Source organism: Neovison vison, chromosome 3, assembly GCF_020171115.1.
Source record: "Neovison vison isolate M4711 chromosome 3, ASM_NN_V1, whole genome shotgun sequence".
Taxonomy (NCBI): domain Eukaryota; kingdom Metazoa; phylum Chordata; class Mammalia; order Carnivora; family Mustelidae; genus Neogale; species Neogale vison.
This window is the reverse complement of record NC_058093.1, coordinates 74325296-74902011: the sequence shown is the minus strand read 5'-3', so window position 1 is coordinate 74902011 and position 576716 is coordinate 74325296. Positions and strand designations below refer to the sequence as shown.

General features: G+C 39.2%; 6 protein-coding genes across 22 annotated transcripts in view; 4 read left to right on the top strand and 2 right to left on the bottom strand.

Annotated features, from left to right (window-relative positions):
• Positions 1 to 184928, top strand: part of CCDC141 (coiled-coil domain containing 141) — a 226410-nt gene extending 41482 nt beyond the window's left edge. For 3 of the 8 annotated variants that reach the window (XM_044242437.1, XM_044242436.1, XM_044242434.1), the window contains 22 exons: positions 29299 to 29490; positions 32930 to 33038; positions 37082 to 37335; positions 69994 to 70110; positions 97986 to 98180; positions 108594 to 108766; positions 121754 to 121895; positions 123632 to 123751; positions 125435 to 125626; positions 131181 to 131360; positions 136804 to 136983; positions 137545 to 137670; positions 139731 to 139919; positions 140962 to 141171; positions 142929 to 143078; positions 151459 to 151599; positions 152394 to 152588; positions 153954 to 154137; positions 157511 to 157623; positions 161409 to 161525; positions 172286 to 173133; positions 175575 to 177201. In XM_044242437.1, coding sequence (XP_044098372.1) covers positions 29299 to 29490; positions 32930 to 33038; positions 37082 to 37335; positions 69994 to 70110; positions 97986 to 98180; positions 108594 to 108766; positions 121754 to 121895; positions 123632 to 123751; positions 125435 to 125626; positions 131181 to 131360; positions 136804 to 136983; positions 137545 to 137670; positions 139731 to 139919; positions 140962 to 141171; positions 142929 to 143078; positions 151459 to 151599; positions 152394 to 152588; positions 153954 to 154137; positions 157511 to 157623; positions 161409 to 161525; positions 172286 to 173133; positions 175575 to 175842 — 4395 coding nt within the window. In that variant the 3' untranslated portion in view covers positions 175843 to 177201. Of the gene's footprint in view, positions 1 to 8631; positions 8812 to 29298; positions 29491 to 32929; positions 33039 to 37081; positions 37336 to 69993; positions 70111 to 97985; positions 98181 to 108593; positions 108767 to 121753; positions 121896 to 123631; positions 123752 to 125434; positions 125627 to 131180; positions 131361 to 136803; positions 136984 to 137544; positions 137671 to 139730; positions 139920 to 140961; positions 141172 to 142928; positions 143079 to 151458; positions 151600 to 152393; positions 152589 to 153953; positions 154138 to 157510; positions 157624 to 161408; positions 161526 to 172285; positions 173134 to 175574; positions 177202 to 184604 lie in introns of those variants that run through there. The other 5 variants (XM_044242441.1, XM_044242440.1, XM_044242442.1 and 2 more) reach the window with 5 other exon arrangements.
• A 25917-nt stretch (positions 184929 to 210845) lies between these two features.
• On the top strand, positions 210846 to 485301 carry TTN (titin). 6 transcript variants are annotated; one of them, XM_044242428.1, is made up of 314 exons: positions 210846 to 210936; positions 213285 to 213488; positions 214929 to 215216; positions 215709 to 215794; positions 215883 to 216127; positions 220016 to 220343; positions 220889 to 221041; positions 221714 to 221854; positions 223329 to 223460; positions 224628 to 224765; positions 225352 to 225489; positions 225979 to 226116; positions 229478 to 229771; positions 229877 to 229999; positions 231163 to 231444; positions 231708 to 231773; positions 232467 to 232725; positions 232933 to 232993; positions 233104 to 233319; positions 234236 to 234378; positions 235883 to 236088; positions 236627 to 236860; positions 236965 to 237209; positions 238114 to 238385; positions 238509 to 238673; positions 238769 to 238937; positions 239039 to 240732; positions 240877 to 241158; positions 241787 to 242053; positions 242152 to 242424; positions 242549 to 242812; positions 242901 to 243161; positions 245178 to 245438; positions 245984 to 246247; positions 246340 to 246600; positions 246763 to 247023; positions 247439 to 247699; positions 248119 to 248260; positions 248350 to 248515; positions 249659 to 249890; positions 251399 to 251683; positions 251881 to 252006; positions 257380 to 257568; positions 262987 to 263043; positions 274173 to 276947; positions 277733 to 278011; positions 279811 to 280374; positions 280942 to 281223; positions 281321 to 281599; positions 282044 to 282322; positions 282421 to 282699; positions 282819 to 283106; positions 283221 to 283499; positions 283592 to 283873; positions 283969 to 284247; positions 284361 to 284639; positions 284741 to 285019; positions 285139 to 285426; positions 285553 to 285831; positions 285963 to 286244; positions 286345 to 286623; positions 286746 to 287024; positions 287138 to 287416; positions 287523 to 287810; positions 288058 to 288336; positions 288549 to 288830; positions 290305 to 290583; positions 290705 to 290983; positions 291887 to 292165; positions 292285 to 292572; positions 292735 to 293013; positions 293107 to 293385; positions 293497 to 293775; positions 293889 to 294176; positions 294300 to 294587; positions 295093 to 295374; positions 295633 to 295911; positions 296025 to 296306; positions 296457 to 296735; positions 296843 to 297130; positions 297322 to 297600; positions 297696 to 297974; positions 298076 to 298354; positions 298494 to 298781; positions 298923 to 299210; positions 300531 to 300812; positions 301053 to 301331; positions 301764 to 302045; positions 302335 to 302613; positions 303060 to 303347; positions 303458 to 303736; positions 303851 to 304129; positions 304220 to 304498; positions 305308 to 305595; positions 305732 to 306019; positions 306749 to 307039; positions 309034 to 309321; positions 310118 to 310210; positions 310337 to 310622; positions 311722 to 311905; positions 312111 to 312200; positions 312297 to 312564; positions 312680 to 312940; positions 314760 to 314969; positions 315173 to 315250; positions 315346 to 315372; positions 315811 to 315870; positions 316166 to 316249; positions 317882 to 317947; positions 318620 to 318622; positions 319306 to 319353; positions 320202 to 320606; positions 321039 to 321098; positions 321536 to 321613; positions 321779 to 321853; positions 322546 to 322632; positions 322868 to 322948; positions 323916 to 323999; positions 324396 to 324479; positions 326536 to 326619; positions 326844 to 326924; positions 327068 to 327148; positions 327314 to 327400; positions 327678 to 327779; positions 328178 to 328300; positions 330154 to 330234; positions 330428 to 330505; positions 330738 to 330815; positions 330974 to 331057; positions 331310 to 331393; positions 331622 to 331705; positions 332454 to 332534; positions 332826 to 333041; positions 334580 to 334657; positions 334861 to 334935; positions 335148 to 335240; positions 336001 to 336078; positions 336274 to 336432; positions 336647 to 336730; positions 336898 to 336975; positions 337451 to 337534; positions 337784 to 337867; positions 338077 to 338151; positions 338362 to 338658; positions 340149 to 340223; positions 341006 to 341080; positions 341727 to 341819; positions 342384 to 342461; positions 343547 to 343615; positions 343948 to 344031; positions 344156 to 344449; positions 345310 to 345390; positions 346173 to 346250; positions 353658 to 353744; positions 353857 to 353940; positions 354024 to 354107; positions 355338 to 355421; positions 356120 to 356203; positions 356287 to 356370; positions 356502 to 356585; positions 356712 to 356795; positions 356925 to 357008; positions 357139 to 357216; positions 357622 to 357705; positions 358159 to 358245; positions 358503 to 358580; positions 361938 to 362057; positions 363577 to 363645; positions 365616 to 365696; positions 366630 to 366701; positions 367309 to 367401; positions 367881 to 367943; positions 368754 to 368843; positions 369670 to 369720; positions 370260 to 370661; positions 370838 to 371116; positions 371372 to 371647; positions 371798 to 371937; positions 372247 to 372373; positions 372469 to 372732; positions 375430 to 375696; positions 375833 to 376096; positions 376185 to 376324; positions 376503 to 376629; positions 376753 to 377019; positions 377130 to 377396; positions 378240 to 378506; positions 378598 to 378737; positions 379169 to 379295; positions 380093 to 380235; positions 385273 to 385396; positions 385913 to 386179; positions 387962 to 388059; positions 388789 to 388957; positions 389071 to 389337; positions 389438 to 389704; positions 389793 to 390071; positions 390162 to 390570; positions 390678 to 390802; positions 390904 to 391170; positions 391907 to 392176; positions 392266 to 392568; positions 392652 to 392954; positions 393214 to 393401; positions 393490 to 393604; positions 393711 to 393995; positions 394095 to 394246; positions 395419 to 395566; positions 395727 to 395904; positions 396276 to 396397; positions 396489 to 396776; positions 396890 to 397186; positions 397314 to 397500; positions 397968 to 398083; positions 398179 to 398478; positions 398671 to 398970; positions 399064 to 399169; positions 399269 to 399465; positions 399549 to 399854; positions 399950 to 400228; positions 400854 to 401153; positions 401268 to 401570; positions 401684 to 402046; positions 402367 to 402669; positions 402802 to 403101; positions 403725 to 404021; positions 404124 to 404408; positions 404508 to 404801; positions 406135 to 406434; positions 406537 to 406845; positions 406934 to 407124; positions 408022 to 408451; positions 409704 to 410012; positions 410141 to 410289; positions 410372 to 410404; positions 410497 to 410626; positions 410716 to 411015; positions 411117 to 411434; positions 412612 to 412908; positions 413021 to 413320; positions 413412 to 413726; positions 413821 to 413969; positions 414336 to 414486; positions 414576 to 414857; positions 416350 to 416652; positions 417161 to 417463; positions 417564 to 417845; positions 417935 to 418234; positions 418328 to 418630; positions 418728 to 419036; positions 419148 to 419429; positions 419549 to 419848; positions 419935 to 420228; positions 420311 to 423277; positions 423600 to 423920; positions 424021 to 424305; positions 424403 to 424702; positions 424997 to 425299; positions 425544 to 425819; positions 425923 to 426222; positions 426320 to 426622; positions 426842 to 427141; positions 427822 to 428109; positions 428470 to 428766; positions 428855 to 429157; positions 429257 to 429562; positions 430428 to 430715; positions 430808 to 431098; positions 431189 to 431476; positions 431645 to 432232; positions 432324 to 432428; positions 432875 to 433072; positions 433161 to 433457; positions 433550 to 434137; positions 434229 to 434531; positions 434641 to 451746; positions 452330 to 452626; positions 452729 to 453316; positions 453401 to 453703; positions 453821 to 454117; positions 455481 to 455768; positions 455885 to 456184; positions 456457 to 456759; positions 456859 to 457164; positions 457281 to 459047; positions 459349 to 459642; positions 460337 to 460624; positions 460737 to 461036; positions 461121 to 463187; positions 463284 to 463586; positions 463687 to 463992; positions 464105 to 464395; positions 464494 to 464790; positions 464918 to 465223; positions 466392 to 466697; positions 466779 to 467060; positions 467255 to 467848; positions 467968 to 468255; positions 468360 to 468659; positions 469103 to 469405; positions 470268 to 470570; positions 470690 to 471274; positions 471403 to 471708; positions 471824 to 472123; positions 472812 to 473387; positions 473494 to 473799; positions 474379 to 474972; positions 475113 to 480760; positions 480873 to 481029; positions 481943 to 482010; positions 482173 to 482796; positions 482898 to 483051; positions 483578 to 483880; positions 484012 to 485301. In XM_044242428.1, the coding sequence occupies exons 1-314, from the start codon at positions 210846 to 210848 to the stop codon at positions 484308 to 484310; spliced, it is 103068 nt and encodes a 34355-aa protein (XP_044098363.1). In that variant the 3' UTR covers positions 484311 to 485301. The 6 variants fall into 6 exon arrangements, with proteins under 6 accessions (XP_044098363.1, XP_044098364.1, XP_044098365.1 ...); XM_044242429.1 differs by lacking the exon at positions 274173 to 276947; XM_044242430.1 differs by lacking the exons at positions 224628 to 224765; positions 279811 to 280374; positions 280942 to 281223; ... (118 more) ...; positions 361938 to 362057; positions 363577 to 363645 and adding an exon at positions 259708 to 260301.
• Positions 485302 to 507025: 21724 nt separating this feature from the next.
• PLEKHA3 (pleckstrin homology domain containing A3) lies at positions 507026 to 533613 on the bottom strand. Of its 2 annotated transcripts, none has more exons than XM_044242427.1 (8): positions 533338 to 533613; positions 528833 to 528949; positions 522331 to 522444; positions 519607 to 519743; positions 517917 to 518081; positions 514001 to 514044; positions 511832 to 511947; positions 507026 to 509085 (listed from the first exon to the last, which is right to left on the bottom strand). In XM_044242427.1, the coding sequence occupies exons 1-8, from the start codon at positions 533375 to 533377 to the stop codon at positions 508958 to 508960; spliced, it is 861 nt and encodes a 286-aa protein (XP_044098362.1). In that variant the 5' UTR covers positions 533378 to 533613; the 3' UTR covers positions 507026 to 508957. The 2 variants fall into 2 exon arrangements, with proteins under 2 accessions (XP_044098362.1, XP_044098361.1); XM_044242426.1 differs by having other exon boundaries at positions 522331 to 522486; positions 533338 to 533612.
• A 1856-nt stretch (positions 533614 to 535469) lies between these two features.
• FKBP7 (FKBP prolyl isomerase 7) lies at positions 535470 to 546283 on the top strand. Of its 3 annotated transcripts, XM_044242425.1 has the most exons (5): positions 535471 to 535920; positions 537397 to 537548; positions 542466 to 542599; positions 544477 to 544528; positions 545953 to 546074. In XM_044242425.1, exons 1-5 carry the CDS (start codon positions 535724 to 535726, stop codon positions 545979 to 545981), a joined length of 564 nt encoding a protein of 187 aa, XP_044098360.1. In that variant the 5' UTR covers positions 535471 to 535723; the 3' UTR covers positions 545982 to 546074. The 3 variants fall into 3 exon arrangements, with proteins under 3 accessions (XP_044098359.1, XP_044098360.1, XP_044098358.1); XM_044242424.1 differs by lacking the exon at positions 544477 to 544528 and having other exon boundaries at positions 535470 to 535920; positions 542469 to 542599; positions 545953 to 546283; XM_044242423.1 differs by lacking the exon at positions 544477 to 544528 and having other exon boundaries at positions 535478 to 535920; positions 545953 to 546283.
• A 2540-nt stretch (positions 546284 to 548823) lies between these two features.
• Positions 548824 to 555157, bottom strand: PJVK (pejvakin). The gene is made up of 6 exons (XM_044240943.1): positions 554947 to 555157; positions 553466 to 553661; positions 552565 to 552706; positions 550879 to 550996; positions 549332 to 549430; positions 548824 to 549116 (listed from the first exon to the last, which is right to left on the bottom strand). The coding sequence occupies exons 1-6, from the start codon at positions 555155 to 555157 to the stop codon at positions 548824 to 548826; spliced, it is 1059 nt and encodes a 352-aa protein (XP_044096878.1).
• Positions 555158 to 557247: 2090 nt separating this feature from the next.
• Positions 557248 to 576409, top strand: PRKRA (protein activator of interferon induced protein kinase EIF2AK2). Of its 2 annotated transcripts, XM_044242420.1 has the most exons (8): positions 557248 to 557438; positions 557971 to 558140; positions 561468 to 561549; positions 563684 to 563762; positions 564800 to 564917; positions 566528 to 566622; positions 572876 to 573050; positions 576173 to 576409. In XM_044242420.1, the coding sequence occupies exons 1-8, from the start codon at positions 557374 to 557376 to the stop codon at positions 576328 to 576330; spliced, it is 942 nt and encodes a 313-aa protein (XP_044098355.1). In that variant the 5' UTR covers positions 557248 to 557373; the 3' UTR covers positions 576331 to 576409. The 2 variants fall into 2 exon arrangements, with proteins under 2 accessions (XP_044098355.1, XP_044098357.1); XM_044242422.1 differs by lacking the exons at positions 561468 to 561549; positions 563684 to 563762 and adding an exon at positions 563978 to 564036.
• Positions 576410 to 576716: the final 307 nt, after the last annotated feature.

The window sequence follows — 576716 nt, the reverse complement described above, 5'->3', positions numbered from 1 at the left end:
CAAGTGTGGCGGGAGAGGACGAGGGGTAAGGAGACTCCCCACTGAGCAGGGGCCCTGATGCCAATGCCGGGTTCTATCCCAGGACCCTGGGATCATGACCTGAGCTGAACGCAGATGCTTAACTGACTGAGCCACCCAGGTACCCCTGGTTTCAAATTTTTGATAATTATTTTAAAATATTTATGTAAGCTGCCAAATTTCAATGCTTACACTTTGGTTGTGTTTTTCATTTCATTGGTTCCAATGGAGCAGCGGTTTGACTTCTTCTGGTGTTTTCTCAAGTTGGGAGTCCACAGAATTGTTCTCTGAGTTCTTGAATTCTTGAGATTGAGAAACACTGCTTTACTGTGCTGAAATGGGCCTGGACAAAAGAGCAACCACTCGGGCTGAGCTACTCATTCCTCATACATCTATTGTGTGTGTAATCCTTATGAGCCTCACTGGGAATGTAAAAAGTTCCTGTCTTCAAGGCTTGGTGGAGAAGTCAGATACATAAAAAGATAATTTTAATATATTGTGATAATACTTGTCAGTTGGTACTAACTTTCAGGAGAACAATTTAGCTGTTGCCTCAAGAGCCTTGAAAATGTAGGATAATTCTTGACCTAATCATTCTATTCTTCAGAATTTGTCTTATGGAGAGAACCACAAAGATTTATATGAAAGGATCAGAAAGTCAATTGAATGAGAATTGTTGGAATTAGCTCAGCCCAATATTACTTATTACAGTTAAAAATGGAGACGAGAATTAATATTTATAAGAGGTGAATACGTTAATAAAGTATGGCCTAATTGATGGGATATTAAATAACCACTACAAGTAACATTTCTATAAAATATTGAAAAAGAAAGGATTCATAATATAATGTGAATTAGAAAAACAGCATAGCTGTAACACCAGAGGTCACCAAACTTTCTAGTAAGGGGCCAGATAGTAAATACTTTAAGCTTTGTGGGTCATATTACTATGTGAGTTTCAACTATTCAAACTCTGCAACTGTAGTGTGAAAACAGCCATAGACAATCCTTAAACAAATGGGTTTTGTTCTAATAAACATGGTTGTATCCCAATAAAAATATATGGAAACTGAAATTTGAATTTTATATAATTTCCACGTATCATGAAATAGTATTTTTTAAAATTTTGTTATGAAACCACCTAATGTAAATATAAAATGTAAAACATATAACAATGTAGAAATGGTTCTTGACTTGTGGACCATACAAAAAAATATTACAGCCTGGATTTGGATGATGGCCAGTTTGCTGCTCCCTGAACTATACCATATGATTCTAGTTATGGGTGTGTGTGTGTATGTGTATATGTGTGTATGTATATGAATATTAATGGTGGTTATCTCTGGAGTGGATTTATAAAGAATTTATGTGTTTTTTTAAAATTTTTTCTATTTTCCCCATTTTTAATATGAGATTACATTATTTTCATAATCAGAAAAATAAAAAATAATTTGCTATACAATTTTATACTAGTAGAAAGCACTTTTATTTATTTATTTTAGAGAGAGAGAATGAGTGGGGAGAAGGGCAGAATGGCATGGAAAGGGATAAGCTGACTCTGGGCTGAGCAAAAGCTTGACTTCACAACCCTGAGATCATGACCTGAGCTTAACTGACTTAGCCACCCAGTCACCCCAGTGGAAAGCACTTTATTGGGGCAAATACAGGTGCTAGGTGGTTCAGTCGGTTGAGCAACCAACTCTTAATTTGGGCTGGGGTCGTGATTTGAGGGTCATGAGATTGAGCTCCATGTTGGGTTCCATGCTCAGCATGAAGTCTTCTTTTTTTTTTTTTTAATTTTATTTATTTAACAGACAGAGATCACAAGTAGGCAGAGAGGCAGGCAGAGAGAGGAGGAAGCAGGCTCCCCACTTAGCAGAGAGCCCGATGCGGGGCTTGATCCCAGGACCCTGGGATCGTGACCTGAGCTGAAGGCAGAGGCTTTAACCCACTGAGCCACCCAGGTGCCCCAGCATGAAGTCTTCTTGTCCCTCTCCCTCTGCTCCTCTCCCAACTCACTCTCTCTTTCAAATAAATTGGTAAAATCTTTAAACCTGCAGTATTTTTTCTGCCCATAAAGAGCTGGGAACAATTTGTACACCAATAAAAGCCAGTGGTACATCATCTTCTGGAATCCTATGTTGCCACTAAAATAATATCAATCTAAATACTAAAAATAAGATCAGTCTAACTACTAAAAATGGCAGATCTCCTACTATTAGTATGAAAAGCAAGTTTCAGAACTGTTTGTATCATCTATGTAGACAGTGCATGGTGTGCCTCCCAGGTCCTCTTTTGAGGATCAGTGTGCTCATTTCACCAGCTGCCAGGAGCACGGGCTGCTGAGGGATCACAATAAATTTCCTCCTTAAGAATATCCCTCAGCTGAAGAGAGTCATGCTTTCTAAAGTACATGCCCTGCTCAGAGACACCTCTCATTTTGTATACATACATGAGGGGACATAGCACCTCCATGGGCATCAACTCCAAAGGCCTATCCCAGTTCCAGAGTGACTGGCTGAGACATCAGTTGTATCTGTAACACAGTTCAACTTGTCCTTCTGCCCACCCCTGCTTTCTCCCTCCCTACAGGTGTTATTTCAATGATTCATTCCCCCTGTTAAATCTCCTGCATGGGGAAAAAAATTAAAAAAAAATAATAAAGGGGCAAATACCCTAGACCCATGGACATTGGGGTTGAGGGAAAGCTTGCTGAAAGAGTCAACACTTGAGAAGTTGTTTTGAAGGATGATGAAGAATTACTCAGGTATAGATGTCACAGAGAGGGCAGGGAAAGTGGTGGCAGTAAGGGAGAGCATTCTAGAGTGAAACATGTAGATTAGAACATGGGAGAATCAGGGAACCACAGAAAATTCAGAGAACTGGAAAGCAGTGTGAGAGAATGAACAGAAACAAGATTAAATAGAGACTCAAACACTGAAGGTCTTAAATGCTGCACTTACACTTTAAATTTTATCTTAAAATCAATTGGAAGCCACTGAAAAGTTCACGAGTTGCTGAGTGCCATCATATTTCTGATACAGAAAGATCTGTATGACCTAAGGGCAGAGAATGGATCGGCTAAGAGTGAACTTGGAGACAGAAGGACAAGCTGAGAGATTATTGTAGAAATTCAGGTGAGAAGTGAAGAGAGACTAAACAGAGGTGAGGGGTAGAAGTAGAGGGAGGAGAAGATTTGAATGATATGTATGAGGTTGACTCAATAGGTCTTTGGAACTGATCCCATCTTGGAACTGAAGGACATGTGGGGGAAACAAGAATAAGTAACAGATGTCTTCCCTTTTTTTGCTCCTGAAAGCCAGGGGAGTAGGAGATTTGGTGGATAAGATGACATGGTCAGTTTTAGGTTTTCCTTTTTTTTTTTTTAAGTGCCCCTGGCTGACACAATGTGGGCAAGATTGATTCATTACTTGTTTTTTTTTTTTTTTTCCCAAGTAAGATATAGTTGACATATAATAGTATGTTAGTTTCAGGTATACAACATAGTGATTTGCCAATTATATACATTATGAAATGCTCACCATGAGAAGTGTAGTTACCATATGTCACCACACAAACTTATTACAATATTATTGACGACATTCTCTATCCTGTACTTTGCATCCTTGTGGCTTATTCATTTTATTACTGGAAGTTTGTACCTCTTAATTCCTGTCACCTATTTTGCCCATCCTCCCACCCCACCCTCTTCCTTGTTTACAATCACTAGTTTGTTTTCTGAATTTATGACTGTTTCTCTTTTGTTTGTTCATTTAAAAAATATTTTTAATGGATTTTTCTTATTTATTTGAGAGAGAGAGAGATGGAGATAGTGACAGAGATAGCAAGAGAGAGCACAGGTGGGGAGGAGAGGGAAAAGCAGGCTCCTCGCTGAGTAGGGAGCCCAACGTGGGGTTTGATTCCAGGACTCTGGGATCATGACCTGAGCCAAAGGCAGATGCTTAACCAACTTTTTAGATTCTACATCTAAAGAAATCACATGGCATTTGTCTTTGGCTTATTTCACTTAGCATAATACCCTTTAATCCCATCCATATTGTTGTGAAGGGTGGGATTCCATTCTTTCTTATGGTTGAGTAATGTTCCATTTTGTATACATACCACATCTTTATCCATTCATCTATTGGTGGACACTTAGGTTCCTTCCATATCTTGGTTATTGTAAATAATGCTGCAGTAAACACGGGAGTGCATGTATTTTTTTCAAATTGTGTTTTCATTTTTCTCAGGTAAATACCAAGAAGTAGAATTATTCATATTGCTGGTATTTCTGTTTTTAGTTTCTTGAGGAACCTACATACTGTTTTCCATAGTGGCTGCACCAATTTACATTCCCACCAGCAGTGTGTGAGAGTTCCCTTTCTTTTGCATCCTCACCAGACACATTATTTCTTGTCTTCTTGAAACTAGCCATTCTGACTGGTATAAAGTGGTATCTTATTGTGATGTTGATTTGCATTTATCTGGTGAATGATGCTGTTGAGCATCTTTTCATGTGTCTGGTGACCATCTGTATGTCTTCTTTGGAAAAATGTCTATTTAGGTCATCTGCCTATTTTTTAATTGGATTATTTGTATTTTTGGTGTTGAGTTTTAGATGTTTTGAGTTTGAGGTAGTTATTGAATATTTGTGGAGACTTTCCATAGAGTTTAAAAGTCAGGAGAAATAAATTATATAAAACAGTGGTTTTTGTTATAAGAGCTTATGCATTCACATGTGAAGAGGTATTTTTTCCTCCACCTTCTACCCATGGATTATATGGAAACGCAATCTAATAAGTACTTGTGGCTCGTTGTAATAGTCCATCCAGACTTTGGAATAACTTGCCTTCTGTCCACAGGACCACATCTAAAGTTCTGGAAGAAGTTAAGTATTGTTTGAAAAAGTCACACAAATAATTTCTATATAATCTCCCCAGCTCAGTCCTGACACCTACTTGCTGAGTGAGAAGGAAAGAGTAAAGACCACAGTCTTCTGAAACACCTAGACATTTAAAATTAGTAGAGAAAATGGACTTGTATGATAGAAACAAAGCACAGAAGGCAAATCTGAGTGCAGTAGTAACACATGGAAGAAAAAAAATTTTAAGGAGCATTTAACAGTATTAATCACAAAAAAATAAATGAGGATTGTTGGCATTAACAAATATGAAGTCACTGGGGAACTATACGAGAATATTTCAGTAAGTTAGCAGGGATGAAAGCTATTCAGAGGTGAGTTGAGAAGTGGGTGGGTATTAATAAAAAGCTGAAGTATCAAAGAAAAGAAAACAATACAATCATAACTGGATGTCCCCTCCCCAATCTTTCATATCTCCTACCACAGTTTGTATGACTTGATTAAGAGATGCTTGGAAAATTCTTGCTGAATGGATGAGAGTATAGATGAGTGAATACATTCTTGAATAACTTCAGGTTCCATTAGGTATTATCTTCTGTGAACCATAAGAGTCACTGAGAGTATTATTGTATCGTTGTTGAACAAGTGACAGTTTTGTTTTAGGTTTAATGGAGAATAAAGAGCACTCTTTCCATTCAAGGGAAATACTTGGTATAGCACCCTGTTGACTAAGGATGTTATAAGTACTTTAGGGATAATATGTAAATCTTGAAACTATAAAGCACTATATAAACATTATGTATATTGCAGTATTGACAAATAAGATAAGCAAAAATGAGTTTCTCCCATTTTAGGTATGTTTTCAGGTACTAATTTATCTTTTTACCTAATGGTTTTTGATAGTATTCAACATGGAAGAGTTGTTTCTCTCTTTAGACAAGAAGTCCATCTATAGCCAGTAGCAACAGAGAGAGGCAGTTGAAGAGATGTGGTGAAGGTGGGAGCAGCACCGACTTACTTCAGGTGTCAGAATTGTATCCTCAGGGTTGCCTGGGTTTCACTTGCATAGTAAATAAATCTGGGACATTTTTACAGGAACTCTTTAGGTCTAAATAAGAAGTAAGAGATGAAGAAGGCCTGCAGGGTGTTGTCGGGGGTTTTCCTACCGTTGGAAATGCTGGGGGTGTGGCATTCGAGGGAATAAGGGAATAAATTAATTTTGGTCCAGTTTAAGAAAAGTTTTAAAATAACTGTGGAAGGATTTGCTCCAAAAGTAACAGAGAACTGCTGCCCTCAAAAGGGTGCTGTGTGACAGTTTTGCTAGAGAGGCTTCCTAAACTTAATGTCAGATGGGAACAATGGCCTCTAAACTCCAACAGCCTGTGAAATAAGGTGAAATTATTATTTTTAAAAAATTATCTATCTATCTATCTATCTATCCATCTATCTGAGATCGAGAGGGAGAGAGAGAAACAGAACATGAAAGAGAAAGAACAAGTGGAGAGGGGAAGAAGCAGTTTCCCCAATGAGCAAGGAGCCCAGTGGGGGCCTGCATTCCAGGACCCTGAGATCATGACCTGAGCTGAAGGCAGATGCTTAACCTACTGAGCCAGCTGAAGGCAGATGCTTAACCTACTGAGCCACCCAGGTGCCCCAACTAGAAGGAATAGGGTGAAATGATTTTCAAGAGAGAGTGAAAGAAAACTCTTCAGTCTCTCCCACACATTCTACTGCAAATATTTATTAGGCCCCCACTATGTGTAGGACCTTCAGTGTTTCTTAGTATGGTTTCTGTTTGGTGGCATAATACTTCATCAAACCACTCTCCACCACACAAACATTGTGACAACTATAAATGCTTCATCATGTTTCCAGACACTCCTTTGGGGCATTCTAGTTAAGAACCAATGGGAAGGAAAAAAAAAAAAAAGAACCAATGATAGGTGCTCGAGTTTTAAATATGAGTGAGACCACACAAGATCTCTTGTGTTTCCTTTACAGAGACAAAAGAGGTGGTCTCCATAGGGGCTTGGCAACCCACATTAAAAATAGAACAGTATTTCCTGAGTGCCAGCAACATATGAGATAACACCAGATTCAGAAGAGAAGGCTGGTTAGTAGGGTGTCATGTACATGGGCAACCATGGAAAGTTGGAGAACACTAGAAGAATCTCATGGCATTCCTAAGACCTTCAAGACAGAAGAAGACAGAGACCAAGTGTTAAACATCAAATACCTGGATGGTGGATTTGGGGCTTTAGATTTAGATCATGATCCATTCAGGAATCTCACAGAAATATACTTCAACTGATCATTATGTTGAGATCTTAAATTGGCTGAGAAATATCCCTGTTCCATAAATCCTGCCTATTTCACTGTCTGGGTCCCTCTCTCTCCTCCAGTATTTTAGATGGTGTTTGATAGGCCCTGGGGAGCATTGAACCTTACCTGGCCTCTGAACCCAGCACCCCAAGAGTGATCTAAATTCCAAGAGAATTTGGAGCAGATAGTTATTTGCCAGTCCTCAAAGCAGACTGTCTGTCTATGGGATTTTTTGGAGAAAATCCCAAGTGCAACTTGTACTAAATTAAACCCATAGGGTTCTGCAAGAATGTTCTGGTCTTTGGATTTCAGTGAATAGAACATTTTTTGTGGTTCACACTGGAGGTCATGGGAGAGTCCAAAGGAAGTATTGGAAGCCAGAATTATAGTCCTTCAAACTGTTTGTCCCCAAAACCTCTGGATCACTGATTTACGATCTTTAGCTTCAGTGGAAAAAGAACAGTATTAAGAGGAACTGTTGTATATGTAATTAACAAAGCTGAAAACACACCTCTAAAGACAAACCTATTTATTAGATGTAGAAATAGCTAACTTTCAGATTTATCTCATCACCCTTCTATCAAATCTGAGAAATATCACTGAAAGATTGTATCCACTTGCTTTGCTCTAGAATGAATTCATTGCCCATTTCACATTCTCCCCTGAATTTCTGCCTTGGAATGATCAAGTTTTCCTATGTTCAGTTCTGAATACAGTCTGTCATCCAACGAGGTATCTTGAATTTAAAATTCCTGATATTATCTCTTTTTTCTCCTTACATCCTCTTGAGCTAACACCCATTATAAGTAGAAATTAAGGCCAAGTCATTCCCTTTTAATGACAAAAAATACAAAATGAAAAAACATGACAGTACAAAACTAACCATCCCTCAAGATAATCTAAAACTTTTCATGTAGGAAAAAAATGGGGTACAGGTCTGTGAATCACCAGATACAGTGCTTTCCAAATAGCTAGACAAGAAGTATGCACATTTCATCTAATTCTTATGGAAATTTAAACAAGCATTTGTCTGGTTTAGCTAAACACCAAGAAGATCAGAGCTGGTACATAATTCAGTTCATGTCTCTGAAGAGGTCACTGGCATGTTCAACCCAGTCTGCCCGAGACTTTTAGTTAATGATGACAGTGTCAGGCTCTGGTCTAGTTTTTTTCTTTTCTTGCATTATGAATTCTATTTTCCTTCTTTATTAAGCATGAGAGAAACTTGGATGTATAATACAAGATTTTACCTTTTTGAGTGTATCTGGGGTGCTAGGGTATAAACAACCTCCCAAACAGCAGTGGCTCAGAGTAATTGATTTTATTTCTTACATGAGTAAGAAACTCATGTAAGAAACATGAGTAATTACATCTTGCCTTCATGGTGATTACAGTTCAGTTTTGTTTGTCTTCCTTATTTTGGGATCCAGGGTGAAGAAGCATTCCCTTCAATGAAGAGAGAAATGGTGGAGTCTCTTGTTGGTTCTTAAAAGTTCTGCTCAGGAATGACACACAAAACTCCTGTTCACATTTCATGAGTTCAAGCAAATCACATGGAAAAGACTGATGTTAGGAGACATGAGAATATAATCCTCTTACAGGGAGAAATGGCAAGTAACTGGGAACAGTAATACAATTAAAGTGTATAATGTGTCTTAGGCTATAATCTGAAAGTATAAGGAAGAGAAGAACTGCTCTAGAATTCTAACTGGAGGTAACTCAGATCCCCTGTTTCCAGTAAAACCATGGCAGAGCTACTTTGTTTGCTTTTTTCAGAATAGTTCTATTTTATATAATTGTAAAAATGAACATCACATTTTCCCCAATGATAAAAATAACATTCTCATAAAAAATCAAAAACATACAAGATGGCATAAATAAGAAAGTAAAATTCAGTAGGAAAAATCTAAGTAAATACCTAGAAAATGAAAATATCTATCTATCTATCTATCTATATACACATATATATGTACTTATACATAAATTTTCATAATAGGCATACACATTGTACCTTAAAATTGGAAATATCCAAATGTCAACAGATAACCAGATAAATTATGGTATATTCATTCAGTGGAATACTTCTCCATAATGAAAAGAACACATGCAAGAGCATGAAGGAATCTCATAAACTTCATGCCGATTGAAAGATGCCAGATAAGAAAGATTACATGCTCTGTGATATCATTTATATGAAACTCCAGAAAAGAAAAATCTAATCTAAGGTGGCAGAAAGTATATCAGTGTCATCTTGGGGCATGATGTGGGCAGGATTGGTTGAGAAGGGCTATAACAAACTTTCTGGGGTAATAAAATTATTATGGTGATGGTAACTTACATATATACATTTGTCAAAATTCATTTTATTACATGCAAACTATAACTTCAATAAATTTAATTTTTGAATTATGGACTAGTATCAGATATCCTTCATTGTCTTGTATTCAGTCTACTTCTGGAAATTTAGGGAAATTTAAAATTTGTTATATGATTATTTAGTTTATTTTCTTAGGTGTGCTTAGATAAACAATCATATTGCACATTTTTTTAAACTTAATTACATGGACTGATGATTTCAAAGCAAAGTTAGTAAGCAGGAATTGATTCTTGACTGTACTCTTTTTTTTTTTTTTTTGACTGTACTCTTGATTGCTTCAAATTTTTCCAGAGAGAAAGATTCTTGATCTTGGAATCAAATAAATATTCTTTTTTAAAAAGATTTTATTTATTTATTTGACAGAGAGAGATCACAAGTGGGCAGAGAGGCAGGAAGAGAGAGAGAGAGGAGGAAGCAGGCCCCCCACTGAGCAGAGAGCCCAATGCAGGACTCGATCCCAGGACCCTGAGATCATGACCTGAGCTGAAGGCAGAGGCTTAACCCACTGAGCCACCCAGGCACCCTAAATATTCTTTTTAATTAAGCAAATATTCTTTTTCTTCTCTCAAGTTGAATTTTGATTAGAAATGAATGCTGTACTTTTCCCAACTCTTTCAGTGTAATCTTTCTTTCTTTTATTTTATCAACATATAATGTATTATTTGCCCCAGGGGTACAGGTCTGTGAATCATCAGGCTTACACATTTCACAGCACTCATAATAGCACATACCCTCCCCAGTGTCCATAACCCAGTCACACTATCCCTATCCCTCCACCCCCTAGCAACCCTCAGTCTGTTTCATTAGATCGAGCCTCTTATGGTTTGTCTCCCTCCTGATCCCATCTTGTTTCATTTTTTCTGTCCCTATCCCCCATGACCCCCTGCCTCTCAAATTCCTCATATCAGATAGATCATATGATAATAGTCTTTCTCTGATTGACTTATTTTGCTCACCATAATACCCTTTAGTTCCAAACACATTGTTGCAAATGGCAAGATTGCCTTTCTTTTGATGGCTGCATAGTATTCCATTGTGTGTGTGTGTGTGTGTGTGTGTGTGTGTGTATAGAACTCATATATATATATATACTGTACCTCTTTATCAATTCATCTGCTGAAGGACATCTAGTTTCTTTCCATTATTTGGCTATTGTGGACATTGCTGCTATAAACATTAGGGTGCACATGCCCCATTGGATCACTACATTTATATCTTTAGGGTAAATACCCAGTAGTGCAATTGCTGGGTTGTAGTGTAGCTCTATTTTCAACTATTTGAGGAAATTCCATGCTGTTTTCCAGAGAGGCTACACCACCTTGCATTCCCTCCAACAGTGTAGGAGGGTTTCCCCTTTCTCTGCATCCTTACCAGCATTTGTCGTTTCCTGACTTGTTAATTTTAGCCATTCTGACTGGTGTGAGATGGTATCTCATTGCGGTTTTGATTTGTATTTCCCTGATGCCGAGTGATGTAGAGCACTTTTTCATGTGTCTGTTGGCCATTTGGATGTCTTTCTTTGCCAAAATGTCTGTCCGTGTCTTCTGCCCATTTCTCGATTGGATTATTTTTTCTTTGGGTGTTGAGTTTGATAAGTTCTTTATAGATTTTGGATCCTAGCTCTTTATCTGATATTTCATGTGCAAATATCTTATCCCATTCTGTCAGTTGTCTTTTGGTTTTGTTGCTGTTGCCTTTGCTGTGCAAAAGCTTTTGATCTCGATGAAGTCCCAATAGTTCATTTTTGCCCTTGCTTCCCTTGCCTTTGGTGATGTTCCTAGGAAGAAGTTGCTGTGACTGAGGTTGAAGAGGTTTCTGTCTGTGTCCTCCTTAAGCATTTTGATGGATTCCTGTCTTACGTTGAGGTCTTTCATCCATTTTGAGTCTATTTTTGTGTGTGGTGTAAGGAAATGGTCCAGTTTCATTCTTCTGCATGAGACTGTCCAATTTTCCCAACAATATTTGTTGAAGAGACTGTCTTTTTTCCATTGGACATTCTTTCCTGCTTTGTTGAAGATTAGTTGACCACAGAGTTGAGGGTCTATTTCTGGGCTCTCTGTTCTATTCCATTGATCTATGTGTCTGTTCTCAAGCCAGTGCCATACTGTCTTGATGACGACAGCTTTGTAATAGAGCTTGATGTCTGGAATTGTGATTCCACCTGCTTTGACTCTCTTTCACAACATTCCTCTGGCCATTTGAGGTCTTTTCTGATTCCATACAAATTTTAGGATTATTTGTTCCATTTCTTTGAAAAAAATTGATGGTATTTTGATAGGGATTGCATTAAATGTGTAGATTGCTTTAGGTAGCATAGACATTTTCACAATATTTGTTCTTCCAATGCATGAGCATGGAACATTTTTCCATTTCTTTGTGTCTTCCTCCATTTCTTTCATGAGTACTTTATAGTTTTCTGGGTACAGATTCTTTGCGTCTTTGGTTAGGTTTATTCCTAGGTATCTTATGGTTTTGGGTGCAATTGTAAGTGGGATGGATCCATAATTTCTCTTTCTTCTGTCTTGCTGTTGGTGTATAGAAACACAATTGATTTCTGGGCATTGATTTTATATCCTGGCACTTGACTAAATTCTTGTATGAGTTCTAGAAGTTTTGGAGTGAAGTCTTTTGGGTTTTCCAATATAGTATCATATCATCTGCAAAGAGTGAGAGTTTGAGTTCTTTGCCAATTTGGATGCCTTTAATTTCTTTTTGTTGTCTGATTGCTAGGACTTCTAGTAGGACATTAAATAGCAGTGGCAATAGTGGACATCCCTACCGTTTTCCTGGCCTTAGTGGAAAAGCTCTCAGTTTTTCCTCATTGAGCATGATATTTGCTGTGGGTTTTTCATAGATGTCTTTGATGATATTGAGGTATGTACCCTCTGTCCCTACACTTTGAAGAGTTTTGATCAAGAAAGGATGCTGTATTTTGTCAAATGATTTTTTCAGCATCTATTGAGAGTATCATATGATTCTTGTTCTTTCTTTTATTAATGTATTGTATCACATTGATTGATTTGTGGATGTTGAACCAACCTTGCAGCCCTGGAATAAATCCCACTGAGTCACGATGAATACTCCTATTGGCTAGTATTTTGTTGAGAATTTTTGCATGTGTGTTCATCAAAGATATTGGTCTATGATTCTCTTTTTTAATGGGGTCTTTGACTGATTTTGGGATCAAGGTAATTCTGGCTTCATAAAAAGAGTTTGGAAGTATTCCTTCCATTTCTATTTTTTGAAACAGTTTCAGGAGAATAGGCATTAATTCTTCTTTAAATGTTCGTAGAATTTCCCTGGGAAGACTTCTGGTCCTGGGATCTTTTGTGTTAGGAGATTTTTGATGACTGCTTCAATCTCCTTATTTGTTGTGGGTCTCTTCAGGTTTTCTGTTTCTTCCTGGTTCAGTGTTGGTAGTTTATATGTCTCTAGGAATGCATCCATTTCTTCCAGATTGTCAAATTTGCTGGCATGGAGTTTTTCATAATATGTTCTTATAAGTGTTTGTATTTCTTTGGTGTTGGTTTTGATCTCTCCTCTTTCATTCATGATTTTATTTATTTGTATCCTTTCTCTTTTCTTTTTGAAAAGTCTGGCCAGGGGTTTATCAATTAGTAATTAGTAATACAATTTAGTAATTTTTAGTAAATAGTAATTAGTAATTACTAATACAAATTAGTAATTCAAAAAGAATTAGTAATAATTCTTTCAAAGAAGCAGCTCCTTGTTCCGTTGATTTGTTCTACTGGTTTTTTTGATGTCTATTTCATTGATTTCTGCTCTGATCTTTATTATTTCTCTTCTCCTGCTCGGTTTAGGCTTTCTTTACTCTTCTTTCTTCAGCTCCTTTAGATGTAGGGTTAGGTTGTGTATTTGAGACCTTTATTATTTCTTAAAAAAGGCTTGTATCAACAACTATCATATGATCTCCCTGATATGAGGAAGTGGAGATGCAACGTGGGGGATTGGGGGGTAGGAAAAGAATAAATGAAACAAGATGGGATCAGGATGGAGACAACCATAAATGACTCTTAATCTCACATAAAAAATTGAGGGTTGCTGGAGGAGGGGGGTCAGGAGAAGAGGGTGGAGTTATGGACATTGGGGAGGGTATGTGCTATGGTGAGTGCTGTGAAGTGTGTAAATCTGGCGATTCACAGACCTGTACCCCTGGGATAAAAATACATTATATGTTTATAAAAAAATAAAAAATAAAATTTAAATTAAAAAAAAAAGGCTTGTATCACTATATATTTTCCTCTCAGGACTGCCTTTGCTGTGTCCCACAGATTTTCAACAGTTGTATTTTCATTATCATTTATTTCCATAATTTTTAAAATTCTTCTTTAATTTCCTGGTTGACCCATTCATTCTTTAGTAGGATCCTCTTTAGCCTCCACATATTTGGGTTCTTTCCAACTTTCTTCTTGTGATTGAGTTCTAGTTTCAGAGCATTGTGGTCTGAAAATATGCAGGGAATAATCCCAATCTTTTGATACTAGTTGAGACCTGATTTGTGACCAAGGATGTGATCTATTCTGAAGACTGTTCCATGTGCACTTGAGAAGAATGTGTATTCTGTTTTTTGGGGATAGAATGTTCTGAATATATCTGTGATGTCTATCTGGTCCAATGTGTCATTTAAGGCCTTTATTTCCTTGTTGATCTTTTGCTTAGATGATGTGTCCATTTCAGTGAGAGGGGATGTTAAGTCCCCTACTATTATTGTATTATTGTTGATGCCTTTCTTTGATTTTGTTATTAATTGGTTTATATAGTTGGTTGCTCCCATGTTAGGTGCCTAGATTTTTAAAATTATTAGATCTTTAAAATTATTAGATCTGGTGAATAGAACAGAGCCACACACTTGATTTTGGGTCTATTTTGGTCTGTTAGAAGAAACTGCCTCCCAAAATTTTAAAGAAAGAGAAATATATATATATATATGTATTTATTATACATATACATATTATACATATGTATATATGTATACATATTAAATATATGTATACATATATTTATGTATATATATACATATATATATATACACACACATATATATATATATACACAAAAATAAGGAAAAATACGATGAAGGGATGGACTATGACTGTAAAGATGAAAATTTTAAAAGATTCTAAAAAAGGAATTGATAAGACAAGAAGTTGGTTAAAAAAAAAAAGAAAGAAAAAGAGTAAAGAATGTGACAGGCTGGAGACTAGAACAAAGCCAGACACTAGAATGAGGGTGTATTTTGATCTATTAGAAGAAGTTGTATCTCGGGGCACCTGGGTGGCTCAGTGGGTTAGACCGCTGCCTTCAGCTCAGGTCATGATCTCAGGGTCCTGGGACCGAGTCCTGCATCAGGCTCTCTGCTCAGCAGGGAGCCTGCTTCCCTCTCTCTCTCTCTGCCTGCCTCTCCGTCTACTTGTGATTTCTCTCTGCCAAATAAATAAATAAAATCTTTAAAAAAAAAAAAAGAAGAAGTTGTATCTCAAAAGTTTCAAGAAAAAACAACCTATATGTATACAAGAAATAATGTTAAATGCAATGAAGGGATAAAATATGACTATAATAATGAAAAATTGAAAAGATTTTTAAAAAGGTATTGGTAAGATAGAATAGTTCAAAAAACGTTAAAATACGAAAGAGGAAAAATTTTTAAAAATAGAATAAGAAAAAAATAAAATTGAAAAAATTTAATTTGAAAGACTAAAGGATCATGGGGAAAAAAGCTATGAATTCTATGGGTTGCCTTCCCCTAGCTCTGGAGTTCTGCAGTTCTCATTGATTGGTATATTTTGTCTTGGCTGGCTGTTCCTGCTGATCTTTTGGGGAGGGGTTTATTGCAGTGATTCTCAAATGTTTTTGCCTGAGTCGGAATCGCACCACCCTTGCCAGGGGCCAGGCTAAGTAATCTATGTGGTTTTGGTCTCAGGAGGTTTTGTTTCCTGAACGCTTTCCATATAGTTTTTAGGAGTAAAATGAAGATGGCGCTTCCCACTCTCCAGCCTAGAGGTGCTGAGAGCTCAGGGCCCCACTCCTCAATGCACCCTCAGAGAAAAGCAGTCAGTCTCTCCCATCTTCCTAGTCTCTGGCCACACTCCAAAGTCACCCAGCCTGTAACTGAGCATTTCTATCTCTTGCCCATGGCCCTGTTTGGAGTCTCCAATCTCAGCAGATTCCTGCCATGGCTCCCATGCTGCTCCTCACAGAGGAGGAAGGAAGGGTCTCTCTGGATCTGTCACTTGTGGCGTCCCTGCTCTAAGTGCAGGCCCAACTGTGCCTTGGATCACAGTTTAAGGTAATCCCAAGCTGAGAGCCTTCTCCTTGGCTCCATCTTTGTAGCCAGCTTTCCTGCTCCAATACCTTGGAGCTCTGCCACATTCAGACACCCCTGGCCTTTATGTGACCTTGTGGGTCCTGTCACCACAGTGTCCCCACATGGGCTACACCCCTGCTTAGCCTCTGGAGTAAGGTCCCTCAGTGGAGCAGACTTCTAAAAGTTCTATTTTTTTTTAATGATTTTTTTATAGGTTATTTATTTGACAGAGAGAGATCACAAGTAGGCAGAGAGGCAGGCAGAGAGAAGGGGGAAGCAGGCTCCCCGCTGAGCAGAGAGCCCGACACGGGGCTTGATCCCAGGACCCCGAGATCATGACCTGAGCCGAAGACAGAGGCCCAAACCACTGAGCCACCCAGGCGCCCCTAAAAGTTCTATTTTTGTGCTGTGCTACTCTATCACTTGCTGGGAGCCAGCCCTTCCCACCATGGTCTATCTTCCCGAATGTTGCCTTGGATTCACTTCTCTGCATGTCCTACCTTCTACAGAATGGTCAGTTTTCTGTTCCTAGTGTTGCTGCTCTTCTCCTCTTCTTTTTTTTTTTTTAAGATTTTATTTATTTGACAGAGATCACAAATAGGCAGAGAGGCAGGCAGAGAGAGAGAGAGAGAGAGAGGAGGAGGAAGCAGGCTCCCTGCCAAGCAGAGAGCCCAATGCGGGCCTCGATCCCAGGACCCTGGGATCATGACCTGAGCTGAAGGCAGAGGCTTTAACCCACTGAGCCACCCAGGCGTCCTCCTCTTCTATCTCCTTTTGAGTTTGTAGCTGTTCAGAATAGTTTGATAACTATCTACCTGAACTCCTGGGACCTGATCATATTTAGGTCTCCTCCTCTGCCATCTTTCTCCTCCTCCTCTTATTTTTATTAAAATATTATATTACTAATTTAATTTACAAATATTAAACTATCCTTGTTATTTTGGACTAAACCCTACTTGGTCATGGTGAATTCTTTTTTTTTAAGCCCATTTTATTGAGGTATTACTTATGTAAAGTAAAATTCACTCTTTTTTAAGTGCAAGCCTTGTTGAGTTTTAACAAATGCATACAATTGTGTGTTTATTATACTTTAATATACTGCAGGATTTAATCTGCTTATATTGCATTTACAAAAATATCACAAGTAAGCTTGACCTATAATTTTGGTACTATCTTGTTAAGTTTTGATATTTGAATCATGCTAACATTTTAAAATGAATGAGAATGCTTCTTATGTCTAAAGAAGATTAAGTAGCATAGAATATGTCTCTGTTTCTTGAAGGTAGCTGGGACCTTGCCTTAAAATAAAACAAGACCAAACAAAAACAAAACAAAACACTCCCACCCTTGAATTCTCTGGGACTGGTACCTGTTGGGGACATACTTTCTTGAGAAATTATTCAATATATTCCTTGGTGATGGTAGTAATGATAGTGATGATGAGGGCATTAGTGATAAGATTTTCTTAGGACAGTTTTCTTAATATTTTTTTAAGGAAACTTCCCATTTTATTCCAGTTTGACATTTATTAACAAAAATATTCCTTTTACACCTAAAAATAAATCCAAAACTTACTATATGCAGTTATATCTCTTAATCTTAATATTATGTAATTTTTTGTCATTTTGTTCCCTTTTAAATCTGTTAGTTTTATAATTTTTTCTTATTGAGGTGAATTTCATAGAATATAAAATTGTTTTAAAGTGTTAAATTTAGTACTATTTACTACATTCAGAATTCTGTGCAACCACCACCTCTATCTAATTCTGAAATATTTCCATCATTCTAAAATGAAACCCCATGCCCATTAAGCAGTGACTTCTTATTCTTACCTCTCAAGCCTCTCTACTATTTATCTGTCTACATGTTTTCTAACTGCACTATTTTACATTCCCACCAGGAATGTATGAGGATTCCAATTCCTCCACACATTTGCTGACACTTACCATTTTCTGTTTGTGAAAAACATTTGTGGTCATTCTAGTGGGCACGAAGTGTCATCTCATTGTGGTTTTGGTTTACGTTTTCATAATGATTAATGATGTTGAGGTATTTTTCATTAATTGTTAAGTTGGAAGAATTCTTTATTCTGTATACTTGACCCTTTTAGAGAAATGATTATCATATATTTTCTTCCATTCTATAAGTTTTCTTTTCACTTCTTTGATAATGTCCTTGATACATAAAAGTTCTTAATTTTGAAGCAGTCCAATTTCTCTTTTTGTTGTTGTTGTTGTTGCTTATGCTTCCAGGGTCATATCTAAGAAAACATTGTAAAATTCAAAATGAGGAAGGTTTACCCCTGTTTTCTTCTCAGAATTTTATAGTTTTAGCTCTTACCTTTAAATCATTGATCCATTTTAATTTTTTATGTAGTGTAAGTTAAGGGTCCAACTTCATTCTTAAAATTGTGTATATCCAGTGCTTTCAGTACTATTTATTAAAGGAACTGTTTTTACCTCATCGAATGGTCATGGATCCATTGTTGAAAATCAGTTGTCCATAGATGTATGGGTATATTTCTAAACTCTCAATTCTAGTCCATTGATCTATCTATATGTACATCTTTGTGACAGTATAGCTCTGTTTTGATTACTGTCACTTTGTATTAAGTTTTGAAATCCTTCAGCTTTTTTCTCCTTTCTCAAGATTGTTTTGGCTATAGGGATCTTACAATTAAATATGAATTTAAGGATTAGCTTTTTGATTTCTGCAAAAAAAGGGCTATTGGATTTTTGATAATGATTACATTGAATCTGTTGAATCTCTAGTTAGCTTTGAGTGGTATTGTAATTTTAATAACATTAAGTTTTCTAATCAATGAACATGGGATGTCTTTTCATTTATTTAGGCCTTTAAATTTTTTTAAAGATTTTATTTACTTATTTTTTGACCGACAAAGATCACAAGTAGGCAGAGAGGCAGGCAGAGAGAGAGGAGGAAGCAGGCTCCTTGCTGAGCAGAGAGCTCAATGCGGGGCTTGATCCCAGGACCCTGAGATCATGACCCAAGCTGAAGGCAGAGGCTTTAACTCACTGAGCCACCCAGGTGCACCTAGGCCTTTAATTTTTTTTATGATGATTCTGTTTTTGTTCTCTGTATAGAAGTCTTTGACCTCCTTGGTTAAACTTATTCCTAGATATTTTATTCTTTTGGTTGATATTATAATGGAATTGTTTTCTTAATTTACTATTTAGATTATTTATTTCTGGTGTATAAAATGAACACAATTTATTTTGTGTATTAATTTTGTGTACTGCAACCTTGCTGAATTTATTAGCTCTCGTATAACTTCTTCTTTAAATTTTAGTAGAATTCACCAGTGGAACCATTGAGACTAATGCCTTCTTGTTTAAAAGGTTATAAGTTATTGGGGCAGCTGGGTAGCTCAGATGGTTAAGTATCTGCCTTCAGCTCAGGTCATGATCTTCAGGTCCTGGGATAGAGCCCTGCCTCAATCCCTACACTGGGCTCCTATCTCAGCAGAGAGTCGTCTTCTCTCTCTGACTTACCCCCTGCTTGTCCTCTCTCTGTTTCTCTCTCAAGTGAATAAATAATTTTTTTAAAAGGTTACAAATTATTGATTCAGTTTGTTTATCTATTTCTTCTTGTGTAAGTTTTGGTAGATTATGTCTTTTAAGGGATTTGTCTACTTGATCTAAGTTATAGAAGTTTTAATATTCCTTTGTTATCCTTTTAATGTTTATAGTATTGTAGTTATGACCCCTCTTTCATTTCTGCTGTTAGTAATTAGTTTTTTCTCCCTTTTTTCTTGTTTATTATGGCTAGAAGTTTAACAATTTTATTGATTTTAGAACTAGATTTTGATTTCATTGATTTTCTTTATTGATTTCATTAATTTTATTATAATTTTTATTACTTTTTTATCCTGCTTATCTTATATTTAATTTACTCTTTTTTTTCTCAAGTTTTCTGGGATAGAAGCTCAGAGTATTGATTTTAGATCTTTCTTCTTTTCATATATATGTATTCAGTGTTATAAATTTTCTTCTCAGCACTGCTTTTGCTGCATCCCACAAATTTTGAGAGGTTGTATTTTATTTTTATATACTTAGAAATATTTTTACATTTTTTTCGAGACTTTTTATTTGACCTAGGTGTTATTTAAAGTGTGTTGTTTAAACTACTAGTGTTTTGGAATTTTCCAACTTTCTTTCTGTTATTGATTTCTACCTCAATTCTATTAGGTATGAAAGCATACTTTGACTTCTATTCTTTTAAACTTTTTCAGATATGTTTGATGTCCCAGGATATGGTCTATCTTTGTAAATAAGCAATTTCTCTCTTTTTTCTTTATTTTTTTTTAATTTAATTTTTTTCATACATCAACTTGATGAATGTTCTATGTTAGCTTGAGAAGATTATGTATTCAGCTGTTGTTGGGTATAGTAGTCTGTACATGTTAATTATATCTGGTTGATTGATAGTGCTATTCAATTAAACTGTATCCTTAATAATTTTTTATCTGCTAGGTATGTCAATTAGTGATAGAGGTATTGAAGTCTCCAACAATAATAGTAGAATTGTCTATTTGTCCTTATAGTTCTACCAGTTTTTGCCTGACATATTTTGATTCTCTATTTTTAGGCACATACACATTTAACACTAGAATATCTTCTAGGAGACTGATCCCTTTATCATTATGGAATGCCCATCTTAATCTCTCATAATATTTCTTGCTCTGAAATCTGCTTTTCTGAAATTAATATAGCTACTCTAGTTTTCTTTAGATTAATACCCTCGTGGTATATTTTCTCCATCTATTTGCTTTTAATCTCTCTATTGTAAGTGGGATTCTTGTAGATGACATATAGTCTTGTTTTGGTTCTACTCTGATACTTTCTGCTGAACCCAGCAGGTAGGTAAGGGCAAACAAAAAATGTCTCAAAATTCTCTTACCATATTTAAGTTGCCTTTTTGGTGTCAGTGTTCATTTGGTTGCTGTAAACCATTTTCTTTTTAAGCTTTTATTAATTTATCTTAGAGATGGATGGGAAAGGGGTGAGGGAGAGAGAAACCCCCAGCAGACTCCATACTGAGCACAGATCCCAATGAGGGGCTGAATCTCACAATCCTAAAATCAGACCTGAGCTGAAGCCAAGCATTGGATGCTTAACTAACTGTGCCACCCAACTGCTATATATCTTTGACTGCTTTCCAGAGTTCCAATAATGTTGATTAAGACAGTTTTTGCTTGCTTTTTCAATGTTTTTGTAGAGAGATAAAACATTGGGGCCATCCATTCTGCTATTTTTATGTACATCTGTTAGATATTTTTATATTTCATTTGGCTTTCCAATGAACCAACTTCTTTTTAATTAATTCTTATATTTTTCTCTGATTTATTAATGCATAATTTTGTGCTTATGTTATTATTCTTTTTCTACAATTTAGACTTTAATGCTTATTTTTTTCTTTAAAAACAAAGTTGTTCAATGCTGTGAATTTTATATGAACCCAAAGTTAGCTAGTTATCTTAGGTTATTAAGCATAATAGCCTCATTATTTTCTCAAAACAGCCTGCCATAGTAGTTCTTATTCTCCATTTGATCTAAGAATTATTCTTTAAAGTATTATCTTAAGATTTCTAAGAGATTTGTTTTATTACCTGGACTTCTTATTATTTCTACCTATTACGTTGTGACTAAATATATCTATTTTAAATATTTTGATGTCATAAGTATAAAGACTCATAAGAACCTTATATCTACTATAGATTGTACCATTTATCAAAATAAAATGTCATTTTAAATCCCAATTTTTTTGTTTATTTTATCTGCCATTAATGCTGTTAGTACTTTTTAAATTTTGTCTTTGCCTGATACATCACATCTTTTTATTTTCAAAAGTTATGTCTTTAGGAATGTCTCTAGCAAACACATAAATTAATTAACGTTTTTTTAAAGCTTAACCTGATTTATAGGTTAAGCAGGCTCCCCACTGAGCAGAGAGCCCAATGTGGGGCTTGATTCCAGAACCCTGAGATCATGACCCAAGCTGAAGGCAGAGGCTTAACCCACTGAGCCACCTAGGCGCCCCCTTATTTATTTATTTAATTTTTAAATTAAAAAAAAATATTTGTATTTTAATTGAGAAAGCTAATCCATCCACTTTTTTGGTGCTAACTGGTATTTAATCATATTCCTATCATTATGTATTTTTTTGTTTTTATACCAGTAAATATGCTTTTTATGTCTTTTATTTTCTTTGTTTTATTTTGCATTATCACATTTTAGTCCTCTTTTCTGCTGATATTTTAGAATTTATTCATATTATTTTTAATCGATTACATTTATTGTTTTTATTTATTTTATTTTTTATTTTTTTAATTTATTTTTAAATTATTTTTATAAACATATCATGTATTTTTATCCCCAGGGATACAGGTCTGTGAATCGCCAGGTTTACACACTTCACAGCACTCACCAAAGCACATACCATGTCCATAACCCCACCCCCCTCTCCCGACCTCCCTCCCCTAGTAACCGTCAGTTTGTTTTGTGAGATTAAGAGTCACTTATGTTTTGTCTCCCTCCCGATCCCATCTTGTTTCATTTATTCTTCTCCTACCCATCTAACCCCCCATGTTGCATCTCCACTTCCTCATATCAGGGAGATCATATGATAGTTATCTTTCTCCGATTGGCTTATTTCGCTAAGCATGATACCCTCTAGTTCCATCCACGTCGTTGCAAATGGCAAGATTTCATTTCTTTTGATGGCTGCATAGTATTCCATTGTGTATATATACCACATCTTTGTTATCCATTCATCTGTTGATGGACATCTAGATTCTTTCCATAGTTTGGCTATTGTAGACATTGCTGCTATAAACATTCGGGTGCACGTGCCCCTTTGGATCACTACATTTGTATCTTTAGGGTAAATACCCAGTAGTGCAATTGCTGGGTCATAGGGTAGTTCTATTTTCATCTTTTTGAGGAAGTTCCATGCTGTTTTCCAGAGTGGTTGCACGAGCATGCATTCCCACAAACAGCATAGGAGGGTGCCCCTTTCTCCGCATCCTCGCCAGCATCTGTCTTTTCCTGACTTGTTAATTTTAGCCATTCTGACTGGTGTGAGGTGATATCTCATTGTGGTTTTGATTTGTATTTCCCTGATGCCGAGTGATGAGGAGCACTTTTTCATGTGTCTGTTGGCCATCTGGATATCTTCTTTGCAGAAATGTCTGTTCATGTCTTCTGCCCATTTCTTGATTGGATTATTTGTTCTTTGGGTGTTGAGTTTGCTAAGCTCTTTATAGATTTTGGACACTAACCTTTTATCTGATATGTCGTTTGCAAATATCTTCTCCCATTCTGTCAGTTGTCTTTTGGTTTTGGTAACTGTTCCCTTTGCTGTGCGAAAGCTTTTGATCTTGATGAAATCCCAAAAGTTCATTTTTACCCTTGCTTCCCTTGCCTTTGGTGATGTTCCTAGGAAGATGTTGCTGTGGCTGAGGTCAAAGAGGTTGCTGCCTGTGTTCTCCTCAAGGATTTTGATGGATTCCTTTCTCACATTGAGGTCCTTAATCCATTTTGAGTCTATTTTCATGTCTGGTGTAAGGAAATGGTCCAATTTCATTTTTTTGCATGTGGCTGTCCAATTTTCCCAACACCATTTGTTGAAGAGGCTGTCTTTTTTCCATTGGACATTCTTTCCTGCTTTGTTGAAAATTAGTTGACCATAGAGTTGAGGGTCTATATCTGGGCTCTCTATTCTGTTCCATTGATCTATGTGTCTGTTTTTGTGCCAGTACCAGGCTGTCTTGATGATGACAGCTTTGTAATAGAGCTTGAAGTCCGGAATTGTGATGCCACCAACTTTGGCTTTTTTTTTTCAATATTCCTTTGGCTATTCGAGGTCTTTTCTGGTTCCATATAAATTTTAGAATTATTTGTTCCATTTCTTTGAAAAAATTGATGGTATTTTGATAGGGATTACATTAAATGTGTAGATTGCTTTGGGTAGCATGGACATTTTCACAATGTTTGTTCTTCCAATGCATGAGCATGGAACATTTTTCCATTTCTTTGTGTCTTCCTCAATTTCTTTCATGAGTACTTTATTTTTCTGTGAGTATAGATTCTTAGCTTCTTTGGTAGGTTTATTCCTAGGTATCTTATAGTTTTGGGTGCAATTGTAAATGGGATTGACTCCTTAATTTCTCTTCTGTCTTGTCGTTGGTGTAGAGAAATGCAACTGATTTCTGTGTATTGATTTTATATCCTGTCATTTTACTGAATTCCTGTACAAGTTCTAGTGTTTTGGAGTGGAGTCTTTGGGGTTTTCCAATATAGTATAATGTCATCTGCAGAGAGTGATAGTTTGACTTCTTCTTTGCAGATTTGGATGCCTTTAATTTCTTTTTGTTGTCTGATTGCTGAGGCTAGGACTTCTAGTACTATGTTGAATAGCAGTAGTGATAATGGACATCCCTGCCATGTTCATGACCTTAGCGGAAAAGCTTTCAGTTTTTCTGTATTCAGAATGATATTTGCAGTGCATTTTTCATAGATGGCTTTGATGATATTGAGGTATGTGCCCTCTATCCCTGTACTTTGAAGAGTTTTTATCAGGAAGGGATGCTGTACTTTGCTGAAAAAGCATCTATTGAGAGTATCATATGGTTCTTTTTTTTTTTTTTGAGAGTATCATATGGTTCTTGTTCTTTCTTTTATTAATGTGTTGTATCACATTGATTGATTTGTGGATGTTGAACCAACCTTGCAGCCCTGGAATAAATCCCACTTGGTCATGGTGAATAATCCTTTTAATGTACTGTTGAGTCCTATTGGCTAGTATTTTGGTGAGCATTTTCGCATCTGTGTTCATCAAGGGTATTGGTCTATAGCTCTCTTTTTTGATGGGATCCTTGTCTGGTTTTGGGATCAAGGTGATGCTGGCCTCATAAAATGAGTTTGGAAGTTTTCCTTCCATTTCTATTTTTTGGAACAGTTTCAGGAGAATAGGAATTAGTTCTTCTTTAAATGTTTGGTAGAATTCCCCTGGGAAGCTGTCTGGCTCTGGGCTTTTGTTTGTTTGGAGATTTTTGATGACTGTTTCAATCTCCTTACTGGTTATGGGTCTGTTCAGGCTTTCTATTTCTTCCTGGTTCAGTTGTGGTAGTTTATATGTTTCTAGGAATGCATCCATTTCTTCCAGATTGTCAGATTTGTTGGCATAGAGTTGCTCATAGTATGTTCTTAAATTGTTTGTATTTCTTTGGAGTTAGTTGTGATCTCTCCTCGTTCATTCATGATTTTATTTATTTGGGTCCTTTCTCTTTTTGATAAGTCTGGCCAGGGGTTTATCAATCTTATTAATTCTTTCAAAGAACCAGCTCCTAGTTTCATTGATTTGTTCTATTGTTTTTTTTTGGTGTCTATTTCATTGATTTCTGCTCTGATCTTTATTATTTCTTTTCTCCTGCTGAGTTTAGGCTTTTTTTCTTGTTCTTTCTCCAGCCCCTTTAGATATAGGCTTAGGTTGTGTATTTGAGAACTTTCTTGTTTCTTGAGAAACGCTTGTACTGCTATATATTTTCCTCTCAGGACTGCCTTTGTTGTGTCCCACAGATTTTGAACTGTTGTGTTTTCATTATAATTTGTTTCCATTAATTTTTTCAATTCTTCTTTAATTTCCTGGTTGACCCATTCATTCTTTAGAAGGATGCTGTTTAGTCTCCATGTATTTGGGTTCTTTCCAACTTTCTTCTTGTGATTGAGTTCTAGCTTCAGAGCATTGTGGTCTGAAAATATGCAGGGAATGATCCAGTCTTTTGATACTGGTTGAGACCTGATTTAGGACCGAGGATGTGATCTATTCTGGAGAATGTTCCATGTGTACTACAGAAGAATGTGTATTCTCTTGCTTTGGGATGAAATATTCTGAATAGATTTGTGATGTCCATCTGGTCCAGTGTGTCATTTAAGGCCTTTATTTCCTTGTTGATCTTTTGCTTGAATGATCTGTCCATTTCAGTGAGGGGAGTGTTAAAGTCCCCTACTATTATTGTCAATGTGTTTTTTTTTCCCAATTTATTTATTTTCAGAAAAACATTATTCATTATTTTTTCACCACACCCAGTGCTCCATGTGTTTTTTTGATTTTGTTATTAATTGGTTTATATAGTTGGCTGCTCCCACTTCAGGGGCATAGGTATTTAAAATTGTTAGCTCTTCTTGTTGGATAGACCATTTGAGTATGATATAGTGTCCTTCCTCATCTCTTATTATAGTCTTTGGCTTAAAATCTAATTGATTTGATATAAGGATTCCCACTCCAGCTTTCTTCTGATGTCCATTAGCATGGTACATTGTTTTCCATTCCCTCACTTTAAATCTGGAGGTGTCTTCAGGTCTAAAATAAGTTTCTTGTAGGCAACATTTTGATGGGTTTTGTTTTTTTATCTATTCTGATACCCTGTGTCTTTTGATTGGGGCATTTAGCCCGTTAACATTCAGGGTAACTATTGAGAGATATGAATTTAGTGCCATTGTATGGGCTGTAAGGTGACTGTTACTGTATATTTTCTCTGTTCCTTTCTGATCTACTACTTTTAGGCTCTCTCTTTGCCTAGAGGACCCCTTTCAATATTTCCTATAGAGCTGGTTTGGTGTTTACAAATTCTTTCAGTTTTTGTTTGTCCTGGAAGCTTTTTATCTTTCCTTCTATTTTCAATAATAGCCTAGCTGGATAGAGTATTCTTGGCTGCATGTTTTTCTTGTTTAGTGCTCTGAATATATCATGCCAGTTCTTTCTGACCTGCCAGGTCTCTGTGGATAAGTCTGCTGCCAATCTATTGACCTGCCAGGTCTCAATCTAATATTTTTACCATTGTATGTTAAAGACTTCTTGTCCCGGGCTGCTTTCAGGATTTTCTCTTTGTCGCTAAGACTTGTAAATTTTACTATTAGGTGACGGGGTTTGGACCTATTCTTGTTGATTTTGAGGGGGGTTCTCTGCAACTCCTGGATTTTGATGCTTGTTCCCTTTGCCATATTAGGGAAATTCTCTCCAATATACCTTCTGCTCCTCTATCTCTTTCTTCTTCTTCTGGAATCCTTATTATTCTAATGTTGTTTCATCTTATGGTGTCACTTATCTCTTGAATTCTCCCCTCGTGGTCCAGTAGCTGTTTGTCACTCTTGCTCAGCTTTTTTATTCTATGTCATTTGGTCTTCTATATCACTAATTTTTTCTTCTGCCTCATTTATCCTAGCAGTAAGAGCCTCCATTTTTTTATTGCACCTCATTAATACCTTTTTTGATTTCAACTTGGTTAGATTTTAGCTATTTTATTTCTCCAGAAAGGTCTTTTATCTCTCCAGAGAGGGTTTCTCTAATCTTCCATACCTTTTTCAAGCCTGGCTAGAACCTTGAGAATCATCATTCCTAACTCTAGATCTGACATATTATCAATGTCTGTATTGATTAGGTCCCTACCCTTTGGTATTGCCTCTTGTTCTTTTTTTTTTTTTTTTTTTTTTTGTGGTGAGTTTTTCTGCCTTGTCATTTTGTCCAGTTAAGAGTATATGAAGGAGCAAATAAAATACTAAAAGGATGGCAAAGACCCCAGGAAAATGCGCTTTAACCAAATCAGAAGGGACCCCAAATCTTGGGGGGAGAAAGGGGATAAAAAGAAGTTCAGAAAAGAAAAAAAAAATTAAAAAAAATAAAGAAAAATATATAAAAGAAATATACATATATATATATATATTAGATAAACTAGTTAAAAAACGTTAAAGAAGAAAAGGGCAAAAGTTTAAAAATTTAGCAGAAGAAAAAAAAATAAAATTAAAAATAAATTAAATTAACAGCAAGACTAAAGAATCATAGGGAGAAAGCCATGAGTTCTGTGCTTTGCTTTCTCCTCCTCTGGAATTCTGCTGCTTTCCTTGATAGGTGAACTTGGTCTTGGCTGGATTTCTTGTTGAACTTCTGGGGAAGGGGCCTGTTGTAGTGATTCTCAAGCGCCTTTGCCCAAGGCAGAATTGCACCCCAGGGGCTGGGCTAAGTAATCTGCTCAGGTTCTCTTTTGGGAGCTTTTTTTCCCTGAATGCTTTCCATAGAGGTCGGGAGGTCGGGAATGAAAATGGCAACCTCCCAATCTCTGACCTGGAGGAGCCAAGAGCTCGGGGCCCCACTCCTCATTGCGCCCTCAGAGAAGAGCGCCCAATCACTCCCGTCTCCCTGGACTTTGTCCCGCTCTGAGCTCACCAGAGCCTGCGACCAGTTGAAGGTAACCCCGAGCTGAGAGCTCACTCCTTGGTTCTGTCTCTGTAGCCAGCTTCCCTGGTCTAATATCTGTGAGCTCTGCAACACTCAGATTCCCCCAATCCTTCTGTGACCCTATGGGACCTGGGGCCACGCTGACCCCACGTGGGCTTCACCCCAGATTAGCCTCTGGAATGATGTCCCTCAGTGGAGCAGACTTTTGAAAGTTCCGATTTTGTTCACCACTGCTCTGTCGCTTGCCAGGAGCCGGCCCCTTCCCCCCGCGGTCTGTCTTCCTGTGGCTTTGGATTCACTTCTCCGCTGGTTCTACCTTTCAGAAAGTGGTTGATTTTCTGTTTCTAGAATTGCTGTTCTTTTCTTCGATCTCCTGTTGGATTTGTAGGTGTTTGCCATGGTTTGATAAGCTATGTAGCTGATCTTCTGCTACCTGATGTCGTCTCAGCCTGCTACTTCTCCGCCATCTTGACTCCCCTCCCAATCTATTACATATTTTTAAAGCTTTTCCCATTATTTTGGTGCCAACTTTAAGAATCAAACAGAATCTGTGAGATCCTCCTCCTATCCCTAAATGAAACAATTACATAAACACATGGTCTCCTTTATCTTCTGTGTTTTCTTCAATATGTATTACCAGTTCTAGAAACTCAAATTTTTATATTATGAATATTCTCTTTTAAGAATTTATTTTTGGCATTTATATTAAGCTTCACAAGCATATTAACAATAATAATTATTTAGAATAAAGTGAGTTTTACTAGCTTCATTTCTCATAATTATTTTTTTTCTTTATCACTCTCTTCTGGATGTGTTCCAATTAATTTTCCATTTTGTTGACATGTAAGGTCAACATAATATTCTGGACCTCTGGGAATATAAATGTGTTCCTTTGATAAATCTCTACAGTGTTTAAACGGTATTTAAATGTGAGTGCCTTTAGCCCAGACATGCTTTCTAGCTTATTGCAATTTCCTTTCCTCCCATCTGTCTACTTGATCTATCTGCTTGCATTGTAGTTTTTGTTTATAAATTCTTTCTAAACCTTCTTAAACCACATGCAGTTTAAAACAGCCAAATGTTTTAAATATGATTCTAGGTTCTTACATTGAATGACACTTTTTCCTTTCCTGTATGTAGGCTTTGGAAGATCAGGTATGGGAACTCTTGCAGGAGGCAGACAAGACAGCTGAAGAGAACAAGGATCGGAGTCAGGTGTACGATGCCATGGCCAACACCTTGGGTGAAGCATGGGCAGCCCTTGTCTCTATGCTTGAAAGAAGAAGGGAGCTCCTCAGGTTGACCTCAGAGTTTTTTGAAAATGCCTTGGAGGTTTGTGTTTAAAAAAAAACTACTTTCACACTAGAGCAAATAGATAGCACTTTCAAAAATGTTTAATTTTCACAAATAGACATTGCAATCTGTTTTTAAAATGGTAGAATGACCAAGTTATATACAATACATTTAATTTCCGATTGCAAAAACATTAAATTGTTAATGTTTTAGATGTAGCCTTTCAAAAAACAAACAAACAAACAAACAAACAAAGAAAACCCTAAGTGGGCACCTGTGTGGCTCAGTCTGTTTAGTGTCTAACTTAGGTTCAGGTCCTGCTCCTGGGATCCTGGGATAGAATCCAGTGTCGTCGGACTCCCTGCTCAGTGGAGAGTCTGCTTGCTTCTCCCTCTGCCTCTTCCCCCTGCTTATGCTTTCTCTATCTTAAATAAATAAATAAAATATTTTTTAAAAAACCCTAAGTACAGCTAATTAAAATTAAATAAAATATTAAGTAAAAATAGAAACTATTATCCATAAGTCACTATGATTTCTTTCTTTCTTTAGGAGATGGTAGTACAGTTATTAAATCAAACAATTATCCCCGATTTTATGATTATTAGGAAATGTTCTAAAGTGTTCTTGTTGATTTAAAAGTGGAGGATAGAACTTATGCTTTTTATGAAAAAGGCAACTGCAGAATATTCCATAGAATATTTGACTTGTAAACATAATATTTTATAGAATACTTTCCAAAGGCATACAGTTGGATTCATAGTTTGTACTCATTAAAAATTTAAGGAAAGAAAAGTCTGGACCTAAGAAGGTCATTTCCTCCTGCGACTTCTCTTGAATTCTGAGATGTTTTCACAGTTCTCAATTTCAAAATGTGAGACCAAAGAACATTATCAAAAGAGCTGTTATATTTGGTGTAAGGCACTCACTGGAAATTTCACTTTCAACTTTTCTGTCAAGTGGCAGTACATTCATTTTGATGTGAGAGAACTGCTTCATTATGATAAAGCACTAGCTTTGAAAAATATAACATTTCCAAACTCAAAGTTCAGGTCTTAAATTCAAAATAATGAAGGAAGGAAGATTAGTAATAGAACCTAAAAATTGGGGTAGACAATTTCATGAATCATGAACTCGTTTAAAAGTAAAAAGAAGGAGCAAAAACCTTATTGTAACCTATAAGTTTGTTTTTCACAGTTTGAATACAGAACCCCAACTATAATTCATTTTACAGATCATCTTGGGGAAAAGTTTCATATGTAGTTTTCTTTCCTGAGAAGGAAGCAGGTGAAAGGCACCTACAGGATCAAATTGTAGATACATCTGAATCATTCCATCTTAGTAAATGGGGTATAGATGTCAACTTCCCTTGAAATTTAACTCATTTGAGCAGAAGAAATTATCTTTCTTCAGTCATTAGGCCCAATACTTGTTTCTCATGGGGTAGTAGCATTAATGTCAGCTGATTTTCTCTCTGATGAGAAATTATTTCCAGATATTGCATAAAGTAAAAGGATATACTAAGTCAACTCATAATTCAGCCCACCACTCTGATTTGTAGTAAAAAGATACTGTTTCTTATATTTTCCTGCTTCCAATTTTGTGGGTCACTTAGTAATAAGCTGAAGGCAAACTCTTTTCCTGCCCCTTGTGTTGCCAAACTATTTTAATCACTGATTAATAATAATATTAAAAAAAGATGAGTCCAACCATTGCCACTTTTGTCCAGTGCAAGATGCAAAAAGAAAAGTGGGTGATAGAAAATATCTGTAAGGTAAAAGTTAACAGAACTTTAGGGAAAACTTTTCTGCATACACATTCCTTGCTTATTTATTTATTTAAATTTCAAATAACAGTTGAAATATGTTTTAAGTTATACAGTGACTCTAGAACTTTTTATAATGTTCTATAGAGAAAAGCTAAATCACCTTCTAGGGTTGGGTTTTTGTTGTGGTTGTTTGCTTGTTTGTTTTGAAACTTCTCTTTGAAGAATACCTGTAAAATAAGCTATCAGAAATGGAATGAATTAGAGATGCAAATGATGTATGTATAGAGTTCCCTTATTGAACTATGATGCATACAGTTCCATAAAAATATGAAATGATTTCTTATTGCATGGTTGATAATTACTACAGGACTGTTTTAGACCTGCAGACTTAACCATCAGACAGATTATTCTCTTATTAGACACCATGCAGCAATTTAGGAACACTGTCCCTAAGTGATGGTGACTAATATCCACCAGATTGTTCTAACATGATTGTTGAGGCCTTCTCCATATTTCCAAAGAGGACGTGCTTATTAGTCTCTCATCATTCCATGCAATTTATAACTAGATTTTATGTGACTATTGTAATAATCAAAATATAGTAGATATTGTTAATCAAATAGTTATATAAAAATATTAAAAAATCACTGAATTCGTAGATGATAGTTTGGAGAAAATTTGAAAAAAAATATAAGCATGTGGTAAACTTTTGTGTCTTTCTTACTGATACTTTACCTTTATGAGTTTATTCAATATCTGATACAAAGGTAAACATGTTGATTAAGATTATTGATTAAACTTTTGAATCTGAGTGCTGAAACAAAACAGTTATTGTCTAGCTAGACTATGTAGACTATGTGTACTATCATGGATGTACTGTACTGGAAGAACCAAACATGTTTTGCCATCTTCTAAAATTTGTTTCTAAGATTATTCCCCTGTGAATTTTACCATCACTTCAAATACCTCTCCTTCATATTTCCTTGAAGGAGAAACAGAGAGATGGGTCATATTCCTCACCATTTAGGATGCAAAATTTCTCTCTCTCTTTTTTGAAACAGAGGAAAAATCTTCCATGTTTCATTTTTGTTGTATCTCATCTCATTTTTATATCAAGAATGCATAAGTTCATTGATAAAAATTCAAACAAAATTACAAATTATAGATCTGTTAAAAGTTTACCCCCCATCCTTAATCTCATTCCTTCTCATAAAGATAATCGTTTGGTGTGTTTCTCTTCATTTCACTTTCTTATTTTGTATAAGAAATGGGATTAGATATTACTTCTTAGGCTTTTGTTGTTTGTTTTGGGAGACTTTTTGGATATTCCTTGACAAACTGCTTTATATGTTGCAAGTGGCTTCTTTGTTACATAGACAGTAATTTTAGTTGAAAATTTCAATAGACACTTATCAGTAAAAAAATAAAATTACTTCAACATATTTGACATATATGCATGTATGAAAGGAATACAAAGGAAGGAGAAGAAATTTCTTTGGCACTTTGTAAATTGACCATATGTAAACACACAACCTCATACAAACACCCTCAGCCCACACATACTCACACAAGCACACACATCATCATATAAACACACAAACACATATACAGTCAGCTAGGTCATGAATTACTGAAAAACATCTACAAATCACCCAAAGTGGCACACTGATTTTTATTTTTTCAAATGTCTTTTCCCTTGTATTTGTGTTGTAGTTTGCTATTAAAATAGACCAAGCTGAAGATTTCCTCCAGAACACCCAGGAGTTTGAGAGTGCTGAGTCCTTAAAATCACTTCTTCAGCTTCATGAACATCATACGAAAGGCAAGAAATGTGTTTATTCTTCCCATAAGCTTTTAGAGGTTTTATAAACTTCATGTTCATGTGAGAATGCTCATGTGTAACAATGCATTTTAAATTCATCTGTTTATACCTCAAATTGTTCCAAGAAAGTTGAAATAAATCTTTATTTTTGGTCATCTGTTTCAAAAAAGGCATAGTTGTAAATTATTCTGAGGGGATGTTAATGGAAGAGCCTCCAGAGATTCTTGGTTCTTCACTTCCTTCTCAGAGTCAGGAAGTGAAGATCAGGCTTTAAATAACAGCTCTAGATAAGGAAAATCCTCTTTCACTATTAGAGCTATTAAAAAAAGGTGGGGATTGTTAGTGGACTTTTTCTTCAGGAAGCCTATAGTTTGGTTGGGGCATGTACACATTTATTGGCAGGTTACCTGTGGGACTCCGTTACACCACCCAGCACAATACGTAGTAACATTTCATTTCCATATTTGTCTCCGTCACCAGATTGTGAGACTCTGGAGGACAGGGATTAGTATATATCTGAATCTCACAAGGTAAAATAGCATCCAACCCAAAGTATATTTATTGAGTGTTAATTGTATTTAATTCCAACGTAAGACAGAGTACAGTGACATAAACTGGAGCAATAAACAAGGCACTACAGGGACATTAAGGAGATAAAAATTGATTCTAAGCTCTGAAGGATCACAACTGAACCCTCCAGTTTTCCAATGTCTTTTTAAAATGAACATAATACCTAAGAAGCTTCCCCTCAGGAACAATCATATTATTGCTTCCTTGTTCTTAAATGTATATTTTAAATGTGGCTAAGATACAGATTCATTGGAGTCCATTATACTATTTTCTCTACTTTTGTGTATATTTTAAAGTGCCCATTGAATGAGTTTAGGAAACCCTATCCCACTGAGGAACATTTGGAATATTTAAAAATGTTTTAGGAAGAAATATCATCCATGATCTCAATGCCAAGACTATGACTTTTATATTTTTAAAAAATTATTCTTTTGGAAAGATGACTTAGCAAGCTATAATTTCACTCAAGTTATGGACATCCTCATTTATTCATCTTGAATTTGTAATTTATACTTGAGTATGGAAAACTATATAGGTATCAGTATAAAATCCTCTTTAATATAATCTTTTTTAATATATAATGACAATCAAAACAAATAATAAAAATTTATTAAATATCTACTTGCCACACATCATAAGGCATTGTGTCAGAAAGTAGGGTTTTATGTATGCAAAAATATGATCTTTAAAATAAACACACCATAGAGATTTTGTATTTCTTGAAGTTCATGATATTCTACTTTGTTTACTCTTGAGGAAAAATGTATCACTTTGTATGATCAACTGATGGAATAAATTGCTGGGAAAGCATAAAGAATAAAACAGTTAAGATATAAGAAACCAACAGAGGAAGAACCAAAGGACTGACAGGAAACTGAGGGAAAAATGTGTCCATTTTAATGACTATCATGGTAGCAGTAACAGACTGATTTTAGGCTGGGTACAGTTTACAAGCAGCCTTGGCCAGAGACTCCATTCCTGGAGATACTATGGTAGTCATTATATTATTCTGGCAGATGTGAAACAGAGAATGGAAGTTCTGGCTAATTATATGTTTTCTGTAGGAAGGAGAACAGGTTGGTCTGTTCCACTGTCAGTCTACAATGCCCTAGCACTTAGAGCTGTGCTTCCCTCTCTCATCTGAAAAGTCTAGTGTGTAAGACCTAGTTGTGGAAAGGGAGAAACAAAATGTTATGTGGAAACCCTGCCACTTGCCCATATTTCCTGTGTGTGTGTGTAACTTTTCACAGTATCATAACAAACTCTTCAATGCAGAGGAATTATGTATATGTACATACGGAGAATCAGTCGTATTATTGTATAGGCTATACAAATTAAAACTTTTCAGTTTCCTATACAAGGCCCTCTATAATCTGTCTTCACCTTGTTTTCAAGTTCTTTCTTTCCCTTCCACATAAGAACTTGCTCTAGATGGGTAAGTTTTTTCTGCCCCTTCCTCTCCCATCTTGTTCATGTTCACTTCCATTTCTTTGAGAGATTTGTTCTAATATTCTCCCTGCCTTATCTTACTCTATTTGATTGATCTCATCCTCTTTTTGGTCCGAGTTGTTTTCGTTGTTTGTTTCTTTGCATTGTTAACTCCTAATCAAATTGCCCAGTGCACATAATCACACCTTCCTCACTCTGAGCAGTAAGACCGTCTAATCCTTTATTTGACAGATCTAGGTCATGTGACATAAAATACTTCAAATTCTTTCTTTTTCATGTCAAACTCTCTCTCACACAATATCTTCACTTATCTCATTCTCTCTTCCAGCTCTACCCCCCTCAAAAAAAAAAAAGTCAAGTTAAAAGAGACAACTGGCCCAACTACCACAGCCTCTTTAGTGCTGTGCTGTTAACTGCCGAATGTTAGAAAGCTAATGCGGAGTGCCATGGGAGACTGCAAAGAACACTGAGCTTCTAATCAGAACATGTGGCTTTTAACACTCCTTAGCCCAGTTCTAGTTGTGTGATGCTTGTTAAGGTACTTAGTCTCTGAGTATTCTTCATAGTTCTCCCTGTCCTAAAAATAAAAAATAGTATATTCAACCCTGTCGATACTCTCTTCTTTTTTTCTTACTTCTAACAGAAAATGTCTCAAATATTGCCCTGTCTTGTTGACTTCACTTCATAACAATATCCCCACTTCTCAACCTCATAATTTGTCTTCCATTTTCATTACTTTCCCATCACAAAAATCTCATGCCTTCTCACTGTCTTTTTACATCTCTAGAGAACCCCTGATCTCTAGCACTTTTAGCTCTCTTAAATCTTACATCTCTCTTAATACATTTGATCTCATTCAAGTATTCTACAAAAATTTCTGAACATCTCTCCTATGCCAATCACTGTGCTAAGTTCTGAGGATATTATCATGGTCACTATCTTCATATTGCCTTGGATCCTGGTGGCACAGGAGACATTAATCAACTAACCCAATACAAAACTATAAAACTATAGTTGTGATAAGAACTGTTAATGAGAACAATTAATAGTATTTGATTTGGTGTAGGATTTTATATAGGACTTGATTCAGTCACATTTTTCTTTTGAAGAATTGGCAGTTAAATAAGACCTGAAGTATGAATAGAATAAAGGTGGAGAAAGAAGGGGTTGAGAATGATGTCCCTGGCAGAGGACACAGTGAAAAGTTCTGGTGCAGAAGGGAATGTCAGGTTTGTGATGTAGTTAAAAAGAGAAGGATAAAGAGTAGAGAGATTGAGATAATCTGAAAGGGAAGATAGGGACCAGACCACGCCAGACTTAAAATCATGTCAAGGGGTCTGTCCTTAATTCTAAGGCAATTGGAACCCATTGTGCGCACGTGCACGCGTGCGTGCGTGCGTGTGTGTGTGAGTGACATAGTATATTTAGAAAACCTCTGTCTGGCTAACACCTTCTCCCTATCAATAGATGAATGGATTAGAGAAGGATGAAATTAAGAGGTAGCTGCACAAGTCCAGGCAACAAATAATGTTTTCTGTAGCAGGGATGGAGTGCAGTAAATGCACACAGGAGATTGAGGGTGGAATTGATAGGTATTGATAATGAGGGAGAAGAATGTGTCATGGATGACTCCTGGGTGCTAGTCTTTAAACTTCAGAATTACTTCATTCACTTCAGAATGCAGAGCACATCAAGAAGTACAGGCACTGTAAGTAGCATCACACCACTAAAAACCAACTGAAACAGTGCCCAAGTCCCATGATTTTTCTCCTCCTTGTATTGAATTACACTGTCATTGAGCTGCAGCATCCTGTCATTTGGCAGTTAGTGCTACAGAAATTGTTAGGTCATGTTATCTGACTAGTTGTATCAGACATTTTCTATTTACACATTTGGATTCCTTACAGTATAATTTATTGTTAACATAAAGGTTATATACATTTTAAATTATACCAAGAGTTTGAATGTTACTATAGAAAAGCTTCCTCATATCACCAGTATGTTTTTTTCTAATTTTCTTCTAGAACTCTTAGAACGATCTCTAGCCCTTCTAAACAAAAGTCAACAGCTCACTGACTTCATAGAAAAATTCAAGTGTGATGGACCTAATGTGAATCCTGAGTTGATTCAGGGAGCTCATAACAGCTGTTTGAAGATTGACAGCCTTCTTGAGCTTCTCCAAGACAGGAGACGGCAAATCGACAAGGCCCTGAAGCAACAACAACAAGAACTGCGTCAGGTTCTGCAGATATGTCAGTGGGACCAGCAAGAAAATCAGGTAACCCAAAGGGGAATTAATGATCTCTTGACCTCAGCTATTGAAGTTTGATTATTATGTGGACTGTTTCCTGGGATAGTTCCTCATTTGTTACGGTCAAATTCTGTGGGTTTTAGTCCAAACTAACATGTTGTTTTCCACATAAGTTAAATGAAAAACAAATATTTTATTTTCTATTGTTGGACTCTCTTTCTCACCTCTTTCCAGATTACTACTTATATACATATTTCCTTGAAATATTGAAATATAAATTTTTGAAGTTTTCTTGAAAGTTGAAGAGGCATGATGGTGCTGAACTGTACTACATTGCTGCTAATGCCAGTGAAAGTCTGTCAGCTCCAAGGAGTGGTTTTAGAAGAATAGTCTGGTGCCAGGTGCCTCAGTGGCTCAGTTGGTTAAGTGACTACCTTCAGCTCAGGTCATGATCCTGGAGCCCTGGAATCGAGTCCCACATTGGGTTCCCTGCTTGGCAGGGAGTCTGCTTCTTCCACTGACATCTCTCCTCTCATGCTCTCTCTCTCTCTCTCTCTCAGATAAATAAATAAAATCTTAAAAAAAAAAAAGGCCTGGTGCCAAGTAAGAAATATGACCTTGGCCTGTGGTTGGATGCTGAATAGTTAGAGGGCTTTGGGGCTAGAGGTTCATGAGTTTGCAGACTTGCTAGAACTAATCACCCTAGCTGTAGGCACACTTTGTTCAGTTGTCAATATGCTTGCTGTGTACTTTTTTTGTCCTAACTACTTAAGGGTAAGCACAGATAGAATTCTTTCTTTAGAGCAGTTTCAGATTCATAGTAAAACTGAGTGGAAAGTACAGAGTACCCTCTCTTCCCATACATGTATAATCTCTCCCACTATCCCTATCCTGCACCAGAGTGGTATGGTTGTTACAGTCAGTGAGCTACTTTGATGATCATTATCATCCCGAATCCATAGTATACATTAGGGTTCACTCTTGGTGCAATATATTCTGTGGCTTTAGTCAAATGTAAATGACATATATCCATGATTGTAGCATACAGAATAATTTCACTGCCCTAAGAATCCTGTGTGTTTTGACTCTTCATCCCTCCTTCACCTTAATCCTTGGTAACCACCCATCTTTTTACTGTCTCCATAGTTTTGCCTTTTCCAGAATGTCATATAGTTGGAATCAGTAGGTAGCCTTTTTGGATTGAGTGCTTTCACTTAGTAATGTGCATTTAAGATTCTGCCGTATCTTTTCATGACTTGATAGCTCATTTCTTTTCAGTGCTGAATAACAGTCTGTTGTCTGAATTTGCCACAGTTTATTTATCCATTCACCTACTGAAAGGGATTTTTGTTGTTTCTAGGTTTGGGCAATTATAAATAAAGCTGCTATAAGGATTCATGTACAGATATTTGTGTGGGCATAAATTTTAATTCATCTAAGCAAATACCAAGGAATACACTGCTGACTCACATATAGTAAGACTATGTTTATAAGAAACTGCCAAATCATCTTCCAAACTGGCTGTACCACTTTGTATTTCCATCAGCAATGAAAATTCCTGTTGCTCCACATCCTGCCCAGCATTATCAGTGTTATCTCTGTCTTGGACATTGGCCATTCTGATAGGCATATAGTACTATCTCATTGTTTTAATGAGTCTCTTATTTATTTATAAATGGCAGGTATTCATCCTTTCTTGTGGCTGAGTAATATTCCATTGTGTATATGACCACATCTTCTTTATCCATTTATCTTTTGAAGGGCATCTCAGCTCTTTCCACAGTTTCATTATTGTGGACATTGCTTCTAGGAACATCAGGGTGCATGTGCCCCTTGTTTTCACTACATCTGTATCTGTAGGATAAATGCCCAGTAGTGCAATTGCTGGGTCACAGGGTAGCTCTACTTTAACTTATTGAGGAAACTCCACACTATTTTCCAAAGTGACTGCATCAACTTGCATCCCCACCAACAGTGTACGAGGGTTCCCCTTTCTCCACACCCTCTCTAAAATTTGTTGTTTCCTGCCTTGTTAATTTTTGTATTCTAACTGGTATAAGGTGGTATTTCAATTTGGTTTTGATTTGAATTTCCCTGAGAACTGATGTTGAACATTTTTTCATGTGTCTGTTAGCCATTCATATGTGTTGGAGAAGTGTCTGTTCATGTCTTCTGCCCATTTTCTCGACATGATTATTCATTTTTTTGGTGTTGAGTTTGAGAAGTTCCTTATAGATCTTGGATATCAGCCCTTTATCTGTAGTGGTATTTATAAATATCTTTTCCCATTCCATGGGTTTCCTCTTTGTTTTTTTGACTGTTTCCTTTGCTGTGCAGCTTTTTATCTTGATGAAGTCCCCAAATTTCATTTTCGCTTTTGCTTCCCTTGCCTTTGGAGACATATATTGAATGAAGTTGCTGTGACTGATGTCCAAGAGGTTAATGCCTATGTTCTCCTCTAGGATTTTGATGGATTCCTGTCTCACACTGAGGTCTTTTCATCCATTTTCTTTGTGAAAGGTGTAAGAAAATGGTCAAGTTTCATTCTTCTGTATATAGCTGTCCCATATTCCCAGCACCATTTATTGAAGAGACTGTCTTTTTTCCATTGGATATTTTTCCTGCTTTTTCCATTGGATATTTTTCCTGCTTTGTTGAAGATTAGTTGATCATAAAGTTGAGGCTCTATCTCTCAGTTCTTTATTCTTTCCACTGATGTATGTGTCTGTTTTTGTGAGAGTACCAAGCTGTCTTGGTGATCACAGCTTTGTAATATAGCTTAAAATCAAGCATTGTGATCCCCCCAGCTTTGTTATTCTTTTTCAACAATTGCTTGGCAATTTAGTGTCTTTTCTGGTTCCATATGAATTTTAGAATTGTTTGTTCTAGCTCTTTTAAAAATGCCATTGGTATTTTGATTGAGATGGTGTTGAAAGTATAGATTGCTCTGGGTAGCACAGACATTTTAACAATGTTTATTTTCCAATCAATGAGCATGAAATGTTTTTCCATCTTTTTGTGTCTTAATTTCATTTGTAAGTGTTCTCTAGTTTCTAGAGTATAGATCCTTTACCTCTTTAGTTAGGTTTATTCTAAGGTAGCTTATGGTTTTTAGTGCTATTGTAAATGGAATATATTCCCTAATTTCTCTTTCTACAGTTGCATTGTTAATGTATAGAAAAGTAACCAACTTCTTTGTGTTAATTTTTTATCCTCCTACATTACTGAATGCTCTATGAGTTCTAGTAATTTGGGGGTGGAGTCTTTTAAGTTTTCCATGTAAAGTATTATGTCATGTGCAAAGAGGGAGAGTTTGACTTCTTTGCAAATTTGAAGACATTTTATTTCTTTTTATTGTCTGATTGCTGTTGCTAGGACTTCTAGTACTACGTTGAACAATAGTTGCAAGAGTGGATGTCCTGGTCATGTTCATGATCTTAAGGGGAAAGCTCTCAGCTTTTCTCCATTGAGAATAATATTCGCTGTGGGCTTTTCATAGATAGTTTTTATGAATTTGAGGAATATTCCCTCTATTCTTACAGTCTGAAGAGTTTTAATCAGGAGAGGATGCTGTATTTTGTCAAATGCTTTTTCTGCATCAATTGAGAGGATTGTATGGTTCTTGTCTCTCTTTTTTTAAATATTTTTTAATTTTTTATAAACATATATTTTTATCCCCAGGGGTACAGGTCTGTGAATCGCCAGGTTTATACACTTCACAGCACTCACCGAAGCACCTACCCTCCCCAATGTCCATAACCCCACCCCCCTTCTCCCAACCCCCCTCCCCCCAGCAACCCACAGTTTGTTTTGTGAGATTAAGAGTCACTTATGGTTTGTCTCCCTCCCAATCTCATCTTGTTTCATTGATTCTTCTCCTACCCACTTAAGCCCCCATGTTGCATCACCACTTCCTCATATCAGGGAGATCATATGATAGTTGTTTTTCTCTGCTTGACTTATTTCGCTAAGCATGATATGCTCTAGTTCCATCCATGTTGTCGCAAATGGCAAGATTTCATTTCTTTTGATGGCTGCATAGTATTCCATACCACATCTTCTTGATCCATTCATCTGTTGATGGACATCTAGGTTCTTTCCATAGTTTGGCTATTGTGGACATTGCTATAAACATTCGGGTGCACGTGCCCCTTTGGATCACTACGTTTGTATCTTTAGGGTAAAGTGTGCAATTGCTGGGTCATAGGGCAGTTCTATTTTCAACATTTTGAGGAAGCTCCATGCTGTTTTCCAGAGTGGTTGCGCCAGCTTGCATTCCCACCAACAGTGTAGGAGGGTTCCCCTTTCTCCGCATCCTCGCCAGCATCTGTCATTTCCTGACTTGTTGATTTTAGCCATTCTAACTGGTGTGAGGTGATATCTCATTATGGCTTTGATTTGTATTTCCCTGATGCCGAGTGATATGGAGCACTTTTTCATGTGTCTGTTGGCCATCTGGATATCTTCTTTGCAGAAACGTCTGTTCATGTCCTCTGCCCATTTCTTGATTGGATTATTTGTTCTTTGGGTGTTGAGTTTGCTAAGCTCTTTATAGATTTTGGACACTAGTCCTTTATCTGATATGTCGTTTGCAAATATCTTCTCCCATTCTGTCAGTTGTCTTTTGATTTTGTTAACTGTTTCCTTTGCTGTGCAAAGCTTTTCATCTTGATGAAATCCCAATAGTTCATTTTTGCCCTTGCTTTCCTTGCCTTTGGTGATGTTCCTAGGAAGATGTTGCTGTGGCTGAGGTCAAAGAGGTTGCTGCCTGTGTTCTCCTCAAGGATTTTGATGGATTCCTTTCTCACTAGGATTATTTGTTCCATTTCTTTGAAAAAGATGGATGGTACTTTGATAGGAATTGCATTAAATGTGTAGATTGCTTTAGGTAGCATAGACATTTTCACAATATTTATTCTTCCAATCCAGGAGCATGGAACATTTTTCCATTTCTTTGTGTCTTCCTCAATTTCTTTCATGAGTACTTTATAGTTTTCTGAGTATAGATTCTGTGCCTCTTTGGTTAGGTTTATTCCTAGGTATCTTATGGTTTGGGGTGCAATTGTAAATGGGATTGACTCCTTAATTTCTCTTTCTTCTGTCTTGTTGTTGGTGTAGAGAAATGCAACTGATTTCTGTGCATTGATTTTATATCCTGACACTTTACTGAATTCCTGTACAAGTTCTAGCAGTTTTGGAGTGGAGTCTTTTGGGTTTTCCACATATATAGTATCATGTCATCTGCGAAGAGTGATAGTTTGACTTCTTCTTTGCCGATTTGGATGCTTTTAATTTCCTTTTGTTGTCTTATTGCTGAGGCTAGGACTTCTAATACTATGTTGAATAGCAGTGGTGATAATGGACATCCCTGCCATGTTCCTGACCTTAGCGGAAAAGCTTTCAGTTTTTCTGCATTGAGAATGATATTTGCAGTGGGTTTTTCATAGATGGCTTTGATGATATTGAGGTATGTGCCCTCTATCCCTACACTTTGAAGAGTTTTGATCAGGAAGGGATGCTGTACTTTGTCAAATGCTTTTTCAGCATCTATTGAGAGTATCATATGGTTCTTGTTCTTTCTTTTATTGATGTGTTGTATCACATTGACTGATTTGCAGAAGTTGAACCAACCTTGCAGCCCTGGAATAAATCCCACTTGGTCGTGGTGAATAATTCTTTTAATGTACTGTTGAATCCTATTGGCTAGTATTTTGGTGAGCATTTTCGGCATCTGTGTTCATCAAGGGTATTGGTCTATAGCTCTCTTTTTTGATGGGATCCTTGTCTGGTTTTGGGATCAAGGTGATGCTGGCCTCATAAAATGAGTTTGGAAGCTTTCCTTCCATTTCTATTTTTTGGAACAGTTTCAGGAGAATAGGAATTAGTTCTTCTTTAAATGTTTGGTAGAATTCCCCTGGGAAGCCGTCTGGCCCTGGGCTTTTGTTTGTTTGGAGATTTTTGATGACTGTTTCAATCTCCTTACTGGTTATGGGTCTGTTCAGGCTTTCTATTTCTTCCTGGTTCAGTTGTGGTAGTTTATATGTTTCTAGGAATGCATCCATTTCTTCCAAATTGTCAAATTTGTTGGCGTAGAGTTGCTCGTAGTATGTTCTTATAATAGTTTGTATTTCTTTGGTGTTAGTTGTGAACTCTCCTCTTTCATTCATGATTTTATTTATTTGGGTCCTTTCTCTTTACTTTTTTTTTTCCAATTTATTTATTTTCAGAAAAACAGTATTCATTATTTTTTCACCACACCCAGTGCTCCATGCAAGCTGTGCCCTCTATAATACCCACGACCTGGTACCCCAACCTCCCACCCCCCCACCACTTCAAACCCCTCAGATTGTTTTTCAGAGTCCATAGTCTCTCATGGTTCATCTCCCCTTCCAATTTACCCAAAAGCACATACCCTCCCCAATGTCCATAACCCTACCCCCTTCTCCCAATCCCCCTCCCCCCAGCAACCCACAGTTTGTTTTGTGAGATTAAGAGTCACTTATGGTTTGTCTCCCTCCCTATCCCATCTTGTTTCATGGATTCTTCTCCTACCCACTTAAGCCCCCATGTTGCATCACCACTTCCTCATATCAGGGAGATCATATGATAGTTGTCTTTCTCTGCTTGACTTATTTCGCTAAGCATGATACGCTCTAGTTCCATCCATATTGTCGCAAATGGCAAGATTCCGTTTCTTTTGATGGCTGCATAGTATTCCATTGTGTATATATACCACATCTTCTTGATCCATTCATCTGTTGATGGACATCTAGGTTCTTTCCATAGTTTGGCTATTGTGGACATTGCTGATATAAACATTCGGGTGCACGTGCCCCTTTGGATCACTACGTTTGTATCTTTAGGGTAAATTCCCAGTAGTGCAATTGCTGGGTCATAGGGCAGTTCTATTTTCAACATTTTGAGGAACCTCCATACTGTTTTCCAGAGTGGTTTCACCAGCTTGCATTCCCACCAACAGTGTAGGAGGGTTCCCCTTTCTCCGCATCCTCGCCAGCATCTGTCATTTCCTGACTTGTTGATTTTAGCCATTCTGACTGGTGTGAGGTGATATCTCATTGTGGTTTTGATTTGTATTTCCCTGATGCCGAGTGATATGGAGCACTTTTTCATGTGTCTGTTGGCCATCTGGATGTCTTCTTTGCAGAAACGTCTGTTCATGTCCTCTGCCCATTTCTTGATTGGATTATTTGTTCTTTGGGTGTTGAGTTTGCTAAGCTCTTTATAGATTTTGGACACTAGTCCTTTATCTGATATGTCGTTTGCAAATATCTTCTCCCATTCTGTCAGTTGTCTTTTGGTTTTGTTAACTGTTTCCTTTGTTGTGCAAAAGCTTTTGATTTTGATGAAATCCCAAAAGTTCATTTTTGTCTTTGCCTCCCTTGCCTTTGGCGATGTTCCTAGGAAGATGTTGCTGCGGCTGAGGTCGAAGAGGTTGCTGCCTGTGTTCTCCTCAAGGATTTTGATGGATTCCTTTCTCACATTGAGGTCCTTAATCCATTTTGAATCTATTTTTGTGTGTGGTGTAAGGAAATGGTCCAATTTCATTTTTCTGCACGTGGCTGTCCAATTTTCCCAACACCATTTATTGAAGAGGCTGTCTTTTTTCCATTGGTCATTCTTTCCTGCTTTGTCGAAGATTAGTTGACCATAGAGTTGAGGGTCTATTTCTGGGCTCTCTATTCTGTTCCATTGGTCTATGTGTCTGTTTTTGTGCCAGTACCATGCTGTCTTGATGATGACAGCTTTTTTGATAAGTCTGGCCAGGGGTTTATCAATTATTAATTCTTTCAAAGAACCAGCTCCTACTTTCGTTGATTTGTTCTATTGTTTTTTTTTGGTTTCTATTTCATTGATTTCTGCTCTGATCTTTATGATTTCTCTTCTCCTGCTGGGCTTAGGGTTTCTTTCTTGTTCTTTCTACAGCTCCTTTAGGTGTAGGGTTAGGTTGTGTACCTGAGACCTTTCTTGTTTCTTGAGAAAAGCTTGTACTGCTATATATATTCCTCTCAGGACTGCCTTTGTTGTGTCCCACAGATTTTGAACCATTGTGTTTTCATTATCATTTGTTTCCATGATTTTTTTCAATTCTTCTTTAATTTCCTGGTTGACCCATTCATTCTTTAGAAGGATGCTGTTTAGTCTCCATGTATTTGGGTTCTTTCCAAACTTCCTCTTGTGGTTGAATTCTAGCTTCAGAGCATTGTGGTCTGAAAATATGCAGGGAATGATCCCAATCTTTTGATATCAGTTGAGTCCTGATTTAGGACCGAGGATGTGATCTATTCTGGAGAATGTTCCATGTGCACTAGAGAAGAATGTATATTCTGTTGCTTTGGGATGAAATGTTCTGAATATATCTGTGATGTCCATCTGGTCCAGTATGTCATTTAAGGCCTTTATTTCCTTGTTGATCTTTTGCTTGGATGATCTGTCCATTTCAGTGAGGGGAGTGTTAAAGTCCCCTACTATTATTGTATTTTTGTTGATGTGTTTCTTTGATTTTGTTATTAATTGGTTTATATAGTTGGCTGCTCCCACGTTGGGGGCATAGATATTTAAAATTGTTAGATCTTCTTGTTGGACAGACCCTTTGAGTATGATATAGTGTCCTTCCTCATCTCTTATTATAGTCTTTGGCTTAAAATCTAATTGATCTGATATAAGGATTGCCACTCCTGCTTTCTTCTGATGTCCATTAGCATGGTAAATTCTTTTCCACCCCCTCTCTTTAAATCTGGAGGTGTCTTCAGGCTTAAATTGAGTTTCTTGGAGGCAACATATAGATGGGTTTTGTTTTTTTATCCATTCTGATACCCTGTGTCTTTTGATTGGGGCATTTATCCCATTAACATTCAGGGTAACTATTGAGAGATATGATTTTAGGGCCATTGTATTGCCTATAAGGTGACTGTTACTGTATATTGTCTCTGTTCCTTTCTGATCTACCACTTGTAGGCTCTCTCTTTGCTTAGAGGACCCCTTTCAATATTTCTTGTAGAGCTGGTTTGGTGTTTACAAATTCTTTCAGTTTTTGTTTGTCCTGGAAGCTTTTAATCTCTCCTTCTATTTTCAATGATAGCCTAGCTGGATAGAGTATTCTTGGCTGCATGTTTTTCTTGTTTAGTGCTCTGAAAATATCATGCCAGCTCTTTCTGGCCTGCCAGGTCTCTGTGGATAAGTCAGCTGCCAATCTAATATTTTTACCATTGTATGTTACAGACTTCTTTTCCCGGGCCGCTTTCAGGATTTTCTCTTTGTCACTAAGACTTATAAATTTTACTATTAGGTGATGGGGTGTGGGCCTATTCTTATTGATTTTGAGGGGTGTTCTCTGAACCTCCTGAATTTTGATGCTCGTTCCCTTTGCCATATTGGGGAAATTCTCCCCAATAATTCTCTCCAGTATACCTTCTGCTCCCCTCTCTCTTTTTCTTCTTCTGGAATCCCAATTATTCTAATGTTGTTTCGTCTTATGGTGTCACTTATCTCTCAAATTCTCCCCTTGTGGTCCAGTAGCTGTTTGTCCTTCTTTTGCTCAGCTTCTTTATTCTCTGTCATTTAGTCTTCTATATCACTAATTCTTTCTTCTGCCTCATTTATCCTAGCAGTAAGAGCCTCCATTTTTGATTGCACCTCATTAATAGCTTTTTTGATTTCAACTTGGTTAGATTTTAGTTCTTTTATTTCTCCAGAAAGGGCTTTTATATCTCCCGAGAGGGTTTCTCTAATATCTTCCATGCCTTTTTCAAGCCCGGCTAGAACCTTGAGAATTGTCATTCTGAATTCTAGATCTGACATATTACCAATTTCTGTATTGATTAGGTCTCTAGCCTTTGGTACTGCCTCTTGTTCTTTTTTTTGTGGTGAATTTTTCCGCCTTGTCATTTTGTCCAGATAAGAGTATATGAAGGAGCAAGTAAAATACTAAACGGGTGGCAACAACCCCAGGAAAATATGCTTTAACCAAATCAGAAGAGATCCCAAATCGTGAGGGGGGAGAAAGGGGGTAAAAAGAGGTTCAAAAAGAAAGAAAGGAAAAAAAAAGAATTAAAAAAAGAAAATGAATAAAGAAAAGTATAAAAAAGAAAAATATATATATATTAGATAAACTAGTTAAAAAACGTTAAAAAGGAATAGGGTAAAAGTTAAAAAAAATTTTAGCAAAAGAAGAGAAAAAAATGCAAAAGAAAAAAATTAACTGCAAGACTAAAAAAATCACAGGGAGAAAGCCATGAGTTCCGTGCTTTGCTTTCTCCTCTTCTGGAATTCTGTTGCTCTCCTTGGTATTGAAACTGCACTCCTTGGTAGGTGAACTTGGTCTTGGCTGGATTTCTTGTTGATCTTCTGGAGGAGGGGCCTGTTGTATTGATTCTCAAGTGTCTCTGCCCCAGGCGGAATTGCACGCCCTTATCAGGGGCCGGGCTGAGTAATCCGCTCAGGTTTGCTTTCAGGAGCTTTTGTTCCCTGAGCGCTTTCCGTAGAGTTCTGGAGGATGGGAATACAAATGGCGGCCTCCTGGTCTCCGGCCCAGAGGAGCCGAGAGCCCAGGGCCCCACTCTTCACTGCGCCCTCAGAGAACAGCGCCAGTATCTCCCATCTGCCTGACCTCCAGCCGCGCTCTGAGCTCACCGAGCCTGCGACCGGTTCAAGGTAACCCCGAGCTGCGAGTTTACTGTCGGCTCTGTCTCTGTAGCTGGCTTTCCCGTTCCAATACCCGCAAGCTCTGTGACACTCAGACACCCCCGATCCTTCTGTGACCCTGCGGGATCTGAGGCCACGCTGACCCCGCGTGGGCTTTGCCCCGGTTTAGCCTCTGGAGTGATGTCCCTCAGCGGAACAGACTTTTAAAAGTCCTGATTTTTTGCTCCGTTGCTCCGACGCTTGCCGGGAGCCGGCCCCTCCCCCCGGGGTCTATCTTCCCGTTGCTTTGGATTCCCTTCTCCGCCAGTCCTACCTTTCAGAAAGTGGTTGTTTTTCTGTTTCTAGAATTGCTATTCTTCTCTTTGATCTGCCGATGGATTTGCAGGTGTTTGCAATCTTTAGATAAGCTTTCTAGCTGATCTCCTGCTAGCTGAAATAGTCTCAGCCTGCTACTTCTCCGCCATCTTGACTCCTCCTCTCTTGTCTCTTTTTTTATTAATGTGTTCTGTCACACCAAAGGATGTTGAATACCCTTTCATCCCAGGAATGAATCCCACCTGGTTGTGATGGATAATCCTTTTAAGGTACTGTTGGATCCTACTCGCCAGGATCTTGTTGAGAATCTTGGCACCCATATTCATCAGGGATATTGGTCTGTAATTCTCCCTTTTTAAAAAATGTCTTTTTAGTGTTTCAGAATTCATTGTTTATGCACCACACCCAGTGCTCCATGCAATACATGCCCTATATAATGCCCACCACAAGGCTCACCCAACCTTCCACTCCCCCTCCAAAACCGTCAGTTTGTTTCTCAGAGTCCACAGTCTTTCATGGTTCGTCTCCCCCTCTGATTTCCCCCAACTCACTTCTCCTCTCCATCTCCCCATGTCCTCCATGTTATTCCTTATGCTCCACAAAAAAAGTGAAACCATATGATAATTGACTCTCTCTGCTTGACTTATTTCACTCAGTATAATCTCTTCCAGTCCCTTTCATGTTGATACTAAAGTTGGGTATTCATCCCTTCTGATGGAGGCATAACACTCCATAGTATATATGGACCATATCTTCTTTATCCATTCGTCTGTTGAAGGGTATCATGGTTCTTTCCACAGTTTGGTGACTGTGGCCATTGCTACTATGAACATTGGGGTACAAATGGCCCTTCTTTTATTACATCTGTATCTTTCAGGTAAATACCCAATGGTGCAATTGTAGGGTCATACAAAAGCTCTACTTTTAATTTCATAAGGAATCTCCACTCTGTTTTCCAAAGTGGCTGCACCAGCTTGCATTCCCAAAAGTGTAAGAGGGTTCCCTTTACTCCACATCCTCTCCAACACAAGTTGCTTACTGTCTTGTTAATTTTGGCCATTCTAACTGGTGTAAGGTGGTATCTCAGTGTAGTTTTGATTTGAATCTCCCTGATGGCTAGTGATGATGAACATTTTTCATGTGTCTGTTAGCCCATTTTTATGTCTTCTTTTTAAAAAATTAACATATGATATATTATTAGCCCCAGGGGTACAAGTCTGTGAAGCATCAGGCTTACACACTTCACAGCACTCACCATAGCACATACCCTCCCCAATGTCCATATCCCAGCCACCCTCTCCCTAACCCTCTCCCCCTGGCAACCCTCAGTTTGTTTTGTGAGATTAAGAGTCTCTTAAAATTTGTCTCCCTCCCAAACCCAACACGTTTCATTTTTTTCCTACCCTACCCCTAAAACCCCCACTTTGCCTCTCAAATTCTTCATATCAGGGAGATCATATGATAATTGTATTTCTCTAATTGACTTATTTCCCTCACCATAATACCCTCTAGTTCCATCCACGTCATTGAAAATGTCAAGATTTCATTTCTTTTGATGGTTGCATAGTATTCCATTGTGTGTGTGTGTGTGTGTGTGTGTGTATATATATATACCACATCTTCTTTATCCATTCATCTGTTGATGGACATCTAGGCTCTTTCCATTGTTTGGCTATTGTAAACATTGCTGCTATAAACATTAGGGTGCACATGCCCCATTGGATCACTACATTTGTATCTTTAGGGTAAATACCAGGAGTGTGATTGCTGGGTTGTAGGTTAGCTCTATTTTCAACTTTTGAGGAAACTCCATGCTGTTTTCCATAGTGGCTACACCACCTTGCATTCCCACCAAAAGTGTAGGATGGTTCCCCTTTCTCCGCATCCTCACCAGCATCTGTCGTTTCATGACTTGTTAATTTTAGCCATTCTGAGTGGTGTGAGGTGGTATCTCATTGTGGTTTTGATTTGTATTTCCCTGATGCCGAGTGATATGGAGTACTTTTTCATGTGTCTGTTGGCCATCTGGATGTCTTCTTTGCCAAAATATTTGTTCTTGTCCCCTGCCCATTTCTTGATTGGATTATTTTTTCTTTCCGTGTTGAGTTTGCTAAGTTCTTTATAGATTTTGGATCCTAGCAGTTTATCTGATATGTCATTTGCAAATATCTTCTCCCATTCCTGTCAGTTGTCTTTTGGTTTTGTTGACTGTTTAGTTTGCTATGCAAAAGCTTTTGATCTTGATGAAGTGTCCCAATAGTTCATTTTTGCCCTTGTTTCCCTTGCCTTTGGCAATGTTTTTATGAAGAAGTTTCTGTGGTTGAGGTCAAAGAGGTTGTTGCCTATGTTCTTCTTAAGAATTTTGATGAATTCCTTTCTCACATTGAGGTCTTTCATCCATTTTGAGTCTATTTTTGTGTGTGGTGTAAGGAAATGGTCCAGTTTCATTCTTCTGCATGTGACTGTCCAATTTTCCCAACAATATTTGTTGAAGAGACTGTCTTTTTTCCATTGGACAACCTTTCCTGCTTTGTCGAAGATTAGTTGACCATAGAGTTGAGGGTCTATTTCTGGGCTCTCTAGTCTGTTCCATTGATCTATGTGTCTGTTCTCGTGCCAGTACCATACTGTCTTCATGATGACAGCTTTGTAATAGAGCTTGAAGTCTGGAATTGTGATGCCACCAACTTTGACTTTCTTTTACAACATTCCTCTGGCCATTTGAGGTCTTTTCTGATTCCCTACAAATTTTGGGATTATTTGTTCCATTTCTTTGAAAAAATTGATGGTATTTTGAGAGGGATTGCATTAAATGTGTAGATTAAATGGACGTTTTCACAATATTTGTTCTTCCAATCCATGAGCATGGAACATTTTTCCATTTCTTTGTGTCTTCCTCAGTTTCTTTAATGAGTACTTTATAGTTTTCTGGGTACAGATTCTTTGCATCTTTGGTTAGGTGTATTCCTGGGTATCTTATGGTTTTGGGTGCAATTATAAGTGGGATGGACTCCATAATATCTCTTTCTTCTGTCTTGCTGTTGGTGTATAGAAACACAACTGATTTCTGGGCATTGGTTTTTATATTCTGACACTTTACTGAATTCCTGTATGAGTCTAGCAGTTTTGGAGTGGAGTCCTTTGGGTTTTCCACATAAAGTATCATATCATTTGCAAAGAGTGAGAGTTTGAGTTCTTTGCCAATTTGGATGCCTTTTATTTCTTTTTGTTGTCTGATTGCTGAAAGTAGGACTTCTAGTATGATGTTAAATAGCAGTGGTGATAGTGGACATCCCTGCCATGTTCCTGACCTTAGTGGAAAAGCTCTCAGTTTTTCTCCATTGGGAATGATAATTGCTGTGGGTTTTTCATAGATGGCTTTGATGATATTAAGGTATGTACCCGCTATCCCTACACTTTGAAGAGTTTTGATCAAGAAAGGATGCTGTACTTTGCCAAATGCTTTTTCAGCATCTGTTGAGAGTATCATATGGTTCTTTTTCTTTCTTTTATTAATGTATTGTATCACATTGCCTGATTTGCAGGTGTTGAACCAACCTTGCAGCCCTGGAATAAATCCCACTGAATCGTGGTGAATAATCATATTGGCTAGTATTTTGGTGAGAATTTTCACATCTGTGTTCATCAAGGATATTGGTCTGTAATTCTCTTTTTTGATGGGCTCTTTGGTTTTGGGATCAACGTAATGCTGGCCTCATAAAATGAGTTTGGAAATTTTCCTTCCATTTCTATTTTTTGGAACAGTTTCAGAAAAATAGTATTAATTCTTCTTTGAGTATTTGGTAGAATTCCCCTAAGAAGCTGTCTGACCCTGGGCTCTTGTTTGTTGGGAGATTTTTTTTTTTAAAGATTTTATTTATTTATTTGACACACAGAGAGAGATCACAAGTAGGCAGAGAGGCAGGCAGAGAGAGAAGAGGGAGGCTCCTCGCTGAGCAGAGAGCCTGATGCGGGACCGGATCCCAGGACATTGAGACCATGACCCAAGCTGAAAGTAGAGGCCCAACCCACTGAGCCACCCAGGCACCCCCATTGGGAGACTTTTGATGACTGCTTCAATCTTCTTACTGATTATGGGTCTGTTCAGGTTTTCTGTTTCTTCCTGGTTCAGTATTGGTAGTTTATATATCTCTAGGAATGCATCCATTTCTTCCAGATTGTCAAATTTGCTGGTGTGTAGTTGTTCGTAGTATGTTCTTATAATTGTTTGTATTTCTTTGGTGTTGGTTGTGATCTCTCCTCTTTCATTCATGATTTTATTTATTTTGGTCCTTTCTCTTTTCTTTTTGATAAGTCTGGCCAGGGGTTTATCAATCTTATTAATTTTTTCAAGGAACCAGCTCCTAGTTTCATTGATTTGCTCTTTTTTTTTTTTTTTTGGTGTCTATTTCATTGATTTATGCTCTGATATTTATGATTTCTCTTCTTCTACTGGGTTTAGGCTTTCTTTGCTCTTCTTTCTTCAGCTCTTTAGGTGGAGGGTTAGGTTGTGTATTTGAGACCTTTCTTGTTTCTTAAGAAAGGCTTGTATTGCTATATATTTTCCTCTCAGGACTGCCTTTGCTGTGTTCCACAGATTTTGAACAGTTGTATTTTCATTATCATTTATTTCCATAAATTTTTTCCATTCTTCTTTAATTTCCTGATAGACCCATTCATTCTTTAGTAGGATCCTCTTTAGCCTCCCTGTATTTGGGTTCTTTCCAACATTCTTCTTGTGATTGAGTTCTAGTTTCAGAGCATTGTGATCTGAAAATATCCAGGGAATAATCCCAATCTTTTGGTACTCGTTGAGACCTGATTTGTGACCCAGGATGTGATTTATTCTGGAGAATGTTCCATGTACACTAGAGAAGAATTTGTATTCTTTTGGTTTGGGATGGAATGTTCTGAATATATCTGGACGTCTATCTGGTCCAATGTGTCATTTAAGGCCTTTATTTCCTTGTTGATCTTTTGCTTAGATGATGTGTCCATTTCAGTGAGAGGGGATGTTAAGTCCCCTACTATTATTGTATTATTGTTGATGCCTTTCTTTGATTTTGTTATTAATTGGTTTATATAGTTGGTTACTCCCATGTTAGGGGTCTAGATTTTTAAAATTATTAGATCTTCTTGTTGGACAGACCCTTTGAGTATGATATAGTGTCCTTCCTCATCTCTTTGGCTTAAAATCGAATTTATCTGATAACAGGATTGCCACCCCAGTTTTCTTTTGATGTCCATTAGCATGGTAAATTGTTTCCCATTTCCTCACTTTAAATATGGAGGTGTCTTTGGGTCTAAAATGAGTTTCTTGTAGACAGCATATTGATGGGTTTTGTTTTTTTTTATCCATTCTGATACCCTGTGTGTTTTGGTTGAGGCATTTAGCCTGAGCTAAACCCGGCCTGTGACTGAGCATTTCTGTCTCTGATGCAGAACTCTGTTTGAAATCTCCAAACCCAGCAGATTCCTGCTGCACTGCTCTTCTAGCAGATGAAGGTGGGTCTCCCTGGATCTGCCACTTTTGGGGTCCCTGCTCAAAGAGCAGTGGTCTGACAGTGCTGCGGATCACAACTTAAGGTAACCCCAAGTTGAGAGCTCACTCCTCAGCTCCGTCTCTGTAGCCGGCTTCTCGCTCTGATACCTGTGAGCTCTGCTACACTCAGACACCCCCGATCCTTCTGTGATCCCACAGGACCTGAGACCATACTATCCCCGTGAGGACTCCACCCCAGCTTAGCCTCTGGAACAATGTCCCTAAGTGGAGCAGACTTAAAAAGTTCGAATTTTGTGCTCCATTGCTCCACCACTTTGCTTTGAGCCTGCTCCTCTCCCGTGCGGTCTATCTTACCATTGCTTCGGATTCACTTCTCCGCACATCCTACCTTTCAGAAAGTGGCTGATTTTCTGTTTCTAGAATTGCTGCTCTTCTTCTTTTTGGTCTCTGGTTGGGTTTGTAGGTATTCAGAATGATTTGATAACTATCTAGCTGAACTGCTGCAACCTGATGTCATCTCAGCCTGCTACTTCTCCGCCATCTTGACTCCTCCAGCATGTCTTCTTTGGAGAAGTGTCTGTAATTCTCCTTTTTGATAAGGTCTCTGCCTTGTTTTGTGATCAAGGTAATGCTAACCTCATAGAATGAGTTTGGAAGTTTTCCTTTTGTTTCTATTTTTTTGAAACAGCTTCAGGAGTATAAATATTATTTCTTTGAATGTTTCATAGAATTCCCCTGGGAATCCATCAGGCCCTGGACTCTTGTTTTTTGGGAGGTTTTTAAATCACTGCTTCAATTTTGTTACTAGTTATTGGTCTACTCAGATTGTCAATTTCTTCCTGTTTCAAAACAATCTTGGTAGTTTATAGGTTTCCTGGAAGGCATCCATTTTTTTTCCAGGTTGCTTAATTTATTGCCACATAGTTGTTGATAATAATTTCTAATTTTTCTATTTCCTTGGTGTTAGTCATGATCTCTCCCCTTTCATTTATAATTTTATTAATTTGGGTCCTTTCTCTTTTCTTTTGGATAAGTCTGGCCAGTGGTTTATTGATCTTATTAATTATTTCAGAGAACCAGGTTCTAGTTTTGTTGATCTGCTCTACTGTATTTCTGGTTTCTAATTCATGGATCTCTGCTCTAATCTTAATTATTTCTCTTCTCCTGCATGGCTTAGGCTTTATTTGTTGTTCTTTCACTAGTTCTTTAAGGTATAAAGTTATCTTGTGTATTCAGGATTTTTCTATTTTTTGAGTAAGGCTTGGATGGCTATGTATTTCACTCTTAGGACCGCTTTTGCAGTATCCCATAGGTTTTCGATGGATGTGTTATCATTCTCATTGGTTTCCATGAATTGTTTAATTTCTTCTTTAATTTCCTGGTTGACCCAAACATTCTTAAGCAGGATGGTTTATAGTTTCCAAGTGTTTGAATTCCTTCCAATTTTTTCTTATGATTGAGTTCCAGTTTCAAAATGTTGTGGTCTGAGAATATGCAGGGAATAATCTCAGTCTTTTGGTATCAGTTGAGACCTGATTTATGACAAAGTATTTGGTCTATTCTGGAGGAAGTTTCATGTGCACTAGAGAAGAATGAGCATTCTGTTGTTTTAGGGTGGAATGTTCTGTATATATCTATGAGGTCCATCCCATCCAGTGTGTCACTGAAAGCTATTGTTTCTTTGTTGATCTTCTGCTTAGATGATCTGTCTATTGCTGAGAGCGTTGAGGTCACCTGTTATTAAAATGTTATTAACAATACATTTCTTTAGGGTGTTATTAACAATACATTTCTTTGGGTGGTTCAGTTGGTTAAGTGTCTGCCTTCTGCTTAGGTCATGAGCTCAGGGTCCTGGGATTAAGCCCATCAGACTCTCTGCCGAGCAGGGGGATGGCTTCCCCCTCTCCCTCTCTGTCTCTTTCAAATAAACAAAATCTTTAAAAAAAATGTTCCTTGGGGCGCCTGGGTGGCTCAGTGGGTTAAGCCTCTGCCTTCAGCTCAGGTCATGATCCCAGAGTCCTGGGATTGAGCCCTGCATTGGGGCTCTCTGCTCAGTGGGAGGCCTGATTCGCCCCCGCCCCCGCCTGCCTCTTTGCCTACTTCTGATCTCAGTCTGTCAAATAAATAAATAAAATCTTTAAAAAAAATGTTCCTTTATTTTGGTTAACAATTGGCTTATGTAGTTGGCTGCTTCCATGTTGGAGGCATAGATACTTACAATTGTTAGATCTTTTTGTTGGGTAGACCCTTTAAGAATGATATAGTGTCCTTCTGTGTCTCTTACTACAGTCTTTAGTTTAAGATCTAATTTGTCTGATACAAGAAGTGCTACTGCAGCTTTCTTTTGAGGTCTGTTGGTACGAAAAATTGTTCTCCATGCTCTCGCTTTCCATCTGGATATATCTTTAGGTTCAAAATGAGTCTCTTGTAAGTAGCATATGGATGTCTTTTTATCCAGTCTACAACCCTGTGCCATTTCATGGGAGCATTTAGGCCATTCATGTTGAGTGTGATTATTGAAAGATATGATTTTATTGCCATAATGTTTCCTGTGAAGTCCTTGTTTATGTAGATTATCTCTGTAAATTTCTGGTCTATGTTACTCTTGGGGTCCTTCTTTTACAGAACCCTCCTTAATATTTCTTGCAGGGTCAGCTTGGTAGTCACATATTCTTTCTGTTTCTGCCAATCTTGGAAGCTCCTTGTCTCTCCATCCATTCTCAATGACAGCCTTGCTGGATAAAGTATCCTTGGCTGCATGTCCTCCTCATTTAGTACCCTGCATATGTCTTTCCAGCCCTTTCTGACTTGCCTGGTCTCTGTGGACAGGTTTGACATTACTCTGAAGTTCCTCTCTCTGTATGTAAGTAATCTCTCCCCCCGCCCAGCTGCTTTCAAGATTGTTCCCTAGGATCCAAGATTTTCAAATTGTTGACTAATATATTGACTAATATATGTCATCAGTCTGTTCTCATTGATCTTGGGAGGGGTCGTCTCTGTCTCTTGGGCATAAGTACTTATTTCCTTCCCCAGATTAGGGAAGTCCTCAGCTACAATTTGCTCAAATATATCTTCTAGACCTCTCTCTGTCTCTCTGTCTCTCTCACTCTCCATTCCCTCAGAGATCCTAATAATTCTGACATTGGAAAGTTTCATGGCATCATTAATCTCTCTCAGTCTGATCTTTTCAGCTTTCAGGAGTTTATCCCAGGCTTCCTTGGCTTCCTTCTATCACCTTATTTTCTAGCCCACTAATTCATTCTCTACCCTGGCTTTCGGAGTATCCAGTTTAGACTGCATTTCATTCTTAGCTTTTTAAAGTTCAGTTCAATTAGGTCTCATTTCTGCCCTTAGAGATTCTATATTGTTGCTAATATTTTTCTCAAGCCTAGATATCAACTTTACAATTGTTACTTTGAAGTCTATTTCTGACATCTTGCTTGTATCCATATCCATTAGGTCTATGACAGAGGCCACAGTCTATGATTCTTGTCTTGTTGGGGGTTTCTCCTCTTAGTCATTCTGTTGAGGGGTGGTTGAGGGAATGTATGGAGTCCAAAGTATTAACTACGACCCAAGTAAGATGCACCTGTTTTATAGGGAAATTAGGGTTGTCATCCTCTTGTTCTTCCAGAATGTCTTCTGGAGGAGGGGCCTGCTGCATTGTTACTCAGGCAACCCTGCTTGGGCAGAGTTGCCCTGCCCCCAGTGTGGGGAGATGGTCTCAGTGAAAACTGTTTTTTTGTGGCTTTTGTTCTCTGGTGGCTTTCCCTAGTGGCTTTCTGAGTCTCTTCCAAGAGTCAGAGCAGAAGTGATTGCATCCAAACCCCTGTCTCAGAATAGAGAGATCACAGTAGAGGAATAGAGGAAAGCTCTTCACTGAGCTTTCCAGGCCACACTGTTTCTATTTCTGTCTGAGGTAAAAGTCTAAAAACCTAAAAACTTCAGCCTCCCCGGTTTTGTGCCCCACAGCAACAATCCCAGAGGAGTGTTTTATAGGGAACCCAGGGCTGGGCACATCTCTGCCCTTTGTGCTTCTAAAACCATGAGCCTCCCCTGAATCCTGTCTGTAGGCTTCACACTAAAGTCCTTTCCCTGTCACTACCAGTCTACAAGTTTGTGCCTGGTCCCAGGGGAGGATGCTTTTGTTCTCTGGTATTATCTCGTTTTCTTGGCACCAGCTTATGGTGGCTCTCACTCCTTTCTCTTTATCTTCCAATATCTACACATAGAATCACAGGCCCCTGCTTCATACCTCGAGACCTCTGGAGATACTCTGTAGAGATTGAAATATATCTTCTTACATTTCAGGCTAATTTTATGGGTGTTGAGAATGGTTTGGTAGGGGGCGCCCGGGTGGCTCAGTGGGTTAAAGCCTCAGCCTTCAGCTCAGGTCATGATCCCAGGGTACTGGGATTGAGCCCTGCATCAGGCTCTCTGCTCAGCAGGGAGCCTGCTTTCCTTCCTCTCTATCTACCTGCTTCTCTGCCTACTTGTGATGTCTGTCAAATAAATAAAGAAAAACTTAAAAAAAAAAAAAAGAATGGCTTGATAGATATCCAGCTAAATCCAGGGGACCAGTTGAAATAGGGTTCCCTATTATCTTCCACCATCTTTTCCTGTTTCTGAGTTCCACATTTAAATTGGGAATAATAACTCTCAATTCACAGTGTTGTTCTAATGATAAAATGAAATAACGTGTATAAAACATGTAGCACAATGCCTAGCATTCTAAGAGGAGCTTACAAAATATTAGTTTCCTAGTCTTCCTTCTCTTTGGTTAAGCCTTATAACCTATGAATTCTTTCTCATCTGGTCTATATTCTTTTCCCTGGGCTTGGCATTACTGTTGGTATATATGTCAAAATTTCTTAATATCATTTGGTTCTCAGTGGCTGCTCTAGGTAAAGCAAAGCTTTAAGAATGTATATTTGTGGTTAAGAGAACTAGGCTTTCAATTAGACTCCATTCCTAACAGTCACAAATGAAAATCAATTTTAAAATAATAATACAAATAAATGTAAATTTTTTATAAAATTGGCAAATAAATAAGTTAGTCATTTCCATAAATACAGAATTTAGGCTCTTAATCTTAAAATATTCCATGTTATATCCTCTCTTGTTAACACCAGAGATAACAGCTGGAATAATTAATAATTAATAAAGTAACTGTTGCTTCTGTGTGCTCGCTTGTAAGAGCAAAGGTACTGGGTCCAGACTATTGGCTAAGTTAAAGTCTTGGCTCTATCACTTAGTAGCTGAGTAACTGAGCAATTACTTAACCTCTCTCTGACTCAGTTTTCTGTAAAATATAGATATAATAGTACTTACTTCAAAATGTTGTTACGATCATCAAACAAGTTATTATAATGCCAAGTGCTTAGAAGAGAATCTGCCCCATAGAACGGCTATACTGGTATTAGCAATTTTTGTTATCCTCTCTGAATAGGACAGTGAAGACCCAGCATATTACATACTCCTATACTCCTACCTATCTCTACCACCATACTCAAGTAAAGACTATTTCTGCATTAAAGGATAATCTCATTATTTGTCTTGAGTTCAATAGCATGATTAAATAAAGCTTACTTTGAGCATCTCAAGAGCCATACTTGTTCAATGGGCATTTAATTACTAGTTTAAAACAAAAAAGGGGGCACCTATGTGGCTTAGTTGGTTAAGCGTCCAACTCTTGATTTCGGCTCAGGTCAGTGGTCTCAGGGTTATGAGATGGATGCTTGCATCAGGCTCTGTGCTGGATGTGGAGCCTGCTTAAGATTCTCTTTCTCCCTTTCTCCCCACCGTCTCTCCCCTGTCCACCCCCTGCCTCTCTCTGTTGAAGGAAAAAAAAAAAAAAAAAGATAGTTGTATTTTTTTTTCTGCTTGTGACTTAATAATGCTCATTTGTTAGAAATGTAGGTGAGATCACTATCCATATAGAAAATTGCTATTAGCACTTGGTATACCGCCACCTTCTAGACCTTTATATAAACATGAGCACAGTCACAGGCACATAGACACCTGGTTTTTGTTTTGTTTTGTTTTTTTAGATTTTTTGTTTATTTATTTGACAGAGACAGAGAAATCACAAGTAGGCAGAGAGGCAGGCAGAGAGAGAGGGGAAAGCACCTCCCCTCTGAGCATAGAACCGGATGTGCGCCTTGATCTTAGGACCCTGAGATCATGACCTGAGCTGAAGGGAGAGGCTTAACACACTGAGCCACCCAGGCCCCTGCCTCCAACACATTTATCAAAGAAACACCTAACCAAACACAAAAATAATGGAATTAACCTATACATGCTATCTTATTACCTGATTTTTTAAAAAGATTTTATTTATTTATTTGACAGAGACAGATCACAAGTAGGCAGAGAAGCAGGCAGAGGGGGAAGGGGAAGCAGGGCTCCCTGCTGAGCAGAGAGCCCAATGCTGGGCTCTCCCAGGACCCTGAGATCATGACCCGAGCCGAAGGCAGAGGCTTAACCCACTGAGCCACCCAGGCACCCCAAACCAGGAAGTATTTTAAAATTCAGGTAAATACAAACATATTTATCTTACCTAAGCCTTTAAGTTTTTTGGAATGTTCTATTTTAAAGTTTTATTGAGAGGTGTTTGGGTGGCTCAATTGGTTAAGTGTCTGCCTTCAGCTCAGGTTGTGATCCCACAGTCCTGGGATGGCGTCTACACATTGGGCTCCTTGCACAGCAGGGAACCTGCTTTTCTCTCTCCTCCCTCCTTGTGCTCTCTTTCACTATCTCCATCTTTCTCCCTCAAATAAGTAAATAAATAAAATCTTTTAAAAAATAAAGTTTTGTTGATGCAGTGGTGAAGGGTAGTAACCGCAACAACACCAAGTCAGATGTCCTAACACGATGCGACTCTGTTAGATAGTAATCTGGACTCCATGACTATCATGTTCCTGGATGGTCTGCCTATAAGCCTAGAACATTGTGGAACCATGAGTTGATACAGAGGCACATGTACCATTGGAAGGCAAAGACTTTTTTGTCAGTTCTGTACTTATTTTAGAGGAACATAAGATCTGTCAAATCTTACAGTGATAAAATACCAGCATTGTCTATCATTATAACCACTTAAGAAAAAGGAAAATTAAGTAGAGAATTAGAGCAAAGATTACTGATGAATAATAATGTGGTTGTCTGAGTATCTGACACATCTTCTCTCATAAGGGCCTTTTAAAAGATGCATTTAGTGCTTCTCTGTTTCTAAGGGCTTATGGCCCAGTACTTTGAACTATATAGTTCAGCTAATTTTCCTTTGGAAAAGAAATTGACCAGAGTGATGGTGACATAGGATTTATTTCAATAACAGGGAAAAAAACAAATGAAAACCACATACTTTCTTCTCTTAACTGGGATATGATAATCTGATAAACATAATCATAGCATGTTCTCTCTTTATCATTGTTTTTCAGATGTAAAAATGTGCACTTGCTTTACACTTAAAGATGAACGGCTAGCTGACCTTTCTTTCCAACTCCAGCAGCATTTTGTTTTGCAGATAATCTGCTTCATTAATGAAAATCAGAAGCAGCTTGGAATATTTCGTGCATAATTAATTATCTTGGCAAGAAGATTTATGAATGTAATTTTTCTCAATTGCTCCAATCAGGCATAAGTGAGACAAACAAATAAATTAAAACTAAGTTATTCATGGTCTCTTTGTACAAGACAGTGTCAAGGACATCTAAGAGAATTAAGTAAGACATAAAGGCAGATAATTTCTTTTTACTACCCAGATTGTACATACTTTTAAGATACAAATCTTTGCAGGGGGGACAAAGGGTAATAGAATTCACATTTGGAAGGTTTTATAATTTGAGTACCATGTTTATCATAATGGTATAACCATACATAATCATATTCCTTGTCAATAGGCAATTAAAATGACATCAAAATGGCACATATAAGCACAGCCTCAGGATACCAGTCTTGTACCTACTTGGTGGGCAGCTATAAAACGTGTGTGTGTGCATGCACACGTGTACATACACACATACGTGCAAGTATATTCTCCTTTATATGATACAATCTTCTAAATACAACTTAGAGCTTGAATGGTTGACCTGCTTAAATTAATATGAGATAAAATAAAAGTGCCTAGTATAGTGGTAAGTGTTTTGTTTTCTTTTGTTTTAAGTCTCTCTGGGGAGATTAGGTGGTGCAGTAGGTAGGCTTCCAACTCTTGCTTTCGGCTCAGGTCATGATTTCAGGGTCGTGAGATTGAGCCCTGTGTCTGGTTCCACACTCTGTGTGGTGTCAGCTTAAGTTTCTTTCCTTGGCTCCCTCCTGCTCATTTTCTCCTCAAAAATGAATAAATATGTCTTTAAAAACAACCTCTCTGAATGCAGGTTTCTAACATTGACTGGCATAAAACCACAATAAAGGTTGAATTATCTTGCAGATACTGGTATCCAATAGCTCAGCCCAGTAACAGACATACATAACTTTCCAGGCACTCATAGATTAAAATTTATTTCAGAGTTTTAGCACATGGGCTATCTCTATAATTTGCTCTAAGACATACCAGCAGTAGATGCAAAGTATCTGAAAGTACAGGAGAAGCATAGGATTTTGAAAACAATAGAACCTCCTCTAATTAGAATGTACGCTAACCATTATGCCAAAGTGGTTAGCACGCACTCATGCTAAGACACTGATGTCTTAGTGCAGTGCAATGACATTGCATGTCAGAAATCCTGACAGAGCGACTCTGACGCAGATAGTGTGGATATAAATTCTAGCTTTTACATTTATTAGCTACCTCAATGCTTCAGTTTTCTTTTCTGTAAAATGAAAATAATATCTATAGATTTTTATAGATTTTCTATAAAAATAAACAATGTTATATAGGTAAAAATGCTTAGAGCACAACTTTCATATGGTAAGTGCTCAATAAATGTTCATCTGGTCACCATATTGCTCTATACATTGGTGGGTACTTTCTGAGCTTTACTGGATAACCACTGATGCATAAAATCCTGCACATTGGCCAGATCTCACATCAACTCTCTAAATTACAAAAAAATCTTAGCTTTCTAAAACATTATGATGTAGAGGGGAAATAAATGCCATTTAACAGCTTGGTAGTCAGCCAAGTTTCAGAAAGTCAAATTTATTTGTAAGATAAATTTTAAAATTAATTTTTTTCTCTTTAACTTTCTTCACCCTTTAGCTATTTTTTTTTTTAGCTCATTTATACTTCTTACGGTTGATTATGTAATCATGAGCTTAGTCTGTCATTTCTACATACTCTTCAATTGACCTACCAACTTTTAATTAGGCACAATTATTTAAGCTCCCTAATCAGCCGTGAGAGGACTGGGGACACACACTGTGACCAAATAACACTGTCTGCAGTAGTAGGACTGATGACAAAACTGTTTGGTATGGGTGCTCCCTGGGAAGGTTCTGCATTGATACCCGATCCTCAAACCCTCCCATCCCGTGGCAGGGATAGCTGCTGCTACCTGAGCTATCTACTAAGCTCCAGCCTCTCTGTGGATCTCTTCCCACCACCCTGAACTCTGTTTCCTCTCTGCCCCTGGTGCTGGAGATTGTTGGCTTTTTTTTCCTCCTCAAAAATACTACGACCCCAAACTGGCCAGAAAGTGGGACTCATTCCCTCTTTTGCTGTCACTCTCTGGTCCCCAAAGACAAGCAAATGGTATGATTAATTTTTATGCTTTTTAAGATTTATAAGCAAACAAAATAAATAGAATACTTGGAAAGAATGGCAACATCTCTTAACATTTAACAGTTATTTATCCTGTCAATATGATAGGTTCTGACTCTCATTTTTTTCCAACAAACAAGAATCTGGCTAAAGCTTCAGTATGAAACCTGTTTGGCTGCATGGCATAGGAACTGGATGGTAATGTGAAAATGTCAAACTTTCATCCCTCTCCTAAGTAACTCTATAATGTCTATTCCCTCCTTCCTTCCCTTCTCTCCCTTCTCTCCCTCCCCTGCCCTTCTTTCCTTCCTTCCTTCCTTATCTATCTCTCTCTCTCTCTCTCTCACACACACACAATGAATATAATTAGCTTCAGATCACTTATAGTGGAGCCCTAGGTTATATTGAGCAAACTGTTCCTTAGATATTTTTGGCAGAAATGTACATTGCTGGGACACTGGGCTAGTCTCTGTTTCCTTTCTTGAAATAAAGGCTTTCTTCTACTGCTGAGAAGATTTGCCCCAATGAGTCAGAGGTAATACTAGAAATAAAATTTGGGCCCAGACACATCCACCATACTGATTTTAGCTACTGGAGTAAACAGCTTTCTTCCATTAAGTAGCTGAAAGTGAAGTGCCTACATAAACATAAACAAGAGTTGAGGCCAGTCTTGGGAAGGGAGAAAGTCCTTAGTGACATTATTCTTGCTATATAGATGTGAGAAGAAAAATGATATGCCAACACAAATCAGAATAATTAAATACATAAAATTGTGATCCTAGACAGGGAATTAGATTATCTATGAAGCTGTTTATAAAGTAAAAAAAAAAAAAAAAGCTTCACGACAGACAACATATCTTAGCTTTCCCACTACCCATCAACAGAGAACACTAGGATTCCATAATTTGTTGAGGAGATACTAGTACCTTCCAGTTGACTTCCATAATTCCTAGAGACTTTCCAAATTCCAGAAAAGAAATATTGTGAACATTATCCTCCTAGAATCAATGAAATAAAGACCAAATAACTAGTAATTGGCTAATAACTGGTTAGCCAATAACTAGTCCCACAATCTATCTAAAAAGAAACCCAACCACATTTTTGACAGTAATTCTTCTTTCCTCCCTGCTCCCAAGTCCTCACTTATAAACATTAATGACACAGCTTTAGTGCCTCTTTCCCTAATCTACATGATCGCCCAATGGAGCAAATGGATATTTGAAGTTTTGTTATTGCCTAATTAAATACAGAGCACATTTGACCATATGGTCTAATACAAAAAAGAATGTAAAAAATAAAAAAAACATTATGGGAGATAAAATAGTTGTTATAATGCTAACATGCCTTCAAAAACAAAGTAGATGTTAGAAGTGTCACCTGTGGCTATCCACTATGATTGAAGACACTTTGGTATATGTGTGCATTTTTGATACTTGCAAGAGAGATTATCAAAAAATCTTGGGTTAAAGAAGATAAATAACTGATGTCTTTTACTCTCCTTTATCAGTTTTTGTCTCTAGTAGTAACTGGTTATTTGTCAAGAATTGTTCACACATGGAAAAGAAAATAAAAGTAATTTGAAGAGATTTTCATCTTCCCTTAAGCATTTCTGTTAAGGTGGTTTGAATTGCTTATTGCTGGCTCACCTCCTCCAGCATACTTTTAAACAAAGTTCAAAAAACAAGATCTGATCTTGGATTGTAGAATAAATTGCACAAAAAGAGATGGGTAGTTTTTTTGGCAGTCTGATGTATCGCTTTGGGCTGCCGCAGAAGTTCACTTCTTGCCACATGAATTTTTTCTTCTTGACTGTCAGAGTGCATTTTTCTATTGCTGGTGCTCCCATGTATTAGTCCAATCTTTGGAATTCTCAGTTTGCACTTGCTGTTGCCTCTCTGCCCATAGCTGGCGTTTTCTTCTCAGGCAAGTCTACTAATGGGCCTGACCCACACCTGTGCTCTTGAAGGCAATATTTCCACTGAGCCCCAGTGGTAGTCCGCAGAAACTTTTTCTGTGTTAGACTTTCTAACTACGGTGTTGCATTTTGGTTTTTATCTTAAGAATGTTCGTAAAGGGGCACCTGGGTGGCACAGTGGGTTAAAGCCTCTGCCTTCAACTCGGGTCATGATCTCAGTGTTCTGGCATCGAGCCCCACATCGGGTTCCCTGCTCAGCAGGAAGCCTGCTTCCCCCTTTCACTCTGCCTGCCTCTCTGCCTCCTTGTGATCTCTGTCTATCAAATAAATAAAATTTAAAAAAAAAAAAAAAGAATGTTCATAAAATAGCCTGATAAGAACCATTTCTCTCCCCTGGAATCCTCTGGTTCTGCAGATGGAGGTGATGAGAAGAAAAACATTAAACAAGAAAGTGTGAATTCTGACCATGACATTTTTGTCTGTGGGATTTTCCTCTTATTGGTTGTGTGACCTTAAGCAAGTTGCTAAACTCATAACACTCCTGCTGGGTGTGTTTCCTAATCTGCTGAAAAAGAAAATCTCTCCACAGAAGAGGGATATAAAGATTGAATGAGGTAACTTGTAACCTGCCTAAGGTAGTCCCTGAGCTCTTTCTGCCAAAGGGGAGGGGTTCATTTCTCTTCCTTCCTTCATTTTATCTCATAGCAGGGTGTTGAAGTGGGGATGGGTTGTCCAATAAACACAAACTAACCTTTCCTCTTCCTGGTATGTTCCTGGATCCACTCTCCTTCATGTATCTTCAGTCACTGTGCCTGCAAAAAATGCTTAAGTCTCATCTAATAAATAAAGAAAAAAGTGTCAAGAGGCCCTGTTGTTGCCTCTGCCTCCTTAAAGCTGTCATCGGATCTCTCCTTTACTAAACTATTGGGTTTCTTTGGAAGTGTCATTAGTTCTACTTCCTTATCCTCCCCTCAGTGGTCCATAAATGCTTACCAATTCAGAACCATTCTTTTGACTCTGCTATTTTAAATTGCCCTTAATTAAAACTCAGTCCTTAGATCTTCACTTAACCAATATGGATAGTCTAAATATCCTTGAATGACAGAACTGTTCAATAAAGATATAACTCAAGTCACATATATGATTTGAAATTTTCTAGTAGCCACATTAAAAAAGTGAAAAGCCATATAAAAAGTAAAAAGCAATAATACATTTTATTTAACCTAATGTATCTAAAATAATACTTCAATATTTAATCAGTACTAATATCCTTAACAAGTATTTGTATTATTTTTTTATACAAAGTCTGTGAAATTTGCTGTGTATTTTATACTTAGAGCACATCTGACTTTGAACTTGGTACAATCCAAGTACTCAATAGTCATGTGTGACTAGTGGCTACCATATAGGATCTTGCAGGTCTACATACAGCGTTTGAGTGAGTTTTCCTGGCAATTCTTTCTCATTTCCAAGGCAGCTCTTGGTTTTCATTAAACATTCCTAATTGCTTCTGCTTTGAATCTTTACTGACTTCCTTTCTCTTTCTATCTTCCTTTATTCTCTGATAGGTGTTCACCTTCTCCCCACAGAGAAAGATCTCCATCCCTTCTCTATCTTTGTTCTATCTCCACTGGGCACTGAGTACCTAGAATGTCATGTCAAACTGGTGGAATGATCATGAACACATTGCTTAGTTGGAGCTGAAAAGTAGGAACTGAGAAGAGAGGAGAAATGTTCTAATTTTCTCCTTAATCTATCACTGCCCAGAATCGATTTCTAGGGCATACTTTGAATGTTTTTTTTCTTCCTTCTTTTCTGCATCCCCTGAACCCTTGGTTTATGTTCCCATCCTTTTGCAAGGATCATGTTCTACAGAATGTCCTGATGCATCATTTACTGTTCTTATCACTCAGGCTTTTGAACAGCAGCAGATTTAATTTAAATACTTATAAAAAGTGCTCTTGGAATATCTGTGCAGCTGTCTGCAGTAGCTACTTGTGGAATGCAATGACTAATTATTAGGTGCCAGAATATTATGGTTGACACACTCTCAGCAACTTAGGGTGTCGTGCTTTTACATCAGAAGGACTCGGAGAACCTATCCTGTGCGTATGCCACAGCACTACACAGTAAATCTGATCTAAAAGACTACTCATGTATGTGATGCCTCATGATGAGAAGTAACACCCTGACGATGAACTACTTACTTCTGAGTTTTATGCCAACTTGTTTTTATGTTTCCTCCCAGGGTGTATTTGGTAGTAAAAATGTGTAGATCTAAAGAGTCAGCATGCTTTATCAGGAAGGTATGTGATCAGAATACACGGAATACCAACATAGATCTTTAACTACATTCTCTTATAAGGAATAGTGTTGCTGTATAGGAATAGTATCCTTTGGGGGTTGAAAAAGTATTTGCCAAATCTAGGGGATGAGGTCAGTAGATGCCTTTTAAAAATCAAAACAACTCACTCCTCGCCAGCTTTCATCACTGCTGGCATGCGCCAGATGACAAGTCTTTGACTCACAAAATTGAACAGGATTATCTGAGGGTTCAGGGTTCTCACCTGTTTTCAGAGATTAGCAAACACCTGTTTGTACTCGTTTTTTTTATTCACTCAGATACTATATTAACTTTCCCTATTAAAGCATTCTTGAGATTTGTGAGTTCCTCCCATGTTAGCTAAGAATAAATAAAACTCACTCCCAGTACTTAGTAAATGCTCTCTTAAACTTAGTTATATTCATGATCCATGTTTCTTTGATGAAACCTTTAAATCATTCCTCTGGATGTGGTTTTAAATAAGTTCACTGCATCTTTTGTGAGAAACTACTTTTATAAAAATTAAATAAATTAGTGAATAAACTTTATAGATCTTGATAAAATACTCTTTTTGTGTTCTAATATGCATATTGTACATAACACCTAGTTCTGATTGGGATAACAGAAAGATTATCTTCAAAAAATTGTTTATACCTATATAATACTTTAGATATAGAGATTGGCAAATGTTTATATTGTGTACAGGTTGCCAAGTATTATTCTAAAAAAATGAAATATACTTCGTATGAAAACTGCTACAGAGTTACCATTATTTTTTAATTGCACTGACGGTAGGTAAAAATGCTGGTTAGCAAAGATTTCCAGTTAGCAGAAAGTTGGAGGAACCCTCTTACCCCAAATTGTACTTCTTATTCCATGCTGAAAAATGCTAAGTGTTAGTATAACCATTTGATCTCATAATCAGCTTGGTGATAACAGCCCTGTGATGATAATGGAATGTTCTATTCTAAGTAACCCCTAACTTGACTGTTGTGTAGTGGGTGTGTGGTGAGAAGGGAGGTGTACATTTACTATGTGGAGCTTCAGGACTAACTAGCTTTCTCTTCGACTACCTGCTTTGCACATTTCTCTATGTTATAAGAGTTCAGAGAAATCCCGAGGTGGTTGGAGGCAAGACAACCTGGGCTGGAAAAAAACATAGTACATTTGTTTGGGCACCACACACCATTTTGAATGGGATGCCAGGATTCATTCTTCAGTCTTGAAGTAGTTCCTCCTGAAGGCCAGGGCTGTAAGACTTTGGGTTACCTAAGATGGCAGCACGGCACAATGAAAAGAGCATGTATTTTGGAATAATGTAGGTTTGGAGACAAACCTGGCTCTGCCACTTACTATATGGCCCTGGATAAGCCGCTTCACCTCTCCTCATCTCTGCAACGATGATATCATACTTGTTAGAGAGTTGTTGAGAGAAATAGAGATGATGCCCAAAAAGCAAGTAGTAGCAAACTGTCTAGTATGTTGTGGGCTCTTAAGGATCAGTACCTGTGATGTGATCATGGAGATAGCACTGTGTAGGATCTGCAAGTAAAACTCTCTTTAATTTAACTGAAATAAAGAATCTGCATCCAGGGGCTTCATGTCCATTTACGTTACCATTTAAAAATGCACAGCTTCTTTCAAGGCCTTTGTTATTTGTTGTTTCAACACTGAGTAAATCATGTATTGTAAATCAAGTCTAAATGAATGTGAGTCATGCCCTTAGCTATTTATAATATCAGTAGAATTTTAATAACTTCTCCACTTATTTTCTGATTACAGATTTTCAACAATTATAGCAATTGTGTTGCTGAAATATTTTTGTATTGTCTTTTTATAGTGGAAATATAATTCTACATATGCTGTCTAATATCTTCATGTATGTTTATATAACTGTACTCAGATTCATATTCTTATCCAGGGAAGATTTATATTCTAAAAGAATGCATGATTTATAGACTGTGGGAATCTATTCTTGTTCTTCATTGTTAGGAGATTTTGAATTATTTCCTTCATTCCATGTAATCTACTGAACTGATAAATCATTTTCATGCTTTGGGGGATTACTTTATTTTTCTCTCTTATGTAGATTGAAATGAAGAAAAAACAAACCTGTCATATTAATTTAATATGTGAGATGAACTTATGTAGAAAGAAGCTGAAATAGCTTAAGTTTTGAAAAAGTTAAGGAAATAGGAAATATTTTTGAATTTTGATTTACTTATTCTAATCACTTGAAATTTGATCTCTCTTTATTGCTTTTTACCTAGGTTACGTGTTGGTTTCAGAAAACCTTAAGAGATTTACAGGAACAAAGTCTAGGCTCATCACTTTCAGACAATGAGGAGCTAATCTGTAAACATGAGGAACTGATAATACAAGCAAAGGTAAGAGACACATTAAAAATAATTTTAAAATGCATGGTCTTTTTTTTTTTAAATATGTTTCTGTAGGTAATGTAGAGAAATACTAAAACTCTCTCTGAATAATTCACTATTTACAAAGAAAAGATTCGCATAGTATTAGCTAATACCACTACCTACTGACTGGGCTTCTAGAGTAATAAGGAACAAAACAGCCTCTACAATAATAATAACTATCTTCTTTTGAGTAGTTATTATCCGTTAAATACCATATTAAATATAAGAGATGCATTATCTAAATTAGCACAAAACCCCTAAGGAGCATGCATTATTTTATAGATCAAAACAAACAAAACACAGAGGCTTGGAAATGGAAAATACTTGACCAATGTAATATATCTTGTTAGTGGCAGAGTTGGAATTTGATTCAGGTCTTATCTAACTCCAGACCCAAAGCTTGTAAATCTATATTCTACCAGCTTTCTAAAAAAAAAAAATTGTTTTTTTCTACACTGAGGTCTCATTGTGCTATTAATTTTATGATTTCCAGGTATAGTTTTCTTGCTGTTCCCATTTACATTTCCCTATTTCCTTAACTTGCTTCACATTTCTTCATTTTGCAAAAAAGTTATGGCTACCAGTCAGTCAACCACTTGTAGGTATGTGGAATGTGCAGAATGGAATCATGAACTACTGAAAGCAAGCTGAGCAGAGGGGCTGTGTGGAGATTCTTCTCTCCCACTGTGTCTTCTTATTTGGCAATTGACTTATTTGTATATGTGGGGTCTATACCAAAGTTCTTTACAAGTGCTCCATTTTGATCTCTAAGGAATCAAAAGTCCATTTGTATTAGATTGAATAGGAACAGTGAAAACTAATCAGTATCAAGACTTAAGAGAAGTTTCTATTATTAGTATCTTGAGTGGTTGATAGTTGCAGGTACAGCCAAGTCTTGAAGCTCTGGAAAACAATGGACCAGCATGACTAGATGAAGGTTGAAAATAAGGAAGACAAATAAATATTTACATATTTGGGAGGATGGGATATGGCAGGGGCTGCGGTACAGGCAGGCAGGGGAAGCAGTAAACTGCATTTATCTGGACAGAAATATCATAGGAATCATGACGCTTTTGTTTGCTTGTTTATGGCCTCTCTCTGAGCAGTGCAGTATACACGGGCATTTTATATGTTTGGTATGAATATTTGCCAGACTGATTAAAGATGCAATTACAGAAGATTGCTATGATTAATGATTTTTTAAAGTTCTTTAAAATTTTTTAACATTTAGTTTATCTGTTTAGGAGATTAATTTTTTTCATTAAGGTTAAACAGCAGCTTATTCTGTGGGTGTCCAACTTGTTTTATCAGTGAAAATTCTATCAAAATCCCTACATGCTAAGCATAAGAGATGACCTGAATTGCACAGGATTGTTGCCTTCTTTAAAACAAACAAAAATGGTTTACTTGCATAATTTAGTTATATTTGGGGTTATATTACCTGTAGCTGGGCATGGTTTCTCATAGCCCTGAGGAAAATCTCATAGTCTGGAGAAATTAGATGTTGACATCTAACCTCAGTTCTAATAGGACTTTGGCGAGTTCTGTTGTATAGATATTAATGTTCTACTTCCTTCATAATTTTAACTGTGTCCTATTTCTTTATTCCTTCTGAAATACTTGACCTTCTAGCTCACTGACTCTCTTGTCACACTTTTTCTGTTATTCAGCTCTCTTGCCAAGTTTCTTCACTTCAGTGGTTCCCCATTTTTCATGCCCAGTACCTCACACTGATTCTGCTTCATAATTGTTTTTACCTGCTTCATTTATCTAATGTTCACCTTGTATCTTAAAGTGTACTTTATTCACACATTAGCTGTTTGAGCTATCCAGTGCCTTAATTCTACTTCCTCTGATTCATGTATTTCAGTGTGTTGCTTATGTTCATCAGATGTTATTTTCCCCTGAGCTAGTATTCCCTTGGGATATCAGAAATTTTAACTGGTAAGGCATGGGAGGTATGACAGCTGGTACTCCAGCTTGTCCTCTTCTGGTGGGAGGCTGTGTGCCCCTGAGTGCAGAGCTTCTATTGTTATAATTAGGGCTCAGCCATTTGTGGTTTTACCTTCCACCCCAGATACATATAAAGGAGGGGATCCCTTGGAGGATTTCCCACTGATTGGACTTTCAGTCCCACTTTGTTCCAAGACCCAATTCCCTGGGGTATGTTCTATCCCATTCGCTTAGTGTGAGTTGGAGAGGGCTCACTAAGAAACAGGTCAGTTTGATTACCTCTCATACATTAGCTATCTATCTGGTAGATTCTTGTGATAGCCTGATGTTGTTTCTTCCCTCTGGATGCTGCTGGACTGCAGCTACTATCTTCTGTCCCGAAAAAGGTACATTCACAAGCACTGACTAAACAGGAAGGGAAAGAAAGCTTCACACCCAGAAAGCTCTCCCCTGGCATATCTCCTGTCATGGTATCTGCCATTATTCTATTCTAAGCCCTATGCCCCTGACACTGAGAGTCAACCATTGTGGTTCCTCAAGAAAAGTTCTCGTATCTATAAAATTTATTCTCACTTTGTTGGCCTTTAAAGGAAGGACCAGCTACCTAATATGTAGGATCCAGTGTAAAATGAAAATATGGAGGATTTTCTTAATAAATTATTGAAATTTCAATACAGCAACAGCAGAGCTTTAAACCAAGCACTCACATCTTCTAAATTCAGGGCCTGGTGTGATGACATGGGTGTTTTGCCCACGAAACCAGTCCTATTTACAGTATTAGGATTTTTGGAAGGACCTTCCAGACGTTGCTGGTTAAATGCTTTCCTTAGCTATCTTTACTAACCTCTTCCCACCTAGATAAGCAAGTTTGCTAAAAATAAATAATAATGTTATAATAGGTTACATCCACATTGGGGGAAAAGAACTGGCTCAAATCCCTACTGTCACTTACTGTGTAAATTTGGGAACATTTGACTTCTCTGAGCCTTACCTTTCTCGCCTATAAGGAGAAGGCATGAAAATTCAATTAAAAAATACTACAAAAACACCCACATTTTAATGGTTGTTCAAAAATGCTGCTTTTCTTTTTCCCTGGATGGGGTAAATGTTCAAATACTTTTCATCCGTGCTTTTTCAACCATCTCGTCCCTTGTTCTTACAGACAGATTCAACTTTTATACGACCTTAAACAGGAAACAGCATATTACATTCTGGAGTTTTGTTTGGGTGTGAGTATGAGGAGAGGAAGAGGGAGTGTGTCTTTCAAAGGAGATTTTACACATGAATAAGGCCTCAAGCTGGCGATTCATTAGTGAAACACATATAAATAATCTGGTAACACTGGCAAGTAGGTGTTTCTGCTCCCCCCAGCTAAACTGAACAGCAGGGAGCTGTTCTGTATTGTCTCATTTTTTAAGCAGTAAGATTTTTAAAATACATTTTGAAAATGCCTCTATTATTTCTTACTGGAATTTACTCAAATAAGAAATATGGAAAACTTTTTTTAAAAAAGATTTTATTTATTTATTTATTTGACAGAAAGAGAGAGAGCGATCACATGCAGGCAGAAAGGGGTGGGGGGAAGCAGGCTCCCTGCTGAGCAGAGAGCCAGATGCAGGGCTCTGTCCCAGGACCCTGGGATCATGACCTGAGCTGAAGGCAGAGGCTTAACCCACTAAACCACCCAGGCGCCCCTAGAAAACTTTTTACCTTTTAATAAATGTAATGCCTTTTTCAGAATGTGTTGAAAAAATGAACTAAAAGAATTTTTGTTATAACCTTTGACTAGGAATAAATTATGTTAAATCATTATATTTTCTTTACTAAATATGAAAAATATTTTCCTTTTACATATGTAGCAGATAAAGAAATAGCAGATATTGATGATTATAAACCATCCTTTGCTTAAAACCTTAAATGCCATTAGATTTTATCATGTATTAATTTGATTCTCCAAGGCTTGAATTCAAACTTTGAAGCTCAAAATTGATTTTATTTTTTTTTAAGATTTTATTTATTTACTTGACAGAAATCACAAGTAGGCAGAGAGGCAAGCAGAGAGAGAGGGGGAAGCAGGCTTCCCGCCTAGCAGAGAGCCCTATATGGGGCTCCATCCCAGGACCTTGGGAATCATGATCTGAGCCCAAGGCAGAGGCTTTGACCCACTGAGCCACCCAAGTGCCCCTCAAAGTTAGTTTTAGGATGTATTAAAATAATATATAAACAAACACTTCCTTATTATCTATTTGGAGAAGGTGTAATCATTCCTTCTTCCACACATCAGAAATAATGTTCATATAAAAACTGCTTTCAGGAATGAACTTGTACTGGAAGTACAATTGGAACTTTTCCTCTTCCAATTTGTGTCCAGTGATTCAATGCCTGCAAATTAATGGATAACAAACAGAAGTAAAGACAAGGAGTAAAGACAAGGTTTATTTTCATACACGCATGGGAGGTCCCAGTAATGGGAAATTTGTGGAATAGCCAGAAGCTGATGATTATATATATAAATTTAACAAAAAAGGTTTGGGGGGTTTAGGGTCTCAATGAGTATGCAAGGTTCTATTGGGCTTTTTGATGCTAATGAAATGGGCAGTCTGTCTTCTTCCCAGTGTGAAGAGTTAATGGCAGCTGAATTTGTACTTTATGCTGGTGGGGGTCAGTCTTTTTTCAATTAGGAAATTCCCTGAGAAGAGGGCCAATGGTAGTTGTATTTTCAGGAGACTTTGTTTAAGTTTAGGTAATATTTCTGTGACTGCTGGTTGTTCAGATGTTTTTGGTTTGAAGTAATTTTCATACCACTGTGTGGACCTTTAATCCTCTCACTAATATTGCTTCAAACCTTGGTTCACTTTCAGACCCTTTGTAGTTCGTGTGCCCTAGCGTCACCAGGGAGCTTTGAAAAAATACTGAAGTCTGGATCTTGTGCCCAGAGATTCCAGGTAGTCTGGGGCATCAGGATTTTTTTTTTTTCTTTCATTTTTTTGTTAGTGCCCCTGGGTGGTGCAGTGTGTTAAGTGTCAATTCTTGATTTTGGCTCAAGTCATGATCTCAGGGTGATGAGATGGAGCCTCATGTGGGCCCTGAGCTCAGGGAAGAGTCTGCTAAAGTTTCTCTCTCTTTTTGTTCCTCCCTGAACTCATTTTCTCTATAAAATCCATCCATCCATCCATCCATCAATCAATCTTTAAAGGAAATTTATTGTCATTTTTAGAATGGTGATGTTTTTTAATCAAAAAAGCAACCCAGATTTCTTCTCCTTCTAAAAAAACTGGGAGATCTGGCAATATCAGCCTCACCTTTCCATACAGACATAGCAACACTTGTCTGGAGCCCCATAATAGCTATTTCCTTTTAAAAAGACATCTGCACTACAGTTTTCCACAGTCCCTACCATTCCTCCTTACTACCTCTCCTCCCACCTTTGCTTCACTTTATTTATATTATATGCTTGGCTCCTATAAGCATTTGGGTTAGAGGCATGACAGGCAATGAGGTACCATCCAAGTGTAGTAATGGCTTAAGCTGATTTGCATTTTTGTAAATTACCTTGGAAACTGTGAAAAGTAAGAATGAGAGAGAGTGATATTGAAGACAGAAAAGTCACTTAGAAAGTTCTTGCAATTTTGATGAAACTTTAGGTAAAGTGCTATGTTAACTGTTAACCTTTAACTGCCACGTTAAAGGCTTAAGAGAGACTTAAAGCTGTGTTTTTCAATGTGTGGCCCCCAGACAGCAGCAGTGGCATCTGGAAGTTTTAGAAATACAGAATCCCAGACTCTAACCACCAAACTTATTGTGTCAGAGTCTGCATTTTAACAATTTCCCCGCAAGATTTGAACTGACACTAACTTAGAGGTTTTCACCATCTATTTCATGTATGTCCATATTCTCCTTAATTTCCCAAATGACTATATATTGTTTATAAAGTCCTTGATTAACAATAATCTTTGGTATTCTGACGTGTACAGAAACATCATCTTCAATGTTTTAATATAGTAGAATTCACATTCCTCAGCTTCAAGATTAAAACCATCTTCCATGACACATCATATAATCTGATTTTCCAAGTCATTGAAAATATTTTGCAGTTGTTGCTGAATGATTTCATAAATTGGATTTGTGATCTTGGCCTCAGGTTCCTTTAAATAATATTATTTGGAGATCTTAAAAAAATACTACTGCTTAGGTCCCACATAAACTTTATTTAGAGGAAAAGTCAAGTTTAGATTTACAAAATATTTATAACTATTTTAACTATAAGATAAGGAAGTAAAGCAGGATCTCTTGCATGCTTATTTGAATATGATAAATGCATAATTCTCATTAATAGAACCATTACAAGGAAGTAACTCTTTAAATATGTTTAGGTTCGCACCTGGGTGGCTCAGTCAGTTGAACTTTATCCTCTTGGTTTCAGGTCAGGCATTGATCTTAGGGTGGCAGGATTATTCCTGAGCGCTGTGTTCCACCTCTCCCACCAAACTGAGCTCCACTTTGGTCCAACTGGCACAGAATCTGGCTCTGCCCCCTCTCCCTGCTTGTACTCTCACACGTGCATGCTCTCTCTCTCAAATAGATAAATAAAATTTTTTAAAAAAATTTTTAAATAAAAATATGTTTATTTTATTTTTTTGATTACATAGTACATTTTCATTTTGGAAAAGTGAGAAAATACATAAAAGTAAAGAAAGTTAAAATCACCTGTACTGTGTGGATGTGTATGGAAATGGGAAGAAAATATAAAACATACATAAAATTGAGTATCCCCAAACTATGTATGTGTGTATAATATACTCTACGTGTATTTTTATATGTATGTATAATTATATATATTATATACGTATGCATATAATATATATATATAATTGTGTATGTATTGTTTTGCAGTGTGAGTTTTCCAATTAACATTATATCGTAAGCATTTCTCCATTTATTTTTATTTTTTTTTTTAAAGATTTTATTTATTTATTCGTCAGAAAGAAAGTACAACCAGGTGGAACAGCATGCAGAGCAGGTAGAGGGAGAAGCAAGTTCCCCACTGAGCAGGGACCCTGATGTGAGACTCAATCCCAGGACCCTGGGATCATGATCTGAGCTGAAGGCAAATGCTTAACTGGCTGAGCCACCCAGGAATCTCACATTTCTCCATTTAAATGCATATTTTAAACCTGTTTTTTAATGATTGCATGTTATTACACCATGTAAATATTTTATACATCATTTTTCTTCCCATTGTGGCAAATATTAACCTATATAAAGAAGCTGACTACACTGCAATTCGAACTTTCATTACACCCCCAAATTCTTTCACTAAAGGTATGGGAGAAAATGGTAAAACCACTATAAAACATATTGCTTCAGTAAATCAACTTATAGCATCTCTGATGATTATAATGAAAATACATAAAATGAAGCAGAGTTTGTTTCTTTTATGTAATTTAAAAAATAAAGTGGGGTCTGGATCTGAAATGTCTCAAGGCAGAAATTAAGTGAGTCCCCAAACAGTAAAGGCACCTGCATTAGTGCATTTCAATTCCTCTGTCTTCATTTTAGTGAATAATTTGTTTTACTTGTCTGATTTTTTAATGAACTTCCCAATTAAAAGCAGATGTCACTTTTCACAGAACATAAATTAGAAACAATTTCATTACTAACAGGCAAAATCGGTATAAATAGTATTGCATTTGCCTGCAAGCATTGGGAAAATGTGCAATGTGATGGGATCTTCACATTGGTAAACTTACTGTAGCCTTAACTTGTGGGTTAATTTAAAGCTTAGTGAACCATATGCTTTCATTTCCAGGGGAAATTTGATTTAGAAAGTCCCTCAGAAATGTTTATGCCCATCTAAGAAGGGGATGAGTTAAGGAAGCAAATGAAGAACATTGCATTCCATGATCACTAGATTTAAAACTACCTGCTGCCATTTTGTTTACAGAATCTTCACCAGCTCATTAAGTTTAGCCGCTTAGAGAAAGCTTCCTCTCTCTTTTTTACTTATGACTTTTACAGTAATTCTTTGTACATTTTCTTCCACCGCCAGCCCTCTCCCTCCCTCTCTTCCCTTTTTGCCCCTTCCCCCCTCGTCCCTTCCATCTAACCTCCTCCTCTTCCTCTCTTCCTCTGTCTCTTTGTTTTTTTTATCAGCATTTAAATACAAACAAAACATGGATTTCTTAGGGCTCAACATTCTTACGCCTTTAATCTCTACGACTTTTCTGTGCTACTTCAGCATTCTCTTGGAGACTTTCAGTACTGTGGCCACAGATCTCCATGATGTTCATCACTCCAAAGCTTCATCTTCTCAGTCCTGTGACTGCTTTGGTTCCAAAGCATTACTGACCCTGCTCTCCCTGCAACCCCTTTCCTTTTGCCTTTTCCTGGCTTCCCTCCTCGTACTCTGCAGCAGTTGAGTTGTGAGTAATTCAATCACCCGTTTTCTTTATTTCTACTTCAGAAAAAAGATGAGGTACTGGCATAATTTTTCTGATTAGATCTATTTTAAAAGGAAATGATCTATTATCAGTTAGCCTCATGAATTTCTTTATTTATCGTCTCTTAATCCCCTGCTCCATTCCCCATAATCACCAGTCTAAAAATTTTATCCTCTTTTAAAACTCCCAGCCAGGCTTTACTTAACATCGGAGTTATGGGGCCATGAAAGGTGAAATTGCTTGACTCTTTTCTTCCTTGCCCTTGCTTGTCTCCTTCCCACCTTTTCTCCAACTCTTCTCATTTTCAAATCTCAGCCTCCATCCACCATTCCAGGTCCCACCTTTCCCATCTCTTCCATTTGAATCTCTCTTCATTTTTCAGTTACCCCTTCTCACCTTGTTGGGGTTCGTTATCAAAGGAATGGGACTGAGACAAAGTGAAAGTTATGTAGAGCTTTATTCTATGCCAAGCATTAGAAGTCAGACTGACTGGCCAAGGCCGCCTCCGAAGAGAGCGACCCCGTCCCGATCTCACAGACTGGTTTTATAGGGCATAACAGCAGACCCAAGGTATGGTGGCTTCTATCGTTAAGGCGTTTACTCCCGGAATCGATACCCAAAACCATACCAGGAACTACTGGGGCGTTTATTCCTGGAATGAAGTCCGTGGATGTAAAAAACAGTATGGCTGGGGCGCCTGGGTGGCTCAGTGGGTTAAGCCGCTGCCTTCGGCTCAGGTCATGATCTCAGAGTCCTGGGATCGAGTCCCACATTGGGCTCTCTGCTCAGCAGGGAGCCTGCTTCCCTCTCTCTCTCTCTGCCTGCCTCTCTGCCTACTTGTCATTTCTCTCTGTCAAATAAATAAATAAAATCTTTAAAAAAAACAAAAACAAAAACAAAAAAAAAACCAGTATGGCTACCTAGACAATATGGAGTTGCTCTGGCTAAGCAGGCCCTAATAGTTAAACAGGTTTTAACATTAAATTGGCCCTAACAGCCTTCCCTCAGTTACATTTTAGTCTCACAAAATTGAAAACAAAAACATTGTGGCTCAACCCTGAAGACGTTATTCCACCTTTTCCTTGGCTATTGTCATGGCTTGAATTGTCCTTCCTAACATTTTCTGTGTTGAAGGCGTAACATCCCGAATCTCAGAATGTGAACCCTTTTGGAAACAAGATATAAATAGTGAAGATGAGGTCACGCGGGTAGACGCTAGTTCTAGGTGGCTTTTTAAAAGGGGCATTTGAACTCAGAGGCAGATGCACACAGAGGAAAGATATTGTGAAGACACATGGAGGGTGGTGGTGGTGGCAGGAAATGGCCATTGACAAAGCCAGGAGAGGGGCTGGGAGCAGGTGCTTCCCTCATAGCTTTCAGGATGAACCAATTCTGCCTACACCTTGACTTCTGACTCCCAGATTTCAAAAGTGTGGAAGAGTACATTTCTTTTGTTCAGGCCACCCCGTTTGTGGTACCTTGTTATACCAGCCCCAGGATACTAATGCAACTACTTCGTTTTCTGCCTCCTGCCTTCTCTGCTCCTCCACTAATCCTTTACTTGCATTATGAGAAACTGCTCTTTCTCAAGTAACTAAGGAATGGACTCTCTCTATGCAGTTGATTCTGAGACACTGTTTTCTTTAGTTCTTCCATCTCTGGAATGGTTTCTTCTAAATCTTGCTCAATGCCACTTCTTCCTCCAGTCCCCCTTTGCTTATCCTGCTTAATCTGTGGCTCTTCTCTTGTTTCCTGCATTCTTCATGTGATCTTATCTAATCCCATGATGACAACGTCACTTTTATCTTGGTGATTTCTAGACTTTAAAAAAAATTTCCAACTCATATATTATTTCTCAGCTCCAGTCTTCTTTTTACAAATTCCTGTTGAAGATTTACATATACACCTCATACTAGCTCTTCTAACTCAGCTAGGATCATTACTTTCTCCTTCAAACCCTTTCATTTTCTTTCTTGGCTAAAGATGCTGCAGCCATCACATTAGAAACTTCAGGGTCATGTTAGAGCCTCATTCTCTTCCTCTCTCCCTTCAGGTCAGATGACTTCTTGGTGTGAGTCCATTCTTACCTCCTATCTCCCTTTTCCTCTTCTCATCCCAGTTTGGGTGCCTGGAATCTTTGACGAAAATTATTACAATTATGTTGAGTAATGTATGAATCTGAGCCTACAAACTACAATACATTCACATTAAGCATGGCTTGTTTGCTTTTACTTTTTTTTTTTCTTTTTAATCAACATAAGCCTGATTCTGAGCTCCCATCCTCTGACTGGTGGGACACCCAGTCTCTGTGGTAATTGAATTTACCTTTCCTCAGGGTTTTGCAAGTGTCCTTGGGGTCTTGCAGTGCCATGGTATCGGGAGGTCCCTCTATTCATCAGTCTAGTCTGACTCCCTATGAAACAATCATTGTCTCAGGCTTTGTGGAGACTGCAGTTTCAGTGGCTCTGCTGCTTCTGTTTCTCTTTGGGCACTGGAGGTTGGGATGGCCCAGCTTGCAGTCTCCTGGGAGGGAATTCACAGCCATGCCTGGGGAAGCCTGGGACTTCCACATGGCACTGCCCTAGGAGGACCAACCATCTCCTCATGCTTCCTCTCCCATCCAGCTTTTTCTCTGGTGCTGGCCAGATCTCCCCATCTTTTGATAATCCTCACCTCTATCTCCTCCTTTAGTACATCTATGATAGTGTCTCTAATAGATTTAGAGTTTTTCTGTTTGTTTGTTTTTTGTTTTTTGTGTTTTTTTTTTTTTTTTTTTTTTAACAAAAGGCGGGAGGGGAAATATCTTGCAGGTGACTTCTGTTTTGGGTCTCTGCTGAGCAGAGAGCCTGATGCGGGGCTTGATGAGGGGCTTAATACGGAGCTTGATTCCAGGAGCCTGGGATCGTGACCTGTGCTGAAGGCAGGGGCTTTAACCCACTGAGCCACCCAAACACCCCAATTTGCAATTTGCAGAGTTGCCAAACCCAATGCTGCCTCTAAGTTTTACCTACTATTAAAGATAAAGCAACTATTTTGTTTTGTATTGTTTTGCTTTTTCCTTTATTTCATTGATTTCTTTGGAAGTTTGTACCTCTTAATTCCCTTCACTATTTTGCTCATTCCCCACCCCTATTTCCTCTGGCAATCACCAGTTTGTTTTGTATATTTTCTGAGTCTGTTTCTGTTTTCTGTATTTATAATTTGTTTTTTCCTTTGTTTTGTTTTTTAGATGCCACATGTAAGTGAAATCATGTGGTTTTGTCTTTCTCTGTCTGACCAACTTCACTTAGTGTAATACCCTTTGGTACCAAACACCACTTTGTCTTCTAAAGCTGAAATCTAGCATATCCTATAATGGTAATAGGGCATTGATGGGGAACACAGAAAGAGTGTACAGGGTGAATTTTTCACAAACCTAGTGTTTGCAACACGGAGATTCACTGCATCGTGAATTGAGAGGTTTCAATTCTTTCTTCTTTTTCAGTTTTGTTGAGGTACAATTGATACATAAAGTTGGAAGATATTTAAAGTGTACACCTTGATGATTTGATATACATATATACTTCAAAAAGATTATGCCCATACAATTAACACATCCATCACCTCACATATTTGTCTTTTTGTGTGTGTGATAAAAATTACATTCCACCTTCTTAGCAATTTTCAATTATATGATTGTGTTGTCCACTATAATCATCACATTATACATTAGATCTTCAGTCCTTATTCATCTCATGGCTGAAAGTTTACCGCCTGTTTACCAATCTCTCCCTTTATCCTCCAGCGCCTGGCATCCACTTTTCTACCCTGTTTCTGAATTTGACTTTTTTTTTTTTAAGATTCCATATGCAAGTGATAAAAAACACTTAAAGAAGGATGGCTGTGTGGCTCGGTCGTTTAAGTGTCTGAGTCTTGATTTCAGCTCAGCTCTTGGCCTCAGGGTCATGAGATTGAGCTCTGTATGGGCCTCCACACTGGGTGTGGAGAGTGCTTAAGATTCTTTCTCTCCCTCTCCTTCTGTCCCTCTCCAGCCCCCTAAACCCCCACTTGAGCTCTCTCTCTCTAAAGCAGCAACAACAACACTTAAAGATTTTCATTCACGTGGTAGAGTAAGTCCCTGGGAATCCAGACCAAGAATGATTTAAAGAAACTACTCACAAAGGGGCTCTTAGGGAGTATTGAGATAGGATTAGGCACCTCTCCCTTTGTATGAATTGTCCAAGATGACAAATGATGTTTATATGATCACAGTGATGTTAATATGATCACAAATGATATTAATATGATCACAGTGTCTGATGTCACTGGTATGTATATTTGTTCTACCCAAACCCTCACATTTTGAAAAATACTGTCACATCTTACCTTACTTATCACTGTGCAGTACTTTTGAACACTGAGTGTCCCAGGGCATATGTTAAGGGCTTCAAACCACTGAAGACATTCCTGTACTCTGGGATTGCTGAGCAGCATTACCTTACACAGTAGCTGGCTTGGGCAGTCATTTTGCTTCGCTGCATTCCAGGAACAAGAAGAACCACTGGCTGATAGATTACACACATGCCTGCACATTTTTAAATATATATGAAAAAATCCTGGGTATTTGGTTTCTTCTTGCTACTTTAGTTTATGGTCTTAATTTTTTTACGGGCATCTTTAAGCCTCTTTCCTTCATAGTCCTTTTGAAAAGGTTGTTCTCATTGCAGAGGCTGGGAATGTATTTGGGAGAAATCCATGAGAGCACTTGCTAATGGAGTATTAGTGTGTAAGTGTCTATGTAGATGTGTGAGAGTGCTTGAGTGTGTATAGGAATGTGTGGGTGGGAGAATGTGAGTGTGTGTGTATGTGTGTGCAGGCAAAGGCAGGTGGTGAGTACTGACTTCAGGAGTCCAAGTGCAGCCTTTCCAGAGAGACAGTCAACAAGATCTCATGAACAGAATTTCTCATTTTCCCGCTCAAAATCTCTTCCACCTAGTTTCCCCATCTTGGTAAAGGCATTCAATCCTTGCAGCTATTCAGATCAAAAGAGCTTTTACTTCCTCAGAGGAATTGGCACCTGGGCTGTATCTTCTAAATAGGTCCAGAACCCTATCATTTCTCACCATCTCCAAGATTGTCCTGAGGACTGAGCCACTTGCATGTTTTGCCTGGCTGATATGGTAGACTCCACATGAATCCCTGTGCTCACATCCCTGCCTCTGTAGTCCTCCTCTTCCATGTATTCTCAATGACAGCCCAGTGGTTTTATTTCTTTTGGTTTGTTTTTTATTTTTGTAGCTTTTCATGACTACTTGCTATTTGCCAACAATTTTAAATACATGTTTTTTTGTTTATGCTTTGTTTATGTTTATGTTTCATTTTTTAAAATTTTATGGTTTTTTTTTCCCCATTATGATAAATGTACTCTTTAATCCCCATCCCCTATTTCCCCCATCTGCCTACCCACTCTCCTCTGGTAACCAACAGTTTGTTCTTTGTAGTTAAAAGTCCATTTCTAAGTTTGTCTCTCTCTTTTTTTTTTTCCTTTGCTCATTTGTTTCTTAAATTCTACAGATGAGTGAGATAATATGGTATTTGTTTTTCTCTGACTGGCTTATTTGACTTGCATTATATTCTCTAGCTCCATCCATGTTGTTGAAAATGGTAAGAGTTCATTCTGTTTTATGACTGAATAATACCCTATTGTATATATATACACTACATCTTTATTCATTCATCTACTGATGGACACTTGGGCTGCTTCCATAGTTTGGCTAGTGTGAATAAGGCTGCAATAAACATGCATGTATCCCTTTGAATTTGTGTTTTTATATTTTTTAGGTAGTGTGATTCCTGGATTATAAGGTAGTTCTACTTTTAATTTTTTGAGGAACCTCCATACTGCTTTCCACAATGGCTGCACCAATTTGCATTCCCACTAACAGTGTCAGAGGGTCCCATTTTCTCTACATCCTCACCAAAACTTTTGGTTTCTTGTGGTTTTGATTTTAGCAATTCTGACAGATGTGAGGCGATATCATTATAGTTTTGATTTGTATTTCCATGATGATGAGTGATGTTGAGTACCTTTCATGGCTCTGTTGGTCATCTGTATGTCTTCTTTGGAGAAAGATCTATTCAGGTCTTCTGCCCATTTTTAAATTGGATTATTTGATTTTGGGGTGTTGAGTTGTATCAGTTCTTTATATATTTTTGGTACTAACTCTTTTTCATACATGTCATTTGCAAATATCTTCTCCCACTCCATAGGTTGCCTTTTAGTTTTGTTGATTGTTTCCTTCACTATACAGAAGTTTTATTTTGATGTAGTCTCAATAGTTTATTTTTGCTTATATTTCCGTTGCCTCAGGAGACATTTCTAGAAAAATGTTGCTACAGCTGATGTCAGAGAGATTACTTCCTGTGTTCTCTTCGAGAATTTTTATGGTTTTAGGTCTTTAATCCATTTTGTATTTATTTTTGTGTATGGTGAAAGAAACCCATCCAGTTTCATCCTTCTGCATGTGGCTGTCCAGTTTTTCCTGCACTGTTTGTTGAACAGACTGTCTTTTTCCCATTGGATATTCATTCCTTCTTTGTCAAAATTAACTGACTATTTAATTGGGGGTTTATTTCTGGGTTTTCTGTTCTATTCTGTTGATCTCTGTGTCTATTTCTATGCCAGTACTCTACTGTTTTAATTACTATAGCTTTATAATATAACTTGAAGTCCAGAATTGTGATACCTCCAGTTTTGTTTTCTTTGGTACTTGAGATCTTTTGTGGTTCTGTACAAATTTTAGGATTGTTTGTTTCAGCTCGTGAAAAATACTATTGGTATTTTGATAGGGATTGCATTAAATATGTAGATTGCTTTGGGTAGCATAGACTTTTTTTTTTTTAAAGATTTTATTTATTTGACAGTATTAGAGAGAGTACAAGCAGGGTGAGTGGCAGGGAGAGGGAGAAGCAGGCTCCCCACTAAGCAGGGAGCCCAATGCAGGACTCCATGCCAGGACTTTGTGATGATGGCCTGAGCTGAAGCAGACGCTTAACCAACTGAGCCCACTCAGGCACCCTGGGTAGCATAGACATTTTAACAATATTTGTTCTTCCAACCCATAAACATGGAACATTTTTCCATTTATTTGTGTCATCTTCAATTTCTTTCGTAAGTATTCTGTAGTTTTCAGAGTATAGACCTTTTACATCTTTGGTTAGGTTTATTTCTAAGTATCTTATGGGTTTTTGTGCAATTGAAAATGGAATCGATTCCTATTTTTGTTTTTTTAAGTTAAGTCGGAATATATCACTCCTAGGCTTACCAATTCTCTTAGAATAAACGACTCTGTGATTACAATCACCTCTGCCCTGCTCTGCTCCCACCACACCCCTCTTCTTCTCCTGCTTCCTCCATCCACACTCCACTGTACTGTTTTCCTTGTCCTTCCTACAACCAGGCAGGAAAACTCCTACCTGAGGGCCTTCACTCTAGCTATACTATCTGCCTGGAAAGTTCCTTCACCAGAGACCCATGTGACTCTCTCACTCCCTTTCTTCCTGTCTTTGCTCATACCTCACTGATCAAAGAGGCCTACCCTGACCATCATGTTTCATAGTGCACAGAACTCCCATCCATATGGAAACCTTTAGTTTCTTACCGTGTTCTACTTGTCTTTATTCTTCAATTTCATCACTTTATAACATGCTAGGTAATGTACGGATTTATCATGTGTATTGGTTATAAGCAAAATAAAATAGTGGCACACCACCATCATCACTAATATTGGAACTCCCTTGTTGGTCTACTATTAACTTTACTGATCTAGAAGAAGTGTTTAGGGGAATGCCTGGTATAGAATAGGCCTGCTAAATAAATGTTTGTTGGTTAAATGAGTGAAGAATTATAAATGGGATCTTTATTACAAGATCTGTATCTTTTGATTGATTGTAATAATTGACTATTGTTGCTATATATGAATGTTATTAATTTTCTTATTTGATCTTGTATACAGCAACTTTGATGAACTTTTACTGATTTAAGTTATTTTTCTAGATTCTCTTGGTTTTATATGTAGAAAATCATACATCTGCAAATGATGACAGTAGTGTTCATCCTTTCTAATACATTTATTTATTTATTCATTTGCTTGTTTATTTATTTATTTTCTGTGTTTACACTGGATAAGACTTCCAGTAACATGAAGACTAGCAGCAGTGGTAGAGGACATATTTGTTTTGTTCTGACTTTAAATAGAAAGAAAGATTTCTTTAAATAGAAAGATTTATCATTAAGTATGATGTTTCTTAAGTTTGTAGTTTTTTGGTTTGGTTTTTGCATCTATCATTTGCTACATTTTGGATTCTTAAAAAAATTATAGATGGACACTGAATTTTATTGATGCCTCTTTTTTTTTTTTTTTTTTTTAAAGATTTTATTTATTTATTTATTTGACAGAGAGAAATCACAAGCAGGCAGAGAGGCAAGCAGAGAGAGAGAGGAGGAAGCAGGCTCCCCGCTGAGCAGAGAGCCCGATATGGGACTCGATCCCAGGACCCTGAGATCATGACCCGAGCCGAAGGCAGCGGCTTAACCCACTGAGCCACCCAGGCGCCCCTTGATGCCTCTTTTTGCATTTATTGAGATTATCGTATGATTTTTCTTTATTTATTTCGTGAGTTGCATTTCTTTGCTTTTCAGTGCATTTAATTTACTTTTTGGCCAATATATTTGTATTGTTAAGGGCACCTGGGTGGCTTAGTTGGTTGAGCAACTGCCTTCAGCTCGGGTCATGATCCTGGAGTCCCTGGATCGAGTCCCACATTAAGCTCCCTGCTCAGAGGGGGGGTCTGCTTCTTCTTCTGACCTTCTGCCTCTCATGCTTGCGCTCTCTCATTCTCTCTCTTTCTCAAATAAATAAATAAAATCTCCTAAAAAATATTAAAGGGATTAGAAAAACCTATAAAAACTTCTGTTTTCACCTAGCTAATACTCCTCACTTGTGTAAAAAATAACCACTATTATTAGTTTTTTAACTATCTGCTTAGTTTCTTTATGCCATTTAAACAAATACAGCTATATATTCTTATTTTGTCCCTTCCTTACCTCATTAGTGGCCTACTAAGTTTACCCTTTTGTGTCTTATTTTTATTACTTGGCTATTCTTCTATAGTAGTATATAGGCAGTGTTCTGATACTTTTGCCAGAGAGTGTTCCATTGTATGAGTGTATTTATTTATACTCAATTATTGACTTTTCCTATTGCCTTCAAACATTGAGTTTTTATGGTTTTTTTTTAAGTTTCATAGAATTCCCTTTTATTTTTTCCTTAACTTTTTATTATTAACAGTATTTACTTCTTTTCCTTAACTCTTTAAAAGATTTATTTATTTATGTAAGAGAAGCAGGGGAGGGGCAGGGGAGAGATGAGAAATCCTTAAGCAAATGCCCCACTGACCATGGAACTTGATCCCGGGACCTCAAGATCATGACCCAAGCTGTACTTGAAGAGTTAACCACTTAACCAGCTAAGTCACCCAGGCACCCATCTTCTTCCTTAACTTTTAGTTTGGAAACTCCACATAGCAAATTTGAAAAAATAGTACAAAGAATGTCCAAATAGACTTCATCAATTTTAAAATTTTATGACATTTCCTTTCTCTGTCTCTCATTATGTATTTACATGTATATACTTTTTCTTAAATCATTTCTTTTTTTATGTTATGTTAGTCTCCATATAGTACTTCATTAGTTTTTGATGTAGTGTTCCAACATGCATTGTTTGTGTATAACACCCAGTTCTCCTCCTTAGTATCCATGCCCTCCTTAATATCCATCACCAGGCTCACCTATCTCCCCACCTTCCTGCCCTCTAAAACCCTCAGTTTGTTTCTCAGAGTCCAGAGTCTCTCATGGTTTTTCTCCCCCTCTGATTCCCCACCTCTTCATTTTTCCTTTCCTTCTTCTAATGTCCTCCATGCTATTCCTTATGTTCCACAAATAAGTGAAACCATATCATAGTTGACTTTCTCTGCTTCACTTATTTCAGTTAGCTTAATCCTTTCAAAATAAGTTGTGAACATCATGTATTTTCACCCTAAATATCAACACCTAATGACAAAGATGGTTTCTTCTATAGCCATGTTCCAATTTTATACCCAATGAATTTTACATTGACACAATAGTATTTTTTGCTCTATTGTTCATTTTCTATTTTTTAAAAAAGATCTTATTTATTTATTTGAGAGAGAGATAGCAAAAGAGCACAAGCAGGGGGAGGAGCAGAAGGAGAGGAAGAAGCAGACGCCATGCTGAGCAGGAAGCCTGATGTGGGGCTCGATCCCAGGACCTGATCATGACCTGAGCTGAAGGCAGACGCATAACTGACTGAGTCATCCAGGCGCAGTCATCCAGGCGAAAATGAAAATACTTGTTCATTTTCAAGTATTTTCAAATTGTCTGAAATTGAGGATAATTCATTGCATTTGGCTGTCTTGTACAATTCTAAGGAAGACCCTCCTGGTTTGGCTTGTATAATTTCTTCTCCTATTCCTTTCTCTGTGTGAACTTTTCATTCTCCAGCCATTATAGGAATCCAGGCTCATCCCTCCATTTTTGACCTTAGCTTGCTCCTCTTCTCATTTACCACACTGCTATTTAGTGAATAGTGCTTTGCTTTCAAAAAACCTCTCTGAAGAATCCTATTCATAAATCTATGTCTTTGATTCTGGCCACTCTTCTTTATCTGGTACTGAGCAGCTTTCTTTTGGATGTTTGCCCATGGGCTCACGCTTCACTCCCCACCCCACTTCTACTCCACTTCTGCCAATTAATGCCAACCCTTTTGTTTTAGGCCTTAGCTCAGACATCACTTTCTATGAAAAGTAATTATTAATTTTCCAAATTAGATAGTTCTATCTCCTTATGATCTAGGATCATCTTTTTCATCTCCTTGGTAATATTAACCAACAACCTTGCCTCCATTCTTTTGCTCAGGCTGTCTCTTCTGCTCAAACCAGCATTTTGCCTTCTCCCCGGTCCTACATTACACTCATCAGTTGAAGGTCTCACCCATAATTTAGGTCCTATAAAAGATCTCCCTTGATTACTAAATCAGAATTTATTTTTTATTCCACTGAACACTGTTTAGTTTTCCATTTGTACTTACAATGATCTATTTTGTGTTAGTTAGGTGTTCTTATGATTTGTTACATAATGCTTTTGAGATTACACTGTCTATAGTATAGGAGAGTTATGAAGTATCTATCCAGTATAATTTTTGTTGCTGACTCATAGATTATTGAGTATAGAAAGTATGGAGAGAGAATCCCAATCATATGCATAGTGATTAGCTGAAAATTGAACCTGTGTGAAAGGAGATGAGTTGAAGAAATTCTACCTTTGACTAGATTTTGTAGGAGATAAGTGATTTCTTACACATCGTTAAAGGTAAGGGCTTTTCCTATAATAAAGAATATACATATTATAAATATGGTTATAAAAAGTTTGTAAAGAAAGGTAAAGACAACCATATAAATGTATAGAAAAATTTGGACGGCACCTGTGTGGCTCAGTCAGTTAAACACATCTGTCTTTGGTTTGGGTCATGATCCCAGGGTCCTGGGATCAAACTCCACATTGGGCTCCCAGCTCAATAGGGAGTCTGCTTCTCCCTCTCCCTCTGCCTTTTCCCTTGCTTGTGCTCTCTCTCTCTCTTAAACAAATGAACAAAATATTTAAAAATTTTTCAGGAGAACCTTGGTAGCTCAGTTAGTTAAATGACTGCCTTCGGCTCAGGTCCTGATTCTGGAGTCCTGGGATGAGGCCAACATTTGGCTCCCTGCTCAGCAGGGAGTCTGCTTCTTCCTCTGACACTCCCCCCTTTCCTGCTCTCTCTCTCTCTCTCACACGCTCAAATAAATAAAGAAAAATCTTGAAAAGAAAAAATTTGGGAAAAAAACTGGATGAGTTCTATACTTTCAGGTTTCTCTCCCTCCTGCTAAATTTCTGCTTCCCTTTTCAATCAGTGGCTTATCTCCCTGACACGATAATGTGAAGAAAGTATGAAGTAGAAAGAAATGCCTTAATTTCATCTTTATGAATTAAGACTAATGATATTCAACATTGAAACAGGACAGTTTTAAATTCATGATGGATTGCTGTATTACTCATTTAAGGAGTATAATAGTAAAGACTTTATTTGTCATTGTATCTTTCACAGCCTGACACAATACTCATTGAATGAATGAAGTAATTTGGAAAGTAGAAGTTAAATTTTAGATTTGGGAGGCATTAATACAAAATTTTTAAATTTTTAAATTTAAATATTAATTTTAATTAATTTAAAATTTAATTTTAATATTAATTTAAAATTTTTAATTTTATAGCACTAAGTTTAAAGTTAGAAGGTTAAAATCTTTTATTATATACATTCTTTCTCATTTATTGTTATGATTATGCAGAAACTCTATAGGTCTATTGTTACTTAGTCATTCAATATTTTGGAATATTCTAGTCTAGCTCCAAATTTTTTTTGCTCCTGATTTCAAATAAAATGCTGCCAATTTTTAAAAATACATCTTCTTCCAATAATGATTCAATGAATATAGAGTAGGTGTGAGAAAGCACGTTTTAAATTTTCTACTAGGAAATACTGATAGCCAGATTTAAGGACCATTATTCTAGTTTATATATGATGTTCATTGTGGATGTAATATATATGGATTTTTTTCCCATTTCCCAACTTAATCTATTTCATTTAGGAAAATCCTCACAACAGGTGAACATCTAAACCTAATAATTCTCCCCATAGTTGAATTACATGTTGAGATTCTGAAGGTCTCTCCAACACATGTGCTAGAAAATTAAACAATAAGTCCTCTGAAAACATTAATATAAACTGGGACCACCTCATCAGCTAGTGGCATAATCTGATTGTAGGCAAATTGTGTTAGATGCAAATAATCTGGACAGCAAGACTTTATTCATTTTTATTAAAAATGGAAACACCAGTACACCCAAATCTGGCTCTGCTCCTTACCTATTCAACTCAAAGAAAATGTGATTAAGAGGAACAAGAAATCTAAGAAAAGCAACAAGGACAAGACAGTAAAGAAAAAATAATGATTCTTGGAAAACACAAATCTTCAAAAAAATGTCTCCCTGACTTCCGATGTAATTAAATTTTCATCCCAAAACTATGTTGAACTAAGGATGAAAAAATAAATGTATTTTTGCTCTAATCATTACTTTGAAAATTTGCTCATGAGTGCAATTTGTTAAGATTTTATTTGATTTTAAAAATTTATTCTACCACACATCCATTTGCTTCAGCATTAATAACAAGCACCCTACTCCGAGCAGCTGAATGACAAGCCCTACCTGGTAGCCATGCACTGAGCAGAATAAGGAAAACAAGAAACTTCCAAGCCATAATTTTTACTGTGACTTTTAGAATATTTCAATAGAGAAAAGAGAAAGCAACTATCACTCAAAAATTATTTTGATGATATCTGTCATTTCTACTATAGACTATCAGTCCTAATCCCACTAAGATTAATTATGGAAAATACTACTAAAATCCAAAATTTTAGTAGGGCCTAAAATCTGGGAATTCGAAGCACAGCAATCCATCACTCGATTTATAGGTTCACTAGAGAAGCAGAGGCATATGTGTGTTGATGGTGGCCATTGCATTGCAGGGGAAGTAAGGCTTGGAAAAAAAAAATACCCTGCTTGAGACCACTTACTAAGTTTGGAATAAAAAGTGTATTTCTAGCTCCAGTTCTCTGCTCTTATCCATAAGCTCTCCCTGGTCCAGTAGCAAGGGTTCTCTGCCTAATGGTTGGGAGGTGGAACACCACACTTCTTTTATCTTTAGGTGACACAAAATCACAGTTCTTCCTGTTTGCAATCAAGACCTTTGCCGAAATGCATCACAATGAAGGTCTAGTTCAAATGGCGTGTGGACCCTGACCTCTGTACCATCCAGCTGTGGGATGGGACCCAGTGCTCTAGTAAGATCCTTGATTTTGTGTAGGTCAGTGTGGAAATGCCTGGGAACAGAGCAGGAGATGAAACTCTGGCCCAGTTTGCAGTCCAACGGGGCATAATCAGAGTTTCAGCTTTTCAGTGGCTCATTGCCACTCTTTAAAAGCATAAAAATTTCCTCTAAAAAGAAATTCCTGCTCAAAACAGACTTTCAAATAGTCTCTGATTAAAATTGCCAGGTTATTTTGCTTGTACCAACTATTAATACAATTGTGTACAACTCTATGATTTTGTGTCAATGAGTTAATTCTCCTTGGTGCTGAACCAAATGGGACTGTGGATTTAGAGAATGAACAAGAAATGGGTTGTGTCTAATGAGATGTCCTAGGAAATAGCCATGCTATGCAGACTGTACATGGGCTCCACACATGCTTCAGCCAGATGTGATTTTGGCCTGTCATCTCCACAGTTGGTATTTTCTTAGTGGTTTATAATACGTCCCCTATTCTTTCTTGTCCATCTTCCCCCACTTAAAATTTACATTTTAAGGTCAGGTTTATAATGAAAATAATTTACGACATGCCCTTGGGTCATTAGACCCCTTCACCTACAGTGAAGTTTCCTGTGAATAAAAACTTACTAAACGTATTGTGATGATATTCTTTCTTTCTACTTTCTACTCTTTGAATCTACCTGCTGGGTAATTTTTATGCCAATCCATAACTGCATTTGAAGAGCTAACCTGGGAGTATAGAAAAGGCAGAAGAAATCATTTTCACCTTCTTGTCTATCCGCACTAATCCTCTTAAAAGTACCCTTTCAATCAAGGGATCCAACAGAAGCTCAATTTCCTCAGCAGATGGAACAGTGAAAGGTACAGTGTAAAAGGGTAACCACTGAGAGTGAAAAAGGAAAAAAACGGAGTGACCCGAGGTCTCCTCCGAGCCCAAGAGCACACAGTGCCACATGTCTTTACTCAGGCAGGCATATGCACGTTTCTCTGTCAAGACTAAAAAGTCAAGGAAATGGCAGGCTTTGGCTTTCAGCTGGCAGGGACATGTACTGGAAATATGTTATTGCAGAGTGACTGAAACTCAGTCAGAGGTTTAACACTTAGCAGGCAGGCAGCAAAGGCTAGAGAAAACGGACCATGATTTTCTCCATTGGGTTCCACCGGCCCTGAAAACAATGACAGCTTAAGTTTTTAAAAAATAGTGTGATGGATTCTGATGACTCTGGAACATTTTAGGTTAAAAATAAAATAGTGGACACATCCCCTGAGAAAAATGGCTGGGGAAATACATCATCAAAATGTTACACAAATGCATCAGAAACTGCACGTGGATTGCCCAAAGAAAACAGAACCAATTTTCTGGAAGATTGAGTAGAAATATTGAATGGACCCAACTTCATTTAATACCCATAGAGTTCCTGTGAAATGCAATTAAGAAGACGGGGGATGGAGAATAAGAAAAGATACGAGTCACAAAATGGTCCTTTACTGCTTCCTTAGAAGGTCATAGCCCACTTTTTATAAACGTGATGTGAAGCACAGAGTTGAAGTGTGTTTTCAAAGATTTGGCTCCACTCCAGAGGTCTTTCTTTAATGCTGTTTGCCAAATTTATGCTAAAGGCAGATTTATGAACACTGTTAGAGAACAGGTATTTCCCTTCTTATTCACAGAGAAGAGTTTTATTATTTTGGTCCATGCGCTGAGCAAAATTAAGCATGAGTTTAGGCTGTAAATTCTCATTTCTATATGTAACAGGTGGGTATTAAGGAAGTTTCTGATTCTAAAAAAAAAAAAAAAAAAAATCTTCCCCTTCGAATTTACCCATGAGAGACTATGGATTCTGAAAAACAATCTGAGGGCTTTGAAGTGGCGGGGGGGCGGTGGGAGGTTGGGGTACCAGGTGGTGGGTATTATAGAGGGCACGGCTTGCATGGAGCACTGGGTGTGGTGAAAAAATAATGAATACTGTTTTTCTGAAAATAAATAAATTGGAAAAAAAAAAGAAAAAAAAATCTTAGGGTCTTTTAAGAATTTTCTCATTTCCAAGGCCTTATCTGGGTTTCATGGAACTTTCACCTCTGTAATTCTAAACCAATAGGTTTAACCTTTCTATGCAGTAAAAAACACTTTCCATCACCTCTCCTCTCTGAAATGCTGAGGTCAGCATTGAGATTGAGAAACAGGGTCTAGAGTCAGACTACCTGAATTTGAATTCTGGCTCTTTCACTTACTAGTGTTGAGAATCTAGGCAAGTTCTTAATACCTCTAAACCTCCTTTACCTCATCTGTAAAATGAGGATAAAGCAGTTCCTACCTTGTAGGGATGCGAGGAAGAGTGAACGAGGTGATACGTGTAAATCATTTAGTACAGCGCTTAGCATACAGAAAGAAAAATCAGTACTGCCTTGAAGAGGGTTAAGATACCTACACCTTAGGGCTTCGTGTTGTCCAGGCTGAACACATGAAGACCATGATCTCTTTCTCCATGTCCTAACTCTTTTTCTGTTTCCTTCCTCTTAGCTCTCTAAGCCTTCCCAGGCTCTTCATATTTGTTAAGTGGTCTTCTGCTAATGAACAGGAAGATTCTGGTCAATGACAATTTTTTGAAAGAATTACCTGCTTTGTTCTGTTTTAACACATTAAGCATTTCTTGAGTCCATTGAGGATTCATACCCCACAGATCTTAACAGAAAATAAGAGTATGGGTACAAAAGACAGAAAATGGACTAGTTGGGTAGCTGGATGGAGAGACAACATCAACAAGGAAAGATGCCGACAGATTTATGAAAACAGGTGAAGTTCTAGGTGATTCATCTGCTCTTAGCACAATAACAGAATTTCCCAACATTGTTCCAACTGGAGTATTGGTCCCTAGAGATGATCAGTAAACGTGATTTCATGGTCAAAACAGTTTGTCCAGAATATATATTTTTTTAATTTTATTTATTTGCTAGAGGGAGACACAGTGAGAGAGGGAACACCACCAGAGGGAATGGGAGAGGGAGAAGCAGGTTGCCCCCTGAGCAGGGAGCCTGATGTGGGGCTCGATCCCAGGACCTTGGAATCATGACCTGAGCCGAAGATAGATGCTTAATGATTGAGCCACACAGGCCTCCTTGTCCAGAATATTTCAAACCATATTTTAGGAGTCTCAAAGCACATTAACATATGAAGGATTATTAAGCAGTAAGGAAACCTGTTTAATATTTTGTTTATCCCATAATACTGATCAATATATAACGTGGGTCAGTAACATTTAGAGAATCCTTCCACTATCATTATTTTAGAGCTGAGAAACAAATTCCTGTGAAGAACAAATTTGGGGCAGCTAGTGAACCATGATAAAACTGATGGAATGTAAAGGGGAACTAACGTTTAGAGAATGCCTATTACATGTGCCCAAAATGGTGCTAATTGCTTTAAAAACATTTGCTCTTTCCTGATAAGGTTAAGGTAATAGTTTTTTAAGTGGGAGGGATATTTACAGTGCTTTATGAAAGAATGTCATGGCTCATATTAGCTGTCTTTAAGTGGGAGCTTAATAGCGCTTTAAAAAAGGAAGGATCTTAAGAAATCATGTAGCCCACATTCATGCTTAAGAATATTGATTTTGCACCCACTGAGCAATTTGGAGTGTCAAAAGTTCACAAATAACAGAAGGAGAACCAATGAATCACCAAAGTAATAATTAGTAAAAGTTTATTGTGCACACACCAAAAAGACAGTTGCAAACCAGAGTACTCATCCCAAAACATGGAACAAGGCTCAGGGATACATTATTATAAAGCAGCTTATATAGTGAGGAAGCAGTGACTGCTTCCTCTTCACAATTATTGGTTATAACATTGGAATTTTCTTAAATGATAGGGACTAGGTCAGTGGTTACCTCATATTGACCTTGGGAAAGATTCAAGTTTTGCTTATAATTTTCAGAGGCATAAACAAGAAATGACCCAGGTCAAGTCAGTCTCACAAAATAAGCTAAATTAAGCTTTGTTTGTATGACTAAACTGGTTTTGTCTGCACAAGCTGTTTTTAGGGCTGGTCTCCATTTGTTTTTGATTTAAATAATCCTCTCCCCTCTCTTTCGGTCATTCTCTCCGAAAGGCTGAGAGTATGATCAACCATGATGATACTATTTTCCATTACCATCACTGATGTAGTCAGGCTGGAACCACACATTTGCTATTTCTATTAGTTGAGCCATCAGGACGTGTTTATAGGACCAGCATATATTTCATACAGTTGATAATGTAAGTATATATGAAAGTGAGGTAAAATAGCAGTTTTATATTGTTAAAGAAAAGAATTACATTTTATTCTTTCTTTGTATTCTGCAAGCCATCTATCCTAGCATAGTACCAGGTGCATAACCTTTAGTATGTCTTCTGAAATGGATGAATGAATAAAGTAGTGGTAAATTGCACTAAAATTATACTTATTTTTATTATTATACTGATTTTGCACAGTAAAATGTAACAAATGTAACCTAATAACAGGACATTTTGCCATGGGGAACAAGCCAGGATGGAGTCAGACTGTAATTTTTGAAACCTGGCGCTAAATTTCTGATGTTGTAACAAACAGCTTCTGCATACAGCTCAGTCTCAGCCGAGATGGGTACCAGAAAATTCACTCACAAGACAGCCATGTTAGAGATAAGCATTATTTTATGAAGCTGAATCTGGCTTCAGTTCTTTTGCAAGAAACTTAAATTTACCTTTAAATAAATTGTTAATATGTTCAGTTTACTCCAACTTTAGTTTTCTTTCTTCTCTACTTACTGTTTTCCTTCTTCTTGTAACAGAAAGTAAAAACCTACCTCTTCTTTCCCTGAAATGTTTATATACCACTAAGAATGAAGCATTGAGAGGTGAGACTCAGGTCAGGAAGGAGGGAATACTATGCAATCACAACTATTAATTTTGTGGAGAATAACAGATCTTAATTTCAGTTCTAAGTGCAGGCACATACAAACACAGCGGCCATAAAATATGAGATTTCCTTTCCTTTCTTGTACATATTTGCCCACACTGGCAATGAGACTGAATTGTGAGAGACAGACTTCCTATATTTAAATGAATGAAAACAGGTCACGATGAGTTAGAGACTGAAAAACGCTGTTGACAATTTTGGGGGTTTGTTTTCAGACAGCATTAATGGAAGGGGAAGTGGCCTGTGTTCAGGGCAACCAGACACTCCATCAATCACATACCCCAAATGCCCTGCCCTTTCCTGCTATTATCCCGCTCTCTTTCTAGCCTCTTTCCTTTGTCATTCTCTCTCTCTCTCTTTTTTTTAATCTGCATCTTGGTACTCCAACCTGGAATGTGGCATTTACTCCATCACGATTTGAAAATACAGTGACAGTTTTCTGATACGTTCAATACATTGAAATGTTTTCTGCATCTTGTCAGAGTTTACAAAGAGGAGGATGTGTAAATAAACCGGAGTGATCTCTTGTAGGAATGGAATTCTGCTGCTGAGAAGCTGAGGAGTGATGCCCTTGGGATTCTGCTGTCCAAGGGCTACATGGAGAAAGAGCACCTACGGCTCTCTAACCAGAAACTGCACCAGCTTCAAGGAGAATGTCGTCAGCTCATGGCAGAGAGGGAAACTTGGTTAAAAAAGGCAAATGGTTTTTTTTGCAGTACGAATAAGGTCAGTATGAAGCCACGTTGGTAATTTTAGGTAATCAGGGCAGACCAGTAAGAGACTCATAACTTCAGTAGGCTGGAGCACATCACGGAAGCCTAGATTCCACGTAGAGTTTCAAAATTAATAGCAACAAAATCGAGCTTCTAAAATGTATTCCTATCATAGCCATTATTTGGTTCTCAAAACGAGGAGACTCTTTGCTTTGACATGTAAAAAACATCCCCATGAGAGTTTCATCAAAGAGCTGTCATTGAGCTGTTTGAGGGGGACACTTGTGCTGACACTGCAGGGCTTCTCATGGAGTAAGGGAATTACCATAAAATATATCAAGGTGAAAAGAACACTGTGAAACTTTTACCAAAAAACTATTTCCCTTTGAAAAATTATCTTTTCATTTATCAAGTAAAGATACACCCATACTGCAAACCTTCTGCAGGCAAACCACAAGGCTAGAAGCAGAGCCTTGCCCTAACTGCCCTGCCTTGGTCTTGCCTTTTAAGGTCAGCCAAGGGGAAGTCTTGCTTTGGAGCATCTCCAGGTCTTCTAGACTGGGAGAAGTGCTCTGCTTCTCCTGGTTGACTGTAGCAGGTGGCTCTTAGTGAGTGGTAATGTCTACATGTTCATCTCAATCGTATATCTGAAGCTGGTGATATTATTTGAAAATTTCTTTTACCTTTTCCAATCTAATACACATCTTCAAACTGCCCTGCTGGAATTGTTTACTACCTTAAATATCACTGATGTTTTTCAAACTGGACAATGTGACAGGAAATGAGTGAGTAACCCCTAAAAGGTAGGTATATTGTGATTTAAAGTCATGATATCAACAATCTGAATATACTGTCCTGGTATATATCAAAATAGTTCCTTAATTTTGAGCTTCCTTACTGATAGGAAACTTGAAAAGGATGAATACTAGAATTCTAAAATAGAGTTTCTAGAATTACAGAAAAAAAATAAGGAAATTTTGGCAAATTATTTGTTTGGGATTTTTTTGTTTGAAGAGAAGATACGGAGCATGTTACTGGAGCTGCTGAACTAAGTAAATGGTAGGATGCTAGGTGAGTTCCTCTTCAACATTCCTGTTTTTGAGTAAGAGACTTTCTAACACCCATTACACCCTCATTCTATAAAATAAGTGGGTCATATGTCAGTCAGTTAATGCCGTTTCTAAGGAAGACCATTACAGAACATGTTGCTCTGATAAAACAACACTTCTAGAACAAACCCTCTAGGTTCAGCCCTGCAAAATGTGGTTTCCCTCTCTCCTTACTTCTAACTCTCTTGCTCTTGCTTTCTCCATTCTCATTATCTGATAACTTCCCAGGGAGGCTTTCTTCTTACATTATTTCTGGGCCCTGAGGGAAAAAGAATGACATTTCTTGTAATAGTAACAGTTAAAAAAAAAAAAAAAAAAGAATGGAATGGTTACTTCCTCAAATTCATATAGCAATGGCAATTCAGGTCAAATCCTAAGAAATTACATTTCTTAGGTCTCAACACTTGACTTCTAGATTCCATTTCATCATTTGAAATGCCGTGGCATTTAAATCATAACTAGTTCCATTGGGATTTATCCATTCTATATTATCCATACTATAGCATTCTCTATAGCCAAGTGGCACTTAAAAAAGTACAGAATTTGTTCTCCCTTTTCAAAGCAACAGGAATTAATTTTTAACTCCAAATTTAAGAGTCGATGAGAAAGGTGATAGTTGCTTTTACCTCAGCAAAAATAGAAATCGGAGCATAGAAAGTGGATATTTAATTATGATTTTTAAAATGAAATATTTATCATATTATGAAGAAGCAGTAAGTGATGAAATAAGGTAGTGGGTAAATCCATTTATTTTTTATTTTTTTATTTTTTTAAAGATTTTATTTATTTACCTGACAGAGAGATCACAAGTAGGCAGAGAGGCAGGCAGAGAGAGAGAGAGAGGAGGAAGAAGGCTCCCTGCCGAGCAGAGAGCCCGATGCGGGACTTGATCCCAGGACCCCGAGATCATGACCTGAGCCGAAGGCAGCGGCTTAACCCACTGAGCCACCCAGGCGCCCCAGGTAAATCCATTTAAATTAAAGGAGGAAACTCTTTTTTAAGACTTATAAATGGTATTTTTCTCTTTTATTTATATTGTGGGATCACCACATTTTACAAAATTCTCAGTATTTTAGCCTTTAGCACTTATAAATAACCCTAGTTAAAGTAAAGAGCTGGATTTAAACATTAATATAATGTAAAAGTCCTTAAAAAATTTTTTTTCTAGTCTGAAAATTCCATTTACACTAGGTAAGGGGTATTTTTTACTCACTTTACTATACCTTGGGTGCACTGGGTTTTTTAAATTGTGAACATCCCTATCCCTAGGAGAGGTCATGTTGTCAAGAACTGTGAGATATCTGAAATTTTACCCAAAATTTCAAGCTAACATGCTAACTTGCCCGTTTTGTGGATGTTCACAAAAGACACATGACTTTTGTGTCAGCTTTGAAAGACTTCTATTTTGAAAGATCTTATTACTCACAAAAACAAGAATCTAAATGTCAATGCATCATGTCAGTTTCCCAAGTCGCAATTCCTGGGGGTGGGGGCGATGCAGATGGGTCCCTCTGGGTGACTGCTCATGCAGCTGGTGGTGATCCAGGAGGTGAACCCTAAGCTTGGGGCATCTTCTGTTTGATGGCAAACAGTAATCCAGCCTGCTGTTTGTCTCTGAAGGAGACATTTCCTCAGCCCTGAAGGTTGCTGACTGTAAACCCAACACTGAGAAATGGTCCCAGTAAAGAGGGGTCAGTGGTAGGCATTCTTGGCATACCAATAATGATGGGCAGGAGCACTAGTGACTCTCCCAAAAAAAATACAGCACCGTGAAAGGAAGAGGAAGTCTGTGCTTTAAAAAACGATATTTGCTTTGAAAACCAATTCCATTCTTGATAAGTGAATTATTTGTTCAGCAAACAACCTCTTATTCCACCTTTGTTAAAGCTAGGTCAATATTCTCCTTCAATATTTGTGCCAAATACCACCGTGAGAAAATATGTTAGTGTCATGGGTAATATATGAATGACTGAATGTCACAGCTGGAGTATTTGCTCAGTAAAAAGTGAAGTGTATGATTTTAAAAATACAGCTTTCCCTTTTTAAAACTTTTGTTAAAATAAAAAGGATGTCATGATCTCATCTTCGGAATTAACTATTGTTAATGCTTCCATATCACATATATTTCTTCTTTTAATATGGATTTTTATCATATGTTACTAGTATTTTTTTTGCAAGCAGAAGGAAATTCTCCCTTTCCCCCTTTTCCTTTCATTTTAATTCATTCTCTTCTCTTTATCAATTTTAGATACAGATATTCTTACTTACTAGGAAAAAAGTCATAATAATTTCTTTTAGTGAAGTCTTTAAATAAGTAGTGTGATCAACAATTACCCTTCTTCTTTAAGGATTCATTTCTTTAGTCTATTTTACTGAACAATTACTGTGTGTCAGATACTCTTCTAAATTTGGGGGATACAGCAGAGAACTTTTATACAAAATAATCTAGAATATATTTTCAATCTGTGAAATTCAATAAAATACAGTTATCACCTAATAATCCACATTGACTAGAGTGGCCCACTGCCTTTGCCCTGTGGATTTAGGAGTGAAATTGTTTACCTTTTAATTCCTCTAGAAGTTGATGATTGATTAATATTCAAGACTCAAGAGTGTTTCTTACTCAGTGTCTATAGCCTTTGGCTTGAGGTATGGCGGTTTGTACCTGGAGTGAACAGTAGGTGGCGATTTTAGCACGTAGGACCTCAGAATGTTGCTACTAATGCTGTCATAAACCAGCCACGGTGGATTGAACCATGTCACTTAAGAACCTGAGATGCTTCTTTTCCATTTTAGAGTCATCTCCTGTGCTGGCGAACTTACTGCTGAATCATTTAGCAACAAATATAAGAAGGGTTGATTGTCAATATGGGATGATAGCTGATTGGAGAAGTGTTTCTCTAATGACGAGATGTTGCTAAGAGTTATTAGGACATGGCATGAAATATGAACATAGCACCTATTATAGTAACTCATCGGGATCTCCTGGATTTTCATCTTTCTTGAATGTAGATGATCTTATTTATTATATTTCTATCAAGTTCACAAAAAAAGAGTTGGGTGAGGTGGGTCAATCACCCATAGAGTACTTATCATTGTTTAAAGAATGTGATTCAAATATATATGCTTAAGCATAAATATATATGCTTCAAGAGCAGCGCAATGTGAACCTGAATTTATATGACAGCAATGACTGAACTTGAAGCTGTAAAACATGGCTGATTGGTCATACAGTCTCATCTCCCTTGCTTCCCGTTCTCAGGCACATGATTTCTTTGGCGAAAGCAAGCTGTGAAGACTGAGGCCAAATCTACATGGTGTAGTTCTTGGGTGGTCGGCCTAAAAGCAAAATGGAAAAAAAGCTACGACACCTAGCGCAACACACCAAAAGCAGTTTGAAATAATGATTGTCATAGCTTCTCCTCCTCTGCCATCACTGCCAGAGTGTAATGTCTTTTAAATAGATACCTTGCTTTTACAAGATATGGACAGCAATGCAAACCAGTAATGCCTACAGCAACGTAATTGTTTCAGATGAAAACAAAATAATTAAAGATGGAATTTGGTACAGTTTTTTTTTCCATTTTTATATGTGCTGTTTTCCCATTTTCAAAATAGATACATTTTAGGCCAGATATGGGAAACGATGAAATTAAATGGCCCAGTTGTATAGATTGAAGAATGAAGAAACCTGCCCAAGTAGAGGACCTAAAAAATATTATTCAGAAGGAATTTGTTAGATGATATAAATGAATTCAAGAAATTAAGCTAATTGTCATTGGACATCCCTTTCCTTGATATTTCCAATTTCATAATTCTTAGGCAGCCTGTCTCACATTTCTCCTTGCCAGAACAACTTTTCATTCTTTTACAAAAACCGAAAGCATCTTTTTTTTTTTTTTTAAACTCTCTCCATTCTTCTACATTTCCATTTGGCTAATGTGTTGTATACCTGCTGTTTTCATGAATCATATATATACTTTAACCAAAGCAATTAAAGATACAGTCCTTGTTTTCAAGACTTTCTCAGTCTAGTTTGGAGGAGAGGCAAGGGAACAGAAATGCTGGGCACTTTGGGAAAAGCCCGAAGCTTTTGGAGTGAGCATAGAGCATTAGAGAACACAGAGGAGAGGACCAGGGGGAAAGTGTCAAAGAAGGCTTCTCTAGAGGAGGTGCACATTGAGCTAAATATGAAAAGCTGGGGCAAAATGGGGCTGGGGGGGAATTGAGTAGTAAAGAGCTGTGCCTTGTTTGGAAAACCTAAGGTAATTCATTTTGTTAAGAATGTAGGGTGGAAGCCCAGAACGATGAGAGACAAGTGGTAGAAGCAATCAGGGGGTTAGGAACTTCTTGAATAGCATGCTAAGAAGTTGCTGTCTTGGTTGCCTGGGTGGCTCAGTTGGTCAAGCATCTGATTGTTAATTTCAGTTCAGGTCATATCTCAGGTTATCAGATCAATCCCTGCATCAGGTTCCACACTTGGCACAAATTCTACTTGGAATCCTGTCTCTCCTCTCCCTCTGCCCCTCCCCCGCTCATGCTTTCTTTCTCTCAAATAAAGAAATAAATAAAATTTAAAAATAAAGAAATTTCCATCTTTCGCTGAACATATCCTTAAATATAAAGAGATATTAAGGACTCAAATCATTATGAGGCAAACCTCCTAATATGGAATAAATGATACCTTAATTTTCTTACCTCCTGTATTCCCTCTGAGAGAATGGTTTAGCAATATTTGGTTTTAGAACTCAAGGATGGGCTATTTAAACCACAGCATATATTTGAGAAATATGGCTAAACTATGACCATATTATTATTTGTATATAATAGAAAACTTATCAAAAACAAGAAATACCTTATACATCTTACATTTCTCATGACAGCCCACAACTCAGTCCATATTTAATTAGTCGTATAATAGTTCAGTTTTACTATCAGTCACTCATGAATATCCTTCTCTATAAAACTATCAAGTGACCTCTGAGCAAGTCAAGAGTGGATTTACTGGTTTCCCTTCCACGTACAATTTTAAACTGTTGCATCTCTCCATTGGCATTAAGTATATTCTCCTTTGTATTGTAGGCATTTATGGGTAGATTTCCTTTCTTTTGCTGAATTAAAGCTCCTTGAGGGTAAGAAACGTGTCTATTTTACTTTGCATTCATCAGAACAGAACATCTAGAACAGTGCCTTTCGGGTTGTGGGTGCTCGATAATTGTTTGAATGATTGAAAGCAGTGAAATATGAAATATTACAAAGTTTGGAGTTTGAAGTTTGGAGTTTGAAGGCCAAATTTCATTTTCATAAGAGATTACATTGATCCTGGGTCATTGGAATGAGATCATTTTGAAAGCAGAGAGCTTAATTACTTTATACACGAGGAACACAAATTTCAAGCTCAGTCTCTGTGGCATACTTGAGAAGGGGAGTAATGCTGTACGAAGAGATGTGTCATCACCCGTACCACCTCCTCCAAGAAGTCTCCAGGTAGCAATAATTACTTATTTTTCAGTTTCCCATAGTATTGCTCTGTGCTCCTCAGAGAGAGATTGTCTTAGTCATCTTTGCATGCCACCTAGTGTTCAACAAATTTGGTTGAATGAACGAATAAATGACCATGTGACAAGTCAATTTACAGTTCGAGCCTGAGTTTTCTCCTTTCTGAAATAGGTCTAACAATCCTTATCTTCTTCAGGGGATACCATTCAGTAATAAAAGTCCACTGCAACTGGGGCGCCTGGGTGGCTCAGTGGGTTAAGCCGCTGCCTTCGGCTCAGGTCATGATCTCAGGGTCCTGGGATCGAGTCCCGCATCGGGCTCTCTGCTCGGCAGGGAGCCTGCTTCCTCCTCTCTCTCTCTCTGCCTGCCTCTCTGCCTACTTGTGATTTCTCTCTATCAAATAAATAAATAAAATCTTAAAAAAAAAAGAATAAGCTCTCTTACAGTATCCACTCATCTTATTTGCAAATATATTTGTTGAGCTAATGAAGGAGCGCAACCACTCACCTCTTTCCTTCATGACTCTATCATGTGTGATACACAGAGCAATTCCTAAGTCAGTGCTTTCCAAACACTGTGATCTTTTTGAGAAAAAAAGCTCTAGAAGAAAATTTGGTTATTTTGACATTAAGTTATGTGTTACTTTGGTCCTTGATATACTACCTCCTTCTAGTGACTGTTTAGCCCTTCAATTTATTCCCATATTACTGAGATGTCATACTTCTATGATGACGTTCAGGAAGGGGGAGAGTCAACTCACACATGCACTTTATGCGGCTTTAGAATCTAACTCCTATGAAGATGAGACCAGTGCCCACAGATCAGAGGGTAGCAGCTGTTCCCCGGGCCTCAGGAGGAGAGGTCCAAGCAGGACGAATGACCGGCAGCAGATGGCCTGTTCTTCTCAGGAGCTTTTCAAAGATGTGTCCCATCAAGCTTTAGAGTAATTGCAAGAAAGTATTTTCTGAGTACTTACTCCATGCCCTGTCATATTTTTTTTCTTTCTTTAATTCTCAAAACAACAACAAACATGTATTAAGGTTATAGTGGCTTAATACTAAAACAGAGTGGAGTCAGATGTGTGGAGAAGAAAAAGCACTTTGGAATTCTCTGTTCTTTCAACCATTCCCATGAGGAATTCTGGAGATTATCTTAAGGGAAGAAAGAAATGAATGCCCGGACATCTACGTATATACCCTTTCCTTTTATTTCATCCTTTAGACTAGCTCAGTGGCTCCCATCCTCATTGGGAATAGTATTACTACAGTCACTAGTTCACATACACTAAATTTTAAGCATGATTTAAGGGAGGTCATGATAATTTTGACTACACCAGATTTTTGTTTTCGGCACTAACTTTAAAACTAAACTGGGATTGGGCGCCTGGGTGGCTCAGTGGGTTAAGCCGCTGCCTTCGGCTCAGGTCATGATCTCAGAGTCCTGGGATCGAGTCCCGCATCAGGCTCTCTGCTCAGCAGGGAGCCTGCTTCCTCCTCTCTCTCTCTCTCTCTCTCTGCCTACTTGTAATCTCTCTCTGTCAAATAAATAAATAAAATCTTTAAAAAAAAAAAAAACTAAACTGGGATTAACACGAGACTCCACTTCATTCAAAAGAAGCAATAAAAATTTAAAATATAAAACAAAATCCCAGAAATAGTGACTATTGCCAAGTGGTATTCCAGTGTGTCATGGAAAGATTGAGAAAGTAATTCAAATACTCTTTTCTAGCATCAGCATGTTGACACATTTGGCTCTGTTGCCAAATGCAGAAAAAGAGAGGGGGATCAGATAAGGAAGAATCTTCAGGTTCAAAGTTTCTCTAATAAAACTATCTTCCTTTTCCAGTCCTATATAGTGTAAGAGAAACCACTCAGCCTTTCTCCATATTTTTTCTCGCCTATAAGAAGAAAAGGTAGACACTTAATTATAAAAAGTTAAGTTTTAAAATCTCACTTTTTCCACTGGTGATGAACAGACTTCTTGGAAAAGCTGCTTCTTTCTTAAGCTTCCCCTGGTAATCTTTTGCCACATGGTTCCATGGGCCAGGGTTTAAGAGCCGGGGTCTCAGGACCAGGCAAATTAAGGACAGAGACCAAATCTGCCACTTAGGAGAAGTATTACTCTATGCAATTTATTTAATCTCTCTGAGACTCAGTTTCCCCTGTCATACAATGGAGGTCATTTCTCACTTTCATCTAGGGCCATTAAGGATAATGTGCCTGAAACTCAGCAGATATCCCAAAATGCTTGTTGGCTGAATGGAAGGTAACCATGAAACACAAGAGTACAGACGGAGCACAAGTTAGTTCTCATTAAACTGCAGTTGATATTATTACTTCCTATCATCCAAATAAAGGGGATTGTTTTTGTTTTAAACATTTTTAGTGATCAGAAAGAACAGATTCAGGAGACATGAGGACATTGATGGGACTACAGAATAACATATAAGTAATGGGAAAACATTGGAGAGACTTCATGTGTTAATTCAAATTTTGTCCGGTTCAGATTCTGACATTAAACTAACTCCCTTAGATGGCAGCCAGCTTCCACACAGCTCTACGGCTGTTGCCTCTATCTTTGGCTTAAACTGTGTTCCCTCCCTCTTCAGGTTTCAGTGGTAACTAGACTCATGAGGCCATCCGCTTTCATTTCTCATAAGTCTTCTGTGGACTCTTCTTCCTGTGGGCCCCTAACAGGCTCACTGGCTTCCAACCCAACAGTCCAGGAAGGCTAGACTTCAAGGCTCCTGCTGACTGTGGTGCCGTCAGGCTTGCTGGGATAGGAGTGTTCTCCAGAATGGTATGGAGCATCCCATTGGGTGGCTTCCTCCAGGGGTGCCAAAGGGCAAGATGGCAAGAACTCCCTTGCCATGCAGCTTTTCTTCAACCTAATTCAGCTCCTGCTCTCCAGGCCCAAGTTCTGAAATGTGCTCTCAGGACCTAAGAAGACCACTGTACTTTGCTGTCCTTCTCTTCTCCTCATATTACCACAGTCCTCTTTTACTGCCTTCATATCATAGACTCCTTCATCTTAACGCTAGCTAAGCCTTAATGGACAAGAAGGATAGCTCCTCTCTACTCTCTGTTAACTCCATAAACTTAATCTCCCATGGTTGGTTGTTGATCTGCTAAATAAAGGACAAAAATAAAGGAATTAAAACAAAACAAAACAAAAAAAACTTATCTTAGGACACTATCTTGGTTTGCAAGGCAATATTTTTTCTGCACAATCCATTCTGTGTATCAAAAGCTAAATATTACCTTGGTCTTAGTCTTTGCACAGCTTCAGAACCAAATTATAATCTTTGTAGACAGATGGGTGTCTTGGATGCAACAGCAGAGCGTCTTATACTTGGAAAGACAAGGGGTAATTCTTGAATAGTTCTGTATAATGATTCTGGTTCAAAGTGCAATTTACTGGGCAATTTCCTTTTAAGAGCATCACAGAGACGTTCAGGTTTTGAAAGTCTGCATAATATTTTAAAAATATATCGTCCATTATTTGTATACAGTACAAAATGTGTGAAAAGTAAGCCTGGCTCTTCAAATTCCATGCAGTTGTAACTGTGTTGTATAGACACATTCTCAATGTAAACTCTTTTGGTAACTTCATGGTGTTGACATTTATCTATGCTGAGCTAAACTATGATCAGTTTCCCTAAATGAAGCCTTAAAACTACACAGCTGTTTTCTCAGACTAAGATTGTTGTTTTTGGTTATGATCAAACTAATAGATGGAATAGGCTGGTATTTCATGTACACATTGATGTAGATTTTAAGCTAGAAAAGCAGAAAATGAAAGTATGTTTTCTTTGGCAGGCATTTGATGTACTTGGGAGAGTCGAAGCTTACCTTAAGCTCCTTAAATCAGAGGGTTTAAGTCTGCCTGTCTTGGCAGCGAGGCATGAGGAATTACACAGAGAAATTAAAGACTGCACAGCTGATGCTTTGCAAAAGGGACAAGCCTTAATCAGCCAAGTAGACTCCTGTAGGTGAGTAAGCCTATTTCTTCCTCAGTGTAACCAGCTTTTTCACAGTTTCCACAACCTGTTAAAAAAAAAAATAATAAGTTGCACAATTTTTTTTCTGCTTCTGATGTCTTGCTGCATTATGACATGGCTTAAAAGGATCTATTGAATTTTGGTCACCAGTGATTCTGAACAGCATTGCTCATCCAGAAGTGAGTCCATATTCTGAGTCTGAGGACCCAAAGATGCGAAAGCAAAAGCTTTTTTTTTTTTTTCCTCTATGAGTTTCTGAGGTGGGGGAATGAAAGGACAAAAGAAAAAACAGAGCTTAATTCTCAGTGCTTTTCATAGCCCAGCACCTCAGTGGGGTTTCTTTCTCCCTTTTAATTCATGAGCATTGAGGCTACCTTGTTCTTTTTTCCTTTCTGGAAAAAAAAAAAAACTAAATTCCCTTTCATTTATGACCTTGGTGGCTCACCCAGTAAAAGCCTAAATAAAAGATCCTAATAACAATAGCTCACTTTTTAAAAAATTAGGAGTCCACCATGTCTGAGTCACTGTGCCAGCAGGCTTAGGAACATTCTGTCATTAATCCTCACAGCAACTCTACAAGACACACAAGAGTTGACCCCATTATCCAGGAGGGAGTTTGTCCCCCCAGTGGATGCCTGAACCCACGGATAGGACCCCCCCCCCACACACACACTATGTTTCTTTCCCATACACACACACATGATAAAGTTTATTTTATAAATTAAGCATAGTAAGAGATTGAAGTGATCAGTAAGAATTAAATAGAACAACTGTAACAATACACTGTAATGAAAGTTATGTTAATGTGATTTCTCTCTCATTCTCAAAATATCTTATTATAGTGTATTCACCTTTCTAGTTGCGATGATGTGAGATGATAAATGCCTGCATGGGGAGATGAAGGGAGGTGCATGACGAAGGCATTGTCACATAGTGTTGGGCTGCTCCTGACCTTCTGATGATATGTCAGGAGGAGGATCATCTTCTGGACCATGGTTGATCATGGGTAACTGAAATCACAGAAATAAAAAAAAACCCTGCAGATAAGAAAGGGACCATTGAGCTATGAATGTTCTCCTTTATAAATAACTGAGACACAGAGAGACCAAGTAACTCGCAAAAGGTCACACAGAGTCCAGGTTTGAAAGCAAGTACATGGGCCCTAGACCGCATGTTCTTAACTAGCATGCTAGGACAAGTTGTTTTTATGAGCACATTTGGTGAGTGTATCAGCAGTGGGTTTAGATCTGGGTGGAAATGAGGAGAGAGAAGGACCTTGAGAAACAGAAAGAGGATGCAGTGGATTGGAAGAGAAAAGGGAGATGCTGGGGCAGATGGTAGAACATTTATTATCTAGGAAGAAATGAGAGTGGGACTTACATTTTAACAGAAGGAGCCAAAGAGATTTGTGCAAATAAGATAGATCCATATTTATCCTCCATATCAGCAATCTTCTTGAAACTCAAAAACATTAAATTTGAAGAATAATTAAATAGGTCAAATGTGGTAAAATTACTTTACTTCTCTTTATTTTACTCTTTTAAAAGACTCTGTTTCTCTTTAAATCTTCATCCTGCTCTATTTTAGATGTGTTAAAAAGTGTGGATTTGATAAGTTTGGGTTTAGGGAACTTTCTTTTCAGAAGACAGTCTGCATCTGGACAGAGATATTTAGCCAGGGCTTGTAATGGTTGCTATGGGACTCTAAAGCCAAGATCAGAAATAATCCAGGGTCTTCCAACAGGAGCCAAACAGCTTAAGCTATGAGAAGGGCAAATGATTCTCCCTTTTTGAAAATTAACAACTGTAGCTACTAAGTTTCTTTACTTTCACTGCAAGCCATACATCAGGTAATGGTGTGTTGGCTGCTCCAGAAGCCCCAGCACACCCATGTTGGGCCCCAAAGTGTGGGCACTCTCCTTTCTCCTCTCTCCTGCTTAAAGGTCCATGTGTCTTGCACCATGCAGAGGCTCCTGCCGGTGCCTGGACTCAAAGTACATGTCTGACGCTGAGCTGAGTCATGATGATTGGATTAAGTTGGTGAGGTCTCCAGTTGGAATTTGGGGAGTGGTCCTCTGTCAGTTTTGCAAGTGAGTCTCAAAGCACAGACACTCCACTCAGGATACTTTTGTGGTACTTTCCTTGCCCTTGGGCGGTTTCCTTTCATGCGTGGGTAGATCAGGAGGCAGCCCAAGACCCTTCCCTAGATCCCTGGAAGTCTGTCTTTGGTACACTGCCCCAGAAATTCCAGGTGTCTCAGCCTCCCAAAGCATGAGCCCTGTCTCCTCAACCCAGCAAGATCTCGGGGCTCCCTTTGGTTCCACCTCCCCGAGCTTTGGTCTGGAAACTACCTCTCAGGCAGTAAGCTGATGTTGTCCAGTGTCTGAGAATGATTGTTTCATATACTTTGTCTATTCTTCTAGTCGTTCAGGCATGAGGGTAAATCTAGTCCCTGCTCCTGGCCAGAAACTGAAAAAAGTTCTGAAAGAAACCGAAGTTTGCTATTCAGTGTTGATGCTTAGCTCCCAGAGTTGGAAAGCTGGTCACAGTTTATCATTCTTAAGCTTTATCCTGTTTGATCTAATTGGTAATGTTTCATCTTCAGTACTTAAATATAAGAGGGGAAGTGCTTATATTTTATATTATATTCTATATTCAGGGCTTTCATGACTGCTTTTGGCTACCCACTTGGTCATGGTCGACATGTTTATTTACTTAGCTAATTTCATTCTTTGAGTCTTCTTTCTAGGCTTAATTTATACATATGTATATATGTTGTTTTATGAAAGAGCATCTACAGTTCTTTTCTTTAGGCTGCAGACTATGTCTTAACAGAAGCAATTGTTAGGAATGGTTTCAAGAAACTTGAATTAAAATTGTTAGGTAACTATATTTAAAAAATAATACTTAGTGTCAGTATAGTTTCAGTCAACATCCTAGGTATACGAGCTTTCATAGTAATTCCAAGGTGTTTGGTTGTGCCAAGATTTCACAGTATTTTACAAATCAATACTATTTTTCCATTTTGCGGGAGGAACTGAAGGTAAAGTGAAATTGTTACCTGGCAAAGGACATTTTTGATTCAGAAGGTAGACGTAAAATAGAAATCCATTAAAAACTGAATTGAAATGCATTAGAATCTCGGTGGCAAACTAAAGCCACACATAGCTAAGGACCTCAATCCCACACATTACATTTGAGACTTGCTTCCTTTCCTCATCTAATGACTCATCTGTACAACGGTGTGGGTCACCACCACAGGAGGGAAGCAGAACCTAAGAAGGAGATTTCAAGTTGCTGACACTGCTGGAGTGAAGGTGGAATTTAGAACATTGGCAGCGAGGATAAACATGTCCCTGAACATTGCAGTGGCTTCCTAGGCTTCTGAATGTCAGCCACATTGCGAGGATACAAATGACTAAAGTCCCCATTATCAGACATTTGAAAACTGGTGTGGATAAGAAACTTAAGATTTAGATCCAAAAGAGTTCTATTTCATGCATTCTTAGGACCAAAACAATGCTATGACTTTTAAACTTAATTTTTCTGAACTTGTTTTCTCATCTGTAAAATGGAGGTTTTTTTTTTTTAAATCAAATGAAACCACTACTTTTAGCAATTAGTTTACTTTTTTTTTAACCTTCCCTACAAAGGACTTTAAGAGCAAAATGCAAAGAGTCACATGGTTGTTTCAATTAATAACAATAGAGCTGCACCTCATTCTATTCATTTTCACAAACTAGGGAAGGTTATATTTGAAATAGGGGAGATAAGCATTTATTTTAAGGTAATAAAAGGCAAAATTTAGTATTGGGGCACACGGGAATTTCAGAGGCGTTTAGATCTTTTTTTTCCTTAGTCAACAAAATAGGACTTCAGAAGTTCACATTTATATGAGACAATGCTTCCCAGTAAATCTGAGACCTTCGTTGTTACTTTTCTGTAACTATTGCCTTATTAGGAACAGATCCACACTGTTTTTCTATCCTGGAATCAAAAACTTTTGAAGTTGGAGCAATCTCACAAAATAAATAATGGTTGTTTACATGTTTCCTTGCTTTTCTATTTTCTCCCTGTAAGCAGGGGATAATTCTGAGTCATTGCTAAATAACTCATCATCTTTTCAAAGTATAATATCTGTCATCTAACTTAACTTCACTTTAATTTTAAAGATGTTTTTGGGCATTCATTTGCACTTAATTATGACACAAGTTACTCCGTCTGATAATGGTCAAACTTAGACTTATAATGACGTTACAGTTCTTGGCTTCCAGCGCTCCCTCACCACTTCCGAAGCTCCGCTTGGCATCATCCTTGAGCAGCACGTCTGAAGACAGGCCAGTGTATTCCTTCAACCACAGGAAGCTGTGGTGATTGGAAATCCTGGGTTGGAGACTTTGTATGAGGGTGAAGTTTTCCATAATTGGGACAAAATCAAGGAACCTCCTCATTTCTCTCTGGGTAGCTAAAAATACAGAACTAAAAAACATACAATGCCATCTTGTGCAATATGAATTCACCTTTTTCTGTTTACTAAAATTAATTTAAGATTTATAAGTAAACTTGCTTCAGTGTTGACTCAATTTCTATCTTTGCATCAGAGACTGGACTAGTTTTCATTTTACCTTGTTTTGGTGAATTTAAGCTAACAAACCTCATCCTGACTGATAGTTGGCTGTCGTTTAACCTTAAGTATTGTCTGTTTTGATCTAGTACTTATTATTACTTACTTAATGTCAATCTTTATATTTTTATGTTTTATAAAGAAATAAAATCAGAGTTAATTGGGATTCTTGTATTCTCTTTTCACAATTTTCATTTATGTTGGCTACCACTACTTCTGTTGTTTGATATGGTGAATGGTAATGTACTTTAGACAGAACATGTTCATTTATTTATTCATTTATGTAGTCCAAAAAATATTATTGAGCATCTTTTATAAATCAGGTGTTCCCATGCATCTGATGTAGTAGGGGAAGCATCTGCCCTCACGCTGTTTATATCCTAGTGGAGAGAAACAGGCACCCAACAGCTAAATCAGGAAATGAGATGCTTGTGCGCAGCAATGAGTACTATAAATTGAAGTGGGGCAGAGAGTCACTGTGGGGAGGGGGCCACTGTGGACGATGTAGTCAGCGAAAGATTCTTCAAGGAGAAGGAGGTACCATGCACATAGCTGGGAGATGAGTAGTCCCAGAACAACAGCAAAGATGTAACAGAAAGGAGTGCAGGGTGGCTGGAGGAGAAGGTGACAGGAGAGAGGAGCAGAAGACAAGATCGAGTAGGTGCAGGTTGGACTATTTAAACACTCATTGGCAAAAATGGCAAACACGTGTGCTTTACATACATTAAAATACTGTAGTCCTTAAAACGACCCTGTCCTATGGGTACTACTATTATCCTTGCCTCTGTTTTGCAGATGAGGAAGCTAGGGCACAGAGAGGTTCAATCACTTTCCCTGCTACCTGTCACAGGGTAGTAAGAGGTGACGTGAGTCCTGGAATGCAGGTCTGATACACTATGTTAGCTGACTAGCTCTCTGTCTATTCCTTTCATTCCGCTTTAATCAATAACAAGGTCACATGGATTCTCTTTTTTTCTTTTAAACTCTGGCACACTTAAAATGTACTCTATCTGTAAGAGTCACTCAAGTCTCCCCTTCCCTGCAAATTTTTTCTTTCTTTTAGTTTATTTAAAAAGTTAACCTATGAATAAGCCTCACAAGTGACATACCAGCACCAGGCTTCAAAGGTAGTCAAAGATATATAAACCTGGCCCTGAATCTCCAGAACCTTCCTAACGGCTACTCAAGGAATGACAATACAAGGGGGTATGCTCTTGGCATGAGGAAGCCATGGAGGCAGTGGGTGTTGAGGCCACCCCTTCACAGAAGGGAGACACATTCCCTAGCTTCTATGATCAGGAGAGGTCAAATGAAGGACTTAAGAAGGCCATTGTTGAGTTGAATAATCTAAGTTGGATGAAGGCTCTACATCTAGCCAAGATGAATAGAATCAATAACTATTATAGAATAGTTTTGAATTCCTTTGTATTGGTCAGCTCTATCTCATGGATTCACTTTGCATCTGTGGTGTTCTGAATCATTCCCTAGTTGTTTGACTTGTAACAATGTCCCCTCTTCTTCTAACTCATGACATTGTTTTGAGATCAGCCTTCAAGCTCAACCAGGTGGGAAGCCCTTTTTTATATTCCTTATCTTAGTATTTATAAAGTAGCAGCTTCATTTGAAATGAGGTGGTGCTGGTACAATATTAAAAGAAAGCTTTTATCATAGTGAAAATATTTTTAAAAGATCCTATTTGAAAAACAAACAGAAACAATCTCCACCCTCCAACAAAACAAAGAAACGAAGACAGAAGTTTCCTTTGCCTGATCGAGTTATCTATGGTTGCATAATGGAGTTCTGCTGGGCATTTAAGGACTTAAAATAACTTAAAAAAAAAAAAAAGTGGGGTGCCTGGGTGGCTCAGTGGGTTAAAGCCTCAGCCTTCAGCTCAGGTCATAATCCCAGGGTCCTGGGATCGAGCCCCACATCAGGCTCTCTGCTCAGCGGGGAGCCTGCTTCTCCTCTCTCTGCCTGCCTCTCTGCCTACTTGTGCTCTCTGTCTGTCAAATAAATAAATAAATCTTAAAAAAAAAAAAAGTTTGAAGATGCAATTTAGAGGGTAAATGTCAGATACCAAAATTTAGGATATTACAAAGTCAACTCAGCCACTTTCCAAATATTTTCAAGTGTATATTGTTGTTCTTTTTTAGAGATTGAGTAAATGTCCTAACTACAATCTGGGCCTGGTAACATTGTACAGGCTTTTAGAATTCTGAAACTGTTAGTATGGAAAACATGCCAAGTTCAGACTTTCCCTTAAAACTAGGCGTAATCAGATTAGGTTCTTGTGAAATATCCAGGAGTCACGCACGCCAATGTGAATGTATTCATTTATGATGTTGATTATGTGAAGTAGAAAGCATCCCAGAGTAAGAAAGATCTGGAGCTGAGTCTGGAGAGGAAGGCTGACTTTAGGGGTAGAAATCTGTGCGCTGGATGACTCTAGAGGAGTTCTCTCCCATTAGAGAGAAAAACAAACAAAAAACCAGAAAAGAGAGAGAGAGAGAGGAGTGGGCCTATTTATGAATAAAATGCTCATGACAGTGCTGTTTATAATAGTGCAAACCTGAAAACCACCTAAATAGTCCCCCCAAATAGGGAAATGTTTGAATAGTTTCAAGGCAGACACATTGTGGAATATTCTAAGCCAATATGAAAAGGGTGTTTCTGAGGATTCTTTGAAGACACAGCATCCTCACCATATAACGTGAGGATCCAAATTGTATAGATAGCACCCTTCTAACTTTGGAGGAAGAAAAGGACTGCAAAGAGAAAAACTTTTTTGGAAGGAATACATTAAAATGTCATTTTATCTTTTCCATATTATCTTTAAAGAGAATATTGGTCTGTTTAGTTCTTCTGTGTCCCTTTTATCTGAGGATTTCTGTCACCAATCATGGAAGATTTTCAGGGATTTCGTCTTTAAATATTGATTGTCCATTGTTCTCTCTTTTCTCTTCTTCTTTAACTCCTGGTAGAGAATGCTGGAGCGTCTGGGTCTGCCTCCCAGAACTCTGAACTGCCTTCCTGACTTGTCATTCCATCAGCTCTTTGCCCTGTTCCCTCAGGGAGTCCCTCACACTGGTTTTCTCTTTGGTTGATTTTTTTTTTTCCCTAGCTTTCACAACCATATTGATTTCATTTTTGAGATTTCTAACTCATTTTTTATATCTATTTTTGTTTTATTTCTGACTGTCTTTGTTTCAGAGTTTCTTATTCTTTGATGATGGGTGTTGGTTTTTTTCTTTGTCTTTTTAATGATCTCAGGTGTGTTTATGTGAATGTCATTTCAGATTGCTCCACTTGGCTTTCGGCTTTCTTTTGTTTCACGTAGAGGACACTTCTCTCTGGATTGTTGACTTGTCTTTTGTTAAGATTTATATGCCTTGTGTGTTTTGAAATTCTAGGTGGCACTCTCAACTGGAGTGGGAGGTGCTTGTTTTTTGCTTATTTTCTCTGCTTTGTACTCAGCTCTTGCCTCTTTCCTCCTTAACGATTTTGACAGGACTTCCCTCTGAATTCTGTGTTCCATGAACTCCATCCAGTTTGTATTGTCTGGTCAGGGTTACTCATGGAGGTGCTGTGGCTCTCAGAGATGCAGCAGGCGGTGGGGCTGGTTCTCCGCTGATCAGACCCATCTCCCTGATTGGGTCTGATTTCTTGGCCCCTGCACCAGTTGGAGATAGTGTTTTCCAACCTCCTTTTACAAGGAGGGAGAATGCCCTCCCTGTTACTGACTTCAGGTAGAATCCTGGCTATGGTACCCCGTTGCGCAGGACAGATTTTCCTGTGGAGCTTGTAGCTCTCTCTGCCATGCATCTGGACCAGAACCCAGGACACCCGTAGCTTCAGCCCCACTTACTACTTTTTGGTGGTGAGGCATTCACAACATGACTAACTTAAGTCAGAGGGAAAAAATGGTAAAAACATGCATTTCACTTTTACAGTATGAGTGGCACTTTTTTCAAAATAGGGATGAAAACTAGACAGTAGCCATTATTTCCTCTAAAATAAAGATCATAAGCATGAAGGGACACTGTTTGGGTCCCTGTCAAAAGAAGCAGCAAGCTGAAGATAAAAAAAATATTTTTTTTTTCCATTTTCAGAGTCTGATGTGTTCATAGACCAAAAGAAAACTATGATCAGCTGATTCCTTCGGATGAGAGAGTAAGCTGTCAAGTGCTAACCATCTGGTTCAGCTCCTAATCCAGATGGGCTGCCAATAGTAATTTATGAAAGGTTTGAAAGCAACTTGCTGTCCTCCGGAAAGAATCATTAGAACACATTAACATTGGGATTTGCTCCCTTCCCCCAGTCTCAATTTGCAACAGATGCAGAGATGGGGCAACTGCTTCTGTTCAACAAATAGAACCGTCTATTTTTGAGCCAGGAGTCAATATGTCTCTGCTCTTTAGAAAAAAAAAAAAAAAAAGTCAAGCATTTTTCTTCCCCCTTCCCTCTCCTCTAACTGGTTCAGTGAATAGGGGAGAAAATGCTCCATGATGGAGTTTCTAACAAATGTCTGAAGAAGCCCACACAGTCTGTCATTTCTGAGTATCTGTGATGCTTGGGAAAGTCAAAGTCCACATCAGGAATAATCTAGTGTACTTCATGTCCATGCCACAAACAGGTACCCTCTAATCCATTCTTACAGAGAAAACCTAAAGGTCAATCAGTGTATGCAATGCAGATTGTAGAGCCACAGTTTGCTAGACTCAGAAGTCCGCTCTTAGTCCTTCTCCCGCCCAGTGAGGTGGTACGTGAGCAGGTGGCCTCAGAGTGAGCGCGACATGACAGGGCACTTCCAACCAAGTTCTGTTACCTGCCCCCACCCCGTTCTTGCCCTATCATTCAGTACCACTCCTGGGAAGGAATAAGACTCATTCCTGAGTGACTGATGGAATTCTAGTAATTTATTTTCAGTTCATGTAAGAATTGCTGGCAGAGAATGAGATCATATTTTTCCTTTGATCAAACCATCTGCTTTTCAGGCTCTGAGAAAATTGCCAATATGCATGCTATGCATGTTTTAAAATGTTCTGGAATGTTCAAAAGAAAAGTCTAGAATTAGTGTTTAACGTTTCTAACTGAAACTAATCAGAGCTGGTTGTAACCTGCTCATTAGGTTCTTTAGTAAGAAAGAACTGAGGAAGAAGGGAGTGGCCGTGGGGTTAGAGGTGTGACAGATATATGCCCATTGGGAATCAAGGAGAGGAAAGAGACTACTGCCTGCTCAGACACATGATCTAGCTGACAGCAGGAAAGGAAAACCAGAGCTGGCTGTGGTAAGCAAGGTAATTCAGAACTCCTCGTACCTAGGAAGGGGTCTAAGCCACGAGTAAGAGTGTAGAGCATACCCTGGACAGTCAATAACGCACAGGCAAACAAGGCCATTCAGGAAGCCCCCTGAGGCATTAAATAGAGGAAGTCACTCAACCTAATGATAAATATCAAACATCCAATAACAGATCTGTCATTTTGGATAGCTTAAAACTTCTGTAAGTAAGCAAAGAGCAAAGTCACCGTTGTTTAAAAACTATTGGACACTTTACTAGTGATAGATTTTTAAAGATTTTTACTTATTTATTTGACAGATAGAGATCACAAGTAAGCAGAGAGTCAGGCAGAGAGAGGGGGGAAAGCAGACTCCCCGCTGAGCAGAGAGCCCAATGCGGGGCTCAATTCCAGGACCCTGGGATCATGACCTGAGCCAAAGGCAGAGGCTTTAATCCACTGAGTCACCCAGGTGCCCCACTAGTGACATTTTTATACAGTAAGTCTCTGCGTATGTTCTTCTTCTTAAATCTATATCTTCTTTTCCGTTAAATTTTAATTAAAGTATATTTTATTTAGTTTGAAAATGCATTGATCCACTAACAAGTCTATGTGCTTAGGGCTACAGAGGATATATGGATGAAAAGCATGTGGTCCTTTCCCTTAAAGAATTTATGATGTATGGCACTTGGGTGGCTTAGGGGATTAAGCACCTGACTCTTGATTTCGGCTGGGATCATGGTCTCAGGGTTGTGAGATTAAGCCCTGCATTGGGGTCCATTATCCTCTTTTTCTCTCACCCTATGCCTCTCCAGTGCCCCCTAAAACAAAACAAAACAAAACAAACAAAAAAGAATTTACAATGAGATATATATGATAAGGCACAGATCCCCACAAAATGAGACCCAACCTCCTGGGTCACTGAAAAATTGAAAAGGAATCATCCTTCCAAAAACAGAGAGATTGAATTTGCATGGTTGTAATTCATCTAAATTAAAAATTGTATGTTGCTATAAAGCAGTATTTTCACAAAAGGAATGCTTGATTTGGTTTTGTTTCCCGATTACTTTTCTCTGCCTGAAGGGTCCTTTAAAACATGAACTTGGACAAGTATCCCTCTAGTGGCCACTTTGAAAACTACAGGCAGATATTGCTTTAGAGAAGCCAGCCAAAGTCAAAAGAACAGGCCAGGCCCGGTAATCCTGTTCCATTAACAGTCAGCTCCAGTGAAGGTGAAATCTTAGAGGACGAATACCCTCTCATCCCTTCATGTATCAAGAGTATGGACTCTGAGCTGAGATGAACAGGTTCAAATCCCAGGTCTGCTACTTAGTAATAGTGACCCGGGCAAGTTACTGAGCTTTTCCGTTCCTCAGTTTACTCATCTGCAAAATGGAGATAACAATTACACCCAGATGATAGGGTAGTAATGAGAATTAGAAAAGAGACTATTTAAAACATTAAAAATGCTGCCTTGCCACAGTAGCACAGTCATTGTTTTTAGAAAACGTTTACTTTCCCTAACTGCTCTATCTTCTTTCCACATTGCAGCTACTTCACTTTCTTTGTTACTGGACTTTCTCATTCCAGATTTGCATATTCTACAGAGAACTTGGAACTTATAATACATAGGACAACTGGACTTCTAAGTGCTTTTTTAGTATATAATGTCCCAAAGTCTAAAACCTAACCAAAACACGGTTGGTATTACCAGTACACAGTTTTTATTTACAAAATTTGTGAACTTTAGTATCACTAGAATTATTTCTATAAAACCCTCCTGATTTCTTGATTATACTCTTCACTGTCCCTGAGATATTAAAATGCAAAACTAATTGTTTTAAGTGTAGCATCTGTGGAGCATTGTGTGTCAGGAATAAGATTCCTCGCAGTGGTTTCCTTTTCTCTCCCCAGTTAAACTTCTCTGGGGTTCCAGTAGTACCCACAGGACACACACGAATCCCACGCACATCCAACAAGATTATCAAGCTGCCTGATGAACTCTCACCCTTTTGGCAGCTTTATTGTCATTCCTGTGAAGTTACTTTACCTCTCAGTCATATGGGATCTTGCCCTCATTTCATTACTAATTAAATTCATTTTTACAGTCATAAATTAATTATTTGAGGTAAAATTACTGAAATCTATACCTCACTCCAAGATCTTTTTTACCTCTGGGTAATTAAATTTCAGAGTTATCATGTTAATCTTTATTAGTGTTTGAGGAAATGACTGACGTAAAATAAAAGGCTTTAATTTCTTATGTAGTAGGAGAGGCTCTGTCTTAGGGGTAGGTGGACAAATTAAAAGTTGCTCCTTCCACCAGCAGCCTCCCTTCATTGTCTTGCATGGCTGATGGGCCTACATTGGACATGGGTAGGAAACTTGCTAATTTACCTTTAGACCAGAGCAAATGGGATCTGATTCTAAGGTCATTTGTTGTTCTAAAGGCATGTGCATTTTATGAGCTTTCATGTCACTTTTCTCTTTCTCATGACAGGTGAAAAATGACAATGTGAGGCTTGGTCTCTTTTTTTTATGAACAAGTACATTAGATTCCTAATTGTTGGTGATAACTTGGTTTTCACTTAATGAATATAGCCTTGAGCATTCGTCATCATCGAGAACAAGGAACTTAGTGTTACATAAATATTTTGCCCTCTTGGATTAGTAAATGGTTTGTTAATTGGCTGATCCATATTTCTATTCAAAGAGCATCTTTAGATAAATGAAGCTTTTAAATCACACCCCCAGGAAAATGTTTGGCAAACATACTGCGCTTTTTGCCATAGGGTTCTCAAAATATCTTAGAGAAATATTAAAAAGTAAACCTTTAGAGAAGAAGACTAGACCTGTTTGCAAAAACCCGTAACTCATCTTTTCCCTTAGGACTGACTGATTTAGACAAGAGAACATAATTTGGTGCTACTCAACTTCTGTTATCCCAAAGCCTGAAGCTTGATAACTTCTATTGACTCATCCCTATCATGAAAGAGCAGATCCAGTTTGAAATGTTCCCTGTTTCTGGGGCTTCTCTATCAGGGCAGAGTGAACTAACAGCTGACTTGTTCCATTCAGCTCTCGGGTAAGCGGAGTCCACGAGATGATGCGATGCATTCAGAGACGAGTGGACCACCTGACCCAACAGTGTTCAGCGCACAAAGAATTTGCTCTTAAGAAACAGCAGTTAATTGCCTCGGTGGAGGGCCACCTCAAGAAGGTAGTCTCTTAAATGTGTCCTCTGTTGGCTACTACTTAGATGCAACTCCTTGCTTAGTGATACCAGACGGCACAGCACCTGCTGCGCGGGGGATGGTGGGAGAATAGTGGTGTGTCTCCTTTGGCTTCTCTTAGGTTCCACATTAGGGTTTATCATTGAACAGCGGGAGTTATATAGTTCACTCTTGCTCAGCAACCATTCCTGTCCCAGGTTGCTAGAACTTGCTGTGTAATCCTACCCACCCCACCAGCCAGCCCTGAACATGCACACACAGAAACAGTTCTTGCTCTTTATACAGAACTGAACCGTGTGTATACTGGGACGGTGACCTTGTTTTATGTGGATCTATGCCTGGTTCCGGGAGGCACAAATTTCAGTTAACATGGTATCATACATATGAGGATGGCATGTAAATACTGAAAATGATGTTGTAGGGATTTTCAGGGCTAAATTGTCATTATCATACTCTATTAAAGGAAGTTGGCACAAAGGACGTGGTCATTCTGAATAAAAACATACTTATGAAAATCCTCTTTCTGCAAAGTGGATACAATGGCTCGTACGGGAGAAATTTATTTCCTATTTTCAAAGAGGAATAAAATCAAGCAGCTGCTATTTAGCTAAATTAAAAATGGCTTAACTGTAGCTGGGATATATAGCAAAAACTATCTCAGTGACTTTAATGCTAATGAACCTTGATGCCTCTGCTGGGTCTCAGATTTTCAATGATGTCTTCATCTGATACAGTGGGCTCATATGCCTGACTTAGATGACGAGAATTAGCAGACTTCACAGGAGAGGACATGAAATAACCACATCTCTATCCGCATTGCCTTCCCACCTGTTATTGATCCAGAAACTTGGGAATTTGAGCCTTGTTCTGAAGCCTGGGTCCAGGGAGATTCCAAATAAGGCAGCAGCTGCGGTGCCACATTCCCTGGAGCTTGAGACTCAAGCTAATTTGGTGGTGGTGGACAACACAGTAGGAACTCAGACAACTGTTGCTCCTTGTCTGACTGCCAATTCAGACCCAACTTGACTCTGGAAAGTATGGACCCTGGTGAGAGCCAGGAGACGAAGAGCGTAACTTGGATGTTATAGAAACCTTTAGAGATTACTTTTCCATTGATTTGTGTGTACTAAAAATCAAATCATAGTCCCTGACATTCATCAATAGCATGGCCCACGTGTGTCTCCGTGTTTTAATGTCACATGTACAAGGTTTGGTACTGCCCCAGGGTCCCTAAATATAGCAGCCCTGCAGGTGATTTAATACCCAGGCTTTGGACCTTTACTTCATGATGTGCCTGTAAACTGGGCCCCCTTCAACTTACAGTGGGTGGTTGTGAGTTAATTAATTAGATAAATTCATCTCTGCTGATGTGTTAGCAGGTGCATTCTCCTTTCTAGGCAATATAGGTGATAAAGTCTTAGAAGGTATGGGTGATTGTTTATATCTCATTGTTATTAATAAAATATGTGTCTGTTTATAAATATATATCTTTAAACATATACTCTCTCTTCGTGGGTCAGTAGTATTACCTCATATGAAGAGCAACATTATTAATTTAACCATGACATTCCAAAATATTTAAAATTATTTTTAGATGAAAATTGGTATATCCATTTAAAGTACAATGGGAATGGAGAGAGTAGTATTTATCTTTTCTATACATAGGCAAATATGTGTGCAAGTACCTATTACTAAGACTGCAATGTATTCTTTATTGCTAAAGGTGGAAATGTCAATTCAGAAAATCAGTCCAGTACTTTCCAATGCAATGGATGTCGGTTCCAACCTTTCTGAATCGGGGAAGATTTTGAGTAAATACTTGGAGCTAGATATGCAAGTTAAGGTAAATTAAATAGGAATTATTATTGTGGTTATGATTTTATAAATATGCCTTATTTTCTTTATATTCAATGGCAACAGAAATTAATGCTAGCTCTCTTGAAGGTTGCAATTCTACAGTAATATTTGTGGTAAATTATGACTTAAAACTTCCATTATGTGGATCTAAATTATTTATACTTGTATGTGCATTTTTTAGGGTGTTTGAGCTCATTGAAACTTTGTAACCTGGTATTAAACACTCATTTGGCCCCTTTTCCTCACTGGGGAGAAGATGTTAACAACTCCTTTTGGGATGCCACAGGACTCAGAGAGAGTGCTTTTCTAAGACCATTTGTGATTTTCTGCTAGAGTAACTTACAAAAGAAAATTTCCCAGAAGCAACATGCATTAATGCAAGATTCCAGGAAGCAAATAAAAACACAATCTTGTCTCAAGCCCCCTGTTCAGGGATAGAAAATACCCTCCTCTTCTCAGTACCTTCTCTAGCTCCTCTTCACCCCTTTCCCCTGGGACTTAGGTTCGAATATATTCCTGCTAGCTCCATGTCCACACTGAGCCCCAGCCGGCCCCAGAAGATGTTCAGAAAGGTGAGTCTAGCACCTCTCCAGGTTCACCCAAGTCCGTAGGCAACAGCCTTGTTATTCCCTCGGTCCTCAGCCAGAAGACCTCCTTCATGTTTGGGAAATCACAAACTGACTTTTTTAAATGGAATTTTTAAAAACTCATTATTTCAAATGTTTAAAATAAAACATATGTCTGAATTCAATTTCTTTTTTTTTTTTTTAATTTTAAGAATTTTAGAAAGAGGGAGGAAATGGCAAGGGGAGAAACTCCTCTGCTTCCTCCTACCCAGAGTGCTATCTGGAAGCAACACTTGGAAATGAAAATTAGCTTCATTCAGTGGAGTACTTGGGAAGCATATTAAACACAAGCAGGGAAGCAATTCCTTCTTGCTGCAAATGACAAGGAAGCTTTTTTCTTTCATTTTTGCTTGATTCCTAGCTCAGCCTCACATAAAATTCTACATGGCTTTTTCTGTGGCAATTGTAGATGTAATGCCTACCATACCTGCTTATCCATTCTATCCATGAGATTTTACTTGCCAGAAATTGCACTCAAAAGAAAACCCAGAAGAGCAGCCCTGTAGGCTGTTTAGATTTCGTGTGTAACATTTCCCCTACCCTTGTTCAAAAACACTTCTAGACAAAGATTTAAATAAGACTGCAGAAGTGACATGCCATTTTTTAATAAATTAAACAAGGAGTAAATAATTTCTATAAACTTGCCATCTCCTGTATAACAAAATTAGCTTAAGTATTTGCTAGAGCTATTGTTAAATTTCATAAAGCAATCCTCATGTATAACTAACTTACTTAAAACATTTCTGCCATTTTGTTTTATAACTTTTCATACCAAACAGCCTGTCCTCTCTTTGTGACACAAAAAATAGAATGTTCCAAATGAAAAGCAGAGCTGATAGTGACAGAATAATTTGAGATGGTTTTCATTTTAAGATAACTTTTTTTTTTTTTAAGTTTTGAAAGTTGTGCCTTTCTTTCACTGAGGAGAGTTCTGGTACAAGTTCAATTAATAATCGTAATAGATGGATGTACAGAAGGTAATGAAATGTGAATGTTCATGATTCCCCTGTCAGCTTCTGACCTCCTGTGCTTTGCTTTCATAGGAGACAGCACATGAATTAGAAACAGCTGCAAAGCTTATGACAGAGAAAAATGAATTTGAACCTGACGAAGTGGCACTGCTTTCTTCTAAAGCTAAATGGTTAGAGGAAGAATTAAAAATACTTGGCCAAAGGATCAGCTCCAGGTCACAAGTCCTGCAGTCTTATGTGGCATTTCTCAAGTCCTCAGAAGAGGTACGGTGCCTACACGCTGACCTTCTTCAGCAAGGTGACCTCTGCCCTTCTTCCCGCTTTCTCTGGGGATAGAAGCCCTGCTGGATAGTCCCGTATCCTCCACTCCCATGCTTATTCACTGGCCCAAGGCACCACCCAAGGATTCAAAGAGTAGGTTGTTTTCCTAAAAAATAAGGCAACTGTTAGGTGTAGATATATTCACAAATAAGCAAGGTGGTTGTGTTGGAACACTCTTTACTGTGGTCTACAAGCATTTATAATATCCTAAACATAGAACAAAATCATTTAAAAATAAGTCACCTTTTACCATGGATCTCTCTGAATACTCAACAATTACTGTGATTCATTTAAAATACATACACAGAATAAAAAATTACGGGCTTTTGGGTCATCTCAGATCTGTCTTGTTTGATGGCTTTTAACAAATTTACCTCAGAGAGTGTCTTCTGAGGCACTGTCTTGACAGGTTTGTACTAGAGAATCTGTGAAATTCCCTCTCGTAGACTACGATTCATAGACTACAATTCATAGACTACGACCATCTTTCAGAGATCCCAGTCTCTGAGAGAATAACAAAAAGGGCTAGGGCACCACCTAGGAGCAGGCACACTCCCCAGCTCTCAGGGAGGCGGGCACTGGCCTAGCGCAAGGTAGAACCTACACCGTCAACTTCAGGGTAAAGCCAACCAAAGTTAAGGAGCATGCTGGAATTCTGTTTTCTCACCCCGACCCTCCCACTGGCACCCTTCCCACCACCCCTGTCCCCCCGCCAAGTGTCCTGCTTAAGCACAGTCTCCCCTGTCAGCTCTCCTTCCCTCATGTGCTGAATTCTCCCCACTCAGAGGGAAGGCCATGCCCAGTCCCTGCAAATCTCAGGTAACCACTGCCTCCTGTTCCACATCTATACTCCACCTTTAGTCACCTAAACTTTTATTTAGTTTTTCTTAGTCCTGAACCCTCATGGTTTGGGAGTGGTGTTGCAACTGACAGGATTATCTTGTTGAACATTTTTAGTCAGAACTTGAAATGGTGGACGAGGTGCAAAGAAATGCTGTTTTCTGTGTCACCATTGCCAGAAATGCACCTGCTTGGCTTCTAGTTCAGCATCTACTTCCATGCCTGCTCTGGTCTTTGGGACTAAGAGTCTTTCTAGCGCTGGGCCTTAGCTTTGCAAGAAACACTTTTTCAGAATGACCTCATGTCCTTCCGCCCTCCCTGGTCTCACTAAATCTGTTCTCCTCTCTGTAGAGCCTTCTGTCCTTCTCAGCCTGGCGGTGCTCTCAGTCTGTCACCCTCTGACCCCTTCAGGCTTTCCTTCTTTCCTCACCAGGTCCTGGTTATTCATCTCCAGCCCGCTCCCCTTGCCGTCATCTCCTTGCCGTCTACCCTGTTCTCCCTGCCAGTTCCCAATACCAGGCCAATCCAACGCTCTGTTTATTCAGCTTTCAGACACTCCTGCAGAAAATTATGCAGTTGTGCTGACTGACACCGTTACAATGAACGGGTCTCTGCCATTGCTGGGGTTCCAGTATGTTTCCTCCTTGGCGCCCATTCAGTAGCAATTCTCAAACGTCTTACCACAGTTTCCATCCCTAAATCTCAACCAGCACCCTTTCCTCGTATGTGACTGATACATGTGACACAAAAAACCCTTGACCTCCTTCGACTTGCAAAGCTACTGACACGTAGCGTCCCCCAGCTGCCAATAACATGAAGCCTCTATTTGCGCACAACACAAATCAGCAGTCGGTGCCTCCGTGCACACGCCTGTGCCCTTCCGAATCGACTTCAGCTAGCTCCAAACTCCAGTTGTTCCAATCTGCTTTTTCCCTTGCTTCCTTCTCGTGGGTATACAGCCATGGCCGGTGGTGGTACCCTCACCGAGGCTGCCGCTCTGTGGCTGTCCTTCCCTTTGCACCTGCGCTCTCGGAACCGGGAGACGCTGCTTCCGGCTTCTGCTTGCGGGTCCTCCCCACGCCTCGCCCTGCTGCCTCTGGTGCGTTCCCTCTTCAGTCCTGTCATTTGCCACCACCTTCCTTCCATCAAAAGTGTTCTGATAAGCTACTTGCTAGAGGACAAATGAGACGCTTTATTTTTTCAGTCCTCATTCCTGTTAATCTCTCCGCCACATTTATTTAACTGTCTTGCTCTTACCTCCCGTGACTTTTTAAAAGGCAGATTTGTCTCAGTATGATTTATGTAGGATAAAATTCCCCTATTTTAGAGTGTGAGGAGTTTTAGTGTATTTATAGAGCCGTGCAGGCATCACTGCACTCCAGTGTTAGAATATTTCTGTCACCCCAAATAGGGGCTTGCTGCATAGTTTTAGTCAGTCCTGGCTTCCACCCTCCAGCCTCAGGCAAGATCAGAAATGCTTTCTTTTTTTTTAAGATTTTATTTATTTATTTGACAGAGAGAGATGACAAGCAGGCAGAGAGGCAGACAGAGAGAGAGGAGGAAGCAGGCTCCCTGCTGAGCAGAGAGCCCGAGGCGGGGCTCAGTCCCCGGACCTGGAGATCATGACCCAAGCCAAAGGCAGCGGCTTAACCCACTGAGCCACCCAGGCGCCCCCAGAAATGCTTTCTGCCTCTGTAGAGGTACCTTATTTGGATATTCACATAAGTGGCATCATCTTGCCTACTTCTTTATCTGTTCCTTCTCCTTTTCCCTCACTTAGATTTCTGTTTCTGAGGCGTGGTGGGTCTTGGAGCTCTTGCCTGTGCTTTCTTTTGGACATTCTGTACACTTTCTATACAAAATCATACCCCTACGTGTGGTTTTAATTCACCAATAACTCAAATGGCTCCTCAGCCCCCATTCTTCCAAGCCCCAGATCAGTGCTTTCAACTTCCCATCATACTAATTCCCTATATATCCTGGAGATTCCTGAATTTCAACAAAACACCACCAGTTATCTGTTTGTCAAACGTGTTCTTCTGTGTCTTAATGACCCCATCAGTTTTCAGAAGGCCTGTATAGAAGCTTCAGAATCTTTTCCAAGACCTCTCCCAATGAGCACTTACTTTGTACGAGGTCCCGTGCTTTTCATTCCTGATTTTATTTCTTTATTTAAAGATTTTATTCACTTATTCAGAAGTGAGAGAGAGAGAACAAGTAGGGAGGGAGGGGGTAAAAAGGGGAGAGAGAAGCAGACTCCCTGCTGAGTGGGGAGGCTGAGGTGGGGTCAGTCCCAGGACCCTGGGATCATGACCTGAACCAAAGGCATATATGTAACCAACTGAGCCACCCAACTGTCCTCATTCCTGATTTCGTTTAATCCTTATAACACCTCTCTGTTTAGTTACTATTATTGCTCTTTCACAAATGAGGGAAACTGAGACTCTGAGAAGTTAGGTGATCAAGCAGCTAGTAAATGTCAAAGCTGAAGTTTAATCCCCAGTCTCCTCCCTTTTAGCTTTTCCTGTATCAAAGGCCATGCTATCCTTTGTTTATCTATAGGGACAACCTTTAAGATTTCTGAATTCTCCTTCCCCTCCACCTGAACCATCACTTCCTCGGTTCAAGCCCTCACCATCTCTTGTTCAGCTTAAAGAAGTTGTCTTTTGCCTGTTCCGTTTCCTATAATTCTCACTTCACTCCTGACGATAAATGGTCATTCTAAAGCAAATCTTACCATGTTAACTCCTGACATTAGGGTAATATGACAAATGTAACTTATAAAACAAATTATAAATAACTTTTTTTTCAAATTATAAATAACTTTCCTCCAAAATGGATGAAGTATTAAAGTTTATCATTAATTCCCTTTTAGCATAAACCAATACAGATTCAAGGGAATTCCTTTACATGGCGTCCTTCTCACTTGTACTGAAGGCTTCTTCGAGCCGTTGGAGTAGGAGGATGAATTAAAATTTATGTTTTGAGATTTGCACAAAACTGACAGACCATCAGATTGACATCCCAACCCGTAGCATACACTGCCCCCCGAAATGCTGATAGTTGTCATGCTAATTCTGAACTATTGTGACAGCTATCAGTTGTTTCAAACTAATGAGAATCCGTGGCATCCTGTTGGTTAAGGTAGAAAACAAGTTGAAACCTGCCGGCCAGCTTTACCAGGCACTGTGATTCCTCTAGCTTCTTTCTTAACCGCTCAGCTCGGGCAACCTGAACTTCACTCAGACTAAGTATTTTATTGCGCTCTGAACTAGCCAGAGTTTTCACACTTGTTAACCTTTCCGTCTGGGATCCCCTTCTACTGCTTTTCACCCTGGACAATTCTGAAAGACACAGATCAAAGGTCACTTCCTTTCCTAAATTCTTCCCTATTTACTCCATGTAGACGTTGTGGTCCCTTCTCAGCAGGCGTATAACCCTGTGCTTATACTTAGCTTTGTGTTGCGATAATTTGCTTATGGTTATTTTTCCCCCAGAACGGTCTTTGGGAACCCAAGGAAATGAATGCTTAATGCTTAGTGGGGAATCTTAGGAGCCTTCATGGAGGAAGTAGCATTTTCACTAGTTTAGGAAGGATAAGTAGCAACAGAAAATTGTGGAAAGCTCATTTTAGGCTGAGGAAACAAGCATCAGCAAAACAGAACCATGAATAAATGGAAAATGGGAAATGAGGATAGAACTTCTGTTTCTGAGCACCATTTGCAGGTCCATCTATTAGGTTCCTTTAAATGAAGAATGATGTTAATATCTTTAAAATATGGTGACTAACCATTGCCTGAAATTTCTCACCTTGTTTAGATCGCTCTCGGTAGTTATGAGCTCTTTGAGTCTTGTTCTATTAACCATTAAATATTACCCAAAATGCATAAAGGCTTGTGTCAGAATTTTTCTACTATTTTTACATTACCCAATTATATGTTAATCTATAGTTCCATGGGGGCATTTGATTTTATATAAGCTCTAATCAAAGAGAGTGATTTAAAATAATCCAGTACTGCTAGTATTGGTTAGCAAATGAGAAAATATAATTTTAGGCAGGTGAAGTATTATATCTCAGTAAGATAAGCTTAGGGAGGCAGCTTAATATTAATACTTGCAGAGAAAATTAGTAATTGTTTGTGCTTTTTTATTCTGGTTTATCACTGATTAGAAGGAAATTGTGATTAATAATTACAAATAATTTGTACTGGCTTACATTTCCTTCTTTCTGATTTGTATTCCCTGGTTGTGTGTGTGTGTGTGTGTGTGTGTGTATCTTCCTTCTGAATTATAAAACTCAACTTTAAAGGGAACCACACAGGTCTTTGATGCAAATTGTCCCCAGTGCAAAACATGCACATATGTAATACATAAATATGGTTTTGCTTATGGTAATGAGATCTTACAGGTAACAAACTTGTCAGCTTAATTTGCTACTGAGGGGTAGTCCTATATGTCGACAACCTAAACAGATTTTCCTGTTTTTTTTTTTTTTAGTAAATAGACAATATTCAATAAAAACTTAAAGAATTCTGAAATGTGGTTTGTTTAATTTTTATATAGGTTTTTATTAGAATTTACTGCTATTTTTTCTTTAAAAATGTTTTTAAGTGTTCTTAATTTTCATTTATATTCTCCTTTTTTTTTTTCCTTTTAGGTACAGGAGCAGTATCAGAGCCTAAAGGAATTTTACCAAACTGAAATCCTGCAGAAGGAAGAGGATGATGCTGAAGTCAAGCATCGATCAGATTCAGCTGAGAAGCAGTGGCAGCTATTTTTGAAGAGGAGTTTTTTAACTAAAGATCTAGGGCTTGAGTTCCTTAATTTAATAAATATGGTAAGAACGACATTAAATGTTTTACACCTTCTGCAAGGATTCTTTGTCAAAGTCAGAACCAATTCATCTGTCTGCTAATCAGCATTGCTGATGTAAGAAGTTGCTTTTGTTTTTTGTTTTTTGTTTTATTGTTATTATTTATTATTATTATTTTTTTTAGCTTTATTCAACCTAGAACAGTCCTAAAGTCGAGCACTTATACGTTTATCTGGTCTTAGACCTCCTATCCGTTGCTAACAAAGGCTTTTTTAACTATGAAGAAGAAAGAGTGACTATAATTCAAATACAGTATTGTCATTATTACATAGCGACCTCAGTTCCTCAGTTAGAAGTCCATCCAAAAGTTCTGTGTTATTTTGAGAAAGTGCAACAAAGTGTTATAAAATTTCCAGGGGTTAAAGAAAACATCTAGGGTGAATCATCATTTTGAAGAATTTCTTACTATAGCAGATCTTTTCATAGTGAAACTCCATTATATTTAAAAATGTACTCTAAGGCGCCTGGGTGGCTCAGTGGGTTAAGCCTCTGCCTTCAGCTCAGGTCATGATCCCAGGGTGCTGGGATTGAGTCTTGTATCTGCCTCTCTGCTCAGCAGGGAGCCTGCTTCCCCCCTCCCTCTCTGTCTGGTCTCTCTCTCTCTTTCTGTGTCAAATAAATAAATAAAATCTTAAAAAAAAAATAAAAATGTACTCTAAATTTTAGTTGTCAAATTGTATCTGTAAAATACTTGAGAATCTTTATATCAACCTCTGACCCATATAAACTTCTCTACAAAGTTTTAAAAAAATGGCTAATCTACCTCTTCTTTAATACCTCAAGTATCTTTCTAATGAAACTGCTCATTTCGTTATACAAAATGCCTGCTACTAGTTAACTTTTTTTTTTCATTGTTAAGCCAGATCTGTCTTTATATCTGTTTCTAACCCTCTTTAGCTACACAGGGAAAAAAAGTGTTCATATTTCATTCTTCTCACACATGAAAATCCTTCAAACACTGAAAATAGTTGCTATGTCTAAACTGGGTTTTTCTAGTAACTAACCCCATAGAAATCCATTCTATTATTTATGAGATAACTTCACTTCTTTTTCTATCCCAGTTCTCTCTCCCAGAATTTTCTATGGCTTAGAAAAGTCAAAGTTGTTAATAAAATGTAACCAAAAAGTGAGGTCCAATTTCAACACAAAGTACAACAAAGCTGACATCATTCTTCAAGAAGGAGACCTAGGAGTATAAAAACATTTTTAGCAGTAAATGCAGTAAATGCTTTGCTGGTTCATGTTAGGGTTGTGATCAAATAAAACTCCTCTTACATTTTCGGGGCGCCTGGGTGGCTCAGTGGGTTAAGCCTCTGCCTTCGGCTCAGGTCATGATCTCAGGGTCCTGGGATTGAGCCCCGCCCGCATCGGGCTCTCTGCTCAGCAGGGAGTCTGCTTCCCCCCACCCCCTGCCTCTCTGCCTACTTGTGGTCTCTGTCTGTCAAATAAATAGATAAAATCTTAAAACAAACAAACAAACAAAACTCCTCTTACATTTTCATTGCAATTTCTACTGAGTGACTTCTCTCCCATCTTATATTGGTCAGGCATTTATGCAGGACTTTATATTTATTCCTTTTTAATGTTATGTTATTAGTTTTCTCCCATATTCCATTGTCTTAAACTAATTCGGAACCTGCTCTCTACTGCATTAGCCATGTTTTCTGAATTTAATTCTATACATTTGATAAGAAGGTCTTCTGTGACTTTAAGTAGATTTTTAATAAAAGTGTCTAAGGCTAAGTCGATTTCCCAATCCATTAAGCCATCCCTGGATTAACCCGTTTATTAGATAGTCATAGACACCTCCAATAGTACTTCATTTCGACCACTAATTCACAACTTTTTTCCTAAGTCTGTGTTGAGAGAGACAGCTCAAAAGAAGGCCTATCTACTAAGTACCCTATCAATTATGTAAGTATAATCTGGCATAAATCAGTTTGACTCCTTGTGATGAAGGAATTCTTTCCAAAGTGCTCACAAACTACTTAATTCATGATATGCACTGATTTTCAGCGTAAGGCTTACTGATCTGTAAAGGATTTGGCCCATCCTTTTCCCACTTGTGAAAATGAGGGCATTTTCCTTTCTCTAACTTTCTGGCCCTTCTCTTATTTTCTGTCAGTTTGCAAAAATAACTGATATCGGCAATTTTCCCACTACTCTGAACTGTGAGGAATCCCAGTCAGGAGTCTGAGTTCATTTGGAAGAGTTAGGTTCTAAAACTATTCTCATCCACTTGAGCTATGATTTTCTTTTTATCTACTCTATGTCTACCTTTGCTGTTTGAAGGTGACTGTTGACTATTCTTGAATATTGACTATTCTTATTAAATCTGTGTGGAAACAAAGTAAGTGTTAAATAGTGCTAATTTATTGAATGCTATTCTCAAGTATCAGAGAAAACTTGCTAAGCAATTTGAGCATGTTCTTATCTAATATGGGTGCTTTATTGTAAAAACTAATCAAGTTATTTCTTATTTGGAACACATAGAACATGTATTATCTATCATCTTTTCATTTTTACTTTGTCATATAGTCTTCAATCTCTTGATTGTATACTTCTCTAATTTGTAGTCACAAGGAAATCCAAATATTTGCAAACTATATTTTTATGTCTATCCTTTTTATTACTAGCTTCATTTCAGAAATTTATTTTTCAGCCCTGACACTTCCAGGTGGATCTTTTTTTTTTTTACTAGATTTCAATTGCCAGTGAAATTCTCTCTCTTGTCTTCTCTGCATCTCTACTGTACTTTCTTGACCATATTAATCATGGGTATTTTTGAAGTGTTTGTCAGCTAATTCCAACATCTGGGCCTGAAGTTGTTTCTGTTGTCTACGTTTCTCTTGGTTTCCAGTCATGGAGTTCTGCTTTGGCAGGACCTATGAATCAAATCTATCAAATCTCAGACGTTATGTATAAAACACATGCTTTACCCTGAGAGCCTTACCACTTTCATTTAATAAATCCTCTTTGTTGATAAATATTAAGGTGTACATAATAGTTAACTATATTGGTTCAGTGACATTTCGAGATAAGAAAGTGTTGGTAAAGCAAGTAAAACACATTTTTAATTCTTTTCATATTTTTTGGACCATTAGGCTTTTAAGCAAACATTATTGCTGAAATGTGATAACCAGTTCCGTTGTTAAAAAGGAAGAAGGCCAGCTGGCATTTTCCACTGAGTGTTCTGCTCTCAACTGGGTTGCTGTTCAAGCTTGAAACTGAAAAATTTTCAGTTTATTTAAAAAAAATCATTAGGATTAGAGAAATTGATTTAGGTGAGAAATCTGGCAGACATCTTGATGAAAGTGCCATCTTACTAATTTATAACAGCGAATATCAAGGATGATATCCAGGATCCTGCCTTCCTGTTATCAATGTATCTAGAAAACAAAGCACACCATTTCCTGTGCCTGAATTCAAATGGAAAATGGGTAATTTAGTACCCTATTAGATAAGAGCATGGCGAATTTTTCCATGCCCCTACACAGAAGTAGAATGAGTATTGTGTTTACTAACTAGACCTTGGACAAATTATTTAGTCTTCTTGAGTGGTCACAATATTTAAGTGTGCCAAGTACATCATCACTCTTCCTGAATCCTGCTAGCTAGATAGCCACAAACACTGCTGTGTTCTCCCTTTTCCAGACCTCACTTGAATCATGCCCTGAGGGTTGGGCTTGACATTGATATGCTGCAATTTCCAAGTTTACATTAAATTACATATTATATTTTGATTAATAGTTGCTTAATAGTATGTGAAAGATACCCTAACTTTATCCATAGGTTAAAAAAAAATTATTTGGAATGGGTTTTGCTGAAGTTGTCTAATACCTTTTATGATATACTAGACTCTCGTTAACCATAATTACAGCTTATAGCAATTTATTTTTGAAACCGCAAATTCATGGGGGGACATCTCATTTAGGACCTGCACTTAAATTCTTTTGTAATTAATCAGTACTTTATTATGTCTAAATTGATATATAAATATGGGTCATTAATGTCACTTAAAAGAATTTAAAAATAAAATGGTCTTTTGTTTATTTTTTTAAGATTTTATTTATTTATTTGACAGAGATCACAAGTAGGCAGAGAGGCAGGCAGAGAGAGGGAAGAAAGCAGGCTCCCCACTGAGCAGAGAGCCCAATGCGGGGCTCAATCCCAGGACCCCGGGATCATGACCTGAGCTGAAAGCAGGGGCTTTAACCCACTGAGCCACCCAGGCACCCCTAAAAATAAAATGGTCTTTTAAAATATTGTTACATATTTATAACACTATCTCTGACTATGATTTAAAAGATCCCTTGACTTCTAGATACCTAGCTGTAATTGCCATTATAGACATCCATGCATATTTGCTCCTTAGAAATTCAAGGATTTATTGAGAAAGGCTGGCCATCAAAGGAAAAACTAGTGCTTTGTCAACCAAATATTCAAATATACATTTTTTTAATGTGCAAAAAAAACCCCCAAAAACATGGTCTTACTCTTTAGTTCTCTTATCCTTCTGTGTCCAGTTGTTTCTCCCCTTGTTTAAACACACCATTTAAAGGCTTTCCAATTAGTCAGCCAGAGCATATGGAAGTTGGGAAGAGGGCTCTGCATTTAGATATTGTGATTTTGGTGCATAATAGAGATAGAAATATAGAGATTTATAGGCATACATTTCAGTTCTCACAAAAGGGAGTAACATCAAGCACTGCTCACAAGGAAAATTTAAAATAATCATAGTATATACAGTGGGATAATTTGAAGAGAAAAACAGACCCTTTGTATTCCCGATACTGAGACTTTGACACACTCCAGTAAGTGCGTTCAAATAAAAGGTGGACTACACTTCAAAACTTATGCATTAACATAATCTTGACTTCAACTTTTCTGGATCCTGGTGCTCATTCTATCACCCCTTAGGAAGTAACCAGACCCTGGACAGGGGTATGAGGGTGGGGACTCAAACACTACCAGGGTTTTGAAGAACTCGGGACCTGGTATCCAAGCATAAAATAGAGGTTCTGAGAGCCCTGCTGTGCCTTTATTTTATTTTATTTTTTTAAAGATTTTATTTATTTATTTGACAGACAGAGATCACAAGCAGGCAGACAGGCAGGCAGAGAGAGGGAGAGGAGGAAGCAAGCTCCCTGCAGAGCAGAGAGCCCGATGTGGGACTCGATCCCAGGACCCTGAGATCATGACCTGAGCCGAAGGTAGCGGCTCAACCCACTGAGCCACCCAGGCACCCCGCTGCTGTGCCTTTAAACAGGCATTCCAGACTTATCCTCCGATCAGAACCATGCTCTGCATTAGCTATGATCAGGTGTTTGCCTCCTAAAATAATGTATGCAAAAACATTATGTCTCTTGGGAAAGAAAAGCCATTATATGGATTATTAATTTAACAGGCAAAAAGAGATGAAATATTAAATGCGAAAAGTGAAGCACACTTTATGGAGAACACTATGGAAAGCCAGAAGGCAGAAAGAGAAGAACTCGGCCACCTTCGGATAACATGGCAACTTGAGGGCATTGCTACTCAGCCTGTGAAACAGCAGTGGGGAGCATTCAAGGAACGACTTAGAAAGGTACAGGAACATGGAATGGGTATTATTAAGCCTCAAAAACGAATGAAATTCTGATACATGCTGCAACATAGAAGAGACTTTAAAATAGGATGCTAAGTGAAATAAGCCAGTCACAAAAGGATAAATGTTGTATGATCCCATTTACACGAAGTACGGAGGGTCAAGTTCATAAAGAGAGAAAGCAGAAAAGAGGTCAGCTGGGCTGAGAGAAGGTGGGAACCAGGGTTATGCGTAAGTGGGTACAGAGTTTCTGTTGGAGATGATAAAAAGTGTTGGAGGTAGATGGTGGCAGTGGGTTCACACTAATGTGAATGTCCTCCTGCCACCAAACTGCACAGTTAACAATTGGTTAAAATGGTAAATTTTGTCACGTGTATTTTATCACAGTAAAATAAAAAACAAGTAAAGGAAACCCAGGTTTAGAACCAGGAACTCATTTGAGGTAGTGAGCGTTTTCACGGGGATGGAAAGTTCGATGATTGTCATCATGGCAGTGATCATTACGTAGTTGCTGGTGGTGTCAAAGAAAACAAATCCTTGACTATCTAACATTTGTTTCAGACTACTCACAACTTACAAGTTCTTGAGGAAGCACTTACGCCTGTGTCTGCCCTTGACCTTGGAGGGGACCTCCAGACCATTTTAGGTCTACAGAAAAAATGGAACGAAATGAAGCCTCAGCTCCAGGTGAAGAAGCAGACTGATGGACTTGGGTGAACAGGAAAAAAATCAAAAACTGTTTGGTTAAGGTTTACCTAATTTTCACAGACTGGTGAATTACTATGTTTTGTTTTTAAACAAAAGCAGTGCTTATCTAAAACTCCACTTCAAAGAAAAATTTTCTTACTGTTGTTTTGCACTGTTCTCTGTTTGATGATACACAAACATTCAGGCTACAAAATGTCCTTAATATACTCTTATCTTAGATCATTTTAATTTACATTAAATTGTTTCCTTATAAATAACAGTTATCACATAAATTCACCCTAATTATTTCCCTAGGAGGTATAGACACATTTTAGATTACTACATCTCAGAGCAAGGGTGTGCACGCTCTGACACACAGGCTCTGCTGCCCGTTGTCCCTACAATTACCACTATGATGTCATGGTCCCTGCCCACTGGCACCCCAGTTCCCCACCACCCTCCCAGGAATCTTGCTGTACCTTCCGGTTCTCCCTCTCAGAGCCCCCTCAGGATGTAAGAGAGAAAACCCTGAGTCACATTCCCAGGCCCTGACTACAAGTGCCTTTCCTATCCTCTACCTCCTGCTGCTCCTACCCCTGGACGCAGCTGCCAAAAGTGATCGCCAGTCATGCTGTTCTCCTGCCTGGCTTGTTCTTTGCTGCAAAGTCAAGCTCTCTGTGTTTCTGTTGGTCGCAACTTCCTAAGTGTTGGCCTTAAAGAATGCTGAATCTGGGGTGCCTGGGTGGCTCAGCGGATTAAGCCGCTGTCTTTGGCTCAGGTCATGATCTCAGTGTCCTAGAATCAAGCCCCGCATCAAGCCCCGCATTGAGCCCCTCATCGAGCCCCTCATCAGGCTCTCGGCTCAGCGGGGAGCCTACTTCCTCCTCTCTCTCTGCCTGACTCTGCCTACTTGTGATCTCTCTCTCTGTCAAATAAATAAATAAAATCTTTAAAAAAAAAAAAAAGAATGCTGAATCAGAAAGTGGAAGATCCTTTTAAGAAATATCTATTTTAGATTCTTTAAGAGTAAAGCTGATATTGTGGATAACTGGCCCCCTCTCCCCTTCACAAAAGCACGCCATTGTAGCCCATGGTGAACAATTTTCCGTAAAATCTCGGAGAATTCAACTAGCCTCCCTGTCAGGTACTTTGATATACCCTGTGTTATATGCCCCTTTGCCTTTCATGTCTCCATGTGCGCACATGCGCCCGCACGTGCTGAGTGTGTAAATCCCTCGAAGTCAGGCGCCATTCCCAAGCTTTGTTAGTTCTGTCACTGTGCATATATTTGATGCCCCCATGCTTGATTTTGACTTGAAGACCTTTCTGTTACTCATCTGCAAATCATTTCCTTAGCCTAAATCATTTCCGTTACTTCTCTGCTTGATAGAAGAGCCATCCCTGACAGTATAGTGACGTCCTCTTTGAGTTGTCCGCCCTTTGTAAGTTCTGTCCCAGAATCTGGAATCCTATAAGGGATATCTGAGCTGTGCTGGGTTAAAAGGAAGCTGCTCTGTCCCCCCTCTACATGTGGTGGCTATTTGTGGCTTCTGGGATGACCATTTTTAAAGCAGCATATCTACCACGTTGCTCAGCTGGTAGTTCATGCTGATCATTCTGTTATCATAGAGGACAAGTAATTCCCCCATATATTTTTAGACTTGCTATGTCTTGGTGTATTTACCATACTGCCTGATCCTGGTCTGTATTGAATGTCAGAGATAGTCATGGCTTCACAAAAATATCTAAAATACCTTCACTTCCCAGATTACGGGAGTGCTTGGTGCTTCCCAGAAACAGGTGGTTTGTATTTTACCAGCTAGCTCTGAAATGTTCTTTGTGTTGCTAATAATTTTTGTTTTAATTACTGAGAAAATGGGTATAGAATAATGTATCCTGAGCACCAGATAGCACAAAGCCCAGATTTGCAGGGATGGGGTGGGGCCGACAATAAGTAATTGTCAACAGATGAGAGAATAATTGGTGATACGGACCTTCCTGTAGTCAGTTATAGAAAAGGCTCCCTAAAAGTTGGATATCTTTTATTGCTTTTAACTTAGCAACTGAATGATGAAGTTCGGTACCTCCTAAGAGCGTCGGAAGAGCTAAGTGGCAAAGGAGCCCCTGTGAAAGAGAAGTCCCAGCAGCTGAGGGAGCTTATTCATTTCCACCAAACACAGGAGGAGAGAATCCGAGATTACGAGGATATCCTGTACAAGCTGGTCCGGTTCCACCAAGTCAAGGAGAAGGTGAGACTTGTCACAGAGAGCTGGAAGACCCGCAGTTTTAAACTACGAAATTAAAATTAATTATTATGTAATAAAGGCCACATTGTTCATTTTAGTTCTAGAAGCTTTCCACCATCTGGCCTTTAACCTTTTTCTCACTCCCTCCTGATGATCCAGCCCAATGGAGCTCTTCTTTGTCCCTCAAAGATAGTGCACACATTCCTAACTCCAAGCCTGGACTCTCAGGCGCCAGCAAACCTATGTCCCTCAGAATGATGTGTCTCTCTTCTAAATTCCCTGAACTTTCATTATTTATTTTACACATTTGTCATTTTTAGCATCTTGATTCTTTTTTTTAAGATTTTGCTTATTTGAGAGAAAGAATAAGCAAAAGAGAGACAGAGAGAGAGAGAGAGCACGAGCAGGGGGAGAGGGAGAGAGAAAAGCAGACTCCCTGCTGAGCAGGGAGCCCGATGCAGGGCTTGATCCCAGGACCCTGGGATCATGACCTGAGCCAAAGGCAGATGCTTGAATGATTGAGACACGCAGGTGCTTCTACCATCTTGATTCTAAATGACTTTTCCCCTCAACTCAAAAAGTGTAAGCTCTTTGAGGTAAGAAAACAAATTTAGTTCTTAGTTGCGTTAGGCCCTTTTTTTTTTTTTAATGTATCTCAAGTAACTGATATTATGGAGTGCTCAATAGAGCTTTATAGTTATTAGCTTCTCTTAACAGAAAATGGAGATATACCGATATCCCTTTAAAATAGCCTCTGAATGTACTCAGAACACAAGTCTAGATCTTGCAAAAGTTTTAGACTCTGACCAAAAGGAGTGTTTTCTTCTTTAAGAGAACTGACAATGTTAATTCCTCAATTTTACCCTACCTATTTGAAGCACTATAACATTTTTTTTCTTATCTATGACATTAATAATTATAGATAGGCTTGGCAGCATTTTGACCAGGTAGTAAAATTGGTTATGGAAAGTAGGCTTTAAAAAAAAAAATCAGTCTTCAGAAAAATAGGAAATCCATGTTAATTGTTAACTGTCTTAAATTCCAGCTGGGTCATCTCCACAAATCCAGGGAAACAGAGTTTGTAGACCAGCCAGAGGATCTGGAGGATGCCCACGAAGCCCAGGTCCACCTCAGTCGTGCTCAGGAGAAGCAGGCACACATCGATCATCTCCATAAACTGGCCCTTTCCCTGGGAGTGGACATCATCTCATCAGTGCAGCGGCCTGTAAGCAACTTGGAACACCATCATTCCTACGTAATTAAAGTTGAGAGTTGGGGGGTAATATAAAAGAAATCAGCCTGACGGTCTACTATATGTTAAATTTAAAAATACATTAAGCCATTGGGGTAGTTATTTGTGGTGAATTTCTACCACCTAGAACAAAACAAAAAATCTTTAAAGGAGGAAAATTGCTTTATAAAAGTCTTGTTTAGTACATCTATCCTCAAGCTAATTAAAACATAGAATTGTAGAGCTCTGTTGTCTAATACGGCAGTCAGGTTTTTGCATTTGAAATGGGCCTAACGCAACTAAGAACTAAATTTTAATTTTATTTATTTTTAATAATTTAAATTTTAAAACTGACACTCCAATGTAATTATGAGAAAACTTCTAAGTACATTGGGAATATTTTGGATATGTGATTCTACATTTTAAATTATAAACTATGAAATTTGAATATGGATCAATTATTTCTGATAAGTTTAGCAACAATTAAGAAGTGCTTGTAAATGTGAAATACACACTAGATTTCAAAGACTTCGTATAAAAAACTGTGTTAATATTTTTAACATTTGTTAACATGTTAACATGATGATATTTGGTTGAACATTCTTTATTATGAAAAATGAATTGCACCTGTTTCTTTTTTTACTTTTTAATATAGCTACCAGAAAATTTTTAATTATTCTTGTGGCTCAGGTTATATTTTGATTGGACCAATGCTGCTGTAGCATTTTGGATCTGGAAAGGTATAATAGAGATAATCTAGCCCAGGACACTCATTTTATAAAAGAAGGATCTGACGCCCAGAGAAGGGGCTTTATCCATAAGAGCCCATCATGGAGGAGACTTCTGGCTTCACTGAAGGCTTGGGCACTGGTCACTGGATCTGCTTTATGCTACTGGACTGACTTTAACAGAGGAGCCTAAAGAGAAGACAGTATTTTCAGATCAAATTTTTATAAATAACATACAGGACTCTGATTAAAAGGAAAAAATCCTCCAAATTCCTAATTTGAGGGGAGAAAAGATTATATTTATTCTATCTAGTATGTATAACATTAACAAAATCGTAATGGCCAATTTTACTTTAAAGTTTATCTAAAATCTCCTTTAAATGATATGGAATGCAATGAACCTAAAGTTCATTTAAAAAAATTTTTTTTTAATTTTTTAACTGAAAGACATAGAAATACAAAATATCTGTTGCTGTTTATAGAGAGCAATAAAGTTTTTACCAAGAAGGAGTTTTCTTTTTAAAGAGCTTTATTTTATTAATAAATGTATTTTAAAAAGAAAGAAAAAAGTAAGATGTCTCACTTTGTACAAATAATATTATAAATTGTTCTCCAACCTTCATCTGGCCTTGGCCTCAGCAGCCCTCTGTGTTGAGCAGAGATTGGCGCACTTGCATAATGAACCTGAGGTTAAGTTCAAGTTGACAGGAAAATTATAGTGCAGAAGCTGAATGTTTCCAATGCATATTTTATGCCTTTTGAAGTAAAAATTATACGTTATAATAAACGGTGTCTCTGAAGAGTTGGGTGTGATGAGCAAATCTTCAAAATTGAAGTTTCAAGACTGGAAATGCAACGGTTTGCCTTCCCAACATGTTGGTGTCTGGCTCTCCCTTCTGAAATCATTATATTCAAATATGCTTAAGGTAAGGTCAGCCAGGAGCCGGTTTTTTAATGTCCTTTATGAACCTCATAATGCAGGTAAATAGCACATGCATCTCATTGCTGTTTCGCCCAGTCCCTTTGTCACTTCCTTTTCTCTTTCATTTTCAGAACTGCTCTAACGTTTCCGCAAAGAACCTGCAGCAGCAGCTGGAACTCCTCGAGGGGGACAGTGGGAACTGGCGTGCCAGAGCCCAGGAATATGAACGGACCCTGACCTGCAGCCTGGAGTTCTGCAACACAAGGGACAGTATAAACGAGGTAGGGTGACAGGGGTGAGAGCCCACCTTGTGAAAAGCTGCTCTCAACCTAAAGCATGTGTCTCTTGTCTGTACGTGTGCACCCACAATCGGGGACTTTTTTTTTATTCCACCTTGACCTTTCATTTACCAAGCAACGTCTCAGGGCTCTGAAAGTTTGAGTCAATTCCAAGCACCCAAGTCAGTATGTTGTCAATGCCTAGAAAAACCTAGTACGCACTGTTGCAGTGTTCTATTTGCTTTCTTCCCCCCACTCAAGCCTGTACAGCAACTGCTTGCTTGAGTGGATAGAGCCCAGCAGGACAGAAAGGGTGATGCCGTCCCCATGAAGTCAGCTCCGACCTGCTGAGATTCTATTTAAGGACCAATGACTCAAAGCGAGGGGGGTGGCATGGGCCAGGGGAGCATGGCTACAAAGTATTATCACCAAAGTCAACAGGCTGGTTTCATATTTACTCAAATGGAGTGGTTTACTGGAAAAACAACTTCTAGAGAAAAAGGAGCAACAGATAAAAGTTATCCTTGGCGTCCATATAACCGCTCAAACACATAATTCCACCTCCTCTCCCTCAACTCCATCCAAACCCCCAACCCCCAAACATGTAGCGCGCTGAAATAACCCTCCCCTAGTTAAACTTTCCATTTAAATAATTTATTCTGGGGAGAAAACATAGATCAGGATAGCAAAACATAGTTCCTGATTTTTGACTCAAAATTGACAGCGGGATACAGAGTACTATAATTCCAGACTTATCACCATTTAGAGAAAAATGTTTCTGGGTCCATCAGTCACAAGTCCATTGCAAAAGTGGGTAGAGGAAGAGGAAGGGGAAACCTTCTCAAACGTTTTGTTGATGCCCGATTTACACAATCTGGGCCCAGCAAATAACAAATATCAGACATTAGCTCATGAACTCAAGTATGAGTATCTAAACTAGAATGGTGGTCGAGCTTTCACATGCTCCTTCCTATAGGCCACACTTTTATAGACCACCGGCAGGTGCAGGAAGGGAGCAGGGCTGGAAGGAAAGTGAGAGGGGCAGAGAGCAGGAGAGGCCACGCGGACCCCAGCAGAGACACAGGAACACCAATAATGACTTTCATTTTAGCAATGTGCTGCTCAGAGTCCATGTTCCAGGGACTCATTCTGGGCTAGAGATTCATTCGGGGTTAAGCCCAGAGTGTAGCCTACCTGCTATGGCCTCTTGCGGTTTCAGCTAACAATATTTCATTCAAGTCTTGTTAAAGAAAACAATATTAAAGAAAACATTGTTCTCCCCAAGGCTATAACATTTAGATTTACAGGTTTGCAAACAATTTTTTTTCTACCTTTCTCCAAAGTTATATTCTTTCTTCCCTTCCTCCTCCTCTCCCTCTCCAATCTCTCCCCTTCCTTCTCTCCTTCTCCCTTCTTCTTCTTTGGTAAACTTTGTTTTGCCAAAAATCTCTCTCCCTGCAGGGATATACAGCTCTATACTAACAGAAACCACAAGTGAAGGAGGCTAAGGGTTACTCCCAGCTCCCTATAGCTCAGTTTCCATCTTCCTGGATCACTATGGCATGTATGGAGCTGGGTCTCCCCGTGCAGGCCCTTCCCACAGGGGTTCTATTTACAGGCAGCCTCGTGATGAGCCTCTGCTGGGAGCCAGCTTAGCTGAGATGACAGATGTCCCTTGTAGTCACAGTCAGGACGCCCCAGGATTGTCTGTACCATAATGAGCAACCAGACACATGTGGGAATCAGATACCACTTTAACACAACCTCAAACATTAAAAGAACTGGTAGTCTTCCCATTTGTTTATACTTCATATCCATCTAATCTTTGATGTAAGTTTTAATTTCACATTTAAAGGTTCTTTGAAAATCCTTGGTTCTTTCCTTCTTTCCTTCTTGTATAACTATAGCAGGCATGTCACAGTGTGGCATCCACACCCTGGACTTTCCAACCACAAGCCTAATGGGAAGATAATCAGAAGGAATATTTTTAGTGCACTTTAGTTAAATAAATATATGTACATTCTAATTTGTATTGTGAATATCACAGTATAGATGGCTAGATTCCAAGTGGTGATAATATTTATATACCTAGACGTTTTTGTCACATTATCATTATTAATATTTGGCATAGGTACTTAAAACATTATAAAAAATTAAAAGCAATATGTTATTCTATGTTTTTTGTATATTAAAACATTAAAGTCAGACACCCCACCAAGGAACTAGAGCAAACATTGATTTTTTTAAAAAAGATTTTATTTATTTATTTGAGAGAGAGAGCAGCAGAAAGAGGGAGAAGCAGGCTCCCCAGCTGAGCAGGAAATCTAACACGGGGCTTGATCCGAGGACCCTGGGATCATGACCTGAGCTGAAAGCAGTTGCTTAACTGACTGAGCCACCCAGGCACCCCAATGCATTTTATTTTTTAAGTTGAGTTGGAAACACAGTTGTTTTGTTTCCAGTGTGCTTCAAGTGCTTCTTGGAAGTTCACAGACTCTGAGTGGAAATAGATTTTGGGAGATCTCGACTCCGACACTTCTTCCTTTTTAGGGTGAGAAACCTGAGGTGTCTACGATTTGCATCTGAGCAGAGCACTTTAGGACTGCAGAGCTTCTGTTCATGGTGTGTGAAGAGTTGGCTTTGGGCCAAAAGCTCATCTGTTGGTCTTCAGGCTCTATTGGGCACCAATAGGTTGTCAGTTGCTAAACTCAAAGTCCCCACTTGCTCCCATGGCGCAGTCTGATGCACCATGTACACTTTCTCTGCACTTTCCTCTGCCGGCCCGTTTTCTGGCATAGCCATTTCAAGCTGTTTGGATGCTCTGATACAATAGCACGGTTCATTTGGTCATTTCAACCAAAATTAATTGTTGATGATGCCCTAACTAACGTACATGGTTCTAACTGTACTTGAGCTCCCTAGTAGAGGACTCAGTACCTCAGGGCAAAATAAAATGAGGTGTTCTAAAGGTGGTTTTTTTTGGATGTGATGTGATATTCTTTAAAGACAAAGAACCATGGTTCTGTGCCTTGATTATCTTTGAGTAAAGTACTTTTACTTTCTTATTTCATACACTACCTAAGACATAGGATATTGTAAAATCTCATTTTTTCCATGTCTACCTTCACAGTCTTCAGACTGCCAGATTTCGTGGCATTTTTTTTCTCACTCATTTCACACAAAGATATATTGGTATGCATAAATGTTGAGTTTCACCATATATTTTCTTGCCTGGCAGCATGAATAAGCTGTTAATACGCAAAGCATTACAGACATTCTCTGTGGTTAGACGTGACAGAACATCAGTAGTTACTCATTCTTTTACACGTCTTTATTTAGAAACGTAATAAGTTGATATTAAGCATGTTTTCTATCTGCAACCTGACCCCAAAAGTTACTTTTACGTTTACATAATGTTAATGGAAATTTATAACTGGCATCTCATTATGGGTCGCAATTACTTTGCCAGAAAAAAAAAAAGCAAAACAGCAATGACAGAATTGGGTTGGTATCCATTCTTTCAAAATAAGTTTTGCAAACAGAAGCCTTCATGTAATTAGATCACTTTAGCCTGAAATTTTTTCTACTGTAGCAACATCCTACTCATCGGGAAGGAAACAGAAAAGGACTTGGTGTATATATAGGTCTGTTCCATATGTCAGTGTCTCATGTTCCAGTTACACAAATTTTTTTTGTTGATTTGAAGTCGGTCATTTGAGTTCCAGAGACATAAGGCAGATGAGAAGCAGCAAATTAGAATCGAGGAATAGACACATACCCAACTCATGAAATTGAACTTCCTGACATTGTAGAGCACTTTGCTGGTGACAAAATGACCACAGACAGTCCCCCACCGGCAGGAGAAGAAGCAGACAAAGAGTGCCCGGGTGGCTAAAACACGGGGCGGGCAGCACTGTAGTATGGTGCTGGGGTTATTATTTTCTGCATCGATAACCCTACACTCATCATTTTAAGAAAAAACACTAAACTATCATCATTTGACACATATTGCCAATGTGGCCACTGCATACTGGACCATAAGCCCATGAAAGTCCTCTGGGAACATGGAGCCCAGAGTGAATGAAAGCCCGGGGGACTTCACGTCACAGTCACTCGCAACCAGGCCACACCGTGGGTCCATCCAGAGGGTACAGAATAGAAAAGATGTATTTGTTTTGAAAATGTCCATAAAAGTTTGGTGTTTCACGTCTGCAAGGAGACTCTTCTTCCTGAAGAATACAGAAAGCTGAAGTTTAAAATCGTAGTTACCATGTCCAGGAAGTAAAACAAACACATGAACACACAGAGCTTGCAGGGCAGAGACAATAGCTATGATTGAGACATGAGGTCAAACGGAGCCACCGTCCTCTCCCTGCAGGCTGTCCCACTTGCGCTGCCGCAGCGCTGGCCTTGAGCACACGGGGACAGCTGCACCGTTGCCAAGTGAAAGGAGGCCAAGGGAGCCTTGTCCTGAAATCTCTCCAGGACTTAGGCTTGATATTCTAGCCATACTAATTGTAGCAAATCATTCAGGTTGAATTATGAATCTTTGGGTCCTTTCATTTCAAATGCAAGCATCCTGGACAGTGATAACTGTGAAGCCTTCTGTTACTGGAAATGAGCATCAGAAAGCTTTTTTTTCTGGAATGGGCAAAAGGATGAGCAAGAAATGGAGCCTGTGAAGTGGACATGAAGAGAAATGGACTGTTTTGCATTTTTGTGTCTGGCCAAATCTGTGCTATCGCTCCAATGAAGGCTTTATTTTTTATTTTTATTTTTTAGTAGGCTCCATGCCCAGTGTGGAGGCCAACATGGGGCTTGAGCTCAGGACCCTGAGATCAAGACCTGAGCTGAGATCAAGAGTTGGATGCTTAACTGACTGAACCACTCAGGTGCCTGAAAAGGCTTTTGTTTTTAATGTGTTTCCTAAGTTTTAAAATGTCCCATGGCCCTCACATAAATTGGCCTTGCCAGCACCAGACTCCCAATAATACATTCTTATGCCACAGCAATCTCAACCAACTTAGTCAAGACTAAGAATAGCAATCCAGCCTGGTCGTCATCAGCCTCTTTTTGCTTCTGCTTCTTCTCAAGGAAGCTTTGTTCATTCCTAACCCTGAAAGAAGCTCACTGCTCCCTAGGAAATATGGTGAAGATGTTCATTCTGGTTCAAAAGAACCACAATTTTAAAGTCTTCATTTCATTCCCAAGTATGGCTGTATTAACTTAGTCCACTGATTCCATAACAAATATGGAGGAGCTGAACAAGTGGAAACACAGGAAAATCACATTATTCATTAGGAAAAAAAAAATTCCTCCTAAAGTTTTTTTAAAGGTTTTTAGAAATTTTCTTAATAAGGATTATAACAACGTTTAAATTTTTTGAATAGGGTGAACTATCCTGCCCAAGCTTTGGGTGTTTCTTTCTGCTTATGTGTTCCATTTGAGCAGTTGTCTTGCCATTTCCACCATTCCCCATTGTTGACAAGCTAACTAAAGTTAGAAACAGCTGCAGGAACAATGATCCCACAGCCAAGCAACCATGGCACTCAGTCCCTTTAAAAATATGATCACAAGTTATATGGGGATTAGATGGGAAGTTAAGTTTTCATGTTAGAATGTGGAGGTAAGAAATTTAGGCATGATTATGTTTTTCTGAAAATCTACTTGCTAAAGGTAGTTTGTTCATGCTGCCTTCCACTTGTAGCTGCAAAAGTCCTACTAAATTTCAGCTGGGAAAGGTCAAAGATTTAAAATGCATTTCTAGGGGACCCAAAGAGAGAAGTGCCAGTAACTTTGTCAAAGGAGCTCATGTGTCAAAAAGAAGCTGATTCTATTTCACATACTCATAGCACCATGAACACTCTTTGGTCTTATAAATCATCTTCAGTGGAAGTGCATACATTCTGAAGCCGCAGAAATAAGATTGTACTCATCATTTATTGGTCTTAAGTTTTTTGATCCAAAGCAGATTTAAAATTTCATGGTTTAGAATTACAGCATTAAAGCTCAGACTTTCTCTGTTCATAACCTAGTTTTTGAATAGAAGTTGATCTTTCTCATTTAAACAAGCAGACATAACCCAGTGATTATCAGATTGATGACTGAGACCCTCTTCCTTTCTCTAGACTGAAATTTATAATGTGTATCACATTCTAGTACAAGAAAAAAGAATATAAAATTTCCTTTTCCAATGGATACTTATTAGTAACAGGACATATATTTTCCCCTTTCTTTTTTCTTTTATTCTGTTTATTTTTATTAAAATAGAAATTATATGTTTAATTATGGTAAAATACCACATGTAATACATGTAACATAAAATGTACCGTCGTAACCTATTTTAAGGTTAAGGTTAATATTAAGTACATTCATATTGTTCTACTATCATTACCGCTATGCATTTCCAGAACTTTGTCATCATCCCAAAAAGAAATTCTGTACCCATGAAACAATGACTCTTTATTGGGGGCATGTTTTTTGATACAAGAATCTGTGGTTTCCTCAGATGTGGTAGTTATTATACCTACAATCACAGATTATGACTTTGAGGGGAAAGAGTTCCTGCCCAAGTTTCATGTGAATAACTCCGGATGTAGTCCCGATATATTGCAATCCCATTTGTGTTTTTCCACTAAAATTGAACACATGCATGTTAAAACACTGAATGTCAAAGAATTTAAATAGTAATTGGTCATTTTATAAGTATACCAAATGAATATGATCTTCTCCAATATTTGTGTGAGTTCTAATAGAGAAATAGTTTTCAAATTTTGAAACTATAGTTCTTGCCATTTCTTCAGAATGTTACTGATTTATCGGTTTAAATGTTTGGTGTTGTCTCTGTGGCTGGCTTAATTGGTAGCTTAAAACAAGCATTCAACAATTTCATTTACCATATGACATAAACAACAGTATAGGTATGAGAGGCAAAAATTACATCAGTGTAATGATTTCCATGTATGCAAATGTGCTAGGGCCTTTATAGGTAATTGTCTCCAAGAAATGTTAAAGATAAGGTCAGGGTTTGGTTCTTACAATATGCAGGTTTCGAAATAAGCATTTGGAGAAAGCAAATATTTTTAGGGCAGACATGTTTTTTCTGCATTACAGGTCTAAAATCTAGCATGTACACAGCCTTTATTCCCTTCCAAATAATTTATTTGCTGTCATTGAAAAGAATTTTAATGTGTTTCTGACTTTTCTTATCATAGCTCAAATTTATCAACCATGACATTGTTCATTTTTTTGCTGTTAAATGCTTCCATATAATCTGAGAAGGTTTATGTTTTCTCTGTACTTCTCTTTGCTGATAATATAAAGAGAGAGTTGCCTGTCAATATGTTTATCTTTCTTGAATATGGGAAAGGGTACAGAAAGTGTTGTGCTTGATGGAACTGGACTGCTTAGGGCTTCAGTTCACTGGTAAAGTTGAACTGTGTGTTCTTAAGGCTGTTATAATGCATGCTCCGCTCTCTGTTCGTTGCCATATGCTCTGTTTATACACAAGTTAGCATTGCCATCAGTGGTGACGCTGTCCCTTTACTTTCCGGTTTGGAAGGACATCTAAAGTTAGTGGCCTATATCTAAAAAGGAAATCTCTTCTGGAAACTGCTCATGAAAAATAATTTTTTACCTGGATTTAGGCGAGTAAAGTATTTTTCCTACTAAATCTCATATTGGGACTCCTCTTTTATCTCACTAATGTCCTTGGTGGTCTGAATGTCGATCCTTCATTGACCTCTGCAACAGGAACAGCTCATTGGAGCCTAGTATATTTATTCTCGATACTGTAAGAGAGCCTTGGGAGGCAGAAGAATCTGGGGCAAATGCTAAGACACAGAGAACGGAATGTATGGGAAACATAATGTCAAATAAATATGAATAAGAAAATTAGAGTTGTTAAAAATCTGATATGTTCAAAACTCTTATTTGGAAGCCAAGGGATATTCTGTACTTATAAATCTAATTTTAAATTACAAATCAAGGGGCACCTGGTTGACTCAGTTGGTTAAGCATCCGACTCTTGATTTTGGCTCAGGTCATGATCTCAGGGTTGCAAGATCGAGCCCTGCATGGGGGTGTGCACTGGGCTTTGAATCTGCTTAAGATTCTCTCTCTCCCTCTCCCTCTACCCCTCCCCAACACTCTCTAAAAAATTTACACATCAAAAAGTACAAAGAACAATTTATATTTAAATTTAGGAATATGTTTAAATTCTCATGTGTTCACTTAGCACATTTGTTTCCTATTAAAAAAAATCACTGAATACATTTTGAGGATTATGAATATTTTGAAGTGTTAAGATTTTTTTATTTATTACAAGTCAATATTAGTGTCCTCATTTTAAGGAAATCACCTCTTTCTTTTCATTGAACTGCAGCTCAAAGAGTCATTCAAAGATATCAAAAAGAAATTCAACAATTTAAAGTTTAATTACACTAAGAAAAATGAAAAGGCTCGGAATCTGAAGGCTCTTAAATATCAAATTCAACAAGTTGATGTGCATGCTGAAAAAATACAGGTAAAGAGAAAGTGCGGGTGGCATGTCTGTGTGTGTGTCTGTGTGTATGCACATGCATGCACTACTAGGATTATTGCAAAATCAGTTTGCATTTCAATTCTAGATGCCTAGCCCTTGGGCTTTTTTGCAACATCAGGATTCAGATGGTAGTTTTCTGCTTTTGTAACAGTTGAGTTCCTCATGTAAAATGTATAAGTTAATTTATCTTTTGAGGCAGCTCTAGAATGAATTCTACCAAATATACCCAGGCTCTCTGCTTCCATTCTTCCCCAGAGCACACACACACGCACACGCACACGCACACACACACACACACACACACACACACGTGCACACCTCTTATACACCTCATTTCCTTTCCTTGCACATGCTTATGTCAGGAACAACTTTGTGGCCCATTACTCCTAGAACCTCCTACACTACCTCAATTATCGCATGAACTAGCTAGATAACTTGAATATTTTTCCCAGGAGACAGTGGGCTTCTTGAAGATAAGAAAATATTTTATTTTATGATCTTTGTCTTTTTTTTAAATCATACTATCATTCTCAAAATCTGGAATAGGACCTGGTATGTAGTGAATTTTCTATATGATTTTAATGATGGATCAGTAAACTATGTGGGAGAAAACCCATTCTTTCCAAAATACATTTGTGATTATTATGATTTTAATATATCATCAGGGAGAAGGCTGCAAAAGTTTTCCCCAAGTTTTTCTGTCAATAAATTATCACCAGCTAGCCTCATAAATAAAAACTGAATTTTGTTTTAAAAACTGTTTCTTTTTTGCATAGGCTTTGAAAAAGAAAATGGAAAAAGTTGAGAATAGAACTTCTGATTCTTTCTTGAGTTATCCAAATAATAAAGTTAATGTTCTTTTGGAAGCCATGAAGGATTTGCAAGAACATGTGGATGAGTTTGACAAAGTTGTGACAGATTACAAGATGACTTTGGACCTGACAGAGCACCTCCAGGAGATGATAGAAGAGGTATCCTTTTCTTGCTGAAATGGTGTCCATATGTAATGTTCTTTAAATTTCTCTGTAACTTTAAAACAATGCTACCGCAGTTAATTTTGTCATTAAATCTATGCATCTTCCTCCTTTTCATGATTATTGCCTTAGGATAATTTCTTAAAGTAGAATTGCTGGACCAAAGGGGGATGAATGGTGCAAAGTTTGATAGCATTGTCCAATTGTTCTTTAGAGAGATTTTACTAATTTGCTCTTACGGCAACATAGGAGAATTTCTCATTTCTCCATAACGCTATCAACTCAAGATGCTGAACCGTCATGAAATTATGCTCACTGCTGGATATCTGTTTAAAATACTCAAAGTGACTTATTTATTTCACGGAACTTGCAAATGTTTAGAAAGAAATGTGATGGTGGGGTGTTTCACATACACAAATTGTTATTGGTGTTATTTTTGTTTTTGTCGAGAGGATAAATGGTAGAGAATGCATAAGCTATAGGAAATTTGACAAATTACAGTTGTTATTTGCACACCTCATGTTGAAGAAATTCCACACTTGAAGTTCTTTGTGGCCCATTATTCTGTGATACAGAACGTCTCTCTGCCACGGATGCAGCAGATTTTAGATTTGACACGGCACTGAGGAAGATGAGGATAATCATTCCTCTATGTCTGATCCATAGGCTTGCTGTGACCCTGTGGCACTTATTGAGAGCCAGCTCCTAACCGACTCATGTGTTTCTGTTTCTCGCTCATCATAATCATTCTGGCCATGGTCAGACGTATTCCTTCCATCACCGTTATTTAGTATTTTTGGTGAGAAACTGTCTCAATTCTCCACTGTGCTTTGAAAATATGACTTGAGTAACTTCTATTAAAAACAAAACAAAGCAAAAAGGTCAAATGCTGTTCCTCAACCCATAAACTAAGTCTCATTCTTAGAAGAGAATTTATTTATTAAGCAGGCAGTACTTTATCCATGTGTTGTTAATTACTTCAACTATTTTGGCAGTATTCTGTATGTTTGAACTTTTTGTCTTTTCTTTTAGCTGATATTTGAATTCTTTTTCGTGCCGTATGCTTTTTATATTTCCTGTACTTGTAAGTCTGCAATGTTCTTAGCAAGTCTATTTCAGGCAAATCTAAGAAGGCAGGAAAATCAAATAAATTTCCATACCTTTATTTTCTTATCTAACTCTACTACCCAAGTGCAGAAGCCTATGATCATATTTTGACATTTTCCTTATTATGACTTAGAAAGTTCAAACTAATGTGATTATAAAGTTTGCGAAAATTGAAATTTGATACTTCAGTGGTCAAAATGAAGAACTTTAGAACATGGTATCTCTTTAATCTACGCTTATCCCATTTTAATTTAGTGTCACTTTTGGTATGAAGATGCAAGTGCCACAGTTGTAAGAGTTGGAAAATATTCCACAGAATGCAAGACAAAGGAAGCTGTGCAAATTCTCCACCAGCAATTCAATAAATATATCAGGCCCTCCGTGCCTCAGCAAGAAGAAAGGATTCAGGAGATCAGTGACCTAGCTCAGCGCTTATATGGTGAGGTCTCTTTTAAAATAACCAGCAATTTGCCCTTGAACAAATCTATGGTGAACCTAATCCCGCAGAAAGCAGAGCATGACAAGCCCTCAGGGTCCTCACTACAGCAATTATTCAGGCAAGAGACTCAAGATAAGCACCCATATCTACAAAAGTAAACAGCCAGGAATAGAGGAAGGCATTTCTGCCTCCAGGAGAGGAAGTCTTTGGATTTTTTAAAAAAGATTTTATTTATTTATTTGACACGCAGGCACACACACAGATCGCAGGTAGGCAGAGAGGCAGGCAGAGAGAGGGCGGGGGCGGGGGGGGGTGCGGTGGCGAAGAGCGGGGAGCCTGATGCAGGGCTTGATTCCTGGACCCTGAGATCATGACCTGAGCTGAAGGCAGAGGCTCAACCACTGAGCCATCCAGGCACCCCAAGGAAGTCTTTGGATTTTAACTACCTTGTGTAAACCCTCCCTCTCTATTCTCTTTTCTTCCCTATTCCTGTTGGTCATCCACCGGGTTAAAAGCAGACAAAACAACAATAACAACAACAAAAACCAAACTCATTTCCATGAGGGTGATTTCTTAAAAAACATTCAAAACTCCCATAATACTTAAAGTGGGTGTTAAGCTAAAATTGATGTCTCTAGTCCTTATATTTCTATGAGGGGTGTGGTTTGTAGACTTAAGAAACAGATGGTTTGGTTAGTAGATTTAAGGAACAGGTCCCTTGCCTTTTTCTCCCTTATGGAATAAACAGGAGAACTCAAATTATCATCTCACTGGTTCTGCTTTTCTCTTCTCCATGGCCAGGAAAGAGAATACAGTTGTCAGTCTCAAGAGTCTTTCTATCTAAAGGAGGCCCTCATTTCAGAAACCCTCTGGGTGATGATAGCCTTTGGGGGTGCTGAAGAATAAGTTTCATGAATCCCCTGATATTGTTCCTATAGACCAAGGGTAGTTCCCAGTGGCCAGGCAAATCTAGCTTAGAAAGAAGAAAACAATGGGTGGTACAAAATGTTTCAGCTGGCTGTGGATATTTTCTCACGCAACATGAAATGCTATCCATGGATAGCCATAAAAATGTGTAGAAACATATATACTGTACCACCTAATATTAAATTATTAAGAATGAATTGTTAGTACTTTTCCAAAAGGAAAAGGTAGAAACATAAAAATAATAAAATATGGATTGAAAAGTTAATGGAAACGAATGTGATATCTCACTCTTACCATAGTTACTGTGTAAGTGCCTTAAAATGTTGTGAACGCCCTCTGCTTCCCCAGCATTGTATATGGTTCCCTCTATCTTTGTACTTTCCACACTGTAGTGAAATTATTCATCTGTTCATCTGTCTTCTCTATTGACCATAAGCTCCTTGAGGGCAAGGGAAGCACGTTTTGTCACTGTATTTGAGTGCGTATTCAATTTCAGGACCCTGTTAAGTGCTACAGAGACACGACACTAGTTTAATTCCCCTCCCTTCGTGCATATCCTGCGTCCTGCGTTATCTGTGTTCCTGGCCCTTATACCAACTGACAGATTGTATAGTTATTTGTCTATTGTCTGGCTTTTACACCAGCATGCAAACTCCATTAAGAGAAGGGATTTTACCTGTTAGTTTACTTCTTCATGATACATACTAAGTGCTTAACAAATACATAACGAATAAATGAATCATTGACTGAATACCTTGAACAAATAAATAAATGTGAATCTTCATCTGCTCAGTAGAGAAACTATGTAATTTTTTAAAATTTGCAATAAGTAAAAAGCTTTAGGAATATTATTTTAACTCTTACAGGCCTCCCAAACATCATTGGACCCAGAATTGTAAAGCAAATAAATTTATCTCAAAAAAAATTTTTGAGTACCTATTATGTATGAGGAGGTATAATTGATAAAAAGGTAAATAAAACTTAGTTCCTTCATTCAGGAATCCACAGCCTAGACCTAGAAGTCATGTTACAGTAAATGTAGCCAGAAAGGCATGTGTATTGGTTTGCTAGAGTTAACATCATGAAATACTATAGACTGAGCTGCTGAAACAAGAGAAATTCATTTCCTCACAGTTCTGGAAGCTGAAGTCCAGATCACAAGATCACGGTGCTGACAGGGTTGGTGTCGCCTGAGACTTCTCTCCCAGACTGAGGGCTGGCTGCCTTCCTGCTGCCTTTTCACATGGGCATCCCTTGTGCACTTGCTTGTCCTGGTGACCCTCCCTCATCTTACACTGGTGGGATCCACTCACACTGGATTAGGGCCCCAACCTCATGGCCTCATTTTAGTTTAATCACCTCTTTAGACAGCTTATCTCCAATTGTGGTAACATTCTGAGATACTGGGGACTGAGGCTTCAACACGGCAAGTTCTGGAGGAGACACAATGCAGCCCGTAACATTGTCTAAACCGTGGAGTCTGCAATCCTGGTTTCAAATCCCTGCTTCTGCTTCTGTCTGGGTGGCCTGAAGAGGCTCTCTGGGCCTCAATTTCCTCATTTGTAAAATGCAATAGAGCCTAGAAAATCCAAGGAAAAATGCATTAGTGCATATAAAGTGCTTAGCTATAGTCAAATAATGAGCATTCACTGCGTGGTAGCTATTTTTATTATTATTCCAGTAGAGAGAAAATCTACACGGGGAGGATTAAGAACATCTCACAAAGATACTGGTATCTGAAGTAGACAGCAGGGAGTCCGGGGGAAGGGCATTCCTGGTGGAGAGACTACTTGCTGTGGAGAAGAGGCGCACTTTGACCAGAGACTGAGTATGTGAGAGATCTATGGTGACAAATATTCGTCAGAAGCACCTTGAAACTGTTTTTTTTTTTTTTCAATTTATTTATTTTCAGAAAAACAGTATTCATTATTTTTTCACCACACCCAGTGCTCCATGCAAGCCGTGCCCTCTATAATACCCACCATCTGGTACCCCAACCTCCCACCCCCCCGCCACTTCAAACCCCTCAGATTGTTTTTCAGAGTCCATAGTCTCTCATGGTTCACCTCCCCTTCCAATTTACCCAAAAGCACATACCCTCCCCAATGTTGAAACTGTTTTTGAATGCATAAGTGAAGAATTGACCATGTTCTGAACAGGAAACAACTGATTAGAGTGGTGCTTTAAGAATATTAGCATAGCAACATGATTTAGGTTACATAAGAGTGACAAGGTACAGCAAATATAATCATTTTTCTGGGGCACCTGTTTTTTCAAAAAGTGTCTTCATTCATTTATTTTTCTATTCAACAAGTATGTATTAAGCACTTACTATCTATCAGCCTTTACACCAGACACTGGGGAGGTGAATTGATGCCTGGGATTTTTTTTTTCCTGCTAAGGATTTGACCTCAAAAATAGGGTTTTTTGTCCCTTCTCTCCCCAGGTTTTGAAGAAGGGCAGAAATACGCTGAGAAAATAATGGCAAAACACAAAGAGGTTCTTGAATCTATCACTGAATTATGTGTCTCTCTCACAGAGCTTGAAGAAAAGCTGAAGGTAATTTCTTCTTCCCAGAATATGTATTTTCAAGTGATATAAATAAAAATGTGTTGATAAGTGTCTTCTAGTGCAAAGATGTTCTAATAGAAATTCTCAAGGGACATAATGTGCACATTTGTTTCACAGCTTTCTAACATAATTATCTGGGTGTTTCTGATAATTAATTCTGTTTCTTTTCCATCACTGCAGAGAAAAATATTGCTGGGAAGGAGGGCTAAACACAATTAAGGTGTCTCATTTACATTTTCATGGATCACATCCTAAAGGATAAATGTGTGTCATTAAAATCAAAGTAAAGTCTGTATTAAGTAGCCTTATGTTTTCATTCCCAAATAATAAATGGAAGGGCTTTTTTTTTTCCTCTTCCAAATTGTGGCCCCAGAGAAAATAAAATTAAATCCTCAGGTGCTATAGTCATTGAACATTTAGCTTCATAGAAGTATTAAACTAATCATTAGCATCCTTCATGAAATAAAAAGTTGATGGAATAAAGACTAGAGAGGAAATATGTTGATATTTAATGTCTAGGCAAATTCAGTTAAAAGAGAGAAATGCATATATTCTTTTGTCTGTATTTTGTGAAAATTAGCTTCATTAGTACTGTTTTAGTGACTGGCTGAAAGAACTGGTTACTTAAGATGGAGAGAATAATGAGGTAATTAAGAACATAGGCTTTAGAGTAAAACAGCTGCCTAGTAATACCAGTCCTCCAAATTATTAGACTTGTGATTTGGGGTAAATTACCTCATCTCTTTCTGTCTCAGTTTCTTGATCTGTACAGTGGAGTGAATAGGGAAACCTAATCACAGAGTAACCTTGAGAATTGAAATGTGAACACATTTATAATTATTGTGATCATTGTTGATATCGAGACATAAGTAGAATTATATTTCTAGCAACCATTTTTTCTGTATGAATTTCCATGTCATAAATTTGAGTACTCAGTCCATTCAAAATAGTTTGCTAAGCTTTTAATTGAGTGGGTGACCAAATAAATTATCTTTTTTCCTTGAGAAACTAGATCTTAAACTTTTTTACCATTTTATATAACACTGCAATGAACATCTTCACACATAAAGATTTTTTTTTCTCTTGTATCGTTTCCTACACATAAACTCTCCAGAGAAGATTTGGGTAAATGAGCATGAAGTTGTTAATGTTTCTAATATACATATGTTAAATTACATTCCACAAACATTTTACAATTTTAATGTCACCAGTAATGTACGATAGGCCATATGCATATTATCTTTTTAAACAATGATCATTTCTTCTCCACCTTCACCCAACCCTCTGAGGATCTGTTTCTTCTTCTGACTTCCAATACACAGGTTGAAAAGCATGGCTTCATCTGACTCTTTGCTCTCTATTATCTAGAACAGCCCTCCCATTTCTGTTGTACATCTTCAAGTGAGGTCCATTTAAAAAAATTTACTCTCTTATCCCTTCATGGCCATTCTTTCTGAAAGCTCTTGCCACTCCCTCTGCCCACTTCCTCATTCCCCATTCTTTTTACACACCTTAGTTAGGATTGCACCCTCTTTTTCTCATTTTCAACCCATCACCTGGGTTCTCTTTTGTACTAGTCAGGAGCCTCCTAATTATACACTCTAGCTAGATTACCCTTCCTTAAATACAGCTGCTAGTATCGTTTATATACTCAAAGTACTCCACTGTAAATTCTTCATTGCTTACCAAATAAAGTTGAAATTCAAGACCTTTCCAATGTTCCGCGGCTGAGTGTCTTTCCAAATTAGTGTGCTTCTATATTCACTGTAGGTCCCTGTCTTAGTGGCGGGCTATCCCATATTCTTGAGTTTTCTGCTTCTACATCTTCATGTACATGACCTTCTCTCTCTCTTTATCTACATTTTACTATCTCTCAAAGCCAAACCCAAATGTTGCCTCTTTTTCAACTCCTTTGTTAGGCTTTTGCAAGTCCTTTGTCCATTCCTCTCTGATCCCCCAGAACACTTGTATTCTTTCCTACTATAATCACCACATATAACTACCATCACTACCCCAACCCATCTATTTGATTACACCTGAGAAAACCCTGTGGTTCTGTTCAGTTTAAGGTCCCACACAACATTTAATACTGTGCTTTGCCTAAGGTGGGTTTTCTAGAAAGAGTTTTGGCATTTGTAGTAAAAACTCAAAGGATTGGTACAAAGAAGAAGAATCCTTCAATAGCTCAAAAAGGTTTGATTTGGGAAGATATAAAAAATGAGGAAGGGCCTCCCTGGCAAGACTTATGGGTATCAACAAGGCTCTTACAAGTTAGACCCTGAACAAAAACTTGTCAAAGAATGTTTGCTAACACTTTACAGATATTTGCATGAGAGCGTAAATGTCTGGTTTTTATGTTTTTAAGGTTGGTGCTATGGGCATTTTGTAGGGGTTATTAAAGTAGGCCCAGAAATCCCTATCAAAGCTGAAATAATGATAATAACCCTTTCTATTTGTATAAAAATTTGAGATATTCAAAGGCTTTTCATATATATTACTTCAGTGCTTTCCAAATAACCTTATGATGGTGGTAAGGCAAATGTTTTCCTATTTTATTTATTTTAAAGATTTTATTTATGTATTTATTTATTCACTCATTCATTCAAGGAGAGGGAGAGAGAAAGAGCACATGAGCAGAGGCAGGAAGGGTAGGGAGAGAAGCACAAGCAGCCTCCTATGCAGGGCTTCATCTCACATCCCTGAGATCATGGCCTGAGCTGAAACCAAGAGTTGGATGCTTGGTCACCCAGGTTAATGAGCCAGTCAGGGGCCCCATTTTCCTTGTTTTAGAGGTGGAGTTCAAAGAAGGTAAAAGTACTTTGCTTAGAACCTCACGATTAGTAGTGATGAACTCTATAATTAAATACAATTCAAAATCTAGCATTCTTTCCACAACAACTGCCATTTTGACATAGATATCACATGTGTACTAAAGCAGAGTTAACTTATCCACTAATACCAACCAGCTTACGTTTTAGAGTTAGACTAAAATCTGAATCTCCCCTCAAATTCTCTGAGTCCATATAGCACATGCACTTTAAGGAGAGTGCCATTTCTTTAAGGCCCATCTAATGACCATGTTCCAGGTGGAATAGAGAATGTTCTGGTATGGTAAAATCCATCATCCTAAACTTGGTGTACCTGAGGCTCCTTTCACCTTTACAGAGTCTTTTCAGCCCTCACAGGGGCTCCCCAGCAGCTTGCCAGTGCCTGTCCTTCCTTGACTAAAACAGCTCCATGAACTAAAGGAGCGTAATATCATCACCCACAGGAAACATCCTTTGTTCTCAACTTTTTTTCTTTACCATACTCAGTGATGTTTTCTTCCTCTCTTCATGAGTCTCCCAAATATTTGCTTATGCATATTCTCTGGATTTCCTCTTCGTTCTCCACCAAAATCTTCAGACATTTTTTCCTCAGCACTTCTCCCTAAAGCACTCCTAATGGCTTAGATGGCCATGCACAATGATTCCTTTCTCTAGAGAATGCTCCTGTAGGTGCATCCTACTGCAATAATGACTTCATTCTGGCTGGGCCTTTGAACAACCAATTTTTACTGGCAATGAATTGTATCAAAGCAGTGAGGTGGATGGGGGAGCTGTGAGCTTGACAAGATAATTTTGTAAATCACAACATGAGAGTCCTCAGTCTCTTGTGGAATACATTTGTAGAAAGGTTCCAAGTGGCCTATGTTTTCTTCCTAGGGGTTATTTTGTAATGCTGTACTTCCAACTTTCCTGACCCAGGCTCTCACTAACCATTGCTTTGTACAGCAGGGGGACATTTTAAAGAAAAATGTGAATTTGGAAGACCTCCATGACGACTTCATCGACCTGCTAAAAGAACCAGTGAGAAATACGCGGACACTATTCAATGAAGAAAGGAATAAGGTAAAGAAAATTATGTAATCTCAGTTATTCATTCTGTTTTGAGGTTAGAGTCCTTATTCATTGGGAAAAAAAATGAATTAAAGTCTTCTTTTCTATCTGAATCAAATCTTTCAATGCACATGCAATATGAATGTCCTTATCCTGTACTTCCCTTCTATACTTTACTTAGTTATTCTTCTTCCATTTATGCTATTTTCCTCTGAGCATCTCCTGTTTAACAGTGGGACCACAGCATTGCACAGTGGTATTGGGATAGCCCTTCAGTCACCATAATGTCACTCCAAACTACTACTATTTCTCCCACCTTTAGTTGCCTTTCCCATTTTCCTTTTAGTCAATCCCAACTTCAAATCTGACTTCTCTCTATTATACCACCAAGCTATGGTTCTGTTGTTTCACACTATCCACTGGAAAATCTTAATACATGAAATTAGCTTGTGTCTTATTCCACTGAATCTATCTCTAAGTTGATATTAGTATAGGTAATATACTAAAACATAAGATCCAACTGATATATAAATACTAAAGTACTTAAAATATTTAAATAACTTTAAAATCTATATATTACAGATAAATTAAATATGTAGCAAAAACTGCAAATATTCACAAAATGCAAATATTTCATAATTTCAAACACATTATTTAAATCGCATCATTACGGATTTTCAATATAAGTTGCTCTCTCTCTATTTATAGCTGCTGGACTATAATTAGCTCCTATCTTTTTGCTTTGTCAAATTTGCTTCTAGTGTTTCTCTTTCTCCCAAGGAACTGAAGGAATAAACAGAGTCAACATTATTCTCAACTGCCCCAACTTAATAAAGTATTCTTATGACATGAGAATTTAAAATAAATATCTCCCCACTTGTTGTTATCTCATGGATAGATAAAGATAAAGATAAGATAAATCATTATCTTTCCTTCAAGTCAGTACAATTCTTAGATCTTCTATATAACCTTCTATAATCTTTTCCACAGGTTAAATCTATGTCAAGGTCTACTGCAATTATACAATCTCCAGGCAGCAAGTATCATTATACAAACTGTCTTTTTTTGTGGGAAGGTCTTGAAGGATTTAAACCCTGATTCTACTCTGAAGCAAAAGAAAGCTGCCAAACCTTGATCACTCTGTTGAATCTTAGTCTTATATCAGATAGCCTTTGGTTACTGTGATTGGTCTTTGGGATTTCTTAATCCCAGAGATATATTGATATTTTGGCCCAGAGAATTCTTTGTTATGGAGGGCTGTCCTGTGCATTATAGGATATTTAGCAACATTCCAGGCCTCTATCAACTAAATGACAGTGGCATTTCCACTCCTCACCCCATTGTCATAACCAAACAATGTCCGTGGACGTTGCCAGATGTTCCCTGGAGAACAAAATCACCTTTGATTGAGATCATCTCATTGAAATAGTAAAGAATAACATTCAATGCATCACATTTTCTTAACTAGGTAACATTTTTTTTAAGATTTTATTTATTTATTTGAGAGAGTGCAAGTGAGACAGAGGGAGCATGAGCAGAGGGGAGTGGCAGAGGGAGAGGGAGTGGCAGTCTCCCCACTGAGCAGAAAGCCCTATATGGGGCTTGATCCCAGGACCCTGGAATCATAACCTAAGCTGAAGGCAGACACTTAACTGACAGCCACCCAGATGCCCCTTCTTAACTAGGTTTCTAAGAGATACTAAATTCAGCTTATTTTTTGAATTCTGTACATTGTCTACACTGTCAACCACAGCCATTTACTAAGAATTGAAGTGAAACTCATTATTACCAAAGCAAACATACTCATTTATACTTAGTAAATATAGATTTTCTTGTTTTTATTTATTTTTCTTAGAAAAAGAAATGAAAAGATTCCTTTAAATAAAAAAGCAAGGTTTATTTTCACTGTGAAATCAATTTTTTTAATATAAGTTAAAAGGTCATTTGTTATTTAGTACAAAAGTGAAGGCCCACAATTATAGCTGTCAAGAACTCACACTGACATCATTTCACATATACATTCAGGTGCAGTTAGCACAGACAGCAAAATGAAAGGGTGACAGTAATCTTCCCTTTAAACAGCTCAATCACATTTACCATTTTATTATCTCTATCATTTATATTATGGGTCAGATATGATGATTTCCCAAAAAGCCATATGGACAGATAACAAAAATACCAAGTAAAATAAAAGCTTATCTGGGAATCATTGTGTCCAATTCTGATACCCCAAATGGTGTTATCTTCTTTGGAAAGTTATTGGACTCAGAAAGAACAATTCCAGTAGTGTTTGGTCAGAGGAAGATGGCAGCAGAGTAGGAGGGCCCGAGGCTCCTCTTGTCCCACAAACACACCTAGATAACTATCAAATCATCCTAAATATCCCAAAAAACAACGTGAAGACTGACGGAAGAAACTCTACAACTAAAGGGAGAGAAGAGGCCATATCAAAGAAGGTAGAAAGTATGAAGATGCGGTTTAGGGGAGAAACATATCTCCAGTGCTATGGAAGGGAGGGTGCTGTGGGTGCAAAGAAGGGTGAGAGAGGAGCACACAGGAAAATGCACAAGGAGAACATTTTCCCAAAGACATTGGCTTGGAAAACAAGAGGGGCTGAATTTTGTGAGTTCTTGCAACCAGCAGGGCTTAAAGCCTGGAGTGTTAAAGATCATCAGGCTTGACTGCCCTGCTCCTAGAGGGCAAGCAGGCAAACAACCGGGCAACAGACAGTGTGGAAAGAGCAATCTGAAGAATGCCTGGGGCACACAGTGAGGAGATTGTGCACTCTTCTTGGAGTGGAGTGCATCCCTGAGAGGCAGTGTTTACAGAAATGCCTCTCCAGGAACAAAGGAACTAGGTGATACCATTTTCCTCCTCCAACCCTCAATATAAATACAGATCCATCTATGAGAAGCAGTGCAGTGCCAACACTAGCTCCCTGACTTGCTTACAACAATCCCCATACCCCTATACTCTTACAGGACTGCCCCTTTCAATCAAACTTGCTTCAGTCCTAGCACAGCAGCTCCTCCCCTGAACACCAGTACAAATCCCTGCCCACACTATGTTTCCCAACCAGAGTGTTCTGCAGGGCCTCAGTTCTGGTGGAGGTGGTGCCTGATCTCATTTCACAAGCAGATCAGAACATACGTAGGTAAAACTCACTACATAGAGGCAGGGGACCGAACACTGCCCACAGCATGCAAGAAAGCCTTTCCAGATGACTAGCCTGAAGGATAGAGCAGCCAAAATACAACAGGAGAGGACATGTAGCACACACCAGAGACACTCTCTGAAGTACCCCTTTGACATCAGCAATAGCATCTTCTTAAGTTGAAGGATACAAAATCAAGTACAGAAATCTATTGCATTTCTACACACAATAATGAAACAGCAGAAAAAGAAATTAAGGAATCAGTCCCATTTACAATTGCACCAAATACAATAATATACCTAGGAATAATCCTAACCAAAAAGTGAAAGACCTGTACTCTAGAAACTATAAAATACTGATGAAAGAAATTAAAGATGACACATAGAAATAGAAGACATTTCATGATCATGAGTTGGAAGAATAAATATTAAAATGTCTATACGGCCCAGGGCACCTAGTGGCTCAGTCAGTTAAACGTCCAACTCTTGATTTCGGCTCAGGTTTTGATCTCAGGGTTGTGAGTTCAAGCCCTGCAATGGTCTCCACACTGGGCGTGGAGCCTACTTTAAAAAAAAGTTCTATATTACCCAAAGCAATCTACAGATTTTAACGCAATCCATATCAAAATACCAACAACATTTTTCACAAAACTAGAACAAATAATCCTAAAATTTATGTGGAACCACAAAGACCCAAATAACCAAAGCAATCTTGAAAAAGAAAAGCAAAGCTGGGGGCATCACAATGCCAGACTTCGAGCTCTATCACAAAGCTATAGTCATCAAGACAGCATGGTACTGGCACAAAAACAGACCCATAGATCAACAGAACTGAATAGAAAACCCAGAAATGAACTCACAGTTATATGGTCAGTTAATCTTTAACAAAACAGGAAAGAATAACCAATGGAAAAAGACAGTCTCTCCAACAAATGGTGTTGGGAAAACTGGACAGCAACATACAAAAGTGTGAAACTGAACCACTTTCTTACACCATACAAAAAATAAATTCAAAATGGATAAAAAAACCCAAGGAGAACACAGGCAGTAACCTCTTTTGACATCTCCCACAGCATCTTCTTTCTAGATATGTCTCCTGAGGCAAGGGGGGAAAGCAAAAATAAACTGTTGGGACTTCATTAAGATAAAAACTTCTGCACAGCAAAGCTAACAGGCGCCCTACCAAATGGGAGAAAATAATCACAAATGACATACTTGATAAAGGATTAATATCCAAAATATAAAAAGAACGTATCAAACTCAACACCCAAAAAACCAAATAATCCAGTTAAGAAATGGGCAAAAGACATGAATAGACATTTTTCCAAAGAAGACATACAGATGATCAACAGACACATAGAAAGATGTGCAGCATCACTGATCATCAGGGAAATACAAAACAAAACTAGGATGAGATATCACCTCATATGGGTCAGAATGGCCAAAATTAACAACACAGGAAGCAACAGGTGTTGGCAAAGGTGTAGAGAAAGAGAAACCCCCTTGCACTGTTGGTGGAAATGCAAACTGGTGTAGGCACTCTGTAACTGCATTACTAGATATTTACCCAAAGAATAAAAAATACTAATTCAAAGGGATACATGCATCCTCATATTTATAGCAGCATTATCTACAATAACTAAATTACATAAATAGCCCAAGTGTCCATTGACTGATGAATGGACAAAGAAGCTGTGATATGTATATATAAAATATGTATACATACATATACATGCATATACGTGTATATACAGTATATGTGTATACATATGTAAATATAATATATATTATATAATAGAATATTATTCAGCCATAGAAAAAGATTAAATCTTGCCATTTGCAAGAACATGGATGGAGCGAGAGAATTATGCTAACTGAACTAAATCAGTCAGAGGAAGACAAATAGCATATGATTTCACTCATATGTGGAATTTAAGAAGCACAACAAATGAACCTAGGGGGAGAAAAGAGACAGAGAAAGAGGCAAATCACGCCTGGGTGGCTCAGTGGGTTAAAGCCTCTGCCTTCGGCTCAGGTCATGATCCCAGGGTCCTGGGATCGAGCCCCGCATCGGGCTCTCTGCTCCGCGGAGAGCCTGCTTCCTCCTCTCTCTCTCTCTGCCTGCCTCTCTGCCTACTTGTGATCTCTGTCTGTCAAATAAAAAAAAAAAAAAAAAGAAACAGACTCTTAATTATAGAGAACAAACTGATGGTCACCAGAGGGGAAATGGGGCGGGGGATGGTGAAACAGGAGATGGGGATTAACCAGTGCACTTGTGATGAACACCAGGAGGTGTTGAATCACTAAATTTTATCACTGTATTTTATACCTGAAACTAATGCTTAATAAACTAATACTAAATAAATAATAAACTGATAACACTGTATATTAACTAACTGGAATTTAAATAAAAACTTTTAAAAAGGGGACAATTCCCCCAGACTATTACAAGAATATATTCATCACAGGTTTTCTCTTGGACATAATAAAGCGTTTCTCATTTTTCAAACTCCCAAATGCAACAGGTGGCATTAGGCAATTTAGTAAATGCAGTGCCCATTATGCTGTTAACAGATTAGTGATGGTATTTTACTTCCAAGGTGAGCACTGTAGTTAAATCCATAGTAATATCTGAAAACTCCTCGGGTTAAATAAACTCCCAGAATATAAAGAGACTCCCGCAAAATCATAGAACTATTCAGCAGAAGATGACAGCTTACAATGCCCACATTTATGGTTATAGAATTCAAGTGCTAGAAGGGATATAACAATCATCTGATCAAATACCATTATACAGTTGAGGAAACTCAGACTAAAAAAGATTAAATATTTTGCCCTCCACAAATCCCAGAAACCAATGTCTGAACTGGGCGGCCATTCTCCTGAATTTCAGACATACTAACTTTTCCCCCAAGATCGAAGGAAAGCAAGGAACTGCTGCATATAAATGAGTTGCTTTGTAATGACACTGCAGATTCCCATGCCAACAGCATGGAAGTACCTTTTTGATATTAAGGATTTTTAATTCCATGAAGTAAATCTGGAAGTTAAGGGCTTTCCCAGACCACAAAGGAAATCATAGCTGGGAAATGATGTTGCCAGTTTAAGACTCAGATCCAATTCTCATAGGTTGAAGATACTGCCAACAAAAGTAGGTAAGTTGGAAGCATTCTTTGAACTGAGCTCATTTAAACTATACTTATATAGAATCAACTCATTTTTTGCAAGGAGGTATAGCAGCCCAAACTAAAAACTCAGTATGAATCAAAGTCACATCTGGTTCTTATAGAAACAACTCAGAGCCAGGGACACACAGGCAATGAAGGCATCATTCCCCCACCGCACAGTGATATTTCGTTGCTGCATCCCAAGACGAGCAAATTTAAAACAAATTTATGTTTTCAAAGTTCCCCTTAATATACATTATCTGACAGTCCAGTTTGGAGGTAACATATCATAGAAAAGATAATTTAAAAATTTAAGAACCAGTTACTTAACTCCCCCCACAGCCTTAGAACCAAACTAATATGGGGGAGGGGGATCAATTGCTCAGATGGAGTAGAACACAAGACCACGGGTTAATCAATACCCTCTCATCTCCCAGAGAAAGTAGTCTGGATCCACCTGCCTGGATTAAGCATATCTCTACAAAAAAGAAAAAAATAGGGGCGCCTGGGTGGCTCAGTGGGTTAAGCCGCTGCCTTCGGCTCAGGTCATGATCTCAGGGTCCTGGGATCGAGTCCCACATCGGGCTCTCTGCTCAGCAGGGAGCCTGCTTCCTCCTCTCTCTCTCTGCCTGCCTCTCTGCCTACTTGTAATCTCTCTCTGTCCAATAAATAAATAAAATCTTAAAAAAAAAAAAAGAAAAAAATAATGACACACAGTGTTGATGCTTAATTACAGTTGGCAGCATCAAAAATATCTATTGTAGGTACTTTTTTATCATTTGCTTTATAATTTATTGTTTTTTAAATTAAAGTACCATTGTACAGGTGTACATAGTGATTCAGCAAGTCTATATGTTACACTGTGCTCATCTCAAGTGTAGCTACAAACATCTCTCACCATGCAACACATTTAACACTGTATGTTAATTATTCTTGAACTTCAAAAATTAATTAAAATTAAAAAGGAAGTTTTGTAAAATTCCATAATGACCTAAAAACTGAAAGGTTATTTGTCTTTGAGAATAAAGGAAGAAGTGCCAAGGGCCAACATGGATTGACTCAGGAAAAATTGTATTAAATTCACCTTATTTTGCTTTGTGAGATGATTATTTAATGGATAATTCTAGGTTAGTGCCATAGGCAAAATTACTGTGATTTCAAAAAGTCATTTGATAAACACATTCATGATCTCTCTCTTACATTGATATGAACTGAATGAGTTTGGTCAGGTTATAACTGTTCTAAGAATGTTATATAGTTCAACAGTGTCAACCTGGAAGACAGTGTGCCTTGCCTTGGGGAGACATCTGACTTTGTCCTAACTCTGCAGTGTTCAACACTTTTGTTAATGGCATTGATAGAGAAGGTAGAAAATTTTAGCTGATTAAAAACTCAGTATGAATCAAAGTCACATCTGGTTCTTATAGAAACAAAAAAACTAATATCCCTTTAACAAAAATATATCATATAGATCAAGGAGGTGTTGGTCCACTGAGTAGTTCCCATCTGAAAGTAAATAAATCTTGGAAATAAACATATTTAAGGGGAATATTAATTAGTTGAAATGTTTCTAGAAAAAGATTTGATAACTCTCTTATTGTCAGTAGAAATTATCCGATAGTGTTATTTTCTGTGGACAGCATTTTTCTACTTTAGGAATTGTACAGGGTAAAAAAAAATAATGTTCTCGGATTGCCTTCTGAGTTTGGCGCCATCTGAACAAGAGGCACAAGAGTCAGGAATCAATCACTCGTAAAAACTGGCTTAGGAAACATGGCTTGGACTTTTCCAGTGGGTTTCCTAAAACTTCATCGCTGATTTAGATAGACGGCCTACCCAGACACTTGGGTGCACAGCTAGAGAACCACAGGCTTTCTGGACAGGCCCTTTCAGACTTTAGAGTGAGTGTAAATACACACATCTTCTGGAAGGCAGATCAACAGGAAAGGCCTCAGAAAACCAGAGCTGAGCATGCTCAGTCTAAACCTGCGGCTGACTAAGTCATTTCCTCCCCAAGAGGCGAGGAGGAGTGAGGAGACTAGATTGGATTCTTACTCAAGTTTCTCTCCTAAACTTGTTGCAAATTTTCAGACAATTCTTAAACATTATTCTCCTCTGGAAAGACACAGGTTCCCCAAAGAAGTCATTAAGAAGTTGCCTGGCTATGGGTGACCCTCCTATCAACAAATGTCCCTGCTGTGAGGGAGCTTATAGCCCAGTGGGAGTGGGACTTCCCAAAAGGGGAAGACTCTTAGACTTCTTAGACTCTTGTCCTAGAGTCAAGGCAGATGAAGACCTGAGGTTTTAGTTCAATGAGAAGTCATGGCACCAATTTTCCAGTCAAAAAGCTGTTAAAAGAGGAGAGCAGTCAGACATCTGTATTGCTCGGGGAGGCTAGCTCAGATCTGTTGTTGGATACCTAGTGAAGGCATAGCTTTGCTAAATACAGGAAGAGATTCTTTTTTTTTTTTTTTAAGATTTTATTTATTTATTTGACAGACAGAGATCACAAGTAGGCAGAGAGGCAGGTAGAGAGAGAGAAGGGGGGAAGCAGGCTCCCTGCTGAGCAGAGAGCCAGATGCCGGGCTTGATCCCAGGACCCTGAGACCATGACCTGAGCCAAAGGCAGAGGCTTAACCCATTGAGCCACCCAGGTGCCTCCAGGAAGAGATTCTTAACACAAGTAAAGCATAAAATTCTCCTCAAAGAAAGCATCCTTTCGGGAAAAGTGTTCAAACAGAGGTTACCAGAATGTTATGGAGGAGATTTCCTAGACTGAATAGGAAGTTGGATCAAAGTCCCTTTGAAAAAGAAAACAAAAGCAGAGCCAAGCTGAAGAAGGAGGGGCATTTCCTATTGCCTATGTGCTTATTTAGTATTTTTTTTTTTTAATTACAAGAGATTTTAAAAAACTTCTGGCTTATTTTTAAACCTAGAGTTTTAACTTCTACTAAATGGCTGAAGGAAACCATGTTCTCTAAAGCTGCACTTGTGCTTTCTCTGAGGACCATTTGTATCTCTGGGAAAGTAGAAGAAACATTGTTTTGTTTTTGCTTCTGATCTTCAACCTGAAACATATTTATTTCTCAAAAATTATGTATAAAATATATGTCAGGGGGAGGACTATGAGCTAAAATGAAGAACCCAAAGTCAAGGTGAGACCTAACTTTCTTAGGTGCACATAGTAGCAATAGGACAAAACATGGTAATTGTTAAGTAAGTAAAAATGCACCAAGATACTGAGGAAAGGGGGGAAAAATTAAATATAAAACAACACATTGAGATAGATGAGATCCCTTTCAGCTTCAGTGCTCTTTTGAATCTATGCCAGAAAGGATATTTGAGCATCTCCTGAAACCAGAGATAGACACGAATTAGCAGGGAGAAATACTAGATCAGCATAAGCAGGAGGTGAAGGACTGCCTTTCACAGGCTCCTAGCATGACCTGCGCTCCACATGGCACAGAAGGATGAGTGGCAGGCCTTCCCTTCTTATATCTGGTGTTCTTTTGCGGAAGACCATAACATGCGATAGTTCCATTGATATCCACCTCCCCCACTAGGCTCTTACCTCCCTGAAGGCACAGACTTGGTTTACTTTTACTCATTTCATCTCACCAATGTCTGGCATGGTACTTAGTAGGAAACAAGTGCTTAATAGGTACTTTTCAATGGAAGAATAAAAATAAGGGGCTTTAAGAAAATAAAACCAGTCATTAAAAATGGCTTTCTCCATATGAGGTATATGGAGTTATCAAATTCCTAAAGATAGAAAGTAGGAGGGACTGGTGAGAGGAGAGAATGGAGAACTTAGTGTTTAATGGGTACAGAATTTAAGTCTGGAAAGACAGAAAAGTTCTGGAGGGGGATGATGGATGGTTGCGTCAATGTGAATGTACTTAACGGCTTTGAACTACACACTTAAAAATGCTTAAAATGGTAAGTCTCATATTGTGCATAATTCACCACAGTAATAATAATGAGTGGCTTTCCTAAGAAAGAAAGAGGGGTTATTCTTAGGAGGGTCTGAGGGATCGCCTAACAAGGGAGCCTCTGAGATTTAGGAACTATGTGTCCCCATGGAGTATAGACCCATAACACAAAGCAGAATTTGCTGGTGGGAGGAGAGTCCTCAGATCATGATTTGGAAGACATTGATCCAATTCAACCCCCTCATTATAGGTGAAAACTAGGGCGTTCTTGCCTCTGTTTCATAAGGCCGATCACATTTCATTCAGAGACTGGAGGTCAGTTTACCAGCTCCTTAGTCACGGCATGGGACTGGGCCCAGGTTCCACAGACTGATGGTTTCAAGTTCTGTACCACTTGTGCCAGGGCCCCAAGCTTGAACTCACTTGTAGGTTTTCTCAGATTGTTTGCCTGATCGAAGTTGAGGCCTGGAAAAAGAAAACTCAGTGACTAACCCGAAGCTTTGGCTTTTCTGTTTTGAAGGTGCAGGGAGCAGGTGATTTGGCCATCAATGGAACAGGAGAGGGTCAGTATCCCCAGCACCTGAAGCAGCCGCCTTCTGACAGAGAGGCTGCTGTCCAAGGCCAGCTCTTGCCTGCAGACACGCTTTCTGGAGAAGAATATGAATGTGTCTCACCTGATGACATCTCCTTGCCTCCACTCCCGGGAAGCCCCGATCCCCCGCTTGGCCCGGCTGACATGGACGTGGAGGAGCGTGCCAGCCCTTCCCTCAGCATTCACACAAGCAGCTACAAGATGCAGACTGGGGCCAGCAGGCCAGGGGAGGCCCAGGCCTTGGGCATTCCACCCCCTGCTGCTTTTGCTGACACTTACAATGACGAGAGAGAAACTTTCTCAAGTCATTTTGAGAGGCCTTACCCCCAGTTCAAAGCTGAGCTCCCATTAACCTCCAGAGGATTTCTGGAAAAAAGTACTGCCTTCTGCACAATCAGGGCTAAACATCCAGAGAGCATGCCGAGTGACGTGCATGAGAGAGCTTCACAGCAGCACCCTCAGGCTCAGGGTCGTTTGCTAGAAACCCGGGAGAAAGTGCATGTCAGTGATAACATCACTAAACCCCAAGACAGGCTGCATGCTTCCCAGGATGCATTCCCAGGCCTTGGGTTTCTCTCAGACCCCAGACGGGCCTATCAGAGGCAAATGGTCCCCCAAGACGAGATTAAATGCACATCAGCAAAGAACACTATGGTCAGCCTCGCTGGCCAGGCACCTAATTTCTCCAGACTCCTGTCTAATGTAACTGTCACAGAAGGTTCGCCAGTAACTTTGGAAGTTGAAGTAACAGGATTTCCAGAGCCTACTCTGACATGGTGGGTAGCTTATAATGACAAGTCATAAACACATTGAATGACGGAGCAAATCATTCTGTGTGCACTAACTTAAAGGTGTAGGGATAGCTGATTAGTATTCTGCAACCCTGTACCTCGCATGATTCAACCTCACACCAACCCCCAACTCTCCCTTGTAGGCACAGCATGGCTAATCCCCAGAAGAAAGCAAAAGGAACCACATAAAATAATCACGTAACCAACTCCAAAGGCACTGCAACTTAGCCGTGCTCTTTTGTGGGGTTTGGTTTTTTGTTTTGGGGGGTTTTTGTTGTTGTTGTTGTTTGGGGTTTTTTGGTATTAGTCTAACATTCCACGTTTCCGAAGATTGTGAGTTGAAATTCTTTCTTATTGTTTATTTCTACATAAGCATGACATTTAACTTAACATCCTGTATTCGATAAAAAACACAAGAATTTGGGTTTTCTCCTTTTCTTTCATTTACCTATTTCATCTTTTCCCTCTTCCCAACAGAGTCACACATTACTTTTGTAATATTTGTTTGTTTCACTAAGATTTCTTTCTATAAATTTCTTCAGTGTGAGAGAAGGAATAAAAATATTCCTTTCACAGTTGCTCCCAGTGACAGGTAATAAACCCATTTTTGAAAGGTAGTATAATAACTGAGCTGTGAACAATAAGATTTCCCTCTGGAGACATTAATTTTTAGCGTATTTGTTTTAATAGAAAGTAAGCTGCAGAATACAAGTTTTGAATCACTGTTGCTTTAAAAGTAGTTCTCACTTTCTCACTACGTGGGTTACTTCTAAACATTTAGAAATTTTTCATGTGGTTAGATTTCTCTGAGGACAAAGTTACAAATATGTGAGACTGAATTCATATTCGTAAACTAAGATAAGTAAAATAGCATTTATTTATCATAGTATTTCAGTAGACGTTACATCAACAGTTTCAACTATTACGTGTGCCCACTGATGATACTTGAAGTGTGAGTGGGTTACCGAAAGAATCTATGAGAAAACTTGGGTCTCTCAGATGATGAGAAGAGATTACACTTGTGCTACAAGGCGGCCATTCATGCTTTTGTCTTATGGTCTTGTTTTTACAACTGCATGGTTTTTTATAGATCAGGAATTTCATATTTATGAATTTAAAAACTATTTAATTCATTATTAAATATCAGTTCACCCCAAAGAAAAATGTTGTCTGCAGTGTTTCTTGGTTTTGTCCACACAACAAATAACTTGGTTAGTATTTACTGTTGAGGAATTATCACAATGTTGTGAAAAAACATCTTGCTTTTGGATTTACAGTGATTTTGCTCAATTACCAACTAGCAAGCTCTTGGAAATAAACATTCTTAGGACACTCATAAAAATGCAAAATTATCACATAAGCAATGGGAACAGAAAATGATTTTGGTTTGTCACCACTCCTTAGGTGAAGGAACATGAATATAAATAAACAAGAATCTAGAATATACAAAATAAACCGTTTGCTTCCTAAAAAGAGGCAGCTAAGTACTCACGTTCATAGGAAACTTTTAGAAACATATCATTAATGGTAATAATCCAATTACATAAATGCCTTTTATAATTATAAATCATTTTATGCTAATGAAATTAATTCATAAAAATGAAATGAACTTATTTTGCCAGGAAATATTGTATAAGTACCTTCCTCCCAAACAGCACATTTTTGTTCTCACATGGATCTTGTGGGGTGACTATGATGGGATGGACGAGTCTCCCTCCAATACAGACTCCCAGAACTCACAGGCTCTTATTCCATAGCAGCTGAAAGAATGACACAGGCCAAATAGACGAGTCCCATTTCACACTCTAGGTAATTGTTGCCATAAGCAAATGGTGGCCCTCTGTGACCAGATGGGCTTCGTTTTTCTTGTGGGGTGTTGCTGTTGTTGTTGTTTGTTTGTTCGTTTGTTTGTTTGTTTTACAGAGAGAGAGAGAGAGAGAAAGAGTTGGGGCACAGGGAGGGACAGAGGAAGAGAGAGAAAGAGAATCTTGAGCCGGCTCCAGGCCCAGTACAGAGCCCCACACGAAGCTCGATCTCACAACCCTGGGGTCATGACCCGAACCGAAATCAAGAGTCGGACACTCAACCGACTGACCCAGTCAGGCACCCTGTTTGGTGTTTTTGAAAAGAATAGTTAGATATCTGAATTTTCACATGCAATATTTCAACTGTTTAATGTTGTTCAAAAATTCAGTTTTTTGAAAAATATGGTCTGATCTGGTCAAGCACTTCTTAGGCCACAAGTCTCCAATCTCTGCTTCAAGGATGAACAGCCCCATTGGAATCCATAGTAGCTGCAAAATTCCTGCTAATACTAAAAAGAGAGTATTACAATGGTAATGGGCTTGTTTGCAATGGGTTTTAGAGCTTAGAAATGATGTGAATTTACAGTGATCCTGACTTTAAAAACTGACTCTCTGCTTCAGGTACAAGAAGGGCCAGAAATTGTCTGCTGATGGGCACTTGCAGGTTTTACACAAGGAGACAAGACATTCGGTGTTCATTCCGAAGGTATGTGAGGCAGACGCAGGCCTCTATGTGGCTCGGGCCCAAAACTCTAGTGGCATTCTCTCTTCCAATGTCATCCTCCACGTGACAGGTAACCACAGGCCACCAATCACAAGAATAAACTGGGTAACACTGTGTGTCATCTATATTAGTGTGTCCCTCATGTACTGGGTCCTTGCACAGTAACTGCGGGGTTGGCACTCTTGGACGTCATTCTCATGAGCCTAAAGGTGGTTGTTTATTTTTCTGCATCTCCCACATCTTCCTATATCTCTCCTCCAAGTGTACCCCTGTTCTAGCCATATTGTTTGCTCGGCTAATACCAAACTCTGTGAAATAAGCAAATTTTCTTTTGGTGTTTTAGTATATTTGAGGAGCTTGGTAAGTTCTTAGCAGCGGATAAGCATACATTTTTGTATTCTAGAAAGAGATGTGTTCAGTATAAAGACCAGTACAATTACACTATGTTTATTCCCTCCTCACTTAAGAGCATGTATGTCAAGGCTCACATCAACAGAGAGATATGAATTAAATTTCAAATCCAATTGTTTGAGAATTTATTTTTAATTATACTCATAAACATCTCTGTAGAATAACAGGAGAAATATTGAAGAGAAGTTGTAATTTACCTTATCACATCAGCTGTCCTTTCATTGCATTTCATGTCTTAATCTCATTTATTGAAATACATTCTATGTAGTTTCAACCTAGCCTGCCTTCCTAAGTCTGAGGAGGCCACTGTAAATAATCATTCCTCAAGTTGATCTCACCGGTTTCACAATGGCACATAGATGTGCTGTCAACTTTAGATGGAGGCTCAAACTTCCATCCAGCTGTACCTGTCATAGAGTAAAATGGGGCACGGGCTGCAGATGGACCGATGTAATTCCTGTCATGCGGCTGTCAGGATTCGGACAGCCATGCATACACAATGGCAACCTGTTCCTCCTGCATCTTTTCTTCATTCTGCTGCTGATCATTTTTTTTGCAGCCTGTAGAAAAGACATCTCTATGCCTCAGTGTCCCATTTGGAAAATGAGTTTATCATCTACCTCTCGGGCAATTGAGAATTTTCTTTGCATATCTTGTAAAGATTTGGAAAGTGGAAAGCATTCTATGAAGCCTGAAGTTAATTATATTATTAGATGTGACTTATCATCATTTTGCCTCCTGCCCACTATCTCATTCATATATTGTTTCTTTGGAATATGTTTCTTTGGAATATTTCTTTGGAGTAGTATTAGTCTGTGATTTCCAACCTTTCCCATGTGGAAAGGTGATGTTTTATAAATTGGAACTTAAATTCCTTTCTAATTTCTTAAGATTGTATCTTTTTCAAAGACTTGAAATTAACTTATGACGGTGAATTTAGTATGATCTAGGGGAAAAGTATGTAATAAGACTACATAAGGTGAATTCTGTCCTTTTCTTCTGATTATCACTATTAATATTAAAGAGTTTTCTTGTGCATGTCTGAAATATATTATTTAGAAAAGAGGACCTTTTTTTGATTCCCTTTAAAAATAAACATGAATGAGAGAAGTATTTGTTTTTTTTTTTTTTTAAAGAGTTTATTTATGGGACGCCTGGGTGGCTCAGTGGGTTAAAGCCTCTGCCTTCCGCTCAGGTCATGATCCCAGGGTCCTGGGGTGGAGTCCTGCATCGGGCTCTCTGCTCGGCAGAGAGCCTGCTTCCTCTCTCTCTGCCTGCCTCTCTGCCTACTTGTGGTCTCTGTCCATCAAACAAATAAATAAAATCTTTAAAAAAAATAAAATAAAGAGTTTATTTATTTATTTGACAGAGAGATCACAAGTAGGCAGAGAAGCAGTCAGAGAGAAAGAGGGGGAAGCAGGCTCCCCACTGAGAGAGAGCCTGATGTGGGACTTGATCCCAGGACTCTGAGACCATGACTGAACTGAAGGCAGAGGTTTAACCCACTGAGCCACCCAGGAGCCCCTGTTTTAACATTTTAAACATAGTCTTGTCATGGTAGAGCAAAATCTTCAGTTGAAAGAATAATTTCTAATAGATTTTTGATAAAGAGAAGGAACCAATTATGTTACTGCAAGACTTTCTATAATAATAAAAATATTTAAATGTAATATATTCATGTTAATATTAAAAAGCTACTGAATGTTATTTGAAGGTACAAAATCTGTGGTTGAGTAAAGTTGACATATTTTTTTCTGTGCATCAATTTAATTAAACAAATCTCTTAATTTTCTTTCACATTTTGACAGAAATGAGCTAAAAGCTTATATATACAATGTCCTAGGGAACACATAGCCTCTTAAGTCTCCTATCCATTTTGTCCATTTTCACATATTTTATGTAACTTTTTTTATGTAACTTTTTAAAAAAGATTTTATTTATTTATTTGACAGACAGAGATCACAGGTAAGCAGAGAGGCAGGCAGAGAGAGCAAGGGGGAAGCAGGCTCCCTGCTGAGCAGAGAGCCCGATGCGGGGTAAGATCCCAGGACTCTGAGGTCATGACCTGGGCCAAAGGCAGAGGCCTAACCCACTGAGTCACCCAGGTGCCCCCATATATTTTACATATCTTGCCTAACTGCTTTTCCCATGTTGAAGCGAAATAGTAAACTCTAGTCATGTCCAAAGAGGGCAGGCAAGACCAAATGACAAGTTCCTGTCCCACTCTCTGTCTTTTTCTTGTTAATTTAGTAAGAACCCCTTTCCCATTTTGCCGTCTTAGTTGAATTTGTGGCTAGAGGTCGTTAGGGCATAGGACTTGCTTGTTTGCTTTACCTATTGCATGCCAGTTAAAGGCTAATGGAGAGCGTTAGTGGGCAGCAGGTTGGGATATATGTATATCCATCCACCCACGGTGTGTGACTAAATAAGGTATAAACCCCTGATGTATTTGATGCACATACCAAATATAATATATATTTGACATATATCAAATATAAGCATATACACACATATATGCATACAAACATAGAGCTCAAATATTGGGGAGAAGCATTATGCTGAAATTCAAGATATAATTCAGCTAGTTACCTATATATCAGACTATCTGTCCAACCATTCATTCATCTATCCATCCATCCATCCATCCATCCATCCATCTGGTCATCTATCCATCCATCCATTTACATACCTACCTACCTATGTATTCTTTTGTGCTATCAATTGACTATCTAGTAATTCCCACAGCAGTGAAGAATAATAAGCTATTCAGTTATTCTTCCGGTTATATTTTAATTTCAAAGACTTAAGGGTGATTTTCCTTTTGGTAAGATTTCTGTCTTGATCAAAGAATTCTCCTTATGAAATTATGTACTAAAATTACTGATTAAAATTGAAAAACTAGGAAATTCAAATGTTTCCTTTTTGATATATATATATGTGTGTGTATGTGTGTATATATCCATCCATATCCGTTTTCTTCTAGAGAAAATTCCAGACAGTAAGTAATATCAAAATACTTCTCAACAAGAAAATGTAAATGACAAGGAAGAGTAAAAGGAACATGTGGGGTCCCTGGGTGGCTCAGTAGGTTAAGCCTCTGCCTTCAGCTCAGGTCATGGTCTCAGGGTCCTGGGATCGAGCCCTGCATTGGGCTCTCTGCTCAGTGGGTAGCCTGCTTCCCCACTCTCTCTGACTACTCATGATCTCTCTCTGTCTATCAAATAAATAAATAAGTAAAACCTTTAAAAAAAAAAAAAAGAAAAGAAACATGTACTTGACACCTTAAAGGAGTGCAACACAAAATGTGTTTTGAGCTTCCTAAAAGGCAAAAATCATTGAGTTTTCCAGTTCTGATTTTCTAATAAAAAGTGTATAAACATAAACATTTTGTGGTAAAATTTTTTTCACACTTAACTCCCAGAGATATTTTCTGCTGGAATCCTTACATTCAAATCTCTGTGTATTCTAAAATATCTAAAATCTTTGGAAAAAGAAGTAGCAAACAATTAGTTATTTTTTTCAATAATGTTAACCCTCATTTATAATCAAGATGCAGGCTTAAAATAGATTACTGTAAGAACCTTCTGACCACTTCACTCAAGTTTAAATGTCTTCAAGTGTTACACAAGGCCCTTTAGTACCTGCCCTCTCCTTCCTAATCTCTGTTCCATCCCTTCTGATCCTCCCACCAAGTCACAATTTTCATTGGGTTCTTAACCTATCACGCTCTTTCTTCTCTCTAGTCCTTTCTTCCCAGATCTCCCTTACTATATCCTACCCTATCTTTTTGTGGCTTAATCCTACATATCCTTCTTGGTCCATTTGAGACACACCCTTCCCCAGGATGCCTTCTGAGCCATCAAGTCCAGTATAGATGTTCCTGCTGTGTGCACTGTCAGCTCCTGAGCTACCCTTGTCATGTCCCTTGATACACAGCATTGAAATTGCATGTTTGAGCATCAGTCTTCTCAGGCTAGAGTGTGAGATATTTATCAGCAGGATCTGTGACAGCCCTGTTCATCATTATACTCCCAGCACCGAAGCCATAGTCATACTCAATAAATATTTCTTGAATTATTGTTGGAGATAAACCAAGACAAACCTAGTTTTTTTCTTCTTTTTCTGGAGAGAGTTAGTGGGGGAATATAAAAAGAGAGAGATGTATTTGTTACCTTATTATTCTTTCTTATTATGGACACTGGCTGGTCAGAATCAGGTTCTAATCAGGAAGTATGTGGGCACACTACAATGACTATGTCCAAAATGCCAAAAGCAGAATGTATGTACTTCTTTAGAACATTATACAAATCATCAGTATTTTATTGTGGTAATCAATAATCTTGGTAATCTGGTTGTATCTTATTTGAAACCAGCATTTCATTTATATATGTAAATATTTAAAAAGTCAAATTCAAGTATTTTTCAAATGAACAAAGGAAAATGTATAGCATCTTGTTCCACTTGTTTTGTTTTTATTTATGACTGTTCCCTACTAGAAATTGCCATCTGAAGCTTTTGACTTTCCTGTTGTATGTACATTATTTTAAGTGTGACCATGAAATAAGTTATTTGAAACAAAATAAAATATATCCTCCTAGTATTCTCTGATATTGTGCATGTCAGTGAAATGCCAAAGCATGACAGACTGTTTTCCATGAGCAGAATCTTGAGCTGTATCAAAGAGCCAAAAGATTTGCATTCACTTAAATGAAACAGTGTCCTGCTTAAAGCAAAACAATTCATTTTCTCTGCTTTCATTACATGAGATGAGATTTGAATGTTATCAGCTGTGTATGAATTCAGCCTTAAAATGGAAAGCACAAAGCTGCTAATTTGGCCTTTACCCATGAATCCCCACATCACTGTTGCTTGTGTTGGTGAGAGTTTATATAACACCATCAACCAGCCAAACATCAGTGGTGAAGCCTGGATGCATGACGTTCCTCCAGATGAACCATCTTTGATTCTGGAGTTTGAGTGTTTGGCCAGATAGCTCTTTCTTCTGTTCAATGGCAATTTAATCTATATGAGCCAGGACCTGGCAAATCCAATTCTTTGGATTCTCCTTTTTGTATCATATTTTCCTTAAAGGACAATACAGTATTTCCTTAAAAGAAATACAAAGAGTTGTATAGAAGAGAGTGTTTGTGTGTATGTATTTCCAATTAGCACAATAAAGACTGGCTGAAATTGAAACATATTTTAACCATAGGAGTAGCTGGAAAATATTTATCCAACCTGATTTTTCTTTAAAGCAGAGCAATAAGAGTTACATACTTTGACGTTTTCAATCTGTATTCAGAGGGCTCCCTGCTATGGCTTTTTCCATTTAGGACCCACTTAAATATCAATACTAGTGAAATAACAGGTCCAGAGCTAGCTAATGAAATAAACTTTTCCCTTTGACATTCAACAACTGTCCTTTTCCAAAAACTTCATTGATCCAAACAACTACAAAATGGTATTTTTCTTAATCTCATGTTAGCATTAAAAATCATATAATGAAATCTTGTGAGATAAAAATTCAAAGGATAAAATATAGAGAAACATAATTCATTCATAGTGAATAGTCTCCAACCCATATTATTCTCATGATGCCAGAGAGCCTTTCTTTGTAATAAGTATTATGCAAACCCACACACAAACAAGTTGTTGGCAAACAGGGCCACTGGAAATGCAGATAAAGTAGGAAACCAGTTACCTGGCAGGATTGGAAAAGCTAAAATGCCCATCTGCTCCAAAGTGCCTTCCCTAGCAGCCGTTGCCATGTTGACTCTTGGAGGCCTGCCTTTGATTAAAGTTAATGCAGCTCCAGAAGATGCCTCTTAAAATGAATATTTACCATTTCTATTACTCTTAAAGGAACAATAGAATTTCTCATCATATCCTGGTCTCAGTTATCAGATTAAATAAGAATGTTTTCTCCACCAAAATAGATAAATTCTTGTGAGGAAATGGAATATGCAGGAACCTGACAGAGTTGTGTGCTATGTTTCACTAAGTGTTGGGAAATATAGGACAGGAAGGGAAAAATAGCCAAACATCAGGGTGAGGAAACCGAGTGTCTGCTGTGGGTTTCATCCTCCCTTTCACTGTGAATTTCCTCTAGATTCAGGAAATGCATGTGGGGACCCCTGAGAGGGAGTTAGAGGCCACAATAAAAGTGTCTGCATAACATTTTTCATTACCAAGTAGAGGACTGTACTGGCTTGAATAGCATCAGGGTGGCCTTAACCCAAGTGCCTAGTGTTCTTATAAGAAGACTAGAACAGACATGGTGACAAAGGAGATGCACAGGAAAAGGCCATGTGATAAAAGAAGCAGTGGTCAGTGGCATTGTCAGCTTCTGCAAGCTATGGAGCACCAGAGATTGTGACCCCAAGGAACAAGAAGAGGTAATAAACTATTCTTCCTTAGAGGCTTCAGAGAGAGCATGGTTCTACCAATGGTTTGATTTTGGACTTTTAGCCCTCATAACTGAGAAAGAAAAAAAATGCTGTTATTTAAAGCCATCTAGGTTTATGATTCTTTGTCATAGCAGCCAATACAAGGACCGTGTTCTAGAAAAGTTAATTCAAGACTTTCTTTGAAAAATCTCCCAGAGACATTCATTGATAAACACCAAACAGCCTTTCAAACCAGCATTTCCAGGGTATGCTGGAGGGCCTCAGTTCTCTTCTTGATTTGGGGGATCTTGGCACATTCCAATCAGCAGTTATATTCATCTTCTGTGCGAACAGTGTCCCCTATGTGCTAGGAATGCTAGGAATTCTAAAGGAAGCAAGACTCCTAATGAATTGACTACTTGGTTGATGATAATGCACATACAAAAACAAGAAAAAGAAAAAAACAAGGTGGTATGTAATAAAAATGAGAAAAAGAAAGACAAAGGGAAACTGTGGTTAGATATGTGAACCTAAGTACAAAGGTGTGGTATGACAGTGTAAAGAAAAAGAAAGAAATTCAATACATGGGATCACTAACACCTAAATATTAGGATATATATGACCTAAAAGAACACTATCAAGCAATTAGATCCAACTGACATTTGTAGAGTATTTTATTCAGCAACAGCAGAATATAGGTTCTTCTTAGGCTCACATGAAGCATTCACCAAGATAGACCACATTCTTGACCTTAAAATAGACCTTACTTAAATGGAAAAGAATAGTAATCATACAAAGTATGTTCTTACATCACAACAGGATTAAACTAAACATTAGATAGATGGCTGGAAAATCTCCAAATATTTGGAAATTAAACAACACACTTCTAAACAGCACATGGGCCAAAAATAAAGAGAAATTTTTAAATATCTTAGAAAACATAGAAATACATCAGTTCTGATCCTGGGATGTTAAAAGCCTAATAAGGGAATGCTATAAGAAACTCTAAGCCCACAAATTTGATTAACTGAGATGAGATGGATCAATTCTTGAAAGATATAAACTACAATAACTCACAGAAGTAAAAAGAGACAACCAATATCTCTTTAAGATATTGAGGCAATAATAAATAAGCTGTCAAAAAAGAAAGTACTATGCCCAGATAGTTTCACTGGTAAACCTACCAAATATTTAAGGAAGGAATAATAAAGTTCACCACAATCTTCTTCAAGAACCAGAAGTAGAGAGGACACTAAAACTCATTCTATGAGTTCAGAATTACTCTAATATTAAAACCATATAAAGATATTAAAAGAAAGAAAAACTATAGTCAGTATCTCTCATGAATATAGACATGAACATTTCCAACACAATACTAACAAATCAAATACAACAATGAATAAATCAAATTATATACACCAGTGGGATTTGTTCCAGGTATGCAAGGCTAGTCCAGTATTCAAAGATCAATCAATATAATCCACCACATCTACAGGCAAAAGAAGAAAAATCACACACTTATGTCAATTGATTCAGGAATAATATTTGACAATATTCAGCATGTGTTCATGATAATTAAAAAAAAACTCTCAGAAAACTAGTAACAGAAGAAATTCTTCAGCTGGATAAAGATATTCTGTAATTAACATCACACTTAATGGCAAGAGATTGGGCACTTTGCCCCTAAGATTGGGAAGAAGGTAAGAATGTCTTCTCACAGCTCTTACTCATCATTGTACTAGAAGTCCTAGCCAGTGAATAAGACAGGAAAGGAAATAAAAGTTTTGCAGGTTGGAAAAGAGGAAATAAGACTATCTTTATTTGCAGATGGCATGATTTTTTTTACCAATGAATCTACCAAAAACTCTTGGAACCAATTAGTGAACATAGCAAGTTTACCAGAAGCAGGTCTACAACAACTGCACCCAGATGAAAGGAAGGGAGTTAGCAGTAGATGAATCACAGTGAATCAAGCATTTTCAGGGGCAGGGGCAAAGGAAGACCACATGAATTTGTCCCTTTACCATAAATTTGTTTGAGACATCATGAATATTTATCATCTTGCAACACTTCACACTTGCACTTCACACTTTCCCTCTTGCAACATTTCACAAATGGTTTTTCTTGCAGCTTCCTATGATATTTTGGGGATTTTGAAAGAGATAAATTATTTGAAGGAGATGACACTCACCAGAGCAACGGGATACTTGATGTGGAACATAAATCAAATTTGATCATTTGCTGGTCATTGTCATTATCACTGGACCAAGAGAGAAAAATTAGAAAGACATCATAATTAGAGAACTGTAGAGCTGAGCTTTCTCCAACAATAATGATTTTAATATTAGAAGAAAATCAAATCCCAGAGTGGACGATTTATTGGCTGGTACTCTGCTACTCTGCAAGAATGAATGTACCTTTCATGAATTAGTACTTCCTACAAGCATGGATGAACTTATGTTGCTAGTCTAAGATTTTTTGATAGAAACCAGAACTAAAATATGTCAGACATTGTATTGTACTTTCAAAGTAATCAGTGCCATGAAGTCATATCTTGGTCTATTGATTAATTGAAGGGTAGAATACAAATGACTACTTTGACACCTCCATTTAATTGGGAACTTCAATGAAACTAATCATTTTGTATTTTCTAAATGTTAGCTAGAAGTGCTTTCTTTATTTCCCTATTCTTGAAGGTGATTTTTGGTCACATGCATCATTCGTCTAAAATAGAATGGTTTATTCTTTACCACTTAAAAGAAAGCTAACTGATGCACCACAAAGCCAAGTACTGAACATGTATTTTATCAAAAGCTTTGTAAAGATAACTTTTTAAACAGTGAAGTACTCTTAAGACCCCATCCAGGACTTAGAAATACATATGCAAGGAGAGTACTCATTGTAGTTTCTGTTAAAACCTACAGCAACACAATATGAATTTGAACAAATATTAATTTACTATTACAATTAAAAATGCACCATAACAAGTGTACATGAGCAAGTTAGGACCACAATCTCAGGTACAGGACCTAGTTTTCTTGGGGCATGAGTCCCATTCCATGCTTTCACATCTAACCCATCAGCCAGTTAGAGGAACGATGCTATCTCACAGGGAGTCTTAGAATGCGAAAAATCTATACAGTTTCTTTAAATGTGAGAAATTGTCACTAGTTGTTTTAACCATAGTTATATAGTACGGAATATCACCTGTCATTAGAATCATTATGAATTAATAAAAACCATTTCAGGTGTTTGGGATCTTGATGATACAAATGGTGTGTGTGTGTGTGTGTGTGTATACCTGTTTGTTAGTATGAGTTCTTATCTGTACGAATTAGGTAATATATAAAGTGCCCAGGTGATGTATGATGCATTGAGTTTGGAGAAACACTTGATGGGACCAGTTCTATGAGCAACTGATGACCAAGAGTTAATGAAGAAACAGACTTTTCTTATTTTAGCATGGTGTAATACAGACATGTATTTATACTACATCCTACAAGATAAATACTCAGCCAAATTCCAGTTTTATAAATGTATAATTAAAAACCAGTATATTTCAAACAGAATTCCCAAATAGCAGATCAAAACAGGAAAATACAATTCCAATCTATATACACATATATCAACTTCAAATACAAATCCATTTATATTCCTTATAGATAGCAATCCTAAAGGAGTTATTCTAAAATAGAACTTAGAGGTTACTTTTATTTTAATGTAGTATCATAAATCATGATCAAGAAGCTGCTGTTGTTTTTTTTTTAAATCCATTGGCTATTGTATTTGAATTTTCCATATGAAGTACTAAATGTGGTTTTTAAAGGCGAATTTCTCTAGCTCATTTCTTAAAGTTATTAAAGCATATATGATTACTTCAAGAACAAATGTTTTGTGTGTTCATTTCTTTTCTATTGCTAATGGTTTATGCAAGTGGATAATGAAATGTATATTATGTCTACTAAGTACCTAGAAACAGCATAATTTACTTACCTCTTTCTTTGCTCTACTGGGAGCTTCTTAAAATGTAATTCTTTGTACATTAAACATTAAATCTTTATAAAAGTAATACATTTAATCTGATTAGTTCATTCAGCCTCTTGCAGATAAGGGGTGTTTATTCTTGTATAAATATTGACTCACAAATGCTCTTAATAAATGCAACTGCTCAATTCAAGAGGAAAAATCATGGTGTTTAATATTTGATAGGAAATATACTCCTATTTAACATTCCATTGTAGAATAGTGATCTGTCTTATAACTGGACAGTAATCAAAGTAAGTGAAGACAGTTTTCTGATTTCAAATTTACTGATTCCTCACAGGAAACTACTCTGAGAGTGGTAGAGTCCTGTTTGAAAATGAATTCAAGTTTAGGCATCACATGTTTAATCACATAGTTTTGATGATGTGTGAGATTTAGGCAACGCCACCAAAAACTCTGCAAAACAGGTACCTGGAGAATAGCAAACTTGTGTGTTCCAAACCCACTGTGCTGCCCCACTAAATCTCTTAGGGCCACAGCAGGCCACGCATATTATAAAGTGATTTTCTGTTTGAAAATATGCCAAAGGTTTGAAAGGTCCCCCAATAATGGGTCCATGATTAAAGGAGCGAGACTGATACAAAGTGAAGGTCAGGCAAAGCTTTATTTCTCACCAAGCATCGAGAATCAAACCAACTGTTCGGGGCCGTCTCTTGCAAAGAGGTGACCCCTCTCTGCCTTACATACTAGCTTTTAAGGGCAAAGGCCATGTGGTTGGGCCTGGCCATGCACAGGTGGTCAATGAGATTGTATACACACAGAGAAAGCTGCCCAGTCATGCTAGGTCACACACGAGTGACCAATTGAATTACAATTAACCCTATAGTAGATATTTGAACTAGCCTATCACCTTGGTCAGAATTGGTACCCAAAAGGTGGGGCCCATACTCCTAGGTAGCTAGGGAGACAGTATGCGCCCCTACCGATTGGATGTCTCCACCTGGCCTGACCCACCCTTGTATTTGGGTTTTGCTACCTGGGGCTGGTTTCCAGGACTTGCTTTTAAGTAAGTTCCCTGGGGTGGGCAGGGTCAGTTTAAGTTTTACTGCTTAAACAACAAAATCACTGTTTAACCAGATGGCATCGCTCTGGCTAAAAAGACCCTTACAGGTTTATTCAGGATGGGAAAAAAATATTCTCTTTATTTAAACTCCTTTAGAGAAAAAAAATCAGAAATCACTTGCAGTTACACTGGGTGGCTCAGTTGGTTAAGCAGCTGCCTTCGGCTCAGGTCATGGTCCCAGGGTCCTGGGATCGAGCCCCGCATCGGGCTCCTTGCTCAGCAGGGAGCCTGCTTCCCCCTCTGCCTCTGCCTGCCATTCTGTCTGCCTGTGCTCGCTCTCTCTCCCTCTCTCTCTGATAAATAAATAAAATCTTTAAAAAAAAAAAAAAAGAATTATATGCCCACCAGTGAGCATATCCTTTCTCTATGAAAAAAGAACTAGCTATTGAAATCACTTTTTCCTCTATTTTCTTGCCATGTCATTAATTTCAAGGAGAAAATGTCTAGGAGAGATGAAATAATAGCAAACCTATTTTGCTGAGCACTAAGTCACTAATTGTATGCTGCATAGGTCATTTAATCCAAAGGTCACATTAAATATTTTTCAGGTTCATGGAACTGTGCTGGTGAAATTCCCTGAAATAGAATTCCATGTCAGACACAAACAGGAAATATTATCTAAGGCAATAAACAGGTGATATGGTAAAGATGAGATGACAAACAATAGCTATAACAACATTATATAATGACAAATGGGATGAAGCATGGGAACAATTGCGGTGCTGAAGGGGAAAAGCAAACCCAGTTACAATTGTGTGTTATAATGTTTTTCTCTAGGGCATTGGGTTTTATTTTTTATTTTTTTATTTTTTTGTTAAGTATTCTCTTCTTAGTTTCTCTGTTCTGTTTTGAAGTAAACACACACATATACATACACATCCATATATACCTGGAAACTCATACAGGAATGCAACTAATTATATCTATGTCCATAATGGTTGTCATCTGAAAGCTTTACAAGTACTTGATGCAGAAAGTCATCCCAGGCCTCCTCAGAGTCTCCAAGTGACCATTCCACCAGGATGGACCTGAGAATCCTTGGGTTAGCTTCAGGGAAGTTTCCTCCACGTTATGCAGACACTGCAATGAAAACCTCTAAGATTTAGCTTGTGTGAGCCAATCTGCAAAATCTCAGGTTGATAGAAAAGAAGAACATTTCTCCATTGTGTATTTACACTTGGCAGCCCCCCAGCCTTTTATATTGAGATGCCTAAATTATAACCATTACCGCTATTTCTGCTTCTGTACCTTCGCTTGCTAACCCATGAGAAGATGGAAAAATACCAGCAGACTTTCTATAGACACTCTGTAACCACACATCCCCCACCTAGAATTGAACCTGACAGAATGGCTGCTCCCGGACCCCTCCCCCGGCTCTGGGCCAAGAGATAACAGCCATCTGACGCCAGAGAAACCCCCACCCGGAATTGGACATGACAGAATGACTGCTCCCGGACCCCCCATCCGGCTCTAGGCCAAAAGATAACAACCATCTGGCGCCCCGCGGCTTGACAAGAAGACCCCGCTCAATCCTGAGGGGAAACATACCCTAGCGGTGCCAACTCAGCAGTTTGAAGGACAGCCCTTTGACCTAACCAATAATCTGTTCCCAGCCCTTTCCCACTCTGTAGCGCGCCAGTCATATTATAGAGTTCCTTTTTGATTTTCCCGCGGTATGTGGTGATTTGTTACAAGATACTATGATGTATGCTAAATCCCTGCCTCCCCAAAAATAGTGTATAAAAGATGTTGTGATCCTGAGCTCGGGACCTCTTAGCGTCACCAGCAACGAGTGCGCGGAGGTCCGGGTTCGAACTCATAATAAACAACCCTTGCTGTTTGGCTTTGACTCTGGACTCTGGTGGTCGTCTTTGGGGGGGGTCTTGAAATTTGGGCACAACAATATCTGCTCTTTTTTTTTTTTAAAGATTTTATTTATTTATTTGACAGACAGATCACAAGTAGGCAGAGAGGCAGACAGAGAGAGAGGGGGAAGCAGGCTCTCCACTGAGTAGAGAGCCCGATGCTGGGCTCGATCCCAGGACCCTGAGATCATGACCTGAGCTGAAGGCAGAGGCTTAACCCACTGAGCCACCCAGGCGCCCCAATATCTGCTCTTCTTTAAGTGAAGAGTTTACTATAAAATAGGAGAAAAATATTTTTTCACAACTGCTATGGAATTATATATTCTAAAAATAAGTTGCTATGAGTCAACTGCTTGATTTTATCTGGTATCTTTTAAAGTCTTGCTACAAAGGACCAGCAGCATCAACATCACCTGGGAACCTATTGAAAATGAAGAACCTCAGATTCTACCCCAGACCTACTGAATCAGAACCTGCATTTTAGCAAGATTCTTAAGTCATTGTTATGCATACTAAAGTTCAAGAAACACTGTTTTAGAAAATACCTTGGGTTTTAAAGAGTTCAAGCATTGAATGTAATAATTTTATGCTGGTTATATCCATGCTCCAAATTTGTAAGATACAAAATGGAAGAATTCAACATTGGTTTCCATAGAAACACTGAGATACATTGACAGATTTCTATAGAAGAAACACTAAAAGAAGTTAGAGTGATACAGACCACTCAGAGTGGTAGAGTCCTGTTTGAAAATGAATTCAGATTATGCATCACATGTTTAATCAGATAGTTTTGATGATGTGTAGGATTTAGGCAACACCACCAAGAACTCTGCAAAACCAGGAGGTACCAGGACAATAGCAAACTTCTTTATTCCAAACCCATGGTGCTGCCTAACTAAGTCTCGTAGGGCCATCTCAGGTCAGATATATCATAATGAGTATAGTATTTGTCTGTTCAAAAATGTGCCAAAGGTTTATTCAGAATGGGGAAAATATTCTCTATATCTATAACTCCTCTGGGAGGGAAAATCAGAAACTACTTGCAGTTACATTCAGATTTATATGTCTCACCAATGAGGATAAATAGCCAATAAGTCCATGCCAACATCCTATGTTATTTGGAAAGTTTAAGCTGAGTTCCCAGACTATGTTATTTCAAATGACCTAAAATCTTGAGTTATGGTGCGCTCACTTAAACATTGTGCAATAAAAGTAATCAATCTAATTTTTAGAAGATTGTGATCACAATCTTCTGTGATCACAGAAATGCTGCCATTTCTGCAAATAGAGATTACCAAGGAAATTTTGCTATTTTGCTATTCATGTAATTAACACTACATATATTTTTGACTTCATATAGAGTACAAAGTTCATATTCTATTTTAATAACGTAGACATATGTATTAAAATGAGTATCATTGTTATTTAAATTATATGACACTGTGTATGTTATCAGAAAAAAATTATAACCAAAGTTGACTTTCACTTTCATTTTATTTTTTTAATGATAGACATGACTTTACATGTCTAATTTAGAATGGCCATTTGGAGATAAAGTAGATGAGATAAAACTCAGCCTCTCTACTAAGGCTGCTCTGAGAAACCTACAGGCATTTAATCTTTTTTATTTTATTTTATTTTTATTTATTTTTGTTTGAATCTTTTTAAAATTGTATAAACATATGCTTCTTTTGTTGAGGTTGTTATGTACATTTTTACAAGTTAATTGAAATTCTTAAACAATGCTTATTAAAATAGTGAAACACTAAATTGATAAAATACATCATGCATTTGAACCTATTTTAATCACCTTGCCTTCATATAGAAATGAGCACTTGTTTTAAAGATATGGGTTGTTCTGTATTATTCCTTTTAAATGTTACTCTTTTAAAGAGCTAAAGACCTAAATTCTAATGCTAGCTCTATTACAAAAGAGCTCTAAGGGCTTAAGCAACTAAAATCTCTGACCCTCATGCTCTTTGCCTGTGAAAAATGGCATAAATTATACCATCTCTAAAAGTGCTTCCAGCTTTCACTGATCTCCAAGGGGTTTTAGACACACAAGTGCATTCTTGATTTTCTCATTAGTGCAGACAGATAATATTACGAAGGACTTGGTATTTGGGGGCCAAATGATCTAGAGGCCAGCTAAATTTTAGGGTAAAGCTTTAAAAAAACTCCCTAGGAAGCATTAGGCAGATAAGAACTTTCTTTGGTGAGCCTAGTACACTCCTTGGTAGTCATTGAATGTTCTCTTTATTCACCAGAGATTAAAATTTATATGTAGCTGTCAGACTCCACATAGAGTCAACTAAAAACCTGGTATACTAAAACACTGTCAGGCTCTTATTCAACCTCCAAAAGTCCCAGTGTCAAGGTCCTTGAATGCTGAAATGCTGTTGGCAGTGTATGAACCATTTGAATGATAAAATAACTGAAAATATCATACACAGTACTTGATGAAAAATTATTGTTGTATTAGAAGAGGAAGTTAGTAGGCACAGATCTTGTCATTCTATGACACTGTGACATGTTATGACATCTTGGACATTCTTCTTGTGTGGAATGAGTCCAAATATGCACAGTGGCAGAATGGAACCTAAAAATTCATTTCATCATGCTTAGCATGTGGAATCTTGAAACACTTCATACATGGATGACTTCATGGGACTGTAGCACTCTAAACGGGGTTATCAGCATGTCTGTTCCCACAAAACCTGCTTTAAGCTAAAGCCCAGTGACAGTGTCAGAGAAGTTAAAATTTTTATTTTTTTTAAGGTTTTATTTATTTAATATTGAGAGAGCGAGAGAGAGAGAGAGAGCGCACGAGCATGGGGAGGAACAGAGGGAGAAGCAGACTCCCCACTGAATAAGGAGCCTGTTGCAGGACTGGATCCCAGGACCCTGGGATCATGACCTGAGTTGAAGGCAGACTCATAACTGACTGAGTCACCCAGGGGTCTGGCAAATTAAAATATTTAATCTTCATTATATTGAAATGAAGTCAAATTTTTTTCTATTGTGATCTCTTTTGAAATAGGCTTTTATATATTCTAATACTCCCTTCTGAATGGTTCATATAAATTCATGTTTTCTCTAAAATTCTTAATTTTCTTCTAAATTGAACTTAAGCCCAGATATTTTTTTAGTGCCCAACATATTCAAATATTATTATCCTTGTTTTTAAATTAAAGGAAAAGATTGTTTGTTTAATAAAGAATACATATGAAAGGAAAATCTGATTTTCCTGAAACATAAATTCTGGTTTTCCACGTAAAGATAATCCTGAAAGAGAAATTATCTGAGCCTTGTCTGAGGAACTACAACCCCTCCCCTTGTCCTAAACACACACACACACACACACACACACACACACATCCATTCCCAACCAGTGTGACCAAACCAAGGAAAATGAGAAGCAGGAACGTAGTTACACAGGTCACAGCCAAATAAGAAGAGTAAAAATAGTATCTTAAGCTTTCAGAACCACCAATTTTCAAAGTGAGCCAGAGGGCCCAGCAGCAGCTGCAGTTTCAAAGGGAAGTAGTAACTACACTGAATCAGCTACCCTGTGATAGACCATCAGCTGCAGGAATCTTGATTAGTGTCCTGTTATGTACCAAATCAACAAGGGAAGGATCACTGTTGGGCTTTACTTGGGCAATATGCATGCTGATATGCTTAATAAACAGAAGCAATAAATACATTTCTCTTATGCCCTTTAATGTAGTAGAATCCTTTAAGTTTTTCAGCTTTTATGTACATTGACCAGATACTGCATTTTGCTTGGATTTTGAGAAGAGCCTTCCATAAGGTATCTGTGCACTTTAAGCTGAAGTTAGTGAAAAATAAGTCAACTGTGGTTTTCACGGTGTGTTCCTCCCAGGCAGAGCTCCTCAACCCTGGCACTATTAACTCTGGAGGGAGGCTGTCCTGTGCCTCAGAGGATGTTTAGCAGCATTTCTGGCCTCCAGCCACTAGACACCATTAGCAGGCACCCCCCCCCCAGATGTGACAATCAACAATGTCTTCAGATATTGCCAAATATCCCCAGCATAAAATCATCTCTGGTTGGAAATCACTGTTCTAAAGATTCAAGTTAGCATGGGCTTGGTGAGGATCAAACATAGGTGCTTTGTTCAACAAAATTTGGAAAACAAAATCCACCAATTGATGGACTTCATAAAAATGTTGTTTCATTATTTAACCTTATCCTTTATTAGTTTTTTCTTAAATGGATTGTTACTATCCTGGGTAGATTACTGAATGGTTTTAGTTGAAAAAATTTGTTATGTAGAGCTAACATTTCTGACATATCACCTCCCCATTTAATGATAATGATAATGCTTAACCAAATATATCAAATAGAAGCCCACAAAATTCTTCAGTTTGGAGTCTACATTCTCCTGGAATTTGATAAGAAAAAAGATGTAGAAGATGCCTTTTTTTTTTTTTTTTTTTTTTTTGGCCAAGAGGTTAGATCTATTTTGCAATCAAAGGATACTTGCTTGGTTCTAAGTATCACTGATATCAATTCTGTTGAAATCTGTGTCTATAGTGTACTCTCAAAGAATGTGGCTTTTAAAAAAAAGCTTTATTTATTTGAGAGAGAGCGAGTTTGAGAGAGAAAATACAAGCATGGGGGAAGGGCAGAGGGAGAAGCAGACTCCCTACTGAGAAGGGAGCCCGATGCAGGATGCAGGACTGGATCCCAGGACTCTGGAATCATGACCTGAGCCAAAGGCAGACATTTAACCAACTGAGCAATCCAGGCACCCAGGAATGTGGCTTTTTACTCTGGAAACCCTTACTGATCCCCCAGGGAGCATGGAAATTTAGTAGATTAAGAAAAACCTTCCCTTTCCTATCCAGTTTTTCTCTCCCCCTTACATATGAGGAAAGTAGAATATAACAAGATGACTCTATTCTTCAGGTAAAGTCACCTTCATGGGTTTTGGCTTTTTTCTTCCTTTTGTTTTTTTAGTTCAGTAAACTATTGGTGATTGCTAGATGTTAGGAGATGGTTAAGATTGTAGTAAAAGAAAATTGACATTGTTTATGAATACTTCTAAATGTGAACACATGTTTTTTTCAAGATTTTATTTATTTATCTGACAGGGAGATCACAAGTAGGGAGAGAGGCAGGCAGAGAGAGAAGGGAAAGCAGGCTCCCCGCTGAGCAGAGAGCCCGATGCGGGGCTTGATCCCAGACCCTGGGATCATGACCTGAGCTGAAGGCAGAGGCTTAACCCACTGAACCACCCAGGCGCCCCTGTGAACACATTTTAAATATTGCACGTGTGCCTTATATCAGCAATCCCAAGTATCTTTTCTTTTTTTAGTACTAGACAAAATTCCAACATTCCTAGAATGCGTCGGACCTGCCCACCTCCGGGAAAGAGAGATGATTCCAACCTGCAGTATCTGGAATACTGGCTTATTAGCTGTGACAAATGCACTATGCTAATGCGAGATGTTAGTAATAAGGGAAATTGTATGTGTGGGAAAGGGATACATGGGAGCTCTCAAAACTTTCTGCTCAGTGTTTCTGTCAACCTAAAGATTTTCTAAAATATCAAGTCAATTAGTTTTTTTTTTTTATGGCTCTAAAAAGAAAGTGGTAAAAATATGAAGTCTATCAAATTATGGTTCTTACCCATAAATGGAGCCGTTATTTTAAGCATCATTTAGATTTTTCAGTTGTGATCTCGTTTCTCAAAACTTGAGTAATAAAGAAATCTATTTTAAAGGAAAAATATATTGCAGAAAAATAAATCTATTTTAAAGGAAAAAAATATATTGCAGGTCCCAAGAACTGTTTTACATTGCTTTTAATACCTTATTATTTCAGTTTGTGCAAGTACTAAGCTAAATATAAGTCCTTTATGTTTACAAAACTAGGAAACAAAAACCTGCAAACCAAAGAGGAAGCAAAAGCAATAAAATTATATATATTAGCATTCATTAATGTGACAGGTGATATGTTGCTGAAACTAATCACCGCTTAAAATTGAATATGGGTTTTCTTATTTGAATTCAATTAGCCGATATATAGTACGTCCTTGGTTTCAGATGCAGAGTTCAGCCACTCAGCAGTTGCACATATAACAAGCTACCAGCGGAGCCAGATCACCACTCAAAGGGCTGCTCTGTGAGCCTGCAGTTAGAAGGGTATGTTTTGAATTCATTATCATTAGGCTCGGATGGCCTGACGTGCTTCTACTAACACAATGGTGGTTCGGTGGACGTGGGGCTTTCAGAGTATGCCAAGCCTGCCCGCTTTCAGATGGCGCTGGAAGGGACGAAAGCCAACTTTTGCCTCGGGAACTCCTATTTCTGCACTCCATTTCTGAACAAAATGTTCGTGACTTGTTAAAATGGTCTTCTTTCCATTCTACTCTTGCATGTCATTTCTCGAGTTCATATAGCTTTTTTCTTATTAGACATAGCAATAATCTTCATTGTAGAAAACTCAGAGTGTATACAGATAAGCAAAAAATAAGAAAATCAAATTAGCCTATAGCCTATGCCCCCCAGAGACAAGTACTATTCATGTTATGTCATTTATATTTCCAGGCTTTATGTTATATACACATGCACGCATATATCACTATCTATAGACATAAAACATCAATGCCCCCCAGCCACAGGCTGCCAGGAACATTTCCATGGTTAAACATGCTGGGGCTTTCCTTGTTGCAACAAAGCGAACCATGTGGCACCTTGGTAACAGGGGGTTCGAGATAACTACGATCGGACTTTGGCTTTGCTTTAGGTGAAGCTGGAGAATGTCTAGTGTATTGTTGTGGATTGGAGTTAGGGGTGAATCTGTGTTTCAGTATCTTAACTACATTTTATCTCTAGAACAGGAGGACCGGATAGAGGTAAAAGTGATAAACTGGCCAGAAGTCACTCTCCTGAGCCAGGGGAGGGGATGGCTGAATCATTTCTGTGGCTTGGACAATCTTCATGTGTGTGTTCAGACGACGTGATAGGGCAGTTTTGTCCCCGTCTCCATCCATCACAGCTCCCAAGTCGCCTCTTTTATGTTGCTGTTCCGTGAAGTTGTTTACGTTCAATAGAAAGACCCAAGACCCAGCTGTGAGTGCCTGCTGGTTTCCGGATGTCGGGCCTGCTTTTTATTTTCTCAAAGCTCAGAGGGTTTTCAAGCCCACATTAGGCCTTCTACTTGTTTCTTTGCTAACCTCTACTTGAGTGTAGATTCTACAGGGTGAATAAGACTGTTTCCCCCTCTGGGCCTCCATAAGCATTCCCAGCCCACACCACAATCTACTACCACACATGCAGGTGGTAAGTGTTTCTCACTCTAAAGGTGAAAAGAATTTGCTAACGATAGAACTTTACTGCTAATGCTTTAGCTTTTTAAATAGGAAAGTATACGTTTAACACCTAGATGCCAAGTGAGGGCCAAAAGCTGGGCTGTCTTTTGCTACTGAGGTAACGTAATGGGCAGCTGGAAAGGCCCACCTGGTCCAGGCACACTCATTTCCTTAAAGCAAGCTTCAGAGCTTCAGAGGAAGGCAGTCACCAAAGAGTCCTCGATCGTTCTCCCTGGTAGAGTTGTTCGTTTCCTCCAGAAATATTTCATTGAGCACTGTATAAGTTTGTGAGGGCTGCTCTAATGAAGTCCCACAGACTGCGGGGCTTAAACAGCAGCAGTTTATTTTCTCATAGTCTCAGGGGCTATAAATTCAAGATCAAGGTGTCAGCTGGGTTTGGTTTCATCTGAGGCTTCACTCCTTGGCTTGTATATCACCCTCTTCTTCCTGTGGCTTCACCTGGTCTTTCTTCTGTGTATGTCTGTATCCTAATCTCTTCTTCTTGTAAGGACAGCAGTCATATTGGATCAGGGCCCACCTTAATAACCTCATCTTAACTGAATTACCTCTTTAAAGTCTCTATCTCCAAATACACTTACAGTCTGAGGTACTTGCACTTAGGATTTCAGCATATGAACTGCAAAAGGGGGAGGGGGACACAATTCAGCCCATAACAAGCACTTCCCGCTTGTCAAGCATTGTTGTCGGCAATGCTGCACCTGTCCATGAGCTGGGCAAAGTCAAAAGCGGGGGTAGGAACGTCAGAAGTGGAGGAAAATGGATTGTTAGTATCTCAAGTATAGAGTTCCCAAGAGTTGCTGAAGATTTAAATCAGAGAAGTAGTATGAAACTTGTATTGTGGAATGCTTATTTGGGTTTTGGTGTGGCATTTAGATTGGAGGTAGCCAAGGACAGTTAAGAACTAAATCCAATAGCACAAGTGAGAAATAAAGATCTGAGGGTGGCTGTGGGTAACAGAATTGCAAAGATTTGGGATATATTTAAGTGGCAGAATTAAAACCATTTATTGACCTCTCAGAAGCAGACATGAGGGAGAGGGAAGAACAACTCCCCATGCTCTAAGTTGGGTGATGAGATAGATTGTGACATTACTAACTCAGAGAGAAAAATCAAGAAGAGGAACAGATTTATAATGAGTTCAATCTAGGTATTTTGAGTTTAGGATTCTCTTGGAGATACCAAGTAGACAGTGAAAAGCGAACCCAGAGTTCATGGGAATTGAGAGGGTCGGAGACACCATTTTGAAGCCGTTAAGATGTAGTTGAAGCCTTGAAGGTAGATGAGCTAACACGAGGAAAGAGACAGGAAGAGGGATTGCCCAGGAATGAACCAGGAATATATGAAGAGGGCATCTCCAGAGGCCTTGGTCTCATGGGATTCAAGTTTAGAGAAAAGTGTTAGAAGAGGAATTGTAAAAGTTAGTAGTTGTTGGTGGTGCAGTGATGGAATGCAGGAAAATCTAAGTGTTGTTCATAAATAAAATGTTTTATTAAAGAATCTGAACCCAAAGGAAGACATAGTCTAAGGTGTAGTTCAAGTTCTGTGCTCTGAACTCAATGACTTTTTTCATCATTCAATATAGTTTTCCTTTAGTATATTTCATTTTGAAGTTCTCTAGTAATCATATATTATTATGCATTATTAAAAAAATACTCTATTTTTAAAGGTCCCATTTCAACCTGCTGGGGATGCATCAAGAATTAGTAACAAGTGACAACCAAAAATGCTGCAAAAAAGTGGGGGGAAAAATGCCCATTGGTTTATAGATACGAAAGACATTGGAAAACTCAATGTGAGTAGCATGAGAGGAATGAGGAGAAAAGCTAAATTAGGGAATGAAATGAGTAGGAAATGAAGTAATAAATGTGGCAATAAGCTCATTTATAATTTTTTGAAGATTTTATTTATTTATTTGACAGAGAAAGAGAGAGAGCACAAGCAGAGGGAGAGGCAGAGGGGAGAGGGAGAAGCAGACTCACCGCTGAGCAAGGAGCCTAATGCGGGGCTCAATCCCAGGACTCTGGGTCCCTGACCTGAGCTGAAGGCAGATGCTTAACCAATGGAGCCACCCAGGTGCCCCTCAGCTGTAAATTAAATGAGAAAACATATATGGTGTGGCAGCTATGGTGGCTGGCATATAATAGGGACAGACCTTTAGTTAATGCAGATTGCTATCATAGTTGGAGTGGTTATGAGAAGAAAAGAAATGGAATGGCACCCAGAGGGCAGTGCTGACTCATGAGAAAGTTGTATCTTCTATTATTTTTGGCTTTTAAGACAAGACCATGATATATTTAAGAGGTAAGGGGCAGAAGTTTCAGAAAGGGGAGGTTAAATGTATAAATGGAATAGTATAAGTCTGGGCAGGGACAAGAGAAGAAAGATCCAGAATATTGGTCTAACCTCAAAGAGGAACAGACCCATTTCCTGTGAGACTGGAGGAAAAAAGTAAGTGTACATATGGTTATAGAATGCATGTTTAGGCTTTGTCCATGTAAATGTGATTATCGAGTTGTAGCTTCAAAGAGTCTTTTGATGTGAGAAGAAAAGCAACTCTCCAGGGAAGAGATCTGGAGAGGACAAAATGCAAAACATAGTTGGAGTGGGAGAGAAATGAATGTCATTTAAGACCAGCAGGGTAGGAACTGTATGGCTAAGGTATAGAAAAGGCCATGCAAATCACATCTCTCAACAGCTTCCAAATTGAGCATTTACTACATGCTTACTAAGAAAAGGCAAAGGCTAATTATTACATTATGTATTGAAAACAGATGTAAAATACAAAATAAAATGAAAACTTTAATAAAATAAATGTTTATAGCAACATGGAATTTCCAGAGGGCCTGGGGAAGGTAAGGTCATGTTCAAGAGAGGCAGCACCTACAGCAAAAATTTTTCCAGAAGGCTTATTTTCTGCCCTGTCTTACTTATGGTGGTGATGGTCATAACTGCTTTTTGTCAGTGTTTGAATTTTTTTTTTGCTCTTTATAAAAGTATACATACACCCAAATAGCATAACTAATGCTTCAGTATATTAGGCATCTTTCCAGTCATCCTTCCCCTGCATGATTACAATTTCCCTTGTTTGGATTCGGGTTCAGCCTTTAGTCACTTTCAGTCACAGAAGAGCCATCTAAGGCAGTGTCTTTCATGGAGAAAATCTTTTGTTATCTTTTTCTCAGTAGCCAGATTTTTATAAGTTTTAATTTTTTTTAATTTCATAACTTGTTTTGGATATATTACCCTAATACCTAGTCTCTTTAAATTAAAATAATATATGCTTATGGCAAAAAATCAAATGCTTCAGACAGTTATAAGGTAAAAATGAAGAAGTTTTCACCCTTGCCTTGAGACAATAGGCCCAATTCTCTAAAAAAAAAAAAAAAATTGCTCTTAATAATTTTTCTGTGTCATTCCAGAAATTTAGCATGAATTTTCATTAAACATGTATGTGATGATCATCTTCTATCTGGTACAGCACTGTACCAAGAGTCAGGGATTTAAAGGCCAACTAAACAGATTTTGTTGCTTAAGACACTTATAGAATTTACAGCCCAGCGGGAGAATCAGGCAATAATCAAGAAAATAGCAAAACAAACAAACGACAAACAAGTCAGATGACTGCAACTGATTGCTATGATCTGGAATGATAGGCATTGTTTATCACTCTGCAACTTGGTTTTCACCTACTGTCATGGCCATCTTTCTGGGGTAATATGTTGGTCTAACTCATCTTTAACTGGTGGATTGTAGTCATACCATGGTTATAACATAAATCATTCAGTCATTCCCTGTTGACTGACATTTAAATTATTTCCAAAATTTTCCCACTTCAAACAGTGCTAAAAAAAAATTTATTCTTATACCTCTGTGTTTTGAGGCACTCAGCACTTCACTGACATATACATGCAAATATTCCCTCAATCTTTGGAATCTGACTAGGGTAGATTGTGTCATACAAAATTATTTACCTGGTGCACTGGTTAGTCTTTTCCATAAGGCATCTGAGTTTCTAGAGTTGCTTCAGATGATCTCTCCAACCTGTGAGTTTCCACAGATATTTTCCTATAACCTGTTACTATATTTTATTGTGTTCTTTTTACTTTTAGATATTTAATCCATTTGAGATTTATTTTACATGGTGTGAGGTGCTTTCTTCTAAATAAATATCCAGTAATGTCAGCACCATTATGAACAAAACCATCATAGATTAATTATCTCAGATTTGCTTAGATCTATTTCTGGTCACTCTACTTAATAATTTACTTTTATATTACTGTGTCAATATCTTGCAGTTTGGTTTCTGTAGTTTTATAGTATGTTGTAATTTCTGGTAAGGCAAGTTCCCTTCTACCATTATTCTTGTTTTTCAAGAGTTACAAAATGGTCACTTATTATTGGTATAAATACTCCCCACTGACAGATATACAAGTTGTTTTCAGTGAATATTTTCTATTACAAATTCCTAGGACAAGCGTTTTTTTTTTTTTTTTTAATCATGTAATATAATGGTATGTAACGCAAGTAGAGAACTAAAGCCACACATTAATGTGTCTCTCATCCGCTATAGGCTCCCTTCGTAGGAAGTGACACTCTGGTACACAGCCTGTATTATATTCATGATTCAAATTCACTTTTCCCCAAAATTAAGAGCTGTTATCTTGACTCGGCAGGTTCTAACACTGACCCATGGCATGCCTTCATTTTCAAAGCCAAGTTGTGTCATGGACTGCTGTAAAACATATAGCAAGTGCCTTGAGCCATCTGATGGAGCAGTGGGGTCTGACCCTGGGAAGATGCATTTGCATTCCTTCCCGATGGTGTCTGCTTGCCTCCCACACACATTTACAAAGAGGAAATCCACTCGACGTCTCTAAAAACCATTCTAAATTCATATTCTACACTCCAAGACCATAATTATCAAACTGGAAGTGGATTTATTTACAGAAATATAAATTACTTGATAAGTGTAAAGTAGTGATTGTTGATGCCAGTGAGAAAACGTGGAAGCCTTTACATCACAACAGGGAATGTGATCTTTGTTGAACACCCCTAAAAGATAACTTTAATCACTTGTCTGTCAACCACACACAACACCAAGATCCTAGCCAGAGGCCTCTTGGCTTCCAGTTTCAATTCCTATCAGAGGAACACCTGAGAGAGCTGAGGTTACCCGAGATCTTTGGCATGTTAGAAATTCTACCCATGAGTCAGGAGCTGGAGCCCCAATCCCATTCTTATTTTTTTAAAACCTGGAATATATTTCCTTAGTCCCTCACTCAGCTGCATTTAGTGTATTGTATTTTAGTGGTATGCCCTGGACTTTGTTCTAAAAGCTTTCACCAAAAATATCAATATATAAATTAGTTGATTACAGCTGCTCTAAATGTATTGTTAAACACTTACATTCTATATATCATTCAGTGTCCCCTCTTGGAAAGTTGTACATGGTTTATCTTTAAAATTCAGTGTCAGAAAAATTCCACTTCCTCAAGAAATTGGTATGCTTCTTTCTCTGTATTGAGAATTATGCTTTTGTTTTTAATTAATTTCCAGGAAATTCCCCTTCCTACCTGATGATCAACTACAGAAAATATAGTGGCATCTTGGTTTGTGAATTTATGTTGTTCTTTGACATGGTTTTAGTTTTCTACTTCACTCCTCTTTGCTCTGAAAGGTATTCTTTATTTCCATTTCTCTTTTATCTATTTTATGCGGTTTTGCTGCAATACTTCAATTCTTTTGAAATAAAAACACCGGCCCAAGTTACCCTCTCCATGAGAAGTCCTGCTTTTGTCACACCCTGTACTGCCCTCCTCCGTCGCTGTGTTTCTGAGCACTTCAGTGTCTCTAGCAACCATTTTGACCTTTTCCTTTCCTTGTGTCTCCTTGCATTGTTACACAGCTCTCTTGTCTTTCCAACTAATATCTAAGTGAAAGACATTACATTTACTGTATGCACCATAGTTCTTGGAACATGGAGGACCCTTGAAAATCACTTGAGAAGGAAAGAAGGGAGGGAAAGAAGAAATGTGGAAGGGAGAGGGAAAAGAATGGAAATCCAAATTTAATGTTTAAAAATATGAGCTGTGGGGGCGCCTGGGTGGCTCAGTGGGTTGAAGCCTCTGCCTTCGGCTCAGGTCATGATCTCAGTGTCCTGGGATCGAGCCCCACATCGGGCTCTCTGCTCAGCAGGGAGCCTGCTTCCCCCCCTCTCTCTCTCTGCCTGCCTCTCTGCATACTTGTGATCTCTGTCTGTCAAATAAATAAATAAAATCTTAAAAAAAAAATTGAGCTGCCTGGAGGGATAAAGAGATAAGGAAGAAGACTGTTGGGAATTGAGACAATTATCTAGCAATGAGGAAAAATGCTTCAGTTCGTTTACCTTAAGAAGGAGAGAAGTTTTCATTATTGTCTCCATACAAGGTCAGGTCATAGTCAGGGCAGGAAACACATATAATCCAATAGCATAACTGCGGAGGGTTTAGTGAAGGCCTATCACAATGTGTGGCAGGTTTACGAACACTAACAGGAATGGCAAAGAGCTTTGGGAATAGCAACAGTACAAAACCCTAGTTAAAAACTTGGGAAAGGAGAAGTTACTGGAACCCAAAGAAAGTACCTGTAGGAAAGGGGAAAGGGGTCCGTGATGGGAGAATGAATGGCCATGGCAAATGAAGGCTATGTCCAAACTACAGCCAGATGAGGAGAGATCCTAGGGAATTAATATCCTAAACTCTCTCCTGCCAGCATTTCCTGTTGGCTGCTCTCATCCCAGTGCCTTCTAGAAGCCAGAGGCAAAGGAGGATCCTTCTAGGGCAGAGCCCCTTAGGGGCACAGGATAGATGAATGGGGTAAGTAGTATGTAGAAGGGCAACCAGAGAATATCCAGCACTATATTCTATATTTGTAATTAAGGGTGGAAATGGAGTAGGGGTATTTGAAATAGATGGGGTAAAACATAGAAGTAAGGAGGCCTAAATCACTCCAATAGACACACAAAATCTTCAGAATTCCATATGAACACAGGTCATCACTTAAGGCTCAAAGGGTCTTTCCAATATTTCAAAGCTTACGTTTGCTTTTTGTTACAATAGAGCTGCCTTCATTTTTAGGTTTTTGTCTCACACAGGCCCTTTTACTTTTGGAGGACCCACCCCCTAGTAAATCAAGCCTACCCAAGACCCAAGCTGGATCTTGGTATAGATTAAAATATACCCATCATAAATGTAGTTGATTAGTTGACTTGTCTTCTTTTGTAGGCATTTGATAAACATGTGTTCTTTTTCTTTTTTTTATTTGTTTATAATTCTTTTATTTGTTTATTGTGTTATATTAGCCACCATATAGTACATCAATAGTTTTTGATGCAGCGTTCTGAGATTACAGATAAATCTGTAGAGTTTATAGATATAATATTACTGATCCTATTGCTCTTACTCAAATGCAAACTCCTTGAGGGCAGAGATTCTTGTCTGTTGTGCACGTTGCTGTAATCCCAGTTTCTGAACAGTATTTAACAGAGATCACACACAAAAAATCTTTGATGGGGGCGCCTGGGTGGCTCAGTGGGTTAAAGCCTCTGCCTTCAGCTCAGGTTGTGATCCCAGGGTCCTGGGATCGAGCCCTGCATCGGGCTCTCTGCTCAGTGGGGAGCCTGCTTTCCTCTCTCTCTCTCTGCCTGCCTCTCTGCCTACCTGTGATCTCTGTCTGTCAGATAAATAAATAAAATTTTTTAAAAAAATCTTTGATGAATTATAAATATATTAATTTTACTCTTTTCTTTCAGAAAGGACTTTGACACTAGCTTTAAAAACTGTACCCATTTCTGGAGGCCTGGGTGGCTCAGTTGGATAAGTGAATGCCTTTGGTTCAGGTCATGATCCTGTAGTCCCGGGATTGAGTCCTGAATCAGGCTCCCTGCCCAGTGGGGAGTCTGCTTCTCCCTCTTGTGCGCTCTCTCTCTCTCTCTTAAATAAATAAATAAAATCTTAAAACAAAACCAAAACAACCTGTATCCATTTCTCAATCCGCAGTAAGTCCTTCCTTTGGTAAAGGGTTCTAGGTAATATAAATGACATCTGCCACAGGGGCACCTGGTGGATCACTTGGTTGAGTCTCTGACTCTGGTTTCAGCTCAGGTTGTGGTCTCAGTATCCTGAGATTGAGCCCTGCTCAGCATGGAGTCTGCTTGGGATTCTGTCTCCCTCTCCTTTTGCCCCTCCCCCTGACTCTCTCTCTCTCTCTCTCTTTCTCAAAGAAATAAAACCTTTAAATAAAATAGAACCAAATAAAGTCTGCCACCACCAACAACTGTGTAGATGGAGTGACTACCCGAGTTGATTCATATCCTAGTCTAGGTCTCAGTCATAGATACTGAAAATATATTAGAAGTTCTTAGACTGCAATCCCCGGGAGGGCAGGAACCACAACTCTCTTCTTGGTCACAGCTGTCCGGTCATCATCTAGCAAAATGCCTCACACAGAGTCACCACTCAGGGGATATTTGTTGAGTCACTAAGTGATGACAGAATTTAGAATTATAATTTAGCGCACTATTCAGTACTGAGCATACGCTTAATAGATGTTTATCGAATTGCCTTGACTGATGTTCAAAAACAGTCGCACCATGCATTCCAAAACTAAGTAGGCATTATATTTGAATTATCAGCTGTTTTGGATTATCTATGGGACTCTGCCCCACTGTTAGGGTGGTAAATTAAGATCTTACTGCATCAGCAAACTCCCCAAATCTGAAAAGTATTTGGTTTCCACTGGGCTAGCTTACTATATTCCAACTATGGCATACTTAATTTTAAAACTAATGCTTACCATGATATCATGTGCTGTCCAGTACTATTCACTAACCCAATAATATAGCTTCTTTCCAGGGTGTTATTTACTAACTAGTTCTTTCCTTATTCCTTCCTTCCTTTTTCTTTTTTCCTGTCTTTCTGAACTCTGACCTTACATATAAAGATGTAAATGTCAAAAGGCAAGGATTTGTCTGCCTGGGTGTCTTTTTTTTTCTTTTTTTAAATTTTTTTTTTTTATTTGACACAGAGAGAGGGATCACAAGTAGGCAGAGGGGCAGACAGCAAGAGAGAGGGGAAAGCAGGCTTCCCACTGAGCAGAAAGCCTGAATGCGGGGCTCAACCCCAGGACCCTGAGATCTTGACCTGAGCCAAAGGTAGAGGCTTAACCCACTGAGCCACCCAGGCGCCCCTGGCTGCCGGGGTGTCTTAGTCAGTTAAGCATCTACCTTTGGCTCTAGTCATGATCCCGGGGTCCTAGGATTGAGCTCCACATCAGGTTCTCTGTTCAGCAGGGAGTCTGCATCTCCCTCTGCCTCTGCCTGCTGCTTGTGCTCTCTCACACACACAAAAGTAAATACATAAAATCTTTTTTTTTTAAAGAGGCAAGGATCTTGATAATACTGCAAAGTCTGGAAATGTTCAAGAACAATGAAAATACAAGCAGTTTTAGAGGCAGACCTTTGACCTCATGTTTATAATCTGTGGTCCATCTTCCCGGATCTTGAGCTTCCTGTGTTGTACCAGCTTGGACTAGAAGAAACAAGCTTCAAGTTTCTACCCACTCATAAGAAATAAAGTACTTTGTGTGGTTGGAGGATGGACACTGTGGAGGGTATGTGCTATTATGAGTGCTGTGAATTGTGTAAGACTGATGAATCACAGACCTGTACCTCTGAAACAAATAATACATGTTAATTAAAAAAAAAAAAGTACTTTGACTTTGGTTCCAAGAAATGTAACAAGACATTAACATACTTCACATTAAGTCAAATGAATCCAAAAATATACATATATGCACACACTATACACCACACACATCCACAAACACACACACATGCATGTACATACACACACATCCACAAACACATTTTAAATAGCTAACCAATTGGTAAACACCAAAAATAGACCACACATTTCAATCTTACTTTGCCTTATGCCTGGCAGCTTGCCTGTAATAGGCGTCTCTAAATGGAAATATTTTTTAGACATCTGACACGAAACTAGTTGTTTCTGAATAAATCAACCCAACAGGATCACAGAAGATAGAGTCAACAGAGGGGAAAATGATGCCACCAATACAGATATCACCCCTAAGGTAAAGGAAGCAATGTTTAAGTAAAGACAGGGTGTTGTCTTGTCTGTGTTGTGTTACTTCAGTTGTCTTGTATAGCTTTGCTCCGTTCAATGTTAGCAAATTAATCACTACATAAATAAAATATGAGATCTTCAAGAAGCGAAACAGTCTGATGCCCAGCCAAGTTCTTCCACAATCCAGAACATTTTTATTATAGATACAAATAAATTGAACTTAAGTTTTAAAATGTTAGTCCCTTTTATTAAGAAAAGTCAAAAAAAAAGAAAAGAAAAGAAAAGTCTCATCCTCGTATCACCAAGACAATTTTCTTCCCTCTTAGTGAAGTCTCACAAATCTCTCAGCCGAACCATTAGAAAGATCTTTCGGTATGCTCTTTTGTATTTGAAATATCTCTTGCTTGAAATTAAATTCAGTCCTAAAATAGCAACTATATCATCTCCTAACCACTTCCCATTAGTAACAGCGAACTCCAGAGATAAGTAAAGCAGGCTTCGTGTGTCTGGAAAAAAGAACCCTATGGATGATTTAAACCTAAGAGTCGGCCACTTGTTAAGAAACGGTGCATGCACATTTGTCAATATGAATGCCAGAAAGAAATGAAATCTGAAAAAAAGTGAAATCATTATACCGTATAGACTAACTCTAAGCAGAGTTCAGATTTTGTCTTTCACCATTATTTCTTGCCGGGCTGTAGAAACACTGAGCTTATTAACATTGCCTTAATTCTCCCTAAAGTACAAATGGACTCTGGAGAACGTAGGTAGTATAAACGAGCTCTCTCCATGCTGAAGTTTAGAGGCACTCATTCTTCAAAGGAGGTGAAGTCTTATGCCCGAGATAAATGCCCTCCTCTGTCATGATTGACAGGTGCATTTGGTCGGTTGTATGGGGGAAGGGCAGAGACTGGGACCCGAGTGCCGGGGAGCAGGAGAGCCCGCAGGTGAAAGGCTATTTTATACAACCGCCCGCAAACACCTTCTACCGTGGCAAAGCCTCCTCAGATCAGTGCCCGCAGGTGCTAACGACGGGCAACAAATGCTCTTCTCTGAGCCTCCATACAGTTATTCTTTAAATACGGTTCTATTTCCCTGGTAAAGCCTCTTTGGAGGAACTAAATTTAGCCCTGCCAATGGGAAGAACAGGTGGCGTGTGACCCCACCGGGGAGATCCGTCTCCCGTCAGGCCTCCCCACGGCGGCCAATCAGCGGGGGCGCCGCCCGGGGCTGCGGGTCTGTCAGCAGATCTGCCGAATAAAAAGGCCGAGCCCAGCCCTGGCTCTCCAGCAGTCGTGCATTCCCAGCCTCGCCTCGGGTGTAGGGATTGCATAGAAAAGCAAAACTACACAGTCTCGACTGTGTAGTTTTGTTTTTAAGTCTAGAGGCTCACCGATTCATGTCGGAGATGGTCGAAAACACCAGCTCCAGATAGGACGTCGTTTCGGAAGCAACCTGGGGCTTCGTCCCACCCTTTTTGGGCACTCGTGAGCAATCAGGTGAGCGCCATCTTTCTTTCTTTTCTTTTTTCTTCCTTCCTTCCTTCCTTCCTTCCTTTCTTTTTTTTTTTTTTTTAACAGTGGAGCCCCTTCCTTAGTGATTTTCTAGGTTCCAGCTAGAACTTGTCCTTCCAGCGTGTGCGACGTGCCCGCGTGGGGGTGTCTGTCTAACCACTTGTTGCTGTGACCGGACCGTTATTTAAATCTACTTTAAATCAGGTTTCTTTAAAAAGCTCCATGTTTAGGCCTACCAGCCGGGGTTAGTGATTCCAGTGGTGTGAATCCCCCCGCGTGTCCTTCAGAGTGTCGAAGTTGAGGTCGGAAATGGCGAGAGAAATGTGTGCTTCTGTTGTAGACTCTTTGTGTCTGCCGAGAATGTTCAAGGTTATGTTACTCAGTGAAAAAGTGAGACGCCCCAGGAATAGCTCTGATAAAATGCATGTGGTATCAGCTACACCCTGATGACTTTTTAAGGGAATCAACTGCAGAGGGATCAGCTGCGGGACGGTGACAGAACACTTGCCTGCTGTCAGTCAACAGTGGGGAGTTTATTTTGGGAACATGACATTTCAGAGGCATACCTTCAGCCCTAATTACACAAAGGCCTTTCAAGAGCAAGAGCTAAAGCCACTAAGCTGACCTATCTGATAAGAATAAATGACCAATTTAGGTGGGTTAATTGTGACATATTTAGACATGTGGGAGAAAAGCTCTATTATAATTGTTTTATAAAATACTCAGTATCTCATGTATTTTACTTCATAATCAAAAGATATGATATGAGCTAAATGTTGGTCTTAAGGGCAAGAAATAATATTTTAGAAACTTTTAATATTGAAATGCCCTTTGACTTCCCATCTTCCTGGATTTAGGTCACTCATCATAAATGCCTGTAAATGCATTGGTATATAATACATAAATGGTATAAAAGAGTACAGCTATGTTTAGAAGATGCTCTAGGTTGTAAACAGGGAAAGTGGGGCACAAAAAGTTATTTGTCCTACGTGTAACTTGCTACATGGAGTTCTTGACAAAAGATTCACAAAAACTTTTAGATATTATTTGGGTTTTCCAAATATACATTTTATTGTCTTGGAATCCTGGTTTCCTTTTCTTTGCAACGAAGTAAAAACTTAAACTTAGTGACAGAATTGTCACTAGAAAAATTACCATTCCATAAATTTTCAGTGAACAGAATTTTGTGAAAAGCGGTAATGAAGTAACAGACAATTGAGAATCTGCTTTTTATATCAGAATAGTGGAGTACTTGCATTGAATAATAAGGCATTTGTGCATCAGAAAATTCTTCACATCATCTCTCTGGAACTGATGGACAAAGTACTTTCTTCCACTTAAAAGGACTGAACTGCAAATTTCATATTCCTTTCTTTGATTTGGAATATTTGTATTGAAAAAGTATGAGACTTTTAACTTCTTTTACATTTTACAGCAGTGTTCTCTTTGTCAGGTTTGGACCTTGTTCCTCACTAAGTACTCAAGTCAGTAGTTTTCTTTCAGCTCTGTAATTAAAGTTAGCCTACTCACGGAAGTTTAAATTTCTCTGACTACTGACTTGAGCAGTAGCACCATTTATTGAGCAAGTATAATATGAAGAAATATTAGAAATAGAAAGCACAGTGTCCTGTCTATAAAAGGTCTGCATAGTCAGTAAGACTTGCCAGAACTTTCCAAGTAAGGAAAGAAATTGAAAAGCTCAAATTTTTAGTTTTGGTGACTATTTTAAGTAGTTTCCTAAAAGTAATACTAGTAATTACTTAATTAAGGTAATTACTTAAAATGATACTAGTAAGATTTCTTAAACTAATGTTAAAGTAGTACTAGTTTACTTGAAGTAATTACTGGGTTACTTAAAGGACTCAAAGTAATACTAGTTACTTAAAGTGATACTAGTAGTAAGACCCAAATCAATGCTAACCTTAAAAATATAGAGTGAGTGAGTGAAAAATATTGGGAGGAAGGAAATTTTTTTAACAATTATCTCTAAACCACTGAACCGATGCACAGATTCATTCTATTCTTTCCAATTGTTCTTCTCTGCTCCCACGTACTCCAGCTTTCCTCTTGCTGTCACTCAGGTGTCCAATCTTTGGTAAGACGGAATTTCCCTCTTCGACCACTAGGGGGCATTCCTTGCCCTGCTTTCTTTCCACTATCCGCACCCTCCCTTCTCTTTGGTCTTGCAATTTTATTAAGCTCCCAAATCAGTTCAGAGTGCCGTGTTGAAATTGAAACCACGAAGAAGAAGGCCGACCCATTCCTCTAGGGCCCACAGATGATCTCAGGGGCAGTCTGTTTGGAAAACGTGTGCCTCCACTGTCTCCAGAGTAGCTCAAGTGGCCCTTAGCTGGGACCTTCTAACTTACTTTCTTTTTCCTTTTCAGAGTGCCTGAAAAGATGACAACTCAAGCACCGACGTTTAAGCAGCCGTTACAAAGTGTTGTGGTACTGGAGGGTAGTACCGCAACCTTTGAGGCTCACATTAGTGGTAAGCTCACGCGTGCGCACTTGCCTACGCCTCGCCTCCTCGCCGCTCCGTGTGTGAACTTAGCTGTAGGACTTGATGCCAAGTTTAAGCTTGGCTTTCACTTTGTAAAATTGGTCCAGCTGGATGGAAGGGCCATCGTAAGGGTATACCCTTCAGAGTACTGACAAAATCTGACAATATAATGGCTTGGAAATGTTTTATTCATATTTATAATTCCACGAAGCAAAATAATTAGCATTGGATTAAAATTGCTGTCAGAACGCAGCAGCTAAGTATGACCAAATTTGGTCATTCTATATTTGGGTTCAGCTGCAGAGCCAGACTGGAAGCCAGGAACCCAAGCCCAGTAGGGGCAGGTTGCAGAGCTGTGGGACAAGGCAAGGGGGCGGGCGGGTGGGGGTGGGGTTCTCTGGGTGCCCAAGAGTGGGAAATAACAATGTGGTGGACTTTTCTAAGAAGCTGAAAACTTTCAGAGTTGACCTAACTCCTAGTGATCTTATTCTTCTTTTTTTTTTTTTGTAAGATTTTATTTATTTATTTGACAGACAGAGATCATAAGTAGGCAGAGAGGCAGGCGGAGAGAGAGAGGGAAGCAGGCTCCCTGCGGAGCAGAGAGCCCGATGCGGGGCTCAATTCCAGCACCCTGGGATCATGATCCGAGCGAAGGCAGAGGCTTTAACCCACTGAGCCACCCAGGCACCCCCCTAGTGATCTTATTCTTGTATTTTCAATCTGTATTAAGGGATTCTAGTGAATTAAGATTTTCCAATCTTTGGAAACGACAACAAAAATAGTATATGCCACTGAGGTCTATATATTCAAGAGAAATAAACATTGGCCTTAGAATTTATTTAAAGGAAAGTTCTGGGGTTTTCAGCCTTCTTCTTCTTCTTCCTAACTCAGTGTAGAGTTCCAAAAAAATGCATGATTTCTAGGACATACTATTTTCTGGAGAATGAGGGTAATCTACAAACTATATTGTAAATAATCTCAAATTACTTAATAATATTGTCTCCATCTGTAGTATTGTAACTGGTCGTATAAAATGGCATGGATTAATTGAAAATCAAGTTTGTACCTCCACGATGCCCTGTCTCCCCCGCTTTTTTTTCGTGTTTTGACTTGTAATAAAAATATAAAATAAGATCTCTTCCTTCTTCCTTTTGTCTTCTAGTTTATGTGCCAATCTTACTCCTAACTGGATAAGACATTTACATTGCACAAATATCATACAACCATTCTTCATTATCAATTATATGTACATATAGAGACCAATTCCATTCTTCTCACATGTGATAGACTCTGATTTTCCAATAATATGCTTATGTATCTTGTAATACTCAGTAACTTTTGAATAGTGCAGAACACAATTGGCTTCAGCGGGAATTACACCCATTTGTGAAGTAGTGCAAGCTTGCTTCTTCATAGCTGCTTGTTCTTTCACAGTATGTGCTAATAAATTATTAAGAAAACACCACTGAAAATATTTGACATTCATAAATTAGTCAAATAAACTACTCACTTGGCCGTGAGGGGAGATTGGTTAATGTAAGGACAAGAAAATAAATGTTCTCTTGGTTTTCTTCGCTTCCTCATTTTAATATAAAATAAACACTGCTCTGAATTTGCTTTCTGCCTTCCGAATGTACAGAATTTTAATATACTTAAATTATCGAATCATGTACATGTAGTTCATAGCTCCACAATTTATGGTGACTGAAGAGAATCTGGTTTTTCTATCTGCAACTCCTAGAATCCATGTTGTTCTGTAAGACTAGGTTTGGCTTTGTGTCGTCTTCTAGGAGAGCCCACTTCTCTCTCTGCGCTTTGTTTGACTGATTACACATTTGAAAGGCAGGAGAGTTCGAGGAGACAGTGTCCCTGCAACCACAGAGGAGGGACCCAGATGGGTTTGTTCTTTCTGGCTTACTAGACAGCCCTTTTAGATCCTTTGCTGCTTTTGCTCTTGATTTTGAAGAGGACGACAGTCACTTTTTATTTCAAAGTTTCCTTGGCTCTACAATTTTATAAATCCCCTTTATGATTTTAATGATGTCTGTTAAATTGTATAAGGGAGAACCTGGGACAGGAGGGCAGGAGATAGAAATTCTAGTCTTCTGTGTATACCGCTAGCTGAGGGAACTTGGAAAAACCACTGAGCCTTTTTTGGCCTCCTTCCTCTCCTATTAAATGGAGGTACTGACCTCTACACAAACCCACAGACCTCCCTAATTGTGTGCAAGTGGACCCTGGGGTTAGGACAAGGCATAGCGGGACATAGCAGGACAGAGCGGAGGACGTTGCAGGACCCCATTCCAACTTAAAGATGAATTGTGTTTGTGCTCCAGGTTTCCCAGTTCCTGAGGTGAGCTGGTTTAGGGATGGCCAGGCAATTTCCACTTCCACTCTACCCGGCGTGCAGATCTCCTTTAGCGATGGCCGCGCTAGACTGACGATCCCCGCCGTGACTAAAGCCAACAGTGGACGATACTCCCTGAGAGCCACCAATGGATCTGGACAAGCGACTAGTACTGCTGAGCTTCTCGTGACAGGTGGGCTGGAGGGGACCTGCCTGGCCTCTGCCCCACCCCCCAGGGCATCTCCAGCACTTGGGGAAGGAGGTCTGGGAAGAGCTACTGAGGAACAAGTAGATTTAGAGAAGGGCCTGCTGGAGGCTGAATTGATAGCAGAGTTGTTTGTGTAAAATTTAATTCTCTTCTCAAAATACAGCACAAAAGTGGCTGAGAATAATTCCTCTATATACATATTAAAGACTCAAAAGTATGTTAAGGGTGTATTACAAACCATGTTTCTGAGCAAGTGGAAAGGCTTGGAGCCTTGTTTATAAGTCTGTTAAGGAAACAGATACATCACCAGGAATTTGCACGTTAACAAGCTTCTAGATAATTCTGATGTAAGTGCCCCACAGACCACCCATTCAAGAAACACTGCTTTTATCTATAAAGTTCAATAATTCTTTACTTACTTTCCATATCTAAAACTATTACACCATGGACATACACAGAAAAAGGCAGATGCATAATACGGTTTCCTCAGAAAAGTTGCCACCTGTCTTTATAGCCTCTGTCATTTCTCTCCATCCTTCACTTCCTGGTAAGATGTTAACCCACAAAACATTGCACTACTTTATACATGACAAACAGTATCTGTATTACCAGCTACATAATGTTATATGTGATTAGCCAATACACTATACCACCAACACTGTTCAAGTATAGGGCTGTTATCGATGCATCAGGGAACATCATATGTGAACTTTAACATGCATCCAGAAAATTCAGAAATGGAAAATGCACAGGGGCGACAGTTTATTACTCAAAAACATGTCAAAATTGATCCCATTCTCTCTTCACATTTCTAAAAAATTTCTTTCAACATAATGGACCCCCCCAAAAAAAATCCCCTTTCTGTAACATAACTAACATTAAATCATGTCACTATTTGGATTAATGTTTAAATGCAAGTAAATATTTGGGTTATTTGAATACATCAATTTGGAGACAATCTAGGGTTTTTAATGTTAAATTAAGAGTGATTTTTTAGGTCACAGGTCCCCTTATCAAACCAACCATCAGAATTCATTTCAATGCAATTTACTGAAATACACAAAATTACTTTAACAGGTTAAGATAGTGCTAGGTGTGAGGCTGAGAGGAAGTGTCCGATAGAGTCTCTAAAGAAACATTACAATACCGAGGCTTTTTCTTAAAAATCAAAAAACAAACAGTGGTGGCTTACAGCTCCTAAACAAAACAAAGCAAATAAAAATAAGATATGGTGATGGGATTATCTTCTGCCATCTTCTGGCTCCTTTCTTGCTCTCCTATGCACGAACTGGGCTCAAGGACAGTCAAGGGTGATTGGTTCCAGGAGTCATTGCCTCCTTTTGGAAACAGAGCTGGGACCGTTTAAAAATAACCTGTTGGCAGCATCCTGGCTGGAGTCCTGATTTTCCTCGCTTCCCCCTGCAGCAGAGACAGCGCCACCCAACTTTGTTCAACGACTGCAGAGCATGACCGTGAGACAAGGAAGCCAAGTACGACTCCAAGTGAGAGTGACCGGAATCCCTACACCTGTGGTGAAGTTCTATCGGGATGGAGCGGAAATCCAGAGCTCCCTTGATTTTCAAATTTCACAAGAAGGCGACCTCTACAGCTTACTGATTGCGGAAGCGTACCCTGAAGACTCCGGGACCTATTCCGTAAACGCAACCAATAGCGTTGGAAGAGCTACTTCGACTGCCGAATTGCTGGTTCAAGGTATGTGGCAGAGGTAGAGCAATGGGGAGGAGAGAGTACTTACTGATGGAGGATGCAGGAGGGCCAGGGGACCACCCGCCTCCCCTTGGGGGCCTCGGGGATGCTGGGAGCTGAAACAGGAAGCTGGCTTTTCAAGGCCCATGAAAAGAAAAGTCTCTGAGACTCCAGGCGGGAGCTCAGCCTCACTGATGAGCTCTGCACTTATTAAGGCCGTTAGGAACTGGACACTATTTCCATTAAGTCATCTGTGTTTTCAAATTATTGACCAATAGTGGGTTAAAAAAAAATGGTTCTAAGTAAATCCTTATCTAATAATGAACATACTCTATTTTAAAACCTAATTTATACTAATGCAAAATCCAAAACATCCTGCATTTTCCCCCGTTGAGACAACTAGAAAATTCGATGGACTTTGGAGTCAGAATTAACATTGGCTCTTCAGAAATGGTTTGCCATGCCTCCTCCTAAATTTTGGTCTTTCCCTCCCCACAGGTGAAGAAGTAGTACCCGCTAAAAAGACAAAGACAATTGTTTCGACTGCTCAGATTTCAGAAACAAGACAAACCCGGATTGAAAAGGTATTTTTCTATACCGCTGGTTTTCAGACCTTTCGGAAAAGTTGCCAATGTTCCCCCTCAACACAGGCTTTGTTTTCGTCTTTTACAGAAGTTTGAAGCCCACTTTGATGCCAGATCAGTTGCAACAGTTGAGATGGTCATGGATGGAGCCGCTGGGCAACAGCTGCCACATAAAGCTCCCCCTAGGATACCTCCCAAGCCCAAGTCAAGGTCTCCCACACCACCATCCATTGCTGCCAAAGCACAGCTGGCCCGCCAGCAGTCCCCATCGCCGATAAGACACTCCCCGTCCCCTGTCAGACACGTGCGGGCGCCAACCCCATCTCCTGTCAGGTAAAGCCTTTTAAAGGAGAGCAAGTCATTATGCGTTTTTGAATTAGGTTTCATCCAGTAAGATGAGAAATAAGAGAAAAAAGGAAGAGAAGTAGGGGGAAGCAATCAAAACTGCAGCATGTGGTAAAGGAGGTAAGCTGAAAGGTCCTGAAAATGATTTTCACGAATCTTCACCGTCCCCAGGTAAATTGGGCGACTTGATAAACTCTGCTTCTGAATTCCTATTTGTATTCCATTTAACAAAGTTCTGCTTTAGGAGCCAAGAGAAATCTGGGAAATAAAAGGAGCACAGAATTTAGGGGTGGAAGCCCTATGTTCAGTCAGCCTGATCATTTGCTAACAGTGTGACTTAGGGAAATAATTATGACAATAAAATAGTCACTACTATATATCAGCCCCTTTCTCTCTCTCAGACATTTGATTGGCATTCTGTGTATTATTATCTCCTTAAATATTCACAGCAACCTCTAGGAATTATCATTCCTAATTTTATAGATAGGTGAGTGGAGCTGAAGAGGTTAAATAATTCACTTAGAGTCGTAGTCATTATCATGTGTACTCTAAAGAAAATCACATAAGATTGCTCTCAATGTGTGTTGTGAGGATTCAATGAGATAATTAGTTGAAGGTATTTTGTAGGTGGCGCATAAGAACAATTTGTATAATTGTTTTCTGATAAGACGAAAAACCTTCTAAATACTCTGCATTTGCTTATGTCATTTTCCATAGAAAATAAGATGGGGTTCTAAGCTTTGTTACTACGGAGGTATTTCAGAAAGTGAGTGTGTCTCATCAGGGCTCAGAAATTCTATGATCAAGGGTGGATTATCCATAGCAAATTTGACATGTTGGAACTTGGCTTAACCTGCTGAGGTTTTTAATAAGATGAACTGAAAAAAATGTCCAAAGTTTGGAGTAAACAAGAAAATGTTTCCTGATCAATTTATATCATTGTTTTAGTATAGAGGGATTTCCCCTGCCAAGAAAAAATTTAAAGGGAAAATGATAAGCAGGTAGTTGACCTAAAAAATATTCAAGTTTCTTTAAGTTACTGAAATCGAAACACTGTAGTATTGGTAAGTGAATAGAAAACACATCAGAGAAGCAGAACAGAGCGTCTAGAAATATCAGTACATCAAGTATCCAGTCCATTCCAGTTTTAATCAAAGTGACCTCTCAGTTCAGTGGGATAAAGGACATTTTCCTTGATAAAGAATGCTGGCCTGATTAGCTTTCCTTTTGGATGAAAACAAATATAAACCTCTACCTCACACCATTTATTAAATAAATCTCAACCTGACTAAAAAAGCTGAATAAAAACTAAATAAAATAAGAACTAAAAAAAAAAATGAGGCTATTTAGGAAAACATTTGTGAGGGAGAGCTTTAAAAATAGATTTGGAAATTCAGCTACATTAAAATAAAAATGTATGTATGGCAAAACTAAGGTCATTGCTAAACTAAACCGTGCATTTGTGAAAATATTTTAAAAATGTCTCTTCCTCAAGATTTTTGTTTCTGCCTTGAAAGTATTATATTAAATATGCAATGGCTACAGTATGAAATGTATAAGCCTCAAAACCTTGCATAATGTACAAGACTGTATATGTTGATGCTTAATAAGATCCCACAAAGAAGCAAAGTGCAAACAGTAGATCTAGGAGCAAAATGTTTGCAACATTTATGAAATAGCAAATGTATTAAAAAGCATCCACAAATTAATTTTTAAAGGAAAAAAGCAACACACATGGGGAAAAAACGAACAGAAGACAAACATTTCACATAAGAGGCAATGTAAATGTCTGAAAAATATATGAAAAAAGCTAGAGATTTTCCAGTTCTTATTATATTGGCCACAGTGAAAAATTAGAGATACTGGCAAACACTAATGGGAAAGAAGGCTTGAACCAAAACCTCAGTTTTAAAAACATGTCTTGCTATCAAATAAATAAACAGTTTTGTCCCAGGCTCGCTGCAAGTTTGCACACCATGCAACCGCAAGACAGGCCAAATGTAATTTCTGGGGGGAGATAACAGCTTCCTGTGTTTTTAATTCAAGCCTAAGGGTCATTTAAAATTACAGAGCTTCCCTGATTCCATGGAGCGTTCTGACTGTCTTAACAGCGCTGGCAGTTCATTAATAACACTCCCCATTACTCAGTCCCTGAAATTTGCTTTCAAATAAGAAATAAAAATAGCAATTTGTAGAGAAAATAATGGCCATGCCAGATAGACTACTTCCTAAAATGTCTAATGATTTAATCTTGATTTTTGTCATAGAGGAAGGCAAACATATCTTGTTGAATAAGGTACACGTATCTAGCTGTGACCGGGTGATTATGTTTTATTGTAAGAGCAAAAATAAGCACTTTCCTATAATGACTCAAATTACATTGATTTTTTCACAGTTATGGGCTTACCTGTAGCCTGCTGCTAATCACTGCTGTCATGCTAATCATGTCTTTAACTCTTTTGGAGATAAACCCCACTTTATGATGAACAACAAGTGTGAGGCTCAGGTTGAAACTTGGAAGTACATGTCACTTTGCTTTTCTTCATTTGGTTAGACCCTACATTTGGAACAGTGTTAGATGTTTCTGTTATATTTCTAAGGCAGTCACTTTTAAAACAGGGACCTGTTCCCCCAGATATCCCTTTACTCGGTTACGACTTCATATATAAAATGTAAATTGATGTTCACCAAAAAACCCTTCTTTAAGAAAAGGAGTAAACATTTCTTCATGAAACCGGTTAATATTGTAGTGTACCATTAAGTTACTCTGTCATTTAGAGCAGATATCAATGGTGCCTTGCACCTTAATTAGAATAGTTGTTTCACTTATGATCCGTGTGAGTTAATGCCTGAGTATATTTATAAATGTTTTCCTAAAGCCAGTAGTTATAGTCAATGATGAGGCAATACTGCCACCTAGAGGGAAGAGTTGATTAAGAATCAATCAAAAAGTGAATTATGAAAATGTTATCTTAAAATAGTTGGCTAACCCCTAGAATTATTAGTGTAGATCAGGGACTGTCTTTTTAGCCATAAATGTCAGAAGTTAACACCTAGATTCTTCAAGTGATGCTGTCGCACTTGGGATATACACAAAAAGCAATGAAAACTATTTTAGAAGAAGCGCTTTATCAATTTAATAGAAAGATGGTGGAATCCTTGGATTTTCAAATAGCCAGTTACCATAGTAACTATATGGATAGCAAAAGAAGTCCAGAATACAACACAATGAGAGTGAAGGTAAACAAAGAGAAAATTAAAAAGAGCAGTTCACAACACTTTGACCGGTGCACAGCCCATACTCAAAAAAGCTCTGCAGGAAAGGTCCCAGGAAAGTTCCCTCCCTAGCCTGGAGGTTCACAGGCCTGTGGGCATGGTGAAAGCTCCAAGAGGTCTGTAGGGAAAGAAAAGAGCTGAGACTCCTTTAGCCCAGAATTGCACAGGTATTTTCATAATAGAAACCTTACTTTGTTAGACACCTGTCTGATATAGCCTCCCCCACTGAGAGAACAGAGAAATTTAGATTTCTGATTACTGTATTCACCATGTCCTTTCTTTTGCTGTATTTGAAAATCTTCTGCTGCTGTCTTGACTTTTTTAAGTGGTGAGAAGGTGGAGCAGGGCACAACATTCTTTAGCTTAGAATTCAGTCTGGTCCTCTTACAGAGTTGCAGCAGATGAGATTAAGGCTTACCAAGATTTAAAACAAATTACTTTCAGTCAAGTACATTATCTGCCTCTGAATAGGTTATTGGGGCACATGTGTTGAAACTCTGCCTTAAGCACTTTCAGATTTTCCTTCCGTCATTCAAATCTGAGGACCGGGAGAGGAGCCCTGGGTCTTGCCATTCCTGACCTCTGCCATCTGGTTTTCAGATCCGTGTCTCCAGCAGGGAGAATCTCCACATCCCCCATCAGATCCGTTAAGTCTCCGTTACTCGTCCGAAAGACCCAGACCCCTGGCATGGCCCTGGGCCCCGAAGTGCCTCCCCCTTGGAAGCAAGAGGGCTATGTGGCCTCATCTGAAGCCGAGATGAGAGAAACCACGGTGACGAGCGCCACCCAGATCAGGACAGAGGAGAGATGGGAAGGGAGATATGGGATCCAGGAGCAAGTGACTGTCAGCAGAGGAGCGGGCGCTGCAGCCAGCCTGTCGAGCGGTGCTGCCTTCGCGGCAGGGGCTGTGGCTGCTGGTGCTGCGGAGGTATGTCCCAGCGCTCCTGCTTTGTCTTCCTTTCAAGGTGGTGTTTCCAGCTGGAACCCTGCCATGAAGCTGTGTCCATGTGGCTAGGAGGGGAAATGCATATGAACAGACGAACATAACAGAAACTGAAGGCCAAATTTGGCTCATGCTTTGGAAAATATATTTTTTAAAGATTTTGCTTATTTATTTGACAGAGAGAGACACAGTGAGAGAGGAAGTACAAACAGGGAGAGGGAGAGGGAAAAGCAGTCTTCCTGCAGAGCAGGGAGCCCAATGCAGGGCTCGGTCATGACCTGAGCCCAAGGCAGACGCTTAACCGACTGAGACACCCAGGCACCCTGGAAAATCATTTTTAATTGGGATAAAGTCTCTGTTCTATGAGGTTTTCAAAAAATACAGGTTTTAACGATGCATGCCCCCTCTCTCGGCAATGACATACACTTATCCCACATATGTTTTACTCGCGGCTGCTCATTTCCATTGCACTTTTGTACTGTCTGCTGGGCGTGTCATTTGAAAAATGGACTTGGTCATTTCCAATCCAGGCGAGACAAGAAACTGACAAAAGTGCAGCTGTTGCGACTGTTGTTGCTGCTGTTGATATGGCCAGAGTGAGAGAACCAGTCATCAGCGCTGTAGAGCACACTGCTCAGAGGACAACCACGACTGCTGTGCACATCCAGCCTGCTCAAGAACAGGTAGGCACGTGGCCGGCCAGAGTGAGCTGGGCGTGCAGAGATCCTGTGGCAACCCTGCAACCCAAGTGTGTGGAGGGCAGTCCTGAGCCCACTGTGGCCCAGACTTCTAGGACTCTGAGCAAAAGATGGCTTGAGATACCCAGGGTGTTCAAGATAGAAATAACTACAGATCCCGGTCTTTGTTAGGCAGGTAGACAGACAAGAGTGAACTAGCAGAAAATTGGCATGGGAGGTCATAGAAGGAGTTCAAGTGTCAACATGGTCCTGGGTCAAGACAGACAAAGGGTGGCCAGGAAAGCCAGCTAAACAAGAGGAGTGTGTGTGCTTTCATTGCTGTGGTCCCAGATTAGTCAGTCCAGAGCTCAGCTGCTCCAAGAGCCGGGGGTGGGGGGACCATTATTGCATGGCTTTCTCCAAGGTTCCCCAAAAGACCTTTGCTTTTACTTTCCTCAAAACAAATGTGACCCTTGATTCATGGCTGGAAAGTGTTATAAATCCAGGATAATTTCCCAACCTCATATTTGAATAGATGTCTTTTATAGTTTAAAATCACTCCAGCTTCCCCCCTTATCCTCTCTTGTGTGACATTTCTGTCTGAATCCTGATTTATTATTGGAACTTTTATATAAGGTTGCATGAAACTCTTCCCTTCCTCTCCCCTCTGAAATTTAGATTAAAAAAGAGGCAGAGAAGAAGACGGCTGTAACTAAGGTAGTAGTGGCCGCTGATAAAGCCAAGGAACAAGAATTAAAATCAAGAACCAGAGAAGTAATTACGACAAAACAAGAGCAGGTGCACGTAACTCATGAACAGGTGAAAAAAGTGGGTTTTGATGTAAATTATTGTTGTCGTTCCTGTGTCAGCACACATAATAATGTTTACTGTGAAGGGTTTTGTTTCTTGGGCAACATAGCTGTTACCAAACTAATTTTTATTATACCCCTTGTATCTGTGTATTCCTGGTTACCAGATACCAAGGTCCCTTAGAGTCCCCAAATGCTTCATTTGTGTAGACAAAAGAGACTTCTTTGAACACAAACAAGGGGTTTCATCTCTGTCGCTCTGGAGATGCACTAACCAAACACATGACTCCAGTGAGGTCAAACCAGGAACAGTAGATTTTGAGGAAGGAACAGAAAAGGACTCTAGGCACAGACTGCTTTGAAAATAGCTTGGCAACTACTTCCTGACCTCGTAGGAGAACCTTGGAACATGGTTTTGAAGTGGAATGGACAGCATGGGTTTTGTAGGTCAAATGACCCAAAAAAAGTGAAAAGGGTAGTCATGATTGGAAGCATTTAGGGACAAATCAGATTAAGGCCACTTGGTTGGGCTTTTGGCCAGTGGGGCCTGTTGTCAGCTGGGGGCTTGAGAAGATGAACTTTCAAGTCTTTTTAAGCCCTGAGATCTGGAATGTCAGGGATGGTGTCTGAGAGTGGCAAAGAGGAGAGTGGTAAATGGGGAAAACTACTCCCCGCGTCCCCCCTCCACACACCTTAGGCATCCAGATCCAAACAGCCTCCTTCAGAGGCTGAAGGATTTGGAAAACATTTTGCCCGGGATATGTACAAAACTTTTCTGACCATACATCTCAATTTTAGAAAAGTAAGTCTGGATGTTCCAAGCCATCATAATTAGGAAATTTTCCAAAGCAAAAATATCATATAAATATAGATTATAAATTGTCCATACCTGATTTTTCATCTGTAATGGTAAAGTGTCAGACAAATTACTTCTAAGGCCTTCCATTCTAATACCTGATTCTCTAAGATTATCTTTAGATGACAGAAGTGGCATAGAATAGTATTGCCCATATACCCATTTATGAAAAATTGGAAGTCTTTCTAAAGAAGGTGGCAACTCTCCAATTCAGTTAAATGGTATTGAATCCAACTTTTTTTTAACCCCTGAGCAGCATAAATTATGGTTTAGGCAAAAAAAGAGCATGGTTCTGGAAAATGAGATCATGTATTTAGTAATATCTCCAGAAAAAGATTTTACTTCTTTCCTCAAAGAAAGAAAGAAGTTTGTTTGTTATATTGTTTGTATTTAATAAACATCATGTCACTTCCATTAGAGACAGGGAGACAATAAGAGTTTTTTTTTCTTTTTTTTTCCCATTTATTTATTTTCAGAAAAAACATTATTCATTATTTTTTCACCACACCCAGTGCTCCATGCAAGCCATGCCCTCTATAATACCCACCACCTGGTATCCCAACCTCCCAACCCCCGCCACTTCAAACCCATCTGAGGGGTAAGAGTTTGTTTTTATCATTGATTTCAGATAAGAAAAGAAACTGAAAAAGCATTTGTACCAAAAGTAATAATTTCTGCAACTAAAGCCAAAGAGCAAGAAACGAGAGTTACTGGACAAATTACTACAAAACAAGAACAAAAACAAGTAACTCAAGAAACAGTAAGTCTGATTTTGTAACTATGTCGTAGTTCATTGATACATAGCACATTCTAGCCAGCTGCGTGTACCCTATTACCAGAAGCTCTAAATGGAGAAGTCTTTGTATGTATTTTTTTGTTGTTGTTTCTGTTTTGTTTCTCTGAAACTCTTCTGTGATGGAGATTCTGTTCTCATTCCACAATTTTTCACTCAGTTGATCAGTAGTGGGGAGATGGTGCGAACCATTTGGGAGCACATCAGTGACATTTCTAGAGCATATTGAAATGGAAGACAGATACCATCCCAGTCCAGTTACCCCCAGTACAGTTTCCTCACATGCAGCCTGAGCCCTCAGTCACTTCGGTTGTAAGACATGTGCGTACACACATGTACACACCAGCCTTGAGCACGCCAAGTAAATCTCAAGGGAAAGTGAGGAGATGCTGGATCTGAAGGAACACCAGTCCTTCCTCAAGAAAATGTCCCAATTCCTGATTGACAAATAGGGGCCTAGAAATGTTTGCTGCTTTTGTGCCACAGAGCCACCTGAGAATAACCTCAGTGTCACCAACATCCCCTTCTCTTCCACATGTGACATCTAGCCTTAAGGGGTCAGGAAAGAAGCATCTATTTTTAACTCTCCTGTTCAGGTCCGTGCCTGCACTCACCAATCTTGACCTCCTGTTCTTTGCTGATCCCAGAGCTACTTTTTACAAAAGTCTAGCTGAGAATACTCTATACCCTTTGAAGGCTGACGACAGGCTATTGAATGAGTTTCCTTCTCCTTGGAGTGAGGGAGAGACTTTGGATGCCTGCGTACCCTAATTGGCATGATCATGGCATAGAGGTCCCGTTGCCATGGCAATGCCAGTTCCTGGCTAGCCTTGCCTGACTCTGGTTTTCCGTTCATTCGCCAGTGGCTGCTCACTGGGTCTTCATGTGTCAACATGCCTCAAAAAGGAGACATTTTTCAGTTTCTAGGACAATCTGCGAAGGAGCAGGTGGGCATAAAAGAAGTCTACTCTTCAGGAAAACGAAAGTCTGTGTTTTAAACATTAAGTGTTGGCCCTTAGGATAGAAATGTGATATTCTCCCTTGCTACTAAACATTTTGTATTCTTCTGAACATTGCAAGGGTATCTCACCATTTCTTTTGAATCTCAAACCTTCATTTTACTCTGAAAATCAGATAAGACAGACAGCTATGACAGCTGCTGCGTCTGTGGTGATAGCTGCCACTGCAGAGTCCACAAAGCTAGAAACAATCCTGGGATCTCCAGAAGAAATTGCCACACACCACGACCAAATGCACATAACTCAGGAAAAGGTGATGACCCCTGCTGGTGTGCAATTCACTCTCCATCATGTCATTTGCAAGCTGCCTGTGTGTTCATCCTGGGTCTTACTCATCACATCTTCACCTCCCCTTTTTGTAACTCAAATAGAAAGCTCCCCTAAATCTCTCATGATCCCTTTGCCACCTCTCTAGCTTTCACTGCCACTTTTCATTCCTAACTTTAAAACTTACTTTGGATTGTTACTAACATGACACTGTAGTTCACTCTACCATCTTCCCCTTTTGGGGGCAGTCGACAAAATGCATAAGTATGTGTTGATTATGGCTGTACTAGAATTTCCTGTGGATCATAAGAAGAAGAATGTGAGAAAGAGAAATGCATCCTTTGTTCTTTCACTGCTGATCACATTTTTTTCTTTTAGACTGTGCTTATTTTGATACTGTTAGCAATGAAACCGCACAGACGATCCAAGCAACAAAATACAATAGTTTTAAGTGATTGAAGTGTCCGTGAACAGGAAGAAAGTTGCTTCCTTTCTCCATTTTGTTTCCTTTATTAGCGGCTGTATGAAATTTAATGACCATTTTCTCACCTTTCTTTTTATCATATGACCAGATAATGAAAGAAACTAGGAAAACAGTGGTACCTAAAGTCATAGTTGCCACACCCAAAGTCAAAGAACAAGATTTAGTATCAAGAAGTAGAGAAGGCATCACTACCAAAAGAGAACAAGTTCAAATAACTCAGGAAAAGGTGAATACACGTATTTGAGATGGGAAAAGTTGATCTTTAACTAATTTCTAGCAGACCATTAACTATGATGTGTTATGAATTATTAGTCTGTATCTTGCTTTTTGAATCCCACACTAAAAGCAGAATGGTGAATGTCTGACTGCCTACCATTAATTTTATCTGCACACTTGATTTTCATCCATCTGTAACATGTGTAATTCATTTTACCCCACCATTATTCTTCGCATGAAGATGAGCACTTTTAGCCTGATTTTTAAAAAGAAATATATGGAATCATCCGGAGATTTTTATTTATTTATTTATTTTTGGTTAACATTTCTGTGTTTTGTGGTTCCCAGTCCGTACATACAAACATTGTCAAGTAACTTCTTTTGTGTAGTTAACCCTGAATGACTCCATCCTGCATCCCCACTAGGCGGGGGGAAGGGTCATACCTTGTGTGTCTAAAGCCCTGTGCAACTTCAACTTTGATTTTGCTGTAACAATCAGATGAGGAAGGAAGCTGAGAAAACTGCCTTGTCTACAATAGCAGTTGCTACTGCTAAAGCCCAAGAACAAGAAACAATACTGAGAACTAGAGAAGGAATGGCTACTAAACAAGAACAAATCCAAGTTTCTCATGGAAAGGTGATGCTCGCTATTCCAAGTGTGCAATCCCCTCTTTCATAATACATTAATCCCAATCTCAGAATTTCTTATGTATGAGACACTATTAACCTAATTTATTTTTTAGATGATTAAATGATTGGAAACTAAAAACCAAATTATTGTTGTTAATATTACTACATATTCCTCTCCCCACTGATCTCTTTGCTATTATTTCCCATTTTTTATTATTAACATCTAGAAGTTCTCTGAAAGTTGATGACTGAAATTGCATGCAGGCTGATTTTAAGATAGTTCATGATGAATCTTACTGTCGTGAAGATGTATGTTTTGAGGGGTTATAAATTCAGTATCTTATGTTGTAAAATACAGACTTATTTCAGGAAATTACCCATGATTTTTTTCAAGTGAAAGTTTATCTTTTGTTCTTTCTGTAAATACCAGATGAGAAAATTACAGTGCCTGTCATACTAAATCTTGCTAAAGATAAACAAGATGCTGTATTAAAATCTAGAGAAGGAATCACCCAACCAAAATACACATAAGCCATGAAAAAGTTTATTTGTAGGATCTATTTGTAGTTGTGAAATCTCTATGAATTAACCAACCTACTGTGACTCTGTCATTTACCCCAAATAAGCTATTTCCCTACTTTTATTCCTTATTGTCAATATAGTATTTGGAAATTGCCAACTAAATCCCTTTAGTGTCATGGCTGAGTCCTGTCTGTATTTCTCTCAGTGTTGTTTTCTATGCCTCCATCTTTGGGTTTTGTTTTGTTTTATTTTTTTTTCCCTAAGGCCTGAGACAGGATCAACTTTCTAAACCTTTACCCAAGTCTCATACTGAATGGCACGTCAGGCTTTCAGAAATCTCACTGGTGACAGGAGTGCCAATACATAACATACTTTGTCTGAGATTATATTTAAATTGTTGCTGTTTGTTCCAAATCACATCAATTTGACTCTTATTTTTGTTGTTAAAAATTAGCTAAGAATGGAAGCTGAGAAAATATCTATACCCAAAGTAATAGTTACCACAGCAAAACCTACTATACCAGCCAAACTGCCAAGGACTAGCGAAGGATTTGCTATTAAGCAAGAACAGATCCATCTTTTCCGGGAGGAGATGAAAACTGATGCTGTGGAGGTGAAAAGCACTGCTTCATCCCATTTCATCATGGCACCCATAACTTTTCATGCCGCATGAGTCGTTGTGCTCTAGCGTTCCATGTAATTGCCAAAGAGGTCACCAAGCATGAGAGACGATTAAATCCCGCCCGGCTCCTCTGGGGCAACAACTAGTGTTTCTCATTGCGAAAAGCCAGATTAAATAACACTTTCCTTTGCATTTCCTAAGTTAGTTCTCTGCATTTAACTGGTCTGAATTGGGGTCTCCTGCTCCAGTTCTTCTTCCTGTTGGTCTAGGTTCCAAGACTAGGAGAGATGTGAGTCCATCTAAAAAAATGGTACCAGCAAAGAGGACACACCTGTGGTTGTCCACCAAACAGCTTATGTCTATGAACTCAATGTGTAATAACTCAGGAGAAAAGTACATAGATGCTTCTCCAATGTTAAGTATCCTGCCCATAATTAAGATTCTTTTTCTTTGTAGAAGTTTTAAGTGAGGAACAAGATTTGCATATTTGTGCATTTCAGTTGGCAAATGATTTCTTTGAGCCTAAGTTTTCTCGTTAAAAATAAATAAAACTAAAATTCAACCTGAGTATCTCACAGACCGGTTAAAAGAGTCAGGTGAGATGTAATGTAATCACCCTACGAGCAAAATAGTAAATGTTAAGTGTATACACACACACACATACACACTCACACACATATATATAAACATATTTATATGTGGAGAGAATGATATATCAGTCTTTACATATATGTTGAAAGTGTATGTATACTTAATACATACTACTTTGCCTGTAGAATGATTGCATTTACATTGTATCTCATTTGAATCTTTGGCCCACATTAAATACATATGAGAGATGTTAAATATTTATATTTGTGTTAGCTGTCAAAGATAGATAACATTTAAAAATATCTGTAAAATTCAAATCAACTAATGACCTGGATAGTTTAAAAAAGAAAAACAGATGACCAAAGTTAACTTACCTAAGCCTCATGTGTATTTCACAGTTTCTCCTATGACGCAGTGGTAAAGTGACATCGGCATTTGCAATCCTTCAGGGAAGATGAGATTGTTTGTGGCTTACTGGAAAGAAGCACTGACTGAAGCCAGTGATCACTAAATGCCCAATTTCATCTCAGAAAAAACCCTCATTTATATCCTAAATGATTCCAAGAACAATTTTAGCAGATACCTAGGCAGCATCCTTGAAGGACATTTCAGATGAGACCTCGATTTCATTCACAGCTGTAGAAAAGAAAACTGGACGTTAATAAAATACTCCAGCATTAGTTTTAAAGAGTGCCGACAGACACAATGATGTGATTTTTAGGATATGCTATTTCTGAGTATTGCATAGACTCATAATTTGTAAGCCACATCAGCCAGTTTGCTTTCTTTAAAAGAGAAACACCTTTGCAGACTGTTTTCATTTATGTTAATCAGATTCATGGAAATGAGAAAACAACATTTCTGGCTTTTTTTTTTTGCTTTACCTCACAGTAATAATGAAAGTAAATTGAACCTCACTTCAGAAGGTTGTTCTCTTGAATCCAAATATGATTAACACTTTCATTTTAATCAGAATCTCTTTGTTCATGTTTTTTAAGGAAGATATTTTCTAATAGATTAAAAATTTGTATCCCTAGGGAATCATAAGAAAATTAATATGCTCACTATTGTTTCATGAGCTTTCACATTATCTCAGATTTGCATGCAACTGTACAACTCGGTAGCAGCTGATTTTTCTGGATGGGTCCAGGAGGGTTTTGACTGCATTTTCATCATTGCTGTCATTGCAGCAATACTAACCTAAGTGATTGACAGGATAATAAAAAGAATCAATGAAGATAACCAGCCCCAGAGTTCTGATTTCCCAAGTGCTAATTAACTGCCTCAGATAGAATCCTAGAAAAACTAAAAATCTCCTTCCTCCTTTATATACGTCCTGTGTTGTCCCATGTGGTTTGTGTATGTGTGATTTAATGTCTCATCTAATTAAGCAGGTATATACAGAATGTATCCGACTAGATATCCATTACATTACAATCATCAATGAGATATTAAGTTCCTAATGCGTCCATGCGCCACATTCCTTGAGACATTAACAGAGCCATATAACATGGGTGCCATCTCCCTACCACACCTTCAGGCATTTGTCTGTTCTCAGTGGCTGTCCTTGGAGGAGCTGTCCTGGCTTGAGTTTGACGTTACCATGTATTAATTCTGGAAACCTTGTCTCCAGGTGGACGTTGGGAAGAAGGCGGAAGCCGTAGCGACGGTGGTTGCTGCGGTAGACCAGGCCCGCATCAGAGAACCTAGGGAGCCCAGGCACCTTGAAGAATCCTATGCTCAGCAGACCACTGTGGAGTCTGGCTATAAGGAGCACATTTCCACCACAAAGGTAGCTGAGCATCCCCAGCGTCCAGCCTCAGAACCCCACGTTGTCCCTAAAGCAGTCAAGCCTAGGGTGATCCAGGCTCCTTCTGAGACTCATATCACAACTACTGATCAAATGGGAATGCACATTTCATCACAGGTAGGTCTACACCTGCTGGATCTTCACCCTATCTGTGGGAAAGTGAGCCTAACCGCACTGGTCATCTGATAAACTGTGCTGTCACGGATTCTTATTTCCTTGCAGATCAAGAAAACTACAGATCTCACAACTGAAAGATTAGTCCATGTGGATAAACGCCCCCGCACAGCAAGCCCTCACTTTACTGTTTCAAAAATTTCTGTCCCTAAGACAGAACATGGATATGAGGTAAGAAGGTACAGAGCATGACGCAAAAATGTCTGGCTTGAAGGAAATAAGTACCTAATGTGTGACGTAAACAGGGTCTTTGGGGTGTAGGCCAGCGTGGGCCTCTCTCTGGTGATGTCTGTTTACGGTCATTAGACTCCAGAGCCCCTGCAATCTAGCTCCCAAAACTTGTCCAGCAGGCTGAGCTTCGAGCAGCAGGAGGGGGTTACCGTATACCTCAAAGAAGACCCACATTCATACAGCCTTCTCTCCTTGTTTCACAATTTGTAAAAAGATGGTGGGTCGCACGGTTTAGTTTTCCTTATGCTGTGAGATGCTTCAGGCTGTGAATGTATATCAGTAATAAAGTCAGACACTGAAAAATCGTGCTTTCATATACTCAATATGACGAGATGCAGAGAGGTAGTGTATGTGGCAGTTGGGTTGGGTGGCAGAGTCACACAGCCTTGGATTAGTGTCCTAGCTCTGTCATCAGCAGCAAGTTAGTACATATAAAACCATTAGCAAGTTGGTAGCACATAGTAACCCTTCACATTAGTCCCTGTTTTTATACCCATCTAAGACATGGAATACAAATCTTGTGTGCCTTCAGAGAATTGTAAAGTACATTTAATACCTATATTTGGAATAGCCCCAAGTTACTACTGAAATCCAATAACCGTAGAAAGTGATAGAATAAAAAGAGTGAGAAAGCCTTCAAAATATTTTCCTGAACATCTCCATTTTCAGCTGCCACCCAGATTTGAGGCTGAAACTTTACAGTGCTATCTTAATGTAGTTCTCAGGCATTCACCAAATACCTTCATAATTTCCTGATTTTGAATTTCCCACTGTGGTATTGTTAGGGCGGTTAACTGGAAATTCACCACTGAGCTTTAGAAGACCCTCCATCCCTTTATGAGGAGCATGAAATAAGGGACTCTAAATACAACCCTTGAAAGATATTTTCCAAATGTGTTTTACAGATTGGCAGGAATGATGACGAGCTTTATGAGAGGCTTATCTCTAACTGCCTTTTCATTGATCAGAAGAGTGATAGTGAGAGCGTTGAAAGACTGTATCAACCACAGACTCGGCCCCCTCCCCACACCCCGCCGGCAGAATGAGGGATGGTGGCCATTTGCTCTCTGAATTCTGACATGGATTGCTCCTTTTTCCTTCAGGCATCGATAGCTGGTAGTGCTATCGCCACATTACAGAAAGAGTTGTCGGCCACATCTTCTGCTCAGAAGATCACCAAGTCAGTGAAGGCGCCAACTGTGAAGCCTGCTGAGGCTAGAGTGAGAGCCGAACCTACCCCCTCCCCTCAGTTCCCCTTTACCGATGTGCCAGACACTTACAAGAGTCAAGCTGGCATCGAAGTGAAGAAGGAGGTAGGGGTGAGCATCACTGGTGGCACAGTCCATGAAGAACGCTTCAAAGTCTTACATGAGCGAGAAACCAAGGTCAGTCCCTGGATTGCATGCCATTTCTTGAGCCATTGCCATGGAGTGGGGCCTGTTTGTGCCACTGGGGTACTCAGCCGGGCACTCTCAGCCGGGCACCCTCCCTTTCTCCTTTGCCATGTTCAGACGTAATTCTTTTTAGTCTGGTGTGGGTCAGAGCTCCTGTGTCTCAAATTGTGTTTGCAATTTTGCATGTGCTAGGAGTTGATGAGTTTGCCCCCTATTTCATGGGCATTTTGTAACGTCCTTTGTAAAATTCACAGGTGACAGAAGTAGCAAGAGTGCCTGCACCTGTTGAAATCCCGGTTACCCCACCAACCTTGGTCTCGGTAAGTAATGAAGTTGATGCATGTGTGGTCTGATACTTTTAACATATGCAAAGATTAGCTTCTCGGAATGGCCTCAGTGAGTTCACAAAGGCTAGTTGTAAGACAATACACTATTTGGCAAGAAAAAGAGGAATTCCGTTTGGCAACTGTCAGTCACATAGTCAACAAACTTAATGGGTTTCTGTGAGGTATAAGGCTTTATTGGGAGAGTTATGGAGATATACAGACCAATCCAGCCCTGTTTGATATCTTAGCCTTAGTATCAGAGAAAAGGATACATATAGAAGTTGACAAGCATAATATAGTAGGTGAAAAGCACCTGCTTTTAACAGAGGAAGGAGAGAGTACTTCTGATTGGGAATAGCAGGAAAAGTTTTATTGAAGTGGCAGCATTTGCTTTGTTTAAATATGTGAGAATAACAGAGGGTACAGAGTTGCCCCTTTATATGGTGTTGATACCATTCTGCCTTAAAAACTTGGCAACACCTGACATCTATTTCAAGTTAGGTATACTCAGTTTCCAACAGGTTTCTTTACTAATATTTCTAGAGTCTTGACCTTTAAAAAAAAACATTTTATGGCCATAAGAATGTGCAAGTTCAAATCCTTCCACTTGTCATAACTCACAGAGATGATTAATGACTTAATGACTATGCACGTCTTATCAGTATTTCCTTTTCCTTCTCTCTTCAGGGCTTAAAAAATGTGACGGTTATAGAAGGTGAATCCGTCACCTTGGAGTGCCACATCTCTGGGTACCCATCCCCAAAAGTGACATGGTACAGGGAAGACTACCAAATAGAAAGTTCCATAGACTTCCAGATAACCTTCCAGAGTGGAATTGCCCGTCTTATGATTCGCGAAGCCTTTGCAGAAGACAGTGGACGATTTACCTGCAGTGCCGTGAATGAGGCCGGGACCGTCAGTACATCCTGCTATCTAGCTGTGCAAGGTTGGTGCACATTCTCACCGCCCTCTAAACACGCCATTGCCCTCAGCCAACACCTTCCACAGCACAGTTTCTGCATGCCTCATAATGATGGCCCTTTGGGAACTGGGGGTCCATTGGAGGGTCGGCTTAGCTGTCACACTAAGCAGAAGTCACTGACAAAACGAACTCAATACCCGACTTAAATGAGAAACTTCTGTCTTATTCTAGCATCAGAGGAGTTTGAAAAGGAAACAACAGTGACTGAGAGATTGACCACGGAAGAGAAACGGTAAAACATACTTCTGCTTTTGTTCTAGTACAGTTTTGATTTTTTTCAGCCCCTTTGGTATTGGCGCATTGCAACTGCAGAAGCTAATATGGAGGGAATTCTCTTTCCAGCTTCATAGAGTCCAGAGATGTGGTGATGACGGATACTAGCATCACAGAGGAACAGGCAGGGCCCGGAGAGCCTGCTGCTCCTTTCTTCATTACAAAACCAGTGGTCCAGAAACTGGTGGAAGGTGGCTGCATTGTGTTTGAATGTCAGGTTGGCGGCAATCCAAAGCCTCACGTCTACTGGAAAAAATCTGGTGTTCCTCTTACCACAGGATACAGGTATTTTGATGGCTGACAGAGTTATCTGTGATTTGTATATTATGTATATGAAGCCTACAGAGAAATAGGCTCCCCCCCAATGTAGGCTCTTTCATTATGGAAACTTCAGAGTATATTCTGAGGTATTTTTATAGTTTTCCACAAAGTCTTATTGAGAAACAAAGCTTGGTGACAAAGGTATGTAAAGATATATTTTTTCTGTATTCCTGTTTGATACATGTATAGAGCTAGTGAATAGAGAAAATGTGGAATTTTACACACATATATTCTTCCAGAAACCATCTAAGATAGGATTCAATAAAAATGCATAATAATTAAGTGACTAAAAGATAAAAAAAACAAGGGTCATGTAATGAAGAAGAAACTTAGTTACACATGATGAACATTTATGCTAATAAATTAGCTGTAAATGAATGTAAGATTTAGCTTTGAATTTCCTGCAATTTATGACAAATGAAAAAATCTAATTCTTTTTATCTTAGTAAGAAAAAATATAGCATACCAGAGGCTTCATATTGAAATATTCAAAAGAATTTATTATTTTGATTACTCATTTGATCTTCACATGAAACAGAGAGCAAAATAATGAACAAAGAGAAATACCTAAGTGTTTAAATGACCTCTCATTTGCTAACATAAACACCGAAGCCCTTTTCATATGGTTGATACTGGTAGTAGTATATTCTATTATTTATTTCAAAGAATACATGAACCTTATTTAAAGCAAAAATTTTAAGTTGTTTGACCCTCATTTCTCATGTCCATTCATTTTCCTCTCTCAGCAATCTTCTATTTTACATGGAGCTTAGTCACATGTCTAAGGTCATTGCATTTTGTGCCACAGATCTTCATGAGGGCTGGTTTCTTCACGTAGGGTTTTTGTGACTGAATTTTATGTGTGTTCATTTCCATAAAGATACAAAGTGAGCTACAACAAGCAAACTGGGGAGTGCAGACTGGTGATTTCAATGACCTTTGCCGATGATGCTGGAGAATACACTATTGTCATTCGTAATAAGCATGGCGAGACTTCTGCATCTGCCTCCCTGCTTGAAGAAGGTAAAGGCAGCTCTGAGTAGTTTCTGTGTGCATGATAGGAAAGGAAACACCAGAAAGGAGGAGTGCTGGGTGTTTGCCAAAAGGCCTGTTAAAATATCCCAGTTCTGATATCCTAGCTCTGTCTCCATTGCTATCTTCCCTTGGCCTCAGCTGTATAGGAAATGTTTTGGACCACATCACCCCAAAAGCCAGACTGGTGTTAAACTTCAAGGTTCTAGCGCCAGTTTCTATTTGGTGCATTTATTTCTAGGCATATTTTGAAGATGCAGGGATTCCAATTCCAGTTGCCTTCCAGATCCAGGCAGATAATATTAGTGAGTCCCATGAAGACAGTGGCAAACTGGAGAGCCTGAGCCCTGCCTTAAGGGCATAGTAGCTGCCCACCCCCACTGTGTTGTCACCAGGCACACACATGCCAGGCTCAGTGTTCCTAGAGTTTCTAAAGTTTTAAAGGAAACCTGGAAGGGCACCTTGGTGGCTCAGTCGGTTGGGCATCTAACTCTTGGTTTCAGCTTAGGTCACATCTCAGGGTCATGAGATTGAGCCCAGCATTAGGCTCCACGCTCACTGGGGAGTCTGCTTGAGGTTCTCTCCCTCTTCCTCTGCCCCTCCCCCTGCTGGTGGTACACACACATGCATGCTCGCTTGCTCTCTCACGCTCTCTCTCTCTTTTTAAAATAAATGAATAAATCTTAAAAAAAAAAAAAAGAAGAATCTGAAAATCAAGATTTTCAGTATTCAAAATAATTTGACAAACAGTATAATGACATTCAGGCCAAACAAAATGTATCTATGGGTCACATTTACTTTTGCTTAATTGTTCACATTATAGTGGACATTCCAGGTTCTGTCTCATTTGATCTGCACAACACCCCTTAGAGAAAGTTATTATCCTTACTTAGCAGATAAAACACTCATGACCCAGGGAATAAATGAATTGCCAAAAACCACACCGTAAATTAGGAAGAGCACTAGGCTAGATCCTAAAGAACTGACCAGTAATGTAAAGTTCTTTCCACGATAGTAGCAGCTGCTTTGAATTGTAAATAAAAATTTGGTTTGAGAATTCAATTTAATATAGATTGAGCACTTTGATGGTAAAATTTGTGAAATTCACCTTTTGGCTATCAATTTTTCCTAGTGTAGGGCTTGCCTGAATGAAGTGGCATGAACACTTTTTTGTAGAAATACTAAAATTAACTTATGTTCCTAAAACAAACAAGTAAAGGGGGGAAAAAGAGAGAGAGAGAGAAACCAAAAGGAGACTCTTAATTATAGAAAGTGAACTGAAAGTTAACCAAAAGGGAGATAAGTGGTGGGTCGGCGGGGGTGGGGGAGTGATACAGGTGATGGGGATTAAGGAGGGCATTTGTGCTGAGCCCTGGGTGATGTGTACAAGTGTTGAATCACCCTGTTGTACACTTGAAACTAATATCACACTGTATATTGACAACTGGAATTTAAATAAGCACTTAAAAAAATAACTTATATTCTTAACTTCTAGCTGAGTATGAGTCACTGATGAAGTCCCAGCAAGAAATGCTTTACCAAACACAAATGACTGCATTTGTACAAGAACCTAAAGTTGGGGAAACAGCACCTGGATTCTTATACTCTGACTATGAGAAAGAGTATGAAAAAGAACAGGCCTTAATTAGGAAAAAAATGGCCAAAGATACTGTAATGGTCAGAACTTTTGTAGAAGAACAGGTGAGTAGAACAATAATGACCAAGTAAATCATTTCATAAGTTATGAAATTACCACCCACAATGTCCCTCTTTTTGATTTTTTCCTTTTCCTGGGATGGGGTCAGGGTTAAACTATGATTAGTGGGTCTAGATTCACTATTGATGGGTTTCCTTAATCTTCATGACGTGTTGCACAACATGGCTTTAGAAATAGGGATTCCATATATGTAGGAAAAGACAAATATTAGAACAACCAAGTGCACTACTGCCCAGATCCTTTCATCTACAGGATGGACATTCCAAACATAACCCGTGCCCTTAGGCTGTCATTGACCCAAGATGCCACCGTATGAACTGACAAAGATGATGATAATGCAGATTAAAAAACAAAACAGTGACCCATCTAATTCTCAACAAAAACCAAACAAGCTTCTAGATTTTTCTCCCAGTCAAAAACTTTAATCAATCCTTATCTCTAAAACTAGCACTCTTAAAGATTATTTCCTTCCGCAGGATATATATTTTTTAACAAACTGTCATTTTTTTTTTTACTATATAGGAATTCCATATCTCTTCCTTTGAAGAGAGGCTTATCAAAGAAATTGAATACAGAATAATAAAGACTACGTTAGAAGAACTTCTTGAAGAAGATGGAGAAGAAAAGATGGCAGTTGACATTTCAGAATCTGAAGCTGTTGAAGCAGGATTTGACTTAAGAATAAAGAATTATAGAATTCTTGAGGGGATGGGTGTTACTTTTCATTGCAAGATGTCTGGCTATCCATTACCCAAGGTAAAATATAAACATCAGTTCTCCAGGTTACAATAAAGATACAAATCAGTTACAGTAACTATTTTATCTAAATTGTTTTCAAAAATGCATGATATTTTTTGCAGATTGCATGGTACAAAGATGGCAAACGCATCAAGCATGGAGAGAGATACCAAATGGACTTTCTGCAAGATGGCAGAGCTAGTCTACGCATACCTGTTGTTCTTCCAGAAGATGAAGGCATCTATACTGCATTTGCAAGCAATATGAAAGGAAATGCAATTTGCTCAGGGAAATTGTATGTAGAGCCTGCTGCGCCTCTTGGTGCTCCGACTTACATACCCACGCCAGAACCAGTGAGCAGAATCAGGTAAGACTCAGAATAATTTGGGTTGATGAAGATTTAAATTGTTTAAAAGAATAAATATCCCAGTAACAAACTGCTATTGTGTGAGGGACCAAAAAAAAAAAAAAATGAAGGCTGAGAAGCACAGAAACTTGCCATTAGCCATACAGATAATTGCCAAGCATTTTTATTTCTTACCCCTGTGTAAGGTGAACAAAGCGTTTTCCTTGGAGTGGCATGCTTTTCATTTTGCCAGTGCTGTAACTAATGTAATGAAAATTACCAAGGTTTCCTTAACACCTAATTTTACATATGTTATCCCTTCTTTAGACAACAACCCTTCTATGTAGGTATTATTAATGCTTTGGAAGTGGGAGCACTTGATCTCTGGGAGCCTATGAAAATTGTCTTCATTCACTCATCCTGTAGGTGGTGATGCCAACACTTGAAATCCAATCCAAGCCAGTCTGGCTGCAATGTGTAGATAGGTTTTAGGCTTTTCTCAAATATAATTTCTATGTTTTCCCTTTGCTTAGATAAAAAATTATATTTCTCTTTTTCTATAAATGTGTTCATTGGTTTATTTAACCCACCAATATTTATTGAGATGTTTTGGCAGTCGAATCAGAAGGATTGGTGACTAATTAAAGGCAGGTGGTGATGGAAAGACTATTAAAAATTGTTCCAAGATTTTTAAGGCTGGGCACCTGGCTATGTTGAAGAACTACTATTAGAATGGAGAATATATGGAAAACATAGATTTGGGGGCAATAATAACATATTCTGTTTTGAATCCCGGTGATTTTGAAGTGCCATCTAATATGTACATGAAGCCAATTCTAAAATGATGTTAGGAAAGAGGTTTGTTTATTTTGCTGGGTTTTCTCTATGCCTCATGCAAATACTCTGTTTTGCCTTGGTTTTTCAGATCTATCTCTCCACGTTCAGTGAGTAGATCTCCTATACGCATGTCTCCTGCACGGATGTCCCCTGCACGGATGTCCCCCGCACGGATGTCCCCTGCAAGGATGTCCCCTGGACGTAGGCTGGAGGAAACAGATGAGTCACAACTTGAGAGACTGTATAAGCCAGTCTTTGTGTTGAAGCCTGCTTCTTTCAAATGTTTAGAAGGGCAAACAGCCAGATTTGACTTAAAGGTCGTTGGTAGACCTATGCCAGAGACCTTCTGGTTTCATGATGGTATGTATGATAAGTTTTTACTTACAAGTCATTAAACACAAAATTAAGTTTATAAGTGTCTACAGCACTTTAAAAGCAATTATTTTTAATACGTGTTTTCTTTTTTACTTAATTTTTTTATAGGCCAGCAAATTGTCAATGATTTTACCCATAAAGTAGTCATTAAAGAAGATGGTACCCAGTCACTGATTATTGTCCCTGCAATGCCCAGTGATTCTGGGGAATGGACTGTCATTGCCCAAAACAGGGCAGGAAAATCTTCGATTTCAGTGATTTTAACTGTGGAAGGTATTTGCTCTTAAAAAAGAAACTACCTTATCACTTGGGCTTTAAACAAGTATTTCAGTCCTAACTCACTCTGAATCAAAACCTTTCTCTTCCAGCTGTGGAACATCAGGTAAAACCAATGTTCATAGAAAAACTAAAAAACCTCAACATAAAGGAAGGTTCTCGACTTGAAATGAAAGTCAGAGCTACGGGTAATCCCAACCCTGATATCGTATGGCTGAAAAACAGTGACATCATTGTACCTCATAAATATCCAAAAATCAGGTAAGTTTGCTTGAAAATAATAAAACTAAGCTCATTATACAAATCCAATAATCAAGGAAGCAATAATTATTCCTGTATTGATTTTTTTTCACTTTTTCTAGAATTGAAGGAACCAAGGGAGAAGCTGCCCTTAAAATTGATTCCACTGTCAGCCAGGATTCTGCCTGGTATACTGCAACTGCTATTAATAAAGCTGGCCGAGACACTACAAGATGCAAAGTGAACGTTGAAGTTGAGTTTGCAGAGCCTGAACCAGAGAGAAAATTAATCATCCCACGAGGGACCTACAGAGCAAAGGAGATTGCAGCCCCAGAACTGGAGCCCCTCCATTTGCGATATGGTCAGGAGCAATGGGAAGAGGGTGACCTCTATGATAAAGAGAAACAACAGAAACCATTTTTCAAGAAAAAACTCACTTCCTTAAGACTCAAGCGCTTTGGGCCTGCCCACTTCGAATGTAGGCTAACACCAATTGGTGACCCAACAATGGTGGTGGAATGGCTCCATGATGGAAAGCCACTTGAAGCAGCCAACAGGCTCCGTATGATCAATGAGTTTGGGTATTGCAGCCTTGATTATGGAGTTGCATATTCCAGAGACAGTGGTATCATTACTTGCAGAGCTACTAACAAATATGGAACAGATCACACATCTGCCACACTTATTGTTAAAGATGAAAAAAGCCTTGTGGAAGAATCTCAGTTGCCTGAGGGGAGGAAAGGCTTACAGAGAATTGAAGAATTAGAGAGAATGGCTCACGAAGGTGCACTTACAGGTGTAACAACAGATCAAAAAGAAAAGCAAAAGCCAGACATCGTCTTGTTCCCAGAACCAGTAAGAGTACTCGAAGGGGAGACCGCTAGGTTCCGTTGCCGAGTGACAGGTTACCCTCAACCCAAAGTCAACTGGTACCTCAATGGACAGCTGATCCGCAAAAGCAAAAGGTTCAGAGTTCGCTATGATGGCATTCACTATTTGGACATTGTGGACTGCAAATCCTATGACACAGGGGAAGTTAAGGTCACTGCAGAAAATCCCGAAGGTGTTATAGAGCATAAAGTGAAACTTGAGATCCAACAGAGGGAAGATTTTAGGTCTGTCCTCAGGCGAGCCCCTGAACCAAAGCCCGAGTTTCACATACATGAACCTGGAAAACTTCAGTTTGAAGTACAGAAAGTAGATAGACCTGTTGATACCACTGACGCCAAGGAAGTTGTGAAGTTGAAAAGGGCTGAAAGAATTACCCATGAAAAAGTATCTGAAGAGTCTGAAGAGCTGCGCAGTAAATTCAAGCGCAGAACTGAGGAGGGATATTATGAAGCCATTACTGCTGTGGAGCTCAAGTCTCGTAAGAAGGATGAATCCTATGAAGAGCTCCTAAGGAAGACAAAAGATGAGCTTCTCCACTGGACCAAAGAATTAACTGAAGAGGAGAAGAAAGCCCTTGCTGAAGAAGGCAAGATCACTATTCCAACGTTTAAGCCTGATAAAATTGAACTGAGTCCTAGTATGGAGGCTCCTAAAATCTTTGAAAGAATCCAAAGCCAAACAGTGGGCCAAGGATCTGATGCACACTTCCGGGTCAGAGTGGTGGGAAAACCAGACCCTGAATGTGAATGGTACAAAAATGGGGTAAAGATCGAACGCTCTGACCGAATCTACTGGTACTGGCCTGAGGACAATGTTTGTGAACTGGTCATAAGAGATGTGACTGCCGAGGACTCTGCTAGCATCATGGTGAAAGCCATCAACATAGCTGGGGAAACCTCAAGTCATGCATTCTTACTTGTCCAAGGTAATTTGAAGTCTTTGGTTTGATGGATCTGTCTCTATTTATCCGTGACTATCCATTAGCGTATTTCTTTTCTTTTCTTTTCCCATTATTCAAATTGTGAATTTAATTTAATACAATGTCTTTTTCTCCCCCCTTTCCTTATAGCCAAGCAATCGATCATTTTCACACAGGAATTACAAGATGTTGTTGCTAAGGAAAAAGACACCATGGCAACCTTTGAATGTGAAACTTCAGAGCCATTTGTCAAAGTGAAGTGGTATAAAGATGGTGTGGAGGTTCATACGGGAGATAAATATAGGATGCACTCTGACAGAAAGGTTCACTTCCTCTCCATACTGACAATTGATGCATCTGATGCTGAAGACTACAGCTGTGTACTCGTAGAAGATGAAAATGTAAAAACAACAGCAAAACTTATTGTCGAAGGTAGTAAATAATAATCTCACTATTTATTTCAGTTTTAAAGTCACCATTAGTATGTGATAAAATTAGCTTTGCAGTTTTCCTTTCATAAAAGGAATTATTTGGGAATTGGATATAAGCTGCAGAGCAAGATTTCTAAATTTATACCAGCAATTAAAAATATTGACAATTTGGATTTTTAAAAATCAAAGTTATTTTGATGTCTTGTTTTAAAAATTTTATATTGAAATAAAATTCTGTGCCTTAAAAAATAATTTAGGAGCACCTGGATGGCCTAGTCAGTTAAGCATTTGCCCTTGGCTCAGGTCATGATCCCAGGGTCCTGGGATTGAGCCCCACTTTGGGCTCCCTGTTCAGTGAGGAGACTGCTTCTCCCCCTTCCTTTGCCCCTCACCCCCCTACTCTCTCTCTTTCTCTCAAATAAATGAATAAAATCTTTAAAATAAATGATTTAAATATCAAAATAACTTCCTTTTATTAAAAATTTATTTCTCAGTCCATTGACAGGTTGCTATTAAGAATATTCCTGATAGCATGGGAGACTTAAGAGATTTACAAGGAATTTTTTCTACCTTAAGTCTAGATGTGTGCCTCTCCAAAGGAAGTAACTTCTCTTTATCTTATGCCTCAGGTGCAGTTGTTGAATTTGTGAAAGAACTTCAGGACATAGAAGTTCCAGAATCATTTTCGGGAGAGTTAGAGTGTGTTATATCCCCAGAAAATATAGAAGGCAAATGGTATCATAATGGTGTGGAGCTGAAGTCCAATGGCAAATACACAATTACATCTCGCCGTGGACGTCAGAATCTCACAGTTAAGGATGTGACCAAAGAGGACCAGGGAGAATACAGCTTTGTTGTCGATGGAAAAAAGACAACCTGCAAACTAAAGATGAGACGTAAGTCTGCCTGTTCCTTTTGGTCTGCACTGAATATCATCATGGCTTATTGATAAAGAAATGACCATAAAGTTCTTTTTTCTCCCTGTATTTCACAGCCCGCCCCATTGCTATCCTGCAAGGACTTAGTGATCAAAAAGTCTGTGAAGGTGACATTGTCCAGCTTGAAGTGAAGGTCTCCTTGGAGAACGTGGAGGGTGTCTGGATGAAAGATGGCCAAGAAGTGCAGCCCAGTGACAGAGTTCACATTGTGATAGACAAACAGTCCCATATGCTGCTCATTGAAGACATGACTAAGGAGGATGCTGGAAATTACTCCTTTACCATTCCGTCCCTTGGACTGTCAACCAGTGGCCGTGTCTCTGTCTATAGTGAGTGCAACTTACATATTTTTATGGGTAGGGTACCCTGTTAATGGGTAGAGAACTTTAATAAGCAGGCATTTAAAGCAAAATCCACTTCATAAGTCTTTTATTTATGCATGTGGCTTTACAGGTGTTGATGTGATAACTCCTCTAAAGGATGTTAATGTGCTTGAGGGCACCAAGGCTGTACTCGAATGTAAGGTTTCAGTCCCTGATGTGACTTCTGTTAAATGGTACATAAATGATGAACAAATCAAGCCTGATGATCGCGTACAAGCCATTGTCAAAGGCACTAAGCAGCGACTAGTGATTAACAGGACCCACGCTTCAGATGAAGGACCTTACAAGCTGATGGTTGGGAGGGTCGAAACCAGCTGTGATCTCTCTGTGGAAAGTAAGGAGTCTTCCATTTAAGTTATCAGTGTCTTAAGCCTTCTATTTTCTTAGTGTGCTATTAACCAAGTGATTATTTTTTCCCCCAGAAATTAAAATTATCAGAGGTCTGCGTGACCTTACCTGTACAGAAACCCAAAATGTCATCTTAGAAGTTGAGCTGTCTCACTCAGGAATTGATGTTTTGTGGAATTTTAAGGGCAAGGAAATCAAACCCAGTTCTAAATATAAAATTGAAGCGCATGGAAAGATATATAAATTGACAGTTCTAAATATGATGAAAGATGATGAAGGAGAATATACATTTTTTGCTGGAGAAAATATGACATCTGGAAAACTTACTGTGGCAGGTTGGTATATTTATCATTCAATCTAACTTCTTATGTGGGGAAGTTGTTTTAATTTAAGAAATTGTGGCCCATTCCCTTTCAAATTCCCATCAGTTTTCACTTCATGCCTCTGCTTGTGCTGTTCTCAAAGCCAGTAGTTGCCTCAACACTGTCCCCACCCTGTTCTCCTAGGTAGACCTACCTCAGTTGCCATTTTCTTTGAAGCCTTCCTGCATCTTCCCATCCATGTAAGATCTTACTACTCCAACTATCGGATTATTTTCCGTGTGTCTCTTCCATGGCCCTTAGTACATACTTGTGTTATTGCCCCATTTCTTCTTCTCACACCAGAGTGTAAGCCCCCAAATCTGGAAATGCTTCATTCTTCTCTGTTCTCCAACATATTGCACATGATAGGTGATTAATAAGCAGTGGCTGAACTGAGCTTTGTTTAAACTTTCCTACTCTAAGTGTATTTCTTTTTTTTTTAATTACTCTTGTTTCTTTAACTTTTGTTTCCTTTGTTCCCTTCATATTTGTTTTATAAACCCAATGAACATTTTAAAATGTAAGTTAGTGTATCTGTGTATCTCTGTCTTCTGAGATGAAGTAGACCATTCTCATTCAGCAGAAATCCCTTGCTCCAAAATGAAAAACCAAAAGCAGAAATCAACTGTCAAGAAAAAAATTGAAGTCATCATAAATGTGTTTGGTTCATTACAATATATTTATTGAGGAGTACGATATGACATGGGGATTAAATTGTGAAGTCCATGCAGGAATTGTGTATCCCACTTTATCTTAACTTTATTACATTATATTTCCTCAGATTTTTGACCATGAAAAAATACTTCTGAAACAAAACTTTAGGCCCTGCACTTTGACATGTCTAATATAAATCACATTTTTAAATGTGTGGAAACGAGGAAAATCTATGAGCCTCTATGTGATTTCACTCAACACTTACTAAGGTCCTACCATAGGCAAGACAGTGCTAGAAACACAGGACACAAAAATGAATAAGGCATGATACTTTTTTCTTGAGAAATTCACAATTTAGAAAGGCACAGATACATTAGCAACTAACTTGCTGAAGGAGTTATTTATTCTGCCAGTGGATAGTGGCCATGGAGGCAATATAGGGAAGTTTCATGAAAGAGATGACACATGTCAAAACAGTGATTTTTGGGGGTGCCTGAGTGGCTCAGTTGGTTGAGTGGCTGACTCTTGATTTTGGCTTAGGTCATGATCTCTGTGTCCTGGGATTAAGCCCTGCATCAGGCTCTGTGCTCAGGCAGGAGTCTGATTGCAGATTTCTCTCCCTCTCCCTATGCCTCTACCCCACTCTTTCTCAAAGTAAATAAATAAATGTTTTTTAAAGAAAAATAGTGATTTTTAGTATATAAGAATCTTTAATCTTATAGAAATATTGATGACTGAACATTTTCTTAGCACATCTTTTCACAATCAAATATTAGATATATTTGCAGCAAACGGTCCTTAGAAGATATAAGTAGAATACTTTTGAAGGAGAAATTGAGTTAGAGGCCATCCAGGTGGTATTGTTCTCAAAATTCTCTATTAACGGTTGCTTTCCCTTTGCAAAGCCTTCCTGATTCCAGTGTTTCCCCTGGTTGTCAGTCATGCATGCTAAAATAGGGATTTTTGCGATATATTCTCAATATGGATAAAGATAGTTCTAGACATTTTCATGATATTCAAAATCATGTTTTAAAATTTGATATTTTAGGGGCGCCTGGGTGGCTCAGTGGGTTAAGCCTCTGCCTTCGGCTCAGGTTATGATCTCAGGGTCCTGGGATCAAGTCCCACATCGGGCTCTCTGCTCAGCAGGGGACCTGCTTCCCTTCCTCTCTCTCTGCCTGCCTCTCTGCCTACTTGTGATCTCTCTGTGTCAAATAAATAAATAAAATCTTTAAAAAAAATAAAATTTGATATTTTATATTTAATTGTTCAAAGATTTATTTTTTACATAATATTTTTTAAAGGACTCACACTTACACTTGTCTTGTTCCAAAGGGGGGGCCATCTCCAAGCCACTTACTGATCAGACGGTGGCTGAATCGCAGGAAGCTATATTTGAATGTGAAGTTGCCAACCCAGATTCAGAAGGCGAGTGGCTGAAGGATGGCAAACACCTACCACTGAGTAACAACATCCGGAGTGAATCTGATGGCCACAAAAGGAGACTTATCATCGCTGCCACAAAATTAGACGACATTGGAGAGTACACCTACAAGGTGGCCACCTCCAAAACATCTGCCAAACTCAAAGTTGAAGGTTTGTGCTATAATAACAGATGTTATTTGTTCCATATCGTATTTGTTCCATATCGTATTACATTCTCATTTTTAAAAAGTCAGAGGTATAATCATTCTGGATGCCATAAATCTTCATTTCACAAAATCATTATACACTCTCTCAACTTTCTGAGCCATCTACCACAAGGTGCAGAATTGCTTTTAGGATGTGTTTCTGTGAAGAAGCCATTTCTTTGGCTCTAGCTTGGAGGAACAGCCTAATTACACTCTCATTCTCCATTCCCCTCTTGCTCTTCTCCAGTCTTTTAAGCTATTAGTATACAGCTTTGCAAAACTTCATCTCATTCTAGTATAGAAAAATCATGGTGTAGTGTGCATCTCAAACTGGATCCCAGGTTTTCCTAAATAATCTCAAGGTGTCTTTTAAAACAGAGGTGATGCATAACTGCAACATTTCTGATAACCGTTTTTTTGCAAGATGACCAGGTAATGATCTTATCCCAGGCTCCTTTTACTTGGCCATACCATCTTTATTTCCTAAACCAATCATAAATTTGCCTTCAGCTGTCAAAATTAAGAAGACTCTGAAGAACCTCACAGTGACAGAGACGCAGGATGCTGTTTTCACGGTCGAGCTTACTCACCCTAACGTAAAAGGTGTCCAGTGGATCAAAAATGGCGTCGTGCTGCAACCCAGTGACAAGTATGACATCTCAGTCAAAGGAACAGTTTACACTCTGAGGATTAAAAACTGTGCTGTTGTGGATGAATCTGTATATGGCTTCAAGCTTGGAAAGCTAGGAGCCAGTGCCAGACTGCATGTTGAAAGTGAGTTGATTTAGAAACATTTTACAAGTAGCCAATGTATGGTTGCCACTAAGTTAACTGTATCACTGAACTGCCTCAACTTTCCTCATTAGCTGTCAAGATCATTAAAAAGCCGAAAGATGTGACCGCCCTGGAAAATGCCACCGTTGCCTTTGAAGTTAGTGTTTCCCATGACACTGTTCCAGTAAAATGGTTCCACAAGAATGTGGAGATTAAGCCAAGTGACAAACACAGACTGGTCTCAGAAAGGAAGGTCCACAAGCTGATGCTGCAGCATATTACCCCCTCAGATGCTGGGGAATATACCGCTGTGGTGGGGCAATTGGAATGCAAAGCTAAACTTTTCGTGGAGAGTAAGTATTAGCCTTACAGTATTTCCCAAGATGATCCCCATGGGCTCATCAGTTGGTTGGTTGGTTGGTTGGTCGGTCGGTCAGTCGGTCATTTGGTTGGTTGGCTTCATCCATTTTTTTAAATAAAATATATTAACTGAAGTGCTTTTTGATTTTCCCAAGCATTACATATTACAAAAACCATGAAAAACATTGAGGTACCTGAGACCAAAGCTGCCTCCTTTGAGTGTGAGGTGTCCCACTTCAATGTCCCTTCCATGTGGCTGAAGAATGGTGTGGAGATTGAGATGAGTGAGAAGTTCAAGATAGTTGTGCAAGGGAAACTCCATCAGCTGATCATCATGAACACCAGCACAGAGGACTCAGCAGAATACACATTTGTTTGTGGCAATGACCAAGTCAGTGCTACCCTGAAAGTGACCCGTAAGTAAACAAACAAAAAATATATATAAAATATTTAGTAAACTCATTGTTACTACATATCCTACACTTTCCATTCCTGACCAGTTAATCCACTCCAAAAGTCCTTGATTAAAACATCTACTTTGTGTTTACCCTAAGTTAGGCACAAGCATCTCCACCTGGATAAAATTTTCTGATTAGAGTTGCCTTGAAAAGCTACCTATAAAGATGCTGTAGTATCTATCCCTAGCTCTCTCTGTTCCTCTGTCATATGGTATTGTCCCATAGAGGGGTACCTGGAAGATAGCATAGCTCATATCCCAGAACTATAATCACCTTTGCAGCAGACTAAACACATTCCGAGTTTTCACTCTGTGCTTGTTATAACTCACATCACACTAAGTCTCCTTGGGTGTATTTCCTTCCCCCTTTGCAGCAATCATGATTACATCCATGCTGAAGGACATCAATGCTGAAGAAAAAGACACAATTACCTTTGAGGTAACGGTGAACTATGAAGGCATCTCTTACAAATGGTTAAAGAATGGTGTGGAAATCAAATCAACTGACAGGTGCCAGATGAGAACCAAAAAACTCACGCACTCACTGAACATCAGGAACGTTCACTTCGGGGATGCAGCTGAGTACACCTTTGTGGCTGGAAAAGCTACATCAACAGCTACCCTTTATGTAGAAGGTATGGTGTCATAAATGTCTTATCCATACATCTTATCCATACAACTAGATGCCAAATGCATTAGTGAATAAAAAAATAAAATATGGTGTTTCTGTGTAATGAAATATTGTTAGCAATAAAATGCAAGTGCCAATACATGCTACCACGTGGATGAACCTGAAAAAACTTTACGCTAAGTGAAAGAAGCTGGTCCCAAAGGACCATGTCATGTCTGATTCCCTTTATAGGAAAGTCAGAATACACCAATCTGTAGAGACCATAGATGTGTGCCTAATTGTATGGTTTTTTGAGGGGTGACAAGGATATTGTAACATTGATAGTTATGGTTGTACAATTCTGACTACACTGAAAGCCCCTGAATTGTGAGTTATGTCTTAAAGCCATTAGGAAGATTAATTTTTGTACACGCTGTTTTCCAGCTCGCCATATAGAATTTCGAAAACACATTAAGGACATTAAGGTTCTTGAGAAGAAGCGAGCCATGTTTGAATGTGAAGTTTCTGAACCTGACATCACTGTTCAGTGGATGAAAGATGGCCAAGAGCTGCCAGCTGTGGATAGGTCAGTTGTGTTCCTTGGCTACATTCCAGTAATTCCCAGTTTGCTTTGAGTCACCATTCATTAAACTTCCATTTCCGTGTCATCCATAGAATAAAGATACAGAAAGAGAAATATGTCCACCGCCTCCTGATCCCGTCCACCCGGATGTCTGATGCCGGGCAGTATGCGGTGGTGGCAGGAGGCAACATCTCCACTGCCAACCTCTATGTAGAGGGCAGAGATGTCCGCATCCGGAGTCTCAAAAGGGAGGTTCAGGTATTGTCTACGTGCTGAATGTGGGGAGATGTCATCAAGGGCTCATATTCCATAGTTTGAGATTTTAATTTTTAACCTTAACATTTTCTAACCACAGTCTTCTAAAGAATGAAACAGCTGATCCCTGCTGGCTTAGACTCTTAATCTGACATCAGTTTATCACAGTTTTCCCTCACTTAGGGAAATAGTGTGTCCTTAGCAGCTGTCTGGATACTTTAATTAAAGCAGCTGTAGAAACTTTGCTGCCTCATAAATGGCCACCTGCCAAGCAGCCCAAACCAGGAAAGAGCTAAAATTTACACTGTGGTGCTTACATAGCAACTAGAACTCAGGGAAGGTAGGACAAGGTGGTGTTTTGTCATACGGCTTCTGTCATGGAGAAGCAGGGGTGTAGGGACTTGGCTGGGGATGCTTCTTTTGAGGTCCAGGAGGTAGACCAGTTGGAGCAAAGCTGGATTCCCAGCAGGGGTGCTGAGCTGGAGAGCTTTGCCCTTTACCACTTATGCAGAGCTTGTTTCACGAGTGCCTGTCTTCCCAAATGGTGGAATGGAAAGAACGTGTTAGGAGAAATATCCTTTGAATTCAGATTTACTACCTTATTGCTTATCTGAGGAGAACCAGGCATGACAGGCCTTAGGCCATAGTGAAAAAGCCTTCAGTGAGGACGCAGGTGACCTAAATATGTCTTCTGTCCTTTACTGTGCAATTCTGAACCTTGATTTCCTCACTTTTAAAAATGAGGCTAATAGTTTCTACGTACCCCAAGAGGTTCTTGTTCATACCACAAGTAATCAAATCAAATAGTAGAAGAGCTTTGTCAAAAATGAAAAGCCCACAGATATAACGTATTGTTATTTCTGTTGTGATTAGTTAAAAAGCAAGCATTTTAAGGATTCAAGTCACAGTCTCTTTGAGGCGACGTCTCTCCTCAGTGCAGGTGTCAGCAGGATTCTTTACAGAAGAAGTTAGGGCAGCATTTGTCTAAGGATATGCAGGACACATTAGAATGCACTTCACCCAGTCAACTTTTTATAACATAATGTATAGTTTTGACATGCTTTTGAAATGAGCAGTTTTAGAAACAGGCTAAAACTGAAAGGAAAGCAGGACTTCAATTCTCTTTTTATGTTGCTCCATTGAAAGGTTATTGAGAAACAACGTGCTGTTGTTGAGTTTGAGGTCAACGAAGACGATGTTGATGCCCACTGGTATAAAGACGGCATTGAAATAAATTTCCAAGTTCAAGAACGACACCAGTATGTGGTGGAGAGAAGAATCCACCGGATGTTTATCTCTGAGACCAGGCATAGCGATGCCGGTGAATACACCTTTGTGGCAGGAAGGAACAGGAGTTCTGTTACTCTCTATGTCAATGGTAGGTAGAGATACCCGCATATTTTGTGGAACCAACTGGGATAATCCTTCCCTTTAAGTTCCTAAAGGGCTGATAGTTTCTGGGCAATTTCTGAAGAGGCCATGCTACTTGTATTGTAGCTACATTTATTTTCATTATTATCACCTGTGGTGAAGGGACGGCAGCTATTAAAACGACTGTAAAGATGTCATTTCCAGAACGTGCCTAATGGCTAGATCCTCATTTAGTTGTTCAACTCTATTGAATATCCACCGTCTGTCAACTATAATAGACCCTCAGTGGGTTTCTAGCTACAGCGCTCAGCTGGTCGAGTTTTCCACCCTTGGAGCCAACTGCTTAGGTGCTAGTAGTGGTACCAAGCCCCAGGGCATTTGCAGCCTCTAGTGCGGAGTGCCTGGGAAAATCCAGAAGTCCTCTTTGAGACCCCAGGGGGCCTGGAGAGCCACAGACGCTGCAGAGCTAGGTTCTCTCTGCCTTGAGCCTGAGGACCAGAGGCTCTTATTACATACGCTACCACGTCCTCAGAGGAGAGCCCTGAAAGCACCCGCCTTCCTCATGAAAAGCTGAGAGCTGAATTTGAGGCTCCTCTAGAAATGAGACTAATCTATATGGAGAAGAAGGACTGTCCATCCCTCTTTGAATCTTGAGTCTACTCTGAACGAATACCTCAGAAGCAGATTGAAGAACCCCAGGAATAATCTCAGGTTAACAAAAATGAGCCACATTGCCAACATCCTCTTATGCCCTAGAAGACCAAACCATCATGGTATCCAGTTCTTACTCTTTCTAGATTAGTGGTAGAGAGACTGAGGCACAGAGAAGTAAAGGTCAGAAAACAGTCTCACAGAAGTCCTTTCTCCCCATTTCTCTGTTCTGTGAACTACCTGGTTCCCCTCAGTCATCACAACACTGAGAAGATGGTTTCATTAGCATAGCAGGAAAGTGCTTTTCTTTTTTTTTTTTTTTAAGTCTAATTAATTGCCTTTAAGTAGATCAAGAATAACATTTATTCCTTTTTACATATGTAGCAATTATACTTCGTTGGCACCTGGTTATAAAGAAGTGACTCTGACATATCCACAAATCCTTGCAAATCAAACAAATCTAAAGGTGATGAACATCTGGGCACATGGTTTGCCCAAATGATACAAAACAGATAGCACATGGCAGCCATTCTGGCATTCTTTAGGGTGCCGGCCATTGCTACACCCCCACACAGACCCCAACAAGGAAAGGGGTGATCCTGTTATGATAATAACACCCCTGACCAAGCCTCAAATATCACAAGTATCTTTCTAAAGTCATTCTATCTGAGGACAGAATTCCCAATGTGTCCTTTCTTCTTAGCACAAAGAATGTTCCGATATTCTGAGGCAAGTAGAGCTCTCATAGTTCCAAAGTTTGGTTTCTGGACACATCACTAATGGCCACAAATTAACATAGGCATTCACATGTTCTCCCGTGTTTTCATGCTTTTGCACATGCTGCTGGTTTTCTTTCACTCCCAGCTCCAGAACCGCCCCAGATCCTTCAGGAGCTCCAGCCCGTGACCGTGCAGTCTGGCAAGCCGGCCCGCATCTGCGCCGTGATATCTGGCAGACCACAGCCCAAGATTTCCTGGTACAAGGAGGAGCAGCTGCTTTCCACGGGCTTCAAGTGCAAATTTCTTCACGATGGGCAAGAGTACACACTTTTGCTCATCGAAGCCTTCCCAGAGGACGCAGCTGTTTATACCTGCGAAGCCAAGAATGACTACGGTGTTGCCACAACCTCTGCTTCGCTCTCGGTGGAAGGTATACAGGCCTTGCTACTTCTCAGCTTAAAATCAAACCTAAGAAACCCTCTTTTGTGTTCTCTATAAATACAGTTTGGAGCTCCTAAAAGTAGACTGCTACCCAACTTTTAGGAAGATAAGATAAATCTGCATGCTCCATTCTGTGCAGTCTGTAAGTGACTTAATCATGACTAATCTTGTGATCCCTTTCTTTAGTTCCAGAAGTTGTGTCTCCAGATCAGGAAATGCCAGTTTATCCTCCTGCCATCATCACCCCACTTCAGGACACTGTCACTTCTGAGGGACAGCCAGCCCGTTTTCAGTGCAGAGTGTCTGGAACAGGTAGGTTTATGAGCAAAGGTATCAGTGCTGATATTTACAAACAGTGATCTGAGGCAAGGTTTCTCACCTTTTCCTCCATCACAAACATCTCCTGTGCATAATTTGACTTTTATTGAGAATCTTGCAGAAGAATTACTTGAATTACTGAATAAAGGAATAGACAATGTTTCCACTACTGAGTATACACCTAAAAATGGTTAAGGTGGTAAATTTTATGTTGTGGTTGTTTTGTTTTTTTTAACGACAACAACAACAAAAAAAAGAACTTGACCAGTGTTTTCTGATGTTCAAAAGATGCCCTGTTCCCTCAGATAAATTTTTTTAAAGATATTTTTAATTTATTTGTCAGAGGGAATGGGCAAGAGCAAGAGAGAGTGAACAACAGGCAGAGGGAGAGGGAGAAGCAGGCTCCCTGCTGAGCAAGGAATGCGATTTGGGACTTGATCCCAGGACCCTGGGATCATGAACTGAGCTGAAGGCAGATGCTTAACTGACTGAGCCACCCAGGTGTCCCCTGCTTAGATGACTTTTGTTATCTCTGAAAAAAATACAACAAAACTACAAATGTTATTATATTAATTATAATATTGTACTTACGTATATTTCAAAAGAAGAATCTGCTTATATGTAAGACATTATTCAGTCTGTAGACAGTGCTTGTGTGAAAAGGTATATTCCTTTGGAAAGCAATTGCCAGTAGCATCAAAAGTAGGGGCGTTATAATCAGAGATTGGATTTGAATCTTGGCTCCACTCTGTGACCTTAGGCAAATAGATTTCTCTGGTTCTCTTTGCTTCATGAATAAAGTAAGGATAGTATTGCATTTGATCTTAGAATGTATGTTTCAGGAGGGCAGGGACTCTGTCTTAGTACCTAGAACCTCTTGCCTAAAAGGGGAGTAGCTGCTGGAAAGTACTATCCTGGGCAGCAAGGGTGGATCCTTGTCCCAGAATAGCTTCATAGAGTGTATATACTCAGCAAGTAATTGTTAATTGTGCAAAAGAATGATTGTCATATGACTAACACCAATCGAAGCATGTTAGATCACACTCACCAGCGCCTAGCCATGTTCATCAGGCAGTAACACCCAGTGAGTTTGTTGTTACACTCTTTAGTAAGGGCATGTCTCCCAGGTGGTCCCGGCCCCTCCCCCCAACCTTAGGAGTCCGGTCCTAGTAGAATGAGACAAGATGTTTGCAGCCATTTCAAGCCAATTATGATTGTAAATTTACCTCAGATAGGGTAAATCAGCTTTATCCCAAATAAAAGTCATTCTCTCATTTGCAGGCATTTATGTATGACCATCAAAGGGAAATTCTTAGAGCTAGGGCTTCTCACAGCACCTAGTAAATGTGGGGTTTTTTCTGTTTTTTCTTTGTTTTTTGTTTTTTGTTTTTTTTTTAATACTTCTTCTGTTAGTTTATGACTCAATCTCTGCATTGCCAGGAGCCATTTTCCTAAACAAGTTAATATTGCAATTGACTTTCTATGACCTGATGACTTCCTCCTCTGAAATAGAGACGCTGATCTAGAAACCAAATGAACCTATTTGATTTTTATGGGCATAATTAAAAGATATTATGTATGTAAAGTACCTATAGGCATGGCTGGCAAGTGACTAGTGCTCAATACATTAATTTTATTATAGCCATAGAGGGGAATTATATAAACATAAAAGTCTGTTATTGGGTGACCAATACAGACAAACACCACAGACTTTGTGACTTCAAAGCACAGAGTTGGAGAAATACTAAATATCAAGAAATAGGGACTGATTTGATAATATTCTGCTAACACAATAAAGAAAAATGCATTTTATTTTATTTTTTTTAAAAGATTTTATTTATTTATTTGACAGAGAAAGATCACAAGTAGGCAGAGAGGCAGGCAGAGAGAGAGAGGAGGAAGCAGGCTCCCCGCCGAGCAGAGAGCCCGACGCGGGACTCGATCCCAGGACCCCGAGATCATGACCCGAGCAGAAGGCAGCGGCCCAACACACTGAGCCACCCAGGCGCCCCATTTTAATATCAAATTCACTGAAGTCATACTAAATTTATCCTTTCATTGAATTTTTAGAGGAAAATTTTCAAATCAATATACATATATATGATTGTCTTAAAGCAGTAGTCTTCATATAGCACTTTTTAGTTTATAAATAATATAGTTTTGCCTTTAAGGTGTTGCAAAAATATCTTCAAAGTCTTCTATATGACTCCAGTTGGGGCAGAAATAGAAAAATATGTTTTCTACATGACTGACATCTTTAAATGTTTAAATGGACTTTATAAATTCGTGGGTTACTAACTCTTTATATGTGTACTATTTATACACATACAGAGGTTTGAGCATCCTCTTGCAAATGTGTTTTTTTATATGGCAAAAATTGTTTATTAAGTAAAATGCCCTTTTAAAAGCTTACCAAATGATAAAGTTTTATGCCCTTGCCACTGAAAGTATTTACACAAAGTCCTTTGACCAGGTACTACCCTAGGGGAACAAATTCAGTCCTGCCTTCTATACTGGAAAATAATTCCGTGTTCAGAAACCCCAGTCACATGTTTTTGGAACTCAGTACTCACTTAAGCTTAGAACTTGTTGGCCTTGAGCAATCTGGTGGGGCTTTTATGAGTGTTGCCTGTTGAAGGTCTCTGGTGCCACCTACTGGTGGAAAAGCAATTTGGAAAAGTAGAATTCTAAAATTTGTAATAAAGCTAGCTTTTCGCTAATGTTTATCCTACAGATAGTATAATTTGGAGGCTTACTGATCCACCTCTAGCTAAATAAAATGATAAATAATTAGTCTAGCTATGATGAATGTCCATTGTTCATTTAAGTATCTCTTCAGTTGTATTCTACTGATGTCAGTGTTCCTGCTATTGAAATACTATTACATTAGCTGCTAGATCGCAAGGTTGTACGTGCTTTAACAGCCCATGTATTTGGTGCTGTCTGCATGACAGAGAGAGATGCATGGACTGGGCATTGAAGAATCAACAGGATCATTGAACACAACAGCATTCTAGGCAGAGAATGACATTTACAAATCATAGAAGCCTACGAGAGTACTTCATGTGCTGGAAATGACAAGTGGCTTGAGAATGGTTGGAAAGTGATGTAATTAGTGGAGGAAAGGCCAGAAAAGAAGGCAAGGGCCAGATCCCAAAGGATTTGGTATTCTGCGCTTAGGATCTTAGATTTTATCTTGTTTGCACTGAGGAGCCACTGAAGGATTTTTAAGCCTCTGGGTAACATGATCAGGTTTGCTTTTTGGAGACAATACTGTGATTGTGCAAAGAAGAATGGTCAGATTGAGAGGGGAGACCTAGTGAGAACCAAGGGAGAGGCCGTCTTGATAGACTTGGAAAGGGCGGATGAGGCCCTCAATGAGGGGAGTCAGGAGGAAGAAGGGTGTAGATTGTAGGAGAATTTGAGAGGTGGAATGAAGGGAATTTAGGGACCAAATACAATGGAGCGGTGGAATGGGGAGCAGGAAGAGTGGGGTGGCCTTGTGGAAGCCAGAAGAGGCCAGTGACCAACACAGATAGTGTTAGTCCCATCAGAAGCAGCAAGTTCATTACCAAGAGAGGTCTTGTCTTTTAGCTCCTTTATTTTTGACCGTGCATGCCTGTCCTAGGGCTTCATCCCTTCTCCAAAGGAGGACGTTACTGTAGGACTATGCGGAGAACCCTGTAAAGAGGTGGACAAACTCTTCATCATCCCATTTCCACTGAGGTTTAACAGACTAAATGTTGTAGAATGATTATTAAGGTGGACAAACTCTTCATCATCCCATTTCCACTGAGGTTTAACAGACAAAATGTTGTAGAATGATTATTAAATTCCATGTGATGGCATTACCTATTATATCACATGACCCTGTCTTGGTGCAAAACATTAAAGGCACTGATGATCCCTTCGCAGAGGGATGTTTAAACAGTCTTGTTTAATAACTGACTTATGCCAGTAGTTTATAAAGCCCTTCCCATGTAAGTCATTCAATTCACAAAACTTTTTTTTTTTTTTTTGCAATGAAGAGCTCATGAAGTATTACGCATCTCATTTTACCAATGAGAAGACTGGTCCAGAGAGATTAAATGATGGGTCTAAGGTCACACAGTGGGGAAATTGTGGTATCAGTGTTCCATTTTCTACTTTACCTTGCTACCTAAGGAAGTGAAGACATTTGTGTCTTTAAAAGAAGAACCTGTAATTTATAAACAACTATCATCATGGGCAGGAGGGGAACCTTCACAAACCAAAATTTGTGCTAAAATGAAAACAAGTGCTAGCTCAATGGGCCATTAGAAAATCCCCTGTGGATGGTATAGGGATAAGGAAGTGATACCATGATCACATTCCAAAAACAAGAAGTCTTGGGTTGTGGCTTTTAAAACTTGTGACTAAATTTAAATTCACTCCTGACTTAGAGGGTGATTGTTTCAATGGAAGTGTAATATTTTTTAAAAGTTCACCTTAAACTGTAACAACATAATGTTATTTTATCTTTTCTTTGGAGTTATTTTCAACTTTATGTGAAAAGAGCCAGTTTTATTATCATTTATTATTACCGTTACTTTGAAAAAAGCCAAATATATCTAAGATGACTAAATTCCATGACCCTTTCTTTCAATTTTAAAAATTATTTTCTGGGGCACCTGGGTGGCTCAGTGGGTTAAGCCTCTTCCTTCTCGGGGTCCTGGGATCGAGCCCCACATCGGGCTCTCTGCTCTGTGGGGAGCCTGCTTCCTACTCTCTCTCTGCCTGCCTCTCTGCCTGCTTGTGATCTCTCTCTGTCAACTAAATAAATAAAATCTTTAAAAAAATTATTTTTTGCTGTGCTAAGACCTTTCAATGCTTGCTCATTGATAATGAAAATATAGAAATGTTGTCTTCAGCCTTAGGGTGTCTGTTTTAAACTTCTGGGAATGTTGATCTTCTCAGATTGCTTTTTGATCTTTCTGCACAGTAGACAACCCCAGGCGCAGTAGGCAACCACAATCCTAGATCAAACCCATCATAATGACTGTTCCTTAGGACACAATCTTTTTCTCAAGGTCACTGACTATGTCAAAACCTTGTCCCTGTTTCCACAGCATAACCTACACAGGATTAAAAAGAATATAACTGAAATAGTAAATTTCCAAACATTAGAATCAGCCTATAAGCTGGATTTTTCTAGAAAATCATGTTTCTTTCTTAAAGATGAAAAGAGATCTTGTAAGAGCAGATGTGGCATGCCCAAAAAGAGAAATATAATGTTATGAAGACACATAGGAAACTTAGTCACCGATATAATCAATATTGTGTTTTCAGGTAAAAATATCCACCACTTTTTGTCATTCAAATATCTTTTTTTTTCCTTTTGTGATGCAGATCTAAAAGTGTCTTGGTACAGCAAAGACAAGAAAATTAAGCCATCTAGGTTCTTTAGAATGACTCAATTTGAAGACACTTACCAACTGGAAATTGCTGAAGCTTACCCAGAAGATGAAGGAACTTACACTTTTGTTGCCAATAATGCTGTGGGTCAAGTATCAAGCACAGCCAACTTGAGACTGGCAGGTACAGTAAACAACCTTCAGAACCACATTTAAATATGGCTCTAATCTCACAATGTCAGTAACAATCACTAAAGACTCCATGTAAACCATCGTTGGCCCTATCGTTCTCTTTTAATGCAACTAATAGTTTCCATGTTATATGCTGCATTCTCACTTTCCATTTATCCCATCTCATTATGAATCACAAAACATCATTTCTCATTTTGCCCTGCTTTGTCTTTATAATGTTCTGTAATGTATTGCTCTCCTTACCAGCTTTCATGCTTTCTGATCAGCATGTATCAGAATGGAGAGAAAGATGCTAAAGAAATAGGTAGATTTGCTTTCTAATTTAGCTAGGATGAAAAAAAATTTTTTTTAATGTAATGTAAGCATTACTATCTTCCTGTTGTCTTGACACAATTCTGATTTCACAGAAGCTACAGAGGGTGATTTCAGGTCTGTATACCACATAGGTGTATTCACCGTCATTCAGAGAATGCCTGAAGGTTGAGAGGTCTCATCCTAAGATGGTTTAGCATTTCTGATACTTGGGACTTTTAAACAGCCATCAGAAACACTTCCCTGGTAGTGGAGGGCACTTTGTTTCAAAACAAGATAACAATATTTTTATACAGTCAGACTATTTTTGCTGAGCTAATTTAATCTATGTATTATTAACTATGTATAAATACATCCAGATTGAGGGCAACTTTGGTTTTTCCCTTAATTTTAAACACTTACTAATAATCAGATATTTTCTTAACAATTTAAAGTGGCTTACAAAATAGAAAAAAATGTAATTTTACAACCAGAGGGGAAAAAGTAAAAACAGAAAATAAGAATACCTAAACCAGATTATGTACTTCACTAGTGCCTTCACAAACAATACAGTGAACTTTTTTAGACTACTTATGTCTCAACTTGTTTGCCCGGAAAGTGGAAGGGAACATGTGTGACTTGGAACCAATGGTGGCATATGTTGACAAGACATTAGGACTGGACTGGATTCTAGTCCACCATTGAACTTTGCAACAGATCTGTAGACAACTCCAAATGAGTTCTGGTTTCAGTGGAGGGTAAGACATTAAAGGTTGGCATGCTTCTTTTCAGGATTTAGCAAATTTGAAGAAGTTGCATCAAACTCCCAATGGCATGTCTCTTCATCAGTTTCATTTAAGAAGGAGTCCCTTGGCCAAAAGCCCATCTTCATCCAGCCTCTGTCAAGCGTCAGGGTGCACAGCGGGGAGACAGTCAGATTTCATGCAAGGGTTTTTGGCATTCCCAAGCCAGAAATCCACTGGTTTCATAACCAGAAGCCAATTCTACCAACAAAAGATGTAGTTTTCCATTATGAGAAGGCCACAGGCATGGCTTTAATGCTTATAGTTGATGCTTACTCAGAGCATGCTGGGCAGTACTCTTGCAAAGCCGCCAATAGCGCTGGGGAAGCCTCTTGTGCAGCTGCACTCACAGTGACTCCAAAAGGTAAAGCTCATCTTGCTGTAAAGACTTGGATTTACTTCATACCTCCTGCTCCCACTGTTACTAATGAGAGTCTCTGCTGTTTGTCTCATTGCATAGTGTGGTCAGTCCATAATTTACTAATGAAGTAACACCCAGTAGGTCCTCCTAAGTTCTCAATTATGGGTTCACCTATATGGTTTAAATCTCTGAAGTATATAATCTGTGCATTACATCAGTAAGTATTTTTTTAGGCATCAACTTTGTTTGATGTTTTTCCTTTTCTAAAGAACATCTCATCATTGGATCATTAATGATCCGTTTGCTGTATATTGTTTGTACAGTATATGGAAGAAGGGGGACAAATGGTATTCCGTGGGAGGGGGCAGGGAAGAGAGAGAGAATGAGAGACTGTGTCACTCTGGTTAGTTGTGGTGACAACAGAAGGAAGGACCCAGATACTCTACAGCATCGCATGAGCCTTCGTCATCCATTCATCATTGGATCGCTGGGAATGAACGTTCGTTCTTTTGTGTGATGTGATGTCCTGGAGCACACTGCGTCTGGCATGCTGCTTCCAAGTGACACTCATGTCTTTCATCTTCATCTTCCATGCCATTGTCTGTTACTAACCTAGCCAAGTGACAATGCTTAGATCTTAATATTCTTTTCTTTTTCTTGTCACTTGATTATACAGTGCGAGCCCTAGCTAGGCAGAGTTCTGGGAAAGATGTAAGAAAGTCCACCAAGTCCCAGGCAGTGGCAGATTCCTCTTTCACAAAGCAGGAGAGCAGAATATCCCAAAACGAAATTAAGTCATTTCAAGGATCATCCTATGAATACGAATCACAGGTTTTTGAAAGCGTATCTCAAAGTTCCACCCACACAGCCTCATCGGTTCAAAACGTAGAGTTGCGCCATACTGCGTCCCTTTCACAAATTGCAGAGAGCACTGAGTTCTCTGGGAACTGGGCGGAAGAGGCAGTGGGCAAGGGCCCACGGATTCTGCTGCCGCTTCAGGACCTCTCTGTAAAGTGCGGCAATACAGCTCAGTTCCTCTGTGTTTTACAAGATGACTCTTCTGTTGATGTAACCTGGACTCACGAAGGCGGAAAGATAGAGGACTCGGAAAGAGTGACGCGGTCACAAGATGGAAATATTCAGTTTCTTAGCATACATCACGTTCAGCTGGTAGACCAAGGATTGTACAGCTGTATTGTACGCAATGACTATGGAGAGGAGACCACGTCGGCAGTATTGAGCATAGAAGGTGCTTCTTTGGTTTTTAGCTGTGACTTTCTTCATTTCATCCTCATCGCTTTATGCAGCTTTCCTGCCCTGCAGATCGAATCAGTGAATATGTTAATTAGCATATCCCTAACTCAGCACTCTGTTGATAAACGACTTCTGCAAGTCAGCCAGGTCATTGGCCAAACTTGTGACGAACGTTCAACTTTCCAGTCTAGATTCAAGGAAGTTTAACTCTCAAATTTCGTTTCAGAAGGTTATGGTTCATTTTGTATATGCTGTTTTTTCTAGTATTTACCAAATGTGCCACCTACGAAGTATACCAAAGAAGGTCAGGATGTTATAGTTCATCAGGTATTAATTAACTATTTATTGTTGTGCCTGATACTGTGCCAAGATTAAATTTAGTTATTTTAATATGAAGAGGCTCAACATTTCTCATTTCTGCCCTTTGTTTACAGATCTGGAAGTTCTAGCTATTTATAAGGAGAGTATATAAATAGCAGATAGGGCACTGAAAATAATAGGGTTCTGTCTGGACCAAAATGAGGAGTCTATAGATATTTCTTGATAGATGATACTGCTTTTCAGTCTCAGATCCTCCTGGAATCATAGAATTATCTAAGGGCAAGAGCATTATTTTTGTTGTTATCATGCTTGATTTCCACCATGTCTGGAAGGGCATGAATAAATTTGTCTTAGAAGAGAAAAGTGCCTCCTCTTATCCATGGACTTCCCCTTAGATATGAAGGAGATAGGAGAATTATTCTTCAGGTCCTAGAATGCCGTGCTGTATGTCAGCTAAAGTATCTTCATTGAGTCCCGTGGAAGGAAGCCGATGGAGAAAGTTCCAGCATCTCCAGGGGTCCATGGGGAACTATGTCCTCGAGGTCTCTCCTGACCTGTCCATACCATTTTTGAGATGTTAGAGATGAGCGGGAGATAATATGGTGCTATGTGACTGCTGTCTTGGCTCTGAATTTTGAAACAGGTTCAAACATCATTTACTATATCTGTAATCCTCAGTCACCCAGAGGAGGCTTTTTTCTTTCTTAATCTGATATTCTGTTCTGTAGATATTCCTGGTAATATTTCCATAGTCCTCAAAAGGACTATCTCAAGAACTGAGGTCTAGTTATGCAAGTGAAATGGAAAATCTGGTGGCATCCAGAGAGCTGAGCCTCCATTTCCCCATAGCTGCTGGCTAGTGCAGTAATCACCCAGAGTGACTATTTATCTGGGGGTGACATGGGTGACAACCAGGACAGGTTCTGCAGCCATGCAATTGGGTATTGGCTGTGTTGTGGTGGTAGGAGAAATGTAGGCCTTTTCAGCTTGCTTCCTAAGGAACCTGGGGCCACAGTACGTGCTTGATTGTCATGTTGCTAGAGTGTATTTGAGCTGGACATTTTTGCCACAGGGTTTCCAGTTCCTTCGGTCCTAATTGATTATATTATTGAAGTGTTCTTGGAGCAGAAGCATTTTTCTCTTGGAAAGTCCAGACTTCCTCTTTTATACTTAAGCAAGTTGAAAGATAAACCACTTTTAATGTTTGAAGAATGAAGGATCAGGCACAGTTGTCTAATTGTGAAACATAAGATCAGTCTTCACATGTTCCTCTTTTGGTCTTATAACTTGTTGTAGGCCACATAGTTATCCACGAAGATCAAGTAGGAATATAAAACCCCATAAGTCTGCTTGAGTAGAGTTCTTCTGTGTGTAGGAAGCACAGATCTATATTAGTTTGGGGACTAACATGCTGCCTTCCTTCTCATCCTAATCACATGTCACCTTCTCTAAATTCAGCATGTGTTTTACTCTTACAAACACAGCTAATTTATTCCTTTTCCTAACTTTATTCTCACCTAGCAAAAGAATCGCAAACCAGAGCAGTTACAAAAATTGCCCTTGGTTCAGACATTAAAAGTATTAAAACCCTCAAAGAGTCACAAATTAAAACAAGCCATGAAGTAAAGAGAGAATCATCAAAGAAAACGTGAAGTTTGTCCTTCACTTCGTGCCAAAGCCCACAAGGAACGGAGAAGCCAAGGAGGCCAGCCCGCATGCGTGGTGCCACATAGATGGACGGAAGACTGAGCAGGAACCCGGGGAACCTGCCTTGCTCAACAGGCTGCCCCAGAGACGATTGTGTCTAAGGCCTGCGCCTTTTCCCTATATAATAAAAGTCATTTTGAGTTGAGGGCTCTCTGTTTGGCTCCTTAATATGTCATCAGACTTTGTGTAGTTTAAAGTTTTAAAGATGGTTCAAATCAAAGGACTACTTACTAGTAGGAAACGCTTAATTCTGCAGGAAAACCTGAGAATAGCCCTCAGCAAAAAGTGGCAAGTTAGAAAATGCATGTTCCTTCTCAATGTGACACCATCTCTTAGTCTTTTAGTGATCAGTCGATAGGACGTTAAAAAAAAAAATCCTGTAGTTTGTGGATTGCTTTTTTGAATGCATGTAAAGGCATGAGGAATTAAAGAACTAAAAGTGGAAATTTCACAGAGAACCTAAAATAAAATTTTAAAAAAATCTTTCTGCAAACATGTCATGTACTTTATCAGCTCATTGATTTGTTTGGCATGGATTTTGGGGGTGCATTTGGGAGATGTAGTTTTCTATTACCAGAATCAAGGAAAATCATAATTGTATGAATATATAAACTGAGGCAGAAAGTATATGGAATTAATCATTAAAATCTCTGTATATATTTTTCCATTTTAGCCCCAGAATCCATTTTGCACGGGAGGATTGAAGAGCAGATTGAGGTGGAGATGAAAGGTATTGTTATATTGGATGTGAAATTCAAGTAGAAATTCCGAAGGATTAATAGAATCCTTGAGTTGCCTACTTTCTCTTCGTATTATTGAGAAAAATGACATAGATGTACATATATATCTCTTAGAGTATATATTACTATGTCGCATGCCTAGTTTAGTATGCTGATGGTTACATGCATTTCTTGGTAATTTGTTTGATGGTCATTTAAAATTTTGTATTTAAAATTTATCAGTCACATTCAACTTCATGTTTGCAGCCATTTTCAAAAGTGCGTATTGGAAAAGTTGTCATCTTAATGCATGAAATCAAGAAGTAGAAGTTTGTTTTCAAAATCACAGTGAATTAAATTGAACAATAGACAAAAACCTAGCTGTCGTTCTCAGAATGCAATGTCATGAATGAATTATGATTGAAATGCTATTTTGTTTAGGGTGTGTGAAAATGTTACATTCCCATTCTGGTGTACACTTCATGCACATACATCATTTTAACATTGATACGTCTCTTACACTGGCTTGCAGATAGCTGCCTTACGTGATCCTCATTGCCTGCTTTCCTTTGCATAACATTGTGACTTTATAGCTGTATTAGTTCGAATAAACGCCTTCTCACTTTATTTTAGCTAATTATTTATGGTTATAGTTCTTAATAGATATTTTTTAAATAGTTAATTCTCAAAAATATGATAATTTAATCTGCAATCAAAAGGATCAGAAAGGGCGTTTATTCCACTCTCTGCAAGTCAGGTAAGAGTTTCCTCTTAGCCATTAAAAGAACAAAGTTTTCCTGATCTCAAAACAAACATGCACAGGAACATGTTATTTTGAAATGCATTTTTGCTTGTTCAAGAAGAAATTTCAACAGTCTGAAGAAAAGACCAGACAACGAACGATTTTCGTGTCAGAATCTTTTAAACAGAGCATGGTGTTGCGTTTATTCGAACAAATATGGTGAGTGAATTTTTTTTATGGATTTGTGAGAATCTGTAGCATGCATTTTATTCTATTTCCTATTTTGCAATTTCATTTATTTTCAACTTTTTCAAATACTACAGAAAATAGTAAAATGCTTTATAAATTACTTTTTTTTCAGAATTGTTCTCCGAGGGGGAATCTGAACATTCCGAAAGAGATACACGCGATGCCTTTTCAGATTCTGAAGACTTAGACCACAGCTCCGTGGCTGCTAAAAGATATGCAAGTCGAATATCATCTACAAGCTCCTGGCCCGAATATTTCAAGCCTTCTTTCACCCAAAAACTTACCTTCCAATATGTTTTAGAAGGGGAACCTGTTGTTTTTATGTGTAAATTAATTGCTTGTCCAACTCCAGAAATGACTTGGTTTCATAACAATCGGCCCATCCCAACGGGTCTTCGACGGGTTATAAAAACTGAGAGTGATTTACATCATCACTCTTCCAGCTTAGAGATTAAAAGCGTCCAGAGCAGAGATTCTGGAAGTTATAGATTATTAGCAATGAATAGTGAAGGGTCGGCTGAATCGACAGCATCATTGCTTGTTATGCAAAAAGGGAAAGATGAGAAATGTTTAGAATTTCTGAAAAGGGCAGAACAGACACATGGAAATACGGAGGCTTTAGCTGAAAGGAGAGAAGACAGGATAGAGGTTGGCCTGAGGTTTACTGGTTCTCCCTTTAACAAAAAACAAGACGTAGAACAAATAGGAATGATGAGGACGATACACTTTAAGACAGTAAGTCCAGGCAGGAAAATGGACTTTCCCTATGAGGAGGAATATTTAGAAAGTAAATCTGACATAAGGGAATGGCTTAGTGTAGGTGAAAGCTTCCTGGACAAGGAGACCAAAATGAAGTTGCAACGTTTGCGGGAGGCTAGAAAAATGTTAATGGAGAAGAAGAAATTATCTGTTTCAGATGTGTCCTCTGAAATAAGCACAAGAACTCTGAGAAGTGAAACTAGGGATAAAGACCTTCTGTTCTCTAGAGAGGAGCTGGAAGGCAGGTTTGTATTGGATCTAGCCAAAAATAGGGATAAAGTAGATCATTCGTGTGAGGGGATTGTCCAAAATCCACAGGTCCTTCCTGATCAAATGGATCAAAATGTAGAATCTGGAGAACCTCCCCCAAGCTTTCAAACTACTGTTGATGAAGAAATCCTCCAGACTGAAATAAGAATGAGCCAAGAGGAGTTTCTAAGAGAAAGTCTCCAAAAAGACCATTTATATGGTAGGATTCTGGTAAGCGAGGATACCCATAGAAGAGAGCTTGAAGAAATTATGACCAAAACTGAAATTGGAAGGTCCTCTAGACATATCACTGTTGTAAATAAGAACGAGGAAATGTTTGAGACTCCTGAAGAGGTGTCCCAAGTTGTACCACACTCCAGTGAAGCTTTGGGTGCAGTTATAAATATTGAAGAAAATGCAAAGCTAGATAGTGAGAATGTAAGAAATGACAATTTGAGAGAAGTACAGCACTTTACTTCCACTGAAGCTGATGAATTTGAAACCAAGCAAGAAGGAAGGAGCACAAGATTTTTGGAAAGTTCTTTCCAAAAGCATCCACAACGTTGCCCACCTTCATTTCTTCAAGAAATTGAATCTCAAGAAGTTTATGAAGGTGACAGTTGTAAATTTGTGTGTCATTTTCAAGGATATCCTCTACCCATAGTGACGTGGTATAACAATGATCTACCAATCCCACGTCACCGAGACTTTGTCACTCACACCTCAGAGAACTATTCAGTATTAACTTTTTCTTCTGTTCTTCCTCAAAATGAAGGTTCTGTTACCTGTGTGCTGTTTAACCAATACGGAACAGTAAAAACAACTGGTGTACTTAAAGTGAAGGCAAAGCAAGGACACAGGGTTGATATACGTACAGTCCCAGTGTTGTGTGAATACACTGATGAGGAAGAGGAGCTGGCATTGGTGTTTGACCAAACAAAAGGCATTCAGCCGTCTTCGAGACAAGAGGGTCGAAAACATCTCCAAACCAACTTCCCAGTTCCTCCCTCTGCAGATGCAGAATTGCTTTCCTTTCCTGTAGAAATTCAGATAACAGCAGCTACTCCAACCCCAGAACAGGATAAAGAGTCAAGAGAATTGCTTCACCCTGAGGAGCTGGAACCTACAGTAACACCCGAGGATGAAGCTCCTCCGTCACCAAAACACAAATTTATATTTTCTTCAGATATTACTAATGAGCCACCAAAAATGTTACAAGAGATGCCAAAGCATTCCAGGTGTAGAGAAGGGGATTCCATAGTATTTGAATGTGTATTGTCTGGTGAGCCTAAACCAGTCGTGACATGGTTTCAAAATGGGCTCCTATTAAAGCAGACCCAGAAGTTTCAACTTGAAGAAGTTAATTTTAGCCACAGATTATATATTAATGATATCAATTATCACGATTCTGGAGAATATAAATGTGTTGCTCAAAACAGTTCAGGAACCATTGAGAGTGTTTCAAATCTGACTGTGGAACCGGTCACTTATAGGGGGTATAGTCATTTAGAAAATACTGGTGGAATTTATACAAAATATTCCAGAGATCAACAAATTCAGGGAGAATCTGTAAGGGCCCATTTTTATGATTATCCGTCTGGTCCTTTTACTCCCCAATCCAATATAAAAGAACATTCTGTAAGGGAATATTTTCAAAGCCTTGAGACAACTGAACAGATAGATCAGAAAGATCAGGTTCATTGCACATATTCTAGAGAAAAACTACCCAGATTTATGCAAGGTGCTTCTAGAGCCATAAAAATCAACAAGCCTGTCAGAGCCAAACTCATGCAGTGTCAGGGTGAAGGGAGAGAGGGACACATAGATGAAGAATCAAAGCTGTACCAAGCCGAGGGTACTGTCTATCCATTTGCTGATGATTTCAGTGAAGTTAAAAGAATTAGGAAAGAGGTAAAAATTGATTTCAGAAAACTTGGTGATGCAGAAAGGGAAAATGTGCAAGAATACGCCCAAAGAGACTATTTACCAAATATCCAGTCTGAGAGAGCTTCTGATAGCTACAATCCAAAAGATTCATCTCTCATCATATATGAAGAACCCCTTGAAGAGAGACACTACCCAAGGAAAAATGTGAAGCATAGAATCATTGCATTTGAAAAGCTACAACATGTAGAAAAAGGAGTTCTAGAAAAAAGACTTACCAGGAAATCATTTGTCAGTCCTCCTCAGAGGAAGCTTGATGACAGAGACTTTCCTTTTAAGCAAAGAGAATCAAGATTAAGTAACCTAAATGCAAATATATATCAGGCAGAGACAATGTCTCCAGACACTGAGCCAGATTCATCTGACATTGTAATGAATTTAAAGCTGCTTTCTTCTCAAACGTATAAGGAATTTGAAGTACAAGAGGGGGAAAAACAGAAAGGAGTAGGTCTTATAGATCAATCTGTAATTTCTGGAAGGGCTGAACAGGAAGCACCCATTACATTTGACTTAAAACCATTCCACTCACAAATAGAAAATGCAGATCGAAAATTCCAAGCATTAGATGGTGGTCAACCCGAAGAAGCTGGTTTTAAAATCCAACATCATGCTTCTGAAATAGCCGATGCCGAGAGCATTATATTTGATCTAAAACAAATGTATTCTCATATAGGAGATCCAGCTAAGGAATTCCAAGGGCCAGAAACTCAGCAACAGAAAACACCTTATAAAGAAGAAATTGCTGGCACTGAAACATCACAATCTGAGACACAAAATACCTCTAAAAGTGTGCTGAGTAACATTTTTACCAGTCCAGAAATGTCTTCCAGTCATGAGTTTTCAGATAGGACTGTGAAGGAGAAGAGGCATTTTGATGAAAATATTCTTTCTTTTGAAAAACATACACAAGAACATAATTTAGAAATTTTAAATCCTGATATTTCTCTTAAATCCTTTTGCGAAGAAACCCACAGTGGATCATGGGCCCTACTTCAAACCTCATCTCCTGATGTAGGAGAAACTGATATTTCTGAGGAAAACAGTTCTCTAAAAAATGGAGGTAGAAGTTTCATTTCACATTTGAAAAAAGCAGCAAGTGAGGGAAAGCTCTTAGAGGTCTATGAAAAGGAAGAAGAACACACTTTGGAAGCAGAGTCGGCATCATTTCAGAAGCAGGATGGAAGGACACAGGGATATGTCACTGGAAGTTTGGGAGACCACAGAGGTGATGTTCACCAGGTAGCCGCATGCCACACAGAAGTGAGCCAGCGCTTTCCATTCTTAATGACTGAGGAACAGCAGGATCAAAATGAACAAATAAGGGAAAAAATTGATGCCTTTGGAAAAGAAAAATGTAACAAAGTTCAAGTTCAGAATGAAACTTCTGTCTCCACTACTGAAGGAGAAGAGATAGAAACTTGTTTTTCTGAAAATCTTCCTAAATTGGATGAGGCACGTACAACAGAAGTAATGGACTCTGAGACCTCTCTGACAAAATATTTACTTGCTGCTGGAAAGCATGAAGTTCCTCAAATGAAAGACACCAAACACAAGGCAAACCTTCTCCAGAGTGAATCAATCACATCAATGGAGGTTGAAGAAGTAACTTTCAACACTGTGTATGAATATTACAACCAACAACAGGAATCATTAGGTCGCCCATTTTCCCCTGAATCTGATATTTCAATTGATGTGGGAAGTATAAGCAGTGAAGAAATCTCAGAGTTAGATCAGTTTTATACCCCTCCATCCTCTGTTGAACATTTCGAAACTCCAAAATCTCCTGATTTCTATTTCAGTCCTTCAGATACAACTAAACAGTTCACAACAAATTCAGGAGGTGAGACTGTGGGAAGAACTACACGTTTAGAGGAAGCTGCCGAAAGGTACTCTACACCTTCGGAAGGAGAGGTAGCAGAGAGATACTCCACACCTCCAGGAGAGACACTGGAGAGATATTCCACACCCCCAGGAGAGGCTCTCGAGAGATATTCCACACCCCCAGGGGAGGCTCTAGAGAGATATTCTACACCCCCAGGAGAGGCACTGGAAAGATATTCTACACCCCCAGGGGAGATAATAGAGAGATATTCTACACCTTTAGGAGGAGAAACAGTTGAAAGATATTCTGTTCCTACTGGAGGACCAAATCCCACTGGAAACTTTAAAAGGTACCCATCAAAAATAGAAAGGGAAGACAGTACACCAAATGAACATTTCCATACACCTACAGAAGAGAGGAGTTCAGCTGATGAACTATGGCGTTCCGATTCATTTGGCACACCCAGTGAAGCCATTGAACCAAAAGACAATGAAATGCCGCCATCTTTCATTGAACCTCTGACCAAAAGAAGTGTATATGAAAACACAACATTAGGCTTCATTGTTGAAGTTGAGGGCATTCCAGTTCCTGGTGTGAAATGGTATCGAAATAAATCTCTGCTAGAGCCAGATGAAAGAATCAAAATAGAAAGGGTGGGTAATGTGTGCTCTTTGGAAATTTCTAACATTCAAAAAGGAGAGAGGGGAGAGTACATGTGCCATGCCGTGAACATCATAGGGGAAGCAAAGAGCTTTGCAAAAGTAGACATAGTGCCCCAAAAAGAAAGAGCAGTGGCCCTCCCACCTCCAGTAACACATCAGCATGTCATGGAGTTTGAACTGGAGAACACGACATCATCAAGAACTCCTTCTCCTCAAGAAATTGTCTTGGAAGTTGAATTAAGTGAAAAAGACGTTAAAGAATTTGAGAAGCAAGTGAAAATAGTCACAGTTCCTGAATTCACTCCTGATCATAAAAGCATGATTGTGAGTCTGGACGTTCTACCTTCGAATTTAGCAGATCCAAATATGGCCTCGAGGGGGGAAGAAGGCAAAGATTTAAAAATTGATTTAGAAGTATTTGAAATGCCTCCTCGCTTTATAATGCCTATTTGCGATTTTAAAATTCCAGAAAATTCAGATGCAGTGTTCAAATGTTCAGTCATAGGCATCCCTAGCCCGGAAGTTAAATGGTATAAAGAATATATGTGTATTGAACCAGATAATGTCAAATATGTGGTCAGTGAGGAGAATGGAAGTCACACCCTTATAATTCGAAACGTCGGTCCATCTGATAGTGCGACATACAGGTGCAGAGCTATGAATCGCGTAGGAGAGGCTATCTGCCGGGGATTTCTCACCATGGGAGATTCCGAAATGTTTGCTCTGCCAACAAAGAAAAGCAAAGTGACTTTAAGCAGCTTGAAGGAAGAGTTAGTCTTAAAGAGCAAATACTCAGGCAGCTTTTTTGAATTTCAGGTGGTGGATGGGCCTCCCAGGTTTATCAAAGGTATCTCTGACTGTCACGCACCTTTAGGCACAGCAGCTTATTTCCAGTGTTTAGTCCGTGGCTCTCCACGACCCACGGTTTACTGGTACAAAGATGAGAGATTGGTGCAAGGTGCACGATTCAGTGCTGAGGAAAGTGGCATAGGATTCCACAACCTGTTCATAACGAACTTAGGAAAAGATGATGAAGGCGAGTACAGGTGTGTGGCTATGAACGAGTCAGGAATGGCAGAGACCTGTGCAGCCCTGACCCTAACTTAGTATCTTGTGCAAAGTTTCAGTGCCTCCGTAATGATCAAATTGATTGAGTGCTGCCATATTTTCCAAATTATATAGATCCAATAAATTTCCAAATAGGTCTACTTGATCTGAATTTAACACTTTGAAAGCCCCTGGGAAAACAGTCTCTCTCTGTAGAAATCTCATGTTTGTAGGATATGTAAATATTCTGTGATCTCAACTATGGAACCATCACTGTGTCAACTCTGCTGTGAATCATCAAGCATGATTAAATATCTCCGTGGCTACCTAACTGTCTGTACCGCTGCTTTACCCTCGTTCCTCCTCCACAAAAGAGTGTCGGTAGAATGCATTCTCTTTTACCAGATAAACTATTTACGTAAAGTAAAACATAAGATGGAAGACCGGGTCAGAAGACCTCGCAGACAGGTTGTTAAGGTAAATCTCCTCTCTGCTCTGAGTATTAAGTCATTTTTGAAATTGTAACCCTTTTGTATCCAAATCCAGGCTTACTGACTTGGACTTAGAATAGATAGAACAAATAACAAAAGCCAGCCTCACCCAATTGATAACTAGTTCTCTAATTTGTTTTACATTGCAACCTTAATATATTTGTTTGGCTCTTTTAAAAACATTTTCATTATTAATATCCCTCTCCTTTGTAAATGTTTTGACTGTTGCTGCTTTTGAAGGGACCAACAGTGCTTTCTTTTTGGATGGAGTTCATCTAGACATTTGTACATTTGCAAAATATGCAAAGAAAGATCTTTCCACTTTTGGGAATACCTCTTTTTCTCAATTTTTAAAATATCATCAACTGTTAAATGCAACAGTCACTTGATATTGACCTGGGGGAGAGGGGAAACTACTATATTACACTTATGTAGAGTTTTTTAACTGTAGTCCAATTTCAGAATCTTTAACGTTAGAAAATAGAAGGTGGGGCATTTTTATATCCAGCAATACAATAATCTGTATCTCGGACTATATGCAAATAACAAGATAATAAGCTTTCCTGTCATTTTTAAACTAGCTAGAAATTTTTAAAACTAACTAGAAATTTAAAAGCATTCAAATTTAAGATATATGTGTCTCTAAGGTGACTTTGTTTTTCAAAATTATAAAAAAATTCACAAAATTCTTGACAGTGTATCTGTGTATCACTGTGAACCTAAATCTTCTCACATAAGATGTAATAAATAAAAGACAATTTAGTTTTCTTACCTAAAAATGAGGAGTTAGACCAAAACACCTCAGAAATAATTGTTCAACTTTGCGATTCTGTGTCATCCTAATAGTAATGTTTCTTAATATAATTTAGGATTAACTTTAGTTTTACAACAAATGATGAGAAAATAATAGAATGTAGTAATGAAGTTACGAATCTTTCCTCCCTCCAACTCTGAATTACTCTCTGTTACCTAACAGCTGGATTTGTCCTCTGCATCAAACTTTTATGTACCATGATCATATTAGAGATATTGCCTTTAATTATAATAACTTAAGCAATTTAAATTTAATTTTCAAAATAATTCATATATTCAATTATGTTTGTTTCTTTCATCTAACCATTTTTTATTCCCACAGTAGGAGTCCCTTAAAGGCTTCCCAAATTCAAGGAGCAGTTGAGAATGTGCAGAATATAGAGCAGTCAGGCTTACACCCCCTCCTCACCCTGCCCCCCTAAAATATCTGTTTTCCTGTCTTGAGTCACTATAACTCATCCAGATAGATATACTATTGTGGAACAATCATTTCTGTTTCAACCAGTGAGTACATAGTGTCTGTGATAATAAGTATAGATATAATATATTGCATCATAAATCCCTGAAATAAAATTAGTTCTATAGTTTAGGGACTTTGGGATTTATTCTACTCTTAGTTACAAAATGGACGTTTCAACAAATTAGAAATTCAGGTCATGACAAACAAGACAATGGCTGGCATAGGAAGGATGGAAGGAGGCAAGGGAGGAAGGAAAAAGGGAAAAACCTTGTAATGTCTTATTGAATTTAGAGGAAGGAAGAGTTTGATTTTGCTCATTAGAATTCTTATAGGCTCAAATGCAATGAATTGAGGATATTCAGAATAACAAATGACTGAAGGAAGAAAAATAAGCCTTGCCTTACTTACTTGGCTTACTTATTGTTGTAGATAATTAAATGAAATTTTTTTTCTGATTCAATGGCACATAACTTAAAAGCCGGGAATATTAATTTCTCTGATGCTGGATAGAGAATTCATTGTATTATACATAGTAAAGTTTAGACATTAGCTCCAGCTACTACATGTACTTTTAACTATACCTTTGATGTTTCAGCACATTTGAATTTTATTTACTGTTTTTTTTATGGTCAATACACCATGTTAAAAGTAAGAGAATACAACTGAAAATATTTCAAATATTAGTGAGTTGGGATGATTTAAATATTCACATTCATTCCCTTTACAGATATTTCAGGAGTTCAAATGAAGGGACATGAGTAATAAATGTAAAGTTAAGTGGTCACCATTAGTATGTGAAATTAATCAATGGTTATGCAGTTTACTAATTTGAAATAATAAGTAACTGAATATGTATTCTACATGCCATTGGTAAATTTTGCCAGTGCATTTAGAGCCATTAGACACTAGAGTTGTGCCTTCTGATGCTTCTATGCCAGCACAGAGAGAAATTAAGGCATGACTACTCCATGTGATACAAGGGGAGTGAATTAATACAATAATAAATTCTGCTTTTGGGAAAGGTAATAAAACTATTTTAACAGAGCTGTTCTACATTCCTACCAGATTTAGTGAAAAGCCTAATTCCTTCTTATCAAATTATGCCTGTCATCCGTGATACTGTTTAAAGAATATCTGTTATTCACTCTTGTTTTTCTGTTCAATAATGCTGTATAGGTAATTCTCACACAATAAAGTACAATCCCATTTTTAGTGTTGGAGTTATTTTCTTTCATTCCTAATTCTCCCATTTTATTGACTTAACAAAAAGCCTTATTATAAAAGCTCTGTTGAAATACTATGGCAATTTACAGGGACAAAGAAGGCAAGAATTTCTCTTAAGTGAAACTGATGATTCTCTTACAAATACAAATTAAGTATTTCCTATAGCCTCTTTTTTTTTTTAATAATAGCTTTAGTTTATAAGCAGTAACAGAAACATCAGTGTTTTATTTTGGAAATAATCAGTCTTCAGTTTGACAATGGCTATCATTCTTAACTCAAGAAAATTCTAAACATAAATAATAATTCTGGCTCTTTTTGAATTTGATTTAAATAATTCTGGATTCTTTTATTTTAAATATATAGGCAGCAGTTTTTCAAACTTTAGAATTGGGGTTATACCACAGAGAAAAATTCATAAAATAGCTTTAAAATTTATAAACTAATACAAATGAAGTGAATTGAAAGTTGCATGAGTATAGTATTTATAGTTATATAATATAAAATGAGCTAAGATTAAAAATTTAGTAATGTGCTTTTTTAAAAATCTTGAGATAATCTAATGATTCCGGGAATAAAGCAGAAGAAAGCCATCAGCTGGTGCATAATTTTTTGACTTCTATTTTTTGTTGTTGTTAAATAAAATTGATAGTAAAATAATAATCACTTTTCCCCGTACAGAGTTTTCTAGTTCTCTTCTGTCTGCTGAGGAAGAAGAATTCCAAACTTATAGCTCTGGCCTTCAGTTATCTAACAGAAATGAAACACTTGAACTTTTGTCTGAACCTCCAATTCATTCAACTACATTTGATTCCAAAAAGGAAGGCCGTGTTCCAGTTTTCACCAAGGAAGTGTCAAATGCTGAAATAAGTATAGGGGATGTAGCTAAACTGTCTGTTACTGTCACTGGCATTCCCAAGCCTAAAATTCAGTGGTTCTTTAATGGAGTCATGTTAACCCCTTCTGCTGACTACAAATTGGTTTTTGACGGCAATGATCATAGTCTGATCATTCTGTTCACCAAATTTGAGGATGAGGGAGAGTATACATGTGTTGCCAGTAATGAATATGGACGGACAGTATGCAATGCCTATCTAAAAATCAGTTCCAAAGGAGAGGGACACAAAGAGACAGAACCAGAACCAGTGGAGAAATTTCTGGAGAAGTCTGAAGGGCCTTGTCCTCCTTACTTCCTTAAGGAGTTGAAACCAATTCAGTGTGCTCAGGGTCTCCCTGCTGTCTTTGAGTACAGGGTTCTTGGAGAGCCTGCACCCACTGTTTTGTGGTTCAAAGAAAACCAGCTGCTTTGCACCAATGTTTATTATACCATCATTCATAACCCGGATGGTTCTGGGACATTCATTGTCAATGACCCTCAGAGGGAAGACAGTGGCCTCTACGTCTGTAAAGCAGAGAATACATGGGGTGAGTCCACCTGTGCAGCAGAGTTGCTTGTAGTTCTGGAAGACAGGGACATGACCGATGCTCCCTTCAAAGCAGAGCCCACACCAGAGGCAGCTGGAGGTTTTCCATTAAAGGGTCTTGCAGTTGACACATTTGACTCAGAGAAGGAAATTGCAGCTTTTATAAACAACACCGTTTTGAAAGCTGCTTCCGTGGCAGAAGAAAACCAGCAGCTTGCTTATGAGCATACAGTTAAAGCTAGTGAACTAAGTAGTCAAGTTACGTTAGTGGCCGAGCCCTTGCAATCAGTAGTCATGTTGGAGCAGAATGTGCCTGATCCAGAAAGCACCAGGGCACTTCTTTCCATCAGCAGCACCGTTTGTACTCAGTCTATCAAGGAACTGTCTCCCAGTTTACAGCTGGAGATGGTCCAGTCCCAGAAAACTCTCAGCAAAGATGTCCTAATGCTTCAAGAGCCTGAACCACAGGTGGTCCTATCAGATGCTGAAAAAATCTTCCCAAGTGCTGTGTCTGTAGAAGAAATCAGTTCATTAACAGTGGAGCCTCTGAAAACTTTACTAACTGGACCCGAAGATAGTTATCCACAGTCTTCGATAGAAGACACTCCAGCCCATTCATATCCAACCTCTATGGCTGAGGAAGAGCTTTTACCAGAAGAAAAGACAGTGTCTTCAATGGACAAAGAGCAAAGACTGACACTTCCCAAGCAAGACACACCACGTGCTCTCACACTGAGTCAGAGCTTAGCTGAGGGAAGCATGGAAAGTCTTAAGGGTCCTGAGGTCATCACCTCTGAGGTCAACCGGGAGCCCCAGGTCCCTTCAGAACACACATGCAGAGAAGATGAAATTCTGATGGAAAGTGCAGATCAACTGGAAAGCACAGGGCAAGAACATGCAGCCAGGACTGAGGAAGGCAAGTCCTTAAGATTTCCACTACTGTGTGAGGAAAAGCAGGTACTTCTCAAGGAAGAGCATTCTGATGACTTGGTCATGCCCCTGAACAAAACCAGTGAGTGTAAGAAAGAGCCCTTGATGGTCAATGGAGTGCAAAAGGTGCAGGCAAGCGACACTCTTTCTAAGGAGAGTTTGCTTCCTGGAATTCCAGAAGAACAACGATTAAACCTCAAAACTCAGATCCTCAGGGCTTTGCAAGCAGCAGTGGCCAGTGAGCAACCAAGTCTGTTCTCTGAATGGCTAAGGAACATTGAAAAGGTGGAGGTGAAGGCCATAAACTTCACCCAAGAGCCCAAGCGCATTCTGTGTACCTACCTTATTACCTCAGTGAAGACTCTAACGGAAGAATTAACCATTACTATTGAAGGCATTGATCCTCAAATGGCTAACTTGAAAACCGAGCTTAAGGATGCCTTGTGCTCTATTGTGTGTGAGGAAATAAACATCTTGACAGCCGAGGGTCCCAGAATCCTGAAGGGAGCCAAAACAGGCTCGCAGGAAGAGATGGGTCCTTTTCCAGATTCCCAGAAGGTTGACGCAGTCTGGGAACCAGAAGTCAAATCTAAACATCTTGTCTCTGCAGAAGAGGTCAGCTATTTTCATGTGGAAAGTCAGGTCAAAGTTGCGGATACCGCACCTGTCCCTGATGATGTTGTTCCAGCTCCTAGCCCTGATGAAAAACAGGATGAGACCCCAAAGCCATCAGAGGAAAGAAAGAAGTCTCCTGGAAGTGGTACCAGGGAGGCTGGCCTAGGAGAGCTACAGGAAGCTGAGGGCAGCATAGTTGAAGGGAACGGTCCTGTCATTCACACGCACTTGGTGGACACTACTGTGGAGGAAGGTGACACTGTAAAACTCACGTCATCCATAACAAAGGCCAAAGAGGTGAATTGGTATTTTGAGGGCACACTGGTGCATTCAGATGAAAAGCTCAAGTGTTTACAAGATCAAAATACATATACGTTAATAATCGACAAAGTAAATACAGAAGAACACCAAGGAGCATATACCTGTGAGGCCTTGAACGACAAGGGAAACGCAGCAACTTCAGCCAAACTCACTGTAGTCAAAAGAGGTTGGATTTTAAGGATGAGGGGGCTCGAGCTCTAATGTTCACTGGATCGTAATGATTTAGTTTCCATCACTGAGTTTTCACTTACCTGCCTCTGCCAGAATGTGATTTGTGTAGAGTAAGAACGAAACCACAGACATAATCATGGTTATTAATTATTTTCCTTTTTCCGTACTGCCTTGCAAGGTCATACATTATCCTATCTACATTCCTATTTATTTTTAAAATTAGATATTATGTTCCTATGTTCCATAATACCAGTATTTTTTTAGTTATATTTAGTTGAAAGTACTTTAATATAACATATAATAAAAGCTGTCAGTGAACGCCTTGCTGCCTGAAATTACCAGTCTCATCCCTGAATTCAGAATAACCATGATTAATTGTCCATTGGTGTTTCTTATTTGTATTTCTTTTTGGATATTGTTTCACTTCATCACTGTATGTAGTATATCACTTTTTAAAAATACTGTTCACAGTGTCCTTAGCATGGTATATTTAAAGAATATATCATGTTGTTATGCATGTAAGCCCATAGCATCACAATTTAATCATGTTTTTCACAATCCACTGCAAAGGAACGATTGAATGTGTTAAAAGCTACTTATTGTCTTCTTTTACCTTCAATGATTGTTCTCATTTTCCAGTCACTTGTCCTCAACCCCTGCAATCCATCTCACCCGTTTCAACTGTTTTACTTCATTAACAGCAACAAAAGCGAGAAGAGAAAGAAAAATGTGGTCTGCCTGATAAGGAGGCATGCTAACAGCCTCTGCTTCCCTTTGCAGCTGCCCCAGTGATCAAAAGGAGAATCGAGCCCCTGGAAGTAGCTCTGGGCCACCTAGCCAAATTCACCTGCGAGGTCCAAAGTGCCCCCAATGTCCGGTTCCAGTGGTTTAAAGCTGGCCGAGAAATTTATGAAAGTGACAAGTGTTCTATTCGCTCCTCGAAGTACGTCTCCAGCCTGGAAATCCTGCGAACCCAGGTGGTGGACTGCGGCGAGTACACCTGCAAAGCTTCCAACGAGTATGGCAGTGTCAGCTGTACAGCTACCCTAACTGTGACAGGTAAATGGCCTAGACTGAGCTGGTTGCCCTGCTTCACACTGTAACCTGTTTTACTTTTTCTGCAGCGCAGGATGGACTTGTGCTGCCAACTGGAAAGACCAACAACCATGCTGTGACACAGGGGCTAGGTCGCACAGCATCCATGGGGGATGAGATCTCATTCGTTACTGTCTTCTTTCTAAGAGCAGCTAAGGGAAAAATAAAAATAATTTATTATTTTGGGAACAGTGTCAAGAAATCCAATGAGCAGTGGCACCTGAAGGTTTGGTTTGGAGGTTTTTTGTTTTGTTTTTTCGGTTTGTTTTGTTTTCTTTCTCTCTCTCTAAAATGACTAGCATGGTGGAAATATCTTGGCTAATTCCTTCTGGCCTGGCTTGGCACTTAATGTGACACATTTCAGGATGGTGTGTTGCTACTAAAATATAAATAATGTCCTATTGTATTTAATAATTTGGAACCAGTTACCCAGTTAAGAACAGAATTACAAACTGGGGGGAAAAAAAAGCCAGCACATAAGATTGAAGTTAAATCCTAAAATAAGACAGGGAGCTCTTCAGGACTATAAACTAGGATTTTTACCCTAGGTTTTATTACTAATTTAAAAATAAGAGCAACTACATAAATATTCTGTTCTCAATTTCCTCATTGACAAACAAGATGACTTTTGAGTAGCTCACACTCATTGAGTATTTGGTTTCCCTCATTTGGAAAAAAAAATCAGTAGCGCTTTCCTTTTCTTTGTCTGTCTGTCTCTGTCTGTTTCTCTTTTGCTTTCTTCTTCCAAGGGTAAGTGTGAATGTAAAGTCTGGGGTAACAATTCTCTGTGCTATTGAGAGAAGATATGCACTAAATATCTGGGTGGAACAGCCCCTTGGTCTTTTCCAATAGAAGCCTGCAAGGGAAAGGCAAACAAAGGCCATCTTTTTAGCTTGGAAAAGTCAGGGTTCCCTCTAGCTTCCTTTTCCTTGCAGGTCTTTCATGTATCAAAAAATCTGAAACCCAGGCCCATGATAACCCATCCAATGGTTCACTCTGTAATTGGAGTGTCCATACAACCAGCTGCCTCGCAGTATTCTTAATGATGCCTTTGGAAACCTCTTCACCCAAATTAGTCCAGCTGAATAAGGGCACTAATACCTGAGCTTTCAAATAATAAGAGGGAAAGGAGGAAGAGGAGGAGATTTTTTTTTTTTTAATTGGAAAGAGGTTCCTAAAGACTTCCTTCAAAATGCAGAATGGAAATAGAAAATTACTTCTATAAATTTTTTTACAATTTCAAAATGATGTAGGGAATGTTTCAGAGTTGGGCCATTGAAGGATTTGCTAATGGTTGACATGAACTTTAGGGAGACTTCACCAAAGTACTCTGTCTTCTTATCACTTAATGTCCCTACTCTTCAGGAAAGTTGAATGCATTTTCTTTATCTTCCCTACACAGTCTTCTAATTCACAGAATTAAAGGAGCAGCTGAATTGCTTATCAAATGATTCAGATAATGAATCAGTTACTAAAGTGGACAAATCATTAACAATAATAAGTTAATGTTACTAGACAAAGCAACATTTGTTCTTTCCTTTATGGGAGACATTGAAAGTGGTATCTCGCTCCTCTATAAAGAACCCTCTCATCCCTTTCCTTTGGCCAATCTTTTCATCTGATGAATTTATTATCCTATTTTAAATAATGTCTCGTGTCTATCTAAATATGTAGCTCATCTTTTCTCTTTCTTATAATAAATAATTACAGGAAGAGCTTCTGTGGGGACAAAAATATAATGTTGAAAAAACTTTCTTTTGCAGAGGCATATCCACCAAGCTTTTACTCCAGACCTAAGTCTGTTACAACTTTTGTGGGTAAGACAGCCAAGTTCCTCTGCACGGTATTAGGGACTCCCGTGATTGAAACCATTTGGCAGAAAGACGGTGCTGCATTATCACCTTCCCCTAACTGCAAGATTTCAGAGGCAGAAAATAAACACAGTTTAGAACTCTCAAATCTTACAATTCAAGATCGAGGTGTTTATTCTTGCAAGGCTTCCAACAAGTTTGGAGCTGACATCTGCCAAGCTGAGTTAATCATCATCGACAAGCCGCATTTCATTAAAGAATTAGAACCCGTGCAATCCGCCATCAATAAGAAGATCCATCTTGAGTGCCAAGTAGATGAAGACAGAAAAGTGACCGTAACATGGAATAAAGATGGGCAAAAACTACCCCCTGGGAAAGATTATAAGATCTATTTTGAAGATAAGATAGCATCCCTTGAGATCCCTCTGGCCAAACTAAAAGATTCAGGAACCTACGTTTGTACTGCTTCCAATGAGGCTGGGAGCAGCTCCTCTTCAGCAACAGTTACTATCAGAGGTAAGAAATGTGTGAATGAATGTTATTTTTCATTTTAAGGATGCCACTGGAGGAAAAACTATTGACAAACAAGGCAGTCCGTACATTTTATTATTAAAGTAATTTCATGCAAGCAAACCTTTGGTTTGGGGAAATCTTGGCATTGTCTGATTTTATATTTTCAATCTTCTTCAGAAGCTACTCTGTTCTTTCAAAACTGTGCCATTAACAAAATGTGCTTAAAATGTCTTCTAAGAACTTCAAGTGTCTAGGCAACCCTTAACTCTCTTCTCTTATGCAGTTGTTTTTTGTGTAAGACAGAGAGTTTGTTTTTCACATAAAACAAGAGTTGGCTTACTTTTATGTTTGTTTGTTTGTTTGTTTGTTTGTTTGTTTTAATTGAGAGCCCAGGATAGGTTTTAAAATCATGGAACCCTGGAGAACTATTGAGGGCACCCCAACCCTTTCAGAAATTTCATCGAGATACTTGATGTGTGTTGTGTCTTCTTGTGGTATACGTCTCCTTTTCTTTTGTGGAGTTGACGCTTCACATCTCTTTCCTTTCTCTTTTTTGTTAACTTCCCGTAGAGCCACCATCCTTCGTGAAGAAGGTGGATCCCTCTTATTTAATGCTGCCAGGTGAATCAGCACGCCTCCACTGTAAGCTGAAAGGCTCCCCTGTGATCCAGGTCACTTGGTTTAAAAATAACAAAGAAGTTAGTGAGAGTAACACTCTTCGAATGTCTTTTGTCAATTCTGAGGCTGTGCTTGATCTGACGGACGTCAAAGTCGAAGATAGTGGTACTTACTCATGTGAGGCGGTGAATGACGTTGGCAGTGACTCTTGCAGTGCTGAAGTAGTTATCAAAGGTTGGTTGACTTGGAGTCCGTGGGTTTTCTGAGAAAAAGATTTTCTTTGTATTTTCTCAGGACACCTCACTTACACAATGCTTTCGTGCCTTTGTAGAGCCTCCATCTTTCATCAAAACTCTTGAGCCTGCAGATATAGTGAGAGGAACAAATGCCCTTCTTCAGTGTGAAATCTCAGGCACAGGACCATTTGAAATTAGCTGGTTCAAAGACAAGAAGCAAATTCGAAGCAGTAAAAAGTACAGGTTGTTGTCTCAGAAGTCTCTGGTGTCTCTGGAGATCTTTTCTTTCAATAGTGCGGACGTTGGTGAATACGAATGTGTTGTTGCTAATGAAGTTGGGAAATGTGGCTGCAGAGCAACTCACTTCTTAAAAGGTCAGTTCTTGAACAAAATGGTGCCTCACTAACCTATTGTCGAAATCACTTTCTTAACCCACTGAAGGAAAACCAGCGCTTTTTCTTCTTCTCCTATTCCGTGAGAGTATGTTTCACTTTTGCTTTAACCTGGGATCTTGGGGACAAAGTCAGCGACCTTCATCCAGCCTTTATTCTGAGATGACTGTAAATATTTAATCTCGGGTAACAAAAGTGGGTTTCATAATCATCTTTTATGACCACGTTGTCTGCTGATAACCACAGCTGTGCTTCTTTCTCTCAGAAGGAGGTGTAGCTGTTCTTAAATTTTAATTTATTCTTCTTATGAACCGACACTATGGAAGGGCGGTATTGGATGGGAGAAATGTAACCTAGATGAAATAAAGGTAAATGGTGTCGAAAGTGTTTGGGAGTTGACAAGCTTTGTTCTCTTTCTTTAACTAGAGCCGCCAACCTTTGTAAAGAAAGTAGATGATTTTACCGCACTAGCAGGTCAGACCGTTACCTTACAAGCTGCCGTGAGAGGGTCAGAACCCATCTCGGTCACTTGGTTTAAAGGACAAGAGATCATTAAAGAAGACGGAAAGATCAAAATGAGCTTTTCTAACGGTGTTGCGGTCTTGATCATCCCTGATGTTCAGATTAGTTTTGGTGACAAGTACACATGCCTGGCTGAAAATGAAGCTGGGAGCCAAACATCTATTGGGGAATTAACAGTCAAAGGTGCGTGCAGGAACATTTGTAACTTAGAATCACTGTTTCCATTTGAAGTGGAATCCTATTGCACACTTGGTCATGCTAACTATTTAATACCATTGTAGAACCTGCCAAAATTGTTGAGAGAGCAGAGCTGGTCCAGGTGACAGCCGGAGACCCAGCCACGCTGGAGTACACAGTCACAGGCACCCCAGAACTCAAGCCCAAATGGTACAAAGATGGAAGACCTTTGGTTGCTAGCAAAAAGTACCGAATAAGTTTTAAAAACAATGTTGCCCAACTCAAATTTTATTCAGCTGAACTGCACGACAGCGGCCAGTACACATTTGAGATTTCCAATGAGGTGGGCAGCAGCTCCTGCGAAACAACGTTCACTGTGTTAGGTTAGTACCTTCGGAAACCGATGCTTACACACTCCTCTGTAACCCAGCCGGTACGCACACATCAAATCACTGAGCGCTTTCCCATGCTTACCTTTCTTTTCTTCTTGTGCCACAAACAGATCGAGACATCGCTCCGTTTTTTACCAAACCCCTGCGCAATGTAGGCAGTGTGGTCAACAGTACCTGCAGGCTGGATTGCAGAATCGCTGGCTCCCTCCCCATGAGGGTGTCCTGGTTCAAGGACGGTAGAGAAATAGCTTCTTCTGACAAATACAGAATAGCCTTTGTGGAAGGCACGGCCTCCTTGGAGATAAGCAGAGTAGACATGAATGACGCAGGCAATTTTACTTGTCGTGCCACAAATTCCGTGGGAAGCAAAGACAGCAGCGGAGCCCTGATTGTGCAAGGTTGGCTGGAGACTTTGCATTTCATTCTGATATAGATGATGTTCAAATTAAGACTTCTTCCCTTAGATCGCGCCTCTTAACTCTTAGAAATTCTCTCTTATACCCCCTCTTTAGAGCCACCCAGTTTTGTATCTAAGCCTGCATCAAAGGACGTTCTGCCCGGCTCAGCAGTCTGCCTGAAGAGCACCTTCCAGGGGTCCACCCCTTTCACAGTCAGATGGTTTAAGGGTGGCAAAGAGCTCGTCTCTGGTGGAAGCTGCTATATCACCAAAGAAGCTTTAGAAAGTTCCCTGGAACTCTATGCAGTAAAAACCTCTGACTCGGGCACATACACCTGTCAAGTCAGCAATGTCGCCGGAAGCGTGGAGTGCAGTGCAAACTTATTTGTAAAAGGTTTGCCTGGTTTTCTTGACATCTTTGTGCTACCCTCTTTATGCGTTCTTTCTTCTTCCTCATGTTTCTTAACAACTTCCTTCCTTCCGCAGAACGCGCCAGGTTTGTTGAAAGGTTAGAGCCGTCACAGCTGTTAAAGAAGGGAGACACCACCCAGCTGGCCTGCAAAGTAACTGGCACCCCTCCAATTAAAATAACATGGTTTGCAAATGATAGAGAAATTAAGGAGAGCAGCAAACACAAAATGTCTTTTGTGGAGTCCACTGCAGTTCTAAGACTTACAGATGTTGCCATTGAAGACAGTGGCGAGTACATGTGTGAGGCCCAAAATGAAGCTGGCAGTGACCACTGCAGTAGCATTTTAATAGTCAAAGGTTTGTGTTCACATTGGTCCTTGTGTTACCGCGGTGGTGGCCCCCAGCCCAGATTCCCCCCGCATTAACGCCAAGTAATTCCTTTCCCGCTATAGAGTCACCTTACTTTACCAAAGAGTTTAAGCCCATTGAAGTGTTGAAGGAATACGATGTCATGTTGCTGGCTGAGGTGGCAGGCACACCTCCCTTTGAGATCACGTGGTTCAAGGACAACACAACGCTGAGAAGTGGCAGGAAGTATAAAACCTTCATTCAGGACCAGCTGGTGAGCCTGCAGGTCCTCAAGTTTGTCGCCGCGGATGCTGGGGAATACCAGTGCCGGGTGACCAACGAGGTGGGGAGCAGCACCTGCACTGCCCGGGTGACTCTCAGAGGTTAGTGTCACTTCCAGCTGTGCACTGGCTCTCCCGTAGAATGAACTCTTTGTGCCGCCAAAACTCCACTTTTGCTCTAAGCTGACACTGATTGAGAATTATTCTCCTATTAGAACCCCCAACCTTCGTCAAGAAAATTGAGAGCACCAGCTCCCTTCGGGGAGGCACTGCTGCCTTCCAGGCCACCCTGAAGGGCTCCGTTCCAATCACCGTGACTTGGCTAAAGGACAATGATGAGATCACCGAGGACGATAATATAAGAATGACCTTCGAGAACAATGTGGCTAGTCTGTACCTCAGTGGCATCGAAGTCAAGCACGATGGGAAATATGTCTGTCAGGCCAAAAATGATGCAGGAATACAAAGATGTTCTGCATTGCTCTCAGTCAAAGGTCAGTGCAGAAGGTTCGCCACGGGTTTTAGGAAATAAGGCCGATGTGAGCCTTTCAGTGGAGCCACTCACAATCCACACCTGTCCCTTTGTTTTCTACAGAACCTGCAACGATCACCGAGGAGGCTGTGTCTATAGATGTCACCCAAGGGGACCCAGCCACTTTGCAGGTTAAATTTTCAGGGACTAAGGAGCTTACAGCCAGATGGTTTAAAGATGGCCAAGAACTGAGCCTGGGCCAAAAATACAAAATCAGTGTCACTGACACAGTCTCTATACTGAAGATTATTTCTACAGAAAAGAGAGATAGTGGAGAATATACTTTTGAGGTCCAGAATGATGTTGGGAGAAGTAGCTGCAAGGCTAGCATTAATGTATTAGGTTAGTATCGAAACTGAACATGTTCTTGCTCCTCATCTCCTACAGTTTTACAGAAAACACAAATTGCTGCCTTGACCTAACTTTTCTTTCCTTCGGTTTCTTGCTTTTTCATTGCATAGATCTTATCATACCTCCCTCATTCACCAAAAAACTGAAGAAGATGAATAGCATTAAAGGGTCTTTTATTGACTTAGAATGTATAGTGGCTGGCTCACATCCCATCAGCATCCAGTGGTTCAAAGATGACCAAGAAATAACAGCTAGTGAGAAATACAAATTCTCTTTTCATGACAACACTGCCTTCTTGGAAATCAGTCAGCTGGAAGGTACAGACAGTGGGACGTACACTTGTTCGGCCACCAACAAGGCAGGTCACAACCAGTGCAGTGGCCATCTCACCGTCAAAGGTTGGCATTTCTTATCTCCCTTTATCAAGGACGGGTCTGCTGTCTCGTTTCTTAATTCTCACCCTTACTGCCCCATTCCCAAGTAAACCTTCTTTTCTACTTTTGCTTCTTTGTCTTTCATCCCAGAACCCCCTTACTTCGTGGAAAAGCCACAGTCCCAGGACATCAGTCCCAACACAAGGGTTCAGCTCAAGGCTCTTGTGGGCGGCTCTGCACCCATGACCATAAAGTGGTTTAAAGATAACAAAGAGCTGCACTCGGGAGCAGCACATTCCATTTGGAAGGATGACACCTCCACCATCCTGGAGCTCTTTTCAGCCAAAGCCGCCGATTCTGGGACCTACATTTGCCAACTAAGCAATGATGTTGGCACCACAACCAGTAAAGCCACGCTCTTTGTGAAAGGTCTGGTCTCTACATGCATCTCTCTTGCTTGCTTGTCTGCATTTTCTTGGGGAGAGGGAAGAGGCTGAAGAAAGTGATTCCCGCCTTTGTTTTAATAAATGTTCACGTGACACTTTCTTCCCCGTCTTTAGAACCTCCTCAATTCATTAAGAAGCCCAGCCCCGTATTAGTGCTGAGAAATGGACAGTCGACAACATTTGAATGCCAAATAACGGGCACTCCTGAAATCAGAGTTTCTTGGTATCTAGACGGGAACGAAATAACAGCCGTTCAGAAACATGGCATTTCCTTCATTGACGGTTTAGCCACTTTCCAAATCTCTGGTGCCAGGGTAGAAAACAGTGGGACTTACGTCTGCGAGGCCCGTAATGACGCAGGCACAGCGAGCTGCAGCATTGAATTAAAAGTGAAAGGTGCGTTCCTGGGTCTGTTTTCCCCTTCGGCTCTGCTGCTGGCCAGGCTCCCGGTCTTCCCTCGAGTAAGCTCGTCTCTATCTTCCTTTTGAATCTTTAGAGCCTCCCACCTTTATCAGGGAACTGAGGCCCGTGGAGGTCGTGAAAGATAGTGACGTGCAGCTGGAGTGTGAAGTGACGGGGACACCCCCATTTGAGGTCACTTGGCTAAAGAATAACAGGGAAATCCGAAGCAGCAAAAAATATACCCTCACTGACAGAGTATCGGTGTTCAAGCTCCACATAACCAGGTGTGACCCATCAGACACTGGTGAATACCAGTGCATTGTATCCAACGAAGGTGGCAGCTGCGCCAGCACGACACGAGTCTCCCTTAAAGGTCAGTGGTACCCCCGCAAAGCAGGCTACCATGAAAAATTCGGTAATGCTCTTTCATTCTCTTCTCATAAGGAGAAGCTCAACTGTGCCTCTTCTTTTCCCCACTATCTCACTGCATCACAGAACCCCCGTCATTCATTAAGAAGATAGAAAATGTCACTACTGTTTTGAAGAGCTCTGCCACCTTTCAAAGTACGGTGGCGGGTTCTCCTCCCATGTCTATAACCTGGCTCAAGGATGATCACATTCTTGACGAAGATGATAATGCTCATATTTCATTTGTGAACAATGTGGCCACGCTTCAGATCAGAGCTGTGGACAACGGACACAGCGGGAGATACACGTGTCAAGCCAAGAACGAGTCAGGTGTTGAGAGGTGTTACGCGTTCCTTTTAGTACAAGGTCTGTGAGCTGTTGTCTTGAGGACTTAGTCGGTGGGGGACAGTTACATAAGCACCCCTTATTTCTAGTGGAATTAGCAATGCAATTAATTTGCACTTCAATTCTTACTGCAGAGCCTGCTCAAATCCTAGAGAAAGCTAAGTCTGTGGATGTCACTGAGAAAGACCCAGTGACTCTGGAGTGTGTGGTGGCCGGGACACCAGAACTCAAAGTGAAATGGCTGAAGGATGGAAAACAAATTGTGCCCAGTAGATATTTTTCGATGAGTTTTGAAAATAACGTGGCCAGTTTTAGGATTCAGTCAGTCATGAAGCAGGACAGTGGTCAGTACACATTCAAGGTGGAAAACGACTTTGGAAGCAGTAGCTGCGATGCCGACATTAGAGTGCTAGGTGTGTACTTGGGCCCTAGTTGGTTTCCCTTATCTCTGTTACCTCTATCCCTTGTAAACAAGTGGCAACATATTAATGGATGTGTTTTGCTGTTTGCATTGGATAGATCAAGATATCCCTCCATCTTTCACCAAAAAATTAACCAAAATGGATAAAGTTCTGGGCTCTTCTATTCGTATGGAGTGCAAGGTTTCTGGCTCCCTTCCTATTAGTGCTCAGTGGTTTAAGGATGGAAAAGAAATATCTACAAGTGCAAAATACAGACCCGTCTGTCACGAGAACACAGTGTCACTGGAAGTTAATAACCTGGAATTAGAAGATACTGCCAATTACACCTGCAAGGTCTCCAATGTAGCAGGGGATGATGCCTGCAGCGGCATCTTAACTGTCAAAGGTTAGAACTTCTTTTCCTCCTCTTGATTATTCTTTGTGACTGCTGTTTAAATGTGGCACTCTTCCCTTGTATTCTTGAGACCATAAAGTTATCGGTAATTCTGTTTCCATAGGTCCATATTTATTGAGTTCAAGAAATACACAGTCATGGCCTCTTTTTAGAAATGTCTGCTTACATGTCCGTAGGAGTGTCAAAACAGTTTAACCACGAGGAGTCTAATTAAGTATATTTCTCTTAACGTCTATAGAACCACCAAGCTTCCTGATGAAACCTGAACGACAGCAAACCATACCAGACGCTACAGTAGAATTTAAAGCGGTACTGAAAGGAACACCGCCCTTTAAAATTAAGTGGTTTAAAGACGATGTGGAACTTGCCTCTGGACCTAAATGTTTCATTGGCTTGGAAGGGTCAACTAGCTTCTTAAATCTCTATTCAGTGGATGCTTCCAAGACGGGACAATACACTTGCCAAGTTACCAATGACGTTGGTAGCGACTCTTGTACCACGATGTTGCTTGTGACAGGTGTGCACCTTTGATTGTTTCATGTTTCTGTCTGGCCTGTGGCTCTCTTCTGTCCAGTGCATTTCCCCAACCTAGAAAGTTCACTTCTCTCTAACAGTACACTGTATTTGCCAAGCATTGTTCATCTTTTCCTCTTTCCCGCATACCACCTGATTTAGCGTTTGTCATTTATATCTGTTCCCTCATAATCTCCTCTTTCTTTCACTCTCTAGAACCACCAAAGTTTGTGAAGAAGTTAGAAGCAACCAAAATAGTGAAAGCAGGGGATTCTGCACGACTGGAATGCAAGATAACTGGATCCCCAGAAATCAGAGTTGTGTGGTACAGAAATGAACATGAACTCCAAGCCAGTGACAAATACAGAATGACTTTCATTGACTCAGTGGCCGTCATACAGATGAACAGTCTGGGCACTGAGGACAGTGGGGATTTCATTTGTGAGGCTCAGAATCCTGCCGGCAGCACAAGCTGCAGTACCAAGGTTATCGTGAAAGGTAGAAATCTCTCTCTTCTGTTCCTCATTACCTGAAACCCACCTTCTTCTCCCCTGGGGTATCAAAGGTCTTTACTCGTTTACTGTTATTTTAGGCTCTGTTTGAGATCATAGGATATTTCCCCAAACTAGTATTATTTCCCTCTTTGGTTCTTTCTTAAGATTTGCTTACATGTAGCCAGTCATTGTGGGGTATTTTTCTTGTTACTCCAGTGTCTTCATTCTGCTCATCTCAACACACTGGCCAAGCAGTTTAAATTTAATGTTTCATAAACATACCAAAAATAATAAATAAAGGGAAGGGAAAAGTAGGCATTTTAAAATCAATTTTTGTCTTTGATTATCCTACGAATGAATCATCATCCTCACTATAATCTTTAGCATTAATAACAAAGAAAGAATATTTACTGCATGTATATAAGATTCAAGCAATCCAGGTTTTAACCTTACATTTAAAACAGGACAATTATAGGCATGCCTGGGAAGCTTGGTCAGTTAAGTGTCCAACTCTTGATTTCAGGTCTTAATCTCAGGGTTTTGAGTACAAGCCCCACGTTAGGCTCCACTCTGGGTGTGGAGCCTACTTAAAAATATATACATACCTGGGCACCTGGGTGGCTCAGTGGGTTAAGCCGCTGCCTTCGGCTCAGGTCATGATCTCAGGGTCCTGGGATCGGGTCCCGCATCGGGCTCTCTGCTCAGCGGGGAGCCTGCTTCCCTCTCTCTCTCTCTGCCTGCCTCTCCATCTACTTGTGATTTCTCTCTGTCAAATAAATAAATTTAAAAAAAAAAAAAAAAGCCCTTGAGCCTTAATTTAAAAAAAAAAATATATACATACCTATATTTTAAAAACACAGGAAAATTATATATTCTTTTCCTCTCTCAAGAATTCCCATTTTTAAAAAATTATATCACTATATCTTGGTGCAATTAATACCAGTATTTTCTGTGGCCATTTTTCAGTATTTTTTATCCAAAGTCCAAGTTTGTCATGGTGTGAAGCAATTATTTCAGTAACATTTGTTGACGTGGAAGACGTAGGTCACAGGTGTCATAATGGCTTCCACGTATCTCGGTTATAAAGCCTTTACAAAACACTTCATCTCTGAAGTCAGGATTCTAAACCTCATGCAAATCATCTTCATTAAATGTACTTGGGCTTGGTTTTTGTTTACAATTTTTGCATCAGTCCTTATCATCCAAGATAAATTTGTATGGTCAGGTAGATAGAAGATTGAATTCCTCAGTAAGGACACCTAGTGTTCTTGTCTGGGCTTTTTGCCAAGGAAGCAGAGTGATTTTGTAAAAACTAATGGCCTCTCCAACGCAGTTTTTCCTCCACACTAAAGTGATGGTTCTGGACATCATTTCCCCATTATAGTATCTTGACTCTTTTTTCCAACTTAAAAACAGGGAAATAAAAGCATTGTGTGAAATGAAATAGCCCAATTCATTAGAAATTCTTGTTTTTACAGAACCACCTGTTTTTAGCAGCTTCCCTCCGGTAGTAGAAACCCTTAAAAATACTGAAGTTAGTCTTGAGTGTGAACTTTCGGGAACACCGCCGTTTGAGGTGATCTGGTACAAAGACAAGCGGCAGCTCCGAAGTAGTAAGAAATACAAGATTGCATCCAAAAATTTCCATGCAAGTATTCACATTCTCAATGTTGAAGCTTCAGACATTGGTGAATACTACTGCAAGGCACAGAATGAAGTTGGAAGTGATACTTGCATTTGTACCGTAAAATTAAAAGGTAAGCATATTTCCTGCACGTGGCGGAAATGGCAGGAATGTGCAAAACTTACTTTTTTCTCTCTGTCTTCCATTATCTGGACAACGTTTTCAACAATCTCCACCCATCTTTCCTTGTTCAGAACCACCAAGATTTGTCTCCAAACTGAACAGCCTCACCGTCGTAGCTGGCGAGCCCGCTGAGTTACAAGCATCCATAGAAGGAGCCCCGCCTATTTCTGTCCAGTGGCTTAAAGAGAAGGAAGTGATCAGAGAAAGTGAAAACATCAGAATTACATTCGTAGACAATGTTGCAACTCTGCAGTTTGCAAAAGCAGAGCCAGCTAATGCTGGGAAGTATATCTGTCAAATCAAGAATGATGGTGGCATGAGGGAGAACATGGCCACACTGACTGTGTTAGGTTGGTACAATATAGTACAGTGGTCCCTGATAGACGATGATGCCAAACACCAAGTTGAGTCACTGGTAGACCCTCCTGTTCTGCACTTCTTCTAGAAGGATATTAATCCTTACCTGTTTGAAAGGTTTAGGAGAGGGGTGTCTGTTCAGTGGGGAACCTGCTTCTCCCTCTCCCTCTGCCCATTTCCTGTTCCACCTCTCTCTCACTCTGTCTCTCAAATACATACATACATACATACATAAAACCTTTAAGAACAAAATGAAAGAAAGAAAAAAAAAGCTTTAGGAGAAAGGACCTAATCAATCTTTTCTTCCCCCCTAATCGATCTTTCAAACTCTTTCCTGTTTCTGTGATCCTAACAAAACTTAGCCATTTGTTTCAATGTTTACTTACTGCTTTTCTTGATGGATTAGCCAATATAATCATGACTCACTTTTGTTTAAGCATGAAAGCTGCTGGAAGCCAGCATAGGCAACAAGAAAATTGTTTCCAAAATATGGCAAGAACTCCCAATAGGAAAGTCATGCACTTGTACCTTTGGACATTTTAACTTGGCAGCTGTTTGGATAATAGCTTTGAAAACTACTAGGTTTAGCACCTTAAAATAAAGCAAAAATATCAAGTAATTCATAATAACATGAATCCTTTGCATTAGGGTCAAGTGCAAATCAGTACATACTGTGTAATATACACTGATTTGTTTTGGAAGTCAACTAGTGCAGAAAAATATTTCTTAATACTAACCCCGAATTTCAGAATAACATGTAATTGTGGAATCATCTCTGTCTAGGGTTGGGAAGAAATACAACCACACCATGAGAAGAAACAGTCTAAGAGGATTTGAGAGTAGGGGCATGGTAAAGGTAACAGACTTTGACAGATGGCTCTCATACTTTATTTCAGAGCCTGCGGTCATTGTTGAGAAAGCAGGATCAATGACAGTGACTGTGGGAGAAACGTGCACTCTGGAGTGTAAGGTGGCTGGCACTCCTGAACTCTCAGTAGAATGGTACAAGGATGGAAAGCTGTTGACCAGCAGCCAAAAACACAAATTTAGCTTCTACAACAAAATCTCTTCCTTAAAGATACTCTCTGTTGAAAGCCAAGACGCAGGCACATACACCTTCCAGGTTCAAAACAACGTGGGAAAAAGCAGCTGCACTGCTGTGGTTGATGTTTCAGGTCAGTTCAGCTCCATCCCTCCTGCCCCCCATGGCTTTATGCAAATGCCTTTATCTGCCTTGGTCTCTCAGGGCTCTTCTCTTTCAAATCATGATGATCTCTTGCCTTTCCTCACACAGACCGAATGGTCCCTCCCTCTTTCACACGGAGACTGAGAGATACTGTTGGGGTGCTGGGTACTTCTTGCATCTTGGAGTGCAAAGTAGCTGGGTCATCACCCATCTCTGTTGCCTGGTTTCATGAGAAAACGAAGATTGTCAGCGGAGCAAAGTACCAAACCACATTTTCAGATAACGTCTGCACCCTGCAGCTAAATTCCCTGGACTCCTCGGACATGGGCAATTACACATGTGTGGCTGCTAACACGGCTGGCTCCGATGAATGTCGGGCAGCCTTGGCTGTGCAAGGTCGGTGTTCCCTACGCAAACCGTTTCTTACAGATTCTCCTTTGGGTGCTCATCCAGGCACCCGTTTGATGCCCGTTCAAAAGGACTCTTCATTTTTTATTCAAAGTTGCAACTAAATGAGAAGCTTACAGGCTCTATTCCATGTCCTCCATGTCTCTGTAGAACCACCCTCTTTCGTGAAGGAACCTGAACCTCTGGAAACACTACCAGGCAAGAATGTCACCTTCACGAGCGTTATCCGAGGGACCCCTCCCTTCAAGGTCGGCTGGTTCAGAGGTGCCAGAGAACTCGTGAGAGGAGACCGGTGCAACATCTATTTTGAAGACACTGTGGCAGAACTGGAATTATTCAACGTTGATGTCTCTCAGAGTGGGGAATACACTTGTGTGGTTTCTAACAGTGCAGGCCAAACGTCCTGCACAACGCGTCTCTTTGTGAAAGGTCTGCTCAATTGCACTTGCCCTTCCTATTTTCTCTACACGGGCATCTTTGCACTCTTCCTGTGTTTAATTGCTGTGCTTTCTCACTCACCAGAACCAGCTACCTTCGTGAAGAAATTAAGCGATCACTCCGTGGAACCAGGGAAGTCCATAATTCTGGAGGGCACCTACACTGGGACGCTTCCGATTTCAGTGACCTGGAAGAAGGACGGTTTTAACATAACTCCATCTGAGAGATGCAGCATCGTCACAACAGAGAAAACCTGCATCCTAGAAATTCTGAATAGCACAAAAAGGGATGCAGGACAGTACTCCTGCGAAATTGAAAATGAGGCAGGGAGGGATGTTTGCCAAGCTCTGGTATCTACATTAGGTGTGTTGTCTTATTATTCCCTTGTCAATGATTGGCATTTAGGTGGCACAAAGCATGCTTTGTTTGGTGTTCTTCAATTCCAGTTGCTGACTGTGATCCTTTCTTCTTTAGAACCGCCGTATTTTGTTACGGAACTAGAACCTCTGGAGGCATCCGTTGGAGATTCAGTTTCTTTACAATGCCAGGTGGCTGGGACGCCAGAAATTACAGTATCTTGGTACAAAGGAGACACTAAGCTACGACCAACTCCTGAATACAGGACCTATTTTACCAACAATGTGGCCACACTGGTTTTTAATAAAGTGAATATTAATGACAGTGGAGAGTACACATGTAAAGCAGAGAATAGTATAGGAACTGCCTCTTCTAAGACTGTCTTCAGAATTCAAGGTGACGACATGAATTTAGAAATTAAGAAATTTTTTCATCTTAATTCTTTTATCTTTATGGAGAAATTTTTATTCAGGCTACTGATGGCTCAAGTGTCGCTTGTCTTCCTACAGAGCGCCAACTCCCACCTTCCTTTGCAAGACAACTGAAAGACATTGAACAGACTGTTGGGTTGCCGGTTACACTCACTTGTAGATTAAATGGCTCTGCACCCATCCAAGTGTGCTGGTATAGAGATGGGGTACTTTTAAGAGATGACGAGAATCTGCAGACATCATTTGTAGATAATGTGGCAACCTTAAAAATTTTGCAAACTGACTTGAGTCACTCTGGACAGTACTCCTGCTCAGCTTCTAACCCACTTGGAACAGCATCTTCTAGTGCTAGACTGACAGCAAGAGGTTTGTTCTCTTAATCTTTCCCTTTACAAACCAAACCATGACTTCTTATTCATTGCCAGAGTGGAAATGGCCAATGGGAAAAGTAAAACAAAACACACATTGCCTTCTCTTTTCATTTTCCAGAGCCTAAGAAATCTCCTTTCTTTGACATCAAGCCTGTATCTATAGATGTCATTGCTGGGGAAAGTGCTGATTTTGAGTGTCATGTTACTGGTGCTCAACCAATGCGAATCACTTGGTCAAAAGATAACAAAGAGATACGTCCTGGAGGAAATTATACTATCACCTGTGTGGGAAATACTCCCCATCTGAGGATTCTTAAAGTAGGCAAAGGAGACTCTGGTCAATATACTTGCCAAGCAACCAATGATGTTGGCAAAGACACGTGCTCAGCTCAACTCAGTGTAAAAGGTATCATTACGTGGCATCTACCAATATCTGTTCTTTCCCACATCTATGTCTTCTAAAAGTGCCTTTAGTTTTTAAGTGTTTGGGATAAACTGAGTCATGTTAGAATTCACATATTAGTATTGAAAACATTAATCAAAATTCTGTTTGTCTCTATATTGTTTTCTGAAGTAGTGTTAACTCTAAGTATGATCCTATCAGATAGTGTTGTCTAGTTGAAATTTGTTAAATATTGTTTCTACTGTCCTCATATTCTTTCTGTTATATGGAGTTCTGATTTATCATTACTAAATTTTGATCAAATACCTCTGTAATACATTAACTTATATGTTTTAGCTTACAAAAATAAACTTAACAATTTAATTCTATATTCAAAACTTATTTAAAAGAAAATATAATATTTACCATAAAATTACCAGGAAGTATATTCTTAATAAACAAGTTTAAATATATGCTTATGGGATCTTCAACTACCAACACAAGTTGTTTTTTTCCTTTGATCTACTAGAACCTCCCAAGTTTGTTAAGAAACTAGAAGCTTCAAAAGTTGCAAAGCAGGGAGAATCCATCCAACTGGAATGCAAAATAAGTGGTTCCCCAGAAATCAAAGTTGTATGGTTCCGAAATGACAGTGAACTTCACGAAAGTTGGAAGTACAATATGTCATTCGTTAATTCTGTGGCACTGCTTACCATCAATGAAGGCAGCGCTGAGGACAGCGGGGACTATATCTGTGAAGCTCATAATGGTGTTGGTGAGGCCAGCTGCAGCACAGCCCTGACCGTGAAAGGTTAGACACACTAAGCTCCTTCCTTTCTTCTCTGATCAGATTCTTTCTCAGCGATATCATGAGCTCCAAAATAAAAAGGTTCACTCTGGGGACTTGCTTGCAATTCTTAAACTAGTTTTTGTTGATTGTTATTTCTTTTGTTAACATACCATCCTGCGGTCACACCGATCATTCTTAATGAGTCTGGATTCTAGAAGATTATTTTTCCTTTTTAGTAAGCAGATGTTCTCATCATTCATCTTCTTTTTTTTCTGGTAGCACCTCCTGTTTTCACCCAGAAGCCTTCTCCAATAGGAGCTCTTAAAGGTTCTGATGTTATCTTACAATGTGAAATTTCGGGAACCCCCCCATTTGAAGTGGTGTGGGTTAAAGATCGAAAGCAAGTTCGGAGCAGCAAGAAATTTAAAATCACTTCAAAAAATTTTGATACGAGTCTTCACATCCTTAATCTGGAAGCCTCCGATGTAGGAGAATATCACTGCAAAGCTACTAATGAGGTGGGAAGCGACACATGTGTTTGCACTGTCAAGTTCAAAGGTGTGTATACATGGGCCCAAAAATATGTCTCTTCCTTTCATCTTTTCTTGCTTAACTAATAACTTACGTGGCTGTGATTCTTTTTCTCTCTAACCACAAATTTCTTTCATTAGAACCCCCACGATTTGTGAAAAAGCTAATCGACACCTCAACCCTCATTGGGGATGCTGTTGAGTTACGGGCGGTAGTGGAAGGCTTCCAGCCCATTTCTGTTGTCTGGATGAAAGATAAAGGTGATATCATCAGAGAGAGTGAAAACACCAGGATTTCATTCATCGATAATGTCGCCACCCTCCAACTTGGAAGTCCCGAAGCATCTGATTCTGGAAAATACGTGTGCCAGATCAAAAATGATGCCGGGATGAGAGAATGTTCAGCGGTCTTGACTGTAGTAGGTTAGTAACAAAGTACAACCTGAGAAAAAAATCAAATTGATTGGCCCATGATCATCATCTGCAAATATTATTCTTACCCCATTATATATTGATTACACTCTAACTTTGGAAGGTGACTTTATTTTCAATGCATTATACTTCTTCTTTTAGAACCAGCCAGAATCGTAGAGAAACCAGAACCTATGACTGTCACTACAGGAAATCCTTTTGCATTAGAGTGTGTAGTGGCTGGAACACCAGAACTTTCCATCAAGTGGTTCAAAGATGGGAGAGAGTTATCTGCAGACAGCAGACATCACATTACGTTCATCAACAGAGTGGCTTCAGTTAAAATCCCTTGTGCAGAAATGAGCGACAAGGGGTTATATAGCTTTGAAGTGAAAAACAGTGTTGGTAAAAGCACGTGCTCGGTCTCGGTCCACGTATCGGGTGAGTGGTATGAGGTCTTTAGGAATCTATCATTTTTCCCTGGGATGGGGGGTGGGGAGAAAAAGGAAGTTTCTCTTGTAAACGGAAAACTACCCTTCTCCACACAGATCGAGTCGTGCCTCCTTCCTTCATCCGCAAGCTGAAGGACATGAACGCCGTCTTGGGGGCCTCGGCGGTTCTGGAGTGCCGAGTCTCCGGCTCAGCCCCGATTTCAGTTGGCTGGTTTCAGGATGGAAATGAGCTCATTAGTGGCCCTAAATGCCAGTCCAGCTTTTCAGAAAATGTCTGTACGTTGAATCTGCACTTACTGGAGCCCTCGGACACAGGCATATACACGTGTGTGGCTGCCAACGTGGCTGGTTCTGACGAATGCTCAGCCGTGCTGACTGTGCAAGGTCAGTGTGCAAGGGGCAGGGGCGTGGCCGCCCTCCCGTCTGGGCCATGTGACATGGCGCCCGCCTCATGTGGAATTTCTTCATATCTTGTCTTCATTTGCGGTCTTAGCTCCCTTTTCCCGGAGGAGCAAAACTCATCTCACCTGGATTTCTTTTTTTCTCTTGATCTCTTCCTCCCCTGGGCTATCCAGAGCCACCCTCTTTCGAACAAGTCCCCGACTCTGTGGAAGTCTTACCTGGAACGAGCCTCATCTTCACCAGCGTCATTAGAGGCACGCCTCCGTTCAAGGTGAAGTGGTTTAAGGGCAGCAGGGAACTGGTGTCAGGGGAGTCGTGCACCATCTCTCTGGAAGATTTTGTGACAGAACTGGAGCTGTTGGAGGTGGAGCCCTCACAGAGCGGAGACTACTCTTGTCTCGTGACCAATGACGCAGGCAGCGCCTCCTGTACCGCGCATCTGTTTGTGAAAGGTTTGCTCTGTTCTCCCCCTCATGTGTCTCTTAAAATTCCTTTCCAAGTCTTCATTTGAAGATGCACATTTCACCCTCATGTTTCCTCCATACAGAACCGGCCACCTTCGTGAAAAGGTTGGCTGACTTCAGCGTGGAGACAGGCAGCCCCGTTGTTCTGGAGGCCACGTTTACTGGCACACCTCCCATCTCAGTGAGCTGGATGAAGAATGAGTTCCCTCTCTCACAGTCTCACAATTGCAGTATTACCATGACAGAGAAATCGACAATCCTGGAAATTACAGAGAGCACTATAGAGGACTACGCGCAGTACAGTTGTCTGATAGAGAATGAGGCCGGGCAAGACATCTGTGAAGCTCTGGTGTCTGTCTTAGGTGTGTTTAATTCACCCTCTTTTTGTTGCTGTCTTTTCCTTCTTTTAAAACCTCCTCTTCAAGTTCACGTGATTCATTGGTTATCATCCTTCGTACCCTAGAACCGCCCTATTTCATTGAACCTCTGCAACACGTAGAAGCAGCCATCGGAGAACCCACGACTTTACAATGTAAAGTGGATGGAACCCCAGAAATTAGAATTTCTTGGTACAAAGAACACACAAAGCTACGATCAGCTCCCGCATATAAAATGCAATTTAAAAATAACATTGCCTCTTTAATAATCAACAAAGTGGACCACAGTGATGTGGGAGAGTATTCATGCAAGGCAGAAAACAGCGTGGGGGCCGTCGCTTCCTCCGCCGTGCTTGTTATCAAAGGTGATGATGGTTTCATTCAACAAGTTGTGCCGTGTTCTGATGGCACCATTTTCTTAAAAACATCAAAATTGTAATGGCTTGAAGTATGTCGTGGATGTTGTCTCTCTTTAAATAAGGATTATCTGTAACTTCCTTACAGAGCGCAAACTTCCACCTTCCTTTGCAAGAAAACTGAAGGATGTTCATGAGACTCTTGGTTTCCCGGTTGCATTTGAATGTCGCATCAATGGCTCAGAACCTCTTCAAGTGTCTTGGTACAAGGATGGGGTGCTTTTGAAAGATGATTCTAATTTGCAGACATCTTTTGTTCATAACGTAGCAACCCTTCAGATTTTGCAAACTGACCAGAGCCACGTTGGTCAGTACAATTGTTCAGCTTCTAATCCTCTTGGAACTGCTTCGTCCAGTGCCAAGCTCATTCTCTCAGGTGAGTATCTCATCACATTACCCTCTTCATTATGAAAGCTTCACTGATGGGGGCCACCGGAAGACTGGTGCCACTTAGTTTCTGCTCCATGGCTGAGAGCATGAAAACTAAAGTCACCATGTTGGTCTTCACCCTTTTCAGAGCATGAAGTGCCTCCTTTCTTTGATCTAAAGCCTGTATCAGTAGATCTTGCTCTTGGAGAAAGTGGTTCTTTTAAATGTCATGTAACTGGAACTGCACCCATCAAAATCACTTGGGCCAAAGATAACCGAGAGATTCGCCCTGGAGGCAACTACAAGATGACTTTGGTTGAAAATACTGCCACTCTGACAGTTCTCAAAGTCAGCAAAGGTGATGCCGGGCAGTACACCTGCTACGCAAGCAACGTTGCTGGAAAAGACTCTTGTTCTGCTCACCTGGGTGTACAAGGTACATGTTCTAGTCAAGTAGCAACATCTCTTTTATGTTTTCAGTATCTTGAAATAAAAGAGGAAGGGTGTGCTTGAAAGTTATGTTTAGGACATTGCTCTAGGAATTAGATCGAATGGATCTAGGACCTTCTAAATGGGGCCAAGCTTTAACATTTTTTATTAAAAAAATACAAAACTGATGAAACATGGTCTGAACGTCCATTTTCAAAGGCTAAAGGTAGAGACGAGGGAAATAGCAAACAAAATTTTTTCACAGAATTGCAAGAAAATCTAAGTTTGAAAGAAATCAGCTTAAGACAAAAAAGGAAGTGATCTCAAATGCTTTATTTTGCACACTAGTTTGTAAATTAATGGATTTTGTCAGTCTAGAGGACAGCAGATCCCAAACAAGCCCTTCAGGAAGAGTCAGCTTGTGCTCACCTCTCTTTCTCTACTAGCCCCCACTGAAATAGTTTAGGAAACCAGAAGGCTGGGACAACATCGATACCCAACCTGGTGGAAGGCAGCCGTATCTTTCTGTACCAAGTTCATGGCTGCCATTGTCAGAAATTAAGTCCTTAACTCATTGAGCTACTGATCTAACCCATTAGAGAATTTTTGAGGGTATTTGTGGTGGTGGTTTATAGGCATCTTGAAATTAAAAGAATTTTATTTAGCAGCACATTTACTCTATGACATACTCTTGATCATTTTTTATTTCTCTGAGCTTGAATTTTTTGCTTCAGTCATGAAGAAAGCCTTCCTCTCCCCAACTGCAAAGGGAAATTATGAGGGTTGAAGAAATAGCTATGTAAGGTCTATAAGGGAAGTGGGCATAAATTTTAAGATACCTCACCCAGTTTTGTTATTCTGATTCCTCATGGTACACATCTGGTATCTTTGCAGCCAGAGTAGATCCATCTCCCCTGGTTTACATCCAGGAGACTAGTCAAGCCCTCTATTCCTTGTGAACTTCAGAGTGCTTCCAACAACAAATAGAGCCCCCAGCCTCTGATCTCGCTTTAAAGATATGATTCTTTTGCTGGGAGGAGAAGCATGCCATAGGGATTAGTGTATTTTCCTCCTTCTGTTTGCAATAACATTTGATGTGGGTGCTTACAGAAATGCACACACTTTATTTCAAGAAATTTCTACTTAGATTCAACTTAACCATTCTTAAGGACTCATTGTGAACTATTTTTCCTTGAACTACATCACATAAATATGTTTTCCAGAGTTTAAGACCTCTCCGACAGAAGGGTTCCTTTTCTCACGTCATCTGGAGTTATATGTGCCTTTTCCATCCCTTACATTGTTATTTTCCTTCTTGGTCCCATAGAACCACCCAGGTTCATTAAGAAGCTAGAGCCTTCAAGAATTGTGAAACAGGATGACTACACAAGATATGAATGTAAAATAGGAGGGTCTCCGGAGATCAAAGTTCTATGGTACAAAGACGAGACTGAAATTCAAGAGAGCAGTAAATTCAGAATGTCATTCCTCGACTCGGTGGCAGTGTTGGAAATGCACAACCTCAGTGTTGAGGACAGTGGGGACTACACGTGTGAGGCCCGAAATGCAGCGGGCAGTGCAAGCAGCAGCACCTCCTTAAAAGTTAAAGGTCAGTTCGTACTCTTCCTTCATCTTTTTCACAGTCGACGCCTCTTTAGCTATCCTCAAAGGTCCCTGTTTGACTCTCCAGCAACATCTTCAAATTTTTGAAGGATAGGATCAAAAATTGAAAGTGATGTTTTCTATCTCTGTGTTGGAATAGAAAGCTGATTCTTACTTGAAACTCTATACTTACAGAATACTTCCTGATTTTCCTGTCTTTTCTAATTCAATTACCTTCCAATTGTAGAACCACCCATTTTCCGCAAAAAGCCTCATCCCATTGAGACGCTCAAAGGAGCTGATGTCCATCTTGAATGTGAGCTTCAGGGTACTCCCCCATTTCAAGTTTCTTGGCATAAAGATAAGAGAGAACTTCGAAGTGGCAAGAAGTACAAGATCATGTCTGAGAACTACCTGACGAGTATTCACATCCTAAATGTCGATGCCGCTGACATGGGGGATTACCAGTGCAAAGCCACCAATGATGTGGGGAGTGACACTTGTGTCAGTTCTATCACTCTGAAAGGTTAGAACGGCCTCAGTCTTTTCTGTCTTCCATTTCCCTTCTAATTTCCTTCCCTCTAATTATGATGCTCTGTTTGCTTCCTAGTGATTGCCCAGTCCTTTATCACCCCCTGTGTCTTCTACTTTTCCTTTATTCTCTTCCAAATCCTTTGATGTTTAGTGTGCATCTCATATCCGAATCCTACCAAGGATCATTTGAGATGGTTTTTCCAGTGGGTTGCATTGAACTCAGAAAGCTTGGAAGGGACAAGACATTTGATTCTTTTGGCTTAATATAAACTGTAACATGTCCCTGCTCCCACTCACCAAAAATAACCTCTTATTTAAGAAATGGAAATAATGTATTGTCACTAGTGGAATTCCTAGCATTGCATAACTTGAGGGAGGTCTACTAGCCCCACACATTTTAAATGATTTGTCTCTTTTTTGTCAGCACCACCAAGATTTGTGAAGAAGCTCAGTGATGTTTCTACCATCATTGGGGAAGAAGTTCAGCTGCAGGCTACTGTTGAAGGCGCCAAGCCAATATCAGTGGTGTGGTTCAAAGATAAAGGGGAGATTGTTAGAGAGAGTGACAACATATGGGTTTCTTATTCAGAAAACATAGCAACCCTACAGTTTGCAAGAGCAGAAACAGCCAATGCTGGGAAGTACACCTGTCAGATCAAAAATGATGCCGGAATGCAAGAATGCTTTGCCACGCTATCTGTTCTCGGTCAGTATGAGTGGAATGGAACATTACCATGAACAAGAAGCACACACTTACTAGTATCTGCCTTGTCTTTTCTTTTCTTCTCTTTTTTCTTTTTTCTTTTCTTTTCTTTTTTTTTCAGTGTTCCAAAATTCATTGTTTATGCACCACACCCAGTGCTCCATGCAATATGTGCCCTCCTTAATACCCACCACCAGGCTCACCCATCCCCCGACCCCCTTCTAGTATCTATGTTTTCTCTAGCTTTTCAGTTTGAATGTAAATGTTGAAGGTAATTTATATCTTATTCCAGAACCTGCAGCGATCGTGGAAAAGCCAGAGTCCGTAAGGGTCACCACAGGGGACACCTGTACCTTGGAGTGCACAGTCACAGGCACACCCGAACTCAGTACCAGATGGTTTAAGGATGGAAAAGAACTGACAAGTGACAGCAAATACAAAATAAGCTTCTTCAACAAAGTGTCTGGCCTTAAGATTATCAACGTGGCACCTAGTGACAGTGGCGTATACAGTTTCGAGGTGCAAAACCCTGTTGGCAAAGACAGCTGTACAGCCTCAATTCAAGTTTCAGGTTGGTCGGTGGGGCTTTTATCTCACTGTTATCATAACGTAATTCCTGATTTACATATATGTGTGTGGGATGCTCTGTCTTCTACAGCGGGACATTAGTAAGTTAGATCCCTTTCTCGGGGGGAAATCTTCACAATTCAGAGTGGTAGGAGTAAAACTGAACCCCCGGACAAGGATCAGGTGGTCTTTAACCCTCTCTTACACTGGGATGATTTACCATATAATGATTCACAGTGATGAGAGACCAAAAGCCCTCTCCTGTCAGCTAGCACATCTTACCCATTGATTCTCGAGGCTTTCTGCTGTGTGAACCCAGAGGAAATTATTTGATTTCCTTGTAAGAAAGCCCAGTGGATATAGGGGTATTCCATCAAAAAGACGATAATTCTCTTCTCAAATCGTTTTATAACTGATGTCCCTTGTTTGTTTGATTTTTATCCCATTCAGACCGGGTTGTTCCTCCTTCATTCACAAGAAAATTGAAAGAGACAAAGGGTCTGTCTGGCTCCTCAGTTGTCATGGAGTGCAAAGTCTATGGGTCACCGCCCATCTCTGTCTCCTGGTTCCATGAAGGAAACGAGATCAGCAGTGGACGGAAATACCAGACCACCCTGACAGACAACACTTGTGCTTTAACTGTGAACATGCTAGAAGAATCAGATGCCGGTGACTACACGTGTGTAGCTACTAACGTGGCCGGTTCTGATGAATGCCGTGCTCCTTTGACTGTGAGAGGTCAGTTCAAACAACAGGAAAATGGAACTGCATTTCATAACATATTAAGCAAGATTATCATCAAAATTCAAAAATATTAAATTGCTCTTGGTATGCGATTTTTTGTTTAGAGCCACCATCCTTTGTTCAGAAACCCGAGGCCATGGACGTGTTAACCGGAGCCAATGTCACTTTTACAAGCATCATAAAAGGAACACCTCCTTTCAGTGTCAGCTGGTTCAAGGGTAGCAGCGAACTCATCCTAGGGGACAGGTGTAACATATCTCTGGAGGATTCCGTGGCGGAGCTGGAGTTGTTTGATGTAGAGACAACACAAAGTGGAGAATATACCTGCATAGTCAGTAATGAGGCTGGCAGAGTTTCTTGCACGACGCATCTCCACGTAAAAGGTTTGTTTGACAGCTAGTCCGCATTTTTACACCCGACGTACGTGAAGGAACAGCTGTGTTTCTGTCCGAATGTATGTGTGTTTGATACCGTATTTTCCCATTTGCTTATGACAGCTGCAGCCAAATTTGTGAAGAGACTCAATGACTACAGCATAGAGAAAGGGAAACCCTTGATTCTAGAGGGCACGTACACTGGAACGCCTCCCATTTCAGTCACGTGGAAGAAAAACGGCATAAATATAATGCCTTCTCAGAGGTGTAATATCACCACAACTGAAAAATCTGCAATCCTGGAAATTCCAAGTAGCACCATAGAGGATGCCGGACAGTACAACTGCTACATTGAAAATGCTTCTGGAAGAGATTCCTGTTCGGCACAAATACTAATACTAGGTTTGTTGCGACCCCACCTTCATTGCGCCCTATATAAAGACTCATTCTGACATGTCTCTTTGTGACAAATTCTCTCTCTCTTACCTGCAGAACCACCGTATTTTGTCAAGCAGTTGGAGCCTGTTAAGGTGACCGTTGGAGATTCTGCCTCTTTACAATGTCAGATTGCTGGGACCCCTGAAATTGGGGTGTCTTGGTACAAAGGCGATACAAAATTAAGACCAACTACCACCTGCAAAATGCATTTTAGGAACAATGTTGCTACACTGGTTTTCAACCAGGTTGATGGTAATGACAGTGGAGAGTATATCTGCAGAGCTGAAAACAGCGTGGGAGAGGTTTCTTCATCAACGTTCCTCACGGTTCAAGGTGATTGGAATGTTTTAAGAGTGAATGAATTTGTGTTTCTTTTGAACCAGATTTAAAATATCTGGCGAAGCCCTCGTTTTAGGAAAAGCTTGCCCAAGGCAAAATGTTCTGCTTAAGAAATTCCATTTATAGTTAGTGGCTCATCCTTTTCTGAGACTGGGAGAGATAAGAGGACTACATCTTCAGTTGAAAGGATCATGCAGTCACTTGTCTCTATCATTAAATCTTTCAGAAAAATGATAACCATATTTTTTAAATTGTACTTCATAAGTGTCCCATTAAAATCGCCACAGGGAGGTCTTTTTCAAAAATGTAGAAGAATCTGCTATGTGCCTGGAGACCTACCCCAAGCCTCTCCGTTGCTCTTTGAGCTTACATAATTTTGTCCCTAGTGTGCATTAGGGTGACAGCAGAGGGAAAATTTTGCCCCAGAAGTTTTTGTTTTTCTTTGTGTCCACGTTAATTCAAGAGCTGTTAGCACCTCCTGATATTTTTTTAAAGATTTTATTTATTTATTTGACACAGAGAGAGAGACAGAGAGGGAACACAAGCAGGGGGAGTGGGAGAGGGAGAAGCAGGCTTCCTGGTAAGCAGGGAGCCTGATGCGGGCCTCGATTCCAGAGACCAGGGATCACGGACTTGAGCTGAAGGTAGACGCTTAGTCAGACTGAGCTACCCAGGTACCCCAGTACCTCCTGATATTTTTATAGACATCCTATTATCTATATAGCAATCACTGTAAGAAGGATATTTGGCAAATTAAAAATATATATTCAGAAGTACTCATTATTTTAATTCTGCTCCTACAGAGCAAAAACTGCCACCATCATTTTCCCGGCAATTGCGAGATGTTCAAGAAACGGTTGGATTGCCAGTTGTGTTTGAATGTACCATCCATGGATCAGAACCTATCTCGGTGTCTTGGTTTAAAGATGGCAAGCCGTTGAAAGATGGCCCAAATGTACAAACGTCGTTTTTGGATAACGTGGCCACTCTCAACATCTTTAAAACAGACCGGAGCCTCGTGGGCCAGTACTCTTGCACAGCCACGAATCCCATTGGGTCTGCTTCCTCCAGTGCCAGACTCCTCCTCACAGGTCTGTGGCTGCTTCAGCTTCTTTCTGTCTTGGTAGTTAAAATTTCTATCATCAAAATGAAGGAGAAAATGCCACTGTTTCTGTAAAGTGGGATGGCTGCAGAGCCTGAAACCGTGTCTTTCTGCTCTGTTTTTAGAGGGGAAGAACCCGCCCTTCTTTGACATCCCTGTCACCCCTGTGGATGCCGTGGTTGGGGACAGTGCTGACTTCGAGTGCCATGTTACTGGGACACAACCAATAAAGGTCACCTGGGCCAAAGATAGCAGAGAGATACGAAGTGGCGGAAACTACCAGATCAGTTACCTGGAAAACACAGCCCACCTAACAATTCTGAGAGTAGACAAGGGAGACTCTGGGCAATATACCTGCTATGCTGTGAATGAAGTGGGAAAGGACTCATGCATGGCTCAGCTTAACATAAAAGGTATCTTTTGTTTTGCATAATTGTTTCCTGTTCTTTTCCAAGGGTGCAGTTTCTATCAGGACAGCGAAATTTAGGACAGTTTTCCACAAATGACATAAAAATGATGAAGAATAAGTAAGTTTCTCTAGAGAACAAGTGATCTTTTTAAATCCATATTTTTTAATGTATTGTAAGCATTTTATTAACATTGCGTAGAATATAAAGTTCTATGGTTACTATATAGAGCAAAAAATAAAGTATTAATTATAGCTTATATTATACAAATATACATATATATATATACACACACACACACGTATATACATACACACACATATATTTCTGACATATCAGATGTATCTTTCCACTACCCCCCTCTCATTCCACCTCAATAACCAATGGATACCTACTTTGTTCCATGAAAACTTAAATCTATATTTTTCTAAAATTGTAGGTATCCTACATGATCCTAAGACCACCCTCCTCTTTTTCTTTTTTTACAGCTATGTGGTTCTATAAATGGTCATAAGTTATTTTTATCATTTATCCCATAAATCACAGGACAGTTTAGAATAAGCTTGTGGAAGGAGGCAGAGATGTTTAGAAATGGACACTGATTCACTGCATTTAGTCAGTTAGCATTAACTTCTAATGTAAAGTAGGACTTCATTTTCCTAAAGAGCCTTCTGTCAATAACCTGCTTCCATTTCAAATGGCTTCCATTTCAAATACCATTGCCATTTCTTGCAGAGCGTCTCATCCCACCAAGTTTCACTAAAAAACTCTCAGAGACCGTTGAAGAAACGGAAGGGAATTCTTTCAGACTCGAGGGCCGTGTTGCCGGTTCCCAGCCTATAACAGTTGCATGGTACAAGAATAATATAGAGATACACCCAACGGCTAACTGTGAGATCACATTCAAGAACAACACCCTCCTGCTGCACGTCAAGAAGGCGGGCATGGGCGATGCTGGTTTGTACACATGCAAAGTGTCAAATGACGCGGGCTCTGCTCTGTGCACATCTTCCATTGTCATCAAAGGTGAGTCATTGTCGTGGTCCCCAGCCTCCGGCAGTGTTCTTATTGCCTGTTAGCTAGCTAGGCCTGTACATTTCTTCTGATTTGTGCATTTCTTCTTTAACTCTGTTGGCCAGATAAGTTCCAGAAGATACACAGTTGACTCTTAAACAACATGGAATCTAGGATCAACAAATCCCCGTGTAAATTTTGACTCTGCCAAGACTTTTCTAATAGCGTCCTGTTGACAGGAGGCCTTACCAATAACATAAACAGTTGATTATATATTCTTACAATACAGTGAACTGGAGAAAAGAATACATCCGTATCAAAGGGGGAACCACGCCATTCCAACCCATGTTGTTTAAGGGCTGACTATAAATATACGGGATGTCACTGGCTGGTCATAATTCCACACATATTTATTTGAAATACATACTACTTATAATAACGTGCCCAGCAAAGGCGGTGTTCTGTAATAAATGGACTAAAATCTTAGCATGTGAATCATATCCCAAAATTCTCTCAGGTGGTTAGCAGTCTAAGTCTACTTGGAAATTCATGCCTCAGTAATATATGAATTTTTATGAAGCATGTGTATTTTGAAAATTTCTTAAAATTTCGTCATGGAAAAACATGTTAGCTTTGCCACTTAGAAGTTATATCACATTCTGAAACACTCTCTTTCCTATTTCTAAAGGATTATTTTTGACATATCCTACTCAAAGCTTCTAGCCTGTAAATGAATGTTAATCCCAGACAAAAGAGTAAAATTTGTTCAAAAGGAAAAAAAAAAAAAGATGAGAGGAAAGATGCTGCATAATATGGAGGATGTATTTACGTATACAGTCCTAACTTGAGGGAAAGAAATAGACTATCTTTTAAGGAGATCCTTTTTTCTGGTCCTCCGATCATAAAATGGCTTCATCCAGATGATTATGATGCAGATTCATCAAAATCACTTTATAAGCCAACTTTCTTAGAGCAGCTTGGAGTATGATTACCAGCTCTGATATGATATAATTGGCCATTTCAGGGCACAGGCATAGGTAATAGGTTAATGCCACTAATGGGCTTGTGTCTTTGAGTTGTCTTAACTTAAAACATACTCATTTTATAGAATTTAAGTGCATTTAGTTTTAAAATATATGTAATGAAACAAAAAATATATCCTTAATGGTGGTTTATATTCATGATTTATGTCCCTGGTGGTTTTGCCATTGAGTAGATGAGTACTACTATTGCTTTCTGAGGCTATTTCTTCATAGAATTTTTTTTAAGAGTAGGTATTGCAAGTTTTAATCATTATAGTCATGACTGTTGCCTTATGTTTATAACTAGTTCTCAGTATCATGGAATAAAGCCATTACATAATATTGAGTTGTACGTGCCCTTCCTACCATGTTACCTGTATATTCCTCATTGGTTTTCAGTTGAACACTCAGCTTCAACGGCTATTTCCCTTGGGCAAAGATGAGCTTTTAAATGCTACTGTAGGTACATTTCATAGCTAAAGAGGAAAACCAGGGAAAATCACATATTACAATGTGGGTTCACAGATTACTCAAATGTTGGCTTTCTTTCCCAGAGGGTGGCAAGAACTGCTGCTCTAAATGAACAGAATTCCCCAGGAGGCCCTTTGTTTTTAGGGCATAACAAATATAGCAAATATACATAGCAAATATACAGCTATATGCATGTTCAGGGGAATTAGCAGTGTGCTGTACAGCACCGAAGTTTATGGGAACTACCAGTTGCCATGTTTGCAGTGTATAGTCTGGACACGGAGCTTGCACGATCTTTGGTCAACATGGCATCCGCTCTTTGCTTGTTTTTCAACCTTTATCTTCCTTAAAAACTACAACAAATGCAACTACTGCCTTCAGAGATGAATCAGTCTTGATTCGTTTACTGATTCAGCTCATTACCCGTTAGAGGCAAAACTGGTTTCTTTTCTGGAATTTCGAAACTTTTTGCCTTTATGTTCCTTTTAAGCAAAGCTATCTTTGTAATTCCAGAACCAAAGAAGCCACCTGTGTTTGATCAGCACCTTACTCCAGTAACAGTAAGCGAAGGAGAATTTGTGCAGCTCAGCTGCCACGTGCGGGGATCGGAACCCATCAGGATCCAGTGGCTGAAGGCTGGAAGGGAAGTAAAACCCTCAGACAGATGCAGCTTCAGCTTTGCTAATGGGACTGCCGTGCTGGAACTGAAGGATGTGGTAAAAGCAGATTCAGGAGATTATGTGTGCAAAGCTTCGAATGTGGCTGGAAGCGACACTTCAAAAGCCAAAGTGACCGTTAAAGGTACAGATACCTCAAAATTAGCATTCCAGTTAAGCCAATGACTGCTCCTATTGATTTGCATATTACAACTTAAGTAAGAATAGAATTCATTTTTCAGAAATATCAATTAATGCTCACTTGCAACTTATAGCCTCCTTGTTATAACTGAAGTATTAGATAATTGAGTGGGAATAATTTTGATACACATTGTCTGACATAACCCACAGTTCACCATCCTGTTTCTCATACCTCTTCCCACCATATCCAAGAAGGTATAATTAAGGTCCAAAGATGATCTATGATAATGTGACATGAGGGAATCTAATGTCATAGTCCTGGAGGAAATCGATCGAATAAAGCCAAGCCTAGAAATATGAAATTGGACACTGCGCTTACGATTGTAGTTCAGCCAGAGCACCTGGGTGACTCAGTGGGTTAAGCCTCTGACTTTGGCTCACGTCATGATCTCAGGGTCCTGGGATGGAGTCCCGCATTGGGCTCTCTGATCAGCATGGAGCCTGCTTCCCCTCACTCTCTGCCTGCCTCTCTGCCTAGATCTCTGTCAAATAAATAAATAAAATCTTTTTAAAAATTATAGAAAAAAAACTATTGTAGTTCAACCTGCATGTGAAAGCTACAAGTAGTTATAAATGGCTATTAAACTGCTTTATCTTCCATAACCCACTCTCATACGTAGTGAGTCCTGGAGTGAATGATATCTTTCACACTGCCAAATGCCTAAGGCTCATTTTACAAAGGAATTATTTATTCCACTTTTAAGGTAACTGTGATAATAAAACATATAAATGTTTTTCAGACAAACCAGCTGCAGTCCCAGCAGCTAAGAAAGTGGCCGTAGATGGGAAACTCTTCTTCGTGTCAGAACCTCAGAGTATCAGAGTGGTAGAAAGTAAGTATTTCGTGAACAGTACATTACCTTCACTGACTTTGTATGGTTTTACCGCTGATTTAATTTTGGAAGAGCTGATTTGGGGAAATCAAAGGTTTTTATTCATTTACTTTCATTCTTCCTTAGAAACCACTGCAACATTTATCGCAAAAGTTGGAGGTGATCCAATCCCAAATGTTAAATGGACAAAAGGGAAATGGAGGCAACTGAACCAGGGGGGTCGCATTCTTATCCATCAGAAAGGCGACGAAGCAAAGTTGGAGATTAGAGACACCACAAAGACCGATTCTGGATTGTATCGGTGTGTTGCATTTAATAAACACGGTGAAATTGAAAGTAACGTTAACCTACAGGTGGATGAAAGGAAGAAACAGGAGAAGATTGAAGGAGATCTCAGAGCAATGCTGAAAAAGTAAGTTCAATTAAAACACATTGAATACTGTTATGCTGAAAATAAATTAAAAAAAAACGCTTATATGCCATAAAGAAAACATGAAATAAAAACATTGTGAAATATCAAAGAAATAAATAAAATCTTAAAAAAAAAAACCACACACACACACAGTCATTTTCCAGTCACAAAAGAGATCTTTCAAGAGGCATGGACCATCCCTTCCAAGATTCTGATGATAAATGAACATAAGCACACAGACATTCTCACAGAAACGTATAAGCAAACACCCAGTATTTGGGCATAGGTTAGCAGATTCTGAATGATCATGAGGAAGTTTTGAGAATGAAGTGAGTTTTTATTAAAATTTTAGGCAAAGGAATTGGCCTACAGAGAAATCTGTATCTGTCTCAATATGAAATTTTTTTTTTAAAGATTTTAATTATTTATTTGACAGAGAGAGGTCACAAGTAGGCAGAGAGGCAGGCAGAGAGAGGAGGAAGCAGGCTCCCTGCTGAGCAAAGAACCCAATGTGGGACTCGATCCCAGGACCCTGAGATCATGACCTGAGCCGAAGGCAGCGGCTCAACCCACTGAGCCACCCAGGCGCCCCTCAATATGAAATTTTTGTTTGTACATAGTATTTCTCATGTTCTGAATTCTTTCCTAGATCAATACTTGAAACATTTCCATAATTACCAATACTTTCAACACAAATTATGTTTCAATATAGTTCGTTATTAATCAACATTTTCCTTCCACACATCTTTCCCATGACACATGATGTTTACCCTTATTAATGCTTTTCCAGTGCTGTTGCTTTTCCTTTTAATTATTTCATTTGGTTGTAAAATTTACAAACATTCCAAATTCTTTCTTAAATTCTTCAATTAAATTTCTGTGCTTTGTTAGAATGGTCTAATCTTTACTTCATCACCAAACCCACTTTTTTTTATTGTTAATGCAGTAAAACTAATATTTCTTAAACAAAGGATATAGCACTATGCCTTTGTGAGAGGGTGAAAAAAGCCTTATTGATATTTATAATCTTTAAATGATGATAGGCAATTTAAAATAAATAGAAAACAGGTGATTCATGTTTATTTCTGATTTCATTCAGGACTCCAGTCTTAAAGAAAGGATCTGGAGAAGAAGAGGAAATCGATATCATGGAACTTCTCAAAAATGTTGATCCTAAAGAATATGAAAAATATGCCCGCATGTATGGAATCACTGACTTCCGAGGTCTTCTTCAAGCATTTGAACTGCTAAAGCAAAGTCAGGAAGAAGAGACACATAGATTGGTATGATCTTTTGTAAATAGCGTCATCTTAAAAATTAACTTTTGAAACATCTAATAGGTAGCCTTTGAATTTCCAGAACCCTACAGCTGTGTGAGATCATTTAATATAACCTAAGAAGCATCAATAATGGAAGCTGAACATAATCATGCATCCTCCAATTCAATTTTTCCCCCATATATAATACTTCTACGCTTTTCCTCCTCAGGAAATTGAGGAAATAGAGAAGTCAGAGAAGGATGAAAAGGAATTTGAGGAACTTGTATCATTTATTCAGCAAAGGTTGTCACAGACAGAGGTAAAGTGAATCATGAAGATAATACAGTGAACAGACTGTTATTGGGAATTAGAAGGGAAGGAGTGACTAATGTGTGTTAATTCTTTACTCTTGTAGCCTATCACTCTGATCAAGGACATTGAGAATCAGACAGTTTTGAAAGATGATGATGCTGTGTTCGAAATTGACATTAAGATTAATTATCCAGAAATCAAGCTTTCATGGTACAAAGGGACTGAAAAACTGGAGCCCAGTGATAAATTTGAAATAAGTATTGATGGTGATCGACATACACTCAGAGTCAAAAACTGTCAACTTAAAGATCAGGGCAATTATAGGCTGGTGTGTGGTCCACACATTGCTAGTGCTAAATTAACTGTAATAGGTAAGTAGAAAGCATTTTATTTAAAAAAAAAAAAAAAGCAACGTGTGAGATTCATTTACTGTTGAGCACATCTGCATGTATATTAAACAAAATGTTTTCTGTGTCATACCTGCAGAGCCTGCCTGGGAACGGCATCTTCAGGATGTTACTTTGAAAGAAGGCCAGACTTGCACCATGACATGCCAATTTTCCGTGCCAAACGTAAAATCTGAATGGTTCAGAAATGGCAGAATCCTTAAGCCCCAGGCTAGACATAAGACAGAAGTGGAGCACAAAGTCCATAAGCTGACCATCGCTGATGTTCGAGCAGAAGACCAGGGGCAGTACACCTGCAAATATGAAGACCTTGAAACTTCGGCAGAGCTCAGAATCGAAGGTGGGTGAATGGCCGCAGCTGGGGTTATTCGTGCAAAAGTCAATGGCAAATGTGGTGCAGGACCCCTCCCGCGGCCGCCCTGCCATTACACATATTCCAAAGTGCCCGTGTGTTTTCCTTTCCCAGCACACCCTCCCAGCATTCACTCACATCTCAAGATGCACACTAAATCAAGAGAAGTGTTCACACAAGTGCTGGATCTTTTGCATGTTTTTTTTTTCTTTCACCGAAAGCAGACTTCAGTCCAAAGACATGACTAACAGTTACTTAAATTCCATAATTCTTCTAAATTCAATCATTCCTTGTAATTTCAATAAATTGCATAATTCTCACCCTTATGATTCTCATTGTAAGATAGAGATCTTGGAAATGACTAGATTTTATAGCATTGCTGAAAGATCTTGGCTATATCTAATAGATCTAAAAAATCTTTTTTGTCTATAGAAATTAATTTGTGTGAGATTAACTTGTCTGGAGCTTATTAGATAAAACTAACAATGTCATATGTGATTAGCAGCTCTTTTTCAAAATAATTATTTCATGCAAGGCTTATATCCCAACCTTCTAAATCTCTGAAATAAAGGGAAATCTCAGGATATAAGAGCAATAATATTTATTTTCTAATCCTTTGATCTTTGAATCTACTTGTCTGAAACTTATTAGATAAAATTAACAATGTCATATGTGATTAGCAGCCCTTTTTCAAAATAATTATTTCATGCGAGGATTATATTCCAGCCTTCTAAATCTCTGAGATAAAGGGAAATCTCAGGATTTAGGAGCAATAATATTTATTTTCTAATCCTTTGATCATATGCACTGTTTGAAGACTCCCTTGGACTGTAGTGAGCAACATTTTAGCTGTAATGATGCTTCAACATAGTGGTGGGTGCCCATTTATAGTTGTTAAAATATAATTAGGTGACTTATTTACACAAACATTTCAACTTCTCAGGCTTGCTTTAAATGGATATCAATGCCTGGTTTTATTTTAAAGGTCAGAAAATTTTAGTAGGTTTCTATGTGAAGGATCCAGTTGAAATGACTTCTCATTTTTTAAATTATTGCATTCTTATATGATCCTTCAAAAAAAAGAAAAGACTCACCAGACTATTTATGATGTCTGAGATGTTCTTGATACAGCTAGACACTGAATTCCAGACTTCTAAAATCTTGCAAAAAGATCCTCTACTGCAGCCCATTCCCCTACTAAATACCCTTGCCATTCATTCCCAGTGTGAGGGGCAGGGTGAGCCCTTCGTACATGGCCACAGGTGCTTACAAAGCAAGTTTCAGAACTCTCAAAAGTGAACCGTCTGAAATTGAGAAGTTCAGATTTCCTCTTGAGTTTAAAGTTTCACAAGGAAAGTTATGGCATACTAGATAATAAACAATTCTAGGTCCTGAATCGGAAAATTCTCTAACAGAGGAAAGAATTTCAGAGGTGGATAAGTTACAGAGAAAAATGAATTTTATGTTCCCTTTATTTTGAAGCTCCAATTTCACTAACATTTTTAAAGTTTAATTTGACTTTGGGTCTTAAGCCCTTTTGACTCTTGCTTTCGTGCAAATGCTTTAAGGACGCCCGTGGATTTCTTACTCTTTGCTACGTTGGTCCTGAAGAAATACACTTAAGTATGGGGATAACTTTTTGTTACTGATGCAAAACAGAGCACTTTCTTTTTTTCTATATTTTCAGCCTATGTTATTTTTCCAGCTGGTTACACAGGTGGAGGCTTTGGATACCTGAGGGGAAAGCACAGTGGAAAAATTTCCTCCCTGTACAATCTCACTTTGACTCTCCTTTGTACTTGAACAGCTGAACCAATTCAGTTTACGAAGCGCATACAGAACATTGTGGTGAGCGAGCATCAGTCTGCCACCTTCGAATGCGAAGTGTCCTTTGATGACGCCATCGTAACGTGGTACAAAGGACCAACAGAACTGACTGAGAGCCAGAAGTACAACTTCAGGAATGATGGTCGGTGCCATTATATGACCATCCACAATGTGACCCCAGATGATGAAGGTAATTTAGTGGACAGCATCCCTGTGAATATATAATTTAAATCTTGTCTGTTTTATGTATTTCTACCCTAACTTACACTCTGTAATTCTATATAGAATACTTTTTTTAGGAAATAGAATGATAAATAAATCCATACTGTATTTAAATAAAGAAGTGTTATTTATAGATGTACCAGGAAGTAAAAGTTTGATGATTCTTCTTAGGTGTCTATTCAGTAATTGCTCGACTGGAACCGAGAGGTGAAGCAAGAAGCACAGCAGAGCTGTACTTAACGACTAAAGGTCAGAGAACACCTCCATTTAAGCCACTGCAATCCCTGAAATAGTCCTGCCTGGATGACTCTAAATACAAAAATGTCATTTTTTTTCTTTTGCAGAAATTAAGCTTGAGATGAAGCCTCCTGGTAAGTTAAAAAAAAAACAAAAACAAAAACGAAAAATCAACCCTTGCTCAAATATATTCAGCAGATTTTTGTAAATGGTGGAAGCCAAACTGAAATGTCTAAAAATATTCTTTAGGTTTTTCAGTAAGATCTTATTCAGTAAAATGATTTTCAGGAAATAATATAACTGTTAGGCTTTGTGAGCTTGGGAAATGAGAGATAAGAAGGTCTCATCCAGCTGATAACTAGTATTGTGCCAAAATTTTGTGGCCATAGAACAGAACCAGTTTTCACAGGGAATAAACATGCCTATGTGGTTGTATACAAAAGAATCCTAATATCTCTGTTTCTGTGTATTAGATTCTGCTGTTGGAAATGCCTGACAAGCACATCTTAGTTGACTAATAAATATGTGTGGTCTCAGTGCCTCCATTCTTACCATCAATTGTTCCTTTTCAGATATTCCTGACTCCAGAGTTCCAATTCCAACCATGCCTATCAGAGCAGTACCTCCAGAAGGTAAGACCCAGCACAACACCTGGGCTTGCAGCAACAATGTTCTGTATCACTAGGAAATTAGTGAGGCCATAGTAGAGAGTCAGAAAACATCCTTGTGTGTCATAGTCTTCATTGTGTAATTAAAAATCAAAGCAAGAGAGTAGTAACAATTAAGGTATATGCTGTTTTTATTTGTGCTGATTGATGAATTGGTACTATAACACCTATGATTATTGAAAGAAACTCATAAGACTTTTCATTATACTTCACACAAAATAAGAAACCAAACCATGATGATGGCATTTCTTTTCCTCAGAAATCCCTCCTATGGTTGTTCCTCCTATTCCTCTGTTGCTACCATCACCTGAAGAAAAGAAGCCACCAGCAAAACGCATTGAAGGTATTTTATGCTATCTACCTAAATGTCAAAATATATATAATCAACTATTGCAGACCAGAACATGCTGTCTAATGCAACATGTTGGCCCTCTAGTGGCCAGCAGGTTAAATTGCCTTTCAAAATTATTTGCTCTAATGAAATGTGTAAGACAGGTGATTAAAACACTGAAAATCATCAGACAAACCAAATGCAATGCTTAATATTAAGACATTTCATCTTGATGTAATCACTGAAACACTAATGGTGAATATATTTTTCATGTTTCATATTTTATATTTTAGCTATATGTAACTACATATTTAACAATAAAATAATAGAATTAATTTCTAGTGAAGCTTCTGGAAATAAACCATACTAGTTTATAGTCATGTTGCAAGTTATAGTGTCCTTTTTCTCAATTACAAAGTTAACACCTTTTTAAAATTCGCTATTTTGTTACAAAAATGTATTTGATTTTTTTTCTTTGATATATTTGATTTTTTTTCTTATCTAAGGAATGAGTTCACTAATAAGCAGCTCTTGAGTGTGTCAAGCAACTTCCCTTTTCAAATATTTCAATAGACAGATTATACTATTTGTTCCCCAAGCTGCTCAACTATATCAATCAACAGACTGCCTGGGACTTTCTAGAGTTCTGGGTAGTTAAGAATTGCTGTCAGAATTCTCCTTGCTTCAGGAGGAAATTCTGCATGTCAAAGCCAAATTTTTCCATAGTCAGATTTTTCTGTAGTGGCTTCCAGGGTTCGGCATGCTAATACCCCAATATCTGCTACCTCTGGTATCAAGAGCTTGAGCTGGTGTTCAGCCAGCCTCAGGGAAAATTCAGTGGGGAAAAACAAACAAACAAACCTTCCAGTATTGTGACTAATATATCTCAATAACAAATAAAATCATTTTTATAATTTATATGAAGACTTAAATATATTTCATCTACTTTTATTTTTTTCTTTTTTTTATCTACTTTTAATAGCAGAGAGGAACAAGAATCAAAAATCATAAATTTCTACTTACATTTTTGTCAGGAGTAACAATTTACCTTAATGAATGATTTAGTCTTTGAACACTACTGGCAACAGGGCTAAGTTTGACTACCCACTGGGGAACTTGGGATTGAAATCATATTTTAAAAATTAAAAACAGTGTTATTTATTCATGAATATTAAGAGCCATAACTCAAGTTATAAGTAGGGGCTATGATCAAGGTATAATGTCAGCAACAACAAAGAAGATTTCCACAATATCATAGATTTTAACTTTACTAATTTTTAATTTTACTAATTCACTTGCTATTCTTCATCCTGATAAATTTAAAGTGTTCTTATCTAAGCGAAACAAAGTGAAGACATGTACCTTTTCTATTTATGGTATCACTTCGGTTCACGTTCTTTGTGTTTTGAAAATGTAGGCAGGCATAAAATCAGTGAAGATGTAGAATCACCCCACATGTTCTATCTCCATCCAAAAACCATGTTCTGCCTTCTAGCGCAAGACCTTTCTGATACAGGTATCTTGCTGTTAGGTGGCCAGAGTGTCACTACCATCAAAACATATGAAAAAATAAAGTATTTCAATAAAACTTCTTTGTTTCCTGAAAGCATTTTAGTTGCTTATGTCTAATATCTTATTTTTTAGTGACCAAAAAAGCTGTGAAGAAAGATACCAAAAAAATTGTTGTGAAGCCCAAAGAAGAACCTACAGGTATTATCATTAATTAATGAAAATTGAGTCTTACAGCTTTTCTCCAGGTTAACAGTTTTAAACCCCAAATAGTGGAGGGTGGAGGAAGGTAAGAGTTTGAATTGCCAAAATGGAGGCTCTGCCTTCACTTAGTCTCACTGTCTTCTAGAACTCAGCCCTTGCTTTCTCTTTGTCAACTTTCTACTTTTCCCTTTTTTTTTTTTTCTTCCCCATCCTCCTGTGCCTATGTCTGCCCATGGCACACTGTGGTAACACCAGAGTGTTCTTGTTATCTCTGGAGGGCACTGCCTGCCTGTCCCACAGTGGCTCTTGATCCGGTCCTACCGATAGACAGCCAAGGACCAGTGCTCATTTCCAGTAGCTGCTCAAACCCAACTCCAAACCCTTCCTGGCTCACCTGAGCTGTCATTCCCGCAGAGAAACAAAATTCTTTGTGAAGGAAGATTAGTTCGATTACTTCCTTTTTTTTTTTTTAAGATTTTATTTATTTATTTGACAGAGAGATCACAAGTAGGGAGAGAGAGGTGGGGGAGCAGGCTCCCCACTGAACAGAGAGCCCAGGGCAGGGCTCAATCTCAGGACCCTGACATCATGATCTGAGCCAAAGGCAGAAGCTTAACCTACTGAGCCATGCAGGCACCCCCCCCCCCTTTTTAAACTATATCCTGGAAGAGGGTTTTGTTTTTTTATAAGATGTTATTTATTTATTTATTTATTTGGCAGAGAGAGAAAGAGAGTACAATCAGGGGAGCAGGAGGGGGAGAAGCAGGCTCCCCACTGAGCAGGGAGCCAAATGTAGGACTCAGTCCCAGGTCCCTGGGATCATGACCCAAGCCAAAGGCAGTCGCTTAATCAGTTGGGCCACCCAAGTGCTCCTGGAAGAGTTTTAAGAGGAAGATTAGATCACTAAATTTAAGCAAATAGTTTCAAATGCTTAACTAAGATCAGATCCTTCCTGAAAGGAGGAGGATCCAGGAGCACAAGACACCACTCCCAGAAACATTATGGCAGAAGAGAGCACTCATAAAACATGGGTATTTCCTCAGCTTTACAGTTAACCATTGAAAAAAATCAAACATTATTTGTTAGCATTAGACTTACTGAATAGTCTCGTAATGTTTCATGTTGATTGAAAATGTTTTACATCAACCTAAGCTAGAATCAAAGTTCAGCTTTTCACCATTGTTAATATGGCATTCCATTGCAATGCTGGTGAGATAAATCTGGAAATTACAAAGGCATTTTGTATGTTAGCAGTAGTCACAGATTGTACAAATGACTGACAAAGGTGCACGGGATTAGTAAACATTAAATCATGCATTATCTAAAAATAAACATTCTATTTTTTAAAATCCCAGAGGTTGACAAGAAACCCCCGCCTCCTACTGCCTTGATTCCAGCAAAAGGTAAATGAAAAGATATTGTTAAATGTTTTCTGTTATCTGAGATGTGCATCACTTTGTATTCTTATTTTCAAATGGAAGGCTTCTAGCTGATTGTAAAGTTAAGGCATCTCCTCTGCCATATTAGAATTAGCACGAGAAATGACTATGTCCTATCGCTCTAGTCCCTGGAAAGGAAGTGCAGGCAGATGATTATGCAGCCTCAGTGCTGTGGACACAGAGAAAGCACTGGGTGAGGGGCGGAAAGGGAGGCATCGTCCACTTGCTTCAGTTGCAGCTAACATAGGTGCTAAGGAGCATGTAAACAATGTTAGCACTGATTTTTTTAAAAAGTTGTTATTATAAAAGCAACAAATTGATTTGGTTACACAATTTTGAGTATTTTTTTAAGCTGATGATAGAGTCATATTCAACTATCAAAAGTGTAGCTTTAAAATTAGAAATGTTTCTGAAAAAGAAATTGGAAACTTAAATAGAGGTTAACATTACATGTAAATTCCATTAAATGATCAAATGTTAAAAAATCCTGTGAGACCCCAGGAGCTTTCTAAACTGGAGTTCCCATAGAACAATGGAAGATGTGTCCACTGGATAGTTACTGAATACCATTGTGTTCACACTGGAAAAATCCCCAAATGAAGATTGAGTGCCTCTCCGCACTCTTTATTGTGTTCCATAGCCAACAAAAAAGTAAACGGAACCAGTAGACAGAAGATGTAATAAGTTATCGACATCAGACTGAGATCTGAGATACTGATACTGTTTGACAACATAGACTTTGGTTTCTGAAGTAAAGGTATGAATGTAATTAGTATGCTAATATTGTCTATTTATTTGTTTGTTTATTTCAGCTCCTGAAATTATTGACGTATCCTCCAAGGCTGAAGAAGTAAAAATAACAACCATAACCCGAAAGAAAGAGGTTCACAAAGAACAAGAGGCTGTGTATGAGAAGAAGCGCGCTGTCTACGAGGAGAAGAAACTTTTCATCGAATCTCTGGAAGAACCTTACGACGAACTTGAAGTGGAGCCGTACACAGAGCCATATGAAGAACCTTACTATGAAGAACCAGACGAAGACTATGAGGAGACCAAGGTAGAAGCAAGGAGGGAAGTTCATGAGGAATGGGAAGAAGACTTCGAGGAAGGCCAGGAATACTACGAAAGGGAAGAAGGTTATGACGAAGGGGAGGAAGACTGGGAGGAAACTTACCAAGAGAGAGAAGTGATCCAAGTGCAAAAGGAGGTTTACGAAGGTGTGTATCAACTGGGGTCACTTCTTTCCTCTTTTCCTCAGTGTGTGATATTTTCAGGGCTATGAACCTGAGCTGCAATAGACAGGAAAACAGTGAAATGACCATTTCGATCTTTCAAGGTTAGACATTTTTAGAAACTTACTCTTGGCATTTCTTCAGTCACTTTCAGGCTTTGACATTGTTAAGTCGAATCATGTTGCCATATCACAAAACCCCGAGGGTTGTCGTCTAATGCAGGAGTTCAGGGCTTACTTCCTCACCCCTCTGCATCTCTGTTCGATCCTGCTTCGAAATAAAGCGCTAGGGATCATGTTAGCCATAAAGATCCCAAACGCAATACTTTCCGCAAATATATATTATTTCCTATGCAGTTCATACAGTCAGCTAGAACTTACTTAAGCATCCCTTTTTATTCCTCTGTTTTTGCTAAAGAATCACACGAGAGAAAAATTCCAGCCAAAGTGCCTGAAAAGAAAGCCCCACCTCCAAAAGGTATGTAATTGGGATTCTTGAACTAGATCAGAGCATCCATATCATTATCATGGCTTGTTTGGCAAAGATGTATAAGTCACCAGTCCGATCCAATAGGCACAACTTCTTCTCTAAGCTTTATTGCCTCAATGAATTTTCTTCCTAAGAATATCTAATGCACTTAATGCAAAAATTAAAAGGATGATAAAAAGATGGTTATGATACACATTTTTTTTAAATAACCAAAATATTTCAAGTACAGAAATGTGTACTTAAATTTCGGAGTACCAGACTCAATTCTTTCTTAAAAATTATATATGTATATATATATATGTATATATGCATGTAGACATATATATTTCTATAGAAACATACGTAGATACATAGATACATAGGGACAAAGAGAGAGTTTCAATAGAAATTCTAAAAGTACTGCAATTTCTTTAAAATGCTTGCAGTTGTAAAGAAGCCAGTAGTTGAAAAAATTGAAAAGACTTCTCGAAGAATGGAGGAACAGAAAGTTCAAGTCACCAAAGGTATTATGATTTAAAACATTTCTAATACCATGTACACACGTCATCTGTTTACTGATGTATATTCCCATGTTAGTTATTTATGTAATCATCTAAACTAAGATATTTTTAAATTTTGTGCAAAGCAATATTCTTCACAATACAAATATATTTGTACATATTTTTAAGTACCCGAAGTTTCAAAGAAGATTGTTCCACAAAAACCTCGGATTCCAGTGCAGGAAGAAGTTATTGAAGTGAAAGGTATACATCTTTGTCTTTCCAGCTACAAGTTTTAAACATTTTCATTTATGTCTATATGTGTACATATTTAAACAGTTCACAAATCTGAAACTACCAAAATACATTCTTCTACAGTATATATCTTATGTTGAGTTGTACATATGTATAATTTAAGGAAATAATAACATTCCCCTTGTTTTAGAATTACTACCAAAATACATTCTTCTACAGTATATATCTTATGTTGAGTTGTACATATGTATAATTTAAGGAAATAATAACATTCCCCCTGCTTTAGAATTACATTTTTTTAATTAAAGGAAGATTTTGTTTAATAAATAGTCTTCTAACTTTACTATGCAAGGCATTCCATTGCATATAATATTCCCTATCCTCTTGTTTACATGAGTAAACCCCAGTGGATTTGGAAAAGGACCACATTATGTGTGAAGAAGTTGTGTCTATTTGATTCCCATTTAGTAATTTTTGATAAAGCTGCATGGGTCATTTGTCCCTATATATCAGAACATGGTTTGTATTCTTGTCAATACTAAATTTATTTCTGAGGCTACTCATATTAACCCACTCATTCTGTGTCTAAAGACTTACATGTCATGTTTGTTACATGTAATGTACAAATTTACACGTATGTATTTGATCAGGTACCTTGTCCTAGAAAAAGAAATACTAAATGTGAAATACTCTCTTTAAAGTACCAGCTGTGCATACAAAGAAGATGGTTATTTCAGAAGAAAAGATGTTCTTTGCTTCTCACACAGAGGAGGAGATGTCAGTCACAGGTATAAGGCACATTTGAATTTGGGGGCTCAAATGGAAGGGCTTTAGATGAATTTTGATCCCCCTTTTTCAGACCTAATTTACGATTATGTAGGCGTTTCTGTCTCCTTGTAGCTCTCTGTCGTCTTTTCATTGCACACTTGTCTCTGTTTTAGTTTGTACTTCAATATTCTTTGTGAACTATAATTGCCACCCTTAATATGGCATACCAGTAATTCAGATGTACATTTTTTAAAGTCCCCGAGGTACAGAAGAAAACTATTACTGAAGAGAAAATTCATGTTGCTGTTTCCAAAAAGATTGAGCCTCCACCTAAAGGTATCAGTGATTCCTTCTAGATTTAAAATCTTTTAAAGGTTCCATCGTAAGCCTCTGGGTATGTTAATGTTACAGAATGGCCTTGGTCACACAGTCAGCAGACCTACAGCCACTAGGTATAGTGGACATTCTGGGGGAGGCGGGATGACAATGATTGGAGGCTCTGGCCCCTGCTCCAGGGACCTTACAATCTGGTGACCACCTACTTGGGAGTAGAAATTTGATATCCTGGAGCCAGTTTGTGCCAGCTCACCAGAGCTGATGGTTGAATTTGCAGAAATTTTGCTACCGAGTGTTCACCACCTCCACGATTCAAAGTTGAGCTCTGTAAATTCAGAATTAAACAAATTATATTGAAATCTATGATAAGCTGTTTTGACGGCTTACTTCCACTTGTACAGCGTGTTGTTATTCTCTCTGTTGTTCACATCGACTGGGGCAAGGCGGTCGAAGTGCTAGATTGCGGTGGGCTGCCACGCGTCCTTCCCACCTCCGCAACCCTGATGTCTCCCTTGTTAGCCAGGGTGGGAGTATTTATACCGCCCCAGAAAGTGAAAACTGGCAGTTGCTACGAATGAGAGCTCGTCCTCCCCCACATGCCCCACCCAAACTGTTAAACATTTAGGATACCAAAAATATTTAAGATAATGTAATGCAATTGTTAGAATGCACTTGCTTTATAAATGTGAAGTTTCTAAAACTGGCATCTCAGGCACTGGCGCCTCTGAGGAAGGGCAACTCCTAGCTGTTCCTGGCCAAGTGAAGGCTCCTGCAGTCGAAGGTCAATAACAACCACAACTTTTTCTAATTAGTCTTACCTCTGCTTCCCTTGCCTCTTGGCTTCTAACATGGAGTTTTCTTGCATTCATCTGGCATAAAATTATGAGACGTGTCTACTCTTTATTTTAATAAGTCCTGCCTTGTTGTAAAACCATACAATTTCTCAAAAATGGCATTTTTTTTAAAGTCCCCGAGCCACCTAAGAAACGAGTCCCAGAAGAAGAGGTTGCTGTTCCCATTCCTAAAAAGGTGGAGCCTCCACCAGCCAAAGGTAGAATAATATTTTTGAAAAAAAAGTTGTTGGTGTCTGTCTTTTTGTATCTTTTTTTCTGTGGGATCTGTGTATGAATGAAATAGCATCTGTAAATGATTTGTGGTGTTTTCTCTGTATGTTGATCTCATTAGCTTTGGTACTGTGTTGTACAAGTACCAAAGCTAATGATGTACAAGTACAAGACCATAATAACTGAGTGTTTGTTTCATGAAATGTATGTAGTGTCTCTGTGGTATCGATTTATTTTGCATACACGTCTGCCACAAGTAGAGCATGTTTAATGACTGCCTAAATTCTTACGCTCTTACTGAGGATTGATGCTTTAGTGTAATCTTAATGTCTCAGAAGGACACTAGAACTCTCAACATTGTTTCCACAATGTTATCTTTAAAGTTCCTGAAGTTCCCAAGAAACCTGTGCCTGAGGAGAAAAAACCTGTTCCTGTACCCAAAAAGGAACCTGCCGCTCCCCCAAAAGGTACACCAGAACTGATCAGGGGGCAGCCCTTTGCCCCAAATGCCAGTGTTCTGCTTTATATGGGCTTCATAGTGTACTATGCTATCTTACTGTTCTGTCTTTTAGATGCCCCTGGTGTTTTCATTTGTTGGTTACCTTCCAAGGCTATACTCTTGACATACATTATTTATGACACTGAACAATTTCAAAGACACAACCAGAAAGTGTTCTTAAAAGAAGCAACTGTGTCAAAATGCTATATTAAATTTTTACTATCTTTCCTCTGATAGAGAAAGAAGAAATCTTTGTGAAACTCATTTTCTACAGGCATCTTTCTAGAAAGACTCTTTTACCCCTCATCTTTGAGATTTTTCTTAATAAAAAACACCTCCGTGAGTTATGATGAGTTACAGAGTCACAACTGGAAAGTGTCTGACAGAACTGAATGTTAACGAGATAAAGATGTATATAATGCTTCTGGTAACTCCACTCTTCTGAAAAGACAAGAGCAGCAAGTCTAGACTAGTTGGAAACATTGATTTTTGACATTTACTTTGACCATGTTTCCTGACATTAACTGAATGTCAATATTTACCATAAGTGTTGCAGTTCTCTGATTAACTAGTCAGGGGACCTTTCATATGCATATGTTTGGATTCAGTGTGCTAATTCCTTTATTTTGGTTTTTGAATTTGGTTTGTTCTTTTTTGGGGGGAGGGGGTTGGTGATGTTAGAGACACTATTTTATGGATGTGGCGAGGCTACAAACTGCATACGTCTGGTCTGATACAGAGAGATTCAGTAAGAATTCAGTATCATCCGATTTAGAAAAACCAGGCTTACTGAAATCACACATTTTAAATAGTGGTATCCTATAGATACCATTGTGCCTGACTTCCCATTTTCCATTTTCTTCCCAAAACAAATCTGTTTCTCTCTTTCTCAAATTCTTGACTTTCAGAATTCTGGGTCTTACTTAAAAAAAATGATTCCTGATTATCTAATCATCAAAATATGCTTTCTGATTATCTAGTCATTAAAATATGGTTATGTGAAAATAATGGAACAAAATGGTATCATATAGATTAAAAGGTCATATTGTTAAAACCAGTACTAATACCAAAGCCCTTGATCACTGCAGAGGGAGATACAGAGGCATGTCTCACCTACCAGTAAAAATAAATATGCATAGTAAAAAATATATATGTATAAACACCCATGTATAAAAAATAAATACAGATGCAAATGTATATGTCTGTATAATTACATTAGAATATTACAAATGCAAGCATAGAGGTGCAGGAGTTCACAAAAACTATCTTATTTAAGATGAAAACAATTATTGCCAGCAATGCGTGCTTTTAAAATGCATCTGCCAGTTTAAAAATTCCACATCATTAACACTTAGAATGGAGAAACGAAGTCATTGTAAACCTATTTGGGTCAGAGATCCTGTTGAAAACTATGGAGTCTCTTAGAGAAAAGCATATATGTGTATACTCACAAAATGTCATAAACAGAACTCCCCAAAAGTCACTGACACATGGCTATCAGATTAAGCCTACTCTATCATGAGTGTTTCCTGAGTTGCAAATAAACTATAGTTGCACCAAAACCAAACAAAATCAGAAGAGAAATGGAACAAAATGGTATCCTATAGATACAAATATTCTAACTAGTCCTAGATAAATTAAATCCATTTTTATTATGGATTCTGTTTCTTGATAAAAAGCCTAACAAGACTTTGCTGCATTCTATATCTACAATCTATATCGTTTGTGTAGTCACTGACTAATTTGTTTTTATCAAAAGCATACCAATATATAACAAATGAATTTTATACATATCTTTTTGTTTATGTGACTCATTTTTAATTTCCTAAATGTCTCTATAACATTACTCGTGACATTTATTACATTGTGACCTTTTTAACATCATAGTTTAATTTTCTGCATTATTTTGTCAATGCATAGAAACCCTATGGCATTAATGAACTACTAAAGATTGGTGTACGTGCCTACATCCATTCATAAAAGTGGTATATGTTGAACTAATGTTCTGTTTTAAAAACTTTAAGTTCCAGAAGTGCCAAAGAAACCTGTTCCTGAAGAAAAGATACCTGTTCCTGTTGCAAAGAAAAAGGAAGCTCCACCAGCTAAAGGTATAGTGCCTTGCTTGCTAAAGAACCCTATTTTTATATCTTGAGTACAAAACATTTTTGTGTTTAACACTCTGTTGAGTTAGTTTAATTGAAAACGAGTGTTTTATGGCGTGAGTAATAATTCAATAGAAGTGTCTGTTCACGTGCCTGCTTTTTTAAAAAATAGCTGTAAATTAGCTACTTTGGAAAATACAGTCATTTCTAAAAACTAATGTCTTTTCAAGTTCCTGAAGTACAGAAGAGGGTTGTCACAGAAGAAAAAATAACCATTGTTACTCAAAGAGAGGAATCTCCACCACCAGCAGGTACTTAATTCCATCTTCATAAATAACCTTGTCTTTCCTTCAAGCTTCTTTAATTGCATGCCTTCTTTAATGGGCATGCCGATTCTGTGTTGCTCTTTTATTTTGCCTTTCTGAGAATCTTAAAATCAAATGCTATCTTTAAGTGCCAGAAATACCAAAGAAGAAAGTTCCTGAAGAAAGAAGACCTGTTCCTCAAAAAGAGGAAGAAGCTCCACCACCAAAAGGTATTGTCTCTCTCTCTTTCCAAGAACCATCTTTATATGATATCATGTAAGAAGGCAAATGGTGGTTTTGTTGGCTTTGTGATATGAATACATTGTGGGTGTATATCTGTGTTTGGGGTTGGGCTTCAGTGAGATAACTCTGAAGTTCTAAAAGTTCATGTTTCTAAATGCCAGTTCTACGAAAGAAACCTGTCCCTGAAGAGAAAGTTTCTGTACCAGTTCCTGTCGCTAAGAAAGCTCCTCCTCCCCGAGGTAGGATTTGTCTCAGACCTCTGACAAAAATCTTGTTGCCTGTGAATTCTTGTTCTATCCAGTGTCTTCTTGTGTGACCCTCCATCTCTCTTCTGATAGAATATGTGCGTGTGTGTGTGTGTGTGTGTGTGTGTATCCTCGTGATGTTTGTTGCGTGACTCGTTTTCCCATTTTGTTAGCGAGAGTGGCGTACCGTACATTTCTTCCCCAAACTCTTAGGGAAATAGGATTTTTAAGATTCTTGACCTTTACACTTCAACTTAATGCTTTTTTAAAGCTGAAATTTCTAAGAAAACTGTGGTAGAAGAAAAAAGATTCGCTGCCGAAGAAAGACTATCTGTTGCAGTTCCTCAAACAGTGGAAGTCATGCGACACGAAGGTATATAATCAGAAGTGAGGGAAGAAATGGGTGTGCATGTTTCCTCGAAGTCTTTCTTTCCAGATGTGACTGTTTACCTTGTTAATTGTCCTTATCAGTATCTACTGGCCATAGCCTTCTGAGACTGAGTCTTTTGTGTCTGCAATTGTCTTAAATCATTTCAAGACAGTGAACAGGATGCTGAAAATGTGATCATTGTCAACATGGCCACATTTGGACATGATTTGAATATTCTTCTCAGTCTTGGGCTGTACAGTTCCCTTATCTTAATCTTAAATCAGCTCTCTCTTCCATGTGATGAGGAAGTCCTATTCAGCAGTTATAAGAACCACTATTCAGCTGTAGGGAACACATGGCTATTACCAGTCTTTCCGGGGGCCTGAATTTAAATTAAATAGTATTTTTTGAAATATCCACAGAGGAGGAGTGGAGTTATTCAGAAGAAGAAGAAAGAGTATCCGTTTCGGTTTATAGAGAAGAGGAAAGAGAGGAAGAGGAAGTGGAGGTTACAGAATATGAAGGTAAACAATGCCAATGAGCTAGAGATGATCTGGAGTCTTGATGAGCTGTTTTCATGCACAGATTGTTTATCAGATTAATGAAAGTGGACGCAAGTTCAGTGAATATCCAAGAGCCTCATTTGATGTATCTTTTGATCAAAACACAAGATTCGGGAACATTACTTAGAGTAAAAATCCAATGTATTGTTTGTCTATCATCTCTTACTTGCTATGTGGGAGGCGGGGGGGGGGAGGCCTTATGTTTACGTGTAATTAATGGCGCAGGTGTTTCCATCTACATTTATCCTTTTAGTGGACAGCACTTGGTTTTAGCATGGTGGGCCAGCATGAACATCACCTGGTAGTCTAATGTCTAAAACATGGGTAAGAGAAAGTAGTTTTTACAGCACAACTCACTAATGCGTCCTGGCTCACAGTTTTTAAATGAAGAAGAAATTGTACTACCTTATTACATTCCAGAAGTCAAGGCCATTTGAGAGTGAAGCACTGAACACATAGGTCTTTCTTCTAATTCATGTATGGAAAAACAATTATGTAATATCTTTGATTGAATTTGTTTGTTGTTTAGACATTCCTATACCTATAACTATAATGCTAGTTCTCTGCAGTTTCTTAAGGATTGAACAATGAACTTTATTTCAGTCCTTTGCAATGAATTAAGATACCATTAGGTTTACCCCTAAAGTCCAGTACTCTGACTAAAGCTATTTATCTGAAAGAACTTTCCTAAGAAAGTTCTAATGTAGCTCTGCTTCAAAGAAAAATCGGTAAGTTCTATAACAAATTAACTCTCTTCCTTAAAAAAAAAAAAAAAGAATAGAATTCTATATGTAGATGCCCTTGAGTGCATTTCTGACTAATAAAAGGTGCCCCACTTCTCCATGTAGAAGAAAATTCCTTGTGAAATCCTGATGTGCTCTCTTAATGAAATGGCTTGAAATAGAGCAGGATGGGACACAACTCCAAGAGAAGGCCCACTGGTTCTGTTGTTCTTCCTGGGAAGGGCCAAGGTGTTGAGCATAAGTCAGGAATCTGATAGATCAAAAAGGGCCCCATCCCTTCTAGATATGTTTGGGAAACCAAACATAACATGTACACAGGGAAAGTTCCCATTGCATGAATCTGACTTCAATTTTTAACAGTATCTACTATAAATCTCTTTCGGTCTTATAGCTGAAAAGAGAGACATTCTATAATACTATTTGTTTTCATTAAATCTTGATCTAGGGAAAAAGTGGGTAGCCTGTTAAGTTTACTTCTAGTATAAAGAGATATATCTACATCTAGATCTTCCTATTCTATAGTTAACTTTATACATATAGGCTCAAAACCCATATGAAGACACCTGCCTCTTCTACTGTACTTGCCCCCACAAAACTAGGGGAAAAACAAAAGCTTATTTCCAAGTCCTCAGTAGGTTTTTCACATGTAATACAGGTCTTTTCTTCTTTTATCATCCATTATGTTTCCTCAAGTGTATGTTCCTGCCCCGAAGCCTTCAAATCTAGAGTGCTCTGTTATTTTTGAAACTTATCTTCAAATGCTTGTTATTAATTGAGCCACTAGGACTGTTTTTATGTCTTGTACTTGTCCTCTTCTTCCTGTGAATACAAGCATTACTATCTTTACGATACACTTGAAAATTAAATTACTGAAACTTATTTCCCAAATTCTTTATTAAGGCATACACTTCAATTAAAATGCATTTTTGGGAGGTTTTAAATGGGAACAGTCGGGGATTTGGCAAGTGTTAAACTTTTTATTATTGTAATTACTCTTTGAAGTTATAAATCACTGCTGAAATTAAACATGAAAAACACTACAACTTTTCTTTAAAACTGATATCTTTAAAGTGATGGAAGAACCAGAAGAGTACGTTGTGGAAGAAAAGATGCACTTTATCTCTAAGAGAGTGGAAGCCGAACCAGCAGAAGGTATATCAACCCTTGAATTAATTTTAGCCCTATTTGTGTTTGGCTCGTCCCATTATTTATCTTTTCTTACAGTCAGTCTACTACTTGTATTGCCTATCTTGATAATTATCATGGCTAAGTAAACAGACTGCTTACATTTTTATGGAAAAGAAATCTGGGCATTTCTACACATGTGTTTTATTATCTTTTCAAGTGGTTGAGAAGCATGAGAAGAAGATGGTACTGAAACCGAAAATTCCTGCTAAAGTAGAGGCACCCCCACCAGCTAAAGGTACAGTCCCCCCTCAAAGAAACACAGTACCCTTTGTCTCAGTGGCTGTATCATTGTGTTCCATTTGTGTGCTGCCTGAGTTTTGTCAGCCCTGATGTATAGATATTTTTGCTGAACAGAGTCATTAATGTTTGTGTGTATGTATGATCTTTTCAAAAGGTGAATTCTAAGCCCCCAAATGTCACTTTTTCTGTAATGCAAACTAATACTCTTCAACTTAATCTTTCTAAAGTTCCTGAAGCACCTAAGAAACCTGTGCCAGAAAAGAAAGTCCCTGCTGCAGTTCCCAAAAAGGAAAAGGTGCCACCAGGTATCCTGGGCTTTGCTTTATTCTTGAACAATGTCCGTCTTTTTCCATCTTAAAGGGGTCCATTCTTCAAATTTTTAAAACGTTAACAATAAAATAGTTTCTCTGTTTAATGTTTTTTCATCTTGTATGCTTGACCGTGTTGCTTGATATCTTTTAAGTGCCAGAAGAGCCCAAGAAGCCAGTTCCAGAAAAAAGGGTTGCTCTAAAAGTGGCTAAGAAAGAAGAACCTCCTCCCACCAAAGGTAAATGAAATCCTCCATCACAAAAACCAGGAACAGGTCTTGTCTTTCATCCTCTCACTGCCGTAATTGGGTCACACCTTTGTTGTACTACTGCCTTATCTATGGGTGGAGTATTACTTGTTGTGAAGTTTATTTGTGTGTATTTTGTGAATTGCTGTAGTCTGAAATCACAGTCCTTTCTGGCCAATTACCACTCCCCCGCAAATACACTTAAAATAACTTAACTCCCTAATCCTAAAATTATCTTTCAAGTGACTGAGAGGCACATGCAAATTACCCAAGAAGAAAAAGTACACGTTGCTGTAACTAAAAAAGAGGAGCCTCCAAGAGCAAGAGGTACATGTGACCTTTCAATACACAGACTATTGTACTTACCCTCTTCTCTTTACCAAATGCACTCATTATGGGTGTTTGTTGTTGTTGTCGTTGTTGTTATAGTTGTTTTTTTTTTTAATGTTTCAAATAATGAAAATGTCAAGTCTTTTATGTTTGGGTTACTATTAGAAAACTGCCTTTGTGGTCTGAGTGAGGGGTAAATCCTTAAAGTGAAATCTATCTTTAAAGTGCCCGAGGAACCCAAGAGAGCTGTTCCAGAAGAAAAAATTCCAAAACTCAGACCTAAGAGAGAGGAGGAACCACCAGCAAAAGGTATACTAACTTTTTCAAAAATCAAAATGAGCATGTAGGTATTGAAACTAGTCTAGTGGAATTGAAAATAATTTAAATAACTTAAATTTAAATGACAAACTTAAATTTAAATGACTTAAAATAAGTCATATGCATGTGCAATAGCATATCAATCCAAAGCTCAACATTTCAGATACCAGAAAGTACTCTCTCTTCTTTTCCACAAAATTGTGACGCTCCCCCAAATGTGTACTTTCCCTTAAAATGTACTTGTTTTCTAATATGTTATTATCTGTATACTAAACTCATCTGCCCAAAGGATTGTTTTGTGTGGCAATCTTTGATAAAATTAAAATTTTTTTAAATTCTGAGTTTTTTACATTGTGCCAGTGGAGCTTCTTGAAACTACTTGAGAATTCAGATGAAGACACTGTTTATGGGACTAAAGTTTCTGTCCAATGCTTGTTTGATAGTCTCTGTTGCTACTGTCTTGTTGTCTTTTTGAACTCTCTTATAAATACTACTTGATCTTCCTAAAAACTTATTCAATATTTTGAAGCCTTAAACAGGTTAGAAAAAAGTATTCTTCTGTATGTTATACAGTGTTTATTTCCAAGTCTGTTGCTTTTTCTTGCCATGTAAATGAGAAGTGTGAATGATGAGCATGGTGATGGTTGTCTTTGTCTGTGGATTGTTGGTACACAGTATCTCTTAACATGTATATATTCAAGATCTCATAATTCACTTTTAATAATTACTCTTTTTAAAGTCACTGAATTCAGAAAAAGAGCTGTTAAAGAAGAAAAGGTATCCATTGAAGTTCCAAAAAGAGAAGCTCCTCCCGTGAAAGGTATGTTCTGCTTTCACCAAGTATTACACTGAAGCATGAAACTACATAGCCCTTTGCCTGCTACTTCCCACCATTTATTGGCTTATTTTTGACTAAAGGCAGGAAATATAACATTTGAAATCATAAATAGCAAATGTACGCTCTGTCATACCTTGACCGGGAAAAGACATTCAGGTTCTCCCATAACCAGTGCATGAATCCATCACATATGAATGAAATCAACATTCATGGTCACCATCACCCCTAAATGAGCTTCAAGTAAAAAGCTGCCTATTGTCAATATTATTCTAGAAGTAACCGTAACTGAAGAGAAGGAATGGTCTTATACCCGGGAAGAAGAAATCGTTTCAGTAGAACGGGAAGAGGAGTATGACGAGTATGAGGAGTATGATTATAAAGAATTTGAGGAGTATGAACCAACAGAAGAGTATGACCAATATGAAGAATATGAGGAACGCAAGTTTGAGCATTATGAAGAGTATAAAGAGCGTGAGGAGTATGTCACAGGTATGGGCAAGACTGCAAACTGGACATCACCTTAAATACATGCAGATTCCATTAGAGCAGGACAAACATTTGGGTGCCCAAAGAAATTTGCAAAGAACTTTATTTCATTTGACAAATTCAGAATTTTTTTTCTTACATAACTTCTAGGAAAAAAACAACCCTCTATAAATCTTAAGGTTATCATTAGACTTACTGTTAGACTTTGGGAATTATCTATTTCCTCCCTCATTTTTGCTCAGACACAAAATAGCAAACTTTACAAAGTTTGCTCTTCTTTCTCAAAAGGGTGACGAGTTTCTCTGCAAGTGCCTGTGATCATTCCAATATATGGAATGTCTGAATGTCTCTTATTCTAAAGTTTGTTATTATCAAGCATGATAGAAAAATACACTCTCTCCAGGTTCCCATCTTGAAAACCTGACAAAGACTGCTTCCAAAGTAAAGACAAACATGAAGGCTAACCCGAGCAGTTGTGTTCCGTCTAATGATAATCAAATTTGTAGGTGTACAATTTGGCTCCACACAATTCCTTTATTTAGTCAATAAGTTCCTACTGGAATTTTGAAATTAAGCAATGTTATTTCACTTAGCCAGTTTCTGACATTTCATAGCTTCACTTTGAGAACATTCTATGTGATTTTATAGGTAGCATTAAAAACCAATATTACATACAAGGAATAACACAGAGGACCATAGGGTAAGGGAGGGAAAACTGAATGGGAAGAAATCAGAGAGGGAGACAAATCATGAGAGACTCTGGACTCCAGGAAACAAACTGAGGGTTTCAGAGGGGAGGGGGTTGGGGGATGAGATAACCAGGCGATGGGTATTAAGGAGGGCATGTATTGCTTGGAGCACTGGGTGTTATACACAATAATGAATCATTGAAAGCACATCAAAAACTAAATATACTGGCCAATTGAACACAGTAATAAAAATAAATAAATAAAATGGGGTGCCTGGGTGGCTCAGTCAGTTAAGCATCTGCCTTTGGCTCATGTCATGATCCCAGGGTCCTGGGACTGAGCCCTGTGTCGGGCTTTCTACTCAGTGGAGAGCCTGCTCTCCGTCTCCCTCTGCCTGCTGCTCTGCCTACTTGTGCTTGCTCTCTATCTCTCTGTCAAATAAATAAATAAAAATCTTTAAAAAAATAAATACAACATATAGAGAAAGGAAGACACCCCCCCCGCCAAAAAAAAAACCCTAATGATATACTATATGTTGGGTAATTGAACATAATAAATATATAAATAAAACTCAATATTATATAGAAAGAAGTTTTAACCATGATTTTTTCTACCCAAAGTGAAATGAAACTGTTAATATTGAGGAGAGAATTACAATGACCTAATTGAAGCAAAAAGGCAGCAGGAAAGGGTACTGTCAGCTTGTTTAGGGCTTTTAGACCTTATTCTACTTGGACCTGTGATTCTCACTCACCTCTAGGGGCTATGGCTACACTGTAAATAAAAGATAAATAAAGAAATAGAATTTGTTATTATGTTCCAAAGTATGACATTATATACCTCTTTTTAAAGAACCCAAGAAGCCTCTCCCAGTAAAGCCTGTCCAAGAAGAACCAGTTCCCACAAAGCCAAAGGCCCCACCAACTAAAGGTAGAGTGAGCAAGACATTATGAGTCTGAGAGACCCGTGTCCCTACATGTCTGTCATACTATAAACACATGTTGAAGTGGCAGCGCACAAATTGTGTGTTTGGGATGTTGTGTTGTACATCGTATTTCTTAACTTTTTGTTCTTATTACTCTTGAGACATATGGCTCAGGTTTTTAAAATCTGTTAATCTTGATATTTTAAAGTGCTGAAGAAAGTAGTCCCTGAAGAAAAAGTCCCAGTGCCCATTACCAAGAAACTCAAACCTCCACCACCCAAAGGTACATTGCAGAGTGATAACTACGAGAAACATCTTTGTTACTCATGTTCTATAACATGTCTTTCTATCTTGTCTGCTGTTTTTTGTTTTTCTTGAATGTATTGTGGTCCTGATTCTTATATTTCATGGGGAGTTTTTTTCTGTGTGTATTTTTATGTGTATGGTATTTGTGTGATTGGTTTTAATGCTCTTCAATAATTAATATCTTTAAAGTGCCTGAAGAAGCAAAGAAACTTGTTGAGGAAAAAATACACATTTCAATTACCAAACGTGAAAAAGAGCAGGTGGCTGAGCCAGTTGTTAAAGGTATAATCATTTCCTTCCAAAATCGTGGTCTTTTACAATACCTCTTTTAAAATTAATGTAGCTATGTTTGCTTTGTTTCGTTGTTACATATGTCTTTGAAGTTAGTCATTAGGATTTGTGGGGCATAAAAACCTGTCAACATAGGACAAGAAGTTAATGCTACCTTCAAAAGAAAAAGTTATTTTTGAAATATATCCAGAGCCTATTACACAACAGCTATGGCTACAATATAGATAAAATAGAATGCTTGAATTTAAAACTGGTGACCATTTGGTACATTCCTGACTTATCTAAATTCATGTAATGATATAACAATGTTGACCCCAGTTCAACAACTGTTTATGCATTCTGAAGTTATTTTGAAGGTTACAAAAAAATAAACAAACAAACCCTTATCATTTTTTTTTCTAACTATGAAGTAACTTCTCTGCCCTTTCAGAAAGTATACTTATTCAGAAGGAAATTTAGCTTTCAGTAAAGGATATTTCCTACAAGTACAGATACATGAACACTAAACATCATTTCACGTTTGGGTTCTGTTACTTCAAATTTATTTATATATATCTGCATATATTTATCCTATTGAGATTAAGAATCATTTTCAGGGAACATATTAAATTTTTTTATGAATGAGCAGTTGTATATCTATCATATGAGAGGCACTTGCAAAATTATTCTGTCTGCTCAAACTTTGACAAAGCAACCACTGCCTGTGTGGCCTGTTTCTGACAATAAAATATCCTTATACTTAAATTTCAAGTGCCTGTGAAGCCCAAGAGAGTTGTCACAGAAGAAAAAGTACTTGTTCCTAAAAAAGAAGTAACAGCACCTGTTAGAGGTACCTAATACCACTCTTTTTAAGTGTTGTTTGTCGACTTTGCTGTAAAATTCATGTGCAGCTCTATGTGTGAAGTTCTTCTCTGGGAAAGATAAACCCTATTCTTTCTTCTGTTACAAATGGCTGTGTTCGTACTGTGTCTTAATTTCATTGAGTCATCGGTAAATGTCAAACCTAAAGATAATCTCTTTAAAGTGCCAGTACCAAAAAGACGAGAGCAAGAAGAGATGGTCTTCGAAGAGGAAGTTGTAACTCAAGTAGAGGAGTATTTTGAAGAAGAAGAAGAAGAGTACTTTCATGAAGAAGAGGAACTCATAACTGAAGAAGAAGTCGTACCAGTGATACCAGTCAAAGGTAGATTAAATCTCCTGCAAAGAGATACATAGCAACATCTTTAGAATATGGGTATCTAATTTAGTCAGATTCTGGGGTTTATTAGTACCAATGGCCAATTCTGCTTATTTTAGAAACACACACTTTTGATGCTGAAATATGATTTCTGCTATTGCCTTTCATATTTTCTATCTTGTATGCAACATTTCCAAAATTCTTAATAATATCTTTAAAGTGCCCGAAATACCCAAGAAACCTGTACCAGAAGAGAAGAAACCTGTTCCTGTTCCCAAAAAGAAGGAAGCCCCACCAGCAAAAGGTATAATCACCATTCATAATGTAGGCCTTAATATGCATAGAAATCATTCACTATCTTCTGAGTTCACAACCTTGTGTGTTGCTCTCTGTTGTTAGACGTGTTAATTGTGCTTTATACATGTGTTGTTACCAATAGTTAGAACTTACCAATAAACAATATCTTTAAAGTGCCTGAGATTCCTAAGAAGCCAGAGGAGAAAGTTCCTGTACCCATTCCTAAAAAAGAGAAGCCTCCACCAGCTAAAGGTACATCTCTTTATAATCCATCAGTGGGATAATGTGATAATTTATTCATGTAGTAGAACTTGACAACCCCTATCTATTCTTTCCCCATGCCAATATTAACAAAACAAGGACCACCCAACTGGTTCTAGGAAGAGTTTACCATGTATTCATCTCTGATTTTTACCATCAAAGCATGCTGACGCTTAGTGCTTGGCTTTTACTCTTTAGTAGAACATTCTTAAAATTCTTATTATAATACCAAAATGGGCAAAATCACCATTTGCCAGGCATTGTGTCTTGTCTCTATCACCAGTCTATGTTTTCTCAGTGTTCTCTATTTAAATTTGTGTGCATCTCCTGGCCTTTGTTTTGTGGTTATTATTCTTATCACTCTTAAAGGGTAAAATTGTATGATGCTTCAGTAAAGTCCTAAAATTGCTGGATTCTTATCAATGGGTGGAAAATTTGACACTAATCCTACTTGATATCTTTAAAGTTCCTGAAGTGCCCAAGAAGCCAGTACCAGAGGAGAAAGTACCAGTACCAGTTCCTAAAAAGGTGGAAGCTCCACCTGCCAAAGGTACATAAACTCGCCAACACTTTTTTAATTCACATTTGCATACAAGTAAAAATTAACTGGTTCAATTCCGTGCTCTTTGGGAATGCTCTTTAATATCACTTTATGGAAAAAAAGAAAGATTTTAAGATAAAAACCTCCTTGAAATATCTTTGTCATACTTTTATTACTATATCTTCATCTTTTTGAGACTATGCTTAACCTCAGAATTTTACATTGTGTAACATTTTTTTCTAAAAAATTTCTTTAAAGTGCCAGAAGTGCCCAAGAAGCCTGTGCCTGAGAAGAAGGTGCCAGTTCCTGTTCCTAAGAAGGTGGAGGCTCCACCTGTAAAAGGTACATCATTTCATCATTCATGTACATGGGGGGGGGCTTTCATTTTTATATATTCACATGCAAATCCCCCCATAACATTACAAGTTTAAAAATTGGCCTTATTATATAAATATTTAGTGATTTGGTAAATATTTAGTGATTATTTTCATATGTATTGCTCTAAGACATATAAAAGAACACATATTTAAAGATCAATAATATTTTTAAAGTGCCAGAGGTACCCAAGAAGATCATCCCAGAAGAAAAGCCAACACCTATTTCGAAAAAAGCTCCACCACCCAAAGGTACATTAATCTCTAACCAGAACCAAGGCAGAAAGGGAAACTAACTGGTCTTATTCAGCCTTGCTAATTACAATTAATGCTTCATGACCTTGAATCTGAGGACAGTTGATGCCTCTATGATCACAGAATGCTTGCTTTTCATGTTGTGCCATTGTCATGAATAGTGTACATAAAAGTGACACTTGTACAATTGAATAAATATCTTTAAAGTGCCAAAGAAACAAGAGCCAGTTCCAGTTCCTGTAGCTCTACTTCGGGAAGAAGAAGTTCCATTTGAAGAGGAAGTTTTCCCTGAAGAGGAAGTTTACCCTGAGGAAGAAGAAGTTCCTCCTGAGGAAGAAGTTGCTCCGGAGGAAGAAGAAGTTGCTCCGGAGGAAGAAGAAGTTCCTCCGGAGGAAGAAGAAGTTCCTCCTGAGGAGGAAGAATTTATACCTGAGGAAGAAGTCCAACCCGAAGAAGAGGAAGTTCTTCCAGAAATTAAACCTAAGGTGCCAGTACCTGCACGAGGTATAGCAACTCTTCTTGGAGTCATCAAGGTCTCTTTTGTGTTGAATTCTGCCTTTCCATCTTTTTTTATTCATCTCCAGTTTTATCTGTGTAATACTTCACTCTTTATGTTGTCTATCTACTAAATCTGAGAAAGCATTCCAGACATGTGTGCCTTTATTATTGTGTCTGTCACATGTGTCTGTCTCTTGAAAATGATTTGGGTGTCTTCAAATTTCATAATATGAACTGTTATTTATTTGTTTGTGGTCTTATCTTCACTTGTCTTTTTGTTATATATATAGTACTGTGCATGTGATTTTTAATATCTTAAAATGAATGTTTTTAAGTGCCTGAAGTGCCAAAGAAACCTGTACCTCAGAAGAAAGTCCCTGTTCCTGCTCCTAAAAAAGTGGAACCTCCACCACCTAAAGGTATACCTTCCCAAAGTGAATATGCATTCTTCATCCATAGCTTCATCAGAACAATTATGGTGGAACTGGGGTTTAGGAAAAGTTATATTTATAAAACAGACAGTCACATTTTTCTTAAAATGTTCAGGAACACTGATACCCACTTTTCATTGGATGCAAAGCAGTATTCAAGAACAAAGATAAAAGGAAGTATTATCCCCCAAATTGCCACAGAATTCTACCTAGTGACCTGTCATTTTAGTAAACTTCATAATTTTCATATAGCTATTCTGCAGAGCTAAATTATCTTCACAAAAAAGATACCTGAAAAATATAATGAATAAATTTTCCTAAATTTCATCCTTCAACTATTTATATGAAGTGCTTTTATAACACCAGGATGAAAAGAAAAAATGATGGGAGTGTTTATCAAAACACTGAGTAATAGCTTATGCCTTCTGATACATACATATAAATGGAAGCCCAGCAGGTTTTGATTTTAACCTTAGCTTTATTCTTTGATGTATCATTCTGAGCAAGTCTTTTAACCAATCTGAGCCTCAGGTTTTTCTCCTATAAAATGGGGAGACTAATAGCGGTCCTTGTGGGCTCAGATATTATTGTGAGGATAAAATAAAGTAAGGTATGTGGAAGTGCTCTATCACTGAATGAATTATGCAGATCAGTTCATAGTATAGGATGAAGTCTACATATCTGTAACTGTATTTTCTGCCAAAGGTCATGGCATAATAAGCATAGTGCCTCCACCAGGTTAAATAGTCACATAATCAATATGGTAATATAATCAATCAGTCCTTTATTAGACTGCAAGGATTCAGAAATACTTTATAATGATTTAATAAATTACTGGTGACATTGAAATGGATGAAATGACAGCATCTGTCCTCTGATATTCAAGTAGGTTGCTGAACCCTCACTCTATAAAACCTATTTCTGTCATAACACTGGGCTCCCAACATGCTCTATGTCTCCATCTTGAGCAACTCTTGCATGTGATCTTTCTGTGTATAAACTGCTTGTGCTCTCTCTTTTTTATTCCTCAAAATAAATTCTTATCATGAAATGATGTCTTTAAAGTGCCTGAGGCTAAGAAGAAAGTACCAGAGAAGAAAGTGGTCATTCCTAAGAAAGAGGAGGCTCCTCCTGCCAAAGGTACTACCATTCCCAAGCCAATTAGACACCGCCATTTCTTTCTCTCACCTGTGAGAGTCAAAGTGTCCTCTTTCAGTATTTGTTAGTGTAACTTGTATTATTGCTATGTCTATGTCTCCATGTTTGTGCAACTTAAACTATAAAAAATAAAATAATATCTTTAAAGTGCCTGTGGTGCTTAAGAAACCTGAACCAGAAAAGAAAGTGCCTCCTCCTGGTCTTAAGAAAGCAGTGGCTCCTCCTGCCAAAGGTATATCACCCAAAAAAGGATGTGTTTGTTGTACCGATGTTGAACTGCGATGCTGTCCACACAGATGTTCAACATAAACGTTTGTCTGCCTTGTATGGTCTGTCATTGCCATTCACCATTTGTGACTCTGAAGCACCCATGTTTGTGCTATGTCAGTTTTTCCGCTTTATGTGTTTTATGTTGATTCCCTATGTATGTTATGTCTAAAAAATAAAAACACTCAACTAATACATCTTTAAAGAGCTCAAAGTAACTAAGAAGCCAGGCCCTGAAGTATGCTTTGCTCTTCCCACAAAACTAGAGGCTCCAGCAGTAAAAGGCAGAATATCTCTTTAAGGGGCTCTTAGTCTTAAATCACAAACCTCTTTATTTTTGTTTCATTAATTGATTCTGTGAAATCTCCATGTTTCATCTTGTGCATGTGTGTCTTGATATTTACTCCCTTGTGTTGAAAAAGGGGGAAACTTGGTCTTTATGCACTCTTCATTGGTTCTTGCATTTTAAGTGCCTAAAACGATCAATATCTTTTAAGTTCCTGAGGTACCTAAAAAAGTAGAAGAAAGACGAATCATTCTCCCTGAAGAAGAGGAAGTTCTACCAGTTGAAGGTAGATGACTTTCTAAGAAAATAGATTTTCCAGATCATCATTGTCTTATCATTGTCTAATACTGGAAGAAGGCAAATGCACATTTCGCTTCAGAAAATAAAGATATTCAGACTCTAAAAGAAATCATTATTTACCTACTAGAAACTGGGCAGGCAAATTAAAATCAACTGACTTTCTTACATATTTATCCAATTTGTCTGTCTGTTTGTTTGTTTCATTTTAATGGCAGTCTTTGAAAGGAAACTCCATTTGCTATGGGGAATTTTTCATCAAATGACTTGGTTGGTAATCGTGGGATAAACCTGCCCAAGAAATTCCAGTTAAGTCTGAGTAGTTGACACAGAAAATCTAATGTCTACACCTAACTGAATATTTGCCTTCCAACAAGTCCACCTCCATTAAAAATAGTAATAATAATAATTTCAACTAAATTCTCTGACATCTTTTCTAATTCTGAAATTCTGGGAAGGTCCTAAGATATTTGAGGACTCAGTAGATTGTTTTCAAGAACTAGTGAGTTTGTACATGCATCAGAAAGGCTGAGCTATGAATTACCTATATTTAAGACAACCTCCATTTTCAGATATACCCTCCTAGTCTAATATTTAAAAGAATTATAATTTACAAAATAATAATCTTTTTAAAGTGTATGAGGAGCCAGAAGAGCCTATTCCAGAAGAAGAGATCACTGAAGAACCACCTAGCATAGAAGAAGTTGAGGAAGTGGCGCCACCTAGAGGTACAGCTGCTTTTAGGAGTTAGACATTCAAAATCTATCGTGGTCCAAATCTTTCTCAAAATAAGTCAAAGTCTGATATTTCTCAGTATACTTTTCTTACATCTTACTAATGACAAATTAATGATCAGTAAGTAATGGCACCTGAAGGACCCCACCCAGCTTTTCTACTGCATCTCTAATATAATTCTTGTATTATTGGCACTAGAAATTTTCCTAGCTAGACCCTATTGTAACACTTTCTCCTAGTTTCTAATTTTTAATTTCTATTCAGTATTAAAGTGGGGGGAAATCTATTTCTGTGTTGTTTACTTTTTAGAATAATTCTAAGCCTATCATTCCTGAAGACTGTGACAAGTTTTGTATAACTGATACTACATTTGCTAATAGGATTAAGAAGTAATAGCCTTCCACTTTTAGAGTCACAGCTGCAAATGTATTATTATCATTTAGGTTGCTAATATCTTTTAAAAATAAGCCAATGTTTTGTGTTATTTTTTGCATCTATGGGTGCTGTTATGTTCATTGCATGTCCTTTTTCAAAATGTCCATATAATATCTTTGAAGTGCCTGAAGTGGTTAAGAAAGCAGTACCTGAAGCTCCTACTCCTGTTCCTAAGAAAGTGGAGGCACCACCAGCTAAAGGTATAGCAAATCTCAGTTAATAATGTCTTTTTTAAAAAAATATTTCTTTTATTTTTATTTGACAGAGAGAGAGAGAGATCACAAGTAGGCAGAGAGGCAGGCAGAGAGAGGGGGTGGGGGAAGCAGGCTCCCCGCTGAGCAGAGAGCCGATGTGGAGCTGGATCCCAGGACCCCAAGATTAAGACTTGAGCTGAAGGCAGAGGCTTAACCTACTGAGCCACCCAGGCATCCCTAATAATGTCTTTAAATTCCAGTTAACGTTCTTTAAAAAAAAAACAGAAACTTCTTCTTTGATTGCTTTCTTAGAATCATTTACATAGCAAACTTTCATATCTTTAACCTGTTTTGGAATCTTAAGTGATGATTATGTTACTGGATGGCTGTGTGTATATGAATTATTCTGGATGCTTCTCATTCTAAACAGCTGAGACTTCTAATGTTAATGAGTACATCTCTCTACGCTTATATTACGTAACAATAGACCCTTCCTCCCCACATTCCATTCATGAATTTTATTCCATTATATAGAGTTTTCCCATGTTGTTATAATTATGTATACTATATTATAGGGGAAAAAGTCTGTTCTAATGCTTGGATGACAACTATTTTAAAGAACCTCATGTCTTTCTAATATTTGGCCTAAGCATTTAAGGTTATTACAAAATGCCTTTGCTTCCTAGTTAGGTTACTACTTCAGGAGTGCTCTTAACAGATAAGCTATGCTCTCCCTATCACAGCTGGCATCCCCCATCCCCCATATAAAATAGTACTCAGTGGAAGAGGACACCTCTGTTAAGGCTTAAGTAATCTGTTATGGTAATCACTTCAAAACAATCTTCATCAAATTAAAAATACTAGAAGTAGGCCCAATATTGGTAATCCTTGCTATTTAAAAAGAATAGAACAGCACATGCCTTCATCTTATCTAGTTAGCACAAGTAAGTGAATTGGGAAAATATCTTTATTGTCTGTAAAGTGGTGTCCAGTAGTAGCATGACTTCTTACACTTTAATTATTATAAAGATGTTGTTTTATTTTCATTATTTAGTATTGTTAGCTAACTGAAATGCCTAATATCTTTAAAGTGCCAAAGAAGGTTCCTGAGGAAAAAATACCTGTTCCTGTTCAGAAAAAAGAGCCACCTCCAGCCAAAGGTACCTATTCTGTTTTAAACCTGAATTTCCTGTTAATAGTTTTTCGTTAAGATTTTTATGTTTGGGGTACCTGGCTGGCTTGCTCAGTAGAGCATGTGATTATTGATCTCAGGGTCATGAGTTCAAACCCCACAATGGGTGTGGAGTCTACTTAAAAAATAAAAATTTCTAAAAATTTAAAAATTTTTTAAACTTAAAAATTTTTTAAATTTAAAACTTAAAGAAAAAAAGGTTTTTATGTTTAATGTCTCTGTGTCTTGACTGTTTAGATGTCTTTGGTCTATGAAAACTTGCTCTTGATAGTCCTAAATATTAAAACTATATCTTTAAAGTGCCTGAAAAGAAAGTCCCAGAAAGGAAAATCGCAGAAAAGAAAGTTCCTGTGCCTAAAAAAGAAGCTGCTCCCCCAGCTAAAGGTATTTTTGGAAAGATCTTTTCTGTGTCTTCACATATTATTGCATGATGAAAGCCTTTTTTTTTTCCATCTTCATTTCCTCTGTGTTTGAAAAAACAAATTTCTTAAAGTAGATGCTCTTTCAGGGAGGACCATCGTTGAAGAAAAAATATCAGTTGCCTTCCACAAAGAGGAGGTAGTAAGAGAGAGAACGGAATTAGAAGTAGTAGAAACACCAGTGGAAGTGCTTGAGGAAGAAGAGTTCCATGAAGTTCAAGAATATTTTGAAGAAGAAGAGTTCCATGAAGTAGAAGAATTCATCAAAGTGGAACGACCTAGAGTTGAAGAAGTACACAGGGCTGAAGAGGTCCATAGGGTAATAGAAGTTTTAGAGACAGAAGAAGTGGAAGTATACGAAAAACCCAAAGCTCCACCTAAAGGTATAGGTGAATTCTGTTGCTATAACAAATTGCTATACCTTGCTCTAACTCAATTTTTTTTTTTTTAAGTGCATTTCATGCCCAGTTTGGAACACTAGAAACCCACTGACTTTCCAAGTTAAACTCATGGAATGCTTTAAGCATGAGCTTCAGCTATTTGATATGAAGATTAATATGGAGTAGAGATTAACCTTACAGCATATAATTTTAGCAGACAAGATAATGGTATTTGATACCTACTTATCTAAGGAGCTCACTTGTATGAATTTGTAGATTCTTTCTTGAACCCAGCTAAGAATGATTGTTACGTGATTGTTACAGGTGCCAAAATAGCTGACCAGTGTCATCAGTTGAGTGAAATAGAAGCTACTCAGTTCACTGAAAATTTACATGTTCAGGCAAAACAACCATTGCTTTGTTAACATGAGTCAGCTGTTCACAAACTGATCATTGCTTATTGAAAGCTTCTGCATTTTATGATATTTTCATTAGAGAAATGACATTAAGGAAGCAACTGAAGCATTGGTAACACTACCTGCTTTCTAGTTTTGTTTTGTGGGTTTTTTTTTAGGATAAAGTATGATACATAAAATTCTCTTCGGTACCATTCCAGATCTTGCACAAATTAATATGTGTGTGATATGAAGGAATATGTATGTGTGCTTATGTGCTTACTATTCATAGTAAATCTACCATATAGATGAAATTTAGGAAAATCTGTCTCTCTTGGAAGTGTGATATAAATTCAAAAAATATAAGTAGAGAAAGCATTTATGAGCCCACACTGGACTAACTTTATTGGAAGTACTCCCTAATACTTCAAGAACTTATTCTAAATCAAAACACCAATATCTTTGAAGGGCCTGAAATATCTGAGAAAATCATCCCTCCAAAAAAACCACCCACTAAAGTTGTTCCTCGAAAAGAGCCACCAGCTAAAGGTATTTCATTAGTGAAAAACTACTTACCTTATTATATGTGCAGCAGCACCTTGATTGCATTAAATGTTTCTGTTCTTGATGTTTTTCTTCTGTGTCTTGTGTTTTTGGAATTTCTAAAACAAACTAATATCTTTAAAAGGGTTGAGGGGCCAAAGGAAGTTCTACCAAAAGAGAAAGTCAATATTGTCATACCCAAAGCAAATATCCTTATTAATCAAATAGTGCACCTAGGTTTCCTTCTTTGGTACTATTTTATTGTATATTCACTAACATGCTTATTGATAAATCCATGTTTTCCTATTAATTCTTAATTTTAATCACCTAATAATAATAAATACATAGTGACTATGTGTTTAATGTCCCCGCTATGTTCATTTTGGGGAACCTCTTGAATTTTACAATAGAAATAAGAAAAACATCTGATAAATAATATATACTTATATCTTTAAAGTCCTTGAATTATTTAAGAACATTATCACTGAAGAGAAAGCACCAACTATTCACCAAAACAAGCGGAAGTAGCCCCTGCAGAAGGTGTCTTATTAATTTTTCTTATCAAGTTCTTACAATTCTAACATGGGAAATTCTTCTGAATTTCTGTTGTCATATTTGTTATCAATATTCAACTCATTTTAGTACTGTAATATATTTGATAAAGTGATCGTTCTGTTTCCTCTTATGACCATGTCATGTTTTGTGTTTACATTTTTATTACATTATGCTTGTTACAAATCTTTATGAATGTTTAAAAGTAAAAGAAATTATTACTACTATCTTTAAAGTACCTGAAGTGACCAAGAAAATTGTGGTAGAAGAAAAAGTACGTGTTCCTGAAGAGCCCAAAGTTCCACCAGCTAAAGGTACCTGCCTTTGCTGAATCACCACTAATATAAAAAATCCCCTCTTATTCACTTACAATGGAGCGGAGAGAGAGGGAGATCCTTCCCCCTTCAATGCCACAATAGAGCTTAATTATGCAAACTTCAATTTATGTTCTATAACATAGTCCTCCCTTTTGTGACGATCCTCTGGAAACAAAGGCATCAACCTAAAAGTTGTTACTGTTTTTGTTGATCTTCTTGATATTGACCCCCTCAACTTCTTTTCAAAAATAATTTATTTCGGAAGCTATTGTCAAGGAGCTTTGGAAACAAACATTCCAGATAACAATAGAAAATGATGTTATACCCCAAGGACAAACTATTTTTAATATGACAAATCAAGAACTCATCAACAGGGCAATCTAGAGAGATGCATTGACTGTGTGTTTAGTTAGCTTATGATTTTGGAATTCTTGCCATTCTTCTTGTTAGATCCCCTTTTTCTCTTGATATTTTATATCCAATTATGATCTTTTTAAAAATAAAATAAATATCTTTAAAGCACCTGAAGTACCTAAGAAAATTGTTCCAGAAGAAAGAGTTCATGAAGCTGTTCCTAAAAAGCCTGAAGTTCCACCAACTAAAGGTATACACTGAAACTAATCATGACATGAAATGACTCTTTGTTTAGTTATTCATGGTTTAAAGTAAATGTGTTGGATGTTAAATCCTTATATTTTGCTTCTTTATATTTTAGTATACTTGTTATTTATAACAGTTAATATACTAATATCTTTAAAGTTCCTGAGGTGCCTAAGAAAAGTATTCAAGAAGAAAAATCTCTTTCTGAAGACACAACGATGTACAGTGAGTGTAGAAAAATTGGTGGTTCTCTTTGGTTTCATTTGTGTTTGTCTCCATAGCTTTTAAAAATAAGTATACTAATATCTTATCAAAGCCTAATGTGCCAAAAATATTTGGCTAAAATTAAATAATTTAAATGGCTATTTGTCTCAGACAAAGTATATCTCCTCACCAATTAAAAAAAAAAATAGTCCTGTACTTATAACATTGCCCAATTTTATAAAGGTCACTTACCTTTTTGAATTTGTCATTGTCTTGTCTTGTTAAACTGTTCTTTGTACAAATATCTTCTGCTTTGAAGCAATTTATTTTCTCAGGCCATGAAGTAACTTTACTTCAACTTCATAATAATATTTTAATTGGATTTCATAGAATCAAAATGCCCCTTTATTATTTTTTTACTCTTTACAGCCATCATTGGAAACATTTTGACAATGTTGCTTTAATGACCATATATTTATAAAGCCATTACAACAGCAAAAGAATTCTCAAGCCATTTTTTGTTTGATTATACATAAAATTATAATTAAATAATTTGAGGAGTAAAATAATCTGAATGATAAAATGTTTTGAATAGAATATTATTCAGTAATCTGAATAGTAAAAATGTCAGTACTCAAGATCTCTTTCCATTTATTTTAATCTAAAAATACCAGTAGTTCTGATTTTCTTTCATTTATTTTAATCTAAAAAATTCCCTGTTTAAACCCATTTTGGGGGGGGTCTATAATACTGGTTGGAATACATATATATGATGACTCCCTCCTTTGAATACCCTTTCTATGCTAAAGTCAGGCTATTGTCACCAGCCTGTCTTCCTTTCTAAAAGCTAGAGAAATCTTTATTTTCTTCAGTTGCCTTATTTTCAAAGATTTAATTATTTTTTCTTTTTCTTTCCTGCTTCCAATCCCTAAATGGTTATTAAACTACACAACCATAAACCTGATATGGTATAAAATTATAGCCACCTAGATTCCCGGAAAAGGGAAGAACTTATTCAAATTTCCAGTAGGTCAAATGTAGGATAATCAACCTTGTTCTTTATGGACAAAACTAAGAGCAAAGGAAAATTTCGCCCGTAACTTTCTGCAGACAAAATACAAGAATTATATAGTCCCTGGCCAGTGAATTCCTCAATTTTATTGTCATCATAAATGAGAGTTCTATATGATACAACTGGGAATGAGGCTTTCTCTTAGCAGATGTGTTCTTGTCACTAGTTTGTGTCTATGTGCTACTAGTAATTTGGGTGATGAGTGTGTACTATGTTATCACGTTTTCTTAATACTATTCGTCATTGCCTTGAAATGCCCTTAATTGTATAAATACTAATATCTTTAAAGTTTATGAAGTGTCTGAAGAATCCACCACAGAAGAAAAAGTACTTGTGACTCATCCTCCAAAGATGAAAACCAAAATAACAACAGGTATATAATACCAATGATCTAGTCTGAAGAAAATTTATTTAGGGCTCATTTTAAAAGCTCAATCTTCTCCTGTGCTGTTTATAAATATAACTATACTCATATCTTTTAAGTGCCTGAACCACCCAAGAAAGTTGTTCCAGAGGACAAAGTATATGTGACGATTCCTAAAAAGAGAGAAACGCCAGCAACTAAAGGTACATTTCAACAACATCAAACTTGGATGAATAACTTTGGATTCAAGACTCAAAAATTGTGTGTTCTATGATTTACTGTCTTCACAACTTCTAAGTGTAAACCTAATAATATTTTTAAAGAGCCTGATACAACCAGAGAAGTTTTTCCAGAGGTGGAGTTACCTGAGGCTGTTCCCCAAATTCCAGAGCATCCTCCAACTGAAGGTATAATTCTTAGTTATGAAAATTTAAAGAGAATCTTTCTTCTTCAGTCTGAAAAATATGTTTAGTGTTTTGTGTGGGTTCTCAGAACCCCTAACACTAAAATACTAATATCTTTAGGGTCCCCAATGTACCCAAGACAAGGAACTTTCTATGACTTGCCCCCTACCAAAAAAAAAGTCCCATTCATACTATGTACAAGGATAACAATTAGAACAAAAGTTAAATTTCTAATTTAAAGTTACAATATCTGTTAACATACCTAACTTTTTAAATATGTGTGTCTTCATGTCTTTGCCTTTCCTCAACTAAAAAATACTAATATCTTTAAAGAGTTGGAAGTCTCCAAGGAAGGTCTTCCAGAGCAGCAAGCTCCTGTTGCTAAAAGAATACCACCACCAAAAGGTACAAGCCAGAAGAAAGCTGACTTTCTTATCTCATGATTGTAGTTGTACTTAACACCTGTAAATATACTAATATCTTGAGAGCCCCAGATGCTACGAAGGAATATCATTGCAGAGAAGTGGGTCCCCCAAAGCAGAAGCTCAAGGGCATATACATATTTCCATGAGCTATTCAAGAGAAAATAGAAGGAGGAAAAATCTTTAACATATCTAAATAGAAGGTTCTTGGGCTATAAAGTCTAACTATGATGTCTCCAGGAAATATATGAAGACATACAATGTGTAGATGTGACCCAGATGGATTCTTCAATAGGAAATAGCAATTACTGTTCCAAAAAAAGGAAAAAAAAAAAATCAGACTAGGGGGAAAAAAAAAAAAAGCTATACAAGACCACTTAAAACATTTATATCCCTGAAACTAGGCTGAACTGGTTTAGCACTCCCCCCTTTAAAGCAGAACTCAGTGCCATCAAATGACAGAAGTGCTTGGCTGTACACTGTAAATCAGTAATTTAACTCTCCGTGGAGTTGAAATTTCAGGAGAAACTATAACTGCTTCTTGGAATTGCCTTTCTATAAAAATAAAATCACTACTAAACACAAACACATGAATGTGAAAAAATTCTTTCCCCATAAGAAGTAAGTATAGAAATATTCTCAGAAAACCATGACTTAAAGATAATAAAATATTAAATTCAACTTTGAGCAGTTCTTTTGGTCATACGGTCTCCACCTGAGAACCTTCCAGAATTAAGCTAGTTAAAACTAGTTAACATTGGAATTCTGCATGGAACACTTAGTTCCTCTCATTATCTTTGGTTTTTTAGAGTCCTGCATTTTTCCATTTTGAATGTTTTTAGGTAAATCAAAAGATGAGAAAGTTTTAAAACATCCAGCTTAACAATTTCTTTATGATATCCAGGATATTCTGTAATTTAAAGAATATCTGAACACTTCGACATGATTTTTTCAGTCTAGGATCTCTGGGGTCATTCTCCTCTCTCCTATACTTGAAAAACAAATACTTACCCAAGGTAAGGGTAAAATGAAGCCTATCCAGACAAGAAAGAAGCTCTTAGATTCTCCTCAAATTAAATAGCTAAAAGTACATCATTAATTATACAAGATCATTTATTTTCACTTGAAGCTAATTTTCCATGATCTCATTTTCTATACAACCACCATTCTAAAAAATAAAATTACTAATATCGATAGTACCTGAGGTGACCAAGAAAAGAGCTCCTGATAATCAAGTACCCATCCTATCACTGAAGAATCAGACACAGGGAACAGGAATGTCTCCCCGTCTGGGGCATTCCTGTAGGTGGAGTTAGGAATAAAAGTCTTCTAAACTCTGAAGAACAAAGTATTAATATCTTTAAAGGACAGGAAGCTGTCCCTGTAAGGAAAACACCCATGGCTGCTCCCCCTGAAATTGAAACACCTTCTAGTAAAGGTATCCATCATTCTATCATTCCCACCTACATTCCGTTAATAAATGCCAATTATGTGTGTGGGGCTAGGGAGCTGAGGAATAATAAACAAAGACAATTAGGATTTGATTCCTTTCTTCAAAGCTTTATACATCATCCAGTTTTTAACAGAAGCACCGTTGGAGCCAGAAATGCCACTTTGGTGTAGTTAATGTAACTAACATCTTCACTGATGCCTTAACCTCTAAGCTTGATACTAATATCTTCAAAGTCCCAGAAACTATGAAAGAAGTTGCTTCCGAAATGCAACTATCTGAGGATTTTCCTAAGGAGCCAGAACCTCTGCCTATAAAAGGTGTGTGATACCTGTGAACGGATACTGGAGAAATGATCTGTCCTCTGCTCTTACAACTATGCTTTTCGAGTGTTCTTCGTAACACCTAAATGTAAATGTACTAATATCTTCCAAACATCTGAAGCTGCACAAGAAATTCCCTCTTGAGAAAATACTTGTGGGTGTTCCTATTTGAACAGAAACCCCCTCTAATAAAAGTATTCATTCAATAAATGCTTAGTAAGGAAGGTCCACAATGTCACAGGAACTAAACCAAGCGCCAGTGAAGGGTGGGCAGCCCCTCTTCCTGAGGGTCCCACGAGCCCCCAAGACTTATTTGATGGGTGGAGCAAGGGGAGAAGAGACAGGCAGAGAAGAGACCTCTAGAAAACTACACTTGCCCACTTATTGGGTTTACTGTTTTCACTAATCCTTTTATATCTTAAATGTGAAATACTAATATCTTTAAAGTGCCTGAAGCTCCTCAAGAAGTTGTTCCTGCAAAGAGAGCTCCTTTCAAAAAAAGAGAACCTCCTTCAGTTGAAGGTACAAGTGACCATGCCCTCAAGCTAAAGAAGAAATAGCTCTTGTAGTCTTGAAAATATTTTGCTGTTCCTAGTGCTCTTCATAACACTAAATGTTAAAATACTAATTTCTTAAAGTGCTGGAAGCTCCCCAAGAAATTGTCCCTGAAAAGAAAACATATGTGATTCCTCACAAAAAGCCTGAACTTCCTCGTGATGAAGGTATATGTTGCTGGGAGCTTAGAAATTTGGGGAAATGTCTTCCTCTGTATGAATATGTTTCTTGTCTGTACAGATTCTTCTAACCCCTAAATGTAAAAATATTAATATCTTTAAAGTGCCAGAGGCACCCAGAGAAGTTGTCCCAGAAAGGAAAGTGCATCCTCCCCCAAAGCCTGAGGTCATACCTGTCAAAGGTACATTCTTTTTCTTTTTTTATTTCTTTTCAGTGTTCAGAATTCATTGTTTATGCACCACATCCAGTGCTCCTTGCAATACGTGCCTTTCATAATACCCACCACCAGGCTCACCCAACCCTCCACCTCCCTCCTCTCCAAGACCCTTAGTTTGTTTCTCAGAGTCCACAGTCTCTCATGGTTCCTCTCCCCCTTCAATTTCCCCTAACTCCCTTCTCTCCAGCTCCCAATGTCCTCTGTGTTATTCCTTATGCTCCACAAATAAGGGAAACCATATGATAATTGATTCTCTCTGCTTGACTTATTTCACTCAGCATAACCAAAGGTACATTCTAAACCACCCTTTATTTAAGGTGGGTAGGGAGGGTCTTAGCAAGAACCACCAGGCTAGGTTTGAAAGCTCTTCTGTTATATAAATGAAGTTCTTGTCTATGTGGATCCTTGTGACTCAAATGTAAATTTACTAATATCTTCAAAGTACCCCAGGCTCCCAAAGAGGTTGTCCCTGAGAAGAAAGTGCCTATGGTGCCTTCTAAAAAGCCTGAAGTCCCGCTTGTGACAGGTATTTGTCACCAGCCTTAGATTTAAAAAAGATTGAACTCTTTTGCTCTTGAAAATATTTTGCTCTAGTGGTCTCATCATTTTTAAATGTAATTTTACTAATATCTTTTAAGTGCCTGAAGTTCCTCAAGAAATTGTCCCTGAAAAGAAAGTACCAGTGGTGCCTCCTAAAAAACCTGAAGTTGCACCTGTTACAGGTACTTGTCACTCACCTCAGATCTAAGAAGATACAGCCCTTCTACTCTTGAAAATGTTTTGTTCCAGCAGCATAACCCCTAAGTGTACTTTTACTAATATCTTTTAAGTGCCCGAGGCTCCCAAAGAAGTGGTCCCTGAAAAGAAAGTGTCTGTGGCGCCTCCTAAAAAGCCAGAAGTCCCACTTGTTACAGGTATTTGTTACCAATACCTGGCTTAAAAAGATGTAATTCTCCTGCTCTTGAAAATATTTCGTTCCAGTCGTCTTCATAACCCCTAAGTGTACTTTTACTAATATCTTTTAAGTGCCTGAACCTCCCAAAGAAGTGGTCCCTGAAAAGAAAGTGTCTGTGGCGCCTCCTAAAAAGCCAGAAGTCCTACCCGTTACAGGTATTTGTCACTCACCTTAGACTTAAAAAGACGTAACTCTTCTGCTCTCAAAAATATCTTGTTCCGGTCGTCTTCATAACCCCTAAGTGTACTTTTACTAATATCTTTTAAGTGCCTGAGGCTCCCAGAGAAGTGGTCCCTGATAAGAAAGTGTCTGTGGCGCCTCCTAAAAAGCCAGAAGTCCCACTTGTTAAAGGTATTTGTTACTCACCTTAGGTTTAAAAAGACATATCTCTTCTGCTCTTGAAAATGTTTTGTTCCAGTTGTCTTCATAGTTCCTAAATATAATCTTACTAATATCTTTTAAGTGCCTGAGGCTCCCAGAGAAGTGGTCCCTGATAAGAAAGTGTCTGTGGCACCTCCCCAAAAGCCAGAAGTCCCACCTGTTACAGGTATTTGTTACCAATGCCTGGCTTAAAAGACATACTTCTCCTGCTCTTGAAAATGTTTGGTTCCAGTCATCTTCATAACCCCTAAGTGTACTTTTACTAATATCTTTTAAGTGCCTGAAGCTCCCAAAGAAGTGGTCCCTGAAAAGAAAGTATCTGTGACACCTCCTAAAAAGCCAGAAGTCCCACCACCTGTTAAAGGTACTTGTCACCAACCTTAGGCTTAAAGAGACATAATTCTTCTGCTCTTGAAAATATCTCATTCCAGTGATCTTCACAGTTCCTAAGTGTAATTTTACTAATATCTTTTAAGTGCCTGAGGCTCCCAGAGAAGTGGTCCCTGAAAAGAAGGTGCCTGTGATGCCTCCCAAAAAGCCTGAAGTCCCACCAGCCAAAGGTAGTCATCCCCATGCCACTGGGTTTGATACCACCCATTTGTCTCTACCCTGTCTAATCATGAAAATACTAATATCTTTCAAGTGCCCGAAGTGCCCAAGGCAGCTGTTCCAGAAAAGAAGGTGCCTGAGGCTCTTCCTCCCAAACCAGAGAGTCCTCCTCCTGCAGGTAAGGTCAGAGCCATATATAGTAGGAAGAAAACTTATTTTAGCTAGAAAATTATGTATACAAATATGACAACATAAAGGTGATATGATTCTAAAGAAAAGAAAGTCAGAAGTTAACCAGAATATCTTAGTGTATAATGACATGATACAGTGAGGAATGTTTTAACCTTTTCTAAACACAAATTACCAATGTCTTTGAAGTGCCTGAGGTACCGCCAAAGAAAGTCATTCCTGAGAAGAAAGTACCTGTGGCTCCTCCTAAAAAGCCAGAAGCTCCACCTGCTAAAGGTATTTATTCTTTTAAGTTGTTGGTCGCCTGTTTCAGGGGGCTGGGAAGAGTGTGTATGGAACTGTCCACCTGTCTCATAAATTGTATTTGCTTGGGTAAATGTGTTGGCAATATTGCCCTGTTATAATCTCTAACTAAAAGATACTAATATCTTCAAAGTTCCTGAAGCTCCTAAAGAAGTTGTCCCCGAGAAAAAAATGTCTGTGGTTGTGCCCCCAAAACCAGAAGCACCACCTGCTAAAGGTATTTATTCATACCCCCGTTAAGGAAAAGTACTGTCTTGTGCTTTTCCCAATCATTGTAATATATGCCTTCACTATTCATAACTTCTAAAAATACTAATATCTTTCAAGTGCCTGAAGTTGTTCAAGAAGTTGTCCCAGAGAAGATAACTCCCAAGGCACCACCCAAAAAACCAGATGCCCCACCTGTCACAGGTACATGTTAGCTTTGATCTTGTTTTGAAGAAATATCTCTTTGTTCCTCCAGAATAATATTGGCCCTTTGCTCTTCATTAACTTAACTTTAAAACTACTAATATCTTTCAAGTGCCTGAAGTTACTCAAGAAGTTGTCCCAGAGAAGATAATTCCCAAGGCACCACCCAAAAAACCAGATGCCCCACCTGTCACAGGTACATGTTAACCTTGATCTTGTTTTGAAGAAATATCTCTTCGTTCCTCCAGAATAATTTCGGCCCCTTGCTCTTCATTAACTTAACTCTAAAACTACTAATATCTTTTAAGTGCCTGAAGTTGCTCAAGAAGTTGTCCCAGAAGCGAAATTTCCTAGGGCACCAGCCAAAAAACCAGAAGCCCAACCAGTTTCAGGTATTATTCACTCATGTCCTTATCTAAAGAAGAAGTATCTCTTCTGCTCTTGGAAATATGTTTAGCCCATTGACCTCATTAATCTAAATATAAAACTACTAATATCTTTTAAGTGCCTGAAGTTCCTGAAGAAATTGTCCCTGAAAAGAAAGTACCAGTGTTGCCTCCTAAAAAACCTGAAGTTGAACCTGTTACAGGTACTTGTCACTCACCTGAGACCTAAGAAGATACAGCCCCTCTACTCTTGAAAATGTTTTTTTCCAGCGGTCTCATAACACCTAATTATAATTTTACTAATATCTTTTAAGTGCCTGAGGCTCCCAAAGAAGTGGTCTCTGAAAAGAAAGTGTCTGTGGCACTTCCTAAAAAGCCAGAAGTCCCACCTGTTACAGGTATTTGTCAGTGACTTTAGGCTTAAAAAGACGTAACTCTTCTGCTCTCAAAAATATCTTGTTCTGGTCGTCTTCATAACCCCAAGTATAATTTTACTAATATCTTTTAAGTGCCTGAGGCTCCCAGAGAAGTGGTCCCTGATAAGAAAGTGTCTGTGGTGCCTCCTAAAAAGCCAGAAGACCCACCTGTTAAAGATATTTGTCACTCACCTTAGACTTAAAAAGATGTAACTCTTCTCTCAAAAATATCTTGTTCCAGTCGTCTTCAAAATCCCTAAGTGTACTTTTACTAATATCTTTTAAGTGCCTGAAGCTCCCAAAGAAGTGGTCCCTGAAAAGAAAGTATCTGTGACACCTCCTAAAAAGCCAGAAGTCCCACCACCTGTTAAAGGTACTTGTCACCAACCTTAGGCTTAAAGAGACATAATTCTTCTGCTCTTGAAAATATCTCATTCCAGTGATCTTCACAGTTCCTAAGTGTAATTTTACTAATATCTTTTAAGTGCCTGAGGCTCCCAGAGAAGTGGTCCCTGAAAAGAAGGTGCCTGTGATGCCTCCCAAAAAGCCTGAAGTCCCACCAGCCAAAGGTAGTCATCCCCATGCCACTGGGTTTGATACCACCCATTTGTCTCTACCCTGTCTAATCATGAAAATACTAATATCTTTCAAGTGCCCGAAGTGCCCAAGGCAGCTGTTCCAGAAAAGAAGGTGCCTGAGGCTCTTCCTCCCAAACCAGAGAGTCCTCCCCCTGCAGGTAATAATGACACTATCAAAACTATTATATTTGAAAAGAAAAAACTCTCTTAGTGTTGTGAAAATCTGTTTGTAACCTATTTCCTATGCGTGAGTCAACTCTAGCATTAAAATGAGCTTGTATCTTTCAAGTGCATGAGGAGCCTGAGGAAATTGCCTGGGAAGAGCCTCCCGAGGAAGCTGTGGAAGAGCCAGAGCCGGCTGCTCCTCCGAAAGGTACTTGGCCAGCTGCTAGGTTGCCTTAGCCAACTTTCTACCCCTCTTGCCCTGAAAATCCTTCGAGCTTTTGTCTTATTTCTTGTTCATCTTTGCTGATTCTGAAATAAATTCTAATATCTTTAGTGACCGTGCCACCCAAGAAACCCGTCCCAGAAAAGAAACCACCCGCTGTCGTTGCCAAAAAACCTGAACCACCACCAGCGAAAGGTATTTCTCACTGCCACTAACCTCCTTCAGAAAAAGCCTTTCGGGTGTTGGTTTCCACTGCTATATCTATACCTAATGTTTTTCATGTGGTTAAAACTATGAGCTAAAAATAACTAATATCTTTTAAAGTGCCTGAGGTACCCAAGGAAGTTGTCCCTGAAAAGAAGGTGCCTCCAGTGGTGCCCAAAAAACCGGAAGTCCCACCTCCTAAAGGTACATACAGCTGTCTACCATATGATGGAGGGTAAAACCTCCAATTCTTTGGAAGTAGTTTGTGCTGTGCAAATGTGATGAATGTTTACTAGAAACTCTTCATAATGTTAAAATATTAATGCCTTTAAAGTGCCTGAAGTTCCAAAAGCCGCTGTTCCTGAAAAGAAAGTAACTGTTCCCAAGAAGCCGGAAGTCCCACCACCTAAAGGTACATGTCACTAATGAGATTCTGCAGGAAAACACTCACTCTGACTTCAAAAGTTACTTATTACAGGAAACCCTGTTGTTTGTCAAACTTCTTACATTCACAATTACAAACATGCCATTCTGGATTTTTAAGGTTTAAGTGTTTTTAAATAACATCACTGGTTTAAAAACAGACAAAAAACGGATGCATCTCTTATGTGCATTAAAGAGTTTGTTAATGTGGTTTTGTTAGTCTGAATAGGTCACATTTCCTCATTGCTATGTGGATCTCAGAACAGATATTGGCCTTGGGAATATTGTTCTTGCATTTGTCTCTGAGTTATTTGACCTAGATGTGAACTAGAGATGGTATAAATTTCATGTACTTCTCAACTACCCAGAAGTAAGCTAACTAATATCTTTAAAGTGCCAGAGGTGCCAAAGAAACCTGTCGTAGAAGAGGAACCAGCCATTCCTGTTCCCCGGAAAGTAGAGTCTCCTCCTCCAGAAGGTACATGTTAGACTACTAATGAGCTTGCCACTCAAAGACAGTTGCTAATTGAAGCCTTGTTCTTCTTTTTTTATTATTTGGTATCTCTTGGTCATTTTCTGTCCTTTAATTATTTGTCTTAATCATTCTTAATTAGCTCTGATTTGAGTTTTCAATCAGTGATCTCTCTATAGGGCATCATAAGCTGTATTAAAGTATCTCAAATGCGCACAGAAAGTAGGACAGAGCCAGTGACTATAAATGACATTAAACTCCAAAAGGGCTTTCCAAGCATTCAGATCAATAGAAACCAAAGTCAGTGCAAATAAGATAGGTTTCATCTTCACAAAACTAAGAAAAGTTATTAATTAAAACAAGGGATGAAATCAAGGTTACTAGTTTTTATGTTCAGTGTTTTGTGCATTTTAGAATACCGTCCCATACATGGAATTACAATTAACTTTATCTTTAAAGTATATGAAGAACCTGAGGAAATTGTTCCTGAAGAGGAAGAGCCAGTTCCTGTTGTGGAAGAGGAGCCAGAAGCCCCACCCCCAGCAGGTACAAGGCAGGGTCCTATACTGTATAGGAAAATACATGGTTTGATTTTTATATCTATTATATACCTTCTTTAAGGTAAAATGTGGGTCTTCTCTCTTCTTTCTTGAAATTCGACTTCATTGGAAAGAACAGAAGTCATTTGTACACACAAAGCTATAGGATTTTACAGTGTGCCTACCGAAGGATGGGTGTGATCTTTATTCATTCACTAGTGTTAGGCTTTTCATTATAATCATTTGAAATTCATATCTTTAAAGTACCTGAAGAACCCAAGAAGATTGCTCCAGAGAAGAAAGTTCCCGTTATCAAGAAACCAGAAGCTCCACCTCCTAAAGGTACTCACAGTAAAATACATCAGTATTTGCTTCATTTTTGTGTGCTGTCTAAAATTCAACAGTCCTTACTATTTTGTGTTGTATTATGTGCGTAACTGTTTTCTAAATGTTGTTTCAAATTAATGTGTACATATTGCATCTTGCAAATTTATATTATTAAATGCTACTAATATCTTTAAAGTACCTGAGATGGCAAAGAAAGTTGTCCCAGTGAAGAAAGTCCCAACAGTCAAGAAGCCAGAAATGCCAGAAACTCAAGGTATTCCTGTCATCATTGATATCATTAGTATCATTGCTTTTTTAAAGTAACCTGTTATCTGTCCTTGTTGGTGCGTAACTAGGGACAAAATGTCCTTATTTAGTTCCAATAATTTTAATACTGCTCCTTTAACTATAGATTCTTAATTCTTAACATTTAAAATCTTTCTAAATACTCTTTTTAAAATACAACTAATATCTTCCAAGTGCCTGAGGTACCCAAGAAACTTGTTCCAGTAAAGAAGGAAACTGTGCCCATTACCAGAAAACGAGAAGTCCAGCCAGAAAAAGGTATCTACCGTGAAGGAAAAATATAGATTTCTTTGATTTTAATAATGGTTCTTATGCAAAACCACATTTCACAGATGAAAAGGGGAAATGATGAGGGCAAAGAGAAAAAACAAGACAGATAAGCAGGAGGAAACAAATAAATGAGATTCAGGTGTGCTATGACATGGTTCCATGTGGTAGCAGAGGACCTCCTCCGATTCGAGGGGTAAACAGCTCAATTCAACATATTTTGGTAAATGTCCTACCATTAACAAAACAGCATGCTAGAAAAAATAAGATTTGGTCCTGTCTTCAAGCAACTTAAAGCTGGTGAGAAGAAAGCACAGCATAGCTCTAATAGACAGGAAGTGATCACACCTACAGGAGTATAAGGGCTACAGAAACACAGGCAAGGGAAGATAAGTTCAGGCAGAGGCATCAGGGAAAGCTGTATGAAAGAAATAAAAGTTAAAGTTTTGATGGATTTTTATACTAGATAGCAACTGAGAAAATGGTTTTCTAGGCAAAGGAAAAATTTTTATCGAAAGCACAGAGGTAGAAGAATCTAGGAATTCAAGGACCTTCAAATAAATTTGTGCAATTTGATTATGGATTGGTCTTGGGATATCTTGAAAGATAATCTGGATATAAAGCAGCTGAGGTTCATATTTTGGAGTTTTTTGAATGCACATATCAGGCATGTCCTTTATTCTGTAGGTAACAGGTAGCTGCAAAGTCTTTGAAGCAGGTACACAAATGAGTGGAGGTTGGGCTTCAGAAAGATGACTGGCAATAGTTCTAGCTACCGGAAGACAGTGATGATAGTGAAGAGCCACTGCAGTCATTTAGGGTGATTAAGAGCTGGACAAGATCAGTGGTGGTAGAAATGGGAAAAGAGTGAGAGAGATGGGAGATCGAATTGCTGTCTATTAGGGAAACAATTAAGTAGAGGAGCCCAAGATGATCATAAGGGTTGTAGCTAGCTATTCATGGGAATGGTTCATTGGGTCCCTAATTAATATTAGAAAGAAGATAGTGAATACATATTTTTCACTTTTCAAATATAGAAGCTGGGAATATGCATCTGGAGCTTAGGAAAGAGAACAGAGCTAGAGATGGAGATCTAGGAGTCACCCAAAGAGAAATAAGAGAGTGCAGTGGTGATGGTTCACAGAGTGTAGAGCCAATTTTTTAAAGCTTCAAAGTTAGACCAGTGGAGAACACTGACATTTAAGGGTATACAGAGGAAGAGAATCAAATGAAGAAGACTGAGAAGACTCGTTAATATGGAATGTCCAAAAGGGTGCCATGCCTCCAAAGCCATATTCCCCACTAAGTCTTGTAAGATAAAGTTCTTTCCACTCTATTCTTTGCCTGCTGTTTGCAGAATCTTGCACATCTTCTAAATTCTTAATAAACCAAATCAATATCTTTAAAGTGCCTCAAGTACCAAAGGAAATCATCCCAGAAAAGGAAGAGTCCATTCCTATTCCTGAGGAGCCAGAAGCTCCCCCTGTCCAAGGTACACAGCTTCTCTATAAATCTTGGAAAGATGAAAATTGTCTTCAACATCTTGCTTTGATTGTAGATGAGTCTTACGTACTTCTCTGTTGTCTGTCTTTATGTAGTTAAGTTGTTGGTATTTTGGGGTCATCTGAAGAATAGTTAGAGAGTATAACTAAGTTGATATGTTACAACTTAGCAGTTGGAAGATTCTACTGTGAATAGAGTCTAAAATATAATACTGTGTTTTTTAAGTTGAAGAGTCTCCTGAGGACATAATGTATGAAGAAAAAGCATCTATAACCATTGGTAGAAAAGTGACTCCCCCTGTTGAAGGTATATATGTATATATATGTATAAACATAAATTTTTTTAGTCTCTTAAAGACTCCAGCCAGAAATTTTTAAAAAATTATTCATAGGGTGGCATTCTTTCTTGAAATTATATACAGAAGCATTCCAGCATGTGCTTGTTTTATTTTTCAAATAAACTTCTTTTGAAGTTGAATATTTAAATTTTCTTGACAGTAACTAGTAATTCCCAAAGATACAGCTTACAAGGCAAAACTGGAAAAATTGCACTGGATTCTCAAACAGTAACCCCACATCAAATTTTACAAGGCATCTCATTTGCCATCCACATACATCAAATAAAGTAGTTAATCAATTGTTCAAGTGTAATAGAAATCTTTCCTCTTTTTCTGTAAAAATGAATATGCATGAACTGTATATTTTTGTTTTTGTGACTACAATCTTTACATCTCTGTGAAATTTGTATGAGTCTTTGTGAAGAACTTCACAATCTCCTATCCTCTGTCAACATTCTTTAAAGAACGTGAAATCCAAAAGTATATCGAGCCTGAAGAACCTGAACCTGAGCCACAGCCAGAAGAAATACCAATTCAAGGTATTCAGTTCATTGGACTTCCCTCTTCACCATCATAGTCTTTATCTTCACATACATGTATGTTTTATGTTGTTCTGCGTGTCTCTCTCCATCTGTATGTAAGACACTGTTTTAAACATGCATCGCATTCTTATTCATCCATGTCATTTGTACAACTGATCCCATGTCAGTGTGTCTTACAGATACTTCCTTTGTTTTTATCAGCGCCTTTGCCATATTTCTTATCATCTGTGTACAGTGTTTAAATTTTTGTGTTTGATGTTGGATTCTGTTTTATATTTGATGTTGGATGCTACTACGAATGTAAAAAGTAAACTTATTACTCGATAGGTACATGTTTAAATTTCTACTGGATGTATTATATATCCACACACCAATTAACATACACATATACTAACCCTCCTGAAATACTCTTTTAAGAACCTGAACCTGAACCTGAAAAGAAGGTTATTGAGAAACCAAAACCCAAACCAAAGACTGCGCCACCTCCTCCTGCTCCACCAAAGGAAGATGTGAAGGAGAAAATGTTCCAACTTAAAGGTATAAAATGCCACTGCCGAGTTTTACTAATCTGCTTCAGACTTTGTTCAGCCAACCAAAATGGTGCTTGTGAGACATGTATGATTTCTAAAAGTGTGTGTTTTCAAACATGATGGAGCTGTGGGACTTGCATAGAGACCCGTGTTTTCCACTGCCTTCGCGTGCTTTGTCAGGAATGCCTGACGGAATGCGCAGCCTGGCTCACTGCTACCTTCCTCCGGGACATCTGGATGCAGGAGCTGTCCAGCTAACGTTCTTATGGAGAAAGGGTTTTCTGATTTCAGAGTGTGACTGCTATGCCTATCTTTGGGATCTTGCACATTTGGAATGTATGAGAAAACGTTGCATGAAACTTTTAATGTTGCAGTAACAAATTTATACAAAAGCCAAAACTTTGTTCCTAAAGAATTTCATGTGTTTTTAAATATACTATAAGAAATATATTTATGGCATTGATAGATTATATGTGCTCATATACCATCAAACGAAAGCATATGAATGACCCATCACTGTGACCCCATTTTTTTTTCCTTTTGCGACTTAACCAAAGCCCAAACTGTGTCTTGTGGAGCGGCCGGAAAGAGTGATGATGAATACATTTGGTATCCAGCATCTCTTCTCATTGTTATATTTCCCTTCATCCCTTTTTGTGTTTAGATATTTCTTGGAATTTATAAAGTATTACTTAATTCTTAAAATGACATCTTTAGGGGTGCCTGGGTGGCTCAGTGGGTTAAAGCCTCTGCCTTTGGCTCAGGTCATGATCACAGTGTCCTGGGATAGAGCCCCACATCTCTGCTCAGCCTGCTTCCCCCCTCTCTCTCTGACTGCTTCTCTGCCTACTTGTGACCTCTATCTGATAAATTAAAAAAAAACAAAAAAAAAAAAACTTAAAAAAATGACATCTTTAAAAGCTCAAGTAAACTGGTAAAAGCATATTACTCTTTTTATGGTAATACAATGTTGTCTTATTGTTAGTGTTGTGAGATTTCTCAATCTAAAATAATCTAGGTATAATCTTAGTTGGGCACTTTTCCCATGCTCACCTATATGCGTACAAAGCCAGAATCTTCCAGAGTAAAACTGCTTCTCATGATTCTTGCCCCTCTTTATCCCTCCTGGCCAGTAGGGGTAACTTCTGGCATTTTCAGTCAGCCATAGAAAATGGGCACATCTTACAAGGGTACCTGTTGATTCATACACCATGAAGACACATGCTTAATATACTTTCCTTAATATAAATTTATACTTAAAGGAAAATTTCTTCTTCTAGCAAAGAACAAAAATTATCTTCTTTCTCCACCAGGCTTAAACTTACTACTCACCATCAGAGTAGAAGGGCAATGTTTTCATGATTTGAACGCTTCTTGTGTGTTCTTTGGTGGCTGCTCTTGGCTGTTATCAGTGCTGTTTGGCTGTAAGCAAAGCTTGGTTTTGACTGTTGGAGCAGATATTTAATAATTTGCTTCAGATTAGTATAAATATACAAATAATAAAATTAAGATTATATTCTTTAAAGCTGTTCCAAAGAAGAAAGTTCCTGAAAAACCTGAAGTTCCCGAAAAAGTGGAGCTTAAGCCTCTGAAAGGTATTTCACAATCTGGAAAATGTATTTCTATGCAGCATCTCTCCATCAGGCTCCTTCCTCTTCCTGTCTTCTAGAATGTTCTTTCTTTTTTTAAATCAGAGTAGTTTCATTTATTTCTTACATTTTTATAGTTTTTATGGCCCTGGCTCATAAGTGTTGCTTCCTTTGTCTCCCATCAAATTTCATACATTCATGGATATTGTTTATCTGTTTCATCTACATATGTCTTCTTGTATTTTCCGCGACTTAAAAATATTAAATGTTACTGGTTAGCTGAAATTAGCTTCAGGATACACCTTAGGTTAAAATGCAGAGAGCTAATAGAAGAAAGCTTTGGAATTTCACCTGAACAACAGCATTTTAGCCAGTGTTAGGGTGCTAAAAATAACTCATGTCCTCCTTCTATATTATTGAGATGATTTGTAGGGACTTCCTTAGGGCTTTCCTGTCATTCACTTGTCACTGACTCCAAGACGTTCTTTCAGACATACAGATCTCACTGGGAATTTTAGGGAGCATTCAGGATTGCTGCAGGTCATTTTTCAAAATTCATTTCTCTTGACACAGTATTTTCCATGAGCAAACATAGACCCTAAAAGAAAATAAATGGATCTTAAATTTTAGGAATTTTTCTGTTAAAAATAAAGTTATTTATTTTTCTAGTAACTAAAATGGGTAGCAGCATTCTAGTTAAGTAATTAGCACATCCAGACCCATAAATTGAATGTTCTTCATTCACTCTGGAATTTTAGAAAAACCACCTTTCTGAATATACATTTTCTGACTTATAAAATGGATATCACAAAATAATATTACTATGGCTGTTAACTAGTAATGAAGGAAGAGCCACTTAAATATGAAAATGACATGTAATGACATATAGTAATTTTTAAAATAATACCTGTAATGGTGTGTTCTGTACCAGAGTCTCAAATGTCAGTAAGACCTTAAAAATAAAATGATAATACAGAAAAACAAATGCAAAGAGTAGGCTCCACAGCCTACTCAAAAAACAACAACAACAAAAAACAAAACAAAAAACCTACTTAATAAATTGCAAATATCCTGCTTACAGGACCAAATGGGAAGTTTTTTAGAAATACCTAAAAGTTCAGATTTCACATGAGTAAACAAATAGGACATTAAGTTATACAAATCAATAATGTTTCAAACTGACTTTCATTGGCTACATCACTAGAGAGGTAAGGTGGGTCAGCCATCACCAAGCATTTCTTTTTCTTCCACCAAATCCATGAGGATTGTAGGAGAAGGAGGAGGCTGCTCCATATAATATCATCCATCACACCCAACAGTCACCAAAGATGCAAGAGGGGATGAACTTAGAATTCCTTGGGTCCCTTTTAGTCTAAAGTCAAGAACATTTTCTTATTTAAAAATGAGTTCCAACACCAGCTCTTAAATTCTATAGCTCTATAATTTTAGATTAGTATTATTTCAAAAAGGAGATCTTAAGAAACGATATTTCCCTTCAGTTAAGAAAGTGGGAGTAGTCCTTTCCCAACATCAAGGTCATCAGCCACATCCCTTGGGTTCTTCTTTCACCAGTGGAGAAGATTGGATAACGACATGAACACCAGTATCATTTTAATGTAATAGTTGCGGAGATACCAGTGTAGATTTTTGAACAATCTACAATTATAGATTAGGGAAGGATACTGTCAAGAGCCCTGTATTTGATCAAAGATTCATAAAGTCAATATAGAATAACATCTACCCTCATTTAAGATGACTATATTTGTTTGCAATAAATGCAACAATTTGTCACAAGACTAGAAAAATGTTTGCAGAGGAAATAATTTGAAGTATATTATTTGCTTTTAAATTCTGTGATATTATTTTGCAACAAAAATCATGCACTATAGTTAACCAGTTTTGAAAGAGACCTTTTTCTTGTTGAAATTTACTTTTATATGAATTTACTTCAAAATTTGAAATCATATTCTTTTAAGTGCCTGGAGGTGAAAAGAAAGTTCGCAAATTACTTCCTGAACCTAAACCTCAACCAAAGGAAGAAGTTGTTCTCAAAAGCGGTATAGTATTTTTCAGCTGTTTTGTTAGCTTTAAATTTACAAAAAATAGGCCTGAAAGCTTACAAAAATGTTTCTGTCTCTCGGTTTTCTTTTAATCAGATTACCTATTTATCAAAATTCATTTATAGTTGCACTGAAAATTGGGAAGGCTATCATTTCCATAGCTTTTTTAAAAAGAAGACAGAAATTTTGTGAGCGTTCACAGTTTTGGAGTTTACATGCATAGATATAACTAAATTGATCATACTCTAAGCTAATAATAATGACCCCAGCTGTCATGTTCATAGTCAAATTATGCAGTAAAATACACTAAACCTATTAAATATTCTAAATCAGACCAAACTTTGTAAGTCTAAATTCAGTATTCAGTTTTAAAGTGTGATACAGAATCATCAGAACTAATAAATAATATTAAAAAAAAACTAAACATGTCTTCCTACTAATAAAATCTTAAAGAATTGGAAGCAAGATATTCAGATGAGGAATCAAGTTCTAACATTTTCTTCACACAGAATTATGGGTATCTAGACTACATTTCTTTGGATATCTCCACTTAAGTAAATTTATACTTATTTAAATACTCCTCCTTATATTACCAGTGTTGAATTATTAATTCAGTTTGTTGCTATTCAAATTATTCATTTGGTGTTTTGGTCATTTTTGCAACAGCATTGTCTGAACAACAGATTGTCTATGTACATGGATGGAAAGTGACTCCCAGTGTTATTTTAATAATTTGACAACCTTTGATTTAAAAAAAACAACAAGAACAAAAAACAAGCACTTCTAGCATAAAGGCTAATTGGCCAGTGTACCAGGTCGCATGCTTTTCATTTTCCTTGCTTTGTGTATTATTTGCATTTGTCAGGTGTGTTCAACATCTTCATTAGTTTGTTTGTCTTGGTTTACATATAAACCTTTTTGTCTTTTAAGTTCTAAGAAAAAGGCCTGAAGAAGAAGAACCTAAAGTAGAACCTAAAAAACTAGAAAAAATTAAAAAACCAGGTAGGAATCTCAGTAAACAATTATCTTCTAACAAAATGGACATTTAACAAAAGGTTTATCTTGTAAACATCATCGGAGTTAAATATACACATAGCTTCGTATTTTGTCTGTGAAAGTCTGTGCTTTCCATTGTCTGCTTTCTGTTTAAATATCTTTATAGTAATTTTCAAATCCATTCATGTATTTTCCCACACTTCATTGCTGTTACTACTTTGCCCCTTGTTCTTCTGGTAGCAGTGACTATGAAATAATCAGGTCAGCTGCAAAATAGCTTCATAGGAGGGTGTTGGCAAATGTGGCACAGAACTTGGGGTCTTTTAATGGGGTTCCTTGTTATCATTAGCCTATTCTCAAAGGGTGTATTTATTGGGAACTGTTATGGAAGCGATTTAGGAAGGGAGAGCTCACGGAGTTGGGATGCAAGTGGGTGGAGTAAAATAAATTGAGGCACAGTCAAGGGGAGAAAATAGAAATGAACTGATACAATATAAGGTTTTGTTAAAAGCCATTCAGAGAGCTTTCGAAAAATAGTTTGATTTGATTATTTCAGGTCAGTTGATTTCTAAGTATTCAAATAACACTAGAAAATAATCTCATTCTCTTAAAGTACCAGAGCCACCTCCGAAAGCTGTTCCAGAGGCTGAAGTACCTCCAGCTACTGTTACAAAAAGGGAAAGGACGGTTCCTGAACCAGTTAAAGGTACAAACTTAATGGCACTTTCTTAGTTGTCTCTAAAAATACAAATATGCGTCATTTAAAAAACCATCACACTGGCATTAAGACTTGAACACAGGCCCTTAATCTACTCATCGCATATGCTTTCATTTTCTTTATCATTTCACTCTTAGGTGCACTTGGCTAATGACCACCCACTTGTTAAATTTAAAATAAGTTTTAAGCACTAGGGGGAAAATGGATAATGAGATGCATAACAACACTAGAACCAATAAAATGCATTACTATATTTTCCAAGTATTTTGTTTCAGATGCAAAATTAACTTAGATCAGATACTTGAAATACTGACCATAGGTGTTTAAATTCTACTATCTCCCAAGATGTATTAGGTTTGCCTAATTGTGGTTTAACTTTGTGAAAAACTTCAGAAGTCTTAAAAAAAAAAAAATAACAACAACAAAAAACCTTCAAATAACCTGCTTACAACTGTGAATTATTTTAGTGCCTGAAATTAAGCCAGCAATACCTCTCCCTGGACCTGAACCAAAACCAAAGCCTGAACCAGGTAAGCAAGCCCACCTCCAATGTCAATAGCATATTCCTTCATGCTTCTTACAAATAATGGGTCAAATAACAAAATGCAACCAAGCAAATGCGAGGATCTAATTGGCTTTCACAAAATAATTCATGAAGGGGGCACACCCTGTCTGGTGAATAGAGAGGCACTCCAAGGAGTTAATGCAGAGTGGCGGTTTTTATAGACAGAGGATGAGGACAGGAAAGTCTTGAGCAAAATACAAGGATTGTTGCAGAGGAGGTTGTCTGCTAGAGGCAAAAAGGGAGGGGTGTTTTTTTGTTTGTTTGTTTGTTTGTTTTATCATGTAGATGATCTCATTCTTTCTATGGGGAGATAGAGAGGACCCAATACACTGATAGAAAGAGAAATTTGCTGGTGGACCAGTTAAGGTCACATATCTGTGGGGAGGTTGAAACTGCAATCAGACTGGGTATTAAGTCCCATTTTGGGAACTTGGTCTAAGTAACATGGCTTTGAGCCTGTTTGTTTTTAACAAATGTGTAGTTATTTAAAAAACAAGGAAGTAAAATTCAGCGTGCATCAGAGGATTTATAATGTCCCAATGTATTTTTAGAGTATATTATTTTTTATTCTATATAATTAAATATATTGGGATATGTTGAATATATTATTACATTATACTGTATATAGATCATGCTATAGTTAGAATATACTATTCTCTGAAAAACTAGTGATTTGAAAATTTCAAAGTTACATCAGAAAAGGCAAATAGACCACCAAATGAGATTTTAGGAAGAGATGAATGGACACATTAATGCAATGGACATCTCTCTACAGAAGTAAAAGTCATCAAACCGCCTCCCGTGGAGCCAGCACCCACCCCCATCGCTGCCCCAGTGACAGTGCCCGTGGTCGGAAAGAAAGCAGGTAGTTATTCTGCAGTTTTCTTTTTGTTTGTTTTTTTGGTGGCTTAATAAAAGTTTTCATCCTTCATTAAAATGCAGACCCTCTTTTGTTGAAAGAGGCATCATCAGCTGGGAGGGAAGGGTAATAAATTCTGGATTAAATTTTCTTCCTCTGATGTCCTTTCCCAACCTGATCTCTCACCCCTGGGTACATACTGTGTTTTGACTGGAATATGCATTCCTTCAAAGCATCATTGCTTTATATGCTTTTGAAATTAAGTAATGAATGTGTTCAAAGCTGATGAAGCTCAGAAGACAGACCCTCTAAGGACATGCATACAGGCAGCCCACGGATATTCCAATTTCCTATGTGCCCTGTAAGAATCATTTGTCATATTTTTTTTAGAAGACTGCATATTAACAAAATGAAAAATTTCTGGAAATGGATAGTGTTGATGATTGCAAACTGTGAGTGTACCTAATGCCACTGAATTGTATACTTTAGGATGGTCAAAATGATAAATTTTATGTTAGGTTTATTTTACTACAATAAAAAAGGGAAAGACTAAAAATAGGAGAAGAATAAAGGCATTTGCTGAAAGCAATTTTTTAATCCTAAATATGTTGGTGATTTAGCTTGGTCACATCATTGACCAGAATGAGACTGAACAAAATATGCCTTCTTGGAAATAGCAAAGTATTCTCCATGAAAGCCACACAAGTAAAGCCAATTTCTCTTCATGCATTAATATTTATAATAAAGAATATGACTCACTCCTCCTGGTTTACTACCAAGCATAAAATAGGTCTAAAAATTGTTTAAATGCTGAGTTTTCTTTTTATTTCAGAAGCCAAAGCACCTAAAGAGGAGGCTGCCAAGCCAAAAGGTCCCATCAAAGGTAAGAGTCATTTCCCTACTCCTAAATTATAACCATTCACTCTGGACAACTTCACATTCAAGGGAGGAAAAGTTTCAAAATTTATAACAATCTTTATCATTCCTAATTGATTCTGATAAAACTAATATGTCTCCTGGTAGTTCAAGTAATATACCTCTAGTATTATCCAAGTGGGTATTATGTATAACCAACTATATTTTAGCATAATGAATACTATAAATTCTTAGCTTTGTCCTCATATACATGATATTTATACAGGACAGATAAAGTAATTAGACCTTAATCAGGACATTTTATATTCTGGTTTAAAACTTGAGAAAATGAGGAACATTTCTTATTCATGGATTCCTTGTGCTTTCTCACTTTCCTGTCTGAAGGCGGCAGTATAAATTCAGTTGGCTTTTCAACTGCCTCATCTTTAATTTTCTGTTCTTGTCTTCCAGTTGCTCTATCACTGGTTTGATCCAGCAGGCAGCCAAGTGTGCGCTTCTGGCCCTTAGGAAAATGCTAAATCAACATTTAACTTTCTTTTGAATTAGGTGTCGCCAAAAAGACTCCTTCACCAATAGAAGCTGAAAGGAAAAAGCTAAGACCAGGAAGTGGTGGAGAGAAGCCTCCTGATGAAGCCCCATTCACTTACCAGCTAAAGGCTGTCCCCCTCAAGTTTGTGAAGGAAATCAAAGACATTGTCTTGACTGAAGCAGAGTCAGTGGGGTCTTCTGCCATCTTTGAATGTTTAGTCTCCCCCTCCACTGCAATTACAAGCTGGATGAAAGATGGTAGCAACATCCGTGAGAGCCCAAAGCATAGATTCATCGCAGATGGGAAAGACAGAAAGCTGCATATCATGGATGTCCAGCTTTCCGATGCTGGCGAATACACCTGTGTTTTACGTTTGGGAAACAAGGAGAAGACCTCCACGGCTAAACTTGTTGTAGAAGGTAATTTCCAGCCTGCCAAATACGATCCCTATTAAACTTTAACACAACACACCTCATTAGCAACTATTTGTAACTTGAGCCCAAACATCTCATTTCCAAGTGTTTTTTTAAATCATTGAAGAGATAGTATGTAGATTGAAGTGTTTGCAGATCTTTAATACTGAAATTCTCCACAGAACTTCCTGTGCGTTTCGTAAAAACACTTGAAGAGGAAGTCACAGTAGTCAAAGGACAGCCACTGTACTTGAGCTGTGAGTTAAACAAAGAGCGCGACGTGGTCTGGAGAAAGGATGGGAAGATTGTGGTGGAGAAACCTGGAAAAATTGTGCCCGGCGTCATTGGCCTGTTGCGAGCCCTGACCATCAATGATGCAGATGACTTCGATGCTGGAACCTACACGGTTACTGTGGAAAATGCCAACAACCTCGAATGTTCATCCTGTGTCAAAGTAGTAGGTTAGTACTTGTCTGGGAAATTCTGTTCTGCTTGTTATACTTACTAGTACTTCTTATAATATTGACAAAACTGAAGAGAGAATTCTATTTCCCAGACTCGGACCTTATCTAAGATGGAGGAATATCAACCATCATAGCAAGTTAATTATATCCAGTTTTAAGAATTTTTTTTTAAAGTTCTGAAATTTACTAAGGAAGTTATTTCTGTTACTTGTTCAGGTCATAACTATTTTTTCTGACCTCGTTTTCATGCAGAAGTCATCAGAGACTGGCTGGTAAAACCTATCCGAGATCAGCACGTGAAACCAAAGGGGACGGCTGTTTTCTCCTGTGTGATAGCAAAGGAAACTCCAAATGTTAAGTGGTTCAAAGGATATGATGAAATCCCGCTGGAACCAAATGATAAGACTGAGATAGTAAGAGATGGAAAACAGTTATTCCTCAAAGTGAAGAATGCTACACCAGATGATATCGATGAATACGCGGTGGAGATTGAAGGGAAAAGATACCCGGCAAAGCTGACACTCGGAGGTAAAAAAAAGTCTTTCCTTATATTCTAAAAGATAACTTTGTGTGTGAATAAGGCAAAATAACATACAAAAAAAAAAAAAAAGGAAAGAAAGCAAAATGTTGTTAGATCGTTTAAAGCATTGTGATTTTTTTTATCCCTGACCAATACAGACCGTGAAGTTGAATTGCTTAAACCCATAGAGGATGTTACCATTTATGAGAAAGAAAGCGCAAGCTTTGATGCAGAAATCTCAGAGGCAGACATTCCTGGAGAGTGGAAACTGAAGGGAGAGCTTCTTCGGCCCTCACCTGTGAGTCATTTCCCATTTAAGTCATAGGTCACACAAAATATCCATATTAGTCTGTCTTCAGTTTGACGTTCCAATATGACACTGGAGTTCTTTGAGGATTCTAGTCTCAAAGAGGGGAAGAATTTTGATGCACTCTTTGTGGACAACTCTGGCAATGTTAAAATATTTTATGACTAGACATTTTTACTCACTTTCATTAGTCATAATTTTTAGGACATCTGTAGACATGGGTACATGGATAAATGGGAAACATTTCTCCTCACTGGAACTTATCTCATTCAAACGCTAACCAAGACCATTATTTTTCAGACCTGTGAAATCAAAGCAGAAGGTGGAAAACGCTTCCTAACTTTGCACAAAGTCAAACTGGACCAAGCTGGGGAAGTCCTTTACCAGGCACTTAATGCATTTACCACTGCCATTCTGACAGTAAAAGGTACGTATGGGCTTATAGAATATGTGGGGAGGACTCGACTTCATTTCACAGCCCCGTGCATTCTGGAAACCTCATTCTTAACGTTTGATTTTCAGAAATCGAACTTGACTTTGCTGTGCCCTTGAAGGACGTCACTGTTCCAGAAAGGCGACAAGCTCGATTTGAATGTGTCCTCACTCGAGAGGCAAATGTGATATGGTCTAAAGGACCTGACATAATCAAGGCATCTGACAAGTTTGATATCATTGCTGATGGAAAGAAACACATTCTTGTTATCAATGATTCTCAGTTCGATGACGAAGGGGTCTATACTGCTGAGGTGGAGGGCAAGAAGAGCTCAGCACAATTATTTGTTACAGGTAAGAGCTGATGAGATCTGGCCATAGTATCCCCCCATGTAAGCACATAAACATATGACTATAAAGACAGAATGCTGTGTGCCATTTCCAGCCTGTCAACCAATGCTGTGGCTGGACCAGCCCTTGTGGTTCTTACTATGATTGCAAGATGCCCTCATAGTAACCATCAGGAAACAGTGAAAGAGACAGGTTTATTACCTACAGGACCTGGAAATTACACAGCACCAGTGGGGCCACAGTGTCGGGGAACATTCTGTAAGTCACTCATATTAGTATAGGCTATGGGAGTTACACAAATTGCCAGGAAGGGTGCTATACATCCCAGTCCCAATAGGGCCCCCAATATGTCCACTTGTTCTTGAACCAAATCCACTCTCTAGTTGACTATCAGGATTCCTGCTTGCAGATGTGCATTGATCTGAGTCTGTGTTTGAAGGGCAGCCGCCATTCCTTCTGCAAGGGTGTTCACAGCTTCCACAGTGGGTATAGTTGCAGCAAGCAAGACTGCTGCTGCCGTGGCAGCTGCTGTAGATATAGCCAATGCTGTCACAACGGCGGCTGTGATACCAAAGTCTCTCTTCTTTCTGGATAGCACCACCGGTAACTTGTCATCTGGAATGGAAACTGGGATAGGAACATGGGTAGGGATATGCATAATCACAGCCAGCTTGAAGGCCGTGACATTCCAGCACTGGGAAAGATCGTGGAGTGAATGTAAAGCTATGCATTTAAACTGAGCGCAAGGTACTCTGACATCCAGACCACTCTGGTGGCCATACCCTGTTATTGGTGCACCTGGGCAAGTTAAAAGGTTGATATGGGGGCGCCTGGGTGGCTCAGTGGGTTAAGCCTCTGCCTTCGGCTCAGGTCATGATCTCAGGGTCCTGGAATCAAGCCCCGCATCGGGCTCTCTGCTCTGCAGGGAGCCTGCTTCCTCCTCTCTCCCTGCCTGCCTCTCTGCCTACTTGTGATCTCTGTCAGATAAATAAAGAAAAAATCTTTAAAAAATAAAAAATAAAAGGTTGATATGGCCCTGAGGCATTAATAGGTTTCACATGGGCCAAACCCTGGATCACAGGTGGTCCCATTAAGGTATGTTTAGCAAGCCTTCATCTAGGAACCATGGAGCCGCCTTTTCCACTGTATTCAAAAAGGCCTGAGCAGTTTTTGCTTTTAGCGGAGTTCCATTGGCTTTCAGCAGATCTTTTTAAAGACCCTTCCAACCGCACTTTAGATACTTCAGATCCCATTATGAACACACAGACAACAGACACGGACGTTAAAGACAATAACACATTAACTTTTTGCGTGCATATACTTCAGTCGACCTTTACTCTCCGCTTTACCGCGGAATTCCCACTTTTCAAAGAAAAGACTAGTCTGCTATCGTCACTAAAACAGTGAGCTTTCTCAAGATCGTCACTAACACCAGTGAGCTTACATTACAATCGTCACTATAATCAGTGAACTTTCTTAAGACTTCTCTGGCCAGAATTTTCTTCTAAATAAATTCGTGAACGTGGCCTTTACACCCGGCTTTACCATGGAAGAAAATCCCGGCTCTATGGCCGCCCCACTTCTTATTGAGGTCTTGTACAAGATTCCCACCACTTTGATCATGGTTCCTTCCCCGCTTACCTGCGGTTTTTCTCCTTGCAAGGTTTACTTACTCGTTAACGGTTCCCGGGTCTCGGCACCATTTGTCGCCCTCGACCCGCAAGGACGACAAGAAGCCCCGGTTCAGATGTATCTTCTCTCCCTTTATTTCTGCAAGTCTACACACTTATATACGTTTACATGACCAATCAGTGAGCAGGGTGACCAATAAGGGGCCAAGCAATGGGGAGAGCCAATGAGAGTCCTGTTACTATGCTGATTAAATTTGAAACAGCCAATGACTATGTCCTCCTTTAGGCGAGCTTCACCAGAAAGTTCGTTGTTCACTTGCAGCATATTTTGCTGGCAGTGAGCCAAGCGCCATCTTGTAATGGCGGGGACTTTCCCGGCCGGAGGTGGTCCCGGACACCACAGAGTTGGGGTTTTTTGGTTTTGGGTTTGGGTTTTTGTTCTATTTTGTTTTTTGTTTTTGGAGGAGGGGGCGAGGGATAGAGAGCAGGCTTGGGTTCTGCTTTTATTGAGGTTGAGGGTAGGAGTCTATGGTTTTATGGGCTCACTCTTTGTTGGTGAATTTAAAACATAACAGCAGGAAGTTAAATTAAGGGAAGGAAAAACAAAACAAAACAAGCTGTCTGAGTGGTCAGTCTTCAAAATCAGCCAAGGTCTCAGAAACAGAGGAGCCTTTTGTGGGGCATGGTTGGGAAAGGGCCCAACCCGGCTGCTGCTCTAGTCTGTGGCTGGCATTGTGTTCACTCAAGACGGCCATCTCTGAGGTGGGTGCTTAGCAGTCAAAGCTGAGGTCAAGTACTTGAATTACAGAGAGAAAAGCCAACTCTCAAGGTTTATGTCACAAACACCAAGGTCTAATAGGGATAAGTGACAGTGAGCACCATAATTTTACTGTCACTTCGTCACCAAAAGAAACCCTCCCCCTTATTTTAATGGAGGATAGATCCATTTGAAAAGGTGAATAAATAAATGCTATGTGAAATGGATCCTTTTGACGTTGGCAGATTAGAGCAGACTATTTCTGAAGGTAAACTGTGTTTCTAAGCACATTCTCCACACCGATCACTGCAGGTATACGGCTGAAATTCATATCGCCTCTCGAAGACCAAACGGTGAAAGAAGGCGAAACAGCAACGTTCGTTTGTGAGCTTTCTCATGAAAAAATGCATGTAGTCTGGTTCAAAAATGATGCCAAACTCCACACGAGCAGAACCGTACTCATCTCCTCTGAGGGCAAGACTCACAAACTGGAAATGAGAGAAGTGACCCTGGATGATATATCCCAGATAAAGGCTCAAGTTAAGAACCTGAGCTCCACCGCAAACCTGAAGGTCTTAGGTAAACATGACCAATGAGGACTGGGTAGCCAGTTTGGGGATAGCGAGGGGGTGGTTGTTGAGTATTTTACCACTTGTGATTCCAGTAAACTTTAATTTTCACATTCTCCTGATGATCTGCTGTCTGGCTTTTCCAGAGGCCGATCCCTACTTCACTGTGAAATTACACGACAAAACTGGAGTCGAGAAGGATGAGATTATACTGAAGTGTGAAGTAAGCAAAGACGTGCCAGTGAGATGGTTCAAAGATGGCGAAGAGATTGTACCATCAACAAAACACTCTATCAAGACAGATGGGCTGCGCCGCATCCTAAAAATCAAGAAGGCAGAGCTTAAAGATAAAGGCGAATACATGTGTGACTGTGGCACCGACCAGACAAAAGCAAATCTTAACGTTGAGGGTGAGTTGCTGTGAATTTTTCATCTCACCCTCTCTACGCACACAGTATATGTGTTCCATCATCCTAACGAAACTCTGTGTACTTCCAGCTCGACTAATAAAAGTGGAAAAACCTCTGTACGGAGTAGAATTGTTTGTGGGTGAAACAGCTCGCTTTGAAATTGAACTTTCTGAACCAGATGTTCACGGCCAGTGGAAGTTAAAAGGAGAGCCTTTAACTGCTTCCCCTGTAAGTCAAGATCATCCGATCACACAGTCAGGGGCTTGCTTAGTTGTTAGGGGTTAAAAAAAAAAAAAAAAAAAAAAGATAGGCTTCGGGTCTAAAATGTCTTGATGATTGGTAAGGATCACCAGTTATGACAGTGACGTTCTTCTTGCTCTGTCCTTCTACCTCTCACTCCGTATAGGACTGTGAGATCATTGAAGATGGGAAGAAGCATATTCTGGTCCTTTATAACTGCCAGCTGGATATGACAGGGGAGGTCTCCTTCCAGGCCGCCAATGCCAAATCTGCAGCCAATCTGAAAGTGAAAGGTATGCGCTGCCTGTCAGACACCCTTTTGTTATTTTCTCTGCAAGACTTTGAGGCCCTGAGCTGACCGGGGGTCATGAACGGAAGCATAATCTGGCCTTACCCACCCCATCCTCTCTTTGCAGAACTGCCACTCATCTTCATCACGCCTCTCAGTGACGTTAAAGTCTTTGAGAAAGATGAGGCTAAGTTTGAGTGTGAGGTGTCCAGGGAGCCCAAAACGTTCCGTTGGCTGAAAGGAACCCAGGAAATCATGGGTGATGACAAAGTTGAGCTTATAAAGGATGGCACTAAACATTCCCTGGTGATCAAGGCAGCTGCTTTTGAAGATGAAGGAAAATACATGTTTGAAGCTGAAGATAAACATACAAGTGCCAAATTGATCATTGAAGGTAAATATTCTTTATGAAAGAGACCACATTTTAAATATATATTTTTTTGCTTTTATTTTTATAATTCCTCCTGAAGGGTGGGAATTAATGAGGTTTTCTTTTCTGGTTAGGAATTCGACTCAAATTCCTCACCCCACTCAAGGATGTAACAGCCAAGGAGAGGGAGAGTGCTGTGTTCACTGTGGAGCTCTCCCACGACAACATCCGGGTTAAGTGGTTCAAGAACGACCAGCGCCTGCACACCAGCAGGTCGGTCTGGATGGATGATGAAGGAAAGACTCATTCCATCACATTCAGGGACCTCTCTATAGATGATACCTCTCAAATTAAAGTGGAAGCTATGGGGCTAAGTTCAGAAGCTAAACTCACTGTGCTCGGTAGGTGTTTTTTTGGTTTTTGGTTTTTTGGTTTTTTTCTATTTATTACATTAAACTCAGCAAAAATTTATGGAATATCTATTGTATAAGATAGTCTTTCAAGGGTTATAGTGCATGGAAGCAGTCCCTGTCCTTGAGAAACTCTCACATGTGTTATCAGTCATCTTCATAAAATTTTTTTACCTAAAAATATGAAGACTTTCATGTCATGAAGACTCAAGCTCACAAAACAGCCAGTTCAGATCAGAAATAAAACTCTTAATTATTGAGCTCTGTCATGTTTAAGGTTATAAATACTTCCTTTCTCCTCACTTTATCAAACTGATTTCAGGAAAGTGTTTTCAAACTTCTTTTAAGAGAAGAAACACAGAAGTTACATTCATCAAAGTCATTATTTTTCTTGACCCCTTAATACCAAGCAGATTACATATGAAGTCTAACATATATAGAAATTATTAATGGCAAAATATTGATATAAGAAAAACTAATAATGTGAATCTTAAAGCTTAAAGGTAGACATAATTTGCTAAGGAATTAAAAATTTAGCTGAGTCATGAAAGAACACGTCAATATATTTGAAGCTAAATGCCATAGTGTCTTTCAAACTACTGTCAATAACATACTTCAAAATGTAAGATAGATGGATTAGTTCTTGATAAATCACATGCCCTGGTTCCCTTTCTAACATACAGAGAACTTCTGAACATGAACATGTTAAATAAGAAAAAGCTTGGTACCATTTTAAAGTACGCCCAGAACACTGCAAGCTGCCTCTTGAACTTTCTGAGGGATTGCATTTTCTTGGTGGTTAATGAGACGTTTTCACTTATACTTCACTTGCAGAGGGAGATCCATACTTTACCGGAAAGCTTCAAGATTACACTGGTGTAGAGAAAGATGAAGTGGTTCTACAGTGTGAAATTAGCAAAGCAGATGCACCGGTGAAATGGTTTAAGGATGGGAAGGAAATAGAGCCATCCAAAAATGTTGTCATTAAGGCAGATGGCAAGAAGCGCATACTCATCCTAAAGAAAGCCTTGAAACCAGATATTGGACAGTATACCTGTGACTGTGGGACAGATAAGACCTCAGGAAAGCTTAACATTGAAGGTGAGGAGACTCCTGTGAGCTCCAGTCTTGAAGCTGCTGGGGTTTTTTCTGCCAGAGGCTAACGACCCATGCCACCCGTTCCCTTTTCTAGATCGGGAGATCAAGCTGGTGCGGCCTCTGCACAGCGTGGAGGTGATGGAGACTGAGACGGCCCGCTTTGAAACCGAAATCTCAGAGGAGGATATCCATGCCAACTGGAAACTCAAGGGAGAGCCACTACTCCAGACACCTGTGAGGCTATTTCTGAACTTGTCAACAACTAGAGGAGCTGTGTGACATAAAAAAGGATAGGCAAAAAGTCAGAGTGTGTGCAGGGCATTTCAAATGTGATATCAGGTTCTCTATCAGACCTCAGGCCAAAGAGAGACACTAGGATCTACAACTGTGCACAGACCGGCACACTTGCCTTCCTTTTGATCTGGCGTACTGGTATAAGGTTGCAGATATCCTGCGATGCTGCTACTTGGTTCCAAATTATACAGACAGACTATGTCTTGCTTTCCTGATAGTACCTGCCACCTTTATTTCATGAAAAAGAGCTCAAAACTCTATCAAATTTCCTCGCTAGTTATTTGTGACATTCCTTTCATTAAGCTAGGATGGCCTTGGAAAAAATACCAAAGATTGTTTCCTATGAAACCTTTTTTTCTCCATTGGCACAGGATTGTGAGATCAAGGAAGAAGGTAAAATGCACTTCCTGATTTTGCACAACTGCCGCCTGGACCAGACTGGCGGGGTGGATTTCCAAGCTGCCAACGTGAAATCTAGTGCCCACCTCCGAGTGAAACGTAAGTTGGACGTGTTCCTAGTGAAAAGAAAGGATGTGCTCTTGCAGAAAATGAACTTAACAGTAATTGGATTTATTTAATTAATTATAAAACATTATTTAGGTCCAGAAACTGGCTTTCTTGTATTTACTTCTTTGACCTCCTACTACACACAAAGGTTCAAATTCCAAAGTTTTGGAAATTTCCCTGACCTTGCCGGCCTTTGGAACAAAAGAAACTTAAGCAAGTCATATTCTCCTGCTATGTACTTTTTCCATTCAGAGCAGTAATGCATACCACGAGGATCTAAGTGAGCTCTCGAAAAGACCCCATCCCTCGATGCCTGTAACGATAGCACTATAGAAAAACTCAGCTGTGTGGGCACTCGGACTCAAGAAGGGAGGCGGGGTGCATGGGCTAACATTTTTGGAAGGTGCGAAGTGTTTGATGGATATGGACAGGCTATGTGATCGCGGGGCCCCTGTCCTCTCCCAATCACAGTCTTAGTTATTTTGGAAGTCACATACCACATGTAGCAAGAAGAACTTGATGCCTGGCAGAGAGACAGATGCAGCGCAGATTTCTTGCTGACCTCGTGCATCACAACGGCAGGGCCCCTACAAATACCCACTCCCAGCTACCAGCTCTCCCCTTCTCGGCACCAAGGGGCCACATTCACATGAGAGTTAAAACGGTGGCCAGTCCTGCAGCTCTTTCCTTCTTGAAGAGAGCAACCATGAAGATTAATAACTAAGTGTATTCATTCTTTTGGAATTACAAAATGAGTGATCCTGAGATGTTTCCTTCTTCTCGCAAAGCCCGAGTCATTGGTCTTCTGAGGCCGCTGAAGGATGTCACGGTGACCGCAGGGGAGACAGCCACCTTCGACTGTGAGCTCTCTTACGAGGATATCCCCGTGGAATGGTATCTCAAAGGGAAGAAACTCGAGCCCAGCGATAAGGTAAAAAGCAGGCGTGTGGTTGCCGTGACCTGCTCTTCCTTTTCTCTCACGCTCTCCATCTCCACCAATATGTTCCTTGTTCTTTGTTCTTTCTAATGGCCCTTCTTCAACCTTGCCCTTCCCCTGCCCGTCTCTAGCCTGATTTCTGTTGAAATTAGAAAGCATATTCATCCCATCTTTGTTGGACTTAACCTGATGGTATTTTTGTTGAAGTGGAAATAAAAATTTGAAGTGTGATAAGGTTTTTTCTTTTTTGAGGAAAAGGCAAACTCTCATTAGCTATCAGTGATAGTTTGTTTGATTAACTGGAAGACAGGAGGGATCAAAAAGACCTTCTGATCAGATGCCTTGTAACCACAGCCCACATTAAGTTTTGTGACTGATTTTCTCCATGCTCTCTAGTGTTCTGCATATAAGGGGATTAAGAAGAGAAGATGGAAATTCCATTTCAGGCAGTTGATCAAGTAGTTGAGATAACTTCTGGGCAGATTTGCTCTTCAAGCATTTCTCCAAAGCTATTTTTAACCCTCAAGTGCTTTGAGCTGTGCAAATTCTGGAATGCCAAGTGGACTATTTACAGTGCAGCTGACAGTTGTGACAAGGAGGGCTCTGAGGTTATCCACATGTGTGTGCAAATATACATTAAGTTGGAGGAAATAGGGGCGCCTGGGTGGTTCAGTGGGTTAAGCCTCTGCTTTCGGCTCAGGTCATGATCTCAGGGTCCTGGGATCTAGCCCCACATGGGCTCTCTGCTCAGCGGGGAGCCTGCTTCCTCCTCTCTCTCTGCCTGCCTCTCTGCCTACTTGTGATCTCTTTCTCTGTCAAATAAATAAATAAAATCTTAAAAAAAAAAAAAAGATGGAGGAAATAACCACCTCTCAGTGTTTGCTCTTCTATGCTAAAATGTTAGCAATAAGTAAAAACTGAGATGACCATTCAGATAGACCCAAAACATAATTTCCCTAAACTGAGCTATCTGTTCTGCCCCCCACAGCAGTCTGTATGTTTAAATTATCTTTATAATTCTCCATTAATTTTGAATTCTTGGAATAAAACCTACAGAGAGTGTCCAACATGGGTTGGAAATAAAGGCAGGCAGTAAATTATTCTAGGACTTTTTTTCAGTATTTAAAAAAATCATATTGAAGATGGCATCAAAGCTTCAATACAAATCAAACTTTTAAGAGGTAAAGGAATAAATGTTAAAAGGGATCCAGGTAACAAAGAGCCACAAAGTTGAGTGAAGTAATTAATAGGAAGGCAAACGCCTTTGAACAACAACAACAAAAAAAAAAAAAATAGTTTTCTACCACAGCAATTAAAGGGGAATTCAGTAGCAGGCAAAGTCTGCCTGCTACACAGGTAGTAATGGCCAATCGGTCTCCTCCTTTGTCAAGGACAGAAAAAGCCACTGTGCATTGAAATGGCAGCATGAGAATTAAGCAACATGTGAGGACACATTCCCTGCAGCAAGGTGTTCTAAATACTCAACTGGGTGATAGAGGCATCTCCACCTTCAAGTTTGCTTTTTTTTTGAAACATACATTTGTCCTGTGATGTGTGGCTTCATTGCTTTCATGTCCAAATGTAGAGAACTGGCTGATCCTTTGGATGTTTTTAAACTCATGATTTCAATAGAGAAACACTGCTTAAGGACTATATGATTCTTTTGCTATAGAGAATCTTTTGATCAAATTAAGAGCTTTTTTTTAATTAAAAGATCAGTCTCTTTTTTTTTTAATTTTTTATTTCTTTTCAGTGTAACAGTATTCATTGTTTTTTTACCACACCCAGTGCTCCATGCAATCCGTGCCCTAATACCCACCACCTGGTTCCCCCAACTTCCCACCCCCTGCCCCTTCAAAACCCTCATATTGTTTTTCAGAGTCCATAATCTCTCATGGTTCATCTCCCCTTCCAATTTCCTTCAACTCCCTTCTCCTCTCCATCTCACCTTGTCCTCCATGCTATTTGTTATGCTCCACAAATAAGTGAAACCATATAATAATTGACTCTCTCTGCTTGACTTATTTCACTCAGCATAATCTCTTCCAGTCCCATCCATGTTGCTAAAAAAGCTGGGTATTCATCCTTTCTGAAGGAGGCATAATACTCATAGTGTATATGGACCACATCTTCCTTATCCATTCGTCCGTTGAAGGGCACCTTGCTACAGTTTGATGACCACGGCCATTGCTGCTATAAACATTGGGGTACAGATGGCCCTTCTTTTCACTACATCTGTATCTTTGGGGTAAATACCCAGGAGTGCAATTGCAGGGTCGTAGGGAAGCTCTATTTTTAATTTCTTGAGGAATCTCCACACTGTTCTCCAAGTGGCTGCACCAACTTGCATTCCCACCAACAGTGGAAGAGGGTTCCCCTTTCTCCGCATCCTCTCCAACACATGTTGTTTCCTGTCTTGCTAATTTTGGCCATTCTAACTGGTGTAAGTTGGTATCTCAATATGGTTTTAATTTGAATCTCCCTGATGGCTAGTGATGATGAACATTTTTTCATGTGTCTAATAGCCATTTGTATGTCTTCATTGGAGAAGTGTCTGTTCATATTTTCTGCCCATTTTTTAATATGATTGTCTGTTTTGTGTGTGTTGAGTTTGAGGAGCTCTTTATAGATCCTGTCTCATTATTTATAATGTAAGAAATGCTACTATTTTAATTTGAAATGTAGATTCATAAAAAATGTATCCACATTTTATTTAAATATATATATATATATATATATATATATATATATGTATGTATGTATATATGGTCACTAAACTTCTTTCCAGGAATAAAAAAGATCACCTTACTATAATTCTTTGGGTCCTCCTTGGGTCTGTTTTGGCACAAGAATTTTAATTCTTTACTTTACCCATCTAAAATATGAAACAGTTTAACTGTTTGTGAACTTGTTCTTGTATTACTTTTATGTCTCTTTTTTAAAAGAACTTAAAGAGAGGCACCTAAGTGGCTCAGTTGGTTAAGCATCTGCTTCAGCTCAGGTCACGATCTGAGTTCTGGGATTGGGCTCCCTGCTCAGTAGGGAGTCTGCTTATCTCTCTCCTTCTGCCCCACCACTCTCATGTTCTCTCAATCTCTCTCACAAAAATAAATAAATAAATAAATAAATAAATAAATAAATAGACTTACATATAACTGTGAAGTAGTAAAATCATTTTATTACATTTTGCTGGCTTTCTTTAAAGCTATCATAACAAACTTTCTTTTTTTTTTAAGATTTTATTTATTTATTTGACAGACAGAGATCACAAGTAGGCAAAGAGGCAGGCAGAGAGAGGGGAGGAAGCAGGTGCCCCGCTGGGCAGAGAACCCGATGCGGGGCTTGATCCCAGGACCCTGAGATCATGACCTGAGCCGAAGGCAGAGGCTTTAACCCACTGAGCCACCCAGGTGCCCCTCATAACAAACTTTCTAACACCAATTTAATTCAGGCCTTTCAATTCAGTTTACAAAATGTTTAGCCTCCAGAACTACAGCAATCAAACAAATACAGGGATTGTAACAGGAAATAAAAAAAGAAAATTTTAGAGAAAACTTTTTTCCTTTGGCCATCAGTCCGAGAAAGCACAGCTTAGTCTTAATTGGCCTTTAATAATTATGAATTTAAACTTTAACAGCTTGGTCACATATTACATATCAGTCATATATTACAGCAATAAGCACCAATGATAGATTAACAATATGTTAAAAGGATAATCCGTTAACGTTATCCTTACAAACATAAACCACCACAAAATTCAGCTTAGTTTTTCCTTTTTTAACATAGTCAAGGTACATTGTAAATGAGTTATTTACCAAGAATCACTGTGTTCTGAGACAAATTCTTGGTAACAGAATAGTCTGGAGCAGCCTCAGAGGAATTTAAATGATAAAACAATGTGTAAATCCATAAGCTATTTCTGTGGATGGGTTGGAATCTGAAATACTTTAAAAGAAGAGCCTGAATTCACAGTCCAAAATTTATTTGAAAACATCATTACAAAAACAAATTTTTTTTCCCATTCAAGCATCATGTTGAATAAGTAACTGTGATGCAGGACATCTTAATTACCTTCTCCTATCTGTTTGTATTCCCTAATTGTGTTTTCGACCTTTCTCAATTATTTAGGTTGTTATATTAAATATAGCCATGCCTTAATTAAGAAAAATCTTCATATGAAACTTTATTCTTGACCTCTTCCTTCACACCAGAATAATAAATAATTTCACTGGTAATAGCTTTCACATTATATTTCATCTAAATGAACTCTTAGGTAGTGCAAAACCGATCTCAATGACAGGGCACAACATCTTGCAGACTTTTCTATGGGCAAACTAGAAGCAGCCCTTGTCATCTTAGCATTACTACTGTGAAGACGGCCCTGTCTGTAGGCTGATTTATAATTGTGCAAGCCACAATTATGGGATGTAATGGCAGCCCACACCAACGAGGTGTATTCCTTTGGACAATTCATTATTCTACAGACTGGCTCTTCAAACCACCTAACGTTGCATTTACAACAAGAATTCCTCACCCAAATATTAACAGTGATGGTAGCATTTATCTTGATATTCTAAGATCACGAGATTGCAGCTTTCTGTATCCAGTAATTTTTTCCTTCCTTTCATGATTTAGCTTTTCCAAGTTCTAGCATATATATAAACTCAGTAGCAGAATGGAAGAAAATATTTATCTATGTAAATATATATACAGAAGTATAAACAGAAATTCACCTAGGCATTTCAACATAGAAGGCCACTTAATAATTATATAAGGATAAATAGGAAAGCCTAAAATTCCCTTAAAAGATTCCAAACAACTGGTTAAAATCATTTTCAAAGCATCTGTGCCCTCTCTCTCTCTCTCTCTCTCTCTCTATATATATATATATATATATATGCTTAGAAAACAACTTGGAAAGAAATGTTTCAAATTATTTACCTAAGTGAATTAAATGTACCTATTGTATGTATTGAATTGCTGTTTCATATAGTCTTAAACTGTGCTTTTTTTTTTTCCTAAAAAAATTAGGTGGTCCCACGTTCAGAAGGAAAAGTTCATACACTTACTCTGAGGGACGTAAAGTTAGAAGATGCTGGAGAAGTCCAACTAAGAGCAAAAGATTTCAAAACTCATGCCAACCTTTTCGTGAAAGGTAATTACAAGGCTTATTTTTAAAAACGTGTAATGCAGAGGTTCATAAATAACATCAACTCTCAATTATGAGGAGTACCATAGATCATTAAAATCCACCAAGTATTCGAATTTTACTTTTTTGGCCTAACAAAATAGTTCACAGACTATTAAAAAAAAAAGTCAAAACGAAGTAGAATATATTTTACTTTCTCTTCCTGTCCCCTCTGTTTATGTTGCTTTCAATAAATGGCTGGAGGAAGAATTATTATCAAACTGGGTATCTACTGCGTTATTAACTGAGGCTCGGCTACTATGTCCTTGATGTTTTGTATGGTTTAAAACACCTTTCCTCTGTATGTACCAATAATGATGAAATATCATTATTAGAGGAAAGCATCCAAATGGAATCAAGACTTACAAAAGCAATTTAAAAACAGAAAAAGCCCTGGCAGTTTCAGAAGAAAGTTAAGGAGGTGCTCAGACTCTCGGAGAAGGAAAGGAAAACTACCTTGCCTAATTAGTGTGATTCTTTCAGAACCCCCCGTTGAGTTCACTAAGCCTCTTGAGGACCAGACAGTCGAAGAAGAAGCCACCGCCATCCTTGAGTGTGAAGTATCCAGAGAAAATGCTAAGGTGAAATGGTTCAAAAATGGGACAGAAATTCTCAAAAGCAAGAAGTATGAAATTGTGGCTGATGGCAGGGTCAGAAAACTTATTATACACGGCTGTACCCCAGAGGATATTAAAACATACACTTGTGACGCTAAGGATTTTAAGACTTCCTGTAACCTGAATGTCGTGCGTAAGTATTCTTCTCACATGGGACTTTTCATTTGCAACTCTTTGATAACAGCAACAACAACAACAAACCCTGCCACCGTTTGCATGCCTTTCTTGGCCTAACTGCTTTCTTGGCAACTTACAGTATCAATACTGACACAACCTGATCCTTTATGTGTTTAAAAAAAAAGAAAAGAAAAGAAAAGAAGGAAAAGGAAAGAAAAGCTGTTCCACTACATCTGGTCTGATAAGGACACATTGATCCCTTTCACTGTGCTTCTGATCAGTGAGCAGAGGTGCTCTTTGTTTACAGCGGTAAAGCTACCGTAGGAATATCCTGAGACAGATAAGGACAAATTGAATGAGAGAGACAAAAAAGGAATTATGATTTTTAAAAAAAGGAAAAAAAAAAAGAGGAAAGAAAGAAAGGAAAGCAATTTCCACTTGGAAAGAAATGAATTCTCAGGTGTCAGGAACAGCTAGAAAATGAGCATGAAATTTCAGTTTGAATAGGATCACACTCCAGTCCGCTGTAGTATGATAAAGCCCGCTTACACAAGGCTATCTCTGAAAATAAGAAGGGAAAATAAGGTGGAGCGAAGCCTGGATTCCTGGATCCTGTGAATGAAGAGAATGCTAATGGTTTTTAGCATTACCGTTTCATTTGGTGAAAAATACATCTTGTTTCTAAGTGTCACGTGCTAGCTCTTTTCTTCCTTCATTCATTTGTCCAGTGATAGCATTTTCCAGTGTGTATTTTTGTGCAATAGCTGCTGTTTGGTTTAGCTGCTTCCCATCTGTCAACAGCTACAAAATAGTGGCTTTGATTGTGCTCCCATGTGTCTTGTACTGTTTTATTCTTTCTTCTTTGTGGGCACTCTGCTTTTAGCAAATGAGAGAGTAGCTTCTTGGGTCTCCTTCTTCCCTTTGTCATCTCCTTTGCTGCCACGCCAGGAAAGCTCAGCCACCACGAGCATATCTTCGATTCCACTGGCCAGCATTTGTGTCCCAGAGTTTCACTGATCAAGAACAATCATCCTGGGAAGGACTCACAAGGAGCCCTAAAAGGAGGAGGGACAAGGGGGCAGCCTTCTGATCCTACCCATCGGCTGACTTAATTCTGGAAATGAAATGAGATATATATAAAAAACAACAACAAATCACCCACCCATACAAAACACATTGCTTTGTTGCACTAATAGATGTCTGACTTATGTGTGACATCTTTGAAGCTGATTAAAAAAAAAGAAAGAAAAAAGCTAAACATGTGTGATTTCAATTGCCTCTCAGCCGTAGACAAGACTGGTTATAGCACTTCAAGCTGCATTATCACTGAATTCTGCTAATTTCTCCAAGATTATTATGTAGCTTGCCTTAAATAAAATAATGTTTCTTTGCTACTGGTGTTTCCTGTGACAATATCAGGAAATGGTCTGATTTCTGGAGCAGTATCAAAGAGAACTTTCCTTCTCTGGAGGAGTATTAAAGAGAATTTTCCTTCTGGCCATCATTCAAAAGAACCTTGTTGGTCATTGATAGGTTGTAGATACAGATATGTAATCTATTGGACATACAGTATGCCACATAGTTTTATGAAACCTACAGAGATGTGTTTAAAAAAAAAAGCATCATATGTGAATGGCAGCTCTAAGTGCTTTCAAAGTCTGTTGTAGCCTGTTAAGATGGAAAGTCCCTGCAAAGGGCCAGAGTAAATTGTTACTCTGTACAAAGAGTACTCTGACAGCAAATGTCAGAGTAAATTTCTAGAAACCTCATTTTGAATTCTGATGACCTTCTCTTACAGCTCCTCATGTGGAATTCTTAAGACCACTCACCGATCTTCAAGTTAAAGAAAAAGAAATGGCTCGGTTCGAGTGTGAAATTTCCCGAGAAAATGCTAAGGTCTGTGACTGTATGATTGCTGTCTTGTGTTGTCAGATACCTCTGTTCACTTTTGGCCCAGACAAAACAGGAAAAAAAAAAGAGAAAGTGAATCAGATCTGAGTATCACTTTGCTTCAGATTAAAGATTATTACTTTGGTGTGAAATGCATACTTGATCCCATTATTCTCCTGGTAGTATTATTCATTAACTATCACTTGAAAACCAATGGACTTACAATCAAGAGATTCAGATATTATTGGTTTGGGCCATATGAAATTGCTGTGTTCTTAGGCTGAGAACAAATATCTGTAATTTCATGTGTTTCATTAACTACCATTGGCAAATCAGCTGTCTCAGTTTACACATCCAGAAGCAAAGGACTTAGTCTACATGATGCCTAAAGCCCTCTATGGCTCTCATATATGATCCCATTATCTTTAACAACTGGTAGCAGCATCTCAGCAGCTCACTTAACAATAACGGAAGGAGTTTGTTCTTGCCCTTTTGGGTCTAGGTTATATTTGTATTTACCACTCTGATTCTGCTTCACACCATAGTCCTGTTGGTTGTGCCTGCCTCTCTGTCTGCCTGTGCTCGCTCTCTCTCCCTCTCTCTCTGACAAATAAATAAACAAAATCTTTAAAAAAAAAAAAACAAAAAAACTCAGAATCCTAATTCCTCTTAAGGACACATAGGTGAAGGAACAATAAGAAAACTGAGAAAAGTGTCTATGTATCGCAAATATAGGTTCAGTGGTTTAAAGATGGTGCTGAAATCAAAAAGGGCAAAAAGTATGACATCATATCTAAGGGAGCTGTGCGCATTCTTGTCATCAACAAATGTCTACTGGATGATGAAGCAGAGTATTCCTGTGAAGTAAGGACAGCAAGAACTTCTGGCATGCTGACTGTACTGGGTAAGGGTGAAGTCTTTCTTTGCAGAAGTATATGTTTTGGGGAAAAAAATAATTTTCAGTTGAACTCAATGTTGTTGTTGTTGTTGTTGTTGTTGTTGTTGTTATTCTTGCAGAAGAAGAAGCTGTCTTTACAAAAAATCTTGGCAACATTGAAGTTAATGAAGGAGACACTATCAAACTGGTTTGCGAAGTCTCCAAGCCTGGAGCAGAAGTGGTTTGGTACAAAGGGGATGAGGAGATCATTGAAACAGGAAGATACGAAATCCTTACCGAAGGACGAAAGAGAATCCTAATCATTCAGAATGCTCACCTTGAGGATGCCGGCAGCTACAACTGCCGACTCCCAAGTTCTCGAACTGATGGCAAAGTCAAAGTCCATGGTAGGAAAATTATAATAAATCATATTTTAAGAATTCATACTTGATGTATATAAGGAACAGAAGCTGAAGTTTTTAATACCTTGCAACTTCTTCTTTCCAGAACTCGCTGCTGAATTTCTCTCAAAGCCTCAGAACCTTGAAATACTTGAAGGAGAAAAGGCTGAATTTGTCTGCACTATATCGAAGGAAAGCTTTGAAGTCCAGTGGAAGAGGGATGATAAGACACTTGAATCAGGAGACAAATATGACATTATTGCTGATGGCAAAAAGAGGATCCTGGTTGTGAAAGATGCCACATTACAAGATATGGGCACTTACGTAGTCATGGTTGGAGCCGCGAGAGCAGCAGCTCACTTGACAGTAATTGGTAAGTTGGTTTTAGCTTCTTGGGTTTGCTTCCAGTTGCCTCTATGTCAGTCCTTCTTCATACTCTAAGAATTGTCGGTTGCTTTCAGAAAAACTCAGGATCATAGTTCCTCTAAAGGACACTCGTGTAAAGGAACAACAAGAAGTCGTCTTCAACTGTGAAGTCAATACAGAAGGTGCCAAAGCCAAATGGTTCAGAAATGAAGAGGCCATATTTGATAGTTCAAAATACATCATTCTCCAAAAAGACCTGGTCTACACCCTCAGAATTAGAGATGCACGATTAGATGATCAAGCCAATTACAGTGTGTCTCTGACCAATCACAGAGGTGAAAATGTTAAGAGTGCTGCTAATCTGATAGTAGAAGGTAAGTCACTTATGTAGTATCAACAACAGTTTTTAAATCAGTATCTACTCTGAACACAGTTAAAGTCAACATTCTTCTCCTTTACAACAGAGGAAGACCTGAAGATTATTGAGCCTCTTAAAGATATTGAAACAATGGAGAAGAAAACTGTCACATTCTGGTGCAAGGTGAATCGCCTCAATGTAACCCTGAAGTGGACCAGAAATGGAGAAGAGGTGCCTTTAGACAACCGTGTTTCATACAGAATTGATAAATACAAGCACTCTCTAATCATTAAAGACTGTGGCTTCCCAGATGAGGGTGAATACGTGGTCACGGCTGGACAAGATAAATCTGTTGCTGAGCTTCTGATCATAGAAGCCCCGACGGAATTTGTAGAGCCCTTAGAAGACCAGACAGTCACTGAGTTTGATGATGCGGTCTTCTCCTGCCAGCTCTCCAGAGAGAAGGCAAATGTGAAATGGTACAGAAATGGGAGAGAAATCAAAGAAGGCAAAAAGTAAGTGAGAGCCTCTTAAGTTCTATTTCTGGAACTATCTGTACATGTGTGACAACTCAGTGATCATTAGGCTGAGCAATAAGCAATAATTCAATCTCTTCTCTCAGATACAAATTTGAAAAAGATGGAAGGATACATAGACTCATTATAAAAGACTGCAGGCTGGATGATGAATGTGAATATGCTTGTGGAGTAGAAGACAGAAAATCTCGAGCCAGACTTTTTGTGGAAGGTACGTACTGAGTGCAAGGACAATTTTAATATTAGTACCAGCCTTTAAAGGTCATTGACTCAAATGCGAACGTTAGTATTCATTTTATATTTTCTTTTCAGAAATCCCTGTTGAGATCATCAGGCCTCCCCAAGATATTCTGGAAGCCCCTGGTGCTGATGTTGTCTTTTTGGCTGAGCTCAACAAAGATAAGGTGGAAGTACAGTGGCTAAGAAATAACATGGTCATTGTTCAGGGTGACAAACACCAGATGATGAGTGAAGGAAAGGTACACAGGCTACAGATTTGTAATATTCAACCTCGTGACCAGGGTGAATACAGATTTATTGCCAAAGACAAAGAAGCCAGAGCTAAGCTAGAACTGGCAGGTAAATCCCTTTCTTTTGTGTTCAGTTATCCTTACAATATCACAGATACTCTGTAAGTTTCAGATTTCACAATTAATTAGATAATTCTTGTGAAACCTTTTATTTCTGCTAGGCTCTACCCACGTCTAACGATTCTAATGTCTCTTACCACAAAGTGTCCTGAATAAGAGGTCATTGATAGCTGCTTCTTTATGTGTTAGAACCTTGAACAGGTGCTGGCACATGGTAGCTGTTCATTATTTCCTAGAAGTAACATATTGCCCTGAAAGTCATCCCCAAAAACCTGGACACAGAGAAATCTCTGGTCTCTTCTATTTTCCAAACCCCTCTGGACCATCTTAGGTCTGTTCTCATCCTGACTCAAGCTCCCAAGACATCCTTATGGGTTGTCATTCCGAAAAAGCCAGTTTCCCTTGTACATAAAATTCTGTCTGGTTTATCTTGAACGAAGACATGCCTACTTTATAAAAACAAACAAATATGTTTTGTTCTATATTTAGCTCTCCATTATTATTTTTGGCAAAGAAGGGAGATTTTACAGGTTTATATCAGCCTTAATCCTCTGTTCTCAAGTCTGACAATTTGCAAAGATGCCCTCTCTGCTCTAAAGTTATTGTGATATACTTCCAAGGTTATGTAACCAATATTTGCTAACAAATATATAGCAAAGAAGCTGTGGTGTAGCTAGACTGTAATGCATAACTCAGAAGGATTCACATGTTCTTTTTCTCACCAGCTGCACCTAAAATCAAGACAGGTGACCAAGATCTTGTGGTTGACGTTGGCCAGCCTCTGACAATGGTGGTGCCCTATGATGCCTACCCTAAAGCAGAAGCTGAGTGGTTTAAAGAAAATGAACCTCTGTCTTCAAAAACTGTTGATACTACAGCTGAACAAACTTCTTTCAGAATTTTAGAAGCTAAGAAAGGAGACAAAGGAAGGTATAAAATTGTGCTTCAGAATAAACATGGAAAAGCAGAAGGATTCATCAATTTAAAAGTTATCGGTAAGCCCTTGTATCACTTGGACTTGATCGGCAAAGCACAACCAAAAGCAAGGTAACACACTAAAAAAATTTTCATACGTGTATTTCAGATGTTCCAGGGCCAGTACGTAACTTGGAAGTGACGGAAACATTTGATGGTGAAGTAAGCCTCAGCTGGGAAGAGCCATTAACTGATGGTGGAAGCAAAATCATTGGTTATGTTGTTGAAAGACGGGACATCAAAAGGAAGACGTGGGTTCTGGCCACGGATCGTGCGGACAGTTGTGAGTTTACTGTCACTGGACTACAAAAAGGTGGAGTTGAGTACCTGTTCCGTGTCAGTGCAAGGAACAGAGTTGGCACTGGTGAACCAGTAGAAACTGACAATCCTGTGGAAGCAAGGAGTAAATATGGTAAGAAGTTTTTAAGTAAATTGCGAACGAGCTTATCTTTGCTTTTATCCCTGATTTAACCCAAAGCCATGTTTTCTTCTTAGATGTTCCCGGCCCTCCTTTGAACGTAGCCATCACTGATATAAATAGATTTGGGGTCTCACTGACATGGGAGCCACCAGAGTATGATGGAGGAGCTGTGATCACAAACTATGTTATTGAATTAAGAGATAAGACTTCTATCAGATGGGACACTGCTATGACAGTGAGAGCTGAAGACCTGTCTGCAACTGTCACCGATGTGGTGGAAGGACAGGAGTACAGTTTCCGGGTCAGAGCTCAAAATCGAATTGGAGTTGGGAAACCAAGTGCAGCCACACCCTTTGTCAAAGTTGCTGATCCAATTGGTAAGCCCATCAAAAAAAGGAAACAATTACTCCATGAAATCTAGAAATTAGGCCTATTAATTAAAATAAAGTTAATGAGAAGGTAGGACATCAGAAAGACGTGAACAAAATCACAGAAATCTAGACTGTGCCTACTTAGTTCCGTAAATTGAATAACCCTGATAATAGGGATAATGGGGATAATAGAAATGATCATACATTATCTTAATAAATTGTCACTGAATTAAATGGTGGGCTCCAACTCTTTCTTCCATTCCAGAGAGACCAAGTCCTCCTGTGAACCTAAATTCCTCAGATCAGACTCAGTCGTCAGTTCAACTTACATGGGAGCCTCCTCTGAAAGATGGAGGAAGCCCAATATTGGGTTATATAATTGAGCGATGTGAAGAAGGAAAAGATAATTGGATTCGTTGCAATAAGAGACTTGTCCCTGAACTGACTTACAAGGTAGGGAATTTGCATCTGTAAAAACATTTGGTGTATGATCATGGACTTAAATGCACATGTTTTTACAACTGCTGATTCATTACTTTAGGTTACTGGATTACAAAAAGGAGATAAATATTTATATCGAGTGTCTGCAGAAAATGAAGCTGGTGTTTCAGATCCATCTGAAATTCTTGGTCCTCTTACTGCTGATGATGCATTTGGTAAGTGGATATTCTGTTTTTAGATTTGGGAATAGCATGTAGCTACTTCAGGGTACCAGGGCCTTAAATATAGTACTAGAAACTCATTAATTTTTCTTCTTGGTAGTTGAACCAACAATGGACTTAAGTGCATTCAAAGATGGTCTGGAAGTTATTGTCCCGCATCCTATCACGATCCTGGTTCCAAGTACAGGCTATCCAAGGCCAAGTGCAACCTGGTCTTTTGGAGATAAAGTACTAGAAGCAGGGGACCGTGTGAAAATTAAAACCTTATCTGCCTATGCTGAACTTGTCATTTCTCCAAGTGAACGTCCAGACAAGGGCATTTATACACTGAAATTAGAAAATCGTGTGAAAGCAATTTCTGGGGAAATTGATGTCAATGTAATCGGTAAGTACCTAAACTTTTGTTATATAAGGTGACTTGACAGTATTAACAAATACTGGTTCAAGCTATTACCTATATTGATTTCTGACTACATTTTCTCAGCTCGCCCAAGTGCTCCCAAAGAGCTGAAATTTAGTGACATAACCAGAGACTCGGTACATTTGACTTGGGAACCACCAGATGATGATGGAGGAAGTCCACTAACAGGATATGTTGTTGAAAAGCGAGAAGTCAGCCGGAAAACATGGACTAAAGTGAGTTTTGAGCAGCAATGAGCCATCTCCAGAAAAAAGAGTTGGGGAAAGCCCAGCATGCTGGGATGCCATGCAACGTTTATATGGTTTCCCTTTGCCTTGCTAAAAAAGAACCACAAACTTAATGAGGTAGTTCAACCAAGGTTTGGTATAATTGCCTTATTTTATGCCTTACCAAATTTTCTACTAAGTTCATGAAAAAATGAAACTTAACCTTTTCATTTCGTACCTAATAAGTACCCAATATGGCCTATTAAGCTATAAGCCATTCTAAGGACACTAAGGACTCCCTGGTGGTTAGACTTCTCATGCTACTAGATTATCCTAATTGGCCCAATCTACCCTTTTTTTTCCTCCTCAGTTTGTTACTATTATTTACTCAATACTCAGTATTGTTTTTTTACCTTGATTTAAAACCATATTTCTAGGGGCACCTAAGTGGCTCAGTCAGTTAAGCATCTGTCTTCAGCTCAGGTCGTGATCCCAGGGCACTGGGATCAAGCCCAGCATTGTTGGGGAGGGGGGTGGAAGGGGGTCCCCTGCTCAGCAGGGAGTCTGCTTTTCCCTTTCCCTCTGCCTCTGCCCCTGCTCATTCTCTCACAAGCACTCTCTAATTAAAAAATTAAAAAAAAAAATCTTTAAAATCATGTTTCCAGTAACCAAGCTAGTGGAAAGAATCAATACATTTTTGCCATCAATATCTTTTTGCCACCTTTTTTTTAATTTATTTTTTATTTACTTTCAGCATAACAGTATTCATTATTTTTGCACCACACCCAGTGCTCCATGCAATCCGTGCCCTCCATAATACCCACGACCTGGTACCCCAACCCCCCACCACCCCGCCACTTCAAACCCCTCAGATTGTTTTTCAGACAATCTGAGGGGGTTTTGCCACCTTTTTTAAATTACTTTTTCAGTGTTCCAAAATTCATTGTTTATGCCCCACACCCAGTGCTCCGTGCAATATGTGCCCTCCATACACTAGGAAAGTTTCACCTTAATATCTTAGGTTTAAAATGTTATGTGTCTTCTCTGCAGCTTTTTACTTAGTATGAAATAATCCTTACCATTCAAAAACAATTTCTATTTGTATCCCTGTTCATGATAAAAAGCTTTTGACTCAGGCAAAGGGTTTTTGGGAGACAAGTAACTGTATTTCTTCGTCCCAGGTTACAGACTCCGTGACTGACCTAGAATTCACAGTTCCAGATCTTGTTCAAGGAAAAGAGTATTTATTTAAAGTTTGTGCTCGTAACAAATGTGGCCCTGGAGAACCTGCATATGTTGATGAACCTGTAAATATGTCAGTTCCTGCAAGTGAGTACATTCTTGGCAATGTATTATCTAGCCTCTTATTACCATTTTTGCTTTTAGACCTGGATTCAAAGTTATGGGGAGCGGGGAACGGCATGGGTTGGTAACATGAAGATTTCATAGATGACCTAGCTAAGACTGACTCTAATTAAAATGTTTATAGCGGTACCTGACCCACCAGAGAATGTTAAATGGAGAGACCGAACAGCGAACAGCATCTTCCTAACATGGGATCCACCTAAACATGATGGTGGCTCACGCATCACAGGCTACATAGTTGAAAAATGTCCACGTGGCTCAGATCGATGGGTTGCCTGTGGAGAACCAGTTGCAGAAACAAAGTAGGTTTTCATAATTATTTTTATTTTTATGTTTTATATATTTATTTTATATTTAATATCTATATATGTTTTTAACTATAATTACGGCACACGAGTAAATATTTCATCTTACTCACTAAAATGAGTGCTTTTCTTTTAGAAAATCTGTTACTTTTTTTCACTGAGAATTCCCCTGGTGTGCCTGTCCAATTTTAAAAAGTGCTGCTGAACTTATCCCTTCTCCAAGGTTTTCATTACTTGCAATACTGAAGCAACCTAGAATTAACTTAAGGAGTAGTATTCTGTCAAGAGTAGGTATACATTTTAGAAAGATTATGAATACTACAGATTATGTGCATTATCATAAAATATCCTGTTTTGTTTTCTGATAGAATGGAAGTGACTGGTCTTGAAGAAGGCAAATGGTATGCGTACCGTGTGAAGGCCTTGAACCGGCAAGGTCCTAGCAAACCAAGCAAACCCACAGATGAAATCCAGGCGGTGGATACACAGGGTATGTATGTTGGGGTTTGTGTTATTAACCAGGCCTCTGCCTTTAATTGTTTGATCTTGCTAACATTGTAAAAAATCTATTCCCATTTTAGAGGCTCCAGAAATTTTCCTTGATGTGAAGCTGCTTGCTGGTCTCACCGTAAAAGCAGGAACGAAGATCGAACTTCCTGCCACTGTAACTGGAAAACCGGAACCTCAAATAACTTGGACAAAGGCCGATATGCTTCTGAAGCAGGACAAAAGAATCAGCATTGAAAACGTTCCTAAGAAATCCACAGTGACTATCTTGGATAGTAAGAGAAGTGACACCGGCACGTACATCATCGAGGCTGTGAATGTCTGTGGTCGGGCCACTGCGGTGGTCGAAGTGAACGTCTTGGGTGAGTGAGGCTGTCATTTCGAAAATGGGCAAAATCATTGCAGTTACTCCTTAAAAACAAACGGATTTTTTATAAAAATGCTTTTTTTCCTGAGTGTGTAATCTCCTCCACAGACAAACCTGGACCACCAGCTGCTTTTGACATCACAGATGTGACCAACGAATCATGTCTTCTAACATGGAACCCACCACGTGATGATGGTGGATCTAAAATCACAAACTATGTTGTGGAGAGAAGAGCAACTGACAGCGAAGTGTGGCACAAGCTTTCATCAACTGTCAAGGATACAAACTATAAGGCAACCAAATTAACACCTAACAAAGAATACATCTTCAGAGTTGCTGCAGAAAACATGTACGGTGTTGGTGAACCAGTTCAGGCCTCTCCAATAATAGCTAAATTTCAGTTTGGTAAGTTTCTCATTAATCTGTTGGCCAAAATTGTTAAAAAAAAGAAAGATTCTTGTGTCAAACTTAGATTTAGGTGTCATTTTTATATATAGGACATGTAATACTTATATCTTTGTTCTGCCTATAGATCCACCTGGACCTCCAACTCGCCTTGAACCTTCTGATATCACTAAAGATGCAGTTACTCTCACGTGGTGTGAGCCAGACGATGATGGTGGCAGCCCAATCACTGGATACTGGGTTGAAAGATTAGATCCTGATTCCGATAAATGGGTCAGATGCAATAAGATGCCAGTAAAGGACACAACATTTAGGTATGTCCAGTATCTCCATCAAGATGTTAAGATAGCAGTATATACAATTTTTCATTCTTTAGCATTCCTTTTGATTATACCTTCTTACACATTACCATAAAATTTTAAATTATTTTAAATTTTAAATTATTTATTTTTTATATTTAATTTTATTTAATTTTTACATTTATATTACCACATAATTTCAAAAATGATGTAAATTCCATTCCAGGACACATTTCTTCATTTCTTTACTGCCTTTCTGTAAGTTGCAAAGTGGTCTTCTAGTATATTATGAGAAGGAGCACTATTACAGATGCTATAATTATACTGGTACATTTGACCAAATATGAGTTTATAATGAAGTATTTTCAGTTAAATTTCAATATCAGTCATTTACAATTTAAATAAATTAGCCCCGTCAGAGTAAAATACACAGAGGCTTCTGCTGATCATGGTATCCAATTCATCCTTTGTCCCTAATTCAGAGTGAAAGGTCTCACGAATAAGAAAAAATACAGATTCCGTGTTTTGGCTGAGAATCTTGCTGGACCTGGAAAACCAAGTAGATCAACGGAACCAATCTTAATAAAGGATCCAATAGGTATTATTTACATATCCTTCTGTGGTTATTCTGAAGCTCCTATTAATTTCTTTTTTGACAAACCTAAATAATGGTTTCCTTTCATTGGTTTGCAGATCCTCCATGGCCTCCTGGAAAACCAACTGTGAAAGATGTAGGCAAAACATCATTGATGTTGAACTGGACAAAGCCAGAACATGATGGAGGGGCAAAGATTGAGTCTTATGTCATTGAAATGCTAAAGACCGGAACAGATGACTGGGTCCGAGTGGCTGAAGGTGTTCCCACCACTCAGCATTTGCTCACCGGTCTCATGGAAGGACAGGAATACTCATTCCGAGTTAGAGCTGTGAACAAGGCCGGGGAAAGTGAGCCCAGTGAACCCAGTGACCCTGTGCTTTGCAGGGAAAAACTATGTAAGTCACTCTTGATGTTTAAGGTATATAAATTCTTCTAAAGTATATCTGAGAACTACAGTATGAGAAAAATGAAAAACTTGTTACTAGATTATTTCATCCTTGCTATGTGATTTCCGAGTGACTATGAGAGAATTCATTGAAGACTGAATATTGGACAATTCAAAAATTGAATTCTCTTTTTTTCTTCAGATCCTCCATCACCACCTCGCTGGCTTGAAGTTATTAATATCACAAAAAATACAGCAGACCTTAAGTGGACAGTTCCTGAGAAAGATGGAGGGTCCCCCATCACCAACTACATTGTGGAAAAGAGAGACGTGAGGCGAAAAGGCTGGCAAACGGTGGACACTACTGTCAAGGACACGAAGTGCACAGTAACCCCACTGACAGAGGGCTCTTTATACGTGTTCCGAGTTGCTGCAGAAAATGCCATAGGACAAAGTGACTACTGTGAAATTGAGGACTCTGTCCTGGCCAAAGACACCTTTAGTATGTTATCTAGCTTCATCTTTGGGATACCATTTGTAGTAAATTACCACTTTTCCCTCTGGTTTTTCTAACCACTGAATATTTTGCTTCTAGCCACCCCTGGTCCACCATACGCTCTGGCAGTGGTTGATGTAACCAAGCGACATGTTGACTTGAAGTGGGAACCACCGAAAAATGATGGTGGACGACCAATACAGAGGTAGAATTTTAATTAATTCACAAAGAAAATCTGTACTCAGCTGAACATTCTTAACTTTGCTTTCCCTATTAATGCTAATAAAATGCTTTATTTCAATAGATATATCATTGAGAAGAAAGAAAAGTTAGGCACCCGTTGGGTGAAAGCTGGAAAGACCTCAGGACCTGACTGTAACTTCAGAGTAACTGATGTCATTGAAGGAACAGAGGTCCAGTTTCAGGTTCGGGCAGAAAATGAAGCTGGAGTTGGTCATCCAAGTGAACCCACAGAAATCCTGGCAATTGAAGACCCAACAAGTAAGTAGTATCAGTTATGTGAAGGATATTGTCTACAGCTCGATGATGAGATCACGGATGTGAATCGTTCACTCTTTTTTCAGGTCCTCCTTCACCTCCTCTTGACTTGCATGTGACTGATGCTGGGCGAAAGCACATTGCTATCGCCTGGAAGCCTCCAGAGAAAAATGGTGGAAGTCCTATTATAGGATACCATGTTGAAATGTGCCCAGTAGGCACTGAGAAATGGATGCGAGTTAATTCCCGCCCAATAAAAGACTTGAAGTTCAAAGTTGAAGAAGGTGTTGTTCCTGACAAGGAGTACGTTCTGAGAGTGAGAGCTGTCAATGCTGTTGGTGTCAGTGAGCCATCTGAGATCTCTGAAAACGTGGTTGCCAAAGACCCAGACTGTAAGAACACAGTTTCTTTTATAATTAATAAAACAGGCTTTGCTTACACATTGCACTTTGATGTACCTTTTTTCCCTCTTTTCAATATCTCACAGGCAAGCCAACAATTGATATGGAGACACATGACATTGTTGTCATTGAAGGTGAAAAGTTACGCATTCCTGTTCCCTTCCGAGCTGTCCCAGTTCCAACTGTTAGTTGGCATAAAGATGGTAAAGAAGTCAAAGCGAGTGACAGATTAACAATGAAGAATGATCACATCTCTGCACACCTTGAAGTTCCCAAGAGTGTCCATGCAGATGCTGGAGTTTATACCATTACGCTGGAGAACAAGCTTGGCTCAGCAACTGGCTCAATCAATGTCAAAGTCATAGGTAATCATTCTTTGATGAAATATGAGATATTCTTCTTCACATGTTAGGAAAATTAATTAACTTCGCAGTGTTAGTATAAAGGGTTTCATGAGTTAGCTATTTATAAACTAAGTGTCCTTCCAGATTATTTCTTCCCATATGAGAAGCAAAGCAATTATAGATGTGAAATTTCCAGTTAAAAATCTGATTAAACTAATTTACTTCTGTTGTAATTACTGGCATGTGAAGTACTAAATAAAAGAGTACACCCCCAAAAAGTTTTAATTGCCAATACTCATTTATAATTGTATCTATATTTTTCCATAGTGTTTTCACCAGGATCAGTAACATTTTCCATCCTGTCCCATGCAGATGGTATTTAGAAATTTATGTGTGGAGAAATTTGTGTGTGGAGAGTCTTTGTTAGCCCTTCTGAGTCTTTGTTTGGAATAAAGACTCAGGAGGGCTACTGACATTTAGTAATTGGGGGCCAAGGATACTAAATGGCCTGCAGTGTATGGGGGAATACTCCAGCACATCAAAGGTTATCCCACCCAAAATGTGACTAGTCCCATTTAGAAAAAAGTGTACTATAACATGCTGACTATTCGTCTTACAATAATAAGTGTCATTTTATTTCTAACAGGCCTACCTGGACCATGCAAAGATATTAAAGCAAGTGACGTAACCAAGAGTTCTTGTAAATTAACCTGGGAACCTCCAGAATATGATGGTGGAAGCCCAATTCTCCATTATGTCCTGGAACGCAGAGAGGCTGGGAGGAGGACATATATACCAGTCATGTCTGGTGAGAACAAACTGTCTTGGACTGTAAAAGATCTGATACCAAATGGTGAATACTTCTTCCGTGTTAAAGCTGTCAACAAGATTGGTGGAGGCGAATATATTGAACTGAAAAACCCAGTCATTGCTCAAGATCCAAAGCGTAAGTTTGGGCACGGTTAGAATACAGCTAGGAATTAATATGCAATTTTTTAATTTAAAAAAGTGGGTTTATATTATACATGTACATATTAACAGGTTTTTTCTTATTCTTCAGAGCCTCCTGATCCACCTGTGGATGTTGAGGTTCATAATCCTACAGCTAAGGCAATGACCATTACGTGGAAGCCACCTTTGTACGATGGAGGAAGCAAAATCATGGGTTACATCATAGAAAAGATTGCTAAGGGTGAAGACAAATGGAAGAGATGCAATGAACACCTGGTACCAGTCCTGACCTACACAGCAAAAGGACTTGAAGAGGGAAAGGAATACCAATTCCGAGTGCGAGCAGAAAATGCTGCTGGCATTAGTGAACCTTCTCGGGCCACTCCTCCAACGAAAGCTGTAGATCCTATTGGTAAGTTTCATTTAATGGGGTGGCCACTGTCCCATTGACTAGTAAAAAAGAATAATGTCTTGTCAGATGTTTTGATCAGAACTGAAAGCAATTGCTGTCTTTAATCCTTACAGATGCCCCGAAGGTCATTTTGAGAACCAGCCTTGAGGTGAAACGAGGTGATGAAATAGCCCTCGATGCAACCATCTCTGGGTCTCCTTACCCAGCTATTACATGGCTAAAGGATGAAAAAGTCATTACACCAGAAGAAATAAAGAAGCGAGCAGCACCCACAATTAGGAAGAAGAAGGGTGAAGTTCAAGAAGAAGAACCATTTGTCCTGCCTCTGACAGAACGTTTGAGTATCGACAACAGTAAAAAAGGAGAGTCTCAGCTGCGTGTCCGAGATTCTCTCCGACCTGACCACGGCGTGTATATGATCAAAGCTGAAAATGACCATGGCACTGCCAAAGCTCCCTGTACTGTCTGTGTGCTAGGTGAGTAGGCAAAACAACACTTCTCAATGAAAGGAAGTCTAGGGAAGAGTTTTAGTAAGACATAAAAAGGGGGTTTGGGCCAGGGGATAGGGGTATCAAAGAAGTAGGAAATAGCTTCAGCAAGCTATCCTCTGACCCATTTTTCCGCCTGGCTATGTAAACGAAATCACCCAAGCTTGTTGTTTATTAGCTACTGTGGTATGAAGACTGATGTAGAAAAACACAGAAGTTTGTGTTAAAGGGGCATGCTGACATGGACGTTTTTCATAACCACCACTTCTACACAAATTTTTAATCATTGTTGTCCTTTGAAACATTAGATACACCAGGACCACCAATCAACTTTGTATTTGAAGATATTAGAAAGAATTCTGTCCTCTGCAAATGGGAACCACCCCTTGATGATGGTGGCAGTGAAATTATAAACTACACTTTGGAAAAGAAAGACAAGACAAAACCTGACTCAGAGTGGATTACTGTCACTGCAACACTTAGACACTGCAAATATTCAGTGACAAAACTAATTGAAGGAAAAGAGTACCTCTTTCGTGTAAGAGCTGAAAACAGGTTTGGGCCTGGACCACCATGTGTTTCCAAACCACTTACAGCCAAAGATCCATTTGGTAAGGTTCTTTTAACATCTACATTTTGCCTTTTTATCATATGCATGGGTATATACATTACCATAGCTTTTAAACTTGAATTTTTATGATACTAGGGAATTAATTCAAATATGCAATTTTTTTTTTTATCAGAACCGCCCGATGCACCCGACAAGCCCATTGTAGAAGATGTTACCAAAAACAGTATGCTCGTGAAATGGAATGAACCAAAAGATAATGGAAGTCCCATCTTGGGTTATTGGCTTGAAAAACGAGAGGTTAATAGTACACACTGGTCTCGTGTCAACAGAAGCCTTCTGAATTCTTTGAAAACCAATGTAGAAGGCCTATTAGAAGGACTCACCTATGTCTTCAGAGTATGTGCCGAAAATGCAGCTGGCCCCGGAAAGTTCAGTCCCCCTTCAGATCCCAAAACAGCACATGATCCAATCTGTAAGTAATTTCTCGTGAAGAGAGTGGGGTACAACATGGTGACTATAATTAAGTCTCTTAATTAAGTACTATATTATATATTTGAAAGTGAAGAGAGTAGATCTTGCATGTTAACACTAAAAAAAAAGAAAAATGATAATTGTGTAAGGGGATGAAGGTGTAAACCAACACTGTGGTAATCATCTTGCAACATACGTATCAGATTATCATGTTGTATACCTTAAACTTAGCAAAAAAGTGGGGGATGCCTGGGTGGCTCAGTTGGTTAAGCAACTGCCTTCAGCTCAGGTCATGATCCCAGGGTCCTGGAATTGCCTCTCCCTCTCCCTGCTACTCCACCTGTTGTGCTCGCTCTCTGTCAAATAAATAAAATTAAAATTTTAAAAAATTAAAGAAACTTACCCCCCCCAAAAAACAAGTAAAATATTAACAATGACTACAGACACATGCTAAGGTCACAAAGTAAAATTTTAAACATCTATAAATATAACTTAAAAGTTTCACAAAGCAGTACTTACCCATACTACCTGCAATGCATTCTGGAAAAAAGTGGATAGAGTAAGTTATTGTGCATTTTAAAAGCTTCAGTGAGTTCTGATTTGTGTAACTGCATTCATTTCCAGCTCCACCTGGGCCACCTGTCCCAAAAGTCACTGACACAAGCTCTACAACTATTGATCTAGAATGGGAACCCCCAGCTTTCAATGGTGGGGGGGAAATTATTGGCTACTTTGTCGATAAGCAGCTGGTTGGCACAAATGAATGGTCACGCTGTACAGAGAAGATGATCAAGAACCGTCAGTACACCGTCAAAGAAATCCGAGAGGGTGCCGATTATAAACTTCGAGTGAGTGCTGTCAACGCTGCAGGTGAAGGACCGCCAGGAGAGACAGGACCTGTTACTGTGGCTGAACCACAAGGTAACCTAAGAGTTCCCTAGATAAGATTATGGATATTTTCCTAGTAGGAGACTTTTCCCCCATCTTTCTTGGGCTAATGTATTACTGTTCTCTTTAAAACAGAGCCTCCAACTGTGGAACTAGATGTTTCTGTCAAAGCTGGGATACAAATAATGGCTGGGAAGACACTCAGAATTCCAGCTGTGGTGACTGGGCGTCCGGTGCCTACCAGAGTATGGACCATAGAAGAAGGGGAGCTGGATAAAGACCGCGTTGTAATAGAGAACGTTGGAACCAAATCTGAGCTAATTATCAAGAATGCATTGAGAAAAGACCATGGCAGATATGTGATTACAGCTACTAATAGCTGTGGTTCCAAATTTGCAGCAGCCAGGGTAGAAGTTTTTGGTAAGGAATGTTACGTGGATTTTCAGAGGGTTTTCCCAAGTAACACAATTTATCGCATTGATTTTTTATGTTTGCCTGTTTGTTAATTTTATTTTACAGATGTTCCTGGACCAGTTCTTGACTTAAAACCTGTTGTTACAAATAGAAAGATGTGTTTACTTAACTGGTCTGATCCAGCAGATGATGGAGGAAGTGAAATCACAGGATTCATTATTGAAAGAAAAGATGCTAAGATGCATACCTGGAGACAACCAATTGAGACTGAGAGATCTAAATGTGACATCACAGGTCTCATTGAGGGCCAAGAATATATGTTCCGTGTGATTGCCAAGAACAAGTTTGGCTGCGGCCCTCCTGTTGAAATAGGACCAATTCTTGCAGTGGATCCACTGGGTAAAGGAGGTTTTCGTTGTGTTTTCTTTGTGTTTGCTTCTAGTTATGTCATTTAGCTATTGAGCCTTATGGCTTTGAACTCCCCAACAGCCCCATGATCTATACCTAGAGAGTGATAAGAAAGGAAAATCAAGTAATTACTAGCAACTTTAAGAATACCGTTTTTGCTATGATTTCAATGTCATTTTTGGATCACTGTAATTTTTGCACAATCCATGCACAGTTTTGTGTACTGAAAAATCTGAATCTAGTGAAGCTTAGCAATAACCTAAAAATAGTTAGAAATACTACATCTCTGCAATAGGATGCCCCGGAGTAATTCATTTAATACTTCCGTAGTTAAAGGGAATTCACTATTTTTAAAAGAGTACGGGATAGACAACAGCCTTAGAATAAATGCCTTAGTCTTCCTTTAGTCCTCAGGTAGTCTCCACACTGGAAGGATATGGAGACCCAGAATCAGAAAAAGCCACCAGAGAATAGAAATCTAACCAAAGGAAATCTCCTTAAACAATATGAACAAATGTGAAATCCTAAAATCGCACACACTTGGAAATGCATCCTGACATCCCAACCAAGAAAGCAAAATTTGTGAGGATGACCCATTCCCCAAGAAACAGAGGCTTTATTCCTCCTCCACCATCACCTCCCTACCAACCAAAAAAGGAAAATTACAACCTCACTGTGACAGTTCATTTCAGATACATCCACTGTATGTCAAGTTTTAGCAGAGGTATCAGAACAGAGCTGAGCTTCCACCACAAAACTCAGCTTCTGATTGTAGTAACAGTCAACAAAAGGGATCAGGTCTAGTTTTAGCATTCACACTTATTCTTTGTTGTGTCCTTTGGGTGCAAAACTACAGCAGCATTACATAAATTCTCTTTCCATACCATTTTAAACCCACACTTAGAGGCAACTTGGTTCAAAGTTCAGTAGACATATCTACTGTCTATTAATAAAGAAAACACTTTGATCTCAGCTGGTCATCCAAAGCAATACTTCACAGACCTTCTCTTTTACTTCATTAGGATTAGAAGCTTTCCCAGTGACAGAGCTATAAAAGATCTAAAATGGTAAAAATAACAAAGGCGTACATATCTTTTATTTCTAATCAGGAATTTTGACTGTAAACCTCACTAAGAGAAAGTCTGCCTGTTATGAATACCTATCATTCTGGTAACTGATGTGTTTTCAGAAGGATTTTAAAGATGGATGTTAAGGTTATGCCAGACAGAAACCTATTTTTTACATAATTAATTTGAAGTGAAGTATTGTCTCTTACATGAATATTTATTTGATGCTTGTCATTTCAACTTGCCCCTGGTTAAAGGTCCTCCAGCGGCTCCTGAGAGGCTCACATACACAGAAAGGACGAAGTCCACTATCACCCTTGACTGGAAGGAGCCCCGCAGCGATGGTGGCAGCCCCATCCAGGGCTATATCATTGAAAAACGGCGTCACGACAAACCCAACTTTGAAAGAGTTAACAAGCGACTCTGCCCAACCACATCTTTTCCTGTTGAAGATCTTGATGAACACCAAATGTATGAATTCCGCGTCAGAGCTGTCAACGCAATTGGGGAAAGTGAACCATCCCTGCCTCTTAATGTGGTCATACAAGATGATGAAGGTGTGGAATCTGAGCCTGATTTTAGTGCACTTTCTGGTGCTGCCTTCATCTCCTAGAGCAAACATTTTTATGACTTTTCTTTTCTTTCCCTTCTCTTCGCAGTGCCTCCCACCATTAAGTTGCGCCTGTCTGTTCGAGGAGACACTATCAAAGTTAAGGCAGGAGAGCCTGTTAACATCCCCGCAGATGTGACAGGCCTTCCGATGCCTAAGATTGAATGGTCCAAAAATGAAACTGTGATCGAAAAACCCACTGATACACTTAAGATAACCAAGGAAGAAGTATCCCGAAGTGAGGCAAAGACCGAGGTTATCATTCCCAAAGCAGTCCGGGAAGACAAAGGCACTTACACCATTACTGCTTCCAATCGCCTGGGCTCCGTGTTCCGAAATGTTCATGTGGAAGTATATGGTAAGGGACCTGCTTTCTTAACTCAAAATGAAGTCCAGTGTCTGTTTAAGAATTGTCTTCTCATTCTCCTCTCTTGGTTCCTTTCCAGATCGTCCATCACCACCAAGAAATCTTGCTGTTACTGACATTAAAGCTGAATCCTGCTACTTGACATGGGATGCCCCTCTAGACAATGGTGGCAGTGAAATCACCCATTATATCATAGACAAACGTGATGCAAGCAGGAAGAAGAGTGAATGGGAAGAAGTCACCAACACTGCTGTGGAGAGGAAATATGGGGTAAACTGTTCTAAATGTTTTTTTATATACAGTAAAAGGACATGACACTGAATTAACACCATTCTGGCATAATCTTGGAATTTAATGATTAAACTCAAAACTGCACATAAAAAGATTTATCACAGTTTTTAGCACCCTGCACATAAGGCCACTTAAAAGTACTATTTGGGGGTACCGGGGTGGCTCAGTTGGTTAAGTGACTGCCTTTGGCTCAGGTCATGACCCTGGAGTCCTGAGATGGAGTCCCACATCAGGCTCCCTGCTCAGCAGGGAGTCTGCTTCTCCCTTTGACCTCTCTCCTCTCATGCTCTCTCTTTCTCATTTTCTCTCTCTCTCCCCCAAATAAATAAATAAAATCTTTAAAAAAAAATGTACTATTTGGTAGGGTTCCTGGGTGGCTCAGTGGGTTAAGCCTCTGCCTTCGGCTCAGGTCGTGATCTCAGGGTCCTGGGATCGAGCCCTGCATCTGGCTTTCTGCTCAGCAGGGTGCCTGCTTCCCACCCCCCTCTCCCTCTGCCTGCCTTTCTGCCTACTTGTGATCTCTCTCTCTGTTAAATAAATAAATAAAATCTTTAAAAAATACTATTTGGTAAACCAATTCTCTCTTATTTGAGAGATCCACTATTAGGTACAATAAATATAAGTATTTGTATTTTTAATTTAAATTCAATTAGCCAACATATAATATATCATTAGTTTTTGATGTAGTATTTAATAACTTATTAGCTGCACATGCTTTCTCCACATTTGTGTCTATGTATTTTTAAACTATATATTTACTTAATTTTAATAGATTTCTTTTTTGTAGTCTTACATATGAAAAGAACCTGAATTTTAAAATAAGTGAAATCAACAAGTCCATTGTTTTTAAGAAATCACTATTCATCTGATTTCTAGGTCTGGAAACTTATCCCCAATGGTCAGTATGAGTTCCGAGTTAGGGCAGTGAATAAATACGGAATCAGTGATGACTGCAAATCAGATAAAGTTGTCATTCAAGATCCCTTCCGCCTTCCTGGACCTCCGGGAAAACCAAAAGTCCTGGAGCGCACCAAAGGGTCAATGCTAGTGAGCTGGACTCCTCCTCTGGACAATGGTGGCTCTCCCATTACTGGCTACTGGCTGGAGAAGAGAGAAGAGGGAGGTTCCTATTGGTCACGTGTTAGCAGAGCACCAATAACCAAAGTGGGATTGAAAGGCATAGAATTCAACGTTCCCCGCTTGATAGAGGGTGTTAAATACCAGTTCAGAGCAATGGCAATAAATGCTGCAGGAGTGGGTCCTCCCAGTGAACCATCAGATCCAGCTGTTGCAGGAGATCCCATATGTAAGTATGCTTCTATTTCTGGAGTTTACAAAGAGCAAAGCCACCAAACGAATAGTTCTGCTCTTAAATTTCTTGCATTTTTCTATACCCAATTATTTATTAAAGTAAAAACCTCATACTTAGAGTATCTGATACTTAGAGTAGCAGAAGTACATAAATTTGTGTATATGTATAGACAGATATACACACTATATACACAGCTCTATGTATGTATACATGCACACATGTATATACATACATAAAATCATATAGTTTTTAATTGTTGGTTTAAGCCTAGTATTTATGAGGAATCACGGTGATAAAGACCCTGCACTATAAGCTCCCTCTCTGCTCCCATACCCCTATCTCATTTCATACTATGAAAATTATCTCCCTCCCTAAAGAGACCCTCTTGGTAGAGTTGAACAAAAAGCAAAAGGTTCATTTTTCAAACATATATATTGTATCTTTAATATAATCTTCAATAACATATATTGTACCTTTATGCAAGATTCTCAAGCACAGTCCATGAGGTCATAAGAAAAAAAAAAAATCCTTCCGAAAGATCTATTTAGCAGATCAGTTCAAAGATTAAAATACCATGGTCTTAATGATTCACTGTATTTGCTATATATCTGATTAGATTCTCTGTAGGAAAAAAATTCAGCTACTTGTTAAAAAGATTTAAAATACTCTAAGTTCTATATGGAGCATATATATATAAAATGAAGTAGTCATTCATTCATTCATTTAGCAAGCCTGTACTGAACATGTGCTTTGTTCAAGGTAGTGTGCTAGAGAGGAAGAGCGAGGGTTCAAAAGACTTTCTGTAATGGTAAAGCACTGTCAGAAACATAAAGGATTGTTATGCATCGATCTCATCCCTACAGAGCATACAATTAGTTTGTGTTCCAAAGTTTACCAGCTAATGATGAAATCATTTTTTTTTACTTTAAACTAAGGTTTTAGTAAAGAACATGACAGAGTCTCTTCAAAGGGATCTTAAAATAGCTTTTCACTAATTGTGTATAAATGCAACATATATCTATCTAGAGATCATGTATCATCTTTTAAATCGCAGTTAGTTATTTGCTTATTTTGTTTTCACATTAATGTGAAATGAAAAGAGACTATTTCTTATATTCTCTGCTCTGGAAGGAAGGTAATTTATTCTTTTGGAATTCCTACTTTAGTATTTAGTAGATTAAATCTAGCATTCCATTGGCTTCAGAATTTGATACACTCTTCTTCTTCTTCTACTTCTTCTTCTTAGATCCACCTGGGCCACCTTCTTGCCCAGAGGTCAAAGATAAAACCAAGTCCAGCATCTCGCTGGCATGGAAACCTCCAGCCAAAGATGGTGGCAGTCCAATCAAAGGATACATTGTAGAAATGCAAGAAGAAGGCAGCACCGACTGGAAAAAAGTAAACGAGCCAGACAAATTGCTAACCACCTGTGAATGTGTGGTGCCAAATCTGAAAGAACTCCGCAAGTACCGATTCAGAGTGAAAGCTGTCAACGATGCTGGTGAATCTGAACCAAGTGATACAACTGGAGAGATCCCTGCCACGGATATTCAAGGTACTCGTCCTTTATTGCATTTCTGTGTTCATTTGATCTAGTTATGAAAGTTAATATCCCGAAGATAGGTCACTTACTTCTTTGAAAAGGGTATGCTAAATCCTGTTATATTATTCATGGTATTACAGAGGCACCAGAAGTTTTTATTGACATTGGAGCACAAGACTGTCTGGTTTGTCAGGCTGGCTCCCAGATTAGGATTCCTGCTGTCATCAAGGGACGCCCGACACCAAAATCATCGTGGGAATTTGATGGAAAGGCGAAGAAGGCAGTGAAGGTAAGAAAAATATAATTTTCTGTGTTTCCCACTGAATCACTCTAAGGATTATTAACACTACAACAATCTTCTTCTCTAACAGGATGGAGTTCATGATATACCCGAGGATGCACAGGTAAAAAGAAAAATTGACATAGTTCAGAACACAGTTGACTGCAGTACCGCTCTTATTTCATCCGATGTGTAACTACTATTCTCTCTGTTTAGCTGGAGACTGCTGAAAACTCCTCAGTAATCATTATTCCAGAATGCACACGATCTCACACAGGCAAATACAGCATCACAGCCAAGAATAAGGCAGGACAGAAGACAGCACATTGCAGAGTCAAAGTCATGGGTAAGAAGGACTTTAAAAGTGACCATAGAATAAGAACAAATTATTTTAAAAAAAGTGACATTGTTTATGTGGTGATTTGCATCCAACAGATGTACCAGGACCACCCAAAGATCTGAAAGTCAGTGACATCACAAGAGGTAGTTGCAGACTCTCATGGAAGATGCCAGACGATGACGGAGGAGACAGGATCAAGGGCTATGTTATAGAGAAGAAGACTATTGATGGAAAAGCCTGGACTAAAGTCAATCCAAACTGTGGAAGCACCACATTTGTGGTTCCTGATCTCATCTCTGAACAGCAGTATTTCTTCCGCGTACGTGCAGAAAACCGTTTTGGTATTGGTCCGCCGGTGGAAACCATTCAGAGGACCACAGCCAGAGATCCAATATGTAAGTTTCTTTTTTTCCTAATATGAGATTAAAATAGTTCCTCAAATTTGAAATATATCATTATAAACAATGCTTAATACTTCCTTTACCTATTTTTAAAGATCCTCCTGATCCCCCCATTAAACTCAAGATTGGCCTCATAACAAAGAACACAGTACACCTATCATGGAAACCCCCAAAGAATGATGGAGGCTCCCCTGTCACCCACTATATTGTTGAGTGCCTTGCATGGGACCCTACTGGGAAAAAGAAAGAAGCTTGGAAACAGTGCAACAAGCGTGATGTGGAAGAACTAGAATTTACTGTTGAAGACCTCGTCGAGGGTGGTGAATATGAGTTCAGAGTCAAGGCTGTGAATGCTGCAGGAGTCAGCAAACCTTCAGCCACTGTGGGCCCAGTGACTGTCAAAGACCAGACATGTAAGTCCCTGCATATTAACTGCAAATGTCCTCTCTAGGAACCCCTTCCTAGTAATTTAATATCAGTCCAGAGTAAAAAGAAAAATATCTGTACATCAGGAGGCTGTGTGAGTGGAATGTGAACACGGGCATATTAATCACTCTTTCCCTCAACTTCTACCGAATTATCCTATTTCCTTACATATTAAACTTTTTCCTTATTTGAAAGGGATGACATTTGGAATTTCCATACTATAATTTTCTGCATGAGCCTCAAAAGGGGAAGTAAGCAAGCAGTTATTTGCTCAGCAAGTTCTGAACCCCATTTATCTTCCCAATCAAGTTTCTTTTTCTCTAAGAAAAAGATACATCCATTTTAATAGATAAATATAGACAAATATGGTAATAATTCTTCCTCTGTTATTGTTACGATCCCTACTGCTTTGTATTTGTTCAGTTCTTTCTTCTAAAATTAGGAGGGTTGGGACGCCTGGGTGGCTCAGTTGGTTGGACGACTGCCTTCGGCTCAGGGCGTGATCCTGGAGTCCCGGGATCGAGTCCCGCATCAGGCTCCCAGCTCCATGGGGAGTCTGCTTCGCTCTCTGACCTTCTCCTCGCTCATGCTCTCTCTCTCTGTCTCTCTCTCTCAAATAAATAAATAAAATCTTTAAAAAAAAATAATAAAAAAAATAAAAAAAAAATTAGGAGGGTTGTAGTCACTACCCTCTTTGCATGTTCTCCTACATTCATGGAAAATGGGAAGTTGCTTTGCCTCCACTAGTAGTTGTATTTCTTAGGGCATTCTCTCAGAATAAAAACTGTAAGTCCTCTCATAATTCTGCATATTTAAGAAAATATGCATCTATATTAAAGGGAATATCATGAAAGAACTCTAAACCTAGGCTATTGCAATCTTCACTTCTCTCTGCCCTCTTTCAGTATCTACATGCATAGTAACGCTCAATAAGGGAGAGCCAAGAGTTGATTACGTAGCCACATGTAGCTCCAATAAAGGATGATGACTACCTATACCTGCTCTCCAAACTGGTATAAATTGAAGTCAGATCTGTTCTTCATATTGGGCTGGGCTAGGAAGCCTGCCTATAGTAGACACAAATAGCTTTATAGGCACTGCAAATTCTACTTTCTGTCCCTAGTGACCACATTGTTGTTGTCGTTGTTGTTTTAAACAATCTAGGCCCACCATCAATTGAGCTAAAAGAATTCATGGAGGTTGAAGAAGGAACAGATGTTAACATTGTGGCCAAAATTAAAGGTGTGCCATTCCCGACACTGACCTGGTTTAAAGCTCCTCCGAGGAAGCCTGACAGCAAAGAACCTGTTATCTATGACACGCACGTCAACAAACTGGTAGTGGATGACACTTGCACCTTAGTTATTCCACAGTCTCGCAGGAGTGACACTGGCTTATATACCATCACAGCTGTGAATAATCTGGGAACAGCATCAAAGGAGATGAGACTGAATGTCTTGGGTAAAGATAGCACGGCTTTATTAAAACTACATGTTTGTCTGTTCCTATGTATATTATTTGGCTTTAAACCATTCTTCTAATATTTTTTTTCTCCTTTTTAAAACCATTTTAGGTCGTCCTGGACCTCCAGTGGGACCAATAAAGTTTGAAACTATTTCAGCAGATCAAATGACATTATCTTGGCTTCCACCTTTGGATGATGGAGGGTCTAAGATTACAAACTATGTAATTGAGAAGAGGGAGGCTAACAGGAAGACATGGGTGCGTGTCTCCAGTGAACCTAAAGAGTGCACATACACAATTCCCAAATTGCTAGAAGGCCATGCATATGTATTCCGAATCATGGCCCAGAACAAATTTGGCGTTGGAGAGCCTCTTGACAGTGAACCTGAAACGGCAAGAAACCTCTTCTGTAAGTAGGACATGCTTTACATATAAAGTCACTCTTACTGTTGTTTTGTTTTTTATAATTTCTAGAAATCAATGTGATTTCTTTTCCACAGCTGTCCCTGGAGCACCAGATAAACCAACAGTTAGCAGCGTGACTCGCAACTCCATGACTGTCAATTGGGAAGAACCAGAATACGATGGAGGCTCTCCTGTGACAGGATACTGGCTAGAAATGAAAGACACCACTTCAAAGAGGTGGAAGAGAGTTAACCGAGATCCTATCAAGGCCATGACTCTGGGTGTTTCTTATAAAGTGACTGGTCTTATTGAAGGTTCTGACTATCAGTTCCGTGTGTATGCAATCAATGCTGCTGGTGTGGGTCCTGCAAGTCTGCCATCAGACCCAGTGACTGCTAGAGATCCAATTGGTAAGCCTGGAAACCATTCCTTTTTTTTTTTTACCCCCCCGCCCAAAGTGCCATGGAAAAGTCAAGAATACTTATGTATACTGGTTTTTTCCAGCCCCTCCTGGTCCTCCAATTCCCAAAGTCACAGACTGGACTAAATCATCTGTGGATTTGGAGTGGTCTCCCCCACTAAAAGATGGAGGATCCAAAGTAACTGGATACATCGTTGAATATAAAGAAGAAGGAAAAGAGGAATGGGAACAGGTAGCTAACATTGGGCATTATGAAAATATATTATAAATAAGCAAAAAGTGTAGCTGTTATTCTGAATCACATTAATTTCTATTTGTAGAAATAAAAATACATTTTTATTAAGAAATCAGAAAACAATTACAAATGATAATCCAAACACCTGTTATGTCAAAAACTTAATCAAAAGTTAATATTGTTGTTATTAAAACACAATTCCTGGAAAGCCATTTCATGCAGTGTTTACCTGCAATATCTGATCCCCAAAACCTAAATTGGCAACAATTTTCCCAGAGTAGTTAAATATGCTGTTGGTTAGACCTCAGAAAGCCATGAAAACAAGAAGCTACAAAGAACTGAATGCATGTAATCCTTTCCTAGGCTAAAGATAAAGAAGTGAGAGGAACAAAGCTTGTTGTGACAGGCTTAAAAGAGGGAGCTTTCTACAAATTCAGAGTTAGAGCAGTCAACATTGCAGGCATTGGAGAACCTGGAGAAGTCACAGATGTCATTGAAATGAAGGACAGAATTGGTAATTATTCACACTGCTGTTATTTTCTCCATATTTGTCTTTTGGATTGGGAATGAAAACCACATTTGTAATTTTCAATTGTGTTCCAGTGTCACCTGACCTTCAGCTAGATGCCAGTGTCAGAGACAGAATTGTGGTTCACGCTGGAGGGGTGATCCGGATCATTGCTTATGTGTCTGGAAAACCTCCTCCAACTGTCACCTGGAACATGAATGAAAGAGCATTACCTCAAGAAGCTACCATCGAGACCACAGCCATTAGCTCCTCCATGGTCATCAAGAATTGCCAGAGGAGCCACCAAGGTGTCTATTCTCTTCTCGCCAAAAATGCAGGGGGAGAAAGAAAGAAGACCATTATTGTTGATGTATTAGGTATGTTGATGTATTAGGTAAACACCTTTAATTTGTCCATGCAGCTTTTTAAAATGACATTTTTACTTCATCTACAGCCAAGCTATGTTACAGTAAAACTGTTACAAATGTTTTGGAAAATCAGAAAAATCACCCACAATCCCACTGACCATTGCTAGCACTTAAAAATCTTTCCTCTTTTTTTTTGTCTTATACCTCTTTTATATTGTTGTACTTCTATAAATACAGTTTTATATGTTGTCTTTTTATATAACATTAAAAAGTTGTGTTTTTATGTTATATAAAAACAAAGTTTTTTAAATAAAATTTTGTATATTGCCTTTTTATATGACATGCCACCATAAGCACTATGTTTTATATATTTTCTATAAAAGCAACTTTCCTGCACATGTACATGAATATCTAATAATTTACTAAGGTTGATCAATTTCACATCATGAGAGTGTATCCTTTGCTAATTATCATGATAGAGCAAAACTCTCTGCGAAGGGTTTCAGTATTCTAATTGAACAGCAGGTGATGGGTATTATGGAGGACACGTGTGATGAACATTAGGTGTTATACACAACTAAAATGAACCATTGAAAACTAACTATATACTATATGCTGGCTAACTGAACATAATAAAAACATGATATTTGATTATCAATATTACATTTCTAGTCACTGAATAGAGGTGAACTCTACAGTTTTCATGCCTCTTGCTGGCTGCTTTATGCTAGTGATTTGCTCAGAAAGTAAACCCCTCCCACTCAGATTTCACTCTCATCATGTCTCTAGGCACAACCATACTCCAAACAATGAGTTTTTATGTGAAAATAACTGGTTCTCTACTGAACATAATTAATGATATGTAAACATATTATGTTTTCGTTAATGAAAAAGGCATGAGGGAAAAGAACTCCTTGACCCAACAGTCCTAAAAGCTTTTAGGTTGGTTTCAAGCTCTTCAACACCCATTATTTTAACTTGAGAACCAGTATACTTTCAAGGTTGAATTCCAGCCCTCTCAGAGGGCCTTCTGAGATTTGGGAATTCCTGTGCTCCTTATTGATTTACTAGTCACCTAGAAAAAGCTCTCTCTCCCTTTCCCTTCTGGAGAGTAAACTAGACAACAGAAAGTAGCCATGCCACCCCTCATCCCTTCTCCTGTCTCCTTCTGTGCATCCTCCTTCTAGCAGCTCCCTATCTGACTTACAAATTACCAAAAAAAGTATAAACATACATATATAAATACCCATATGTTATATGATATATATATATACACACACGTTACTATTCCTTCAGCTTCTACTAAAATAGTGGCAAACAGTAATTATAAACATATTTTATTTAAAAATATGAATATAGATACCATGGGGAAGAAAAAACTCAATAGCCATGAAATCTTATTCATAACAGTTTTGTTTTTTTAAACACAGAGGGTAACAAATGTTGAGCCTGGTTGTTCACTGAAAACAGCCAGCTAGAAATTGTCTCCTCTTTTTCCCAGATGTGCCAGGTCCTGTTGGAACACCCTTCCAGGCTCACAACCTAACCAATGACTCCTGCAAACTAACATGGTTTTCTCCAGAAGATGATGGAGGCTCTCCAATCACCAATTATGTCATTGAGAAGCGTGAATCTGACCGCAGAGCATGGACCCCAGTGACATACACAGTTACCCGACAGAATGCTACTGTCCAGGGTCTCATTGAAGGAAAATCCTACTTTTTCCGAATTGCAGCCGAAAACAGTGTTGGCATAGGCCCATTTACTGAGACACCAACTGCTCTTGTCATCCGAGATCCAATAAGTAAGTGCAATTTAAAACAATTTCATCCTTAATCACTTCTTCATTCATTGAGGAAACGAGGATGGTGAGAATATGTATACTGAGACTAAATATTTCATTCCCTTGAAAGCATTCAGTAGACAAATGCTCAAAGCGTCATGTTGGTAGTGTTTGAATGTGATCATGAGAGACATTATAGGAATATAGGAGTCTTCCAATTCCTCCATGGATACTACACTATTTTTTTTTAATTTTCCACTTACTGTCATGAATATGAAAATAATATCCCAACTCTGGAGAACTTTCTTAAATGATCTGGCCTCAACAAACCTCTATTTCCTCATCTATCAGAGAAAATTAGACCACGTGGTGTCTTTTTTAACTCTAATAGTGCTATGGTGAGAACTTTCTGTTACTTATCAAAGCAAATAATTCAACGTTTAAGTGCAGTCCTCCAAGAGTATCATTTACTATTTACTATGATTTACTGCATTTTTTTCTTCATTGTAATTCTGTATTTTACTTGCAGCTGTACCAGAGCGTCCTGAAGACCTGGAAGTCAAAGAGGTTACTAAAGATTCTGTTTCCTTGACTTGGAATCCTCCTAAGTATGATGGTGGATCAGAAATTATCAACTATGTCCTAGAAAGCCGCCTCATTGGAACTGAGAAATTCCACAAGGTTACAAATGACAACTTGCTTAGCAGAAAATACACTGTGAAAGGCTTAAAAGAAGGTGATACCTATGAGTACCGTGTCAGTGCTGTGAATATCGTGGGACAAGGCAAACCATCGTTTTGTACCAAGCCCATCACTTGCAAGGATGACCTGGGTATGTGTCGAATGCAATTCATGCTCTGAAAACTTGTACACTTACAGATTTGCCATAAGACATCAGTAAAACTGACTTGCCTGTATAATTACAATTTCAGCTCCTCCAACCCTTGACCTTGACTTCAGAGATAAGCTCACAGTTCGGGTTGGTGAAGCTTTTGCTCTCACTGGCCGTTACTCAGGCAAACCAAAGCCTAAAATTACTTGGTTCAAAGATGAAGCTGATGTGCTGGAGGATGATCGCACCCAGATAAAGACCACTCCAACAACACTTGCTCTAGAGAAGATCAAGGCCAAACGTTCAGATTCCGGCAAATACTGCGTGGTTGTAGAGAACAGTACAGGCTCCAGGAAAGGGCTCTGTCAAGTCAATGTTGTTGGTAAGTATCCTTTAGCAAGAAGAATAGATATTCTGTTCTTTCCAAAGCAGAATGGGCAATTACATTTTGGTCTGTGTTTTTTTCTGCAGACCGTCCTGGACCACCAGTAGGACCAGTTATTTTCGATGAGGTGACCAAAGATTACATGGTTATCTCTTGGAAGCCACCTTTAGATGACGGAGGCAGTGAAATTACCAATTACATTATTGAGAAGAAGGAGGTGGGCAAAGACATTTGGATGCCTGTGACATCTGCAAGTGCTAAAACAACATGCAAAGTTTCTAAACTCCTTGAAGGAAAAGATTATATTTTCCGGATATATGCTGAAAACCTATATGGAATAAGTGATCCTCTGGTGTCTGATTCAATGAAAGCCAAAGATCGTTTCAGTACGCATTACATTTCCTTTTAGTGATTCTGTGTTGAATATTGTTAGTAGGGAAAATGACATTTCTAACACACTCTGCTAACGTTTGTCCTAGGGGTTCCTGATGCACCAGAGCAGCCCATTGTCACAGAGGTTACCAAAGACTCTGCATTAGTAACCTGGAACAAGCCAAATGATGGAGGAAAGCCCATCACAAACTACATCCTGGAAAAGAGGGAAACTATGTCAAAACGATGGGCTAGAGTTACCAAAGAGCCCATCCATCCATACACTAAATTCAGGGTTCCTGATCTTCTAGAAGGGTGTCAGTATGAATTCCGAGTTGCTGCAGAAAATGAAATTGGTATTGGCGATCCAAGCCCACCATCCAAACCAGTCTTTGCTAAAGATCCAATTGGTACAATATTAAACATTCATTCTTTCTTTATGTTATCCAACTTTGTTTGCAGCTGTGTTCTAACTCCTTTTTGTTTTATTTTTCTTTTATTACATAGCTAAACCAAGTCCACCAATTAATCCTGAAGCAATTGATACAACGTGTAATTCAGTTGATCTAACCTGGCAGCCACCACGTCATGATGGCGGGAGCAAGATTCTGGGTTATATTGTTGAGTACCAGAAAGTTGGAGATGAAGAGTGGAAGAGAGCTAACTACACTCCTGAGTCATGTCCTGAGACTAAGTATAAAGTCACCGGTCTTCGGGATGGTCAAACCTATAAGTTCAGGGTATTGGCAGTCAACGAAGCTGGTGAATCGGATCCAGCTTATGTTCCCGAGCCAGTGCTAGTAAAAGACAGACTTGGTGAGTAAAATCATCTCAGCTATAATAGCAAAGAAGATAGATGTCTCTTTGTATATGCTTCGTTGTAAAATACATGTATCAAATCTGAAAGTAATATTTGCTTTATTCCAGAACCCCCAGAGTTGATTCTTGATGCCAACATGGCAAGAGAACAACACATAAAGGTTGGTGATACTCTAAGACTTAGTGCTGTCATCAAAGGTGTGCCATTCCCAAAAGTAACTTGGAAGAAAGGAGACAGAGAAGCTCCAACTAAAGCAAGAATCGATGTTACTCCAGTTGGTAGCAAGCTTGAAATTCCTAATGCTGCCCATGAAGATGGTGGAATTTATTCTTTAACAGTGGAGAATCCAGCTGGTTCAAAAACTGTCTCAGTAAAAGTCCTCGTATTAGGTGAGAATTTTCATACTTATGTATTTAATGTAATAACATAATAAAAATAAATTTTGATACATTTTGAGCTGTTATTGGGTTAAATCACTTATTATAACTTCATTATTTAACACTTTCAGATAAGCCGGGGCCACCTAGAGATCTGGAAGTCAGTGAAATTAGGAAAGACTCTTGTTACCTTACTTGGAAGGAACCACTGGATGATGGTGGTTCTGTTATTACAAATTACGTGGTTGAGAGGAGAGATGTTGCCACCTCCCAGTGGTCACCTCTTTCAGCTACATCCAAGAAGAAGAGTCACATGGCTAAACACCTTACTGAAGGCAATCAGTATCTCTTCCGGGTAGCTGCTGAGAACCAGTATGGACGTGGTCCTTTTGTTGAAACACCTAAACCCATCAAGGCTCTGGATCCTCTCCGTAAGTTGCTTTCTCTGGATACAGAGGTTTTCTCTGACTGTCTCTGAGAATATTATTCACTCATCATAACTTCTTCTCTTGAAAAGATCCCCCAGGGCCACCGAAAAACTTACACCACGTAGATGTCGACAAGACTGAAGTCTCACTTGTTTGGAATAAGCCTGATCGTGACGGTGGCTCTCCAATCACTGGCTATTTGGTGGAATATCAAGAAGAGGGCACCGAAGACTGGATTAAGTTCAAGACTGTGACAAACTTAGAGTGTGTTGTTACTGGACTGCAGCAAGGAAAGACCTATAGATTCCGCGTAAAAGCTGAAAATATTGTGGGTCTTGGTCTCCCTGACACAACTATCCCAATAGAATGTCAGGAAAAACTAGGTAATTTTTGGACTGGAATTATTATTTTTTTAAATTCATATTGTGAAAATCAATATCTAATTTTCTCATGTTCACTTTCCAGTGCCTCCATCCGTGGAACTAGATGTGAAATTAATTGAAGGCCTTGTGGTAAAAGCTGGAACTACAGTCAGGTTCCCTGCCATCATAAGAGGTGTACCCATTCCCACTGTCAAGTGGACAACGGATGGGAGTGAGATCAAAACAGATGAACACTACACAGTTGAAACTGACAGCTTCTCATCAGTACTTACTATTAAGAACTGCTTAAGGAGAGACACTGGGGAATATCAAATCACAGTTTCCAATGCAGCTGGCACCAAAACAGTAGCTGTACATCTTACTGTTCTTGATGTTCCTGGTCCACCAACAGGTCCTATTAATATTCTGGATGTTACCCCAGAATATATGACTATCTCATGGCAGCCACCAAAGGATGATGGAGGAAGCCCTGTGATAAATTACATTGTTGAGAAACAAGATACAAGGAAAGGCACATGGGGTGTTGTCTCATCAGGAAGCAGTAAGACAAAGCTGAAAATCCCACATCTGCAAAAAGGCTGTGAATATATTTTCCGAGTTAGAGCAGAGAATAAGATGGGTGTTGGTCCTCCCCTTGACTCCGTTCCTACTGTTGCTAAACATAAGTTTAGTCCTCCATCTCCTCCTGGTAAACCAGTGGTTACTGACATTACCGAAAATGCTGCAACAGTGTCTTGGACACTACCAAAATCTGATGGTGGCAGTCCAATAATTGGTTACTATGTGGAACGTCGAGAAATAACTGGCAAATGGGTGAGAGTCAACAAAACACCCATACGTGACCTGAAGTTTAGAGTGACTGGACTGTATGAGGGAAATACATACGAGTTTAGGGTTTTTGCTGAAAATCTTGCAGGACTAAGCAATCCATCACCAAGTTCCGATCCAATAAAAGCTTGCCGACCCATCAAACCACCTGGACCACCAATTAATCCTAAACTGAAAGACAAGACCAAAGAAACAGCTGACTTGGTGTGGACAAAGCCTCTCAGTGATGGTGGCAGCCCCATTCTAGGCTACGTAGTGGAATGTCAGAAACCTGGTACAACACAGTGGAATAGGATTAATAAAGATGAACTCATTAGGCAGTGTGCCTTTAGGGTACCTGGACTAGTTGAAGGAAATGAGTACAGATTCCGTATAAAGGCAGCTAATATTGTGGGAGAGGGAGAGCCAAGAGAACTAGCAGAATCTGTGATTGCAAAAGACATCCTTCATCCTCCAGAAGTAGAACTTGATGTTACTTGTCGTGATGTTATTACCGTTAGAGTGGGCCAAACTATCCGCATTCTTGCTCGAGTCAGAGGCAGACCTGATCCAGAAATAACTTGGTCCAAGGAAGGCAAAGTATTGGTTCGAGAAAAGCGGGTTGACATAATTCATGATCTACCGCGTGTTGAGTTACAGATTAAAGATGCTGTTAGAGCTGATCATGGCAAGTATATTATCTCAGCCAAGAATACCAGTGGGCATGCCCAAGGTTCCGCCATTGTTAATGTTCTTGACAGACCTGGGCCTTGCCAGAATTTAAGGGTTAGCAATGTAACCAAAGAAAACTGTACAATTTCTTGGGAGAACCCACTAGATAACGGTGGCTCAGAAATAACAAATTTCATAGTAGAATACCGCAAACCAAACCAGAAAGGCTGGTCAATTGTTGCTTCAGATGCCACTAAGCGATTAATTAAGGCCAACCTCTTAGCCAACAACGAATACTATTTCCGAGTCTGTGCAGAGAATAAGGTAGGAGTTGGTCCAACCATTGAAACAAAAACTCCAATTCTGGCTATTAACCCTATTGATAGGCCAGGTGAGCCTGAAAACCTTCACATTGCAGATAAAGGAAAGACATTTGTCTATCTCAAGTGGCGGCGGCCAGATTATGATGGTGGTAGCCCAAATCTGTCCTATCACGTTGAGAGGAGGCTGAAGGGCTCCGATGAATGGGAAAGAGTGCATAAAGGAAGCATTAAAGAAACCCATTACATGGTTGACAGATGTGTTGAAAACCAGATTTATGAGTTCAGAGTGCAAACAAAGAATGAAGGTGGGGAAAGTGACTGGGTGAAGACAGAGGAAGTTGTTGTGAAGGAAGACTTACAGAAACCAGTACTTGATCTGAAATTAAGTGGTGTGCTAACTGTCAAAGCAGGGGACACCATTAGACTTGAGGCAGGTGTTAGAGGCAAACCATTCCCAGAAGTTTTATGGACCAAGGACAAAGATGCTACAGACTTGACAAGATCACCAAGGGTCAAGATTGATACTAGTGCTGATTCATCCAAATTTTCTCTTTCTAAAGCAAAGCGAAGTGATGGTGGTAAATATGTAATTACAGCAACTAACACGGCTGGCAGTTTTGTGGCCTATGCCACTGTCAATGTTTTAGATAAGCCTGGTCCTGTAAGAAATCTGAAAATTACTGATGTGTCCAGTGATCGGTGTACTATTCGCTGGGATCCACCAGAGGACGATGGTGGCTGTGAAATCCAAAATTATATTCTAGAAAAATGTGAGAGTAAGCGAATGGTTTGGTCTACCTATTCTGCTAATGTCTTAACACCCAGTGCTACAGTAACACGTCTCATAGAAGGAAATGAATATATTTTCAGAGTCCGTGCAGAAAATAAAATAGGCACAGGGCCTCCAACAGAAAGTAAACCAGTCATTGCAAAAACCAAATATGATAGACCTGGTCGCCCAGATCCTCCAGAAGTCACCAAAGTAAGCAAAGAAGAGATGACTGTGGTTTGGAATCCACCTGAATATGATGGTGGAAAATCCATCACAGGGTACTTTTTGGAGAAAAAGGAAAAACATTCAGTACGATGGGTCCCTGTTAACAAGAGTGCAATCCCTGAGAGACGTCTCAAAGTACAGAACCTCCTCCCAGGACATGAATATCAGTTCCGTGTCAAGGCAGAAAATGAAATTGGAATTGGAGAACCAAGCTTGCCCTCAAGGCCAGTGGTGGCAAAAGACCCCATAGGTATGATGTTCTTTTTTTCTAATATCGCAGCAAATCTTAATCCCAAACACAGAAGTATTAGACAAATAAGTTAAATCCATGACTTCAAAACTTTAGCCAATATTCTTCCAAGTAGATCTTTCACCAAATCACCTAAAATGTACAAACTATAGTAGATTCTAAATTTATAAATGGAAATAGGGACTCAGTGATTGAGAAGTTGAATGTCCTATCTTTGATTAACTGAAAATGGACGAACTTTATAATATAAATTACACATTGGAGTATCACCAGTTAGAGTTAATGAAGGGTATATTCATTCTTATATATTTACTATTTTCAGAACCACCTGGTCCACCAACCAATCTCAAAGTGGTCGACACAACCAAAAGTTCCATAACTCTTGGATGGGGAAAACCAGTGTATGATGGTGGCGCGCCAATAATCGGATATGTTGTGGAAATGAGACCAAAACGAGAAGATGCATCTCCTGATGAAGGCTGGAAAAGGTGCAATGCTGCTGCACAACTTGTTCGCATGGAGTTCACTGTTACCAGCTTGGATGAAAACCAGGAATATGAGTTCAGGGTGTGTGCCCAAAACCAAGCTGGCATTGGGCGCCCTGCCGAACTAAAGGATGCTATTAAACCTAAAGAAATCCTCGGTGAGACCCTATTTTGTCCTAGGATTCATTCACTCTACACTTCTTGCATGATTTCCCCACATTCCAAAAAGTCAACTAATGGCTTTCATATCATTTGCAGAACCTCCGGAGATTGATCTGGATGCCAGCATGAGAAAACTGGTCATAGTGAGAGCAGGATGCCCTATCCGACTATTTGCCATAGTGAGAGGACGACCTGCTCCTAAAGTCACTTGGCGAAGAGTGGGTATTGACAATGTGATCAGAAAAGGACAAGTTGATCTGGTGGACACGATGGCCTTCCTTGTCATCCCCAATTCCACCCGTGATGACTCAGGAAAATATTCCTTGACACTTGTGAACCCAGCAGGAGAAAAGGCCGTGTTTGTGAATGTCAGAGTATTAGGTGGGTTACTAACAAGCTCCTTCTTCCCCTTCGAAAACACATTAGTTAAGAAGAAGGCTGAAGAGACCTGTATATCTGATTTTGTGGCTCTTTACAGATACTCCCGGACCTGTGACTGATTTAAAAGTTTCAGATGTCACTAAAACGTCATGCCACATTTCCTGGGCCCCTCCTGAGAATGACGGTGGGAGCCAAGTGACACATTACATTGTGGAGAAGCGTGAGGCAGAAAGAAAGACGTGGTCAACAGTTACCCCAGAAGTCAAGAAAACGAGCTTCCAAGTCACCAACCTTGTCCCTGGGAATGAGTACTTCTTCAGAGTCACTGCCGTCAATGAATATGGCCCTGGCGTGCCAGCAGATGTCCCCAAACCAGTGCTTGCATCAGATCCTCTGAGTAAGGACCGTCCTTTTTCCTCCTTTTCACTCCAGTCTCAAGATACTGAAACACGTTCATCTACCACACCAAAGGGCTTTAATTTGTAGAAACTCAAACAGGACAAATAAATCTCTAACTCACTCATTGAAGAGTGTTTTAATCTGCCCCAACTTGTACTTCCCACGTTCAACACACTGAGCTCCAGTTTCCAGATGCTTCCAAGCAAGCAGCATACTCAAACATTTATGTAGAGTAAAAAGGGATTGGATTAGTGTACCTGGACAGTTTTTCTGAATCCCATTTTTCTTTTAGGTGAGCCAGATCCCCCAAGGAAACTAGAAGTTACTGAAATGACCAAAAACAGCGCTGTGTTAGCCTGGTTACCTCCCCTGCGTGACGGAGGTGCCAAAATCGATGGCTACATCATCAGTTACAGAGAGGAGGAGCAGCCTGCAGATCGCTGGACAGAGTACTCGGTGGTAAAAGATCTCAGCCTCGTCGTCACTGGCCTAAAGGAAGGAAAGAAGTATAAATTCAGAGTCGCAGCCAGAAATGCCGTTGGAGTTAGTTTGCCAAGGGAAGCAGAAGGAGTATATGAAGCCAAAGAACAGCTGTGTAAGTGGTCGCCATCTCCTTTTATCATGTCCATGAGAATTTTCTTCTCACAATAGACTGGACTCTCGTATTTTCTCTTTGGCTCAATCTTATTCTTCTTCAAAAATACTAGTAGCTATAATGCAATCATGAACTCGAAGCCATTAATGGTTTGCCACCCACAGTCTGAGAAACACTAGTAAAGCTCCCATCAGAGGAACTCTAGCCTCCCCGCAAACTTAACGAATTTTTGTTTTACTTTTAGTGCCTCCAAAGATCCTTATGCCAGAGCAAATTACCATTAAAGCTGGGAAGAAACTCCGAGTTGAAGCCCATGTGTATGGAAAGCCTAATCCAGTCTGTAAATGGAAAAAAGGAGAAGATGACGTCGTCACTTCCAGTCACCTGGCGGTGCATAAAGCAGATACCTCTTCCATCCTGATCATAAAGGATGTTACCAGGAAAGACAGCGGGTACTACAGCCTCACTGCAGAGAACAGCTCTGGGACAGACACTCAGAAAATCAAAATTACTGTCATGGGTAGGTTAAGCTTTAGACAAATGGTTACCTAGATATGACAATCAGAAACATTTTCTTCCTTTCAAATCCCTGTTCTTATATTTCTTTCTCTTGGTTTGTGCAGATGCTCCTGGGCCCCCTCAGCCCCCATTTGACATTTCTGAGATAGATGCTGACGCTTGCTCCCTGTCGTGGCACATCCCTCTGGAGGATGGAGGTAGTAACATCACTAATTACATAGTGGAGAAATGTGACGTGAGCCGAGGCGACTGGGTGACAGCTCTTGCCTCAGTGACAAAAACCTCCTGCAGAGTTGGAAAACTGATCCCAGGACAGGAGTATATCTTCCGGGTCCGTGCCGAAAATCGATTTGGCATTTCAGAGCCTCTCACATCTCCAAAGATGCTGGCTAAGTACCCATTTGGTAGGTTTCTTTCAGGGAGGGAAAAAAAAAGTTGTTTTCTTTCCGGTCTGTTAACTTAAGGGAAAAAACCTAACATCTCCCTTCTCCTCCTCTCCAGGTGTTCCTAGTGAACCGAAGAATGCACGGGTCACTAAAGTCAACAAAGACTGCATATTTGTGGCATGGGACAGACCAGACAGTGATGGAGGGAGTCCCATCACTGGTTATCTGATTGAACGCAAAGAAAGAAACAGCTTGCTCTGGGTGAAAGCTAACGATACTCTTGTCCGGTCAACTGAATATCCTTGTGCTGGCCTCATAGAAGGTCTCGAGTATTCATTCAGAATTTATGCGCTAAACAAAGCTGGATCCAGCCCACCCAGCAAACCAACAGAATACGTAACCGCAAGAATGCCAGTTGGTGAGTAATTTTTGTTAGTATTATGGGCGTATATTTAAATCTCAAAGTCTCATCGCTTCTTGGCCTTTTGGCTAAGATCAAGTGTAAATCTCAAAGTCTCTGAGGATTATTACTTCTATTCAGAGATATTCTCAATATTTCTGGGTGATTCTTTGAAATATGGAAGTTTGTAACTTCTGCTGTTAAGATAAACGCTAAGAGTACCTCTTATGGTTTCAGATCCTCCTGGAAAGCCTGAAGTTATTGATGTTACCAAGAGTACTGTATCCCTCATCTGGGCTCGTCCAAAACATGATGGAGGCAGCAAAATTATTGGCTACTTTGTAGAAGCTTGCAAACTTCCTGGTGATAAGTGGGTACGGTGCAATACCTCACCTCACCAGATTCCCCAGGAAGAGTACACAGTCACTGGCTTAGAAGAGAATGCTCAGTATCAATTTAGAGCAATTGCCAAGACTGCAGTAAACATCAGCCAACCCTCCGAACCTTCTGATCCAGTGACCATCCAGGCAGAAAATGGTAAAATTTCACCTTTGCCTATAATACTCAACAGAAATGTATTTTTCTTTCTCTTAAATAAAAATAAAATATACATCATGGGAGGGAAGAAAAACAGGGAACATGATAGGTACTTTGTATACAGACAACTAAAAATTACGATTATGGAAAATCTTAATAACACAGTAAACTAAAAAAACAAAAAACAAATAAAAAAAAAAGTACAAAACTGGAGGACCTTGTAATTTCAACCATACACGGGCAGAGAGAGGACAAGGAAATGCACCAAATGGTCATAGTGAAAATTGAAGGATGTTGGAATTATGGAAGATATTTACTTTTTTTTAATATGCTTTCAGCATTATCAAACTTCTTATTAAACCTATATTCTTTTTTAAAGATTTATTTAGAGAGAGAGAGAAAGAGTGCAACGGGGGGCAGAGAGAGAGAGAGAGAAAATCTCAAGCAGATTCCTCACGGAGCACAGAGCCTGATGCAGAGCTTGATCTCACAACCCCAAGATTTGAGCTGAAATCGAGAGTTAGATGCTTAACCAACTAAGCCACCCAGGAGCCCCTAAACCTATATTCTTTTATAATAAATAAAAATCCCCTCTTGAAATATGAATTTCCTACTTTTATTAACAAGAATGATATGATATAGCTTTGCTTACATTAAATCCTGATCTTATTACTTTCCAGTTCCTCCCCGAATAGAACTAAGTGTGGCGATGAAAGGTCTGCTTACCGTGAAGGCTGGAACCAATGTTTGCCTGGATGCTACTGTCTTTGGTAAACCAATGCCAACCGTCTCTTGGAAGAAAGAGGGCACGGTGCTGAAGCCAAGGGAAGGCATAAAGATGGCCATGAAGCGGAATCTGTGCACCCTGGAGCTGTTCAGTGTGAACCGGAAGGACTCGGGCGACTATACCATTACTGCTGAAAATTCGAGTGGTTCCAAATCAGCCACAATTAAGCTTCAAGTATTAGGTAACTAATGCACTTACTTAAACTCTCATATGTTACTTTGGTTAATGTGATGTAATAGAATTTACAAAATCATATGTGAGAAAAGATATATATCCTGATATATCATTTGTAATCAGAGAATTATTCTTATCACAGGGCAGTGGCATTTTAGAGCTGAAAAGAGCATTAGAAATGGTATATTCCAGTTATATATCTTACATATGAGGATATTAAGGTTGTGAAAAATTACGTACTTTCTAAGGTGATACAGGAAGTTAATGACAATATAAGACTGCACTCAGGTCTCCAGAACTCCAGTCTACTCATTCCCCATTTCACATGTGTTAGTGAAAGACTTCACTTGTCTTCGTACTCTTCCAGATAAACCAGGGCCTCCAGCATCTGTTAAAATCAACAAAATGTATGCAGATCGTGCAATGCTTTCTTGGGAACCTCCTCTTGAAGACGGAGGCTCAGAAATCACCAACTATATTGTTGACAAACGTGAAACAAGCAGGCCCAACTGGGCACAAGTCTCGGCTACGGTGCCCATCACCAGCTGCAGTGTGGAGAAACTTATAGAGGGCCATGAATATCAGTTCCGAATTTGTGCTGAGAATAAATACGGAGTAGGCGATCCAATCTTCACTGAACCGGCAATCGCTAAAAACCCATATGGTAGGAACATTTTCCTTCGGTTTTTCATTTGACTTTTTAAAGATTACCTCTTAGACTGACACAGTAACTTTTCAATCCATCTTTGCAGACCCACCTGGGCGCTGTGATCCTCCTGTTATTAGCAACATAACCAAAGATCACATGACAGTGAGCTGGAAACCACCAGCAGATGATGGCGGCTCACCCATCACTGGCTATTTGGTTGAAAAGCGAGAAACCCAGGCAGTTAACTGGACTAAAGTCAACAGAAAACCTGTTATAGAAAGAACCATAAAAGCAACAGGTCTCCAAGAGGGCACCGAATATGAATTCCGAGTTATCGCTATAAATAAGGCTGGACCGGGGAAACCCAGTGATGCATCCAAAGCTGTTTATGCCCGGGACCCCCTGTGTAAGTTTTCATGAAAGAGTCCCCTATCTTATATTGTAATCAACCCTGAACAACCAGGAATGAGATTTTTAATGAAATTTTTCTGTTATTTATCCTCAGATCCTCCTGGCCCACCAGCATTTCCTAAAGTATACGATACGACCCGTAGCTCCGTGAGTCTATCTTGGGGCAAGCCAGCCTATGACGGTGGTAGCCCTATCATTGGCTACCTTGTTGAAGTAAAACGAGCTGACTCTGATAACTGGGTGAGGTGCAATTTACCAGAGAAGCTGCAGAAAACCCGCTTTGAGGTTACCGGCCTAATGGAAGACACAGAGTATCAGTTCCGTGTATATGCTGTTAATAAGATTGGATACAGTGACCCCAGTGATGTACCAGACAAACACTGTCCCAAGGACATCTTAAGTGAGTATTACCAGCAGAAATAGAGTTTTACTCATCAGTCATATTATGAAAGTCAGTACAGAACTCCCTCGGGTAGATTTGTTTATTTATGAGCATTAGAGTTGGTAGCTCTAGGAGTACCTTGTAATGGAGAGCTGGGTTGGTACTGCGTGGTATCCTACACAGATCAAATGGAATGCCAGCTGATCTGTGGCTGAAAAGCTTTTCATACTCACACTTACATGAGAATTCATATCTTCAAAAGAATATGGAATATAGGATTTTATCCTGAAAACATAGCATTTTTTTAAACTAAGTAATGAGCTATTTGTCATTCTAATGTTTTTTTCATCTTCTAATCTACCCCTTTACATAAGTATGTAATTGTAGATTCTCCATCTTAATTTCCATTTCACCATTTCTTCTATTTTCTTATCTCCCATAACCATTTCTCCCTTTATTTTTAATTACTTGGTGAAATACTTCACCCTCTATGTATTTTTCTTCCCATGATGAAATAAGGAAAGAGAGCCAGCGTGTCACCAGAGAACCTTCACTGAATATAGAAAAGAAAAACAAGAATGGAAGTGAGCCAAGAATCAGTTGTCTATATTTAATAGAGAGTGAGTCTGAGAGTATGGAAGTTCATGAGAAAAGGAGAAGAGGAGGTAGAGATCCTTCAGGGAAAACTTGGCTTAGCCTACAGGATATCAGAATATAGAAAGATCAAAAATCACTACAGAGTACTGAAATACAGAAGTTTTGAAGATCATACTAAGAATTTTTTAAAGACCTAGAAGTCAGTTCTGGAAAAGAAACATACTTTAGGAGTGATAAGGCTAGTCCTCGGAAACACATTTGACCATTAAATTATTACTTCAAACAGTCCCACCTGAGGGAGAACTCGATGCCGATTTGAGAAAAACACTCATATTACGTGCTGGAGTTACAATGAGACTGTATGTACCAGTAAAAGGACGTCCACCTCCAAAGATAACTTGGTCTAAACCAAATGTCAATCTAAGAGAAAGGATTGGACTTGACATAAAATCAACAGACTTTGATACCTTCTTGCGCTGTGAAAATGTGAACAAATATGATGCAGGAAAATATATCTTGACTCTGGAGAACAGCTGTGGTAAAAAGGAATATACCATTGTAGTGAAAGTGCTGGGTAAGTCGATTTGAAAAAAACAATCATATGTTAAAAATGTAGTCTATGTATTTTTTACATATTCATTTCTTATTTACCCATGATTTGTCCAGATACTCCCGGGCCACCTGTCAATGTCACTGTTAAGGAAATATCCAAAGATTCTGCTTATATTACCTGGGATCCTCCTATTATTGATGGTGGAAGTCCCATCATCAACTATGTGGTGGAAAAACGTGATGCAGAGAGGAAGTCCTGGTCTACAGTGACAACTGAGTGCCCAAAAACAAGCTTCAGAGTGTCTAACTTGGAGGAGGGAAAATCCTACTTCTTCAGAGTGTTTGCTGAAAATGAGTATGGCATCGGGGATCCTGGGGAAACACGTGATGCCGTCAAAGCTTCCGGTAAGCAAATGACCTACTATCCCATCACTTTGAGTGACCTCTGACCTTGGTTATCTTGGGCTAAGTCTTATCATTTCTTCATTGCTTTAGAAACCCCTGGACCAGTTGTGGACCTGAAAGTGCTATCTGTAACTAAGTCATCTTGTAGCATAGGCTGGAAAAAGCCTCGCAGTGATGGTGGCAGCCGAATTACCGGATATGTAGTAGATTTCCTGACTGAAGACAATAAGTGGCAACGTGTTATGAAATCAATGAATTTACAGTACTCTGCAAAAGATCTGATTGAAGGCAAGGAATATACCTTCAGAGTGAGTGCTGAGAATGAAAATGGAGAAGGAACCCCAAGTGAAATCACTGCTGTGGCAAAGGATGATGTTGGTAAGCCTTTAGTCATGCATCTTCATTTTCCCTTTATTGTCCTCAAAAGTACACTCTTGAGCCCTACTTACTGGCTTTTCTGAAAATCCTTTAAAATTTATAATGATCTGAAAAAAATAAATTGCCTGGTCTGAAAAATGACAATAATTTATCTCTGCTATTTTACAGTGGCTCCTGACCTTGACTTAAAGGACATACCTGATCTGTGCTACTTGGCTAAAGAAAACAGCAACTTCCGTCTTAAGATCCCCATAAAAGGCAAGCCAGCTCCATCGGTATCCTGGAAGAAAGGGGAAGATCCTCTACCAACTGACACAAGGGTCAGTGTTGAGTCAACTGCAGTTAACACAACTCTTGTGGTATATGATTGCCAAAAATCTGATGCTGGAAAATACACAATCACACTGAAGAACGTTGCCGGCACCAAGGAAGGAACTCTCTCTATAAAAGTTGTTGGCAAGCCTGGCATCCCCACAGGACCAATCAAATTTGATGAAGTCACAGCAGAAGCCATGACCTTAAAGTGGGGTCCTCCAAAGGATGACGGAGGTTCTGAAATCACCAACTATATCCTAGAGAAGAGAGATTCTGTAAACAACAAGTGGGTGACATGTGCCTCAGCTGTCCAGAAAACCACCTTCAGAGTAACCAGACTTCATGAGGGCATGGAATACACCTTCAGGGTCAGTGCCGAAAATAAATATGGTGTAGGCGAAGGCCTGAAATCAGAGCCAATTGTTGCTAAACATCCATTTGGTAAGTGTCTCAGAGTCAGAAGACACAGAGCAAAACATGTTTTTGAGAAAAATTCCCTATTATAAATCTTGCATCATCTACTTTTTCCTAGATGTGCCTGATGCTCCCCCACCACCCAATATAGTGGATGTCAGACATGATTCAGTATCTCTAACTTGGACTGACCCCAGGAAAACTGGTGGTTCTCCCATTACAGGTATTTCATTTGATCTTCTCCTGTAGCTTTTACATTAATGTTTCTTCCAAATTGTCCTCCCTGAAAAACAAGCTGAATGAATGCTCCTTTGTTATAGCACGATCTGCAAATACAGCAATTATTTTTTCCTTTCAGTACATTAAGCATGAGTAATGTACTGAAGTAAACATCAAGTTAACACTTGATTTCAATGAGAAATCTCCTAATAGTTAAAGGCTTTCATAGTGATTTTTTTAAGTTGGAATTTTTCAACAGAAGGTGCAATAAATACACAGAAACCAAGAGGGGGAAAAAAGTGCCTAGAAATAAGAGTATAGCCCAGCAAGAATGACTATTTATTTTATATTATGCCCACGTATAAACCATTTGGCCAAAAACGTGTACTTAAAAATCAGTATTTTCTACCTGAATTGACAAATTCACTGGGTCTTTTCTTTTTTTTGTAGGGTATCATATTGAGTTCAAGGAGAGAAACAGCCTTTTGTGGAAGAGAGCTAACAAGACTCCTATTAGGATGAAAGACTTCAAAGTGACAGGATTAACCGAAGGTCTTGAGTACGAATTCCGAGTCATGGCAATCAATTTAGCAGGAGTCGGCAAGCCAAGCCTGCCCTCAGAGCCTGTTGTGGCACTTGATCCAATTGGTAAGTCATTATACAAAGGAAAGCCCAGGTGTGTTTTCTGCATGAAAAAAAAATTGGTATTCAACTGGCTTTTTTTGCTTTGCTTTAGATCCTCCTGGCAAACCTGAGGTTATTAATGTAACAAGGAATTCAGTGACCCTCATTTGGACTGAACCCAAATATGATGGTGGTCATAAGTTGACTGGATATATAGTGGAGAAGCGCGATCTACCCTCTAAATCTTGGACTAAAGCCAACCATGTTAATGTCCCAGATTGTGCCTTTACTGTAACTGACCTCATTGAAGGTGGAAAATACGAATTCAGAGTTAGAGCGAAGAACACAGCAGGTGCTATCAGTGCTCCATCAGAAAGTACAGGAACCATTATTTGCAAGGATGAATATGGTGGGTCTAATTTTACTTTTTATGCACATAAAAAAATCACAAATTAAGCCTCCTTTCTTTGCTGATTAAAATGTATTTTTTTTTCTTTGCAGAGGCACCAACCATTGTCCTTGATCCCACAATAAAAGATGGGCTGACAATTAAGGCAGGAGATACCATTGTTTTGAGTGCCATTAGCATTCTTGGCAAGCCCCTTCCAAAGTCGAGTTGGTCTAGGGCAGGAAAAGACATGAGACCATCAGATATTGTTCAGATATCTTCAACCCCAACATCTTCCATGCTTACTGTCAAGTATGCCACTAGAAAAGATGCTGGTGAATATACCATTACTGCTACCAATCCTTTTGGCACAAAGGAGGAACACGTGAAGGTAACAGTCCTCGACGTACCTGGTCCCCCAGGTCCCATTGAAATCAGTAATGTTTCTGCTGAAAAAGCAACACTCACGTGGACACCTCCATTGGAGGATGGTGGCTCACCAATAAAGTCCTATGTTCTTGAAAAGAGAGAAACCAGTCGACTTTTGTGGACAGTGGTTGCTGAAGATATTCAGTCTTGTAGGCATGTGGCCACCAAACTTATCCAAGGAAATGAATACCTCTTCCGGGTCTCAGCTGTAAACCAATATGGGAAAGGAGAACCTGTACAGTCTGAACCTGTCAAAATGGTGGACAGATTTGGTACGTAGAGCATATAAGGGAACTGACATGTTAACATTTGCAGCCCGGTTTATCAAGGCATGGATTTCTCATACATTTGCTTTCTTTTCAGGTCCCCCTGGCCCTCCTGGAAAACCTGAAATATCAAATGTCACTAAAAACACTGCCACCGTCAGTTGGAAAAGACCAGTGGATGACGGTGGTAGCGAAATCACAGGATATCATGTTGAAAGGAGAGAAAAGAAAAGCTTGCGATGGGTGAGAGCAACAAAGACTCCAGTTTCAGATCTGAGATGCAAAGTAACAGGACTGCAAGAAGGAAACACCTACGAATTCCGTGTCAGCGCAGAAAACAAAGCAGGAATCGGTCCACCCAGTGATGCTTCAAAACCTGTTCTGATGAAAGACGTAGCATGTTTGTATTTTTTTTTAACACCACTCATTTGAGAATTCCACTATTTTAGCAAAGTTATCCAAAAGCCAAACTCCTAACATACACTTTCGTGTCTTTGCTTCTGTTTCAGATCCCCCAGGCCCACCTTCAAATGCACGTGTCACTGATACTACCAAAAAATCTGCTTCTTTAGCATGGGGCAAGCCTCACTATGATGGAGGACTTGAAATCACTGGCTATATTGTAGAGCATCAAAAAGTAGGAGATGAGGCCTGGATAAAAGATACAACAGGAACTGGTCTCCGAATCACTCAGTTCGTTGTCCCTGATCTTCAGACTAAAGAAAAATACAATTTTAGAATCAGAGCCATCAATGATGCAGGTATCGGGGAGCCAGCAATGATTCCAGATATTGAAATTGTAGAACGGGAAATGGCTCCTGATTTTGAACTAGATGCTGAGCTTCGAAGAACACTTGTTGTTAGAGCAGGACTCAGTATTAGAATATTTGTGCCAATTAAAGGTCGCCCTGCTCCTGAAGTGACATGGACTAAAGATGACATCAACCTTAAAAACCGAGCTAACATTGAAAACACGGAGTCCTTTACTCTTCTGATCATACCGGAATGTAACAGATACGACACTGGTAAATTTGTCATGACCATTGAGAACCCTGCTGGGAAGAAAAGTGGCTTTGTTAATGTCAGAGTCTTGGATACCCCAGGACCTGTCCTTAACCTGAGGCCTACAGACATCACAAAGGACAGTGTCACCCTCCACTGGGACCTCCCTCTGATAGATGGGGGTTCCCGTATAACAAACTACATTGTGGAGAAACGAGAAGCAACACGGAAGTCTTACTCCACCGTTACCACCAAGTGCCATAAATGCACATATAAAGTTACTGGTTTGTCAGAAGGATGCGAATACTTCTTCAGAGTGATGGCAGAAAACGAATATGGAATCGGTGAGCCAGCAGAAACAACAGAACCTGTGAAAGCCTCTGAAGCACCGTCACCACCAGACAGTCTGAACATCATGGACATAACTAAAAGCACAGTCAGCCTGGCGTGGCCTAAACCAAAGCACGATGGTGGCAGTAAGATCACTGGCTATGTGATCGAAGCCCAAAGAAAAGGCTCTGACCAGTGGACCCACATCAGCACCGTGAAGGGGTTAGAATGCGTGGTGAAGAATCTAACCGAAGGGGAAGAATACACATTCCAAGTGATGGCGGTGAACAGTGCAGGAAGAAGCGCCCCCAGAGAAAGCAGACCCGTCATTGTCAAGGAGCAGACAGCGCTTCCCGAGTTGGATCTTCGTGGCATTTATCAGAAATTAGTCATCGCCAGAGCTGGTGAGAACATCAAAGTGGAAATTCCAGTGCTTGGTCGGCCAAAGCCCACCGTTACGTGGAAAAAAGGAGACCAGATTCTTAAACAGACACAGAGAGTTAATTTTGAAAATACAGCCACTTCAACCATCTTAAATATCAATGAGTGTGTAAGAAGTGATAGTGGACCCTATCCATTAACGGCAAGGAACATTGTAGGAGAGGTTGGTGATGTCATCACCATTCAAGTCCATGACATCCCAGGGCCTCCTACTGGACCAATCAAATTCGATGAAGTTTCATCTGATTTTGTAACCTTCTCTTGGGACCCACCTGAGAACGATGGAGGTGTACCAATAAGCAACTATGTAGTAGAAATGCGACAGACTGACAGTACTACATGGGTTGAGTTAGCAACCACTGTCATTCGCACTACCTATAAAGCCACTCGCCTTACTACTGGAGTAGAGTATCAGTTCCGGGTAAAAGCTCAAAATAGATACGGAGTTGGACCAGGCATCACATCCGCTTCTGTAGTTGCCAACTATCCATTTAAGGTTCCTGGGCCTCCTGGGACCCCTCAGGTGACTGCAGTTACCAAGGATTCAATGACAATTAGCTGGAATGAGCCTCTTTCTGACGGCGGAAGCCCCATTTTAGGATACCACATTGAAAGAAAAGAACGAAATGGTATTCTCTGGCAGACTGTGAGCAAAGCATTAGTACCAGGCAACATTTTCAAATCAAGTGGACTTACAGATGGTATTGCTTATGAATTCCGAGTGATTGCAGAAAACTTGGCTGGCAAAAGCAAGCCAAGCAAGCCATCTGAACCCATGCTTGCTTTAGATCCCATAGACCCACCTGGGAAACCAGTTCCTCTAAATATTACTAGACACACAGTGACACTTAAATGGGCTAAGCCTGAATACACTGGAGGCTTTAAAATTACCAGTTATATAGTTGAAAAGAGAGACCTTCCCAATGGACGGTGGCTAAAGGCCAACTTCAGCAACATTCTGGAGAATGAATTTACAGTCAGTGGCCTAACAGAAGACGCTGCCTATGAATTCCGAGTGATTGCCAAAAATGCTGCTGGTGCTATTAGTCCACCGTCTGAGCCATCAGATGCCATCACATGCAGGGATGACATTGAAGCACCAAGGATAATGGTGGATGTTAAATTTAAAGACACGGTGATATTAAAAGCAGGCGAAGCATTCAAGCTAGAAGCTGATGTTTCAGGCCGCCCACCACCAACAATGGAATGGACCAAAGATGGAAAGGAGCTTGAAGGCACAGCAAAGTTAGAAATAAGAATTGCAGATTTCTCTACTTACCTGATAAATAAGGATTCATCAAGGAGGGACAGTGGTGCCTATATCCTTACAGCAACGAATCCTGGTGGGTTTGCTAAACACATTTTCAATGTCAAAGTTCTTGATAGACCAGGCCCACCCGAAGGACCTTTAGCTGTCTCTGAAGTGACAGCAGAAAAATGTGTATTGTCATGGCTGCCTCCACTGGATGACGGAGGTGCCAAAATTGATCACTATATAGTTCAGAAACGTGAAACCAGCAGATTGGCATGGACAAATGTAGCCTCAGAAGTCCAAGTGACAAAACTAAAGGTCACTAAACTTTTGAAAGGGAATGAATACATATTCCGCGTCATGGCTGTAAATAAATATGGAGTTGGAGAGCCACTGGAATCAGAGCCTATGGTAGCAGTTAATCCTTATGGACCCCCTGATCCACCCAAAAACCCTGAAGTTACAGCTATTACTAAAGATTCAATGGTTGTCTGCTGGGGACATCCTGACTCTGATGGTGGAAGTGAAATCATCAATTATATCGTAGAACGGCGTGATAAAGCTGGGCAGCGCTGGGTGAAATGCAATAAGAAAACTCTTACTGATTTAAGATATAAAGTATCTGGACTGACAGAAGGACATGAATATGAGTTCAGGATTATGGCTGAAAATGCTGCTGGAATTAGCGCACCAAGTTCTACCAGTCCATTTTATAAAGCCTGTGACGCTGTGTTTAAGCCCGGCCCACCAGGTAACCCGCGTGTTCTTGATACAAGCAGATCATCCATCTCCATTGCTTGGAATAAACCTATCTACGATGGTGGTTCAGAAATCACTGGGTACATTGTTGAGATTGCCCTGCCAGAGGAAGATGAATGGCAGATTGTCACTCCACCCGCTGGGCTCAAGGCAACCTCTTACACCATCACCAACCTCATAGAGAATCAAGAATATAAAATCCGCATCTATGCTGTGAATTCTGAAGGAATGGGAGAACCTGCACTTGTTCCTGGAACTCCAAAGGCTGAAGAAAGGATGCTGCCTCCAGAGATTGAACTGGATGCTGACCTGCGCAAAGTTGTTACCATAAGAGCTTGTTGCACCCTCCGACTTTTTGTTCCGATCAAAGGCAGGCCTGCACCTGAGGTGAAGTGGACTCGGGAACATGGAGAATCCTTAGATAAAGCTAGCATTGAATCCACAAGCTCTTACACCCTGCTCATCATTGGAAATGTAAACAGATTCGACAGTGGCAAATACATACTAACTGTAGAAAACAGCTCAGGCAGCAAGTCTGCATTTGTCAATGTGAGAGTACTAGATACACCAGGACCTCCACAGGATCTCAAGATAAAGGAGGTCACTAAGTCATCGGTCACACTGACATGGGAGCCTCCTCTTCTTGACGGAGGTTCAAAAATAAAGAACTATATTGTTGAAAAAAGGGAATCAACAAGAAAAGCATATTCAACAGTTGCAACAAATTGCCACAAGACGTCCTGGAAGGTAGACCAGCTTCAAGAAGGGTGTAGTTACTATTTCAGGGTTCTTGCTGAAAATGAATACGGCATCGGGCTGCCTGCCGAAACTGCAGAGTCTGTGAAAGCATCAGAACGACCCCTTCCTCCAGGAAAAATAACTTTGGTGGATGTCACCAGAAACAGCGTGTCCCTCTCTTGGGAAAAACCAGAGCATGATGGAGGCAGCCGAATTCTAGGCTACATTGTTGAGATGCAGAGCAAGGGTAGTGACAAATGGGCCACATGTGCCACAGTCAAAGTCACTGAAGCCACCATAACTGGATTAATTCAGGGTGAAGAATACTCTTTCCGTGTTTCAGCTCAGAATGAAAAGGGCATCAGCGACCCTAGACAACTGAGTGTGCCAGTAATTGCCAAAGATCTTGTTATTCCACCAGCCTTCAAACTCTTGTTCAATACTTTCACTGTACTGGCAGGCGAAGACCTAAAAGTTGACGTTCCATTCATTGGACGTCCTACACCTGCTGTTACCTGGCATAAAGATGATGTACCACTGAAGCAGACAACTAGAGTAAATGCGGAGAGCACAGAAAATAATTCACTACTGACAATAAAGGAAGCCTGCCGAGAAGATGTTGGACATTACACAGTTAAACTGACTAACTCGGCTGGTGAAGCTACTGAAACTTTGAACATTATTGTTCTTGACAAACCAGGGCCTCCAACTGGACCAGTTAAAATGGAAGAAGTGACATCTGATAGTATTACTCTTTCCTGGGGCCCACCTAAGTATGATGGTGGGAGTTCTATCAATAATTACATTGTAGAAAAACGGGACACTTCCACAACCACCTGGCAGATTGTGTCAGCGACTGTTGCAAGGACAACAATAAAGGCTTGCAGATTAAAGACTGGATGTGAATATCAGTTTAGGATTGCAGCTGAAAACAGATATGGAAAGAGCACCTACCTCAATTCAGAGCCTGTTATAGCCCAGTATCCTTTCAAAGTTCCTGGTCCTCCTGGCACACCATTCGTAACACTCTCCTCCAAGGACAGCATGGAAGTACATTGGAATGAACCAGTTAGTGATGGAGGTAGCAAAGTCATTGGCTATCACCTGGAACGCAAGGAAAGAAATAGTATCCTCTGGGTGAAGTTGAATAAAACACCCATCCCTCAAACCAAGTTTAAAACGACTGGCCTCGACGAAGGTATTGAATATGAGTTTAGAGTCTCTGCAGAGAACATCGTGGGCATCGGCAAGCCAAGTAAGGTGTCAGAATGCTACATGGCTCGTGACCCCTGTGATCCACCAGGGCGGCCAGAGGCGATTATTGTCACACGAAATTCTGTGACTCTCCAGTGGAAGAAACCCACTTACGATGGTGGAAGCAAGATCACTGGCTATATTGTAGAGAAGAAAGAACTGCCTGAGGGCCGCTGGATGAAAGCCAGTTTTACAAATGTCATTGACACTCAGTTTGAAGTAACTGGCCTAGTTGAAGATCATAGATATGAGTTCCGGGTTATAGCTCGAAATGCTGCAGGAGTGTTTAGTGAGCCTTCAGAAAGCACAGGAGCAATAACAGCAAGAGATGAGGTAGAGCCACCACGAATAAGTATGGATCCAAAATACAAAGACACAATTGTGGTTCATGCTGGTGAGTCGTTCAAGATTGATGCAGATGTTCATGGCAAACCAATACCGACCATTCAGTGGGTAAAAGGTGACCAGGAGCTTTCAAATACAGCTCGATTAGAAATAAAGAGCACTGACTTTGCCACCAGTCTCAGTGTAAAGGATGCAGCACGCACCGACAGTGGAAATTACATACTGAAGGCCCAAAATGTTGCAGGGGAGAGATCAGTTACTGTGAATGTCAAAGTTCTTGATAGACCAGGGCCACCAGAGGGACCTGTTCTCATATCAGGAGTGACAGCAGAAAAATGCACACTAGGTTGGAAACCCCCACTACAGGATGGTGGGAGTGACATCATAAATTATATTGTGGAGAGGAGAGAAACCAGCCGCTTAGTTTGGACTCTGGTTGATGCCAATGTGCAAACTCTCAGCTGCAAGGTTACTAAGCTTCTCGAAGGCAATGAATATATCTTCCGTATAATGGCTGTCAACAAATACGGTGTTGGTGAACCTCTTGAATCTGAGCCAGTGATTGCCAAGAATCCATTCGTAGTGCCAGATGCACCAAAGGCTCCAGAAATCACAACAGTGACCAAGGACTCAATGATCGTTGTATGGGAAAGACCAGCATCTGATGGTGGCAGTGAAATTCTTGGATATGTTCTCGAAAAACGGGATAAGGAGGGCATTAGATGGACAAGATGCCACAAACGCCTGATTGGGGAACTGCGCTTGAGAGTAACTGGACTCCTAGAAAACCACAATTATGAATTCAGAGTCTCAGCCGAGAATGCTGCTGGACTTAGTGAACCAAGCCCACCTTCTGCTTACCAAAAGGCTTGTGATCCTATTTATAAACCGGGACCTCCAAACAACCCCAAAGTCACAGATATTACCAGATCTTCTGTCTTCCTTTCTTGGAGCAAACCAATATATGATGGTGGCTGTGAAATCCAAGGCTACATTGTTGAAAAATGTGACGTGAGTGTTGGTGAATGGACCATGTGCACTCCACCAACTGGAATCAATAAAACAAATATAGAAGTAGAAAAGCTGTTGGAAAAGCATGAATACAATTTCCGTATCTGTGCTGTTAATAAAGCCGGAGTTGGAGAACATGCTGATGTCCCTGGACCTGTTGTAGTTGAAGAAAAATTAGAAGCACCAGATATTGAACTTGACCTAGAACTGAGGAAAATTATAAATATAAGGGCCGGTGGCTCCTTAAGACTCTTTGTTCCTATTAAAGGCCGTCCTACACCAGAAGTGAAATGGGGGAAGATGGATGGTGAAATCCGAGATGCAGCTATAATTGATGTCACTAGCAGTTTCACCTCTCTTGTTCTTGACAATGTCAACCGATACGATAGTGGAAAATACACTCTTACATTAGAAAACAGCAGTGGAACAAAGTCTGCCTTTGTTACAGTGAGAGTCCTGGACACACCAAGTCCACCTGTTAACCTGAAAGTCACAGAAATCACTAAGGACTCGGTATCAATTACATGGGAACCTCCTCTGTTGGATGGAGGATCCAAAATAAAAAATTACATCGTTGAGAAACGTGAGGCCACAAGAAAATCATATGCTGCGGTGGTAACAAACTGCCATAAGAATTCTTGGAAGATTGATCAACTCCAAGAAGGCAGCAGTTATTACTTTAGAGTCACAGCTGAGAACGAGTATGGTATCGGCCTTCCTGCCCACACTGCTGATCCTATTAAGGTTGCAGAAGTCCCACAACCTCCAGGAAAAATAACTGTGGATGATGTCACCAGAAACAGTGTCTCCTTGAGTTGGACAAAGCCGGAACATGACGGTGGCAGTAAAATCATTCAGTATATTGTGGAAATGCAAGCTAAACACAGCGAGAAATGGTCAGAGTGTGCTCGAGTCAAGTCCCTTGAAGCAGTAATTACTAACCTAACTCAGGGAGAAGAGTATCTCTTTAGAGTTGTTGCCGTAAATGAAAAGGGAAGAAGTGATCCTAGGTCGCTTGCAGTTCCAATAGTTGCCAAAGATCTGGTCATTGAGCCAGATGTAAGACCTGCATTCAACAATTACAGTGTACAGGTCGGCCAAGATTTGAAAATAGAAGTGCCAATTTCTGGACGTCCTAAGCCAACCATTACCTGGACTAAAGATGGTCTTCCACTGAAGCAGACCACAAGAGTCAATGTTACCGATTCACTTGACCTCACCGTACTTAGCATTAAAGAAACTAATAAGGATGATGGTGGACATTATGGAATCACAGTGGCTAACGTTGTAGGTCAGAAAACAGCATCCATTGAAATTATAACTCTAGATAAACCTGATCCTCCAAAAGGACCTGTTAAATTTGATGAAGTCAGTGCTGAAAGTATTACGTTATCTTGGAATCCCCCATTATATACAGGGGGCTGCCAGATCACCAACTACATTGTTCAGAAAAGAGACACAACCACCACAGTATGGGATACTGTTTCTGCTACTGTTGCCAGAACCACACTGAAAGTGACCAAACTGAAAACTGGTACAGAATACCAATTCAGAATATTTGCTGAAAACAGATATGGACAAAGTTTTGCCTTGGAGTCGGATCCAATTGTAGCTCAATATCCCTACAAAGAACCAGGCCCTCCAGGCACCCCATTTGTCACAGCCATTTCCAAGGACTCCATGGTTGTTCAGTGGCATGAACCAATCAATAATGGTGGAAGCCCAGTCATAGGTTACCACCTTGAGAAAAAGGAAAGAAATAGTATTTTGTGGACAAAAGTCAACAAAAATATTATTCATGACACTCAGTTTAAAGCAGTCAATCTAGAAGAGGGCATTGAATATGAATTCAGAGTTTATGCTGAAAATATTGTTGGTGTAGGTAAAGCAAGCAAGAATTCCGAATGCTATGTAGCCAGAGATCCCTGTGACCCACCAGGAACACCAGAAGCAATAATGGTTAAAAGAAATGAGATCACTTTACAGTGGACCAAACCTGTTTATGATGGTGGAAGTATGATTACAGGTTACATTGTAGAGAAACGTGATTTGCCTGAGGGTCGCTGGATGAAAGCCAGCTTTACAAATGTCATTGAAACTCAATTTACCGTGTCTGGTCTTACTGAAGACCAAAGATACGAGTTCAGAGTCATTGCAAAGAATGCGGCTGGTGCAATAAGTAAACCCTCCGACAGTACCGGACCAATAACCGCCAGGGATGAGGTTGAACTTCCCAGAATTTCAATGGATCCGAAATTCAGAGACACAATTGTGGTGAATGCTGGAGAAACGTTCAGGCTTGAGGCTGATGTCCACGGAAAGCCCCTACCAACCATAGAGTGGTTACGAGGAGATAAGGAAATTGAAGAGTCTGCCAGATGTGAAATAAAGAACACAGATTTCAAGGCTTTACTTATTGTAAAGGATGCCATTAGGATTGATGGTGGACAGTATATTTTAAGAGCTTCCAATGTTGCAGGTTCCAAGTCATTCCCAGTAAACGTAAAAGTGTTGGATAGACCAGGACCTCCAGAAGGGCCAGTCCAGGTTACTGGAGTCACTGCTGAAAAATGCACTTTAACATGGTCTCCACCACTTCAAGATGGTGGCAGTGATATTTCTCATTATGTTGTTGAAAAGAGAGAAACAAGTCGACTTGCCTGGACTGTTGTTGCTTCAGAAGTTGTGACCAATTCTCTGAAAGTTACCAAACTCTTAGAAGGGAATGAATATATTTTCCGCATAATGGCTGTAAACAAATATGGTGTTGGAGAGCCTTTGGAATCCGCACCAGTACTAATGAAAAATCCGTTTGTGCTTCCTGGACCACCAAAAAGCTTGGAAGTCACCAACATTGCCAAGGACTCCATGACTGTCTGTTGGAACCGTCCAGATAGTGACGGTGGAAGTGAGATTATTGGTTACATTGTAGAGAAGAGAGACAGAAGTGGCATAAGGTGGATAAAATGTAATAAACGCCGCATTACAGATTTGCGTCTAAGAGTAACAGGATTAACAGAAGATCATGAGTATGAATTCAGAGTCTCTGCAGAAAATGCTGCTGGAGTTGGAGAACCAAGTCCAGCTACAGTTTACTATAAGGCTTGTGATCCTGTGTTCAAACCTGGCCCACCCACCAACGCACACATTGTAGACACCACTAAAAATTCAATTACACTTGCCTGGGGTAAGCCCATCTATGATGGTGGCAGTGAGATCATAGGATATGTAGTAGAAATCTGTAAAGCAGATGAAGAAGAGTGGCAAATAGTTACTCCACAGACTGGCCTGAAAACCACGCGATTTGAAATCTCAAAACTCGTTGAGCACCAAGAGTATAAAATACGAGTCTCTGCCCTCAATAAAGTTGGCGTAGGTGAGGCTGCATCAGTTCCCGGTACCGTGAAACCAGAAGATAAACTTGAAGCACCCGAACTTGACCTTGACTCTGAATTAAGGAAAGGAATAGTTGTAAGGGCTGGTGGATCTGCCAGAATTCACATTCCATTCAAAGGTCGCCCAACACCTGAGATCACTTGGTCTCGAGAGGAAGGTGAATTCACAGATAAGGTCCAAATTGAAAAGGGAGTAAACTATACCCAGCTATCAATAGATAACTGTGATAGAAATGATGCTGGAAAATACATTCTCAAGCTGGAAAACAGCAGCGGATCTAAGTCTGCTTTTGTAACTGTGAAAGTTCTGGACACCCCAGGGCCACCACAGAATCTGGCAGTCAAAGAAGTGAAAAAAGATTCTGTCCTGCTGGCATGGGAACCACCCATCATTGATGGCGGTTCAAAGGTGAAGAACTATGTTATTGACAAACGTGAGTCAACCAGAAAAGCATATGCTAACGTGAGTAGTAAATGCAACAAAACAAGCTTTAAAGTTGAGAACCTTACAGAAGGAGCCATTTATTACTTTAGAGTTATGGCTGAAAATGAATTTGGAGTTGGTGTTCCAGTGGAAACCGTTGATGCTGTGAAAGCCGCTGAACCTCCTTCCCCGCCAGGAAAAGTGACACTCACAGATGTGTCCCAGACCAGTGCATCGCTGATGTGGGAGAAACCTGAACATGATGGTGGCAGCAGAGTCTTGGGTTATGTTGTTGAAATGCAGCCCAAAGGAACAGAAAAATGGAGTGTTGTGGCTGAATCCAAAGTCTGTAATGCCGTGATTACTGGTTTGAGTTCTGGACAAGAATATCAGTTCCGTGTCAAGGCTTACAATGAGAAAGGAAAAAGTGATCCAAGAGTGCTTGGTGTTCCTGTCATAGCCAAAGATTTGACCATACAGCCTAGCTTTAAGTTACCGTTTAACACATATACTGTCCAAGCTGGAGAAGATCTTAAAATTGAAATTCCAGTTATCGGACGACCGAGACCTAACATTTCATGGGTCAAAGACGGTGAGCCTCTTAAACAGACAACAAGAGTAAATGTTGAAGAAACAGCCACTTCAACGATGCTGCACATTAAAGAAAGTAACAAAGATGACTTTGGAAAATACACTATAACAGCAACAAATAGTGCAGGTACGGCAACAGAAAACCTCAGCATCATTGTTTTGGAAAAGCCCGGACCTCCAGTTGGACCAGTTCGGTTTGACGAAGTTAGTGCAGACTTTGTTGTTATCTCTTGGGAACCTCCAGCCTACACTGGTGGCTGCCAGATAAGCAACTACATTGTAGAGAAGCGAGATACAACTACCACCACTTGGCAGATGGTGTCAGCAACAGTTGCAAGAACAACAATTAAAATAACCAAACTGAAAACAGGCACAGAGTACCAGTTTAGAATTTTTGCAGAAAACAGGTATGGAAAGAGCGCCCCTCTGGATTCTAAACCAGTTATCGTACAATATCCATTTAAAGAACCTGGGCCACCTGGAACTCCTTTTGTGACATCCATTTCAAAAGATCAGATGATTGTGCAGTGGCACGAGCCAGTTCATGATGGAGGAAGCAAAGTGATTGGCTACCATCTTGAACAGAAAGAAAAGAACAGCATTTTATGGGTCAAATTAAATAAGACTCCCATTCAAGACACCAAATTCAAAACAACTGGGCTTGATGAAGGCCTTGAGTATGAGTTTAAAGTTTCTGCTGAAAATATCGTTGGCATTGGCAAGCCTAGCAAAGTCTCAGAATGCTTTGTTGCTCGTGATCCATGTGACCCACCTGGTCGCCCTGAAGCCATTGTTATTACAAGAAACAACGTTACACTGAAATGGAAGAAACCTGCCTATGATGGTGGTAGCAAGATAACAGGTTATATTGTAGAAAAGAAAGATCTACCTGATGGCCGCTGGATGAAAGCCAGCTTTACCAATGTGTTAGAAACAGAATTTACAGTGAGTGGACTTGTAGAAGACCAAAGATATGAATTTAGAGTAATTGCAAGAAATGCAGCTGGCAACTTTAGTGAACCATCTGAAAGCACTGGTGCTATTACTGCCAGAGATGAAATTGATGCACCAAATGCCTCACTGGATCCAAAATACAAAGATGTAATCGTCGTTCGTGCAGGAGAGACTTTTGTCCTCGAAGCTGATATCCGCGGCAAGCCTATACCTGATATTGTTTGGTCAAAAGATGGCAAAGAGCTTGAAGAAACAACTGCTAGGATGGAAATTAAATCTACTATTCAAAAGACCACTCTTGTTGTCAAAGACTGTATACGTACTGATGGAGGACAGTATATTCTGAAACTCAGCAATGTCGGTGGTACAAAATCCATACCAATCACTGTAAAGGTACTCGACAGGCCAGGGCCCCCTGAAGGTCCTCTGAAGGTTTCTGGAGTTACTGCTGAGAAATGTTATCTGGCATGGAACCCACCTTTACAGGATGGTGGCGCTAGTATTTCACATTACATCATCGAAAAGAGAGAAACAAGCAGACTCTCCTGGACCCAGGTTTCAATGGAGGTACAGGCCCTTAACTACAAAGTCACTAAACTTCTTCCTGGTAATGAGTACATTTTCCGCGTCATGGCTGTGAATAAATACGGAATTGGAGAGCCCCTGGAATCTGAGCCTGTTATAGCCTGTAATCCGTATAAGCCACCAGGTCCTCCTTCACCGCCTGAAGCCTCAGCAATCACCAAAGATTCTATGGTAGTAACATGGACACGCCCAGTGGATGATGGAGGTGCCGAAATTGAGGGCTACATTCTTGAAAAACGAGATAAGGAAGGCATTAGATGGACCAAGTGCAACAAGAAAACTCTAACAGATCTCCGATTCAGAGTAACTGGCCTTACCGAAGGTCATTCCTATGAGTTCAGAGTCGCTGCCGAAAATGCAGCTGGTGTGGGTGAACCTAGCGAGCCTTCAGTTTTCTATCGTGCATGTGATGCCTTGTATCCACCAGGTCCACCAAGTAATCCAAAGGTGACAGATACTTCCAGATCTTCTGTCTCCCTGGCATGGAATAAGCCAATTTATGATGGTGGTGCACCTGTTAAGGGCTATGTGGTGGAGGTCAAAGAAGCCTCTGCTGATGAATGGACAACCTGCACTCCACCGACAGGATTACAAGGAAAGCAGTTCACAGTGACCAAGCTTAAAGAAAATACTGAGTATAACTTCCGCATTTGTGCCATCAATTCTGAAGGTGTAGGTGAACCTGCAACCATACCTGGCTCAGTTGTTGCTAAAGAGAGGCTAGAGCCACCAGAAATAGAACTTGATGCTGATCTCAGAAAGGTGGTTGTTCTGCGGGCAAGTACTACTTTACGCTTATTTGTCACAATCAAAGGTCGACCAGAACCTGAAGTTAAATGGGAAAAGGCCGAAGGCACTCTCACAGAGAGGGCCCAGATCGAGGTGACCAGCTCCTATACAATGTTGGTAATTGATAACGTTACCAGATTTGATAGTGGTCGGTATAATCTGACACTAGAAAATAACAGTGGTTCCAAAACAGCCTTCGTTAACGTCAGAGTTCTTGACTCACCAAGCGCCCCTGTGAATTTGAATGTAAGAGAAGTAAAAAAAGACTCGGTGACGCTGTCCTGGGAGCCACCACTTATTGATGGTGGAGCTAAGATTACAAACTACATTGTTGAGAAACGAGAAACTACAAGAAAAGCATATGCTACTGTTACAAACAACTGCACAAAGAACTCTTTTAAAATTGAAAATCTACAAGAAGGATGTTCTTACTACTTCCGAGTCTTGGCTTCCAATGAATATGGGATTGGTTTGCCTGCTGAAACCAGGGAACCCGTTAAAGTTTCTGAACCACCCCTCCCCCCGGGAAGAGTGACTCTTGTTGATGTGACCCGTAACACAGCTACAATTAAGTGGGAGAAGCCAGAAAGTGATGGTGGCAGCAAAATTACTGGCTACGTAGTTGAAATGCAGACTAAAGGGAGTGAAAAATGGAGCACTTGCACACAAGTTAAGACTCTAGAAGCAACTATATCTGGCTTAACTATGGGAGAAGAGTATACCTTCAGGGTAGCTGCCGTCAATGAAAAAGGAAGAAGTGATCCGAGACAACTCGGAGTGCCAGTAATCGCAAGGGATATTGAAATAAAGCCTTCCATCGAGCTTCCTTACAATACTTTCAATGTAAAGGCTAGAGACCAACTTAAGATTGATGTTCCATTTAAAGGGAGACCTCAAGCTACCGTAAGCTGGAAAAAGGATGGTCAGATTCTTAAAGAAACCACAAGGGTCAATATTTCTTCTTCAAAGACTGTAACATCACTATCTATCAAGGAAGCTTCCAGGGAAGATGTTGGCACTTATGAATTATGTGTCTCCAACAGTGCTGGATCCATAACAGTTCCTATAACTGTAATTGTCCTTGACAAACCAGGCCCTCCGGGACCTGTTCATATTGATGAGGTTAGTTGTGACAATATAACGATTTCCTGGAATCCTCCAGAATATGACGGTGGCTGCCAAATTAGCAATTATATCGTTGAAAAGAGAGAAACCACTTCTACCACATGGCACATAGTTTCACAGGCAGTTGCAAGAACGTCCATTAAAATAGTTCGTCTGACAACAGGAAGTGAGTATCAGTTCCGTGTTTGTGCAGAAAACCGCTATGGCAAGAGCTCCTACAGTGAATCTAAACCCGTTGTTGCAGAGTATCCATTCAGCCCTCCAGGTCCTCCTGGTACTCCTAAAGTTGTGCATGCCACAAAATCTACCATGGTTGTAAGCTGGCAAGTGCCTGTTAATGATGGAGGAAGTCAAGTAATTGGCTATCACCTTGAATATAAAGAGAGGAGCAGCATTCTTTGGTCAAAAGCAAATAAAATCCTCATCGCTGATACACAAATGAAAGTCTCAGGCCTTGATGAAGGACTGATGTATGAGTATCGTGTATATGCTGAGAACATTGCTGGAATTGGTAAATGCAGTAAGTCTTGTGAACCAGTCCCTGCAAGAGACCCTTGTGACCCTCCTGGACAACCTGAAGTCACAAATATCACCAGAAAATCAGTGTCACTTAAATGGTCTAAACCACATTATGATGGTGGCGCTAAGATCACAGGATATATTATCGAACGTAGAGAACTACCAGATGGCCGGTGGCTGAAGTGCAATTTTACTAACGTACAAGAAACATACTTTGAAGTCACCGAACTTACTGAAGATCAGCGTTATGAATTCCGGGTTTTTGCAAGGAATGCAGCTGACTCAGTTAGTGAACCATCTGAATCCACTGGGCCTATTACAGTTAAAGATGATGTTGAGGCTCCAAGAATTATGATGGATGTCAAGTTCCGAGATGTGATTGTTGTCAAAGCTGGAGAGGTCCTTAAGATAAATGCAGACATCGCAGGGCGACCTCTGCCAGTGATTTCCTGGGCCAAGGATGGGGTAGAAATTGAAGAAAGAGCAAGAACAGAAATTGTCTCAACAGACTATAGCACCTCGTTAACAGTGAAAGACTGTATCCGACGAGACACTGGGCAGTACGTACTAACACTGAAGAACGTTGCAGGAACTCGGTCTATGGCAGTTAACTGCAAGGTACTTGATAAGCCTGGCCCACCAGCAGGACCGCTTGAAATAAATGGCCTCACAGCTGAGAAATGCTCGCTTTCCTGGGGACCGCCCCAAGAAAATGGTGGTGCAGATATTGACTATTACATCGTAGAAAAGCGTGAAACAAGCCGCCTCGCATGGACAATATGTGAAGGAGAATTAAGGACAACATCCTGTAAAGTAACCAAGTTACTCAAAGGCAACGAATACATCTTTAGAGTAACAGGTGTTAATAAATATGGTGTTGGTGAGTCCCTGGAGAGCGTGGCAGTAAAGGCACTAGATCCGTTTACTGTTCCAAGTCCACCTACTTCTTTGGAAATTACATCTGTGACCAAAGAATCCATGACCCTTTGCTGGTCGAGACCGGAGAGTGACGGAGGCAGTGAAATCTCTGGATATATAATTGAAAGGAGAGAGAAAAACAGCCTACGATGGGTACGTGTAAACAAAAAACCAGTTTATGACCTGAGAGTGAAATCAACTGGGCTTCGGGAAGGATGTGAATATGAGTACCGGGTTTACGCAGAAAATGCTGCTGGCCTGAGCCTTCCAAGTGAAACCTCTCCCTTAATTCGGGCAGAAGATCCAGTGTTCTTGCCATCTCCTCCATCCAAACCCAAAATTGTGGACTCAGGCAAGACAAACATAACTATTAGCTGGGTTAAGCCCTTGTTTGATGGTGGGGCCCCAGTAACAGGATACACTGTAGAATATAAGAAATCTGATGAAACTGAGTGGGAGACCGCCATTCAGAACTTAAGAGGCACAGAATATACCATAGGTGGACTAACAACAGGAGCCGAGTATGTTTTCAGAGTAAGATCTGTCAATAAGGTCGGTGCTAGTGATCCCAGCGATAGTACCGATCCCCAGGTAGCAAAAGAAAGAGAAGAAGAACCTGTATTTGATCTTGACAGTGAAATGAAGAAGACCTTGATTGTCAAGGCCGGCACCTCCTTTACCATGACCGTACCTTTCCGGGGAAGACCAGCACCTAGTGTCATGTGGAGTAAGCCAGACAGTGACCTCCGTGCTAGAGCTTATATTGATTCCACAGACTCTCGTACGTCACTTACTATCGAAAATGCAAACAGAAATGATTCTGGAAAATACACGTTAACAATTCAGAATATTGTGAATGCTGCTTCACTGACCTTAGTTGTCAAAGTTTTAGATTCTCCTGGTCCTCCAACCAATATCACTGTACATGATATAACCAAAGAGTCTGCAGTGTTATCCTGGGATGTTCCTGAAAATGATGGCGGAGCACCAGTGAAGAATTACCACATAAAAAAACGTGAGGCCAGTAAGAAAGCATGGGTCTCTGTGACCAACAATTGTAACCGCCTCTCCTACAAAATCACCAACTTACAAGAAGGGGCGATTTACTACTTCCGAGTATCTGGAGAGAATGAGTTTGGTGTTGGTGTACCAGCTGAAACAAAGGAAGGAGTAAAAATAACAGGTATGCTTTAAGAACAAAGAACATTTATATATATCTATATTAATTTTCTTAGAATACTGTGAATCATTCTAATTAGTCTCACTTAATTTAAAATGCTTTTGCTTCACACCTCAATTCATACTGTAGCATGACATGAAATCTCTAATAGAGGAAGTTCTTTGTTGATTAAAAAAATGTGGAAATTTACAAAGCTAGAAGTAGATCATATATGTTGAATTTAAATATAACTGAATTTGACTGCACATATCTATGGCATGTGTGCAGAAACTGTATTATGAAGATTGTTCATCTTATTCCTCGCTTTTATACCCAGGATAAATTTGAGATAAATTTTACTATTTAATCTAGTCACTTGACACTTAATTTGAATTTGGATACTACCACATACTATGACATGTAATGACAAAGCTTGGGGTAGCTTCACTTGGCTCAGAACCCAAACTAGTTATATAAAAAGTAAGACAGACTCAAATCAGAGGAAGAATGTGGGCTTCATTTAAAAGTTTTCTTTGACAATGCAGAAAGAACACATGGGGAAAAAATGTTGTAATATTCCCTTTTTTCTGGTGTTTTACTTTCTTAGAAAAACCAAGCCCACCGGAAAAACTTGGAGTAACAGGTATATCCAGAGATAGTGTTTCCCTGACCTGGCTGAAGCCAGAACACGATGGTGGAAGCAGGATTGTACACTATGTTGTTGAAGCACTAGAAAAGGGACAGAAAAATTGGGTGAGATGTGCGGTGGTCAAGTCAACCCATCACATTGTTTCTGGTCTGAGAGAGAACTCTGAATACTTTTTCCGGGTGTCTGCGGAAAATCAAGCTGGTCTGAGCGACCCAAGAGAGCTTCTGCTTCCTGTTCTTATTAAGGAACAACTAGGTATGTCTAATTTTACGTAGAAGCAAAATTTCAGATGGTTTGTGTTGATTTCATTTTAAGAGACCCTTTTTCACCTTCATCTACTGTATGCTTATTTTTCAGAACCACCCGAAATTGATATGAAGAATTTCCCAAGTCATACTGTATACGTGAGAGCTGGTTCAAACCTTAAAGTTGACATTCCAATTTCTGGAAAACCATTGCCCAAAGTGACCTTATCAAAAGATGGTGTCCCCCTAAAGGCAACCATGAGATTTAATACTGAGGTTACTGCTGAGAACCTGACCATCAATCTCAAAGAAAGCGTTACCACTGATGCTGGAAGATACAAGATCACTGCTGCCAACTCCAGTGGAACAACCAAAGCTTTCATTAACATCATTGTACTGGACAGGCCTGGTCCCCCAACTGGCCCTGTTGTTATTAGCGATATAACAGAAGAAAGTGTGACTCTCAAATGGGAGCCACCTAAGTATGATGGCGGAAGTCAAGTTACTAATTACATTGTACTCAAGAGAGAGACAAGTACGGCAGTATGGACTGAAGTGTCTACAACAGTTGCAAGGACCACGATTAAAATCATGAAGCTGACCACAGGAGAAGAATACCAATTCCGCATCAAGGCAGAAAACCGCTTCGGCATCAGCGATCACGTAGATTCAGCATGTGTGCTTGTCAAACTACCATACAGTAAGTTGCAAACTTTTTAAAGATCCCAGGTTTTTATTTTATTTAAGTCTCTGTATTAACCTAAGGGATTTCTCTCTTCTGTAGCAACACCTGGACCACCATCTACACCATGGGTCACTAATGTTACTCGAGAAAGCATCACCGTGGGCTGGCATGAACCAGTGTCCAATGGAGGCAGTCCAGTTATTGGCTATCACCTGGAAATGAAAGACAGAAACAGTATTTTATGGCAAAAAGCCAACAAATTGGTCATCCGCACAACTCATTTCAAAGTCACAACAATCAGTGCTGGACTTATTTATGAATTCAGAGTATATGCAGAAAATGCTGCTGGTATTGGAAAACCCAGCCATCCTTCTGAACCAGTCCTAGCCATTGATGCCTGTGGTATGTATTTTTCATGGGGAGGAGGATTCAGACTACTTAAAAATGCAACTCTTATTTCTGCAAAGCAAAATAATGTTGACGCAAGTTCCACTGACTTGCCTTCTCTTCTTACCACAGAGCCTCCAAGAAATGTCCGTATCACCGATATTTCAAAGAACTCTGTCAGTCTCTCATGGCAACAACCAGCTTTTGATGGAGGAAGCAAGATAACGGGCTACATTGTTGAGAGACGAGACCTCCCAGATGGCCGATGGACCAAGGCCAGCTTCACCAATGTTATCGAGACTCAATTCATCGTTTCTGGCTTGACACAGAATTCCCAGTATGAATTCCGTGTCTTTGCGAGGAATGCCGTTGGTTCAGTCAGCAATCCATCTGAGGTTGTAGGCCCCATTACTTGCATTGATTCTTATGGTAAGCATTTTTAGAACTTTGAATCCCAAAAGCAATTTAACTCAATGTTTGTCCATACTTTTTCTAGTCCTGATCTATAGAATATCTTTTACTATGCACCTTAATTAGATATTTAGAAGAAAGTATGTACAACAGCTAGGAGTCTCAGGAGAATTCCTTAGTATCTCCTGCTCCTTTAACTGTGAAATGTGAGATTTGGACAACACATATCTAAAGTCCCTTCCAAATTCAACCTGTTAGAATGCTTGGTATGAGTTGCTACTTTCCCTTTTCTATTTTAAACTATCAGAGTCAATAATTAAAACCATGGTTGAATGCACAGAAAATATTACCCTTAAATAAGTAAAAAACTAAACAGAGGCATTAACAATAATAGTATTAGCAATAGCTAAAATTTACTGGGTATTTTTCATGAATTCTCTCCCTTAATTTTAACAACCCTAACATTAGCCCATTCTACAGAACAGGAACTGAGGTTCAGAGCACTTATGTAACTTCCCTAACATGGAGAAGCTCATTAGTGTAGAGTGGGAATTCAAAGAGACTCCAGGACTCTCTCTATGTTGTTGTCATTCCAAAAAAAAAATACTTGGCCATTCTGGAAAACAGGAACACATTCAACTTCACAGAAGTTTCAAAATTAAAATTTCTTGAGGGTTAGATATCCTGTGATACCTTGTCTAAAAGTTCCCTGTGTTCAAGGAGTCTCTCTGGTGTCCGGGAAAAAGTATCCACTCCTGTTCTCATGCTCAGACTCGCAGGGCTGTTCTTTATGAATCAGGCTTTGTGGACACTGTTGTGAGACTGTGAAACAAGTCAAATTTAGTTCTGTTTCTCAAAAGTTCTGAGCAGCCTGGCAGAAAATCGGTCCAGTGACATATAGAGCTCTGTGAGTAAAGAACTCAGACTTTAAGAGTCAGACTTGAACGACCCAAAGTTGGATGTCAGTGAACTGCATAGGGAAAAATAGAATAGGAGATAGTCCGAGGAAAAGAAAGGAGAACCTAGGATGAGACAAAATGTATAATGCAGCTTCTTCGAGGATGTTCTCACTACCGTATCCCATCCTGTCCCAGAAATTAAACACCCGATAGACTTTAAAATACATTTCAAAGGCACTAAAGTGCCTGTGTGATTACTACAGTGTCACCGAAGGACAGAGCTTCCTCACAACCTTTATTCCCCATCTGGATAGAAGCCTGGCTTCTAAAATTTAAATGTTTAAAATAATAAATAAATAAAATTAGAACTATTATATACTTAGATATTACTTAGTAAAAGCCAATGACCTTGCTTTGATGTTGCAATTATTTTTTTCCATCCTTGTGATCTTTTAAATATTTCTCATCTGTTTTTCCCACAGGTGGACCTGTAATTGATTTGCCTCTAGAATATACAGAGGTTGTGAAATACAGAGCAGGTACATCAGTAAAGCTCAGAGCTGGCATTTCTGGCAAACCTGAGCCTACAATTGAGTGGTATAAAGATGATAAAGAGTTACAAACCAATGCACTGGTGTGTGTCGAAAATACCACCGACCTTGCATCTATACTCATCAAAGATGCAAGTCGCCTGAATAGTGGAAGCTATGAACTAAAACTAAGGAATGCCATGGGCTCAGCCTCGGCCACCATCAGAGTACAGATCCTTGGTAGGTGCTGCTGATAGGCCAATGTCATATTTTGGTTGCCTAGAACTCAGCAATTTTAAATTAGTAGCTTTTTAAAAAGTACTGACTGACATATTGTTTTATTTTTTCATTCACAGACAAACCAGGACCTCCAGGTGGTCCCATTGAATTTAAGACGGTCACCGCTGAAAAAATAACCCTTCTCTGGCGCCCTCCAGCGGATGATGGTGGTGCAAAAATCACTCACTACATCGTAGAAAAACGTGAGACAAGCCGCGTAGTGTGGTCTATGGTATCTGAAAATTTGGAAGAGTGCATCATAACAACCACCAAAATTATCAAAGGAAATGAATACATCTTCCGGGTTCGAGCCGTAAACAAATATGGAATTGGGGATCCACTGGAATCTGATCCCGTGGTAGCAAAGAATGCCTTTGGTGAGACATGAGTTCATCAGCAAACTAAAATCGAATGTTTGAAATTTTTCAAATGAATTACTCTGCTAGCTTGTATGTTTTCTCAGAATGATTTTCTTAGAATGTTTTCTTTTGTCTCACATCTCCCCTCACTGTCATCTTTGTCACAAGGGAAAGGATAGTCAGTGAAACTACTATACTATACTCTTGCATAGGATTTGAAGATTGAAAGGTAGAATTTATCAGTGATGTCAATCCTTCAAACTCATTTTTTCCTTTTTCTTTCTAAATAGTTACTCCTGGGCCTCCAGGCATACCAGAGGTAACCAAGATTACCAAGAATTCAATGACTGTTGTCTGGAGCAGGCCAGTTGCAGATGGTGGCAGTGAAGTAAGCGGCTATTTCCTTGAGAAAAGAGACAAGAAGAGTCTAGCATGGTTTAAAGTCTTAAAGGAGACGATCCGTGACACCAGAGAGAAAGTGACCGGACTAACGGAAAACAGTGACTACCAATACCGAGTTTGTGCTGTAAATGCTGCTGGTCAGGGTCCATTTTCTGAACCATCTGACTTCTACAAAGCTGCCGATCCAATCGGTAAGTGCTCATCAACGCAGCATCTTCATCTATGTCTCCTTCATGTCCCTAAATTGTACATGACCATGTAATCACTGAGTGTAATTCTGGTCATTCCAGACCCTCCAGGCCCACCAGCTAAGATAAGAGTAGCAGATTCAACCAAATCCTCCATCACTCTTGGCTGGAGTAAACCCGTCTATGACGGAGGCAGTGCTGTTACTGGATACGTTGTTGCGATGAGACAAGGAGAGGAAGAGGAATGGACTATTGTCTCTACCAAGGGAGAAGTCAGAACCACAGAATATGTGGTATCGAACCTGACACCTGGAGTCAACTACTACTTCCAGGTGTCTGCTGTAAACTGTGCTGGACAAGGAGAACCTATAGAAATGACTGAACCTGTGCAAGCTAAAGATATACTTGGTATGTACCTACTCGTATGGTTGTGTTTGTTTTTTTTTTTTAATGAGAGTGCGTCTAGGAAATCATTCATTTTCTTGCTTTAAAATTCAAAATGTATGTCCATTTTATGTCTACAGAGGAACCAGAGATTGACCTAGATGTGGCTCTCAGAACCTCTGTTATAGCTAAAGCTGGTGAAGACGTACAAGTGTTGATTCCCTTCAAAGGCAGACCTCCACCTACTGTCACATGGAGAAAAGATGAGAAGAATCTTGGCAGTGATGCCAGATACAACATTCAGAACACTGATTCATCTTCATTACTCATCATTCCTCAAGTCACTCGCAACGATACAGGGAAATATATTCTCACAATAGAAAATGGCGTTGGTCAAGCAAAGTCTTCCACTGTGAGCGTTAAAGTGCTGGATACACCAGCCGCCTGCCAGAAACTACAGGTGAAACATGTTTCTCGAGGCACAGTCACTCTGTTCTGGGATCCTCCTCTCATTGACGGAGGATCTCCCATAATCAATTATGTCATTGAAAAGAGGGATGCCACCAAGAGAACATGGTCTTCAGTGTCACACAAATGTACCAGTACAACCTTTAAGATAACAGATTTGTCAGAGAAAACTCCATTCTTCTTCAGAGTTCTTGCAGAAAACGAAATTGGAGTTGGGGAGCCCTGTGAAACTACAGAGCCAGTGAAGGCTGCTGAAGTCCCAGCTCCTATCCGTGATCTTTCCGTGAAAGACTCGACAAAGACATCTGTCACCCTGAGCTGGACCAAGCCTGACTTTGATGGTGGTAGCATCGTCACAGAATATGTTGTGGAAAGGAAAGGGAAAGGTGAACAAACATGGTCACATGCCGGCACAAGTAAGACCTGTGAAATTGAAGTTACCCAACTTAAGGAACAGTCAGTCCTGGAATTCAGAGTATCTGCCAAAAATGAGAAAGGACTGAGTGATGCTGTTACTATTGGGCCAATTACAGTGAAAGAACTTGTGATTACACCTGAAGTTGACCTGTCAGATATCCCTGGGGCACAGATCGCTGTGAGAATTGGGCATAATGTACACCTCGAATTGCCTTATAAAGGAAAACCCAAACCATCTATCAGTTGGCTGAAAGATGGTTTGCCACTGAAAGAAACCGAGCATGTTCGTTTCAGTAAAACCGAAAACAAAATTACTTTGAGTATTAAGAACGTCAAGAAAGAAAACGGAGGGAAATACACCCTTATTCTCGATAATGCTGTCTGTAGAAACGCCTATCCCATTACAATCATCACACTTGGCCCACCGTCCAAGCCCAAAGGGCCCATTCGATTTGATGAAATCAAGGCTGACAGTGTCATCATGTCCTGGGATGTGCCTGAAGATGACGGAGGAGGAGAAATTACCTGTTACAGCATTGAGAAGCGGGAAACTTCACAAACTAATTGGAAGATGGTGTGTTCAAGTGTTGCCCGGACAACTTTCAAAGTTCCTAATCTGGTCAAAGATGCTGAATACCAGTTTAGGGTTAGGGCGGAAAATAGATACGGAGTCAGCGAGCCACTTGTCTCAAACATTATTGTGGCGAAACACCAATTCAGGATTCCTGGCCCCCCAGGAAAGCCAGTTGTATACAACGTGACTTCTGATGGCATGTCACTAACTTGGGACGCTCCAGTTTATGATGGTGGTTCAGAAGTTACTGGATTCCATGTTGAAAAGAAAGAAAGAAATAGCATCCTCTGGCAAAGAGTTAATACATCACCAATATCTGGAAGAGAATATAGAGTTACGGGACTCATGGAAGGCCTAGATTACCAGTTCCGCGTATATGCTGAAAATTCTGCTGGCCTAAGCTCTCCCAGTGACCCAAGCAAATTTACTTTAGCTGTTTCTCCAGTAGGTAAGTAACTGAATATTTCTGGAATATATCTAATTCAGCAACTGAATATCCTACTACAAACACACACTGCTTTTCTTCCACTTATCTGCTCCTCACCTATCTTCTGTCCACTCTCGAGAGCTAGTCGAGTAAAGCTAAGGGAATGATTTTAAGTCAGTCTAATAATGTCAAGTTCTTTTTAAAGCTTAGCTACAAAAAAAATATGAAATTAAAATTAGCTTGTTTTTTTCTTCCACTGTGAATGAATTGATGATAAAAATGGATTACAGAAATGATAGAGTTAATTTCCATACTTTTTCAGACCCTCCTGGCACTCCTGACTACATTGATGTCACCCGGGAAACCATCACACTTAAATGGAACCCACCCCTGCGTGACGGGGGCAGTAAGATTGTGGCCTACAGCATTGAGAAACGGCAAGGGAGTGATCGCTGGGTCAGATGCAACTTTACTGACGTCAGTGAATGTCAGTACACAGTCACAGGACTTAGTCCTGGGGACCGATATGAGTTCAGAATAATTGCAAGAAATGCCGTCGGTACCATAAGTCCACCTTCACAGTCTTCTGGCATTATCATGACAAGAGACGAAAATGGTGAGCATTTCCAACTGATTGCCAAACACGCTTAAGAGCAGTCACGTTTTTTAAAGATACCTTTGGCCCCAGTCTATAACGGGAACGGGAACACCATTTCATATAGATTTCCCAGGACTGCTATGTGGATGAATTAGATTTTCTACCTTTCAGATAAAAAGAGGGAAAAAAAATTAACTAATTAGCATTGATTCTTTTTAGCATGGTTATTGTTTCACTCTGTTGCCATATAAATAGCATACAAATGGGAAGGAGTTTTGAGTTTTGTAATTCCAGTCCTTTATAATAAAAACACTCTCAAGAATAACTGTCCAGCTTTTCTGAAGTTACTAAAATACAGCACAACCCTGTGGTACAGTCCTCACCTTGCTTGAGTGCAGCTGATGACCTCCTACAGGAACTTGTTTGAATATACAGCAGCATTAGGAAGTAAATGATCTATAAATATCTTCTAATTACAAATGGCAATGCAAGATTAATAACACGATAGACATAAAAAGGGGATGACTTCGTAGCATGCACATGTTCTGCCCCATAATCTCGATTCTCAATTCTCAATCCTGCTTTCACAACAAGCTTTGGTAACACAGGATATACATTATCCTTCCAGGCTTTAGGATATGGTGCTAATGAAAAACATGCTTACGTTTTTATCTAGCCAAACTAATGCATATTATTTCTATATCTTTTATAGTTCCACCAACTGTAGAGTTTGGCCCTGAGTACTTTGATGGTCTCATTATTAAGTCTGGAGAGAGCCTCAGAATTAAAGCTTTGGTGCAGGGACGGCCAGTACCTCGAGTAACTTGGTTCAAAGATGGAGTAGAAATTGAAAAGAAGATGAATATGGAAATAACTGATGTCCTAGGATCCACCAGCCTTTTTGTTAGAGATGCTACCCGGGACCATCGTGGTGTATATTGTGTGGAAGCCAAAAATGCATCTGGCTCCTCAAAAGCAGAAATTACGGTGAAAGTACAAGGTACTTGTGAAACAACTTCTTAATTTTATAATTTATAGGACTTGGGTTAGAGACATGCCTGATTGTAATTTAAGGGGCAAGGAAAAATTAACTCTGGAACCTTTTCTTACAGACACACCAGGAAAAGTAGTTGGGCCAATAAGATTCACCAATATCACTGGCGAGAAGGTGACCCTGTGGTGGGATGCTCCTGTCAATGACGGCTGTGCTCCCGTCACTCACTACATCATTGAGAAACGGGAAACCAGCAGACTTTCTTGGGCACTAATTGAGGATAACTGCCAGGCCCACAGCTATACTGCCACCAAACTAATAAATGGCAATGAATACCAATTCCGTGTTTCTGCAGTTAACAAGTTTGGTGTTGGGAGGCCGCTTGATTCTGACCCAGTAGTTGCTCAAATACAATACAGTAAGTATCTGTTGTTTTTCTAAGGGGTACCATGTCGTAAGATTAACTTCCAATCCACATGTCTAATTTGTCTTAATTTTACAGCTGTTCCTGATGCCCCCGGCACTCCAGAACCTAGTAATGTAACCGGCAATAGCATTACCCTGACATGGGCGAGGCCAGAATCAGATGGTGGCAACGAAATTCAACAATACATCCTTGAAAGGAGAGAAAAGAAAAGCACACGATGGGTAAAAGTGATCAGCAAACGACCAATCTCTGAGACGAGATTCAAAGTCACTGGTCTGATAGAGGGCAATGAGTATGAATTCCACGTCATGGCTGAAAATGCAGCAGGAGTGGGACCTGCAAGTGGTATCTCAAGACTAATCAAATGTCGAGAGCCGGTCAGCCCACCAAGTGCTCCCACTGTGGTCAAGGTGACCGACACGTCCAAGACAACTGTGAGCTTAGAATGGTCTAAGCCAGTGTTTGATGGCGGCATGGAAATAATTGGATATATCATTGAAATGTGCAGAGCTGACTTAGGAGACTGGCAAAAGGTAAATGCAGAGGCATGTGTGAAAACGAGATACACAGTCACTGACCTGCAAGCAGGTGAAGAATACAAATTCCGGGTTAGTGCCATCAACGGTGCCGGAAAAGGAGAGAGCTGCGAAGTGACCGGCGCAATTAAAGCAGTTGACCGATTAGCAGCTCCTGAGTTAGACATTGATGCAAACTTCAAGCAGACCCATATTGTTAGAGCTGGGGCCAGTATCCGCCTCTTCATTGCCTACCAGGGTAGACCGACTCCTACGGCTGTGTGGACCAAGTCTGACTCCAACCTGAGCATTCGGGCTGACATCCACACAACAGACTCCTTCAGCACCCTCACTGTGGAAAACTGCAACAGAAATGATGCAGGGAAATACACCCTTACCGTAGAAAACAACAGTGGTAGTAAGTCAATCACATTCACTGTAAAGGTGCTAGACACTCCAGGCCCACCTGGCCCAATCACTTTCAAGGATGTGACCCGCGGATCTGTTACACTGATGTGGGATGCTCCTATCCTTGACGGGGGTGCCCGAATCCATCATTATGTGGTAGAAAAACGAGAAGCAAGTCGTCGTAGCTGGCAGGCTATCAGTGAAAAATGCACTCGTCAGATCCTCAAGGTCAGTGACCTGGCAGAAGGCGTTCCATACTATTTCCGTGTTTCTGCCGAAAATGAGTACGGTGTGGGTGAACCCTATGAAATGCCAGAACCAATCGTAGCCACAGAACAGCCCGCTCCACCTAAGAGACTAGACATCATTGACACGAGCAAATCATCGGCAGTCTTAGCATGGCTTAAACCCGACCATGATGGAGGCAGCCGGATCACTGGCTACCTTCTCGAAATGAGACAAAAGGGATCTGACTTCTGGGTCGAGGCTGGTCGCACCAAACAGATGACTTTCACAGTGGAGCACCTGGTTGAGAACACCGAATACGAATTCCGTGTGAAGGCCAAGAATGATGCTGGCTACAGCGAACCCAGGGAAGCCTTCTCCTCCGTCATCATCAAGGAGCCTCAAATTGAGCCCACTGCTGATCTCACTGGAATTACTAATCAGCTCATAACTTGCAAAGCAGGAAGCACATTTACCATTGATGTCCCAATCACTGGTCGTCCTGCTCCCAAAGTAACATGGAAGCTTGAAGAAATGAGACTTAAGGAGACAGATCGAGTGAGTATCACAACAACAAAAGACAGAACCACCCTGTCTGTGAAGGATAGCATGAGAGGTGACTCTGGAAGATACTTCTTGACCCTGGAAAATACAGCTGGTGTTAAAACATTTACCATCACAGTTGTGGTCATTGGAAGGCCAGGCCCAGTAACTGGCCCCATTGAGGTCTCATCTGTCTCGGCTGAATCGTGTGTCCTGTCATGGGCTGAACCTAAAGATGATGGAGGCACTGACATTACCAATTACATAGTTGAAAAGCGTGAATCGGGTACAACAGCTTGGCAGCTTGTCAATTCCAGCGTCAAGCGCACTCAGATTAAAGTCACTCATCTCACAAAATACATGGAATATTCTTTCCGGGTCAGTTCAGAGAACAGATTTGGTGTCAGCAAGCCTCTAGAATCAGCACCAATAATTGCAGAGCATCCATTTGGTGAGAAAAATAAAAATATTTCAAACTTCATTATTAAGTATTTCCCCTGAATTTTATAAAATCGTATTCATATTTGATGCCTTTGTTTGTATTTAGTCCCGCCAAGTGCTCCTACCAGACCTGAAGTCTACCACGTGTCTGCCAATGCCATGTCCATTCGTTGGGAAGAACCTTACCATGATGGTGGCAGTAAAATCATTGGCTACTGGGTTGAGAAGAAAGAACGGAACACCATTCTTTGGGTGAAAGAAAACAAAGTGCCATGCTTAGAGTGCAACTACAAAGTGAGTGGTTTGGTAGAAGGACTTGAATACCAGTTCAGAACATATGCACTCAATGCTGCAGGTGTTAGCAAAGCCAGTGAAGCTTCAAGACCTATGATGGCTCAAAACCCAGTTGGTATGTATCAAAATTGAATGGGTACATAAGTTTATCATCATCATCGACACTAGAATTCAGAGTTGTGTTTTTTTTAACTTGACTTTCGCATCCCTTCCAGATGCACCAGGAAGACCAGAGGTGACAGATGTCACAAGATCAACAGTGTCACTGATTTGGTCTGCCCCGGTTTATGATGGTGGCAGCAAGGTGGTGGGCTACATCGTAGAGCGTAAGCCCGTCAGTGAGGTTGGAGATGGTCGCTGGCTAAAATGCAACTATACCATCGTATCCGACAATTTCTTCACTGTGACTGCTCTCAGTGAAGGAGACACTTATGAATTCCGTGTGTTGGCTAAGAATGCAGCAGGAGTAATTAGCAAAGGATCAGAATCCACAGGCCCTGTCACTTGCAGAGATGAATATGGTAAAAATAATAATAATAATAAAATATAATCAATGTACTCCTTTTAAATGATCACAATTTTTGTGAAAATAAATGGTCCTATATTTAATCATAATCATTCTGTCTATGATAGCTCCACCCAAAGCTGAACTGGATGCCAGATTACAGGGTGACCTGGTTACCATCAGAGCAGGCTCAGATCTCGTCCTCGATGCTGCAGTTGGTGGCAAACCTGAACCCAAAATTATCTGGACCAAAGGGGACAAGGAACTAGATCTCTGTGAAAAGGTCTCTTTGCAGTATACAGGCAAGCGTGCAACTGCTGTGATCAAGTTCTGTGACAGAAGTGACAGCGGAAAATACACACTAACAGTGAAGAATGCCAGTGGGACCAAGGCTGTGTCTGTCCTGGTCAAAGTTCTTGGTAAGCCTGTCAGATGTTCTTTTAGTTTGTATAGCATTTTCATGTGTGGGTAGAAAAAAAACATCTGAATCACTGCTTACCATTCACACCTGTTTCAGATTCCCCCGGCCCATGTGGAAAGCTCACTGTCAGCAGAGTGACAGAGGAAAAGTGCACTTTAGCCTGGAGCCTTCCTCAGGAAGATGGAGGGGCAGAAATAACTCACTACATCGTGGAAAGACGAGAGACTAGCAGGCTCAACTGGGTGATCGTTGAAGGCGAATGCCCAACCCTGTCCCACGTTGTTACCAGACTCATCAAGAACAATGAATACATATTCCGAGTGCGGGCAGTGAACAAATATGGCCCTGGTGTGCCTATTGAATCAGAGCCAATTGTAGCCAGAAACTCATTCAGTGAGTATTAACACTCTGCAACAACTTGGTAGTTAAATATAATGGGATCGGGGGTGAGGGGGACTGTCCTATCAATAGTGATTTTGTATAATTCTGACCATCCTCACTTTCATAAAAATATAAACAGCTATTCCATCACAACCGGGCATACCCGAAGAAGTTGGGGCCGGCAAAGAGCATATCATCATCCAGTGGACAAAACCTGAATCTGATGGTGGTAATGAGATCAACAACTATCTAGTAGACAAACGTGAGAAAAAGAGCCTGCGCTGGACACGTGTCAACAAAGACTACGTGGTATATGATACCAGGCTGAAGGTGACTGGCCTCATGGAAGGTTGTGATTACCAGTTCCGGGTCACCGCGGTGAACGCTGCTGGTAACAGTGAACCCAGCGAAGCTTCCAACTTCATCTCATGCCGAGAACCATCATGTGAGTTCTAAGAATCAGACACAAACCTAATGCCCATTAAAACCATGTTACAAATTTTCCAATATACCATTTCTAAGAACCTCTAGAATTTATGAATGATCTAGAAAAGAATATGCTTATTGGAGGGATCTTAAATATAGCTAGGCCAGAACATTTTAACCACTACTTTTGTTGATAAGTTGGCAGTTACATCGCTAAAAATTATCACAGTATTTTCCAGTCTATGAAAAAATAAATTATTTGACAACCAATATGAAAGAGATATATTTTGTGAATATTCCTAAGAATGGGAAAAATGTGGCATGTGATAATAATTACTAAAAAGTAAAAAGATGTCTTGTTTAAGAAGAGCATAAAGGTTAGTATTCTAACAAGTGCCTAACAAAATTGTCACAAGAGCTTCAAAAATAAGTGGCAAATCCTTGTACAAAAAGTGTTTGAGCCTGACTAAAAAGAATAAAACACTGTGACTGAATAGTGGAAGAAGAGGAAACCACTTTGCATACTCAGTAGAAACACAGAGGTGACAAGTGATACTAACGCTGTGGGAGCTGAGTGACTAAGGGAAAGTGCCTGAGAACAGGTATTTTTAAGCAATGAGCGGAGCTAGAAGAATCCAACATAGCTAGCCAAAGTAGCAGAAAGAAAACATTTACCTTTCTAAGGAAATGTAATTTTTTAAATAAAATAATAATGATGTTGATATATGAATAATAATGATATAGCATTCAGCGCTGTCCTATAATATCAGAAGAGCCCAGGTATACAGATTATCTTGGAGAGTGTGGACAAAAAACAAAAATGCCTTACTCTTCTGGGGGTGGGAGAATCAGAAGAAAGGGAAGGTGACCACATACTATGGGTTAAGATGCAGAGATCATAAGGTGACTTGTATTTCTTATGGCCAGTAAGGATACAACTTAATGAATCCTTTTTTAAAAAATTTTAATCCTTTACTACACTATAGAAAGACCTTTTAAAATATTGACTTTAATAAATCACAGGGTTTTTTTTTCCCCTATAAACCTTATGAAAAGACCTTTTGAAATACTGGTGGTGGGGTGGGGGGAGTAATAATGCCTTTGTGAGTCTTGAAAACCAAAAATATAAACCCTCAAACCTTCCTTATTTGTATAATATGTGAACTCCCCCTTTTTAAATTCCATAGATACCCCTGGACCACCTTCTGCTCCAAGAGTTGTGGATACCACCAAGACCAGCATTAGTTTGGCATGGACCAAGCCCATGTATGATGGTGGCATTGACATCATAGGATATGTTCTTGAAATGCAAGAGAAAGACACTGATCACTGGTACCGAGTGCATACCAATGCCACAATAAGAAATACTGAATTCACTGTGCCAGAGCTTAAAATGGGCCAGAAATACTCCTTCAGGGTTGCTGCTGTGAATGCGAAGGGTATGAGTGAATACAGCGAGTCAACTGCTGAAATTGAGCCCGTGGAAAGACTAGGTATTTATAATAAAAGCTTTTAGGTGAATTTTTTTCTCATCGCACCTATTCATAAATTAAGTTTTGACATTTGCTTTCCAGAAATACCAGACCTAGAGCTTGCCGATGATTTAAAGAAGACTGTGACCATCAGAGCTGGGGCCTCATTGCGCCTGATGGTGTCTGTATCTGGAAGACCACCCCCCGTCATCACATGGAGCAAGAAGGGCATTGACCTTGCAAACCGGGCCATTATTGACACCACTGACAGCTACTCTTTACTTATTGTGGACAAAGTTAACCGGTACGATGCTGGAAAATACACTATTGAAGCCGAAAATCAATCTGGCAAGAAATCAGCAACAGTCCTTGTTAAAGTATATGGTAAGTATTTGTCTTAAAATTGACTACACTCTGAGTAGATTTCTTAAAAAAAAAAAAAAAAAAATACCCTTTGACCTAGGATTGATCACCTCTCTAGAGAGAAACCATGTTGAATACGTGTTCCTGAAAAACACAAAACAGAATCTACCAACCAATCAGCAAATAAGTTTGAATCTTACATTCTACTTTTTTAGATACTCCTGGTCCCTGTCCTTCAGTGAGAGTTAAAGAAGTATCAAGAGATTCTGTAACCATTACCTGGGAAATTCCCACAATTGATGGTGGAGCTCCTGTCAACAATTACATTATTGAGAAACGTGAAGCTGCCATGAGAGCATTCAAAACAGTAACTACCAAATGCAGCAAGACACTTTACCGAATTTCTGGACTTGTAGAAGGAACCATGTACTATTTCCGAGTGTTGCCGGAAAATATTTATGGCATAGGGGAACCATGTGAAACATCTGATGCAGTTCTGGTCTCAGAAGTACCTCTGGTGCCTACAAAGCTAGAAGTGGTCGATGTCACCAAATCAACTGTCACTCTGGCCTGGGAAAAACCACTCTACGATGGTGGTAGCCGACTCACAGGATATGTCCTTGAGGCCTGCAAAGCTGGCACCGAGAGGTGGATGAAAGTCGTCACCTTAAAACCCACAGTCCTAGAGCACACTGTTATTTCCTTAAACGAAGGTGAACAGTATCTATTTAGAGTAAGGGCACAAAATGAGAAAGGCGTGTCAGAGCCAAGAGAGATCGTCACAGCCGTGACTGTACAAGACCTCAGAGGTATGTACCAAATCACCAAAAACAACCATAACAGTGATGTAAAGAAAACATTCAGAATTCATGATACTTTGTCCTTAGAAATAATGCTTAAAAATTAAGTCCTATTCTCTTTCTCCTAGTGTTGCCAACAATCGATCTTTCTACAATGCCTCAGAAGACCGTTCATGTCCCAGCCGGCAGACCAGTGGAGCTCGTGATACCAATCGCTGGTCGCCCACCTCCTGCTGCTTCCTGGTTCTTTGCTGGTTCGAAACTAAGAGAATCAGAGCGTGTCACGGTTGAAACTCATAGTAAAGTAGCCAAATTAACCATCCGTGAAACCACCATCAGAGATACTGGAGAATATACACTTGAACTGAAGAATGTCACTGGAACTACTTCAGAGACCATTAAAGTTATCATTCTTGGTAAGGATGTGAGTTGGTAAGACACATGTGAGTTGTTGATGTTCAGTCACCCAATTGTGATTTGAAGTGAAAATTAATTTTCCGGATTTCTTTCTCTTTCATAGACAAGCCTGGTCCTCCAACTGGGCCTATTAAGATTGATGAAATTGATGCTACTTCAATTACCATTTCCTGGGAACCACCCAAATTGGATGGTGGCGCTCCATTGAGCGGTTATGTGGTTGAACAGCGTGATGCCCATCGTCCAGGATGGCTGCCAGTGTCTGAATCCGTGACTAGACAGACATTTAAGTTTACCAGACTCACTGAAGGCAATGAGTATGTGTTCCGCGTGGCTGCAACGAACCGCTTCGGGATTGGCTCTTACTTGCAGTCTGAGGTCATAGAATGTCGCAGCAGCATCAGTAAGTGCTTGGACCCTTAAGACTACTATTCTCCCCACCTGATTCTGAAAGTTGACAGAAGGGAATTTGTTTTTACTATGTACTAAGGAAAAAGAGGTCCCAAAATTAACCCTAGGGTCTTTCTAAAGTTTCCTGGAGGTTTTCAACAGCGTTTTTGTTTGTTTGTCTGTTTTAATGAAAAAGAGAAAGGAGAAAAGGAAGGAATGAGGGAGACGGGGGGACTGGCTAGGTTATAGTGAGGAAAAAAATACAGAATACATGCCTAGTAAATGTTTACAAAATTAAAGAAAATGAGGAGCCTCAAGAAAAGTATAAAAATAAAAACTGAAAAAATAGTCACAAGTCTCTTATGCTATTTAAAAGGCTAAGACATACTTACAGAAATGTGTGTGTCTTTACTTTATTCTCATTGCCATAATGTGTTTACCTCTGTCTGACTGCAGGTATTCCAGGACCTCCAGAAACATTACAAATATTTGATGTCTCCCGTGATGGCATGACACTGACTTGGTATCCACCAGAAAACGATGGTGGCTCCCAAGTGACTGGATATATCATAGAGCGCAAAGAAGTGAGAGCAGATCGATGGGTCCGTGTAAATAAAGTACCAGTGACGATGACACGTTACCGTTCCACTGGCCTTATTGAAGGCTTAGAATATGAACACCGTGTCACAGCCATTAATGTGAGAGGGACTGGGAAACCAAGTCGTCCTTCCAAACCCATCGTTGCCATGGATCCAATTGGTAAATACATTGTGTATAGGTCAATTTTGTGAGATATAATTTAAATATAGTAAAATTTATGATGTCACCAAATCAACTGTCACTCTGGCCTGGGAAAAACCACTCTATGATGGTGGTAGCCGACTTCTGAAAAGGTCCTGTTTGTAAGCACCGCCACAGTCAAAATATAGAGTTCTTAAAATATATATATATATAAATATATATATGTATTGGAGAGAGAGAGAGAGAGAGAGGGTGAGTTCATTCTTCCATCAGCTCAGAAAGTTCAGTTGTGGATCCCCTCCCCACTCCAGCCCCTAGCAGCTTTGGGCAAGTAACTTTTTGTATTACCCTCTTGAATCTATTCCCAATTCTTTAAAATGGGACTTATAATACATGCTCTATATCAGTGCTTAGTTCTTTGAATAAGTTACTACTTCTAAAAGCACTTTGAGAGCTGATGATAAATGTAGGGTGGCAGTAGTGATCATAAATAAAGCACATTTAAGACTGAGGAAAAAGCAAGAGCTTTAAGTATTATTAACTGATAAAATGAAGAAAATTTTAACAAAAAACTGTATTCTAATGTTTACACAATTCATTGCATCTTAGGTGGCACAGTTGATTTTCAGCTTGGCAGCAACTTTAACAATATCTAATTGTCTTATTCTTTTTTTTAATTTATTTATTTGACAGAGAGAGATCACAAGTAGGCACAGAGGCAGGCAGAGAGAGAGAGAGAGGAGGAAGCAGGCTCCCTGCTGAGCAGAGAGCCCGATGTGGGACCAGATCCCAGGACCCTGAGATCATGACCTGAGCTGAAAGTAGCGGCTTAACCCACTGAGCCACCCAGGTGCCCTAATTGTCTTATTCTTAACCCCAGCTCCTCCAGGGAAGCCGCAAAACCCAAGAGTTACTGATACAACAAGGACATCAGTCTCCCTGGCCTGGAGTGTTCCAGAAGATGAAGGAGGATCTAAAGTCACAGGTTACTTGATTGAAATGCAAAAAGTAGATCAACACGAATGGACCAAATGTAACACCACCCCAACCAAGATTCGGGAGTATACCCTAACACATCTACCTCAGGGCGCTGAATACAGATTCCGTGTCCTAGCTTGTAATGCTGGTGGGCCTGGGGAGCCTGCTGAAGTACCAGGAACAGTCAAAGTCACCGAAATGCTTGGTAAGAAATATGATCACTTACTTTCTGTGAATAATTGATTTATTTCTTAAGATTTATTTCTTACCATCCCACCCCACTACCTAAGAAATGCTAATTGTAACTGGATCTTTTTTTCCTAGAATATCCTGATTATGAACTTGATGAAAGATACCAAGAAGGTATCTTTGTGAGACAAGGTGGAGTCATCAGACTTACCATACCAATCAAAGGAAAACCATTCCCAATATGTAAATGGACCAAGGAAGGACAAGATGTTAGTAAACGTGCCATGATTGCAACCTCTGAAACACACACTGAGCTTGTAATCAAAGAAGCAGACAGGGATGATTCTGGCACTTATGACCTGGTTCTGGAAAACAAGTGTGGCAAGAAGACTGTCTACATCAAAGTCAGGGTGATAGGAAATCCCAATCCTCCTGAAGGGCCACTTGAATATGACGACATACAAGCTCGCTCTGTAAGGGTCAGCTGGAGACCCCCTGCCGATGATGGTGGTGCTGACATCTTAGGCTATATTCTCGAGAGACGAGAAGTGTCTAAAGCTGCCTGGTATACGATTGATTCCAGAGTCCGAGGTACATCTCTGGTAGTAAAGGGCCTCAAAGAGAATGTGGAATACCATTTCCGTGTTTCAGCTGAAAACCAGTTTGGCATAAGCAAACCCTTGAAATCTGAAGAACCAGTCATACCAAAAACACCACTGAGTAAGTAATCTTCCAACCACAACACTGTAAAAATTCTTATAGTACTCTTTCATTTTGAGATGAAAGCCATCAGCTTACAAGATATGGGACTGTACTCTCAACCCATGTTTTCTACTTCATATCCATAGATCCTCCGGAGCCTCCAAGCAATCCCCCAGAAGTACTCGATGTGACCAAGAGTTCTGTCAGCCTGTCTTGGTCCCGGCCCAAAGACGACGGTGGTTCTCGAGTCACAGGCTATTACATTGAACGCAAGGAGACCTCAACGGACAAGTGGGTCAGGCACAACAAGACTCAGATAACGACCACAATGTACACAGTCACTGGACTTGTTCCCGACGCAGAGTATCAGTTCCGCATCATCGCACAGAATGAGGTTGGCCTAAGCGAGACCAGCCCTGCTTCTGAACCAGTCGTTTGCAAAGATCCCTTTGGTAAGGAGAGAGTCTCTAAAGGGGCTCAAACCAAAGAGGCAAGCCATCTTGGGTCTTTCGCTTTTATGTCAGCAGTAAAACTGATTCCCTTTTCGATTGTTTGAAAATATTTCAGATAAGCCAAGCCAACCTGGAGAACTTGAGATTCTTTCAATATCCAAAGATAGTGTCACTCTACAGTGGGAGAAACCAGAATGTGATGGTGGCAAAGACATCCTTGGATACTGGGTTGAATACAGGCAGTCTGGAGACAGTGCCTGGAAGAAGAGCAATAAGGAGCGCATCAAGGACAGGCAGTTCACAATAGGGGGGTTGCTGGAAGCTACTGAATATGAATTCAGGGTTTTTGCTGAGAATGAGACCGGCCTTAGCAGACCTCGAAGAACTGCTATGTCTATAAAGACTAAGCTAACATGTAAGTAGCCACTAGTTCTCTGCTTTTGACCTACAAACTAAGCAACGTGTTAAGGCTCATTCTTCCTTGATATTAAGTAGATGTACAGAAAACCTTATTGGAGGAGAGCAAGTGTTTGGGAAGCGTGAACTCACTTTGGCATATACATACACAGGAAATAGCTGCCATGTTCTATAGAAGTCATTCCAAGCATGTAACCTCAGTAGATGTTAGGTGCAGTGACCTGAGCACATTCTTAAAGCAATTTCTCTTCCGATGCAATGGTTTGGGATTTCTTTATGCTTCCTAATAAGACTTGAAGGGTCAACAAATGTACCCCACTTCAGTGAACTTAAGTAAGGCAAAGATTCTTTCTATAGATTAATAGAGAGAATTCATAAATTTCCCCAGACCCCTTATAATTTCTGACTGTACACTTGATCTTGGCCAAAAGGCCGAGAAGCGATGGTCTCCCAACTGTAAAGAGGAAAGTCACTTACGTAATAATGTGATGATGTGCTCACTGAATCCCTATTTCCCAAAAGACCCCAGGAAAAGCACTATTAAATTTCTAGATACTCATGTGTAAATCATGGTGTCTAAGAGAGTGTTAGTCAAAAAGGTAAATTCATTCCTGCTATACAAGGGCAGAGGATTATAGATTTAGTAGTAATAATAATGCATTAATATTATCTTTTATATCCTTCAGCCGGAGAGGCTCCAGGAGTACGCAAAGAAATGGAGGATGTTACCACCAAGTTGGGTGAAGCTGCTCAGCTGTCATGCCAGATTGTTGGAAGGCCTCTTCCTGACATTAAATGGTACCGATTTGGAAAGGAGCTGGTACAAAGCCGGAAGTACAAAATGTCTTCAGATGGACGCACACATACGCTAACCGTAATGACAGAGGAACAAGAAGATGAAGGTGTTTATACCTGCGTAGCTACTAATGAGGTTGGAGAAGTAGAAACCAGTAGTAAGCTTCTCCTGCAAGCAACACCACAGTTCCATCCCGGTTACCCACTGAAAGAGAAATATTATGGTGCTGTGGGTTCGACACTTCGACTTCATGTTATGTACATTGGTCGTCCAGTACCTTCCATCACTTGGTTCCATGGCCAGAAACTTCTGCAAAACTCAGAAAACATTACTATTGAAAACACTGAGCACTATACTCATCTTGTCATAAAGAATGTCCAACATAAGACTCATGCTGGGAAATACAAAGTTCAGCTCAGCAATATTTTTGGAACAGTTGATGCCATCCTTGATGTGGAAATACAAGGTATTTTATTTTAGTTTTTAGTGTTTTTTTAACTTTTCAAGAAAAAAAAAAAGATCTCAGGTGACCTACTACAAAAAACCACTATAATTGTATTTTCTCTCAACAGATAAACCAGACAAACCCACAGGACCAATTGTGATAGAAGCTCTGTTGAAGAACTCCGCAGTGATCAGCTGGAAACCACCCGCAGATGATGGAGGCTCCTGGATCACCAACTATGTGGTGGAGAAATGTGAGGCCAAGGAAGGAGCTGAATGGCAATTGGTGTCTTCAGCCATCTCGGTGACAACCTGCAGAATTGTAAACCTCACAGAAAATGCTGGCTATTACTTCCGGGTTTCAGCCCAAAACACTTTCGGCATCAGTGAGCCTCTAGAGGTTGCCTCAGTTGTGATCATTAAGAGTCCTTTTGGTGAGTACAATCTCTACAATCTTCCTACAGCAAAATTCCATCCTTACGCAAAACTCTTACTAATAGAAATAACGTTTGAAAGGAAAAAGCCAAGATTTAGATAAAATACAAGTGCCTTTTATCTCACTTAAACTGAACTTTTGCACATCTACAAGGGCAAATATAAACCCTAGTTCTTCTTTAAAAAACGAACTTTGTGTTTTGGTAAGTTTCTTAGCATAAAGTGACCCATTTCCTTTTTCTGGAATAGCTGTTCTTAGAACTTTGGGTTTGTAAGATAGTCTTTTTAAAAACTAAGCTTTTGGGGTGATTGGGTGGCTCAGTGGGTTAAAGCCTCGGCTTTCAGCTCAGGTCATGATGCCAGGATCCTGGGATCGAGCCCCACATCAGGCCCTCTGCCCGGTGGAGAGCCTGCTTCCCCCCTCTCTCTGCCTGTCTCTCTGCCTACTTGTGATCTCTGTCTGTCAAATGAATAAATAAAATCTTTTAAAAAATTAAATTAAATTTTTAAAAACTAAGCTTTCATAAAGCTGCCTGTTTCGCCTCATGACTCAAATCTCTCTTGTTTCTTTGAAACAGAAAAGCCGAGTGCTCCTGGCAAACCAACTATCACTGCTCTCACAAAAGATTCTTGTGTTGTGGCTTGGAAGCCACCTGCCAGTGATGGAGGTGCAAAGATTAGAAATTACTACCTTGAGAAACGTGAGAAGAAGCAGAATAAATGGATTGCTGTGACAACAGAAGAAATTCGAGAAACCGTCTTTTCAGTGCAAAACCTTATTGAAGGTCTTGAATATGAGTTCCGTGTGAAATGTGAAAATCTAGGTGGGGAGAGTGAATGGAGTGAAATATCAGAACCTGCCATTCCCAAATCTGATGTCCCAATTCAGGCACCACACTTTAAAGAGGAACTGAGAAATCTGAATGTCAGATATCAGAGCAATGCTACTTTGGTCTGCAAAGTAACTGGTCATCCGAAACCTATTGTGAAATGGTACAGACAAGGCAAAGAAATCATTGCAGATGGATTGAAGTACAGGATTCAAGAGTTTAAGGGTGGCTACCACCAGCTCATCATTGCAAGTGTCACAGATGATGATGCCACAGTTTACCAAGTCAGAGCTACCAACCAAGGGGGATCTGTGTCTGGCACCGCCTCCTTAGAAGTAGAAGGTAAAGACCTCAAATCTATAAAAACCAGTCTGATGCTAGATGACATACTGTGAATTAGGAGTGGGGGTGGGGGAGTTGTTGCACTTAAATAGTGTTGAGTATTGCTAAGTTGCATTCTTTCTTCTTTTATTCTGCTACAGTCCCAGCTAAGATACACTTGCCTAAAACTCTTGAAGGCATGGGAGCAGTTCATGCTCTCCGAGGGGAAGTGGTCAGCATCAAGATCCCTTTCAGTGGCAAACCAGACCCTGTGATCACCTGGCAGAAAGGACAAGATCTCATCGACAATAATGGCCACTACCAAGTTATTGTCACAAGATCTTTCACATCACTTGTTTTCCCCAGTGGAGTAGAGAGAAAAGATGCTGGATTCTATGTGGTCTGCGCTAAAAACAGATTTGGAATTGATCAGAAGACTGTTGAACTGGATGTGGCAGATGTTCCTGACCCACCCAGAGGAGTCAAAGTTAGTGACGTCTCACGAGATTCTGTCAACTTAACATGGACTGAGCCAGCTTCTGATGGTGGTAGCAAAATCACCAACTACATTGTTGAAAAGTGTGCAACTACTGCAGAAAGATGGCTCCGTGTAGGACAGGCCCGAGAAACACGTTATACCGTGATCAACTTATTTGGAAAAACAAGCTACCAGTTCCGTGTAATAGCTGAAAATAAATTTGGCCTGAGCAAGCCTTCTGAGCCTTCAGAACCAACCATAACCAAAGAAGATAAGACCAGAGCCATGAATTACGATGAAGAGGTAGATGAAACCAGGGAAGTTTCCATGACTAAAGCATCTCACTCCTCAACTAAGGAACTGTATGAGAAATATATGATTGCTGAGGATCTTGGGCGTGGTCAGTTTGGAATTGTCCACCGTTGTGTCGAAACATCCTCAAAGAAGACTTACATGGCCAAATTTGTTAAAGTCAAGGGGACTGATCAGGTTTTGGTAAAGAAGGAAATTTCCATTCTAAATATCGCCAGGCACAGAAACCTCTTATACCTCCATGAATCATTTGAGAGCATGGAAGAATTAGTTATGATCTTTGAGTTCATATCAGGACTCGACATATTTGAGCGCATTAACACAAGTGCTTTTGAGCTTAATGAAAGAGAAATTGTAAGTTACGTTCGCCAGGTCTGTGAAGCACTTGAGTTCTTACATAGTCATAATATTGGACACTTTGACATTAGACCAGAAAATATCATTTACCAAACAAGAAGGAGCTCCACTATTAAAATCATAGAATTTGGTCAAGCCCGTCAGCTGAAGCCAGGGGACAACTTTAGGCTTCTGTTCACTGCCCCTGAATACTATGCACCTGAAGTCCACCAGCATGACGTTGTCAGTACGGCCACAGACATGTGGTCACTTGGAACACTGGTGTATGTGCTGTTAAGTGGTACCAATCCATTCCTGGCTGAAACTAACCAACAGATAATTGAGAACATCATGAACGCTGAATATACTTTTGAGGAAGAAGCATTCAAAGAGATTAGCCTTGAAGCCATGGATTTTGTTGACCGGCTGTTAGTGAAAGAGAGAAAATCTCGCATGACGGCATCCGAGGCACTCCAGCATCCATGGCTAAAACAGAAGATAGAAAGGGTCAGTACTAAAGTTATCAGAACACTAAAACATCGGCGTTACTACCACACTCTCATCAAGAAAGACCTCAACATGGTTGTGTCGGCGGCACGAATCTCTTGTGGTGGTGCCATTAGATCTCAGAAGGGAGTGAGTATTGCTAAAGTTAAAGTAGCATCCATTGAAATTGGCCCAGTTTCTGGACAGATAATGCATGCAGTTGGCGAGGAAGGAGGATATGCCAAATATGTATGCAAAATTGAAAATTATGATCAGTCTACCCAAGTGACCTGGTACTTTGGAGTCAGACAGCTAGAGAACGGTGAGAAATATGAAATCACCTATGAAGATGGAGTAGCCACCATGTACATCAAAGACATTACCAAATTTGATGATGGCACCTATAGATGCAAAGTAGTCAATGACTACGGTGAAGATAGTTCTTATGCAGAACTATTTGTTAAAGGTGTGAGAGAAACTTATGACTATTACTGCCGTAGAACCATGAAGAAAATTAAGCGCAGAACTGACACGATGAGACTCCTGGAAAGGCCACCAGAATTTACCCTGCCTCTCTATAACAAGACCGCTTATGTGGGTGAAAATGTCCGATTTGGAGTGACTATAACTGTCCACCCAGAGCCTCGTGTAACATGGTATAAATCAGGGCAGAAGATCAAACCAGGTGATGATGATGCGAAGTACACTTTTGAGTCTGACAAGGGTCTTTACCAGTTAACGATCAGCAGTGTGACTACAGATGATGATGCTGAATATATGGTTGTGGCAAGGAACAAATACGGCGAGGACAGCTGTAAAGCAAAACTGACTGTAACCCCACACCCACCACCAACAGATACAACCTTAAGACCCATGTTCAAACGGCTACTGGCAAATGCAGAATGCCAAGAAGGCCAAAGTGTCTGCTTTGAGATCAGAGTGTCTGGCATCCCCCCACCAACATTAAAATGGGAGAAAGATGGCCAGCCACTGTCCCTTGGGCCTAACATTGAAATTATCCACGAAGGCCTGGATTATTATGCTTTGCACATCAGGGACACTTTGCCCGAAGACACGGGTTACTATAGGGTCACAGCCACGAACACAGCTGGATCCACCAGCTGCCAGGCTCACCTCCAAGTGGAACGCTTAAGGTATGTCAAGCAAGAATTCAAGACTAAGGAGGAGCGTGAACGACACGTCCAAAAGCAAATTGACAAAACGCTAAGAATGGCTGAAATTCTTTCTGGAACTGAAACGGTGCCACTGACACAGGTAGCCCAAGAGGCTCTGAGAGAAGCTGCCATCCTTTACAAACCAGCTGTAAGCACCAAGACCGTAAAAGGGGAATTCCGACTTGAGACAGAAGAAAAGAAGGAAGAGAGGAAACTCCGTATGCCTTATGAGGTACCAGAACCACGCAAGTACAAACAGACTACCATAGAAGAAGACCAACGCATTAAGCAATTTGTGCCTATGTCCGACATGAAATGGTACAAAAAGATCCGTGATCAATTTGAAATGCCTGGGAAAATTGACAGAGTTGTACAGAAAAGACCCAAGCGCATCCGCCTTTCAAGATGGGAACAGTTCTATGTGATGCCTCTTCCACGCATTACAGATCAATACAGACCTAAATGGCGTATTCCCAAACTCTCCCAAGATGATCTTGAAATGGTGAGACCAGCCCGCCGCCGCACACCTTCTCCTGATTATGACTTTTATTACAGACCTAGAAGACGTTCTCTTGGCGACATATCGGATGAAGAATTACTCCTTCCCATCGACGACTACTTGGCAATGAAAAGAACAGAGGAAGAGAGGCTGCGTCTTGAAGAAGAGCTTGAATTGGGTTTCTCAGCTTCACCGCCAAGTCGAAGCCCTCCACGTTTTGAGCTTTCCAGTCTGCGTTACACTTCACCACAAGCTCACGTCAAGGTGGAGGAAACCAGAAAAGACTTCAGGTATTCAACCTATCACATCCCCACGAGGGCTGAGACTAGCACGAGTTATGCAGAACTGCGGGAACGGCACGCCCAGGCCTCCTACAGGCAGCCGAAGCAACGGCAGAGGATCATGGCTGAGAAAGAGGACGAAGAGTTGCTCCGCCCAGTGACCACCACCCAGCGCCTCTCGGAATACAGAAGTGAGCTTGACCATATGTCGAAGGAGGAAAAGTCTAGAAAGAAATCAAGGCGACAGAGAGAAGTGACAGAAATAACAGAAATCGAAGAAGAATATGCAATCTCAAAACACGCTCAGAGAGAGGCTTCCTCGAAACATGCTCATAGAGAGGCCTCCTCCTCCTCAGTGTCTAGACTACTGAGGCGGCGGCGTTCCCTGTCTCCAACCTATATCGAGTTAATGAGGCCAGTGTCTGAGCTCATCCGGCCACATCGACCACCAGAGGAGGAATATGAAGACGACACAGAAAGAAGATCCCCTACTCCAGAGAGAACTCGCCCACGTTCCCCCAGTCCCGTGTCTAGTGAGAGATCACTCTCGAGATTTGAGAGGTCTGCAAGATTTGATATCTTTTCCAGGTATGAGTCCATGAAAGCTGCTTTAAAGACTCAGAAGACATCAGAAAGGATGTATGAAGTTCTGAGTCAGCAGCCTTTTACGCTGGACCATGCCCCCCGAATCACACTGAGAATGCGCTCCCACAGGGTACCATGTGGCCAAAATACCCGTTTTATCTTAAATGTTCAGTCTAAGCCAACCGCTGAGGTTAAATGGTACCACAATGGTGTCGAACTCCAGGAAAGCAGTAAGATTCATTACACCAACATGAGTGGGGTATTGACCCTAGAAATTCTGGACTGTCAAGCTGAGGACAGCGGAACATACCGCGCCGTGTGCACCAACTACAAAGGTGAGGCCTCCGACTACGCGACCTTGGATGTAACAGGCGGGGATTACACCACCTACGCTTCCCAGCGCAGAGACGAACAAGTCCCCGCGTCTGTTTTCCCTGAGCTGACAAGAACAGAGGAATACGCGGTCTCGTCGTTCAAGAAAACATCTGAGATGGAAGCGTCTTCCTCGGTCAGGGAGATGAAGTCGCAGATGACCGAGACAAGGGAAAGTCTCTCGGCGTATGAACACCATGCATCCGCGGAAATGAGAAGCGCAGCCATGGAACAAAAGTTGCTGGAAGAAAAAACCACACACAGGAAGATCAAGACGACTTTGGTGGGAGCAAGAATTCTGACAAAGCCAAGGTCCATCACCGTGTATGAAGGCGAATCTGCGAGGTTTTCTTGTGATACTGACGGCGAGCCAGTACCCACTGTGGTCTGGCAGCGTGGGGGCCACATGATAAGTTCTTCTGCTCGCCACCAAGTGACCACCACAAAGTATAAATCTACCTTCGAGATCTCTTCGGTTCAGGCTTCTGATGAGGGCAACTATAGCGTGGTGGTAGAAAACAGTGAAGGGAGGCAAGAAGCTCAGTTCACTCTGACCGTTCAGAAGGCCAGGGTTACTGAAAAGGCTGTGACCTCACCACCGAGAGTCAAATCTCCCGAGCCTCGAGTGAAATCTCCAGAAGCCGCTAAGTCTCCAAAACGAGTAAAATCCCCAGAACTGGTCACTTCTCACCCAAAAGCCGTCTCACCCACAGAGACAAAACCCACACCCACAGAGAAGGTTCAGCAGCTACCGGTCTCTGTCCCACCAAAGATAACTCAGTCTCTGAAAGCAGAAGCTTCTAAAGATACTGTGAAGCTGACCTGCGCAGTCGAAAGTAGTGTATTATGCGCAAAAGAGGTGACCTGGTATAAAGATGGTAAGAAACTGAAGGAAGATGGGCATTTTCAGTTTCATTATTCAGCAGATGGTACCTATGAGCTCAAAATCCATAACCTCACAGAATCTGATAGTGGAGAATACATTTGTGAGATATCTAGTGAAGGTGGAACTTCTAAAACGAACTTCCACTTTATGGGACAAGCCTTTAAGAGTATCCATGAGCAGGTGTCAAAGATATCAGAAACTAAGAAAGTGGCTCAGAAAACTGCTGAGTCAACAGAAACCAAGAAAACCGAACCAAAAGTACCTGAGCCAATTTCCTCAAAACCAGCCATCGTTACTGGGCTGCAGGATACAACTGCTTCCTCAGACAGCGTGGCTAAGTTTGCAGTTAAAGCTACGGGAGAACCCCGGCCCACCGTCATCTGGACAAAGGATGGAAAGGTAAACCATGATAAATGTCTCTCAATTTTATCTCTTAAAAATCTCACCCCTTCTTCCCAAAAAAAATGTTTACACTTCACTTTTTAAAACTCAAATCACTTGCATTCTATAGGCTGTTACACAAGGAAGTAAATACAAACTCTCTGAAGACAAAGGAGTTTTCTTCTTAGAAGTTCATAAGACTGATACATCTGACAGTGGGCTTTATACTTGCACAGTAACAAATTCAGCTGGATCTGTGTCCTCTAGCTGCAAATTAACTATAAAAGGTAGGTTGGCTTTTGTTTTTACGAGTATTTTTCAGAAAACGATAGCGGGAGGTTTTCCAAACATTCTCCCTTACAAATACACACATTAAAGTATTAAAACTGTTTTCCAAATTCTAGAATACCATTAGTACACAAATAGAGAAATATAAGTATCTTTTTTTTTTTAAGATTTTATTTATTTATTTGACAGAGAGAAATCACAAGTAGATGGAGAGGCAGGCAGAGAGAGAGAGAGGGAAGCAGGGTCCCTGCTGAGCAGAGAGCCCGATGCGGGACTCGATCCCAGGACCCTGAGATCATGACCTGAGCTGAAGGCAGCAGCTTAACCTACTGAGCCACCCAGGCACCCCTATAAGTATCTTTTAAAGGCATAATATTAGCATAAAAAGCATTTGATAAGTGCCAAATTATATGTGGTGGTATATAAGATTCCAAGAGGTCGCTGCTGTTCCCAGGAACACTTAGGAATGAAGTCAGGTGAATATACAAAGTGTTACTGCTTCCATAAACCTTCACTCTTGCTAATTTTCCCAAGCAGTGAAGTTAGTAAAAGAGCTATATTACTTTTCCAATTAAAATTAGGTTGCTTTCAGTCTTCTAAAATGTAATTCAGTTTTTTAATCAAAATTTCCTAAATCCACATGTATCCTGAATATCTCAACTATTCAAGTCTTTTTTTTCAAGTCATAGGAATCGTCTTCAATTTAAAGAATTATTATACTGATCTCAAAAGTCACGTATGACAACTTTCCAAGACTAGGACTAAGAAAGAACTCAGTATTACCTACACTGCATACAAAAGGCAACATCCCTTTCTTTGAGTCTTATTTATTTGCTTGCAGAATCTACAAAAGAGTAAAAAGGGTGGGGCCTCTTTCCAATTTCATTTGCCTTACAGAGTTTTCTTTTTTAGCTGTAAAAGACACTGAGACACAGAAAGTATCTACACAAAAGACCTCTGAAATTACGTCACAAAAGAAGGCAGTTGTCCAAGAGGAAATCTCCCAAAAAGCCCTAATTTCCAAAGAAAAGAAATTAGCAGAGATGAAATCTCAAGAGAAGGCAGTTGTCCAAGAGGAAATTTCCCAAAAAGCCCTAATTTCTGAAGAAAAGAAATTAGCAGAGGTGAAATCTCAAGAGAAGGCAGTTGTCCAAGAAGAAATTTCCCAAAAATCCCTAATTTCTGAAGAAATGAAAAAATCAGAGGTGAAATCTCAAGAAAAGTTAGCCCTCAAGGAGGAATCTTCAAAGGTTCAGATATCTGAAAAAGTCAAGAAATCAGAAGCAACCTCTCTGGAAAAATCCATTGTCCATGAGGAAATCACCAAAACATCACAGGCATCGGAAGAAATTAGAACGCATGCAGAGATTAAAGCATTTTCTACTCACATGAGCATAACCGATGGTCAGAAGGTGACCCTAAAAGCCAACATTGCTGGTGCTACTGATGTCAAATGGGTACTAAATGGCATAGAGCTTGCTAACTCCGACGAGTACAGATACGGTGTCTCGGGCAGCGATCAGACCCTAACCATCAAGCAGGTCGGTCACAAAGATGAAGGCATCCTCACCTGCATTGGCAAAACCAGCCAAGGGATCATCAAATGTCAGTACGATCTGACCCTGAGCAAAGAACTCTCTGATGCTCCAGCCTTCATCTCACAGCCCAGATCTCAAAATATTAATGAAGGACAAAATGTTGTCTTTTCTTGTGAAATCAGTGGTGAGCCATCCCCAGAAATCGAATGGTTTAAAAACAACCTGCCGGTAAGTTTAATCATGAGTATATCATTGAAGAAAATTTTAAAAGGCCAAATCTGTTCCTCAAGAGCTCAAAGAAACACTTCTTCCCCCTCCTTACATTTTAGATTTCTGTTTCTTCAAAAATCAGTGTAAGTCGCTCCAAAAATGTATATTCTCTTGAAATCCGAAATGCGTCAATAAGTGACAGTGGGAAGTACACAGTCAAGGCCAAAAATTTCCGTGGCCAGTGTTCAGCTACTGCTTCCTTAACAGTCCTTCGTAAGTATATCTTTCCCATTTTCCTCACTTGCTTAAGGCCTTTATGTATTTTTTCCCCTTTGTCTTCTGAGCACAGCCAACTCTGAGAAGCCTCATTAAATTCCGAGTGTAAGCAGCACAGACCCCCCCATGGGAATTCATCCTAATGGTCAAATTTTCTTTTCAGCTAAACAGATACGTGAACAAACTAACTTTTGAAGCCAAGCTAACAAGTCCCCTATTATATTTATTTTCAGAATGCACAAAATCTCTGTGATTTTCTATATGACTAATCATTTTTCTCCTAGTTATTCTAGCCCCTGCATGTAATGTAATGATAGAAATCGAAAGATTTGTTTCTTGGAGACATTGAGCTAGCTCTTGACAAATGTATGTATCTGCTTATGCCTTCTCAGCAAATTGTTTGGGTTACGTTTTGTGTGTGTGTGCGTGTGTGTGTAAGTTTTCCATTTCTGCAAGTCAATGTCGATGTCCCCAATTAACCAGATGTCATTGATGTTCACTGTGTATCTGCTATGCTCCACAGCTCTAGTTGAAGAACCTCCCAGAGAGGTAGTATTGAGGACAAGTGGCGACACAAGCTTGCAAGGAAGCTTCTCGTCTCAGTCAATGCAAATGTCTGCCTCTAAGCAAGAGGCCTCCTTCAGCAGTTTCAGCAGCAGCAGCGCTAGCAGCATGACTGAAATGAAATTTGCAAGCATGTCTGCCCAAAGCATGTCCTCCATGCAAGAGTCCTTTGTAGAAATGAGTTCCAGCAGTTTTATGGGAAAATCTAGTATGACACAACTGGAAAGCTCAACTAGTAGAATGCTTAAAGCAGGCGTAAGAGGTGAGCAATATAAATTACTGGTAGAGGCAGATAAGCCTAGTAGCACAGTAGAGTCTTTAGTTCATATAATTTAGTAGAAAGCAAATCATGTTTTCATGATCCTAAAACATTTTTGTTGTTGTCCCATAAAGGAATCCCACCTAAAATTGAAGCTCTCCCCTCTGACATCAGCATTGATGAGGGGAAAGTTTTAACAGTAGCCTGTGCTTTTACTGGTGAGCCCACCCCGGAAATAGTATGGTCCCGTGGCGGAAGAAAAATTCAAAACCAAGAACAACATGGGAGATTCCACATTGAAAACACAGATGACCTGACGACTCTGATCATCATGGACGTACAGAAACAAGATGGTGGACTTTATACTCTGAGCTTAGGGAACGAATTTGGATCTGACTCTGCCACTGTGAATATAAATATTCGATCCATGTAAGAGGGCCTGTGCTCCTCATATTCATGCTCATTCTTAACCTTCCACAAATGATCCACATGGACTAATCTTTCTGATCTGTAAATATTCCAAAAGAAAAAGTAGTTTTGTGTCAACCTAAATGAGTCAAAGTTCAAAATCAGACATTTCAATCTTTCATAATTGTTGACCTAAGAATATTACACATTTTCTAGTGACATGTACATACTGTATATAGCCGGATTAACGGTTATAAAGTTTTGTACCATTTATATTATGACATTTTACAGTGTAACTTTTGAAACTAACCGTTGGTAGGAGAAAGTTTCCTACGGAACGAATACCCTGCTCAACACTTAATCAATCTTTGTGCCTCAACGTAATGTTGATGTCTAAGCATGCCTCAGTGGGTTGAGAAATTCCCCACTGAAGAAGTCCTATCCACCTAAGAGATGATGCCATGCACGTAACTGGACATGTGCACCGATACTTGTTGAATCAGAAATGTAAGGCATTGGTGATGTTTGCATTTACCCTCCTGTAAGCAGCACTTTAACGTCTTACATTTTCTCTGATGATGTCACATTCTAAATTGTCATGACTTAAATATTACCAGAGCAGAGTGTAACGGCCAACACTCTGTTCGCTCCTTCTACACTGTCTCTGACCATAGAGAGTGCGGGGATAGCTTGGAAAAGTAACATCGCCTGGCCATCCCTTCATTTCACCAAGCTATTCCAGTATTCCTATGCCAGAGCAGTGTCAATTCTTGGAGGTTCTGGGGGTGCAGCCAACGCCTTCGTGTGGTAGTCTAAATTTAAATTTAAACCTGAGAAACTGGGGCAACTAAGCGATGAGCCACAGCAAAAAGAAAAAAAAGAACAACAATAAAATAAAGCTGTCGTTAAATTAAAAACAACTACACCATTACTAACTGCCCAAAATGCCAATTTGATGTAGTTCCTTTCATGCAGGTATAAATTCAATTGTTAGTTACAATTGTTGGACCTCCTTGAGAAATAGTAACAACAAAATAAAGCAAGCTATCTGCACCTCAAAATGTGTGGTTTGGTGTTTTTTGTGTGTGGGTGTGAAATTCTGGGGTCGGGTAGTATGACTTCACCAATCACATAAATGAGGACAGATTAGAGTAAATCAAGTTCAAAATGGCCCATATCAACAGGTTTTTTAAAGCAAGTATTTTGATTATTGTGTTGAATATATTCAACAATTTCTTAAAAGCACAGATTTTATTCTCATGGATAAATTCATCCTCAAAACCTAACAAAAAAATCCCCCAAAATAACAGCTTGAATCGTTTAAACTTATCAAGAGTATTTTTATGGGGACTGATTTTATGGGGACTGATAAGTTTAAACTTATCAAGAGTATTTTTATGGGGACTAAATCCATCAAAAACACTGAACATCTACATTTCACAGTATTTTTTGTTAGACACCCTTGAGAACAACACAGAGAGGAGCAAGGTTAGTAGACCCTATCCTTGAAGGAATGCAGTGGAGACAGTGACAGCCAGTGGCTGCAGGAGGGCCCACCGAGGACAGGGAAATAACCTCCCAAAGAGGGACACCTGTTGGCCAGAGCAGTCCCTGCAGGCCGGGGCGCTTAAGGAACCACCACTCAAGAAACCCTGTGGGTTCACTTACCTTGGGGGACCCGGGCGTTACCAACAGCATCTATGACACCATGTAACCATTTGAAATGCCTATTCTTACCTTAAAATGAGAGGCAGAACTTGCTGGGTGATTCCTGGGGTGGATTCCCAGCCCCAACATGCTAATATTCTCACATGTCCCATCGGCTACTGATAACTGTCCAAGCTCAGGAGAGCTCTAAAGTTCAAAGGGCTTCACACTCCCTGCAGTTACAGCTCCCAGGCCTTGGAGCCAGTCTGCGTAGGGGAGAGATGGGAGGGGTGACCGATGGCTTAGCTCGCCAGAGGCAACGTCTGACCTCTATTTAAGCCTTATGAGAAGCCTGTGGCCTAGGCCAGCAGCACGGGATGTCCATGTGAACGTTTCACCTGCCTTCAATAGTAGCTGATGACGTAGATGAACCTCGGCAGGGGTGGGGGGTTGGGGAGTGGGGCAGGGTTGTAAATCGCAAACAGTTGGCAAAATAACAAATTAAATTGGCAGTCTCTATGGAGACTGATTTAAGAATCCTGTTTTATGCTTGTGCTCCAAAAAGAGAAATTAGATTTTGTTTACTCTTTTGAAAACTTCAGAGAAAAGTCCAGTTTCCTTGTAATAGGAGAAAAGATTGCTAGTTTAAAAAGGATTTATTTTTTTAAAGGATTTATTTTTTAAAGATTTTATTTATTTGACAGATCACAAGTAGGCAGAGAGGGAGTCAGAGAGAGAAAGAGGAGGAAGCAGGCTCCCTGCTGAGCAGAGAGCCTGGATGAGGGCTCGATCTTAGGACTCTGAGATCATGACCTGAGCCGAAGACAGAGGCCTTAACCCATAGAGCCACCCAGGCACCCTGATAATAAGGATTTTAAAAATAGATGGGCCCATCGTTTTTAGTCTATGCTTATAAATAGTGAAAGCTTGCAACTCAACTTTGTGCCTCTGGTATCTCTGGATTGCTATTTCCTGAACTTTTTCCCTCTGGATATTCTCAGTTGCTGTGAAAAAAGTGTTCCACAACCAAATGAACTCGAGACGTCGGTTATTGCAAGGACTTGATGCAGGACTTCTCAGAGTCTTTGATGAGCTAAATGTGTTGTGATTTTCCAGGACGTGATATAATGCTCCCCAAAGTTAATTCATTGATAACAGAAAGAAAAGTTTTCATCAGTGGAATATGCAGGGTGAACCAGGCTACAGCAGGTGGAAACATGCAAGGTGTAAACATGCCTACATCTTCGCAGGAGGAACTGGCTATCTCTTAAGAAATGAAATTAAGTGCCATGGTTTAAAAAAAAAATCTAAAGTGTTTGAAAGCACACTGCCGGAACACTTGATTCAGTCAAAGAAATGCTGGACAATCAGGTTAGAGGGAGTTCCTTGTCAAAGCTTCCACCTGAATTAGGGAGGAGATAATGAGAAGCAGGGTGGGACTTTCCAGGCGGAGGACTTTTGCACCTACAGAGGCCTGGGGCAAGGGAGAAAACCCTGCTTTCAAAAAAAAAAAGTGGCAAGAACAGTGAGGCTGGTACAATAGCCTCTGGAGGGCTAAGGGCAAGAGGCGGGGTCGCATTATAAAAGGCCTCATAAACCACATTACAGTTTGGGCTTTTCCCTAAGAGGTAAAGAAACGTGAAAGAGATTTAAGCAGTTACTTGATTTTAGTTTTACAAAAAGTCTTTAGCTAGTCTGAAATAGCTATGATGATTATTTGTCATTCTAAAACAAGAGCTGATTCCCTCCTGGGGGACTCATTCATGGGAAGACCTTTAGCTACCACCAAATCTCTAGCCCCTAACTGGCCCTATAATTTAATTATACCCCTGGGGCTTTAGAACCTTCCTGGAAAGGCCTTTCTTAAGGTTGTCTGTGTTAGGGTCCGTGATCAAAGGAACGAGACTGATACAAAGCGAAGGTCAAGCAAAGCTTTATTTCGCGCCAAGCATCATGAATCACACTGACCGGTCAGGGCTTTCTTTTATAAAAGATGACAACTTTGACCCCGGCGAGCCTACTCCCAACGAGGTTGCTGACATCTAGGTCGTTTCTCACTGTGTCACTGCTGAGGGTCCTGGAGTGCGGGGCAGGGCCGCTGGCATCTCAGGGACCGCTGACAACTGGACCGCAGAGGTCTCAGGACCGCAGCCGTCGAGGGACCGCTGACAACTGGACCGCAGATGTCTCAGGACCGCAGCCGTGGAGGGACCGCTGACAACTGGACCGCAGAGGTCTCAGGACCGCAGGCGTCGAGGGACCGCTGACAACTGGACCGCAGAGGTCTCAGGACCGCAGGCTTTGAGGGACCGCTGACAACTGGACTGCTGGGCCGCCGCTGGAGGCTGGAGGCTGCAGGTGGCGGCGCTCGGGGCCGCCACCGGAGGCTGGACCCCCAAACGCGGTTATAGCTCTTACAAGAGCTGTTACAGCTCTTCTATACACCGTTGACTCCCCTGCTCTCCTGCGACTTCCACCGCTCTCCGCTCCACTTCACCGCTCTCCGCCGATTTCACCGCTCTTCGCACCGCTCTCCGCACCACTCTCCGCGGACTCGGCTCCACCGCTCACCGCTCCACTTTACCGCTCTCCGCGGACTTCACCGCTCTCCTGCAGCAGCCCCGGCTCTCCTGCAGCAGCCCCCCTTTGACAGCCTGGCAGAGTAACCTTTATGGGGGTGGTTAAGCCCCGCCCCTACACAGGTGGCCAATTGAATTCCAATTTTCCCAGTGGATATACATACGGCTTACTGATTGGATGACTCCACTCAGTCTGCCCCACCCTTACAGTCTGGGGTCTTAGGAATACAATGATAAAGTCAGACTGGCCCATTCTGGGTACACAAGAGGTAGGGGAAAGAAGGAACCCGTGGAGCTGAGAGAGGGCCCCTTACAGCCCACAGCCCACAGCCTTCTCAGTGACAATGACTGTGGCAGTGGTGCTAACGGTGGGGGCGTTGGGGGGGTGTGGGTAAAGTAGTCCAGGCCAGCAGGCCAGCTTCCCTAAGGTTGCCATGTGGGACTGTGGCTCCTAGAGATGACCCCCACTCACTCCTACTCCGTTTTTGTTTTTTTTATTATTATTATTAACATATAATGTATTATTTGCCCCAGGGATACAGGTCTGTGGCTTCAGGCTTACACATTTCACAGCACTCACCTACCCTGGTTTCTCTTCAGATCGCATAAATCTTGTGTCTTCTACTATGTTTTAAGAAAAGGTAGGAAGCGAGTAAGGGGAGAGAGCACACCAGTGCTTTCCAGTCTGTCAGGAATCCTGTGGAAAAGACAGCAAGTCCTGAAAATCGGGATTTCAAACCTGAAACTCATGCTTATCCTCATATCTTTAGGGGTCCGTGAACATACTGAGATTATGCCTATGTATATTGTTGGGCGGGCAGAAAGAAAGGGCTACTTAAGATGGCGAAAGTTCGAGCCAGGAAACCTGAGCTCGAAACAGGAGAACAAAGACCCAAGCAGGAATCTGAAAACCCTCCCACCCCGGGCTCCCGTGGACCAATGGAGACCCTGACAAGCGGGAGTCTTGAGACCCCCCGCTCCGGGCTCCAGTGGGCCAATGGGACCCCTACGAGCAGGCGAAATATCCAAATAAGGGAAACTTGCCAAAAGACCTCTGAACTCCCCCTCGAGACCCCCTTAAAAGCCCCCTTCTCCCTGCCTCTGGCGCGACTTCCCCCACTCTGCTTTCCAGAGTTGCGAAACCTCACCCGAGGGTGCCCTCCTCCCATGGCAGTTTTCCTGCCTCCCCTTCTCCTGAGCCCTGAGACTATGCCGGAGAGTGCCTTTAATAAATCTTGCCTTGTGCCTACCACTCCTGGTGTATTTATCTCACGGGAAAAACTTTACATATATTTTTTAGGGATTGTGACTCCTTAGCTCTCATTTTACTTTTAAGGATGTCAATGATTCGAAAAGCTTAAAAACTACCGCCTTACGTGTTTCAAAGGGAGCAGCTGCCAAGACAGCTGAGAAATACCCACACATGGTTCCCATAAAAAGAGGCAGTGGTACCCCATTTTGGAAACCCCTCCAGGGCTCTGGTGCTCAGGATTCCTTTCCTCCTGCAGCCAGAAGGGGGCGCTGTGGATGAGCGTGGGGTGGATGCGCACTTCTCTGAGGGGTCCCCCCAAACCAGGGCTCCTGAACCAGCGGAGCCTCAAGGATAAACCCTTCTTGCTAAGGACAGAAAAGGTACAAATTTCCTGAGTTACAGGCGAAGGTTCTAGGGATGTTGAGGAAACCCCATCTGGCCCCCGTCTCAGCCTTGAGAAGGAACTCAAGGGCAGAATTCTTCCCCGAACTTGCAACACATCAATGAAATCAGCTTTTTGTTGACAGCTGCCAGTTTTTTCTGAGAGAACCCCCCCCATCTGCTGAGAACCTCACCCAATCTTCTTCCACTCGTGTCCCTGCCTAGAATAATCTGAAGAAGATACAGAGAAGGGACACCACCAGGTCCATAGGCCAAGACCAGAAGGGAGGCTGAGATACCCCATCTACTAAATGGAAGGACCACTAAGGAGAAGAACACGGGGACCCAAGTGAAGAGATCCACCAGAAAGCAAGCTGCAAGGGGAGAACACGGAGATCTAGGGTCTTTGAATAATGGGCCCAAAACCGCATCATAGCAGAGCTGGAACGAGAGGCCAGCTCCCCATTTCCCAGCATGGTCTCGCCACCCCTTCATAACACCCACATTCACACCTGTGGCAGAGCGAGAGGGCAGGAGGGAGACCTGTCTGGGGAGAAGAGGGTTCTGTTCCACCTTGCAGGGTCATTATGGTTCCTAAACAGGGTAGACAGCAAGATGCCCTCGGGTCACTTCCCATGAAAAGGCTCCTCTGTGTCAGTGTAGTCAGTTTCTCTTCTCAGAAAGCTTCGAACCCTTCACTGGCGTCTGCCATATAGCCAGGAGATAGGGTGCTTATCTGACCCAGCAACATGCCATGTGGACAGACACTGGGTGAGAGAGCCGACAGCTCTCTGGACATCACGTTATGGGCTCTAAAGAAGTAACAGAAAAGAGTCTTTCCCACCTTCAAGGAATGAGGCAATTTGCCTGGTTCTCATTGGATGCCTTAGACGGAGGGAAGCCAATGGAGAGCTCCTGGAATGTTTAAGGTAAGGGACCCTAGCTGTGCTAAGGGGGGTTTTGAGAGCTGGGTGCTGGGCAGTCATTATTCTAGAGCACTTGGGAGGATTTGGCTCTCTTCACTTCCACAAGGGACAAGGAGGAGTACATTTCTTACTTAAGGGAAATTTCTTTCTCTTTCCCTGAACAGTTATCAAAGTAAAGACATGAATGAGGACGTGTCCTTGCAAGGACGACAACTTATTTTTCCTTAGCACTTAAGAAAGCTGTGTGTGGGGATTGAAAGAGCAAAGAGCACGGCCTTCTGCCCAGAGAGCTTTCTTTCAGTTCCTTTTCTGTCCCCACCTTGGGGAGCGTGGAGCTCAGTGGTGATGTGACAGTGAGCATCACTTCCTTCACACGTGCTCCAGATCAGAAAAATCATCTCTAGCTTGTCACCTGCTGATGTGAGCACACAGTAGTACTGGTTTCATTTTCCAACCATGTATGAAAATATCACGACTTACTTAGGACAGAAAACCAGAGAAAGCAGCAGAAGGCAGGATGTATCAAGAGCTACATTTACCCTGACTCCACCTGCAACGTGCATCTCAAGCTTCACTGAGCATAGAAAGAACCTGAGGGTCAGCAGATCTGAGGTAGGGGCCTGACTTTCGGCATTGCCAGTAAGCTCCTGGATGAAGCCAGTGCTGCTGATCTTTGGGCCACACTAAGAAGGACCTGGAAAAATGTTCGACCTTTCTGGCTGTTCAATGATGGCACTGAACTTGAATGCTATCTAATACACTTCTTAAATGTAACAATCAGGAGTGAGAGCTTCCACCTAGGTCAGTGGTTCTCTGCCTTGGCTACTCACTGGAATCACAGAGGAGCTTCAAAAAATACCAGTAACTGGGTCCCACGCCTAGGGATCCAGCTATAATTGGTCTGGGTCAACCATCAGCAAGTGTAAATGCTCCTAGGGGTTTCTACTGTACAGCCAAGGGGAGAACCCCTGATCTAGCCAAATCAGGTGACCCATTACATGTTTTCATTTAAGTGTTATTTCTCCTTCTCCAGTCTTTCCTCACATCAAAGCACTATTGATTTAGCCAATCAGATTTTACACTTCAGTGTACAGCAAACCAGTTGTCACGTTATTTTTAAAGCTAAGGGTTACCCTTCCTTAAACTTTCAATACATGCTGTCCTTAAAAATTTTTCTTAGTGATGTAGCAAACTTATTAAAGCTTCCCCCACGCTGTTGTCATGGCTCAGTTTTATTGATTTATAAAATTGCTACAATACTTTAAACAACCAGAATTTTCATAACAAAAATATAGAGTACACCTTTTGGCATTTGGAAGAGAAAAAAGAATACTCACAAAGTAAGTATATATATACTTTAAAATGAAGTTTGTTTTTCCCCTGGGAACAAAAACCCTATTCTAAGAATGTTTCAAGATTAAAGTGCTTAGTTATACCAATCTAAAGCCATATACGCTATTAGGTTATTAAGTTTTATTTAGAGACTAGCTTTTCTGTCAACTTCAGTATTTCCAATATTTCCAAATTTAACTTCTAAAGTTACAAACTATTCATTAAATACCCACAAACTCTTATTCCAAGAACCATTATGTGTATTAGGTTATGACTAACCCAAAATAAAAACATTTCAAAGGCAAAAAAAAACATGTGCTTATATTTTTAATAGTATTCATACACACAAAGAAAAATCTAATTAAAACTATTTTCCAATGCTCGCTTATTTGCATTGAGGTGAAATAATAGTTGGTGTGCAAATGTGAACATTAAATACTATTTAACTAGTTAACTAAAAAAATGAAAATTTAGGACAACCAATTATATTTAAGATAGTCAATTTATCTAAACTATTAAAAATAAAGCACTGAGTTTTAAGTGTACTCAAGAATTAAAAAGCGAAGGGGGATGCCTGGGTGGCGCAGTTGGTTAAATGACTGCCTCCGGCTCAGGGCGTGATCCTGGAGTCCCGGGATCGAGTCCCACATCAGGCTCCCAGCTCCATGGGGAGTCTGCTTCGCTCTCTGACCTTCTCCTCGCTCATTCTCTCTCTCACTGTCTCTCTCTCTCAAATAAATAAAATAAAAAAAAATAAAAATAAAAATAAAAATAAAAAAAGAATTAAAAAGCGAAGGGACACACTAGATGGCTCAGTGGGTTAAGCTGCTGCCTTTGGCTCAGGTCATGATCCTGGGGTCCTGGGATCATGTCCTGCATTGGGCTCCTTGCTTAGCAGGGAGCCTGATTCTCCCTCTGCCTGCCACCCCCCCCCCGTTTGTGCTCTCTCTCTCTCATAAAATGTTTAAAAAAAAAAAAAAGAATTACAAAGCAAGGATGAATGCTAACAAAATAGCACTTAGCAGTCAATGAATAGTGACTGAATAGATTTTTTGAGTTGAATAAATATATAAGCTATCCTAAATTTAAATGCTCTCTTGAACTCACCACCCTTCCCAAGTGATTATTTTGTTTTCCAAAACAGTCCACCAAATATGGAGATACTGAGGAGGCTCTTTTGGGGGACTCTATATCGCTAATCTTTATGGAGAAAAAGTTACAAATATTGAATCATTATGTTAAATACCTGAAACTAATATGTTATATGTCAATTATATCTCAATTATTTAAAAAAAACTTCTATTTTGTTTGAGGCATTAAAAAATAGAGAAAAAGATAAAGTGAGTAAGAATATCTAAAAAGGAAAAGCAGAATGGGAAAAGCTCCTATGACTTTGTCTTTGGCTAGATAATATCGGAAAGGTCTTAGAAACATACTTTTAACATTCAACCATGACTTTTATAACACAACATACAACCATGATTTCTTCAGAGCTGGCAGAAAGGAAAGGTTGAGATAACATACAGAATTTGAAAACCAGAGGAGGGGGGAAATCACAAAGTGAGTCTTTTAGTTTCTCTAGATCAAGCTAGTAATGAAGCTGAACTATTAAAAACCTCATCTAAAACTATATCTACTCCCTTAATCCCTTCATACTCTCCCAAAAGAAAGAAAAAACACCTACAGGAGTTGCATCGGAAATTGACAAACACTATAGTAAAGGAAGCCAAGAGTCCTCAAAATATACTATTAAGAGGCCAAAACTGGTTGGTCACTGGTACATTTTGCTAGGCTTCATGACTCAAGCCATATTCAAGGACACTGTGTGGCCAACATGGCCTGATTCACAAAAGCAAGAAAGAAGTTTCAATCTATAAATGCCCCCTCTCCCACCCACCACCAAAAACCATGGCTTCTGTTTAAAAAAAAAGAAAAAGAAAGAAAGAGAGAAATAAACAAACAAACAGCAAGGAGAAGGGACAAATCTAAGGAGGGTTGTTACTTACATAAAACAGCAGATGAACTAAAACTCTTCTCTCAAATGATGACTAAGGGAGATTGAAACACAGAAAGTGACTAACTTAAAGCACTGGTAGGCTACTGAATTTCACTTGCTAACCTCAGACTCTTTAAAGTTTTTAACAAGTATGCCACTGTTTGGGGTCTTTTTCCTAACTGAGCACCACACCAAGGCTGCAAAAGTCTTCAAATTCATAAGGTACTGCTAGTAAGTGAATGGTGTGTGTTCCTTAGACACACATACACACTTGGTCTGAATAGGTGATGGGCTAGTTTTGCTTCCATTTAAAATATATATATGAAGGAGGGGCAAGATGGCAGAGAAGTAGGAGACCCTGTTCCAACCGGTCCCCTAAAGTGAGCTAAATATCTACCAGAACACTCTGAACACCCATGAAATCAGCCTAGGATGTAGGATTATGCACTTCTGGATCTCTATGGGGGCAGAAGACTTCAGTGGAGAGGGGCACCTTGACTGGATCGTAGTTGATATATTCAGCTATACTTCCCCTCAAACACTTCTCACCAAAATAACAAGGAGGAAGAACACCCAATAGAGGAAAAATTCAGAGATTGTGACCTCTGCCACAGAACTATTGGATATGGACATAAACAGTCTATGTCAGAAAGGGAATCCAGGGTAACAATAATCCAGGCAATGGCTAGGTTGGAGAAGACCATTAGTGACAACACTGAATCTCTAAGGGCAAAAGTGAGAGCTGATCTGGCAGAGGTTAAAAATGCTAGCAATGAGATCCAATCTAATCTAAATACTCTAACAGCTAGGATAACTGAGGCAGAAGACAGAATTAGTGATCTAGAAGACAAACTGATAGAAAAAAAGGATCAGGAGGAGGCCTGGAACAAACAGCTTAGAAACCGTGAAAACAGAATTAGGGAAATAAATGACACCATGAAATGTTCCAATGTCAGAATTATTAAGATCCCTCGGGGGGCAGAGAAAGAGAGATGACCAGAAGATGTAGTTGAACAAATTCTGGAAGAAAATTTCCATAATCTGGGGAATAGAACAAGTGTTCGTGTCCTAGAGGCAGAAAGGACACCCCCCCCAAGATCAACAAGTCTAGAAAGACATCCGCACACTCAATTGTGAAATTTACAAATCATAATTTCAGAAAGGAGGTCTTAAGGTCAGCTAGGGGGAAGAGATTCCTTAAATACAGAGGAAGGAACATCAGAATAATGTCATACCTGTCCACAGAAACCTGGCAAGCCGGAAAGGGCTGGCAAGACATATTCAGGCACTAAATGAGAAGAACATGCAGCCAGCTAAGAATACTTTATCCAGCAAGGCTGACATTCAAAATGGATGGAGAGATAAAGAGCTTCCAAGACCTGCAAGGTTTAAAAAGTATGTGACCAGCAAGCCAGCACCACAAGAAATATTAAGGGGGCTTCTATAAAAGAAGAAAGAACCCAAGAGTGACACAGAACAGAAATTTACTGAGATAGTTTATAGAAACAAGGACTTCACAGGCAACATGATGTCAATAAAAACTTATCTTTCGATAATCACTCTCAATGTGAACGACCTAAATGCTCCCATAAAGTGGTACAGGGTTGCAGACTGGATAAAACAACAGGACTTGCACATATGCTGTCTACAAGAGACATATTTTTAACCTAAAGATACATCCAGACTGAAAGTGAAGGAATGGAGAACCACCTTTCATACCAACAGGCCTCAAAAGAAAGCTGGGGTAGCAATTCTCACATCAGATAAATTAGATTTTAAGCTAAAGACTGTAGTCAGAGATACAGGACACTATATCATTCTTAAAGGGTCTATCCAACAAGAAGATCTAACAATTGTAAATATTTATGCCCCCAACATGGGAGCAGCCAACTACATAAGCCAAATGTTAATCAAAATAGTCATATTGATATGAATATGTTAATTGTAGGGGATCTTAACACACCACTCTCCGTAACAGATCATCCAAGCAGAAAATCAATAAAGAAACAAGAACTTTGAATGACACATTGGACCAGATGGACTTCATAGATATATTCAGAACATTCCACCCTAAAACAACAGAATATTCATTCTTCTTGAGCGCACATGGAACTTTCTCCAGAATAGACCACATACTGAGTCACAAATCATGGCTCAACCCATAAGAAAAGACAGATTATTCCCTGCATTTTCTCAGATCACAATGCTCTGAAACTGGAACTCAACCACAAGACAAAGTTTGGAAGGAATTCAAACACTTGGAAGCTAAAGACCATCCTGCTCAAGAATGTTTGTATCAAGCAGGAAATCAAAGAACAACTTAAATAATTCATGGAAACCAATGAGAATAAAGACGCATCAGTCCAAAGCCTATGGGATATGGCAAAGGTGGTCCTAAGGGGGAAATACAACAAACTAGAAGCTGGTTCTTTGAAAGAATCAATAAACCACTGGCCAAACTAATCAGAAAGAAAAGAGAGAGGACCCAAATTAATAAAATTATGAAGGAAGGGGAGAGGTCACTACTAACACCAAGGAAATAGAAATAATCATCAGAAATTATTATCAACAGTTATATGCCAATAAGTTAAGCAACCTAGAAGAAATGGATGCATTCCTGGAAACCTATAAATTTCCAAGACTGAAACAGGAAGAAATTGACAATCTGAATAGACTAATATCTAGTAACGAGATTGAAGCAGTCATCGAAAACCTCTTGTTTTTTACAAAAGTCCAGGACCTGACAGATTCCCTGAGGAATTCTACCAAACATTCAAAGAAGAAATAAGAGCTATTCTCCTGATGCTGCTTCAAAAAACAGAACTCTTTTTAGGAACCCAGCATTACCCTGATACCCAAACCAGGCAAAAACCTCATCAAAAAGGAGAATTTCAGACCAATATCCCTGATGAGTATGGATGCCAAGATTCTCAACAAGATCCTAGCTAACAGGATCCAACGGTACATTAAAAAGATTATCCACCATGACCAGGTGGGATTTATCCCTGGGATGCAAGGGTGATTCAACATTCACAAATCAATCAATGTGATAGAACAAATCCATAAGAGAAGAGAGAAAAACCACATGGTCCTCTCAATTGATGCAGAAAAAGCATTTGACAAAATACAGCATCTGTTCCTTATTAAAACTCTTCAAAGTATAGGGACAGAGGGAACATTACTCAACTTCATAAAATCTATCTATGAAAAACCCACAGCAAATAGCATTCTTAATGGGGAAAAGCTGACAGCCTTCCCTTTGAGATAGGAACATGACAAGGATGCCCACTCTTGCCACTCTTGTTCAACACAGTACTAGAAGTCCTAGCAACAGCAATCAGAAAACAGAAAGAAATAAAAGGTATTCAAATTGCCAAGAAGTCAAACTCCCTCTTCGCAGACGACAAGATACTTTACGTGGAAAACCCAAACGACTCCACCCCCAAACTACTAGAACTCATACAGCAATTCAGTAATGTGGCAGGATACAAAATCAATGCACAGAAATCAGTTGCTTTCTTACACACTAACAATGAAAATATAGAAAGGAAAATTAAAGAATCAATTCCATTTACTATAGCACCAAGAACCGTAAGATACCTTGGAATAAACTTAACCAAGAAGATAAAGAATCTGGACTCAAGGAACTACAAAACACTCGTGAAAGAAATTGAAGACACAAAAAGAGGGAAAAGCATTCCATGCTCATGGATCGGAAGAAAAAACATTGTTAAAATGTCTATACAGTGCTGGAAAAACAATCTTAAAATTTGTATGGAATCAGAAAAGACCCTGAATTGCTAAGGAAATATTGAAAAAGAAAGGTAAAGCTGGGAGTATCACGTTGCCTGATTTCAAGCTTTACTACAAAAGTGTGATCACCAAGAGAGCATGGTACTGGCACAAAAACAGACACATAGACCAGTGGAACAGAGTAGAAGGTCCAGATATGGACCCTCAACTTTATGGTCAAATAATCTTTGACAAAGAAGAAAAAAAATATCCAGTGGAAAAAAGACAGTCTCTTCAACAAATGTTGCTAGGAAAATTGGACAGCTATGTATAGAAGAATGAAACTCAACCATTCTCTTATACCATACACAAAGATAAGCTTGAAATGGATAAAAGACCTCAATGTGAGGCAGGAACCTATCAAAGTCCTAGAGGAGAACATAGGCAGTAACCTCTTTGACATCAGCCATAGCAATTTCTTTAAAGACATGTCTCCAAAGGTAACGGAAACAAAAGCAAAAATGAACTTTCAGGACTTCATCAAGATCAAAAACTTCTGAACAGCAAAGGAAACAGTCAACAAAACAAAGAGACAAATGAATGGGAGAAGATATTCACAAATGAAATTACAGACAAAGGGCTGATATCCAAGATCTATAAAGAACTCCTCAAACTCAACACACACAAAAGCAGAAAATCACCTTAAAAAATGGGCAGAAGACATGAACAGACACTTCTCCAAAGAAGACATACAAATGGCTAACAGACACGTGAAAAAAATGTTCATCATCACTAGCCATCAGGGAGATTCAAATCAAAACCACATTGAGATACCACCTTATACCATTTAGAATGACCAAAATAACAAGATAGTAAACAACAAGTGCTGGAGAGGATGTGGAGAAAGGGGAACCCTCTTACACTGTTGGTGGGAATGCAAGTTGGTGCAGTCACTTTGGAAAAGTGGACACTTGGGACAGCGTGGAGAGTCCTTAAGAAATTAAAATAGAGCTACCCAATGACCCTGCAATTGCACTTCTGGGTATTTACCCCCAAAATACAGATGGAGTGAAAAGAAGGGCCATCTGTACCCCATTGTTCATAGCAGCAATGGCCACAGTTGCCAAACTGTGAAAAGAACCAAGATGCCCTTCAAGAGATGAATGGATAAAGAAGATATGGTCTATAGATATACAATGGAATACTATGCAGCCATCAGAAAGGATGAATACCCATCTTTTGTATCAACACGGATGGGACTGGAGGAGATTATGCTGGGTGAAGTAAGTAAAGCAGAGAGAGTCAATTATCATATGTTTTCACTTATTTGTGAGCATAAGAAATAACACAGAGGACATCAGGAGAAGGAAAGGAAAAGTGAATTGGGGGAAATCAGAGGGGGAGATGAAGCATGAGAGACTGTGGACTCTGAGAAATAGACCGAGGGTTTTGGAAGGGAGGGGGTAGGGGGATGGGTGAGCCTGGTGGTGGGTATTAAGGGCACGTATTGCATGCAGCACAGGGTGTGGTGCATAAAAAATGAACCCTGGAACACAGAAAAAAATAAAATTATATTAAAAAAATAAATAAATAGTAATAAAAGATTCCAGAAAAAATAAAACTATATATATATATATATATATATATATATATGGTTAAGTTTATGTTGGTGTGATAGTGTAAATCGAAAAGAAATCAATTATGAGCTGTTCAACTTTGTTTATTGTGAGTGCTTAAAAAAAATCTAGTGAACTTATACAAAGTTGAGCCATAATCACTGCCCTATATTCTGGATGATAGAATACCCTTGCCGCCATTCCCCACACCCTCCCCACCAAGCCCATGACAGACATTATTAGTCAAGCAGGTTAACCTCTGCTGATCCCAGCCTCAAACTCAGAATCCCTGGAAGCTATAGCTAACTAGACAGAGTTGGCACGTAACGGGGGGGGGGGGGGGACCATCTGCCATCCACAGTCACAGTGCTAACCCACAGGTTGCTTATTGCCACACACTTCTCCCCAGCCAACCATTGCAAAACAAGAAAACAAACAAACAAAAAATAACAAGCCAAATACCAGTTGTATATATTACCTGCCCTATAAGGCCTCACCCAACATGAGGCATCCCAGCAAGGGACTCCAGATCACCTTCTGGGCTGGGTATGCCTCCTCTGAAGGCATGCCGAAACACCTGGATACCCTAGCAACCACAGATACCACAGGAAAGGGCACAGTATAGAAAGTTCCTTTTTAATTCCAGTATAGTCTGATGCGGGTGATAAGACTCAAAAGATATTCATTGTATGCTCATTTACCATGCGAATTTGTCAAATAAAGGTTTTAATCACATGGCTAGGTATACATTCCAAGACACAAATCTGGATACTTTATACTTGCTGTCCCTGGGCCATACTTTTGATTGCTGCCAAAAAAAATTAAAAACACAACTCTGTTTTGACTGAGTTGTGGTAACTTCTCCAGCAAACTTGTAGCTCCACTTGTGAAATCAATTGTGAAACTCAATATATATAAAGCTGTATCTCACCATAATTCCAGGTTCCACTGTCGACAACCAAGAAACCATATGTCCAGACATACTTGCATACACATCGTGCACACGCAGTTCAAGAAAAGCACTAGAAATTCTACGACTGCCTTTCCAAAGAAAATGGCCTCATTCTAGCTACCTAGAAAAAAGGAGTCAATTCATAGCTCCTTGCAGAGGGGCATTAAAAAGAAAATAAAAGAGCTGAAATGTTGGTTAGGTCGACCACAGCAGAGACCAGAATTATTCTACCGTCACACACCAAAAATGTTTGTGAAGATATAGAGTTACCTCCCTCTCGATTACCAGCTGCACCCTAGAGACCGGCCACCTTGCTGTCGAAGAGCTAATCTGAGCAAGGGCACGTACACCATCAAAGTTAGTGCATCAGGAAAAGGGCTGTAAGGGCACACACCAAAGAAAAGTGGCTATCGCAGGGGATATGGGGGTGTCAAGGCAAAATTTCTTCATATTGTCCAAATGATAATTTAATAAAGAGAATATGTTCATGTACTGCTTAAAAAAAAATAAAATAAAGGAGAAAAAGTAGGAAATAACCAGGCTCTCTCAGAAATTGAAGTCCACAGTCCTGGGAGAAGATGATGGTGTGGAGAGAGGCTGTGAAGTTTCCCTGGAACGCCTCCTCTTCATTCCACGTAACTCGTTAGTCTTTATGCCCAAACTGCTATCATCCAAAATGACAACCTCTGCCTGCTAATGCCAAGAGAGGCTGAAAAAGAAAAAAGAGTGTGTGGGTCTAGCGCATGGTGGTTACGGCTCCCTTCATGACATTATTCTCTCTCCTTTGTTCCTAACTGTCCCTGTGCTACTAAATCTGGTAATATAGTTTATATAGAGAGTTAAGTGGGTAAAACAGTCTTTGTGACAAATTTTCAAAAGCACAAAGAATATCATCAGCATCCTCCTCTCACTGTGACAGACTAGAACTAAGGAAGAATTCATTAGAGTCATACATTTTATTCATCATTGATATTCTGAATATATCACCCGTATAAAACTATTCCTTCCCTGATGTAATTCATTTTTTTTATCTATCACAATTAATAAAAATCTAACCCATCCTGCTATGAATTCTGGCTTTGGTAGGTTATTTATTCAGTAACTAACAGTAGTCTAGAAGCATAAAAACTAAAAATACTAAATAAAATAAACAGATAATGTAAACACTAAGAATTTCAAGATACAGTGACAAAATTTTCATCATGCTGATCAGCACACAGAAGTCAATCCCAGTTCTGCATATTTTGGACATTTTCTATGCCTGTACTTCAGTATCTTTGTTATAAGGGTATAATGAGGTAAAGCAACGGGCCTGTAATAAGCGTTACAAATGTTTTATTATCAAAGAGACCAACAAAAGACTTTTTGGGGGGAAGCACGTTATGGGACAGAAAGGAAAAACTCTATCCTATGAAAATATGCTAGATTGGTTACTGCATTTAGAGAAAAGGCAGCATAAGGGCTCCAAAGCTGCAGACCTCAAAGCTTCAGAGATGAAATATCAAAGCAAATTAATAAGGTACAATAATATTCACATCTAGGGAAGGGGGAAAGCCCGCAGCAAGCTAATGGCAGGCATGGTTTTAACCCTGGCCCTGTCTCTATTTCGTCTGTACAACCAAAAAGAACCTGATAATTTGCAAAGAGGTTTATTCACACTAAGAAACTGGTCGTTCCTTTTATAGAAAAATTCCTCATGTCTAGTGGTATTAATATTTACAGCCATTGTCACAATCATGGGACTCTAGTGAGAGAGAATTCAGATCTCCTTACAAATAAAAATCCCTCAAAAAAAGAAAAACCCTCCTCCAAAGTATGCAGCTCATTAGTCTTAAAAACAGGAGTATAAGCACATAATCCCACTTGACCTTCAAGAGTTAGAATGCAGTGTTACCATACAGTCAATCTAGATATAAAGGAAATACTTAAAATTGAGCAAATGCAGACATTCTGATGTATCAATTCACATTTTCTGAAAACTGTACAACCACTCACAAGGTCATAGACCAAGGGATTGGAGACTGCCATTTCTCTATTTCTATACCCTACATATTCAAAGAGTATTACATTTACTGGCTGTAGGTAAGGCATAATAAACAATCATCTCCCTAAGTTTATTTTCCATGCTTCATATTTAGATGATCAAAACGCAATACCAATAAAGCTTTAAAACACACCAAAATTGTTATTACATACTTCTAAAAACTTATACAGTAATAATTACTGATTGGATTTTTAAGGCTTTCATGTGTCTTAGAAAGATAACCTTTAACACCTGAACATTTCATGTGAAGTCTAGTTAAATGTAGGGTCAATATTATCAAACACTGGATTTTCCCATATGTCAAAATGCTTCCTATGATGAAAACATCTTAATCCAAGTCTAAATGGATTACTGAATTAAGCATGATCATCGTAAAAATAATAATGGTAACAACAATAGTACCGATAGCTAACACTGACTTAACACCTACTGTGTTAAGTAGTGTGTTCTCAGTGCTCCATATGCACAGACTCTTCCAATCCTCACAACACCCTACGAGGTAGGTAGTACAATAGAATCAATCACATTAATTAAAAATCAGAGTGGAAATAATAAATTACAATAATACTCAAGAAATTGTATTTTCTGGACACTATTTGAATCCAAAACTAGACTTCCAGTTAAATACGGTAGACTGACCACTTGGACTTATTTTCTCTACCTCCAAACCCCACCAAAAAGACATTAAAGGAATATAAAAGGTACTAATTCAAAAAGACAAAGAGAACAGACTACAGAGCCATGAGATTTTAAGAGATTTTATAAAAATAAAAAACGGGAGGAGGTGTGACAACTAACCTAGCAGAATGGAGGAAGTTAAAGCCTTACTACCCAGAAGAGAGAAGCCAACAAATACATCCTACCAAGTACCTAATAAGTTCAGGACTTAGAAGTACCAGGTGTTACAGAAAAAAGGGGTGAAATATAAGGCTGAACATAGGACTAGAAGTCTGTATAAAAAGCAACAAACCCAGGGTCCACTCCCTAGCCAAACAACCCACCCACCACCCAACCCCCAATCCACAGGTGACCTGTGGATCAGCATTCATAGAAGACTGGAAGGGGTAGGCAGGGGGGACAGTGCATGGGGAGACTGAAAGAAGGAGATTAAGTAAAAGTCACCATATAAACTGTGGGGTCCTTAGTCTTCTTTTTCTACCCTACTACCAAAACCCAAGAGTCCTTTCTAGAGAAACCAAATGGCTCCAAAGTAAAGATCTCCAGGATATTATATTTTTAAAAAAGGAACAAAGAGGGGGAAAAAATCTTAGAAATTAAAATACAGGGGCACCTGGGTGGCTCAGTCAGTTAAGCATCTGAATCTTGATTTGGTCATGATCTCAGGGGTGTGAGATCGAGCCCATGTTGGACACAGTAGGGAGTCTGCTTGAAGAGTCTCTCTTTCCCTTTCTCTCTGGCCTCATGCACCCTCCCCACTCTTTCTCTCATTCTCTCTAAAATAAATAAATCTTCAAAAAAAAGAAAGAAAGAAAGATATTAAAATAGTTTTAAAAATTTCAGGAGAGCTGGAAGATAATATATAATTCAATGAGAAACTGGAGAGGAAAAATTTTTTAAATTAGAGGCTCAATCTGGAAGATCCAACATTTAAATAGCAGAAATTCTAGAAAGACAGGCTAGAGAAAAAGGAGGAGAGAAAATTATCAGAAAGATAACACAAAATACTCCCAGAAATTAAGTAGACAAGTCTCCAAATTGAGGGACTCCAAGTCGAGTACCCAACAACATCAGCAAAGACCCACACGACATCATGAAACATCAGGGATAGGGAAAAGCTCCTAAAAGCCTCCAGAGTGTAAAAGCAGGTCTGTGTAAAAATTAGTATCAGAATTCTCATAAAAATAACAAATACAATAAGACACTGTGGCACTGCCTTTAAAATTCTGAGAAAAAATTATTTTCACAACATACACTCCAAACTACCAATCCGTCAAGAGTAGAGACATTTTCAGACCTGTAAGGCTTCAAAATCTTCACCTCTCATGCAATTTTTCAAGCAAGTTTTCAGCGGTGAATACACTTTAACAAAAAAGGGACAGTAAATCAAGAAAGAGGAAGTCATAGGATCCAATAAACAGGAAATGCAACCTAAGACTAAACAACAGAATAGGTCCCAGAATGACTGATGAGCCATGAACTGGCCTGAAAAGCAACAGTCCAGATGGCAGAAGACAAAGGATTGTAGAAGAAAGGTCTCCAAAGGTTAAAAAAAAAAAAAAGGAACTGACAGATTATTTGATGTTTTTGAGCACTTAAGTCTTTGGATAATCTTTGTGATAGGTGCATAAAAAACTAAGCAAAATTTTAAAATCAGGCAGTTATTAATTCTGGGGAAAATAAGGGCCTAGTAGAGAAGAAATACTGATAGATCACCCTAGGGTTCATGAATGACCAACATTTATAGCAGTCCCCCCACTTATCCCTGGGGACCCGTTCCAAGGACCCCAGAAAATCCCTGAAACTACAGCTAGCACTGAACCCAAAACACACTATGTTTTTCCCATGCATATATACCTCTGATAGAGTTTAATTTATAAATGAGGCACGGTAACAGATTAACAACAACTACTAATAAAATAGAACAATTATAACAACATACTGCAATAAAAGTTCAGTGAACATTGTCTCTCTCTCTAATATCGTATTCACCCTTCTCCTTGGACGACATGAGATGATAATGTGCCTATGGGATGAGACGAAGGGAGGTAATTGACGCAGGCACTGTGACATGTTAGGCTACTATTGCCCTGATGACATCAGGATGATCACTTGCTTCCAGACGGTGACTTAAGTGTGGGTAACTGAAGCCAAAGCAAGCGAAGCCACAGAACGCAAAACAGCAGGTAAGTGGGAACTTCGTGGAGCTACTGATTTTATAAAAATCTGCAGCTAACCTATATTGGGAGATTGGGAGAGATGGGGAAGCAATAGGGGGGAGGGGAGATAAGAAAAGCAAATCCTGCTTGCTCTGAAAGAAACTCAAGAAAGCATTTCTGAAATGGATAAATCAAAACAAAGGAACACAATATATTTTCAGGTAGGAACTAATCGGTAAGAGCTGAAAGTGCTTATCTCTGGGGCACTAAACTGGGAAGGGGGACTTTTTTTTTCCCCACTATAAACTATGTGCATGAGTTATTTTTTAATAAAAGAAATTTTTTAAAAATGCTTTTCATGGACAAATTTGGTATGAATTCCAAGACAGGAGAACCGGGGAACAGGAAAGACAAGAAAAGGAAACCCTCTTTACTAGCTACAACCTGCTTACCCCACCTGGGCTACTAAAAGACAGACCTCCTATAACATGCTCCAGCCTCACCAGGCTTTCTTTCTGGCCGGGTCACACCCTCAACACCAAAGGGCAACAGCAAGTCTCAAAGGACAGACCTGGAGGCACTTCATTTAATTAAAAAAAAAAAGGGGGGGGGGGGAGAACTGGTAGAACCCAAATTAATAATATAGTAATATACATGGAATTAGTATTAACAGCAGTATAATAGTAATATATTACAAAGATATATTTCCTGAGATCTTCATGAAGATTTCTAACTTAAACACCACGTGTAAGAATACACAGTGAAAAACTACACTTTAGGGACAAAGGTTCCATGGTGACTATGGAAATAAAGATACTTCATCTCCTGCTGTAGAACTAAATTCAAGAACAGCATCATTTCTCAACCTGTCTTGATCGAAGATAACACAATAATTCAATGTAATTAACAGAATTCAAATGTAGTCCAGTTAGAAAAGAATTGCATCCAAGTCACTTTAACCGTGGAAGCCTGCGTTCCCACACAACAGAAACCAGGCACTTAGAAAGAAAAGCAGCATTAGAAGATTAATGATATACCAGAAGTCCCCAAGTTTCTCGATAACCTCAAGGCCTAGACAAAGCAAAAAACCAATACCTATACATTACAGAAAATTCTGACAAGCTAAAATTCTTATAGAATTGTTCTTATTTGGTTTACCTTTTTCTTACAATTCAGAAAAGTCAGGACATACTTGAACATACACAGGGCTCCTCAAAACCCAAGGTTCACTGAGGCTTTACAGGTTGCTTCATGCTATCAAGTCACTAATTCAAATCTAGATGTCATTCAGGATACATTTATACTCCCCCCAAAAAATGATTTCACAAATGTGTTGGTTCCTAAGGGGAAAAAGCAGATTCCAGTAACAATAAAAGCCATACTTGAGGAATATGGCAACACCTGTTCAAAGCACCCATTTCAAGGGGGAAAAAATGATGCGACCCAGAAATGATAGTATTTTATTTTAAAAAATATTTACAGAAAACTGTTCAAGAACTCATCTTTTTGGATAAAGCAATAAAAAATGGATTTATTTCCTATGAGTTCAAAAGCCTGGTATAGTGTTTTCATTATAAACCTACTGGTTCAAAACAAAAAAAATACCAACCTGAAAACGCCCTATCAGTAGCACCTTGACTTTCATGATCTAATCACTATGCAAATTCTTACTACCACAAAAAAAAAAAAAAGCAAAAATTCTGATTACTCACTCAACATGAAACTTACATCATTAAAATTTTCTCAAATCAAACATATGAAATACAACATATGAGCAGAAAACAATTCCACTTAAGATAGTCTAATGATTTGTGTGCTATTTAAAATCACAAATACTTTTAAGTAGCATACAGTTTATCTAAATGAATATTAATGTATTTAGATTGTTTATGTCCATTTTAAACTTATAATTACAGATTTATTTTTAGTGAAGTAAATACCAAATATTAACTCTTTTAAAAAAAGTCCCACATAAATCTATGAGAAAAATTTAAAGTGAAATCGGCCACACTATTCTAAGCTCATAGGCAACAAAGCAAAAAATATGCCTCAAAAAATGTGCAACAAACCAAAAAAATATACAAACAAAACCAAAGCAATAAAGAACACTAATAGCACTTGATAAAGATTAGACAGAATATCAATAATATAAAAAATACAATGTATTATATGAGGAGTTTGAATGCAAAAACCATATATTTATTAAACATGTGATTAACTTAAAAACACCAAACCAGTTTGTTTTAAAGTGCTCCTCATCCAAGACCTTGGACAAAACCATCCCTCCAAAATGAATTTAAAAAAAACAAAACAGAAACAGTTTACAAGGCAAACACTGACAATAGGTAGGACAGGCACTACCAAAAAATGCTATTCGTTCTTTAATTAAATAATGCCATTCTCAAGTGGTGTAGAGCAGTCACCTTGACAGAATTCCTTTTTTGTATAAATAGTCATAAATAAAAAAGTGTCCCTAGATAGTCTACAGCTGCAAACATTAATACCTTACAACAGCAGCTTAATGTCTATTTTAGGAAAAAAAGCACTAAAATCCTCTTCCATTGAAAGGCATTTATTTCTCTGGTATAAGTGAGCAAGGTCACTACAACATTTACCTCTTTTCTAGAACAATGTAAATAACAATGTATACACATCTTAAATTTGGTAGGTCATAAAAGTTAGGAGGCAATCATTTTTTTGATGCAACAGAAAAATAAATAAAAGTTAAATACTTTAACCTAACATTTGGTATTGACAAATCAGTAGTGTCAACTTCACATATGAAGGACAGCACAGTCTGGTTTTTAAAAAATCCTCAATATGTCACGGTATTTGGGCTAAAAATATTTAGAATATTAAATGTGTCCTTTTGCTTAAAGGAATACAACAGAATCTCCATCAAGCTGCTATTGTAACTCATTTTTAGCTGGGGTAAAGTGACCGTCTGGTCCATGGCACAAGTTACATATATCACACTTCTGTCAAACAGAAACCTTATGTTTCTAAGATTTCATGTTTATAAGCTACAATACACACTGACTCATCTGTCAGTCCCTCACAGTTTTTTAGAAAAATATCTACATTTGTCCTTATGGAGGTCAAAATGTTACACCATCATTTGTTTAAAAAAAAAAAAAAAAGAAAAGATGCACATTCATACTGTGAAGTTATTAGGAAAATACTCTTGCAAATAAACTATATAAAGATAAAATACACTTCAAAGGTATGTGGGTTGTTTTTTTGTTGTTGTTTGTTTGTTTTACAGTATTCTATAAAGTGCAGAGAAATCCTAAGGGAAAAACTACTCCCTATAACATAGTTTAATTACAGCAGCTTTTGCATAGCAATACTTAGAGGAAGTTGGACACTTCTGTTTCCTCAGGAAGAGAAGGATGGAAGAGGATCTTCCGATTCAGATTTTTTTTTGGCCATAAGTCTGCTTTCTTCAGGAATTGTTGCTGATGTCAAATCTCCATTGAGTGTATTTCTTGAACAGTGAACAGGTCCTATGAAGAAATTAATTAAACGGTTAAACATCCTATCGATATGAACTCCAGTTCCCTGTGGGGAAAAAAAAAAAACATTTTAAATTTCCTATTTAGGGACATGAAACTCCTTCAGCTTCCTATTAATGTTTTGACTGTTTGCCTGGTAGAGAAAAATCTCACTTTCCTGCTATTGGCAATCATAAGGAGAAACTTCATAGTTAGGGAAATAAATTATGAAGCTACCAGAAGTAGAGGTATCTGTTTTGCTCACTGCTAGAAGCACAGTTGGCACATAACGGGCAGTCAGAAATATGTGCTGAAGTGAATGTGGTCTTGGTTAACTATAGCTTCTTCAGCCTGACTGTGGTAATGCTGTTAGTATCCCCCCTTGTTTTCTAGGGAAAAACAAAAAACAAAAAAATGAGACTCAAAAAAGGTTACATGCCTAACCCAAGATCACACAACTGGTAATAGAAAGACTTCCTGAGCAAAGCTGGCAAGGTACCGGTCACCAGGAGTCCCTATATTTCCATGTGGAATACAACTCACAGAGCTGTTGCTGAGAGCCCTGGCATGGCCCCACCCCAAAACAACTGCGCTTTTATATGTACATGGTATTTGATTTTACCATGAACAGTTACACTTTTATAATTTTCTTAAATCTAGTGAATAAAAAATAGAAGGCATTTTCTCTCTCAAGGAAAAGAAAATTTGGGGATAAATATTCTTAGTGGGGCTGCCATCAAGACTGCCCAACTGCAAAACACGTACTTTCTAAAGAAGAGCACTAAAATGCAGTCTCCAGGGCACATGGGTGGCTCAGTGGGTTAAGCCTCTGCCTTCGGCTCAGGTCATGATCTCAGGGTCCTGGGATCGAGTCCCGCATCAGGCTCTCTGCTCGGCAGGGAGCCTACTTCCTCCTCTCTCTCTCTGCCTGCCTCTCTGCCTACTTGTAATCTTTCTCTGTCAAATAAATAAATAAAATCTTTAAAAAAAATAAATAAAATAAAAATAAAATGCAGTCTCCACTTTATCAACTGACTGAGACACTGAACTCTAGGATAAACAGAAGGCAATCTAAGGATAAAACTTCTGACCTAGAGACCTGAGATACATGTATTTATATAAACAGAGATGTTCGTGTGTGTGTGCAGTATGTGTGACTGGTTCTGTTACACTCCTTAACAGCTAGTACAGGAATGCCAAATGGACTCAGGCAAGCGCACTGAGAGCTTATGGAAATTGTTTTCAAAAATCAAAACCGGGGTGCTTATAAGAGAGCTAAGAAAAATGGCTGGATTTTTTTAAAAATTACTTTCACCGTCACAAATGAAAATGATCCCCTTAGAGTAAAAAGGAGAGCATCTACAGAAAAGTACAAGGCAGCATATAGAACCCTTTCATGGGCTCTAGACTCAAAGAGTCACGTAAACCAGAAAGAACAAAGTAAATCAGAATCTACGCTACTTGCCTCTGGTAACTTTTCTTTCCACACCTAACCTCTAACCCTCTTCCTCTTATCTCCTCCAAGTTGTACTAAATTGGCCTGGAAAAGTTTCTTTCTCCTTCCCCCTTCCCACCCTCACCCCTTTTCCTTCCTTCTTTCACCCACTATCCCAACTTAAATTCAAAAATGGCAATAAGCATAGAGTAGTGCTCTTACAGTATTCTGTAAGAAAAATGGACAACAACAAAAAAAGATGTCATCATCTTCTAAAAATCTGAAAATGACCAGCAGTCCCTCTCTAATCTCCACCATCTTCACAAACTATCTTCCCCTCTCATTAAACCCCTTTAACTTTCTGGTTCAGTAAAACAAATGTTAATCAAAGTGAATTAGCTGGGCTCTTCCAGGCAACCTAAAGAAATCTAAACACTATTTATGATGTCATTTCCACAAGAGAAATAAAATCTGTGTTCCAAACAACAGACTTACAAATTCTTGGAACACAACCTATCCCCTAAGTAGTAACTGTATGTAATTTCCATCACACATGTTTCATGGTCAAGAGTAAAGACTCCAAAAAGCAAAAGTCTGCTAATGGAGTCGTAATAGTAAGACCCTATTTGTGTTCACTAGAAATCACAGTCACTACTGTCTAACTAGATTTTCGGACATACTTTCAAAGCTTTCTCTCTGAAGAGAAAAATAACTAAATTTGAACATAAATCACAAAACCTTTCCTAAAGTATTCAATCACAGTATGTTGCCTCTTTAAAGAAAAAGGGAGAAAAAGGTACAGAAATAAATGCTACCATAATTCACCACCACCACCTGAAAAATTTAGCCCTTTCAAATTATTTAAGTAACAATGCTGATTTTTCTTCTCTGAACTTAGACCTTGCCTTTATTTTCCCCTAGAATCCTAGCCACAATTCACGCTTTCTTCTAAAATGGTTTTGAAATGCAAATAGAGTGGGAATAGAACATTACTAAGAAAAAAAAAAAAAAAAAAGAACATTACTAAGAGATTACTAAAATGTAGTGGAAAGAAATCTTTTGATGTTATATCTATAAATCAAAAATAGGGCACTTACATGGATGTATTCAGCACTTCTTGGTTAATAACAAAGGTGTCTGTAAGAGGAAGTATGAGCTTCTGTGGATTGGGTGCTGTTTGCCTGACTCTGAATTAAGGAATGAATCCAAGGGCAAAGTACAGTGTTGACTCTCAGTATCCTTCATTTATTTCAACGCTTAGAGGGCACCACAACAATTCTGGAGAATAAGCCAAAGAAAGAGACAGAGCCCCATTTAACTCACTATCTGGGTCTTCAAGAGAAATATCATTACAAGAGTCTGTATCTGAGTAGGTTCTTCGGCGGCGCTGGGCGAGTCGGTGATGTGTAGATACTGGTTCTCTTAAAGAGTGGCTACTCCTACAAAGTAAGTAAAATGCAATACATTGTAAGGCCTTAAACAAATGATAATACCCTCAACTGGAGTGGGGTTTTTTTTTGTTTGTTTTAAAGAGAGTGAGCTCACATGTCAGTGGAGGATGCGGGTAGGGCAGGAGGGTCAGAGGGAGAGGGAGAATCTGGGGCAAGCTCTAGACTCCGCATGAACCAGACATGGGCCTTGGTCTCAAGACGCTGAACGTATGACTTGAGCCGAAATCGAGTCAGACACTTAATGGACTGAGCCACCCAGGCACCCCTTAACTGGAGTTTTAAATTACTTCTTTAAACGAAAGTGGAACTATTTTTATTTCCAAATTTTTATTTTAGCAACTTTTGATTCCTTCCGAGGTCAGGCCACAGGTAAGTCAAATCATTTAGAATCCAGCTGGTAACCTGAAGAATAAGACCTCTGAGCCAAACTAAATATAAAGGGAGTAAAAGAAAGCAACTTCTTTTACAGAGAAGGGTCCAGTGAGACCGTAGACATATCAGATGGTTAACAAATGTTTGAAAACCAAAAGTTATGACTTCACAAGTGCATGTATCTAGTGTCAATCCATATCTGATCAAAAATAGCAGCGTGAAGGGGATAAGCAAGCAGGCAAGAACATGCTAGACGTCAGCTCCCTGACAGCAGCAAAAACAAATAGCCCTGGCAAATAGAGGCTACGAAAACTATTTTTAAAAAAAGCAGTCTGTGGGGCGACTGGGTGACTCAGTCAGGAAAGCATCGACTGTCAATTTCAGCTCAGGTAGGCCGTGATCTCAGTGTGGTAAGACTGAGCCCTGGTGTCTGGCTTCCCACTTAATGCTGAAATCTGCTTGTCCCTCTCCCTCTGCTCCTTCCCCCAACTCTCGCTCGTGCTCTCTCTCAAACAAATTAACAAAAATAAATAAATAAATAAATAATAGCTTAGAAAGCTAGAAAAATCAATCTAAAATATCCAGCACAGAAGCAAATCGGCACCACTCAACAGCACTTCAGCTACCACTATATGGAAAGCTCAACATTACTGTTTGTAATGACTATCCTGATTTATTGAGAAAATATAATTTTAAAATTCTAATTATATTTGGGGCACCTACGTGGGGCACCCACATGGCACAGTTGGTTAAGCATCCGACTCTTGGTTTTGGCTCAGGTTCTGACTTCAGGGTCCTGATCTCAGGTTGTGATACCCAGCCCATTTTTTTTTTTAAATTCTAGTTATATTTTATCTAATAAGGTAGAAAGGATAAAATACAGTTCAGAAAAATATCTATCACAAATATAAGTTTGTAAAAGGGATCAAGCTTTTACTTAACTGGTGAATCTCTTCACTCCCCGACAGGATCAGGTATGTACACATCACAGGGCTCCTCTGAGCACGAGATAGTTCAGAGGTTACATACTCATGGTGGGGGGTGGGGGGGAGTGACAATACTAAGGGCTCAGTTAGCACTTTTTCTTAATGTAGAGAAATAAAAGCTAATGCCACTACAATTTCATTGTTTTCCAAAGAACCAATCAGAGCAACTTAAAAGACCTACCAAGATAAAGAACACTTAAGTAAGTAGCCTGGGATATTAGCAAGATCTATCTAGAAGATAAATGTCTTAAATGTGTTGCTATGAATATATACTTTAAAGTATCAATTGGTTTTCAATAATATCTTTAACTCTTAACAAAACAACAGATCAGAATGAATGTTAAGACTAGAGAAAGCTGTTCTAAAGTAAGCCTAAGCTTTGGACCCCCCAGTACCTCAAAATGGATTTCTACAACAATCATTTGATATAATTTCAAACATTAAAAAAAGGAACAAGAGCTGACCAGGTGTTTACCTTGCTGGTGAATTTATTCACTCATTTTTATCTTCACTGACTACCTACAGGGGCTAGGCCCTATACTTAGATACAATGCTAAGCAAATCAGAACCAGGCTCTGCTCAAAAAGTTGCCAACCCACATGACTTCGTGTTAAAGGCCCAAAAAACTTCTCTGAGTAGGTATAATTTTGAGAGAACTTGATTAGAAGAAAAGTTTATTTTACCTCTCTGAACTGCAAGAACCAGGATGGCTGACAGAACGCTTCATCTAGAAATAGAAAAGGAAAATGAGCCTAATCCATACACCAAGGAGAATAATACAGTTCTGATCTATTATTATTATTATTATAATTAACACAAATCTGCTCAGAGGAAAAGATGGCCAAGAAATTTATCTTTTACAAACTCAAGCAACACTATCAGCACAATGTCAAGCTTTGTCCCTAATAACCATTAATTGGAATCTTTCTCAACACATATCAGAAACATGCTAGATTATTTCCTCAGTAATAAAAATCAAATTTCATATGTATCATATGTGTCTGAGTGTGTGCTTATATATAAAAATATAAAAACGTATATAACCAACCCAAAAAACCATACTATTTAAAGGAATATATAGCAAGCCAGAAAATAATCTAATATCTCTCCCTCTCTTTTTCTTAAAGGCCAGGAAAAGAACCTGGTAGCAAAGCTTCTCTTTATAATTCATTATTCAGGTAGCTGTCACACAGATGTTCTAAAGTATGGTTTTCATGGAAGATGGCATTAGTAACTCAAGTCTTTAAAGAACTCAGAAGAAGAATCCTAAGTCTCAAATAGGTCCCTAAAACATGTATTTTAAAGTAATTTTTAAAAACATAATTAAGAGCACTAATAAATATGACAAATAACAAATTTAATTTAAAAGATCCAACTATTCCACCAAAAAAATTGAAGGAGATCCCCAATTAAAACAGATTATTTCAATGTTTAGCAAGGCAGCTGAAAAGCAAAGTTTATACTACAGGATAAGGTCAATTGCTTTTACAAGCAGGGGCCCAAGGGTCTTACAGTTCCAAGTCTAACATCTGAGTTATGTAAATGCCTGCTGTATTTGTAACAGGAGCCACCAGCTGTTCAAAGAAGTCCCAGCTAAAATGATAACAGATATGACCAACCCAATTTATAGTCCAGGAACACTAATATGATTGACATTAAGCTGCAGATGGACATTAACATCTCCTTTAACAGAAGTCAAGTCCTTTGGGATTACTCACCTAAGGACATCCCAACTACAATTATTATTCGATCTGTGGGTCAAATGACGACTGTTTGAACTCCTGATTATGATTTGAAATAAAACCGAATGCATATTTATTCTAGGAAGGGACACAATAAGATTAACTACATAAAGTAATTTAAAAATCAGTTTAGGGGCACCTGGGTGGCTCAGTGGGTTAAAGCCTCTGCCTTCGGCTCAGGTTATGATCCCAGGGTCTGGGATCAAGCCCCACATCCGGCTCTATGCTCAGCAGGGAGCCTGCTTCCTCCCCTGTCTCTGCCTGCCTCTCTGCCTACTTGTGATCTCTCTGTCAAAAAAAAAATAAATTTTTAAAAAATCAGTTGAAATAGTTCTAGAATTCTCAAATCTTTCATAGCTTTATTTTCCATTTACTCATATTATTAAAAAGAAAAAAAAAAAGATTTTCCCAAAAAGACTGTCTGAACTTTTTTCCATGTTGTGCCTCCAGAACTAATTATCATATGCCATAATTTTTGCTTGATATATGAAATAAAATGGCAAAGCAAGTACAAATAAATAGTCCCTAGCCAGTATTTTTTAGATTAGCTTATTGGACTTTCCTGTACTGCTGCTACTGATAAAAGGTTTTGGCTTAAAACGGACAGTTATTATAGTTTCTTAGACATAAAATATACATATGACCTCTCTCAACTACAGAGCATTTGTAACAGAAGGCATTTTCCTCAGAAATCGAATACAAAAAAAAAGGCAGGTTTTTTTTTTTTTTTAAGATTTATTTATTTATTTATTCATTTTTTTTTCTTTTTTCTTTTTCCAATTTATTTATTTTCAGAAAAACAGTATTCATTATTTTTTCACCACACCCAGTGCTCCATGCAAGCCGTGCCCTCTATAATACCCACCACCTGGTACCCCAACCTCCCACCCACCCCCGCCACTTCAAACCCCTCAGATTGTTTTTCAGAGTCCATAGTCTCTCATGGTTCATCTCCCCTTCCAATTTACCCAAAAGCACATACCCTCCCCAATGTCCATAACCCTACCCCCCTTCTCCCAACCCCCCTCCCCCCAGCAACCCACAGTTTGTTTCGTGAGATTAAGAGTCACTTATGGTTTGTCTCCCTCCCTATCCCATCTTGTTTCATGGAAAAAAGGCAGTTTTGAGGCAGTTTTATTGCATTTGATTTTATGAAGTCAAATACAGTAGAATTTGTAGTAAAGTCTGTACTTAACACCTTAAAAAACCATGTAGCCCTTATGTATCAATCTCACGAACACAGTCCTAAAACAAACATCTACCACCACACCATCCTGACCATGCCCAACCTAGGAACATAACACTATAATATATACACACCCATCTCAAAATATCTTTTCTTGTTCAACCATATAGGTTATTTCATAATTGTTTTATAAAGCAGTATTGTCAAACTGTTCTACTGAATACTACTGTCCTATGAGATGTTATTCAAAAATAACATCTTATTTTATTCAAAAGAAGGGTCAAATAAATTTCAGAAACAAGACACACCACCTCTCCTCAGAGATTCATAATACATGTTAGCATAAAAGAGGTTCTAAGAAGTCCTATGACAGAGAAACCCAATTCATTCAAGTTAATCTAGCATTTGTCAATTTAATTTTCCCATAGAACCCATTTTCATAGTATGCCTGTCCCAGGGGACGTTATTAGTGCATCATACATTGATTAGAAAACAATGATCTAAATAAATTCAGGTAATAATCTTTACTTAATCTCATATTGCTAAATTGGCCGGGGTGGATAAAAGAACCTAGAAATAAGTAAGTTGTACCCTATTCCTTCTTCTAACAAATAAGCCTTCAAGAAATTGCTAAAATAGTACCAGGAGGCATTCTTCCTTCTATAAAAGGGCTCTTGGGATGCCTTCATGACTCAGTTGGTTAAACGTCTGTCTTCGGCTCAGGTCATGATCCCAGGGTCCTGGGATCAAGTCCCATATTGGGCTCCTTGCTCAGTAGGGAGTCTGCTTCTCCCTCTGCCTGCCACTGCCCCCGCTTGTTTCTCTCTCTGACAAATAAATAAAATCTTTTTCAAAAAAGTGTACATATATATGTATATATAGATATATGTACACACATATACACATACATACATATATGTGTGTGTATATATATACACACACACATACATACAAATATATATTCCTGAAAACACCTGGATGAAAGAAATGTAAAAGTTTCATCAAACTCTTGTCTCACCTGGGAGTTCTGTATAGCTTACCTGAGCGAGTTTATTAGCTTGGGAAGGACAAGTCCACTGCCCCCAGCAAAGAGTACTGGTTGTTCAGGGCAATCAGAAGGAAAGAAACTAAAAAAAGCACCTGTGTAAAACAGGTCAGCCCCTTTGCAATGACCCACTGATGGAGGAGACCCTTTATTTTAGAGACGAACAAAATAAGGTCCAGAGAGATTAAGGACCTTGCCTACTCAGAGGGCTCAAATCCAAATACTGACTACAAAATACTGTTTTCCCTATATCATGTTGCTTCAAACTCCTTACAACTCCTTTAAGATTTGCTTGATTTTATCCCTTTGCTTAATTTTATCCCTCATTTTATCCCAAGGAGAGCAGTGCCCCCAACCTCTTCTGTGACCCAACACCCACAGAACATTTTAATATTTCCCCAGCATGCTGGGATAAATGGCATGGTCCTCCAAGGGGAGGCAATCAGGACCTTGGCACATTCTAACTCCAAAGAGCTGAGAGGCTCCAACACCGAAGATGTTAGATCTGTTGATTCGATCTGTTGACTATTTCTCTCCCACTGCCACTTTCCTCCCTTAAAAATAAAAACAGAAACAAACATGCAACATCACTGGAAACAAAAACAAAAACAAAAACAATTCCTAACCATTTGAACAGGAGAAGGTGACACAGGAGAAACCAAGGGATCCGGATGGGACAGCTGAAACATCTCAGGTTTAAACTTGGCATTTGCTATCTTCACACATTCCTCAAGTGTTGTGATGAATGTATTACACGTGGCACTAAGCAGAGAAGAGGCTTCATTCATGTTCTGAAAAATTATGCACTGAGTTGAACAGACTCACACACGACTACATGGAATCATGCACTATGTTCTAATCAAGTGACTAAACATTACCTCCAACAGACATCTTACTAACTTATGTGCAAATCTACTCAAAATATACTACCTTAGAAAATTAAAGCAATACATGAATAAGAAATGCCTATCAAGCAAAGAATACATGAACTAGAGTCTAAGAAAAAATAAGTTTTGCATTTAAACCAAATACTAATTGTATTAAAAACTATGTATAAAAATGTATCTTAGATAAACCTAACTAAACAGTAATTTCCTAAGCATCCAAATTCTGAAGGAGGTCACAGCAGTAGAACACCCTGAGAGTTACTTAGTTACTTAGTGGCAAGCACAATTCGCACCTACCTCCAACCCCTTCTCCCACTTCTTCCTTGGTAGAATACAAACCCCAATCTTTTTTTTTTTTTTTTTTTTCTGGGACAGCAATGTGTCCTGACCCTGGTGGGTGAATACAGACTGGTCTGAGCCAGTCATGGTTAGTCCATGACCCTTTGTCAAATATTGGTATTTCTTCAGTTTCCTTTGACCCAGACCAAATAAATAAATAAGTCCACTGAGGAGCTGCTGAGACTTTCGTTCCTGGATAAAAGCCCAGGACAGCAAATTGAGGTCTTTTTCCACTCTGGTTATCCCAACTGCCTGCTCACCTTTGTGAAGGAGGAAGTCACCCTGAAGCCTTGGGCAGAGGGGAAAAATTGAATACACCAAGAACGGCAGAGTGGAAGGACAGAACAAGCCCACGTCCTCGATACCACCACAGAGCTGCCGGAGCAAATGTGAGGGCACCTACCTCCAGAGAGCTTATGGTGAAACAGTAAATGCCCTTCTGGTTTCACGTGCCTGCAACCAGAGGTGACCTCACAGAAGATTACTTCCCACCAGGAGAAGGCCACGGGAGGGACAGGAAGATTTCTTATCCCATTTTTCCCAAATCAGGTAGAAGGAGACTGGGAACCATGCCGGCCTCTCACCCAGAGAAGAGGGCCCACTGACCCTCTTTTATCAGAAAGTGTGAACCTATTTCAGAGCCAGGCCCCACAAATTTGAAATTTGATTCCTGAATTACTCTTCCAGGGCACTTTTTAAAAGTTCTTTGATAATAGCTAAATTATCAACTCTCAGTCACTGAAACTGGGGCCTTGTATACCAAAAGAAAGAGAATAGCGGTTGCCTAATGATTCCAGTCTGGAAAACAAAGTCTGGAATGCTTCTTTCCCACCCCAACCTCCAAATCATCAGATTGGCTGCAAAAATATGCCTTGATTTCCCAGAGAAATGTGCTGCTTCCTGCTTTCCTCTGGTAGCACAGATATAATCTAGAAGATCCTACAGATATCCAGAGTCTGTAGTAGGGACAGCTCAGAGTAGCTAAAAATAGCTCATTTAGAAAATGCTTCTCTGTCACCCCTTGGGAAGAACCTCACCCATCAGGGTATTACAAAGCATAACCAGACATAAAGGGATCATTTCTGTGTACCTCCACGCTGGGAGATGAATGATTCTCATCATGATGAACAAATTCTTGGATAGTATGAACTTGCTGCATTAGGAGATCACAGTAGAGGCGAAGTTCAGACATTTTGGTTTTCAGTGATTCACTGGTTTCGCTTATTTCTGAAGGGAACATATATAAACATTCACTTAGTTTGTTTTCATATCCTTTGAGCAATAAAACAAATGGAATCATTTAAAAAGTAAGGCAATAGATATAAATACCTATAGCTTACGAGGTGGGAGCTCTTGGAAATAGGATACAAGGGTCTTGAAGAAATACCATTTCTTCAGACAACTGGGAAAAAATGGGAGTCATATATCTGACATGAAGTTTACGTAGATTAATTTCCAGAGTCAGGGTGATGACCACTGGATCTTTTTTTAAGATTTTCTTTATTTTAGGGAGCCTGGGTAGCTCACTCTTAAAGCATCTGCCTTCAGCTCAGGTCATGACCCCAGGGTCCTGGGATCAAGTCTTGCATCAGGCTCCCAGCTCAGTGGGAAGACTCCTTCTCCCTCTCCCACTACCCATGCTTGTGTTCCATCTCTCACTGTCTCTCTCTATCTCTCTCTCTCTGTGTCAAGTAAATAAAGAAAATCTTTTTAAAAGAAGATTCTATTTATTTTGAGAGAGAGAGAAATCATGTGAGTGGCAGAGGGGCAGAGAAAGAGAAAGAACCTCAAGCAGACTCCACACTGAGCATGGTGCCTGACAGGACTCAGAGCTTCATCTCACTACCCTGAGATCCTGACCTGAGCCAAATCAAGAGTTGGTCACCTAACCAACTGAGCTATCCAAGAGCCCCAACCATTGGATATTTTATCCAGAATATTCTCATTCCATTACTCATCTTTCATTTAAAAAGTGCTTATATTTCTTCTTTTGTAAATGTTCTTTTCTAACCTTTACACGTTTTTCCAGTTGTAATGTTGTTTTCTCTTCTTAATATTCAAATTAATAATTTATGAAAGTTCTTACACATTAAAGATGGCAATTTTTCCCTTCCTATATACTGTATGCCCTTTTCCATATCTATCTGCTGTCTTTCAGTTTTCTTTATTGTGCATTTTAACATAGAAGTTTTTCATTTTTATGTAGTTAAAACTATCATATAAACATCTATTTTCTTCTGTTCCTTCCATAACTTCGTCTTCATATTATACTGTTTTCAGAATGGTTTTATTAAGAACTTACTTTCTTTTCTTTACTATGTCCAGAAAGAGTAAATATCCAGCCATAGTCCCAGTCATTACTTACCAATACCTTCTAAACTAGCAGTGTAAATAGCAGAGGAAGCAGGGAAAAATACATGTAGTAGATCCTCCCATTTCTCCCTATACCCTGAATCAGTGGCACAGCTTTGTGATACTAGCCACAAAGCCACTCTAGCCACAGTGGACCAAACCAGCTCCATCTGCCCATTTGACCTAACCTAAATTAGTTTCTACTCAAATTTAAGTCCATTCCTTTTTTTTTTTTTCCGACTACAGTACAATACATACAATGAAATTTACTGTCTTAACCATTTTTAAGTATATACTTCAGTGACATTAAGTACATTCATAATGCCTACAACCATTACCATCATCCATCTCTAGAACTTTTTCATCTTCCCCAATTGAAACTTTACATCCATTCAACAATAAAGCCCCATCTCTCCCACCCCCTAGCCCCGGTCAACCATTACTCTGCCTTCTATCTCTATAAATCTTACTACTCTAGGTATCCCAGTAAGTGCAATCGTATAATATTTGTCCTTTTGTGACTGGCTTATTTCACTTACCTTAAAAGATTCACCCATGTTGTAGCATGTGTCTGAATATCCTTCCTTTTAAATGTTCAATACTATTCCATTGTATGTGTAATACTATATTTTGTTTATCTCTTTCTTTGTCTATGGACATTTGGGTTATTTCTACCTTTTGGCTATTGTGAATTTCCATTCCTTCTTATCCTACCCTTAGCCATACTCTACCCATGATGTTCTTTCATATATTTTTAAAGAATTAAAATTCAATTCTAGGCTTTCATTTTTCAATACCCATAGTTTACTTGTTTTCAGTAACCTAACTCCTAGTATTTTTTAATTATTAAAATAATTATATTAGAAGTATTATATACTCCAAAAAAATAGAAAAGAAAAATCAAACAACTGCAAACTCACTCCCAAAATATAAATATGTTTTTTAAAGATTTTGTTTATGTATTAGAGAGAGGGAGCATGAGCAGGAGGAGGGACAAAGGGAGAAGGAGGAGACTCCCCGCTGAGCAGGGGGCCCTATGCATGAAAAATAAGTCTCCTTCCTACAAACTACCCTTCCAAAGGTAACAACTTGACCAATTTTACATAGCTTTCCTGAGCTGACCAATGAATGGATATGTAATTTTGAATCCTGCTTTTTTCCGATTATCATTTAATGTTGGGCATTTTCTCACATTATTAAAATTCCTTGCAAACAGTTTACTGGCTACATATCAGCTTATAACAGCCTATACTTTATTGACCTGTTCCCCTAAATTTCAACCTTTGCATTGTTCACAAGGTTTTTTTTTTACTATAATGAGTATCTAAGCATGTTCCTTGCTTAGATACTTCTTCTACATTTCTGATTATGTCTTTAGGACAGATGACTAAAAGTGCACAAGACACTATACACTTATGTTTAAGAAAATATTCTCATCACAAAAGAAAAATATATAGTTTACCTTTTTCTTTTTTCGTCCTAGTATCAGTCAAACAGGCTTTGGAGCTCCCCAGAGCAACCAGCCACCTCTGTCTTTCTGCCGCGTTCACCGCCTTCATGTAGAAATGCTGTTCGCCTGGAATGATTAATTCCATTCTTGTGTTGTCTGCTGAATGGACTATGATGATAAACATGGGGGAAATACGTCATGAACTTAATTAGGGGAGACTCAAACAATCAATCGTACACAGTGTTAGAGGTTTCAGACACCTAAAACAAGAAGTCGAGCTTCAGGGTGCAGGCATTGCTTCTCCCTAAAGGGCTGTCTAGTGGCCTCGCAAAACCACATGCTCACATATATTCATGCTGGCAGGGTGCCAAAGTGGTGGTGGCAAGAGAAAGAGAAAACAGCACTGACAACTAAAAAACTCCCTCTCTGGGGGTTGCCTATACTACTTTTGATACACAGGCACTGTCACACTTATCACACAGGTTTTACTGATTTCTTTGAAAGCAAAGGCTGTGTTTTATCCCCCAAACCTAGGACAGTGCCTGACATTCAGAAGAAGCCCAATACATGGTAGCTAAGGCCACCTTCCATTAGCACAGCAGTCCTCAACTAAGGGCACATCATAAGCATGAGTATTTGAGACCTTCTCTTTCCTACCATCCTCCCTGCTCTCCTAAACCACCCCCGACCCTTGATACTCTGACAAAAGAGAACTAATCAAGGATTATAGTGAGCCAATCCTCAATCCTTGTTGTAAGACTAAATTTGTGCTACATCGTCCTTAATCAACAAGTATTTACTCAGCTCAAAGGAGTGACGGTAGAGGGGGGAAATAGGAGAGTAGAAAGAAAGGAGTCTTTGCTCTATCAGAGCGGACACTTTAGCCAGGGAAACAAACTGACACACTAAAAATAATCAAAACAACTAAATGATAAACTCTTTGGTATGAAGATGTAACTGAACTGAGAAAAAGTAAGAAAAGGTAGGAAATAAGCCTTTGGGAAGAAGGATTTGACAACAGTAGGATTTAGTTAAGAGAAAAACTGCATAAAAAAGGCCTAGATGAGGAAATAAACACAATACGTAGGGAGGAGACAAGCCTAAATAGAGCCTTGTGTTGTATTACATGGTAATGATATTCATGAATGGACAAGCTGAGTTGAGCCAAATTTTCAGGGGCCCTGAAAGTCTGGAAGAAGCCTTAATTTATATGATTAACTACTGAAAATACTGACTAGGTACTATGGCAAATAGTGTCACAAAAGCTTGGCTAGCTTATTATTCTACTAAAAAAGACCATCCTTGGACATGGATAGTGAAATACATAAATATGTAACATTCAATGATGGGTGCAAAAGATTTCCAAGGTAGGATAAAACCCCCACACTCCAAGAGTAACTCTTTTTTGGCTACTTGTTAATACTAGTGAAAGTATCAATAGCTACCTCAAAAGAAAACAAACCTCAAATTTCTAATAATTGTTGCTACAAATGAAAATAAGATGACTCCTTTTTTTTTCTTGTTTTAAGTAGGATCCATGCCCAGTGTGGAACTTGAACTCACAACCCTGAGATCAAGAGTTGCACACTCCACCAACTTAGCCAGCCAGATGCTCAAACATGACTCCTTTTAAAACATACCAAAATTGGTGTATTAACCAAGGCTGTCTCCTCCAAAGTAGTCACCTGAGAAGACAACAAATCTAAGAACAAGGCTCCCAAAATATCAAATTCTTTAGCATAAAATGGACAAGACCTCTATATGCAAAACTGTAAAACATCATTAAAATTAATAACCTAATTAAATACAGGAATATACCATGTTAATAGATCATAAGACTCAGTACTGTCAAGAACACAATTCTTCCCAAATTGATGTACAGATTCAATACAATTCCAGTCAAAATTCTAGCAGACATTTGTGGAAATTTATAAGCAGATTCTAATATGCATTAAGGAAATGTAAAGGACCAATAATAGCCAAGACAATCCTGAAAAAGAACAAAGTTAGAAGACTGAGACTATCAGATACGAGGAAGTATAAAGCTAAAAGAAATTAAGACAGTGTGATATTGGCACAAGGATATAAAGCAGGTCCTTGGAACAAAAGACAGTCCAGAAAAAGACCCAATGTACACGGTCACTCACCTTGTGACAAAGACATTCCTAAGGTGCACTAGGTGAAAGGTTGCTATTTTCTATAATTGATATTCAGTCAATTGAATATCCTTATAAGAAAAAAATGAATCTTAACCCCTGCTGATACCATACATAAAAATAAATTTTAAGTCAATCACAGACCTAATATGGACAAGGTAAAACAATAAGCCTTCAAAAAGAAAAAAGATTTCCTAAGCATACGTGCTGCCAACGCGAGCACAAAAGATTTCCTAAGCAGGACATAAAAAGCTCTGATTTTAAAAACTGAAAAATTGGACTTTATTGAAATTAAGAATTTGTTTATCAAAAGATACCTTTAATAGAAAGAAAATGCAACCTACAAAGTAGAAGAAGATCCTCACAATACAAAGACTCGTTCAGACTATATAAAAAATTCTTACAAATCAACATGAAAGATAGCCCAATGTAGAAATTAGGTCAACGACTTGAAAAGGGACTCCAAAAGAAGAAAATGTTCAAATGGCTAATTAATATCTGAAAAAAAAAACCTCATCATCAGTTATTGAAGAAATACAAGTTAAAACCACCACAAGATACCATTATATACACTAAAAATATTCAAAAAATTTTAAACTAATAATCAAGTTTTGGAACGAATGCAAAGCACCTGGAACTCTCGTGCTCTGCTAGTTCAAGAATAAATTGATACCACCACTTTGGTAAACAGTTTGGCATTATCTGTGACAAAGTTTCTCTCCTTGATCGAACTTCAGTCAGGTTCCCTCTGCTTGACTGGGCCTGACCTTGGGCTTCCATCTCTGTCCTTACAGGGTCCAATTTTAGCAGGAATTCCACTAAGTCAGTTTAGCTAGAATCCTCCACCATCGATATCTGATTACCCCCCATGTCTGAACAACTTCCTCTACCCCCAATATACTCCAGGTAATATCTGATCACCCTGGCCGGCCTTCAGCAAGAATTCCTTAAGATCGGTTTAGCCAGAATGGCCCCTATTCCCTGATGTCTTCTCTTAGTAATTTTCCATCCACCAATCTCCCCCCTCCAATCCTTGGCTACAAATTTCCACTTTTCTTATCATATTCAAAGTTGAGCCCAATCTCTATCCCCTACTGCAAAACCCCATTGCAGTAGCCCCTATACCTATCATAAGAGACCTGAATAAAGTCAGCCTTACGAGCAAGTGTCAAGAATAATTTTCTCCTTATAATTCTATTAAAACTAAATGTATGAATACAGAATGCCTCAGCAATTCTACTCCACTTCCAGATATATACTGAAGAGAAATGCATACATATGTTCAACAAAAGAAATATATAAGAATCTGTATGGCAGGGGCGCCTGGGTGGCTCAGTGGGTTGAGCCGCTGCCTTCAGCTCAGGTCATGATCTCAGGGTCCTGGGATCGAGCCCCGCATCGGGCTCCTTGCTCAGCGGGGAGCCTGCTTCTCTCTCTGCCTCTGCCTGCTTGTGATCTCTGTCTCTCTCTCTCTCTCTCTGTCAAATAAATAAATAAATAAACTTAAAAAAAAAAAAAAAAAAGAATCTGTGTGGCAGCTTTACTCACTATAATCCCAAATGGAAAAACATATATACACATCAATACTAAAATGGATAGCCAAATTGTGGGATATTCATACAGCAGAAATACTACAAATCAATACGAATGATTGAACTACCATTACACAGAACAAGGATGAATTCCACAATGTTGAGTAAAAGAAGCCAACACACACACAAAATACTGATTTATTCCATTTATAAAATGTTCAAAAGTAGACAATATTTCTCTATGGCAATAAAAGATTAATGGTTACTTTTTAGAGGGATTAGTGGTTGAGGAGACAGGATAATATCCCAGCATCTGGAACACTGATAATATCCAAATTCTTTTTTTTTTTTTAAGATTTTATTTATTTATTTGACAGAGACACACACAGCAAGAGAGAGAACACAAGCAGGGGGAGTAGGAGGGGGAGAAGTAGGCTTTCCGCCGAGCAAGGAGCCGGATGTTGGGCTTGATCTCAGGACCCTGGGATCGTGACCTGAGCTGAAAGCAGACACTTAAAAGACTGAGCCTCCCAGGTGCCCCTAATATTTGAATTCTTAATCTGATTGATGATTACATGAGTGTGTGAACTTTGTAAACATTCTTCGAGCTGAATATTTAAGATCTAATCCCTTTTCTGTATGTTATTCTTGAATAGAATGATTACTTCCAACAAACAACAACAGCAAAAATGCTGCCATAGCTTGAAACATTTTAGAATTGACTTGGGATTCTACTACTAAGTTTTTTAAATATTTCCAAGGGTGGAGAATCTTTGAACTTTGTAGTTTGATTTCTGACTCTCACCAAATATCATTTGGAATCAAATCTGGGGAATAAAATAAGACAAAACCATCATCTTAAAAACAAAAAACAAAAAAACAACAACCAAAAAAAAACCTCATGCTTTGAATGTGCTTTTCTTGTGCAATTTATAAATTGGTTCATAAGGCAATTCTTTTTTTTTTTTAAGATTTTATTTATTTATGTGCAAGAGAGAGAAAGCGCACGCATGCACAGCAGACAGAGAACCAGACTCCCTGCCGAGCAGGAAGCCTGATGTGGTGTTTGATCCCAGGACCCTGAGATCATAACCTGAGCCAAAGGCAACTACTTAACTGAATGAGCCACCCCAGGGCCCCCATATGGTAATTCTAAAGAGGAGTTCTGAAGTGTTACAGGTGATGATGGTGCAATTAAAAATAAGTACATCAAAAGTGAGTGCCTGGAAAGCTAACACTTATTGATATACATTTCAGTATGTTTGTTAAAAATAAACAACAAAATTATACCACATATATTTCAGGGAAGATGAAAAAAAAACTAGGCTGAAGTGTTTCTCTACCTTAGATAGCCATGACTTCCTTCCATTAGAACAACAGTAATTCTCAACTACCGGGAGCATGTTACAATCACTTGGCAGACATGTGCATTTTGGAGAAAGCTCCCTGGATGACACTGATCTACCCCAAGTTATAAATCACTGCTGTTGAAAGAGTCCCAGTGGAAGGAAGTCTTAAATGAATGTGAAGAACCAGATGTGTAGCAAGCGAAAATTCTATTTTGTCTCCATGGCTAAATCATACAAAAAACTACCACGATACCACACAAATTTAGCGGTCCAGCCCTGGAAAATATAACGGAACGCATTAGCTGCTGCTTTGGTTTAATCTAAATAAGAAAATGCACAGAGCAGTGAGATTACTCTGAAGTGTCTGACAGCTATGACCAAGAGCTCACTGTGTCAAAAGAAGTACTCTTCAGGAAGGACAAGTATCCAAGCTACAGAGGAAAAACGAAAAAGGCCTGTAGGTGTTTAATATTCACTCCTCTAGTGTTTTAGTTTTTCCTTCAATTCTCTAAAGAATTCAGTACTTTTTATCATTTTGTCTGATCTCTCCCTACCTACCTCAACCCCCCCCACACAGCCCAATCACATGTCCAAATGAATCAATGGTCTATGAAACCTTCCATCATGAAAATTACAGCATGACCTATCACTTTATTTCTTCTCTTTTGGAAGAAAAGGAAAATATCTCTATTCTCCAGAAGAGCTTATCTCTGATTCAGCAAAGAACCAGAGTTTATGACTCTGTTTTATCAAAAACCATACAGAGCTTGCCTCATTATCTTCAGCTTTTTTTTTTTTTTTTTAAATAAGCTCTATGCCCAACGTGGGGCTTGAACTCATGACCCCAAGATCAAGAGTTGTACCTCTACCAACTTGAGCCAGCCAGATGCCCTGCCTCATCATCCTCAAAGCTCAGCTTCTAATCTTCACAATACCTTTACAATGATAATGAAAGAAAACACTTGCGGACTCTGTATGCTATTGAAATAGCATCCCCAAGAGACTTTTTTTCAGGTCCAAATTAGAAGACCAACACTGAGATTTTTGAACTTTGATTCAAAGTACATGTATAAAAGGAGAAATGTAAAAAACTGCGCTTAATAATGCTAACTGCCACTCTTAATTACTAAGCAAATAGATGATATTAGAAGATCTCTATTGGGGGCGCCTGGGTGGCTCAGTGGATTAAAGCCTCTGCCTTCAGCTCAGGTCATGATCCCAGGGTCCTGGGATCGAGCCCCGCATCAGGCTCTCTGCTCAGTGAGGAGCCTGCTTCCTCCTTTCTCCTCTCTCTCTGCCTGCCTCTCTGCCTACTTGTGATCTCTGTCTGTCAAATAAATAAATAAAATCTTTAAAAAAAATAAAAATAAAAGAAGATCTCTATTGGACTAGAAATGCTTTTTTTCCTCTTTTTAGACAATGAAGAATGCTTTACTTGCCTAACTTCAAGTTTCTCTAATTCCATGTATTCACTTACCTTTAATTTCACAAACTGCCATCTTTATACTTCCTTTGCTCCCTTTGCAAACATCATCTTGTGAATCATAGTAGGACAGGATTCCATTATCTAGAACAAACCAACGAGGCTGCCAACCTACAAAGATTATAAATAACAAAATATTAGTAAGAAATTACTTTAATCACATAGAAATCTATGATTTCTAAGATTTGTCATCCATGTTTTCTTGGTTCTAAAGTAACATTCTGACAATGAAATTTTTTTAAAGATTTTATTCATTTATTTGATAGACAGAGATCACAAGTAGGCAGAGAGGCAGGCAGAGAGAGAGAGAGAGGAGGAAGCAGGCTCCCCGCCAAGCAGGGAGCCTGATGCGGGACTCGATCCCAGGACCCCGAGATCATGACCTGAGCCGAAGGCAGCGGCTTAACCCACTGAGCCACCCAGGCGCCCCTGACAATGAAATTTTTAATGGCCAAATCTTATCCAAAATGTTCTTGCCGCAATCCCACTTTGCTAGGAGAGCCTTCTCCAGAAATCTGTCGGTCAGCATAAATATAGGGAGTAATACCTGTATTCTGACTCACGACCTTCTTATTAACAACCCATGAGACTCATCCTCAATAATGTTATAATAATATAATATTATAATAACCCTACACAGGATAAAACATGACTTCCCCCTTTTCCTGAAGGGAACAGAGTTGGGTTTCAACATAATGAAAAAAGCAACAGAAACACGGATTCCAGCCCTAGTTCTATTCTCACTCTTTAGTTAGATAAGCTGAAAAAAATTCTTCCATTTCAGTAAATATCAAAAATTCTCAGTCTTTATGAGCGATTGAACAAGATGACCTCTCAGGTGCCACTCAGCCTTTCAATTCTGCAATGTGACCTTCCCTCTTCTACATGTAGCCTAAGCAAACTCCCCTACACAAGTGAGTGTTGAATGAATCCTAATCTCTTCCACAGAAGCTGCATATTCTGTGGCGATAACATGGATTTCCTACATTCCCTCTCTCCTTGCCTTGCTGTACACAGCTCAGGCAGAAATGCTAGAAACTGCAATCATTCATTTCATTTGTGTTTACTCAGTGACTAGATCACACAACTGTCACAGACTTGGCTCTAAGGCAAAGCTGAGAATGAGGTTGATGGCTTTCCTCAGAGTTCAACTGTTACTCTTACAAGCCAAACTCAGTGACCCCTAAAATCTTATCAAGCATGCTACTAATTTACAACAGTTCACTGATTAATAACAGAGTGACCATGACCACAGTGCCTCACTAAAGCCAGTGTGACTCTCCTTGTTCTTTCTGTAACTATTAAATCACAATTCAGCCTGGTCACATTAGACACAGCCTGCTATATGCTTAATCAATTCAGTTTTTCCAGGGCCAAAGAGTACCAAGACAGTGGCAGATGGGAGATTCATTCTTACCCCCGATACAAACGCAGGACTTATCTCCCCAAATGGCCTTTCCTGTAACACTTGTGAAATGACAGGATCGAGTCATCATAAAAAGGTTAAATTTCAGAAGAGAGAATGTCATAATACAGTTCAGAAAGCTGGATATCCAAAATAATTAAAATACATTTCAAACACTAAAAAAATTCTTATTATGAAACACTACAACTCCTAATAAGGCCTAGCAAATTAAAACGTTAAGTTCTTTTGGTACATGAACTTTATCTTGTTTATCATTATATTCCCAGCACCTAGAATGTGCCTGGCACATAACAGGTGCTTAAAAAAAAAAAAAATGTATCAATGATTAAACCAGTGATTAAATACTAGAAAAGTGAGATATTGCATGTTATCCATGAGAGTAAAGATATGCAATATATTGCATGAGCATATGTTGTATATTGAGTATGTACAGAAATGGTGAAAACATTAACTTTCCTAATTCACTAATTCACTGTGGCAAACAAATTATAAGCAGGGTGGTAAAAGTATACTCCGCCCCAGGTCCAGGGTGCCTATAAGACAAACTGTGATTTTGTAAGCCTTCTTTATTTATAATTTTTTTTAATAATTTTTTTTTAAGATTTTTTATTTATTTACTTGACAGACAGAGATCACAAGTAAGTAGAGAGGCAGGCAGAGAGAGAGGGTGAAGCAGGCTTCCTGCAGAGCAGAGAGCCCGATGCGGGGCTCGATCCCAGGACCCTGGGATCATGACCTGAGCTGAAGGCAGAGGCTTTAATCCACTGAGCCACCCAGGCGCCCCAAGCCTTCTTTATTGAGATTCAATATCTCTTTAAAACAAATGAGTAAAATGACTCATTTATAATTTGCAGCAACTTGAAAGGTGATCATGCTTAATAAAATAATTGAGACTGTTATCTCTACACACCTTTGTGAAGAAATGTTTAATTAAAACAATCTAATTGATTCACACATTTATATAACAAAGGACTATATCTCTTTGAAAAAGATTCAGAGGCATTCTTTAAAAAAAACAACTTCCGTTTTATCTCCAACTACCAAATGTTACTGAAATCCTTATTCTCTACAAAGAACACAATCTCAAAGAACACTGTCATGAAACTAAAAAGTTCCTTCAACATCATTCAGTATGAACAGCTGCTCATTCTTCTGACCTAAGATGAACTAAAATTAATAATCATCATGCCACCAAGTCAAATTTATATTTTTAAAATGGAATTCTTCCAAACAAAGATCTCCTTTCAGCAAGCTTCTACAATGCATACTAGCAGTTAGCTTAAATGCTCTGCAAAGACTAAAAGCTTAAGCACATGTGGTTAAAAGCTCAACCAGCTGGTGCTCAGTGCCCTAGATGAGAAAGATGGCCACCAAGACCACATTTCGCTCCAGGAATAAATTATGACTCATGTCAGTAATCACCCATTGCTCTAGGCTAGCATTAAGTGGTTCCTCCCAAGACACTGTAGACACTATGCTTATGAAAGTTTGCAATGAGATGATCATTTGCATCTCAAAGCATAGAAACCACTGTCTTTAAAGTTAATACCGTATTTCAAGTAAACAGGGTAACTGTTCTCACAACTGCCCCAAAAAAATGCTTAAGAACAAAATACATACCTTGGTTTTTAAAAGCTTCCTGCTAAAACATGTTATTTATAGAAACAAACTGTTTGACATTTTAATGAGCAAATGTCAAATGAGCAAAATAAAACATGCATGTATGATAAATGTTAAAGCATTTGCTGCTATAAATCAGGCTTTAGCGTTCTAATTAATCGGAAAGAAAGAAGAGACAGAGAAGGGAAGAGAAAGAAGAAAAAGAAAAGAAAATGAGAAAAAAGAAAAGAAAAAGAAAAAGAAAGAAAGATAGGTAGGTAGGATGGAAGAAAGAAAGGAAGAAAGGAAGGAGGGAGCAACCCTAGCTCAATGCTTATGCCCTAAAGTGTTTATGGGCAGATTTTGCACATGGTCAGGGTGGACACAAGTTGAGTGTACCTGCAGTTACCAAGGCTAACTTTGGGTAACTTTTCAATACGTTGGGCAGAGTATATAAGTGGGTAGGGAATCAAGATGTCTATATTACACTAGAACAAGAAATCTATTTGCTACTTAATCTTCCTTTAAACTCACTTCCTTTCCTCTAATGTGTTGAGACCACGGAATTCTGGAGTTGAAAGGCACCTTTCAAGATAAACTAATTGACCATCCTGTACTTCACAAACTGAGATCCTGAGTGGGTAAGTGACTTATCCTTACTGTTGGCTGATGGCAGAGATGGCACTACAACTCAGAATTAAGGGTCTTTAAATGGGCCAGGCTCTTGGTGTCACGGAAAAGCCCCTTCCCTGCTGATCTTTCATTTCTACAGAAACACAGATTCTTGGGAGTTTTTCCTTCCAACCTGCTTCATGGGTGACACTGACTGTTCCACTTCTGTATACTGTACCGTCCTCCACTATTTCTCACACTTACCTTAATTCCAAAACATAAAGATAGCACACGGACAACCAACTCCTAAGAGAATGTTATCTGGGAACAGTTTAACAACTTTAACAAGATAACTTTTAAAATAAACCGTGCTAAAATGTTCTACAAATTAAAAATATATATATATATAGAAAAGTTTCCCTAAAATTAAATCTTGATCTTACAGGATCCATTCTAGTCCTACACCCTGACAACTCAGTTATTAACAAAATGCAGAATCAAGTGTGGATAAGGATGGAGATTGCAACAACACATGCAGTGTGACTGGAAATTGTTACCGAAGCCATGGGAGGAAATAAGCATTATTACATGGGGAAAGAAGTGGTCAGGCACACTTCCCACCGCCAGGAAGGTGCGCAGTCTCGAACCGTCCCCTGCAGAGGCCAGTTCTAACAAGGGACGGAGGGAAGGATTAAGCCCGGGAAGCCAAGGGAGCCCATTCTCCGCGAGGGTCACTGCAGGCCAAGGAGACGGAAAGGCCCCTGACCCTCTTTTTCCGCAGCCTCCCCAAAAAAACCCGCCGGAGGCCCCCGCCTCTCCCCGCCAATACCCACTCCCCCGCCGGGTACCCGAGCCCTCTGACCTGTGAGATAGTTGGTCCACTTGTACAGAACCCCCTCCATGCTTCAGAGCCCGGCGCCGCGCATCCTCCTGGCCGGGCGCCGGCCGCGGTGCTGGGTAGGCGCGGAGCCTGGGCAGCCCCTCCCGGCCCGCCCCGGCACTCCCCGGGCAACCCCGCCGGCACCGAGCCGCCCTGAGCCCGCGCGCGCGCCGCCGGGACGTGGCGGCCCTTAGAGGCCCGGGCGGCGGCCGCCGCGTGAAGCTCGGGGGCCGCGAGGCGCGGACTCAGACATCCCCGGGCGAGCCTCGGCGGCGGCGGCGACAAAATCACGACCGCAACCCGCCTTCGGCTCGCGCGTCCACCACACGGCTGTTCCCTCCCGCGCCCCGGCGTTCCCTCCTCCTCGCCCGCCTTCCTTCCCACCCCCCCGGGCTCCCCGTTTGTTTTCATTGACCCCGACGTCGCTTTCACTTCCTGGATGAAAGGGGCCGGCTCGTCCCGGGAAACCCCTCCCCGGCGGCGGGGCTGGAGGAGCGGGCGCGGCCTGGCTGCCGGGTCGCGGCGCTGGAGGCTGCGGGAGAGGACTGGCGGCCGCGGCGCACCCTTCACCTCCCAGTCTGGCCGCCTGACTCCTCCTCATTCTCCCTCAGGCCCTCGGCCGGCGCTCCGGGGGCTCCCCACACTTCTCCCCCCGCCCCGGGGAGGCATGGACCCACCACGCGGTGGGGCTAAAGCCTCCGAGCCCGGGCGGGCGGACTGGGACTCCGCGGCGCTCTCGGCCCCCCGTAGCCCCGACGAACTGCCCGCGCACACGTCCTGGTGCGGGGTAGGTTTTCCTATCGCCGAGCCTCAGGTCCTTCCGGCGGTTGTTTCAAGAACGTGAAAGACTACCTATTTCTGTGTCCCTCGTACCCTCCCCAAATTCAGAGAGCCCAAGAAATTATCTCCTAGGAAGATATCCCCTCGGGGTGCCGCTACGAGCCCTCCGGCAAGGAACCGTGAGGGGCCCCAAGAACAGTCACCATGCCGACAATTAACCTTAGATAGCCACGACTTCATCTAGAATAGAAAACACGCAACCAAACTTTGGAATTTATTTTTTTTCTAGAAATAAAGACTTTCCCCTAGCTTTTGTGATTTTAAGAAATCCTGTTTGGAAATGATCATCTTACATAATGACAATAATTCAGATTTATGAAATGCTGCAGGCTTTACGCCAGGCAGGCTCGGTGCTGCGGTTTCGCTTAGCAGGGCCGAGGTACACGAGGCAGAACGAACTCTCTCTTTCCGGAACCTAATCCAGGCCTGCGCTGAAGCTTTTCTGGTTTGGGTAAATAGTCTTTGGGTATTCACTTGGAAATCGGGTGAATTGGTGAACAATGGGTACAGAGATGGGTAGATGGTGGCGTAAAAAAAAAGGTTGAATATAGTTACAAGTTAATGATAGAATCCAAGTGGTGGCTAGAAGGCCGCGGGAATGGGGCAATAAAATTCAGTTTTTCTGTATGTTTTAAAGTTTTTCGTACTAAAATGTTGGGTGGGGTAAAGGCTGGTTTTGTGTCAAATTTGGTGAAATTCCTACTGTGCATTAGCTGTGAGACTGAAAAGGCCAAATACTCAAATAACTCCATTTCCTCCTCGGTGCACAGTGGATGGTTACCAACCTCGCGGAGCTGGTAAGAGAAGGGACACCGTCAGGTTTTCCCCCAAATCCCATGGGCCCTCAATCGAGGGCGGCCCGGAGGCCGCCAGCAGCAGGTCCCTCAGTCTCGGGAGTTGGCTGGTGGGAAACGCCTTTAAACGGTAGAGGAGCAGCAGCACCTCTGTTTACTCCTCCCGACCAGGTGGCCGTCAGATGGTGTGTGGCTTAGCCTGGGACCTCTTAATGCGTGACTCCGCCCCGTGAAGGTGCTTTCAAGGACATACCGGAGGCAGAATGCCTGCCCAGATGCCCGCCAGTGCCCTGTGGGTCTGAGGAGAAACCCTGTACGCCCAGAAATGACAGCCGTATTCTCTGACTACAACATCCCACTACCAGGCCGTTTAATTCTTTTTCCTGTTTCATTTTAGGAAACGAGATATTACCAGCGAACTCTGAGGAAACCTTCTGTAAAATATGCGGATTTAACGAGAAGCGGTGCAAGAGTTCAGTACTGCCTTAAAGACTAATGACAGCGATCCAAAGCCTCGGGTACCAGAGCGACGGAACCCCGGCGGACAGACGAAAATTCTTGAGGCTGAGCGCACCGCCCGAAGGGGGCGGGGCCATAGGGCGCCCCGCCCCCAGCCCTTTGTGACGTAGAACAATGCCTGCCACGCGTCGGAACTCAGCTGCCTTGGCAGCGACTGGGCACGACTGACACGCGTGAAGGAACGCCGTGATCATCTGAGGACAACTTCAGGAATCATGCCGCTTCTGTTAAGATTAATCGTTTTCTTTTATGTATGGGGCATTTTTACCGCTCAGGGACAAAAGGCAGAGGAAGTGAAGATCGAAGTTTTGCATCGTCCAGAAAACTGTTCTAAGACAAGCAAGAAGGGAGATCTGCTAAATGCCCATTACGACGGCTTCTTGGCTAAAGACGGTTCGAAGTTCTACTGCAGGTAGGAAAGGCTGTGAACTGCTCTGGCGTCCTGTTGATGCATGAAATCTAGGCTTCCTCTACTAACCAGAAGCTACGTGGTTGGTTGATTGGTTCTCCTTATTTAACAGGAAGAGTTGAGCCTCTTATTCCGGGGGGGGAGAGGGGGCAGGGGGAATTTCTACTGATATGCAGTAGTTCCCTATTGAACTATTACTTTTTAAATTATTAAAAATGGTGGCCCATGAGATTATCGGAAATACACGACATACAGACGCACCCCGGCCACTGCCACCACCCTTGGGATCCATGGAAGGTTAAGTTATGGTACTCTCTGTAAGGATGTTCTCAACATTTCTTTTGCCATTTTTTGGAGCCTCTTTACAGAGGATTGGGTAGGGTAGGTTAAGAAGCTTCAGAAGCATGATATTTACAGACCATGGGCCACTTTTCAACTGTATCCAAAAACCACAATAACTTTCCCTGGTGTCTTCTGGGCCCTGTGTTCTCTCATGTCGCCCCTATAATCTCACCACTGCCTGCTCTGATTTAATTGATCTTTTTACTACTCAAAGGAAGAATGGCTTTTCTTCATCTGTGCTATAACCCTCTAAAGATAGGATTGGGGAAAGTTAGTTCTTTTCATTTGGAAGAAAATAGATAAATTTAGTAAGAAAAGATACAAATTTTAGTTATTGTTCAAATGACTTTTTGAGGTTAAACCTGCACCATCAGTTTTTAGAACAAACTCAGAAAGGTTGAATGAGTTATTTGGACAAGCCATGCAGCTAGTTAGAGGCCAGAGACCCATTAAAAAGGTAACTATTGGGGCGCCTGGGTGGCTCAGTGGGTTAAAGCCTCTGCTTTCCGCTCAGGTCATGATCCCAGGGTCCTGGGATCGAGCCTCACATCGGGCTCTCTGCTCAGCGGGGAGCCTGCTTCCTCCTCTCTCTGCCTGCCTCTCTGCCTACTTGTGATCTCTCTCTGTCAAATAAATAAATAAAATCTTTAAAAAAAAAAAAAGGTAACTATTGAATACTTTTTGCAAGATGGCAATAAAAAAGATGATGACATGACTCCTAATGATTAGCTTTGGGCAAATCGTACTTCTTTCTGGCTATTTTGAAGGAAGTTTGAGCCAAACATCCTGCCAGGAGGTTCAGAATGAATATTAATTTGAAAAAAGAGAAAGGACTCCAATTTTAAATTATAACCTCATGTCCAGAAATATTTTATTTTTTTTTAAGATTTTTTATTTATTTGTCATAAGGAGAGATAAAGAGCACAACTGGGGAGAAGCAGGCAGAGGGAGAAGCAGGCTCCCAGCGGAGCAAGGAGTCCAATTTGGGGCTCAATCCCGGGACACTGGGATCATGACCTGAGCAAAAGGCAGGCACTTAACTGACGGAGCCACCCAGACATCCCGTCCAGGTGTATTTTAAAGTTTTATTTCATTTTTCTTAAAATCAGCTTACCTAAGTATTGTTTTTTATTATAGCCGGACACAAAATGAAGGCCACCCCAAATGGTTTGTTCTTGGTGTTGGGCAAGTCATAAAAGGGCTAGACATTGCGATGATGGATATGTGCCCTGGAGAGAAACGGAAAGTGATTATACCCCCTTCATTTGCATATGGAAAAGAAGGCTATGGTAAGGTGTTTTAATATTCTATCTCTAAGTTATATTTTAAAATAAAGCATAGCTTTGGGTATATATCCAAAAGAATTGAAAGCAGGGTCTCAAAGAGATATTTGTATACTCATGTTCATAGCAGCACCATTCATAAAAAAGTGGAAACCAAAAGTAGAAGTAACCTAAGTGTCCATTGACAGATGAGTGGATAAACAACATGTATACACATAAAATAGAGTATTATTCAGCCTTAAAAAGGAAGGAAATTATTCTATATGCTATAACATGGATGAAACTTGAGTACCTTATACTAAATGAAATAAGCCAATCACAAAAAAACCACTATGTGATTTTGCTTGTATGAGGTATTTGGACTAGTCAAATACAAAGAGAGGCTGCCAAGGCACTGGAGAGAGGCTGGAATAGGCAGAGAAGTGGTTTAATGGGTATAGAGTTTCAGCTCTCCAAGATGAAATAGTTCTAGGGGCGCCTGGGTGGCTCAGTGGGTTAAGCCGCTGCCTTCGGCTCAGGTCATGATCTCAGGGTCCTGGGATCGAGTCCCACATCGGGCTCTCTGCTCAGCGGGGAGCCTGCTTCCTCCTCTCTCTCTCTGCCTACCTCTCTGCCTGCTTGTGATCTCTCTCTGTCAAATAAATAAATAAAATCTTTAAAAAAAAAAAAGATGAAATAGTTCTAGAGTTTGGTTGCACAGCAATGTGAATGCATTGAACTATACAGTTAAAATGGTTATAGTGATAAATTTTATGTTACATGTATTTTCCATAATTAAAAATTTTTGAATAACTAAAAACAAAATTAAAAAACCACAGGGGAAAATAGTTACAGAATCACAGGGACCAATAATCTAGCCATATCTAGTCCAGTCCAGCTTGGTCCCCACTTTTCACATTTATAGAAAATTAAGACATTTGTTGGAAGATAGCTCTCTGGCCAGAGTTCTTTCCCTCGTATAGTGGCAGTACTCATAAAGATCCTATATATTCTATAAGTTCTACCTTAGTCATTTTTATTGGTTTTAGTACATGTTATTTTATTATTGTGTAAATGTCTATATCATATACCTTAGGTAAGCAGTACCAAAGTCAAATTCATAAACCTCAGGAAACTGGAACATATCTTAGAATAAAAGGACAGCACTAGAACATAGTAAAAAGAGCAACTGAATATAAAAAGCTATCAGTCACTAATCCCCAAATGCGGGAACAGCCTTGAAATGTGGAAGAAATGAACTGCTTCTTTCAATATCTTACCTATTTTAAAAATTTTACTATAAGATCTAAGAACGTAGGTAAAGCAGATAAATGGCAAAATTTTGGCAACTGTGTTATTCACCAATAATAAAAATGACCCAACCCTAGAAATAGGCAAGCAGCCTACTAACAAAAAAACAAAAACAAAAAAACAAAAAACAAAAACACCTTTAAATCTATGGGAATATTTAGTTTCATTAATAATTAAAGAAAGGCAGATTAAAACAAAGTGAGACACCATTTTCACTCATCAGATGATCAAAGGCATCAAAGTTGGCACAGGTATAGAAAGCTAGCATTCTCATGCATTATTGCTGGGAATGTAAATCACTCTACCTTTCTGGCAATTTCTATCAAGATTTAAAAGCACATATCCTCTGAGCCAGTAGATTCATTTACAGAAATGTACACAGAGGTATATATAAAAGAACATTCATTACAGACTTTTATTTGGTAGCAAAAAACTGGAAAGTACCTGAGTATCCATCCGTAGGGAATTAGTCAAATATGATGTATCTATACAATGGATTGTGGTGCAGCCAATAAAAAGAATGCCATAGAGCCAGATGTATTAATATGTTAAAAATAAAGTGGGATGGGGCACCTGGGTGGCTCACTGAGTTAAATGCCAGCCTTCAACCCAGGTCATGATCCCAGGGTCCTGGGATCAAGCCCTGCATCATCATTGAGCTCCTTGCTCAGTGAGGAGTCTGCTTCTCGTTCTCCCTCTGCCCTTACCCACCTCCTCTGCTCATGCTCTCTCTCCCTCTCTCTCAAAGAGAGAATAAACAAAATAAACAAAATCTTTTTAAAAATAAAATAAATAAAATAAAATGAAGTGGCATAGAATGTATTCATGCAAGGAGTGTTTATTGAGCATCAAAACCAGGCCCTGTTCCAGGCATTAAGCATAAAGCCAATGTGCAAAGAAGAAACAATTTCCTATCCTCAAAGATCTTACTTGTGAGGGGGAGAATTTCACATATGCATCATGCATCTACACAAATTATATGTGAAAGGATACACAGTCATCTGATGATATTAAGTGTTCCTGAGAAGGAAACCCTGAGGGTCAAGGGTTAGGAGATTTCTTCTTACTCTCTAACATTTTGTACTGTTTAAATTTTTGAAATTGACAAAATTAAAAATGAAGCTGAATAAAGAGAAGTTTTTAAAAGGGGGAAATGGTCAGCCTGACAGAGGGATGGTTTTTACTTTGCATCTCTATCAGATCCTTGCTCCCTCTTGCTATGTGAAGACTATAATCATTCCCTCCTCATACGATTTAGAACCCTTGCTAACACCACCTATTTGAAATATTTAGTATGTGATTAAAGTCATTAAAGATTCATTTTCTATGATGAGATACTGTCATTATTCCCAAATATTTCGTTGAATGGTTCACCCTCTCTGAGGCTGTTTTGTTAACTCATTGATAGTTGTGATTCCCTCATGTGCTCTTTCCAGCAAGAGGAGGGGCCCACTGCCCCATATTGGATTGCAGGGAGGTTAGTGGCACAAAACAGACCCAGTCAAACTGAAAACTCCTAAAGAGACAGTTACAGGTAACTACAGCTTCATTCTCAATGCTTTTGACCAATCATTTGGTCCCATCAAAATAGCTCCCATGGAACCATAATTTGTATATCCTATTTAGAGTTGCACAGGAATCTGGGAGAGGGAGAGAGGAAAAAAAATTGAAGATAAGTTAAATTGAATGCAGTCCTTGCCCAAAAATATTGTCATAGGTTGAGACCGATTTTAGGCAAGATGATACAGGTAAAGTTTGCCTTTTCGACTCTTCAGTCTCATTTTAACCACATCCCGCATTAATAGGTGCTTATTCATCCTGTTGGGCCCCGTTTCCCTATAGCAGAAGTCCACATAGTTACCCTTTTTGTAAACTAGTTTATGCTTAGCTATGAATGATTACCCAGGCTGCCTAAGCTATTAATAAACCAGACCCTTGCTGCAGAGAGGTACAAGTTTAACTTTGAAGAAGTTAGTTGGTATTCAATTTGAGGTGTCCCCAAAAAACATAAAAATGATGAATCTCATTAGTAATACCACCAACGCTTTTGTTTTACACATGAAGAAACTGTGGCCCAACTAAAGTATGTTCTTTGGAATATACTTAATTGCTGGCTTACCTGCATCACATAGGTAGGATTAGATTACGTAAAAATTGTGGTGGAGACCATACATCACTGCTTAACCAACCACTTCTTGTCAAATAAGCTCTTTTAAATAAGTTGTTATTGAGACCTAACATCAGCTATAACTTTATTTTAGGTAGTACTTGAAGAAGGCTCTCCTCTGTGCAATATCCTTGCTTCATATGACAGAGCACCCTGCATGTCTTGAAATGCATGTGACTTTTTAGTGCTTTAAATTAACAGTACACGTGGTATGTATAGATTCTTTAACTCCTACGTCTTTGATCTGCTTCTCTAAATACAAGTGATTCTATAGCAAATTCACCTTTTTCTCCTTTTTTATGCTCTGATTTCTTTGTATGACAAAGCCTAATTGGCAATATTTTCTGTGTTTCCAGTAGAATTATTTAGAAACTTCTTATGGACTTGTAATATTTTTTCTTAAGAAATTTGAATTTGTGTTTTGAGGTTGCCTTATTATCATTAGTTGTTTCCCTGTTGTAAGGAGATTGTAACTGGACAGACTAGGGATGGATTTTGTAAAAATGATCATTGAATTAATCTCTACCTCTTTTTGCTCTAAAGTCAGGTAAGAGGTGGTTACATAACTTGGAACTTCATTAGGCATAGGATGTATGGGTAGATTTTTTCTATGTCCTGGTTTTGGAGATGACTGATCCATCTCTCCTTTTGGCTGTAACTTTGAAGCTCTTTTCTCTCTGGGTTAAATCAATACTTGAGCAAGAATTCTATTTACTTCAGAGAACAAGCAGCCATTTAAAAAATAAACCATTGGGGCGTTCATTCAACAAATATTCATTCAACAAATATTAGTGGATGAGACTCTGGGAGAGACTGGGCAATACTGGTGACACAAGCCAACCCCTGCCTCTTAGTACATCATTTCTGCAGGTCATTTCTATGAAATGGTCATCTGAATCAGCCCATAGCTTGCTAAGATCATCTGTGATGTCTTGTAATGTAATAGATGAGTGAATAGGTTAACTTTTTTAAGAGGACTATTCACCTTAATACTTAATTTTTTATTGTGATTACAGATTTCATAAAATTGTTACTGTGTTATTCTGTCATTGCACTTATTTTTTAATGTCTGTAAAGGACTGGGAAGACAAATATATTGAAACATATGTTTTATTTATGCTGCCAAATAACTACACAATGTCAATTTTTACAAGATTACTGATTTACACTTTGAAATTTTTCTGCCCATGCATTTCTTCTCTGCACTAGCTCTCTTCTGTATAATGATGGGGTATATTAATAAAAATTACATGACTTGTATTTATTTTAATTCAATAAGAAATTAATGACCTACTACGTTCTTAAAACTGATTTGGTTTAAAAACATGGAAATTTTTTTAAAGAGTTTAGTAAGTGGTTTTTATAAATGTGAAATAATATAGTCATAATGCTATAATGGCTATTTGTGTTTAAATATCTGAACCTTATCTTCATGTAAGTTAAACTGTTAAAAATTATACCTTTAGCAGAAGGCAAGATTCCACCTGATGCAACATTGATTTTTGAGATTGAACTTTATGCTGTGACCAAAGGACCACGAAGCATTGAAACATTTAAACAGATAGACACAGACAACGACAGGCAACTCTCTAAAACTGAGGTAATTCAAACAAATTCTATGTATACAGTCTATTTTTTTCTTCACAATTTAAATAGATCTCTATTACATTGGTTATTTTTAAGTTCTACTGAGCATGGGCTGATTACTTTGCTTTTACAGAGCCGATTACTAAAAAATCTAAGCTCCAAGAAGAAATTGTGCCTTTTTCAACATAAAACTTGTAATGAGTCATCCTGTTCAGTTACCTTTCTCCCTACCAGAGGTTCATTAAAATAACAAGCTCATCTCCCTAGGGCATTTCCAGTTTTTAGGCCAGAACAGAGCTCATTCAACCAACACCATAGGAATTTCTAATAGTACAAATAATTTCTACCTTGCAGGACTGTGGGGATTACGTGAAACTATGAAAAGAGCTAGCAAGAATTTGAATTGTGTGCACTAGAAAGTTGTAAGCAGGATCCAGGAGTTCCCTAACTAGCTTCCACACTCCAGTTACTCTTTTTTTTAGATTGTATTTATTTATTTGCCAGAGAGAGAGCATAAGTTGGGGGGTTGCTGCAGACAGAGGGAGAAGCAGGCCCCCCACTGAGCAGGGAACCCAATGTGGGGCTCAATCCCAGGACCCTGGGATCATGACCTGAGCTGAAGGCAGATGCTTAACTGACTGAGCCACCCAGGCGCCCCTCCAGTCAGTCTTCTATATGAATTGAGGGATTAATAAAGATGTCGGAACAATAATAGTAATTTTCCTTTGTATTTTCTCAGTACCAAGTACTACTAGAAGCACATTAGCATGTGAGCTCACTTAATCTTTATGACAGTTTATGAGATATACACATGTCATTATCTCTATGTTGTGGAAGGGGAAAATGATGCCCAGGCAGGTTAAGTAACTGGCCTAAGTTCACACCACCCTTAAGTGGCAAAATCAGTCTGGCTCTGCTACTTGGCTCTTTCTTTTTTTTTTTTCTTTCTGATTGATTTTTATTTTAGAGAGGGGAGAGGCAGAGGGAGAGAGAAACTCAAGCAGACTCTGTGCTGAGCACAGAGCCGGACACAGGCCGAGCCGAAACCAAGAGTTGACTGCTTAACCCACCATGCCACCTGGTTGCCCCCACTACCTTGCTTTTAACCAGGGCCTACATACCTCTTTCAGGGAATTTCTAGTCTGGATGTTTGAGGGCTAATGTTTGTACTACTGAAGGCCAGTGATTGGCTTAGTCCCACTGACTATACCCTTTTTGCTTCAGTGGAGTAACCCATTTGTCTCCCCTTTGTTGGGAGACAGTTTAACAAGCATAACTCAACCACCTCAGTAACAAAAGCTCCCTGAGGGGTTGATTTCGAGAGACAGGTGTGCTCCCTCTCCAGTCCTTCCCCCACCCTGATTCTACTTCCTCCTCTAGGATATTAGTAAGGACTTGCCCCTGAAACTCCTTTGTTGCTCAGCAGTGGGAAAGGGATATGTGAATGAAAACATCCCCTGTTCCTCAAGGAGGAGGACAATTAGTGGGGTGGCAAATCCATCCAGCACGTACTTGGCGTTGACTCCTTATGAGTTTCAGAGTGAACTTGAAGCTGATGAATTCACAAAGTACCCAAGAGCTCAGCCTGTGCATACAAACCATTCGTTATTAGATGTACACAAAGAGGCACATTCTGCAGTATGAATACTCTTCAGTAGTTCTTATGGGTTCTTTAGTTCTTTCTGGAAAATAAAAGTAGAGAAAGTCCAAAACAGTGACCTGCTTAGCAACAGTCTGTCCAGATGTCTGTCAGGTATCAGCTGTGTTATCACTAGGTTAAGAGTGACTTTCACATGCTTGAATAGTAATAGCTTTCATTGATATCTATAAACATTACTCGAATACTTACATAAATACTACCATAGAGATACTGTTTCCCCTCTTTTACAGATAACAAAATTGAGGTCCAGAGAGGTTAAATTATTTGTCCCAAGACCACACAGTGAGTACATGACAAAGACTAGATTTAAAACACAAACTAAAAGAAACTACCTCCTCTCATCATCAGAAAGATCAAGTCAATTCTTTAGTATAAGGTGGGAGAGAAGAGGTACACAGTATTTTTTATTAAATTATGAAGTAGAAATAGTATGGAACTCATTGTCAGCGAAATTAAGGTTATGTTCTTACTGCTGCCTTTTTGTACATTTCCACTACATTATACTAGAAAAGTGTGTCCTGAGAGTCAGTAATATTGGTTATGAAAATATATTTATTTAGAAACTGAGGAATATTTGAGGTTCTTTAAAATTCTTTTCATCTACATAGCATTGTTATGGCTCAACTAGAAGAAAAAAATGTATCTCCCTCAATAGGACTAAAGTCTCACTTGAGAACAGTTCTATTGATCATTCTAAAATAGTGTACTCAGGATGGACTGAGCTGGGATACATACTGCTAAAAACCTCTCAAAGTTCAACTTTAGCTTTAAAAATCCTCTTGCGTTTAAAATACCCAGACTTGCTGAACCGTATCTCCCGATTATTGCACATTGTATTCTTTAGTTATTATATATATTAGCACTTTCCAATGGAAATATGATTGAGCCACGTATATAATTTAAAAATTTTAGTAGTCACATCTTAAAAAAGCAAAAGAAACAGGTGAAATGAATTTTAATACTATGTTTTATCTAACAGTATATCTAAAATATTTCCCCTTCGGCATGAAATCAGTGTAAAAATTATAAATATTTTTTATTGTCTTCAAAATAGGTTGTGTATTTAACCCTGAGAGTAGCATACCTCTATTGGATCGAGTCACATGTCAAGTGTTTAGTAGTCCCATGTGGTTGTAGAAATGTCATATTAACGCAGAGAAAGAATACTTAATACCTGTCCTTTATTTGGTCTTATTGTTATAGAGATGGCCATAGTTGTATGGATTTGAAGGAGAGTTACAGAATCATAGAAAAGTTAAGAAAATTGAATTTTATTTCAAAACCTATGGTTGAGTTTTATTGATAATTCAATATATACATTAATTTTAGAGATTATAAAAATACCAATTTGGTTTTTATTCACTAATAGGACTCCTTAAGAATGATTTTCCTCATTTTCCTTTCATAATGTAGACAGTATAGATTATTGGAAAATACTTGGTTTCAACAAAATTCAATTCAAAGGTTAATCTTTGAGTATGTACCACTAACCATCTGTAACCTCAGGGGAAGCTAATTTGAAGATGTTTCTTTTCAGAAAAATTGCTTCAAAGGTTAAAAGAATAAAACCTCAAATAGTTTTTTAAATTTTTAATATCACTTATAAGTAGCCTTACCATTGAGTTTCCTTATGTAAACATTTCCTTAAAGTTACAGAAAATTTACTGTGGTACTTTTTTATAAAAGACATTATTTTGGCCCTCTAGATAAATCACTACCTGGAAAGGGAGTTTGAAAAAGATGATAAGCCACGTGACAAGTCATATCAGAATGCAGTTTTAGAAGATATTTTTAAGAAGAATGATCATGATGGTGATGGCTTCATTTCTTCCAAGGAATACAATGTATATCAACATGATGAACTGTAGTATATTTTTATTTCTAAATTTTCTTAGCTACTTACTGTACTTTATATATAAAACAAAGTCACTTCCCCTAGAACTTGTCTTTTATGTTTTCCTCCCACGAGAATATATTTTGATCCCATCAATACATGTAATTTTGGCATAATAAATGTGTGGTATTTTGCAAATTTAACGTTCAGGAAAAGTATAATTGTGTTTCCTATTGCTTTATTCTGTGAACACAAATTGCACCACCAAGAAATAGACCACATCCCACGGGGCAGTTTTCCCCCTTCAGGAAGCAGGAGGACATCTATGTCAAAATCTACAAGCTCTTCCCAGCTCTAACCTTAACAACATGTAAAATGTTAAATATCCAATTTTTAACATTTTAATTGTAAAAATGTCCCGTTATATTGAAAATATTCAATAGGACCCAGGAATTAACATTTCATTTGTTTATACATTTTGCAGCATTACAAGTAGAAGCATATAAAAATCACAGAACTAAACAAATACTCCTTTTGGATGCATATAAGAAAGTATTAGTTGTATACCTCTGTCCCACAGAGAGCCTTAAACACAGTTTCTGTACTTTTTGGTGCAAGCTCTGGTCTTTGGTCATTATTCCAATGGGGAATGCTTAAAGACAATTGATCAGACCAAAGGCTTTGTGCCTCTTACATAGCAGACATAATAAAATCTATACTGTTCTGAGTCTGTACTCCTTCAGACATCATTATAAATGTGCTACCTCCTCTTCCTTCTTGTAGGCCTTTAGATCTATCATCCCTAACTTTTTGTCTTGATTGTTTTAAATTAATGCCATGGTTTTCCTTAATTTCCGGTTCCCTTTCTCTAGGGTATCTCTAGGGTATCTCTACCCTATGTCACTTCATTTTACGATGTCCTTGTTCTTGATCATGACTGAGCCTTACAAACTGGTACCCCATCAAATTTTTGAAAATGTGTACAATTTATTTTACACATGAGAGTATCAAATGAGGATACAAACGGGGATATACACTTCAGTGGCAGTTTTGCGTCATGGTCAAATCATGACATCCAACTTGTTGAGAATAGGAGGTAAGAGATGCTGTAGATCACACTGTTGTCAAAGAAAGTGCATGTTATTTATTGGACCCTGGAAGGTTTTGCCCATTGCGTATGTAGAAAAGTATGTCAGGCATTAAATAGCTCTGCTCCAAACAAGTGAGTTCAAACCAAAGCTTTTTCCATTTTCCATTTTCCAAACCATTGTTCAGTGTTTGTCTTTAACCTTTTTAACTACACTGCCCCAAATTCTATTATCTAAAAGTTCAGGGGTAAGGCAAAACCCACCAGATTGACAGATATCACGTATGCATAGCACAGAGTTTGACACTTCATAAAACCAATACCTTGGGTTTTGGTTTCCTTTCCTCCCAAGAGTGCTTCGTACCTGTACCCAATTTTGTAACTCCTCACTTGCTCAACTGCCAGTTCTTGTTCCTTGACTTCCCTCAGGAAAACCTGCTCCATTGGAACGAAGTTGGTCATTCAATATTATGTTTTGGTTTGGAAACTGCCCCTGTTCTTTAAAAAAAGTCACTAGAGCATTTTGCAATCAGTATACTCCTATTTGAGTCATATATTCGGCTCAAACCACCAACACAGTGGAAGAAGAAATGGAAATCATTCCATAACGAAGAAAACTTTGTAATTCTGTCCTTTCTGTCCCATTGTTTTCCAAATGCTTTTAAACTTATGTTTTTAAAAATTATAGATGAAGTAAAATGGAGATTGATTCTAAAACTGGTCACATTTAAATAAGTAAAAATTTAATCATTCTACATACACAATCAGGCATTTTATAGTTACCCAATTGCTTTACACTTTCACAGGGGTATATCTCATAGTGAATGCTGTTGCTACATTTTGAGTTCTAGAATTTTCATTACTTCTGCAATTATTATAATAAGAGTATATAATAAAGTAATAATTTAGGTCGTTTGTGTATGAAAAATCTCAGATGTCTTATAGGGCAGATGAAAAAGATCTCTCAGAACTGAGTATGTTAAATATTTTAAACATTTTCAGAGGAGAAAGATAGAGGTGTCCTAGTGGTCTTAACTTTAAAATGACTGTAGTGAGTCATTTTAAATGCTCTCATTTAAAATGCTCTCAGTCACCCTGTGAACTGTGTCCATAAAACCCCACCCAGAGCTCAATGTGCTTTTCATTTGATACCACAATTAAACATTTAGGATTACATTAAATTATTAACACATTTTTCTCATTTTACCAGACCTAAGGCAATGGTTAAAGCATCATAAAGTCACCACTTCTAACCTCTTGTCATTCTTAAATGTTGAATTAAAAATCAACTAAAAAAAAAAATCAACTAAAGATAAAATTGATATTTAGAAAAATCACTATGTAAAATTATCTAAAATGATAACCAAATCCCAAATATAATTCTAAAGTAACTGGTAGCTTTCAGGAAGGAACATCTATATTTTGAATTTTATATTTAACCTTTTTTTACACAAACAAAATTAATCTTTATGACAATTTGTAGGCCAGATACTATTATCATCTCCATGTTTATAGAGGAAGAAAATGATGTCCAAACAAGTTAATTTCTCTTTTCTCTCCCTTTTTAATTTGCCACAATTCATCAAAGCATACCCAAATGATTTTGGAAAGGTATGTGGCACAGTTGCACCTAAAACACTACGTTCACTTTCCACTTTATTTCATCCTCTTGTGCCAAATATCAAAACAAGGAACTGCATGAAGTCTCACATACTTCTGCCCATCGACAGAGCACTGAAAGCACCCATAAACCGTCTCCCTTTTAAAATTTCCCATCCCACAGAGTATGCAAGGTCCTTTGGGAATGTTGTGATTAAGCAAGTTAACTCGGATATGGGTCCCTTCTTTGAGAGAAATATCAGTCATGCTGAGAGGTTTGTCATAGTAGTCAGAAAACAGATCATCTAAGTAAAGCTGGGAGCGAGAAATGGCATCCATCACTCTTCTATCTGAAAGCACAAAAGCAAAGAAATGCATTAGAAGTCACATTAGAAATATATAACCAAACCCCATTTACAATACATGAATCTAAACCATCTGTCATGAAATGACTTGGCTTTTAGATTTAAAATCTTCCTTAACAGACAAGGAGTACTGATTGGACAAACTCAGGTTTTAATCCAAGAAGAAAAGAGACATTTGAAATACTCTATAATGGACATACTTCTCTCAAATAGTATATTCCTCAGTCTGTAGAGCAGCGCGAACGTTGCTGTTTCTTCCCTCTCAAATCCTCCTTTTGACACTGAAGTGACACAAAGGTCTATAAAAAAAAATTTTAGAAGATGCTATGACTTGAACAACTCAAATTTCATTGGGAGTTTTAGTTGTGACTGATGAACGCTGGTACATGCCATTCACTGTATTTTTTAAATTAAATTTTATGTATTGTTTGAAAAGTTAATATTCATATGGCACAAAATCCAGACTACAAAAGGGAGATATGGTAACAAGTCTCCAGTATACCCTAGACCCCAGCCTCATTTTCCACCCACAAGTAACCACTGTTAAGTTTCCTGAGTATAGTTCCAGATATACTCAGTATATTTTATAAGCATAAAAGAATATATGTGTGTGTGTGTGTGTGTGTGTGTAGGCTCATAGACATAAAAGAACATGTGTGTGTGTGTGTATTAGGCTCAAATAGTTATACACTCAGCACGTTTCTTAAAAATATCTCTTAGACATTCTTCCATGTCAGGGCCCATATCTCATTCTTCTTAATGGCTTCATAATATTCCATAGTTATGGATGCACCATTATTGAACTAGTAATTGGTAATAGATCTTAAGATTATTTCCAATCTTTCACTCTTACAAACTGAATATCCTTATACCCATATCACTTCCCATATGTTTAAGTATATCTGTAGGATAAATTCCCAAAAGCGTATGCACATTTTAAATTTCGGTACCTGTGTCAGTTCTATCAGTTTATACTCCTAAAGATCAATATAATTGTAAAAACCTACAACTGAAATGTCCCAAATAGACTGTAATTAGCATGTTTTGTCATGTTTCTGGACTTCCCATTCTCACTTCTCACAAAACTACAGAAACAAACAGGTCTAAAAATGTCTATGAATTACTATGGCGAGGGGGCTCCCTTGCGCATCCTTTGAGGTGCGGGCCTCTTAAAGACCCATGAAATGTCAAAGTCTAAAGCGAGCTACACTATTATATAAGGTATACAAGGCATTCTGTAGGGTAAAGACAATTTTAGGGTAAGCATTTATACTGTCAAAGTTATTTTTTAGGGAGAGTTGGGGGGGAACTGGATCCATGAGAGGTAAAGCTGAAAAGAATTTGTCTTCAGGTATCTTGGTTTGGACATGCAGACTCTGATAGGCATCTTAACTACGTACCCACTCCTTTATTTGCTGTCTTCAAAAACGACCTATTAGAAGATCATTTATTATCTCCTCGTGTAAGTCAAGAAAAACTTTGTCAGTGGATTGCATGTGAGCTCTTCTCTATAATCGCACGTGGGGTGGTAGGGAGTCTGCAGTGTTCCCCAAGAAGCAGAAAAGAAGGAGCGGGTAAGTAGGACCGGAAGGTCTTTCCCAGCTGCTTTACCCAAGCGTAAGATTGACAGTACCGAGAATATCATTATTCCTGAATTACGTAGAGAGGGTGTGTATGTGTTTGCTTCCCATTAAATTCTTCTTAAAAGTATAATCATTTCAGTGTTTCATGCAAATCATTCACTTACCAAAGGCACCATCCAAGTAAATGAAGAGTTCAAAAACACTGAAAGCTATGGTTGTGTGTGCTGGAAAAACAATAGCTTTGTCCCTTCCCTTGGGATTCTGTTCATCCATAAAATGAAACTATAGTAAATAAGTAAATAATATTATTAAGGGGCATAACACATAAGGAGAGCTTTTTGGAGAAACAAAACATTTCATACAATCTTACTGTTAAGACAAAAACAAATTACATTATATGTTTATAAAAAATTTAAAAAATGTGGAAAAAAAAGACAAAAACAAATTATCCCATTGAATTTAACTGTCTATACCAGAAGTCCAAATGGTCCAATGGGGGTCTCACAATCCAGGCAATACCACTCACCACTTTCTCACTAACATTGGTCCTAGGGCCAATGAGTAGTGCTGCCACAACAGTAATGCTGACATAGACACCTTTTCCTTTCAACCACAAACCAAATGTTTAAGAGCTACAGTTGTTTTTAGCCTACTCTGTCAATTGTTCCAAAGCTCCTAGAGTTTTCAGCAGCTTTCCAAAGCAATCATCAATTTATTTACCAAAATAATCTCCAACAATTAAATAAATGTTTCAATTTGTGCCCCCAGAATGATCCAATGTTAAACAACTCAGTGGACAGCTAAATGTAGCCACTGACTAAACAGAACTTTAATTTGCAAAGATTCAAAAGGTTTTTCATTGGACTCTCTAACAAATGATTTTGGTAAGACGAATCGAGTCATTATTATGTGTCATTACTATGTGAATGACAAAGACAATACTATGCTGAGAACTATACACAAGTAACTCCCAAGATTTTTTGTTGTTGTTCTAGGTATTTAACACTGAATGAAGCATGTTTGACCATTCACAATATTATTTTAGAAAAGTTAAAATAATATAAAATTGGGGGTGCCTGGGTGGGTCAGTGGGTTAAAGCCTCTGCCTTTGGCTCAGGTCATGATCCCACAGTCCTGGGATTGAGCCCCATGTTGGGCTCTCTGCTTTGTGGGGACCCTGCCTCCTCCTCTCTCTCTGCCTGCCTCTCTGCCTACTTGTGATCTCTGTCAAATAAATAAATAAAATCTTAAAAAAAAAATAATATAAAATTGACTTTTTAAAAATGCAATATAAAGTACTTCACTTAAAAATAAAAGCAAGAATTCAATCAAGAATTCAACATAAGCATTCAAACTTTATTCTTTTTTTTTAAAAAGATTTTATTTATTTATTTGACAGGCAGAGATCACAAGTAGGCAGAGAGGCAGGCAGAGAGAGAGGAAGAAGCAGGCTCCCTGCTGAGCAGAGAGCCTGATGTGGGGCTCGATCCCAGGACCCTGGGATCATGACCTGAGCCGAAGGCAGCGGCTTTAACCCACTGAGCCATCCAGGTGCCCTCAAACTTTATTCTTAAAACATCATTTAAATAGTCATAGAAGGGACTCCAGTATGCATTACTTCATAAGGATTAGTGTTTTGTTTGCATTATGTTACACATTCAGAATTGAAGTTTTCATGGATTTTTTTAAAATTCTAAAACAAAACCATTACTGTGCAAAATCCTATATATTCTTGTAGTTCTTTAATCTCAACATTTGACAAAACACACACATCTCATTAGACACTGAGTACTTTTTAAAAATTCCCATTGCACATTTTTAGTAAGAGAAACCCCATGAGTGTGGTTTACCCGCATGGCTTCCCCGCGAATTCCAGCATGCACAGACAGTGAGCACTGTCGTGTGGTTCGAATGCTTTCCATGACCACACACAATACTGCCTTTCTGCTGTTCCTTGCCTGACGTATCAAGCTGTGGTCAAAATTAATTTTTCTAGAATAAAGAATAGAGATATTCACAAGAATGTCACATTCTAATTCTATATAACCGAGTACGTTTCTTGCTGTCATGTGTTACTCATTCATGGTCCACCTTAACTAAAAACAAATCAAGGCAGGTCTAATACAAATCAGAAAATATGCTCCATAGCCACTAGTAATCTGCCTCTCCTTTCTCTTTTCTTAAAACATGCTTATTATAGGAGTCTGTTGGAAGAGATTCCCTTAGAATATCTGTTGGAAGCAGATTTGTGTATTCTTTTTTTTAAGATTTGTTTTTATTTGAGAGAGAGAGCACAAGCAGAGGGAGGGGCAGAAGAAGAGAGAGAAGGAGAGAATCCTCAAGCAGACTCCCTACCGAGCACAGAGCCAGACACAGGGCTCAATCCCAGGACCCTGAGATCATGACCTGAGTTGAAATCAAAGGTCAGCCACTTAACTCACTGAGCTGACCAGGTGCCACAGTGTATCCTTTTAATCTAATAACTTAGTACCTGTGTATAGGACCAAAGCAATTTTGTGGAACAATTAAAAAAATCTGTTTAAACCACGTGATTTTTTTTTTTTTTTGGTATCTACCCTTATCTAAAGTCTGGATAAATTGCTAATTTGTATATTTCAAGCAAATAAAGCAAATAAATTACATTAGACAATATACATAACCTGAACGTTTTCAGCATTGTTTATAACAAAGTTTACACAATTAAAATACTTAATGGAAGCACTGAAGCATATTAAATATTCTTCTACTGACCTTGTAGTAATTTCCTTGAGTAATGTTGACACTTCCACTTCATGTTTGGTCACCACACCAAAGGAAGCTTTTACTGCCACAGAATCTGATCCAGTGACATTAATCCCTACGTCATTCACAATATGATTGCCTCGCCTTCCATAGAGTGAAACATCTGACTCATCTTCATAATTCAGTAACTGATAAGATGAAATACCTTTATGAAAAGGAAATCAATATTTTTAATGTCTTGACTTCATCTAATATAGATTATTTATAGTAATGAATTAATTTACTATGTAAGACTCCATTACATAAATGTTGAGAAAGGAGATGTTTCACACTGAGATTTTAAAGTAGAAACTCATTTAAATGAAAAAAATACATGTTTATATACATTATGACCTTATTGTTAAAACATATAAGCATGTTTTTTTGAAGATTTTATTTATTTATCTGACACAGAGAGAGAGAGAGTACACAAGCAGGGAGAGCAGCAGGCCGAGGCAGAGGGAGAAACAGTCTCTCCACTGAGCAGGGAGCCTGAGCAGAGTCCAGGGATCCCAGGACTCTGGCATCATGACATGAGCCCAAGGCAGACATTTAACCGACTAAGCCACCCAATTGCCCCAAAACAGTCAAACATCTTAAATCATGTAAAATATCACTCCTGCTAGAGAAATGAACTCTTTTTTAAAAAATCAATTTTTTTGAGTATAGTTAACACACAATGTTACATGAATTTCAGGTATACAACATAGTGATTCAACAAATTTATGCATTATGCCATACTTACCACAAATGTAGCTACCACCTGTCACCACATAATACTATTAAATATTATTAACTAAAAAATTTTTGATTAAAAAATTAAATAGCAACTCAATTAATTTACAACAACAAAAAAATAGAGTACTTAAATGAGAACTCAATTTCTTTGTTCCACCAAAAGAACTCTGAAAGCTGTAAGATCCACTGAATAGTTGAAAGAAAAACAAGTGTTTATAACTAATTTGTCAAAATGTCAATTTATTTTCTAATCTAGCCTGTAAAATACAATTCAGTTGACCTATTGCAATAACTGAGTCATAAGAAATAAATGTAAATTACTTTCATCTCATTTGACCCTGTGAGATAGGTAAAACTAAGTAATATCCCACTTTATAGATAAAGAAATATATTATTTTGTCATATTTTAAATTGATTCAGTTTAAACAGTCTATAAAATACTCGAAAGAAAATTACACAATAAATTTCACAAAATAGGTTGGAAAATTATTCAACCAATAAGATTTGATACTACACAAAAATTATTCAACCAATGAGATTTGATACTACACAGATTTAGATATTATTAATCTTAATCTTAATACTACTATCTTAAGAAAAGTTGCTTTTATCAATGTGCAGATATTACAAATATTAGTATATACAACTGATATTTAGAATGTCATTAATACAGCTGAATGAGTAGTCACTCCCAAACAGATACTTAAACTTACCAGCTGAAATTTCTCTGTCTCCTAGAAGAATATCTTTCAGTGTAAAAGGTGTTGAGGTAAATTTATACCTAGGAAAGAGAAAGCATCGCTTCTTTTTTACCACCAGACTTAGAGGTTGGTATTTGTCAGCCTCACTGAGGCTTGGAACAGGAACTAATCTCCCTCCATCTCCAACTTGCTTGACAAAGCTCTTGGTAGCCGCAGCAAACATATTATTATGGTATCAAAACGTCCTCAACTGTAACCCTCCGATAACAATCCATACTTTCAAAGAAAGCCAGGCACACACCTCAGGCTTGCTTGATTTTAAATATAATTGAATACATTAAAAATACAAAACATGGTTTCACCAAGTAGCATACCAGTGTACGATTCACAACACTGCCTCTCTTGGTGTGCTCACGTAATGAATTATAGATCAACAGTGTTAAATGATATACTGCGAGCAAGTCAGTTGGAATTGCAGTCAATAAGCGTATGCAGAAAACTACTAATTTTAAAATACTACCAGTGTCCTTGATGAGGGTTGCTGTTGATGGTAGTATGCCAGTTTTGAGGAAACCTATAGCTCTATGGGAACAAGGCAATTGAGGCACTAACATTAGCCCTGGATACCATCTACAGTGGACCTAGTCCAAAGGGAATTCCTTCACAACAACATCATGCCAAGTGTGGCAACATTAAAGTGCTATTTTGAATCCTTATAGTATACAGTTCATTCATTTCCCTTCTTATATGCTACAAAACCAAGTGATTAATATAAAATATAAATTCACAATGTAGAGAAGCAACTGCACACCAATTTTTATGAAATAACAAAAGGCATATTACGTATATAAATGCAGAAATAACTATGTAATACTAACATATATAAATAACTATAAACTATGACTTAGGGGTTTCTTACTCTGTAGCTGGCACATAGATAACTCTTCAAAATAGTGTTGCATTTATTTTGTTTCATCATTATTATCTCAGTTACTCAAACTTTAAAGAGAGCTATATCAAGTTTGGCCTTGTTTCTAAGATATCAGGGCAAAAAAATAAATGTTTAGAAACAAAGCTGAGTGCTTGAAATATTGTATTGCCATAGTTATGTGGATGTTCAAATAGCTTGAAAAAGTGGCTATGTGCACTTACAGTAAAATAGTCATTAAAATATAATAGGTAGTAATTACGATACACACCTATACAGAAGGGATAGTGGAAGGAAGACAGAATAGGCCTAATTCAAGCCCCAAATAATATAAATCAATTTGATTAGATTCAGGATTCAGCTGTTTTCATTTGCTTGCGAGTATCCAGACTCTCATGTAACCAAAAAAACAAAAAAACAAAACAAAAAAACCCAAACCAAAACAAAAACCCCAAAACCAAAAATCCCTAAAAGTTTTTAATAACGTCCCTTTGGGTGAACAGCACTGTGCAATCTTCAACCACGCAGAGAAAGCACGGGGAGTCATTTCTGCAAGTGGCTAGCAATACCCGAGGCGACTCATCTACCGTCGTTATCCGATCCCCACCTAAGGTGGTGCATCCCAGGCAAACGCAATTACGACTAACAACACAGGTGTAGAGAAACAGCATTTTATTGGAGTCTGCAGAAAAGCCTTCATTTACACCTAACGGGCATTGCTTGCCCAGCGTCCAGCCGCGACGAAAGCCTAGAGACAATGGAAACCACCCGACCGGAGAGGAGTTGGCCGTGGAGTGGGGGGTCCCCGGACATCCTTGCGAGCTCCTCAAGGCAGGGCTCGGACCGGCAGAGCCCACTGCAGCCCCCCAGGGCCGATATACCGCTAGTCCCAAGCTTCGGGGCCAGGTCCAGGGACTTTCCGTAGCAATTTTGCATTTAGAATCCTGAACTCTTTCTCTTAAAGTGACGCAGCCCCGATCCCTAACCTTCCTCAGCCCCAGCTCCGAAAAAGAAGCTGAGCCTCAGGCCTCGCCCACCGTGAGGCTTGCCTCCGAAAATTTTAGCCGCCTCTCCCGGACGGAAACCGCCTCCATTTATGGAGGCCGTAAACTTGGGGCCACACCTAGGCGGTGGTAGGCGGCTTAGCGCTTGGAATTCGCGGGACGGAATCTGGGAACCCGCGGGAGCCAGAGGAGCCGGGCCGGGGGAAAGGGGCGGAGTCTAGAGGGGAGGGGGCGGGGCCGGGCGCCCAGGAGACTGGAGAGCCGGTAGGCGGGGCTCAGCTTGGAGTCCGCCCGCAGCCCGGGCATCGAGGGGGCGTGGCCGGCACTGCTGCACCCAAACTCCGCCCCTGCCCGTCCCCTTCGCAAGAGGGACGCAAGCCGGGAGGAAAGGGGGAGTCCAGGAGGCGGCGGCGCTGGAGCGCTCCTCTCGGGGACCGGCTGACCCGGGGAGCGAGGACATCGCTCCGCACCGCTCTTCCGCCTGCCGCCAAGCCGTCCCTCCTCGCTATGTCCCAGAGCAGGCATCGCGCCGCGGCCCCGCCGCTGGAGCGCGAGGACAGCGGGACCTTCAGGTCAGCGCCCGAATAGTAGGGGCCGAGCCGGGCAGGGCCGGGAGTGGTGGGCGCGAGAGGCGGGGCGGAGGAGCCCGCTTTCCAGCGGCATTCTGGGTAAAGCCCCTTCCCCTCGCCCTCGCCCCAGCGGCTGCGGGCGGACCCGGGGGCACTCGGCTCCGCCCTCCCGGCCGCGCGCGGGCTGGGGTCTTGCGGCCCCAGGCTGCGCGCGGGGTGGGCGGAGGTGGCGCGCCGCCGCCACCCGGGAGACCGGTTCTGTGGGTTTAGTCCTGAGAGATTGCAGCGCCCGAGACTTCGGGGACTTTCTCCCACCCGCTTTCAAGTTATCGCCCCAAAGCCCTCTTTCACCCTGCCGGTTGCCAGCCGCAGCGGGGCTCGGAGACTGGTGCGATTCGCCATCTCTGGCGCTGACGGCAGGGGAGATTCGGCGCCTCCCGCGTCAGTATTGGTGGCAGTCAAAGCTAGCTTCTGTATGCTTCTGCTTCCCTCCCCGCTTTGGCATGCAAAGCACACCTTTTTCTGGTTTTTGCAGTTTGGGGAAGATGATAACAGCTAAGCCAGGGAAAACACCAATTCAGGTATTACACGAATACGGCATGAAGACCAAGAACATCCCGGTTTATGAATGTGAAAGATCGGATGTGCAAATACACGTACCCACTTTCACCTTCAGAGTAACCGTTGGTGACATAACCTGCACAGGTCTGTATGCACAGTTAACCCCATGCTCGTGTGGGTTGTCCGGCAAGACTTGGTATTGCTTTTCAGTTCGGAAAAGTGCCCTTTTTACCAGGGACGGCTCTGAGGAGCAGGCTCTTGAAACTGCGACCTCTCTTCTCAGGTCATGGGGACTTTCCAGCTCCATCTGATTCTCTCCCTAATTTTATCTTCTCCAGATACCAAGAAAAGCTCAGAAACATGCCCTAGGATCCTCCTAGGGTTCTTTAAGAATTAGGGAGACGCAGGAAAGGTTTTTGGAGCAACCATAGCTGGATCAGTAGGTGCTGACAAGTTTCATAGATTATAGAAGATGCCAAGAGACATGAGCACAGAATTTTCTGAGCCTCACCCCTGTTTGTATGGACTCATCTGGCACTTGGGGCCCATTGTGCCATACTTGTTTGTGTATCCAAGCCAAGTGAGGAAGACAGCTCAAATACTATATTTCATAGCAAATACCATATTTCATAGCACCTAGCACCATCTAGTTCCTAACACTGTACAGGTTTTAGTAAGAGGTCATCTCCTTTTTTATACATGAGAAAACAGGTTAACATGCCCAAAGACACATAACAATGAAGTTTCAGAGCTCAGACTCCCCTTATGGTCGGTGAGCTTGAACAAATGATAACTAAATTTGCCATTTGTAAATGTAGGCATTTTGTTTCTTTTTTTTTTTAAGATTTTATTTATTTATTAGAGAGAGAGCAAGCACAGGCAGACAGAATGGCAGGCAAAGGCAGAGGGAGAAGCAGGCTCCCTGCCAAGCAAGGAGCCCAATGTGGGACTCTATCCCAGGACACTGGGATCATGACCTGAGCCGAAGGCAGCTGCTTAACCAACTGAGCCACCCAGGCGTCCCAGCATTTTGTTTCTTATGTATCTATTTAGTTGCAAGCAAAAAATAATACTACATTTAATTCTGAAGAATGCCAAGAAAACAATTCAACAGGAAGGCTGAAGTTGCATCATTTCCTTATCTAAAGACATCATTTGTTTAGATCCCTGAAAATCTGGATTCCACTATTTTCTTTGAAACAACTTTAATTTTGAGGCTTTGTATGAGGTAGGTGGATTGTAGGTGCTAGCTGGAAGTTTCCTCATAATGAACCATGGAATCGTTGCCTTACTCCTTAACAGGTCTATTTTTAAATATTCAGTGAACATTTAAGAAAAGAGTCTTTCCCTTCAGTGTGTTTTTGGACCTAGGGCACCAACCATTCCTCTTAGGCCCCTGCTCTCCTCCCACTGCCCTGTCTTTCTGTGCAAGTTTATGCCTCTCCACGGGTTCAAGTGCTCTCTAAGGCTGAACATCCTGAAATTTCTGTCTTCATTCAGCCCAGGTCTGGTTGTGGAACAGTTTGTCGTCAACCTGTGCTTGCTATGCCTCTTCACTTGGATGACCCAAAGGCATCTCAGTCTCACCTTGTCCCAGACTGAGACCATCTCTTTTCCCTCAAGACTGTTCTCCCTGCATTGCCTCACTCACTAAAGGTGCCACCGTCACCCATTTGCTCACAGTGGAAAGTTGGGTTTCATTTTCGTGACTCCTTCCTCTCGCTCTCCATCCGCCTCTTGCCCACTCTTCCACCAAGTCGTACTTCTTAAGCAGCTCTGGCATCTCCCTGCTTCCCTTGTCTTCCCACTGCTACAGTCTGGACCGCCATTGTCTCGCATGTGGACCACAGCTGTCACCTTGCTGCTGCTCTCTCAGCTTCTAGTCCCAGGCTGTCCATTCTCATATGACACTGGCTCTTTAGATCTGTTCGTGTGCTTCTTGCTCCTAAAATTCGTTCAAAGGTGTGCCATCACCCTCTGGTTAAATACAGATTTCTTAATATGACTTAATGGCCTTGCTTCTTGAAATGTGATCAGCAGCAGCATTACCATCACCTGGCCCCTTGCTGCAAATGCTCTGGAATATCAGACCCCATGCTAGACCTGTGGGATCAGAGTATACATTTGAACAGAATTCCCAGGCAATTCCTATGCACATTCAAGTTTGAGAAGCACAAATTTAGAAAACTGTTCTTTGACCTCTCTTCCTACTGTCCCAGCCCTGTCGTCTTTTATCTCAAAACCCGTTTCCTTAAGCTCTTATCTCCCCAGCTGCTCTGGGCTCTTGAGAATACCATGCTCCCCATTACCTCCAAGCCCCAGCAGGTGCTCTTTTCTCCGCCCTGAATGCTCTTCCTAACCCCCCTCGCCTCAGCTCTCTTCACCTTACTAGCTTTTACTAGTCTTTTATGTCTTCGTTCAACTATCTCTTCCTTCCTGTAACCTTTCTGAATCCTTACCAAGAGGAGGGGAGCTGCCCCTTTTGCGTGCTTCCCCCTCCAGTCAGCCCTTCAGTTGTAACACCTACGGCTGTATTTCGGAGGCCTCTTCACAGACAAAATCCTGCACTAGGCTGTGTGCTCCTTAAGGGCCGGGATTCTGGTTCGCACTCTCTGATATCTCTTAAGTCCCTAGGTTAGTAGATAAAGATGTGTGGTTTGTGTGTCCTCTGACATTTGAGGGTCACAGTTGAAATTCATTCCATATCCTGTTTCTTTCCTCCACACCAGAGAAATGGACATCAGTATTCTGGTACCACTTATGAAAGGTTCTCAGCACCTAGCTTGAACTCAGAAGGGCAAAAGATTGAATTTATCATTTAACAGGTGTGATGGCTTACTGAAATTAGGCTGCAGTTTCAGTAATGAGTCAGGCCCAGTCCCCGACACCCTGTTAGCTATGAAGGTAAGGGATATAGATTGTGTGAAAGACACATGACATAATCTCTCACGTTCCCTGTAGAAGCTTTCTCCCACTGTACCCAACATGTAGCCAGGATTGCTTAGCCAAACAGAGTTAAACTCAGCTTAGGATGGACTATTGAAATAAGATTGTGCACATTTTGCTGTCAAACAGTGTTGATATAAGTGGCTCCCTTGAAGGAGACTTCTTGCCAAAGAAGAGTTTGCTTTCTCTCCAGGAATAAGAAAGAGTAAAGTACTAAGTTGCATTTTTTCAGAAAGTGTGACATGGTCTACTTTATTACCATTGTATGTAATAAACAACAGTACACAAGAATTTTTGCATATAGGTGTACATAGAATTAGATACATAAAACTTAAAATCACAGGTTTTTAATGTATGAATTTCATGTAGAGACTTGTTACAATACGTAGTATATATTTTTATTACCCTTGTGTATGTATGTATAGAAACACAGAGTGACTTTGCTCTGTATTATGCAAATGTCTATGCAAGCCTCACACTTTGACAGCATATAAAGACATTTCTTTTTTCCTAACCTTAATTCAGGTGAAGGTACAAGTAAGAAGCTGGCGAAACATAGAGCTGCAGAGGCTGCCATAAACATTTTGAAAGCCAATGCAAGTATTTGGTGAGCTAAATTTCTTTGTATTCTGCAGCTCAAAAATATCATGGCTGAGGTAAGATTATAAGTTTGAACAAGCTCACAAAAGCAACAAAGTGAACAGTTGTTAGTATTAGCTCTAAAATTCTATTTCCTTGAGAAAACCGGTCGGTGATCCGTTAAAGATGACTTTATCCTTAAGAAATTCAATCCAGCAATTAAGTGTTAAATGAAAGCTCTCAGGAATGAGGCTTTTTTTCTCTCCTCAGTGGGATGCAACAGTAAAGAACCCCAGTTTTTCTGGAAGATATCTTACTGTGTTAAGACTGTAATAATTTCTACACTACATAAAATAAGTTGTGAAGTGCAAAAAGGTCAGTGGGAAGTACTCTTCAGAAGATTCTAATTTGGAAGGCAACAAAGTGATTTACTTTCATTATAGAATGTATACCAAATATAAGAAGATGTAAAGTGCCATTAAGTGGGATGTTAACCCTTGATGAGATTTTTTTCCAAAATAAATTTGTTGTCACTTTAGGTGCTTTTGGAAAATATTGGTCCTGGAGCTTCTCATGTATCGTAGAGTGAGGTCCTGTGGTTTCTAATGGACACAGTCTGGAGCATCCTGACCCTTTAAATTCTCCTCTTCTCATGCACTCAGTTATTCCTGGAGTGTAGTCTGGTGCCTGCTCAGCGTTGAAAGCAGAGGTCCATGGGAATTGAGAAGGGGTTTTCCTCCAGCTTCAAAACTTTTGGTCTAGCATGTACATAGGTTCTCATGCGGTGCTTCTCCCCTTCCCAAGCCCTTCGAAAGCATTTGAGTAGCTTGGAATGAAGCATTGACAAACTTTAGATCTCCCAAAACAATGCTTGAGTCTTTGGGGTCATACATTATAGCTGATTTATGCTGGCTTTGAAGATATGCTCAGCGACATGGCAGGTGTCAGATTCTCCCCCTCGCCAGTGATGACCATGCTATTTCTGTGCTGCCCAAAGGTCAACTCAAAGTGTTAAGTATATCTGTAGAAATGAACATATGGAGTGTCCTTTCTGCACAGGGACACTTCACTTTGTCAGCAAAAAAAGGCTAACAAACTTTACTATATATTTGTGCTTCTTGACAGATAAGATGGGAATTACTAAGCTGTAATCAGGCCTAAAGTGGCCTGATTTAATACAGAGACTTTCTCACTTCTCCATCACAATTATATGGGTAGCTTCGGCGTGCAGCATAGTAAGTGACTATTCCTGTCTCATCAGCCTATGTAAAGCTTGAGATTCTGGCAGGTGAAAAAGCAACCTGATGAAGTGGCAATAACTAAACCGCTTTTATCATAGAAAAGTGACTCCTCAGTCACCTGGGAGGTAGTAACCTTGAATGTAGCTTTACTCGGGGCTAGAAACTCATCGCCTAAATAATGAGTAATTTCAAACGAGTTAGAAGACACTGTTCTCTTTTTCCCCAACCATAGTCCCCACGTGCTAAAACCAGGTACATGTAGGCCATCTACTTGATGCAGGGTACATGCCAATCTCAGGAGGATAGTTCTAGCATGGAGCAGATGATAGATCAGATGGATTTTTCTCCCATAATTATTTTAGTGGAAAAACAGCATTATGATCTGTGTCTTGCACATTACCAGGCTAAATTTCCTGTCCGATCACTAGTCTTTCCCTTTTTGTGTAGCTGTGACAGTACTATGGTTTATTTAAACATTTTTATTGAGCACCTACTATATGCACAGTCCTGTGAGGCTTGTGGAGGTAAGTAGTACATAGGCTCTGCCATCAGGGATTTCACATCTGAACACAGGAGCGACGTGGTGAGGGATGGACAAATTACATGTATTTGTAAGAGTGTAGAATTTATGGTAAAATAATTTGCCTAAGAAAGGGTCAACCTAAACCTTAATAATGGTTCAAAGGTGGGAGAAATTATGCTCCATTATGTTTCATAATAATATAGGTTTCTTAGAGGAAGTGGCATTTGAGATATACCTTGGTTAGTGGATAAATCACATTCTCATAGATGAGATGGGAGAGAAGGGCATCCCATAGAGAACAGCAGGGGCATGGAGGATGAAATAAGAAATGCTTGTCATTTACTTAATAGTTTGGGGAAAATTATTTTGTTTTATAACATTTAAAAAAAAATGTTCAGCTTTGCAGTTCCTGACCCCTTAATGCCTGACCCTTCTAAGCAACCAAAGAATCAGCTTAACCCTATTGGTTCATTACAGGTAAGTCACAGGGTTTTTTCTTTACATAACACTTTATCTATTGAAGAAAGATGTCATAAATTGATCATATGACAAGGGCTGAAACAAGGAATAAATATTTCAAAGATAAGATGGTATAGTATTTTGTTTTTCCAGTTATGATCATTAGATATTACAGCACTTACTTGCAATTATTTTCCTATTTATTTATGTTTTGGATTTTCTTCCATATACAGTATCTGCCTTTGGTTTGTGGAATTCTCATTTGAGATCAACAGGACCCCAGTGCACATGGGTAGAGTGTTTTATACTTTAAGCATATTTCATGCCACTGTTGTGACAAACCTCTTTCTACTTCTGTTAAGACAGAAGATTTTATAAAGAACCCAGATCTGGCAACCTACCTCAAGAGAGGGGAAGTAGTCTATTTGCTTATTCTACCAAAAAAAAAAAAAATTCAGCTTTGAATTTCTGCACGCAGAATATCCTTCTTGCAGATTTATCCATGTGCTCTGTTGGACAGCTCCCCTCCCCGTTATCCAGCCCATCTTTTGGTCCTTTTCTTGCTGTCTTTTTCTTTAGTTTTCTTCGCCTGCTCTTTCCTCAGCTCTGTCCAAGTCTGTTTGTTTGCTGCCTTTGCGCATCTGCTCTTGTTCCAGTGCGGTAGTTAGCCAGCTGTGGGAAGGAAGTCTGTAACTAGGAGGGAGAGGCATTGGAACTGCTGACAGTGAGACCTATAGATGTTCCCCAGGAGGACCATAGTAGCTTCTCTTTCTCTTCGAGCTCTTCGATATTTGCTTGCTATGGCTTAATAGGGGAACACCATTCCTATCCTAGCAGCAGACTGCTTCAGTTGTGGTATTGTGGGCTTGCAAGATATAAAATGCAGGAATATTTATGGGGCATATAAGGTCTTCCCCCATTTTTCCATTGCAGAATATCATTATTCTTTACAAACATATAAATAGAGATGGGATCAAAATCATGAAAGTATCATTTATGTGATTAAGCCATTGCATAGTAAAAATTACTACTACAGCCTCATCTCGATTTTCTAGGAGTTGGCTATTCATCATGGCTGGAGACTTCCTGAATATACCCTTTCCCAAGAGGGAGGACCTGCGCATAAGAGAGAATATACCACAATTTGTAGGCTAGAGTCGTTTATGGAAACTGGTAGGTATTTCTTTTACTCTTATACAACTGAAGACGTTTGAAATATTTTCAGATGATGAATGACCATAGAAAGTTCTGTTGTGATTTCCTTTCAAATATTTCTGTGGGGGAAAAATTGATACACTCCTATTCCACTGTCTCTTTCTGCAGTTGAATTTAAGTATAAATATTTGGCTTAAGAATACTTATGCTTCTTAATATGATATTTTTTAAAATTCTGGAGAAGCTCATTTATGGAAATAATTGACTTTACATACTTTGTGTTGATGTGTTAGAATCATTTTAGAAAAAAGCAATGTAAATCTCTTGGAAGTTTCAACAGCTGTTCGAGAAAATTGGAGGACTAGAAGATGCTCACATTTGAAAATAAGATGATTAATAAGAGGCTAGATGGCAAAAAATAGCGTGAGCTAAAAATAAAGTAGAAATTATCCCTTTGAATGATAGCAACTTCCATGTTATAAGGGCCAGAAATAATGGGGGGAAAGTCACTTAATAGAGTACTAAGTGAGGGTCCCTATTGTAACGTCTCACCATGTTTCTATCATTCTTAAAATGGCATGAAATGGAATTGGCTAGGTATCTGTTTCAAGTAATAAACAACCGTTTGCCCAATGCAAAAAGCATTGGACTGCAAGTGGGAACCCCAACTTCCATTCTTTTTTTTAAAGATTTTATTTATTTATTTTTTGAGAGAGCATGCACAGCGGTTGGGGAGGGGTAGAGGGTGAGGGAGAATCAGGCTCCCCAACTGATCAAGGAGCCTGACATGGATCTTCATCCCAGGATCCTGGGAATCATGACCTGAGTCAATGCAGGTAGATGCTTAAACCACCAAGCTACCCAGGCACCCCACCTTGTGTCCATTCTTGATGCCTTGATTTGCGAGAGTCGGCAAATTACTTAATCTCTCTAGGCCTCAGTTTTTAAATCTGTAAAACAAAAAGCATGACAGGAGATGCTACTTATGTTGTCTTTCAACTGCAGTATCTCCTGGGCCCTTCTTATTCATGTTAAAGAAAAATTCCACATGGTTGTCAGTTTGTAGAAGATGGTAAGTCAGAAGTAGACCTTAAGAGATAAGAGCTATAATTCAGGTGTACCTTGATAAATTTGAATACTTGGTCAGAATTAAACCAAGTATGATTCATTAAAGCTAGGCCATAAGGAAATATACCTGTTAAAAACAGAAAGTGTAACTATTAAAGAAAAAATGTCAAAGAAATGCCTTCAGAAATGTAAGAATTGATAGTTGTATCGGGGCGCCTGGGTGGCGCAGTTGGTTAAGCACCCGACTCTAGGTATTAGCTCAGGTCGTGATATCAGAGTTGTAAGATTGAGCCCTGTATCGGTCTCCTCTCTCAGCACAGAGTCTGGACTCTCCCTCCCTCTCTCTCACCCCTCTCCCCCCACCCTCCGCACTCATGTGCATTCACTTTTTCTCTAAACTAAATAAATCTTTTTTAAAAAAGAACTAATAGTTGAATGAAGCACAATAAGCAAAGATGTCAGCAAAAGAATAGTATAGTTCTCTGATCAAACAATAATACTTTATACTCTATGGACACTAATTTCTTTCCTAAACCTACCATTTCTTTTTTTTTATTTAGGAAAGGGGGCATCAAAAAAGCAAGCCAAGAGAAACGCTGCTGAGAAATTTCTTGCCAAATTCAGTAATATTTCTCCAGAGAACCACATTTCTTTAGTAAGTAATGATCAAGATGCCTGTGATGACAATACGATTAAGCATCTCTTGCTGTAGGAAACTTGCCTAGATTCCTTGTTGTATAGACACTTGAGAGTCATAATTCTTAAAAATCTCTTCACTGTTCAGATGTACACGACCCCAATTTTAGCTGTCACAAGGGTGACCAGGTAAGAGCACTTGGGAGTCAAATTCAAAAATCACATGATGGGATCGAAAGATGATAAGCCAATATTGCCATTTTGTCTTCACATTGACAATGCATTCATTCATTTATCCACTCAGCAGACATTTAGTGAGCTCGTACTGTGTGCCGAACTTTGTGCCAGCTTCTGGGCATCTGAATAAGACAGTCTCAGCCACTCGGGAGTTTGTAGCCCACTAAAAGAGAAAATAACCTGATGGACTAGTCCTTACAGAGAGGGCTTGGCAACCTAGAAGGATCCAGCCAAGACTGGGGATTTTAGGAGGACTTCTTGGAGGAGGTAATATCTAAGCCAAGACCTACAGGGTGAGAACAGTAGGAAAGAATTCCAAAGAGAAAAAAGAGCACCTACACAGACCAGGAGTAAAATACTTTATGTCATCTGAGAACCCCAAGTAGTTTGGCTTGGCTAGAGCATAGAGTTGGAGGAGGGTGTCTCAAAAATGAGGCCAGAAGGCCTCTTTGGGATTAAATCTGGAAGGGACTATTATAGTCAAGAGATTGAACTTTATCCCAAGGGTGGAGCAAAAATGATATTTGGCAATCACTGATAAATTCTTCCTTAGAATTTAAGAATTTTAAGCTGGGAAGGACAGGATTAGAAAGGAATCACTGGCTGCACTATGGTGAGTGAATGAGTCTTAGACTCAGAGACCTGTAGAATGTTTTACAAAAAATGGATGAGAAATGTTGGTGGCCTGGACTAAGCTAGTGGCAGTCGACATGGTTAGTTTTAAAATTATTTAGAAAACTGGAGTGAAGAGGGCATGGCAGTTGATTGGATGTGGGGACTAAGGGGAAAGGAGAAAGTAAGCCAGATTGACAACTGAGTAGATGGTGGTACCATTCAGTAGTGTGGGGAGTACAGAAGATGAGTGGGACATGAGGGAGAGAAGATTCTGAGTTAATATCTGCAATGAGTTTATACCTATAGCGAGTAGGATATATTCAATCTGAAGTGTTTGGAGAATTAAGTAAAGATATGGAGTAGGCAGCTGGGCAAACAAATACAGAGTGTAAGAGATTGAGTTACCTGTGACATATTGTTTGAGATTGTGATATTCTCCATCTCATGGTACATTATCTGAGGATTTATTAGGTGGGGCATGAGAATTGAGGACTATAGTAGTGTCCTAGATGATGATAACAAAATAAGGGCTCATCCTGTAGGAAAAAAAATCGAAGACCGTACACAAAGTAAAAAAATTTTTGGTTTTACATTCTTAATAGAAAAACATTAAAGAGTGCATTCACTTGTTTTAAAATTGGATCAGAAAGGACACTGAAATCACAAAGCACAGATAAGTGGTTTTATATGTGAATTCTGTTAAATATTCAAGGAAGAAATCATTTCCAATGCTATTTAAACTCTTCCAGGCAATACATATATACAAAGAGGAAGCTTTTAAATTTATTTTTCAAAACCAACATAACAGGGGCACCTGGGTGGCTCAGTGAGTTAGGCCACTGCCTTCCGCTCAGGTCATGATCTTGGGGTCCTGGGATTGAGTCCCACATCTCTGCTCAGCGGGGAGCCTGCTTCCTCCTCTCTTTCTCTGCCTGCCTCTCTGCCTACTTGTGATCTCTCTGTCAAATAAATAAATAAAATCTTTAAAAAAAAACAAAACAACATAACACTAACACCAAAACCTGACAATAGCAAATCCCAATGGAAAAAATTATGGATTAAGCTCCCTTATAGTGAAACACCTTAATAAAATATCCAGTAAAATAGTAAAAGAGTAATATACCAGAAAAAATTTGGGCAACTTTTTTCTGGTATATTATTCTTTCAGGAACACAAGGATATTTCTTTTGCATTTCAGGAATGCAAGGCTGGGTCCTATAAATCTGTTACAATAATTAATCACCTTAATGGGTCAAAGGAGAAAAGTCAATGGATGCCAAAAAGATATTTAGCAATCATTGATAAACTCTTTTAAAAATATCCCTATTGTTTTGAGAAACAGAACAGATGAACATAGGGGAAGGGGAGGAAAAGTAAAATCAGATAAAAATAGAGAGGAGGGACACCTGGGTGGTTCAGTCAGTTAAGTATCTGCCTTCAGCTCAGGTATGATCCTGGGGTCTTGGGATTGAGTACCAAATCTGGCTCCTAGCTCAGCATAGAGCATGCTTCTTCTGTCTGCTGCTCCCTCTGCCTGCCACTCCCTCTACTCATGCACACGCCTGGACACAGTCTCCCTCTGACAAACAGACAAACAAACAAATAAAATCTTTTAAAAAAAGAAAATAGAGAGGAAGGCAAACCAAAGAGATACTTAATTCTAGGACACAGGGTTACTGGAGGGGACATGGGTGAGGGGATGGGGTAACTGGGTGATGGGCATTAAGGAGGGCACATGATATGAGCACTGGGTGTTCTATACAGCTGATGAATCACTAACTTCTACCCTTGAAACTAATAATACAATTAACTGAATTGAATTTAAATAAAAATTTAAAAACATATCCCTATTGTGACTCAAAAGATACCTCAAAAAAAATCAAAATCACAGTTACATGTTTACATTAATTTCAGAAAAAAAGACACGATATCCATGAATCCCATTTTTAAAATCTTGTTCTAGAAGTACCAATCAATGTAATTAGATAAAACAATGAGGTTGAATACTTAAAAAGAAGAGATAAACATGATCATTAACTACAAATAATATGATTGTGTCCCTGTAAAGCCCTGTAAAAGAAAAATTTCTAGAATAAGAGAATTCATCAAGGTGATTGATCATAAAATTAATGTATAAAACCAATAGTTTTTTCATATTTAGGATTATGAAGGTAACCACTAGAATAATTAAAGAAGAGTGTTAAAAATTGCTTCTGGAAAGGGGGCTGAAGGTAGGGATGAAATGAGTTCAGGTGTGTTGCTTTTATAATTCTGTACTTTTTGACTTTTTGTGGTATGTGTTTTATTAACAAAATTTATGAAGATTGATAACATTGATCATTTTAAAGCAAAAGAGAAATCTATCCTTAAAAAGTATACTGGGGAAAAATTCAGTAGTTTCCCTATTTATAAATATTAAAAGTTGGAATGAAAAAGATTTCAATAATAGGAAAGAGGATAATGTGCTGGAGAATAAACTTAAAATGTGCAGACCCATCTGAAAAAGCCTCCAAACTCTACTGAGGGATTAACAGAATGAATTTATGTAAAGCTACCTATTTCCAGTAGGAAGACTCAATATTGTAAAATATATAAAAAGGCAATGTAGTCTCACTCTAAATCTACCAGAATTCATCTTGGATCACAGTACAGCTTTACCAAGTTTATCCAGAGAAATAAACTCTCAAGAATAGCCAAGAAAACTGAACAGGTAGAGTGGGACTCTACCTACCAGAGAATGAAACATACTATAAATCTATAGTGGTGAAAGGTATAGTGGTACAGGGATAGAGGATAGATTAGAGAATCCAGGTACAGACAATAATCCACATAGGAGTAGAGTATATGTCAATAATGAGACTTCAGTGGGCGAAAGGATGGATTAGTCAATAAATGATGTAGAAATAACTTACAGCTACATTTGCAGTGGGGGGTGGAGGGAAGGATGTGTGCGGGAGCGGGTGGGTGTGAGTGTGGCGTATTTAGGCTGCTGCCTTACTCCTTATATCAAAACAAATTTTAGATGGATCAAAAAATTTGAACCTAAGAATTGAAACCAAGTTTGAGAAAACACAGAAGAGCTTTGCTTTTTAAAATTCTTAGCATAGAGGAGATCTTTGTAATAGAACCTAAAACCTAGAAGATGTAAAGTAGTAAAAGACTGATAAATTTGACCCCATAAAATCTATTACACTGCAAAAAAATTAAAAAATCTGTAAATAAAACCAAGAATAAGAACAAGTCACTTTTTTAAATTCTTTTAAAGATTTTATTTATTATTTATTTGACAGACAGAGATCATAAGTAGACAGATAGGCAGGCAGAGAGAGAGGAAGGGAAGCAGGCTCCCTGCTGAGCAGAGAGCCTGATGTGGGGCTCTATCCCAGGACCCGGGGGTCATGACCTGAGCCGAAGGCAGAGGCTTTAACCCACTGAGCCATCCAGGCACCCCAAGAACAAATTACTTTTAACACAGGTCTGTAATTGGACTATTTTCAGTACCACATAAAAAGCTCTTTACATCAATAAAAAAGATAACCCTTTAGGATACAAATGGGTAAAAAAACGATCAGCTTCACTCATGGAAATTAAAGAGATAACTATTTCCACCTTTTAGACTGATGAAACCTACAAAGTTAGATAGTCCTAGGTGTGGGCAAGGGTATCAGAAAACAAGCACCTGCCAAGACTGTTGATGGTAGTATAAGTTGGTTTAGAAATCAGTCCAGAAGTATTTATCAAAATTAAAAGCATACCTGTTCTTTGACTCAATTCTACTTATAGAAATTATTCTACAGCTAAAGTCATCCAAGTGCAAAAGTTTTATTGTAACATTGTTAGTAAAAAGAAATCAGAAATAACCCAAAAGCCATAATTGAAATCTGGTGAAATATAGTGCCTAGTTGTACACTGATATGAGAAAAATAAGATATAGAAGAGTAAGCTATCATTTTTGTTTAAAAGAAGATTATGGGGATGCCTGGCTGGCTCTGCCAGGGCATATGACTCTTGATCTCAAGGTCCTGAGTTCAAGCCCCATGTTGGGTGTGGAGCTGCAAAGAAGAGAGAAAGAGAGAGGGAGGGAGGAAGAAAGAAGTAAAAAATAAAATAAAAAGATTATGTACACTTGAATTTAGAATTGTAGAAGGTTATTGAAGAAATAGTTCTAATAGTAAGTACCTTTTGGGAGTGAAACATGTCTTCAGGAAGGAGTGGTAAGGAAAGAGACTATTCTTCATTATATACTTGTTCTAAATGAAATTACTCTACCAATGAATTAAAATTTTGTTAGAAAAAAAAATTAAAGTTCCAACCAAGGAAAATGAAATTCTGCTTAGCAAATTTTGCAGATTATTAATTCTATATACTGGCCATCCTTGTGATCTATTTTTTTGAAAATCCCTTAATCTTTGCCAGGCTCATTAATAAGACTATGGATAGTTTGCCCAACTTCAGAGGGCAGTAGTTTTTGTTTGTTTCTTTTGTGAGATTTTTTGGCATAATATATGAAGGCAGTTTGAGAAAAATAAGCTAACATGGAAATGTAAAGCATTCTAAGAACAGAGGTGCAAAGGGAAGGATATAGGGGACAATAAGGAAAAGAGGAAGAGGAGAACGTTCTTTTGGGTTCTGGGAAAAGGCTGGTAAGCACTTTATGATCTCCTGCCATTCATTTGAAAGACTTGTCCTTCTCAAACCTAACTTGTACAATGCACCTTTTCTACAGTTTTCTGCTTCCCAGCTGTCAGAGTGATTGGTTGGTATTCAATACAAGAAATCATAATGGTAAAATTATTTTATATTTTAATTTGTAAATTGCTATTAGGCAGATTCAGTTATTAACAGTTTGGTTTATACTGCTCTTAAACATCTTCTACATCTTTTAAAAAATATTCTATACATCCAAATGTGGCCTCAGGAAATTTAACTGAGAGCCCTTTGCCCCATACGAAAGTATTTTTAAAAACTCCCAGTATATTACTACATGTGCTTTTTTCTCTGATGTCGTGGTGTTTGTTAAATGTGTGCTTATTGGTGTTATCTCATTTAAAATGAGAAAGTTGGGCGCCTGGGTGGCTCAGTTGGTTGGACAACTGCCTTCGGCTCAGGTCATGATCCTGGAGTCCCGGGATCGAGTCCCATATCAGGCTCCCAGCTCCGTGAGGAGTCTGCTTCTCCCTCTGACTTTCTCCTCGCTCATGTTCTCTCTCATTGTCTCTCTCTTAAAAAAATAAATAAAATCTTTAAAAAAAATAAAATAAAATAAAATAAAATAAAATGAGAAAGTTAACCAGGTAGTATTCATTTAAACATGCTTTATAAGGTATTAAATATGAATGTCTAATAAATACTTGTAATTATATCATAGTGTTAGAAGTCAGTCTGATTTACAAGTCTTAATCTTCATCTCTGTTTTTCAGACAAACGTAGTAGGCCATTCTTTAGGATGTACTTGGCATTCGTTGAGGAATTCTCCTGGTGAAAAGATCAACTTACTGAAAAGGAGCCTTCTCAGTATTCCAAATACAGATTACATCCAGCTGCTTAGTGAAATCGCCAAGGAACAAGGTTTTAATATAACATATTTGGATATAGGTAGGATTTTTTTTCTTTGGCTTACCTCAAAATCTGTTTTTAAAATGTATTTCAGAAACAAAGCCTGTATTACAATTTATTTCATTGACCAGGGATACTGAAATGGCATACATATATATATATATATATATATATATATATCTTTCATACACATATGTTTATACATATAAAATTAGCAGAGTTCTATTCATCACTGGTATGTCCCATTCTTATAAATAATAATAATAGCTAACATCTCTATAGATGTTATAATAATAGAGAACAGTAGGTAATAGTTATAGTTTTACTATAGCCCAGGCCCAGTTTTGAGGATATTACATATTTCAGCTCATTAAATTCTCAAACTAATCTGTGAAGTAGGTCAATTATCCTTATTTATAAGGAGAGAAAGGAAGGCACAGGGAGGTTCAGAAACTTGCCTGAGATGACGTAGCTGGTTAGCGGTAGAGTCCGATCAGGGGAAGAGCCCCTGCAGATCCAGCGTCCATTAAACTAGCTCTGATGGAGAGCTTGATGAATAAAAACCAGCCACATTTCTAGAACAAGCACTAAGTTGGTGGGGGCCAGACCCGTTCTCTCCACTTTGTTACTGTTGGCCGATTCAAGGAGATCAGTGGGGACAAACACTTTATAGCTTTATTCCATCCCAGCAATCCATTTTTGTATCTCCTCACCCTTAATCACTGAGGTAGACAGTTGTGGATAGATTAGAAAACAAGTCACATTGGATTTTAATTTACTTTATAAAGCTGGCACACGTGTGTTTGGTGTCTTGATTTTAACTGATAACATCAGTGTAATTTGTGAAGAATTTGATATCTCTTGTTCCATCCTTGTGGGCTGTGGGGACCCAGCTTGAAGGAGCTGCCAGCTCTGGTGTTTAGGTGCTTAAAGAATTTTTGATTTTCTCTGCTACTTTGGGATTGAATGTGATAGATAAAGTGTAATGTCTTAATATATACTAAGAAAGATGTGGAAAGTGAGAGTTTAGTACAGACGCACGTGGTCAGAAGAGGTGACTGACGGGAGACCATTCATTCAGTAAATATTTATTAAGTTACCCACACTGTTTTAGGTGTTTCAGACACAGAGATGAATAAGCTAGGTCAAGAATAGGACTATGGATGGTAGAATCTGGGAAAAGAGAAAAAGTTGAGATGGCTTTTGAGGTTATGAATTAATGATGCCTTTGAAATGCATCATACCAATTTTAAGAGCTAAGTGGTTCTTCTAAATATAGAACAGCAGTCTAAACAGCACAGTCCACTAATTTGGCTAACTTCTATGCAGTTACCCACAAAAGAACCTAGACATCCTCCAGAAAATATACACAAATGGCCAACAGGCACACAGACAGATGCTCACTACCCTCAGTCATCTGCATAGGGAAATGCAGATCAAAACCACAATGAGGTACTAGTTCGTCCCCACTGCAATGACTGTGATGAAGAAAGTAGAAGATAACAAATGTCGGCAAAGAAGTAGTGAAATTGTAGCCCTCCCACACTGCATGGAATAAAAAATGGTTCAGCTGCTGTGGAAAACAGAAGTTTGCAGCTCTTCAGATGAGTTACCATGTGACCCAGCAACTCTACTGCCAGGTATATACCCAGAAGAATTGTAAGCTGGTAGTCAAACACCTGTACACACCTGCTCACAGTAGTACTATTCACACTAGCCAAGAGATGGAAATAGCCCAAATGTCTATCTGCAGATGAATGGACAAATCAGTTGTGGTATACATGTGCAATTAAATATTCAGCCATGAAAAGAAATGAAGTTCTGAGACATGCTACCACATGGATTAACCTCAAATACCTACTAAGTGAAAAGTGAGACACAAAAGGGTCACATTATATGATACCATTTAAATGAAATATCCAGGATAGTTTACTGCATAGATTGGTGGTTGCCAGGGGATTTGGGGGGAGGGGAGGTAGGGAGCAACTTCTCAAAGTGTATGGTATTTCTTCGTGGGAAAGTGAAATGATGAGAATGTTTTGTAAGTAGTTAGAGATGGCAATTGCCCAACACTGTGAAAGTACTAAATATTACTGCATAGTTACTTTAACATGGTTAATAGTATGTTACATGAATTTTACTTCAGTTTAAAAGGACAAAAAGGGTTCCTGGGTAGCTCACTCAATGAGCATCTGCCTTCGGATCAGGCATGATCCCAGAGTCCTGGGATCAAGCCCTACATCAGGCTCCCAGCTTGGTAGGAAGCCTGCTTCTCCCTCTCTCACTGTGTCTCTGTCAAATAAATAAATAAAATCTTTAAAAATTAACTAATTAATCAATAATAAATAAAAAGAAATAAAAGCTCAGTGCCAGAACTAGAAAGCCTCTTCACACATTAGAACACCTCCATTGTATCTGAATGTTTCCCATTATATTGACTGTGGCTGAGATAACATTGAATTGTGGCTACTTTTAAACAAATTGTAACTTACCTGTTTCTCTTTTTGTGTCATCTAACCATCCTTAGAGACAGTGATTCATCATTTGAGGAGAACATTTGTTTCCTGAGTTTAGGTATTGTTTTTGAAACACCCTAACCCACATACACAGCATGCAATGAGACTGTCTGCACAGATGTAGAAGGAAAGAACACAGAAGGCAAAAGAGAGGTCTTCCCCTGAGCCATTTATTTCTTGGTTCAGAGGTCTCCTGAAAATAACCCTAGATTTCATAGTGAAAAACACAATCTCTCTAGTGCTCTAGCCAGTGGGTTTTTCCCCTCTAAAAAAAAGTTGGATATGGTTCAGTTTGCAAACGCTGCTCAGCTAGCCACATTAGAATGGCCTTGGGAGCTTTAAAAAGAAAATGCAAGACTCTGGCACCTCCTCCCCCAACCCCATGTTTCTGACTGAGCAAGCTGGAGTGAGGCCAAAGCACCTGCTCGCCTTTGAAGCTCCCTCAGGTGATTACGGAGCCCAGCTGTGTTTGAGAACTGCTAGGGTTGAGCTGTCTCATTTTGGTTTCCTGTTTGGAGAAGAATGATAAAGCTGAGGAGGAAGCAGAGTGGTATAGATTTAGACTGTAGTAAAGACTTGTTTTCATAAAGGATGGGCTTTCTGTACACTTGACATTGACAGTCATGTTCGAACATGTCATTGCAGAAGAACTAAGCGCCAACGGACAGTATCAGTGTCTCGCCGAACTCTCCACCAGCCCCATCACGGTCTGTCACGGCTCTGGGATCTCCTGTGGCAACGCGCAGAGCGACGCAGCTCACAACGCCCTACAGTATTTAAAGATAATAGCAGAAAGAAAGTGAGCCTGAAGCAACTCCTGGAGCCCTCAGTAGCACAGAAGAACTCCCCCTGCGCCCCTCACCAAGTAAAATGTTTACTACATTTGAGTTTGTGTGTTGTTTCTAAATCTCTACCTAGATTCCATCAACACTCCAGAATTAACGACCTCCTCGTAGTTCTTAAACTCTTTTTAATGGCTTCAACTTTGTACTGGTATATTGTATTTATAAACTTTGTACCATAGGCAGAGTGTAGCATCCATGTTACAATGCCACGTCCATACAGGGAAGAAAGTGCATGTTGTTGATGATGAGGATGACGAAGACGGCAAAGAAACAAAACTACTGCTAGCAACAGTCGTTCTTACTGGTGCTTAACCTCTTCTTTGCGAATGGCTTTGTACAGGGAA

What these genes read in the sequence shown, in the direction of transcription:
- PJVK (XM_044240943.1), bottom strand. Translation starts at nt 555,157, where the DNA reads ATGTTTGCTGCGGCTACCAAGAGCTTTGTCAAGCAAGTTGGAGATGGA. An exon ending in CTCAAGGAAATTACTACAAG is followed by an intron (nt 552,707 to 553,465) that starts GTCAGTAGAAGA and finishes TCTTTATTCTAG; the next exon opens with AAAAATTAATTTTGACCACA. An exon ending in GAATATACTATTTGAGAGAA is followed by an intron (nt 549,117 to 549,331) that starts GTATGTCCATTA and finishes TTGTGCTTTCAG; the next exon opens with ATAGAAGAGTGATGGATGCC.
- PLEKHA3 (XM_044242426.1), bottom strand. Translation starts at nt 533,377, where the DNA reads ATGGAGGGGGTTCTGTACAAGTGGACCAACTATCTCACAG. An exon ending in GTGGACCAACTATCTCACAG is followed by an intron (nt 528,950 to 533,337) that starts GTCAGAGGGCTC and finishes TAATCTTTGTAG; the next exon opens with GTTGGCAGCCTCGTTGGTTT. An exon ending in ATTCATCTCCCAGCGTGGAG is followed by an intron (nt 518,082 to 519,606) that starts GTACACAGAAAT and finishes ATAATTTTTCAG; the next exon opens with AACATGAATGAAGCCTCTTC.
- TTN (XM_044242428.1), top strand. Translation starts at nt 210,846, where the DNA reads ATGACAACTCAAGCACCGACGTTTAAGCAGCCGTTACAAAGTGTTGTG. An exon ending in TGAAATGAAGGACAGAATTG is followed by an intron (nt 414,487 to 414,575) that starts GTAATTATTCAC and finishes ATTGTGTTCCAG; the next exon opens with TGTCACCTGACCTTCAGCTA. An exon ending in AATTGCAGAGCATCCATTTG is followed by an intron (nt 463,188 to 463,283) that starts GTGAGAAAAATA and finishes GTTTGTATTTAG; the next exon opens with TCCCGCCAAGTGCTCCTACC.
- FKBP7 (XM_044242423.1), top strand. Translation starts at nt 535,724, where the DNA reads ATGCCGCTTCTGTTAAGATTAATCGTTTTCTTTTATGTATGGGGCATT. An exon ending in GGTTCGAAGTTCTACTGCAG is followed by an intron (nt 535,921 to 537,396) that starts GTAGGAAAGGCT and finishes TTTTTATTATAG; the next exon opens with CCGGACACAAAATGAAGGCC. An exon ending in GGCAACTCTCTAAAACTGAG is followed by an intron (nt 542,600 to 545,952) that starts GTAATTCAAACA and finishes TTGGCCCTCTAG; the next exon opens with ATAAATCACTACCTGGAAAG.
- PRKRA (XM_044242420.1), top strand. Translation starts at nt 557,374, where the DNA reads ATGTCCCAGAGCAGGCATCGCGCCGCGGCCCCGCCGCTGGAGCGCGAG. An exon ending in TGGTGACATAACCTGCACAG is followed by an intron (nt 558,141 to 561,467) that starts GTCTGTATGCAC and finishes ACCTTAATTCAG; the next exon opens with GTGAAGGTACAAGTAAGAAG. An exon ending in ACCCTATTGGTTCATTACAG is followed by an intron (nt 563,763 to 564,799) that starts GTAAGTCACAGG and finishes TCGATTTTCTAG; the next exon opens with GAGTTGGCTATTCATCATGG.